We start from the raw sequence: 576,716 nt of genomic DNA on the forward strand, positions 1-576,716 counted from the left end.
AGTGTCAAAAACCCAAAATCAAAAAATGTTTTGTTTGTGAAAACTAAAAGCTAAAGATTTTCTTTGCAACTGGAACAACAGACCTCTGTCATTTTGGTGGCCCAGCTAGATACATTGGGGAAAGAAGTTTTGACACTTGGCTTCAGGAGCCAGATCATGGCCTCACTAAAGATTAAGATCTATATTCCACAGTCTGCATGTCACAGGACTAACATTTAGGTGAAACATCTGTGGTGCAAAGGATTTCCCTTTGAACCACCCCCAACTTCAAAGCCACACTACAGTATACTGGTGCCATACTGCAGCAGGGCATAGATACGCTTGTAGGGACGTTGGACCGGAGAACCTGGAACTGTCTGGTGCACACTGCCAGAGGAATCTGTTGTGCACAATGACTATTACTGACATTGAAAGGGACCTCATACCCTTCCTGAATAGTGGCTGGCCTGGGCCAACTTGTTGTTGTGTGGCACCCAGAAGTGTGGTCTCCAAGGGCTTGTTGGCTTGCGCCTGTTCTTTCGTGGGTCCCAGGGACATCAAAGGGACCCACACTGTCTACTTGTGACAACTGGAGAGCAGTGCCCTCTCAAATGCCCACATCATTTGCTGGATCCCAACTGTTAGTGTGGTGTGGAATTAAGAATTGTGCCTAGAGACCAGATTGCTTTGTGCGGAGCCCTGAAGTCTTCCCTGCATCCATGGCATGTGGCCTCCGCATAGTGGGGACCTCGGCACACATAAGCATCTTGTTGGAGGTGAGCAGATTCACAAGTTGCAGGATGCAGCATGGCCTTCTTCATCGATTGCTCTGCATCTCTCTCATGGGACATGCCAACTGCATGCCCATTGCGTGCGGTGTCCGATTTGCAGGTTGCGACCCTCAGAGGTGGGGGCATAGCCTCAATCTACCTGTGAGACATTGCTGAATCGGTGATTGTGTGTGACTGGATGTGTCTGGTACAACCCATATCAATGCGCACCTCACCGAGTGTTGTGCCTCATTTCCATGGCGGTATGGAACTTGGAGCTCTTCATTATGCGTGACCAGAACAGTCTGGTGCAACCCATATCATCGCGCACTAGACGTTGTGCCCAAATTGCCTTAGTGCGACTCTGATTGACATGCACCTGATGGGGTGCTTACTTCTCTCGAGAGGCTCCCCAGCTTTATTCTACATTCATCGATTGTTCCCTTGTTGGCCCTTAGCACAGCAGACCAACTGCCCTCTCCTCACTCGGCCCCCCCGATGACCTTGTGTGCCAGGTAGTAATGCCCAGCTCAGGCCTGGGTGGTGAGATTGATTGACTGGGCTGGAGGAACACTAGAACAAGAACGATGTGAAGCGGGTCAAGAGACTGCTTGACCCCCTGTGTTCACAGAACTGGACTGATGCCGGAAGGCCCTTGTGAACCCCTTTTTGTGTGACCGACTATTGCCCTCAGTCGCTTCTGCTCCGCATCCTATGGATGAGATTCTCGAGTGGCTGCCAAACCTCCCTTTGACAATTGCCTCCTAATTAGTCCAGCTACCTACTCCCACTCACTTCCCTGGGACCCTGATTAAGTGTGACTTCAGCCACGTGCAGTCTAAGATCCAGGGAAGGGTTAGTTATCTTCCATCTGTGTGCTTAGGACAGTCAGGGTGAGCTAGAGTGTGGAGGGGGTCATGGGGCCATGGGTCTGCAGTGTGCTATCAATTGACCTGCTGTGTATCAGTTTACGGCATTAGGGTGCTGAGAACGTATGTATGCAAGCGCATTTTGTACAGACCTCCCTGATATCTGTTGCACCGCATATCACCTGTGATTCATGACACTGGCCGGCGTTGTTGCCTTACACGTTGGTATCTTGCCAGAAGAGTATTATGTTTGACATTGGTTTTACCCTTGCAGCCTCAGCCCGCAGTGTAGAAAATTAGAAATATTGATGTACATGAGCAACGTTCATTTCCCTTTTCCCACTCCCCGCCCTGCGCGTACCATGAATACTGTAAAGCATTAACTACATCCCACTGCCAACAAAGGCCTGTACCCATGTGTACATGACAGCCATTTTAGGCACCCTGGCCTTTTGCCCGCCTAAGATTAGAATCACCGGCTTCCCTTTCTGCGTGTATTTGAAACCCCCCCCTCTCTCTCACATGCATAAACCATGAAACCCTCTCCCTCTGCGCGACCCTGCCCTGAAAGGCAGCCCTTCTGCTTGACCCACGCAAACCCCCCCCCCATTCCCTCTTGAAGAGGCATCCTTCGCCTCAGCTGACACAGCCCTCCCCAGCTGCACCTGACTGCCCCCGCTCTCTCATGTACGGGTCATAAGATCTCTCTCTCTCTATGCGACTCTGTCCCTGTGTCCACCCTGGCTCCCCCTCCCTTCTCCTCACATGGGCAAGTCATAAACCTTCTTCTTCTGCAAGACCCTGTCCTTGGGAGTCACGGCCGCGCCTGACCAGCACCTCCTCTCCTTTCATGAATAACCCCTCTGCTAGTAAACCCTCCCTCCGCGATTGACTGTCCACACATGTCTGAGGTCATCGCCTAAGCCAGGAGATGCTGTTTACTGCTTATTGTATGGAGTCACTCCTCTTCAAAGGACCCACTATTGATCCTAGCCTCCCCACCCCCTGGGCTACGATCAGGCGCACATCTCCTAATAATCAGCGGAACACTCAGCTGCGTCATTGCCTCCCCTCTTATCAGCAGGTCAAGGGTCCCTATTGTGAACATATGTGGGGTAGGATTGACACGAGGATTATAGGGATGTCTTTTCTTTTGCGTCACAATGTCCTGATTGTAATGCCAAGTGTTTTGTAAAGTATAAAAGACAGAGTCTCAGCTCACTTGTTAGAGCACCTCCCGACGACATCTTGTTTCGTGTCTGAAATGACAGGCTCTCCTCATGAGAAATAAACTCTGTTCTTGTGATTCCTGCTCCCAGCGCCCGTCTCTTTATTTGGTAACTATTCAGAATGGGAACTAAGAGGCGACTTGCGCCAGCAGCCTGGGCATCGATACTAATATGGGCTCCTGTTCCACAGCAGTGCTGCTAAAAGGTGTTAGAACTGCTTGCATGTAAATATTTCTGATATCGAACACCTTATAACAGTGTGGTATTGTATTTTCAGAACTGCTAGGGTGGGCCAGGGATGTACAACGTGTTTCACTACATAAGGGTGCTAGGGGAGGTTGTAGAATAGGATCTTTCCCTAGTGTGCATATTACGGATGTCACTTTAACATGGCTGGGCCTAGTACTGCTAATAACAATTCCTAGTATGATTTATGCACAGAAATACATGATGTTCATTTTGTGATGATTATTGAGTGTGCTGAACACATACATCACATGTGAAATCTCTTTTGTGACGCTCAGTTTATTTGTCGTGAGTGGGTGCTGTGCCAATGATTCACATATTGCCTCTGTGATAAGACTGCTAAGTGCCAAGCTACCCACGGGTGAGCGCAGGTAATACAGTGTGTGTAATCACCCACCCCTGACGGAAGTGGTAGGTTCTGCTTGACTAGGGCATCGCCTAAGCTAACCAGAAAGTGCCATTTCCACCAGTGACCTTTCAGAGAGGGTTATTTTCCAACAACATATAAGGCAAAAGGACATCAATTCAGACTACATTATTTTGGTTATATGTCTGTATGTGTTCTTATTTAACCTTGACGTGGTGAAGAGGAGACAGACAAATGTCGCATTAAATGTTGTTTCTATTTCTTTAATCAAAAGACTTGATGATATCACAGTTCCTAGAAAGATACGGTCTGGCATCATCAGCGTTAAAAGGTAGACATGACAATGATTCTGTAGAAATCAGGGAATTTGGCAAGGCCATTGTCTAAGACGGTGGCCTTCATAAACTATGATGGAGTCGGGGCCTACATAGAATGAAGGTCGACCTTAGGGACTTTACGTCAGTTTTTTATTTATTACGCAGTACTTAGATATGCATACATTTCTTCCTGGACTGCTAGGCATGGTGAGACAACTCTGTGGTCTCAGGAAGCAGATGACAGCATTCACTGGAGAGAGAGAAAGGGTCTGCCACTGGCTGGTCCGGCCCTAGGGAGGGGAGGAGGATTCTAGATTGGTGGAGTTGTGGTAGGGAAGGAGAGTGAGGGAGGGGAATGGAAAAGATAGGTCATGTAGGGGGCAAAATGTGCAAGTAGACATTAGATATCAGATGATGGAAGTTGATCCTTTAAGAAATAATGTCTCAGTGTAAAGGCGCTTGATTCTAGAATCAAGCAGCAAAAACTCAAGCATAAAATAGACTGCTTCCATCCTTCTACTTCATATTTACAAGCGACTAGAATTGCTAGGAAGCATAGGCAATTATTTGAACGGTTGGGAGCTAAATAATATATTGAGAGCTCGATGGATGCCCTAATTAGGTAAGTGGACATACTGGTATAGAAACCCAATTTTCAGATTATTTGTTGAAAGTCAGATTTAAATGGAAGATGGGTGATTGCGGGGCTCAGGGTAGGAAAACCACACTTAACCATATGCACTTTACATGGCCCCAATGATGCTGATCCTACCAAATATAGGGAAATCAGAGAAAGTTTTTTGTTACTACCTCCTGAAAAGCATGAGCAACATCGTCCTCAAGCAACTGGTCACTGACCCCACCCACATCACAGGACACACACTCAACGCTATCTTCACCTCCAAGCTGCTGGCTTAGAATCGACTCTCATAGAAGGCAGTGACGTGATGACTTGAGACGTGAGTTTGAGTGCTGCCGCATTGAGCACACCGTGGGTGCAGGCTTCAGGACGGGGCTCACCCAGCTCACCAGGATCAGACTCACCCGAGGCAGGTGAACGAGCCAGGGGAACCATGGGCTGGGGGGGTGGTGAAGCTGAAGGCCGAGAGCCACAAGCAGAGGGTGTTTCGGTGATTGGACCATGCTTTACGTGATGAAAAGACATTTAGGTCACGTGTAAACGGGGAGGGGTGCTAGAGTCATGGTTCCTTCCTATCGACTGCACGGAGGCAGCCTGTGTCAAGCTGGTGCTGCTTGCGTATCGGAGGGGGCATCCCCATTCTTGCAACCGGTTTCACCTTCAAACAGCTGCCTCAGCCAAAACTTAAAATTTCAACATACCAAAATTCGGAGCTTCAATTCTCAATTTACAGTTACATCCACCACACCTGAACCTGTACCAACGGCAGCTTTGCCCCTTTGAAGAGCTATCGCAAAAACCCTCCATGCCAAATCGGAAGAAGGAGCAGCAGTCGGTGGATCTGACGTTGGTGCACTATCGGGGGGAGAACGTGCTGCAAGGAGCTGCTGGACTCCGCCTCCGCTCACTCAGCGGTACCAGTACCTCAATCACACAGGAAGCGGCAGCACTGGAAGCGACCAGTGGAACCAGTGGCATCAGAGGCCCTATGGGCTCAGTGGAGTGGAGCAGGCTTGAGGAGCTAGCAGTTTAGCAATCTAGAGTAGTCCAGAGTGGATACAGAGCCTCAGAGACCGAGGGACCCAGAGATCAGGCGACTTTAATTGGGTCCGAGACGAAGAGGAGGCAACCACTTGTCAATTGGCAGGGCCAGTTCCGGGTGCAGGAGAGCGCAGGTGAGGCTGCAGGTGCCTGCATTGTAATCCTGCTCCTATTCCTCACATGCTATCTCACTGGTGTTGTGCGTCTTCCGGCCACCACCTCTGATCTCGGCCCCACTCCACTCTGTTGTGCGTAAGCTCATCTGGATGGCCTCGAAATGAACTGTGTGGACCAGGAGGGTCTCTGAGGGGATTGTGCGACAGAGCCTCAGGGGGTCACAAGCCACAAATTACCAGAGTTCTGAGAGGTGAAGACCAAAGATTGAGGGCAGCAAGCGACTCTAGGCGGTTGGTGTCTGCGGAGGCAGGAACAGAAACAACCAGAGCTAGTACAGTGTGGATTGCCTCTACTCTACAGCCTGCTACCTCACCTCTGCCCTCCTCTACACAGCACCTCCCCCCGGTGGCCTCAGTATTGGGAGCTATGCCCGGACCTCCAAAACTTGCACCAGCGCATGCACTTGCATTGAGGCGGAAGGCGGAAAGAGACGGACGGCGGAGGCAAACAGCAGCAAGATGCAGGAAGGATTAATAGACAAGATAATCGAAAGACTGCTGACTTAGATCACTTTGAGATTGGGTAGAGTAAGGCAGCAGGTAGTAACAAGGCTAAACAAAAGAACGTGTAAGACAGCTACCAAAGTAAGCAAAGCAAAAAGTAAGAGAATGGAGGAAGACTGCTCCATGGTATCACCACTCCACTCCAGCACACAGGCTCTTACAACCACTCCGACCATCCCATCCAAGATGCACCTAGCCGCCAATCAATAATATACACTAAATTCACCTTTCAAAGGGACATACAGTCATTGCTGTGCTCGAGCAACGACAGGATACATTCTCTCCCGCCCCCTCTCCAACCTAAGATACTCCAACAACAGAACAAAGGCTGTTGGAGGCTCACGGCTACCAGCGAGGGCAAAGGCAAGAATGAGGGAGAAAGGGAGGACGTGAGGAGCGAATAAACAGATCAACTGGGACCGTTTAACCAGAAAGAGCCAGCCAGGCCAAAAACTCATATAAGAAACGCAGGCATGGATGAAGAGTTGCCAGGACAGGCCAACACCTACATCACAGCAATGACAGGAAGCGAAAAAGAAGAAGGCTGCAACCCTAAAGAGAACTCCCCTGAGAAATGCCAGGAAATGAGGCCCATGAGTCATAAAAGCAGAGAAAAGAGCAATGCTCAAGAAGTATAGGTGAGGGCACAACTTAACAAAATGACAAACTAAAAGGAAGAGTTAGGGCTTCCTGAGGTCACTCAACAAACTAAGCCAAGGTAAAAAACAATGACCACAGGGGAGAATGCGTCACCTATGCAAGAGTCCACTTCAGTTCTTCCAGTCACACCTATGGCAACCGCAGCAATCAACAACCCTAGCAACTTGGTAGCCTGCACAGATGGAACTCATTCCTCCAAGGCTTTGCAAACCACAATTGCAGAGTCAGATAGAGAATCATCTCAGGCACAGACACAAACCCGGATTCTGCGGAGAACCTCTCAATCCCAAGTTACCAATAAAATGCAAGGGTCAAATTCACCAAAAATGCAGAAATTTGATCTGGAGATATCCTACCTCACAACGGAAGAATGTGAGGAGCTATGAAGCCTCGTATACACTGCTATCTCCCGAAGTATCACAAGGAAAAACCAGCAAGTCACCCGAATCTAACACCAAACAAGATAAAAAGTATGAGATGGATAACATCTGTACTTCATTACTGAATACCATGCACAAGTATGTAAACGCTATGCAATACCAATCAGACAGACTGGACATTCAACTGTTGGTTCTAAACTCACTGGGCCCGATTCACAGAATGAACTTACTACTTTTGGCATTCACAGAATGCACTTACTACTTTTGGTATTCACAGAATGAACTTACTCATTTCGGTATTCACAGAAGTTAGGACTACTAACTTTAGGACTCCTAAATGCCTTCTGTGAATACCGAAAGTCTTAAAAGTAGGATTTTACTCAATTTAGTAGTAGTAAAGTTAGGACTCCTAACTTTAGGACTCCTAAATGCCTTCTGTGAATACCGAAAGTCTTAAAATTAGGATTTTTCTCAATTTAGTAGTAGTAAAGTTAGGAGTCCTAACTTTACTACTACTAAATTGAGAAAAATCGTAATTTTAAGACTTTCGGTATTCACAGAAGGCATTTCGGCATCCTAAAGTTAGTAGTCCTAACTTTACTACTACTAAATTTAGAAAAATCGTAATTTTAGGACTTTCGGTATTCACAGAAGGCATTTAGGAGTCCTAAAGTTAGGAGTCCTAACTTTACTACTACTAAATTGAGAAAAATCCTAATTTTAAGACTTTCGGTATTCACAGAAGGCATTTAGGAGTCCTAAAGTTAGTAGTCCTAACTTCTGTGAATACCAAAATGAGTAAGTTCATTCTGTGAATACCAAAAGTAGTAAGTGCATTCTGTGAATGCCAAAAGTAGTAAGTTCATTCTGTGAATCGGGCCCACTCTCTATATTTGTCACAAACATTGACACCAAACTGGCAAACCTCAATAACCTGATCAGGAGGGCCCAAACAGAGTTGCAGCTTTCCCAGTCCAGCTGCACCTGTGTGGCAATCATAGTCAAATTGTCAACTTTGCTATCAGCAAGGGGGAAAATACTAGCCGACATAAGGGAGGCAACCACTGACCTATCAGCTAAAACATTGGCCTCCTCCCCGAACAGGGGACTGACTGCTTTGAGCCAACCAAACTAAGAGAAGCCCACAGACAGTCCAAACTTGGACTCAAGACTGACTAACGAGGGGATCCAACCAAGGGAGGAAGAAACCAATGAGTTAGTTCCTCAAGGTGAGACAACCACCCTAATGGGGATCCTGCATCGGTCAGCAAATTTCCACAGGGAGCTCCTCACCTGCAAATATGCAAGCTCCAAAACAACGAAGGAAACAGAAGAGAAAGGGTCAGAAAAGGGGGACGGATCTAACAGCATCCTTCAACCACAGCCAAAACCAAAGTTCCAGAAATCTATCGCTGGGAGACTTAAGGGATACTGCAATTCCAGAAGAGATACAGGCTGAACACCGTCATGAGGAGACAGGGAACAGTTTTGCGGAAGGATGGCTAGTCCCCAGGAGGGTAGACCCCTCGCAAGAAGCAACAAACACCAACACAACCCCAAGGACGAGTCTCAAGAGGGAGAAAGAAACACTCAAAGGGAACTAGATGCAACCACGGGACCTGGCACAGATTCAGTATGGTCTGTCGAAAGGAACGTTCAAGACCCTATTGTAAGGACCCCACATACAGTATCACGTAGAGATCAACAGACTCAACCAGAGTCATCTATCACTGTGTTTCATCCTGAATACAAATCCGAAGTCCGAGCAGACATACTAAACTGGGGAACCATCTTACGGCTCCTAACGCCAATCAACAGTTTGAAGGCTTAAGTTCCCACAACCTGGAGTCAATAGAATTTGTAAATTCAACAGACTGGGTTTCGTCAGATTTAGGTAATAGGATTCTGAATGATCAAGTGCAACCTACTTCCTGGGGCATCAAACTGCTGCCTTTCAACAAACCAAGATACCTGGAACCTTTGCTAGTCCCGCCTAAGATCCAACCTGAATCCCGCCAGGATCAGTTCAAACGTTCGATCATTTTCAGTGCTGCGGGGGACTCTTAGCACGTTCCCCCAGGAGAAAAGTGATCACAGTGCTGTCTAGCTTTAGGGAAAATAAAACAGGATCTTTAGCTTCACAAGAGTGGGGATGGCTATCCAGGACAATAAACATCAGGAGCCACAACCCCTGACAAATCCCAACTACTACACCCAATACACAAAATACTTTGCATCTCTGCTCCTGGAATAGAAACGGCATGGGAAATAAGTCAACAAATCCGGAGATGCAATCATACCTTCAAAAGTTTGATATCATGTCTTTACAAGAGATCTAGTCTGATCAACCAACTTACAAGGATTTAATTTAAAACCCCTACCTGCCACCAAAAGTACAAAATTCGGCCACCGCAAAGGAGTTTTCACAACTTACACTTCTATAAGGATCATCTTAGCAGTTGATGCACTGGCTATTTAGCTAATGCCCCATAATGCAATACAAGCTCTCAGAATAATGACACAAGGGGTGGACACACATCAATACCCGGTACTAATCAACGTATACTTACATTCACGTGACAAGATCAGGGGCATTACCCAGCTTGGAGAATAACTGTTCAAAATACTAATGGATGGACAAACTACCACCAACATTATAATCACCATTGACTTCAAACTACACGTATTGGGCACAACAGTTGACTATAATTGACTATAATCATATAGAAGAGGAAGATCACCCCGTAACATGGAACGTACCAGCACAGGAGGGGACAACTGCGGAAGACATACCAAGCTAGCACATAAACTTCTTGGGATCCTAGAACAGCTGAGCTTCCATGCACTGAACGGTCGATTTCCAGGAGACCTCCCGCCGCAACATTCCACAACACTGTAACAAGTACAACAATTGATTACACCTTCATTTCCCTTCCACTGCTTGGTAATGAAGTGGCCTACCACATAGGAGCCTTCACTACAGTGATCACCTGCCAAAAGAGACTACAATAAAGATGAAGGTCACAATCCCATCACTGCCAGTAAACGTACAATCTCTAGCTCACACTACTAACAATAAAAGATTAAGATGCAAAACCTACCACCCAGAAAGGCTCCTGGCCTTAACAAAAAAACTCCTCTAAGAAACACAGCTGCAGAACCTAACAAGCAGGGAGAGCTTTACAAAAGCAGTAGGAAATTCATTCTTAGACAAAAAGGAACAACAAAACCGGAGAACAACCCCTCCTCATGACAGTTCCACTGACTTCATAAATAATGTACAAGTAAAACACCTCAAGAAAGCTATAAACTAAGCGGTACGGAAACTATAAAGATGTGGCCATGATTTCAGAGCTCAAAGTAAACTTAGACAATTAAAAGCTACACGCAAAAGACTAATCTGATGACTCAAAAAGGAAGCAGAAAAGTACTTGTCGCCCAAACTCTTGTATTACATCAAGATTCATAATAGCTCACGGTTTTGGAAAACAATCACTACCTTATCAATGTTTCAAAGTATGAACTCAAATCTGACGGAAGAGATTTGGACAACCTTTCTTCAATCTCACTTCAACATAGAACCCAGCACTCGGTTTAACACAAACACAAACCCAGCTTATCTGGGGTCAGTAAGACTTCAAAAAGATCCTATCAACCCACTGGTTAACTCCTATCACTAACAACCAAGTTTGTAAAATAATAGCTAAGGGCAGACAAGAGGGTGCACCGGGTCCTAATGGGATCCCGCCATTCCTGTTCAAACTTGATCAAGAATATTGGGCCGAAGCACTGAAACCAGTCTTTGAAATAATATTATAAACATTCTAAATTCCAGCATAATGAAGGGGCTCCATCATCTCCCCAATATATAAAAAGAGCAACAGGAATGATCCAAAGAATGACCGGTTAGTAGCCCTGTCAGGAAAAAATACCAAATACTATGCCGGGTTATTCTTGCATTAACCAACAAACTGGGCCACAGAAAACGCAGTCGTCCCACTAAACCACATAGGCTTTTGTAGGTACTTGAGGACCACCACCAATATTCTAACCCCCTCTCTGATGACTGATGCCATAATTGCAGCCGAGCAGCCTTTGTACATATGTTTTATTGATTATAGCTCAGCATTTGACCCCATCAACAGAAACATACGATGGCAAAAGCTCTCAAAGCAGAATATTCTGTGATTACTCATAAAACAGTTAATTCTCTTACATTCAAACAGCCAGGCAGGACTTGTGTAATTCATACGCCCGAAAAATGGGGGGTTTGGCCCTTCCAAACCTACTAGATGCTGATGAATTCGTACTCATGAGCCGAACCCCAATCGGCCTTTAACGCTTACTAGATGTAACATTTAGCTACTAAGAAGAAAATGGACTGAACATCAACAGGAAAAACCAAAGGTCATGAGTACGAATAAAAGCGCCTACCTTTGGCATCTGGCAACACGACAGCTGGAAGCTGATGTTTGATGTTTGATGTTTTGGGGTTTTTATATAGCGCACTGTCACTCCAGGGAGCATCCTGGCGCTTCGACTTCATTGCTAGTAGATTGTCAGATGTTTTAGCTGAATTATAGGTGTTGTATACAGTTTAAACAAGAGTTTTGCACTTTGATTCGGCCAATCCATAAATCCAGGTTTTTAGGGATTTTTTGAAGATCTGTTCTGATGTAATTAAACGAAGTTGAGCAGGGAGGGTGTTCCAGGCTTTAGCTCCTAGAACTGCCAATGATTTTCCGCCCTTGGTGGCAAGTCTGAACTTGGGGACAGTCATCAAATTGGCCGTGGCTGACCTGAGTTCTCTAATGGGGTGGTATCTGTGAAATTTGTTGGACAGGTATTTTGGGCCACGCTTGTGAAAACATCTAAATGTAATCACGAGGATTTTAAATAATATACGTTTCTGGATGGGAAGCCAGTGCAGCATGTCTAAGGCGGCTGATGCTGATGATTTTCTGGGCCACCTTAGAACCAGCCGAGCCGCCGTGTTTTGAACCATCTGTAATTTATGCAGGGTAGATTTTGCCACCCCTGCATACAGACTATTACAGTAGTCAATTCTTGATGTGATTAAAGCAATTGCTACTGTGCGGCAGGCAGACAAAGGCAGGTAATCAAAGAATTTGCGTAGGCCTTTTATGATGTTAAAACAGACGGCAGCTACTTCTTTTGATTGTTGTTTAAAGGAAAGCATGTCATCGAATTTTATGCCCAGGTTTCGAGTTGCATTGATGGTGTTTGGGGGAGCTTCCGCATCAGATGGCCAGCAAGTGTGTGGAGAGAAGAGATTATTTTTCCCAAATGGTAGGATCTCTGTTTTAGCAGAGTTGCATTTAAGGTGGTTATCATGCATCCAATTGAAAGTCGCAGTCAGACACTCTTTCAGAACCTGTTCGGCCTTATCTGTATCATCATCCAGAATCAGGACCAATTGAGTGTCGTCTGCGTATGCAACCGTGCTCACATCATAGGAAGCAATTAGGTTGATCAGGGGTGCCATATAAAGATTGAATAGAGTCGGGCTCAAACTTGAGCCCTGAGGCACCCCTGAGCCAATCTCCTTTTCCTCCGAGTGGTACTGTCCTAACATGATTATCTGTTTTCTATGTAACAGAAAGTTTTTGAACCAGTTCAACACGGTGCCCCCTATGCCAGCCTCAACTAGGCGATGTAATAAAATGGCATGGGACACCGTGTCGAATGCTGCAGATAGATCAAGGAGGATTAGGACTGCCTTCCTCCCTTGATCTAGTGCAGCTCTTATGGTTTCTGTTGTTGATAGTAGTGCTGATTCTGTAGAGTGGTTTGCTCTAAAGCCTGCCTGATTTGGGTGTAAGATGTTGTTTACCTCCAAGAATGTTGAAAGCTGTTTATTAACCAGGGTTTCAGCACATTTACATAGAGCGGGGAGTTGAGAAATAGGTCGCAGATTAGTTAGAACAGAGGGATCATGTAGAGTCTTTTTTTGTAATGGTTTTACTATCGCAGTCTTCCATGTACTGGGGACTTCTCCAGATTGGAGTGATGCGTTGATATTAGCATTGACCATGGGGTTCACCTCTTCTTTAATTGCATGAACCAGTGAGGGGGGACAGGGGTCGAGTGGCGAACCAGATTTAATTTTTGACATGGTTTGTAAAGTGTCTGCCAGATCGATCATGGCGAAGGTGTTCCATCTGGTTGTCCCGGGATTATTCTCTTGTACGATGGTTTCATCATTTAAAGGGATAGCTGGAAATTTTTTCGTAATGTTAACAATTTTTTGTTCAAAGTAATTTGCAATCTAATTGCAAAAAGTCTGTGACGGTGGTATTTCCTGAGATAGAAATTTTGGATTTCGAAAGCTTTTAACAATACGAAAAATTTCCTTTTGATTGTTCTGTGAGGCTTCTATCCTATTTGTAAAGTAATTTATACTCATGTACAAGCTGTACATGAGTATAAATACTTGGAAGTTATTATTGACAATAAAGGAAAGTTTGCCACCAAAAGAAATGCCATAAAAAGGAAAGGGACAGCGCAGCCATGGCACTAAGGAATCTAAAACACAAGAGTGCCTGCACAAACTTCTCCTCGCTAACTCAGGTGATTCAGGCGAAAGTTATACTGTCAATCACCTACGAAAGCGAGGCTATGAGAGGGAGAGATGTGGATGCACTAGATGGCATTATATCGAGAGCACAATGAATGATCGTTGGTCTGTCCAGATACACATTCCCCACACAACTGAGGCATGAATTTGGGATTCAGAGGCTGACCGTAAAGGAGCATTTATCAAAAGTCGGTATAAGACTAAAAAGGGAGATCTAAGGACCCTAAATGCCCATCTATAGAAAGAACTGCAACTGCGTCAGGCCTTGCCAGAAGCTACCTGGGAAACTCATTAAAGCAACTAGGTCTATGAGTCAGTCAGTCAGTCAGTCATTAAAACTTTATTTGGATTGTTACAACCATAAATGTATACACTATACACTATACATTTATAAAACTTTATAAAAACACAAAATATGGAAAATTTGTAAAATTGCAATTCAATCATTTCCCGGAGGATAACCCTGACAGCTTTGTTATTAAACAGTACCCTCCTAGGTTGTTAAAATCACAAGGGTAAACATGAGTAAACATATATATAACCCGGCCTTCCAAACACAATACATACATTAAAGTGCAATCTTATTTACATACGCCTATAACTCTGTACTCTGGGGAAACCCCCTAACTCTTCCCATGTATTTCCCCAAAGCGCAGGCTATATCCAGATGTATCATTTCCACCAGGAGATCTGCAGCTCCTGTATTTTTTTTTCATATCGGGCCTAAAATCTCCTTACGTATATCAAGGATCATCCTACAGTCTAATAAAATATGATTAATATCCAGGGGGAACCTAACGTACATGTGCAATTGCCATTACTATTTATCATGAAATTTTTAACCCTGCTATTTACATAACAGGGATTTATACCCATTCTCAATTTTAAAACCTCTCTTCTTAAATGCTGGTTCGGCAACCTGTCCAATTAAGGGTAGGAATGGTCTTCTGAAATCCATACTTGGATCATATGGGACACCGATATTTTATGCCGGAGATACTCTTGATCGCATATGCGGGACACATCCGCTCCCAATGACCATAGTTCTTTTTTGCCTATAATGGCGTGTCCTAACTGAGTATCCAGTTCTATTCCTAGCTTCCTTTAGTGAGAATCTTGTTTCTTTTGCCCAAGATAACTCGCTAGAGGCAATTTCCTCTCTACACCACTGTGATATTTTTCTGGGAGGCTCCCCTGTCTCCAGACGCTGCCAAAACCGTTTTAGTGCCATCCTAGTTGTAATTGCCCAGGAAGTGACTCCCATCTCCAGTCTTGCTGCTTGTACCATTGCTGATTTTGTCAAAGAGAACAAGCTTTTCAGGATCATACCCTCCTCTTTATCCCAACCTTTTTTCCCACTGAGGAGGAGAACCTCTGATCCATATAGGAATTGCGCAGGGACCATTGCCAGGTAGGCCTTTATAACCGGCCCATCTGACAAGTCTCCGTAAAAGCTATACATCTTTTTAAGCCCCTTATAGAAGCTGTTACCCTAATTTTTAATGCTTCCAGATGGGTGGTCCAATTCAAGTTACTCGTGAACCTATATTCCGTTACCTTCTCAAGTAGTTCCGTACCTAGATGCCAAGGGAACCGGGTTTTACTTTTGCCGAAACATAGTATTTGGTCTTTTCCATATTTACTAACAGTTTTTTATTTAAGCAGTATTTATGGAACATATCTAGTTTCCTCTGCAGGCCAATCTCAGTCTGGTCCATGATCACCAGATCGTCTACATAAAGCAAACAGGATATATGGTTACCTCCTAGCTTTGGGCTAGCCCCTATAACCTCTCTTAGATTCCGAGGTAGGTCCGCTATAAACAGAGAAAAAAGCAACGGGGTTAATACACACCCCTGCCTCAGGCCATTTCCAATCTGGATCCTGCCAGATAATCCACCCTCCTCGTCCAGGACTACCTGGGCCCAGTTGTCTGTATGTAAGGCCTGGATAAGGGCTAACAGGTCTGTGTGTATCTTATAGCCTTTCAAGGTAGACCATAGCTTCTCCCTGCTTACAAGGTCGAAGGCCGCGCGGACATCTACGAAGCAACAAAACAGGTTACCCCTTTGCTCTATAGACTTCTGCGCTATCGCCCAGAGGGCAAAGCAATGATCCACAGTTGAATGCCCTTCTTTAAATCCCCCCCTGTTCAGGAGGTACTATACCATTATCTTCTGCCCATTCTTTTAGAAAACCCAAAATAATTTTAGAGAAAACTTTTTCCCCGATATCCAAGAGATTTATCAGGCGATAATTTTTAGGGGAGTTTACATCACCTTTTTTATGAATGGGTCTGATAATGGCCCCTTTCCAGTTATCTGGTAACATTCCTGTTTTTAGTATTCTTAGGAACGTCTTTGAGAACAAATCCTCCCACCAATCTATATTTGTTTTTATGATAATGGCGGGTAGATTGTCTGGGCCAGCAGTTCGTGTTGAGTTTAAGTTGGCTATCACGGTTTTAATATGACCTTGAGAGAACTGCTCCATTACTTCTTCCCTAACTCCTGGCCAACTAAATGGTACTATCGCCTCCCTCCTTGGCCAATTGCCGTAGATCTCCTCAAGATAGATTACCCACTTATCCTCTGGGACAGAACGTTGCATGGACCCTGCCGTTTTCCCTGTACATTCCTGTATTAGTTTCCAGAAGCCTTTTACATTTTTTTCTTCAATTGCCACTAGTAGGTTCTTCCAGCAGTTTTCTTCAAAAGATCATTTTTTTCTCTAATTGATGCCTTATATTTTATCCTTAATTTCTTAAGGGCTAGAAATGCTACTTCATTACAGCTACACCTAAGGCTTCTTTCACGCCTTCTAATAGCGGCCTTTGCTTCACGGCATTCTGCATCAAACCATGGGTTACTAATTGCATGTAGTGAAGGTTTCCTTACCAAGCTATGCTTCCCCCGTTTAATGTTTATTCTGAGGCATTCTACAAGTTGTCTTATCATATCCTCATACCAGGATATCTCCTCCCCTTTTACTAAATTTCCTAAGTCAACTACTATCTGAAGGTCCTTCAGTTTGTTTAGGTGTTCTTCACTTATCCAGGTTGTAAGTCGCTTGAGATATTCAACCTCTACATATAACACCTTCTGTCTTGGCGAAGCCTTATTTGCATACATTTCTATCGATAGTGGGAAAAGATCGCTGCCCTCTACTTGGAGTATTTCGAAATGTTGGGTTAAGTGGAAACACCAGGCCTGAATAAAGACATAGTCTATCGGGCACATTTGCTGTCCTATTTTAAATGTGCGCTTAGCGGGCCGATCTGTTTCTTTCCTACCATTAACACAAACCAAACCCATGGCCCCCAGCAGCCGTCCAAGCTCCACCTCCTGATTTGAGAGCTCGGTGCTGATGAACATTGCAGACTCTATGTTATACGCTTTTAATAAGTCGCTATTCCAGGCATCAGTTTTTAGGGGATTCAATCTATGATTAAAGTCTCCTAAAATTAAAATCACATCTCTTGGGTAGAGTTCATATAAGTTCTCTAAATCCTTTTCTAAACGATCCAATTCTGCTTTATACTCATGTTTTTCCCCTTTCTGTATGTACACATTAATAATACATAAACCTTCACCCCTTGTGTTGTTATTTAGGATCAGCACTCTGCTCCCCAATGCCCAGATACATCTTAAGTCGAGATGGAGAATATCTCTCACTATCCTTGTGGAGACCAACGTCATTTGTCCACCTGATGCCCTACCCATTTGATTCTTTCTTGCAGGTTTTATATGACTAGCAAAACCTTCCGTAACGGGGATTTCGTCGCACAGCCATGTCTCCTGTAGGCATATAATATCGGTCTTCCCGAGGAGATGTTTTAAAGTCTCTTGAGGCTGTATTCTTTGGTAGACATTATTATTCCAAGACAAGATGCGCAGGCTCTGCGACGACCCAGTATCCTAATCGATGTTACTCAGATTCCCCTCCTCCTCCTGGTCTATGTAAGCCAGCTCTCTGTACCTATTCCCGACCAAGACATCTTCTTCCCCCCTCCCTAACTTTTTGGGAATAATTGTAATTGCCAGGCCTTCCTTGTTACTCTGTCCAGATGAGATCATTTTTATTTGCCGTTCTCCCAACCCAGCATGGTTTCTAAGGAATTGGTACCCTTGATTATCCATTTTCAGATCCTCACTGCCTTGTCCCTGGGCCTTAGGTCATGGAGTACCTGTTTCCTGTTCACCTGTTGTACTACCTGTTTGACCCGTTGGACCTTTTCCCCTTTCCTCCTCTTCAGGCAACGCCTCCTTTCACCATATCTCTTTATAATCATGGGACAGCAGGAGATAAATAGAGTGGGCTCCTCCTCTTTAGGTGTATTTGCCCTTGTTATTTCTCCTGCCTCGTCAGCTTTGTTCTCTACAGCTCTTACAAGGGATGGCATTTGGAATTTAATCTGCATCAATTCCCAAATTATGTTATTAAATTGATTACTTTGGGTTTTTAGAATTTCATTATTCATAACTGAAACCTCTAGGATTCCTTGCAAAGTTTTCTGGAGCATCAGCAAAACCTCAAGCATTGATGAGCTCGAGGTACCCGTCACCTCCAAACTATTCACAGGTAGACCTGATAACTCAGTAAAGGCCATATTTACATTTTCCAAACTGTCTTTTACATTAAGTCCAAATTCTTCTTTGGTAGCTTATCTCTCCGGCTGCAAATCGCTTTGATTGTCATTTTCTTCCTCCCCCTCTACCTCTGAGTCTTGGCTTAATACTGATTGAAACAGTCATGGGGAAGAAGACAGCCGAGATACTATCGGGATATTAGCAATGTCGAAGTTTGTCTGGTTCAGGGAATCAGCGTCTGATACCTTTATGAGTCCTCTGGGAGACATCTGGGTCAAACGAGAGCTTTAAAAAGCTAGTTAACAAAACCATCAAAAGAGTCTCCCTGATGGAGGACAAAGCAACCTTTTCAGGAAGGGTGCATGGCTAGTTTGCTATACAGAGTTATACAAAGGCCCTACCTCAACCGTATCTGTGCATTGGCTTCTCCAAAGCCTCCAAGGAGAAATTCCTGAGACTCCGGTTAGGTATACTACAATCTACCAGCACCACCATGGCTACGCCCCTCATCTCCATAAAATTGTTGCAAGGAGGGAAAGGAAGACAATCCAAACCTGCTATGCATATGCAGGGAGCTACTAAGTGAATGGAGAGCATTATTCAAACCACTCATTATTAGCAAAAAATAGGTTGATGCAGACTAGCGGTGAAAGCAAGTTTCTCTGGAGAGAATGTCCAGCTGAGTTGATGACTGGTCAAATTCCTGAGTATAGCAGAAATAAAGATAAAAGACAAAAAAATAGCATAAGGCAGCACAGTGGAAGGACTGAGCAAGCTTCAGGAAGAATATACGGGTCACAGTTACGACTCCTATGGAATGCACAACCCAAAAGTATGGAAAATGAGCCAACCCAGTTACAACCCAAACTAAATCCCTGCAATAAACGAGCTGCTCCTGCAAGTCCAACTGTTGCCATTTTGCACATATATTATGCCACCATTCTTATTTCCATTGACTGGGACCAGGGGCCACAATACCTTGACTATTCCACTAATCTTAATTTAGCACCATTCATTTTAATATTTCTTTATGTAAATTATTGTAACTGTAATCTTTCAAGAACTTGATTACTCTACAAATCTTAATCTTTAATCAGTCATTTTAATATTTTTCTTTTTTTCCCTTTTCTTCTCTATTTTATGTAAATTACTGCAAGGGTTTGTATTAGTCATGCAAATAAACAATTACTTACCATCTTCACCTCCAGCGACGGAGTCATGTACAACCACACAGCTGAACTGGACCAACTGCTACAGCCTCCACTTCACCATCTAGACTTCCACCAACATCGTCTCTGAGGCCGCCAGCTCCATGCACCAAAACTGGAAAAAGATATCAAAAGACCAGTGGAACAATGTCCTCTGCTCCCACCTACCAGACCCAACCCAGAACAAGCAGCAAAAAATGTCTCCCAGTGGATCACAGAGTGCGCAGACACTCTTGCCTCGTCAAGACAGCCAAACCAAAAGGAACAACAAAAAGAGCCAGCTGGTTCACCAAAGAATTTACATCAACCAAGTGCAACTGCCAGCAACTAGAAAGGAAGGGGGCGCATCAGCAAAAAGACAGAAGACTGCACCACCTTCAAGACAGCATTCCACCAGTACCACCACTTCCTGTAAAAATACTAAGATGAATGCCCTAGAAGACCGCATCAAGGCCAGCACAAACCACAGCAAGGCGCTCATCACCATTGTGAAGAATTTCTCCAATACCGTTGCCACTATAAATGACATTGTACCTTCCCGGGATCTATGGAACACCGTAGCGGACTTCTTCAATGACAAGATCTCGGACATCTATGCAAACTTCGAACCCCAACCCTCTGCCGCTGACAGTATTAACCAGCTCACACCCATGAAAACAAACCCGAACATCTGTTCACCCACTGGAACCTCCTTGCCACGCATCTCCATCATGAGCTCCGTTCACTCTGGAGCACCATGGATTCCATCCCCCATCACGTCTTAAACCTAGGAAGCAATACAATCAGCTACGAGCTCAGTAAAGTCCTCAACACCTCCATCACCTCGGCCTCCTTCCCTGAAGACTGGAAACATGCAGAGGTAAGTCCCCTCCTGAAAAAAACATCTGCCGACCTAGAAGAACAGAAGAACTACTGGGCCATCTCTCTACTCAGCTACCCAGCAAAGGTTCTTGTGAAAACAATCAACCAACAACTCACCCAACACTTAGAACACCACAACCTCCTGGGCCCCTGCCAATAAGGATTTAGAGCCAACCACAGCACCGAAACAGCACTGATCACAGCCACCGACGACATTCAGACAATCCTGGACCATGGAGAAGTGTGGCTCAATGGTTAGAGCAGGCAGACCTCGATGCAGAGCTCTGGCCAGGGACCAGAGTTCGATTCCTGCCCCGGAGGGTCTCTGGCTCATTAATTCCCCTGACCGGATATTCTCGCCTCAGTGCCTATTCTGATCATGGGTCCCACACTGCAACTCTGGGCAATAGCTTGCTTAGTCTCCACAACGGCCCCCACAACGCAAGGGATGCCTGGTCTGCGCCATGGGGGTGCCCAGGAGTGGGCACTTCACAGGGAAAGCCAGGAAGGGTTCCCTTGCGGTATTCGTACAAGCGCCGGGAAACCCACTGCGGGTAGCTGTGCGCTATACAAGTACAAAAACATTTACATTTACATGAATAAACAGCAGTCTTCCTTCTCCTGGACTTGCCAGCCCCCTTTGATACTTTCTCCCATCACATCCTGATCAGCAGACTCCACCACATCAAATCGAGGGAGAAGTCTCGAGACTCTCACAGGTGACTTGCTGAGCTCTACAAATGATTTATTGATTGATTGAATGATTGATTAGTAGGTTCAGATAATAGATTAGAGGTTTAGCACAAAAACTCAGAACAACAACTTTAGAGATCCCTACATGTTAAAATGGAACATGGTAAAAAAGAAAGTCCCTTTGCTAGCAGTCCCAACTCGTGCTCAAATTGCCTCCAAAAGATTATTAGAAATCCACTCTCCAACAGAGTTCCTACTGATCTAGATACACTAGAGGCATTCAGCAACTACTACACCCAGCTTTATATATTTATGGGAAATCATATAAACAGATTTGGAACATTTGTTTTCTCAGAATAACTTTGCAAAAACATTTTCAATTATAGATAGATGCCTGAGTCACCATGAGAGAACTTATTGCCACCATACAAAATGCACTGGGTAAAGGCACAGGTCTGATGCAATACTGAGCCAAACTATACACCAGCCTAATTCTCGAGGCTTCGCCAATTTTAACTCAATTTATTAGGGAAGTAATGCAGGGGGGGATCCTTGCGTATTTCATAGCAGGGAGCATAAATTATGTTTTTTGTAAAAAAAAAAAAAAAGATAAGACATCCGCTTGCTTGAAATCTTATAGACCAATTTACCTCTTGTGTGCTGATTGCAAAATGTATACTTGCATTTTAGTGCAGAGACTTAATTTGATTATTACTGATCTGGTCACGTCATGCATGGCAGCCCAGGCTTATTCCAGGAAGAGGTAATACCGACATACTGAGGTATCCGCAGATATGATAGACTGGGCAAAACAATACAGCTAAGTCTCTATGATCAAACTGAATGCAGTAAAACGTTTGATAGGGTAGGGTGGACATTTCTTTGGCAAGTACTGGTAGAATGTGTGTACCCTCAAGCTTTCATTAATTGCTCCAGGCTATATACTCCCACCCAGTAGGGATGGTTGCTATCAATGGGACTGCTTAAATTTCCAATAGCCAGAGGGACTAGGCAGGTGTGCCTTCCTGCCTCCTGACTTTATACACTCTAAATTAAGCTTTTTAAGAGAAAACGTTTCCATCAACAGACTAGAGCTAAGGTTAAGTTCATTGTCCTGATCACTCCCTCATGACCTTTTTTTTAATTAGAGACATCAAATCAGAATTTGGTAGTATTTGGAAGCATTTCAGGATATGAACTTAATCTGGATTGTGAATGTTTTAGGAGATGCTAATTATGAGAGAGCCCTTTAAGAAATTTCCTGACTTATTAACAAGTGGGAGAGCATGCCAATTTAAATTCTGGGTAGGGCCAGTGTTACTAAATAAATAATTTTGCCCAAGCTTTTATATTTATTTAGAACCACATCAGTGTATCTCTCCCCTGCTTAGTTTAAGCAAATGAATGCTGCTATTACATCTTTCATTTGCGGTACAGAAGATTTCTAAGGTGCATGGTGCTTACAATCTAGAGGGGTGGATGGACCCTTTCAAGCATGCCATTGTATTAGTGGGATGCTCGCTGGCAGAAGCTCCCCAAATTAGTCAAAGATCAGGACAATGCTCTAATTTTTGTCTCAGCAGTAATGAGCTTTATTTCCAGTCTACTTTTGCCATTAATAAGAGCATTGCAGCAACTCATGTCGCAAAGTATAGAATACAGCAATTTATTACCCTAAACAAGCTTTTGCAATGGGGCACAGTGCAGGGCACTTGCTCTCATTGATATGATTCATCTAATGCCAAGAGATTCCATATGTTTTCATCTTGCCCTGGGATTCCAACATTTTGGGAAGATTACGGCCTTTAAAGCTCATACTGTAAAATAGGATACTACATTAATTATGAAGGGTCTTAAATGAGTCTGTGCACACGTAATTGGTTGCATATAGATAGCTCAATTATGTGAAGTAGTGTGGCTCACTGGTTAGAGGCGGCAGACCCGAGAGCAGAGGACGGCCCGGGACCAGGGTTCGACTCCCGGCGCGGCAGGTATCTGGACCAGGGTCAGCGGACTCGATAATTCTCTCGCCTCGGTGCCCACTCTGATCAGCGATCACACTCGGCAACTCTGGGCATTAGCTTGCCTCATCTTCACTAATGGCCCCACCAGACCGCCGGGGATGCCTGGTCTCACCCTGGAGATACCCATTAAGGGACCATCTCTCAGGGAAGCCAGGAAGGGTTTCGCAGCGGTCGAAGCGCCTTGGGACCCTCCGGGTAAGTAGTGCGCTATATAAATGCCTATACATTTACATTTACATTTACTCAATTGTGGAAGAACTCCTGTTTACCCAGCATCCGGACATGGATTTATGAGCTGTTAGACATTTATACCTTTGGCAAACAAAGACATTTGGATAAAGATTCAAAAAGATCTCAATTGATTTGGGGAAATCTTGTAATGGGTAACTGGGAGAGAACAGTGTAATCAGGCAAAAGAACTGAAGCATTCAAGGCACCATGGTGTCTGGTGTGTGAGGGCTTCTGGACCTCAATCACCACCACCTTTCTCCTTCCATCACAGTTAAACACTTCAAATTGACAGACAATTGTACTCTCCATTGATCTGTGCTGCTATTGATTCATATTGTGCCTTGCTGCAGATCTTGCTTGACTATGGTAGCTTCTGGTAGAGCATCACAGGGTGGATGGAGAATTGCTGGGGCCGAGTCCGGGAGCAACAACTCTGCTCCACTGGATTGAAATGCTCTTCAATCAGTGGAAGGGTGCCAAGCAAAAAATCACAACATGTAACTGGCCTACTGTACCAACCATTGAAAGGTATTGCCCAGGTTGATCACGCCACACTCTTTGCAGCAATGATGGCGAGTGCTCACTCACACGTTATCCTGGAAGAGTCAACACTGGATCCATATCTGAAAGAAATGTCATCAGTACAAGTGCAAGACAGGATACCCCTCCTCCAGTTCAACACAAAGATTCGACAAAGAGGGTATGCGCGGGGTATGTGCAGAAGACAGTGGCTGATGGTGCAATCAAAGGAACTGATGCAAAATTTGTCACAGACTCTCCAGTACACAGCGATAATGCTACAAGGGATAAACTTCCTCTTGAGTCCCACTCACCCGTTGGAGGTAGAAGACAAGTGAAAATTCCTTGCAGCTGTGATAGAACAAGCAATATGGTAACTACCTTGCATGAAGACGTGCAGGTACCAAAGTTGGGGTAAGGAGGCTGGGGACACATGTTGAACATTCTGTGGCATTCACAAATGATGGATACATTGAAAATGAAATGAGTAAGTGGAAACATGCCTATATGGATATAAAAAGTAGCGGAGTTAAAAGAGAATGTGATATTTCTGATGTTGATCCTGATACTGACATGAAGCCTGAAATGTCAATGATGGAGGAAGCTCTAGGGGTAATGTTTATGCTAAATCAAGTTTGGAAGCGAAAGGCCCGGGCCCATAAATTCTGGACCTATTCGAGAATCCCAATCCGATGGTTCTTTTTAGCAGCATACAAGCATAGAGGGGAGAAAATCATTAATAAGGCCAATCAATTCAACTAGAATTTTTCTGGACACAGAATAACCACTGACAACTCCATAAGGTTAGTTAGTTTATTACAAAGCCAAAAACAACTGAACATAAATACACCTCAAGGTGAGAGTGTAAAAATAAATTGGAATCAGCATAAAGCCAAATCTTCAAATAAAATTGAGAAGATGCAACATGCACAAAACAATTAACTCAAGAAGTATGAGTCCAAATTTCTCTGCATCGAGGGTTGATTAATATAAATCATCAATCTAGCCCTACACTAACGCTAAAATTGCATCCCTACTTAAGCATCTTCAGGGAAAGGAATAAAAAGGTGTCATCATGTGGAGTCTTCCTAAGAAGTCTCTCCGCCATCGATGTGTCGGATAGCATAAAGCTATTGAGACAGAGCTCGTTCTAAGATGCTCTCTCTGCTAAAGGCAGAGAAGAAGTAGAATACTTTCCCTACTTGCAATGTTCCAATATATGTGTTTGAGAACCCCATGGACATTGAATAAACACACGGACTGCAACACAGAAGGGGTTGTCTGTCTACTGAAATGTCTCTGTAATATGATGTACGTGGGCATGACGAATCGTAAAGTAAAAACTAGGATCACTGAACACCGTAGTGCCATTAGATGCCAAAATACTAACACTAAACTCACAAGATACTTCCTTTTCCTTGACCTCGGCCTGTTGTGTAGCATTTTAGAATCCAAGCGTAATTTACCGATTCATCCCCTTATATAGGTATAATCCACATTGCCCTTATATAGACATAGAAATCATACCCATATTTAGACATAACCCATCAAGTCCAAATACAGGCATGGCTACTTCCACTAGTTCCAAAAAACCACAACGATTTCTTGGAAAACTCGGCTTCAGCAGTCAGGGACTTGTCCTAGAAATCATGGAGTTTTCAAAGAACTACCATTCCCTTGGAGTTCTTTGATGACATTATTATGCCCGACTTTACGTCAAGCTAGGCGCCTTCAAGGTATAAATATGCCTACACTTGCCCTAGCAAACACACGGTGGTTAGGATTAGCTCCACTATCTACTTGCCCGACGCAGCTCGCTACAGCAAGTGAAGGAAGCCGACCCTCCAGCTGACACACTGATCGAGAAGCTGTCCTTTCTCTTGCTGAGAATCCAGCTCCAGTTTTTCCAAGCTCCCCTTGCGGGGTGTTGGGAAATCGAGTCCCGACACAGAGATACCAGACCTCCTTTATTCTAAAACCAAGGTACGGAGCTGATTAGACCCTAAGAGAAATCTTGGTTACATTCTTGGCAAAGAAAAACTAAACCTATGCTACACCTCACTTACTTCTTCTCTCGTACTAGACTTAGGTTAGGTACATTGGGGTAGGCGTATTTTAGAAGCACCAGTTGAGTACTTTTAGCTTTGTTATTCATAAATGTATTTATCTATGGTTTAGAAACCATACAATGCTTTTACAGTATTATTTTATAATACTCTTCTTACTGTACGCATTATACTTTGCAACCAGTATTACGATTGTAGCAGTTCACTTTACTTGCATGAGAAAGAAGACTGTTCAATAAAAACCCTTTTATTGAAAACGCCCTTCTCTCTATTACTCTGTTCCTCTGATGAAACGAAGCATGCACAATTGACTGGGGTAAAATATCTATCTATTGTTTCCACGACTCTGAAGATCAGTTTTATTCTTGGGGAAACAAAGTTGTCATGTTTATGCGGTTGTCAGGAAACTAATCCCTTCTTGTGTATTCAAGAAAGTTTTTATTGACCTCTGAGCTAGCTGGCACTCACAATTAAGTCTAATATATTCGCTAGAGACCTAGTTGACCTAAGTCCTATGTCAAATCTATAGGATATATTATTCAAATGCGCAGAGCCTATTGGGAATATAGGAACTACACTACATGGCGCCCAACATTTGGCACTAATTTAACGCTAGATACTAGAGCAACTCAGTTGTGCTTTTCACAGAGACCCCTTTTTCCCGTAAAATACTCCAATAGACGTCTGGAGTGGGTAAAGGGATAAAATATCGGCCATAACTGAGTAGGACGAAAATCCTATGTATTAGTTTTTGGTTTGATTCAACGTTGAAGGATACCGTGTTCCAAAATATTGTGCACCTTAACTTTATTTCCTTGAAAACTTGCTCTGCAACTTACATTAAACAATGTCGCTTGACGGCAATAACGGGACCGGTGGAGCTGCAGCAGCTGCAGCCCAACCGGATTTAAACATTACAGGTTTCCAAGAAACAGACCTGGGTGCTATAATCATCCTGGAAAACCATTGCCATAAAGCTTATAACACATGGCCTATCGCCTAGAGGTGGTAGGGTATTTTTTGTCCTAGAGGCACATGAATATCGGCAGACAGAAGAATTCTATTCATGGATTGTCTTCCATGAAGCAAATGCAGTATCGCATGTGTTTCATTTCTACAAAGTAGAGGATAATCTATTGTGGTTTTATCTAGGAACCTAAATCGATATTTCTATTTTATGCCCTTGTACGGTTATAATCAATAATATGCCTATAATGGCATAGGAATCATAGCCATATCTAGTTGTAGCCCATGCAGTCACATTAAGCAATGCTACTTCCCCGGACTCCTAGAAAGCACAACAAGTTCTCTAAACAAACCAAACCTCCAGCATCCTGGGTAATCCCTGTTTGCTTTTGTTTTGATTTCGTCCTAGAACTCCTGTGAAGCACTGTAAGAACGGCCAGTTCTTAGTGACATCTTTATTGACGTCTTATGTCCAACCTTACGTCAAACCCGGGACCTTTCAGGTATAAATACACCAATGTTGCCTTAAGCAAACACATGGTGGTGGTTTTGGAGCGGAGCAGCTATCTACTTGCCCGAGAGCCCAGCTGATGCGAAAGCCCACGGACGCTGCCCCTCCCTTTTGACGCACTGAGAGAGACGCTGTCTTTTCTCCTGCCGAGAAATCCAGCTCCGGTGTTCTCAGCCGCCTTTGCGGGCTGCTGGGATATCGAGTCCTGAAAGAGAGATACCAGACCTCCTGCATTCTATTAACCAGGTACGGAGCTGACTAAACCCTTAAAGAGAATTCTTGAGTCAGATTCTTGGCAAAACCAACTTAACTTAAACTGCTACTTACTTACTCCTTCCCACGTATTAGGCTTAGGTCAGGTACACCGGGGTAGGCGTATTTAGAAGCACCAGTTGAGTACGTTAGTCAATGTATATATGTATGTATATATTTTATCCATTTTAAAGTATCTTATGGCTAAGAAACCATATCATTGCTTTTACAGTATTATTTCATAATACTCCTTTTACTGTACGCACTTTACTTTACATTAAGTATTGCAATTATGGCAATTCATTTCTCTTGCATGAGAAAGAAGACTGCTCAATAAATTACACCTATTATTGAAAACGCCCATCTCTCTTTTCTCTGCACTCTGGTGAAACTAAGTACGCACAATTGACTGAGTGAAATAGCTGTATATTGTTTTCACACGACTCTAGAGATACACTCTTATTCTGAGGGAGCAAAGTTGTCATGTTATATGGTTGTCAGAAGCTAATCCCTTCTTGTCTATCCAGGGAGGTTAAACTCCTCCTCGTTTATTCGAGAAAGTTTCTAGTGACCTCTGAGCTAGCTGCCAAACCTTAAGTCTAATATAGTCAGTAGAGACCTAGCCGACCTCAGTCCTACGTCTACACTGCTGACTATATTATTCCAATGCGCAGAGCCTATTGGGAATATAGGAACTACACTACATGGCGCCCAACATTTGGTAAGGCGATAAATCTAACGCAAGACGTTAGAGTAACTCAGTCGTGCTTTTTCACACAGACCCTTTTTCCCGTAAATACTCCAAAAGACGTCTGGAGTGGGTAAAAGGTTAAAATCCGCCGGAACTTAGTAGGAAGAGATTCCTATGTATCGTTTTTGGTTTAGTCAACGTTGAAGGATACAGTGTTCCAAAATATTGTGCATCTAATCTTTGTTTCCTTGAAACTTGATCTGCAACAAAAACCTTTCTGCCAGTAAAATGGGGGAAAGTGAAGACTAGAGGGAGGCAGCTAGAATAGCAGCTCGACTCCTAGAGGAGGACACGAGTCTCCTACAGAATGACCCGAATGCTATACTCATTCCGGTCAACATAAGAAAAACTATAACTCTTAAACTTATAGAAAATGGACTGACATCACGAGGTGGTACAGTCATATTCGTGGTAGAGGCCCATGAATATCGGCAGACAGAGGTATTCTATTCATGGATAAACTTTCCAGCAGCAAACGCTGTAACACACAAATTCCACTATTACAAAATAGAGGAACCTCCGGATGAATACACTCCTTTTGAGGACGTTGAAATCCCACTAAATTACCAAGAGCACCTGCTCTGGTTTAAAGGCGCCCTAAAACATCATAATCACATAACCAGGCTCGGTCCACTAGGTAGACCAGGAGCAACGTGGCCGGTTTTAGCCAGCTACACACCACATCCAGACATTGATAAAATGTCAAGCAAAGACCTCTTAGTTAAAATAAAAGAATTATCAAAGGCATATAGAGAGTTAGTTCAATAGATAACGATCCGCCAGAAATTGAAAGAAACAGATATAGCAGACCAACCAATTGAACTTGCCAGAATCATAGATAAATCCTATGAAGAACTAGGTAGAGATAGTTTGGGTGAGAAACCGGTAAAACTCCAACTAACTGAAAATCCTGAAAAGATATTTATTAAAAATAATCTAAACACTCCAAAAAAGAGCTGGGATGGAAATAAACAATCCACTCCCAAAGAAAAAAGATTCCAGTCCAGAGGAAGGTCTCCTCTGCGGAGAGAAAGATCTCCGGACCAAGGACATAAGTCTCCCCAGAGGTAGCCCTCTGAGAAAAGATACAACCTTAGAAATAGGGATAATTTGAAAAAACCTGATAGATATCAAGATATTGATACACGTCCCTCTCGATATTTTCAGACTTCCTTGCAGAAATCGGAAAGAAGAGGACTGTTAGAACACAGGGAAGAGCACGTCAAGTCCAAAGACAAGGAACCTGCTCAAAGTAAAAAATTACAATTTCCAAGAAAGAAGGTAGCCAGTATTAAAATACTCAAACATGCCGAGGATACTGAGGACACAGCTGAAAAACGGAGAGTGGGCCCAGACAATGCTAGACAGCGCAGCAGAAGTGACAATAGCTCGCAAGATCCTGATAAATCATCTGGAGACAGTAGACACGAATGAATACATTTAGGTGGAAACTGCAGATACCAGAGTTAGCAAACCTCATAAAATATACGAAATAACATTGCGTATAGAGGGAGATAAGACTAGGAAAGTTAGGGGTCTGTTTTGGGATAACCTTTCAAAAGGCTATGACATCCTATTAGCTGAGAAAGACTAGCCACCAGAGTTTGTAAGGGAGTGCCCTCATGGCGAAGAAATGATTATGCCTGCCTTCTCAAATCCTATTCCAATTCATAGAAAATACACATATGCAAGAAAATGGGCAGTAGCTCAAGCTCCTGCATTATATAAAATTCATGTAGGATGGGATGAGGACTCCCCTCCTCAGAAAATCCAGTTAAAATCTCAACCCACTGCACAAACGCTGTACCCAATTAAGCAAGAAGCTAAAAAACAAGTCAGGGAGATCTTAGATCAACTTGAATACCAAGGGGTGATCGAAACATGCACCTCTCAAATTAACAATCCTTTGTTTCCTGTCTCCAAGCCAGACGATTCATATCGTCTAATCTTGGACTACAGACACCTTAACTCATGTTGCAAGACATTTGCAGTACAAAACTCACACAGTGCAGTACTAATGAATAACATCGTACGCAAAAAATACAAAACAACATTAGACATCTCTAATGGATTCTTTTGTCAAAACATTGCACCTGAAAGCAGGTATTTAACCGCTTTCTCAATAATGGGGTCACAGAAAAATTTCTGTTGACTCCCACAGGGATTCAAGAATAGCCCAGGATTATTCTCAGCAAGGGTAACAGAGTTACTACAAATATATGATGATGAGGCATTATCTTATGTCGATGACATCTATCTCACAGATGATGACCTGGATACTCACTTGAAAAGAGTGAACACCATAATACTTGGGTTCGCAGCAGAGGGTTACAAATTCAACTTTAAAAAGTCACGAATTGCCCACCTAACTGTCCTGTTTTTAGGATATGAATTATCAAGTGAAGGCAAAAGCCTAGCAGACACCTTCTTAGAGAAGTGCGCTGTACTCCAAGCACCAAAAACTCTGAAGAACTTACAATCAATACTAGGTTTTCTGAATTTCGGAAGAACTTACATTCTAAATTATGCAGAGAGGGTTAAACCTCTCTATGAATTAATAAAACTTGATTTTAAACCAATCAATTGGACTCAGAAACACACAGAAATTTTGAGATCATTGCAAACAGACATGTTAGCTAAAAGAAAATTACAAACTCGCGACAACACAAGCAACCTTGTAATCCGAGTCATCCCAGGAAGATGCGGATTCACGTACCTGACCTCTAATGAGGGAGAAACGGAACCAGTAGCTTACAAATCACATTTGTCCACACAAGATGAAAAAACATTCAGTCTTACAGAAAATATTGTAAATGCCGTTCAAACTGCTGTAGCAAAAGAAAGAGCCCAAGCCCAGGGCAAAAGAATAACTGTTTATACAGCAGAATCAGCCCTTGAGGCGTTATTAAGCCCAGTTAATCTAAAAACGGTGGCATTAGATCCAAAATGGATACAGTGGGAAAATTCTCTTGCTGCAGAAGACGTGAAATACTATTTTGACCCGAACATGAAAAAACTGAAAGATCTAAAATATGAAGAAGAATATCCTCTGCCAATCGAAATTCTGCCTCTCCAACAGTACATTTATGTAATCTATATGGACAGATTTGCACAACATTACGATGTGGATAATAAATCCTACAATGCAGCGTGCACGATTGTTAAAGGTCACTGGCACTGTGGTAAATTCAGACCAAAAATAACAAAAACTGAATCACTAAGAAACTGTTCGGCTCAGCGAGCAGAAATCAGATCTTTAAAGATGGCGCTTGAAAATGCCGATCGTGAATTCCCGACACTAATAGTGTGCGATTCATATTTCTGCGTAAAATCTTACAATAATGACTTGCAGAACTGGGTTCAAAACGATTACAAAGATGACACAGGTACACACAGGCCACAGGCCACAATAAAGCATAAGAAGCTTTGGGAACAGGTAGGTCTTTTGCAGAAAGAACTACGAAAGACTCACGTGATACATACACTGAGTCATCAACGTGATGGCGTTCACGTTGCAGGGAATTCATTGGCTAATACAGCCACTGCAGAAGCAGCTCAACCGGCTTCCGTAGCCACAAAAAAGCATTCAGAAAAATACATAGACGGGGAAACCATGCTGGCGGTAAAAACGTCTTCAAAAGGCGACTGTGCAGCACTACCCGTGAACTATCCACTCAATTATACATACATTATTGATGCAAACTCCGTTCCTTTTGCTCGAATCCCTGGAGTGGGGGATAGAGTAATTCCAAACACGAACAGGAGAATTTTCTTAATAGCAGACGCACACATGGGATTGGGTCTAAGGCACCAAGAGATCAAAGAATATCTGAAAGAATTACAATCAGAATACTGGTGGCTGGGGTGGAGCCTGCAACATTACAAATTTGCAAAGAGCTGTCCAAACTGCAACAGAGACTGCAGTAGCGAACCGACCAGAGTATTGCCATGGCCCTTCTTGTAGTTAGCATAAGGCTATCTATACGTAAAATCCAGCGTCCCATTAATTTCTTTTTAAGACTAGATTCACTTAAAAATACAGACCCCAGCGCTCGGCTGACGCCAGAACTGTTATAAAAGATTTGCGAGTCACTTATCGGCACATACGCAATTGGCATGCTACATTCTGACCAGGGTCCTGCTTTTAGCTCTCGAGCTTATAAGGAGGCCATGACCAGCATGGGCATTGCATTGCGGTACTCTTGTCCCTTCCATCCTGAGGGAAATGGGATTGTGGAAAGAAAAAACCGGGACATAAAGCAATCTATAACGGCGAGGGTATTAGGTTTGGGTGATGGGTGGGTCCAACATTTAACAAGTGTCCAACATAGTCTTAATATTCTGCCAAGAAATTCTCTAAAAGGTTTCAGTCCGTACGAACTATTGTTCGGTACTAGAATGCATATTCAGGACTTAGATAGTCAGACTTCAGTGGTAGAAGAAAAAAAATGCTTTGATATCAAAGATCGTTTGGCTGTTTTACAGGACTTAAATTACACAAGAAAAGCCCTGATCAACATAAAGGTAAAACAGCAGCCAACAGCCACTGAAGATAAACCACCTGTCCCAGCAAGGCCTGTCTGGATTCCAAAGATTGGGGATCTGGTCAGAGAGAAGATCGCGGTGAAGAAGGAATTTGGGCCTTCTTACAGAAAAGCAGTACCTGTCTTAGCAATCAGCGGAACAAGATCAGTTGTACTACCGCCCCTTGCTGGTAAAAAGGAGAACCGAGTTGTATCCATCGACCTGGTGAAACCACAATCATGTGGTCAATAATAAGTAGTAGGCCCAGTGGACTCCCAAGAAATAGCAGAATACCAAACTTTGCTAAAATCCAAGAGGTTCAAACTGAGAGACTAATCACATTTGATAAACCTGCAGTGAATAAAAAAGGACTATGCAACAATGCCATGGAACTTGTGCCTCTTGAAACCCAAATTGCAACACTTCGTCAAGAAACACCTGTCTACAACGATGTAGCCTCAGACTATGCTAATGAAAGAAAAAATGAAAAAGCAAAGGAAAATTCGGAAGCAATTCCAACAATTGACAGAACTGCATCTGGCTACTTCATCAATTTCGATAACTTTTCTGAAGATCCAAGTGAACCTGAAGAAACGCCAACAACAAAAACTTTCAAAGACAAATTAACTAAACTCTTTCAACAACTCAAAGAAACCTATCTGATTTCTGCATGGATTGAATTTTGGATTGTGTTAGGTGTACTTTTCCTCCTGGTTTGGCTCATCATGGTACTTTGTTTGGGAAAATTAATTGAGGGAAAATACAGTACAATGGACACAGCAAGTCAAAACATCAACTTGGTCCTAAAGCCACACAAGTCATCTCACATCGAGAAAAGAGAACTATCATCAGTGAATGTCACAGCCATTCCAATACCCGGTGGGGTATCTTGGGACAAAACGGATTACAAAATCTATGGCCCGGTTGAACTTTTGAAATATCCACATCAGTTCAAGGTTTCATTAAGTGACTTTGTAAAACCAATTACATTCTCTGATGATTGGGACTTTGAAAGCATAAATAATATGATGTCAGATTTAGTAATGTCAGCAAAATTTACAGAACATGATTACTTACAGGGTTCGTCGAATTTAGAACAAATGTACTGTTACAATCACTTTGCACATCACTATTTACATAAATCTGCTCAACCTAGAAATGCTTTTAAGTATAATCAATGGGAAAATTGTGAGACTCCACCTAAAAGCAGTTCGAAAACATTTTATGAGAAATTCCCATACTTCTCAGGGTTTAACGTAAGTGATGCAGAAACGTTTTATTTTAAACTGTTAAATAAGACAGGGATAAAACAATGTTGACAAATACTAAATTGATTTATTCTGAAACATTTTATGAAAAAATGATTACATTTGGTTTTGAATTCTGGAAACACAACATTGAAACGAAAACCATCTGGGGTACAAAAAATTGGCAGGTCCAAGGTTTAGAAGCATTATTTAGAGCCTGCATGATCCCAGAACAAATAATATTCTTGAATTACACCATTCAACAGACTACTTGTCTTGGCCTAGCTAAGATTAAAGACTTAAACAAACCGTCTATTCCAAAGCCAATACCTGATAGTAATGCCACTACAGATGTTGAGATAGACGTATCCAATATTTTACACCAAAACAGAACACATCCTGATTGGAAAAAGTGGCTGATCTGGCCAACAGACACAAATAACTGTCAAGATAGATTCCCGAAGAAAATACAGGGGTTCAAAATGACCAGACCAGACCCTAGATACTCCCAGAGACAACATCCAGGGATAGTAACAACATACAGTGTAGGGAAACTATGCCTTGAGTGGCTACAGAAATCCACACCGGCTGAAATTAAGCAACACTTGACTTTACTTAAAGACGGTGCTGACTTGCGTGATTTCATAATGGGACCACGCAAACAGTGTCAAAAACATTTCATAGCAGCCGGTATATATGCTGCATACAACGAAGCATTGAAAGTAACTCAAATTGAGACAGCAGAAAAAATACGAGAAATTGATCGTATTAATTTGGAAAAATCACTTTCTGTTGTGGACAATGGGTTAATGACTCTGTCCTCCAGAATATATTCACTGGACAGTATTGTATCATCTGCTATCGATATAATAGATCAGGACTTACTAATGTTACAACACGGTCAGTCCCATTACGTTCTATTGTACAGCTCGGCTGGACGTTGCAAAATCTGCGTTCAGGCTACGTGCATTATTCTCTATCTTTAACCTTACTGATAAACAAATCAGTTTGGCACAAAAAGGAGCAGACTATACGATTCTGAGCATTGAAAAACTTGAGAGATTACCATTGACAATGTCAGAAAGACCTGTCATTGAATGGATAATACACGGAATAATCACAATTCCGATAACAACTTTCCAATTTAAATACTGCCAAGAGTATATACCAGCGGGCCAGTATGATAGGTTGGGTAAAGAGTACATTAAGTCATCATGGAAATTACCTTACACACACACGTTATAGTGAAAAGAAACAGAATGTATTTCTTAGTGGTAACAATTTTAAACAATCACTAAGCGGTATACTTCTGTGCCAGGGTATTAATTTGCATTTGGCCTGTGAGGAGACTTCAAATAACCTTTCATGTCACCAGCACGGCACACCTGCAACACAAATAGAGCCATTCTTTAGACGGCTTTCTAACAGGAGCTATATTCTAATAGTGGACCACAGCTGTTGTGGCATGGTGCCAGGGAAAGCCTATCTCGTAAGCGTTAGTTACATGGTCACTTGCTGTATGCAAGTATTGTATCCAAACAGCACTCCAGATACGGAGGCGACGATTTGGCCTTCTTTGAATATCTCTTCTATTCGAATTGATACTTTAAGCAGATTGAAGTCTGTTCTTTTACAGACAACCGTGCCTTTAACGTCATCAAAATAAACGTATGATCTTCTGGTTGCAAGGACAACGGCAGAGATACACACCCTTTTATCAACAAATTGCCCTGTGCATTTCGTAGAAATGCTAAGCCAAATCCTAAATATGTCTGGTACCAGTGGTATCCCACATATTTTAAGACAATTTTTTCGGTACTGTTAACACCCTTCAAAACAGTTCTGGGCATTTTTCCCAATTTTGTCCATTCTGTCTTTGGCGGCCTACCACTACTTTTGGGACTCGTAGCAGGAATTTTATTTTTGATCCTTCTGCTCCGATATGGCAAGCAAAGTCGCAGACAAGACTCCAGCAACGACGGAAGAAACGATCCCAGCTATACGCTATCGGGACCGCATAACTAAAGTCCTTGGTTTAGCCCGGCTAAGAGATCTGAATATGACCTGGTTTCTTTCATTCAGACCAATCAGGCAAAATTGCATCCTACCTGTGCTTCGATGTATGCTATGCGGAGAAGAATGAGTTTTGGACGACTGTCTTACACTACCATCAGCAGTACCATTGGATACAGATACTATGATAAGTCCTGTAACGGCTCATGCATCGTGTTGTCCCCAGCGGCTACCCATTCTGATGACGGCATTCGTTGAGACTTCACCACTACGATTAGGTGGCAGTGAAGTACGAGATGAGAGCAGCATCACCCAGGTACGACTTTCTGTGAGCATTGCTGATCCTGATTCCTGACATCGATGATAGCAATCAGTCTCACGACTGCACTGTTGTGGCATTTTGAAACTTGGTCGAACTTTCACCTGATGTCGTAGACCAATTTTTTGCGAGTCTGTCTGAAATGATGTTCCCCCCTGAACAGAAAGAATAACTTTTAAGCAACAAGCGCACAGCGTTCCCCTGAACTCTGAATTCGGCCTTCAGCTTTGATAAACAAAAGCTACTGAAAACATTTGGAACTATTTTCTCCACTGAAAGCGAAATTAGTTTTTTTCAAACTTCCAAAATATTTACCTTTTTCTGGCACATGTACTCTGCTTAAAGTAGAACTATTCTTAAAGAACAGAGCTTCTATTTTTAGGAACTCTAGAGACAATATATTACCTCAGCCTCTAGCACATTTACAGCAACTGTATTCATATGTGATGGAATGGTCTCGACCTTCTTTTCTGTATTAAGAGTCATTTCATGTGTAATTTTACAGCAACTGTATTCATATGTGATGGAATGGTCTCGACCTTCTTTTCTGTATCAAGAGCCATTTCATGTGTAATTTTCGCAAATCGTTCAGCTAATATATATAAGCATGTTTAACTGAATGATTACACTGCTTGAAAAGCGTACAGTACCAATAATCATTTTCGTGTATTGCGCATACACCATTTCGAATGCAAAAAATTTATTTTGGGGTGGGTTGGAATACACATGCACCTTTAAATGTTTACTATTGCTTAGCTTTCGTAATGATGGACATTAGATCGTGGAGTGGGTATTGTGCTTTTATCTAGGAACCTAAATCAATATTTCCATTTTATGCCCTTGTACGGTTATAATCAATAATATCCCTATAATGGCAGAGGAATCATATCCATATCTAGTTGTAGCCCTTGCAGTCACATTAAGCAAGGCTACTTCCCCGGACTCCTGGAAAGCACAACAAGTTCTCTAAACAAACCAAACCTCCAGCAATCTGAGAAATCCCTGTTTGCTTTTGTTTTGATTTCATCCTAGAACTACTGTGAAGCACTGTAAGAACGGCCAGTTCTTAGTGACATCTTTATTGACATCTTATGTCCAACCTTACGTCAAACCCGGGACCTTTCAGGTATAAATATACCAACGTTGCCTTAAGCAAACACACGGTGGTGGTTTTGGAGTGGAGCAGCTATCTACTTGCCCGAGAGCCCAGCTGATGCAAAAGCCCACGGACGCTGCCCCTCCCTTTTGGCGCACTGAGTGAGACGCTGTCTTTTCTCCTGCCGAGAAATCCAGCTCCGGTGTTCTCAGCCGCCTTCGCGGGCTGCTGGGATATCGAGTCCTGAAAGAGAGATACCAGACCTCCTGCATTCTATTACCCAGGTACGGAGCTGACTAAACCCTTAAAGAGAATTCTTGAGTCAGATTCTTGGCAAAACCAACCTAACTTAAACTGCTACTTACTTACTCCTTCCCACGTATTAGGCTTAGGTCAGGTACACTGGGGTAGGCGTATTTAGAAGCACCAGTTGAGTACGTTAGTCAATGTATATATGTATGTATATATTTTATCCATTTTAAAGTATCTTATGGATAATAAACTATATCAATGCTTTTACATTATTATTTCATAATACTCCTTATACTGTACGCACTTTACTTTACATTAAGTATTGCAATTATGGCAATTCAATTCTCTTGCATGAGAAAGAAGACTGCTCAATAAATTACACCTTTTATTGAAAACGCCCGTCTCTCTTTTCTCTGCACTCTGGTGAAGCTAAGTACGCACGATTGACTGAGTGAAATAGCTGTCTATTGTTTTCACACAACTCTAGAGATACATTTTTATTCTGAGGGAGCAAAGTTGTCATGTTATATGGTTGTCAGAAGCTAATCCCTTCTTGTCTATCCAGGGAGATTAAACTCCTCCTCGTTTATTCGAGAAAGTTTCTAGTGACCTCTGAGCTAGCTGGCAAACCTTAAGTCTAATAAGGTCAGTAGAGACCTAGTCGACCTCAGTCCTACGTCTACACTGCTGAATATATTATTCCAATGCGCAGAGCTTATTGGGAATATAGGAACTACACTACAAATCAAATGGAATACGTTCCTTTCGAGGACATTGAAATTCCACTAACTTACAAAGAGCATCAGCTCTGGTTTAAAGGCGCCCTACAACATCAAAATCACATTACCAGGCTCGGTCCACTAGGTGACCAGGAGCAACATGGTGGGTACTAGCCAGCTATACACCACATCCTGACATTGATGAAATGTCAAGTGAAGAACTATTAGTTCAACTAAAACAACTAATAAAAATACATAGACAATTAGTTCAATATGTTATGCGGACTCTAACAGTCCAACCTCCTATAAGGATTCCCCAACAAACCCCTCACCACGGGAACACAAATAAAAAGACACTACAGACTATACAATCAGTCATTGGTAAATTACCCGCAAAAAGGGAACAAATTCCATTCTGGATAGCTAAATAAATTACTCAAATCAAGGCAGTATTTTCTGACAGTACACCTCATGAGAAACCCAGAATTTTAACAATCTGTTTACCAATGGGGATCGCACCACACCTGGAGGACTGCGACACTTGGGGTACAGTCTTTGCTGCAATCTACACAAAACACATGGTGTTCCGTCTATGGCGATGATACCAGACCTCCTGAAACGTATTCAAAATGAATACGGGGCAGAGACTGCTTTAAATCTGGGTATGAAATTGCTGAAAGATTTCAAACAGGTCTCAGCTATATTATTAGCTAATATTAAAGGTGAAGCAGCAACTGTGGCGATCCACCAAAAAATAAGGGACATTGATATAACTGAGCAACCATATAAACTGGTCAGAATAATTGAAAAATCCTATCAAGAACTAGGAAGAGATAGTTTGGGTGGGAAACCAGTCAAGCCCCAACAAACAGAAAATCATGAAAAGGTCTTTATTAAAAACACTCTCACTACTCCTAAAAAGAAGTGGGAAAATACTAAACAAACTTCTAATGAGAAGCGTTCTCAGTCCCAAGGAAGGTCTCCTCAAAAGGAGCCCTCTGAAAAGAGGTATAACCTCAGGAACAGGGATAGTTTGAGAAAATCTGATAGATATCAAGATACTGATACACGTTCCTCTTATACCTTTCTGACTTCCTCACAGAAATCGGAAAGAAGAGGACAGTCAGAACACAAGGAAGAACGCGTGAAGTCCAAAGACGATCAACACGTTCCAAAAAATAAGAAAACCCAATTCACCAAAAAGAAGGTAGCAGGTCTAAAAATCAGACATGCCGAGGATCTTGAGGACACAACTCAAGAATGGGGAGTGAGCCCAGACAATGCTGGACAGCGCAGCAGAAGTCACCATAGCTCGCAAGACCTTGAAGGATCATCTGGCGACAGTAGTCTTGAATGAGTCCATTCAAGTTGAAACAGCTGATACCAGGGTTATTGTACCCCATAAGTTATATGAAGTATCACTCCGGATGGAGGGGGACATAACTAGGAAAATAAGAGTACTCTTTTGGGAGAGGCTCTCTAAGGGTTATGACATTCTTCTAGCTGAAAAAGACTGGCCACCAAAAGTTGTCAGGGAGTGCCCACACAGCGAAGACATCATTATGCCAGCCTTCTCCAATCATATTCCAATTGTTATGTTATGTTATGTTATGTTATTTTTATTTGTACCGCGCACAGCTGCCCCAGCAAAGGGGCGTCCTGGCGCTTTGAGAAGGTAAACACAACACAACATTAAAAGCGGGCAGAAAGGAGAAGAGACACAACAGATGAGCTAAACAAATAAAAAGGTCTTGATATTCTTGAATTCACTTAAAATATACTTATGCCAGAAAATGGGCTGTAGCTCATGCTACAGCATTATATAAAAATCATGTAGGATGGGATGAGGATTCCCCTCACCATAAAATCCAGTTATAAACTCAACCAACTGCACAGAGGCAGTATCCAGTTAAGCAAGAAGCTAAAAAACATGTCAGGGAGATATTAGGTCAACTTGAATACCAAGGGGTGATTGAAACATGCACCTCGTCCATGAACAATCCTTTGTTTCCTGTCTCCAAACCAGACAGTACATATCGTCTAGTTTTGAATTACAGACATTTAAAATCTTGTTGCAAAACCTTTGCAGTACAAAATGCACACAGTGCAGCACTGATGAATAACATAGTGTGCAGAAAATATAAAACCACAATAGATATTTCTAACGGTTTCTTCTGTCAAAACATTGCAGCTGAAAGCAGGTACTTGACCGCTTTCTCAATTATGGTGACACAACGTCACTTCTGTCGTCTCCCCCAGGGATTCAAGAATAGTCTGGGGTTATTTTCAGCCAGAGTAACAGAGTTACTACAAACGTATGATGATGAGGCATTATCTTGTGCCAATGACATCTATCTAACAGACGATAACTTGGACAGGCACTTGAACAGAGTGAATACCATTATACTTGAATTCGCCTCTGAAGGGTACAAATTCTACTTTAAAAAATCAAGAATTGCCCACCTCAACGTCCTTTTTCTGGGATATGAGTTATCAAGTGAAGGCAAAGGTCTGGCAGCCAACTTTTTAGAAAAGTGTGCGTTGCTCCACCCTCCAAAAACGCAGAAAAACTTACAGTCAATTCTAGGTTTCCTGAATTTTGGAAGAACATACATTCTAAACTACGCAGAGAGGGTTAAACCTCTCTACGAATTAATCAAACCTGATTTCAAAACTACTAATTGGACTTGAAAACACACAGAAAATTTGCGTTCAGTGCAAGCAGATATGTTAGCAACAAGACATTTACAGACACGGGTAAACGTACGCAACCTTGTAATCAGAATAATCCCAGGAAGATGCGGATTCACATACTTAACTTTTAATGAAGGTGAAAAAGTACCAATTGCTTACAAATCACACTTGTACACACAAGCTGAAATGAAATTCACTTCAACAGAAAAAATTCTGACAGTGGTTCAAACTGCAGTAGCAAAAGAGAGAACTCTCTTACAGGGTAAATGCATAATGGTCGTTATTCCTGTACCTGCCTTAGAGGCAGTGACAAAAGCAAGCATTCCGAATGCAAAGGCTTTACATCCAAGATGGATACAATGGGTTAACTCCTTGGCTGCATCAGGCGTTGAATAAGTTTTTTACCCCTACTTCAAAACTCAAGAATTTCTACAATACGAACAAGGATGTCCTCTGCCCGCTGAGCTTCTGCCTCTAGAACAGTACGAATGTATAATTTATACAGACGGATCAGCACAGCCCGCAATTGGGGGTAAACAAGCTTATAGTGCTGCGTGTGCAATTGTAAAAGGTCGCTGGCGCAATGGTAAATTCCGACCTATGGTCACAAAAACACAATCTCTCGGAGACTGTACAGCTCAGCGAGCTGAACTACAGGCTTTCAAGATGGCGCTTGAAAATACTGATCGCAAATTTCCCACACTCATAGTGTGCAATTCGAATTACTGCGTTCAATCTTACAATGAATACTTGCAAAACGGTTTCAAAGATGCAAAAGGTGGCACAATCAAGCATAAGTTGCTTTGGGAACAAGTAGTTCAATTACAGAAAGAACTAGAAAAGACTCATGTGATCCATACACTAAGGGGGTCATTAGGATCGCGGACGGACTTGAGTCCGTCCGCGACCCCAGAGCATGAGGGAACGTCCGCATGGGCTGCGGCGTTCCCTCTGTGCAGATTAGGATGTGACCGCCAGGGTGGCGGTCACATCCTCTATTTTTAACATTGCTGCGGGTGGAGCTTCAAGCTGCACCCGCAGCAATGTTAAAAATGCATGCACAGCATTTGCGTGCACAAAGCGGCAGGCACCGCGCGGTGCCTGCTGCATTGTGCACGCAAATGCAGGGGGGTACCATAGGTACCCCCCATGTGCACCCCCCACCCCCCACTACACCTAGGGGGCCCGCAATGGGCCCCTGCAGTGCAGTTACACATGCTTTTCCACGGCGGAAAAGCCGCCGCGGAAAAGCATGTTTCCATGCACATCCTAATCTGGCTGAAGGTGTCTAAGAGACACCTTCACCATTTTAGTGCTTTTCCGCCGCGGTTGTAAGCCAGCCCCGGCGGAAAAGCTGCGGACCTAAACCATGACCCACCAGCCATCCTAATGTGGCGGTGGGTCCTGGTGGGTCCGCAGAGGATTTTCCGCATCCTCCGGGCCGGCGGTGGCTTCCGCCGGCCCGGAGGATGCGGAAAATCCTCCATCCTAATGACCCCCTATGTCATCAGCTTGGTGGCGTTCACGATGAAGGGAATTCATTGGCTGATGAAGCAGCAAAGGCAGCTGTGCAATCGGCTTCCGTAGCTGCAATCACTCATTTGAAAACAAAAATAGACAGCGAAAAAATGCAGGCTGTCGCCGCTTCCAATAAAGACATCGGTAAAATGTTACCAAAAGGCTTTCCACTCAAGTACGCATATATAACTGATACAAATAATGTTCCTTTTGCTCGAATCCCTGGAGTGGGGGATAGAGTAATTCCAAACATGGAAAATAGATTAGGACCAATCTTAGCAGCACATGAAGGGCTCACTTCTGCACACGCAGGTGTTTCCGCCACAGTGTGATTATTAAAACAAAGATACTGGTGGCCGCGTATGAGGAAACAGACCGGAAACTATGTTTTGGAATGTGAAATCTGCCATAAAATGAAGGTTTCAACAGGAAAACGCCCGGGGCAGATGCCCCTTTCAATTTCAGATAAACCATTAACATGCGTTTATCTGGACCACTGTGGTCCCTTACAGAGGGATGGTACCTACAAATATATCATGGCCGCAGAGAATTCCTGCTCAAGATTCATTTGGATGTGGCCTCAGCGCTCGGCTGACGCCCGAACTGTTATAAAAGATTTGCGAGTCTTTATGGGTACATACACAGTCGGCACGCTACATTCTGACCAGGGTCCTGCGTTTAGCTCCAAAGCTTACAAGGAGGCCATGGCCAATCTGGGCATTGCATTGCAGTATTCGAGTCCATTCCATCCTGAGGGAAATTCGGTAGTGGAAAGAAAAAACCGGGACATAAAGCAATCTATAACAGCTAGGGAATTAGGCTCGGTGATGGGTGGGTCAAACATCTAATAAGTGTCCAACGTAGTCTAAATAATCTGCCAAGAAATTCTCTGGGTGGAATCACTCCATATGAAATACTATTTGGTACTAGAATGCTTGTCCAGGACCTGGATCATCACACTTCAGTGGTAGAACAAAAACCCTTTGATATCAAAGACCGTTTGGCTGTTTTGCAGGACTTCAATGAGAAAAAGAGAAGTCAAAGCAACAAAACACAGACGCCACGACCACTGAAAGAGAACCACCCGTCCCAACAAGGCCTGTCTGGATTCCAAAGATCGGGGATCTAGTCAGGGAAAAGATAGCAGATAAGAACAAATTTGGACCTTCTTACAGAAAACCAGTACCTGTGCTAGCAATCCACAGATCAAAAACAGTGTTACTGCCGCCGCTTGTTGGAAGAAAGGAGAACAGGTTTGTATCCATTGACCTGGTTAAACCACAGCATGTGGCCGATAATAAGTAGTTGGCCCAGTGGACTCCAAAGATGTAGCAGAAGACCAAATCTTACTATCCAAGAGGTTCAGACTGAGAGACTGATAACATTTGAAGACTCTGCAGCACAAAACAAAGGACTAAGCAATAAAGCTATGGAACTTGTGCCTCGAGACCCAAATAACAGTTCGTCAAGACACTCCTGTCTACAATGATGTAGCATCTGATTATACTAATATGACAAAGGATCCGGTAGCCCCAGTGACTTAAAAAAATCCTGATGCAATACCAACAATTGACAGAACTGCCTCTGGCTATTTCATCAACTTTGTTAGGTTTTTTGAGGATCCCAGTGAGCCTGAAACAACGCCAGCAAATAAAACTTTTAAAGAACAAGTAACAGAACTTTTTTGACAACTTGACAAAACTTATCTGGCTTCACCATGGGTTGAATTTTGGATTGTGCTTGGCATACTTTTTTTCCTACTTTGGCTAATCTTGGTATTAACTTTGGGGATGCTGATAAATGGAAAATATAGTAAAATGGACACAGCGAGTAAGAACATCAACTTGCTCCTGAAGCCACACAAAGCATCTCATTGTGAACAAAGAGACTTGACATCAGTAAACATCACAGCCGTTCCTATACCTGGTGGTATAGGATGGGACAGAACTGATTATGACATCTTTGGCCCTGCAGAGCTGTTGAAGGTTCAACATCAGTTCAAGGTTTCCTTGAGTGACTTTGTTTCACCCAGCACATTTTCTGATGATTGGGACTCTGAGACTGTTAATAATATGATGTCAGATTTAGAGATGTCTGCAAAATTTACAAAACATGAATATTTAGAAGGTTCATCAGATTATGCACAAATGTACTGTTATAATCACTATAGTCATCATTACTTGCAAAAGTCTGCCAACCCTAGGAATATTTATAGTTTTAATCAATGGAAACATTGTCGAATGCCACCAAAAGGTAGCTTGAAAACATTCTATGAAAAATGTCCATACTTCTCAGGTTTCAATACCACAAATCCGGAAACGTTTTATTTTAAAAATGTTAATAAGACAGGAATGAAAAGTATGTTGACTAATACTAAGCAAATTTATTCAGCAGCCTTTTATGCCCAGCTGTCCTCATTAGGTTTCGACTTTTGGAGTGACAACATAGAAACGAAAACTGTCTGGGGCTCAAAAGACTGGCAAGTGCAGGGAATATATGCTTTATTTCAAGCCTGCATTATCCCGTAACAAATAATGTTTTTGAACGACACTGTGCAACAGACATTATGCCTTGGTCTGGCCAAGATAAAAGACTTAAACAAACCATCTATACCTACACCTACATCTGATAGCAAAAACACTTCAGAAGGAGGAGTCGACGTAAACTGTATTTTTCTAAAATAACAGAATTGATCGTGTTTGGAAAAAATGGTTAATCTGGCCCACAGACATAAATTTCTGTCAAGATAGATTCCTGAACAAGACACAAGGGTTTACAATTACTAGGCCAGATCCAAGAAATGTCCAGAGACAACATCCAGGGATAGTAACAACATACAGTGTAGGAAAACTGTGCCTTGAGTGGCTACAAAACCCTACACCTACAGAGGTTAAACAACACCTATCTTTACTTAAAGATGGCGTTGATCTGAGGGACTTCTTACAAGGTCCTGCGAAACGACGTCATACACGTTTCATATATGCAGGTATATATGCCATTTATAATGAAGCTTGGAAAGCGACACAGGCAGAGACTGCAGAAAGAATACGAGAAATTGATTGTATTAATTTAGAGAAAGCACTCTCTGTAGTTGACAATGGGTTAACAACCCTGTCATCCAGAATGTATTCTTTGGACAGCATAGTATCCTCTGACATATACATAATGGAACAGGACTTGCTTAAGCTACAGCATGGACAGTCGCAATTACGTTCTATAATGCTTTTAGGCTGGATGTTGCAAAATCTTCGTTCTGGATATGTGCCATAGCATCTAATCAACACCACGTCATTGTTTTCTGTATTTAACCTTACAGATAAACAAATCACTCTGGCACAAAGAGGAGCAGGCTATACGATGCTGAGCATTGAAAAACTGGAAAGATTACCATTAAATGTTTCAGAAAAACCTGCAACAGAATGGCTAATACACAGGATAACCACTCTGCCTGTCACAATTTTCAATTTTCAATACTGTTTGAAACATATACCAGTTGTCGTGTATGAAAGGTTGGGTAAGGAATACATAAAGTCAACCTGGGAATTACCATACGCACACAGATGTTGGAGTGGGGGCAAAGGTATTTCTTAGTGGTACACAATGTAAAAGCGAACAAAGCGGTACACTTTTATGCCAGGGTAATAATTTACAGGGAGCCTGTGAAGGTTCTTCGACCAACTTATCCTGCCACCTGCAAGGTTCCAGCAGCAGTGATAGATCCAATTTTTAGGCAGCTTTCTAACGGGAGCTATATAATGTTGAATGATCACAGCTGTTGTGGCATGTTGCCAGGAATAGACTATCTCGTAACTGTGTCAGCCAGGGTCATTTGTTGTATGCAAGTATTGTTTCCTAAAGCTAAGACAGACGGGGAGTCGCCATTATGGCCTTCACTGAACATCTCCTCTATTCGAATTGATACTGAATGAAAGCCATTCTTTTACAAAAAACTGTGCCACTGACCTCGTCCAAAGAGATGTATGAACTACAAGTTGCAAGGTCCTCTGCAGAGATACATGCCCTTTTATCCACAAACTGCCCCGTACATTTCATAGAAATGTTAGGTCGTATCTTAAACATGTCTGATACCAGTGCTATTGTATATGTATTTAAGACAGTTTTTTTGGGACTGTTAGCACCATTTGAAGCAGACCTCTGCATTTTTCCAAACTTCGTGCACTCTGTGTTCGGTGGCCTGCCTCTCATTTTGGGACTCTTAGCAGGAATACCATTCTTGTTCTTCTGCTCCGATATGGCAAGTCCGGTCAGCAGCGACACCCAGATTACCATAGAGAACATTCTCCTGGCAATGAAGTGTCGTGAGCGCATGATACAGATTCTGGGCCTGGCTCGTTTAAGAGACCTGAATACCACGTGGTTCCTATCATTCCGACCAATCTGGCAAGATTGCATCTTTCCTGTTCTACGAAGCCTCCTATGTCGGAGAAGAATGTGTATTGGACATCTGTCTAACACTTCCATCAGCACTGCCAACGATGTTGATACTTTGCTTCGTTCGGTAACGGCTGATGCATTGTGTTGCCCCCAGCGGCTACCAGTCCTGATGACTGCATTAATTGAGATCTCACAGACGCAATCTGCTGACGGTGAGATACGTGGATCGACAGGCACACAGGTACCGTCTCCATCTCCTTCGAACATTGCTAATGCTGCTAATGCTGACGGCGATGCTTCACATTTTTGTTCTATCTGTTTACTTAATGAAGTGGTCCAACTTTCACCTACTGTGGTAGACGATTTCTTGGCCAGCTTAGAAGATTTTATGTTTTCTCCAAACAACGAGAATTACTTTTGAAGTTAGCACACAGCGTTCTATGGGACTCTGTATTCGACCTTCACTTTTCAAAACAAAACTTCCAACTTGAAAACTCTATTTTTCTGCGATTTGACTTTTTCCAAAAATGTAACTTTTTGTGCACAAAGTAATCTGCTTAAAGTAGAACTATTCTTAGAGAACAAGAATTCTTTGAAACACTTCCAAATGACAATATTTGACCTTGTCCACAACCTAAACAGTTTATATCTTCAGTCATGGAACGGTCTTGACTTTTCTTCTGTATTTAAGAGCCATTTCATAAATGTTATTTCATGACTCATTCTGATAAGCATTCTCCAATATCACACTACATGCTTTGAATGAAAATATTGCTTTTTTAAATGCGTGCAGCGCAAATACGCATCTTTCGTGTACAACCATTTCAAATGCATTTTATGTATTTTGGGAAGGATTTTTTACACATCATGCTTCAGATATGTTTAAAAATACTTAGAATTTAGTAATATCGAACATAATAAAGTGGAGTGGGTGTTGTGTAGCCTTTTAGAATCCAAGAGTAATTTACTGATTCATGCCCTTATATAGGTATAATTAGGCTTTCCTGTTTTCAGTTTCTATTTTTGGTAAATGCTGGTGGTGTTTTTTCAGTTTTATCAATACCTTTAAAAAACAGGGGTTATCAGCGCTTACACAATTTCGCACTGTTAAAAGCAGCAGAAACTGTGTTTTTCCGGTGTTTATGGATTTTTAATTTCATTTATTTAATTATTGCTTGCCTTCTGCACTGATAATGCATGTCTGTAGATAGTGTATGCACAGGGTATATGAGGTCCAAATACATTTTTACTGCCCCAGAATGGACTACAAAGTCAATAGCATTCTTCATTATCTCTGAAGATTGTAAAGATGCTTTCAGCATACCATCTAGCAAGTGACAATGATCTCTTCCAGGGAAGAACTTCAGCTTAGGTATCGATTTTGACAGGCCATCATACAACTTTTTCATATATGTAGCTGAATTACTGCAAATACAAACACTATTACTCCAATCTTTATTGAGCTTGCTAGGAACTTTTTTCAGCAGCATTCCATGTGACACTGCGTTCCAAGTTTACCAAACATCTGGTGTCATGTATTCTCCACTATCTCAGATTCTTGGTGACAACATTCTTTTCACATACATCTGTCACTACATCTTGCATTGAATGTTTAAAGCTTGGGGTGTTTGGCAATTCACTTACACTCAATACTGACCCTAGAAATGGGGGCTGATGTATCAAAGGATTTCACCTATTCTCTGTCAGTGGGTAAATGTAATGATACAAATTAGGAAAGATTCTTATGAAACCAGCCAGTTTAACTTTCAGTGAAATCAAATGTACCCAAAATATCAAATATGATTTTGATATTTCCTGATTCTTTACAGTTTATAAAAATAACTAAGACCTTAAAATATGCATCTAAACGCTGCATCTTTAGACCAAAGACCACAAAACTGAAAAAAAGCAGAAGGAAGAAGAGACAATCTTTTAGTGACATCCCTAAACAACAAAACTCAAGCAGAGTAATGTTAGCCCAGTCTTTCTTGATGCTACATTGTATAACAAAGTTACATTGTATAAGCCCCTTCAGGAAGAAATAAAAATGACTTTCACTCATTTTTTCCATTCTTTGAATGGCACTAAGTTTGTGGTTGTAAAGGTGTTTTTCAGTGTTTATATGTTTACACCGGTGATGGCTATTTTCCTTTCGGTGGGGTTTTATCCGTTATTATAGGTTTAAACCTAAAATCAGATAGCCTAGGTATAATTCACATTGCCCTTATATAGACATTGAAATCATACCCATATTTAGACATAACTCATTCAGTCCAAATACAGGCATGGCTACTTCCACTAGTTCCAAAAAGCCACAACGATTTTTGGAAAACTCGACTTCAGCAGTCAGGGATATCCCCTCGCTTGAATATTGATTTGTCCTGGAAATCATGGAGTTTTCAAAGAACTACCATTCCCTTGCGGTTCTTTGATGAGGTAAATATGTCCGACTTTACGTCAAACTAGGCACCTTCAAGGTATAAATATGCCTACACTTGCCCTAGCAAACACACGGTTCGGAGCAGCTCGACTATATACTTGCCCGACGCAGCTCGCTACAGCAAGTGCCGAAGGAAGCCGACCCTCCAGCTGATGCACTGATCGAGAAGTTGTCCTTTCTCTTGCGCTGAGAATCCAGCTCCAGTGTTTCTAAGCTCCCCTCGTGGGTTGTTGGGAAATCGAGTCCCGAGACAGAGATACCAGACCTCCTTCATTCTAAAACCAAGGTACGGAGCTGATTAGACCCTAAGAGAAATCTTGGTTTGATTCTTGGCAAAGAAAAACTAAACCCATGCTACACCTCACTTACTTCTTCCCTCTTACTAGACTTACGTTAGGTACATTGGGGTAGGCGAATTTTAGAAGCACCAGTTGAGTACTTTTCGCTTTGTTATTTATGTATGTATTTATCTATGATTTAGAAACTATACAATGCTTTTACAGTATCATTTTATAATACTCTTCTTACTGTACGCATTATACTTGGCAAACAGTATTACGATTGTAGCAGTTCACTTTACTTGCATGAGAAAGAAGACTGTACAATAAAAACCCTTTTATTGAAAACGCCCGTCTCTCTATTTCTCTGCACCTCTGATGAAACGAAGCATGCACGATTTACTGAGTAAAATATCTATCTATTGTTTCCACAACTCTGAAGAGCAGTTTTATTCTTGGGGAAACAAAGTTGTCATGATTATGCAGTTGTCAGAAACTAATCCCTTCTTGTGTATTGAGAAAGTTTCTAGTAACCTCTGAGATAGCCGGCACTCACAATTAAGTCCAATATATTCGATAGAGACCTAGTCGATCTAAGTCCTACGTCAAATCTATAGGATATATTATTCGAATGCGCAGAGCCTATTGGGAATATAGGAACTACACTACAGGCCACACAGCCAATGACATCTTCTGGCTAACATTGGACTAGCCCAATTATAACACAAATATGGGCGCACTATAGTCAGTTCTCTTCTACAGAGAACAACGCTGGGTGTTCAAACTGAAAGGTGACACTGCAGGTCTCAACGATGAGATACCATGGACCAATGTGTTGATGCGCTCCCCACCAACTCAGTCTTTTATAGACCGAGAACGCTGCGCAATTAAGACCACGTGCTGCGGATCCATTACCCCATAGAGAGGCTTCCTATTAGCCATGTTAGAGACAGAGACGGCTGCACGAGTAAGACTATGCTCTGCGGCTCCACTACTCTGGAGAGAGGCTTTCTATTAGCATTATTTTAGGTAAACTTTCATTTTTGTGACCCACACAGCAGACCCTATGATGGTCTCTTATCAGTAGCTGTACAGGGCAGCCCCGCTTGTGGTCATGTTTTTAGATCCAGTAACTTAGGTTCCAGATCATAACAAGAAACCCAATAGGGTGTACACAGAGTGGGGGCTACCAGTTAGTTGTATTCCCCCATACACCACAGAGAAGCTACCTCAATGGGTTTCAGTTCCATTTATTCTTCTTCAACAATATGAGACACCGCTGTATGTGGAAGCTGTCACAGAATTTAGACGCAGACTGTTTGTGCCTCCGCACAACTGCTGTGCTGAATGACACGGTACCAGAGATGCGTAGGACTAATCAGCCCCCGAGGGCTGTGGCGGTTATATACACATATAATATCTTGAATGCGAGGCACTATTTACTTGTAATGTGGGAAACACGGGGCCACAAATTTCTCTGAGACTTCACGAAGAATCATGTTTATTCAGATAGGAAGAGACAGATTGATTGTTTCCTCCAATCGAATCTTTGTGTCTAGATGATTTATATTTACAATAAGAAAGGTACATAAATAGACACTCTGGGGCAGATTTATGTTAACTGGCGCATCCCCAGGGATGCGCCAGTTAACATGCGCCACAGTGCGCCACAGCTCCGCCAGCCATGGTGCGCCGCATTTATAATGCGGCGCACCATGGTGCAAAAACGGCACAGATGCGTGACGCATCTGTGCCGGAAATGTGTCGCATTGCTGGAGTTGCGTCGCAAGCGCGACGCAGCTCCAGCAAGGCTCGGGGGTGCTCCATTTTAACAATGCTGTGTCAAGACCTACGCCTGCTTAAAGCAGGTGCAGGCTTTTGACGCAGCATTGGCTTAAAAGTGACTGAGTGAAATCTCATAGATTTCACTCAGCCACTTTTGCGAGGCGCACCTGCCCCGGAACGCCCACCCTGCGCCGGAACGCCCACAAGCGGCGCAGGGCTTTACAACGTGACGCATCTGCCTAGATGCGTCACGTTGTAAATCGTTCGTATGGATGCGCCACGTTTACGCCGCCTTGCGTGACGCAACAGCGGCGTAAACGTGGCGCAAGGGCCTCATAAATCTGCCCCTGAGATCTATGTTCTTTACAGTTGGGCACATTAAGCCATTCCAAAGAGCATGGAGAGTTGGTTTGGTATACCACATTTTAGGTAAGCACAACCAATTCCAAGGAATATAAGCTTATTTTTGGTAATGTCTATATATTTAGTTTTGAATGTTGTTTACTTGACCTTCCAGAGTAGACAAACCCCCTTGAAGTGACATGTGACCATTAAACCCAGATCTCTGACTGGAGTGAAAGTTTTGCCAGAGTGCAACATTCCGTCCATCATCTTGTGTATTTCGCTGTTCGCCCTATGTGGGAAAGGTATGCCCAGACGTGGGTCCCGTGCTCACTATGCCACTGGAGTCAAGCTATCCTGGCTGATGACGGCTGAAACCGGTCCTAGGATGCTTGATTCCGGTCCAGGAAAGACATGGCTTGGCAATTCGGGCTGGACTGTTCCCATGAGGCACAGGGTCAAGACTGATTTGCATATGGCATGTCTGAACTGGGGTGGCGTGGTGAGCAAAATAGCGATGGATTAAACCCAGATCTGTGACTGGGGGTGAATGTTTTGCCAATGTGCAACATTCCGTCCATCGTCTAGTGTGTTATACTTTTAAACATACATACACACAGCTGTCCCAAGGCATACTATACAGAGGTAATAATTAGGTTGAAGTAATGTTTTTTTTGTAATAACAGAATAATTAGGTTATTATTCCCAGTACAAGGCATATGTCCATCTATAAAAACCACATTACTATTAATGGCATGCAAGTATGAAGTTATCACAAAAATGTGGGTGAGGCTTTCTCATTCATTATGTATAATGATGTTCTCCTAAGCCCCCAGCAGCTTTATTTGAGTGGGTAGATCAGTTATGCTGTTGTATTTTTTGTGTGATTTATAGTTTTTAAGGAGGACATATGATATTGAGTATCCTCGCGCTCTCTTCTTGAGGTATACTCAGGGCCATTGGAATTATGCAATTGTGCAGCCACAACGATTTCCACATGATTATGGGTTTGCTGCATTTGCCACATAATCCATCATCTGCCGCATAATCTGCAGATATTAACCAACAAAATTTGCATCTAGCTCAAATAGTTCAAAAATTACTAAAAATTTAGTGACACGTGTTGCTACACAGTGGAAGCTCCTTTGTAAAGCTGAGCTGTTCACCTTTCGGTTGCTTATTGCTGCATTTTGGTATTAGACTGGTACTAAAGAGGTGCAACCAATGCCCATAGAGTGTTACCAAGTTTAAAAATGACAAAATAATAAAGTAATACTATAACAAAATGTCCTGCATTATGTTGCATAAGTTGCCTTTTCTTGCCGCATAATTTACTCGTTAAAATTGAAATGACGATCAGCATGCATGGCGTTCTGGCATCGTATCAACTCAAAGTGAAAGTGAAATGAGCTGGTTGGCTCATTTCACTTTCAGTGAATCAGTGCTCAGGGGTTTATCTCAGACCCCGGGCACCGATTTGCATAGGGTAAGCTACCACTGGAAAGGAAAGAATCTCCTCTTTCCAATTATATATCTCCCTAATTGATCCCTGCTAGGAGGTCGCTGCAGAAGAGCAATCCCTAAGCATTGATCCACCCATTAGACACCAGTATTCATAATTTCTGTGGAGGGTGTGTCCCCCTTCCATGGGTCTGAGCCTGTGCTCTTCCCTGATCCCAGGACCCAAAATGTATTTTTGTCCCCCAGGGGTCGATGGGGTTTACACTCCAACCTGTTCCCCTGGGGGGGGGGGGGCAGAAAGATTCTAGACACCAGGGTTGTTTTAAGCAACTAAATTGCTTGCGAAAGAGTGCCCTCCCCTTGGGGATGGGCCTGTGCTCCCACCTAACAGGGGCCCATAGGTATTTCTGCCCCCCTCCAAAGGTGGAAGGATGGTGCATACCCTCAATCTGCCCCTGGGTGGGCAGAAAGCCCACTAGACACCAGGGTTGTTGTAGGAGTGTTGTTTTAGGAGTGACGCTGCCCCCTTAGGCAAGGTCCTGTGCTCCCCTCCCCAACTCTGGGCCCCAAAATTCTTCCTGCCCTCCTTATGGGTGGATGGGGATCTACATTCCTAATCTGCCCCCCCCCCTCCCTGGGCAGGGTTGTTTTAAGAAATCATATTTTGGGGGGAGGAGCAGTCCCTTTGGGCATGGGCCGATGCTAAGGGCTACATAGGTATTTCCACCCCTGCTGGGCAGGGGCGGGGTTGAGATTGACATCTCCTGTGAGGATTTCCATTGACCGAGGTTTGATCTGTTCCTATCGCAGACACTAAGCCCTGAAAGACAAATGGGGCAGTGTTTTTATTGGGACAAGTAGGGTAATACTGAATTGTATGAATTCTTTGTGGATTCTTGCTGATTCCGAAATTTTCACAAAAGAAAAGACAATGCATGATTTTAGGGCAGGGCAGTGTGGGCAAGAAGACCTCTAGAGATCCACGCAAGGCACACCACCCTGGAATCCCCAGGGTTTCTAGTTTTTAAAAAGGTCTGTGGTTGATACGTTTCAATGAGTGGTGGCCAGACAAGACTGTGGTCTATATAATTAAGGGTGTAGTTTAAACATATAATCCAAAATTTCCATAGAAGGCACCTCTACCCACACAGTTGCACAGAATCACAAATGCAACTGGCATATGTGAACATTGCTCTTTGCGCTTTGAGGTCACAGATTGCATAACCACGTATTCTGTACACCTTTTTGTCCCACTGACAGGTACTAAGAGAATCTTACACCTTCTTCAGCCACAAATCAATTGTGCAACCAGGGCCGGACTGGGAACCAAAACCGGTCCTGACAAAGTGCTCGTCAGGCCCCCCTTCTCCCCCGGGGGTTGGGAGTACCGCCAAGCTCTTTGCCAGGGCCGGTTTTTGGCTGATTTTTGTTACAGGGCCGATTTTGCAGCTAGGCTGCAAAAACAGCCCTGTAACAAAAACGGCCCCCAGGGACCCAAAACCGGCCCCCACCCGTGCGGCACACCAGGGGATTGCCCGGTGCCCGCTACGGCCAGTACGGCCCTGTCTGCAATGTTATAAACTCCTGGATGTGACCCACTTCAAATTATGCACTAGACAAGAGTAATACGCTACCTGAGAAAAACAGCAACAACATCCTGGAAAAAGCATACACTCATAAAGAATGCAAGATTAAGTAAAACATTTGAAATGTAAGCAGGAACAAAATGGATTAGATCAACTTTTCTTACACTCATTGTTCAGAAATCAATCAGTACTTTACCTGTATAGTTAGGTTTGTGAAATCAAGGCCCAAAAGGGACTCCTTAATGACTGTTTTAAAATACTGCAGGGTCTGAGACCAGGAGTCACCATCCCACTTAAAGCCCTGGAGGAGGCCAAGCACAAATCCAAATACCGCAGCTTCCCCTATTGCTGATCTCTCCAAATAGCACTCTTGGGCCTTTATTTTCTTGGTCTCTTGGCCCACCTACACAGGTGGAGTACTGCTATTATCAGGAAGTGTGGGAACTCTGGTTGGTAGGAAATTTGTGGCTCCCTGTCGATTCCAGAACTTTCTGTTACAGACATGAGAGGCGAATATGTGTGATTACTTCTTTGCCAAAGTTTGAGGTTTGCAATGGCTTCTGGGAAAAATTACCTAGTGAGAGCCACTCAAGTAATATCACCATGGACTCTCTTGGTTGTCAAATTAGGAGAAATGTGCAGGTTTGGAAAGTTTCTCTAGGTGCCAGTTTAGCTAGGGCCCAAAATCCACAGCTCCAAAAATTGCAAAAAATAGGGTCGGTTTTCAGTAGAAAAAGATGACTTGACCATGTTGTGTCTTGGGCCCTCTACTGTGATAGCGGCTTAGCCAAACCACATAAGTGAAATGAAATGAAAAGGCATTTATATAGCGCATAGCTACCCTTAGGCATCCCAGCGTTGTAGGCAGAACAAGGACGGAACATAGACATAGGTTAGGTGGAGTTCTGGAAGAGCAGGGTATTAAGAAGTTTCCGGAAGGGCACAAGATTTGATTCCCCCTTAAACGGGGAGGGAGAGAGTTCCAGAGCCTAGCAGCATTATAAGAAAATGAGCCCCCGCCACTTCTGGCTCTTTTCATTTTTGGGACGCACAGCAAGTGAGAGATTAGTTGAGCGAAGGTTTCTATTTGGGTGATAAGGAGTGAATAGAGAGCAGTTAATAAACAGGCCCTGTCTCCACAAATACTTATGTGTGATGCACATAGCCTTAAACTTGATTCTTTCTTCAATAGGCAGCCAGTGGAGACTCTTCAGTGCTAGTTTGGCTGATTGTCAATGTGGGATCTGGAGGAGAACTTGTGCTGCTCAGTTTTGGACAGTCTGCATTTTTGAGATTGTGGCTTGGGGGGCTCCTAGATAAAGGGCATTTCCATAATCCATGCGGGATAATACAAGGGCCTGGACCATTATCCTTCTCGCCTGGAATGGAAGAAGAAGCAAGATTTTTCGGAGCAATCTCAAGATGCCATAGCATGAGGCAGATAATTTTGCTGCCTGGCATTCAAAGTTCAGGGAGCGGTCCAGCCACATGCCCAGGCTTTTAATCTCATTCTTAGGAGCTGGAGCAGGGCCCAGAGAATTAGGCCATCACAGTTCAGTGTTGAAGGTAGGTGAATTACCAAGAAACATGAGCTCCGTCTTGTCGCCATTTAACTTTAAACAAGACTGCTCCATCCATTTAGCAACCTTTTCTAGGCATCAGCCCAGCCGGCTGGATGACTTCTCAGGGTGGCTCAGAGTTATCTCAAGCTGAGTGTCGTCGGCATATGTCACAATTTTTATCCAAAAGGAAGGACTATCTCAGCTAGTGGGCTCATATAGATGTTAAACAATGTTGGACTCACACCTTTCACACCTGAGAGGTATTCTTTTGGATGTAGCTGCTCCTTTGAAGACCTGAAAAACTGGTTTTCTAAGACGGACTGCAGCCAGGTGATTGCATATCCTTTCACTCCAAGATTCCTAAGCCTGCGTATCAAGATTTTATGGTTGACAGTGTCAAATGTTGCTCTGAGGTCTAATAAAATGATGCCTGCCGTTCCACCAGGATCTGTCTGGTTTCTTCCACTACTGCTAATACCGCAGTTTCCTTCCCGTGCTGGGGTTGAAACCCAGTCTGAGAAGGGTGGAGAAGACTGTTGGATTCTAGGAACCTGAATAGAATAGAATTGACATGCCTCTTTAAAATTTTACTGAGCAGTGGGAGAAGGGAGATGGGGCGATAATTCCCGAGATCATCCTGGTCAAGGTTAGGTTTTTAAGTATTGCTTTGACCATGGAGCACTTCCAAGGCAAGGGAACCACTCCGGAAGAGATGGAGGAGTTGACTAAATCAAGAATGGTCGGAATTACGTTTTAGCAACAGATGTTAGAGAGTGAGGGGGAGTGGGATCCCTGGGGGAGCCTGATTTGACGATTTTTAGATTAGACTCTAATATGTTCTGCTCCATCACAAGGAATTGTTCCAGGACTGCTGGTGAGATAAAAATGTTAACAGGTGACTTAAGGTCACGCTGTGTGGTACGAAATGTGTGTCTCTTCACAGACTCCAGAACTTTCTGTCACAAAAATATGACAAAAATGTTTTTTTTTAGCCAAGGTTTGAAGTTTACAAGGGCTTGTCGGTAAAATTACCTGATGAGAGCCATGCAAGTGATACCTCCATAGACTCTCTCAGGTGTCTTTTTTCAGAAATATGCAGGTTTGATAGGTTTCCCTTGCACCACCTAAGCTATGGCCCAAAATCCACAGAAACCCAAATTGCAAAAAAGGGTTGGTTTTCAGTGGAAAAAGATGGCATGTCCATGCTGCGTTTTATGCCCATTCCTGGTGCGGAGGCTTGGCCCACTCACACAAGCGAGGTATTATTTTTATCGTGAGTCTTGGGGAAATAATGGGCGGTTGGAAATTTGTGGCTCCCCCAAGATTCCAGAACTTTCTGTCACAGATATCAGAGGAAAATTTGTGTTTTATCAAATGTTTGAGGTTTGCAAGGGCTTCTGGGTAACGTTTCCTAATGAGATCCATGCAAGTCATGCCACCCTTGGGTCTCCCATGTGAAATGTGTAGTTTTCATAGGCTTTCTTGGTTGCTGGGTTAGCTAAGGCCTATAATCCATAGCTACCCAAATTTTAAAAAGGGTTGGTTTTCTATGGAAAAAGGTGGTGTCCATGTTGCGTTATTGGCCCTTTCCTGTCACAGGGGCTTGGCCCACCCACACAAGTGAGGTGTAATTTTTATCTGGAGACTTGCGGAATCACTGGGTGGGAGAAAATGTGTGGCCCCCCAGATTCCAGAACTTTCCATCACAGAAATGTGAGGAAAATGTGTGTTTTCAGCCAAGGTTTGCAGTTTGCAAAGGCATTCTGCAAATAATAGGTGGTTTCCTAATTCTACATCAACAACTCAAACTGTGTGGTGCCTCGCACAATTTTGCCATCCTATGTGAAATTCTGCTGATGTTGTCTGGTTGAACCAGTGTCCTGCTTTTGCTGAGTGCCAGTCTTCCTTTCTTCTTTCACTGCACAGTGCATAAAGTTAGGCACATTTAACACGAAGAGGAAGTTCTCGGAACTCTACACAGTCTAAAAAGGTCAATAGGCTTTCTCACAGAAAATGTCTGGGGTTGGAGGGGTTATATGAGAGGGTAAGGAGGTACAAAGATTGACATTCTCTCAACACAACCAAGAGATACTGTAATGTAGCAATGGCATTCAAAAACAGCATCAGTCCGTAGACTCCGTAACTGAAGCAGAGATCGTCAGATGACAAAATATCGTGAAAAGTACCCTTATACTAGGGTGATCTCTGCAGTTGGTGGTGGGGCGGGGGGTCTCTGCATGGTAAATTATAGGGAAAAGTATCCTATATATTACCATAGGGAGTGTTATATTCTGAGTTATGTGTTGTATCTTTAACTAGACTCTTGTATTCTGCTGCTACTACATTTATGATGTCATTGCATCTGGTCCATTGTGGAATGTTATGTTTTCAATACTGAGAGCCAAAACACAGATGTGACTAGCAGATGATGAGCTGTGTTGTACTATCTGAATTGAATCTAATTTGATACATCCTGCTTCAACACTGACAACCAATGTTAAAATGGGGGTCTCTTGTTGGGAGGTTATTACCCTGTCCAGATAGGGACCCTTCTTCCTAGTCAGGATAAGGGAGTTACACTCCTAAAATAACCCCTGCTCATACTGTTTGTATCTTGGCATGAGCAGTCAGGCTTATCTTAGAGACAGTGTGTAAAGCAATTGCACATAACCAACAGTAATACAGTGAAAACACTACAAAGGGACACTATGCCAGTTTTAGAAAAATAACCAATATTTTATCTGTTGAAACAAGACCAAAAATGATAAAAATCCACTATACAGTTCTCAGAAATATCAATAATCAAAATTAGACCTAAAATACAGTTCCTTGAAGTCGATAGCTCTGTCCGGGGCTATCACAGCATTGTGAACAATAAATCTAAAGAAGTCATGCTGGCTGTGGCATCGCGGGCCAGCAGGGTGTCAGGAAGTCCCACATAAAAGTACAATTTAGAAATGCAGGGCATCGGCGACCTTTCGTTGAGCTCCGGGGAGCTGGCATCGGCAGGCATCGGTTCCAGAGGTCAGTGCAGGACTTGTTGGGCCTTTGAAGTCACATGCGTTTCAGATCAAACTCCTCGCAGTTGAAGTCGGGAGCGCCAGCATTGGTAGGTGTTGGGGCTGCGGTGCGAATTGCAGTGGTGCAGCGTGCGGTGCCCTCAAGTGGTGGTGCACGCAGCGGCTGAGTGACGGTCATTCAGAGGCATCAGTAAGTTACACGCCGCACCTCCCTTATCCCGTACCGCAGCCTTGGCTTACCAACACCGGTGCCATCTACTTCAGTTCGTCAGCTGACAACAGCGCCTCCTCAACGACGAAACTGCTGCTTGCACTGCGACCTGCCAGAACCGCGACAACTGCATCACTTCGCACCGCAGCCCTGGTCTCACCGATGCGACAGGACGATCGTCACCGAGCCCTGTCTGCACCACGACCTGAGGGCGCCGCATCACTACACTTCGCACCGCAGACCCAACACCTACCAATGCCGGCGCACCCGTCTTCAACCGTGAAGAGTTCGCTATGCAAAGCGTGTGACTTCAAAGGCCCAACGACTCCTGCACCGACCTCCGGCACTGACGCCTGCTGACGTCAGCTCCCCAGAACTCAACGAGAGGTTGCTGATACCCTGCATTTCTAAAAGGTACTGTTTTGCTGGTCTTCCCTACACCATAGCTGCCCTGCGGAGCCACAGCCAGCCAGAACTGTTTGGATTTGTTGTTCACAAAGCTGTGATAGCCCCAGACGGAGCTAACGAATTTAAGGTACTGTATTTTAAGTCTTTTTTTGATTATTGATATTTCTGAGAACTGTACAGTGCATTTTAATCATTTCTGATCTTCTTTGCACAGATAAAATATTAGGTATTTTTCTAAAACTGGTGTGGTGTCCTTTTGTAGTGTTTTCACTGTATTACTGTTGGTTATGTGCACATGCTTTACACACTGCCTCTGAAATAAGCCTGACTGCTCGGGCCAACCTACCAAGGGGGTAAGCAGGGGTTATTTTAGGAGTATAGCTCCCTTATCCTGACTAACAAGAAGGGTCCCTACTTGGACAGGGTAACCACCTGGCAACTAGAGACCCCCATTTCTAACAGACCATTGTACATGTGACCCGAAATGTATTGGACAGTTTTTTCAAGATGCTTTTGTTTGGGACTAGCAGTTGCTACTCTGAAAGTACAATGGGCGATTAAAGCGATTTACTCTGCCAAGGGAGATTCTGAAAACATGAGGGACTTGGGAGCTTGACTTTAGAAGGGTTTCCTTTTTGAAACAGTCTCCTTCGAAGTCTTCAATTCCATCCTGTGATTTACCTTTTGGTATGAAAGCTTTTCAATTTCCTCCTCCTTTCAAATAGTTCGAGAAAGTATTTCTAAGATTTCTTTCATTCAAAACCTTTATCTTAGTGGCTTTCAATTTGTCCAGAATATTGTTTGAACTAGATGTTCTTTCAGATAATGCTCCATATTAACTGATTTTATTGTATGTTGGATTGTCTTAAGACTTGCTCCCAATTTGCAACGAAAAGTAACATCTTCCTTTCATATTGAGCAAGAGATTACTTTGCCTTCTTTTTTCCTAATCCTTCTTCTGAATAACATTTATTACACATACTTTCCAGGTGCTGTTTAGGGATGTTTGATCCATAGAATGGCAGGTTCAGGTACTATACTTTTAGTGTTGTTTCCTTTTTGGGGTAAAAGTTGTGACATATACTGTGCTGGTATATCCTGAATAAGGTAAGGTGGGATTATGGTGGTAATGTCCCGATATCTTACTGGAAATGTTCATCACTCCAAGTAACTTTCCTTGCCCCAACCAGTACTTACATGCCCCCCCCCTTACTGTCACACCTTTTTTTTTATCCTCATTGGCCTTCTCGCCGCCCGTTACACAACGAAACGGCCCTTGGGCTTTTTACCTCATACCATGGCTGTGCAGGAAAAGGGCTTGCGCAACGCTATTTAGAGATAAGACCCTCCTCCAGGCATGGCCCCGTTTTTGAGTGGGACAGAGAGTGTTCCTCCAGAGCGTGTCCACCCTAGCCTCAAATCTTCACTTTGCCTAGGAAGACTACAACCAGCCGAGATAGGCGAAGGCTTAATCATTGGATTTATATTTTAACAAAAACAGAGAAAAACCTACTCCCTCAACCAAAATCTAACAAAAATGGGGTCCAAAATCTGTACCTTTTTTTGTCTGATCCGAAATGTCTAACTTAGCAATAAATCTCATGGCTCGTAGCCAGTCCAATTCTGTCGGGGGCCGGGGAAACCCATAATTTACAAATCTCTCTCAGTGCCAACAGTATAGCAAAAAACATGAGTTTAGCGTTATCATCTGTACCCTTACCTTGCAGATCCATTCTTCCAAATATAACTAGCTCAGGGCTTCCCTTGATCTGCAGGCCTAGGGCATTTGACAGACAGCAACTCACGCCCTCCCAGAATGCTCTTATCTTCGGACGGTACAAAAGGGGGTGGTGATGGATGGAGCATCTGAATCAATCAAACACTCACACCGAGTCAAAAGATCTGGGTTTAATCCATCACCGTTCTTTAGCCCACTTTGCCACCCCAGTTCAGACATGGCTATATGCAAATCAGTCTGACCCTGTGCCTCATGGGAACAGTCCAGCCTGAACTGCCAAGCCATGTCTTCCCTGGACCGGAAACAAGCTTCTGAGGACCGGTTTCTGGCATTCCAGCCGTCTTCAGCCCGGCTTGCTTGAATCCAGTGGCAAAGTGAGCAAGGGACTCACGTCTGAGCATATGTTCTTATGCCATGAGGCACAGGGTCAGACTGATTTGCATATAGCCATGTCTGAACTGGGGTGGCAGAGTGGGCTAAAGAACGGTGATGGATTAAACCCAGATCTTTTGACTGGGTGTGAGTGTTTGATTGATTCAGATGCTACGTCCATCACCACCCCCTTTTGTACTGCTTTTGGCCGCCATAAGTGTGGCAGGGTATGCTCAGATGTGAGTCCCTTGCTCAGTTTGCCACTGGATTCAAGCAAGCCGGGCTGAAGACGGCTGGAATGCCAGAAACCGGTCTTCGGAAGCTTGTTTCTGGTCCAGGGAAGACATGGCTTGGCAGTTTGGGCTGGACTGTTCCCATGAGGCACAGGGTCAGACTGATTTGCATATAGCCATGTCTGAACTGGGTTGGCAGAGTGGGCTAAAGAACGGTGATGGATTAAACCCAGATCTTTTGACTGGGTGTGAGTGTTTGATTGATTCAGATACTACGTCCATCACCACCCCCTTTGGTACTGCTTATCTTCGGACAGCATAAACATGTATAGATCGTCTTCATTTGGACTTTTGCACTTGGGGCACACCACCACACCACCAGAGCTGACTTTAGAAAGTCTTCGAGGGGACCAATACGCCCTGTGAATCGTAAAGAAATGATTCCGCCATAAATTTGTAGGTTTCACTATTTTATAGAGCATAGACATAGTTACTTGCCCTTGGTCTTCTGGTGCGATCTCTGGCAAGCAGTCACCCTACAAGGTCTTAAAGGGACCGTCCTCCATCTCAAGCATCAGCCAGTACCACAATGCAACTTCTTTTTTAAATAGACAGTCTGAAAAAAGCTTCTCCTCAAATTCATTGTAGGTTCCAATTAGATGTTCCATTTCAATTGACCAGCTCTGAATCTGCAAATATTTGAACCTTGAGAAGCTCCGACCTCATTCTTGTTCACAAAATCCCCAAGAAATCAGTTTGCCATCCGGCAATAAGTCCTTCCTTCTCTGGGGGCCCACCTCTTTTAGTGGTCGAGCCAAAGCATCCTTTGACCAAGGAGGGGGGACCCTGGATCGTCCCAAATCAGAGCCATATAACTATAATATGGAATTTTTAATGCCCTCCTGATTCTGAACCACAGCTCTGCTAAATCTCTTAAAATTTGAAAGTCTGGGACCGCCAATCCTCCCTTCACAAGTTTTCTCCTGAGCTTCTTCCAGGAGAGGCGCGGCCCTTTTGAGGCCGATAAAAAGGAACTAATCTCGCTCTGTAACGTTACAAACCACTCTTTCTTAAATATGAAATGAAATGAAATGAAAAAAGATTTATATAGCGCTACTAAGCCCAATGGGCGTCAAGGCGCCTAACCAAAAAGCAGAGATACCCTCTTACTGGTAGGCCTTGATAAAGCACCGAGTTTTGAGCGCTTTTTTAAAAAGGGACAGAGACGGTTGGGCCTTAATCTCCAATGGGAGAGAGTTCCACAGCCTAGGGGCAACAATGGAAAATGCTCTGCTGCCCCAACAAACCGTCCTCACACGAGGAACTACAAGCAGATTCATCTCCGAAGATCTGAGGGTTCTACTGGGCACATGGCGCGTTAACAAGGAACCCAGAGGGTCCAAAGGACCAGCTGCGAGCGCTCTATAGGCCAGGCACAGAATCTTAAAAGAGATCCTCTGTTGTATAGGAAGCCAATGCAGGCTCTTTCGGCCATTGTAGCAGAGGATGCATTAGGTAGCGCCAGAACAAATCGCGCAGCCGCGTTCTGGACGACCTGAAGGCGCTGAATGAGGCCTTTGTTGGAATCTGCATAAAGTGCATTACAGTAATCCAACCTTGAACCCACTAACGCAACCACAGTCTGCTTGCGTGCTTGGGGAGAAAGATAGTGCAAGATTCTTTTTAGAATCTTAATAACCCCCCAGCAGGTTGCCACTGTTCTATTGACCTGAAGAGTCATGGAGAGAGATGTGTCAAATATAACGCCGAGATTTCTGGCCGATTGGGAGGGAGATGGACAAGTTCCCAAAGATGGAGGCCACCACTCACTAGACCAGATGTCCTGGTCCTTGCCAAAGACCAGGATCTCTGTTTTGTCACCGTTCAACTTTAGGGAGCTTTGGATCATCCACTCCGAGACTGTCTGCATACAAGTCCTAAAGTTGACGGCGGAGGTGGTAACAGAGTGAGCCAGGGACACCATAATTTGGGTGTCATCGGCGTATGACACAACCTCCACCCCCTGCGATTTTATTAACCTGGCAAGGGGGGCCACATAGATGTTGAATAGGGTCGGACTCAAGGCCGACCACTGTGGCACCCCGTACTGCAAGGATTTGGCAGGGGAGATGAACTCTCCAAGCATGACTCTCTGCTCTCTTAGATGTAAGAAAGAGTGCAGAAGGCTCAATGCCGGGCCCGCAACACCTGCCTCCCTCAGACGCGATGTTAACGTAGAGGGAGACAGGGTATCAAACGCTGCTGTTAGGTCAAGTAAGACCAACACAGTGGTTTGGCCCGAATCCACCTTCAAACGGATGTTATTAACAACCATAGTAAGAGCAGATTCAGTACTATGGGCCTTTCTGAATCCATGCTGGGAGCTATCTAAGAACCCAGAGGAATCCAGAAAGATAGATAGATGTAGATTCAGGTGTGATTCGAGCATTTTTGCAGGGGCAGGTAACAGGGAGATAGGTCTAAAATTCTTAAGCTGTTCTGGGTCCAAGGTGGGTTTCTTCAGGAGGGGCTTCACTATCGCCCTTTTCCACACCGAAGGGAAGGTACCTTGAAGCAAGGCACCATTCATCACTTCAAGAAGGGGAGGAAGAAGTGTGTGCCTACATTCCTTCAGAACCTTCAAAGGACATGGGTCCAAAGGAGAGGCTGACTTTGTTCGATCCAACAAGAGATCAAGCCCGTCAAGGGAGAGCTGCGGGAAATGAGTGAGGATTTTGGTGGGATCTCTTGACCACAACTCCAGATTAGCTAGAGTTTGAGAGGAAGAGTCCCCTAGAGTGTTCCTCTGAGTTTCTAAAGCAAGATATATATCTTCAATTTTTTTGTGGAAAAACTCAGAGATGTTGTTGCAGAGCTCCTGTGAGCCCACAACTGGATCAGGCACTTGGAGGGAACACAGAGAATCCATGATCTTAAAAAGTTCCCTAGACGAAGTGAGGGAAGTAGTAAGGTTTGAGAAAAACTCCTGTTTTTCCTTGATTACACATGCCTTGTATTCTCTCAGCAGGCGCTTGTGTGCATCTCTTTCTATAGGATCCCAAGCCTTCCTCCATCTTCTCTCCTGTCTTCTGCAACTCTGTCTCAAATGTCTTAACGGCTCTGTCTCTATCAAAGGAACTGTTTCAAACAAAAAAAGTTATCTTTGGCAAAATCATCATTTTCACCAAATTCGTACGGCCAAACAACGACAGCGGTAGATGTGCCCACACTCGGAGGGTGGTGCTTATCTCCTTTTTTAGCTTTAGAAAGTTAACTTCAGTAAGATCCCTGATATCCTGCGTTATCCTGACCCCCAGATATCTCATCTCGGACTTGCAGCCGATTCCCTCAACATTCGAGTTCCAGGCCATAACCTCTGTTTTGTCTTTATTTATGGCATAGTCTGAAACAGCCCCGAACTCCTTGATCAATTCTAAAAGGCATTCCATTGACTGATGTAAATTGGGGGTATAAATAATTATGTCGTCGGCATATAACCCAATCTTTCTGGACCAACCCTCAAATTCGAATGGAGCAATATTCTCTGCAGCTCTTATCTTAAAAGCTAGGGGCTCAATATATAAGTCAAATAAAAGTGGTGACAGGGGACACCCTTGTCTGGTCCCCCGCATAATTGGAACTGGCTGAGTTAATATCCCATTAACTAACACTCGAGACGTGGGGGAATGATATAAGGATGCAAGAGATCTACTAAAGTTCTGACCTAAATTAAGATGTTTTATCAAAGCCTGTAAATATGCCCAATTTACACGAACAAACGCCTTGGCGGTTTCTAGCGCGATAACCGCCAAAGGAAGATCGTGGGCTGAGGCCATATCTATAGCACCAATAAGTGACAAGGTTAATTCTTTCAAGTATCTGCCCTTTACAAAACCTTTTTGATCTTCATGAATTAACTGTGGAATACAGCGCTCAATCTATCGGCCATAATTTTTGCAAACAATTTATAATCGCAATTGAGTAGCGATATAGGCCTATAAGAATCCATATACTTTGGTGACTTCCCTGGCTTTGGTATTAATATAATATTTGCCTCATTCCACGAAGGAGGCAGAGAAGCCTTTCCCAAAAAAATCTGATTAAATAGCTGGCAAATAATTGGTGTCAATATGCCTATCATCGATTTATAGACTTCGGCCGGAAGACCGCCTGACCCAGGTGCTTTACCTCTTTTTCCCCCTTTAATAACCCCTTCAACTTCTGACTGAGATATTTCCTGATTTAATACATCCTTAAACTTGTCAGACAAAGGCTCCAGAAACTCTAACCAGCCCTTTAACGCCTGCTCTTCAACCCTAAGATCCTCATTGTAAACTTTCACAAAATATTTGTGAAAAGTAGCCACTATTCCTTTACTATCTGTGATCGTCAGTGCTGACTCCTCAACTCTTACTTCTCTAATCACATTTCGAACTTGGTCCTTTTTCGTCTTCCAGGCTAGCAATTTACTGCTCCCCTCACCATATTCAAAGTGCGCGAGTTGACTGGCATCCCATTTCTCCTTAACCCTTTGACTCAGAATTCCCACTAGATCTGATTTTAACTCTGTTAACTCTTGCAAGATCCTTTCATCCACCATAGGACCACCAAGATTTACAATATCAGCCTCACGCTGACGGATTTTCTTCTCCAACTCTGTGACCTTGCTAGAATATAATCTCCTCTTCTTTGCTCCCAGGGCACCCAATCTTCCTCGTAAAAATGCCTTACATGTGTCCCAAACAATCTCAATCCTAGCTGATCCCAAATTTTTATTAAGAAAAACTTCAGTCTCCTCGTTCAAAACCTCCAATGCTTCCTGTTCATAGAGGACCGTACGATCTAACCTCCATGTTGAACCCGATATACCGTCCTCTAATTCCAGCGACAATGTGGTGGCTGAATGGTCCGAAAGATGCGCACCGTCCGCTGTAGGCACCCAAAGGGCCTTGGCCATGGGTAGTTTGGATGGGTTTTTTCTGGGGTAGGGGTGGGTTGGGACCTCAAGGGTGGGGATAGAGGGGCAGTGGTAGGGGGGAAGGTATGGGTAAGGGTAAGGGGAGAAATTTTGGAAAATTCCTCAGAAGCTTTTTTGCTGTCAGGTTCCTTGATTTAGCTTACTGTCACACCTTTGATCCCTCATGAAGATTATTGGTAAGTAACTGGAAATGGAAAGCCCATGATTGTTACTTTTTGCATTCCAATAGTGTGGGATCTCTGATAAGTTCAAGTTCAAGTTCAGAAATTTGTATAGCGCACTACTCACCCAGAGGGTCTCAAGGCGCTTGGGGGAGGGGGGATATATTACTTATCGAATATCCAAGTTTTGAGTTGCTTTCTGAAGGAGAGGTGGTTCTGTAAAAGGCGAAGGTGGATGGGGAGAGAATTCCAGGTTTTGGCCGCTAAGTAGGAGAAGGTTCTTCCTCCCATGGTTGATCTATGGATGCAGGGAATTGCGGCGAGGGCTTGGTTGGATGATCGAAGTAGACGGGTGGGTGTGTAGAAGGACAGTCGCGTGTTGAGGCAATCGCGTCCTAAATTGTAGAGGGCTTTGTGTGCGTGGGTGAGGAGACGGAACGTAATTCTCTTGTTGACGGGAAGCCAGTGGAGGTCTTTCAGGTGGCCGGAAATGTGAGCTTGACGGGGGATGTCCAGTATGAGTCTAGCGGAGGCGTTCTGGATGCGTTGGAGTTTTTTCTGTAGTTTGGTTGTGGTTCCGGCGTAAAGGGTGTTTCCGTAATCTAGACGGCTTGTGACCAGTGCGTGGGTGACCGTCTTTCTTGTTTCGGTGGGGATCCATCGGAAGATTTTTTTGAGCATGCGTAAGATGTTGAAGGATGAGGATGAGACGGCGTTGACTTGTCTGGTCATCGAGAGGGAGGAGTCCAGGATGAAGCCCAGGTTACGTGCGTGGTCCATCGGTATAGGTGCGGTTCCCAGGGCCGGAGGCCACCATGAGTCGTCCCAGGTGTAGGGGGATGAGCCTAGGATGAGGACTTCCGTTTTGTCTGAGTTTAGTTTTAGCCGGCTGTTCTTCATCCACTCGGCGACTTCTTTCATTCCTTCGTGTAAGTTGGTTTTGGCGGTGTCGGGGTCTTTGGTAAGGGAAAGGATCAGCTGGGTGTTGTCTGCGTAGGAGATGATGTTGAGGTTGTGTTGGTGTGCGATGGATGAGAGGGGGCTCATGTATACGTTGAAGAGGGTGGGACTGAGTGAAGATCCTTGTGGTACGCCGCAGATGACTTCGGTGGGCTCCGATCTGAAAGGGGGGAGGCTGACTCTTTGGGTTCTTCCGGCCAAGAACGAGATGATCCAGTCTAATGCTTTTCCTTGTATTCCGACATTGCTGAGGCATTGTATGAGGGTGCTATGACAGACTGTGTCGAAAGCTGCGGAGAGGTCAAGTAGGATGAGGGCAACTCTTTCTCCGTTGTCCAGTAGCGTTCGGATGTCGTCTGTTGCTGCGATGAGGGCGGTTTCGGTGCTGTGTTTAGCTCGGAAGCCAGACTGTGAGGGGTCGAGGGACTTGTTGGCTTCGAGGAAGGCGGCGAGCTGATTGTTGACGGCTTTCTCTATAACTTTGGCCGGGAATGGGAGGAGCGAAATGGGGCGGTAGTTCTTAAGTTCAGTGGGGTCTGCTGTAGGTTTCTTCAAGAGGGCGCTGAGTTCGGCATGTTTCCAGCTTTCCAGGAAGGTAGCGGAGTTGAGGGAGCAGTTGATGACGTCTCGGAGATGGGGTGCGATGATGGAGTCTGCTTTGTTAAAAATGTGGTGGGGACATGGGTCAGTTGGCGATCCTGAGTGGATGGAGTTCATCAGACGGATGGTGTCTTCAGTGGTGATTGGGTTCCAGGTGCAGAGGTTGTTAGGATGGGGTGTTGGTTCGGCGGTGGGTGTAGTGGACTGGTTTCCGGACTGGTTTTCAAAGCTGTTATGTATGTCGGCGATTTTGTTGTAGAAGAAAGATGCAAGGGAATCGCAGAGGTTTTGGGAGGGAGTGATGTCGTTGGTGGCGGCGGTGGGGTTAGTGAAGTCTTTGACGATGTTGAATAGTTCCTTGCTGTTGTGGGCGCTGTTGTCAAGTCGTTCCTTGAATGCTGATTTCTTGGTGTATCGGATCAGTTGGTGGTGTTTGCGGGTAGCGTTCTTGAAGGTGGTCAGGTTGTCAGTGGAAGGGTTTTTTCTCCAGGCTTTCTCGAGGGTGCGACATACCTTTTTGGATTTCTTAAGGTCATCGTTGAACCAGGGGGCTTTTTTATTACCTTGTTTGATTTGATGGTTCTTCAAGGGTGCTAGTTTGTCCGCGCTATGGGTGATCCACTGTGTGAGGTTGGTGGCTGCTTGGTTTGGGTCCGATGATTTGGTAGGAGGGTTTTGGTGTAGCGATGTGAAGAGCTGGTCGGTGGTAATTTTGTTCCAGTTTCTTCGGGGGATAGGTTGTGAGGGGATGTGGGACGTGGACTTTTTGAAGTTGAAGTGAACGCAGCTGTGGTCCGTCCAGTGGAGAGCAGTGGTGTGATTGAATGAGATGTGTTTGCTGGAGGTGAAGATTGGGTCGAGCGTGTGTCCGGCATAGTGGGTGGGGGTGTTGACAATTTGTTCGGGTCCGAGGTTGGTCATATTGTCCAGGAGGGTGATGGTGTTGGGGTCGTTTTTCTTTTCAAGGTGGTAGTTGAGGTCTCCCAGTAGAATGTAGTCCTCGGAGGGGAGGGCGTGTGGGCTGATGAAGTTAGTGATGTCATCGCTGACTTGTGAGCGGGGTCCTGGTGGTCTATAGATGAGGGTGCCTCTGAGTGTGGTCTTGGGATCGGTGTGGATCTGGAAGTGAAGGTGTTCGGCGTTTGAGAGGTAGTCGTCGGAATTGGTCGTGATGCGGATGGTGTTCTTGTGGACGATGGCGATGCCTCCTCCAGTTTGGTTGGTGCGGTCCTTTCGGATGATTTTGTAGCTGTCTGGGATGGCTATGGCGATGTCAGGAGCTGATGAAGCGTTCATCCAGGTTTCTGGACGGAAGGCGACATCCGGTGATGTAGTGTTGAGTAGGTTCCAAAGTTCAATGGCGTGTCTGTGGACGGAGCGGGTGTTGAGCAGGATGCACTTTAGTTTGTTAGTGTCGGAGCTCTGTTTGGAGTTTGTGGATTTGGTGTGAGTCCTGATGCAGTCGAACTTGCAGGAGTGAACTTGCAGGACATGGGTGTGTCCAGGGACGGCTTGATAGCAGGTAGAAGGGTGGGTGGGGTTAAGGGCTGAAAGGGTTGCAGCGTCATACGTTATGCGGGTGGGTTGGGATTTGCGGGGGCCAGGGGGTCTGGCGCTGGGCGCGGTCCAGGCGCGGACGGGCGTAGACGGGCTTACCTTTGGCGCACCTTTGACGCGCATGGGGCGCGACCGCTGCGCGTGAAAGCTGCGCGCATAAGCATCTGTCATATATGGCTAGTGGAGGGGGAGGGGCGAGGGAGGAGCAGCTGGGAGGCGGGAGCGGGCGGAGAGGCGGGCAGGGAGGCACAACAACAAACACCAAAATGGCTGCGAGCCAAAATCGAAACTGGATTGGGGTGTAGTGGGCAGTGGCACCGGCCCAATCAGGCTACAATCAGGCACAAAATAATTAATATAGTCAAAGGCAGCAGAGCACCAATCAATGCTAGTTAATGCGCGCTTTCGCTAATTATTATTATTATTATTATTAAGGCTTTTATATCGCGCTCTATTACTAAGAAAATAGTATCCTGGCGCGTTGAAGGCAGAGCAGACTAGGTGAGCGTAAATGTCAAGGAGTACCAGGAGTGGGGAAATTTAGGCTATAATATTAAAAAGATGGGTTTTTAGACTCTTCTTAAAGGAACAGAGAGTCGGTGCAGTTTTTAAATGAAGGGGTAAAGTATTCCAAGATTTCGCTGCTCTCACTGAGATCGATTGACCGCCAAGTCTGCAATATTTAAATTTGGGGACAGCCATTTGGCACAAGTTGGCCGAGCGTAAAGGACGATTAGCGCTACGATCTGCAGGGGCAAAGCGAACTATAACACAGATTAGACAGAGCAATTCGAGCAATAACAGAGGTCAGTCAGAGCAATTCGAAGCAGTGAAGCGCTGCGATACCAACATGAGCAGTGTGAGGAGCGGCCGCCTCTGAAGGCTTCAGGACCATAGTGAGATGCGTTTTACTCAATCTCCTCTGAAGGTTCACTTCCTATGACCAGTCTGTGTGGTCCTCCCTGTATCGTTTACCCTTCCCAAGGCCTTCTGATCTAACCCTCATTTCCTGATTATAAAAAAAAAAGGAAGGCTCCTATGTCTGTAATTTCTAAAGCTAATTCACATCACTGATTAGGACCTGACTAAAAGTTTGTGCTGTTCATTCCGGCACCTGCGTAAAACTCTGTTAGGTATTGGATGCGGTAAATAACACAAACTTTGTTACATTTCGGCAAGTCAAACCTCCCGAAATGTTTATGGGGGAAAACCCATACGGTGCTTACCGTATCATGCGGATTTTGGTGGGTTAATCACAAAAATGTCCATGTTTTTCCCCAACAACTCTTAATAAATAGGTGGTATTTATCCCACTCAATAAATAACGTACCCTCTGTTATCATTACTCGAAGCTCTAAGGCAATATGAGATGAAACGATTTAGAACCAGATCATTGAAGGTGCATCTAGGAGTATGCAAGAACTGCATATGTTGGGGTATCGAGCACCTTGACTCTGTGGGCTCCCATCCTACTTACGTTCCCCATGGCACATTTCTGTATGGCAGGGTTGGTAACGCAGCCACTCGAGCATTACCCGAGGGTGGGTATCCGAATTCCAGCTGTGGTCTGCTTTTTAGGTTTTGACTGGCGATGCGCTTTGCGCATGCGCCAAAAAACCTTATGTTTTGTGTGTGGGGTCGGGTCTACGCCCCCTCCATTCCCCTCCTCCCATTGGCTAGCTCCATAAATGGAGGCTAGCCATTGGGAGAGGGCTCTGTCCGTCAATCTCGGACCAGATTCGGGGGCGTTCCCGAGAATTTTTGGCTTTTGGCTACGTCAGCCGAAAGCCTGTTCTTGGGAACGCCCCCGAATCTGGGCCGGCATTGACGGCACCCGTGGTCTCCTCTTCGCCTCTCCTCCCCCATGACCCTGTGATAGCCCAGGATCTTCATGATAGTTGCTGGGTCCATTACAGACTGTGGTGAGAGCATGAAGTGCGCTGAAGGCATCATCCAGCCTAGTGGGGGATCCCTTGTGTCTTCAAGAACGTGATGCAGGCGGCCAGATTATGGTTGTCTGACTCCCAGAGCTCTGGTGACCAGCATTTTGGCAGACTATGTAAAATATAAAAGAAACGTGCACAGCCGCCATTGTCTCTGCTTGCTTATAGCATGGGTGGAACGGGATGCAGGATTTCCATCACACAGAGTGTAATGCTGTGCATTGTGAGCATGCCTTTGTGAAAGATATGTAAAGAGTTGGCTGAGCCACCGCGTTAAACAAAAGAAAGGGGGGCGGCCGATATTGTTAAAGCTATAATAAAAAAACAAATCCAAAGATACGAGGTATGCGCTGACCGTGGAGCGAGGACGGTAGGGAGCAACTTTCAACAGCAGCTTTTAACAAATGTCATCTCCTCTGCATGTATTTTGGTAGACTATGTAAAATATAAAAGAAACGTGCACAGCCGCCATTGTCTCTGCTTGCTTCTAGCATGGGTGGAACGGGATGCCGGATTTCCATCACACAGAGTGTAATGCTGTGCATTGTGAGCATGCCTTTGTGAAAGATATGTAAAGAGTTGGCTGAGCCACCGCGTTAAACAAAAGAAAGGGGGCGGCCGATATTGTTAACCCCATGGCTGCTAAGGCAATTCCCCTCCTGTGCTGGGATTTGCTCTATTTCATTGTTTTATGACGAGCTGGGCTCGTCATCAGTGTACGAGGAGGCTACACCATGACGAGCCCAGCTCGTCATCAGCTTGGAAGGGGTTAAAGCTATAATAAAAACAAATCCAAAGTTACAAGGTATGCGCTGGCCGTGGAGCGAGGACGGTAGGGAGCAACTTTCAACAGCAGCTTTGAACAAATGTCACCTCCTCTGCATGTCGTGCCTACTACAGCAACTAGGAAAGACATTAACAAAATAGTGCTCATTAAACGTAAATAAAACGTGCACCAGAAGAACACATGTAACCAGGGCAGTCCTCATGGGAGGCTGTAACAGGAGAGAAGGAGGGACTACTAAATAAGTAAACCAATGAAAACCAATCTAAAAGACACTCAAAGGAGCCAATAAGTGCAGAGTGCAGATTCAGAGTGCAGAGTGCAGATTCAGAGTGCAGATTCCATTCAGAGTGCATATTCAGAGTGCAGATTCCATTCAGAGTGCAGATTCAGAGTGCAGATTCAGAGTGCAGATTCAGAGTGCAGATTCAGAGTGCAGAGTGCAGATTCAGAGTGCAGAGTGCAGATTCAGAGTGCAGAGTGCAGATTCTAAGTGCAGATTCAGAGTGCAGAGTCAGAGTGCACAGTCAGAGTGCAGATTCAGAGTGCAGATTCAGAGTGCAGATTCAGAGTGCAGAGTGCAGATTCAGAGTACAGAGTGCAGATTCAGAGTGCAGAGTGCAGATTCAGAGTGCAGAGTGCAGAGTCAGAGTGTAGAGTGCAGAGTCAGAGTGCTGAGTGCAGAGTCAGAGTGCAGAGTCAGAGTGCAGAGGTCAGAGTGCAGAGTGCAGAGTCAGAGTGCATATTCAGAGTGCAGAGTGCAGATTCTAAGTGCAGAGTGCAGATTCAGAGTGCAGAGTCAGAGTGCACAGTCAGAGTGCAGATTCAGAGTGCAGATTCAGAGTGCAGATTCAGAGTGCAGAGTGCAGATTCAGAGTACAGAGTGCAGATTCAGAGTGCAGAGTGCAGATTCAGAGTGCAGAGTGCAGAGTCAGAGTGTAGAGTGCAGAGTCAGAGTGCTGAGTGCAGAGTCAGAGTGCAGAGACAGAGTGCAGAGGTCAGAGTGCAGAGTGCAGAGTCAGAGTGCATATTCAGAGTGCAGATTCAGAGTGCAGATTCAGAGTGCAGATTCAGAGTGCAGAGTGCAGATTCATAGTGCAGATTCAGAGTGCGGAGTGCAGATTCAGAGTGCAGATTCAGAGTGCAGAGTGCAGATTCAGAGTGCAGATGCAGATTCAGAGTGCAGATGCAGATTCAGAGTGCAGATTCAGAGTGCAGATTCAGAGTGCAGAGTGCAGATTCAGAGTGCAGATTCAGAGTGCAGATTCAGAGTGCAGATTCAGAGTGCAGAGTGCAGAGTGCAGATTCAGAGTGCAGAGTGCAGATTCAGAGTGCAGAGTGCAGATTCAGAGTGCAGATTCAGAGTGCAGATTCAGAGTGCAGATTCAGAGTGCAGAGTGCAGATTCAGAGTGCAGAGTGCAGATTCAGAGTGCAGAGTGCAGATTCAGAGTGCAGATTCAGAGTGCAGATTCAGAGTGCAGAGTGCAGATTCAGAGTGCAGAGTGCAGATTCAGAGTGCAGAGTGCAGATTCAGAGTGCAGATTCAGAGTGCAGAGTGCAGATTCAGAGTGCAGATTCAGAGTGCAGATTCAGAGTGCAGATTCAGAGTGCAGAGTGCAGATTCAGAGTGCAGAGTGCAGAGTCAGAGTGCAGAGTGCAGATTCAGAGTGCAGATTCAGAGTGCAGATTCAGAGTGCAGAGTGCAGATTCAGAGTGCAGATTCAGAGTGCAGAGTGCAGATTCAGAGTGCAGAGTGCAGATTCAGAGTGCAGATTCAGAGTGCAGATTCAGGGCCCGATTCACAGAATGAACTTACTACTTTTGGCATTCACAGAATGCACTTACTACTTTTGGTATTCACAGAATGAACTTACTCATTTCGGTATTCACAGAAGTTAGGACTACTAACTTTAGGACTCCTAAATGCCTTCTGTGAATACCGAAAGTCTTAAAATTAGGATTTTTCTCAATTTAGTAGTAGTAAAGTTAGGACTACTAACTTTAGGACGCCTACATGCCTTCTGTGAATACCGAAAGTCTTAAAATTAGGATTTTTCTCAATTTAGTAGTAGTAAAGTTAGGACTACTAACTTTAGGACGCCTAAATGCCTTCTGTGAATACCCAAAGTCTTAAAATTAGGATTTTTCTCTATTTAGTAGTAGTAAAGTTAGGACTACTAACTTTAGGACGCCTAAATGCCTTCTGTGAATACCCAAAGTCTTAAAATTAGGATTTTTCTCAATTTAGTAGTAACTATAGGACTCCTAAATTGAGAAACATCCTAATTTTAAGACTTTCGGTATTCACAGAAGGCATTTAGGCGTCCTAAAGTTAGTAGTCCTAACTTTACTACTACTAAATTGAGAAAAATCGTAATTTTAAGACTTTCGGTATTCACAGAAGGCATTTAGGCGTCCTAAAGTTAGAAGTCCTAACTTTACTACTACTAAATTGAGAAAAGTCCTAATTTTAAGACTTTCGGTATTCACAGAAGGCATTTAGGAGTCCTAAAGTTAGTAGTCCTAACTTCTGTGAATACCGAAATGAGTAAGTTGATTCTGTGAATACCAAAAGTAGTAAGTGCATTCTGTGAATGCCAAAAGTAGTAAGTTCATTCTGTGAATCGGGCCCTTAGAGTGCAGATTCAGAGTGCAGAGTGCAGAGTGCAGATTCAGAGTGCAGAGTGCAGATTCAGAGTGCAGAGTGCAGATTCAGAGTGCAGATTCAGAGTGCAGATTCAGAGTGCAGATTCAGAGTGCAGATTCAGAGTGCAGAGTGCAGATTCAGAGTGCAGATTCAGAGTGCAGAGTGCAGATTCAGAGTGCAGAGTGCAGATTCAGAGTGCAGATTCAGAGTGCAGAGTGCAGATTCAGAGTGCAGATTCAGAGTGCAGAGTGCAGATTCAGAGTGCAGATTCAGAGTGCAGATTCAGAGTGCAGAGTGCAGATTCAGAGTGCAGATTCAGAGTGCAGATTCAGAGTGCAGAGTGCAGATTCAGAGTGCAGAGTCAGAGTGCAGAGTCAGAGTGCAGAGTGCAGATTCAGAGTGCAGAGTGCAGAGTGCAGATTCAGAGTGCAGATTCAGAGTGCAGATTCAGAGTGCAGATTCAGAGTGCAGATTCAGAGTGCAGATTCAGAGTGCAGAGTGCAGATTCAGAGTGCAGATTCAGAGTGCAGATTCAGAGTGCAGAGTGCAGATTCAGAGTGCAGATTCAGAGTGCAGAGTGCAGATTCAGAGTGCAGAGTGCAGATTCAGAGTGCAGAGTGCAGAGTGCAGATTCAGAGTGCAGATTCAGAGTGCAGAGTGCAGATTCAGAGTGCAGATTCAGAGTGCAGATTCAGAGTGCAGATTCAGAGTGCAGATTCAGAGTGCAGAGTGCAGATTCAGAGTGCAGAGTGCAGATTCAGAGTGCAGATTCAGAGTGCAGATTCAGAGTGCAGAGTGCAGATTCAGAGTGCAGATTCAGAGTGCAGATTTAGAGTGCCGATTCAGAGTGCCGATTCAGAGTGCAGAGTGCAGATTCAGAGTGCAGAGTGCAGATTCAGAGTGCAGATTCAGAGTGCAGAGTGCAGATTCATAGTGCAGATTCAGAGTGCAGAGTGCAGATTCAGAGTGCAGATTCAGAGTGCAGAGTGCAGATTCAGAGTGCAGATTCAGAGTGCAGATTCAGAGTGCAGAGTGCAGATTCAGAGTGCAGATTCAGAGTGCAGAGTGCAGATTCAGAGTGCAGAGTGCAGATTCAGAGTGCAGAGTGCAGAGTGCAGATTCAGAGTGCAGATTCAGAGTGCAGAGTGCAGATTCAGAGTGCAGATTCAGAGTGCAGATTCAGAGTGCAGAGTGCAGATTCAGAGTGCAGAGTGCAGATTCAGAGTGCAGATTCAGAGTGCAGATTCAGAGTGCAGAGTGCAGATTCAGAGTGCAGATTCAGAGTGCAGATTCAGAGTGCAGATTCAGAGTGCAGATTTAGAGTGCCGATTCAGAGTGCCGATTCAGAGTGCAGAGTGCAGATTCAGAGTGCAGAGTGCAGATTCAGAGTGCAGAGTGCAGATTCAGAGTGCAGAGTGCAGAGTGCAGATTCAGAGTGCAGATTCAGAGTGCAGAGTGCAGATTCAGAGTGCAGATTCAGAGTGCAGATTCAGAGTGCAGAGTGCAGATTCAGAGTGCAGATTCAGAGTGCAGATTCAGAGTGCAGATTCAGAGTGCAGAGTGCAGAGTGCAGATTCAGAGTGCAGAGTGCAGATTCAGAGTGCAGAGTGCAGATTCAGAGTGCAGATTCAGAGTGCAGATTCAGAGTGCAGATTCAGAGTGCAGAGTGCAGATTCAGAGTGCAGAGTGCAGATTCAGAGTGCAGAGTGCAGATTCAGAGTGCAGATTCAGAGTGCAGAGTGCAGATTCAGAGTGCAGAGTGCAGATTCAGAGTGCAGATTCAGAGTGCAGAGTGCAGATTCAGAGTGCAGAGTGCAGATTCAGAGTGCAGATTCAGATTCAGAGTGCAGATTCAGAGTGCAGAGTGCAGATTCAGAGTGCAGAGTGCAGATTCAGAGTGCAGAGTGCAGATTCAGAGTGCAGATTCAGAGTGCAGATTCAGAGTGCAGAGTGCAGAGTGCAGATTCAGAGTGCAGATTCAGAGTGCAGATTTAGAGTGCCGATTCAGAGTGCCGATTCAGAGTGCAGAGTGCAGATTCAGAGTGCAGAGTGCAGATTCAAAGTGCAGAGTGCAGAGTGCAGATTCAGAGTGCAGAGTGCAGATTCAGAGTGCAGAGTGCAGATTCAGAGTGCAGATTCAGAGTGCAGATTCAGAGTGCAGATTCAGAGTGCAGAGTGCAGATTCAGAGTGCAGATTCAGAGTGCAGATTCAGAGTGCAGAGTGCAGAGTGCAGAGTGCAGAGTGCAGATTCAGAGTGCAGAGTGCAGATTCAGAGTGCAGAGTGCAGATTCAGAGTGCAGATTCAGAGTGCAGATTCAGAGTGCAGATTCAGAGTTCAGATTCAGAGTGCAGATTCAGAGTGCAGATTCAGAGTGCAGATTCAGAGTGCAGAGTGCAGATTCAGAGTGCAGAGTGCAGATTCAGAGTGCAGATTCAGAGTGCAGAGTGCAGATTCAGAGTGCAGAGTGCAGATTCAGAGTGCAGATTCAGAGTGCAGAGTGCAGATTCAGAGTGCAGAGTGCAGATTCAGAGTGCAGATTCAGAGTGCAGAGTGCAGATTCAGAGTGCAGATTCAGAGTGCAGATTCAGAGTGCAGATTTAGAGTGCCGATTCAGAGTGCCGATTCAGAGTGCAGAGTGCAGATTCAGAGTGCAGAGTGCAGATTCAGAGTGCAGATTCAGAGTGCAGAGTGCAGATTCATAGTGCAGATTCAGAGTGCAGAGTGCAGATTCAGAGTGCAGATTCAGAGTGCAGAGTGCAGATTCAGAGTGCAGATTCAGAGTGCAGATTCAGAGTGCAGAGTGCAGATTCAGAGTGCAGATTCAGAGTGCAGAGTGCAGATTCAGAGTGCAGAGTGCAGATTCAGAGTGCAGAGTGCAGAGTGCAGATTCAGAGTGCAGATTCAGAGTGCAGAGTGCAGATTCAGAGTGCAGATTCAGAGTGCAGAGTGCAGATTCAGAGTGCAGAGTGCAGATTCAGAGTGCAGATTCAGAGTGCAGATTCAGAGTGCAGAGTGCAGATTCAGAGTGCAGATTCAGAGTGCAGATTCAGAGTGCAGATTCAGAGTGCAGATTTAGAGTGCCGATTCAGAGTGCCGATTCAGAGTGCAGAGTGCAGATTCAGAGTGCAGAGTGCAGATTCAGAGTGCAGAGTGCAGAGTGCAGATTCAGAGTGCAGATTCAGAGTGCAGAGTGCAGATTCAGAGTGCAGATTCAGAGTGCAGATTCAGAGTGCAGAGTGCAGATTCAGAGTGCAGATTCAGAGTGCAGATTCAGAGTGCAGATTCAGAGTGCAGAGTGCAGAGTGCAGATTCAGAGTGCAGAGTGCAGATTCAGAGTGCAGAGTGCAGATTCAGAGTGCAGATTCAGAGTGCAGATTCAGAGTGCAGATTCAGAGTGCAGAGTGCAGATTCAGAGTGCAGAGTGCAGGTTCAGAGTGCAGAGTGCAGATTCAGAGTGCAGATTCAGAGTGCAGAGTGCAGATTCAGAGTGCAGAGTGCAGATTCAGAGTGCAGATTCAGAGTGCAGAGTGCAGATTCAGAGTGCAGAGTGCAGATTCAGAGTGCAGAGTGCATATTCAGAGTGCAGATTCAGATTCAGAGTGCAGATTCAGAGTGCAGAGTGCAGATTCAGAGTGCAGAGTGCAGATTCAGAGTGCAGAGTGCAGATTCAGAGTGCAGATTCAGAGTGCAGAGTGCAGAGTGCAGATTCAGAGTGCAGATTCAGAGTGCAGATTTAGAGTGCCGATTCAGAGTGCCGATTCAGAGTGCAGAGTGCAGATTCAGAGTGCAGAGTGCAGATTCAGAGTGCAGAGTGCAGAGTGCAGATTCAGAGTGCAGAGTGCAGATTCAGAGTGCAGAGTGCAGATTCAGAGTGCAGATTCAGAGTGCAGATTCAGAGTGCAGATTCAGAGTGCAGAGTGCAGATTCAGAGTGCAGATTCAGAGTGCAGATTCAGAGTGCAGAGTGCAGAGTGCAGAGTGCAGATTCAGAGTGCAGAGTGCAGATTCAGAGTGCAGAGTGCAGATTCAGAGTGCAGATTCAGAGTGCAGATTCAGAGTGCAGATTCAGAGTTCAGATTCAGAGTGCAGATTCAGAGTGCAGATTCAGAGTGCAGATTCAGAGTGCAGAGTGCAGATTCAGAGTGCAGAGTGCAGATTCAGAGTGCAGATTCAGAGTGCAGAGTGCAGATTCAGAGTGCAGAGTGCAGATTCAGAGTGCAGATTCAGAGTGCAGAGTGCAGATTCAGAGTGCAGAGTGCAGATTCAGAGTGCAGATTCAGAGTGCAGAGTGCAGATTCAGAGTGCAGAGTGCAGATTCAGAGTGCAGAGTGCAGATTCAGATTCAGAGTGCAGATTCAGAGTGCAGAGTGCAGATTCGGAGTGCAGAGTGCAGATTCAGAGTGCAGAATGCAGATTCAGAGTGCAGAGTGCAGATTGTGTGGGTGACTCTATGTGTGTGTGGGTGGCTTTGCTTGTGTGGCTCTGTGTGGGTGTAAAATGCAATAGGTCATGCATTTGCGAGCGATTAAGCTATTGGCATTGTAAATGACAGTGCCATTTATTTATGATTTTTTAAAAAAAAACACCCCCCAAAAAATTTCATGAGCAATGCCAATAGCTCTACCTTTAATATTGCCGAGACCATTGCATTGTAAATGCTTGTTTACACTGTCACCCTGCCTCGGAGACACACATTTCTCAGTCAGTCCCTTCAACGCTCAGTTGGAAGTTGCCAAAACCCATTTTTTAACTTTAGACACGCAAATATCCGGTTGTATATTATTAGATAGGTTGAGTAGCCCATCGAGTCTGTTTGTGTTTTTCCTTTTGCTTTTCATGTTAAAAATGCGAACTCGAGCAGCGGAAAACCCAGAAAAAACGTGAGCAGGCGGACTACTCGCTTGTAAAAAGCTTTCTGAACTTCCTAGTCAACTGCTATTAAACGCGTAAAGTGTATACATGTTGTATGTGGTCTTTTTTAGGGTGTGCAGGCAAAAATGGGGGTAAAATTGGGGTCTGCAGTGCTACACGGTGAGCTCTCCTAGATATCAAGTGTGTATGTTACTGTTTTAAACACATTTTTGGTCTGGCAATAATTGTCAGTATGGAACTAATTAAGTTCTATCAAGCCCTGTGTGTGGTGAGGAGGGCCCCTCAGTGTTACACATGCTTTTACGGAGGTTTAGGGACCTTGTTGCTTCACTGCTGATTGGGCTCTGAGACGACCATCCTGCCTAGTTGCCTGTTGTGAATGGGTATAAACAATAAACGTCCGATTATGGTGCCGGTTGGACCTATCCCCCCTCAAGAACACAAAGAACCTACTGACATTTTCTACCTGAAATAGACCATCTAATTTGAAAAGGCCACCCTGTGTCCTTCCTGATTTTATTTTCACCCAGTCACTAATCTCAAACTTATACTCCTTTCTCTCCATGCTCACATTTGTCCCCTTGCCTCCTACACCATTTCAACCTTTCAGCCATGCAGGGACCAATTTAGTACCAGGTAAGCATCACACATCTATTGAAATGGGGGTCGCAGTGTGTGGGGGAACTCGCAGTGTGTAGGGCTTGCAGTGTTTACGGGGGGGTCGCAGTGTGTGGGGGGCTCTGTGTGGTGTGTGTGGAGGGCTCTGTGTGGGTGTGTGGGGGGACTTTGTGTGGCTGTGTGTGTGAGGGGCTCTGTGTGGGTGTGTGTGTGGGGGGCTGTGTGTGTGTGTGTGTGGGGGGGGGCTCTGTGTGTGTGTGGGGGGGCTCTCTGTGGGTGTTTGTGTGTGTCATTTGCGAGAGATAAAGCTAGTTGCATTGTAAATGACAATGCCATTTATTTATGTTTTTTAAAAAAACATAAATAAAAATAATGTCAAGAGCAATGCCAATAGCTCTAACTTTAACAAAGGCAAAACCATTGCATTGTAAATGCTTGTTTTAGCATATATATAATGCATATTGAGCGGGGACAGGGGGCCTAAGCAAAAGTGGGCTCACTTGTTTACAGGTGCGTTTCACCAGTTTAAACTATCCCATGCATTTTTTAGCCCCTCTTCTTTTTATTTTATAAAATGTCGCCGAAGCAGTGTTTTGCGGAAAGGCAATATACAAATATGGGCCTTTTTTAGCGTGCCCAGGCCTGTTTTTAATCCCAATTCAACCCTACATGTATGGGTAGCTCGAGACCAAGAAGAAAGAGGCGATAGACCCATGCAGATAGCAACAAAAACTGTAAAATGTTGCTGCTGCTTGTGACACCCTGAGGGTATTAGGTGAAACATGCCCGCCTCCTCTCCCGCCAGGTTGTACAATAGGACAAAGGAAGGGGCTGGGAACGGACAGACCCACCTTTACCTGGAGGCGCTGTGACGCGCACTGCAGCGGCAGACACACGTTCCCATCTGTGGAAAATGTTATTTTACGGGAGGCTTTGCGCTCGATTATTTATTTCAGCACATTTCACCTCAGGGGCCAGTGAACAGAAATAGCGTTGTATTTGGGAGATTCCAAATCCTCACCTTTAAAGAAAACCTAATGAACTTTATGTGACATTTTTAGCAAGACTTTTCAAGCAACGCACTCACGCACCAGACCACCTGAGGGCATCCATTTTTTTCTGTGGTTTCCCAACTGTTACTGCAGGTTATTGGGGGTCTAAAATTATGCCTCGGTCATTTGTCTGCCTTCGTAGGCCGATTTTGCTAAATTCCTCTGGCGAACCTAGAAAGTCAAAGGCCTCCTTGTGCAGTACGTATTTAAACAAACTCTGAAAGCGTGTGAGCGCTCACACGCTGCTGGCAGAGAGCAGCCGGCTCACAGGCAGCCCGTGGAGCGAGCGGCTTCGCAGGCTTCAGAGGCAGCAGCCGCGTGTGAGCGCCTCTCAGTGTCACCTCGGGAGCCCTGAGCTCTGCCCCGGGGAGGGTCCCGCTGCGTGTGTGCTCCGAACGCTATCAGGTGACCAGATCAGACAGGCCCGGCTCCTGACCCCGGCTGCATGCATAAGTAAGCAGGGTGCTGACGCCTCCCGGGAGAGAGCTCCCATGTGTACTCGTGTGCGCTCCCCCGCTTTTTGTTTGTAAATTAGCAGCAGCGACTGGGGCGGAGGAGGACCTGAGCTGCTTTCTCCTGTGTCCTGATCTCCTGCTTATTTTTGGTTTCCGTGGAGGAGTTATTGATTTTTTGTGTCCCTTGCTGCTAAAGCTCACTCTTGGCACCGCAGATGTACTGGAGGATTTCACCAGAGCGCACGGGGCTTACGCAGATGCCCACAAAAGCTGCATAGTATCCGCAAGCTTTTTCTTTTTTTTTTCCAAGTCACCATTCATAAGATTTCAGACTTTCCGTCAAGGCAGCTCTCGGGAAAAGGCTCTCCCTGGGGCAGGAAGGAAGGAAAGCGCAGTGTGCATGAAGGAGCAGCGGCCCCGACGGTGTCCTGGCAGCCCGGCCCGAGAGGAGGCGGCGGGGGAGGAGGAGGTCGGGCTCGGCAGCCTCCTGCTCGCAGAGCACTAGCACGGGGAAGTTTTTACCCGAGCTGACTGACACCCACCCATCATCCCTCGGGGCAGAGTCTGGATAATACCGAGGATTCGGTCAGCTTACAGGAAGTGCAGAAGACCCCGGGCAATCCAAGCCAAGACTTGACAGCCAAGAAGAAATAGCTGGTCAGGAGAGTACCTGCCCCAGGGACAGTGGGAAACTCCTCGCCCAGCCTTAGACGGAGCTGCTGTCACGTCAGATCTGCTCGCTCTAGACTCAGAGGGATACCGCCGCTCAGCCCAGCACATCTCACAGCACGACCGGCTAGGCATCAGAGTCTCAACCTCCAACGAGTCCCTGCCCCAGCCCCTCTAGACTCTGCCTCAGAGGGAGACCCGGCCTCGCCATACCTCACAGCACCCCAGACTGAGAGGGAGTCCCAGCCCTGCACATCTCTCTGTGAGCCTTGAGGGTCAGCCTTGGAAGAGACCCCTACCTACACCTCGCACGAATCACAGCCCCAGACCTGCCCACCTCACAGCAAGCATTCCCTGCCCTGCAGCGTTCACTCCACACACCTAATAGTACCCATCCTGCACCCCGCGCACATCACAGTATCCCTGCCTCAGCCCAGCCCTGGTCAGAGTTCCCTCGCCAGAGTCACGGTTTATTGTTTCCCCGCTTCATCTTCGGAGGTAGCCGCTGCCTTGGACCCGCACTCACCCCTCAGTGTCCCGGCTCAGCCTCAGTCCCGCACGCCTCACCGCAGCCCCTCTGCTGAGAATGCTTGCCTGGATCACCCTGTCCCTGGCAGGCTTGGCTCTCTGTGGGAAGCTCTCCTCCTGCCATGGACTTGATTTCGACTACTCGTTCGATGCCGCCGACGAGGAGAAGGCAGAGACGATAGACTACAAAGATCCCTGCAAAGCCGGTAAGTGACGCCCAGCGCTTGTTCGCGTGGCGGTACCGAACACCGACTCACCTGCCCCACGCACATGCACACCGAAAAGTAGTTTAAGTTTCTGTGATTGTGCTGAAGTCGATCTCTGCATGCCTGGTAGGGTTTAATAATAAGGGAATACACTTTTTGATGTTTGAAGATATTTATTTATCAACAGTAAAGTTTAAAACATATTTCTCTGTTTCTTTGCAACATCGTATATATCTTCTGTCTAACCTTCTCTAATCTCTAGCTGTCTTTGATTCTATCTACAATCTCTCGGTTTCTACCTCTTCCCTCCCCTCTTGGTCCGTCTCTGTCTTTGCCTGTCTTTCTCTCTCCGAGTGTCTCTCGCTTCATCCCTACCCCCCCACACACTATCTTGTTATCCACGCATCCTGCCTGTCTCCTTACCCCTGGCCCTATGGCTTGTTTTATGATTCTTTATCTTCTCCCCCTGTACTTGTCTCTGTCTCATCTCCGCCCCCCACTCCCCTGGCTCAGCTTGGCTTTATTTCTGTTTCTCGTAGTCTTTCTGTGCATCATCCAAGTATCTCTGTTTTGCTTTCCGCACCCCTCTGTCTTTTACGGAGTCTTTCTCGTACATTAAGCATTTTAATTACTAAGATGAGCACATTGTGTGAATACACTCAGGTGTTCTCTATAATAAAGTGCGGACAGTGGGGGTGGGGAGAAGGCAAGCGTATGCAAAGCAGCTTAAATACTTACAACATGCAGCGTGGCTTCTGATGCGCTACGCTAGAATGCACGTCCAAAACAACCAACCGCGATGACGCGTCGACGCGAGGCTTCATGCACTTATGTTCTAAGGCAAATGTTCAACTTAATCTTTTTATATAGTTCTTTCCATAGGGGTTAAGCCTTACGTGGGCATAGGGGATTTTCCGTCAATGTCAATATGATGTAAACGCTGCTTGTAAATGTTAGTAGTGTTACTCATTCCGGGCAATCTCCCAAATGCACTGAGTGCTTGCTCCAGGGTTCCTATAGAGCCGCACAGCAGCCCTCACGGCGCGGAGGCCGACACGCCCGATCAGGGTCGCCCCTCTAGTTTCATATTATGTCCTCGGGTGGTGCAGATCTATGATTTCTCATCTACGCCTCAGCAAACGGTCTCCCTCCGCTTCCTCAATAAAATATCTACAGCGCGGCAAAACTGCAGGCGAGCTGTGACGTAAGATAAGGCGATCGATGACGAAAGAGATTTCGACACTCATGAGATGCGCCCATTTCTCTGGATAACATTTATCCCTGTAGCATACAGGGGAGGCCTGATTCCTAGATTTTGCTGTGACTTACTCTTGCAGTACTCCTGCAGGCATGGAGTAAGCCAGGAGCACTCCCAGTGTACTCCTGGAATTCAGGAATACGACAGCAGTAATTAGATCACTCTTACGGCAGAATGTTTGTGAATCAGGCAGTATTCTCCAAGTACCACTCTTACTTCTTTACTTAATGCTCGTGCAGGTCTGTAAGCCTTTCAGGTGCACCCCCCCCCCACCCTGTCTGGTGTGAGGCTGCTCCATTCATTGCTACCCTGGCTGCCAATGGCGTTTTATAACATTGCTTGTGGCTTTCACCCCTCCTGTAGTATGCACTTAGTTAGACATGCCAACACTTTTCTCTTCTGCAGTGTATCCTATTCATTATTGAGCGCCTTATATGACACCCCGCTTGAACCATGCACCGCACTGACCGCCCCTCTCTGGACTGTCTGTGATCTTTGCCCTTCGATATACGTGACCTCCGGTACTGGACCCAGTAATACGCCTCATGAGGCCAGTAGGGCGCTCAGGAGTAGCGCAGCATCCTTTCCTTCAGGTGACCATCTCACCAGGTTAAACATAGTAACCGCAACATCACTCTCAGTTTGGTGGCTTTGGAGACCTTACTTCTCTTGCTCCAGCACGCTCTAATGTTTACTCGTCACGCATTCAGATTTCCAGTTCTATAAGGTTTTGTAATCAATTACTCTTGTAGTACTTATGGCTTACTCCTTACAGGAGTAAGGCACACAATGCAAGTTATTTTTTGTTAGGCAGGCCCATACAGGGTAGGTAGCTTCTACCAGCCATTTCTCTAGTTTATCTCATTTTCTCTCCATACCTAAGTGCACACATTGTCAGTCCTTGGGAGTCGCAGCGGGTGCGAGGGGTTGTTCTCCTCTTCGTGAGACTCCCAGTGAAATACACAGTTGAGAAGATGCAAGCTGAGCATCACACAAAGTGTAAGCTGTCAGTTCTTGGCAGTAGACACCAGGATGAGCAGTCTGTGGACATTTCTAGGAGCGGCAAGGGTTCCACCCATGGGTGCTTTCTGTTCCTGATGCCACTCACAATGTGCCACTCTTTGTGCCTGCACAATGCACATTTGAGTGCTCAGATGATGGTTTACTGTACCATGCGGGCCTCCATACCAGCATCTGCAATAAGGCATTATGTCGATTCTTGGCCCATTCATATTTATGAGCCGGACAGTCTGTGACTCACTGCACACTGACAGATTATTCTAAACAGCCTCTTTGAAAATCTGGCCCGTGGCGCCCCTGTGATTTGGAGTAATCTGGTAATCCTACCGCTCGGATATCCATACTATTTTGCAGGTGCCATTGACACATCAGAGGCGGCTCATGGCGGCCCTGGGCAGGGAGCGTAGGTAGGGGGCCCCGGAAGAGGGGGTCAGGGCGGGGCGGAGCCAGTGAAGAGGGGGGGTGTGGGTGTTTGGAAGTGGAACAGAGCCAGAGGCCGCCAAATCCCTGCCAGGGGCCGCCACGCAAATATGTATCCATCCTCAGAGGATTATTATATTAAGGATATATATTGGCATGGTGGCCCCTGGGGTTTGGTGGCCCTGTGCAAGTGCACAGCTTGCACATGCCTAAGGCCGCCCCTGGACACATTCAGTTTTGCATCCAGTGCCAGCCCGTGACTCGCCTCCCCAGGGGTAGGAAGCGCTATATAAATACAATCACTCGTGTATCTTGTAAAGATCTCAAAACCACAGCCTAAAACCAGCAGCATCCACATTGAAGTTTTGGCATTAGGGTATCACTAAGTATTTAGGGAAGTGATTTGCTTGTTGCAAATCACTTCCTAAATTACTGGGCTTGCAACAGCTAAATCACATTTGCTCATGTACTAACCTCATTTTGAAATTTAGAAAACTTTTTTCAACTCGCAAAATTGATTTAGAAACACATACTAAATTGTATTTTGGGGGGCATGTTAAGGGAGTACCTTCCAAATTTTGAATGTGGAGGGGACCCCTGTGGACCCTCTCCCTTTGGGGTTCAGTATCGCAGGTTTCGGGGGAGTAGGCAGTGGTCTAGGGGACCACCATGGGACCACTGCGTGCTCTCACTGAAGCTTTTCAAAATGAAAAATTAAATTTTTTTTCTTTTTAAAGCAGCTTGGCTTTCCTTTAAGAAGCTCAGACAGATTAAAAAACAAAACAAAAAAAACATTTAACCGTTGTGGAAAACAATCACAAGGATAGTTGTCTGCTGTCACTAGCAGTCCATTATCCTAGTCATCTTGGCCAATCACAGGGGACACCAAGCTGTGACATGCCTAGTTAATACAAGTTAGGCAGGACACTCTAAAAACCTGTTGCGATTTGGTATTGCTTGAACCGACCTCTTAGTACATAGGTTGGCTTGCAAAATCAGGATGCATTTGCTAAAAAGTCAGTGCACAATTTATGATCACTTTTTGCAAAATGGAATCTTTGCACATCAGGCACTGAGCCCTTTTCCTTTCATGTGACTGTTACAGGGCAGAAAGACAAAAACAAATCTAGTAGGAAGGAATCTAGAAGTCCCCTGTTGTCTCCTAATCTCATCAGATTGAGAAATAAGATCAATGTTGGAGCAGCAGGTGCAGTGACAGCGTAGCCCAAAGTCTGGGAGGTCCACTGAACCCTGACTATTGCTGTATTTTATAATTGAAACAGAAGCCAGGGGTGGGGCCATTTTCTTTCTGTCACTATAGCCTGTGACACTTTGCCTAGACCACGGCAGGAGCAGGGCGGGTATGTCATTAGTGTGGTATCGTGGTATAACAATGGACAGAGGCTGCAGTTTTTCATGAACCTTGAGGGTGATGGGTAAATTGAAGTTGGGCAGAAGGAGGATGCTGTGAGATCCCATGTTATCCTATATTAATAATTAAGGTTCTTTTTTGAAAATTTCATGTTATAATTGTACTGTACAAAATTGAGGATGATGATAAAAGGAAAAGTGTAAAAGAATATGTGAAAAGCGAAATAAAAAAGAGTCTGTAAGACTCGGGTAGATTATCCATTCGACTGAGTACATTTGTGGTGCATCTAGTGAGTGTCTGCCCGCTGTACCAACAAAAATGCCATACTGCAGCCATGGTGTAATGAGCAATAAAGAGTGGAGTTTGGTATGATGTAACTGTGGAATGGGTAATGAAGTGCTGGAGATGTGACATTGATTATGTGGGTGACCCGTAGAGAATGAATCAGTACCAGATTATAGGTCAGTACGAAAGACACTTCTATGGGATTGATTACTTTTCATGCCAACAGGAAACAGACACCATGCAGACATTTAAACTCTTCATGGGGATAACCACTGAAATGGCCAAGCAGCCATCAGAAGAAGTAAAAATCTAGGACTTGGCCCATGATTTGAGATCGAGATGCAGTGATACCTCAGTTTAAATAACTCCCAGCTCTATTTTTTCTTCCTGTCTGTTTGAAAATTGGTATATTCAACTTGTACTGGTGTGTACATGGTTGGTTTGGTGATATTTGAAATAAAATGGATTAATGATATGCTCCAATCGGGTAGGCAAAACCGCATACTAAATAGCAGATTTCCATACAAAGATCACAGTAATGTTTATAAAGACATTTTGCTGTCAAATCGTATTCTGCAGCTATGTTTACTTTTATGTAATGCTGTGTGTTGTGAAAGAACATATACAGCTCAATGGGTTCAATCAACTTTTTAGGTTTTGTAGTCTTCTTCCAATTCACAAAACAGTGCAACATTTCTGCAAAAGAAAGTTAAACTAGGCAGTGCTGACATCCTCATAGGAGACTTTTATGACAGTATCATCATTGATACCAACACTTGGAGAATGAAAGTGCTAAGTGTTTGTATTATCTACCAGGCAGAGATAAGCATCTCTGAAGGAGTGCAAAATAGCTCTCTCTCTCCCTTTTTATATACACGCACAGGCAAACACACAAACACCCACACACACACGCATTTCTTTGCGAAGCACACCACACATTAGCTTAGAAGATTGCAATATAATTTGCCAATGTCTTATAAGTATCTTGCCCATTCAGTATTGGGAGTAGGTGTATTTAAGTGAAGGCCTCTATCTGTTTTATACTTGTTGAAATACCTTACATTGTCATATATTTGGAAGTTTTAGATTTTGGGTGCCACATATATCTATATTAGGATATCACCCTCCAGAGAGATTCGGAGAGAGTTATTGTTTTGCTTACCAAATCGGGTGCAGTCCTCAAGGTTCTGTTTCACTTGGTGCTGGCCTGTAACTAATCCTCCTGTAACTGGAAGCAATCTTAATTTGTGCACACAAGACCAGCTTCTGATTATGCCTTGTTCAAAATAAGTTTCCCATTCAGATTTTAATAATAATAAATCAAATTTGAGTTCTCCAAGTACCAAGTAGGAAGTGAGTGACATACTGTGTATCACTCGCCTATTTCTTACTACTTAAAGGGTCATCCAATGTATAGGAAAAACACAGTTCTCTTTGTCTAGCCATACAGCTCTAACAATCTCCTGCAACAAGCATTCTAGCTGGGTCTGGTGGTGTGGCTCAGTGGCCTATTTGTTCACTGTAGGGAGCTGTGTGTAACCTCATGGGCACAGGTTCAAATCCTGCCGGGTCCACTCCGTCTTTCATCCTTCTGAGGTCAATTAAATGAGTACCATTGAGTTGTGTAGCAATACACATCTGTTATTTTAATTTTCAAGGTCCTCACAAGATATCTAACTGAATACATTTTAGTAACATTCTTTCGTTGGTTATTTCACCTGGAGATTCTCAGTTATGTGGCACCAACCAATGCTTGTATTGAAAAGAATACATATTAGTAATCCTTTGAGGCAAGAAAAGAAAATCATATTTTGATCAGAGGTTCCTTCAACATTTCAAGTGAGATCTTGGCTGTAAGAGCCCTGACTATACAATACTTCATAATTATCTTTACTTTTCTTCAACTAACTCATTTGAATAGATGTTAAATGTTATTGAGATAATGCTGTATCCATACAATAGGATACAATATCTCACAAAGATATTTAAATTACATTTTGACATTCTCTGAAAATCATGTTACATTTTTACAGACGATTTCAGTGTTAGTCTGCAGAATTTGCTTAAAATCCCATCCAATAAATAGCAAATCAGTAAGTTAGTAGCTTAGACTCAAATTTAAAACGCCATTTGTCTTATGTTTTTTTAGTGATCACAACCAAGGCTGATGTAAATGCCAAATTTTCTTTAGTAATGCAGATATACTATAAATTAACCAAATAGTTCAACTAACAGACCAGGATAGGATGAGTTAGAGCATGATATTGTTAAAGATTAAAATTGCGATCTTTACCGTTCTGATGGAGTAGAGTGTGTGTTAATAAATAGAGGCGCAAGGGTTAGACTGATGAACATTGGAGAAAATGTGTATTTGATTGATTCATTTGTGAACCTTTAGATTTTCTGACAACACCACAATTGCATGCAGAAATATGTTGACACTTAACTATGGACGTTTGGCCAGCAACTTCAATAGACGTTTGGCCAAACCGTTTGATATTTTGAGGCATATGTGGGGAGCTGACCCTACTCCTGTGACCATCATACATCTAAGAACCTGGCTGAAACAGAAACCTATTTTGGGGTTAGGCAATCCAACCCAAAGAAAATGCGCCTTTTAAAATAGTTATTGATTACTTAACTTTCTTATCTCAGAATAGATTTGTAAAATATCAACTTATTAGCCAATTATTGTATCAGTTAGCCCTACAGACCACATGCCATCTAAGCATATGTTCTGCATAGGTGAGTGCAAAGCCATGCTCGTGGTAATTCAATATATCAATAGCTATGCTGCATTTATGGGATTATACATGGAAAAGTTAGGCCCTGATTATGAGTAAGACAGATGGGAGATAACAGTACAGAGCTGCATTCTACTTGAGTTTGAGTGGGCTGCTGTTTCCGCACTCAAGGGTCCCTCGTCTTGGAACACCTGAGAGATCTTACTGGGTGGTAAGTCCGACAGGTAAACATTGCTTGAAGCTTTAGCTGCAGCACCTGCCAGACCTCTTTCTCAGTTTTTCCCCTTAGCTGGGGGAGACAACAATGTCCCTGCCCCCTCCCCCCGCAAGAACTTAGCTTCCCCGTTCCCTCCCCTCTTCACTCCACACAGAATTCACAGCACTTATTTACCGCCTGCTTAGAGCATGTACACATTTAGAAATTAATCCCCACACAATTGGGACTTCCTTGTAGTTTTAGGGCCATTAAATCAGATCCAACAAAGTAGCTTCTCGTTCCACAGTTTTTACCTTATAATGGCACGATGTTGGTGCAGTGTTACACATGGTAATGCAAACTTTGCATTCAGATTAACCTCCCCGCCAGCCAGCACCGTGCAACTCATAATCAGTCCCTAAGAAGAATATCTACAATGCACATAAAAAAGTGTGAAAATCTAAACCTACCACAAACCTTTAACATTGTAATGAGAATGTACCATATTCAAAACTCTAAAACAAAGAGTGCAGAATGTAAGTTTATTGCAAACATTGTTTAGTTAAATACAGAAAAGAAGCTTTCAGTAAATGCATCACAAGTAGTGCTATCACAACCACACCATCACCTTATAAATATGAAGTAACTTCATTTCTATTGATCTGCGCTGAATGGGCAATGTATTCTTTAAAAGCAAGCTAAACAGATGCCTGTTGAAAAGTTTGGAGACAGCTGACTGAAATTTTCGATAAACATAACAGTAAAAGAAATAAGTGTGGAGATCTCTCAGAAAAGAACGAGCTCCATGATCTTAACACCCCCCCCCCCAAAAAAGATGGGGTGCTTTCATTCCCCTTCTTGCATTTAATAAACTATTACTTATGTTTAGTGGCACAATTTTCTTATTACTGGTTTATTCTGAATTCATAATCATACTGTAATAAGAAAAAACGATTGGAGATTATAAGGAAAGCATTTCCTCCAATTTATTATAGTAGAATCATGCAGCTATGGTAAAGTCTTTGGACAGAAGTGGCTCACCAAGAGTTATTGATTATAAAGTTAAACTATCAAACTTAAACTATCAACGTGATGCAGTCGCTTTTTCTCATTTCTCTATGGGAGCTTGTGTTACGGCCCTGTTTACAGCCGTAACACGATCTCCCATAGAGAAATGGGAGATTGTGTTAATCCCTGCATCCCATGGGAGGCACAGCAGGTGCCTGCCGCAAGGTGCAGGGATTATCAGGGGGCACCATGGGTGCCCCCTCTGCCCCCAACCAGAGGCCGCAAGGAAAAAGGGGCCCTACTAGGGCCCCCCAAACAGTGCTTTCCAACATGAATTCCATGTCGGAAAGGCCGGCATGTAAACCCTGCTGAAAACCATGCATCGTAATCCAGATAGCGTAACCTGCCGCCCGTATGAATTACGGGGCGGAAGGAGCCTGTCTGAAGCCAGCCGGCGTACTGGGCCGTCTAGTTTGGGCTTCGACTTCAGGCCACTCTTGATGGCCTTCGAGGCCCACATTGAAGCACGGTGATTAGCGTCTCCCTTGTAATGTGTGCCAGTCATGCTAGAGGGAAGGCCTACCCTGCTCGAATGAGCATCAGCCCCGCTTATTGGGACGCACAGATTTGTCTACCACATTGAGGCACCTGCCCACTCCAGTTGACCACACACCGATTTGCCCTATGTCTTGAGGCACATGCCCCCTCTAGTTGGGCACACACACATTTGTCATACACCTTGAGGCATCTTCCCTCTCCAGTGGTGCACACACAGATTTGTTTAATGCCTTTAGACACCTGCCCTCACCAGTGGTGCACACACATATCTAATTGACGCTTTGAGGCACCTACCTTCTCCAGTGGTGCACAAACAGATTTGCCATACGCCATGAGGCACCTGTCCTCTGCACTGCAGCACATACAGATTTGTATAACTCCTTTAGGAACCTACCCTCTCCAGTGGGGCACAAACACATTTTTCTTACGCCTTGACTTGCCCTCTCAAATGTTGCACACACAGATTTGTTGTGCACCCTGAGGCACCTGCATTTCCTTTTGGGACACACACAGATTTATCATTCGCTTTGAGGCACCTTCTCTCTTTAGGGGGCACACTAGATTTGCTGTATATTTTTAGGCACCTGAGGATTCCAGTGAAGCATGCATATATGTCTTAACCCCTTAAGGCACCTGCCGTCTCCAGGGGGAGACACAAAGTTTTTCTTACACATTAATCACTGCATACAGAAGCCAAAGACCATTGAATGATCACACCTCTGAAGCAGAGATGCTGTTGCTAAGTTGAAGCAGTTTAGTTACCTTCATACAGGGCCAAAGAAAAGGCCTCATAAAGTGGCCCCACATTCTAAGACAATAATGGCAGAATGTGCGTCATATTAATATTTACAACATAACATAACCAAAACGGTGATTACATATAGATGGGAGACCATGGTTATTTGTGAAGGATGTTCCATGCACATCACTTGTATATCTTAACAGTCATTAGTTTTAACCATCTGTGGGTGATCGCAGCTATAGGTGTGAATATATTTGAGCTAGTTGCAATTCTTCACATCTTTTTGTCGAATTCAGCAAAATTATTTAACTAACTTCCGGTAGTGGAGAAAAGGTAATTAATGTGATTCGCCATTACACCTGGGCAATGGCATTCTCATGTCTTAGTTGGGTGCCATAAGTCTGTATTCGCTTCAGTACAGAGAGTGCGTTTCTGAGGCACACCAGGCCGGTCATCAATGGTGCCTCTGTTAAAGGGGCCTTATTTACTTGTGGTACGGTACAATAAAGCAAAACCTTTTTTCATCTACGTCATATTGAAAATTGCGTTTATAGACTGATGACGTAAAAAACTGGAAAAGCGTGAGCAAGACGGATATTGCACAACGCGTTAAAACGTGTACTCAGCGGGAGTATGGTAGTTCTAAGTGCTTAACCAGTTTACTAGCACCCAATAACTAAAACATGAATAGGCAGTTGAGTTTTATTGTTGCATGATGGTGCCACAAAATCTCATTTTTGCATGCATTGCAAGACATGAGCTACTTAGATACTATTATCCTGGAGGTAGATGTGAGGGATTCCTCTGTGTGAGCAGGAGCACGACCTCTGCTCACCACTGTGAAGGCCGAGAGTGGATGGAATCTCCCCAGGGAGTGTGTGTCTAAACATGAAATATTGCGCCTGCTCTGTCGGCAACAATTACATTGTCTGAAGCAGTCTAGTGGCTTACACTGCTCTGCAAGAAGCGTTCATTGAAAGATGAATCCCGCACGAGGATCACTGTGTACAGATATATTTGGTGTGCCCTTGCACATGATCCTTTTTCAATGAAAATGAGGTTTTTTCTAAAATTCTACATTCTTAACTGAATTATTATTGTTCTCCTTTTTACTGCAGATAAGGAAGCATTATAATTCAGTTTTTCGCTGTTTCCAATAAATATGTTATATAAAATTGGCAATGTAATATGGATAATGGGTAACATATAACATTGTCCTAATTTGCCATCCAGGGGTATGGCGACACTTATGAAACACTCTGCCTTCAGCCCTGTGATCCTTGATGTCACCAGAACCCTCAGTGGTAATACTGGAAAATATACCTTACAGTTTGGGTGCTTTCATTGAATAACCTTTAAAGGTATGTAAACCCACACTTCACAAGTCCCAGGTAAATATAGGATTTTATAAGTAAGAACAGTTACTGTACATATTGCAATTAAATGGGCTGCTTTTAATGAGGGTCTCTCTGTTTTTTATGGTAAATCACAGGAAGTCAATAGTGTACATAGCTTACTATGAGCCCAGCTGTATTTATCTGTTAATCTATTCTCTGTGAGAGGACTACAAATACAAATACATACTCACAACCATAAACAGATGGCCTCTGTGCAGCAGCATAAACCATGTACATTCCCAACTGTTATTGTACTTGTAAATTGTATTTATATAATGCTAACGACCCTTGGCAGGGCATTAAAGCACTTTGCAGTAAGTAAGTAGCACAATACTCCAGAACCCAAGATTAGAAGTTGATAGTAGATTAGTATATTTTTCTTTATGCATTTGTTGTGCGAGGGTTGTGCTCTTGATTTCTTGTGTGTTTAGTCGAGGGCAGAATAGAGACAGAGGGATGAGAATGGATTTAGAAGGAGAAGTAATACGTTGTATTTGTAAGTAGTGGTTGCGTGTGACTGTTAGTTGGGCGATATGGCTAAAAATGGAGGGCAAAGTATGAGAAGGATGTTTGGGGCTTAATAGTAGTCAAAAAAGTTTGGATGAGTCAGAGAGAGGAGTGATAGGACGGAGATTAAAAGGAGGATTACATTTTTTATAATAAATAAGACAGAAATTAATGTATACATACATATATTCATGTGACACTTGGTAAGACTTTATTGGCTTGCAAAAACCCCTCTGTATAAATATCTATATGTGCACACAAGCAGCAATATTTACATGGTCTGACGTGCACATTTATTTTGTGGGGAAATATGCAATTTTCCCCCCATAAAATGTCATAACATTTTAGTAGCAAGCATAAAGTCCTCTATATATGCCCTTAAATGTACATAGAAGCAGCCATTATGACATTGTCTGATATACACATGTATCTTGTGGTGTAATATACAATTTCCCTTATATAAATGTATTTGCATTTAACAGGAAGAATCGTATAATGACACATGTATAACAACAGCTTCATCTTTATACTGTGAGAAGTATAGTTTGTCATGTCAGATTATATTGTTCTGGTACACTGTTGTGTTGTGAGTATGTTTGTTATGTGGGGTAGAGCCAGCTCTTGACTAATCTTTTTAAGCTAATATGGTTGTCAGTGGAGCTTATGTGTATGGGCAGTGAGTTCCATAGTTTGGCTGCTTGAACAGAAAAAGATGTTCCACCCATGTTTTTTTCTTGTATGCAGGAATCTGGAGGCAGGGAGCATCCTTGAGCGTAAGTTCTTTAGTTGTTTGAATTTATTGATTTTCTTCCTGATGAAAAGTGGTGTTTGCTATGTATTGCTATGTGTGTGATACAGAGCAGTTTGAAGGTGCGTCTTCTGGCAAATGGTAAAAAGTGTAGGGCCCTCAAGCCAGGGAAGATGTGTTTTTGTGGCTTTACATGCAGGAGGAGTCTAGCAGCAGCTTTGTGAATTCTCTGCAATCTTCTCATAGTTGTTAAAGGTGAGCTGTGATGCAGACCATTGGCATAATGCAGTTCTGTTAGGACAAGGAAGATGGCAGCATGAACCTTGTGAGGGAATCCTAGGCGTGGTCATTGTGAGAAAGCTTGATTTGGCCACCTTATACACATGTGCATTAATTGACAGCTTTGCGTCCATGGTTATTCTGAGGTTTCTTGCCCCCCTTAGATGTTTTAGGTGGTAGTCCTAGATTGTCAGGCCAGGTGCTGAGAAGGTCATAGGTTTTCGAGTCGCCAAATGCAAGTATTTCTGTTTTTGGTGGCGTTCAATTTGAGGTGGCTCCATGTCATCTGTTAGTCAACGGTCCAAAGGCAACTGAAGATTTTTGATGTTCCAATGTCCTTTGGTTTTTACAATTTAGAAGTATGTGAGTGTCATCTGCATGGGTATAGCAGGAGAAGGCAAAACCATTGCTCAAATCTGGTAAAGGTGTCATATAGATTTTGCATAGCAATGACAAGAAGATTGAGCATTGAGGGGCTGATGTTTTAATGCTGTATGGTATAGTAGAATAGACTGGAGAAGTATGCTTAATATTTGACCTTTTATGTAGGAAGAATGCAATAGAAGTGAGAGCTGCACCCTCTTTTCCTGCTTCCTCAAGTCTTTGGATTAGTGTGTCATGATCTTCTGTGTCAAAGGCTGCCGAAAGGTCCAAGAGAAGATGGGCAGCAGGTCAGTTCTGGTCTACCATGTTTTTAAGGTCTTCGTCGCAGATGGAGATTAGGGTCAGTTCTGTGCCTCTTCCTGGATGGAATACTGTTTGGAAGTCGGAAAAGCTGGCATTGTCTTCAATGAATTGTGACATCTAGGCATGTGTAGTTGATGGGAATGAGAAGGAAAAGGTAGGCAACTGGCATCTTTTTACTAAATGTGTGATGGGACAGATGGCACAGATAATCTATAAATGTCTATGTATATTGCAGATGGGTGGCCATCTGCAATATGGTTCTGATAAAAACAACTTGACAATCCATGCTGTACACTAATGTTGGTTGTTAGATGTTAGTACATCACATTAACTGTGCCATTCTAACCACTCCAAATTACCTATCACTTCAAAAGCTCAGGAAAGATTGTGGCTTAAAAAGTAGGGAGGATGTGGGTGATTTTTGAACAAGGGCAGAAATCTCACATGACGAAGAGATAGAGAGAGAGAGAGAGAAAGTGGGAGAGACACCACTCTTATGGGTTCCATTTTCTCTTTGTGGTTATTCATATCACACTCATTCCTGGATCACTTTGTATAACAGGCCATTTCCTTTTAAGAACTTTCTGGTGTGGGAATTTCACATTACGTGTACCTTCCTGTCTCCTGACGTCAAAGCAGTGGAAGAAGAATCACTCTTGAGTCATCAGCAGGCTTGGGAAATCATGAGTTTAAAATAGGATCAGAATCTAATTCATGTTGTCCAAATTATGATTCATTGCATCCTCTGTGATATTTATTTATCATTCCAAACAGTTGAAAATGAACAATTCAACTGATAATTAAGACTTTTTGCTTAATTCTCCCCTCATCTGTTAAGATAAGATGTGAACTAATGTTTAAGAGTTTTCCATGAGCCTTCTGAGGTCCTGGTATTCAGGATCTACTATTGCCTCTTTAAAGAGACAGCGCCAGCTGACTTTTGGCAACGTTTTAGCTATAGAAATACTGTTTACATATAGATACACAGTCTTTTAGTCATGAAGCAGTATTTATCTCAGCTGAATACTAGATTTAGTTTATTTCTTTTTACTCATGCAAACACTTGTCTCTTTTTCTCGGAGCTGCACTGGTTTGTTGTCTCTTCATTATTGCATAGTAGTAATTTTAAAAGTTATGGTGGAGTGACTCATTTAATCGGCAGGGATATATTGCAGTGGTCCATCCCTTGAAGGGATTCGTGCCGAAGAAATGCAACAACTCTTCAAAACTAGGCCCAGGAGTTTCATTCCCCTTTGCAAACCAGGAGGGTGCAGTTTGCACATCCGCTGATTTGCCAATAGTAATACAGTTTTCATTGCGACCTCTTTACTAATAGGCCACATCACACATTGACTATTTGGAGTAGGTTACAAAATGAACTGCCTAATGAATACTAATAAGGTAGGTTGTAATTTGCGATCCCCTGTGATTGCCCACAAATGTAAGCGAGGAAAGACTCCAAAGGCCAGCACACTTTTACTCTTGCAACTGCTTTCCAACACAGGAAACTTTTTTTAAGCAACTAGTGTCCACTAAAAGGGCAGGTGCCTTTTAAAATTTTTTTCCTGTTTGGAGTCACTTTGAGGACAAAGAGCAAGCAGTGGTCTTCTGGATGCCTACCTGCTTCCTTCTTATGTTATATCTCCCTTAACCCTCTAACCTTTGAAGTTGTCGACATTATTCCCAAGAGGAAGGTGTCCCATGGGACAGCCTCTTCTTTGCCAGTCTGTTACAACCACACCCCGGCAATCCATAACTCTTCAATGGTTTGTGACTATGACTGAAGTTGTTAATTTTTTATCAAAAGAGAAAAGTAATTAGTAAATGTGAATGGCGAATATGCCATCCCTTATTGTAAATGTATTTAATTTCAATCATACAATGGGCTATTTTGTCTCGAAATAAGTTTATGTTTCGGATAAAGGTTAATGTAAACTAAAACCTAAACTTTAGAATTTGCTATAGAATATCACTTAGCCTATGATTTTCATTTCTGAAAAAGGCAATATCAATGTGTACTGGACTTATTTTAAATCTTCGAATTTGGGGCACAGATTAATATTTTCCCCTTGGTTTCACTGTTTCCATTTATTCCACGTTTTTCTTCGCACATGAGAACATTTTACAAAAGTTTAAAGCGGGTTTCAACTTTTGTCTTATCTGTTACTTGAGTGGCCTTTTCTCTCACGCTTATAAAGAAGCATTTTCGCTGTGGCGATGTGTTCAGAATTTCTTGTGAGAAATCATGTGCTGTGAAACTTTGATAATATTGTTCTAATCGGCATGCTCTCATTTACCCAGGGATGAGCTGTGACTAATTGGTTTAGAATCATAATCCAAGAATTTAAGATCCTAGCTCCTCAGATACATACTGTGAATCTTGAGCCAATGCTTCTTGTTTTCCTGAGTCTGAATCCCTCAACTTTAGTAGGAAATGTTTTGCACTGAAATTAAATGGCTCAACACAAATGCTTTAAACAAATGATATGTGTTTACTTAATAATTAATGTCAAACTATTGAAAGCCTTGCCTCACTCTAATTTTCTTCCGAATGGAATTAAATAAAACTCAGATCCCAAACAGTGTTTTTGTGATGCTGAATGAAATGGTAATTTTTTTAAAGTTCCGATTGAACAGTGCATGCACCACCTTTGTGAAACCTCTTGTAAACAGAAACAAGCATTTCCAATTTGATAGGTCTCGTATCACTGATAGTTTGAGGTATTGGAATTACAAATAAGAATGCAGTGGCAATAGCTCATACTTTCAGTAATGCGAGACCTAGTTCATTGCAAGTGCTTGCATAGTGAGCCAGGAACAAGCATAGGGCCGCAAGCTGCTCCTAGAGGTCCCTAGTGAGCAAGGCGCCAACACTGCTTGTCTAGGTGCAGTACTGAAAGCTGCTCCTAGCGGTCCCTGGTGAGCAAAGCACCAGCACTGCTTGTCTAGATGCAGTAACGCAAAATGCTCCTAGAAGTCCCTAGTGAGCATCATAAACTTTTGGTCACATATGGTACTGCCACTGTAGAAGATATGGTAAATCCATCCTACCCATAATGCATTGCATGCAAGACATTACCACGAGTACATTCAAATAGCCATGTCCATATATACAATTTATAGCTTCGAAATGTGACTAAAGAATTATTATATTAATTCCGGATTAGGTTGTACTCTATGTGGAGCTGATGAAGGGGAATTTATAGAAGGTCTAATATAAATCTGAGATGTCCTAGCGTGTGAAGTAACCTCTGCCAACCTAGTTTAGGACCAAGTGACTGTCCTGTCTGAAGGCCTTTTAGAAAATAGTGCCTTGAGGTTGGAATTAAAACCTAGGGTGTAACAACACTTGTAGCAGGGGGTGTCCTCATGGGATGTTACAAGAAGAGACAAGGCGGTACTAAGGAGGGACTACTAAGACTAATGACCAATGAAAAGCCACCATTTACAAAGGACAGGGGCATAAGCCAATTAAAAAGATGAGCGGAAAGTAGGTGGAGCTTTATGCCCATATCCTGAATACAGCATGTCTCGAAGAGACAGCGCAAGCGCTGCATAGGCGAGACCTAAAAATGTTAAAAGGGGCTTAGAGCCCGCCCCTCAATTACCATTACTTAACATTGATTGGCTTGCACAGCGCTCTCATTTCCTTGCTTCTTATTGGTGAGCAACTTCTTTCTTCCTCCTAGGCTTCAAGTTTCCATCCCTGCTGTGGCACATGGACCACCAACAGTTTCCTGTCTGCTGCCAGTATTCTTCTACTGGCAGCAGGACTCTGTAGTTCCTTTTTTAATTTTGGACATGCACTTTTTTAGACTGCATGTCTCTACAGTGTGTGCCCGATCTCCTGACACTACCTGTCGATGAGCTATTCAGCTTTATTAATGTGTTTTTAAAGATGCTGCTCAGCAGTGTGGGCTGCTGTGCAACATGTCTTAAAGTAAACAAAAAGCTCTATGACTCAGTTAGAGCTGGCTGTGCCATAGCACCTTGTTTTTATTTACTTTAAGCCATGTTGCACAGTAGCCCATACTGCTGTGCAACATGTCTATAAAACATTTACGATACCATAGGTCTTGCTTATGCTAAACCTATTGGCTTTGCCAATGCTTTGCCATTTGCCCAATGCTTTAGCATATGTGGATTGGCTGTCTACATGACAAGTTGAAGATGCACAAATGCCTGGTCCCTTCCTCTGCAGTAGAAGAGATTTGTTCTCTTTGAATATCAGTTTCCTTTGAGATTTCAAGTCACACCTTTTTGTAGATTTGTGCAATGTGCACTTAGCAACCCTGGGTTATTTGAAGGCAAAGGCATGTACCTCACTTTAGAGATCTGAGGAGGATTATTGACGATTGATTCAAAGCCAACACAACAAATATGTAAGAGCTGGTAAATCGGATCCGTACACATTCATAGATATACATTGTCTGCGTCCAAGAGAAGTGTAATAGGAACAGAGGACATATGGAAGAAGATAGCACCATTCCTGCTGGTGATGAGTGAGAATCCTGAGGGTGGCCATTAAACTGCCTGCCCTGGATTCCAATGCATTCCTGCACATCAGTTGTGATTTTATCAAACAGTTGGACATAAATACAGGTCAAAAAGTCTCTATTACGGGCATATTTCAGGTGCATCAAATGTGGGTTGTAACAATTGAAGATCCTGTAGGAATTTTAAAATTACTGCTTACCTTATTCATAAGAAATGTATGTAAATTTGTATGTATACCTTTAAAAAGCATGCATATGTATGATTATTTTTATAGCACAAACCTATCTATAAAATAAGAGGATGGCATACAGAGGCGGGACACAAAGTGCCTGATTTAAAGTCTGGCAGCGAGTTACTAGCTTTTCAGACATGATGGATATCCTGTCCACCTTACTACAAGTTCTATTGAGTATAATGCACTTGCAGTAAGGAAGGTGCGAGATTGCTCACAATTGTGACTGTGTAACCTCCTGCGTTCTGTAAATGATACCCAAAGTTGGTATACAGTCCAAGTAGTTGTACAAGGAAGTGGTATTTCTTGAAGAAGATTTTCCTCTGCTTCTTCCTGAAGAGTAAGAGTGAAGGGGCCCGATTCACAGAATGAACTTAAGACTCTATCCTAAACTTACTACTGTTTTGGTATTCACAGATTGCACTTACTACTTTTGGTATTCACAGAATGAACTTACTACTTTTGGCATTCACAGAATGCACTTACTACTTTTGGTATTCACAGAATGAACGTACTCATTTCGGTATTCACAGAAGTTAGGACTCCTAACTTTAGGACTCCTAAATGCCTTCTGTGAATACCGAAAGTCTTAAAATTAGGATTTTTCTCAATTTAGTAGTAGTAAAGTTAGGACTACTAACTTTAGGACTCCAAAATGCCTTCTGTGAATACCGAAAGTCTTAAAATTAGCATTTTACTCAATTTAGTAGTAGTAAAGTTAGGACTTCGAACTTTAGGACTCCCAAATGCCTTCTGTGAATACCGAAAGTCCTAAAATTACGATTTTTCTCAATTTAGTAGTAGTAAAGTTAGGACTACTAACTTTAGGACTCCTAAATGCCTTCTGTGAATACCGAAAGTCTTAAAATTAGGATTTTTATCAATTTAGTAGTAGTAAAGTTAGGAGTCCTAACTTTACTACTACTAAATTGAGACAAATCCTAATTTTAAGACTTTCGGTATTCACAGAAGGCATTTAGGAGTGTTAGGTGTTTCATATTTGCAGTGGTAGCTAATGTAGAGTAATGCAGAGTGTGGGAGTGATCTGGTCGTACTTTCCTAGTTCTTTGATAAGTTTTATAGATAATCAGAGAATGCTTTTTAGTGTTGTGAGATGGATGTCTCTTTGCGTGAGTGAAGACTATCGTCCAGACTCAAGCTCTCAAGTAAGTCACACTCTTGGAGGCAGATGCTCAGGTGGATGGGTTATAATGCTTATCCAAGTGATTTCAGGTGGTTTGTCTTATTACAAGAACCCTCCCTTCACCTTTTGTGTGCTTGATGTAGCAAACTAAGTTACCACGGGTATGCCCAGACGTGGGTTCTTTGCTCACTGTGCCACTTGAACCAAGCTACACCTGACTGAGGAGCTCCAATCAGGGCAAAACCTGTCTTGGGTTGCTTGTGTTCTGGTTCAGAGAGGACCTGGCTTGGCAGTTCGGGCTGGACTGTTCCTATTGGAGCAGGGACAAGACTGTTTTGCATATGGCTGAATCTAATGTGAGGTGGCATGGAGGGCAAAAGAACAATGGGTTGGAATGCAACCCCGAATGATTGCCAGTGGTTTTACTTATTGCAAGCATCCTCCCATCGCCTTTTGTTTGTTTGATGCTAAGCTGTCTCAGCCTTTTAAGTTATGACATTATTAAAGCCGAGACAGCTGTTGATGCAAAATTAAAAACATTTGACCTTCCTCCTAGTTAAAGGATGAAGCAAACAACGTTCATTGCAGTTAGCAATCCTCGCTTTTGAAGAACTTTTTTGTTTTTATAGGTGATCAAGATGGTCTATGTTTTCAGTGGGTTCAACTTAAAGTAGGTCTTTGACATCCGGAACTGGGTGGTGCATGCACAGGAAGCTCTTTAGGTGGTCAATGTCTCTGTCCAATGAGATCTTCAAGTATAGCTGCTTCTCCTCGTTATACTCCTGAATCTTACTGTTCATGCAAGCAAGGAGGACCAAATGTTTTAATTAGAGGTTGGTCATGACAGGGGGTAGCCCCAATGACTGGGAAATGCCACAGGGCATGAATATATTCTCTAACCTTGAGAATGTCTTTTCTTTGAGTTTGTATCTTTTGGGCTTGTAGAAAAAACAACCATATGAAGACCTGGCCGTTAAAACCACTACGCGACCTTGAGGCAAGGCATCTGAAAGTTTTCAGAACCCACAGAAGACCCAAAGGGTGAAGAAACTAGGAACACTACTATTGATGATGAACGGAGTGTCAGCTACCACCTAGATGGTGTTGGTGGCATTGCTGTACTGTAGTATGACCCTGCCCAATGTTCCTGGAAGAAGACATTGGTCTTGATTTGATAACGTAGCTTATTTGTGATTACTGAGCAATAGAATGGTTTAATCTTTGTTGAATTTGAACTTAATTGAGTTGAGCGTGGCATTCACATTGCCAAATTGTGCGGTTTGAAGTGTGTCTGCTTGAGTGCATTGTAAGGGTGGATAATCAGGGAGATTGTTTTTTATTCGGTAGTTATCAAGCACTTGGCAGTACATTGAACACATGTAATACCATACTTTTACAATATTACCATCTCTACACCCCATCCCTTGTTGCGAACAGTATAAATCATATTATACCGAGCTGCCTTGGCACAATTCAGTTGAAACCAAATATTTCCACCTCATAGTCCCCTTGAAATCAGGGAGATTGTTGATCCTACAGTGTTCTAAGTCACATTTAAATTTGATGTATTGTCTCTTGAACAGGTTGATTGCATTGCACTTGTCTGTAAAATGTTCTATTTGGTTCTTCAGGTAGTATTGAGGCAAGGCTCGCTTGCCTTGAAAAGCTCTCCGCTTATTTTGAAGGTGTTAGTGCAATAGGTTGTTTTCACTTCAGTCTTACGTTTTCAGCGTTTATGGAAGAGATGTTTAAGACTTGTATATCTTCCTGGAATTGTGTTCTTCTCTACATTTTTTTTGCTCATTTTGGAGTGTGTTTGCTGTTTGTGATGTTTTGGTGTAACGTGATATTTGCATGATGTACTAGGTGCTGTGGTCTGACCAGTTTAAGGGAATGAACGAGTGACAGGTAAGTGTGAGCATTGATTTTGGCTTATTATAGGCCTTTCTGGAGACCGGGATTGCAGTGATTGAACGACTGCTTTCAAGGCACCCCTTCACGATGGCCACTATTCTTTTTGTGTGAATGCACAGAGCTGGAAGTGGAGGCATCTGTTGATGCACAGCTGCAGATTCATATCTAAAAATGCCGAGTCTAAATTCAGATTTTGTGCTGTCACATTTCTGTGAACGTGTAGTTTAAAAAAAATGATCTCTTTGTGCAGTTCAGCTGCTTAATACCAAATCTTGTTTTTCAAACCATTACCAATATATTTAGACTGAACACATCTCTCACATGAGAATTATCTTCATGAATATTATTGTTTTACCTAAAATATCGCCTAGTATGCATCTTGAGGGTCAACTGTCCTCTTTGTTGGTTATCAGTGAGGTTTGGAATGACAGGTTCTTTAGTGTTTGGTGTCTGCAAACCTCTTCATGGTATGTGGTATCACTTATTGGACTCACCTCACAAAAACCGAAATCTGTCCAGTGGTCATTAAGACTTTGGCCTCATTACGAGTGGCATTTTAATTCTGGTGGAGCTAGTGACAGCTCTTACTGGCCCCCATCGCCAGTGCTTAGGTTGAACTTATGGTTGCCAGTGGGACCACCAGCACTCATTTTGTGGGCAGCCACTCTTTTTTCCTCATCAGGTATTGGCTGAGGGAAAAACACATATAAGAGAAGGAAGAGAAAGGCAGAAACCCGTCAAAAAGGGAGAATGCAGCAACTGGCAAGAGTGAGGTAGTGGGGCAGGCAGCTTCTGGTAGTGGATTAAAGAGGCCTGAGGTGGATTCAAGACTTTGCACCCTTGGTGTTCGGTGTGCAACATTTAATAGCGCCGGCAGCCTTCTGAGCACAGCTTTGAACACCTGCATTCATTCTATTATAAATTAAGCATTGCCCTTACCACTATTCGTTTTTGCTTTAAAATAAAGATTTAAGCTGCTGAAAAAAAATTAATTACTGAATAAAAATCTGGGGGGAAATGAGGCATTACCAGGGGAATCTGACCCAGGATTAACTATTCTTTATTTATTTATGAACACTCCGTGTCGAACTCATCATGGAGGGGATTCCCCTCACAATGGAGTTACTGACGCCCCTGAAACTCCATGTCTGGCATAAATGCAATCTTCTCTGGACCACTCTTATTAAAATGGAATAGATTCGGATTTATTGAGCACAATCGTTTGCCCTAAAAAGCATCTTGACAGAGCTATAGCACACAATATCAGCTCGCTATTCGCAAAATAGGGACACTTTTGTCAAAATAAATCACAGTGTAAGATGCACAATGATTAACATCCAGCCAATCACTGGACATATAATCAAAACTGGTATTATAAGCTTTGTCAAATATACACAAATGAAACTCGTTGTATACCTCTGCTCTGCAGACTACCAAGAAAAAATATACGGTATGTGTTTGATTCACAAAGCTTTTATTCATGAGTAGTTGCAACTTATTCAGTAGCGTCTCTGGGGGGAGCAGGGGGGTGGCACTATTTTTGGGGGCGTCGGAGGTGAGTAAGTCGACTCCCACCATCCCCCAGTATCTGTCTCAGCTATCAGGACAACATCTTTCTGTGTTGTACGGGATTCAGATTTTAATGCTATTTATGTAGGTGTACTAAAAGGTGTTACAGTTACTTTACAAGTTCTATGAGCAGTGAGACTCATCACAAATGTGGTGGCGCACGCCGACAGTTGTTTGATCTAGCTTTCCATAGAGTGTGTTTGGAAAAATGGCGGGGAAGAATTTAACCACAAAGTTATTGTAGGCAGATGGAAACCGCCCTAAGGATTTAGTAAATGATTGAAGTATAACTTCAAGGTCCCTGAAGGAGGACTTTTTCAGGTACGTGTTTTGACAGTGCAGCTGTCAAACAGGCCTATTGTTGTACAGTAGGGGTTTTGACAGCTCAGCGGTTAAACAGACATATTTCTTACAATATGTATCGAGAGAGCTTTGGGTTCAGCCCTTTCACTCATTGTCTGTCTGTGACCGGCCTCTTTCAGCCAGTGTCTGGAGACTAAGTCAGTCATGTGTTTCTCGGCCCAGTACAGTATTCATCTCTCACCTAAAGCTATTGCATGCTTGGTCTTTCTTTCCTCTGCCACTCAGGTACTTGCACTATCTGCATGTGGGACTACTTTACAACTATATTCCTTTCTGTCCGTTCCTGGTGGGCCCCTCCAATGTCTCTTGTTCTATTTTATTAATGGTGCTACTGGCATTCCCAATGCTTGTTTCTCTTTACATATGAAATTGATGCATAATATTAAAGTCAGTAAAATTGAGTGCAACCTATAAACAACTTTTCAGAGTCAATCTCCAAGTGACACCGAATCTACCAACTGCATTTGATACAAAAATTATTCACAACTCAGTTTTAAACTTGAATTGGAATAATAGTCAAATATAGATTTTCTGTTTCCTAAAGTCTTTAGTCTCAAACAATATTTAAATACTAACACAGGCAACTGGCGCCACTCATCTTTTTCGCATCAATCTCCTGTGGGATTCTTCTTGAGGTCTCAAACACTGAAATTGGTAACAAGGGAATGCCCCTTACAGCACTCCACATTTTCCCTCCATTTTACAAATTAGCACATACCACTCTGATCAGAAGCACTAGGAGCAGTTTTTAGCTTTTAGGGTGCAGAAAAAAAATCTATTCAGTTTTCTTATTCTTATGGAACTTGCTGCTGAAATCCAGGTATAATTAGTAAGGAACAGATGAAATATCTGCAAGGCAGACACAGTCCTTCATTTTTAGGTCTCGCGACCTATCAATGCGCGCAAGCGCATTGAGCGGAGCAAGAATTCATGTCGGCAAAATCATCGTCAAACCAAGGGCTTTCAGCCGCGGTTTTCATGAAGTTCACGTGAATCACGTGAGCAAACAAGCACGCGCATCAGCAGCATTTCTCCTGCACAAGGCTCGCAAAAGGCTCTCCTCCCTCCCCACATCAAAGGCATCAATCACCCTCCCACAGGCTTCCCCAGCGCTGCCCCGCCCCCTGCTTCACGGCCAGGCCATCTGTTCCCTGCCAGACCTCTCACACCTCCGTCATTTAGTAACAGTGCCGCTTCCAGACACCTCCCACCTCTGACACAACATGCCCTTAGGCCAATCAGCAAACAAGCACGCGCATCGGCCGCTTCCAGACACCTCCCACCTCTGACACAACATGCCCTTAGGCCAATCAGCAAACAAGCACGCGCATCGGCAGCATGCATTTCTCCTGCACAAGGCTCGCAAAAGACTCTCCTCCCTCCCCACATCAAAGGCATCAATCACCCTCCCACAGGCTTCCCCAGTGCTGCCCCGCCCCCTGCTTCACGGCCAGGCCATCTGTTCCCTGCCAGACCTCTCACACCTCCGTCATTTAGTAACAGTGCCGCTTCCAGACACCTCCCACCTCTGACACAACATGCCCTTAGGCCAATCAATTTCGCTGCTTGTCTCAAGCGGCCGCCACCACCCCTCCCAGTGGGGCTGCCCGGGTTCAGGAAGCAGCGGGCAGACGCTTTTGATCAGTAGCGAGCCGACTCAGCACGACATTCCTCCACACACGGCACATTAATGATTTTAGAATTTGAGGTCGATATACTTTTGCCTGCTTTTGTCCTTAAGAACTATTCTTTTCACACGACAAATACATCATCATGGGACTAATATACTTCGATTCACGGAGGGAAAATAGGCCAGGGGTTAAAATATGTATATCAAAAATTATGTTCAGCGCTTATTTTTACGTTTTCCCTTATATGCATTTTAACCACTCAGTGCCTAAAGCACGCAGCTGTCACTGGCAGCCTCCCCTTCTGTTTACATTTCCCTTAATCTCTATAAGGCTGCCCGACCTATAATTAAACCTTCCAGCTGCCACACATAGCAACCACGGGGCAAAGGCAAAGTCACCAAAGAAAGTCTCTCAAACCGAGACGCATATCTCAACCTATCTAGACGCCGCTTCCAAAACTGTTTCTTATCATTCCACGATGACCCAGGTACATAAGCCTATCCGTTTTCGACAAAAGTCACATTTTTGCAGAACCTGTGTCTTTCCGCATTTTGCTGCCCGGGTTCAGGAAGCAGCGGGCAGACGCTTTTGATCAGTAGCGAGCCGACGAAGCACAACATTCCTCCACACACGGCACAATGCTGGAAACTGTTCTCCTCAATGTGACTCAATATTGTCCTCGGGTGACACATAACGTGACATCTTTCGGGCCAGAGGAATGCAGGATGTGTTCTCTGACCGTGTGAACAGTTACACGTGGTGCGCTGGATTCGTAGCACAGCTTTCCAATCCACTAACAACGGAGACAAACCAGGACACAGACACAAAACAAATGGAGGGCTGGAGTCACGCGGGAGCGCCGCGTCGACACGCCTCAACATGCTACTAACTAAAAACAAGCACTGGCGTTGCCAATAGGTCTCGCAGTAGGAAAGTTGGAGCTGTTGGTTTTGTAAATGACAATGCCTTTTATTTTTGTTTTCTTTTTTAAAAATTAAAGGGCTTTGTCATTTACAAAACCAACAGCTCCAACTTTCCTACTGCGAGACCTATTGGCAACGCCAGTGCTTGTTCTTAGAGGGATTAACCAAGTGGTGATATGTTAGGTGGTGATAACATCTGTTGTTCACATTGTTATACACGTGGCATAGCAAACACTGTGTGCAAAACACACAATTAAAAGGTGTTCACAGTCTAAAGATTATCACATCCATAAGAGAGCAGGAACAAACCAAATGATAGCTGTCTACAGTTATCCTGAGCAAGACACATGTTCATTGGTTTGTGGAAAGGAATTACCTCAAGAATCAAAAGCTAAGAGGAACACAATTGGCCTCAGTACCATAGAGTAAAGGTCATATGTGGCTACCTAAGATAGTAGATGTTCCTCCTTAGAGCCATCTACAGATGTTTCCCAGGAACAAGGATCTCAATGCAAGTAAAGTTTTGATAGTGAAAGACCAACGGATAAAGTGTCTGGGACCAGGTCATTAAAGGCTGATTGGAAATTAGTTACATTTAATTCACATAATGTGCAGCATTTAATGAACCAATCCTCAACATCTACACCCTTTAAGGTGTGCGTTCTCATTTGTGTTGTGTATATTATTGTTCTTCTAACGCTGTCAAAGTCCTTACACCATCGCTCCTTCCACTCTGGACCAAAATCATTAACAGCTCACTTCAACAAGGGATCATTCCCGACTCCCTCAAAGTTGGTCAAGTCACACCTTTGTTAAAGAAACCTACAGCTGACCCCTCTGACCTAAACAACTACCGTCCCATTACCAACATTCCGACTCTTGCCAAACTGCTGGAAAAATGCGCACAAATACAATTAACTAAACACATTACTCAGTTTGATCTCCTCAACTCTCATCAATCAGGCTTCCGAGCAAATCACAGTACTGAAACTGCTATGACTCACATAATCGACGACGCCCTCCAAATCCTAGATCATAACGATACTTGCCTCCTCATCCTCCTTGATCTCTCCTCTGCATTTGACACTGTCAAACATGAAAGCTTACTCGAACTACTAAACACAAGAATGGGCCTATCTGGAACTGTGCTCAAATGGTTCACGTCCTTTCTGCATAACAGGTCGCAGAAATTCAAGAGCAACAACTTGATGTCCGCACCAAGACCTGTATCGCTAGGCGTACCACAAGGATCCTCCCTATCCCCAACTTTGTTCAACCTAGTTATGGAACCTCTCACCACCTTGCTGCAAGAATCCAATGTACACTTCCACATGTATGCTGACGACACTCAACTCTATCTAAAACTACAATCACCCAAAGACATCACGCTCTTGAACTCAACGATCAGAAGCACCCAATCGTGGTTGGCCGCTAATCATCTCAAACTCAATGCCCTTAAAACAGAGTTCCTTCTGATCTCACCACCCGCGAAGAGCACTACCACACAAATGTGGCTTAAAGACCTAACGGCACTCAATGTCCAACCCACCATCGTGGACTCAGCGAAATCTTTGGGCATAACACTTGACACCAATCTCAGCATGCAGGAACACATCAACAAAGCAACTAAGGGAGCGAACTACCAAATCAACACCCTTAGGAAACTTAAACCTTTCCTTCCAACCAAAGACTTCCAAACTGCGGTACAATCTCTAGTCATACCTCGAATAGAATACGGCAGCATCGCCCTCTGCGGTCTCCCCCTAGCCACTACGGCACCCATCAGAGCCTCTCTAAACGCCGCAGCGAGACTTATCACTGGATCAAAAAAACACTCACACATTTCCCCTGACTTCAAATCCCTGAATTGGCTGCCGTTTGAAGCCAGTATACACCTGAAAATCGCTTGTCTGACGCACAAGGCTGTCCACCTGAGCTCACCTAGATACCTCGCTCAGAAGCTGACGATTTCTGGAGGCTCCAGAAACACTAGAGGTACAAATAATCTTTTGCTAAAGCCTAAAAGATTCCGCAAGGAAAAAACCTATAAACGCTCCTTCTCAGGAATGGCTCCCAGGATTTGGAACTCGCTCCCCCCTGAAACCAGGCTCATCACCTCTACCATACTTTTCAAGAAAGAAGTAAAAGCGATCCTCATGGCTAAACACACTTGAACCACTACTGGAGAAAAACTACAAAGGCTTGATACTCATCTGTACTACTTGTCGAACCCTTTGTATTTTTATTTCGACTTTGAAATTGACTTATTGATTGTTTTATGTTATCACTTCAATGTACCTTTAACATGATTGATGTATCTGCGTATACATGCTCCCCTCCTCTGTAAAGCGCTCTGATATCTGCGAAGATCTTGTTCGCGCTATATAAAACTTTCAAAATAAATAAAATAAAATCTACTTGTCAATGTGTACTCAAAGCTTATCTGTAACCAGAGACACTGCTCCATGATGGAAGATACATTTATGAATCTGGTACAATGGTTACATTTACGGAATTGCATTCAGGAGCCATGGGTTTAAATCCTGCCTTTGTCACTTCCACACAAAAAATAGAGTCCCACTAAATTGATCAGTATCTTCTCGGACCAGAAATTGTCGATATGTGTGATTTAAAGGCCTGCTTTACAGGGTGCTGTTTAATACATCTCTAAGTGCATGCTTTCAGCTCTCCATATCAAATTCATGTACGTTTGATTTGTTCTTGCCTGTGTCTCAGGCTCCGAATCTGTGCGAGATATGAGCAATAACCGAGATCTTCTATGTAGAGAACACAGCTGCTAATTGTGTGTATGTCAAATACCTAAAACAGTTCTCAGCTACCAAGAAGTCCCTCAGAGCAGATGCTAGTTTAAAATCACGTGGCACATTTTTCTGAAGCTAAATACCTTTTCTAGAGGAATACAACTATTAAAATTGTGATTGCTATTTCACTGATCCATTACCAGCAGTGCTGATGGAGTACCGATGATTTCCATACCTGCAAAGGTAGACAGCTGGTTTACTTTTTCTTTTCATATATTTTTTATTTCCTAGACGGGACCACTCTTTTAAAAAAAAGTATTTTGCATTCCTGATATTTTTTTTGTATTGGTAAACATGTATCTCTCTATAAGAGTTGGGGCTTTGCTAAGCCCAACTTTGTAAGTAGTATACGAAAAACAGTGAAATCTGTTAACACAATTATGTTTTATGGAAACAGCATTAGCTCACTTTATCCCTTCATTGCTTAAAGGAGCCAAAAGGACCTGCTGCTTGGCTGATAACACCTTTGCCATTATCTCTTAAGCCCCTCTCCTGTTTTAAAAGCTTCACACAAAGTGCGGGCGCTTATTTTGCTCCCGGGTAAACAGATGTCCGCCCTTCAAGAATGTGTCTGATTGAACACCTCCAGTCTTAATTTTATTGACTTTACGCCAGGAACTGCCTTTTAGTAGAAGAGTGGTAACGTATTTACAACACTCGTAGCCTTGAAATCCACACCTCTACTGTAAATGTTTGTTTCCCTGAGACTGCACTACCCATTTGCAAAGGTTAAAACTCAGTTTACTTTCTTAGCTGCTAAGCCCTGTGTTAATGCTTCAGTCTCACCCATCATGCGCCTATGAAAGGTGCGTCTTCATCCTACACAAAGTACCGAGGTGTAATTTAACAAAAGAAAAGGTGAACGCGAGGGACAGCACACGCCTTTGTTCCGCTGATGACGTAATAGAACTGCAATACACAACCTTTGACCTTTCTGCCAGGCAATTGAATTTTATTCTGAAAGTTCAAAACGAGCAATCCTTGATAACAAGAATACTCAAATATACTCTTTTTCAATGTGCTCGTAGAAAAGCTGATGGATAGAAAAATGGCACCTAAGAGCCCATTACGGTCTAGATCAGAAAGGAGGAAGCAACACAAAGAAATAAACTTTCTCGGCCTAAATCTAGCAAAAGCTATATGGATGCTTCCTTCAAAAAGAGGAGTAATCAGGCTGATTACATTACAGGGATTGCAAAGCGTTATGGCAATGCAATGGTTGCAGAAAACAACCTTGCAGCAGCAATTGCTGTCGCAGTGGAGCTTTTGAACATTTGAGGGAAGAAGGGCAGACGCACAGCCCTGAGTCCCAAATAAAGTCACACGTGGCATTTTTCTTACCGACTCGTTGTCGGAATTTATCGTTGAATGGATGATTTATACATCCTAATGACTCAGTATCTTTTTATTTCCCCTATTTTTCCATATGAGGTATCTTTAGTGTGAAATGTCTTCTTTTTATATACACACCGTATGAAATGTTGGTGTTATCTTACGGTTTTTGTACAACATGCACTATAGATCGACGGCAAAGTGGGCTTGAATAACCACACAATTATGCTTGTGTGGCTGTTCAACTCCTTATTATTTCATTTCTCTGGGCTCTCCTGAGATGATCCCCTTGGAAAGACAACTTTTTAAATGTTAGGACTAATTTACTATCAATGATGGACCTGACGCACACTTATTGTAACTTTCCCACACATACCCGACCCCATTAGATGCATACATTTGATGTTTCCGAGTCAGGAAATCATGGATAAAAGTTACACTTAAAGGTATAACATTTTCATTGATTGTTATTCAGTAGTGAAAACACTTTGTAATTCGGGCCCCACAATCTCTCTGGTAGCAGTAAAGGGATTCAACTGTTGTATGTTTTCTTTGTTTTCTGTTAGCTATTGGACATTCCCAATTAAACCATATTCTGAGATCTGAAACTCATACGAAAGAATGACTGAATGAATGGCTGCATGAATGAATGAAGAGAGGACATTTCCTGCACAGTGAATTCGATCAAATGCTTCTAGCTTGATGTGGTTGGCGTGTTCCAGCGTATAAAAGTAGTGTTTGATTCCTGTTGGAGTGAAAGCAGTTTGTTTCTCTCACAGTGGATAGTCATAGAGAGGGCAGAAAGTAAAGCATCTACTTCACTTCGAGTTGCAGCACTTTGAAAAGTATGCGCATTCTTTGGTTAAAAAAACAGATAGAGAATGCATGGGGAAATCATTTTGTATTGGAGCTGATGCAGAGCAACAAGGGGCACTGCCTGTAACAGTAGTTTGTAATTTATTCCAACATACAGCTTTCTTGCCTCCTGTCAAACAGAAAATCAGGTTTCTGGGGTCTGTAGTGGTTTTATTTCAAGGTCTCAAAATCTTTTAGAAAAGCGCTCTCAATTTCCTGCAGAATACTGGGCTAACATACTATAACACCTTAGAGAATGTGCATTCCATTGTGCAAAATGCAATATGATGGTTTTGGGTTCACTGCTATACCCCATACACATTGCACATATACTCTACCTCCATCTGTGCTGTGATCATCGGCTGGTGACTACACCCATGAAGGTTTTTAGGTTGCGACTCTAGGCGGCATGCATGCTCTGTATAAGAACTAGATATGCTGTATCTACATTGTGGGCTTACATCCCACCCATAGGCTTTCCATGTGCTGGCACCATCGTTGCTCCATTTCTCATCCTTCCCATTTATCAAGGGCATGTATATGTCATGCCTCTTCCGGTGTTTAGCCCTTGCCGAGCGCACAGCCCAACTACATTTAAAAATATGCAGCGGAAATTGTTTCGAGCTACTTCTTTATTTTTTGGGACAGTTTTCTCACTACCAACCATGCCCTATACGATGTAACACGCTACCCATGTACACAAGCACTTCAGCGACACACACGGGAACTAAGCACTAGATAAATGTTACTATGCAATAGACAACCCGGTTTGCAGGTTAGAACTCTCTAGACGGTTATGAAGACACACAGCTTGATCTTTGTGCTCCATTCTCCATTGTGGAAGGAGTGCATCTTCACCAAGACGTCTCTTGTCCTTTTGTGATCCCCTGCCTGTGAGGTTCCCACCCGGTTGACTCGGTCAATCTTTATCTTTAGTTGGCGAGGCACCAGCAGCTCAGAGAAGAGTCCCACAACAAACGTCTCGAGATTTGGCCCCTCCGCGCCCTCTTCCAGGTCCCGGATACTTAAATTTCCCTCCGAGACATGTTCTCCAAATCCTCCACCTTCAGGAGTACTTGGTGCAGTTGAGACTGTAGGGTCAGCTGGGTGTTGTGTAGACTGCTAGAGCAAGCGTCGAGGTCCTGCATCCATTTCTCTACCACCCTGGTGCCCACCACGTCTACATCCTGTTGAAGGGAGGCCATCTTCACTGTAAGATCAACTTTCAGTTGATCCATGGAGGCATGTAAGTCGTGTTTTATCTCTTGACACAGATCAGCTTTAAAGTCTTGTAGAGTGGCCACTAAGTCTTCCCTGGTGAGGGCCATGGTCATTTCCTGGTCTGAATTGGCAGAGGTAGTATTCTTATCTGCAGTTATAAAATAGCGAGAGACTTTGTTTGACCCCTTCTTTGGTGTCATAGGGTCAATGCGGCGTAAGACACTGAGGCAAGCAATGGTCCTCCTCGTGGGATGGCGTCAAGGATCTAGCCCCGCACCCTCAAATCACTCCTACATGAGGGCGGGCCTGTTGCAAGTTATTGCATGTTGGTGGCCATCTTAAGGTCAGGCAGCTAGGGAGGAGGACTGAGGGCAAAACAGCGGCAACCGGAGGCTTGCTCTTCCATCAAGGGGAGCAGTATAGAAGGTAAGGTGTCCAGCCTACCTCATCTCCTGTGTCCTCACCGAGGCAGAGTCGGGGCTCCATCTGGGGGCATCTCATCTTGTGGGTGCCATTTTGAGTTCAGGCAGGCCTCCACGTGCAGCACTTTCCCAGCAGAAATAGACAATGGCGGCGGAGGCTCAAATTGCCACCAGTCTGTCTGGCGTGGCTCCTCCGCAGCAATATCTGCTCTCCTCTCTCAGCCCGACTGCGTCGGGCAGCAAGTCTGTCGCCGGCGAGTTTCCCGGGTCACGCTGGCGGTGTTTCAATATCGCACACCTGTGTTGGCCCTCTAGGCAACGTGGCAGGTCTAAGGGCATGCAGAGGTGCTTCGAGGCAGCCTTAGGTGAGTTGCTGCCTCTGGAAGTGCTCTTCTTCACAGGAGGCGTGGGCCTGCCAAATCCGGAGGCTTCTGGCGCTCAGTACTTTACGCCCGTCCGGGCCGGTGCCGCTCCCCATGCCATTTTGGAGGTCGACCTGGTCCTGAGTCCCGCACCATCTTCAGGCCGGACTCCAGCAACTGAGCCGCTTTCAAGACCTCCTGCTGCGTTCTGGATCGGCTCGACACCATGCCCGGTGAGCACAGTCGGGATTCTGGACTCTATGAGGGCGGAAAAACCTTTATGGCAGGCAAGGTGGTCCGGAGCTGAAGCAGTTCACGTCCGCTCAGTCATCTTGCTTGGCCACGCCCTCCTATTTTTTATTTTTTACTTCGAAGCAGGGTACTAATGCATGACAGCAAAAATTTGTGGCTGTTGCTGACAGCCAGTCAGAGCACTCACTCCCGCGGGAGTCTGACTACTGCTGGAGCGAATTGACCCAAGAGAAAACAAGTTCCCTAGGCCAATCAGAACACTCTACTATTATATGGCGCTCGCACAAGAGTCTCGTGAGACTCTTGTGGACTCAACCATTCAGATATACAAATATATTTGAACCTTAATTTCAAGAAAACTATAGAACGGATTTACACCAAATCAAATCCTGTCAAATCTGGTGCAGTAGCATTCAGCATTTTTGCTGTAGCCCTTCCTAAAGAAATCTATAGAAAATGCATTCTGTTCCCCCCCTCCCTTTTTTCTTGATCCCTGTTTGACAGATCATCCAGAAACTTTCCATGCACAAAATAGGCAAAAAAAGAGCAGTTTTTGGGAACGTTTCGTGGTTATTTGTCTAACAGTGCCAAAATTATCAGAAACACAAAAACCACATTTCCTATGGAAATGCTGGCCTAACTATAACTACCTAGTGGCATCGCATACACCAAGTAGGTCGGTGCTAGCAGCAGGCGCTGTAAAAAACGATTAATCCAATAGAAACTGTGTCACGCAATCAATAACACAGGGGCTTGCACTCTGAGATGTGTTTTAAAGAAAGTTTAATCAGCTACTCTTTTCGACCTGGCGGTCTTCCTCACAGCTTACAACAGTAATGAAAGTGCATAAACACCCTTAAAGACAAATCAACGCCATAGGCATAGTAAACATACTATTCCGGTTTCTTTTGTCCTACTACAATCACAATTATAATCATTGTGAAAAGGGAGGTTTTGTAAGAATGTGCAATATTAAATGTGTAACAACATAATTAATCATTAGTTCACAGAAAGCTCATATACTTCAGTAGATGCATTATCCAATGGGTGTTATCTATGTAAATCAACATGAGGACAGGAAACATGTTCCTTCCTAGAGTCACAAAAGAATTTACCAAGTGAAATGTCAAAAGTTGGGAAACTCATATCTTAGATAATCAGCCATAACATACATTTCATCATAGTGGGTAAATGTGACAGACTTCTGCTAGTTGGTCGGTAACATGTATCTCTACAAATCAATATCACTGTTATATCTTTGCCAAGTAGAACAAAAAAGAAAAAACTAAATAAATAATATCAATACATACGATGTTACCAGCAAGTGATATAAGTGCGATCACTTTTCTGCAAAAAACATCTCGGAGTGCAATTTATTGCGTGTTACAGTTTGTGTTGGATATATATGCATATATATATATATATATATATATATATATATATAGTAGAGCAAATTGCGCAAGCGCTTCGGGAGGGCTCACCGCTTCATCTGACCCTCCGGTCTGTATTTGGCTCCTCTGCAATGTTCACAGGTTCCCCTGAATTAAAATTGGGTCCGACGCGTTTCGGGGCCACAAACGCCCCTTCCTCATGGACTGTGTGCAGTTCAACACCATGTTCTCTTCACGCTGGTCAAACGTGTTTCAGTTTGAACAGCTGGCGTCGTCCTCCCTGAGTGGGTGGGGTCTGGCAACACCGGGACTCATGGTCAACGTAGTCCTGTGAAGTGAAATAAAATAGTAACCTTGAGTAGGCTGGCGTGTCTGCACTTTCATTACTGTCATTAAGATCCTTAAGTAGGATGGGAGGGAAGCTGCGGGCATCACGTTTTATTCAAATGGATGTTGCGCTGACAGGCGAGTGTGTTTAAACTCGCCTCAGTCTCTTAGGACAGGATACATGTTCCGCCATCAGAGTGGATCTTCTTCCGCGACCGAGGCTGGCCGCCTGAATATGGTAGAGCAAATTGCGCAAGCGCTTCAGGAGGGCTCGCCGCTTCATCCGACCCTCCGGTCTGTATTTGGCTCCTCTGCAATGTTCACAGGTTCCCCTGAATTAAAATGGGGTCCGACGAGTTTCGGGGCCACAAACGCCCCTTCCTCATGGACTGTGTGCAGTTCAACACCATGTTCTCTTCACGCTGGTCAAACGCATTTTAGTTTGAACAGCTGGCGTGAGTGAGTGGAGTCTGGCAACACCGGGACTCATGGTCAAGGTAGTCCTGTGAAGTGAAATAAAATAGTAACCTTGAGTAGGCTGGCGCGTCTGCACTTTCATTACTGTCATTAAGATCCTTAAGTAGGATGGGAGGGAAGCTGCGGGCATCACGTTTTATTCAAATGGATGTTGCGCTTTGTACAGACTTCAAATCCCACAAGTCCCGGTGTCGTAACTCCACCCACTTAGGGCGGCCGTCGCCCTTTATTCAAATAACATGTGTTTGTTCATCACAAAGTGAGCTTGGTGTTTTCGCAATTTAGTCCATGAAGAAGGGGCACTTTTTGGCCTTGAAACGCGTCGGACCTACTTTTAACCCAGAGGCAATCTCTAGACATCGCATACGAGCCACATAGGGCCGGAGGGTCAGGTTGAAACGGTTGAGCCCTCCTAAAGCGCTTGCGGTCTTTGCTCTTGATATTTCCGCGGCCCGCCATGGCCGAAGGAGGGGCTCCACTTCAGAGGAAGAACAAGCACCTCTATCTTTGAAGGCTGGGACGAGCGGGAAGACGTTCGCCCAAACTGCGTGACAACCTCATTTTAATGCAGCGATATCTACGGATTCCCTCCTCTCCTACTTAACCCTCCGATGCTTGTGACGGAACTATTCCGTCATCAGTCACGGTTGGGCAGTGCTGATGACCGAATGGTTCCGTCACAACCACACCCATTTAAATCGGGGCCAGCACAGGAGGAGAATTCCTTTAGCAGCGATGAGGCTAAGGATTTAACGGACAATAACCATGCTGGAAAACGCCACCCTACTCAAGGGCATCATAACTCCTCACTTTGTACAGACTTCAAATCCCACAAGTCCCGGTGTCGAAACTCCACCCACTTAGGGCGGACGACGCCCTTTGTTCAAATAAAATGTGTTTGTTCATCACAAAGTGAGCTTGGTGTTTTTGCAATTTAGTCCATGAAGAAGGGGCGCTTTCTGGCCCCGAAACGTGTCGGACCTACTTTTAACCCAGAGGCAATATCTAGACATCGCATGGGAGCCACATAGGGACCGGAGGGTCAGGTTGAAACGGTTGAGCCCTCCTAAAGCGCGTGCGCTCTTTGCTCTTGAGATATATATATATATATATATACACATATATATGTATATATATATATATATATATCAGAAAAGTCGAACTCCACAACGTTGTTAAAAGACGACTGCGGACCCAAAATCAAGCTGCAATTTTGTTTATTGAGTGCTCATATATATATATATATAAATTGGGGTGAACCCCAACTACCTTACTTTATTTTATTAACTTTACCATCCAATACATCTACACACCAATAAACCCTAAATACACCCTTCCAGCCCAATACCCCTAGCACCCCTAAACCCAAAAGACACCCTTACCAGCCTATACCCTTACTCACCCCATAGCACTAACAACATCCTTCCCACCTAATGCTCCTACTCATCCCTAAACCCTAAAATAATTTGTAGACATGCGTAATGAAGATGTGTGTGCCTACAAAATGGCACGACTCCAGCAGACACATCATTGCATTTTTTTAAAAATTTTTGGGAGGGTGGGGGCACAGCATCTGGCAGATACTGTACAGCATCCCCAAAAGGAATTGACACCTCCAGTGTATTTCAAAGGTGAGACCTATCGGCTTTGCCAATGATTGTTGTCACACAAGCCTTGTAGATGTATACTTTCTGTAATATCTCACCATTTGGCTGCATGTTTTGTGATGAGAACTGGGTGTGAGATTTACTGTCCAAATGGTTCTTTTGTGCTCCAGGTGCACAGGACAGTCCACACCAGAGGGGAAAGATTACCAGCCAAAACTCCTAAAATTCAGTAAATGTACGAAGATATACTTGGAATGAGCACAGAATTCTTTTCCGATTACTACAATGGCAATAAATGAAACGGAGAGACTGATTAGGCCTCACAGGCTCACCATCCATCACTTTGCTTTTTAGGTTTCTTTGATGAAATTGAAAAAATTTGGCCAAGTGCCCTTTGAAGAACAAAGCTACAACTTTAGCTATTCAGGCCGAGAGAATAGACACTTACATGTACCACAAAACAAGACAGTGAGACTGATAATCATCTGTCTGAGAACGTGCACTCCATAACCATGCATCATAATGCCAAACTAAAAGAAGGGAACACTCTCTTCGGAACTGCTTTCACTTCCAGTGTACCGTCATGGAAAAAATCTGTACATTTTGTAAGGCGAGTCAATAGAAAACAATATTCTTACATTTCCAATTTCACACTATGTGAATAACTGACATACGCAAATCTTCTCCCCCTATATATGAATTCGGCTTTCTTTTGAGTGTCTGCCAAGTGATGCCTCTGCTGGGCTAGCTATTAGTAAATAGTTGAATGAGTTCATTTGTCATTTGAGTTAAGCCACGCGTTCTGCCTCCTTGTCAGTTTTTGGTAGAATATGGGAGAGGCTACCACTGATGCTGATTGGCAGGAGAAAGGGAGGGAGTCTACAGATGTTGCATGCTTGAACTAGAATAAGTAGGTCTTTAATTTTGGGGGATCCTGTACCCCTGCCAACCGATCAAGAGTAGAATATTGAATTAAAGAAGTCATCCAGTGTAGCGAAGAATCAGTACTCTTTCCCAGTAATGCATCTCTAACAATCAACAAAAATAGACATTTTAGTATGTTTGTTTGTTCGTTTGATGATTTCAGCTAGTGTTTTTAGATCTAGTGTGACATCATTTTCAGGCTGGCCCATTTAAGTTTATGATAATATACGAAACGAGAGAGCTTACCCTTGATTTCTACGTCGACAGGAAAATCACTAAGACACTACAATGTTATCCCCAAACAAACAACTCTTGCGCAGTGATATGGGTTGGAAAAATATACAATGCACAGTGTACAAATTATCATACTTAATTTAAAATCTTCACTGTCATTTATTATGAAAGGTTTTTTTTATAATACCAAAAATAAATTATATGAAATCTCAGAATTGCCCCACTGTATGTATGTATGTATGTATGTATGTATATATGTATGTATGTATGTATGTATGTATGTATGTATGTATGTATATATGTATGTATTGACACACTAGATGGTCATATGTCCTTCCAAATACAGAATTATAGGCCCTCTTACAAATTCATCAATGTATGAACATCATATTCATGCAGGCGGAACTTTGAAATGTGTAAAGAGTAATCTTCAGAAAAGTTGTTCATGCTGCGGTTTGGTGTTGTTAATCTCTATCCGTAACCTTCCTCAGGACTAGCAATTTCATGGATTAATGAGTTCAAAACTCTCAAGGAAAATTTACTAAAGCTGAAAGGGCTAACTGCACACTGTTGGTATAATATCTTGGCCCATCACCTACTCAGAAAATATTTCATAGATGCTAGCATAAACCAGAGTATATTATAAACCATTGTAGCGTACAACAATTCCAGACATAGTGAAACTCCCCAAATGCATAATTAATTCTTTATGCTGCGTTTAATTCCTAAATATTCCATCACATTTGTCCAATTGGTTACCTCATATACAGCCTTACAGTATCTTTCAATGAATCATGTGCTTAATCCCCATGTTGCTTCCTCTACATTCCCCCTAGCAGTCTGTTGCATACCCCTACCCTCCCTATCCATTTTTAGGTCTTGCCTAGCTTTGCAGCGCATGCGCTGCTTGCTCGTGAGACCTAAAGTGAGAGAGGAGATTTCAGAAGGGGACTTGAAGCCCCACCCATAATTTTTATTGGGTCACGTCAGCGTTTTTGCTAAACGCTGGCTTCCCATTGAAAATTATGCTTTTTGGCCACTGTCCTTTCTCAAATGCAAATTAGAAACAGATGCCCCCGCTAAACATAAGAAAGTCCGCAGGCACTAACCTGCACACTGAGGTCTCCTCGATTCAGCGTCCCGTTCTCCCCCCACCCCCCTCCCATTCCCCCTTCCGGAGCACACATCTGCTCAGGGAGCCTCTCCTTGCTTTAGCCCTCAACTCCCCCTCTGCCTCGGAGCACACGTAACTTGTTGTCCGAGGGAACTGACTGAGTTGAAAAGCAACCCACCTCCGCCCGCTCCCATCTTAAACCACCCCTGGCATTGTAAGTGCTTGATCTAGATGAGGAAGGGAGGTTCAGGGAAATCACGTGAGTTGTTTCAGGACTGCACGCGGCGAAGGTGGGGGGAATCCTAAAGAATGTGCTTGCGCTGAGAGAACAGGCGCGTTCCTCACGGTCACCCACACACCACAGCCCCCACGGCCACACAGACTTCCCGGCACTGCGCGTGAGAGATTTGTGGGACTTATTTTACTTTCCTTCATTTAGCACGGAGAGTGTAGCAAGACTGGAAGCGGCACAGTTGTATTCCTGCAGAAATTAACAGATTTATGAGGCATTCCTCCCTTTAATACATTCACACAACGCCCCGAATCCTCACAGAAAACTTTCGACATATCCATGGGAAAAAAGTAGTGAAAGCTACCCTGGAGAGCAATGGAAACCACCTGACTTTCCCTACTAAAACCTCTTTCAGAAGTCTGTGACGAGAGCAGTACTGTGCTCTCCTTCTGGGTATAAAGCGCTATGGGCTTAATTTGTGCTGGTGGTTTCCGGTGCTTGGCACCGGCATTTGTCAGCACGGGCTCTAGTACAGTTCAGGAGCCATGTTGGTACTGCCATTGGCAGTGCTGTCAGGGTATGGGTGGTGCAGGCTTTAAAGGCCTTCTACGAAGGGCCCTGGCACTTAATTTTTTTTTTTTTTACAAATTAAGCACTGCAAAAATGCAACTACAATTACATCATGCCGTATGCTATTGGCACTGGACAGTGGCAGTACTACCGAGAAGGGGTGCTACCCTTTATTGGTACAGTACCAGCAATGCCCAGCAGGGATGGTGACCTATTTTAATGGAGCTGTACTACTAATTCTACAGTGTCAGCTCCCCTCCCCCCAGAAGACAAATATGCGCCTTAATGAGTCAGCACGCCACTCCACAGGAGTCTTGTTGTACTCATGATGGACAGTGCAAGCAGTGATCAGCAGTGGAAATGACCAGTGCTGGCACTGCCCAGGAGTGCAGATATATGTTTAATGAAATATGAATAGCCTACCCAGCTGAGGTGGTACACGTCATGGGTACAGTGTCAGTGCTATCTTGCAGTGCAGATATACGTTTACTAAGACAGCGCCAGTACTGCCGGGCAGTGGAGATGCATGTTTGATGATACAGCGCCAGCACTACCCAGCAGGGATGCTACACTTGATCCGGGGCACTGCAAGCAACACCAGGCAGTGGAAATAGACATTAATGAGCAGGGCTGCTCAACATGGAATGGGACAATGCACCACTACCAAGCATCAGTTACACGACTCTCTGCATGTCACAACCCTGTCAATTCTCATTTGTTAGCCGCTCTCAGCATCTTCATCGACCTTTTTTTGTGTGTGTGCAGTTTGAGCATGATCCAGCCCAATGTTATTCACCCTTTCTCCCTCCACCTCCTTTAGTCATGTAGCAACAGTGCCATGGGCCCTAATTCAAGGGGTAAATACCTCCTTTATCCCGAGTTGTGTAGTAATGATTGAGGCTTAATGAGCTTCTTACACCCTTTCACCCTGCTGCACCAACGATACTCCACCCCTACCATTGGTGTCTCTATGTATTAGTGTGTCTGTCTCAAGGGGTGTGTGTGTTTCTCAGCGTGTGCATGCATGTGTGCCCGTTTGTAGTGTTGTTTCTATGTATGTCTGTATGCGGGGGGCAACAGGGGGTAAAAGACATTGTCATTTACAACACCATTACTTGATTAATGCTTCCCAAAGCGTGAAAAAAAACAATGACATTTTCAATGCCAATAGCTCGAAACAGTCATTGCGAGACCTATTGCATTGTAAATGCTTGTTTTATTTGCTCTTTTAATATTTTTTTGCCTCGCTCCTCTCTTCTGCCTCCTCTGTTGCTCCCCTGTTCTATTCTCCTAATGCACTGTTGCCTCCCTGCTTTGACTTTCCCCCCATGTGCTACTCTATGGCCACTTTATCATGGTCTTTACGTTCTTAAAAAATTTACATAATAATGAATTGGAGGGCGCAGCTGCAAATTGTTACCAGGCTGTTCCTTTTTCGTAATGCAATTTCGCAAACATTATAAAAAGCAATAGTCACTGATTAGTTGAACTTCCACGTAAAGCTTTTTACACCAAGGTACATAGAGCACGACTGATTGTGAAAGCCAGCAATGAGAACGGATCTAGTAAGATTTCAGTCTTGGGAGGTGACGAAAAGGATAATTCACTGGAAAATACACTTTTGTGAAAATGAACTAAAATTCTTCAATGTGTCCCAAGATCAGCCCGTTAAACTTGCATCCTGACCCAATAGACTAACTTCTCGAAGTTAACACCATTAAACGTGTTGCTTGCTGTAATATTCTAATCCCTTTTACTTGTGAGTGCAGGGTGGGTATACAACTGTTGAACACAACCCCGCAAACAACCAGGCAGAAAAGAATTGTCATTTAGTCGAAAAAATATATTCAGGGCCCTTGCAGTGACTTCAAAGGATCACGATTCAGAGATGTTCGATTTCTAAGTTAATTTCGAGTTTTGTTTTACATTTGCAGTGATTTTTCATGCACACTAAAATGGGGGTTCTGTTTAGTAAACCACATCTTAAACACTTATGTTAAGTTGCGATGCGGAAGCCCAGGCCCTCAGGTGTGTCCATTTACCTGCCTGCCTGTTGAAACTCCCCTGTCTCTAATTAGGGGGGTGGCAGGATTCGGGCATTCTCTGAGCTTTTAGCATCTCTCAGCGCTCGCAAGTCACTTCCTTTATTAGCCGCTCCTACTATTAGGTAGGTAGGCCCTTGTTTGCGACGCATTTCCACCGCTTTCATGTCAGCCTTTTACAATGTACCTTCGCGTGGGAGGAGCAGAGAGGCCAGGGCAGTTTATTTTACAGCATTGGGTAAGTAAACAGGGCATCTTTTATCTCCCTCAGGTGATGTTTAAACATGGCCTTATAATGCCCGAGGTACAAAATTACGTCCTAATGAAGTATGTGTTTATCTGTTGGAAGCCAGCAAATGTGAACTGCTTGTCTTTCAGGAAATTAGCGGAGTGGTACCCCATTGTTTCCAATAAAAGGATTAATGTAAAATGTAAGAGGATTTGGCCCTTCGACTCCTGTTTCTAATGCTGCCTTTGCGAGCTCTGGCCCGGATCCCTGCATACCTCGTATGTAAATGCATTTCCTGCAGCTCGAGGGAGTGCACAAGCTACAGCGTTTCTCACCTACGTGTTGGTGAACGTGTTTCTGCCACTTCCAGCCAGACGCTTGCTTCTCTTTTATAGTTTGTTTATCTGCTCATTCCTGCGCCTCTGGAACTAACTTTTAGCTCTAATGTAAAAGGTGTTAACGATAAAAAGAGAAGAAAGACGCTCAAGCTTATCGCTAAATCTTGACACCAGATAGCAGTGATTTGTCGCAGCACCGGGCAAATTAACAGTGCATGCATAAGCTGGGTAGATGCAATTTGCTGAAAGCCTATGCACGCGGCCTAGAACTAAAGGGCCTTGCCGAGAGATAGAATCTCGGCCATCTTTGCCTTCAGGCAGTGACACGTTTGAGAATCAACAGAAACCATCATCAATTAAGCGTCAGCCAATCACGATGCTCTTCTGAGACATACTGTAATGCTGAATTTTCATGGACAGGCTTGCCAATATGCTGTGAAAGAAAAAAAAGCTAACAGAACTGTAAATATTTAATTGAGGTTGGAACTTGGCTGCCGTCAGTTCACATCTTAGTTGAAAAATGCAAAATTGTCTGTATGTAGACTATCTCACGTATTAGTCTCTGTCGCATCTGACGCAGTTACACAGTAAGTACAGTGGACGTAGATGGACTAAGACACAAAGTCCAGTGAGTTGCACATTCTTGCCGTTGCCAGGGACTGGCAACTTCATCTCCTACTTCAGAGGAAAGCCAAAAAATAGAAAAAAATGAGAAAAACAACGTTGGAAAATTAGCAAGTTTTATCCTGGAAATAAAAGACAAATAAAAACCAATCTTTAGTATTTAAGGTCTCCAAACAACATGAGATTCTGTGAAAAATTAGACCTCACCAAAAGATCAAGCTAAAATGTAGTGAGCACCACCAATGAGGAACAATGGAAGACTGAGACTGCAAATACTCCATAGGGACGACAGCCCTTAGCAGCTACCTTTCTTACTCTAAAAAAACCAGACCTGGTTTGAACCCTTTGGTGTGAGCTCACCTGTTGTCCTTGTTTTCGTGATTACCCGGGTGTTTCTTTTGAGCACTAACTTGCTGCTTTTTGTGACATCAGAGTTGTGTCGAAATGAACAGGACCCCATTCACTAGATAGTTCTACGGTCTTTTCATAACACCGTAAAAAGTATTTTTTAAAACATACTCTTATTGACTGTGAATGTTTTATTCAGTTAACACTCTTAGAACCTGTTCAGACCTTCTTACAAGCCTTTCACATATCTTTCACACTTGAGAACACAGTATTGTAAATCCGCCAGACTAAAAAATTGGGTTAATAACTTTTTGTGCTGGCAATCGCAGGCGCCTTGCATTTGTTAGTCATACCACCATGATGAGGGCTTGCGGCACTAATGCTATTTCTTTGCCACAATAATGTTCTTCTCTGTTTTGTTGTGGTACATTGGTGCCAGAAGTTTCAGTCCTTTTCAGAGTGGCTTTGGTGACCTTTGTTGCTGTGATTGGGATTTTCCCATAGCTCCTGCTGTGATATTGGCTTTAGATTGGAAGCCATATCTAATAGAGTGAGCAGCTGAGTTCCTGTACATTTTGGATCTGTCTCCTGCCTGATACGAGGCAGCTGCAAGGGAAGTGCAATAGAAGGACAGCGCCCCATTCTTTGTGCCATGGCTAATCTGACCCAGGGATGCAAACTTTGAAGAGTTAACAAGAATGTTTGCAAACATTCTAGAATGTTCAACATTTATGCTAGGATGCACTTCAAGTCATATTTGTTTTCAGGCACTTACGCTGAGTAAAGTTATACTACTTTATAATGAAAAGCCTTCCATTTTCCATACTAAATATTTCAAATCTAAACAACACCCCTTATTTCAGTTAACAGGAAGTCCAGCCAAGCAGAATAAACAGTTCTTCCTGTACTCATTTGCTAATTGTATTCAGAAACCGCTTCTTTTTTGTCGTACCAACTTGTCCTGTACCTCTTGCAATATAAACTTAAAAAGGCATCCCACAGAAAGACAAACTATTCAAATCTCATCTATACATTAGAAACAACAAACAACAAACATCCCGGATTCCTTATTGTTGGTCTATGGCCTTCACCCTGCTTATGGCTCTAAGCTGCAGGTAAGGCTGACATACAAAGGTGAGGGGCAATAACTATCTTTAAGTACTTACTGGCTCCGATGTCCCTCTCTAGAATATTATGTCTGTTGTGAGGGTCAGCACATGGCAGGTACTAGCCGTTGTAGCTGCATTCTAAAACGGAGGTTGCGCCACTCTCAACATTCCAACATGCATGGTAATGTTGTTGAGTGTTGGCAAAGCTTAACTGGGAAAGAGAACAGAATGGGTGTTTTAACTCCAATGGTTCGCTCGAGTCGATCAGAGATGGGGTTTACTGCACCATGCGTGAACCTTTTGCTGTAATGGCACACCTGAATATGTTTAGTCTCCAAAAATGCTTCTGTTGGACAGAGCCGCAGCAAATGTGCTCTGCTTTCTAAGCAAGGTCAAGCTTTTTATATGAAATTATTGCAAGTGTAACTGTACATTTCACTCCTAGTTGCACAGCTGTATGAGAGGCTAAACAATATTACGCAAAAACCAAGGCGTGCGCAACCAGTTCAATAAATGCTTTCTCTGCAGCATACTCGCAGTGAATGCTCATCAGGCCTCTTTTGGTTGGTATTTTCTCGGTATTTCAGAGCCATGTGTGATCCCTGTCCAGGCCAGTGAGGCCGTCAGCCCTCCTGGCATGTGTGTCTGTCTTACAAGTTGGCACAAAGTAATTCAAGAATATTCTCCGACAGTCTTGCCTGAAAAATCTAAAGCAGTGGGATGTAGTGATACAACACACCTTCTACGTAGAAGGAGGTCCAGCTGCGTGGTAGTCACAGTTCACTGCCACACGGTCGGGTTATTTGAAATACACCCTGCAGGCCAATGGCGGCAGAATACCTGCCTTGGCCCCGGCTATTAACGGTAACAGGAAATGCGTGGGTGTGTTTTGCAGCACTTCAAAGGCCACCTTCAAGGGGTGGCACCTGCACGAGGTGTTGAACGCTGGTCATATTCAGTGATTCGACCCATGACTCTTTCCAGTTCCCTCCATTTGAATGGGCGTGTGGGAGACGCTTTGTTTTGTGTGCCGGCTCCTCCAGTCCCCCCTAATAACGGCAGACAATGGGCTAGCCCAGGGGTAACTCTAAACACTTGAGTGTGAATTAGGCCCGAGGTGTCACAGACATAAGTGAAAAGCTGCACGCGTTCAAAGCTCTTGTGGGTAGTATTTTTGCTGTAAACTTTTCAATAAAAAAATTGAAATAAAAAAAAAGTAAAAGCAAAACTATTCATAACTTATGAGAAAGCCTCTCATGGTTTCTTCTAACAAACAGAAGAAAACAATTATCAACACTGCGTCATCAACTAGACTTGAGGAGCCGATTTGAGGAGCCGGTGTGCACGTCACATGAACTGCCCTGCTGAATGACACGACGGAAGAAGCTGGCCTTAATTAAAGCAGCAGTGCTTAATACTGTGTTTAATGCCAAACCGTGTCATGCACTATAAAGTAAGCACTTTTATTTTGGTCTTACTCTCAAACACCTGAGAATGAGAGCTGGTATTTTTCTGAGTGTCAATGAAAGTTTAAAAACTGGCATAAAAGCCAATGTGAAACCGCAGCAGGCGCGTAACACAGGCCCCCATCATTTTGTGTTGCTCCACAGAATCACAGCTCCACTGAATCACAGATTCCACCTATATGGTGCTTGGTGTTGAAATTTTACTCATCCAGTTTTTTCCAGGTAAACTACATGAAGAGTCTCTGCAGGGCTAAAATAGTGCGCCAAGTGAACACCATGCTCTGATATTAGTCTCGAAGGCCGTTACCCACATTATTGGCTATCACCATAAGGAAACTCAGAAATTGGAGGGAAAAAAAACAACCTAACTCTTGTATTGGTAAGTCCTCCGGTTGTTTTTGTGCCCGGTTTCTCTACCGCACTTGGTGGCTTGTTTATAAGAGTTGTGCGCTACTTTTGCACCACGTGAAGTGGTACATGCATGACGCAGGGCACTCAATCAAATTTATGAAGCCATGCAGAGCCACCCTGGGTGGCTTTGAGTGGCCTCATAAATTTTGAGTAAGGCAACACAGCGAACTTCGCTGTAACTCCTTACTTACTCTGCGCTGGAAGGCGTTCCATGGGCATTGCGGTGGGTTTTACAACACCCATGGATTTTGACTCGGCCCCAGATTTACAAATCATGTAAACCCGGGGAAAGGTCAAATCCGTACGCCTCCTGAGGTGTGGCATAACGAGGAGAAATATGTTTATTTCTCTTTGTTTTTTCAAAACCAATCCTGTATGCCATGGAGGCACCCTCGCAACCTGGCTCGAGTGTTCTTAAATTGTCGCTAGGCTGCCAAAACGGCACCAGAGCAGGGAAAAAGGACAGGTATGCACCGTATTACATTAATACGGTGCACTCCTGCTGTTTCACTTTGGCGTAGGGCAGTGCAGCAAGGTGCCTTGCTGTGTTGCCGTATGCCAAATTCCAAAAATGAGGGCCTTGGAATCTGGGTCTTAGTGTTCTGAATGGAAAGCATGCGGAGACAACATCCTTCACTTTTGTTTTTATTAAAGTCATGGGGCCAGATTTCCAAGGACCTTGTGCTCTAAAGTCACATACTTCGATGCAAACCAGTACAAAGTCTTTATAATGTATTTATTTTCCAGAACAAAATTTGGCTATGTTTGCACTGGAAAGTTGCCCTAATAGGAACGCAAGTAGCGCTTTGCTTTGCGTTACTTTGCATCAAGGGGGAGGGCGGTCCCATTGGGTGGCACATGGGCATCTTCGCGATACCAGTCATGGTGTTTGACTAAAGCCCTATCTACTAAAATTGAAAGGCAAGGCTTTGCACAAAAAAATGAATACCTAACAAGTAGGTGTTTTTAACCCCTTCCCGCTATTCCGCCGCAGCGCTAAGGGGGCGGGCGGCCACACGGCGGGTCCATGCTGGTGACGGAACCGCTTTGTCACCAGCCGCGGTTGCGCTGTGCTCATGACGGAGCGGTTCCGTCACGGCCCTGCCCGCTCAATGGAACGCTCAGCGCTCAGGCGGGCCGAGCGGGCCGTGACGGAACTGCTCCGTCATCAGCACAGCGCGACCGTGGCTGGTGACGGAGCGGTTCCGTCACCAGCAGGGGAGGGGTTAAATAAATCTGCCTCATAGTGTCTATGCTTGAGTTCACACTGTTAAAAAACTGGATTTAAACAGGACCAGGCGTGCTGTATGCTATTGCAAACATATGCTTTAATTTAGCGTTTCGGGAAACCTTGTTGATTTTATCACCTCCCCTCCTCTGATGCTCTAGAACGCTTGTGTGTGTGAACGTGCAGGGCGTCTGGTTTACTTTACTCCTTGCATTTTATCCTCCTGAACAGGCTTGGGGCCCATTGGTTGGACAGTTTGGGAGGGGTGAGTGGGCTTGTTTTTCACTGGAAGGATGCTTCCTTCAGTTGCCTCAATCTTCCATTTTTAGGTCTCGCCTGTCGATGCGCATGCGCATCGAGCAAGCGAGACTATTGCGACTTATCCACTCTTTATCCACACTGCAAGGAATCGTGGCGATTCCTTGCAGTGCCCGTGACTTTTAAGGTCAATGCGCATGCGCATTGAGCTTATGCGCATGCGCATTGACCTTAAAAGCGCGTGCACGTCCGTGTTTGTTTACCCGCTCCGCCCCCTCCCGCCGTGTCGCATTTCTCCTCCCCCTCCCCTCCGTCTTGTACTCACCCTCTCTCCCATCTCTCTCTCCCATCCTGGTATCTCTCTCTCACCCTTTCTCCTCCCACCCTGCCGTCTCCCTCACCCCCCTACCATCTTCCCGTCTCTCTCACCCTCTCTCTCATCCTGCCGTCTCTCTCACCCTCTCTCCCAGCTCGTCAGCCAGGCTCCCTCTGACAGCCTCCCGCCTTCACTGCCCGCGTAGAAGATACCAGCGTTTGCAGACTGCTTGCTTGTCGATAACGCATGACTGACCATGCGAGCTGTCCATGCAAAGTTACTGCGTTACAAGGGGGCGGCTTTCCATTCAGCTCCTACTTAGGGCAAATTAAGAAAAAAAAATGTCTTTTTGTCTAATTTGCGCTCATAACTTTACCTCAGTGAACTTTGTCAAACTGGCAGGCGGCTAAGTGCATTTATATTTTGGCAGCTTTGGCTTGCCGTATCAGAGTCTAAGACGCCGGCGGACATTTTTAATTGGGCAATTTCAATTCTAGCATATTACATTCAGGTCGGCCATATTTAGAGTAAGGAAAACGTAATTTTTTTCCAGTTCGAGGCATCGCTTGAAGTCATTGCTTGAAAGATTGTTTTGAGAAGGTGTGTTTTGGGTAGTGTGGTGCTTGTGAAGTTTGGTTGGTCCGCGTAGAAGATACCAGCGTTTGCAGACTGCTTGCTTGTCGATAACGCATGACTGACCATGCGAGCTGTCCATGCAAAGTTACTGCGTTACAAGGGGGCGGCTTTCCATTCAGCTCCTACTTAGGGCAAATTAAGAAAAAAAAATGTCTTTTTGTCTAATTTGCGCTCATAACTTTACCTCAGTGAACTTTGTCAAACTGGCAGGCGGCTAAGTGCATTTATATTTTGGCAGCTTTGGCTTGCCGTAGCAGAGTCTAAGACGCCGGCGGACATTTTTAATTGGGCAATTTCAATTCTAGCATATTACATTCAGGTCGGCCATATTTAGAGTAAGGAAAACGTAATTTTTTTCCAGTTCGAGGCATCGCTTGAGGTCATTGCTTGAAAGATTGTTTTGAGAAGGTGTGTTTTGGGTAGTGTGGTGCTTGTGAAGTTTGGTTGGTATAATAATTAGATTAATATACCGTGAAATTCCCTCACTCACCCTCAACCCCTCACCCTCACTCACCCTCAACCCCTCACCCTCACTCACCCTCACTCACCCTCACTCACCCTCACCCTCACTCACCCTCACCCTCACTCACCCTCAACCTCACTCACCCTCAACCTCACTCACCCTCACCCTCACTCACCCTCACTCACCCTCAACCCCTCACCCTCAACCCCTCACCCTCACTCACCCTCAACCCCCCACTCACCCTCACCCTCACTCACCCTCAACCCCTCACCCTCACTCACCCTCAACCCCTCCCCCTCAACCCCTCACCCTCACTCACCCTCACTCACTCACCCTCAACCCCTCACCCTCACCCCCTCAACCCCTCACCCCCTCACCCTCACTCGCCCTCACCCTCAACCCCTCACCCCCTCACCCTCAACCCCTCACCCTCAACCCCTCACCCTCACTCACCCTCAACCCCTCACCCTCACTCACTCACCCTCAACCCCTCACCCTCACTCACCCTCACTCACCCTCAACCCCTCACCCTCAACCCCTCACCCTCAACCCCTCACCCCCTCACCCTCAACCCCTCACCCTCAACCCCTCACCCTCAACCCCTCACCCTCAACCCCTCACCCTCACTCACCCTCAACCCCTCCCCCTCAACCCCTCACCCTCACTCACCCTCACTCACCCTCACTCACTCACCCTCAACCCCTCACCCTCACCCCCTCAACCCCTCACTCGCCCTCACCTTCACTCGCCCTCACCCTCAACCCCTCACCCTCAACCCCTCACCCTCAACCCCTCACTCGCCCTCACCCTCAACCCCTCACCCTCAACCCCTCACCCTCAACCCCTCACCCTCACTCACCCTCAACCCCTCACCCTCACTCACTCACCCTCAACCCCTCACCCTCACTCACCCTCACTCACCCTCAACCCCTCACCCTCAACCCCTCACCCTCAACCCCTCACCCTCAACCCCTCACCCTCAACCCCTCACCCTCAACCCCTCACCCCCTCACCCTCAACCCCTCACCCCCTCACCCTCAACCCCTCACCCTCAACCCCTCACCCTCAACCCCTCACCCTCAACCCCTCACCCTCAACTCACTCTCACTCACTCTCCCTCACTCTCCCTCACTCTCCCTCACTCACCCTCACTCACCCTCACTCACCCTCAACCCCTCATTCACCCTCACTCACCCTCACTCACCCTCACTCACCCTCAACCCCTCACTCACCCTCACTCACCCTCACTCACCCTCACTCACCCTCAACCCCTCACTCACCCTCACTCATCCTCAACCCCTCACCCTCACCCACCCTCAACCCCTCACCCTAACTCACACTCACCCTAACTCACACTCACCCTAACTCACACTCACCCTAACTCACACTCACCCTCACTCACCCTCACCCTCACTCACCCTCACTCACCCTCAACCCCTCACCCTCAACCCCTCACCCTCAACCCCTCACCCTCAACCCCTCACCCTCAACCCCTCACCCTCAACCCCTCACCCTCACTCACCCTCACTCACCCTCAACCCCTCACCCTCAACCCCTCACCCTCAACCCCTCACCCTCAACCCCTCACCCTCACTCACCCTCAACCCCTCACCCTCACTCACCCTCACTCACCCTCACTCACTCACCCTCATCCCCTCACCCTCACCCCCTCAACCCCTCACCCTCACTCTCCCTCACCCTCAACCCCTCACCCCCTCACCCCCAACCCCTCACCCCCTCACCCTCACCCCCTCACCCTCAACCCCTCACCCTCACTCACCCTCAACCCCTCACCCTCACTCACTCACCCTCAACCCCTCACCCTCACTCACCCTCACTCACCCTCAACCCCTCACCCTCAACCCCTCACCCTCAACCCCTCACCCTCAACCCCTCACCCTCAACCCCTCACCCCCTCAACCCCTCACCCTCAACCCCTCACCCTCAACCCCTCACCCTCACCCACCCTCAACCCCTCACCCTAACTCACACTCACCCTAACTCACACTCACCCTAACTCACACTCACCCTCACTCACCCTCACCCTCACTCACCCTCACCCTCACTCACCCTCCCTCACTCTCACTCACCCTCACTCACCCTCACCCACCCTCAACCCCTCACCCTAACTCACACTCACCCTAACTCACACTCACCCTAACTCACACTCACCCTAACTCACACTCACCCTCACTCACCCTCACCCTCACTCACCCTCACTCACCCTCACTCACCCTCAACCCCTCACCCTCAACCCCTCACCCTCAACCCCTCACCCTCCCTCACTCTCACTCACCCTCACTCACCCTCACTCACCCTCACTCACCCTCAACCCCTCACTCACCCTCACTCACCCTCAACCCCTCACTCACCCTCACTCATCCTCAACCCCTCACCCACCCTCAACCCCTCACCCTAACTCACACTCACCCTAACTCACACTCACCCTCACTCACCCTCACTCACCCTCAACCCCTCACCCTCAACCCCTCACCCTCAACCCCTCACCCTCAACCCCTCACCCTCAACCCCTCACCCTCAACCCCTCACCCTCAACCCCTCACCCTCAACTCATCACCCTCAACCCCTCACCCTCAACCCCTCACCCTCCCTCACTCTCACTCACCCTCACTCACCCTCACTCACCCTCAACCCCTCACTCACCCTCACTCATCCTCAACCCCTCACCCTCACCCACCCTCAACCCCTCACCCTAACTCACACTCACCCTAACTCACACTCACCCTCACCCTCACTCACCCTCACCCTCACTCACCCTCACTCTCACTCACCCTCAACCCCTCACTCACCCTCAACCCCTCACTCACCCTCACTCACCCTCACCCACCCTCACCCTCACTCACCCACACTCACCCTCAATGCCTCACCCTCACTCACCCTCAACCCCTCACCCTCACTCACCCTCAACCCCTCACCCTCACTCACCCTCACTCACCCTCACCCTCACTTACCCTCAACCCTTCACCCTCAACCCCTCACTCACCCTCAACCCCTCAGCATCACCCTCACTCACCCTCACCCTCACTCACCCTCAACCCCTCACCTACCCTCACCCCCTCACCCTCACCCTCACTCACCCTCAACACCTCACTCGCCCTCACCCTCACTCACCCTCAACACCTCAACCTCAACCCCTCACCCTCACTCACCCTCACCCACCCTCACTCACCCTCACTCTCACTCACCCTCAACCCCTCACCCTCACTCACTCTCACTCACCCTCAACCCCTCACCCTCACCCACCCTCAACCCCTCACCCACCCTCAACCCCTCACCCTAACTCACACTCACCCTCACTCACCCTCACTCTCACTCACTCACCCTCACTCACCCTCACTCTCACTCACCCTCACTCTCACTCACCCTCACTCTCACTCACCCTCTCTCACCCTCACTCACCCTCAACCCCTCACGCTCACACAGTGCAATAGGTCTCGGAGCATTTGAGTTAGAGCTTTTAGAATTGTTTATGGCTTTTTTTATTTGTAATTCTTTAGCATTGGCTACAGGAAACAAAAATGCTAAAGATTTACAAAAAAAAACCATAAACAATTCTAAAAGCACTAACTCTAATGCTGCGAGACCTATTGCATTTCCAATGCTTGTTCAAGAGTACTAAAGGCCAGGCGTCCAGAAGTTAAGGAGCTCACTGCGCACATTTCATCAAAAGAATTGTATTAGCTATTTTATAGTCGGCCTGAGTAACCCAAGCAAAAAAGTAAATCTTAGGTGGGTGAATGAACGGTATTGTAACTTCATGTAAATTAGTAGAGCTTTTATGTGAGAAGGCGGGCAAGTTGAATGTTGAATATGTCTTTAGGACATTGTCTGGGCTAATTAGTACTAAAGTAAACCACAGCTGAGAGAAACCTGCTGGTGTGAGCATTTCGTGGGCATTGGCTTCGATGGTGTTTGTGTGCATCGCATCTGCAGTGTATTTTTAGCTTTGTGCTGCGTGTAGTCAGCAGTGGATAAAGTTGGGGTATTCTACTTTCTCATCAATATTATTGTTGCTTGTGTTGTTCTGAGGAGAGGTAGAACCAGCTGCAGTATTTCTACCCCTGGTATCACACAGCACTGTTTTGCTGTTGCAACACTCACTCAGAGTCGGCATGGTGGCTCAGTGAGTAGAACACTTGATGTTGAAACAACACAGCCCACTCATCCCCCTACGATCAGTAAACTGGCTACAAGTAAATTAAATAATAGTTAATTCTCTTGCGTGCTGTGCTAAGAGATGACAGGAGTGCTGTTTAAAGTTATGTATTAAAAACATTTATGGTAGGGCGTCCTCTTTCAGTGCTACAAACGACCATACATAATCCTCTTAAAATGGAAAGTGAAGAAGGCCATACGCCCGGCACAGCTGAATATGAAACAACAATTTGTCCAGGCGGCCTAGGTAAAATGTGCTACGCTCTTTGCATCTCTTCTGGGCCAGAGAGCAGCTCCCACGTCAGCTGTATTCGGCCTCGCTGTGCTCCACTCGCCTCACCCCATGGCCAGCAAACTGGTACTTCAACTGGAGAGGAAGGCTTCGTAAACAAACTCCCACCCCACACCATGACGTCAGGTGTCGATGACTGATGCACGGAGCCCTGCTTCCGTACGTCTCTTCGATCACTTCACCTGCTGCTGGGCCCCATAACTTCATTTTGCACTCGGGCCACTCGAGGGATCCGAGCAGGACTCGAGAGACAGCCTGCAATGCCGACAGTCACTCTCGGTCTCTGCCCCCCTGCAGCGCCCCCTGGGACTTTTGCATAAACATTGGCCCTAAGTGGAGGCAAGCTGCAGCCCTGCGGGGAGCCTCAACAAAGGGTGAGTGCCAATTACCCCTCATCATCCATCAGAAACCCATCCATCTAACACCCATCAGACCCCACCTCCCACTGCAGCCTCTCTTATCAAGGTGCCGACATCAAAACGGGGCCAATTGTTCTGCAAACTACTGGCGGGGAGTTTTGCATCTGCAGACAGAGCTCTGCTTTGATGGCACCCAGACACATTCACCCAAGCCATGCCCATGCAGCCAGGCCTGCCTTGTTCAGTCCGAGGCCTAAGTGGGGTGAATGGCGGTGAGAGTGCTCAGTCTGCCCTATCCCACAGTCGGTGTCCACCTCTGGAATTGCACCATTTAAATATTCTCACCACTTCTGAAAGGCTTCCCCGTCTGTCCTTGGCCACAGTTATCCCAACATCCTTCTTAATGGTGGAACAGACATACGTCAGAGTACCGCACCTTCTTTGTTTCAAGGTGCAGCTTCGATGGCCACTGATAACACCACAAGCATATTCACTGATAGACAACCAAACCAGCAGACAGATTTGAGAAAAACTCTCCCCCCACCCCCTCACACACACACCCTCTCTCTCTCAATGCAGTGGGCACAATTTCTCATGTAAATATGCAATTAAATGCTGGTGTAAAATTACACCTACAAAGAACCGACTCAGATAATACATTGTGCCACGTCAATGACAAATACACACCTTGGACATTCCACTGCGATTCGACGTCAATGCACACCGTGGGAACTGAACTGTTTAACCTTTCTTTAACCCTTTCTTTCCTACTACGAGAGGACATTTATAAACACTGCCATTTCACTACTAAGCAACTAAGGCACAGGGACATCATCTTATCTCATGGTTTGAAACTGTTATGCCAGCGCTGAAACCAGAAGTGTTTTTTCACAAACATTCAAATCATGATTTTAAACGGAAATTAAAAAGTAAGCTCCTTCTTTTTTCAACTCGTATGGTAACTTAAAAAGAGAAACACCACTTGTTTCAAAATTAACTTTGAAGTTTTTTTTTCTCTTTGGCGCCCCAATCGAAATACACAAGAAGGTATTGATAGTGCATTGTATTAAGCCATCAAGAGAAACATTGAGTTTTGTTTGCACAAACAGGAATATAGGAACCATCGATGTATGATTGGACATGGTGTATACTCAGACATATCATAAACAAATTAAACACCTTTGGAAAAATAAGGAGAAAATCAAGGGCGCTCCTGCCGCCTCAGAATAATGGGGCAACAGTCTCTAAATCATGCTTCAGAGAAAGCAAGGGTTGTGCCACACCAGCGTTGATGATGTTCTGTGGAGGAAGAGAGGAACATATCACAAATGTCCTCATGCTCTCATTCTGCCAGTGGAGGCCTGGCGGTTTTGGGCACCAGATTTTATTGCCAAAAAGTACCTCTAACTTTGTGTTGTGATTTATGTAAAGGTCGCGTTTTGTTAATAGGGCGAGCTTACGTTTACAGTAAATTTTATCTGTCCCTGTGGTGAACTTCTTAGGCAAATGTGGGAGACTGCAGAGAGTTCAGTGACTGGATAGTGGTTGGCTAGATCCTCTTATAGATCTGTATAGAACATTATGTGTATGGGTGCGTGTTCCAAATGGCTTTGCCATTGATTCTTTTCTGCTAGGATGTACTGTCAGTTGCTTAGCTTTGGTAGTTGTTCATTTTGGAGACACCTTTTTTTTAAATTATCTTAATGTTGTGTCACTTGGGTGTGGTATATTTAAGCGGACTTCTGAATGAATGAATGCCTTATTAGATTTCTGAGAAGATGTAGATGTGCTGCTGAGGTGGTAAACGCATAGCCAATAGTTTGGCTTTCAGTTTTGTTGTGTGGATGTGGGTGCCAGCAGTTGTGACCAGTGTGTGGTGTTGGTTGAAATGAGTCTGACTCCATACAGATGTGCCGGTGTTAGACACTTTTTTTCTCTGTCTGGGTTGGAGCTGTGTTGTCTGGATCACAGTACCAGCGGTTCTGTCCATTGTGTTTTGTTGGAGTAATACAAGGTATGAAAATAACTTGAGATGGATATGGTCTTGAGATGGCAACTCTTAGCTAATTTTGAGACATGGAGATGTGTTTTGTGCATGCTGGCACCATGAGTTATATCTACTGTATGGTGTAGAGTGAAGAATGAATGGAACCTGTCAAGGTGGCAACACTCAGTTAAGTAAGTGTCGTACACCTGGCTTGTGCACATGATGGAGCTTGTGTCTACTGAGTACTGTTGGTGTGATCTAGGCATTGCGCCTCTTAAGATTTGTTGGATGTACAGTTGTACAGTTGTCTTGTAGGAGCAAAACCTAAGGAGAGGCAATGCAAACATCCCAGTTATACATAGATATCTCATAACTGTGACTTAGCTAGGATTACGATATTAATATTCAATGAGTAAGGGCCCGATGTAGGTAATTAGTATTTACCGAATACCGAATTTTACCGATTTGGTATTTACAAATCAGTAAATGCTATGTAGGTATTTTTACCGAATTATTTAACGAATCTGTAACATTTGGTAATTACCGAATCAGTATTTACCGATTCGGTAATTGCCATTGGTTCCTATGGGCCTTGAGGCCCATAGGAACCAATGGCAATTACCGATTCGGTAAAATTACCGAATTGACAAGGGGGACAGAGTGTCACTTTGACACCCTGTTGCACCCCTGATTCAGGCTTGTGTGCCATGTGACACACATACTTGACCTTAGGGCATGTATGTGTGCCGCATGGCACAGGTGTACATGCACAGATGTGCATGTACACAGGAATTCGTTATTTACCATCAAATAGTATTTGATGGTAAATAACTAATTCTGAAGGGTCTGTGGCACTGTTTTCAGTGCCACCTACATCACAAATTACCGATTTGGTAAATTTACAGATTCGGTAATTTACAGAATCCGTAAATTTACCGAATCTGTAAATTTACCGAATCGGTAATTTTAAGGCCCCCTACATCTGAAACTCCAAATACCGGTCGGTAACGGCCGAAATCGGCCATTACCGACCGGTATTTGGCCACCTACATCTGGCCCTAAGTATTGTGTATTTATATCTATATGTAAACGTGTACATATTCTGTTACTGAACCTTGTTGATGATCAGGGCTGAGGCACATTGCAGAGCTCTGTGAAGGTGGAGGTGTCACCCAGTGGTCAGCCATGATTCACTCTGTAAATGTGTGTTTGAGGGGCTAGCAGGCCAGGTTAAGTGTACATTGCTGAAAACTGTGCATGGGATCCACTCCATTGCTGCACATACAAGCCACCTGTAGAAAGAAAAGCACTCTATTGCCCTATATATTTCATTGGTTCTAGTCACTTGTCCTCTCTTTTCCCTGCTGCATGTGTCAAAAGGCATATTGTCTTTATTAAAAGTTCTACAGTTCTGTGGGAGTAAGTGCTGGTCCATCACCACCCCCTTTTGTACCGCTTTTGGCCGCCATAAGTGTGGCAGAGTATGCTCAGACGTGAGCCCCTTGCTCACTTTGCCACTGGATTCAAGCAAGCCGGGCTGAAGACGGCTGGAATGCCAGAAACCGGTCCTCGGAAGCTTGTTTCCGGTCCAGGGAAGACATGGCTTGGCAGTTCGGGCTGAACTGTTCCCATGAGGAACAGGGTCAGACTGATTTGCATATAGCCATGTCTGAACTGGGGTGGCAGAGTGGGCTAAAGAACGGTGATGGATTAAACCCAGATCTTTTGACTGGGTGTAAATGTAAATGTAAATGTACAGGAATTTATATAGCGCAAATCACGAGCGGTTTCTAAGCGCTTGCTTAGGGAACCCGTCCTGGTATTCTCCTGTGAGATAACCCCAGCAGGGTATCCGCAAGGTGAAAGCCAGGCATCCTGCCGCGAGGGGCCGTTGTGGACATTAAGCAAGCTATTGCCCAGAGTCGCAGAGTGTGAACCCGTGAATCGAGTAGGCACCGGAGCGAGAATTGTCGAGTCCATGGACTCGACAATTGACAATGACAATGTGAGTGTTTGATTGATTCAGATGCTCCGTCCATCACCACCCCCTTTTGTACCGGGTAAAGATGTAGAGCAGAGGCCTCCTTGATGTAGACTTGTATAGTCTATAGACATAAAATGTGGCACCAACCCTGAACGGTTACATATAGAGAAATAGGCAGCAGGAAGGCAACACTGCATATGAGCCTCTTGATGACCCTGATTATTAAAGGATATCAAGATAAAAAATAAAACGTGATACATACACTCCATCAACACATGTCCAGTGGTCAGTCAGAAGAAGAGGGGAGTGGAATAAATGAAAGGGAAGACTTCCAGATGAACAAATTATGATCCTAGCTAGTTTGCTAAATTGTTTACAGACTTTTTGAATAATCTAGCATTTCACTTATTTCTACTCTCATCTATACCAGTCATAAATAACATATTTCAATCAGCTGGCAATACATAAAGCGCCTACAATTGATTTGATTCACAGTGAATGATAATAATTAAAGAAATAATAGCCATCGGAATTGTTTCTTTATTGGAATTTGTATTTGTAACTTTGTCACACTTTTCAGTGGCAACCACAATGAATTGAGTGTTTAATGCAGGGCTGCTATCTGCCTTATATCTACATTTAGATGGAGACATGGCTCATCTTAAGCATAGAAAGGTAATTCTCTTCATGCAGGAAACTTAACCCCCGCACTCCCCCATACCGTGGGAAGCGTCTACCCCAAGACCAATACCCCAGTCATCCCAATAACTTAGCCAACCAGGTCGTAGTTGTTGTGGTGGTTGTTGGCCGCAGTTTTATTGGGATCATAAATCATATCTGGGTCATATACATGTCAACACAATATCCCACAAATTATATCTGGGTCATAAACATGTCATACCACATATATGGGTCATAAATCATACATGCCATCGCCGTGGTCATAAATCACATCTGGGTCATAAATCATACATGTCATCATTTTCATAAATCATATCTGGGTCATAAATCATAGATGTCATCATCATTGTCATATATCATATCTGGGTCATAAATCATACATGTCGTTTTCATTGTCATAAATCGTATCTGGGTCATAAACATGTCAATCATCATATTGTGCAGATCAATATCGTGGTACATTCAGTTCGTAGATGGCACGCCTACCAAACCAGTTCTTTCGTTGATCCTTGGTAGTCCTCATTGTCGTGTTACCTCTGGGACCACCATTTGGCTGGTCACCCACGCCCTTTGAGTGTAGGGAGGGGTAGCTTCTCCAAGGAGTTAGGCCCAACTCGCTACCTTTTTGTGCCCTGCCGTCCGGCCGGGTCTGGGCCGCGAGCGCCGTCTCCGTTCGCTACTCCCCTCCTTGGCCCGGCCAACTCACCCTGCCATGCGGCATCCCAAAATGAGTGGCCTACTTCTACACACCGCCATTTTGGTGTGTCTCCTTAGCCATCCGTTGTAACAATTCCCGCCAATGCTTGTGTTGCTGTCCAGCACTGTGACAACTGCTGGTTCCTAGGTGTGGGTGGGTGGGTCCAAAAATTCAGGTGCGCCGCTTCCCCCGCTCCACGAAAATTAGGAGCTATCTGGGGGAAGCGGTGGCTTATATCCCCCCCATCTGCTCGTCCGTTCCGTGGTGCAGCTGGTCCCCCATTGGAGGATTTGTACCATACTGTCCCCCCTATTGGCTGGGGGTTCCTTGGTGCCAACAGGATGCTCCCCTGTGAGGTGTTAAGCCTTCCTGCCGCTTCTGGGCGCCCAGAACCGGTTCCTCCACTGGGGCTCGGCGTGGGTTAGGGCGCCGGCCCTTGAGCCTCCCCCGACCCCCCCCCCCCTTCGGGGGGGGGGGGGGTGTGGCGGCCTCTGCATATATTCGCTACTTCCCTCCTTGGCCCGGCCAACTCACCCTGCCGTGCGGCATCCCAAAATGAGTGGCCTACTTCTACACACCGCCCTGTTGGTGTGTCTCCTTAGCCATCCGTTGTAACAATTCCCGCCACGCCGCAGGGAGGCACACGTCTTCCTGCGGCTCCCCCCAGCTCCCGTGATTATTGTGGCTTACGTGCGCAATTGCGTCACCGGACGGCACCTCACTGACTCTCCTCCTTCCTTCCGCCAGCTACACTCGGTCGTGGCCGAAAGGTTCCGGGCGACCAGGGCAAAACCACGGAAAAAAACCGCCATACATATTCTGAGCCGGCCTTGTGTACTTGTGCGCGGCTGTGCTTTTTCCTTTATTTGTGAGGCCGGCCCCCTTTTCCCACGCCGAGGTGGGCGCCGGATCTGCGCTCGGGGCCACTGGCACCCGGCGCTACAATCATTCCCCTCGGCCCAGGAGACTAGTGATTTCCCGAGAATCACAGGATGCTTGAGCCCCCTTGTCGAGGCTGGCCTGTGGTTTCTGGTATGCTCAACCTGCCCACCGTCTGGACTCCTTCCTGTGGCCTTATTAGGCCGCGCCATGTGGGGACAAAGTAACTGCCCAGGTGGGGATGGGCACCCTGCTGCTGGCAGGCTTCTGTGCCTGGATCTAGTGGCCACTCGTATTCCTGTGGCCATTGCTGTAATTTGTGTTTGGCCCTACAGTCGCCCTTTCAAGACCGAGTAGTGTTGACATTGCTGAGAATCGGTTACCACTGTTTTGCCTGGACTCAGTTGTATGTGCCTACACCGAAAAAATATATTTGTACATCTTATTTCCTTGCTGTATTCAATGGCCACATGTGCCAGGCAGCCCTCTGCCTTTCGCCCCAAAGTGTTTTTTTTTTTTTTTTTTTTAATCGTTGCTTGGCTCTGTCTGCCGCTTGAGAGCCGCCTGTGCGCGCGTTTATCATCACCTTCCTCCACAACTCGATTAACAACTATGCTGCAGTGGCTGTCCGCCTGTACACAGCCATGCCTGGTAGTTAGCCACTCTTTGTGCACTGAATAGTAACGGGGGCATTATAGGAACTATGGCCCTTCGCAATTTTGCGCATTACGACGTTTAACAAGAAAATCTGATGGAGATCCTCACGCGATATATTCTCACTCGGCTGTTCAAAACCGGTTGTTCAGATTCATTAGCCTAACGTACCCGAACATATGTGCTTTAAAACGCACGTTCACCTCGATGCTGCATAACAGCTGTTTCTTGTTACCCCCAACTCGTACTTAATTTTATCGACCCCAGGTGAGTGAGAGGCTGGGTGGGCCCGCCAGGATAAAACCTGTGGCCATGAGGTCTGACGCAGGCCCCGGCGATGGGTGCAGACTCCCGCATGTGTTTTACCCCCACCGGACTCAAAAGGCTCTTAGGAATGCTATGACTACAAGTTATCCAACATCTTTAACTGTGGAAAGACACTCTAACCTGGTGACTACCTCCCACGCAATTTGTAGCAACTAAGAAATGGTTCCAGGCAGCCCTTTAAATGTTTATTTCACCTCGTTCTGTATCCCAATGCATCACTTCTCTAGCTTTGATAATTCAACAGTAAGGCATTCCAATAACCCGGCTAAACAGGAGTGCTAACCCCTTGCTCCCCCTTGAACATGTGGTGATGCGACTAAGCCTACTAGCGTGGCCTTTGAACGTGATCCTCTGTGTTGGGACTTTTAATTTCAGATCATTCCTGACCTTACATCACCCTATGGCCACCGGGCATTTTCGAACTCGATATTCTTGGGTAGAGCACCATTGCTAAAGGGGGGGCACCAGAGGGCAGCCTTGAATCTCTGCTCGTTTTTGAAAGCATCTTAAAAATGCATTTAAAAAAAAATTATTTTTATATACTTTCTCCAGGACACAGTCGGTACGCTATATTCCTTCATGCCCCTGCCCTGGAATGTGTTGGGCTGCTTCCGTAAAACCCCGGTATCTGCCTGTGCTCACTCTACCCCGAAATGCGCCTACGGGATCCATTCCCCGATGTATGCCACTACACTGGTAGCTCGGCCTCATCTGTAGCGCTTGTAAGCTGCTCCCGTTATTTCATCTTATGTGATTCGGTTCCTTATTGTTTATTTATTTATGCCAAACCAGCTCCGCTCGCGCTGCATCTAGTCCCGACGAGGTGAATATTGCCACACTAAGTTATTTATTTCGGTGTTTTTTGCTGCAGCGCGCGCGCAAGGGGCCCGGGCCACGGGTGCCGTCGGTATTAAAAGAGGAGAGACCCGGTGTGGATCTCGGGTGCCTGAAGCCAATTGGCAACGCTACTAGCTACGCTCCTTTCCCGACAACACGAAGTGTGGGTATCTTTTAACTTCTCCCTCGTGTGTGTTTCCGCCTTGTCGCCCTTAGGCCCCAAAACAGGGTTGTTACCAAACGTACTTCAAAACCTTTAGTGCAACTTACTCGTCTACTGCCGTTTGCCCCTTACCCTCGCCCCCAAAATACCGTCTGTAAACAGATCGGATGGCCACTCCGAGGCCAATGCTTAGACCGCGCCTGTTGCCTTACCAATAAGCAAGGCAAGAGGCCTTTAACCTCCTCCTCGTACTCGCCATGTACCATACCAAGCTCGTATTATCCTTTTCCGCTGGTGCCTAGTTCGAGGCCTGGCCCAGGCGCTGTAACCTCGTGCATTAAGAAAAAAGGTATTCGCAGCCTAAACTGCGCTCCTAAACATTTTGCCAACATTGCAGAGGGGAATCTGAGCCCCGGCCCCCGTGTACTCACTCTCCATCCCTACATTTTTGGATTGTTTCCGGGAATTATCCCGCTATAACCATAGGGGCAGTGCGCGACCCGCCTGGATCTCGCTATTTTCACTCGATCGCACGCTGCCCTCATTATGACTGAGAAATAAATTATTTGTAACATTTGTTGCAACTTGCAAATTCGGGATTCGAACTCCCTACATTCCCCTTCCTAATGAACCCCGATCCCTCGCACCTCAGCCGCTCGATTGCTGCGCCACATAAAATACAGCTGACTCCATCGCCCGCCTGTCAGCTCTGCGCCTTCTTTAAAGTGGCACCCTTTTTTTTTTTTTTTTTTTTTGCGGTGGCGAGGCCTGTGTTATGCTTTGTCACCATTGTACCCAGGAGCAATCTCGGACTCTTGCCCTATGCTCCGGCTTCTCCCCTTTTGCGCATGCCCCTCAGGCTAATGCTCACCTCCATCTCCTTCCATATCTCGGCCTGGGCTGCTTCCCTGTGTCTGCCTGGGCTCCCCTGGGTGATCTCCGTGGTCAGCTAGGTACCCCCTTTCTCCGACGTCGCTGGTTCCCATTGGTGCCGTGCCGAGTTATGTTGCCGCCGCTGCTGATAGTCGGTTCCCTCTGCTCCGGATGGCGAGGAGAGTCGCTCCCTTTGCCTCAGGCCTTTCATCGACGTCGCTCCGTTGCTCCCTGGGCCTGAGTCGGTTCTTTCTCATTCTCCCCCCGTCTGCCGCAGCACTTCCAGCTCTCTTTTTTCACCCGGTGGTGCCCCCCCCCTCCTAACTCCGCATGCACTTCTGAGGGGGGGCACGAGGCGGCCACGGGATACTTGCTGCCCCGGTGGTGTAAAAGGCGGGCTTTCTGCGCCGCCCACTGATGGCCATCCGGCAACATTTTACTATGGCTCATCCACCTTCTGAACATGCCGCAAACATTTTGCGGGCCGAAGAATTCCCGAGCGGGGGAGGTTGTGAGCGGGCGCACCTCACCTGCTTCCCTCGTGTTCCCGGACCCCCACAAGACATGTAGGGCTTCGCTTCCTCATGGTGAATTCGGGTTTTTCTTCCGATAGTAAAGGACTGCATATTCCTCCTTTCCAAAAATTCAGGTGCGCCGCTTCCCCCGCTCCACGAAAATTAGGAGCTATCTGGGGGAAGCGGTGGCTTATATCCCCCCCATCTGCTCGTCCGTTCCATGGTGCAGCTGGTCCCCCATTGGAGGATTTGTACCATGCTGTCCCCCCTATTGGCTGGGGGTTCCTTGGTGCCAACAGGATGCTCCCCTGTGAGGTGTTAAGCCTTCCTGCCGCTTCTGGGCGCCCAGAACCGGTTCCTCCACTGGGGCTCGGCGTGGGTTAAGGCGCCGGCCCTTGATTCCCCCCCCCCTTCCCCCCCTTCGGGGGGGGGGGGTGTGCGGCGGCCTCTGCATATATTCGCTACTCCCCTCCTTGGCCCGGCCAACTCACCCTGCCGTGCGGCATCCCAAAATGAGTGGCCTACTTCTACACACCGCCCTGTTGGTGTGTCTCCTTAGCCATCCGTTGTAACAATTCCCGCCACGCCGCAGGGAGGCACACGTCTTCCTGCGGCTCCCCCCAGCTCCCGTGATTATTGTGGCTTACGTGCGCAATTGCGTCACCGGACGGCACCTCACTGACTCTCCTCCTTCCTTCCGCCAGCTACACTCGGTCGTGGCCGAAAGGTTCTGGGCGACCAGGGCAAAACCACGGAAAAAAACCGCCATACATATTCTGAGCCGGCCTTGTGTACTTGTGCGCGGCTGTACTTTTTCCTTTATTTGTGAGGCCGGCCCCCTTTTCCCACGCCGAGGTGGGCGCCGGATCTGCGCTCGGGGCCACTCGCACCCGGCGCTACAATCATTCCCCTCGGCCCAGAAGACTAGTGATTGCCCGAGAATCACAGGATGCTTGAGCCCCCTTGTCGAGGCTGGCCTGTGGTTTCTGGTATGCTCAACCTGCCCACCGTCTGGACTCCTTCCTGTGGCCTTATTAGGCCGCGCCATGTGGGGACAAAGTAACCGCCCAGGTGGGGATGGGCACCCTGCTGCTGGCAGGCTTCTGTGCCTGGATCTAGTGGCCACTCGTATTCCTGTGGCCATTGCTGTAATTTGTGTTTGGCCCTACAGTCGCCCTTTCAAGACCGAGTAGTGTTGACATTGCTGAGAATCGGTTACCACTGTTTTGCCTGGACTCAGTTGTATGTGCCTACACCGAAAAAATATATTTGTACATCTTATTTCCTTGCTGTATTCAATGGCCACATGTGCCAGGCAGCCCTCTGCCTTTCGCCCCAAAGTGTTTTTTTTTTTTTTTTTTGAAAATCGTTGCTTGGCTCTGTCTGCTGCTTGAGAGCCGCCTGTGCGCGCGTTTATCATCACCTTCCTCCACAACTCGATTAACAACTATGCTGCAGTGGCTGTCCGCCTGTACACAGCCATGCCTGGTAGTTAGCCACTCTTTGTGCACTGAATAGTAACGGGGGCATTATAGGAACTATGGCCCTTCGCAATTTTGCGCATTACGACGTTTAACAAGAAAATCTGATGGAGATCCTCGCGCGATATATTCTCACTCGGCTGTTCAAAACCGGTTGTTCAGATTCATTAGCCTAACGTACCCGAACATATGTGCTTTAAAACGCACGTTCACCTCGATGCTGCATAACAGCTGTTTCTTGTTACCCCCAACTCGTACTTAATTTTATCGACCCCAGGTGAGTGAGAGGCTGGGTGGGCCCGCCAGGATAAAACCTGTGGCCATGAGGTCTGACGCAGGCCCCGGCGATGGGTGCAGAAATCCCCTGAGCCACCAGACGAGGCCTCTACAAATGGGACGCTTGGAAACAGAGGGCAAGGAAAGTATTCCGATACTGCACCCACTGCGTGGACTCCCGCATGTGTTTTACCCCCACCGGACTCAAAAGGCTCTTAGGAATGCTATGACTACAAGTTATCCAACATCTTTAACTGTGAAAAGACACTCTAACCTGGTGACTACCTCCCACGCAATTTGTAGCAACTAAGAAATGGTTCCAGGCAGCCCTTTAAATGTTTATTTCCCCTCGTTCTGTATCCCAATGCATCACTTCTCTAGCTTTGATAATTCAACAGTAAGGCATTCCAATAACCCGGCTAAACAGGTGTGCTAACCCCTTGCTCCTCCTTGAACATGTGGTGATGCGACTAAGCCTACTAGCGTGGCCTTTGAACGTGATCCTCTGTGTTGGGACTTTTAATTTCAGATCATTCCTGACCTTACATCACCCTATGGCCACCGGGCATTTTCGAACTCAATATTCTTGGGTAGAGCACCATTGCTAAAGGGGGGGCACCAGAGGGCAGCCTTGAATCTCTGCTCGTTTTTGAAAGCATCTTAAAAATGCATTTAAAAAAAAAAATTTTTATATACTTTCTCCAGGACACAGTCGGTACGCTATATTCCTTCATGCCCCTGCCCTGGAATGTGTTGGGCTGCTTCCGTAAACCCCGGTATCTGCCTGTGCTCACTCTACCCCGAAATGCGCCTACGGGATCCATTCCCCGATGTATGCCACTACCCTGGTAGCTCGGCCTCATCTGTAGCGCTTGTAAGCTGCTCCCGTTATTTCATCTTATGTGATTCGGTTCCTTATTGTTTATTTATTTATGCCAAACCAGCTCCGCTCGCGCTGCATCTAGTCCCGACGAGGTGAATATTGCCACACTAAGTTATTTATTTCGGTGTTTTTTGCTGCAGCGCCCGCGCAAGGGGCCCTGGCCACGGGTGCCGTCGGTATTAAAAGAGGAGAGACCCGGTGTGGATCTCGGGTGCCTGAAGCCAATTGGCAACGCTACTAGCTACGCTCCTTTCCCGACAACACGAAGTGTGGGTATCTTTTAACTTCTCCCTCGTGTGTGTTTCCGCCTTGTTGCCCTTACGCCCCAAAACAGGGTTGTTACCAAACGTACTTCAAAACCTTTAGTGCAACTTACTCGTCTACTGCCGTTTGCCCCTTACCCTCGCCCCCAAAATACCGTCTGTAAACAGTTCGGATGGCCACTCCGAGGCCAATGCTTAGACCGCGCCTGTTGCCTTACCAATAAGCAAGGCAAGAGGCCTTTAACCTCCTCCTCGTACTCGCCATGTACCATACTAAGCTCGTATTATCCTTTTCCGCTGGTGCCTAGTTCGAGGCCTGGCCCAGGCGCTGTAACCTCGTGCATTAAGAAAAAAGGTATTCGCAGCCTAAACTGCGCTCCTAAACATTTTGCCAACATTGCAGAGGGGAATCTGAGCCCCGGCCCCCGTGTACTCACTCTCCATCCCTACATTTTTGGATTGTTTCCGGGAATTATCCCGCTATAACCATAGGGGCAGTGCGCGACCCGCCTGGATCTCGCTATTTTCACTCGATCGCACGCTGCCCTCATTATGACTGAGAAATAAATTATTTGTAACATTTGTTGCAACTTGCAAATTCGGGATTCGAACTCCCTGCATTCCCCTTCCTAATGAACCCCGATCCCTCGCACCTCAGCCGCTCGATTGCTGCGCCACATAAAATACAGCTGACTCCATCGCCCGCCTGTCAGCTCTGCGCCTTCTTTAAAGTGGCACCCTTTTTTTTTTTTTTTTTTTGCGGTCGCGAGGCCTGTTATGCTTTGTCACCATTGTACCCAGGAGCAATCTCGGACTCTTGCCCTATGCTCCGGCTTCTCCCCTTTTGCGCATGCCCCTCAGGCTAATGCTCACCTCCATCTCCTTCCATATCTCGGCCTGGGCTGCTTCCCTGTGTCTGCCTGGGCTCCCCTGGGTGATCTCCGTGGTCAGCTAGGTACCCCCTTTCTCCGACGTCGCTGGTTCCCATTGGTGCCGTGCCGAGTTATGTTGCCGCCGCTGCTGATATTCGGTTCCCTCTGCTCCGGATGGCGAGGAGAGTCGCTCCCTTTGCCTCAGGCCTTTCATCGACGTCGCTCCGTTGCTCCCTGGGCCTGAGTCGGTTCTTTCTCATTCTCCCCCTGTCTGCCGCAGCACTTCCAGCTCTCTTTTTTCACCCGGTGGTGCCCCCCCCCCTCCTAACTCCGCATGCACTTCTGAGGGGGGGCACGAGGCGGCCAAGGGATACTTGCTGCCCCGGTGGTGTAAAAGGCGGGCTTTCTGCGCCGCCCACGGATGGCCATCCGGCAACATTTTACTATGGCTCATCCACCTTCTGAACATGCTGCAAACATTTTGCGGGCCGAAGAATTCCCGAGCGGGGGAGGTTGTGAGCGGGCGCACCTCACCTGCTTCCCTCGTGTTCCCGGACCCCCACAAGACATGTAGGGCTTCGCTTCCTCATGGTGAATTCGGGTTTTTCTTCCGATAGTAAAGGACTGCATATTCCTCCTTTCCAAAAATTCAGGTGCGCCGCTTCCCCCGCTCCACGAAAATTAGGAGCTATCTGGGGGAAGCGGTGGCTTATATCCCCCCCATCTGCTCGTCCGTTCCATGGTGCAGCTGGTCCCCCATTGGAGGATTTGTACCATGCTGTCCCCCCTATTGGCTGGGGGGGGGGGGGTGCGGCGGCCTCTGCAAATTTAGAAAGTTCTGAGGAAGTTACATTGCAATAGAAAAAACGCAACTTGGATGTAATGCCTTTTTTTGTTGTCCAATTTGGATATCTGTACGGATTCACAGCTCGTTTTATAAAACGAAGACTGTGTTGTTGGTTCACAGCCGTGGGAAAGCAGAATACATGTATTTGCCACAATGTGTAGTACTAATGCAATTTTGAAACTCAGACTTTCCAACAATTAGGAATTCGGAAATGTAACCTCAAATGTTTCTTGATCATATCCTCAAATGGCAGGGAATTACACCCATATGTGCAGTGTTGTATTTTTGTCAGATGTGCTGTAATTAAAAACCTTGCTGACATTGTTTGGAAAGTCTGCCTTTAATATTACGAGCATCTGATGTGAATGCACCACGTAGTAGTTGTAGAGTAAGACCTTAATCCCTGAAACACATGGCACAACACCTCTGTTTATGTACATTGGAGCAAACCTTCGAGGAAGTAAATGATTCTCAGAGTCATTGTTGCTTGTGATATTGTGAACAGTCCAACATAGCCCATGGTCTTCAGTGCATCAGAAGGATTGTTACATTTTCACCTCATTTTCTCCACAGGGCAAAGAGTTGCTTCATTTTGGTTGCTCAACATGTCACAGGCGGGATCCCCGCCTATGATAGACTGACTTGGCCAGAGTGAGCAAAAATCGAAATTATGCATCTTTAAGCTTGGCTAAGATGGGAGGTGGAAGTGAAAAGATCCATGAAATGAATATGAACACATCAATCGGCGTGTGCACTGTTTCTAAATGCCCCACTTCATGCCACAAGTCCACAGTCTGGATGGGATATTTTTAATATAAAATCTCCTCTCAAACTACATAGGTCACATGGAGTCAGATACTGTGATACTCAGAGATCTTCATAGAAGTGATTGATCTTCCATCTTATGCCCCTATGACATGCTGTAAGTACAGTGAACAGGAATGCAGACAAAGGCACTAAACATGCTTAGGGAGTGAGCCTACCCACTTCCCTCACCCATTCCAAAAAATAATACTGTATCAATAGGATTAAGTGAATGAAGGTCAAAGTTTCACTGACAAGCCATCTTAACTGAAATGTGTTTACCTTAAATTCAAGCACAATATCTAAAATAGGGCGAGTGACATTTAACTTCTAGCAACCTTTAAAGAAGCTCAGAATAGTTAATGATTGGCTTCCATTTTCACCAACATGTAACTAAATCCTTCCAGATGAACGTTCAGGGCTGGTGACCTCTTGTTACTGCCTTCCGGATGGGTTTCCACTTCTGACCCCTCTAAGCATTGATTCCTTGTGGGTGGGCATCCATTTCTGTCACTGCATGTTCTTTCCTTCCTGATGAGCATCGACTTCCGGCACTGTTAAGCTGAGTGGCCATCTACTTCCAGTTCCTGTCACGGTTCATTTTATTGCTGCATGATGTGCAGCTCGTTGGCATCTGCTGCACCAGCACATTCCAAGCACTCAACAGTTCCTGCATGTCTGCACTTGGAATGTTGAACCAAATAATTGAGTATCTTTCTATAATTTTCACTGGGATAAAAGCATCTACACAGATATATTATGCCATATTTGACGAATGGTGCTGTACTCCTGCTCCGTTATACCTGCCAGGTACCCCCCTGGATCGGCAGATTTCATATTACGCTCACTGTATCACTTAGTTATGTGATGAAGTGCTCAACGTGGTGCTCTGGCCTTCTCTCTTAAGAGTGCCTGCTAATAGTATTATAGAGCAGGTTAATCCGTGAACACAGCTTTGCATACTAAAACTGCGCTCAGTGGTGCTCCCTAGCATAATTACTTCACTGCAGTACCGGCTTTAGGCAATCCTCAGTGGATAGTCATAATAAACAGCAATATCAGAAAGAACATCACATGCACAGCTTTACAACAAGCAGCATGTCACCCACCATAACACCATGCTCCGTTCTAGAATGGCATTTCATTTATGGTGAAGTTAAGAAATTATCTGAGCTACATTATAGGGGTGTCTACTGAGGCAAGTCAAACATAGAACTCCCATGCCAAATGCTCCCATCAGATGTTTACGAAGCCCAAGGCATGAAAGTTAAACAGGGTGGGCAGAAGACCGCTACACAAGTGTTCCCAGCCATAGCCATGAGATGGGGGGTGAGAGGCACATTAGGAGACCCTGCAGAGACCTTGGAGAGTCATCTCCAGCCAAGACACAACTGGGGTTGTACTAACTGTGAGTGGTTCCCTGACTGAGGTCCTGCAGTGTGGGAAGGGGAGTTGGCTTCCGGCATTGTCAGTGGTGATTGAACTGTGGAGGTTTATAGTAATACATATGTACTGTAAGCTCCCTGGTCAAACGCTGGTAACGTCAGCGGTTTAGGCTGCTCTTGTATTCTGTTTCCCGTTGTCATTGCTGAAGAACGCTAAGTGTTGGCATGGCATTGTCCTGGTCCGAATAAACTGTAGCCTGTAATTGACAAGATGTAATAATGTGCATGAAGCCACCGTTATTACCCACGGTTTAGTATGAAAAGTTTTGATAAAACATGATTAAAAACACTTTTTGATGCTTCTTCAATTTGGCTTTTCGGCTTGGTAAACATTTTTTAGCTGAGACTCAAGGCAAGCCAATATTGAAATGCTGCTAGAAAACAAAAGCGTGTTGTTGGGTACACTTCCATCAAGGGGGCATCATCGTAAGAGGTAAAAATTGAAATCCTCTATGCCACATCTCATATCACTCTGTAAATGCTCAGAGTCTAAATTCTAAATTCCACTGTTGTGTGCCTGGGAACTTTGCATGCCTCTCAGGTGGCGATGCCTGGGGATTTATTAAATGTCCTTAACCCAGAGTAAGTACTGCTGCGGCAATGTCACTGTGCGTCTAACCGCATGGCGTTCTAGGAGTCAGCTGGAACTTTTCTCAGCAAGATGTGCACCAGTGTGAGGCTTGTATATATCTGGAATTTCTTCAGTTGTCTACGAAATTCCCTGTATGGTGTTTCAGTAATGCCTGCTTCAAGAAACTATACTTTACCAGGGTAATGGTTAGGTATTATGCAGATGACAGCCTCACCAAAGCAGCACTTGCTTCCATACACTCAGAAGAAACAACTCTTTTCTCCAAATTGGAAGCTCCACATTGAATTGAATGATACCACTTCCCGCCCAGTAGTCAGTAAAGTATATACTAAGCTAAAAAAATATAGAGAGTGCGTTGAGTTAAAATATCTTCTAATTGTTCTATTTACTATAGTAAAACTCTGTAAGTTAAAGACCAATATTTCAGATATTGAGTCTTCTTTAATGCCAGGGACCTGTCTCCAAATGTTTTTGTTGAACAGTTTTAGGTAGCACTATAGCTCTCAAGCACTGGGAAGTACATTTAAAATAAAAAACAAAAATAACATTGAACTTACGAAAAAAGATCATGAGGTTGTTTCACATTACTGTACAAAATTTAATGTAGCAAAAGTTCATACATGTGCTGACTCATGACTGAAGATGTATAGAATCTGTGTTATGGTATCCTTTACAAAAATATATTTTATACATTAAAACATTTTTTTAATCCCCCCTCATTCCCCACAAGAGGTAGATAAAAATACGATAAAAATAACGAAAGCAGGGATAATTAAAGCTCAAACTGAACACCTTGTGATTTGAGGGTAATACAGCTCATATTAATTCATACTCCATAAAAAAATGAGGTTACCACCCCTTTAATACCCCTACCATGTCCTTCCGTTCGATCCTCTCCTAACCACTCTGAGATTGGTGCCCAGATCCTATTTCCCCTTCTTTTCCCAGACCTACACTTGGGGGCATACAAGTTGGTCTCCACATGATATATAAAAAGCAATCTGGCCACCCATTTGCAACACAAACAGCTCAAACTGCTACTAATGTAAAACCTGTTGCATTGCAAATGCTTGTTTTACATAGTGCTTCATACCACACTGAGGCTGTTGAATAGCTGTAATCCTTTATTTCATATTTCTCAGTTTCCCAACCTGGGTTGAATGGAAGACTGAGACAGCTTTATTGTAAATAGAATCTCGAACACATGTCTTAGTTGTGAAAGTGAAGCTAAACGAACACTCTTGCCAGAATGGGACTGAGCCTAAAATGGTAACCTGCAAATTGCCTGATATTTGAACTGAAGATGAATAAAGAACACTGCTAAACACGTGTTGGCAACAAAGGCACTAGAATGCGATGCACTCTGATGTCATCAAAAAGAAAAGAAAGACAAAGGTTATTGGGATGGCAAGTAACCCAATAGAACTAAATGAACATCTGTATTTCTCTTTAAATAAAAAGTCATTAGAAGGAGCACATCCATTGGAACTGGGTAAATATTCAGCTTTTTTTTTGTTTGCAAACTCAATTAGAATTTTTAAGAATTCTTTAGTGCCTACTCCCCTTTTCTTACAAAAACGTTATTTTATATCGACAGCATGGAGCAAGTTTAAGCTGTCTACCAAAGAGAACACCTTCCACGCTGGTCCATCAAAATACAAATCCCCCACTTTGTGTCCACTTGTTAACATGAAAGTGGTGTGTGTGTGTGGACGTAGTTACAGTGATTAAAGGTGTAAAAGGGAGGAGGGGTCATTATTCACAGAGGGAAGGCATCAAGTTGTTTTTACAGCCTAAACTTTTTGGGATAAAAATCCACTGCTCGAAAACGTTTTTAATTTTAAAGAAGGCTGTGGCCATCAGTCCCCAGGCATCTCCCACCATCATTTGCTAAAAAAGTAATTTAAACTTATTGCCGGGAGTTTTGACTTCTTTGACTTATTTGCTTGTGTGTTGTGTGATTTTGTGGCCAAGTGAGCTTCCAATATTGTTCCTTTTTGCATGACATAGGCAAACCCTAAGAATATGTACCCTGGAAGTCATGAAGTTCACCTGCTGTTGGGTGGTGCTAACTGGATACAACTTGACTAACAAAGCCAAGGGAGCCCTGGGCCGAGCAGAAATATTCTATCACAACAAAACATTACAGCATTCAAAACTCTCCAGTGCATCTGTGAGAGGAGGAGGCCACGTAATACAGTTAATCAAAGCTGCACCAGAAAAGGTCACAGTGAAACAACAGACCGTTTTCATTAGTGCTCATCATCTCACCAACTCCCAGCCAATTATTCACACCCACTGTTCCTTCACAACATTGTAATAGCATTAATAACAACAACAGTCCCAGAGTCCTGCGCAGACTGGATATTATCTAGTCAATGGAGAAGCCAAGCACCACACCCTTGTGCACGAGAGGCCCCAAATTTGGCTGGTAAAATTATGTGATATGCACCTTCACGTTATGTCCAGTGCTCAGCGTTCCCAGGTCTGCATCTAGCTACAGTCTGGCTAGATTTTTCAAGCCGGATCCAAAATGTGTTCAGACCTGAGGTACAGAATAAACAAGCAGTGTTGTGAGGGTGCAGTACCACAGGATGTTACTAGGTGTCCCTTGGGACCTCTTTTGGCCACATAAGGTACTGCACCGTGCAACATGAATATGGAAAGCATATAACGTAGCGGTGAGAGCTGCTGTCTGGGGTGCCGGGGATCCGTGTTGGAGTCAGATGTCTCTCAACATCCTGTGATAATGGGCTGGTCCTTTAATTTCCCTAAAGTGCCTGGATAGCTTCTATATAAAGGAAAGCTACTAATTTCAAATAAGATAAGAAATCAATGCAGCGATCTTGGGCGATACAACCTTTACATCTCGGTCATTAGACTGCAATGCCTTTACAACGGGGTCGTTACAATGACCGCGTTGTTACAACGCGATGCCATTACCACGCAAGTCATCACATCGACTAGCAGTAGATGGCGCTCTAACATGAGGAATGGTATAATTTACTATTGCAACACTTTCCCTACTGTTGCTTAGGCTGGAGTTTGAATAGTAAATTATACATTCCTAATGTTACGGCGCCATCTACTGAAAGTCGATGTAATAACTTGCATAGTAATGGCATCACATTGTAATAACGCGGTCGTTGTAACAACCGCGTTGTAAAAAACCGCGAAGTAAAAGCACGCATTGTAACGTGCTATATTCAATCTTGGGTGTGGGGGTGGGGCAGAAGGCACCTGCACATCATGCGTACATTAACCAAACAACAAATAAAAAACGAGCAAAACCAGGAGTGGCCTCGGAGGTGTGGTGGAGGCCTGCAGCAGTCTAGTGGGAGGGGTGAGGGCGAGGTAGCAGTGTTGTAGGAGGTGTGGGAGGGGGCATGGGGAGATTAAGGGACAGCGAGCACATGAAGCAACTGAAGTTTCATTGCACAAGTAAACAGAACACTTAATGAACAAAAAGGCAGGCCAACCAAAAAGAGTTCTCTCAAGGTATAAATAACCTGAACAGTAAGAACATGTGTAACAGGGGCAGTCCTCATGGGAGGATATAAAATGCCAAAAGAAGGGACTACTAAGTGTTACCCCAATAAAAACCCATCTTTTCTAAAGGACAGCAAGAGGAACCATTAAAAAAGATGGGTATTTTTTTTAAGCGCATGCGCTGCCTAGGGGAGACCGGACACTGGCTGGGAAGATCTGTATTCTGCACAAAAGAGTATAGGAAGTGTATCGTCCAATCCCCAATTTACGCTTAACCTCAGACCATATCCTAACTGTGGATTACATTACTTTTAATCTGAACTTTTAAAAGTAGCTAGGTTCCACCTGGCTTAAAAAACATGCATTAACCTCTTCTCCAATCAACAGGTCGTAGATTGAGGGAGTTCCCCACCAGTTGATAGCCAGTCTGTTTTCTAAGTATTATTAAGTCTTCATATATTACAGGGTAGCGGCCCAGTAATGAAGTCTAAAATTAGGCAGGGCCCAGCCACCTTTTGCCCTAGGTAGCCTTCAATTCTTAAGGGAACTTCGAGTTTTGGCCGATGACCACATAAAACTAATGGCCATATCCTCCATTCGCTTAAATCAATGGCTTTGAACTCCAAAGTGATAGCCTGAAAAAAATACAGCACCGTAGGCAAAAAGAAAATCTTGGTTACATTACATCAGCCCACTATTGAAAGGCGTAAGTTACCCATACGTCGAAAATCCCTCTTAGTATTTGGTAACGCAGGGCCAGATTTAATTCTACTATCTGCTCTACTTTACTTCTGATATTAATCCCCAGATACACCGCCTTTTCAGTTCTGCGGTTATCTGCCAGCCGTATCCACTCATTAGCCACATTCTAATCTAGATTCCTCTTCCACCTCACTTAAAGCTAAGTAAGGGGGTTACCAACTCGATATCTTCCGCGTAAGCTAATTCTTTTGTACCTAGGTTATACATAACCATTGGCACTCACTATTAAGGCATTAACCATGAGTCTCCTAATTAATGGGTCAATATAAAAAGTAGGGGTGAGCAAGGATACCTCATAATGGAAAAGGCTTCTGACTCTAGGCCCATGTTTGTATTCTAGCTTTCAGTTTATTATATAAAGCCTGTATCACTCTTACAAAGTCAGGGCCACATCAATCCCATCTAAATATAGCCCATAGATAATCCCATGTTACCCGATCAAAAGCCTTTTTAGCATCAAATAATATCAGGGACATTGGATCACCTGTGACTCCAGCTTTATCAAATAGTGTAATTACACAATTAGTGTGATCAGTAGCTCCCCTCCCAAGGATAAATCCATGTTGCCATGGAGATACCAGTTTAGTAAACAATGTGCTCAGTTACGAGGCTAAGATATCTGCATATAGCTTCGCATCTCCATTTATTAAAGATTTAGGCCGATTGGACCCTGGCTCTGTTGGAGCTCTCCTCTTTTTTGTAAACACAATAATGTTATTCAATGAGTGGGGCAAATAAGGATATGATTATATCAGAACATGATAAAATCGCTGTTGAGACCCAGAGGAAAGTCTGCACCACAAATGGAGCTGTAATAGGCTAGGGCTTAGGTCTAAAAGGGCACTTGATGTTTCGAGTTTATTGGCTCAGAATGTTTTGGTGTCTAGCCAGAGGGAAGCGCATCGGTCAACCCCTGATGCTATTGAAGAAGGTAGCCATGTCAGCAGCACTGTCACAAAGATACTGGACCAGGGCCAGCTGCATCTGGGGAAAATGTCTTTCTTTATCAAATCACTCAACCCACTTTAGTGATTCCAGTCTGTTAACAGATGGAGACCCAGACAGTAGCCTAAGCACCTCCGCTGGGGGATCAAGTGAGTTAGCTGATACTAATGAAATAGGCTGAGAAAGGCCGGTGAAGAAGAGTGTCAATAAAAAGCCTGCAAATCTGGGTATTCACAGATTTAAATGGGACTATTCTGCAACCCAGCAAATGTATGATAATCATATAGATCCATGGTGATTACGTGCTATGGTTTGCAAAAAGGTCGGGACAGGCGGAGGGTAATGCAATATTTTAAGAAAGTGCAGATATTGATTTTTACATACCTACTGCTATGATATATGTACAATACTTAAATGTGGAATCAGGATACCTATTTTTATGCTTCGTTATAAAACAGTGTACCACCAATTGTATATTGCTGATATGTGAGACAATTTAGAAAATAAAGTAAAAAAAAATCTGATAGATCTATCACATAATCCTGCTGCGCATTTGAAAAGTCATCTGAGCCACCGTCTCTACAGCTTATCTACCGTACAATGATGCAGCATCATGAGGAGATCCAGAGAGATAGCAGGAAAGTGAGGATGGCCAACAGGAAGCTTCAGAGGGCTGTTAGGAGGATTTCAAAAGTCTGTACAGAAATGGGCAAATGTATTGCATCAGTTGAAACTCGGGCTACCGCATTGGAGACAGATGTGCAGGCCTGTTGAAACAGTCTTCTATGCAGGAGTCCCAAAATACAGATATTCAGTGGAAACTGGAAGATTTTTAAAAATGCCAATTTAGGAATAACATACAAGTTTTGGGTCTGGATGAAGGTGTTGAGGGTAGCAATGTAATAGATTTTATGGGTAAACTCTTTAAAGGCACCTTTCCCAAGTTGGAGAATTGGAATTGGGAGACAGAGATTCAAAGGGCATATAGGTTTTCGTTCTCTGCAAAGAAAACATCGCAGATTACTGATGCTAATTTTTCAAAGGCAATTATTGTCTATTTTAGCTAATTCTTAATAAGGCAAGCTGCATTTGAGCAGGGCCGCCCTGATTCAAACCGGAGCTGTGATGGGTTTTTCTTCTTTACGCAAGTAGACTATTGTCATTCTATGGTTGAAAGCCGCTGGAGGCTGCTTATAAGTTTATTTTCAGAGGAAAGGAGCAGAGGTGTACATGTACGATTGAAAATAGTTTATAAAACAGGGATTGAGTGTTTTCCTCTGAAATCAATGCTTAAGAGTATCTGGATGGACTGGTTTAGGGGGGATAAGAGAATATAGGAACTCCACAAAGATGAGAAGTGGGGATATGGATGGTGGTGGTAGATGGCTAGGAGGGTTTCTTTGCTTGTTTTGTCTTTAGGAATGTTTTGTTGAATTTTGACGAATTATGGTTGTTCCAACTTGGCTGTTATGACTGCTATAGAAACCTAGATTGGCTTGGAATCACAGTTGGGTTTAATGTGTATTTTGAGTAGCTCACTTGGGTATATGGGTTTTGTTATTGTTCTATATTCCTGTTTGTAGGGGGATTGGATTTTATGGTATGCTGATGGGGAGTGGTGCTCACAGTCCATCTTACAGACCGATTGGTCTGGTTGCTCTGAGTGGTTGGTGGGAGGGATATTGGGGGGGTTGAGGTTTAGGGGTTCTCTCTCGAGAGGGAAAGGAGGGGCATGGAGGAAGGGGGATTGGAATGGTGTGGAAGTGAGGGGGCGCGCAAGAGATGGAACGGTCAAAATGGGATGCAGGCATTGGGTAAGCAGGAATGTCTGTCCTTTGGCAAGGGCTTTTTCATGACGAGGGTGCTTGAAATAAAGTGTAAATGCTGCAAATAGGTAGTTTTTCAGATTGCTACAATCAATATTTGTGGGCTGAATTATTATAATAAAAGGAGACATGTGGTGGAAGGATTAAAGCTTTAGAGGGTCGATATTGTCTATCTGCAGGAAACCCATATTGAAAGTTCTAAGAAGCAGTTGTTGGAAACGTTTGGGTATCAGCTCTTGGTACATACCACACAAGGGTCCACCTCAAGGAGGGGTAATCATTCTGGCTCGTAGGAAAGTAGCAGAGGTCACTCAGAAATTGTCAGATAAGCTTGGTCGATGGGCTCTAGTGGAGTGTTTGGTTGGGAGCTATACTGTCAAAGTCTGCTCAATTTATGGGTCGAATTTAGATGACCCAGCAGTGATTAACTTCATTGATGTGGAGCTTGCATATTGGGTTACCCCAGCTATAGTCTGTGGACCCTTAAATAAACATATAAACAGTGGCCCAAAAACTCCGCCTGTGTTACGTTATACATGCCGTCCCTTTAAATGACTGTATTATATTGCAGCCTCTATATAGCGCTTCATACCCCGTTGAGGAAAAAGTCAAATAGCATAATGTCCACTAGCCTGGTGTAGCGGCAATTGCTACATCATGCCCATAAGTAAATAAATAAATAAATAAATAAATGATCATTAGTATTATTTATTTATGTATTTAATTATTTCTTTTAAGATGTTGGAAGAACAGGAGGTATTGAGGAATAGTGCCTAGGATGCAAGACATGATATTGAATTGAGTCCACTCTGGTCATGTGTGGGATTCAGAAGTGTTTTGCAGTAGAATATTTGTGTGCATTCTCATGTTAAACAGGAGTTCTCTGCACCTGCAAGTCCTGTGTGTGTGCATTGTTCCTGAGTGATGACAGCGCTCCTTTGCTCTTTTCCAGTCACGAGTTAAACAATGTCGTGGTCTAGCAAACCAAGGTTACGCGTTATTGCTCGATTGTGAAGAGAAAAGCTATTTTAAGCGGACACTGTCTGGACCTCTTCCTCATGCATAATGTAATAATGAAGCAGAGAGTGATAAACACATCGGAAAGTGTGTCCGGTCCCAGCAGAGCAGGGCATGGTGGGACCTCATTGCTGTTCTGGGTTTTGACACTGCACAGTCTGAAATGTGGCGGTGACATTTGTGATTGAACTGTGCTGTCATCAGCTTCACACAGTATGAACCATACCATCGTTATGCAATGGCTGTCAAGCTCTGGCCCGCAGACCTTATCCCAGCCTGGCATCCTGACCTCGCGTTATTAATCTTTGAAGTGGCATGATAGGAGCATGGTTAGGTAGAACCTCTTGCTTAGTTTCCATGGAGAGAAGCTGCACGATGTATGTTGTGGTTTACGTCAACTGAATAATGTGCTATATGTTTCAGCTTTATGACAGCAAATCTGCCACCATGCCACCACACTTTCTCTGTGTGCTGCAGCTAGCCATGCTGATGCTATGGAATATCTGATACCTAGGCACAGTGCCTGTGCTGTGACAGGAGTAGTGAATGTGAAAGGACAAATAGCAAAACAATCTGCAACAGCTATATGGGCTATTCACGAAGATAATATATTAAACCTGAGCAAAGGCTAGCTCAGTTTCTGCAGAGAGAATTTTCACATGACTGAGTAGTGGCACATGCTGTACAAAATGTATTGTTTTGTGACTGAATGTCCAGCAATGTTTTCTTTACGATAAAATATGACTGTAGTTTGCTTATTGCATGGATGTAAATGAGGGTAACGAGGTGTGGCATCAGCTACCCTGGACTTGTCCTTTGCTATCGCTGGCTCTTCCCCCGATACCCATAGTTTCAGGTGCAATGCAGGAACAGGAAAGAATGCTTTATGGACCCTCTGTAGCTCCCAGACCATGTTCTTCTCCTGGCCCATAAGCATCATATAGGAGGCTGTTCTAAGAAGGATGCAAAATGTCACAAGTTACTTTACCTCCACCAATAACCACTGTTATAATTGAAGTTGCGAACATCCATGACAAGTGTCAATCCAAGATCTTAAGAACTTACTAGAAAACATTATGAAAGCGATCAGTGCCCTTTCCTCCACCCCGCCCACCACAGGGTTCTGTCATCGGTCCACAGGTTGTATGTTCTCTGTGGAGAATGAAGCTGCATAATTAAGTGATTGGGGTTTGAAGGCCCAAAGCCGGTGGTGAAGAGCCTATTAAGATACAAAAAAGAATGGGGCGCCTGCCAAACCTGGTGGTAATTGGTCAGTTTATTCTTTTGTATCCTAATGACAGTATTACAGTTTGTAAAAATAGAATGCAAAATTAATAACCATGTCCCGACCACAGCCGATGATGATGTCCGACTAAATATTATTTGCAAAAAAATTGCCTGACAAAATTATTATGTCCTAATTATCTTTTACAAAAATATCGTCCCATGCAATTATAGTGTTCCCGACTACCTGGGACATGTTCTAGGAGCTTAGCGGCACAGTGTTAAGTGATCATGCTGATGTGCGCCACTCTAGAGTGATGCTGTACTTGTTATAATACACTTACAGAGTCTACTGACTTTGATCAAATGAACTGTCTGCTCCTGTGCCCGATGGGCGAATGTCATCACCCAAAGATAAGGAACATACCACGTGACATGTGTCACAGTGTTCTGTTCTTGTCAAATAAATGAATCCGATCCAGCAGACATTGCATGCCCGTAACCCCTCGTAGATCCGGGTGGCAGCGCCTTGCCAGTTGTTTTTCTGTAAGGAATCTGCCCCACTGTGACCACACGTGCCCTAATTGGCCAGAGGCAGACTGACAGGCAGCTTTGATTTTCCTTTCCGATCCAACCGCCAGAGTGGCATCTTTTAGTCTACAGCCCGGGACTATATGCACAGCCTGGTATTTAGGAGATCACTGAGTCCAGTCACGTTTAAGACAGTGTGGCAGGCACACGGAGTCTGACTTCTGAAAACAACAAATCGAAGGGTATAAAGGTATGTTAAATCAGGTGGCTAGTGCCCACTTGCTGGTGATATGTGTGTGTCACCTCACCTCATATAGCGTTTAGCTAATAATGTGCTGCAGGAGTTAAAACTCTTTTTTCTTTGCATCTTAGATTTGTAGTTCTGTTTATAATCCATTAGAAACAGACTGCAAAGGAAACGGCATAGATTACATGATACTCTCATGTGTGGCAGGTCCTGAAAAACTTTGTAGCTCTCAGACTGATAGCTTTGATATGCTTTCGGCAGTTCATGGCCTGTGCAACTCATCATTTTGTCTGTTTTCCATACTTGCTCTTTTAAAGGGGATATTTGAAAGTACACATTTATAAAGACTATACTAGGTTCTCTTTTACACTTACAAAAAGCTTCAGATATTACCTTTATGAGAACTTTGGATTCTAATATAAACCACACATTTGTTGCTGGTGCGACCTGAAAGAAAAAACAAAAAAGAATGTTTCCTTGTGTAATTTAACTGATTCTCGTGTAACACACTCCAATACCCTAGTATCGAGTTCATGTCATATAAAAAGAACTGTAAAAAAAAGTGCCTGGGTGCATCAACACACTTTGCATGGCTTCTTGAACTGTACGTGGGTTAGGTACCAGAACGTCCAGTCTTACTTGTCTCACCATCCAGTGCCTTTTATCCTCATGTCAGGTTATCCTGACTGTGTTCTACATTCTGAACCTGGCCCAGTAGAAGGACAGAAGTGAAGGTATTTTCTGACCTTATTTAGCAAGCCAGCTATGTTTTCAACTCCTCAACGGGAAACTTTACACAGGATACCACTAATTTCACCATGATTTATATGTGGTGTGTTTAAGATTAAGATAAAATACTTGATGCAGACTAAGAAGAATGTAAATAAGCACATGCCAAGCGCAATTGGTGAAATGTAATTAATACAAGTAGAATACATATACACACACAGAAGAACCTAATCAAGGTAAGCCAGTATTTGACATTGGCAGAAATGCACAGATCTCCCACCCAATGAGCTATGATATTGAGCTAACCCATGGTGGTTGGTCTCAGTGAGATATATTGTGCTAACGGTTTCAGATAGTCGAGCTTTAATGGTACAAGCCATCTTGGAATACTCTTTGATAAAGGAGCAAGTGCCAATTGGTGCTAGACCCAGCCTTCTGGTGTAGCAGAAATTCAGAAGCGTCCTCAATAATAAATTAGGTTGGTGACCATTTCATTTTAGAAGTTTTTCAGCAAAGAGGCATGTTTCAGATGTTTTCCTCTTTACATGAAATGTCATTGCTTGGTTCTACTCTCGTTAAAGTGTCGCACAGTCTGTCTCTGGTTAGCGCACTTCCATTTCTGGTGCTTTGCAGCAGTTTTAAGCTATTCTTAGAGTTTCTCATTGCTTAAATGAGTGTCATTTCTGATATTTGTTTCCCACGTCTTGATTTTGCTCGCGAGAAAGTGTCACTCATAGTTGTTGAAATGTCACTCATAATTACCAGAAATTATGAAAATGTCACACATAGCAATCTGAAAACATGGCAGCTATGGGCATGATTAAGAAGCACGCCCCCCTCCTCTCCCTAGGTTAACGGTACCTCTGGTATCAGTAACTTCGAGGTTGGGGAAACTCCGGCTCATTTACCGGGCCTCTTACAACGAGGGCCTTGGGAGTATGTTGATGTTATGGTGTTATTGGCAGTGCCTTCAAACAACCCACAAAGCAATCTTCGTATGCAAGTAATCTTAAGTGGTTCCAAAGTAAATAGAAATAAAACGCCGAGCGCAGGTATTCCTGCGTGTGTTATTGCTGCGAAAGACACGATGTGCACAATGGGATGTCTGCCTATCTGATAGCATCTCTTTAATTAAAGAGCAGAGAGCACATTGCCAACCTTTTGTTATCTGGTTTCCAGGCTGCAAGACGGGATTGAACTGTGCCAGACGTGCTTACGTTGTGCGCGCGCTCACCGTTGACCGTTGACTCAGTTATCTCTTCCGGGTAGTCTGCATCCGGCCGCTGAGTTGGAAATGTCACATAAGCTTGCTCATTCAAGCCTCCATCGAGTCTTTTAATCGTATTGAGATTGGTACATCAGATTGTACTAAGGATTTAAAATGGCTTTCCCTATCTTTTGATTCTTAGTAAATTGTCCCAAGTGAATACATAATTCATTAAAAGGATGTTCGCTTCCCTGCAAGGACGCGAGGACATGGTGCAGAACTTGCATGGTCAAAAACAGATCAGCTCGCGGCCCAGACAATGTCATAATAGATCACTTTTTTGAAGAATGACAGCAGGCTTCTCTGACAACAGAACTTATTTTACAATTTTAAGATACCGAAAAAACGACTGCATATTCTTACAGTTTTTTTTTGTAGCTTACATTTTAATGAGACACACGTATCCACACATGCCCCTTACGAATGTTCAAATTACAAATGTCATGACTATTGTGTTCTTCAGCTCAGTAATCGATTTGGTAAAAGGTCCGACATAAATAGACTCACTCTTAGTACATGGGAGCAGAAACATGCAAGTGCTGTGGCCAAACTATCATGTTGCTGCTGGAGAGCCTTCCATCAACTTTAGAAAAAGTAGTTGATGTGCTTATTGATGTTCCCTTCATGCCTAACTACAAGTTATAGAGGTGCCAGCCGTGTGTGGAATAGAGTCTTAAATGCCAGCTCTTAGAATATGGTCTACTAAAAAAAAATGTTCTGACCAGAAAAGAGGAATCTATGTGATAAAGGCTAGTTACATAGGGGAAAATGATTTCAATGTCATCCACTTCTCACTGACGAGCTGGGGAGGAAATACAAGTGGGAACTGTTGTGTTCTTTGCTTCTAATGTCCTCTTACCCTTCCCCCTTTCCCACCCCTCCTCCCTGCGCGACAGTGATGACACCAGCTGGAACGTTCACAGCTGGACATTCTACATTGACAGTTCTCTTGTCAGTTTAGTTGTGAGTTGACAGTTGCAGTTTGCTAGCCTTACTGAGCACTCCTGCTCGGGGTGTGTTGTCGTTTAGCATAATAAATTACTTGCTCCATCAAGCTGATTCCAGAGTACTTCTTTACAATTATGGCGACGAGGTAACTGATGACACACCACAGGACCCACGGATTATAAAAGGAAGGTCTTGGAGAATACTTAAAATTAATGTAGAAGTAAGCAGCCCTTCAAGGATAAATGAAAGAAGAGAGTTTGATTTTACACAGAGCAACCAGCCACATTGAGCGAATAACAGGGGTGCGGCTGTGGAGAACCGATAAGAGAATGATATAAAGGAAGAGCAGGAGAAAATAAAAGACAAACACCTTATTGATGATACTCGACGGCGCAGCGGAATCACCACCTCAGTACATTTACACGCATGTGGCAGCAAATAGAGGCGAGTGGTGCATGGGGGAGAAAGCCGTGAGGGAGTAAAGGAAATCGCTCAGTGTATGATTTAGCCATACCTCAAACTGTAAGGTATTAAAAGTTTCACGTGAGTCTGCAGTGAGAAGCCTTCTGAGGAGAACTGACACAGCGTGAGGTAAACTCGACATGAGCTGAGGCTCATCCACATAACGTCGTCTATTACGTCAGCAGTGAGCACGCCATCTTGAAATTTAAGAATTGACATTCTAGGCATTTTTTTTACACTGATCTCTGATTCCGAGTCTGCCGCTCTAACCAGTGAGCCACACTTCACACAATGACTTAATTAGGGATCAGATTGTAATTTGTGCTGCCAATCCTAACATACAGGACGCACTATGGGCTAAGGGGGAGAAACCCCTTCAACAAGTTATTGATATTGTTAAGAAGGTAGAATTGACTGGCCGTTGCGCTAAGGAGGTTATCAGTGAGGATAAAAGAAAAACAGAGGGAGGTAATGTAGTGGCTAAAATAAGCAGAACAAAGGACAAAGTTATGAATTACAAGAAAAAAGAGGAGGATGATCAGAGATTAAAAGGAAAAGAGAAGACGTATGAACAATTAAAATGTTACCGCTGTGGTAGCAGTAAACACCTGGCAAACAACCGGGAATGTCTGGCTAGGAACAACAAATTCTCACAGTGTGGACTTACAGGGCATTTTCAAAAGGCTTGTAAGCGAAAGATAAAAGCAAATGTAAGATATGTCAAGGAAGAGGAGGAGCAGAACTCCTCGGATGACTCCGACTACAACTTGTGTGTACTCAGTGTGACTGAAGATAATAGTAGCAGAAAAAAGGAAGACGGCGAAAAGAAGAACCCATTGTGCATAGTGGAAATAGGAGGAGTGAATATTGAGATAATGGCCGACTCCGGCTCACCGTGCACTATAATCAACCAAAAGGTGTGGAGAGATACATTTCAAAAGAAATTAGGGATGGATATGGAAAAAACGGATATCACACTTAAAACTTACACAGGCAAGCCAATTGAACTTATAGGTTTCAGGAAATTAACTTTCACATTTAAGGCAAGAAAAACTATTAGCAAATTGTATGTTGCTACCACTGGCCCTTCTGTGCTTGGATGGAAGGACCAAGGTAAACTAGGCATTACACTTAAACCTAACAGCTCAGAACCGGTACTAGTTATGCAAAAGGACAGAATACAAAGTAGCTACAGGAACTACAAGTTCACTAATCCATGCAAATGCCCAAACATGCCATGGGAATGTGTAGGTATAGATATAGTGGGGCCCATAAGATGGCAAAAAGAACAGGTGCACATACGAGACTTGATTGATCACTTTTCAAAGTGGCCAGAAGTAAAGGTATGCAGGAAGGCGGATGCAACGGACCTTGTCACTTTCATAGATGGTATATTCACTAGAGAAGGGATACCGAAGACTATTGTAAGTGATAACGGGAGACCCTTCACGTCAGACATTTTTAAGAAGTTCATTGACAGGAATGGCATTACCCACAAAACAACGGCCGGATGGTAGTGGGGACATGGAAAATTTTAACACAGTAATAAATGGCTCCATTCGTTTGGCTAACAAAAATGGGAAATGTTGGAGGAAGGAAGTAAACAAAACTATTTGGGAGTACAGAATAACACCTGGAGAAAAAACTTTAGTGAGCCCGTTCGAAATCATGAAAGGTAGGAAACCTATCGCAAAGGAAAATATGGAACGGATCAAAATAGCTATGAACAGTCAAGGGTCGACGGATAAGGTCAGGATAAGGTTCCACAAGACACAAACTTCTTGCAAAGAGATGTGTGACAGAAAATTAACTGCAAAGAAATCAGTATAAAAAAAGTGATATAAAAGACACCACAGAACCTAAGAAAGTGGATAAAAGGTATGTTGTGGGGGAACAAGACATCAACGGATGGATGCACAAAGAAACATATGAACCAGACAGAGAAGTTGCTAGCACATGTACTTCAATGGTCAACTATGGTACCAGTGGGGTTCAGGACCTTGAACTCATTGAGTCTATTGGTGAACACAGAGACCCCATCACTGGTGCCTCGGAGGTATCACCGGGCGCCAGTACCAGTGCCACTGAGGTAAAAAATCGAGAGGCATTGAAACTCACATTGGAGGGAAATGATTGCATAACTAGAAAGACAGGTAGCTCAACAGGTGCGGGGTGTACCCCTTCGTATGAAGATGAACACATGGCAGGAAAGGACGCTATGGAAGATAAAACCAGCACAAGTATGTTAGGTCGTAGTTGGTAAATACAAAGAATTCGTTTGTGACCTGGGACCCGTTTAGTCCCAGGTCACATTGTGCTCATTCAGTTTTAAGGTTTCTCCTTAAGGGTTGTAAGGGAAGGAGATGTGTTGTGTTCCTTGCTTCTAATGTCCTCTTCCCCTTCGCCCTTTCCCCCCCCCCCCTCCTCCCTGCGCAACCCAATCCATGCGCGTGACAGTAATGACACCAGCTGGAACGTTCACAGCTGGAGGTTCTACAGGAACTTGTTGCAATTCTCGCAGCTGTAGTGTACAGGACCGCAGAAAATATATTCAAAAGTTCAGTCGAATATACATAAACAGATGCCACAGTCAAAAGCAAAAGCTTCACTGATGCGGTTGTCACTTTTAAACTGCCTGCTAGAGCCCGAAAATCCCGCAACAAACCCTGCCCCTTCTCGTAAAACATGCTTTGAGGCAAAAAAACATACATGTGGCGCTGGTAATTTCCCGGCTGATATGCTCATATTTGGGCTTCTGAATAGACTCAAACTCAGTAGTCCTTGGTGTTTTAACAGTGCCGTGTATTGGTTGCTCATCTGCTTAACCTTGGTAGACTTCATTTCATTTAATTCTTTTAAAACTCCCTGATGGTTTAATAGCTCCTTCATTGGGTTGCTCATCAGCTGCTACTGGGTAGAGTTTAATTATTCCTTGGTGGTTTAACAGTGCCTCCAATATTCCATTTCTCCTGGGAATATTCCATTCAGTAAACATGTTAGCATCAGGAGTTCTGTCCCAGTATAATACTCAACCCACAGATCATCCAGGGAGGTCAAGCAATTGTGCAGCATATCAAGGTGGTTGGCCCACAATTATTTCATCAGGCCACTAGGTCAGCATTTATACACACCAAACGGAGCCCCTGTGACTTAACAGTTAAGGATAACATGGGGATGCATGGCCCTATTCCTCCTTGTGGATACTTAAACCCAACCACAAGGGGTTAAGGTCACTCAGTGCTATTACAAAGGTGCCACCCCATTGGACCCCCCTATTATCGCTCTAGACTCAAAAATTTAGTCAATGATTGACCCATATTCCCTCCTAATGTAGGTGGCATTCCTAGAATAGGCGGGATCCACAGCACCAGCACCATAAGATTGAACGCATTAACCATGGTGAAAAGAACCTTGACTTTTTGGTCCGACTGCTGGGATACACCCCTTGTGCAAACTTTATCCAGGATGGCTAACTCATTAGCCTGTGGCATATAAACAAGTTTCTTTTTTTATTTCAAATCAATTTTATTTTTAAAATAGAAATTAAAAGTACAAGACAATACAATAAGGAGCAAAGAAGCATTAAAGACATTACAAGCGATTCTCCAAGTACAAAGATCTGATTATGTTAGAGAAAAAATGGTGAGAGAATCGTTATAGTGTAGCAGACAAACCTAAATAAAGAAAAGGAAACATTAACAAACTTCAGTGGTCATACAATTACATATATAGAGATACATTTGCAGTTGCATAGCCATCAAGTAACAAGCATAGGTTCTCATGTTGAAGGTTTGCTGACTAGAACAGTTTGATCTGACAATAGCTCTGTGGTCTAAGGGGGGGTCAAACGAGAAGGAGGAAGCGTCAAGGGCCTTCCAAAGTTTTTTATGTGAGATGCGCCCTGGAGAAGAGTGCAGTGCAGGGTTATCGGCACCTCTTAGGAAGGACAACCACTCTTGCCACATTCTGAATAATACCTCAGAAGCATTTTTCCACTTGCATAGTACAACCTTGCATGCCAAGGTTAGAAGGAGATCAAGTAGTTGTCGGTCAACCGCATTAGGCAAGTGCGGTTCCTGTATCCCCAGTAGAACATAGACAAACTCTCTCGGAGGCTTGATACCAAAAATTTGCTCAATGCAGTCAAATATTCTGTTCCAGTATCCCTTCAGTAAGGGGCAATTAAATAACATGTTATGTTATGTTATGTTATGTTATAAAGGTCTCTTCTATAGCGCACGGCTACTCCATGGAATGTCCCGGCGCTTTGGCAAAGAGAACTGAAAGAGAAAGTGCACAACACAACACCGACCGCGGGCCGACAGAGAATTACTGGGAGAAAAGCCAGGTCTTCAGTTCCTTTCTGAAAGAGAGCAGACTGTTGGCTTTCCTTAAGGATAAGGGAAGCACATTCCAGCATCGAGGTGCCAGGTACCGGAAGGAACAACCTCCAATGCGAGCACGTCTGATGGTAGGGACAACGGCTTTAGCCAGAAAAGGGGACCTTAAAGTCCTCCTGGGGGCATAGAAGGCCATACGCTTCCCGATGTATTTTGGGCCAATCGAATGGAGGGCCTTAAAGGCAAGGGTCAGGACCTTCAAAGTAATTCTCTTAGAGACTGGGAGCCAATGCAGTCTCTTGAGTACCTCCGAAGCTCTTGCCCTTCGATGTAATCCAAAGATGGCTCTGGCAGCCGAATTCTGCACAACCTGCAGTCGTGCCATCAGGTATTTGGGAAGGCCAAGGTAGGGAGCGTTCGCGTAATCAAGACGCGAGCCTATCAAGGCCTGGACAATAATTTTTTTATGTTGCAGAGACAGTAGTGGAAGAAACTTCCGCAAAATTTTCAAGATGCCAAAACATTTCCCAGTCAGCCCTATGATCTGGGGTCTAAAGGAGAGATCATCATCACACAAGACACCTAGATTTTTGGCTTTTGACGAGGCAGCATCAGGCGGGAACATATCGCGGTGCCACCATGTCTTCCAGCAGGGATCTGGCGGGCATCCGAAAAAAAAGCAGCTCCGATTTATCGGAATTGCACTTCAGACTGTGCCTCTGAAAACAGTCAAATACAGCGCCCAGGCATTCCTTAATCCGGCCGCCGTCAAAATCCTCACCCTTGTTACACGTGAAAAGGAGCTGGGTGTCGTCAGCATAGGATATGATCCGGGCACCGAAAGATTCCGCCACCGCCGCTAGAGGGGCCATATAGATGTTAAAAAGGGTGGAGCTCAAGATGGACCCTTGAGGGACCCCAACCTCCAGCGGCGGCATTTCGGCGGAAAACGGGGCTGCCCAGACCACCTGTCGGCGGTTGGTAAGAAAAGACTTAAACCAATTCCACACCGTCCCACGAAAGCCGATCTCCCAGAGTCTTAAAAGGAGGCCGTCGTGGGGAACGGTGTCGAAAGCCGCTGACAAATCCAACATGACCGAGATGGCTTTGCCCCCACCATCCAAAATCTCTCTTATGGCATCGGTGATCTCAAGAAGAGCTGTCTCCGTGCTGAAATTCGCACGGAAACCCGATTGAGAGTCATGCAAGATATTATTGCTCTCAATAAAGCTGGAAATGGAGAGATGCACATGCTTCTCAATCACCTTAGCCAGAGAGGGAAGGAGGGAGATTGGTCTGTAATTGGCGTGAACAAGGGGATCTAAAGATGGTTTTTTAAGCAGCGGCAGAATCAAGGCGTGCTTCCAAGCCAGAGGAACCTCTCCTGTTGTCAGGAAAGAATTAAGCAGTGGATTGAGCAAGATGTTAACTGCAGGCGCCACTCTCCCTAGCCATTTCGCTGGGCAAGGGTCAAGTGGCGAACCCGATTGAAGCCGAGACAGGAGGTCAAGGGAGGAAGCAAGAGGGATGGAAGGGAAAACCGAAAGAAAAGGGCCTTTCCCCTTCAAGGAAGGTGGCACAGTGATCGGATGGCAGGCAGCTGGAATAAGGCCAGCATCAGGAAAAGAGTCCTGAATGGATTTTATTTTATTAATAAAGAACTCACTAAGCTGGCTAATCCAAACTTCAGTATGAGAATGGATGGGCGTACTCGAGGAAGGGGAGATAAACCATTTTACAATTCTAAAGATTTCTTTGCTCGTGTTTTCCGCTGCCTCGATTCTGCGCTCAAGATAGACTTTTTTTTCATCCACAATATGTTTGTGGTACAGTCGTATGGCATCCCTATATTTTATTTTGTCTTCCGGGTCGTACATGCGCCGCCAAGCTCTTTCAGCCCTCTTGCAATCTTGGCGCATCTTACCTAGAAGAGGAGTGAACCAAGGGGCCGAGGCGTGCCTACCCGCAGATTTGGCTGGCTTAGCGGGGGCTAGCTCCTCAAATCTAATTGTAAGCCACTTTTGAACCAAGTCAAGATCTTGTTCCAGGTTACCAGATAACAGGCAGGGATGTTGGCAGAGAGCATCAGAGAGCATTTCCGCCGTAACTAGATGGAAAGGCCGAACCACCCTTCTGGTATCTTTCGCCAGTCTTGTACCAGGCGTAGCTGAGAAAGGAATGCAGAATTTAATTAAAAAGTGGTCAGACCACAGAACTGGAAGCGGCGGGGAGACATCAATTAGACTAGTTGAAAAAATCTGGTCAATAGTATGGCCTTTGATATGAGTAGGGCTGGAAATATAGGGAATCAACCCTAAAGAAGAGGCAATGTCCTGCAGCTTAATAGTATCCGGGTCCACTATATTGTCCATGTGAAGATTAAGATCTCCCAATAGGATGCACCGAAAGTGCCGCCTGTAGTTCATCAAAAAAGGAGCCAAACGGTCCCGGTGCCCTGTAAATAAGAATCCCAGCACAAGTTTGACGGGGAGATAGCCTAAGAGTGAAACCTAAGGCTTCACAGCCCATGATATTATCAACGGGAAAAGTTGAACAAGGAAAGCACTTGTCAACAATTAGTGCCACACCACCACCCCTGCCTTCCACTCTATCCCTCCTATAGATAGTGTAATCCGGGGGGATAGCAGCGGCCAGATCAAGGCCGGAGCACTCACTCAGCCATGTCTCAGTAAGAAACAGACACAATGTTTTAAGGTCTGATAGCAAGTTCCAGATGTCAGTGGAGTGTCTACTGAGAGATCTGGTGTTAATGAGATGACACTGAAAGTATAGGGGTGTGGATTCAGGCACAATGCCCTCCTGACTAGGCATGTGCCAACCACAGCCAGAACAGCCCTTCTCAAGAGAACGGCCACCTGGGAAGACATGGTGGCAGGAGGAAATATGTCCTCGTAGAGCTAATAGCTCAGTGGAGGAATAGGAGAGCATGGAAACTAGAGGTGCGCACCCACGACCCGCGAAAAGAGCAAGACGTAGGAGAAGACCTGTGGGCCTACCTCGCCGACATCCGAGACGCTGACGAGCGCAGACGGGCAGGACTCTGGCACGACTCAGGCGCAGGGAAGGCGCTCCCGCTGCGCGTCACCGCTGTGCGCCATGAGGAGTCCTTTAAATAGGCAGCTCACACTGTCCACGAGCGCAGGAACGCTCAAAGATGGTGGCCACAGTTCCCTTCCTGCTCTAAGATGGCGCTCCCCGCCCACAGCCTCTCCGGAACCGGACCGGCTAAGCAGCGGTGGGGTTTCCAAGAATTAAAGTGCAGGTAAGGGGCAGGAAACGATGTGGCTAAAAACAGGGGACAATCAAAAGTAAATTAAAAGAAATAGAAACACGGGCGATTTAAATGCAGCTAATAACGCTAAGAGGGCGCGCGACCAGCAGCGAGGCGTAGCAGCACACTCAACCACAGGTCCACATGTGGGCCAAGTCCCCCACTTCTGCCTCACAATTCCAGCACGTAGGGGAGTCTCTTAACTTAAGTCTATAGAGTTTCTCAGGTGCCCAATATGTTCTGTTAATTAACATGAATTTAGTCTGTGACAATATAGGGGAGACCTTATTTCTAAATGCAGTAGTATATATTATATCCCAGTCGAAGGTCATACCCGTAGTGTTTGGCTCTGTTTCCCATCTCTTCTCATTTTTCCTGCTCGCTTTCTGAGGGAAGGGAAGGAGCATTTTATAGACCTTCGAAACGAAATGCCCTGATTTATTGATGCGTGGTACAGAGCTCCATAGCCATGGTTCAGAGGGATCACTTGCCATGTTAATACCTTTCGCGGACCAGTGATCCCACTGGAGGGGTACTCCGTTGATTTTTAGTAAGGGGTTATGCCAAAGAGCTATGGAAGTGGACTTTTTGAGCTTTAGGCCTTTGTGATTTGCTTGGTCGAGCTTCAGGAGAGCCCTTCTTGTGTTTAGAAGAATATATTTAGAGTGGGGTATATGTGCAAGGTCCATGGTGAGTAGGGCCGTGAGTGGGGTATTGCCCAATATAGCCTTTTCGATGTCTATCCATAGTGGGGTATAGTCTGATTCTTTGGTTAGCCACAAGGCTCCCTGCTTACACAAGAACGCGGTTTGATAGTGTCTGAAGTTTGGGAGGCCCAGGCCGCCTTTTTCTTTAGCTAGTTGTAGCTTTTTCATTGATATCCTTGGTTTCCTCCCTTGCCACAGAAAGGTACCAAGCAGCTTCTCCACCTTGTGAATGAAATCCTCGGAAAAGGTCATTGGCAGCATACTTGCTATGTAAATAACCAAAGGTGTTACCATCATCTTCAGGGTTTCAGCCCTGCCCCATCAGGATAAGTATTTAGGCGACCAACCATCTAGTAGCTTGTTTATTTTGTTCAGAACAATGCTCTCATTAGCTCGTATTGTAGAGATTAGGTCGCTATCAAAATCTAACCCCAGGTATTTAAAGTAGCCTGGCTGCCATGTTAAACCCAAATCTCCTATAATGTCATATAAACAAGTTTAATGTTAAAATCACTGTCAACAACAATTTGAAACCCTGTGTGCAAGTGGGCTAATGCATTGTAATATGAAATTAGACAATGTGTTAATATAAGGGCACACATCTATACCAAAGTGCCCATTATAAAACTTAATAAAAACAATATTTATGCTTTTGGGCCAAATCAAGAGAAATGCTTGAACTAGAGAACTCCCAGTGTATATCATGCAAATTCTGCACTCCAGGGTAACTTGGAAGTAGGCCATTAGTCCTCCCTTGACTCTGCCAGAAGAGGAAGGAGTTCCCAGGACCATATAGGTAACAAACCCATCCAAGCTTACAACTTCGTAACCCAGATCTCTTGTAGGAATTTCATGTCAAGGCTCCAGACAAGAGCTGCACAGTTGTCATCATCCTTTTTTTGGATAATCCAGCGACATTCCAAATTATTATCTTTACCTGGTAGGTAGTGTCAACATGGCTAACTGGGATAGCACCGCCACTATCAAAAGGGGGAAAGTGGGGTGGAATGGCCTTGCAGAGCCTTTTACCAGAATAGTACCACCATTTTCAGGAGCACTTCAGTGCTGTAGACTTGCAAGGCCTTCTCCCATGCTATGTCCTTCAGGGTGCCTTCCCGGGCCCTGGGCATCCTCTTGTTGAACACACAGTCTTGTCCAGGCTCACCAGAGCTTCAAATCGATTCTGAACCTGGCTGTTGTATGAATATGGTTCAGCTTGCTTTGCACCCTGTACACCCTTTGAGTGGACTGTATTGAATGGGTGGGTTAAGGACCAATAGCCTGTAGAAGTAGCTGAGGGGATAGATCTTGACTTTGTTGGCCTTGTGCTGACCTTGGGAAGAGGCCCCAATCAGGTTCCCTGCTACTATTGGGTTTCGGAAAGTAACAATGACACAGTCAGCCGAGAATTCCTTATTCAACTTCCCCACCCAGCCACCCTTTTGGCCTTGAACACTTCATTAAATAGCTTGTCTCTGCACCAGATGTTGTCATGGATCCAGTGAATAGATTTATAAAGTAGATCCTCAGTTGAAGGGTTGGCACATTTACATGCACGATGACATAGGGGCAAGCTGTAAGTGGGAGGTTGCACCTACAAGTAGCGCCGGCAACCTAGTCGGGATGGCTACTAGTTGTGAGACTGTTATTGTATTGGAGGAAAGGGCCCCTCCCTGCACACCTGAACCTGGCTAGCTGATGTTGCATGAGGTGTAGTTGCCTCACCTTTGCTTATGCCATCGCCAGAGCCCAGCATCTTGCTTGAAATCCCAGCCTCAAGGGAGAGACTATTTTGCTGCTCACTGGGCACAGAGTTACTAACATTCATACGGGCCAGTCAGTTGCTCTCAGGGTTCTGCTTTTTGGTGAGACTAGTTAATTCTCCCTCAATGGACTCCAGGCGGTCAAACAGTACTTTCAATTTGACATCCAGAAAAGCTTCGACGATTTTACCCAGATAGTTCAACTTGCCCTGGTACTGTCCATGAGTGGACCACCACTAATTGTAGACTCTTTCATGGTAGAGTCCGAGTGGGGTCTGGAATTGCTTGATTTCCAGATGTTGCCTCTTTTTTATGTTTAGCATTCTGGAATTTGCTGGCTTAGGGGAGCCTTGCTTTGGTAAAGGGCACCATGCTTCAACGTTTGGGCCAGTTCTTGTGACCGGGTCCTCTTGAGTATAATTGGCCACAGAAGCAGCCTATTTTTGATGACTTACGGGGGCAAAATGAGATTTGGGTATGGCATCAGCATCAACTATGGAGGTAGTGGGGGCAAGGGAGAGCCTTTGTTCTACATTTGAGATTTCTTTATTAATTATCCCCACTACCTTTTTGATGTAGCCATAAAAAGTGCTGTCCTTTCTTTTAGCCGATGACCCCCCATTCTGGGTTCTAGTTTCCGCTGGGTCATCTTTCCAGGCCTCCTTCAGGGCACAAGATTGCACACTGACTATTAAGCGGATTAGTCAGCCGGCTCGCACACAATGCAGAGAGGGCTGTGAGATGAAAATAAATAAATTCCACTGTACCTTGATACAAGGACCGAAAGAGGTGGCCCAGCCCAGCCTTGTACGGCCACAGACTGGTATAGATGGACGCGCCTTTTGCCTGGGCTTAGCCCGAGCTGTGCCCGGGTGCTTCTCACGCAGCAGGAATGCAGAAGTGCTTAAGAGCGCGGTGTCAGGTGTTGCTGGTAGCGCCTCCTGGTGCAGTGCTTCCTGGGACCAAAAGTCTGTGTCCTTGGTGGTGGCCCACAACTCAAGAGTGTACCGATTGTCTGCAGTCAACATTGATCATGCCTGTCTCAGAAAAGAACATAAGAGTTTCTTGCTTGTCATAACAGTCTCTTATGTTTTGTAATCACTATGTACTATATATATTTATCTAAAGGGTGGTATACAGAGAAGGTTGAGCCTATGTTGTTGATATCTGCTCTTTACCACTTTATATTCATTTTTGGGGGTACAGTAAAGAAATGATAGAAATCAGGTACATCATGAACAAGACAGAAAATTCAAAACCAGTGATACCATTAAGATTCTGGGTGGTATCTTTTTAAATGGAATTTCTTCCCATTTGCCATGCTCTTTGCCTTATATCTTAGACCAGGTAAGACAATCTCAGATTGGGTCCCACATGGCCACTGTAGTGCATCTGTCACTCTCCTAAAAGCTGCCTTGTTCTATACCTATTCACAAAGTGTACAGAATATTTTGACTCCAAACCCAGTAGCTTGAGAGAACAATCCATTGCACAAGCCTTGGTGTCATATGGGCCCATTTGTTGATAAACTCCACTGAAAAAAGTTTATTTGACTTAAAGGCACGGGCGCAAGTACTCTTCAGGGCAATCAAGGTACACCAAGCTCTCCAGGGTCCCCAAATGTTTACAAGCTTCAGAGGACATCCACTCCTCTTATAAATTATTCTTTTGTCCTCCATACAGACTTCCAATAATATTGCATCCACAATATAGAGACAGAGTGCTAAATGCCTGCTAGCAATGATCTGAATGACTTAGAGCCAGGGCCAGAAGACTGCATAGCCTGAACCACATTATGCGTGCTTTCCAGGGGTTGACTGTCAAAATACTGACCTACAAATATATCCAATTGAGAACATCGACCACTACTATATCGTCAGAATAAATGTAAACATGGAAGTATATATTTACTATTGTAAACTAGTCAGTATTGTGGATGTGATATTCCTGCAGGTCAGTATGTTAACAGAAATGTAGTGCTCTTTTCTCCCACGAAAGTGCCAAGCGTTACTGATAATGCTACTGGTCAGTAGAGCTAGAGGGAGGTGCCTCAGTTTCCCCAAACTATTAGTAAGCTTGTAGTAGCAGAGATTTCCGCTGAGCTTAGGAACTAGCTAGGTGTTGGAACTACCATAGTAGTGGCACCATGTGCTACCCAGGAAGGTTTCTGCAAGCACCTCTTGTGATTCTTCTACAAATAACAACTTGGTTTTTGTAGTACTACATACCACATTTGTGCTATTACCAAGTGTATATGTAAATTATTACCCAGTTTTCCATACTCAATTTACTGACTTCCGAAGGATGGAAGGCTCTGACTTAATTTCCAGAATTTGAATCCATGACTTCCAGAACACCACATTGTGTGAGCAGCGAGTGTTCAGTTCACTGAGCCACCCTGTTTGTGTATCTGTCCTCAGGGCTCATGAAAATTCCAGTTCGTGACTTACTGCCTCTTAAGATCAGCTTGGCTTCTGGCAGGATAGGAGACCTCTTGTAGGACTTAGACCAGTAGTTGACATTGGTGGGGATAGTTGATGCGGCATTCCATACTTGTGCCGATCTTGTAGCCGGAGAACTAGACTCGTATCTCCAAATGCTACCATACCAACTGTCTTTGAAATCTAATCTTATGTCGGGAAAAAAAAGGCCAGAAGTGCCCAGTGGCATAACATGAAGTGATGGGGCTGCCCTGCAGATTGCGATGAAGCGTCTCTGAGTTACCCATATCACACAGATTTCATTGGCCTTGACCTGAATGGGGGCTCCCTGATGGTGTGGGGGCTCCCTTAAGGCTTGGAGGCAGCCTGTGCCACAGGGGCTACAGAAGCCTGTGTTACTTCCCTGGAAGTTCTTTAATCTTATACAGTAATTATCATTTTAGTGAAAAAGGTGAAAGTTCGAAAATATGGACGCGCTTTGTTTGAATCATGTGTCCATGCAACCAATTTCCATCTTGACAAAGGTACAATAACTCCAGCATAAGTGTCTGATGCACTGCAGCTAGTGGCTGCTCTAAAGTGTGGCTGATTGCCGTCCCCTGCCTTCTTTTGGCTACCATCGTACTTCTTTCCATCTTGTCATCATGAGTATGCAGTTAATGGAGGTGGAACCTCACCAGACACGTGGCTGCCTTGCTCCTATTGTCATAGCCACGATCAGTGCCGACACACCATGAGGCTTGCAATTGGTGAAAGACAAAAACTGAAGGTTAAATGCAAGCCTAATTTGTCTAAATATTGTTGCTTTTGGAAAATGTATTGTTTCACAAAGTAAAGGTGAAGAAAGCCAAGAATGATGCATTGTTCCATTTTATTGGTATCTCTGCAGCTTAGATATGTTTTTCTGCAAACATGACGAATAGTTAACGAGAACGCAAGTCAACTAAAAAATTCACTACGAAAAAGAAGTGACCATCATAAAATGAGGCGTCATTGACACCCACTTGACTCGTGTTTGCAATACAGTCACAAACCACACTATAATAAAAAGAAACTAAAGTTAGAGTAGGCAACTGGCTTCCCAAGAGCTCTCAGTGTTATAAACACTAGTCTTTAAAAACTCTTAGCTTTCACGTTAACGCGGGCAGGAATGAGCTGCACCTCAAAGATCACAGTTTTGCGACATATGTCTGTAAATGCTGGGTTTAATGACTCACTGTTTATGGGATGAGTCCAGCGTGGGAAGCTAGAAAACGTTCTATGCTGTGGGTGGAATCAGAGTGTTCAATTTTAGCAGCAAGCTACTAACGCTGAGAATCAACAGAATCACCTCAGTAATTATGATATTTCTTTAATAAGAGGTGAAAAAGATTGGCTTTTTAATGCATTGGTTGCCATAAACTTGAATTCATTTTGAAGGCTCAAGAGTGGTATACAAAACAGAATTAAGGGCCTGATTCCTATCTCTGCAGGCAGGTGACTTTCTGACAATGAGTTGGCGGTCCAATCTGCCTTATCATGATAGGACTGTTGTGCAGGTGGTCGGAAAGTACCTTTTTCTGCTGCAGCTGGTTCTGCGAACCAGGAAAAGGACCGCAGCACAAGCCTCAGTAGTAAAAGGCGCTTATTGCACACATTCATGCACTCTGTGCATGGATGTGTGGGGGGCACTCCATGTGCCCCGGAGGCCACTTATTAGTGGCTCACGGGTGAACGGGCCCTGCTTGGGGCCCCCAAAGTCCCTTTCTGACTGTCTTTCCATGGCGGTGGGGCCACCATGAAAAGACAGTTGGGAAGGGAAATCCTAATCCCTACGGCGGTGCCTGTGCAGGCACTGCCCTCATGGTAGGGATAGGAATCCGATCGCTGCCCCAACGGGTTCTGTGATCCTGCTGGAGGCAGCGGTCTGTCCTCCAGACCACTGCGGACCAACTGTCCGCCTCGTAATGTGGTGGTCAGACCGATGGCCTGGATGTTTATGGGACCCCCGCTGACTGCCTTTTGGTAGCTGTCCCACTGACATCATAATAAGGCAGTTAGTGTGGAAACTATATTGAAGAGAAATACAATGATAAATCATTGATGACAAAATCATGTGATGCTGGGCAATTCACACCACCCCCCTGAAACTGTAAGAATGTGCATTCATCTATCTGCCCGAATGTGTCCGGGTTGTCAGTATAAATGATGACTCGCTCTTCAAGTCTTCATTCTTTACTGGCATCAACCAGAGATGTTTCCAGAAAGCTTCTAGGTCAAGACAAAGACTCAGCTGTCACTTATCTGGGTGTTCTGCCCCATCTCTCCTGTGTAATGTGAGGTGCAGGCCCCTTCTGGGGTTAACCACTCCTCTATGTACAATCTAGCCCAGGAATCCAGAATGAGTTTCATCACCTATTTGGTCACAGTGCTCATTACTATTGTCTTGCAAGTTCATCGACCTTTTGTTTAATCCCAATCTCAGTTTCTTATCTAGGGTTTGCCACCGCCCTCAGTGCACAAGGTTTTTCTCTCAACTCTGAAGTCAGGTATGCAAAGGTCTCCACCATCTCTTCACTATGTATTTTGCTTTGTATCTTCAGGTTACACAGAAGGGTAAACCCGGAATCACTGGGACCTGAGTACTAGATAGTATATAATGGGGTGGTCCCAGTATTTATAACATCATAAGTGTTAGTCGTCAAAACAGATTTGTAACACTGGTACTCGAGACAAACAAATCATAACAAACTTGAGGTGGCAGTGTTATTTAATCACACTGACACTGATCATGGGTTATTCAAACGGAAAAAATCACGATGAACTTTGAAAGCAAAACTAACGAAATTGCAGTGCCCAGGGGACAGGGTAGGGAAGGGAAAGGCTGTGATTCTGGTGAGGTAGTGGGATGGAAAGAGTGCACATCACATATAATACAAGCACATATTAATGGTGTGCCAAAGAACAAGAATCCAAACAAACATAAAAATAGAAGTACATAATATCTGTACTGGTATGCCGTGTAACATATAATTGCTCAGTAATTCAAGTGCTGTGGTTGGACTGGCATTAAAAAGTTGTCGACTTTTCGACCCCCTTAAAGACGTTAGGCCTTCTTGAGAGCATTACAGTTGGGGTCTTCCGCAGGACAGTAAGTGGGTGGAGTGGGGTTACGGGGCACTGTGAATGGGGAGGTCAAGTCCTTTCACAGATCAATGGTGGGCACAAACATGGCGGCGTAGGCGCAGAGGAGGAGTGAGAAAAGCACTCAAAAAGATGAATTGTAACAACTCCTGTATGAGTGGATCAAATGAACAGGTGAGTGGATACAAATCCAAAGGTAAACAAACGTCAGAAACCTGAATGAATCAGGGGACCGTTTAAACAAACAAGAACTCCGTGATGGATGATCAAGGAGGAGATCTTCAGGTTGCTACTTTTAGACCTGACGTCCATGGCATGATTTCCCCCAACTTATTGCCTTCCATCCTCCTGTTTTTGCTGACTTTGTTTTTGCTGGCTCTAGGTCTCTGCACACCTTACCACTGCTAACGAGTGCTAAAGTGCTTGTAGGATCTCATTTAAGCATGGTAACATTGGCTTACACCCAATTCGCACATTTAATTTACCCTGGTCCCTTCTAAAGTGATACTACATGTACACAGGGCCATAAAGTAAATACTACTAGTGAGCCTGGATTAGTCACTGTGCCACCCACTTAAGTAACCCTAAAAACATGTTTCAGGCCTTCCATTGCGTGCGTTTAAAACTGCCATTTCGACCTGGCAAAATAAACCTTTTGATTCAAAAGGGGATGATGGACGGAGCGTTTGAGCAAATCAAACACTCACCCCCAGTCAACTGATCTGGGTTTAATCCATCACCATTCTTTAGCTCATTCAGCCACCCTAGTTCGGACATGGCCATATGCAAATCAGTCTGACCCTGTGCCTCCTGGGACTAGTCCAGCCCGAACTGCCAAGCCATGTCTTCCGTGGATAGGAAACAAGCATCCTGGGACCGGTTTCGGATTCATAATCCTCATTAGCCAGGCTATCTTGAATCCAGTGGCCATGTGAGCAAGGGACTCACGTCTGAGCATACCCTGCCAATTTAGGGCAAAGAAAGTGATACAAAAGGGGATGATGGACGGAGCGTTTGAGCAAATCAAACACTCACCCCCAGTCAACTAATCTGGGTTTAATCCATCACCATTCTTTAGCTCACTCAGCCACCCCAGTTCAGACATGTCCATATGCAAATCAGTCTGATCCTGTGCCTCATGGGAACAGTCATGCCCGAACTGCCAAGCCATGTCTTCCCTGGACTTGAAACAAGCATCCTAGGACTGGTTTCGGATTCATAATCCTCATCAGCCAGGCTCTCTTGAACCTTTTGCCAGGCCTAACTCTTCCCTTTTAATGCATATATGTCACCTTGAGAGTAGGCCCTCTACAGCCTGGAGGGCAGAGTGCAGTGCATTTAATGATTTAGCCATGTAATTTTAACTTTTGTATGTACTGATACTGAAAAACTCTAATAAAAAGGTTTTCACTACTGCAAGGCCTACCTCTCCCATAGGATAACACCGGGTAGGCTTATTACATTTAATAAGTGCTAACTTTCATGTAGGAACAACAGTTGATGGACCGAATGCAGAACAATGTCATACTTTCACCCCAGTACAGAGATCTGGGCCTAAATCCATCGTTTTTTTGCTCACCTTGCCATTCCAGTTTGAAGCCAGCCATATGCGAATCAGTCTTGACCCTGTGCCTCAAGGGAACAGTCCAGGCCGAACTGCCAAGCCAGGTCCTCCCTGGACTGGAAACAAGCATCCTAGGGCCGGTTTCAGTGTTTCACGCCTCTTCAGCCAGGATAGATTGATTCCAGTGGCATAGAGAGCACGTGACCCACGCCTGGTCATACCCATCCCACTCAGGGTGACAAATGCAAAAACAACAGTTGATGGACAGAATGCAGAACATGTCATACATTCACCCCAGTAATATCAAATTGTATTAACAATAATATTAAATAATAATATTCCATAAAGCCCAAGCAACTGTGGTCCCTTCTGTAAAATCAATAGTCCCTGGTGCAGGAGGAAATGACAACTGTGCACTTGGGACTCTATGTACTTTATAGCCCCAGGATGGGGCATCGTTTTTTTGCTCACCTTGCCATTCCAGTTTGAAGCCAGCCATATGCAAATCAGTCTTGACCCTGTGCCTCAAGGGAACAGTCCAGGCCGAACTGCCAAGCCAGGTCCTCCCTGGACTGGAAACAAGCATCCTAGGGCCGGTTTCAGTGTTTCACGCCTCTTCAGCCAGTATAGATTGATTCCAGTGGCATAGAGAGCACGTGACCCACGTCTGGTCATACCCATCCCACTCAGGTTGACAAATGCAAAAACAACAGTTGATGGACAGAGTGCAGAACATGTCATACATTCACCCCAGTAATATCAAATTGTATTAACAATAGTATTAAATAATAATATTCCATAAAGCCCAAGCAACTGTGGTCCCTTCTGTAAAATCAATAGTCCCTGGTGCAGGAGGAAATGACAACTGTGCACTTGGGACTCTATGTACTTTATAGCCCCAGGATGGGATAGGGTGAAGGTGGAAACATAGATCTGGAGTTAAGAATAGTAAATGTATTCTTCTTCTATATGCAATTACCTTTCAATGTTTGGTCCCTTTCAATGTTTGGTCCCTGAAATTGTATTAACAATAATATTAAATAATAATATTCCATAAAGCCCAAGCAACTGTGGTCCCTTCTGTAAAATCAATAGTCCCTGGTGCAGGAGGAAATGACAACTGTGCACTTGGGACTCTATGTACTTTATAGCCCCATACAGGAGTTGTTACAATTCATCTTTTTGAGTGCTTTTCTCACTCCTCCCCTGCCATGAGCCTACGCCGCCATGTTTGTGCCCACCATTGATCTGTGAAAGGACTTGACCTCCCCATTCACGGTGCCCCGTAACCCCACTCCACCCACTTACTGTCCTGCGGAAGACCCCAACTGTAATGCTCTCAAGAAGGCCTAACGTCTTTAAGGGGGTCGAAACGTCGACAACTTTTTAATGCCAGTCCTACCACAGTACTTGAATTACTGAGCAATTATATGTTACACGGCATACCAGTACAGATATTATGTACTTCTATTTTTATGTTTGTTTGGATTCTTGTTCTTTGGCACACCATTAATATGTGCTTGTATTATATGTGATGTGCACTCTTTCCATCCCACTACCTCACCAGAATCACAGACTTTCCCTTCCCTACCCTGTCCCCTGGGCCTAAATCCATCATTTCTTTTGCTCACCATGCCATTCCAGTTTGAACCTAGCCATATGCAAATCAGTCTTGACCCTGTGCCTCATGGGAACAGTCCAGGACGTGGGTCCTGGGCCCACTGTGCCACTGGAATCAAGCTATCCTGGCTGAGAGGTGTGAAACCCCAAAACCGGTCCTAGGACGCTTGTTTCCGGTCCAGGGAGGACCTGGCTTGGCAGTTCGGGCTGGACTGTTACTATGAGGCACAGGGTTAAGCCTGATTTGCATATGGCAAGGTCTAAACTGGGGTGGCATGGTGAGCAAAAGAATGATAGATTTAATCCAGATCTCTTGACTGGGGGTGAATGTTTTGATTTGTTCTGCATTCCGTCCATCAATTGTGTGTCTTTTAACTTTCATGTAGGAGCAAGTAGTAATGTCAAGTTATTTGGTCTAAAGCATTGTAATTTAAAACCATCTTTAATGGTACAGTAAGATTTTAAGTCACAATTCTGAAAATGAGAGTTTTAGAAAGTTGGCATTTTCTTGTCCTGACTTTTTCGTGCCTGCAACCTGTAACCTGGGTCACACGACTAGGTGTAGGTGTGACTTTGTCCTAGTCTGGTGCAACCAGATAACCACAGTTGGTGCATCGTGCTTCTAGACACTATTTTTACTTAACAAGTTTAAATTGCATATTTCTTGTTCTACTGACTGGATTTTTGTTGTTCTGATCTCAAATAGTTGATTAAATTTCATTTTTTTTTCTGACTTGCGATGGACTTTGTTTTGTTGTGTTTTCACGTTATTACTGTTTGAATTGCTGCCTAAATACTTTACACCTTTCCTCTAAGTTAAGCATGACTACTTTGTGTCTAGAGGGTTAAGCACGGGTTAATTTGGTGTTTGCGTCTGTTTCAACCTGACAGATTGTGGTTGCTGCTTAAGTAGGGTTAGCCCCCCTCAACCAGTAAACCAATTTTCTACATCACATTGATATTAATAGGTATTGGGAGAATGAGAGAAGGGTGACTTCATGAGGACCATTAATGTTTGCAGTTTTCAGGTTCACAGTATGAGGTCCAAAGACTTACGCACTTCCTACTTGCTTTAGCATGGACTGCTCCGCCCACTCATTGTCTTTTTCAGTTCTGGCAGTTCTATATTTAACTGCTTATTAGTGGCTTTGTGCATGTTTTGTTTTTTTCATTTTTCAGGGGCCAATACAGAGGCAGTGTACAATCTAATGGTATAATTATAAGAAATTGGGTTATTGGTTGAGAGGGGTGGAAGCTTCACAAAAGCAACAACCACAATCCTTGTCAGGGTGAACAAAAATGTCACTAAATTAATCTGTGTTTAACCCTGTGGTAGCGTGGCACAAAAGCAGTCAGGCTTAACATTATGTGTTAAGTATTTGTGAAGCGCGTAAACAGTAATACAGTGAAAACACAACACAAGAAAAACCCTAAACAAATTAAGAACACATGAGTAAATGTTAATAAATAAAAGGCTACCAGAAAAACAATACTCCAATCAGTAGAACTGAAGATATATAATTTTTATGTTTTCAATAAAAATAGTGTCAAGTAGAAGAAATCCCCAACTGCAACCGGTTATCTGGTTGCAATGGACTGAGACAAAGTCACAAGTTCAGGCCAATTGCGATGGAGCACAGGCCTCTTGACATGCGATAAAGGCAAAGCCCAGCTCCTCAGCCATCCTGTCAGGAAGACCCTCTCCTCTCACACCATGCCTTTCTCTGTTCCCATGTCTGGAAGCAATACAGATCCCAAAACAGCATAGCTAATCACAGTTATGTGATTTAGGACACTGACGGAAAGGCACAGTTAGTTTGGGGAAAAAAATGCCACCTTCATAAATGTGCCACTGGATCCAAGAAACAACTGACTGATGAGCCGCTACTACAGTGAAACCAGACCTAGGTTGCATGTGTTCTGGTTCAGGAAGGACCTGGTCTGGAACTTCGGACTGGACTGTTCCAATTGAATAGGGTCAAAACTGGTTTGCGTATAGCTGGGTCCAAACTGAGGTGGCATGGTTTGCAAAGTAACAATGGATTGGGATGCCTTCCAAGTAATTCCCAGTGTCTGAGATTAATTCAATCCTTCCATACATCACATATTTTGAAAACTTTCTAAATGTGGCATTTTTTAAAATTGTGACTTTATAATCAGAGTTAACCATTTAAAGAGAATTTTTTATTGCAATTCATTTGAGTTTAATGAGCACATCTTCTCCCAAATGAAGTTAGCGCTTATTAAGTGTAATAAGGCAACCCAGTTTTTAGGAGTTTTTTACTGTCAGTACATACCTACTTTTTAAATACTGTGCACCCTGCTCTGAGAGCCCTAGTCTCCTTATGGGTGGCTTGTAAATATTAAGAAAGAACTTTTGGCCTGGCTTAAGGTCTATTTTGCCACGTTGAAATGGAACTTTAAAACACTACATGCTGCAGTGGCAGTCTTGAGATTTGTTTTGTAAGGATGCTTTAGTGGGTGGCACAAACAGTACTGAACCCTCTAGCAGCATTTCATTCACAGGCCCTGGGTACATGTAGTACAATATACTAGGGATGTAAACACATATTTAATGTACCAATCAGGTATAAGCCATTTTTACCATGATTTAGTGAGAGAGCAGAAACACTTTTCCACTGGTTAGCTGGGAAAAAGTGCACAGAGATGTAAAAGCCAACAAAACCAGGTCAAATAAACAAAGGGAGAGGAAACATCTGGGATAAACCTGCAGAAAGGATCTGGTTCAATAGTAATGTGTAATGTAAAAATATATTTGGAAAGAGTGCTGCCCAAAAATTGTACTTTGGAAATTGAGGCTAGGAATATCATCATATAGCAAAATCATGGGCAGAATATTTAGGGACCAAACATTGAAAGGTAATTGCATAAAGAAGAAGAATACATTTACTATTCTTAACTCCAGACCAATGCACACCGAAAAAATATATATTTTCAAGGTAAATATATTTGGAGTTAGGTATAGAAAGTGTATACTTGGCTACCTTGATATTTTGTCCTTCGAAATAGAGTCCATGATACTTGTCACCAAGATATCTACCTCTTTATTCTGGGGGTGCACCCTGTCAATTACTGTGCAACTTACATGTTCCCACCTTCACCCTATCCCATCCTGGGGCTATAAAGTACATATAGTCCCAAGTGCACAGTTGGCATTTCCTCCTGCACCAGGGACTATTGATTTTACATAAGGGACCACTGTTGCTTGGGCTTTATGGAATATTATTATGTAATATTATTGTTAATACAATTTGATATTGCTCTCAAATTACCTCAGCAAGGCTCTCTCGGCGCTTGGTCAAATTCAAGCCAGTGTATGAGTTCTAAAACAGTACTTTTTTTTAATGATTACCTGAGTAGTTAGGACAGGTTTGAAGAGAAAAAGGCAAATTGTTCCATATGATGGGAGCCACATAAGAAAAGGCCATACCACCACATCTGGCACGTTGAATGCGTTGAATCACAAGCAGCTCTTTATCATTGGAATGCTGATTCCTAGTGGGACAATAGCGCTTACGTTTCTGAGACAGATATTGAGATCCTTTTTCCTGTAGTGCTTTGTAGGCTAAGCAGCAGATTTTAAATGTAAGTCTTGTATTTACTGGCAGCCAATGCAAGGATTGTAGAAGAGGAGCCAAGGGCGTTCTTGGGGTCTGATTGCGGATCAGTAGTGCAGGCGTATTTTGCACAACCTGTCATTTGGCTATTAAAGAATTGTTGACAGAAGCCAATAGCACATTTCCATAATCTAACTGATTTACCACCAGAGCCTGTACCAAGCCTTTCTGACTGCCAGTGGGAGAAACAACACATCTTTCTTCAGTAGGCACAAAGTAGAAAAGCAGATGCCTGTAATGGCCATATCTTGCTCACTCATGTTGAGTGCCTGGTCAACCTTGACTCTGTAGCTTTTTACTACCTTACTGGGAGTAGGGACCATGCCTAACTCTGGAGAACATAGTTTGAAGACCAAAGGTATTGGGCTTTCCCAAACAGAATGATGTCAGTTTTTCCTGGAGTCAGCTGAAGGAAGTTATTTAACATCCAGCCAGCAATCGCCTTCTTACCATCCATGAAACGAGCCTTCTCTTTGCCAATGTCTCCCTCAAGAGAAATGACCAACTGTGTGTCGCCCATATATGACTCTGTTTCAAACCCATGAGCGCAAATCACTTTGGCAGGGGTGCCATGTACATTTTAAACAATGTAGGGCTTAAACAGGACCCCCGCTCTACCCCTTTATCAACTAGCCTGGGTTTAGATTTAAATGTTCCCAGTAGGATACATTACCTTTTTTCTTTGAAAACATCCTGGAACCAGGCTAGAGCCGACCCCGTAATCCCAATCTCTTGTAGTCGTGGGAGCAGCCTGGCATGGGACACCATGTCAAATGTGGGAAATAGAGCACGAGCTTAGCTGGGACGTCTGAATCCAGTGAACATCTAATGATATCAGTTACGGCAACCAGGGCCGATTCTGTGCTATGCTCGGCTCTGAAACCTGATTGAGAGGGTCAAAGATCTGATCAGCTTCAAGATAGTTAGTCAGCTGTTTGTTGACTGAGACTTTGAGCAGCTTACCTAAGAGGGGGGAGTAAGGAAATTGGTCTGTAATTTGAAAGGGTTAATGGGTCCACGTTATTCTTTTTGTAGATTGGGATAATCTGTGCTGATTTCCATGCTGGAGGAATAGTACCTTATTTTATAAAAGTAGTGAATAGCAGGCTTGCAGCAGGGGAGAGCTGACTGGCCAACAGAGCTATAATCCTGGGTGGACACAGGCCAGTTGGAGATCCAGATTTGACTCTTACAGGCACTTGCTGAATTTGCTCCAAGGTAAAGGATTGTAAATATGAAATTCACAGCACAAAATGTGCACTAGTGAAATCCTGTAGAAATGTTTTTGTCATTTGCCTAATGGTACGTTGCCTTGAAAAAAAGAGGACACCTTTGCCTTCACACACAAGCTGTATAACTGATGATGACGCAGGGGCAAAGAAGTGGATAGGAGGTGCCCTGATTGTGCAACAGATATGAGGTGGGGCACAGTGCATGTTCCCCTTGAAGGAACAGGGGTCCCTGGGACCTCCCAGGCATACCTCTCTGCAGGCAGGTGTAGTCACACAGTGTGCCCATCTTGAGGGATCCCTGACCCACACAAACTAATGTCAGGTTGACCACTTGCAGTGAAAGGAAGACTGCTGGCTTCAAACACAGGTTCACACGTGCACTAGGTACAGTACATTGTTTGTAATCACACAGTCTTGGTCTGGGCTGGGTGCGCCCTAATAAGAGTGCACTGTGGTGCGGTTGGGGAATGTATGCCTGATACGTAAAAGGGCACCTTGTGTCTGCACTCTGCTCCCAAATAAACCCATTACAATACAATGTGTTAGGTATCTCACCTTATGCTTGAAATTGCTCAATTATAATAACAAATCTAAAAGGTATTTCAGTGAAAACAATAATGCTCCTGAAAGGTTTTCGTCAGAATTGCTGAATTGTCAGGAGCGGAGATGGGTGAAATTGAATTAGGGCATCTGACAGTGTCCTTCCTACAAGCCCACATTCTCTTTTGTAGATTAGAATAGGCAAGGTGAGTCTTGGGGCAAAGAACTCCAAAGAGGTTTGGCTCCAGGTGCAGCGTGTCACTGGCAGTGTGCAGAGAGAGAACGATGGCGCAAGATCCCAGCATGTACATAAGTGTGAGGATGGTGAAGCAATGACAGGTAGAGCAAGTGGAAGTACTCAGGATCCCCATCCAATGACGGTGACACACGTTAAGGTTGATCATTTATGATTGAAAATGTAATTGTAATGGATTCAACTATAAACAATTTGTGATTAGGATCTTCATTGGGATCAAATACACCCATTCAACATATCATATTATGTAAGCCAAAAGTAGAATTATTTTCACTTCCTTATTGGCCATAGTGTTGTATTTATTTATTGCTTAGCATTGTTTCATCTTTCCTCTCGCAAGATTGCGGCATGTAGAAGCCAGCAATGAGCAATGGCATATTTTACAAAATTATTATTGGTGTATTTTTAAGAGACATGATTTTATCGTCTGGTGGAATAAACATAAACTTTTATTGGAAGGGTATTCTGGATGGGAATTTGATTTGGTCATTTGAAGCATGACTAATGCATCATTATTACCAAAGTCTTGTTGGAGTTTATTTGAAGAAGATGGCTGGCTCCAGAGAATATTTTTAGATATTGTTAGCGCTATCCAGAATCTATGGACTATGACCCACATACTGTTGCTCTTATAAATTCCATTTAATTGAAGACATTAGTTGGGAAACATATTTTAGCTTTTAAGCTGATATGTAATCTTAGTGGTGCATTTCAAAACATTGTGCTTCCCTATGCACATATTATTAAGATAACAGTATGAGAAGGCAAAAATAATGTCTCATTAAATATGCTCATATAAAAATTATCTTTCTTGATTTCTTGGGCATCAGCAATAGCTATTGCATGTACTTTTATGAGAAACAGACTCACGGCCTGGAATTTATAAAGCGGGAGACTTCTTGTGGTTTCAGTTCTTATGTTTTTCTTCTAGGCTAGCTCTTCAGGACGTTAAGGATAAATTAATGTTAGCCAGTTGTGCCCCAATTTCATTTATGTTTAGTCAAACCGGAAAGGAAGGGGAAGGGCCGCTCCATATGGCGGCAGCCCCATGTGCATAGTGCTTCTTTGAGAGGGAGAACGGGGGAACCGAGGTCCCCTCAGGCATACCACTGGGCACGTTTTGGACATGGAGAGGATCACCCACCATGAAACATGTTAGTCCTGTAAATATAGCTGCTGGGATTGCAATTGAATGCAGAGATATTGCTTTGGAAAACCAGGCTCGCCTGAAGCCGGTTCGCTGGAGCTCATTTGTGCCTTTGCATTGTATAAAATGCTACAGTGTCAAGGCAGACACTGCGTTATGATTGCATGATAAAGGAATGAAAAGCACTTTAAATCTACTGGAACATTACGGCATAATATTTGATACGTGTACAATGTAAACACCAGGACCATTTTTTAAAAAGGGAAAACATTTTTGATATGACACATGTTGCTAAATATTTATCTGGATTGTGGGAGATGCATTTCTTTCTTCTCCTACATGTATGGGCTCTTTGCTGCGGAGATTTATGTCAAAAATATAAAACTGTGCCCTGGAAGTAGAGCAGCATTCAGATATCTGATAAATATTCGGTGCATATGATATTGCAAAGGTCACATGTGACAATGGGGGTTTCATACGCGTGGCAGGCACAATCTTTCACAGCAAAGCAGACCTTGCTGCAGCCCTACAATTTGCTTTTTTACATCTTACCCGACTACCTTTGATCAGCGACCTTCTCAACTACTGCGCATGCGTGGAGGATGTGATCAGCGTGCAAGGAAGTGACACACTTAAGCTCATGATCAACCTAATTCCTCCAATGGATTTTGCATTGACGAGGCAGCAACTCACAACTGAAAACCTGGCTGGCAGGCGAGCACATTTACAGAATAGATTTATGGCAATCAGCCTTGCAGTAAGAGATTATGCGGGGTACATTCTAGATCTTGGAAGTATGACAGCCAGTCTCTAAAAGAGATTAAATATGCATTATGTAAGCAATAAATCTCAAGTAGAACAGTGATTACGAGGGTTTATAGGAGCTGCAGACAGCACCAGGAGCTAGCCAGTGTCGGTAGTATTGACCCTGTCTTTGAGCCGTCAGTCACTTCAAGGATTTTAATTTAGCAATACTTGTAGCCAGCCTTGAAAAATCAATTGTACATGAATACTAATCAGCCGAATGACTTCTGGCAAGGTACCAGACCTGAGGATTTCTAAGCTCACGCAGACTGCATTAGCGCCAGTTCACATTGCTATTGTTATCACTGCCACTACTCAACTGCTTGCCTGGTTCTCCCAAGGACGTGCATGTGAAATGTTGCATTTTGGGTGATAGAAAATAAATGATTAAATAAACTATTAGTGTTTTTCATTTGGATCTTGTATTTGATTTTATGTGATGCCTTGTGTGCTCCATTCTATCAAGACATATCACTACGTGTCTTTATTATTATTATTATTATTATTATGTTTGTGGTTTATAACAGTACAGTACTCATAGCGACTAGAGAAGGGCGAGCCACTTAAGGCTTTAGCCAGACTCGACCCTGAAGCCTGCTGCAGCTCGGCTCGAGGTCCAGTTGGAACCTCGAGTCCATAACGAGCCGTGCTTTAATGTGGGTTCTGCCTGCCTGCTTGCCTCCTTTCCTGTACCCTGTATGTGGCCTTACGGCCAGAGCGGTCGACTTTGGTACGAGGGAACAAAGTTTAGAGTCTCTTAGTCAGCTCCTGTGATTCTTGACAAAGCACTTAATCTCCTAGTGCGTGCCATGAATGGTGTTCTTATGCTTTGTATCTGGTGTTTCTGGTCGAGTTCACGCTTTATAAAAACTGCAGAAAAATGTACAAACCTATAAAAACAAAACCTTAACACAAGCATTTGCAGTGCAGCCGGTCTCGCATTGGTGAAAGTTGGAGCTATAGACGTTGTAAATTATATTGTCTTTTTACATATTTTTGTTTGTTTGTAGTGGAGTGGATGTATGCTGTTTGTAGTGGAATTATGTGATTTGAATTGGAGTTGTTAGTTGTGGACTTGTGTGGTGTGGAATTGTGTGGTGTAGATTGTATTTGTGTGGTTGAATTATGTGGTATGGTTAATAGATTGGGATGAAAGCTGCATAAAATAGATAGAAAATAAGATTGAGCAGGATTGGTCGTTTGTGTGTGAATTGGTGAATGAACTGTAGATAGAGTAGGTTGGCAACCACGCTGTCCCTGGTGACCAACCTCTCTGGGTTTCCCTCTAGAAATTAATAGCCTCCATCCATTTGTCCAAAATAACTGTAGTATTCAATTCAGTGCATAATTTATTGATGCAAAATAAACCTTAAAACGAACCGTGACTAATATTGCTAAATCCAGGGAGTAGCCCATTCAACTGAATTGTATGTCAGGAATTTGCTTGCTCCCTGCGTGACCCCGTGACCACGGGTTTCAAAAGTAAAACCAGTTAATAATCATTAGCAATGCCAATAAGTCTCAACAATGGCAGAGCTCTGAGGGATTGGTGTTGTCAATGGTATGGGTCACATAGAAACTCCCCAAAACATTATACGTTCCTGTGCATTTCACTGTAGAACTAGGAACCGTTATTAAACCAACAACAGTCATCCATAGTAATCTAAAATTGGGATGTTAGTTTAAGGTTCAATAAGGTCCTTAAAAGGACAGTCCGTAAAGGTGCCATGGCAACGTGTCAGAGCAAAAAAAGTCCCAAAGGTTATTTATACATTACAACCAAGACTAGAAAGGAGTGATCCAAGCCTCACCAACAACATGTGAGCGGTCACTGCACCCGTCAACCTCACAATATTTTTTCCATATAGTGAACGTCTTATTGCCAGGGCCACTGGAATTATGACCCAGGAGAGGGCTAACATTTTGTGGCAGAGTTGAGTAATTTATGCAGCAAGAAAAGGCAAATTATTCTGAGTAATACAACACATTTTTTAATACATCCACAAGGACCTGACACAGACTCCAACTTCCTTTGCCAAACTTCATTTATTCCGCACATTGCACCATCATGACGCGTTTTGGCCTTGTGTGTATATATATATATATATATATATATATATTACCTACTGGCGATAGCCAGTAGGTATATATAGTTAGGATTTTTTCCCTATGGGATTTCTGAAAATTCTATGTCTAATAACTTTGGCGTTTGTGGACGGAATCGGCTGAAATTTTCAGGAAAATGGCACATTTTGTTTCTGAGCAGCTCCTAGAAATTTGGGGGGGTTTCGTCAAGGGGGGGCCGAGAAAAAAGGGGGGTCCCAAAACGCGTTTTTCCCATGTTAATTTCCATAGGGCGGTTGGCCTCACTTTTAGCTCGAACGGCTGAATGGATTTGCACGAAACTTGGCAAAATTGTAGGGACTGTTAGCCCGATGTGCCTTTGCTAGGTCTCAATATATGTGCTTCAGTGGATTTTGAGAAATTAACGTTTAAATCAAGATATATATCTGTAACAGCGCTCCGGGCAGCGATCCGGTTCGCGTACTTTTCGCTTATCGGAACTTTGCGATGCGAAGCTGATTGGCTCTCCGGTGTCTGTCAACATTCTAAACAGTCCGGCGCGGCCGCCATCTTGTCTCTCGGTAGGATCGAGAGACAAGAGGAGGCCAAAACAAAGGGGGAAATGAAGGAAAGGGGGCAAGGTAGACCCCTTCTGATCCCCTAGGATTGATGAGGGGATATTATAGAGTCACGCTGGGCCCAAAAAAAAAAAAAAAAAAAAATCCGATTTTTTCGCCGTAGAGACGCGTCTTGGTACGCGAACCGGGCTGCTAACCCGGAAGCTAACTGGCAGTGTAACGGGAGTCTGACGAGTAGCTGATTGGCTGTCAACATTGTAAACAGTCCGGAGCGGCCGCCATCTTGTCTCTCGGTAGGATCGAGAGACAAGAGGAGGCCAAAACAAAGGGGGAAATGAAGGAAAGGGGCAAGGTAGACCCCTTCTGACCCCCTAGGATTGATGAGGGGATATTATAGAGCCACGCTGGGCCCAAAAAAAAAAAAAAATTCCGTTTTTTTTGCCGTAGAGAAGCTGATTGGCTGTTATCATTGTAAACAGTCTGGAGCGGCCGCCATCTTGTCTCTCTGTGGGATCGAGAGACAAGAGGTGGAAAAAAAAAGGTGTAAATGAATGAAAGGGGTAAGGCAAACCCCTCCTGAACCCCTAGGATTGATGAGGGGGCTATTAAAGTTCCCTGGGGGGTGAAAAAAAAAATTGCGATTTTTCGCGGTAAAGGTGCTTCCTGGTACGTTAACCGGGCAGCTAACCGGCAGCGTAACGGGAGTCCGACATATTGTGTTTTTTGAACGTTTATGATATGTGCACGTGTGGATTTTGTCTAATTAAGGTTAAAAAAATATATATATATATCTTTAAGCGTGTTCTGGCGCGCTTACGTTTTGGGTTTGGTTTGCGCTGCAGAGACGATACGTCACGGTTATGCGATGCATCCTGAGGCGTCTCACGGGCTACGTGATACGTCACTTAATAAAGAATATATTTTACAGCTATAGATATTAGCTTTTAAAAAAACCAATGAAATTCACAGAAAAAACCATAGGTTATAGACCATATATAGTTAGGAATTTGCATTTACAAAACCTTGAAAATTCACTGAAAAAACCATAGGTTATAGACCATATATAGTTAGGGATTAGCATTTAAAAAACCTTATTTTACTTGCACAAAACCATTGAAATTCCATATATAGTTAGATGCACTAACTATATATCGCGGACCCGCAATCCACTGCTAATGATGTCACATATTACATCATTCATGACATGGTCAGTGACATCACTGATGACATCACTGATGACATCTCAAATGACATCACTGATGACATCACTGATGACATCTCAAATGACATCACTGATGACATCACTGACATCTCATTTGACATTACTGATTACATCACTGATGATATCATTTATGTGATAATACATCTTCAGACTCTAATATAACCTTAGATACACTCAGTGTAAACAGGCACTCACAGACTGTCACACATCCATGGAGTTACCCACACACCTAGTCAGTCATGCAAAGAATCAATCCCACCTCCATTTCCTCAACTATACAGTTATACACACCTTACTTATTCAAACATATACTAACACATATTTACTCTCTTATACAATCCTTGATACAAGTTCACAATGATTCATACAGCCACTCTCACATTCACTGGCTCTTATGTTCAGTTATTTATATATGTCAACTCTCACATGGAGTGTGTTTTACATATGTACTTACTTTAACATGTAGAACTGAGATATCCATTCACTCACCAATATACTCATGCACACAGTCAACTGTCCATACAGCTGTTTCTACATGCACTTTTGAACCCATACACATAGGGAATCAACTGCTCACACATCTATGCACAGAGTTATACACCTCCCAGCCACCCACACACATACTCAGTCTCCCATACAAATACTTGGGCAACCATTCAATAACCCATATAGTTAATGATATAGCTACTGATTTAAACATGCAGCAGTTTACAGAAGAACATAAATAATGATTGCCAAATTAAGACACTTTAATCACTAACCCATGCACTCAGTGAGACACATTTAATCATTCTCTCATACAGTCAGTCATGCACCTACTAAATCCTTCATCCACACACTTATACATCCACTCATTCTTCAATATGTAAGACATATTTTAACTTTACAGAAACATACAGTCACTGGGTGTTGTCATCAGTGATGTCATCAGTGATGTCATTTGAGATGTCATCAGTGATGTCATCAGTGATGTCACTGACCATGTCATGAATGATGTAATATGTGACATCATTAGCAGTGGATTGCGGGTCCGCGATATATAGTTAGTGCATCTAACTATATATGGAATTTCAATGGTTTTGTGCAAGTAAAATAAGGTTTTTTAAATGCTAATCCCTAACTATATATGGTCTATAACCTATGGTTTTTTCAGTGAATTTTCAAGGTTTTGTAAATGCAAATTCCTAACTATATATGGTCTATAACCTATGGTTTTTTCTGTGAATATATATATATATATATATATATATATATATATATATATATATATATATATATATATATATATATATATATATATATATATATATATATATATATATATATATATATATATATATATATATATATATCCAAAACTACAGGAACCACCAATTTGAGTGAAGCCTCACAGACAAAATAATTGCTAACACATCCCGCCAGCAGGACCCACTTCAAGTTACATTCCCAGTTCATTCTGCCAGACGCGTTTCAGGATTCTGCTCCTTTCTTCAGTGGCCTTGAAACTGTAAAGTGGAAAACGCTGGTTTGCGCACACCTGATAAGTAACAACACCCGCCGTGGTGGGCGTGGCCTCGAGGGCTTCTGGGTGCTGTAGTGCGCTGCCGTGACTCCCAGTGGATGCGCTTTCAACTTCCAGAGTAATCACAATAAATGGGTGTAAGTGTCTTGATTGGGACCTGCTGTGTGGATGTCGAAATGGCAATATAGTTCAAACCTCCTGTATAGGCTCTCGCTGCTCTCTGTCCCGACAGCGGCTGGCTTCACTCGACGACCGGGTCGACCGTCTAACATCCAAAACTACAGGAACCACTAATTTGAGTGAAGCCTCACAGACAAAATAAATGCTAACACTTCTTTATTCGGCATCCCGCCAGCAGGACCCAATTAAAGTTGCATTCCCAGTTTTCTGCCAGACGCGTTTCAGGATTCTGCTCCTTTCTTCAGTGGCCTTGAAACTGTAAAGTGGAAAACGCTGCTTCGCGCACACCTGATAAGTAACAGCACACGCCATGGTGGGCGTGGCCTTGTGGGCTTCTGGGTGCTGTAGTGCGCTGCCGTGACTCCCAGTGGATGCGCTTTCAACTTCCAGAGTAATCACAATAGATGGGTGTAAGTGTCTTGATGGGGACCTGTCCCGCTTTGTGGATGTCGAAATGGCAATATATGCATGGATTTTTAAAATATATTATATTAAAAAACACCGAAATTCACCAGTTAAATGTATTACCACTAACTATAACTTGCGCCCCTGCCATGCTCTGCTTATGACCTCACATATGACATCACTCATGACATGTTCAATTACGTCATTTATGACATCACTGGTGTCATCAAGTGTGGCAAATCAGGGCATTTCAGTAAAGGGTGTGGAAGGAGGTAGAAATGGATGTGCACTGTGTATTGTAAAGTGATAATCAACACTTAAGAACAATAAATTGCCTATTTAGTTCTCATAGAAGATTCTGGTGCCAGCATTACTATGTTATCAGTAGAAAATTATTAAAGAACGTAGATATATAAGGTGCAGATTTCCCTAGATGTGACTACTGTAACTTTTGAAGGGAGAAAGATAGCTCTTGTTGGGTTTTTCGGGCCAAAATCGCATTCAAAGATTGTTCTATCAAGACAAAGTCTATGTAGCAAAAAAGGAGTGAGCATATTTGGTTGGTGGCACCAGGCTGATTTCAAAATTGTCTTAAGGCCAGGAGAGAAAGTACATGCTTCATTGGTGAATGATAATGTGGTGTGATCATGCCAAAACAATTTATGAAAAGTTAAGAGTGATCATCTTCCTATTAAATATATGTTATAAAATGTGCCTTAGAGCGTTTGACATGACCATGAGAAACTAATTGATGACATGTAGTTTTAAGGGGACATTGCACATGTAGATTCTACTCTTTGGGCATCACCATTAGTTTAAACCAGAGTTTTAACCAGAAAGAAGTCTAGCAAATGCAGTGTTTGCAAGGGCCTCAGGAGTCTTAATGAAGCAATATGCGTAGAGAATTTCCCTCTCTGTCGCATTGATGATTTACTGAGTTTAGCTTGGTCTGCTTCCAGGTATACAAAACTGGATATGAAAGCAGCATATCATTAAAATGTCATGGAGCCCCATTCAAAGTGTATATTGCGTTCATAACATACAAAAAAAGATATGTTCTAGTGGGTTGAAGATTATGAAACAGCTTTTATAGAAATGTAAAGGATATTTTCTCAAACACCTGCCTTACAACCTTTTGTATAAAGTAGAGTGAGTCAATAACTTGACTGCAGTTTTAACATAAATTGATGGTTGCAAAGATTTTACAATAGAATTTGCTTCAGCCACATTAGGACCAAATGAGAGATTATCAGCCAGATTCATCAAAGACCCGTTTTGCGAGTCATTAATAGCGATTCATAAGGTATCGCTATTACAGACTCGCAAAACGGGATTCATGTAGGAATCGCAAAATAAATTGCGATTCCTACACATTCCTTATTTGTGATTAGCTAATTGCTAATCGCAAATAAGGAATAACTCCCCATTCATTCCTATGGGCCTAAATCTGCTTTGTTCATTGAGTTGTAAATGACCTTTTCATAGGACATGGTGTTATACATTTCCGTGAACCATTCCTCATGCGACGGCAGTTGTGGCGAACTCTAGTGTCATAGAATACAGATCTTAGCAGCTGCAGGGGCAGTGACGAGCAGATGATTGGCATGGTGGGTCAGCTCAGAAAGGTCTGATAAGCCATGGAGGAGAATTAAGGGGTCTGGAAGTGGCGAGGGCAAATCAATGGATTTTCAACCCCGCTGCTGTCCAGAAATATATTAACTGTGTTACAGGGTGAGTGATTGCATCGCCAGCCGCCAGAGTGAGGGAGAAATGTTGCAGCCTGAAACTGTGCTGGGGTCCAGTGCAAGTCCTTAAGAATCTTAAATTGACTGCCCTTCATCTGTGCTTACCGGACTCCAAGTTCCTATTGTTAAAAATCTATAGCATTTTCTATTCAGTAGCATTGTGGAGGACTGGATGCAAGGAGAGTCTGCACATTTTCCTTGTTGATTGCCTAAGGAACGGGCAACTCCTCTCAGTGGCCACAGTATTAGCCTGTACAATATAATACACATGAAAGGGGGTAGGTGTCTCCTTAAGAGGATCCCTGTGAGGAGGGAAAACACTAAGCTAAAAACATTGTGTGCAATCTGATTGTTGTTGACTGAAGAAGGAGATTTATTTTGCATTAGAAAAGCAAGGAAGCATTGGCAAAGCAAATAGTTTGCACCTATGCAAGAACTATTGGATGTGCCAAAATGTTTTAGGCATGTTGTACATCAGCTTGGCAGCTGTTCAGCATGGCTAAAAGTTAGTGTCATAAGGAGAGTGGTGTGGAGTGGAGTGCTGTAAAGTAGAGTGTCGTGGAGTAGAGTGGTGTAGAGTAGAGGTAGAGTGGAGTGAATAGTCATGGAGTGACAGTGTTCTGGATAGAGTGTCATAGAGTGGAAGGGCATTGAGTGGTGTAGAGTGTTGTAGAGGTGAGTGGTGTAGAGGTGAGTGGTGTAGAGTGGAGAAAAGTGTCAGAGTGGAGTAGAGTGTTGTAGAGAAAAGTGGCGTAGAGTGTTGCGGAGTGTTTTAGAGCAGAGTAGAGTGACATATAGGGCGTTGCGTAAAGCGGAGTAGAGTGGAGTAGATTGTTATAGAGTGGAGTGGCATAGAGTGTGTATATAGTAGAGTAGAATAGAGTAAGTAGAGTCTCATAGAGTGGAGTAGCATAGAGTGTCAAAGTTTAGTGGCATGGAGTGGAGTGGCATAGAATGGACTACTGGAGTGGCATAAAGTGAAGTAGTGGAGTGGAGTAGAATAGAATAGTGTGTCATAGAATAGAGTGGAGTAAAGTGGCATGGAGTGGCATAGAGGGAGTTGACTCTTAGAGTACAGTGGTGTAGATTGCATTGATGTAGAGTGCAGTGATGTAGATTGTTGCTGAGTAGAGTTCTGTACAGAGCACTGGCATACAGTACAGTGGTAAGGAGTAGAATAGGGTGGTGTAGAGTGCAGTGATGTAGAGCACAGTGGTGTACAGAGGCGTAGTGTACATTGGTGTAGATCTCAGCGATGTAGAGTGTTGAACAGTAGAATGCTGTAGAGAGCAGTGCAAAAACAACAGTTGATGGACAGAATGCAGAACAATGTCATACATTCATCCAAGTACAGAAATCTGGGCCTAAATTCATAGTTTTTTTGCACTCCACACCACCCCAGTTCAGACATGGCCATATGCAAATCAGCCTTGACCCTGTGCCTCATGGGAACAGTCCAGCCCAAACTGCCAAGCCATGTCTTTCCTGGACCGGAATCAAGCATCCTAGGACCGGTTTCTGGCTATCAGCCGTCTTCAGCCAGAATAGCTTGACTCCTGTGGTGTGGAGAGCATGGGACTCACGTCTGAGCATACCCAGCTCACTCAGGGTGACAAATGCAAAAACAACAGTTGATGGACAGAATTGTGAAAAGCAGCGAGTCACCTAAGACCCCCATTGCTTTAGAGAGCAGTGGCAAGCAGTACAGTGGTGTAGAAAAGAATAGAGTGGAGTAGAGGGCAGTGATGTGCAATGCAATGGTGTAGAGTGGTGTAGTGTGCAGTGGCATAGAGTGCAGTGGTGTAGAGTGTTGCAGAGTAGAGTACAATGGCATAGAGTCCAGTGGTGCAGAGTAGTTGGCATTGAGTGCAGTGGAGTAGAGTGCATTGGGTTTGAGTAAAGTGGTATAGAGTACATTGGGTAGAGTGCAGTGGTTTGGAGTAGAGTGGTGCAGAGTAGAGTAGTGCAGGGTAGGGTGGAGTGGTGCAGGGTAGAGTGGAATGGTATAGAGTAGTGGCGTAGAATGCACTGGCGTAGAGTGTAGTGGCGCAGAGTATGGTGGAGTGGCCTAGACTGGATAATGTAGAGTGCAGTGATGCACAATAGATTAGAGTGGCATAGAGTGAAGTGGTGTAGATAGACGTAGAGTAGAGTGGTGCAGTAGAATAGAAGAGAAGTGTGGAGAAGTGTGGCTCACTGGTTAGAGGAGGCAGACCTGGAAGCAGAGGTCAGCCCGGGACCAGGGTTCAATTCCCGGCTCCGCGGGGTCTTGAGTCCTAAAATGTCCATGGACTCGCCAATTCTCGTTCCGGTGCCTACTCGATTCATGGGTTCACACTCTGCGACTCTGGGCAATAGCTTGCTTAATCTCCACAACGGCCCCTCGCGGCGGGATGCCTGGATTTCACCTTGCGGACACCCTGCCGGGGAATACCAGGACGGGTTCCCTAAGCAAGCGCCTTGATGCCTCCGGGTGATACGTGGGGTTTATAAATCGCAATTCATTAACATTACATTAGAGTGCCATGGCAAAGAGTGTAGTGAAGCAGAGTAGAGTGGGGAAGAGTTCAGTGGTGGAGAGTGCAGTGTTGCAGAGTAGAGTATTTTAGAGTGCAGTGGTGAGAGTAGAGTGGCTTAGAGTGCAGTGGCAAAGAATGCATTGGTGTAGAATAGAGTGGTGCAGAGTAGAATAGAGTGGGGTAAAGTTCAGTGACTTAGAGTGCAGTGGCTGAGAGTGCATTGGCATAGAGTGCAGTGGTGTAGAGTGCATTGTCATAGAGTTGAGTGTTGCAGAGTAGTATATAGTGATTTACAGTGGAGTGGGGTAGATTGTATTGCTTTATACTAAAGGGGGTAGAGCAGATTGGCGTAGAGTGTACTGGTGTAGAGTGAAGTGGTGTAGAGCGGAGTGGTGTTGAGTTGAATAGTGCTGAATGGAATACAGTGGCATAGAGTGCAATGATGTACAGTAGAGTGGGTTAAGGATGCAGTGGTACAGAGTGCAGTGGTGTAGAGTAGAGCAGTGCAGAGTAAAGTGGCATAGAGAGCAGTGGTGTAGAATAGCATGGTATAGAGTTCAGTGGCTTAGAGTGCAGTGGCCTAAAGAGCACTGGCTTAAAGTGCACTGGCATAGAGCGCAATTTATTTATTTATTTATTTAAACTTATATTGCGCACAGCTACCCTCAATGGGTTTCCCGGCGCCAGGGATAGATAAAAGAAAGAAAAACAAGCAAAAGGCCCAAAACAGAACAAACAGTGCAGAGGGATTAATTGAACAGAAGGGTCTTCAATTTTTTACGAAAAGGGAGGAGATCAGTCTCGGCTTTCAAGGCCGGCAGAAGAGCATTCCACATCTTTGGGCCAAGATAAGAAAACGAGCGGCCCCCCATTTTGGCCAGTTTAATTCTGGGAACAGAAAAATCGCCACTAGTGGAAGATCTTAAAGAGCGACCAGGCTTATAGACTTGAACCAGGTTCTGTAGGTATTTAGGGGCAGAACCCTGCCTGATTTTAAAGAAAAGGCATAAAGTTTTAAATTTTACACGATTCGGGACCTTAAGCCAATGAAGGTCACGCAGAGCCTGAGCTGCGGAAGATCTCCGGGGTACATTACATAATAAACGAGCTGACGAGTTTTGCACCACCTGAAGCTTATTTATAGTGGCCTTATCGGCCCCAAGATAAAGCACATTCCCATAGTCGATGCGGGAGATCACAAGAGCCTGGACGACAGTTCTCTGAGTAGAGCGAGGCAGCATCCATAGGATCTTCTGCAACCATCTTAAGGTGGAAAAACAGATTGCAGCGACCCTTGTTACCTGCTGTCTCATAGAGAGCCTGTCGTCAATGAGGAAGCCGAGGTTGCGGGCTACGGGGACTGGATTCGGCAAAGGACCCATATCACAGGGCCAATGCCGAGGTCCCCACAGATCTTTATGCTTGCCCAAAATAACAACCTTGGTTTTTGTCACCGTTGAGCTTGAGCAGATGGTCATGCATCCAAGCAGCAACGCGTGACAGGCCAGATTTCAAGGCAGAGACCTCATGGCCCTCACTGCTGGAGAGAGAGAACACAATCTGCGTGTCGTCGGCATACGAATAGATTGTCAAACCGTCGTCCTCCACGATGGTAGCAAGGGGTCTGACATAGATGTTAAACAGCAGAGGGCTGAGAATCGACCCCTGGGGGACGCCATATGCCGAGGAATAGACAGCAGATTCAGCTTCTGTCGAAAACACCTGAAAGGTGCGCTCACTCAGAAAGGAGGCAATCCAGGCCAGCGCAGATCCAGCAACACCAAGGGAGCGGAGAGAGTCAAGAAGAATGGAATGAGACACGGTATCGAACGCTGCACTCAAATCCAAAAGGATGAGTGCAAAGGTCTCCCCGCGATCGATACCGTGCCAAAGCCTCTCCGTCACCCCGAGGAGTGCGGATTCAGTGGAGTAATGTGCGCGAAACCCAGATTGGGATGGATGTAGATATCCCACGTTCTCGACAAACGAATTAAGCTGAGTGTTCACATGTCGTTCCAAGATTTTAGAACATGCAGGCAGCAGGGACATGGGCCTGAAATTGGCTAAGTTAGTGATGTCCGCGCCGGTCTTCTTCAGCAAGGGAACGACCATGGCATGCTTCCACTCTTGTGCCACCATAGACTCTGTAAGAGATGTATTCAGAAGTCTCATTAGGACTCTCCGTGGTTCGAGGTCCAACAGTTTTAGGATTTTCATAGGAACAGGGTCCCGAGGGGAGTCTGACCTGATACTGTTCAAGCACGATGAGAAAGTGATGTCATCAAACAATAGCCAGTCGTAGATGTGCATTGAGGGAGAGGGAAGAGGACTGCTAAAAGTATCCATCGGTAGGGAATCAGCAGATGGCAGAGGAGTAATCAAGGATTCATGAATACACTCCACCTTAGAGATGAAAAAATCTGTGATGGCAATGGCAAAGAATGAAGTGGCATAAAGTGTTGCAGAGTAGTGTATAATGACGTACAGGGGATTGGCGTTGAGTGTATTGGTTTTGAGTAAGGTAGTGTAGAGTGCATTGGCATAGAGTGCAGTGGTGTACAGTAGAGTGGTTTAAGGGTGCAGTGGTTCAGAGTGCAGTGGGGTGAAGTAGAGCGGTGCAGAATAAAGTGGCATAGAGAGCAGTGGTGTAGGCATGGTGTGCAGCCGTGTAGGGTGCAGTGGCATAGAGAGGAGTGGCGTAGCGTGGTATATCACAGAGTGGAATACAGTGGTGCAGAGTGCAGTAGCATAGAGTAGACTGTTGCAGAGGAGAGTAAAGCGACGCAGAGTGCAGAGACATAGATTAGAGTGCCTTGTCATAGTGTGCAGTGGTGCAGAGTAGATTAGGGTGGACTGGTGTAGGGTGCAGTGATATAGAGTGGAGCGGTGCAGAGTGGAGTAGTGCAGGGTGCAGTGCAATGATATAGAGTGGAGTGATGCAGACTGTAGTTCCATAGAGTGCATTAGTATAGAGAAGAGTGGTGCAGAGTAGACTTCTGTGGTATAGAGTCCAGTGACATAGAGAAGGGTGGCAAAGAGTCCAGTGGCAGATGGTGCAGTGTTGCAGAATAGACTGTCATAGAGTTCAGTGGTGTATTTTACAGTGACTAGCAGCCACATGCATCATTGTAGGAATTTGCGATTCCTAAATTGCGAAAATTAAGGAATCGCAATTTAGGAATCGCAAATTGTACATACATGCTATGTCCCTCGGAGGATGCTAATTGCTGCCGTGACACATGTGGAAGAAAAGAAAAGTCATCTTGAAAACATTAACCCCGGAGCAACCAATGCTGATGATTTAAAATCTTGTTTCACAAAACTTCTTTGCAGTTATATCACAAGTTTGGGAATATATTGCTTGTTTATTTTCTCTACATAATCCCTTTCAAATGATGATGTTTGAAATTTATCTCTGAATGATGACTTCCCAGTATGTCTTAAACAGCGCTTTTTAAAATTTAGCCATCATTTATTACAACGTGCCCTAGTTAATTAGAACTACATTTTTATCAATATAATTTTAGAGAAAATGTCATCCAGATCTGATAGGTAAGTAGAATAAGCAACGATTTGTCAGAAGACAGAGCCTGAAATTTGACATGTCTATGAACACACATCACTTGAACATGACCCTGAGAGGTGCCTTCATTGATTTGACGTTTAAGTCTCATATTACATGGTTTGCCTTTCCAGTTTAAGCATGAAAACACTCAGAGCCAAACTTGGATGTCGGTGGGACTGCCACCAACAGGGAGTCGGTGACTGCCTCACCGTCATCCAGGGCAACATTCCAACAGCGGGATTACAATACCAGTGGTCGGAGCACAGTGGTCGGGGGAAAGAACCCTGCCTCATACAGTATCAAGGATCTCGTCGGGCGGTGGTTGGAATCCTATCCCTACAATGGGGCGGTTCCTGCGCAGGCACCACCGTAGGGATTAGGATGTCCCTTTTCCCTCAGCCTTTACATGGCGTTCTGACCATGGAAATGGTCTTTGAGGGCCCAAAGCAGGGCCCGTCCCCCGTGGGCCACTGCTAAGTGGCCTGGGGGGGCACATGTAGTGCCCTCCCACACATCTATGCACCGTGTGCCAGACACCACATGGTGCCTGGTACACGGTGCATGGATACGCACAAAGTGCCTTTTTTTCTACAGTGGCTTATGCTGCTGCCTTTTTCCTGGGCAGCTGTAGAAAAAGGCATTTTACTGCCGCCTGCTCTGCGGTCCTATTATAATTGGGCAGGTGGGACCACCAACACATTGTCGGACGGACACCTGCCTGCGGCGATGGCGGGTGGACATGCGTCCTATCGCCATTGTAATGAGGGACTTCGACTTCCAATAGCACAAATTGACTTCTACATATTTCTACATATAGTTTAAGGACTTTCTCTCACAAAAGTTTTTGGGAGGCTCCTTTACTGTAGCTTGTAATTCCTGTATGACAGACTAGTGAAATGATAAATGAGGCACTTTACGCTTTATGGTTTGAGCTATACAGTATATGAGTTTGCAAGTTGTGTTTTGTAATGGGGTGCCATTGTTTAGGTCTCGCCTTTACCATTCTGCAGGAATGGGAAATGGGTAGAATTCAAGTCGGCAAAATCCTCTTCAAACCAAGGGCTTTCAGCCCCGAAGTTTTCTTGCAGTTCACGTGAATCACGTGAGCAAACATGCACGCGCATTCACGGCCAGGGCTTCTCCTCCCCTAGCAGCACTCCTCCCACACCAGCAACTCCCCCCTCCCACACCAGCACCTCCCCTCTCTCTCCCCGCAAACACAGCCTTGCCCTAGCAGCACTCCTCCCACACCAGCACCTCCCCATCCCCCACCAGCACCTCCCCTCTATCTCCCCGCAAACACAGCCTTGCCCTAGCAGCACTCCTCCCACACCAGCACCTCCCCCCTCCCACACCAGCACCTCCCCTCTCTCTCCCCGCAAACACAGCCTTGCCCTAGCAGCACTCCTCCCACACCAGCACCTCCCCCCTCCCACACCAGCACATCCCCTCTCTCTCTCCCCGCAAACACAGCCTTGCCCTGAGAGCGGCTTCCTGGGGTTCAGAATATGTCACCCGTCAGCCTCTGCCAGCACAGTTCTCAGACTTACAACCGTCAGGGGGAATGGGTAGCTATCACCACCCTACCATGCAAGACGGGCATGGAAATCTAAAGAAATATGGATTCATTTCTACTCTTTATTACCATCAGAGACTTGGGCGGGGGCAGGACTGTGTAGCTATCACCACCCTAGCATGCAAGACGGGCATGGAAAACTAAAGAAATATGGATTCATTTCAACTCTTTATTACCATCAGAGACTTGGGCGGGGGCAGGACTGTGTAGCTATCACCACCCTACCATGCAAGACGGGCATGGAAAACTAAAGAAATATGGATTCATTTCAACTCTTTATTACCATCAGAGACTTGGGCGGGGCAGGACTGTGGCATTGTTCCTGCGCGCACAGCTGCGTGTGTGTAGTGCAGACTCAATAACTAGATCATTGCTGCTTCCAGGGTTTCCGTAGCTCGCATTGATTGACTGTTCTTGGCGCTCCTCAGACGTGAGTGCGCGGGATGCACCACGTCGAGCCGCGAGACCGCTCTACAGGGTGAATGAAGCGGTGCCAGACGTCAGCACACGCAGCGTCACTGATAATTGATAGATCCATTCACAAGCCTGTGACAGTGCCCTCCTCCTATCCATTCATACCGGGCCTTCCCGAGACCAGGGCCAGAGCGCGCGACGGGGACAAAACACAGCCTGCCCGAGGGCAGGAAGCGCTTCGAGGTGGAGGCACGCGTGCTGCGCAGAACTTTCAACTTCCCCTCGCCCACCACTGAGTGCCCCCGCAGCAGACCTCGATTCTCTACTGCTATCCACTCTCGCAGCCTCCCGCCACTGGCAGTATCCTCCTCGTGCAGCCCTGGGCAGTGAAGGGTTAATGCTTATCTCCGGGACGCTGGCACAGCTCATCCACAGCAGTGACTCATCTGCCCATCACCGGCAAACCCCTCCAGGCCCACACTCCCCACCCTCGGGCCATTCCGATTTCCAGAGTAGGTAGGCAGGGACACGGCCACATACGATTTCATGACACCTGCACCTGCCCGCACACCTACCAACCAGATAGAGGCCGGTATCTATGCATCAACCACACCAACCACCTCCTCACGCAGGCTGCACCCCACCCAGAACTCCACATGAAAGCCACATACACTTCAAAGGATCCACTCCCCGCCCCCCGCCTGCACTTCGCACTTTCCGACTTCCCCTCCCACCTCCCACGGCTCTTCCCATTCACGCGCTCGTTACCATTTGCTCCCGAGCCGCATTTCTCCCCCCTCCCCCCCCACCCCCCTAATCTTAGCAATGCCAAGAGCTTGTTTTCCCCAAGGTCTCTGACTCGATTTCATCTTGTTCTCGTGCTCGCCAAGGATGTTTCACCGTGATCAGTTTGTGCCTTTGATCTCTCCAAAGAGAGATCCGAGTACAAGGGTTCCCTGGTAGTATTCTGAAGCAGGCAGGGATGTCTTTCGTATAATCCTGCAGCAGCAGCTGAATGACCCCTTAGTCGGCGGTGCCTGAAGATCTGCCAGTGTGGGGAAGCCAACTGTCCTTTGCTGTGCTGAAGAAGCTGACTCAGGGCCGCCTCTCTTTTCAGGGTCTTTCTAGAGCTTTATTCTTCGCAGACGTGTATTTGTTGTTGTCTCATCATCTGTGCAGCACCCACCACAAGTGAATTACATTATTAGCATCTTCCACAGTTGTTTTTGACACCAAGACTCAATCAACCAGTGTTTTCGAAACACCAGCAGACCTGGCGCTCATTCATCGTAGCACTGCATTTGAAATAAAACCTATGCTGGGAATATATGTTTATATGCCAGAATTAGGAGGGAACTTCACTCTGCCTTATGTAAATATAATACCACCGAACTTCCAACTTGCCACTCACCCACGCAACGCCACTCACCCATGCAACGCCACTCACCCACGCAATGCCACTCACTCACACGCAACGACACACACACGCAACGCCACTCACACATGCAACGCCACTGACACACGCAACGCCACTCACACATGCAATGCCACTCACCCACGCAACTCCACTCACCCACGCAACGCCACTCACCCACGCAACGCCACTCACCCACGCAACGCCACTCACCCACGCAACGCCACTCACACACGCAACGCCACTCACACACGCAACGCCACTCACACACGCAACGCCACTCACACACGCAACGCCACTCACACATGCAACGCCACTCACACACGCAACGCCACTCACACATGCAACGCCACTCACACACGCAACGCCACTCACCCACGCAACGCCACTCACCCACGCAACAACACTCACACACGCAACGCCACTCACACACGCAACGCCACTCACCCACGCAACGCCACTCACACCCACACTGTGCAGTGCACAATAGGTCTCGCAGTAGGAAAGTTGGAGCTATTGGTTTTGTAAATGACAAAGCCCTTTATGTTTTTAAAATGAAAACAAAAATAAAAGGCATTGTTATTTGCAATTGTAATAGCTCCAACTTTCCTACTGCGAGACCTATTGGCAACGCCAGTGCTTGTTAAATAAAGATATTTCCTTCTGGATAATTCATAGTGCAATTAACTTTTATATATGTTTTTCAGCTGCCTTTTGGGGAGATATTGCCTTAGATGAAGAAGACTTGAGCGTGTTTCAAATTGACAGGACGATTGATCTCACACAGCACTCAAGTGAGAAACAGGGACACACCACAGGTATGAAGTCGCCTGCAAACTGTGCTTGGATTTCCATTAACAATGTGCCTAATGTGTAATGTACAACCTTCTCACAGGGCTTGGCGCCTTGTACATAATGTTTTGATCCAGTAGAGCCTCTTCCATTTGTGCCACATTCACAATAAACAAACTAAGAAAGAAAACTATTTGCATAATTTTGTATTTGTATTTGTATTTATTTTATTTGTAAAGCGCTAACATTCATCCTGAAAGGACATCCCGGCGCTGAGGAAGAATTGCAAGTGACTTAACGGCGGCACTGATTGGAAATTATTGATCTGGCCTGGGGAAAAGGAATGTTTTTAGTTGTTTCCTAAATGAAAGGAAGCAGTCAGTAGTTCTGAGTTTAGGAGGTAACTCGTTCCACTTTGTTGCGGCAATGTGAGAGAAGGCCCTCTCTCCCATCCTGACAGTCCGAGCTCGGGTGATGGATGCTCTTCCTGACGTCATAGATCGTAGGTTTCTAGAGGGTTTATGAAATCTGATCATGTCATGTAGGATGATGGGGCCTGTATTGTGAAGTACTTTGTGTGAAATACACAACAGTTTAAAAATGGCTCGTCGTCTCATTGGGAGCCAGTGGAGCTCACGCATGCATTTTTTGGCTGAGTCGTATTTTCTTTTATTACAGATGGCTTTGGCAGCGGCATTCTGAACCAACTGCAATTTGGAAAATAGGTAGTCTGCCATTCCCACAAACAGTGAATTACCGTAGTCCAACCTACTCATCAATAGTGATTGGACTAGTGTTTTCCTGCAATCTGTCGGAACCCAAGGGAATAGTCGTCTGAGCATCTTCAAGAGGCCGAAGCCTCTGCCGCAAACTATGGAAACATGAGATTTCATGGATAAATCCTTATCCAGTGTTATTCCTAAGTTTTTAGCTTTTATAGTTGGGTTAGGAGGCAAGCCCAAATCGCTCGGCCACCAACTGTTGTCCCAGACATGTGTGCCTCTGCCGAACAGTAGAATTTCAGATTTGTCAGCATTAAGTCTAAGACAATGGTCCTGCATCCAAATTGCCAGTTCAGCCAGGCAGTTCGTCAATCTAGTTTTTGAGTCATCATTTCCATCAATGGTGACCATCAGCTGGGTGTCATCCGCATAGGAGCACATTTCGACACCCCACTTTTTGCCGATGGTTGCCAACGAGGAGACGAACACGTTGAACAGAGTTGGGCTCAACGACGCCCCCTGAGGAACTCCGTATTTTATAGGTCGCGGAGGGGATGTATAGTCACCCAGGCGAACTGATTGGGTGTGATCCGCTAGGAACGATTGTAACCATCCAAGTGCTTTATCTTGAATTCCTTTCTCTGCCAGAGTATTCAATAATTGATGGTGGGGTACGGTATCAAAAGCCGCTGATAAATCAAGGAGTATCAGAGCGACTGTACTACCTTGATCCACCTTGGTTCTAATACTGTCTGTCACCGCCAAGAGTGTAGTTTCGGTGCTGTTATTTATCCGAAACCCTGTCTGTGAAGCGTCCAGCAGACCATTAACTTCCAGAAATGTGGAGAGTCGTCTGTTGACCAATTTTTCCATGACCTTTGATAAGTAAGGTAACTGGGATATTGGTCTGTAATTGGCCGGATTGTTAACATCTGCCCCAGCCTTCTTTACTAAACGGGTAACTAGGGCCTGTTTCCATGATGTTGGGAATTCGGCAGAACTAAGGGAGAGATTAAATGCTCTGGTAACTACTGAACATATTACAGGGGTAAGCTGGGAGAAAATGTGATGTGGACATGGGTCAAGTGGTGAACCAGACTTGACCTCAAGCATGGCTTTTTCTACTTCCTCTTCTGAAAAAGGGCCAAAAGTATGACAGACAGTATGTGCAGCAGTTGGTACATATTGTTCATTTTTTTCCGTCCTTGCTTTTGGAAAAGAGGCATAGATGGTATCAATTTTTTCACAGAAAAAATCATTGAGCTTATTACAGTTCTCCTGTGATGGAGTAAGGTGTACGGAGAGATTAGTTGGGCTGCATAATTCTCTAACAATTTTAAAAAGTTCTACCAAGACAAGTCTACCGATTTCCTTCTACTACATAGCATGTACATTATGTATAGACAGGCAACATTATGTAAGCGTGGCTGGAAACAAGACCCACTTAAGCCATGTGCAGATGCTGTCCGGTACACATGTGATTGAGAGAGGTTAATTTTGTTGCTACCAGTCTCTTATAATTGAACATCTTCCAAAACAGTCGCTCTCTATCATAACTAGATAAGGATAATTTGTCTTTGGTTGTTACTCATCAATTTTATTGCTAGAATTAACTTCTTGCTGTGTCTCTTGCTGTGGAAAAAACAAACCACCGATCAAGATATCTTGATTAAGTCTATGCACCAAGTTCTCTCAGCAGAAAAGAACAGTGCACATGTGAAAGGAAGGTCCTTCTAATGCTCAGTAGTGAATCTTTGGATTGTTTAATTGTCTTTAGTTGAACATAGACCAAAAAGGCAAGTAAATTGGAATATAAAATTAACATTTAAATATTAAATTGTTTGTGGTTTTTTTTTTAATAAAAACTTTATTGTGCAAAAACAAGAGAATTACAGGTATGGGCCTACAACCACAGGGACCGGCCGCTAGTGTTTGTCACATAAATACTCAATGAAGAGGACAGTAGTCAACCTCGGTAGGTCCAGCAGAAGTACAGGATACACTTTCGACAACACAGAATGTATGCAGGAAACAACATTGTTTGTGTTTTTTTATAGTTCATATGTTACCCAACAATATTAAAATGCCCTCATGTATTGGTTATGTATTGAGTTCAAATTTGGGGAGCTAAATCATAAATGCCTGATTCGCTATCTTATTTGTTTATGAACACCTAATGTATCTAGAGCCATGTCTTCTTATGATCAATGTCTTCAAAAAAGCAGTGGATGATGTTAGGAAGTAAATGTGGCCTTTCCAACCTATTAAGAGCTGTATAGCTGATTATTTACCAGAGAAATAGCTTAGACGATCATTGTGGATTTTATGATGTTCTGAGATAGATCCATTTGTACTTTCAACTGTCCGCCTATGCTGAATTAAAATAAAGCATATGCTGTAGTGCTAACCATCTGCATATTAGGGCCATTTTGTATTCATTTTAGGGGTTAATTGTGTATTTTTTTAAATCAGTTTTTTGTTGCCATCACTTGCATGCCGTTTTATAACACCAAACGGGCATTAAAGGCATTCTTTAAAGCTCTCAAAGTGGGTTATAAAGCGGGCAATTGGTCTCTGAAGATATGAGCTTAAAAAGAGAATGTTCGGCTGCCAAATCTCTGCCTCTGGAAGACCTGGTGGACCAGTATAGCTTTCAACTCTCTTTTTAACCTAACATGTCTTGCTTCTTTGTCAGAGAAGGGCTAGATGTATTCCAAATTTAATACGCATAAGGTTTCACCTCCGAAGCCTTACTTTAAAGTGTTTTGTTGACAGCGACTTGTTGTCTATCAGTGATCTGCGGAGTAAGTTGCTCTATATTCTTGTCTTAGTTGGCTTAGCTTCTTTACCCGGGCATTGGAATATGTTGTACGTTTGAAACTATCAAAAGCCACAGCATGCTGAGAAACCCTTCATAAATAGTCATCAAGGTAGATTCTGCTCTCGTCAGCAACCTGGATCCTCACTAAAGGTCACAAAAGAAGTTCATATCTCAGTGTGCCATTTGAGATAGCTCATTACACCCCTTGCCAAGAATGTAGATTGACAGTGCTTATGTTGATGACCAAGCTGGGTGCTGCAGAATGTTTTGCAGCGTGAATCCTTCTCTGAAATCACATGCTGTGCATCATTCTGCCATCTAGTGCTTGGGTCCGGAATAGTTATTTTAAAAAAAAACGTTTTTTGATTTGGGTGTCGTCGACCACCATTTGGTGGCAGGAACTGCCCCTGTGTTATGTCAGACGGCGCTCTGGTGCTTGTTGTGCATGGTAGCCATCTTCATTTTTCCTGCTGTTGGGTCTGGAAGCAAAACGGGACGCTCCAAAGTTTTTCAGGAAAAATTCCTGAAAGAAGATAAAAGTCGAGACCATTGACCTCACAACCGGAGAGAAAAGCTTAACTCTGAGAACAACACCCCAAATACCAAAGACATCAAGGGTTTTCAAATGGCGAGGTAGGGGCCATGGAAAATACATCTTTCAAATTTGCCTGAGTGCCACCACAAATTCGCACAACGCGATCCACACAACGTGTGCAACCTCTGCCTGCCCAGAGACCACAAGGACAAAGACTGTGAGGCCTGCGCGGTGTCCCAGCCGAAAACTCTCAAGACACGCCAACAGCAGAGAGAGGCCGACTACGCAACGATGTCCCAGGTATTTAAAAAACCTTCCATGAAGTAGCTAGGCTTTTCCAGTGAAGGAGAGGACCAGGGAGGTCCAGCAGAATCGACGCACAAAGGATCGGATGTCGAAATTCTAGAGGGAGACTACGAAAAAACCCACGCCCACAAAAAGATTGCGAAGGATACAGAGAAGAAGACAGATGAGGTAAGACGCCATACACATCCGTCGGAACCAAAGAGCCACAATAATAAGGTACAGCCTAAGGCAGCCCCGACGGGGAAGAAAAAGTCGAACGAAGGCCAGCCGCGATCCAAGGATCCCCACGGAAACCCTTCAAGGGACACCGAAGAGGAAAAATTACACAAGACGCCATAAATAAGAGTCAAACATGAACCCCTGAAGGGAACCGCAACTCAGTCGAAACCAGAGGCAAGTGCAAGCAAGAAAAGAAAATCTCCGGTCTTCGACGCCGAGAGACCACTCGAAGTTGTGAAAAAAAGGAAACGGCTTGGAAGCCGAAATGGTTACGCTCCACCTGAAAAAGAAGGAGTTTGACGCCTCACTCAAGGAATTCCGAGTTCCTAAGATCCCAGTCGCCGAAGCGGACAATGTCGATGCCGAAGGTGTGAAAGATGCCGGAAGGGAAGAAGAGGAGATTCTCGAGTCACTTCCAACCCCTGAACCTCGCGATGAAGATCTTGAGGAAGACATGAAGGCGCCAAAAGAGGACGCCTCTGAAAATTTTGAGTACACTTGGAATGACCTCGACACTGAAAGCCCAGAGGAGGAAATATGCTTTTATCCCTCAAAGACATCTCCACCAGATGACATAGCCTTCTACGAAGGCCTAGTATAAAGAGCAACTGACGCTATCGGAGTTCCCCTCAAAGAGGAAAAGGGAGACACATGCTTCCTTTTAGAAACACTAGATCCAGCCAATAACGGACTCACTACCTACCAAGGCTACCAAGCATCCTGGACCAAGGCAAAGAAGGTTTTAAGGATCCAGCCTCAAGCAAGGGGCTAACACCAAGCGTAAAAAAAAAGTACAAACCCTCTTCCAAGGACCCTAAGTATATCAAGGGAAACACAGTGCCTGGCTCCATCATTGTTACCACAGCCAGGATAAGAACAAATGCCCTCTCTAACAGTGGACCACTCCCAGAAAAAGAAAGCAAACATATGGATATGGTAGGCAGAAAAATGGAAAAGGAAGCAGCTGTGCAGTGGCGCATCGCAAACTCTAATGCCCTGCTGAACAGGTACGGACACCAGCAATGGGATGACATGGAGGAGCTCATCATCAAGCTCCACGAAGAGGACAAGAGAAGGTCTAAATCTACTGTCCAAGAAGGCAAAAACATCTGTAACCCATGCCTTAAATCAGCGCTCAATGCAGCAGACACTGCCAGCACACAGATGTGCACAGACACCACTCTAAGAAGGCATGCTGGCTTAGAATATCTGGGTTTAAGCAGGTGGTTCAAACCTCCATCATTAACAGATCATTTACAGGGGAGTTTTTTTTTGGAAAAGAAGTAGATGAATCTCTCCAGCAGATTAAGAAAGATAACAAAACTGTAAGAGCCATGGGAGCCCTACAACAAAGAGGTACCTTCAAAAGAGGAGGGTTTAACGGCAAAAAAACAAACACAGGAAGAGGAACCTTTGTTTAGGGACAGCAAATGTCACATCAACAACAGGGCCAAGGAAATGTTAAACAAACAATCCAGCAAGCATGCTACCTGGATTGGCAACAACAACCAAAGCAGTCCTTTCGAGGAAGAGGCAGTGACCAGCCCTCTAGAGGAAGAGGGAATGGCTCAAATTGACTCTTGCAAAGGAAAAGACCCATACACAACACCAGTGGGAGGCAGAATATCACAGTAACTACAACAGTGGCGAAAGAACACCACAGACAATTGGATATTAATTTGGTAAAATACAGGTATTGCATAGAACTGACATAAAACACCACCAGCAAACCACCCAAAAATAAGAAGGTTCTTCAAATCAGAACTCATAAAGTTAAATTTGGAAATTAAAGACTGTCTTTATAAACAAGCAATAGAATTGGTACCAAAACAGGACTTTTTCAAAGGAAACTACTCTCCGTATTTCCTAGTCCCCAAACAGGACTATCACTAAGACCAATCCTGGACCTAAGGTTCATAAACAAATTCATCTTGACACAGCGTTTCAATATGACTACACCAGGAAATAATCCCATAAATTCAAAAAGGAGATTACATGGCTACAATAGATCTCAAGGACACCTATTTATTTACACATCCCCAAGAAACAAAAAAAACAGAAAATGTCGCCAGTTCCTACACAAGGAAACAGAACCCCAGTTCAAGGTAGTCCCTTTCGGGATAAAATCAGCACCATGTGTCTTCACCAAGTGCCTAGCCTCAGTCGCTGCACACCTGCGAAAGGATGGAATGCACGTCCACCCTTACCTGGACAACTGGCAAAGAAAGGCAAACTCAAAACAAACATGTCTCAGCCATGTTCAAAGAGCAATCCACCCGCTGCAAAGATTAGGATTCTCAATAAATCACAAGAAATCTTTCACAAAATGAGAAAGGGAAAATACTTTTTTAGGTGCAAGACTGAACTCAAAACTCGCACAGGCTTACCCTACGCAAAAAACGATACAAGCGATCAAACAAGAAACATCTCTCTACCGAAAGAGTCAATCTCTGACATTTAGGAGAGTCATGAAGCTCATGGGCATGATGGCATCATGCATCCCTCTCATTCCTCCTGCCCGCCTACATATGCGCCCCCTTCCAGGCATGTCTTACCAACAACTGGTCACAAGCCACAGGGAGTTGGGAGGATCTAGTGGTTGTTACGCACAGGCTGCAAGCAGAAATACAATAGAGGGCATCCTACAACATAGCACAAGAGAGACCTTTTCAAAACCCAACTCCTTCTGTGACAATCAACACAGACGCATTCCTTAACGGGTGGGGAGCGCACTTCAAACCACTGAAGGTACGAGGACAGTGAAACAACCTCGACTCCATAAACACATCAATTACTTGGAAATGAAAACAGTATTCCTAGCATTGAAAGCGTTCCAGAAACACTTTCGCTCAAAGACTGTCTTGATTCAATTGGACAACACTATCGCAATGTTCTACCTCAACAAACAGGGAGGTGCTAAGCCATTTCCGCTAAGCAAGTTTGCACAATAGATCTGGCAATGGACAATTTCTCAAAGAATCAATCTACAAACAATACATCTACCAGGAGTATACAACACAACATCAGATCTTCTGAGCAAACAGAACAACTGCCCCACGAGTGGAAATTGAAGCACAAGACAGTACAATGCATCTTCAAACTCTGGGGAACCCCAGAGATAGACCTGTTTGCAACAATACAGAACAAGAAATGCCAGTTCTTTGCCTCGATGTTTCCTCACCACCTGTCAAAAGGGAATGCCCTGTCACTAGGTCGGTCAGGGACATTTGCTTACGCTTTTCCTCCACACCTCTAATCCAAAGAGTTCTGGAAAAAGCAAAACAACCAGGGACAAACCTAATTCTCATTGCTCCACAATGGGCCAGACAAACATGGTACACAAGTCTGCTAGAACTGTCCAAGGGACAGATAATTAAAATCAGAGCGGACAAGGACCTACTAACAATGCAACAGGGCCAAATCTTTCACCCATAGCCAGCAACATTACGCCTAGTGGCCTGGCACCTGAATATGTAGAGTTTGGCCACTTCAACTTGCCTCAACATACAATGGAAATTCTAAAGGAGGTCAGAAAACAAACTACAAGACAATGCTATCCCGCAAATTAAAGCGGTACACCACTTGGTGCAACACTAACAACCAAATGAACGCAATCAATACACAAGAAACAGTGATCATGATTCTAACTCACCTTCTTGACAGTCACATCAACTACTCAGGCATAAAGGTACACCTTGCTGCCATCGAAGCTTACACCAGAGGAAAATTATGCAAAAGCTTTTTCAGAAGACCTGTCCTAAAACGGTTTCTAGAAGGGTCAAAAAGAATTGCACCCACCTTGTGAAAGTCATTTGTGCATTAATCCAACCCTGTTTAGAATGAATTTACACCTCTCCGGATGTGAGGTAAACTGGACCGAAACAATGATATTTCCAGTGACAGTGGCACCTGATGTGGAACAATAGGCTCACCGTGCCTGCCTGGAAATTGGAGAGCAGGGGTTCCAATACCTGGGAGTGCAAGTCATGAAGAATAGAAAATGGAAACCAAATGTGGGAGCTTAGGTTAGGTTTTATTTTTTGGGTGAGAATCTGTGCACTAATCGTATCCCTATAGTTATCCTGTTATACGTAGTTATCATTGTGCTTGAGGGGCACCTTTGGATTATAGGTGTATTAGCAAGTAATGGATCTGCACTGTTCCTTTCCTTGAACAGTGTCTCCCTCCTGTGCTAATATTGGTCCCAGAAGAGTTTATTTTTGTTTTTCGTTCTGTTTTGTGTGAATGTATTCTCAAATGTATAATATCTTGTTATCTAATGGACCTGACTACAAAAATTCCACATATTTTTTCAAGATAGTCTTTCATGAAATTACACATTTATTAATTTTCTCAAAAATTAATTAGTAATGAACTTATGGATTTATGGACTTTTTCTTTCATGATGAGCATTATCAGTCCCCAGTGCATTTAGAACCTTGATTGGTGTTTCATCAGGGCTGTATTTCTCTGAAAAAATGTAAATAAGACAAAATAAATTAATTGAACAAAAGAAAGCAAATCCAATATTGTCATACCTCAACCTTTTGAACTCATTAACGATCATTTATACTAACCGTATTAATATCTTTTGAGGTGTGTACCAAATAAATAGATTTATACAGAATACCCATCATGTCGATCTATTGACCAATAGCGAAAGTGGTAGATTGTCATAAAGTCAGTACCCATCACATACCTGTCACAACCATATGTGACTTAATTCAACACCCTCCAGCCAATTTTTTTATTGCAGCTTTCTTAACATGAAAGTGGGCTGTTCAAATACTTGAATGTTGACCGACTCTTTCCAAAATCGATAATCTGTGGTATTGCTATCATAGCATTGCTGAAAAATTACAACGTCTAAAGTATGCTGACCTTTAATAGCAAGAAATATCCTCCTGTTTGGGCATCCATGTATTAAATGGACCAATGTGGAGCTGTTATGAATCAAAGTTATAGTTACGTGGTTAAAACGTACCCTCAGATTTAACACGGGTGAACACGACGAGTCTTACAGCGTGGTAAACCACCTCCCTGTTTCCTTCCTATTTATGTCCTAAGGATCCATGGTTATCAAAAGAGGACTAGCCAATTCTCTCATGTTAGTGTGCTTTCTATGTCTCCCATACGTGAGATATGACTATAAATAAGTATATTCTCAAGCAAAGATATGATTGGTTTAAAAATGTTTAAATTCCAACCAATCTTGATAGGTATGTGTCAACTTGTTCATCAGTATACAGCTCTGTGTCCAGCTTAATAAAATATGGCCCGATTCACAGAACTAACTTACTACAAAATCCTAAACTTACTACCATTTCAGTATTCACAGAAGGCACTTACTCATTTTGGTATTCACAGAAGGTACTTACTCATTTTGGTATTCACAAAAGGCACTTACTCATTTTGGTATTCACAGAATGCACTTACTCATTTTGGTATTCACAGAATGCACTTACTCATACTAACTTTTTGTCTGCAATTGGGTTGGTAAATCTCCTTTGTAAAATATTGATTACTAAGTTATCAGTAGTTAATTCTTTTTCTGACTCCTGATTTGTCCTTTGAAACCATGCCCTCTCCTGGTCTATCACTTGCAGATGAGCTGAAGTGTAAAAAATATGTGTCAGGCTTGTTTGCTCATGCTGTTAAAGCCCTCTGTCGATTGTTGTTACCTGAAGGTATGGCTTTTCCTTGTTTCGTCCTACTGTTATAATCTTCCTCTGAGGTTGATGTTTTTCCCCTCTAAAATTTAGTTCCCATAATGACTGAGGTAAACAAATATTCCCTCCGTGACATTCTACCCCCTAGAAACCCACCGACTGTTGTTAATGGTGAGGATCCCCCCTATTAAAATGGTGGTGCTTCCTGTATATCTCTAAAACTTTCCACATAAAATCTCATTAAACTTTTTTAATACATTTGACTACAATGTTTTGGCCTTTTTAATAATGAAATGATGTGTGTATCATTTTTTAAGTGTTTGAAGTCTATTTTTCTTGGAGGGCTTTATTAATGGCTGAATATTTGGCCTCTAATGACCCAGCATATAGAACCGAGTTCTGGGCACCAGGCAATCATCCTGCTCAAGACTTCTTTTACAAGGGGCTTCCTATTGCTAACATCCCACAACCATGCATGTAATGCTACAGGTATGGCAATAAGGTTATGCTCAGATGAGCTAGACAGGGTAATTGATGGGTCAAACTCCACTATGAGTTGACACATTACTCTCACAATCAGGTAATCCGAAAGAACTTAAAGAATAGAAAATGCTGGGTACCTCAAGGGTTAGAGATGTAGTTACTTGTAACTTCATTAAATCTTTTGACGATCTTAAAAAGACAGATTCGGCTACTCCGGAAACAGTTCGTCCACTACCTATAATTGAGACACCTATTTACTCCATACTTGAGGAATATCGAGAATCCTCAGAATTTAGCCCAGCAGAGGTTAAATGCATAGTTCATCATACTGAAATATCTCTAGGGTCTACAGGCCCTTAATAATGAATAGTCCAGATGTGTTCCAAATCTCCAAACAGACATGGGAGGGAGACCTAGAGAACAGAATGTGAGGGAATGCCAGGTAGCATTGATGCCCCCGAGGGAAGTAGCGAATTCGAAATGATACAGGTTTATCTAGTTTATTATTACATCACATGTACTGCATGAGGGCAGACTGTGATGTGTGAAGTGAGGGATTTTCCTCCATTGTAAGTCAGACAGACGAGGGATTTTATTTTCATTTTGTATCGCTTGCATAGTACAGCAAAATTTCCAGGGAGTGGCGCAACAAACACTATCGAGAGAAATAGATAAACAGTTAACGCTCACACCCCCCTCAATACCGCTGCTGACAATATCGGAAGATCGGGGTTGCAATAGATTGTATTTTATTGTAATCACATTTATATATCCCTTACTACCCCTAATGAGGCATCAAATCACTTTTTCGGTGAGTAACATATAAGAAAGTAATTTGAGTTGTGGATATGTTAGTCAGTTATTTGAATTGAGAAGGATAGTGGAGGGATGGAAGAGAAAAAAAGGTTTGCTTTCATATATCGCATGTTACCCTGATGAGGTGTTGAAGTGTTTTTTCGGCGAGTAGCGCGCTACTCCAGAACCCATAAAGGATTAGTGGTGAATTTGTATAGTGTAATATGATATTCATTTGAGTGGTGGACATGTTAGTCTGTTATTTGGATTGAAAAGGAGGATAGTGGAGGGATAGAAGAGGGGAGCATTTTTTTAGAGCTCATAGCAGTAGGCAGAGGCTTGGGATGAGTAAAGGGGAGGAGAAGGGGGAAGAGTCAGAGGGAAGGGTTTAGAAAGGCTTGTTTGGGAGATCTGAATAGTAAAAGAGGTATGAGATGATGCAAGGAGGGGTAGAGTAGGGAGGAGTCTAGAAAGGTTATTTTGGGCATCATAGTAGTGGTATGGGGTTTGGGATGAATGAGAGAGTGGAGGTAGAGGATATATTGATAGAGGTATAGGGTGAGAAATAGGGTAGGGCATTGGAAAGAGTAGTGTATTGTAAATGAGGTTTGAGATGAGTCAGAAAGTTGAGGTAGAAGATATATTGAGTGCGGCATAGGATGAGAAATAGGGTAGTACATTTTATATGCTGAATTAGAAGAAAAGTAATACATATGGATACATAAGTACATGTAAGGTACATATATATGCATAAGGAAGGTAGTATATGTAGAATAAAGATGCATTTAATAAACTCCGGCTTTCAAGTGTTGTTGTACTTTAATTTTTATTTGTATTTTTTGTCATTCAATAGTGAAGCAATTGTAGATTAAAAGTTATGATATAAGATTTACTTATGTATGCAGTTGCTTATAAACATGTGAAAAACGTAGGATAATGTAACTATCAGTAATATGTACATTTGTGAAGCAGGACTAATGAATATCATATTTTTAATATGATACATGTTTATACGAAGCAATATGCGTACATAGGTACATATTTATAGTCTAAATAAAGGCTTATATACAGAGGGATATGCTGTATATTTCTGTTTGCGTATGGTGGTTATGTGGGGAAGAGCCAATTCATGAGTATTTTTCTGAAGATAAGGTGGTTATCTGTGAATCTTATGTTGGGGGGTAAAGATGTACCATAGTTTAGCTCCCTGAACCGAGAATGATGTGCCACCCTTGTTTTTTTCCTGTACCTTGGGATTTTGAGTCGAGGTGCCACTCTAGAGCGGACGTTTCTTTGTTGAATGTGTTTGATGATTTTATTCCTAATGTAGAGTGGTCCTGTTCTGTGTATTGCTTTGTGGGTGATACAAAGCAGCTTGAACATGGATCTTCTGGCAACTGGTAACCAATGCAGGGTTTTTAAGGCAGGGGAGATGTGGTCTTGCGGTTTTATATGTAAGAGTAGTCTGGCAGCCAGGTTCTGAGCCTGTGGTAGTATTTTCATAGTCGTTAAAGGTGATCCGTGGTAGAGGCTATTGGCGTAATCGAGTTTGGACAGAAGAGGAGAGATGGTAGCCTGGACCATGTGTGGAAATCCCAAATGGAGGAAATTCATCCCAGGCTTTTTATAGTAACAAACCTTGATCTTGCTGGTTTGTTCACTTTGGCAGTCATTGGTAGCTTGGAGTCCATGGTCATTCTGAGGTTTCTTACTTCCTTCAATACTTTAGGCAATGTTCCCAGATCATCAGGCCTCGCGGCGAGCGGGTCATAATCTTTAAAATCACCACACGTGAGCATTTTGTATTTTGGGAGCAGTCAATTTGAGATGGCTGCACGTCATACATTGATCCACAGCTCTGAGACAACTGAAAATGGGTACGTTTCCAATGTCTATGGGGCATTCCAGTTGAAGGAGTTTTTGTGTGTCATCTGCATAGTTATAGCACGTGAGATGAAATTGATTGATCAGTGACGGTAATGACTTCCTGTAGATGTTGAAAAGCATGGGGGAGATGATAAAGCCTTGAGGGACCCATGCTTTTGTGAAGTACAGTTTGGATGACATTAGTTCTGTTGCGAAGGTAGGATGTGATTCAGTCTAGAGCGATCCCATCTAAGCCAGCTTCGTAGAGTCTTTGTATCAGAGTGTCATGGTTAACCATGTCAAAGGCAGCCGGGAGGTCCAAGAGAAGTAGCGCAGCAACCCCGTTGCGGTCAACTGTATTCTTCATGTCATCCCAGATGGCAACGAGGGCAGATTCTGTGCCTCTTCCTGGATGGAATCCGATTTGGAAGTCTGAAACTATTTCATTATCTTCAATTAATTTTGACATCTGGGCGAATGCTTCGCCTTCTATTAATTTGCCCAGGAAAGGTCCATTTGTAATTGATCTGTATTGTCAGGGTTCAGCGGGTCCAAGTTTGTTTCTTCACTAATGTCTGTACCTATGACTTTTTGAGTTCTTCTGGAAATATTCTGGTAGTTAAGGAATTGTTGATGATTCTTATTACTGGTGTGGCAGCAGAGGTTCTTAGAAGAATTGTCATGAAGTTTTGGGGTGGACACGGGTCCGAAGGGCTGCCGGCAGGCCTGCTTGCTTTGACCAGTCCCATAAATTCAATGTGTGAAATGTGTTGGAAGGAACTGAGAGGCTGGGTTACAGTATTCTTGGATTGTTGTTTTCGAAAACGTTTAGTGCTGGTGCTTGAGTATGAGTCCTACGTGTCTGCTTTGGCCCTGTAATGTTTTGCTAGTTTGTCTGTGAAATCTTGAGTAACGGGATATGCTCCTTCTAGGCGATTTGGTTTACGAAATTCATTGAGAATTTTATACAATTCTTTATTTGCACAATAAGCATTTTGAATTCTGTCTGAATAGTATCTTTTATTAGCTTTTTTGATTGCTGACTTGTATAATCTGTTAATTTTCTGTAGGCAAAGTTTGTCTTGATTGGTGTTTTCTTTGAGCCAGGCATGTTGCAGCTTTCTAATTTGTTGTTTTATCTCTATTATATCTGTATTTCTCCAAGGTGCTTATTTTCTTTTGTTCTGTTGTGTGTTTTTTGTGGTATTAGGATATCAAAAGCTTCCTGTGGCAGCTGATATAGTTTTTTAACAGAATGTATTGTGTCTAGATCTGTACTGAATGTTAGTTGTGTTTCTAAGTGTTCCAAATTGAGTTTGTTCCACAGTCGATAGATGGATGAATGTAAAGTGGTTTTAGGGGCGTTGCATAGTGTTTTTTTATGGTGGAAGGCAAGCAAATGGTGGTCTGACCATGTGACCGGAGTCATTGTGTGAAAGGTAACTAGTTCTGTATTTGTAAAAATGACACCTAGAATGTGTCCAGCAACGTGTGTGGGTTTGTGAACATCTGATTCAGGTTCAGTGCATCTAGGCCAGTAATGATTGTTTTTGGATGAGGCGTATTGGTTTTGCCAAACCAAATGTTGAGGTCACCCAGAACGTATAGGTTGGAGTGTAGTGTAATCAGATTTGAAATTGTGTCTAGAAGTATGTCTGGGAATGTTGCATTGCTAGGTGGAGGTCTGTAAAGGAGCAGGAAGTTACAGGAGGAAGATGGTGTAGGATTGCATCGATGAAAAGAGCCTCACAATCTTTTATGGAAATGTCATCAGCTTTAGTGATATGTAGTGTCCTCGCCGGAAGGACACAGAGAGTCCACCTCCCCCCGTTCAGATCTGAAGCCACCAAAGTCATCTGCGGCGTTCCTCAAGGCTCCTCGCTCAGTCCAACCCTCTTCAATGTCTACATGAGCCCCCTCGCAGACATCGCATGCCAGCACAACCTCAACATCATCTCCTTCGCCAACGACACCCAGCTGATCCTCTCCCTCACCAACGACCCCGCCACCGCCAGAGCCAACCTTCACGAAGGGATGAAAGAGGTAGCCGAATGGATGAAGAACAGCCCCCTGAAACTGAACTCGGACAAGACGGAAGTCCTCATCCTGGGATCCTCACCCTCCGCCTGGGACGACTCCTGGTGGCCCCCCGCCCTAGGCAGGGCACCCAAACCAACAGACCACGCACGCAACCTGGGCTTCATCCTGGACTCCTCCCTCTCCATGACCAGACAAGTCAACGCCGTCTCCTCGTTGTGCTTCAACATCCTGTGCATGCTACGTAAGATCTTCCGGTGGATCCCCTCCGAATCCAGGAAGACGGTCACCCAGGCCCTCGTCACCAGCCGTCTGGACTACGGCAACTCCCTCTACGCCGGAACCACCGCCAAACTCCAGAAGAGACACCTGAGAGACCTGCACTGGCTCCCGGTCAACAAGAGAATCACCTTCCGTCTCCTCACCCACGCACACAAAGCCCTACACAACCAAGGCCCAGAATACCTCAACAGCCGCCTCAACTTCTACGCCCCCAAACGCCAGCTTCGATCGACCGGCTACGCCCTCGCCACCGTCCCCCGCATTCGAAGAGCCACCACAGGGGGACGGTCCTTCTCCTACCTCGCCGCCAAGACATGGAACTCCCTCCCGACCCACCTCCGCCTGACCCAGGACCACCTCACCTTCAGGAAGCAACTCAAGACCTGGCTGTTCGAGCAGTAGCGGACCCCCCTCCCCTAGCGCCTTGAGACCCTCCGGGTGAGTAGTGCGCTATATAAATGCTTTGATTGATTGATTGATTGATTGTCTGAACACAACAGCTAAGCCACCTCCTCTTTTGCCTATTCGATTTTGCGTCATCGTTTGATAGCCTAGAGGAACGGCTTCATGCATGACTGGAGCCGTATAATCCCCCAACCATGATTCACTTATGAATAGTATGTCAGGTTTTGCGTCAGTGAGAAGTTTGTAGATGCGATGTTTGCTTTTAGAGAGAGATCGACCATTTATTAGTAGACAGTTTAGAGAACGTCCTTTGGCGATAGTGTGACTATGTTTTGTAGAAGATTGAGCAGTATTTTGTGGGCTTGCAGCAGGTGTGTCCTAAGGGTGTCTTTTAGCTGTTTTAGGATAGTAATTGTGTAGCTGTTTTGTAACATGTTCCTCGTCTAACAGACTAAGAAGGCATTTTGATTAGTCTGCATGTGTAGGTGGGGGAGTCAGTGGTTGAGAGTGATTTGGTGTGCTGTGCTGTTTTTGTAGTGTGACCTTGTTCTGTAGTAGACGTAGAGAAGCGAAGTCGTGAGGTGCGGCATGGTGCTTATTTTCTGTGTGTCTGTTTAGGGTGGAAGGTGTAGGACTTAGGGGTGGTGGTGCAGCATGTGGGTCATGTAGTAAGGTTCTAAATTGTCCAATGAATGAGAGGCGGTTAAAACAGAGTTGCTGTGTTGCTGTATATGTGTTAGGTGTGGTGGAAGAGAGGAAGCTTGGCATTGGAGTTTGTTCATTTGTGTAGTCTGAGAGGTGTGTGCATGTTTGTAGTGGAAAATATTAAGAGGTGTTGCGCTTGAGAGATTTTATTGTGCCGGTGTGGGTTATGTTTTGTTTTTGAGAAGTAGTGAAATGAGGTGCTGATGTATTTGTTTTATGAGATGGATTTGTTTGTATAGTATTGTTTGTGAGTTGAATTGTAAGGTAAAGGGGTTAGTTAAGTGTTTGTGACTAGAGTGTATGTTGTGCGTAAGAGGGGATGAAGTAGAGTTAAGAGTGTTTGTCTTAGACTTGATTGCTGCAAGAGGTAATATGTGGGTGCAGTGGAGTGTTAGTGTTGTGCAGTTGTTTTATTGTGGTATAAAGACTCGGAGGGTGTTGGTCGGAGAAATGATGGAAGGTTGAGTATAGGTTTGTTAGTGACTGAAAGGGGTCTGTTAGGAGTAATTAGAGCGGGAGTGTGTGTCTGGATGGGATATAGTTAAGTATGGTCTGGATTTGGGTTGTGTTAGTGATGAGGGGATTGGTTAGTGGTATAGGATAGAGTTGTGTACTGTTGGTAGGTGATGTTTGAAATGTGTAGTAACTGGGATAGATGGCTATATAGGTTTGATTTCTGGAGTTTTGTAGTAGATGCTGAGACACTGAACTTTGCCTTGGGTTAATTTGTAGTAAATGAGTTGAGTACATGTGCTGTGAGTTTGTTATTCTGTTTGTGGATGGAGTAGGGAGGGTGCCGGTGTATACGAAATTGGGCAGCATTTCTGGCCCTAGTCCTGACCAGTCTGAACAGGTTCAAACAGGCAATTGCCCTGGCCCTCTCCACCCTTAACCTCGACGCCCGGGCTGAGACACCCTGAATCCTGGCCTTAAATAGCGCTAGTAATCAGGGGACCCCTTCAGCCAATGGGTATTAATAGATATTAAGGTTGCTTCCTTGGACTGCGTCTGGAAAAGGCTGTAGTGCAAAACTGGAGATTAGTAGTGGCACTTAGCATTTATAAATGATTGCCAGTACTAGACCAGTGTTGCGTTATAGAGTACCCAGTTCGTGAAGCACGGCATGCTCTAACAACACTAGAAAAGATGGACTAAGTCAATGAGCTACCGGAGCTATTCGCTAAAGGACTCTGAGATACAGGTCACTTAAATAAGGGAATGCATTGTAATTACATGCATACACATACACTTTAATAGTTATGTATAAATGGTAGAGAGTAGGATAGAAAGTCACAATGAAGGTTACTTATTGCATGTGCGCAACGAAATGCCAATACAATAGTTTAATATATATATTTTTTAAAGTTTGCCTTTATTTGTAGCATTGTTAATGTTATTTCCTTTGATAAACTTCCCAAAAAAATTTGCATCACAGATACTTAAAAGATAATAAGCCATTATTTAGTTACGAAAATACTAGAATCTTGTGGTCCTGGGTAATGTTGTAGTCAGTTGTGGGCAATGATACCAGTGCACGTAAATATATGTTTGGTAATTTTTACAGCACATAAACCCTTGAGTATCCAAACTCTTGCTTTGCCAGATTGGTGTGTTGGCTTTATTATGTGGTGGTTATTTGCAGCAGGTGGATTGCTTTCACAGCATAACCTCTTATTACGTGTAAAAGGATGCGTTTTCAATCCTATGGATTAACGGTGAGAAATATGTGTGATACTCTTCACTGGAGTTCTATCACTGTAGGACCTAATGAGCTGAGAAGAATTCTACATCTGAGTGGTATTCCTTTCTCATATTTGTGGCATTATGGACGTACGCAGAGCAGCATTGTATCATATAATGTAATTTTTGCTTTTTCTGTAAAACTGTAAAATCTGTGTTTTGGAGGTTGCCAAAATCAATCTGTGCTGCTATTGGCATACCTGTGGCTTTAGGTCTCATCTAAAGACACCTTTTGCTGTCTGTTGTCAAAAAATCTATTATGGAGTGAGATTTTTTATCAGCCTATTGCTTAACATTGTTTGACTTTCTTGCCAATCTCATTTACTTCCTTCTTATTTAATGGCCTTCCTTCATCTTCTTGTATTTGTCCCTTCCCTGAAGCATAATTTCTTTATCATCCTTTAAACGTATGACTTGCATCCTCTGACTACTCACATTCAGAGGACTGCCTTTGTTATTTTGCTTTTAATACGCCATGGGAGTGCACACGCTTTCTTACACTCTCTCCTGTATGCTGCTTTCCTCTTCCATCTCTGCACCTGTGCTCTCCATGTCTCCCCAGACTCTCCCATTGCTTCCTCCAACACCCCACCCCCATTTTCCGTGGTATTTGTGCAATTTCTGTTATTTAACCTTCCCCCCTAGCTTTTCTTTTGCCACCACTTGCCCTTCATTGCTCTCGCTCCTTGGTGACATTTACTTTTGCCCCACCATCTCCACATTTGTTGACCCACCCCACCACATTGCATCCTTTTACTGTTTTATTCTTTCATGTTGTAATCTTTTTTGGAGCCCTGGCAATTGCAAGTTTCTGCAGCACCACTTCTTTCTCAAACAAGACTTTTACACACATTTCATTATTGTTTTTAAATTCACTGCTCCATGATGGGCAGCCACCATCTTTAATATGTAAATTTAAAAAATGTAAAGCGTTGGCCGCATCATTACGTAAGTGTGCGCATGTATTGTGATACACGCGTTTGCATTCACCATATTGCTTGGACACTATAACATCATGATGCATGCATGTGCATGGATGATGATGCATACGTTTGTGTACATGATCAAACTTTTTACTATTTTTAGCTGATGCTCGACATCATTGGCAGCATGCAAGCATTGTCAAAGCCAATAAGTCTGCACTGATAAAGTCAAAAGGTGAGACCTATTGCCTCTGCCAGTGCTTGTTTTTTTATATAAGTTTCTTTGGGCAACTTGATTGATTTGCTTTTTTAATACTAAGTGGTTTATTCTACTCCTATCATTTTAAACTATGTTACAAAAGCAACAAGGTTACTTTCTGGGTTTTCTAGAGTGAGTGTTGGCATATTATTACAATGTTCCTGTTTGGGACACCCAGGTGTATTTCCATTTTGTAGAAATTCTGGCTCAGTCGATGGATTGTAAATGATTTTGTTAAAAGAGCAACCAAATACTATTTGTACACGCATAACTGTTAAAAATGTGCATGCCCCGGAAATGTAGGCAGGCATTGATTTCCAGGAGTACTCCTGGGATTGTTTGACATTCCCACAAAAATTGATCCTAATGTAGGAGTAATCTCATTGAAGCAAATATCAAAATTCTTTACCTATGCTTTGCAAAATGGAGAACCTCGATGAAACGTGACTAAAGTGTGCCTCATTGTTTTTAAATATGCTTTGTAAGACATGCTTAGGGACATAGAAATGCTACTGTTGGCAGGATGTTGAAGTTCTAGTTACATTGTTACTTATGTCTTTGGAGCTCCAGAGTTGAGGATTAGGGTTAAAATCCAAACTTTCATTTCTCGCTTTTTCCATTTCAGACGTGCTCAGGTCTAAATCAACTGATTGACTTGCATGACCAAAACACATTTTGTACATTTAAAAAATAAACGTTTCTCCCAAAACATAAAAAAATAATGTGTCTTTCCTGATGGCAATACTGTAGATGTGGTTCAGATTTTCAAACATATTTTTTATTGCAAGACCTATTTTTAATCACCATTAATATTATTCTGAAATGTATTTTTCCTGAGAAATATGGTACACTTCTTCCTTGAGTGATTCAGTCTCTCCAACTGCATCGTTTCAGTAATATTGTAATGCAGTTTTAACAGATGGTATTAGAACAATATGTTGGTTTCAGTTTACAGTACATGTAGAACATCAAGTGCTTTTCATTATTGAATTCATATTCATGTACAGCGTGAAATCTGATATAGATATTTACAGTATTCTGCGGGCAGTGCCAGCCTTTACTGAAACCGGATGGGCAGGTCATATCTTGTGAGAGAATTTATCTCGAGTAAATTTGTTCATCCCTAAATCTTTCTGTTATATTGAACAGTCCTTGGCTCACCACCGCTGTCCCAATATTGCCAATGTTTACTTATAAAACACCAATAGGATGATGGTATCTCAAGGACAGCAAACAGGACAAAGCATATATTTTCAGCTGTGATATTCCGTGAATTAAGATGGTACCTGGGAAGGTGGAGCCTCAACATATGTTAGCACGTGAGGTGATAAATATGGCTCTTTCAATCTGTAGTTATACTGCAGGACCTATTAATATGCAGATTTTTCATTGCTCCTGCAGTCTCAGAGAGGTAGTGTCAGCGGCAGGCAGGACTCTGCAATAGAAAAAAAATAGGTGAGAACCAAGGTGACCTCTCTGGCTCTCTGTTCAATAAAGAGCATAGAAGCCGGTGAAAAGGTGTATGCAGGACAATAAGGTACCCGGTGAAGAAGTATTTAACGGTTTTAGATTTCTAGTTGTCAATTGTTGGCCATTACTAGCCAGAAAAAGCTACGGCGGTCTAGGGCGGTCGACCTCGGATCTGGGGAACTGGGTTCGAGTTTCGGTAATAATGCTGAGCATCCTGTGATTCTGGGCAAATCACTTAATCTCCCCGTGCCTAACAAAAATGAATGTGTGTCCTCATGTAACGTAACTGGTGCTATGTAAAGCGCTCTGATACCCGATTCGGGTCAAGTTCGCGCTATATAAAACTCTGCAAAAAAGAAAAAAAAAGAAAATCTCCATAGAGGCTGAAATCTGTTTGGAAAACAGTCAATATAGGTTTTTACCCTTTGTTTCTAATCCTTTCAGGACGGAATTGCCTTTATCTTCCTATATTGTGAGACACAGACTGCCACGAAAGCACCCTAGAAGTAGTCTAAATATTATATAGGGCAGGACAGGTTTTGACCCTTTCTTCCTACTCTTTTCTTGAAAATTAAAAAATGTTTGTCAAAGTAGAACCTTCTTGTTCAACTATGTTACCTCAGATGTGAAACAAGTGTTTTGAATGATGACTGAATTGTCTTTATTGGCCTTTATTGGTGAAACATAGAATGCCACAAAAACACTCTAGAAAGCAACCTAAAAATAGTCTAAATATGCGGCATGAAATTCACTATATATAAATGTAGTTAATTGTATCATGCTAGATTTAGCTGAATTTTGCATTCACGTTTGTCAGAACGTAAACTAAAATTTGAAGCTGAGTGGCAGAGTCTGGTCTGTGACTCAAGCAGCTACAATTCAGAGGCAGCAGCTGAACAGCCAGACCACCACATCTTCATGAATGGTCGTCTGTGCTTCTGTTCTATAATCCAAATTACTGCAATCTGTCCATTACCCAAAATAGAGGGCAGTAATGTTGTGGAATTTTAAATGTGTTTTATTTATGTATGTATTCCTATTTTAATTTTGGTAAATATGTATTTATTCATTTAGCAATTAATCTGACCGTCATATATGGATTTAAAGATAAAACTAAGCTTTTGCAAGATCTCCTGAATGGTTAAAAAAAACAAAAACATTTTGGGCTTCATTCCGATGCCGGTGGGCCTGCCACCGACAGGCTGTCAGTGGCAGGCCCACCAGCATCCATAGAAGTGGTTCAACTGCCGGATTAGGATCCAGCTGTCAAAGGCATTGGTCGTAGGGGCCGACTGCTGCTTTTCCGATGGGCTCTGGCAGCAGTAGGACCGTTATCTCTACAATAAGGGTGGTGCCTGCTCATGCACCGCCGTAGGGATTAGGATGTCTGTTTCTCTCAGCCTGTACATGGTGGTCCAACCGCCATGTGCAGGCAGATGGAAAGGGACTTTGTGGGGCCATTAGCAGGTCCATCCTCACTTGGCCTCCCCTATGGGACTCAGGGGGGGCACCCATTGTGCCCCCCGAAACATCCATGCACCCTGTGCCAGGCACCAAATGGTGCTTGGCACACAGTGCATGGAGGTTTCGAAACATGCCTTTTTGCATTGAGGCTTTTCTGGGCCGCAGCACAAGCCTCAATGCAAAAAGGCATGATTGCAATTGCCTACACAGAGGTCAGATCGTAATTTGGAGATCAGTATCTCTGCCTACTTGTCGTGTGATCCCGAAACGCTGGCAGTCGGTCGCTCGTCCGACCACCATCATAATCAGCACCTTTGTTTCAAGGTGTGATATTTTTACATTTTTATTGAAATTACTTCATTTTCTTAGGTCAAGTAAAAGTGTCTAAGAGAGTCACACTTTTGCAGCTCACATGTGGTCCCTACAATTGCCATCTTTGTTGTTGTTAGCAGTGCTTAATGTATAAAAAAAATAAGTCCCAGGGCTGTCACCAGGAGGCCACTGCAGCTTGCAATACCCGTTGCCCCTGCCAGAGCTGCTAATAACAGCACCGACACACTACTAATCATCACACCCTTAAAAGTGTGACAATTCCAGGCCCCCAAGGCTATAAAAACGACCTGGGTGGTACGTATTAGTCATTTTTATGGTGTATTGAATTAACAGACAGTTGTTATGCTCATCTCTAAATTCGACTGACTACCCCACCATGTGGCAGAGTGTCATAATTGCAGGTGTTAGCGTAGACATCTCATGGGGTATTGAAGCAGTTTCCCAGTACAGAAACTTGGCTAACATCAGAGTCTCTACCAGATATTCTGGCTGCCCTCCCCCCTGACTACTATATCCTTCACGCCGATCGCCCTGACGACCGGGGTGGGGTGGCAGCCATCATATCTAAACGTTTGCCCTCTATCTCCTCTTACTCTCTTCCCCTCCCTGAGGTGGAGAACCTACTTATCAGTGCGCAAACTGAGTCCGGCCGGCCTCCTTATCCTATGCCTTCTTTCTCTTCCATCATGAGTGAACAACTGTCCACCCTGTTAACGATGTACTCCTGTTTCGCCATTTTTGACGACCTAAACTATTGGTTTAATGACACCAATGCTGGCTCTCATGCCACTGAGCTTTTCGAGACTCTAAATAATCTGAATCTCATTCAACATGTCTCCCAACCCACCCATATCATGGGACACATTCTGGACCAGATCTGGTCCTGCAACCTGGCCCTGTCCCTACCAGACATACTCCCCTGTGTCTGGTCAGACCACCACCTGGTGGACACCACCATCACAGTCGCCGGCCAGACCACCACCCCCCTGATGGCCGGTTGTCTGTCATGGAAATGGAGCACATACAATGCTCAGGGCTTCCTTACCGCCCTCGCCGACTCCTGCCCAGGCCCTCACCCCTTCAAGGACATCGACGAACTAGAACAAGACATAGGCTCCTGGCTGGAGTCGGCTAGTGACCTATTTGCTCCCCTAGTTAAATTTCCTCGCACCAGGCATCGGAATTCCCATAAGTGGTTCTCAGACGACCTCAAGGCCCATAAACTAAAAACGCGCCAGTCAGAACGCACTTGGAGACGTGGCTAATCTGACTCAGCCAGACAGTCCTATCTGGCCGCACGTAAAGAATATAAAGTAGCCATCAGGTCAGCAAAAATGGAACACTTCTCTAATAGGATTTCATCGGCAGCAGATAAATCCAAGGAGGTGTTCAGAGTCCTGAATGAGCTAACCACTGATGACAGAACCCTCCCAGCTCAGACCCCCACCCAAGAGGCCTGCGACACCCTGAACTCTTTTTTCATGGAAAAGATCATAAAAATTAAAAAGTCCATCCCTTCCCTCCCCCAGTCATCTCCACTGGATACTTCCTCCAACAACTCCATGTCCTTCACTACCTTTCCCGCTCTGGATCCGACTTCCCTAGCGGAACTTGCCACCTGTGTGAAATCTGGCTCCCCCAATGACTGTTGCCCACCATCTGTCCTGCAGAGCATATGTCTCAACCTACCGGACTGTATTTTACCCTTACTTAACAGATCCCTTAGTAGCGGCACCTTTCCTACCTCGTTCAAGGATGCCATCTTAGTTCCCCTCCTCAAAAAAACCCGGTGCCGACCCTGCGGAGCCATCGAATTACCGTCCCATTTCTCTCCTTCCTTACTTCTCCAAACTCTTAGAGGCCCATGTTACCCGCTGCCTGTCCCATTTTATTGAATCCTCCTGCCATCTTGAGCCTAATCAGGCTGGCTTCCAACCTGCCCATTCTACAGAGGCGGTCATCTTGGCAGTCCTTGACACACTCAGGAGCAACGCGGACCGTCCCCAAGCCTTCGTCCTCCTGGATCTATCTGCCGCGTTCGACACGGTGGACCACAACATTCTTCTCCACCGTGTCGAGCAGGCAGGCATCCAGGGCACAGCCCTTGAGTGGGTCAGGTCCTTCCTCACTGGAAGAACGCAGGCGGTTCGCCTGGGCCCTTACACCGCAAAAAATCTCCCAGATCTTGTGGAGTCCCTCAGGGCTCCTCCCTATCGCCGCTTCTTTTCAATTTATATCTCCGGCCACTAATCCAATCCCTTTTGAAATGGGACGTCATAGTCTACAATTACGCCGACGACTTGCAACTCATCCTTTCACTTAACTCTCCACAGGCCATCAATACGTTCCACGCAGTCATGACTCATATCCAACTCTGGATGAACCAGAATCAATTAAAACAGAATCTCGGTAAAACCGAGCTCCTCCTCCCTGGACTCAGTCATGCCCATTGGGGCCCACAGTTCTGGCCTCCCGAGCTCTGCTCTCCCCCTATCCCAGCAAAAACAGTCAAGAGTTTGGGCGTAATCATTGACGCCGAACTCTCCCTTAAAGCCCAAGTTGGAGCGGTAGTTTCTTCTTGCATGTACCAACTTCGGAGAATCCGCAAAGTCCATCACCTTCTTTCCCCCGCGGCACTCTCCCAAACCCTCATCTCACTGGTGCTCTCCCGCTTGGACTTTTCTAACTCCATCTACCACGGTCTCCCACAATTTCTGTTACACCGCCTCCAAGTAGTACAGAACCAAGCTGCCCGCTTGATCCATGGAACCCCTAGATGGCAATCAGCCAAACCTCTGCTTCACAGCCTTCACTGGCTCCAATAGACCAAAGGGCCACCTTCAAGGTGGCTTGTCTCACCTTTAAAGCCCTTCAAGGCTCTGGCCCCGGGTTCCTCAAATCCCTCATTCGTCCTCACCGCCCAACACAAAACCTACGATCAGCTTACCGGAACCTGCTAGTCACGCCCAAAAACAAAACTAAGAAATTCGGCGGCCGCCGCTTTTCCTACCTGGCTCCTATACTCTGGAACCTTCTCCCGCCCTCTATCAAATCTTCTTCTTCCCTTCTCAATTTCAGAAAATTGTTAAAAACTCACCTTTTTCCCCCCCTTAGCTAGGTTCTCGCTCTCTGCGCTTCCCCTCACCTACTCTGTCTATTAGCGCCAGGAAGCTTCGGCGTCAGCGCGCTCCACAAAGAGCACCTAAGATAAGATAAGTAGACTTTCTGGAATATTATTAGAACTTTGAATTTTGTTATACTATGAATAAGTACTCAGTATTGAACTTTATGAATGAATTGATGGAGATTTCAATAAAGAGGGTTAGGTGTTAAAATATTCTAAGGCAATACAAACAGATGGAGGTGCCTCCTAATTACTGTAAGATCCACTATGTGGCATTCCCTTCCGCCATCTTTCCCATCTGTTTCATTGCTGAAGGGAACCAATGATGTGCACATAAATCTTGGCCTCAGTCTTAAAAACCATAGACTGAACAAGCTGACGTTTGGGAGCGAGAGGGGTGACAGGGAATTAAAGATCATGGTATATTTTGACAAACATGAGTGAGGGCCAGAGAGAACTCCTAGGAGATGGAAGATTGTTGTCTTTCCTTTTCTACAATTTCTATGGTAAAACCTTTTATGGAATGGATGCATTTCGCTGTGGGTCTATAGCATATTAGTGCGCTAAAGGAGGAGATGTGCTAGATACATATTTCCCTATGCTCTCAGGCTTCTGCTAAGACAAAACTTTCAGTGCACTGGTGGAGCTGTCTCCAGTCTGCGCATCCTTTGTAATCCACTAGTCTTGTGGGGTTGGTACATATGTTTTCAATACACAAGTCTTCCTTCTAAGTTGCCAGGCTAGCTGCTCCATTGCATGATATGTACTGTACCTTGGTCAAGGCCTTGGACAAGGCTACAGAGAGGATGGAGCTCATTTTAGAACATGTTCAGGACCATTTGATGGCACAGGGTGCGGCACCTTTGAGATTTTGCATGAGGATATTTGGATCAGGTTCAAGAAATCACATTTGTGAGACTTACGCTTAGAAAGTGGGCTCTGGCACTTAGTACCGGAGCCTAGCTTTGAAAAATAACACAATTATTGAAGCATACCGTATTGGTGCATCACTTCAGCCGTTTATTTACCATGTAAGAAGGATGTATATAGTGGTAGCTTAGAAATATTTCCAATCCTAGTTGCTGCCTTTGAAACCCGACTCATGCTACTCAATGCTTCTATATGTCGAAATATGCTGTACTAATAGACATGTTCCCCACATCCAGTATTGCCCTCACCTCATCACATATTAACCTGCTCTTCCACACATTCCTATTCTCTTACCCTTTGCTAGAGCAGTAAAACTCAAAGTACAGCTCAGGGGCCCCATGTGGCCTTTTGGGCCTTCACAGGTGGCCCCCAGCTGAACAGCTACACTGAGCTGCTATTTACTTGAGAAAGCACTAACATTCAGAAAGATGTTAAATAATGGCAAGCGTTTATGTACGTGCTAAATGAAGTAAAAGAAAAGAGGCAAATAAGGTGTCCTGCACCACTGAACTTTAGGAACACATTTATTTTTTAAGACCTCGCTTACCAAATGTAATAAAGTTTCTTCAAAATTCAAAAATGCGTATTTCATTAACATGCATTAACATGCAGAAGGGTTTTACTTGAGTACATCAAAATATATCAGTGCATTCAGAAGTATTTTTTTTAAAACTACACTTTTTTTTAATGAGCTTATAAACATTCATGCCCTTTAACCCCACTCTAAAGAAAATGCCAATAGTGAACTAAGAAGCATCTCGGTTTCAAGAGAAGGGTTTTTAATGTGTATATCCTGATCTCATGTATTTCAAGGTTTCAACAATTGCCAAGGATCACGCAGTTTGGTCACATGGGGAAGCAGGGATTGATCCCAGGGTTTCTGGTTTCACATTGTGCAACTCTATTTCATTTTAATTCAATAATCAAGTTTCTTCCTTTTTAGGTCTTGCGCGTAGCGTTACAATGCGCAGCAGTGTTTACGCAGCGAGAGTCCTTTTGTCCGGATTTTGTAAATGGACCTGGGAAATGCACACGCTCCTGCGTGTGATTTTACTGTTGCGGCCTCCTATTGGCCTTTCCCTGCGTGTTGTTTTGTAAAATAGCACACAATAGGCCAGTGGCGGGCGTATAGCTCCGCCCCTGGCCTATTGGTGTCTATTACGGGCATTTCCTGCCATATGCTTTCAATTATCTTGCCCAGACACTGGCGCGATAATTGAAAGTATATGGGCATGCGCGCACCACTCGTAGCTTTGTTGTTTTCAAAAGCGATCGCTTTCGGTTTCGCGATGGCGGCGGCGCTTTTCTCATCCCCAAGAACTTTCTTTAGAAATGAAGATCTTGCAACTGTGACCAGACTCAATTACCCGCACCATAGTTTACAACATCTAGGCTGCACTGCACCCCCCCCCCCCCCCCAACCCCTTTCCCCCCCGCCACTGCCGGCGAGACATCTTTTCCTGCTGACACAATGAAAAACCTTTCTGTGCCACACATGTGGCTCCTACTCGGGACTCTGTCCACGTGCAGGCGTCTCTACCTTACCTGGCCGCACCCTGGCACTCAAGGGTCCGCCCGTCTCTCTCACTTCAGCCCACTGCCAGGAGTCATTTGTCACATGTTTACAATATAGTAAACAGTTACTGAATTGATTTGTATTGCTAGAGCTGTGCATGGAATGTAGCAACTCTATAACATGGAGTACTTCAGTCCGGAGCTGAGATGCATTGACAAAGCTGCATATTATTCGGTAATGACGCAGCATGGATTACGTCGGAGCTGAGATGCACTTCTGGAGCTGCAAATTATTCGGTAATGGCGCAGAGTGTAGTACGGCAGGCCAGAGTTTAAATGCTTGGCCGGAGCCGTGTACTATTCTACATTGGCGTGGCATGGATTACGTCAGTTCGGAGTTGAGGTGCATTAACAGAGCGGTGTGTGTCTCGTCTAGATTTGCATGAGTGCTACCTATGAGGACTGAGGTATGTTGGCAGAGTTGTGCATAGAATTTAATATTGCAACAGCAATGGATGCAGCTGGTCAGCATTTTGAGTGCACTTGCACAATTTCTGGGTGGGGTATGGGGGTAAAGGGGGGATACAGAAATATAACACCCAAGAGTGACACAAGCCGGAGTGGAGGTGCATTGGGAAAGTTGTCTGGACTAGCATGGATGTAACAGGATAGGAGTGGGGTGCACTACATTTGTGGGTACAGCTACGTGTCACCTGGCAGAGTGGTCAGGACAGAGTCGCATTAAGGCCACTGTATGCAGCTGTCGTTTCAGGATCCCAGCTCGCCACAAGAGTGTACTAAATTGCAGCAAATCGTTTTTAAACAGTGCGCTATTGTGCTGCTGTGGGAAAGGGCGCACTCGAAAGGCAAAATCATGCTTTCCCCTGGCGGTCCAAAAATCATATTTGCACAAAAATCGAGCAGGGATCCTCCTTTTGCAGACTATGACAACTGTTACTTTAGATTGGATAGGGGAGGTTTATTGGGGTGAGGGTGGGGGCGAGAGACTGGTGTGAGAAGCGCAGTAAAGAGTGGAGAGGTAAAGGTAGCATGTAAGAGGAGAGAAAGACAGGGAACTAGACAGGGAGAACGAGAGAGACAGGGGGAGAGAAAGAAACACACAAAGAGAGAGAGAGAGGGGGGAGGCAGAGAGAGAGACAGGGAGAGATGGAGAGAGAGAGAGAGAGTGGCAGATGGAGCTACGTTTTCTAGCACAAAAGTAGGCACATAGGAGAGGTTAACTAATGTGCGTTGTTGAGAAAGTAGAGTGGTAGGAGAAAGGCTCATGTCTGTAGACTATGGCCGCGGAAGGTAAAAGCAGGAATAATAATTTAAAAAAATTAGCGGATCTGTCCTGTACTTTAGCAAAATTCAGGGTAGTGGCTTCTTCCAGATATTTCCTCTGCCTCTCTTGTTTAAACGTAGAGGTCTTTTAGACTCCATCCAACACCCAGGCATGTTTTCCTTTCCTTCTCACACCCGGGGTCTTTTCTTCTCCTGCCCACATCTATGCATACTTGCCTATCAATGTCAGCAATGGGTCCTGGGCTCTCCTTGTTACGCACATGCCTCCGCCTCATCTTCTCCCACCCGGCTACCCCAGCCTTTCCTGCCATTGTCTAGGGGTCTCTGCCTCTCCTGCTGTTATACGGAGATCCCTGCCTCTTTCATCACACCAAGAGGTCGCTTCCTTCCCAGAATCCTTCCCATAATTATTAGCTTTTTTCACTTAGGTCCACACCTAAGGGGTCTCTGCCTCTCATATCAAAATACTAGGACCCCGCCCCTCAAGTCATACACATTGGTCTCTTCCTCTCCTGAGTCCTTCCCACACGTTATTGCACGTAATAGACGCCAATAGGCCAGGGGCAGAGCTATGCGCCCGCCTCTGGCCTATTGTGTGCTATTTTACAAAACAACACGCAGGGAAAGGCCAATAGCAGGCTGCAACGTTAAAATCACATGCACAAGCGTCTACCCTTCCTATACAGCGAGGGAGCCTTTTTAGTTCTCGCGCCTAGCGATACACTACGCAGCTCCTTTTGTCCGGGTTTTGTAAATGGACCTGGGAAATGCACATGCAAAGTTCATGCCACCTCCGAGTTACCTTGAGTCTCTGGTGTGTGTTGGTGGTACTGATCGGCCCAGGGCGAGGCGGTGACAAGAGCCTCCTTCCACGACTGTCTGGGGGTTTTAGTGTGGTAGCGTTTATGGTGAAGGCCAGGGTGATTTTAGCCTTAGAATTACTAAAGACCCATATGTCTAGTGAGATGGTGTAACCCATATCCAGATACTGGCGCACTGCATGGCTTATTAGGCGTAGGCTCAATAGATTGTTATGTTGACCATATAATCTGTCAAATAATACCTAACATATTGTGATGCTGACAATATTCCTTAAAAAACATCTATCTGCAAACCTGATTTATTGTATTGTTTTATTCTTGTATGCTTTTCGGGTAGCAACAGAAATAAACAATTTTTTTATTCCAGAAACAAACACAGTACTCTAGAAAGGGCCTGAGGAGACGCAGAGAACTAAACAGTTCCATAGAGCTCATGCACGAGTCATGACGCATCAACCAAAACCCCCATAAAACCGCATTATTCCTCAGACGAGTCCTTTAGAGGTAGCTCCACGAATGCAACAAACACACAAATATGATTTCTGGACAGGGCAGAATACTGCAATTAGGGTTCAAGAAGTGGACACATTATGCCGAATGAGGACTCCGGATTTGGAGATAAGTCTCCAGATACGAGGGAGCGGTTGAAGGGTGTTGTGTAGGGGAGCAGAGTGACGGAAAGGAGTGCAAGAATGAAAATGAGAAAGGCAGGGTGCAGGACAATAAAGGCAGGTGGACGGTAGAAAAAGGTGAAAGAAAGTTATGGGTGCGTACATGGCGGATGAAGAAGGGACATGTAAAAGAGGGGCGGAGAAAGGCACTGCAGAGGATCGTCGTGCCTGTCATCAAAAATTCTCTTTGCATCGCCAACTAACTGCCAACAGCAGAAGGTCAACCTTTAAAAATAATTCAAACATAAGCATCCTTGCCATGGAGCAGATACTCAGAGAGGTCTTTGGAACACATATTTTAAACATGACAGTTAGAGCGGATTTACCAGTTTTTGGCTTGAAAGGACTTTAGTGACGCCAGCAACACTGACACGACGTGATCTGTAAAGTCTTCCGCATTGAGCTCGTGCTCTGTGATGTCATCAGCCATTCCACGGGGGTGGCCACCCAGCTCATAAAAATTCTATTTACCCACATAGACTCATACACACTATAGCAATTCTTTTAGCTTGTTACACTTGACTTTCGTCAGGTAGCAATAGTAACCTGAGAAGGCTTACTCCTAGTGCGGTAGAGAAGGGCACAAGTTGAGGATACATGCAGGTAAATGTAAATGTAAATGTAAATGTATAGGCATTTATATAGCGCACTACTTACCCGTAGGGTCCCAAGGCGCTTCGACCGCTGCGAAACCCTTCCTGGCTTCCCTGATAGCTGGTCCCTTAATGGGTATCTCCAGGGTGAGACCAGGCATCCCCGGCGGTCTGGTGGGGCCGTTAGTGAAGATGAGGCAAGCTAATGCCCAGAGTTGCCGAGTGTGATCACTGATCAGAGTGGGCACCGAGGCGAGAGAATTATCGAGTCCGCTGACCCTGGTCCAGAAACCTGCCGCGCCGGGAATCGAACCCTGGTCCCGGCCCGTCCTCTGCTCTCGGGTCTGCCGCCTCTAACCAGTGAACCACACTACTTCACTGCTTCACTGCTTCACGGCTGAACACCGTCTACCCTTCCAAGAGACTGAGTCCCATAGAAATATGCTGAATTTGTCCTGATATAATTTTCAGACTTTGGGGCCCATTTAGCAGTGCCTACAAGTTGCCTTGTTTTCGTTTTGACCAGCAATATATATGAGCAACGGGCTTATCAGATTCCTACTGGCCTTATAACAAAGGTCGAAGTTAAGGGGCCACCAGGCTTCCTTTTGTTGAAATATCCTGAAGGGAAGCTACTGGGAGCCTCACACCTAATGTAATGGAGGGGAAGCAAAGGCACTCAGCTTATCACTTCACATGTACTTAAGAAAGGCATGCTGTTGACTTTGTTCTGTCCCTGTATGTAAGAGCTATGCATTCACTGTAAGAATGTCAGATGTGTTGGTCTGTCCCAGTATTTACACAAATATGAATTTAAATACCACTATTTTGTTTTATTTCTTTTACAGCTCTACATATCACAACGCAGTGTGTCAGAGCGCTTTATATCACACATACACATTATCAATGCAGCCCTCAGGCCCGCAACAGACCATACTTTGTGGCCCCTGGAAAAATGTTTGTGAGTACCCATTTCCGAGAGTCTCTCTTAACGGCTTATTTGTTGGCCAACATGGACCATGAACTTACCTTTAGTGATCAAATTGTTTACCAATGCGCCTCTGATTAATTTGAAGCACAAACATTGTAAGGGGTGTGGGTCTAGTGTTTCTGGAACACTGGTGAGTAGGACCGGAACCTGGAAATGCCTAATTTCCTGATCCTCCCGTAAAGGAAGTGATTTAATATTATAAAGAGCAGAGCAGTGTTTGAGTGACCTCTTTTACATCCAAAAAGGTACTACTGATGGGAGAAACTGTACGAGATGGCGGCTCCTCCGCTAAGGTGGAGCATCTTCGCCCCATTGCTTTTTGCAGTGAAAAAAAAGGGAACTATTATAATAATTGACGTTATTATCATTTTATTTGTTCCTGCTGCAGTGTCTTGCAGAGGTGGGGTGGATATGCTCTGCTCTCAGAGCAGGGGAGATGAGTGGTGGGCACTCTGAGTGCGCAATAACTAATTGGCTGGTCCTCTCGGGCCGGCCAAACGGTCACACGTACTTTACATGTTCTTCACCCAGGCTACATTGCAGCCTGGGTGGAGAACATGCCCAGGCTCCCATTCCCTGGCTGAGCGCGAACTACAGTGCTCAGACCAATCACAACGCTGCATTGCGGCATTCCGATTGATTATGGGGGGTGGAGGGGGTGAGTGCATCCTGCTTCCTGTTTGCACAGAAGTAGCCAGGAAGAGGACGGAGGAGAAGCAGTAGCTGGCCATCCGGCCAGCCGGCAGGCAAGTTAATTTTTTTACTACCTCCTTCTCCCCCTACTGCTGCTTCCCGGGAGCAGCTGCCCCTGGGACACAGCCTTTACCTCTCCGTCAGGGAAACATAATAGCGAGAGGACTGGTAGATTAAGGATATACTCATCACTACAGGCCAATCTGGTGAATTCTCTCAAACCCTAAGGGTCCATTCTTCAAAAATCATTCCAGGTCTCTGTGATTAGGGCTGTAGGAAAAGGGAAGGCTTTTAGTACAAGATGGAACTCCTGAGGTTACAACCTTAACAAGCTTTAAATTCTAAAGACAACCTTACTTTAACCCCAGATTAGACACTCCATCTTCATTGTTCCTGACAAAATTGTTGCGGTTATGAACCTTGTGGTATAACCTAAGCTTAGGTACTTGAAGAGTCACACTACATTGGTGCCCGTTGCATGTCCGGCTACCACCATGTCAGGTTCTCTACTGCGTCACTGCTGAGAATAAGCAAGGAAGGCAGCTATCATTCATAGCTGAGAAATGGAGTAAAACTGTGAGGACAGGTGATGAGAATATGTTGGGTTTTCACATTTAAAAAGAACAATTGATGGACAGAATGCAGAAAATGTCATACATTCACCCCTTTACAGAGATCTGGGCCTAAATCAATCGTTTTTTTGCTCATCATGCCATTCCAGTTTGGACCCAGCATATGCAAATCAGTCTTAACCCTGCACCAAGTGGGAACAGTCCAGCCCAAACTGCCAGGCCAGGTCCTCCCTGGACTGGAAACAAGCATCCTAGGGCCGGTTTTGGCCCATCAGTTGTTCTTTTGGCATTTCACATTAAGCACATGCAGCTTTGATATGCTGCCACCTGTGCCACATTACAATACGATATCAATTTGGAGATTCCATGTGAGAGTGATTGTAACTCGGCAACGATAGTCTGGACATTGCAATCATTAAACGACAAACATGTACTGGAAGTGTTATGTGCAAAAACAAACAGCTGAATCCATAAAAAATGAAGCAACAAAGTTCAATGTAGCTATTGAAAATCGAGATGAATGTGTTGGGAAGGCAGTAGCACGCTTCCTTAGCTTCTCTGTGCTCTCCAGTCTGCGGAGTGTTGGAATACCCCTTCTAGCTGATACACAGCCTTGCCACGGCAAACAATAATTGTATATTTCCATTTTGTTTTCTGTATTTGTAAGACCTGTTCACACACTCATCCCCATCAAGCACTCTATTGATTAGCTCAACTCTAACTCCAACCCTTTCCTGATAAGTTACTGAGCACTCCAAGGTGCCACAAAATGTGATTATGTGCCTTGGATATCTTCGCCATCTTTGTTTGGAGCACCTTTACTATCAGCAGACAATAGTCTGTACATTCCACTTAAATTTAGCTAGTTTATATAAGTAAAAATTTCCCATATGGCACAGATTTGTCTTATACCATTTTCATTTTTTTAAAGTTTGATTTTAAATGTGACTTTTGCGACGGTTTGCTAATGCCACTGTGGACATGCTACAGTCAACCTGCAAGAAGCATGTCAACTCTTGTTGTGACGTGTAAATGGTTTTAGTGCTTCGCTTCACAGTCTCACTTGCATCCATTGCCTCAGGCATACACCAGAGACACTTATAGGGGGCTCTGGCTCTTCTGAACTAACCTTTGCCTTCGTAAAAACCTTTAAAAGAAGTACCACAGAAATGCACAGAACATGGTTTTAAAATGGATGCCTAATATGGTGGTTTAGCTAATGTTCGTGTTAGCAATTTAGGAATGTCTATACAGAGCCATTTTATTAATCCAGTTGGTAAACGTTTGGTGATTTAGTGCCAGATGTATGTAAATTCAATTTAGCGAGTCCTTAATTGCGATTTTACCGAATCGCTATTAAGGACTCGCTAAATTGAATGTAGGTAGGAATCGCTAAAATATTAGCGATTCCTTAATATTCAGTTTCAGTTTGTTTATTTATTTCGAAGGTTAAAAACCATCATGAAAATACATCACAGTAAAAAACATGATCACAAACTTTCTCAACGACATATCATTATTTAAAATGAAAGGAAAGGGGCATCACATTTTAAAAAGAAGAGTTATTGAGAGTAATAGGACCAAAGTGCAGATGACATACAAAAGCTCCGAATCACATGATAGATAACTCCATTGCCTACCAATTTCAACAGCCCATAGTGTTTCTCAGTTTAAAAGCAACTTTAAGAAAGCTTATAATGGCACATAGGGTTCGCATTTCAGTGGCTCTTTGCAGAAACAGTAAGGCAGATTTGGCATGGATGATTTTTGAGTCTTTTAAAATCCCTACTAAAAATCTTTGACGGGGTGTTTTAAAAAAAGGACACAATAATACAAAATGAAGGGTGTCCTGTGGAGACCTATTGTCGCAGCCGCAGGCACCCTTCTGCTCAATTGTTGGAGTAAACCCTGATGGATGAGCTAAATTATGGTGCAACAAATTGAGCCTAAAACGAGTCATTAAAAACCTCTCATGCTGGCTATGCAATAAAAAGACGTAAGGTTCCATGCCAACTTGATTCGAAACTAGCGAGTGAGCAACTACCGAGGATTTAATAGAATCAAGCTCCCTCCTCCTGCCACTAAATTTGTCCAGCAATTGCCCTTGTACCGAGTGACTGGTATATATGTCCACCAAGGATGGGTCCAAAAATAATCTTTGTTCATCTATTTCCCCCAGGGTATCTTTGATATATTTCAGCCAGGGGATTTGGAGGCATTTTTCTTTCGTCAAACAATCCTGGATAATCTGTCTGGATAGTTCCGCGTTGGGATTTAGCCAAATTTTGATCCAGGCCAGTATGGGTCTCAGTCTAATCGAGTCCGCTATATATGTTATTCCCAGCTCATTGTGTATTACTGCAGCGGAGGTGCTCAACGGAAGTTTTAACAGTTTTTTTTAGAAATTTCTCTTCCTCGCTTTGAATTAGTTGAGCATCTCTGAAACCCCAGACTTCAGCTCCGTAAATAGTCTTTGCGATGCTGACTGATTTGTACAGAGTCAGCACCTGCTCTGGGGACCACCTTCCCATTCGACGAGCAAAGTTTAATATGGCTCCATTAGCTGAGACGAGTCTCCTCGCCCTCTCCTCTACCAGCGGGGCGAACTTTAGCTTCTCGTCGAATAAAAGACCCAGATATGGGAATGTTTTAACACTGTCCAAGACATGATCCCCCAGTTTGAATACGAATTTCTTCTGAGGTTTCTTCCCCACTGTCATGATGAAGGATTTTGTCATGTTTACAGATAGGTCCAATTTTCTCATGAAATCTGCGAAACCCTTGATTAAGAGCTGCAGGCCGACCGCCGTCCGGGCTAGGAGGACGGCGTCATCGGCGTACAAAAGTACTGGCAGGTGACGTGAGCCCACCTTTGGGCAATCAGTTCCCAATGCTAAAAGGTCGCTCTCCAGGCCGTTTATGTAGAGGGAAAACAAGAAAGGTGCCAGGATACACCCCTGCCTGACCCCGCCCGAGCACAGGAAGGGATCGGTACTCACCCGCCCCGCACTGTAGCGGACCTTGGCAGTGGTGTTCCAGTGAAGTTCCCTTAGGATGTTGATAAGATCCAGATCAATTCCCAGGTTGGACATGATCGACCATAGTTTGGCTCTGTTAACATTGTCAAACGCCGCTGCTAAGTCCATGAACCCCATGTACATGGTGCCTTCAGACGCCTTAGTGTACTTAGCAGTGAGCAGGTATAGGTTGAGGCACTGGTCGGTGGTTGATCTCCCCGTTCTGAACCCATACTGGGTGTCCACCAAGATGTTATGTGTGTCAGTCCAATCCAGTAGGCGGTTGAGAAGTGCCCTCCCCAGTACCTTCGCAGAGACGTCGATGAGCGAGATTGGTCTATAACACTGCGGGCTGTCCCTACAGCCTTTCTTGTAGATCGGGACAATCACCGCAGTGGACCATGATCTCGGCAGGCCCGTTTTGATGGCAGCATTCAATACTCTCATTACCATTGGGGCCCAAAGATCCGTGTTGCTAAGAAATAGATCCGGGGGGGTTCCATCTGGGCCCGGGGCTTTGTTTCGTGTTAACCCTAAGATTGCCTTAAGAACTTCATCCAGGGATAATTCGAATTTTTCCGCCCTTGGCCCCCTCCATATTCCGTCACCAATGTCTACGTCCTGCTGATTATACAGGGATTTAAAATGGGCAATCCATTGTTCCGGCAGAATGTTTGAGCTGATGACTGGGGAGCTTGAGTCGTGAAAACATGGTTTGTTTATAATTTTCCAGAACTGGATATAGTCCTTGTTTTCGCCGGCCTCCCTTAAGTCTGCCCAGGTTTCCTTTTGGAGGGTGCTTTTTCTGATCTTAACCTGGGTTTTATAGTTCTGTCTAAGGCGCGTAATTTCATTTTTGTCCCTTGGTGTCATTTTCAGGCTCTGTTTTAAGTCTCTTAACGCTTTAGAACAGTTGGCGTCAAACCATCTGGGCGTGGATTGCAGGTTTACGGGCTTCTTGGTTGTCAGGAGTTTCTCTATGATTTTAGTTAAGGATTCAAACGCCTCTACTACTCCTCTACCCTCTATTGTAACATCTAGACAGGTCTCTATGTGATCTTTCCCTTCACTAACTAATTTAACATAAAAGTCTTGGGGGTTAATCACTGACCACCTTAGGCGTCTCCCTCGATCTGTTGGTTGAATTTCTACTTGTTGGATCACCCCTGGTACTTTTTTAATAAGATCTTTCCCTTTAATTTCTATTATAATAGGGTTGTGGTCACTAAAGGGACTCCACTCTGTCCTAGTATTTATGATCCTTTCCCTAGCCCAGGCGGATATCATAACGTAATCTATTATAGAGCCCCCTCCTTTACCCTTAAACGTTGGTATTGGGGATTCACCTGCCTTATAAGCGGCTAAATCCATGACCTTAGTGAGGGCAAAGTTGTCTAATAACTTCATCAGTAATGTACCCTCTTTAGTATGTGAAAAGTGGGGGCCCTTTTCTAAAGGGCAACCTGACCAATCGGGAGTTAAGGGGAGTAATTTGGGGCATAGGTGGCAATTAAAATCCCCCATCAACAGGACAGTTGGTTCAATCCCCGTCGTCCTTTGATCTAATTCCTCGATTAGACTGCTCTCCAACTGCTCTAAGATTGGGTAATTTCCCTCCACTGGTCCGGAATTGTAGAAATTCACGAACAGTAGACACTCCCCCTGATGAGTAAGTCTAACTGCTTGTATATTATGTGAGGAGCAATCGGTATATGACCAGAAACCTTTCAGGTCTAAGTCTGCATATAAAACTAAGCCTCCCTTTGCTCTTCCCGAGTTTGTGCCCTGTGCGGGTTTAAAGAAACATTTGTAGCCCTCCAGTTGGCATGGGCCCGAGTCTCTTGCCCATGTTTCCTGGAGTGCTATCAGATGAAAACATTTGATAAATTCTACCCATTCCTTGTTTTTTAATTTGGCTTCCAGCCCTGCGACATTCCAAGATAGGATGGTCAGGCCCTCCTGCTTTCCTTTGCCTATTGCCATATGGGTTTCAGTTGCTCTCTCCACCCCATCTGGTGGTAGATCTAGTTTGGTTGTTTTTTCCTTTTCCCTCTAAAGCCGGGGTGAGTCTAGTCCCCTAGTTGATATACTCTCCTCGTTCCCCCCTGTAGTCCCTAGTTGTGGGCCAAGATAGCTACTAGTGGCCGGGCTTCCTATAATGTTCTTTTGAATGGGTGGAGTGAGTTTGAGTCAATCTATGTCCTCTAGAGATTGAAATGGGGCATATCTGTTCCTCCATTGAGGATAATCCCGCTGGGAATAGGGCTGTTCGAGGTTGCTTGCTAGTCTAGGTCTGTATGGGCGCTGTGATCTAACCAGCGTCCATCCTCCCTCATCCTCCACACGATTGTTGTTTCGTGTCCTTGGGTAGAAATATCCAAGTGGGAGAGCACAGATAGTGCTGGTTTTATTCCTGTTGGAGTTCTTCAGGATGTACTCTACCAGACTGGTGTCCGTGAAGTTTGCGACTATGCAGTCTCCTCTAATATCTTTCTTTCTCCCCCCAAACCCAATTTACCCTTCTTACACTTAGAATCTCTCCTCTTTCCCCACTATTTAAGGGTCTGTGGATGTTCAGCCATTTGGAAATTTTTGAGAGCAATTGTAGGTGTGTTTCTCTCTCGTTAGGCCTATTTTCGGGAACCCCTGCAAAGAGTATTACAAAGGGGTTCGCCTCGGGGGGTAAATCTAAGTGTGGTGCCTGAGTATTGGTGTTGTGAAAGGGATCAGGGTCTGTATAACAATGATTGTAATTCCCTTCTCTCTGCGGACGCTCATCTTGTCTCCATTGCATTAGTGGTTGTATGGGAGGTTTCTCCCTCTGGATGTTATTCGAACCTTGTTGTTGTCTCCCTCTAGAGTTATCATTTGTACCCCCTTTGGGGTTTTGGGCAGAGTTAGGGGCCTCATGAATCTGGACTATAGCCTGTTGGACATGGCTAACACAGTTGTTATTTTGGGCCCTCTTTGTGTTTGCCTTATCATTTGTGGTTTCCTCCGTCGATTGAGGTTGATCAGCGGAGGTTTTTGCGAGTGCGTGTTCTAATGCCTTGGTTTGTTTGGAGAACTCGCACATTATTTTATCTACCTTGCTTATAATGGGTTTTAGTTGTGCCGCAATGAAGGATTCTAGCTGTGTTTTAATATCTATTACTACTTGTTCGATCCACCCACGGGGAGTGGTATCTGCTCGGGGATTATTTTCTAATGAATTATATTCTTGAAGGCTTATTGGGGAATTGGTTCTTGGGGGTGCTTTCCTCTGCCTCAGCTGACCCTTATTCCTCCCCACTCGCTTCCTTGCTTTCCGAGGGGCCGTGTCAATAAGTCCAGGGGATTCTAGCCCTGAGGTTTGGGCGCAAGGGACATCCACTGTATCATAGTTTGTTTGAGACACACTGCCCTGGGTGTTTAAGCTATCAATCAGTAATGCGTCTCTAGGGGGTGTTTGAGTGATGGCAATGAGATTGGGCGAGGAGGATAAGCTCCGTTCCATTCGTTCAATTTCCCCTGTAACTTTTTTTAGCATTAGGTCGATAGCTGTGGGTTTGTTCCCCTTTGCGTGGGCTGCCTCCTTTGTATCCCCCCGTGTTGGCTTAGGGGTTGTTCTCTTGGAAGACTTGATCCCGGTCGAGCGTGTATTGGGGTGAGTGGACATCGTTCCCCTGCGGTCTCCTTCCTTATCGCCACAACAATGTGCGGCGTTAGATTCTACCAATCCTCCTACGTGCTGCCGTAGAGGTTTAGCGAATAGCTTTCGAGGGCTCCACTGCCCTGAGCAAATTCCCTTTGGCCAGAGTACAGTACCTGTATATAGTATCAGAGATGTGCGGACCAAGGGGGGTGGCCCGTCCCGTCCCTCGTCGTCCCCGGATGGCCACAGACGGCCCGCCCTCTGCCCGGGCTCCGCCCGCGCGCGTCCCGCGACGCGGGAGGGGTGTCTGTTCTTTATGCGCCTCAAAGCGCGCTGCTATGACGCTGTAGGCGGCGTCCCTGAGCCCAGCAGGGGCCGCTGGGATGTGTAGTCATCTTCTGGTTGGCCGCTCCCCCCTCTCAACGCCCGTGGTGGCTAGAGCGGCGGCGAGGGAGAGCAGGAGAACTGGAGAGAACAGGCGCGGTGACCAGCAGCGCTGAACAGCGCCGAACGCCAGGTATTTCCTCTGTTGGGGCTTTCCTCAATGCCCTCCGAGTGCTGCAGACCCCCGCTCCCCAGCAGGGGTGTCTGTTCTTTCTGCGCCTCAAAGCACGCTGCTGTGACGCTGTAGGCGGCGTCCCTGAGCCCAGCAGGGGCCGCTGGGATGTGTAGTCTTCTTCTTCCGTGGCCGCTCCCCCCTCTCAACGCCCGTGGTGGCTAGAGCGGCGGCGAGGGAGAGCAGGAGAACTGGAGAGAACAGGCGCGGTGACCAGCAGCGCTGAACAGCGCCGAACGCCAGGTATTTCCTCTGTTGGGGCTTTCCTCAATGCCCTCCGAGTGCTATTCATTAATAACGAATCGCTAATTGAGATTCGTTAATAAGGAATACCTAGCCATTCATTCTTATGGGCTAGGTGGCCCATAGGAATGAATGGGAAGATATTTGCGATTCGGTATTAAAGAATCACAAATAGCAGGAGCTATTTCAAGGGTGCCAGGGTGTCTAAAGAACACCATGTTGCACCCCTGACTTGTGCATGTGTGCACATGTGGTGCACATTCATGCCCTAAGGGCATGGATGTGTGCCACATGGCACTTTTAAAAAAGCAATAAAGTGCTTTTTTAAAGGAAATCGCTACTTACCACCTACTTGAAGTTGATGGTAATGAGTGACTCCTTAAGGCTGAAGTGCACTTTTTTCAGTGCTTCTTACATTGCATTTAAGGAATCGCTATATCCGATTCCTTAACCACATGGCTGCTGCGGGGATTTTTGCCCTGTGCTGCAAATTGCCATTTTGCTGTTTCCATGACGAGCTCAGCTCGTCATCAGCACACGACACCCGTGGGTGATGACGAGCTGAGCTTGTCATCAGCAGCGAAAGGGTTAAATGCAAGAGCAAAATAAGGAATCGCAATTTTGAGATTCCTTATTTTGCAAGTAGGTTTCAACTCACCTACATTGCTCTCAGCCAAATACCGCTCGGTATCTGGCCACCTACATCTGGCCCTAAGTTGCTTTTACTTTGTTATTTCTTTGTTATGTTAATCATAGATAGGAAAATACCTTCTAAGAAGATGACAACAATCTGTATCATCACTGTATGGCAGAGTGATATCTAATTGGTAGTCACTGTATGGTTTTATGGTCATGCTGGACATAAAAAAAAACTTTCAATGATGATGACATGATGTGTCATTATTTGTCTGTATGCGTATCAAGAGAGAGAGAGAGGACCAGATAGCTAGTCCGTATCCCCGTGGTTTATATATATTTAATCAAATTATTTGTCTGAACAAGGCACAATTCCTTGATTGTTTCTAGAGCATGTTTCAAAAAAATCCTCTCATCATTGTGTCTGATTTGTCTTTAAACTTGGCTAAAGCATCGCTATGAGCCTCCGAGACATCAAACTGCTTTGTTCCTTATGATAAGCAAGGTAAAATATGAACTTCTCTGTGCTTTGCAATATGTGACTTTCTAAAAAGAAGGTCTTGGCACCTTCATTCTTCTCACTTCTCTCCTTTTCTTTTTCTAGGTGGCCTTGAAGACCGGGATCTGTTGAAGAAAAGAGCGGCGCTCTACCAGCTTATAGCTCGGATAAGAAGATTGGGCTCAGGTATGTGACAGGTGCGCGTGGCCTGACAGGCTGCCACTGGGTACACTGAACTCGGTCCCAGGGAGCGCGTGCAGCCCACTGTTGTGCATCAGTGCTCCTCATACACTACTGTGTTTGCGCTTCCCTAAATGCCTCCGCTGCAGTAGGTTTTCCGCTGCTCCGCAATGCAGCTTTGGAACTTGCAGGCGATATCACTGTTTTTCATTAAGAATTAATGCGATGTCCACTACAGTTACACGCAGAATGGAGCTGCGCATTCCTTTGCGTACACGAATGAGGGCTCTTCCATTGATTGAAACAATGGATGGGTGGGCCAGTGTTGCCATTTTCCACGTAAAACGGCAATGCCTATACATTCATGGCTAACAGGTGTCTTCTTCCGTGGATTTATTTCTTATGAAAGACATTTGTTGTGACACTTCTCGGGGAAGAGGATGCGTTTGGTTCAGTGTCCGACTGGCCTTTAGGGCAATCAGACAGTGACCGGCGGGCTGGTCTGGCAGATAGTTTGTGGGCTGTGTTTTTTTTAGACGTTTGTGGGCTTGTTTTATGGCTAGGTGGGCTGTTGTTTTACTCTTGATTTTCCTGACACTACTGCAAAACATAGCCTGCAGCAAACACAGATGCATGCTGTCTCCCGACCCTTACTAGTTCAAATCTTGCCTGATTTGCAGATGTGGGCCTTTTTTCCTGGCTATCTGATTCGCTAATGGGGGCTACTTTTATTTTGGTGCCGGGCCTATTTTTTGTTCCAATCCGACCCGGATTTCATTGAGATTTGTACTACTTGACGAGAAGGTTTCACTAAACCTACGTTAATGGCTGCACATTTGAAAACAAAACGGCATAGCTATGATTAGCTTATTGACTGGTGCGCGAACCTGTACACAGAATAGCTACGCTGTAGGTGTCCTAAGGGATGTGCAGACCACAAAAGCAAAGCTTGTTCATTATATGACATTGAACCTTAGTATGTTGACCAAGCAATATATGGTCCTGCTAAGTCAGGAAAATATACTTTTGTTGCATTCGTGCAGGGCCTGCAGTTTTTATGTCCCTAGATGACATCATTTGTTTATGGTGTGCTTGGGAAATTGTGCAGCTTTGAGAACTAGTACACGTGATTAGGTGGTGAAAGACAGCAGCGCTCTTGAGTAATTCGACTATTCCTCCATGCCATGATCCACACTGCCTGTGGTAATAGGTTTAAAGCAGTTACAATGTTATCAGGAGAATTCCAGATTGGACAGTGAATGTCCACAGGGCATTATGAGCTAATGATTGAAAGATATGTTCACCTCATTACTGCTTCCCCTGGGATCCGCGAATCTTAATTAACCAAGCACATCTGCACTCCGAAATGCTGTCATCTTGTTTTGTTTGCTGCAAGTTGCTTGGATGCTCTGTATTTGCAATGACGTAAGGTTTTATTTTGGTATTTAACGTATATATGTAGAAGCTGAGCAGGTGAACGCAACAAGAGAAAAAGTGATCCAAAAGACCTCAGGAAAAAGTGAGAAGAATCGCATTCCAAGAGCTGCGACTTCGCGCACTGAGCGGATATGGCCCGGAGGCGTCATTCCATTCGTCATTGGAGGCAATTTTACCGGTAACCCACTCTGCTGTTGTCTACTCTGAATTCTTAGAGGCTGGACTGTTTCAGAGAAAACATGTAGCACCGGCCATATCTGTCTATTGTTTGTCAATATTAAGTCTATGATTTTTTTTAATATATATATGTATTTTAGAAGCGAGTTCAGAGACTGAGATGATGTTTAACTTTCTAGTTGGGTGGTCTGATATTCAAATTCTATAGTATATAGATCCATTTCCACCCTCCTGACTTTGCCCCGTTCATCATATTTTTCAAATGACTATCTGTGAACAAACTGGGAGATAGCACATGGCGAAACAAACACCTAGATATCCATAATTCATCAGGGGAGATGGCTGATATTTCCCAGAACATGCAGATTTTGATGCAGTAAACAAAAAATATGCATGCTATTCCCCCAAAATCTATTATTGGTGATAAATATTGCATCTGATAAATACCAAACGTCTCGGTGTCGGGGTCCATCGGCTGTGATAATTATCGCATCCAATATTTACCAAGTCATAGTGAGCACCTAAGTGTTGAAAACAAATGCAATGCCAATGAGTAAATATTGAGTCTGTTCTGCTCTATATGGTAATGCAGATACATTCTATTTACTAAAAAGCAGCAGAAAGGGTTTGTTCAAGACAGACAAGAACAATACTCACTTGAAAGAATTTTAACAGGCCTGGACATAAAACATATCTTTTGGATAGTAATTTTTCGTCTGTGCTTGGAAGTGCCAGGCAAGGTCCTAGGCAAGGTTCCACATGTGAAACCTAGTGAGCCCGCAGTGCTATATTCGAGTGAACTAAGCAGTGGCATCCAGTTGACAAGACCACCATTTCAATTAGATGTTCTTAATGTAGCATCACCAACTCCATCCCTTCCATGAGCCAATGCAGCTTTCATTCATCACAAACAGCATCCTTTTTTGTTTCAAGTAGTCTTGTTATGCAGGATAGGACATACATGAAACATGTAATGTATGTATCAAAAGCATTGCTTTGTAGAAAGGAAGAATGAAGTATGGCTGATACTGAAATCGCTGATAATTAAATCTATGCTAACTGTGCTCCTGACTGAACTCTTGTTTACATGCCGGCCGCAGATATAAGCCCTCAAATAAGGGATATATGTAGCTTTGGCAGTTTGCTGACACACAAATCACTGGTTCCTTAAAAGCCGATAAAAGCAAAACAAGAAATTGAAAATCATTCACCCATGAAACCACAAAAACTTTAAAGACTATTCAGTTTGCAAATATTGAATAACTGGTTATCATGCCTAAGGGGATTACCTAAACAAACAACTAAGAATATAAAACATAGAGTAAAAAATAGTTTGAAAACATTCCAAGAAATTCTGGTTGGGGCCAGTCTTATTTTTTTTTAACTTTGCAAATATTAGCCACCATCCCACCTTTAAAACAACTACGTCAATATTACTCTTGTCTGTCTATTTAAATCATATGCATGGTAACTATATGCAGTGTATCTTACTTTTGCTTGGGAATCATGGGCGATTTTATTAGGTGTTCTTTAATCTCAAATGGCAGAATAAATAATTACTTCTCAGGTATATCAATACATGTGCCATATTGGTAAGTAAATAGACAAGAAAAATCGAGCATTGTGCAAAGTTGACTTGAAAACAAATGCAATCCTATGTTGTTGTGATACCTTATTAAATATTGTTTGGGGTTGAATTCACAAAAGGAATTTGCGATTACCATTAACACGATTTGCTAAGAACTCCTGCTATTTCTCTATTGAAGTGTATTCCCAGGCATTCTTGAGTGTAGTATTCATGTCTTACAAAGAAACAAATGTTAAGGGCTTGCAAACCTCAATAAAACAAAAAATATAAAAAAGGCACCTAGAACCTGATAGATTAGACGGTTAAGCTGGAATCACCTGAGTTAGAATTTGTGTGTTGTAGAAGCAAAATATCTCTGTCAAGCAAAACACGCAATAAATAAGCAGATTGAAGTAGACTTTTTGTACGATAAACATTATACAAACTTTAAAAGTTTTTTTCTTTTCTTTTGGAGTCTTATAAAATATTTTACTGTACAAAACATGAAATGAGTAAGCAGTCAGAACCAGCAATTCATTTGTAGATTTTAACAGCATCCTACTACAGCTTTACTCCCTGGATATGCTGAGGTGATCTCTAACACTAGGTAACTTCCCTAGCTTACACACATCCAATGATTCTAAAATAGACTGTTTACAACATTTTGTTTTAAAGATTCAACAAGATTTAACCAGAGTGTGCTTTAAGTCAGTACTCTTAATTGCTTTAACTCTTGAATGAATAATTATTTATTTATTTAATACTTACACACAAACACAGATTTCCAACAATCACTCTAGAGTTGTATTACATAGTATACCTAGATAAACAATCCTAGATCAGTACATTGAGAATATCTGGATATTTTAAAGGTCTTAGTTTTGAGTTGTTTGTTGACAGAAAGCAAATTTGATTAAGCTGCTTGGTTCAGTGGAAGATTTAGTTCAGTGGAAGAGAGTTCATAGTTGTACACCACATGCACTCAGCTGTTTCTCTCCTCTTCTTCATGTTTTAGCTTGGCCTGAAATAAATTGTAATGACCACGTTGATTGAAAGATATGCTTAGTTTGTAGCCTGTGAACATTTTACATAAGATAGAGAGATTTAAATTCAACTCTTTTGTTGAAGGAAGACAAGCAATTTTTTTAAGGCCGAGATTGCTTTGCAGGGTAGAGATCTAGGCTAGTAACGAGGTAGGAGGAAAGGGGAAACACATTGTGAAAACAAATCTTAGCTTGGAGTTGAACTGACCAGGAATTTTCAGTTTTGTAAAGCGCAAGTGAAGGGGGAGGTATGGTAAAGTATGAGTATGTAAAACGCAATGCTGTGATTTAATATGTTGCAATTACACTGCAAGGTGAGAGTTAGGAATTTGGGGCCATATTATCAAGAAACCCAGGTTCTGGTGTTAACCTGGGCTTCTACGGTAATTCACAAGGGCATATTATCAAGCCCGTTTCCTGCCGATAAAAGCGGCGATAATGTATCGCCCTTTCTTGATAAAATGGCCCTTAGAACCTAGAAGAGGAGGTTGTGAGGTGATATTCAGAGAAGAGATTTATCAGCAGGTTGATTATTTTTTAAGTGGGTACAGCTCTGAGGCCACTTTCACAATTTGCACATTGCAAAAGAAGGTTAAGAACTGAATTTGAATGAGCAAGTACATATTAAATATTTTGTCTTATTTTGTGCCACGTATTTCTTCCAGGCAGCCAGCGCGCCATGTTCAAACAGGCTATGAGGCACTGGGAGAAACATACATGTGTTACATTCATTGAACGAACTGATGAAGAAAGCTATATTGTGTTTACTTACAGGCCTTGTGGGTGAGTATAAATAAAAACACATTGGTCAGAGCGGGCTACAGATTAGTAAAGTAATTGCAAGGTGAAACCTTAAGTTAAAATTGTGAAAAAGTACACACATGGCACATCGTCAATAGTGTTCATATTCGGCTAGCTTATTCTGGACAGCCCCTTTACACAAGTGTTGTAAAATACTAATGTTAAAACTAATGTTAAAATTATGCCTCTGGTCTATTTCCTGTGGTCTATTACTGAGAAAATGCAATAATTCTAAAACAAATGGCAATTATACAACATACTACTCATTCTTAACTTTACTAAATGGCTTTTGTTATGCCATTGACAATGGTATAATAGATAACCTGCCATTTCCACACTCATTTCTTCTCATACCTGAGTGTGAGTTGTTCTTTTTGATTTGTGTCAGTTACTTTGTTCTTCTCTATCACTAGTTTGGGTCAGGGTTTCATACATGCTTTGTTAAAGGCCAAGTATCAATTGCTTTGTAGGTCATGTCGGTACACAGTAGTATATGATCTCATCTTCTTCTGTTTGGTATTCTTGAGCTATCCTTTGAGGTGAGGTTGTCCCTAAAAATACTACCCCTGCTTAATTAAGTTAATTTTCTTTGAAACACAGAATCTGGTTATTATTGTTCAGTAAATTAGGGTAACATTTTCTCTTTTGCTAACTACATTCATATGGTTAGGTTGCTCATGAATGTCTCATTGGAGAAATATGGATAAAGTTTAGGGGAAATATGGAAGAGCAACTTGATGTTTCTGGAATCGGATCAACTCTTTAACTTTAAGCCAATGTCATTTTGTTATAGCCAGTTGATGTGGTATTTGAATTTTATATTATGCATTAGTTTTTATACTTTTTGATTAGTCTTAATTTAAAGACAGTGTGGGGAGACAACTGTTTAAAGGTGCTGGTTTTCTACCATTGGATAGGGGATATGGGGATTATTGTGAGTCTAGTGTTAATGTAGAATTATGTACAGTTGATATAATTTTTATGTATATAATACCTAATTAGTGTTTTCTTTCAGTATGAAGAATACAATTTTGGTTGTGATCAGCCTTAGGGTAACATTGCTCTAACTTTATCTCAAACAAATGGTTTCAAATAGCTAATGCTACAGAAGACTATAAGTCATATGATTTTTTTATGACAGCTATATTTTCATCTGAATGTAGTACAATATTTGAAAATCACCCACTAACTCAAATGGCGTTCTTGATGAACTAACCTGAAAAAAAGCTCAGAGAAGTCAATGCTCATTAACATCTCTAAAAGTGGCTAATAAAATTCTCTAGAAATAAAACTACTCTAGTCTCCTATATGTATTACATCATTTATTATTTTGTGCATCTCTTTTGTGGTTCCTTTCGTACTAAAACTATGCTTCACCAAAGTCACTGTAATAGTTAGTATACCTTCTGAAGTATTCTTCTTTGTTGGACTGTCACATCATCCATGCCAGGCAGCCATCTTGAAACATCCAGTGGTGACCTACCATAGGAATTCTTTTAAGGATTCACAACAAACTCTTTTTGTCCCTATTATTGGCAAAACAAGCATTCATTTGGATCAGTTGCTATCAGCAAAGATCAAGTGCTGTACTCAACAATTAATAAATATTCAATCACATATATAAATGACTCCAATGTTTCTCTTTTAATGAAGTCCTTTCAGAGCAATTCATTATGTTAATGGTTTTGCAGGGTGAATCTTTCTACATTCACTATGCCGTGCATTATTCCGCCATCTAGTGGTTGGCTCTGGACCTGTAGTCTTTTTTTTTGTTTTTGTTTCGTGGCCCAGGTGGGCGTCAACATACCACCATTTGGTGTCCTTAGTGACGTTGACATGCTTTTTCCGGAAGCTCCCACCGTTGGTTGCCATCTTCAGATTCTTTGTTCCGCGGTTGGGTCTGGATCGTTGCCGAAGAGTTCCAGAGATTTGGAAGACGAATCAAGAAAATCGCAAAAAATCGACGAAAATCATGTTTTCACCAGACTTCAAATAAGGAAACCGGAGCGACGAGGGAGGTTTACGACCAAACCCTCGACGCTTGATGTAGAAAGCTCTCACAGGGGGCTCCCTGAGCATGGGGATGGACAAAACACCGTTCAAGTTTTGCACCAATTGCCACCACAAGTGCATCCAGTCTGAAACCTCTGCCTGCCGCTCGTCCACAGCAGTGAAGGCTGCAACGCCTGCTCGGCATTTACACCCAAGACCCTGAAGGTAAGGGAGAGGCAGAGAAGGGTGAATCACAACATGCAGGGGCAGGGCCCACCTTCATCCCTCTGAGACGTGGGTCTCTCCAGTGGAGAGGACAACATCGCCGAAGGACCCGAGGACTGCACGGTCGTCGCGGTCCATAAGAAAACGTCGAAGGAGGTAAGGGCGTTGTCGACCCCTAAACACTCGAGCGACACTCGAAAGGGTGAAGCTAAAGCCCCGAGCGACACTCGTAGAAGTGAAGCTAAGTCTTTGAAGGGATCTTTGCCGCTAAAACACTTGAATAAAGCAACAGCTACCAGGTACAGTCAACCGAGCAGATCCTTAGAAAAAGACTCCCAATCGGCGAAAGCCCACGAAAAACAAAGTTCGTCAAAGGTTGCCCTCGAAAAGGACACCTCAGCACCGAGAAAAGAAGGGCCGACATCGTCGTCGACGGCCCCGAAGAGAACCGCTCCAATCCTTGATGCTGAACATGCCGCCAAGATGGAGAGGAATGAAGAGGAGGATCAAGGCCGAAATGGAGAGCATCCTTCAGTAGAAAAAGGACTTTGACGATAAGATGAACCAATACACCATCCCGCCGAAATCCGCGGTCAAAGTCGAAAGGGACGACGAGGACGCGGATCCGACGAAAACGTTTGAACCAGTCGAGGAACTGGGAGACGAAGACTTGTAGGTCGAGGGAGAAGGGGACAAAGATCTGCAATCCTACTGGGACTCGACGTCCTCGGAGGCAAAAGACATGGAATGGCAAGATCTCTACGCCAAATCACTGGAAGAAGGGGTAGACACCCTCCGAGGCCCTCGCCGCCAGACGACATAGGGATCTACAACATGGTCGTACAAACGGTTGCACAGACTAATGAAGTGAAAATGAAGGAGGAGAAGCCCAAGGAATGTTTCCTCCTGGAAACTTCACTGCCTCAACAGACCTGCCCATGCTCGCTAATGTGCTGGATCAAGGAAGAGACTTCTTTAAGGAGCCAGCAGTATGCAAAGCTGTGACCCCTAGAACTGAGGAGAAGTACAAACATGTTTAAAAGGACTCTGCATACATCCAAGGGTCAGTGCCACCTGACTCCATAATTGCAGCAACAGCTAGGAAGAGGGCCAATGTACCCACTAATGCCGGACCACCTCCAGCCAAGGAGAGTAGGAGGATGGATCTCATAGGGAGAAATGTAGAGAGAAATGCAGCAATACGTTGGCGCATTGCAAACTCTGACACCCTGATCAACAGGCACGCCTACCAGCACCATGTTGAAGTGGGGCTGCTCCTAAAGCATCTACAGACCAGTACCAACAAAGAGCAGTTCACCTGGTAGAAGAAGGAAAGAACATAGCGAACACATGCCTAAAATCGGCCTTAGGTTGCTGCAGAAACATCAAGCAGGCTAATGATGATAGCAGTGACCGAGAGAAGATATGCATGGCTCAGAATTTCGGGATTCAAGCCAGAGGTGCAAAGCCTTTTAATGGAGAGCAACTGTTCGACACGCCAGTTGACCACAAGTTGACGCAGCTCAAGAAGGACAACGAAACAGCAAGGTCCATGGGAGTGTTGCAGTTCAGGGGAATGAGAAGAGGCACACCCACGAGAAGGCCGGGTGGTAGAGGAGGCAACGTGCCTACCACCTCGAACGAAACGTTCTAGCAAGGCTACCAAGGGAACAACCAAGGCCAGCAGCCACAGGGACAGCAGCAGCAGAACTGGCACTGCCAGCCCCGGGGCCAGTCCTTTAGAGGGTGCAGAAACGGATGAGGACAAACACGAAGAGGAGGCCAACAGCCCTCAACCAAGTGACTCCACCATGGAACAGGCCCCCACCCTAGCAACACCTTGAGGTGGGCCGAAACAAATAAAGAAAAACTGCAGCCGATTGTTCAACGACAAACAGTACCTTGAACACTCAACACCTTTAGGGGAAAGAATAAGAATGGAGGAAGGTCACATTGAACAAATGGATACTAAACATCATACAATACGGATTCTGTATAGAGTTAGGAAAACAACCTCCGAACAGAAAACCAGGAAGCAAGGCACACTCAGCAAAGAAGCTCTCGCTCTTGCAGCTAGAGGCGCAAGAACTGCTCAGCAAGGAGGCAATAGAGGTGGTACTGCAAAACTAAAGGAACAAAGGGGTTTACTCAACATACATCCTGGCGCCAAAGGTGGACGAAACACTAAGACCTATCCTAGATCTGAGGTTCCTGAACAAATTCATAAGAACTCAAAGATTCAAGATGACTTCCATACAAGAGGTAATACCACAAACACAGCAAGGGGATTTCATGGCTACTATAGATTTAAAGGACGCATACTTACACATCCCCATCCCCATCAACCACAAACACAAGCGTCTGCTAAGGTTTGTGATCAACCAAAGCCACTACCAGTTCACAGTACTGGCATTCGGCCTGAAATCCGCACCAAGGCTGTTTACAAAATGCCTAGCAGCTGTCGCAGCACAGTTACAAAGGCAAGGAATACACGTATACCACTATCTTGACGACTGGCTCTTAAAGGCAAGTTCGTACAGCCAATGCAAACTACACATCCATCATGTCATAATAACACTGACAAGACTGGGTTTCTTGATCCATTGGGAGAAATTGGCAACAGAACCAGAACAAATCAAGATATTCTTAGGGGTAGAGATCGACACCATACAGGCCATTGTGTTCCACAGCAATTAGAGAACATTGGCAATACTGAAGGAAACACGTTATTACCGTAAGGGGAAAGTTCTGACTGTGCGGACGGTGAGCAAGCTGATGGGGATGATGGCGTCATGCATTTACCTAGTCCAAAATATTCAATTACACATGAGGCCGTTCCAGGAATGGATACAGCATCAATGGTCACAGGCAACTGGGAGTTAGGAAGATCTAGTGGTTGTCAGACACGCAGTGCATCAGGAAATAGCGTGGTGGAACAAACAAAACATATCACAGGGGAAACCATTCACACAACCAACTCCAACAGTGACCATCAAGACGAACAACTCCCAGCTGAGGTGGGGCCGCATATGAACAAGTTCAAGGTGAGGGAGCTATGGTCGCAACAGGATGTGATCAAGCACATCAAATACCTGGAACTAAAAACAGTGCCTTAAAAGCATTCCAGTAGGAGCTGTACGGAAACACGGTGTTGATCTAAACAGACAACACCACAACCGTGTTCTACATTAACAAGCAAGGAGGAACACAGTCAGTAGCGCTATTGAGGCTAGCACAGAAGATATAGACATGGGCCATTCCACTGAGGATAGACCTACTAGCAATACATCTCCCAGGGAAGGACAACATGGAAGCAGACAGACTCAGCAGGCAGACGTCAGCATGCCATGAATGGGAGATCAACCAACAGGAATTACAGAAAGTATTCCGGAAGTGGGGTACACTGCAAATAGACCTATTTGCAACATACCAAAATGCTAAATGCCAACAATTTGCATCCAGACAACCAGACCATTGGTCACAAGGGAATGCGCTATGGAAAAGTTGGTCAAAAACATTTGCATACACTTTCCCCCCGATACCACTTATACACAGGGTACTCAGCAAATGCAGGATCAGCAACATGTCACGGATACTAATAGCACCTCTGTGATCCAGACAGTCATGGTTATTGCAAATAGTGGAGATGGCGCATGCACCAGCACACAGATTCCCAACACGAAGGGACCTGTTGACAATACAGAATGGAAAGGTGCTACACCCAGAGCCAGAGAGCCTTAGCCTGGCAGCATGGCTCCTGAAGACCTAGGGTTTGCACACCTCAAACTACTGGCGAGCACGATGGCAGTGCTCAGGGAGGGAAGAAGGCCTACCACGAGGAAATGCTATGTAGCAAAGTGGAAAAGATTCTTTGAATGGTGCATTAGAGAGAATCTACAAAGAAAGATCGCAAGGGAGTCAACAGTACTAAAATACTTAACACACCTACTGCAAAGTAAACTCACCTACACATCCCTAAGAGTACACTTAGTGGCAATTGTGGCTTACACAAGAGGAGCAACAGGGGAAAGTTTCTTCACCTCCCAGGTAGTAAAAAGAGTTCTAGAAGGAGCACCTCCAAACAGAATGCCAGAAGCAGCATGGAACCTCAACATAATGCTGACCTAATTGATGAAGGCACCATTCGAGCCGATGCACAAGGTAACACTGCACATGCTCACGCTAAAGACGTCCTTCTTAGTGGCTATCACATCACTGCAAAGAGTAAGTGAGTTGCAGGCGTTAACACTTCAAGAGCCCTACCTGCAGATACACAGTGATAGGATTGTAATGAGAACAGACCCCCACTTCATGCCAATGGTGGTGTCTCGGCTCCACATCAACCAAACAATCCAAATACCTTGTTTTTTCCAAAAACCAACCACAAGCACAGAGAGAGCGCTGCACACACAGGAGGCCAGGAGGGCGGTGATGCACTTTATAGAAAGGACAAAGGAGTGCAGAAAGACAAAGCAACTCTTTGTTTCCTTCGCAAGCAGTTTTTTTAGGGACGACCAGTTACCAAAAATACCATTGCACGATGGATTGCACAAACCGTACAACTATGCCACAAACAAGCTGGGCAACTATTACAAGGAGCAGCTCATGCTCACTTAACAAGGAAGAAAGGAGCAACAATTGCGTTTCTGGCCAACACACTCATTCAAGACATTTGCCTAGTGGCAACATGGTCTTCAGTGCACACGTTCACTAAGCACTACTTTTATAGATATCCAAATGAACAAAGAAGCGCAAGTGGGACAGAAGGTCTTACAGCACATATTCAGTAACCAGTGCTCATCTTCCACCCAGCCACCACAATAAGGACAAACCGCTACAAAGTCTATGCAGAGCATAGTGAATCCAGAAAGATTCACGCTGCAAAACGTATAGTTTCTTTCCTGTCGGTGTAGTTTTGCAGCTTTAAGACTTTCTGGATTCACTAGCGAACCCACCCTCCTCCGCCAGAAAGATGAGACAGGAGGAAAGGGATTAAAGATGAACAAGGCTTTAAAAATAAGAGGAAAAACATCCGAAGATGGCGACCAAAGGTGGGAGCTTCCGGAGAAAGCATGTCGACATCACGAAGGACACCAAATGGTAGTATGTCAACGGACACCCGGGCCACGAAAAAAAAATGACTACAATTCTGGACCCAACCACTAGATGGCGGAATAATGAACAGCATAGTGAATCCAGAAAGTCCCAGTCAAGAGATCTGGGTTAAATCCATCATTATTTTGCTCCCGTTGCTACCCCAGTTTAGACTTGACCATATGCAAATCAGCCTTGACCCTGTGCCTCATAGGAACAGTCCAGCCCGAATTGCCAAGCCAGGTCCTCCCTGGACCAGAAACAAGCATCCTAGCACCCTTTTCACCCCTCATCAGCCAGGATAGCATGAATCCAGTGGCACAGTGAGCCTGGGACCCACGTCTGGGCATACCTGGCGCCCTTAGGGCGAGAAAGCAAAAGACGCACAATTGATGGACGGAATGCAGAACAAATCAAAACATTCAACCCCAGTCAAGAGGTCTGCGTTAAATCCATCATTCTTTTGCTCACCATGCCACCCCAGTTTGACCTGGCCATATGCAAATCAGCCTTAACCCAGTGCCTCATGGGAACAGTCCAGCCCGAACTGCCAAGCCAGGTCCTCCCTGGACCGGAAACAAGCATCCTGTTAACAGATACGGCCACCAGCAATAGGAGGAAGTGGAAGGACTGATGTAACACCTCTAGAGTAGTTTCAGAAAGAGCAAAAGCAGTCATCCAGGTAAACAAGTATATCGCCAACTCCGGCCTCCAATCTATGTTTGATGCAGTGGATACTGCAAACAAACAGATGACAATGGGCACCACACTGAGGAAACACACAATGCTCAGGATTTCTGGATTAATGGCCAAGGTACAATGCTTGGTGATAAACATTCTATTTACAGGGGAGGCTCTCTACTGGACCACCGTAGACGAGGCACTCCAACAAATCGAGAAAGTGAATAAAATGAATAGGGGCTTAACAGGGTCCATCGGGGGTGGTGGAAGAGGGGGGGGGGGGAGGTGCACTTAAGACAAGCCCAGCAGGAAGAGCAGGTTACTATACAACCCAGCAGAAACTCAAACAACAGAGTTTCAGCCAGCAGGCCACACAGCAACACCCAGCGAGACAGCCCTTACGTAGAAAGCCCAGATGGGCAATACAACTTCTATGTTTTCCCTCAACAAGCAGGGAAGAACAAAGTCATTCCCACTGTCAAAACTAGCACATACAATATGGAAGTGGGTGATTCAACAGAACATGATGATGGTAACAATACAACATACCGAGAAGCAGAACACCGAAGACTAAGGAGGCTATAGAACATCTCCCATGATTGGGAGATGAAGCAGAAAGTAGTGTGCAGAGTGTTCAAACAGTGAAGAACAATAATAGACCTGTTCGCAACACTGGAAAAAACAAAATGCCTAAACTTTGGGTCCAGGTTTCCCCACCACCAATCCAAGGAAATGCCCTGTCGAGGAACTGGTTAGGGAGATTTGCCTATGCCTTTCCACCCATTCCCCTGATCCCAAGAGTTCTCAACAATTCCAGACAATCAGGAACGTCACTTATAGTAGTTGCCCCACAATTGGCCACACAATTATGTTACTCAAATCTATTGGAGATGTCCAAGAGATAAGTCATGCCAATCAAAGCAACTCAGTACCTATTAACCATAAAGAACAGAAAAATGTGTCACCCAGAGCCAGCCACACTCAACTTAGCGGCATGGCTCCTGAATACCTAGTTTGGACACCTTCAGCTGCTCCCAGGACAGCGGGAATTCTGAGGGGGGAAAGAAAACAGAGCACCAGAAAGTGCTACTCAGGCAAGTGGACCAGATACATCTACTGGTGCATAGACCAAGGAAGAGTAGAAACAATGACAGAACATGGAACGGTGCTAACATACCTTACCCATCTACTAGACTGCGGCCTGACCTATGCATCACTATAGGTACACCTGACGCCATAGTCGCTCATACCAGTGGAACAACAGGAAACAACCTTTTTACCCTTTCATTAATGAAATGATTTTTGGAAGAATCAAAGAGAGTGGCTACACCAAGAACAGTGCCAGCACCCATTTGGAACCTGAATACTGTGCTAACGCAACTCATTGCAGAACCATTTGAACCAATGAAGAAGACGATATTGAAGTACCTAACATTTAAAACAACATTCTTGATAGCTATCATGTCACTCCGCAGAGCCAGCGAACTGCAAGCACTGACAACCCAATAACCATACCTTCAAATACACAAGGACAAGGTTGTCCTGGGAACTAATCCACAGTTCCTACCAAAAGTGGTATCACCTTTCGATGTCAACCAGAGTATCCAACTTCCAGTCTTCTTTCATCCAAAGACTCGAGCATAGAGGGCACTTTATACCTTCGATGTGCGGAAAGCACTCATGTACTACCTACAAGAGAAAAGGGGAATCAGCTCTTCATTTCCTTCTCTGGGACTAGCAGTGGTACACCAGTAACCAAAGGGACAATTGTGTGATGGATAGTAGTTACTATCAAAATATGCTATGCAAGTAAAAATGTAAATTGATACTTGTATAGCGCACTACTCACCGCAAGGGTCTCAAGGCGCTTGTACGAATACCGCTGTGGAACCCATCCTGGCTTTCCCTGTGAGGCGTCCACTCCTGGGCACCCCCAAGGTGGAGGCCAGGCATCCTTAGCGTTGTGGGGGCCGTTGTGGAGATTAAGCAAGCTATTGCCCAGAGTTGCAGAGTGGGACTCCATGATTGGAATAGGCACCGAGGCGAGAATTGTCAGGTCCGTGGAATTTTTTGAGCCCAAGACCCGCCGAGGCGGGGAATTGAACCCTGGTCCCGGGCTAGATCTCTGCATCAGGGTCTGCCACTCCAATCATTGAGCCACACTTCTCCACAAGGAAGAGGAAGACCTTGCCCACATGTCCTAGGGTTGACTAAACCAGTGAAAAGGGCCCAACCCTAGCAATCCTGACAAACATACAGCTGGCCGCCACCTGCACAGCTGCAACCTGGACATCTCCACACACCTTCACAAAACACTACTGTCGAGACATACATCTGAATAAGGAGGCACAAGAGGGACAGAGAGTATTACGACACCTGTTTGCCTGTACATCCTCTTTGCAACCCATCCTTCCCAAGAACCAAACACTGCTATGTAATCAGATGCATAGCATGTGAATACTAAAAAGGATTCATGCTTCAAAATGAAATGGTTACTTACCAGGAGTAGTTTTGCAGCATCAAGAGTTTTCTGGATTCACATGCGACCCTACTGCCTCCCCTGAAAGAGGGGAAAGCAAACACATGGACTGAATCAGCAAAAAGAGACAAGAGGAAGTTCAAGGAAAAAAGAAGGGAGAAAGTGAGAGGAAAACAATCTGAAGACGACGGTGACACCCCCGAACTTCCCAGGCGCTGTCTTACTTCACACAGTGAATGGACTTACCACCAAATTGTGGACAATGACACCCACATACAGAAAACGAAAAAATTAAAAAAAAGGAAGACAGCACACATTTTTGGCTCTAACAAGTAGATGTTGGAATAGATGCACAGCATGTGAATCCAGAAAACTCTTCAGGCTGCAAAACTACTCCTACTGTAACCAATTTGTTTTTTCTGGAGAAATGTTTTAGTAATTTGCTCTGACAATTCCCTCTGCTTCACTGTTTGTTTTTCTATACCTGCCACAATCCTGACTGCTATGGGATGCTTTTTATATGCATCATATTTGTTAAATGCTCACAGAAATGGAGGTAGAGAGTAAATTGACATAAAAATAGCATCACACTCTCTATAATCCTTACAAAGACACAATCTTCCAAAGATAAAATACCCTTTTGGCACTTAGAAAGGTATACATACCCTCTTTTTAGTTTGCAACAAATGTACTGGTACTTTCAGATTGAGATGGAAGAACGAAAGGCAAATCCACCTACCTTTAATTAACCCTAACTTAATATTGAAATTAGAGAGCAAGATTAATAGTTACACATGAAAACCTTATTTTGTTTCCTCAATAAAGATTGCTTAGAGACATAATATTTGAAAGTGCAAATATGCAAAGGAAAGGTAAGTTCCTCTCAGCCAGAAGTTTATGGAGATCGGACTATGCACATCTGACAAATGACACATGTTCTATTGTGCTGATGTCTTCAACTGGCATCAGCGGATACGGAATCTACCTAAATACTTGTTTTTTTGCGTTTTACTCTGTTGAATCTTGTCCTCGTTATATCTGTGGTTGAAGCTTACTTTTATACCAGAGACCACTTTGAAATCATCTTTTGCATTTTCTTGAATTTCAGAACTTTGCCTCCTATCTAAATAGTTCGGGACTACATTACCCTCAACCGTCGCAAGCCTCATTGCTAGTTGGCTCGGGCATTTTTAATTCATTGAATGTAGTCAGTGATTTTACCTCCTTTCCCTATTTTTATGTTTCATCAGCCTTACAGTTATGCAGGGCTGGAGGGAGACTTGATAGGATGACAGTAAATGAGGCATAGTATGCCTTTTACAACAGAGTGTTGCCTGTGCCTGCTGAATCTTACCTACTTGGTCATCTATCGCATAAAATCTTTATTATCATGATGAAGTCCATGTTCAGTACAAAACATTTCCCCTTGCATTGTAATTACAATAGCAGAAATGTCTTCATTGTTCTTTTTGGACATTCTGCACCTAGATCTACAGAAGTCTCTCCCTCATCACCATACTATTTTACCCATACGGAGTAATTTTGCCAGGCAGACTGCTGCATCCTCAATACCAGATCTGCAGTAAATCTTTGCCATGAGTTATCAGGTTGTTTACTTAGAGAAAAGCCTGACTTTGTTTGTGTAGTAGAAACATGGTGAACACCAGTTAGTAGGGTCAGTATTGCTAATATGTCCGATCGCTATAAACCACTGCATCAGGATAGAAGGTTGGACTATCTCATTTCACTAAATGAAGGTCAAATGAACTAAAGAAATATGAAAGCATCTATAAATATAATGTAAATGTTTCAAAAATGTTAGACTTAATATTTTTGTTACTTTTGTGAGTTTCCAGATATTTATGAATATTGTTCTTTCACTTGTAAAATGTTTTTTGCAGAAGGCTACATCATGTTTGTTCAATCACTTTTTGATGTCACTTGTAATGGCTTTGGGTAATTTGGAGTCAACTAAAAAGTGATGGGTGGAATGTTTGAATTAATCCCAGTCCATTGTTTATGATGTGACCAGATTATTAACCAATGACTGAGATTACTTTTTTTGTCTACCTCAGTGTGATGCCCTAAGTGTGACAGGCATGCCCGTACGTGTTTATCCTGTTTATTGTGCCACTAGAACTAATCTATACCAGGTGCGGCCGGTAGTGGGAGTGATGTGGGGAGGGGAGGGGCAGGGTGGGGGGTAGTAATGTATGGATTACGGACATGAACAGGTAAGTAAACATATAAATAAATAAAATGAATTTCGGTGCGCGCACTGCATTACCGAATGCGATGCAGTGCGTGCAACGAAATTCGTTTTATTTATTTATATGTTTACTTACCTGTGAAGGTCCGTAATCCATACATTACTACCCCCCACTCTGCCCCTCCCCACGTCACCGCCCGGCAGGTACTCCCACTACCGGCCACGGCTGATCTATACCTGACTGAAGATCCCCAATCAGGGTGAAACCTGTGATGGGTTGCTTGTGTACTGGTTCAGGGAGGACCTGGAAGTTCTGGCTTAACTGTTCCTATTGTAGCAGGGCCCGGTCTGATTTGCATATGTCTGGGTCTAAACTGAAGTGGCATGGTGTGCAAAATAATGATGGACTTGAATGTGGCCAGAGTAAGTAACAGTGGCTAAGATTAATTCCAGGATTCCACCTATCACCTTGCATTCTTCAGTGTGATGCCGTAAGTGTGATGGATGTGCCCAGACATGTGCTACAAACTCGCTGTGTTACTGTAAACAAGCTACATCAACTGAATTTAAGAGTTCCACCCATCACTGTTTTGGATACTTTGAGGTAATATTGAGGCATGAAGTAGTTATCTGAATATTGACGTAAAGAAGGTGGGGATGCAGTGTGTCCAAGAAGCTCATGAATGAGTAAGTAGGGAGGAGGGAAACTGAGAGGAAGGGTGAGAAAGTATATAAGAGATGTGAAATGAGGAAATAATTAGAAAACTATAGAAGTGTGAATGTAGCTGATGAAAGCTGCTGCTACCAATAGTATTGAATGAAAACAAGTTGAGATCATAAGAGAAGTTAAAAGACAAGCTTAGAATGGGTGATGGGTTGAAGCGTAAATTGTTAGAAGTTTAGAGGATATCTGAGAAGCGGAAAGGTAGAAGATATAAGTAAGAGACCGAAGACAAATGATGACAGAACCTGAACAATAAGAGAAGGGGAAAGGAGTTAAGCCAGAAGTTAGAATGGTCAAATGTGAAAGATGAATCAGAGGTAAGACTAATGACAGAACTAAGGAGAAGATGAAAGGGGAAAGCCAAAAAGAGAAGGAAAGACGAAATATAAGCAAATAAGGGGAAAATAGACAGAAGGGAAAGACCTAAAATACAGGAATTGGACCATACATTATAGTAATCGATTTTCTAAAACAGAAGTACGTCTTCCCGAATGGATAAAATAGACATTCTGAGACAATTAGCAGAATCTGAATATTGACTGTATTCAAATATTTGAATTCTGTTGCACATCTCATAAGAGATATTATTTAATTTAGCTCCTTAAACCCATAATGTATGGATCACAGATTCTTACAATTTATCGCCTTGATGGATTGGCTTAGAACATATAGTTCCTCCTTGGAATGGTAAAACGAACCAATGCTGTTGCTAATAACATCACCAATCAAACTGTTACACCTTGATGAGAATTAACCCCTTGCGTGCTGATGACAGAACGGTTCCGTCATCAGCTACGGGTGAGCTGTGCTGATGACGGAACCGTTCCGTCATGACTCCGCCCGCGCAAGGCGGAGTCAGCACAGGCGGAAAATACGCCCCGCACGCAAGGGGTTAAACCAATTACAACTAAAGATATTTCACTGAATTTACAGGGCATAAAGTGCTAAGACACTGTGACAGCTTCATACAGAAAGCATAAGTTACAGAAGATTTATAAAAAACTGGATGTGTGATAAGAAGAAAGACAAAACAATACGATGATATCTTAAAAACAGAAACCATAGGAAAAAATCCATCTATTCATATTTAGAGCTGAAATGTTACAGAAAATTTGGTTTTACCCAAATTGCTTGGACGAGACAAATTGAAATGTGGTGTAAATTCAGAAATGTGCCATTATATTAAGGAAGGTTATGAATTTGCATTACATTCCTACTTCCTCAATTCCGTTGGTGAACAGATCACTAACAGTGGATTTACTTACTGCTTTCACTGTTCACTAATTCACCAATGAAGATAGGAACTTTCATAACTTAGGGGGTGATTACGATGAAGGACGGACTTAAGTCCGTCTGTCATCGTCCCGGGAATTGGGACCGACCGCCTATATGGCGGCAGTCCCGACATGTAATTACAATGCGACTGCCACTGGGGCGGTCGCATTGTGCATGTTTACCATTGCGGCGGCTGCTTCTGGCTGCAGCACCTACCTCAATGATAAAAATGCATGTTGTGCATTTCCCTGCATTACGTGGATGGCACCACGCGGTGCCTGCCACCTGGTGCAGGGAAATGTAGGTGCAAGTGCAAAACGAAAGTGCCCCTGCACAAGGGGGGCCCGCAATGGGCCCCCAAAGGCAATCTCCGCCAGCCTTTGAATGGCGTTTGAACCGCCATACACAGGCTGGCGGGGATTCAGCATACTAATGTGGCGGACAGTGCCTCCTAGGCACCGCCACCTTTCTAGGTAATCTGGCCGGGTCCGACAGGCAATCGTAACGATTGCCTGTGTCGGACCTGTGGCGGACGGGGTTTTCATCCGCCAGCACACAGCCCACCATCATTATCTGCCGGGCAGAGAATAACCTTAAGATGGCGGTGACCCCGACATTCACAGGCTGCCGGTGGTGGGGTCACCCCCATCGTAATCAGGCCCTATGTTGACTCCAGTTCTGCTCAACCGACATGCTGCTATTGTATTTTCGTGCAACCTGTGATTCGCATGGTGTCCTTATCTATTAATGGCTCTACATGTTTACCCAATATTGTTTTAATTTTCCAGGTTTAATATTTAAATGTCATCCCCACTTGGCCATTCTTTCAACATCTCATTCCAAACGCCCTGCTTATAAATCTTAGTTCTGACACACTTTACTTTCTTTCTTGCTGGAATTCCTTCTCCTTGCGCCCATTCTGGATTTTGTTCTGTTTTCTTACGACCAAAGCTATGAACAGATCTCTTGAACCCCGTCTATGGATTACCTTTACATATTGAGGCAGAATCTTAAAACTAACTTCTTTATCTGTTTTTTCCATCTACTTCCTGGTTACATCATACATGTCTCTCTTCTTCATCATACCTTAACATTGATTTTGTCAGCTTACCAAATTGTGTAACACAGATCATTTTGAAAACTGCCCGATACTTAAATGCTACTTCAGAATGATCTTTGTGTGTTTCACTTTATAACATGTACAGCTTGCATAGAGCGTTTACATAAAATATACACAAGTTATCCACGTGCATCTCCTTTAGGGTGCGGTTTTGGAAAACACTTAATCCTATTGCATATTGACTTGCTGGAAGCCATGCACATTTATGAAATAATTAAAGACATATTGATTATTCACATTCCGTTTCAGCTGTCCCCTGAAGTGATTTGGGATGGCGCTCTTGACAAGTCTGCACTAATGCTCTCCCTTTTAAGTATTAGAAAGTAGCTCCTGTAACTGGAGAAAGTGTTAAAAGATTTTTCCCAAAGGCACAGGAAGAGAGATCCCCTTGATACGGGGCCAAAAGAGGCCAACATCTGAAGAAAAATAATTCAAATGAATTATTTTCTCATAATATCATTACCTCAACTAAATCATTTTAAAAGTGAGTGCGTGCTTTAGAAATATTCTTTTTTATAATTTCTATAATACGTCCATCCACAACTCTTTTGCGCTGATTTGCAGATGCTCTCTTGATTCGTGCTCTTTGTATGTTTATAAAGTACTCTGGGTCACATTCTGGTTACTTCCGAGTGCTGAAAATATCAAAAGCAGTTATGAGCAACTAGTTAATTAATGGGTACATAAAGCCCAAACCAGGCCAAGTGATGACTCCAATCAAGTATTTGACTCTACATTGTGGGTCAGGAGTTTAAGGCCAATTTGAAAGAATAGTTTGTTTTCTGCATAACACGTGGGAAACGCAGCCCATGAGCTCAACTTCAGGGAATTCCAGATTCTGGGACCCTGGACTCTCTGGTGCCTTACTCCATATTTCTAGTGCTTAAAAGCTCATTGGCTCATGTGGTTAGTTGACTGTATACATCTATTTAGGGTATGCATTATTTTAAATTCAAATGCAGACAACTTGGTTGTGGTGGCTGAAGGCGTACAGTAACTTTATAATCGAGTATGTTTTTTCATTATATAGAACAACTGACTATTTCTCATAACCCTAAAGTTATTTTAATAAAGTATAATGTCGACTTTCTAGAATGTAACAACATGAAAGCCAACGGAGTATGATGCTTTTTGAACACAAGTGCAGTGGTGTCATCTATACCTATGAACATTCCTATGCTAGCTTATGGGCACCACTGTACATACCCTGAAATATTTGTCATGGTGCTAAGTACAGATATATTTAAATATATATCTTTACATCAATTATACATTTAGGAGGTCCTCCCACTTGCTTTTACTTACGACCTAGATGGGTTTTCTTTTAAGGGGACACACTCCATCATTTGAAATTGCTTGGCACTTTAAATCGGGCGTCCACAAAAATGATAAAAAACATTTTTTATGTAATTGTGTTGGGACAATGGAAATATATCTTCAGGTTACCAAAGACGAGCATCCTTTTCATTTGATTATGTTGATTATTAGTCGTATCTTGTTACCATGGTGTGGCAAGTGCATAGAATTGGTCTTTTATTTTGGGTATTTTTCAGAATAGGCTCTTTCTTAAATCAAATAAAAATATGAGGTATCTGTTCTTAACGTTTAAAATGAATAGTCAACAAAAACTTTCCTAGACTGTACGTTGTTTTTCTGAAGTTATGAGACTCCTGTGCAGAGGGAACTTCATAAGCCTCATTTGACAAGATATTCAATAGCTTTTTGCCCAAATGGAGCTTGAAGAAGGCCTTAGTTGGCATCCTTTCTATTGTTCTCATGTGCTTTTAGATTGCATTTTGAATTGTGTTTTGTGAGGTTAACATTTCCCTGTTTATATCAGACTTCATTCTGTGATGTAAAAAGCCATGCTTATTGTGACAGTTATGAAAAATGAACCTATTGTAATACCCAAACTTGTACATGGTCTTTTCTTTCCACACTAGAAAATGTGCTCAAATGTAGGGTGGAAGTATGTCCAGAATTTCACTGTCAGCAACAATTCATTGTCCAGCGAATTTTGACGAGCTCCTCAGTTTTCAATTCTATTTTGTTTGGCAGTGTTTTCAAATACTGACTGCTCAACTGGAGAGAAAAGCAAGTATTGGATCTTCTAGAAATAATTTTATCAAATGAGTAATAGATCCCATTGAACACAATGTCTGCCAATTGCGAATTTGCTTTTTGGAGTAAAAGTAGGACATGGCTAGGGAGTGTGGGACCACATGTGACAACACTGTATTTGTTACATTTGATCAAAGAGTTCCAAGATTCTGCCTGTAGGGACGGTAGTTTAGAGGGTAATAATACATAAAAAGTTACACTCGTGTGCAACAAGTGAATAACTGTCTTCTGTTAGTGCCTCTTCCGCCACTTGTATGCTCGAAATCAGAGCACTGTGAGATCACCTGCTTGTTAAATTATTTTGTAGCAGGACGTATTTAAACAATAACTTTTGTTTTTAACAGAGCTACTGTTACATTGTACTTTGCAAACCAACATTTCACAAAATTGAATATGAAATATCTTGCTCCAGAAAATCTTGGTTTTAGTTTTAATTGAGTATAACAGACAGTTCCCTTTACGGATATATTTATTTTCGAGAAGGGTTTCTAATCATTTACATTCCATGTTAATAAAATCACAGGTGCTGTTCCTATGTGGGACGAAGAGGAAATGGTCCCCAGGCTATATCTATTGGTAAAAACTGTGACAAATTTGGAATCGTTGTACATGAGTTGGGCCATGTCATTGGCTTCTGGCATGAACACACAAGACCAGACAGAGATGACCATGTGACCATAATTAGAGAAAACATCCAGCCAGGTGAGACTCTTTGATAAGTTGCCTCAACATTTTCCTTTATTTTTCAGAGAAGTGGTTATATTTGTGATATCATGATTCCTAGAAATACTTTTAGATAAACGTTTAGTGAATTTATGATTAAAATTCGAAATTACTGCAAATCTGAATTGAATTCATCATAGAACACAGCGTTTAACAAATGCTTTCATTATTTCATGCTTCAAAATTTCTCTCAATTAGCCCATTCAGCAGAAGTAACACCAAAAAGACGGGCACTATTTACGTTTCTAAAATTCACATGAATAAGGCTCGCTTCACTATGCATTCTTAAATGCTAGCCGCCACATCATGCTACAGGTGTTTATTTAGCTTCTTTACCACTTACTTTCAAATCAAATGTTAATGCTAAGTCAGGTTTTCCATTAGTTAATAATTAACTATTGGCCCTGTTGTTGGTTTTAGATGTCTTTCTGCCTTTTACAGTCATATTATTTTCCTATTCATCCAACGAGTGACTTTCCGTAAAAGCGAAACGGTGCACATTTTGAAGACACACAGATAAGCATAGATGCCTATGGAGGACAAGCACAGACCTTTTTAAATAGATGGAGAATCGGTGGAACTAAGACAATTGAGAGACCAGGGACCTGATTTAGAGTTTGGCAGATAGTTAACTCCATCACAAACGGGATGGATATCCCGTCCACCATATTCCAAATCCATTATTTGTAATACAGCGGATGGGTTATTTGTCACTCTGTGGTAAAATCTAATTACCCATGCTTAATTTATACGGTAAAGTCAATACGAATAACTCAGATAAATAAGAGGCAAAATCCGTGATATTGAGGTTTACTCAAAAGGGTTTTATTCCTTAAAAAGGAATTGGGTATTTGGCTCGAGCCAAGGTGGCATACCATTCCGTCACCACACAGGTTCGGGAAGGGGCTGACAGACAACATTTTATTGACAGTTATTCATATATATAGTCAATGCATTTACAGTAAAAACATATGCAGAAGGCGTAACAGCTGAGAAGAGAGATAAAATGCTCATACGTAGCAGGAAAAAGGCGTTGCAATAGGCGTGCATGAAGGCGTGTACGAGAAACGTCATTTACCATGAGGTCACACGTAGGTGGATCCATAAGAGAATCCTACAGTGTCAGCAGAATTACATGGCAGAGATGCGCGCGCAGCAGCATGACGTGCGACTGACGTGTAACTGGAGGGTGAAGGGGACTTGACATTTAGCTCTACAAGTGCAGACATAAGTCTGGGATGTCAGATCAACCTAATCCCAAATCGTATCTGATATCTTATGTTTAAGGAACTGTAGTATCTGGAAGGGAAAGGTCTCTCGAACGGAGGCTATTCTATACTGGTTGTGAATGCGTGTATAAGCGTCTTGTGTCTACGCGTCTGCGTGTCTGCATGAGAGGTGAGGGGGCATGGGCCTACCATGGCAACGGAGTCTATGAATTACTTGCACGGAGACAGAAAAACCGGGCCCATTGCTCCTGCAGCTGGGAGGATGTTTACTTGAACGACGAGACAGGAATGTATTTTCGAGGAGTGGAACAGATAATTCGAAGGTTGAATACAATCTTGGCAGGCAGTAGGCTGAGCCAAGCGCCGTGAGCCGCGCAAGAAGTAAGGCAGGGGTCACTGGTACAGAGGGAGCCTGGGCCGAGGCCCTCAGAGTCAGAAGGCAGGAAAAAGAGGCTCGATGGTAGAATCAGGGCCTACTTCGCCAGAGCTGAAAAACGTGTATAGTATACCACAAAAAGACATTGGCATAGCATATATAGAGACTGTATATTCAATCCGTTCATGGCGGATCTGAAAGAGGACATGTTAAAGATGGACGCAAATGTATTTGCGTCTTCATAGCTGGCACAGGAGGGAAATTACATGCACTTCAAGCTAGTACATGGAGACGGTGGGGTACACGTTAGGGAACATTTCTTGACCAAAAATCTATATTTCCTCATTCCCTCCTTGTTCCCTACGGACCCTTCATGATATATCGATCCTCATGAATCGATCAATCTGTTCACGTAACATCATTTGTTCTTCTTTCTTCTTTTCGCGTTTTGAATGAGAATTTGAATGCGGAATGCATGATGTGGCACACAGGCCGCAAATCGCCGGTCCACATTGTAGACACAGGCAGCAACTGAATACTATGAGAAGGGCAATGCCTAGGAAGGATAGGATCTTCCATCCCCAAGCAGTCAACGTTGTCCAAAACCAACCGGACCAAGTCCAGGTGCCTGGATTCTGGTGTATCAAACTTGCAATTTTATGAAGACGTGTGATAGCTTTATATACAGTTGGCGCGTTTTCTGGAATGAAAACACAGCAACTTGACCCGATGACCTTACAAGCACCACCCCTGTCTGCCAAGATGACGTCAATAACAAGACGATTCTGAAGAACAACAACCCGCATGGCGGACTGCTCCTCCGTTAGGTTACCTAGAGCTGAAGTAGTCTCAGTCACTACTGCTTCGAGAGTTCTGGTTAGTCTGCGTATCAGTTTACTATTAAAAACAGCACCTAGATAGGGGAAGAAACCTTTATTGAAATCTGTATATTGCTCCCATGCCGTTTCAGTGTAATCGACAAGCGGGAGATCTCTTCGGAGTCGATGGTTTACTAGATTGGTATTTCTATGATAATCAGGAGGGGCTAGGAAAACAGGTGGCAAAAGGAATGCAATGTAACAGGTACCATCCCAGTCTAGAGGTAAGCGTATATATGCGGTATGGCCGCAAACAAAATAGGAATGACGTGAAGCTCTAAATGTAGATTTGCCTTGGTCACTGAATTCGACCACAGTAGTGCATTTGCTATGACCTAGATGTACTGAACCATTTTTCCGGACACATAATTCGCCTGTGACTGGTAATACTGACATAGCTGGTAAGACTGGTGCAGCTTCAGATTCAATAGTTAGAATCATGAAATTAACGGTGTAATTCCCTAACCCATACACTTCATTTTCTAAATCTGTTTCAGTCCCAACGGGAAGTCCCTCCTTGTCCGGGTAGCAGGCTTTAAGCAAGACTAAGTTCAGGTTTCCCCAAACCCAGCTTCCTTCATATACAGCGATATCAGGATCTAGGGAATTAATCAATTTAAACCATGCGCCACATGAACCATTGTGAGTGAAAGGGTACGGAAAGAGGGGCAGAACTCCCTTGTATTTCTGGTAGGGAGGGAGTCGGCCACATATCCAACAATTGGTAGCGTTATTAGTCTGATGGGAGTGATGTAACATACTAATGAAAGTGTTGTTGCGCAGCGCAAGTCTATAAGACAATTCATGGGGGGGTAATTCACTAAAAGAATGTTCAGCAGTGACGTTATAAGCAGATTGTGCATGCCTGAAAATAGGGTAGTAGATGTGCAGCAAGATACCAGCAGCAATAATCAGGAGGCTTAAGGAAAACATAATTAATAGCGTCACTATACAGTGACTACGAAGTGATTTACAATATGCACGCTTCTTTTGTTGTCTTTGTCTATCTCTCTCTCTATCTCGATCTAGGGGATACATGTCAGAAACTAATTTAACCGATTCACCTAGGGGAGGACTTAAACAATTAAACTGTCTGACTTGCTAGATCGTAATTTCAGTCTATATTCTTCAGAGGCAGTTTTCTCAACCAAAGGGAGTTTTGAATCAGTTTGTGTAGGAGGGCAGGGCTTAGAGTCCAAGTCCGAAGGAAGTCCGTGGAATTTCTTGACGTGGCTGGAATGCAGCCACCCTTTCCTGCCCTCTACTTTTATCGCTGTCCTGGTTGTTAGCAGAACCAATTTCGGGGTTTGCCAGCGGGGCTCCAACGGACTTCTCCGATCGAAGTTGCGCACGAAGACAAAGTCCCCCGGGACCACCTCGTGGGGCTTCACCTCGGTGTTGTCGGGAAAGGCTGCAGCTACCTGTGAACGACAAGATTGTAGTGCAGACATCAAGGAGGCAAGGTAATCTGTCAGCATAATACAGTCAACATCTGTAATTTTACGTGGAATAGGCGTCCCCCACATATTCGGTGGCCTGCCAAAGACCACTTCATACGGGGATAGCCCAGTTCGAGAATGGGCCACCATCCTCATATAGAAGAGGGCAACCGGCAAAGCAACTATCCAGTCCACACCCTTCTCTCTACAGATCTTGGAAAGTCGGATTTTTAGAGTCTGATTATGGCGCTCCACGAGACCTGCTGCCTCGGGATGCCGGACACAGTGGAACTTCCACTGATAGCCTAACAGGAGTGTAATGTGTTTCACAAGCTCGGATGAGAATGGCTGACCGTTATCTGAGTACACGATACGGGGCAAACCATACCGTGGGAAGAATTCATGAACCAGCTGCTTGGCAGTGGTCGGAGCAGTATAATCTGGGACTGGGTATGCTTCTGTCCATCGGGAAAGAGCACATACGACTACGAGGACATATTTGAATCCTCGACATCGTTCCATCTGGATATAATCCATCTGGAGGACTTCAAAAGGATGTTCGGGAGGCTGAAATCCACCTTTCTCTACGGGGATGCTTTTACCTGGATTAAACTGACCATAAATCATGCAAGTACGCACTTTCTGCTTGGCTGCTGCTCGTAAGTTATTATTGAACCATATGTGTTGAATGCTGTCGAGCATTGCTTTCTCTCCTAGGTGTGCAGGACTATGTATCGTGTTAATGATAACCTGAACCATAGAGTCGGGGAGAAACCATGTAGATTTTCCCTTCGTCATCCATCCCTGGTCTGTTTGGATCCCTCCTAATTCAGTCCACTTCTTAATTTCATCTGGCGTGGCATGTGTTTGTATGTCAATTACATCACGTGCGGGATCCCTGACTGACATACAGTGTGTCGGTACTACTATTCGTGTCTGGTTAGTTACATGAGTTCGGTTTTGAGCAGTTTGTTTTGCTGTTCGGTCTGCCAGGTCGTTACCCTGGGAGATGGTATCGGTAACTTTTGTATGTGCCTTACATTTCATGATAGAGATTTCAGTGGGTAGATGTATTGCATCTAACAGAGCTTGAATGAGGGGACCGTGTTGGATGTTGGCACCGTGAGAAGTTAAGTAACCTCTCTCTCGCCAGAGGACTCCAAAGTCATGAACGACCCCGAATGCATAACGTGAATCAGTATATATATTGACTTTCTTATTCTTGGCTTGAATACATGCTTGTGTCAGAGCGATGAGCTCTGCTGCTTGATCTGACAAGGTGTCGATACAATTGGTTTCAATAACTTCGGTGTCTGTCGTGACAGCATAAGCTGCCACTAATTCACCTGTCTTTGTTCTCATACATGAACCGTCCACATAAAGTGTCAGGTCTGGATCTGATAATGGAACATCTGTCAAGTCTTGTCTGGGTTTTGTTGTAATAGTAATGACTTCAATACAATCATGTGCCAATGGATCTACTCCATTGAGTGGTAATAACGTGGCAGGATTTAATGTGCTGCAGCGTCTGATTTCTATGTGTGGTTGAAACAATGTCAGTTCGTAACCTGTTAGTCTTGCTATGGTCAGGTGTTGAGTCTGTGTTCGATTTAAAAGGACTTCCACGGAATGTGGAACCTGTACTGTCAATGGATGTCCTAATACAATGGAATCACTCTGTCTAATTGCTAAAGCTGTCGCTGCAACTGATTTCAAACACGCCGGGAGGGCCTGGGCTACTGGATCTAATGTGCTAGAAAAGTAAGCACACGGTTTGTGTGAACCTGCTTGTTCCTGAGTGAGGACTGACAAGGCAGTGCCTTCACGTTCTGTGACAAAAAGTGTAAAAGGTTTACTATAACATGGTGTTGCTAAAACAGGTGCTTGACATAGGGCTTTCTTCAAGTCTTCAAAAGCTTGTGTATGTTCCTGAGTCCAAGGGAGGACAGTCGAAGTCGCTGCCTCCTGTGTTGTCAACTGAATGAGTGGTTTTGCTAGAAATGCATATTGGGGAATCCATTGTCTGCAGTATGAAGTGAGGCCTATGAAAGCCCGCACCTCCTTTTGTGTTCTGGGTGGTGACATGTTTACAATTAACTGAATGCGATCAGGAGTGAGCTGTCTCCCCACTTTGGACAGCAAGTGACCCAGGTACACAACTTGCTGAACACAGAATTGTAGCTTCGAAGGGGACACCTTGTGCCCCTTGTCAGCCAGGAAGTTCAAGACAGTCAGTGAGGCATGTTCACATTCGGGTTCGCTTCGAGCGGTGATCAGCAGATCATCGACATATTGAAGCAGGGCAGTGTTAACTGGTATGTGAATACTGTCGAGTTGTTTTTTCAATGCTTGACTATAAATGCTGGGGCTTTCTGTGAATCCTTGAGGTGCGCGTGCAAATTTGAAAGATCGTCCATTTAAACTGAAGCCGAACAAGTATTGGCTTTCCGGATCGATCGGGACACTGAAGAAGGCGTTCTTGAGGTCAATTACAGTGAAGAACGTCGCTTCTGAATCAATAGCTGTCAGTAATGAAGAGATATCTGGGACCACAGGATACTGTGGTACAATACATTTATTCAATTCGCGCAGATCAATAACTAATCGATAAACAGGAGGTACATTTGGGTCAGTACGTTTAAGAACTGGAATAATAGGAGAATTACATACATTGGAGTCAGTTTCCACAACCACTCCTTGTGCAATGAGCTCGTCAATGATTCTCAGTAAAGCCACTACAGCATCCGGAGGTAACTTGTATTGTCGAATACGTGGTAATATCACTCCTGCTTTGAGTGTGACTCGATATGGTGTAATGTGCATACAACCTACATCAGTGGGGCCTTGCGCCCACAAGTGTGCAGGGACATCCCGTAACCTGCGATCCATGTCTCTCAATACATAATGGCCCTTGAAATCTCGCAAAAACAATCGTACTCCTTCCGGAGAACAGCATATAATAGCTCCTAGAGCTTTTAATGTCTTTATGCCTAGCAAGTTTTCTGGGCATGATTTCGTGAGCAATAAATCTGTAGTCCGTGTCAAAGGACCAACTGCAAGAGGAAGAGGTTGTGATACCTCATTAATAATGGGTTTTCCTGAAAATCCAAGGGACACGTTCTGTGAGCCTGAGAGGGGTGCCCCTGGTACTTCATTGTGACTTATCGTGGTTCTGCTTGCCCCTGTATCAATGAGAAACTTTCTGTCCTTTCCCAATACTTGACTGTGTACATAAGGACCCCTTTGGTCTACAGGAACCTCAATGAGAGGCAAGCGGAATTCCCTCTCTAGGCTGTTTCATGTGTATCGTTGATAATCGGGGTAATCATTTTGTGCATACTGGTACATCTGTTGTGTCGTGTTTTGTGTTGCAGTGATAGGCTGTTGTTGTGGTATCGCTACGGTCTGTGATGAAGCTGGCATGGGCGGAATATGTTGTATATTCTGGGGTACTTGTTGTTGAACCTGATCTGGTCTGGGTGGACGCGGCCTCTCCTTGGTCTTACCCGTGGCGATATTATGTTTCAGAACTGCACAATCATTTATATAATGACCTGGCTGCTTACAATAGTTACATGTTCCCTTAACGGGAGCCGTTGAATTACTGGGCTGGGTCGCACCCTTTTTGTGACCGTCGGCAGGAACCGACTGAGCAACTAACATTTTCATTTTCGTATCTTTCATACGTCTTTGTTCGTGTTCTTGTTCTTCTCTAAGCCTATTTTGATGGTACTGTAACATTTGTAACATTTGTGAAGGAGTATTAGCTTGCCAAGTGCTTTCTACTTTCAGTACTCTGTTCTTAACCTGGGGCAGGGAATTCTCGACTAATTTCGTTACAAAAAGATGTGGATATGACTCGCTACTTGCTTTCAGACCGCTATTAATACCAAAACATTTCTCAAATCGGGTATAGAAATCACTAGTGTCTTCATCTGGTTTCTGTTTGCAGGCTGAGATTGCACCCCAATCTTCCTTTTTCGTACTCAATAAACGTGGCAATACTTGAACTAACAACCCTGGTAACGCCTTGACTTTATCTCCAAGCCCTAGGCCTGGAACTCGAGTATTTTCTTCACCTTCTAATGCAGCCCAATCGATCTTTGTATCTCCCACCTCCCACTCTTTTTCTTTTAGTTTCTCGTATATACCTGGAGGCAATAATACTTTCAATATTTTCATGAGGTCTGGAAAAGTGTAATCACCCATTAATAACATATCCTTTATTTCACGGTGAAAACCTGCGGGATCTTTATCATGACTAGGTACTAATTTCTTCATCTCCAATAATTCCATTTTAGTTATGGGTGTGTACACAAACACGCGCCTAAGTGTATTGTCTGCGTTCTGTACTGGGTGCACTTCTCGCAGCGGATTCTGTCTGTCCATGTAATACATTTTTCTTTCCATCACATGTGTTGAGTTGATCTGTGGACATAAGAAGGTACTATACTTGTGACGATGTTCTAGAATTACTTTAATTAGATCAGTACCTAGACCACTCCATCTGTTCATGAGCAGTTCTATTAATATATCAGGAAGGGGGCCTGGATCGGAATGTTGGCTTCTATACAATAAGAGCAGGTGTATCATATATATACCAGCTAAACGCTGTTCACTCGGTGTCAGGTTCAAAAACCTATGTGCTAATGCATCATCACCATATTTCTCAGAATTGTCAGCCCATTGCACGGCTGACCTAGCTAGTTCTTGTTCGTCCATAGAATCGAGTACATGGTACCCCATTCGTTCTTGCAGTACTTTATCAGTGGCCTGGAATAAGTGTTCGGGGGTTCTCGGATTACACATGGCTTCCTGAAAAATCCTTTTACTTTCTGGACGTACTGGGCGCATTGAGTTATTGAATGGTCTTCCTTTACCTACATAAGCTATCATTTCTCTAGCTGGTAACTGTGTGTGCTCTGGTGTCTCTTCTTGTTCGTTCTCCTCCTCTGAGGATTCAATTTTGTCTGAATCTACTTCCGGTAGTGGCTGTCTTTTCTCATGCATTTTATTTATTGCAGTTCTGATTCTTCGGTACATATTTTCTATACAGGCCTGTTTGTCATGATTCCCATCTGCTATATTCTGGCCCCACCTGTGGAGTGCTTTTACATCATCCGGGTTCATACCCGGCCTATCCACTTCTCTTATGAAACAGTTTATCAGAAACCGTAATATCTTGGCTTGAGTATCTACTTTCTGGTAGGCCATGGCCTCCTTAATACTTTCGGGCCCTACTCCTGTCTGGACAAACCGATATATTCGATCTAGATGATCCATCATTCCAGGTAGTGTTAATAAGAAGTTTGTGACTCTCCGCAATCGTACTGATGCGAGCAACATTCTTTCATCATTCTTTTTACCAGGTACTGGATCATATCTACAGTCTGCAAGACGATCTCCATAGATGGTAATATCGCCTGTTCTAGGTGTACGTTGTTGTGCTTGTTCTCTAAAAGACATCCGATGGGCGGGTGGCGGGGTCTGGAAACCTACCGCTCCTCCGGACGCGCCACCTGAGGCGCCGGCTCCGAAGGGATTAGTTGGGGCCATATCAAGGGGTGCAGGTCCAGGAAGAGGTGGAAGGAGGATTGGAAGACCAGGAGGAACAGCGGGAGGAGGAGTAGCTTGTCGGGGAGGTAGTGCCTGACCATCTTGGCCGCCAGGCGGAGGTGTGCGTGGCGGTACGGTATTAACATATGCAGGAGCTACATCGTCTAGATAGGAAGAAAGGAAAACGTCCTTTGCTGTTTTCGGGTGCTTTTTAGTCGGGAGCAGTGGGGGTGGTAAGTTTTTCGGGACCTCCGCAGTGGCTTTAGGCAAACCCTCAGTCAAGAGGGGATACATGCCATTCATGAGTGTGTTTCGCTGTCTGTCTACTTGTTCTAATTTTACTCGGATACCTTCCTCAACTAATGCGTTTTCTCGGGTCTTTTCAGGCTCCTCCTTATTTTTCTCTTCTAGTCTGTGGGCTTTTTCTGTGCGTCTATGCGATTCTTTACGCCATAGTTCAATGGCATCTTTCTGTGACTGTCTGGCTTTCTTTTTCCATAATGCTTCCTCGACTCTCATGATACAATCTGCATCCCATGTCCCAGCAGCGGGCCATCTCTGATTCTCTGATAGGTCTTTAGTGTAGTCCACCCATAAGTCGAGAAATAAAACTGCGTCTAGGCCATGCTTGTGGTACATAAAGTACCCTGGAGTGTCCCTAGGTGGAATGGGGACGGCTTCTTCTAGTACTCCTTTTCTAGTTTTTATTTGTCTTAATTTGGAGAATAACGGCATCCTGAAATCTAGCTACTTGGTCCTTACTCAGATATGAACACACTGAACACAATAATCACAGTAAAGAAGATCGAACATTCACTCATACCACGACATTTGAATGACACATTAAAACATTTCACAACGAACAGCGATTATAACAAAACCTACTAACTGCGTGAAACTAGATATACTGCTAAACAGTACAGATACACTGCTAAACAGTGCAGACCAGGTCTGTGTACCCAAACCTGTCTTGACCGGCACAAACTAATGCGCACGTCTAGATGCGTCCCTAGCAACGGTACTCACCGGGAAGCACGGAAACAGAAGGCCTCGGAAACCCTGGACTGGACTGGACTCGGACTGGATTCGGACTCGACTCGTGACGCAGATACTTCGGAATTTTCGGAACCTGGTGGGCCTCCGTATACCTCGGATCTTGCTCTCTCAGCTAGGCTCTGGTCGGGATCCTCCGCACTCCTCACCGCCTCGTCTGGGTGTCGATCGCAGCCTCAGTCACCTCCGTTGGCCTGAGGGAGATACAGGAAATCCTGCGGGTACGCGTAGTTGTCCGTCCGGCTGTGGCAGGGGGCCAGGCCTGCAACGCACCGCCGGCGCGTGAGATGGGGGAGGGGTCCCTATTCGGGCGCCAGTTCTGTGGTAAAATCTAATTACCCATGCTTAATTTATACGGTAAAGTCAATACGAATAACTCAGATAAATAAGAGGCAAAATCCGTGATATTGAGGTTTACTCAAAAGGGTTTTATTCCTTAAAAAGGAATTGGGTATTTGGCTCGAGCCAAGGTGGCATACCATTCCGTCACCACACAGGTTCGGGAAGGGGCTGACAGACAACATTTTATTGACAGTTATTCATATATATAGTCAATGCATTTACAGTAAAAACATATGCAGAAGGCGTAACAGCTGAGAAGAGAGATAAAATGCTCATACGTAGCAGGAAAAAGGCGTTGCAATAGGCGTGCATGAAGGCGTGTACGAGAAACGTCATTTACCATGAGGTCACACGTAGGTGGATCCATAAGAGAATCCTACAGTGTCAGCAGAATTACATGGCAGAGATGCGCGCGCAGCAGCATGACGTGCGACTGACGTGTAACTGGAGGGTGAAGGGGACTTGACATTTAGCTCTACAAGTGCAGACATAAGTCTGGGATGTCAGATCAACCTAATCCCAAATCGTATCTGATATCTTATGTTTAAGGAACTGTAGTATCTGGAAGGGAAAGGTCTCTCGAACGGAGGCTATTCTATACTGGTTGTGAATGCGTGTATAAGCGTCTTGTGTCTACGCGTCTGCGTGTCTGCATGAGAGGTGAGGGGGCATGGGCCTACCATGGCAACGGAGTCTATGAATTACTTGCACGGAGACAGAAAAACCGGGCCCATTGCTCCTGCAGCTGGGAGGATGTTTACTTGAACGACGAGACAGGAATGTATTTTCGAGGAGTGGAACAGATAATTCGAAGGTTGAATACAATCTTGGCAGGCAGTAGGCTGAGCCAAGCGCCGTGAGCCGCGCAAGAAGTAAGGCAGGGGTCACTGGTACAGAGGGAGCCTGGGCCGAGGCCCTCAGAGTCAGAAGGCAGGAAAAAGAGGCTCGATGGTAGAATCAGGGCCTACTTCGCCAGAGCTGAAAAACGTGTATAGTATACCACAAAAAGACATTGGCATAGCATATATAGAGACTGTATATTCAATCCGTTCATGGCGGATCTGAAAGAGGACATGTTAAAGATGGACGCAAATGTATTTGTGTCTTCATAGCTGGCACAGGAGGGAAATTACATGCACTTCAAGCTAGTACATGGAGACGGTGGGGTACACGTTAGGGAACATTTCTTGACCAAAAATCTATATTTCCTCAACTCTTGTGATGGAGTTGCCTGTCTGCCAAACTCTAAATCAGGCCCCTGGTTTCTTGCTCTGAGGCTCTCCACGGTATCAGTCAAGCTGCACATTATTTACGTATCAATGACAAAACACACTGATCAGCACAAAAGTCCAGCCCGTATGTTTATCATGAGAAATGAAATTGAATGTCTCTGCCTATGTGAATATATTTTATAGCCTTGTTGCCCGCTGCCAAGGGCTATGCTGGTTGTGAAAAGGCCTTGAATCCTGGGGGGGGGGGGGGGGTCTATAATGAGGAAGAGTGCCTTTAACAACCGGTAAAACATTAGGTAGAAGGGCTATGAGGCTATGAGAACATTTAACCCACTGAGGGTAAAATGTTCTAACTTAAGAAGTGAAAGGAAGAGAAACATTGAAATGTTGGAGCAGAAGGCTTTTGCCAGCCATTATTAGCCATGGGCCACTTCATTGTCTTCAATAGAGCTCCCATCATTCTAACGTTCTAATATAGCTTACACCATGTGCTATACACTTCACGGTTGTCTCATGATGGATGTGGAAGAGGTGTGGCGCAGCGGCCAGGGCAACTGATGCCGGAACCTGGGGGCTCACGGTTCGATCCCCGTTGCCAGCGGCAGATCAACCCAGCACCATGTGACTCTGGGCATTAGCTTGCTTAATCTTCCCAGCGGGCCCCCAGCACCTTGACACCTTTGGGTAATTTTTCGCTCTTGATAAAAACTGGACATTTAAATGAGTTCTCATTACGATTGAGAAAGCTATTACTATCTAAATTATGTCATATAAATGTGATTGCTACCTATACCTATGTCATCAGTCATATCTATCTGTATTTTGTTACTTTCTTTCATTAGACAATGCCGTGTGTTGTAAAGCTCTCTCACAACCTTTTGGTTAAAGTACACTACACAGCTGTTGAGAAAGGTTTGCGAGACTGGATCTCTGAGACACAGGGAAATATGTTCCTTTCAAGGAGGAAGCATAGTTCCAATTGGGAAGATTGTGTAGAATACAAAAATTAAATCTGTAAATGCATTTTTCCATTTAATTTCTGCAAATTAAATGTAAAAACTGATTAAATTCCGCATACAGAACTACTTGCAAATTTGGTCACAAAACGTTTGTCTGTCAAAGTTTTTCTTTCATACTGCTGCACTTCTTTGACACTTGTTATTTTATTAAATCCCAGGAGTAGGAAACAGGATACAGTTTCTGACTTTTCAATCTAACTTTTGTAATTCTGGCCCTTCAGATCAAGAGTGATAAACTTTACCTCTACCAGCTAGAACAGGTTACTTAAGGTAGAATTCCCCAAAACACTGTTGTGCATGCAAGATAACATCATCATTGCTTGCAAGAAGTAAATTAATCAAAGCGTTGTTTCTATATTTGCAGGTCAAGAGTATAACTTCTTGAAGATGGAGCCTGGAGAAGTAAACTCCCTTGGGGAATCATATGATTTTGACAGCATTATGCACTATGCCAGGAACACCTTCTCAAGGTTGGAGTCTCAGGTTATACCTTTTGACTTATAATTCATTTTTTCTGTCTGAATATAAAGAACAGTTACTTTCAATGCAATGCTGCACAGTCTTTGCCATTTTATCCCAGTGCCTTTGCATTTGAATGGAATGGAATGATGTCATGTCACTTGTTACTGAATGTGCACTGGGACAGATAGATATTGCACACAGGCAAACACTGAAAAAAGAGGTCTAAATAGTGTGGGATATTAAAAGGTATGATAGATTTCATCTGTAACCCTGATTTTGGAAGTGAAAAAAGAACACTGTTAACCATACTATTGGTTTATACTGTTACAACAAAGAATCGTGGATGCATAGTCCCTTCTCAGGTATTTCTGTGCACCCAATATTAACACACGTCTCTAAAAACTGTTTATCTGTGCCTGCAAATGACAGATCCTGAATGACAGATAAAGCACACATTGCAGAAATTCTACTAATTGGATGGCTTTTCACAGTTGTAGATTTAGTAAAGCAGTCCTAAAATAGGCGTCAGCTGTGGAGGGGAAAAAATGGACATTGGAATGTTGGGAATACCATCACAATAAACTTTGTGGGTATTAACAACAGGGAAATCGCCATCATTAGTGCAGCCCACAGAACGTTTGCCGTCCCACTGATCGACTCTCATTACCTATGGTGTTTTGCAACCTTAGTCTGCACCTAAAGTTACTTTATAAAAATTCATAATGGGGTAAATGGCCATTTTAGACAGAGAAGTTCCCCAAACACTCACAATTCAGAAGGTTTCCAGAAAAGTATTCCTTCACATTTAAATATGTATTTTTTGTGGAGAATAACGAACATGTCACGTTTCCAATTTTCCCCAATTCTAAACTTGCAGATTGTCTGCCAATGGACAATCGTTCATGAGTACACTCAGGGGATACAGCCGCACTCATAAAAATGTACGGTTTTGCTAGATTTCTGAGCATAAGTTTCGAAATTATGTAAACGCTAGAAAATGTGCAAATCTATGAAAGGTTTAGACATAAGATTATGATGCCTATATTTATGCACTTCTTTTAGAATTGCACCCCTAGAATTTTAATACAGATAAATGACATTTCGGAAGTCAGTTCTGTTGCCAGATACATGTGAACAGTTAGCTTATTACATTTTTTAATGGATATTAAAATGAAAAATGCCACCGTCTGTGCTCATGTGTTGAGCCAAACAGTTTTTTTTCTATCCATCACTGTGACATTTCATTGGATAGCAAAATAGAACAAATCAACAGATGGAAATATAAATAACATCATGATTCCTGAGTATTGCTAGAGTGGTGATGAGAGCATGAAATTGCTTGGCTTTTCTCTATCAGTGAGGTTTTGGCTGTTGCTGCCTCCGTTCAAGAATAAGAAGGACATGCACACACTGCACGTGCATTGCAAGCTTACCAAGTATTTCATTAAATGGTAATCAATGTTATTGTGTGGAATAAGTACATACCCATGCCCATTATTTTTCAACCTTTTAAGGAGATGGAAATATAGGGCATAGCCAGGAGTGGACTTTGGCAAAAGGATATAGGTAAATGTTTACTCTACTCATTGCATGTTCATTTAGATGCAAAACATATTTTAAGGAAGAATACAAGGTCACTTCATCCAACCGCAAATGACCTTTTCAACGAACCTAGATTTTACGTGATGTTTTTGCTGCACGTATTTCCCATGAGTATCATCAGTCAGTAAAGCCAAGATGTGCTTTTACTATTTCTTCTTGGTTAGTCTATAGATTGGGAGACTTTATCTCTCTACAAAAGGAAGATACTTGAGGTGCATTCTGACATCTACACCTCCGTGCAATGAGAACATAACATGACTGTTCATTTTTTATTACGTATTAAAAGAAAGCAGTGGCATCTCGTAGCCACCTGCTCTTTTTACCATTGTGTGAAGGCTCCTCTTTTCTAACTCCGTGACTTGACATGTAAGAGGGGAAAACCTTTTTTATGGTCATAGAACTTACTGGTGAATTGCAGTATTCCTATAATGTACAGTAATGGGTACATTATCACATATATAACTGGTTCCCTTTGAGTTTACTAAAATTGTCTTGTGTTATTGGTTTTTATAGCACTCAGTACCCTAATTTAATTGTGGGTTTATATAGCGCTAGAATCGACTCCCGGAGGAGTATCTCCGCGCTTCGACCGCTGGGGAACCCATCCTGGCTCACCCTGAGAGATGGTCCCTAATGGGTATCTCTAAGGTGCGACCAAGCATCCCCGGCGGTCTGGGGGGGCCATTGTGAAGATGAGGCAAGCTAATGCCCAGAGTTGCCGAGTGTAGTCCCTGACTGGAGTAGGCACCTAGGCGACAATTATCGAGCCCGCTGACCCTGGTCCACGACCCTGCCGCGTCGGGAATCGAACCCTGGTCCCGGGCCGTCCTCTGCTTACGTGTCTGCCGCCTCTAACCAGTGAGCCACGCCACTTCACTTCACCCTACCCCTATGTGTGATGCTGAGGTGCTTGTCTACTTGGGTAGCATGTGGCACCATGTGGGTGTGTGGTTGATATGGTGTTGTGCCTATGCTGGGACTCTGTGTTAATGCAATAGGTGTTGTGCTGGCAGATCTTATTAGCCCTCCAAAATGATGCATATTTACCTGTAGGATAGAGGTTACAGTATAATACAGTATCAGTTTCATGATTAATACCCAATAAAAACGTATAATCAGAAAGGATATTGTATATGAACAACGATTTTTTAGCTGTTTAAGAAGTCAAAAGGGGCACGTTATTCTATTTTTGAGCCATGTCTATTGGAGGGTCCTGGTGTTGTGTTGTATTGTATTGTAATTGCATTTATTTATCGCTTACTACCCCTGTCAAGGTGTTGAAGTGCTTTTTGACAGGCAGAATGCTACTCCACAAGGCAAAGCTAGTGGATATTGTTGTCATTTTGTTGGCTATTTGCTTAGTCTTGAGCTCTGAGGAATTCCAGTTGCTAGTGGTGGATCGAGTTAATAGGATTTAACTGTGATAATTCCAGTGAGTTCATGTCAAGTAGAAAAATGTGTTAAATGGTCTGGTAAATAAAAGAAGTAGACAACCCTGGTGTTTACGTAGATCACATTTGACAATAGAAATATTATTATTCATTTTAAGTTGTTTGTAAGGTATGGCTTAGCACCTTTGTGATTTAAAATAGGGTTTATAGTCAGCTGTATCTCTTCCTTAGCTGATGTAGCCCTCCATCGATCACTTGTGGATGGCAGAACATTCAGTGACATTTTTAATGTAACGAAAATGTAGCCAGGCAAACAGATAGACGTCGAAAGACTGTCTGAGGAAAGCCTGAGATCTAAAGATTCATAGCAGTGTTTCAAAAAACGAAATAGGAAGAAACTAAATGAAAACCTGCATCTATTGTGTGATCACCATATTTTAGTTTTAGTTAACAAACAAAACACATCTCAAACTGAGGGCTCCTAGTCCTGATATTTTTACTGTGTTACGCAGATATCCCTCAAGGTCAGAAATTGTATTTATGATGGAAGAATACAGAGTTTAAAAACAAAAATGCATCCGCAACTTACTTCTTCTGGTTACAGGCAGTGACAGCCAATGGCATGTTTTCAGGAAGTAATTCCATCAAGTGATTAGGAATAAGTCATTTTGAGTGCAAAGGTTTGATGCTGCGTTGCTGTAAATAACTGGACACTGATCTCAGTTTGTTTATCAGATATCGTGTCTTATCCCTTTGAAGGTAGGCTGCCATAAAACCTGCTTGATCTGAAACGAGCTCAGTAGTACAATAGTACTTTCAATATATTGCCAATGTGCATACTAGTTTACCAGACTATAGCTACGTTCTTTGTTCTGATAGTGCTACTTGCTTTAACTCTTTAACTACTCATGGCTTTCATGTGAAAATGCTAAAACTGTCAGAACGTTACCATTATCTGTGGATGTTACACAAAGATAGGTACCAGTGTTTCTTCCAATAGAAGGAAATGTACTTATACGCTAGCTATCGTAGACTCTTCAAAGCATTCCAGAACCACCCAGTCTTGGAAATTCAGTATCCAGTGAAATGCAAGCATATGCCTCGTGTAACGGAAGCATGCCATTTTCTTCCAAAATTCTCCAAGAGACTGAAAATGATTTTTAAACACAGATTGCTTTATGTTTACCTTTGAAAGTTTAGCAAAAAAATAAATACAATCCACTGATCCACAGTCCAGCCCAAGCTTCCAAGCCAGGTTCTCACTGAAACATAACACAAGCAACCCAAGGCCGGTTTCTGCCTGATTGCGCCTCTTCAGTCAGGTGTATTCTGGTTCCAGGGGCACAGTGAGCAAGGGATCCATGTCTGGGCATACCCTTGGCTTGGCCACTTTATACATCAAACCCACAAAAGGTGATGGGAGGAATACAGAGTTGCTTGCTTGTCTTCCGGTACCTTGTTTGGCAGTTTTGGCTGGACTGTTCTCATTGGAGCAGGACCAGTGCTAACGTGCATATTGTTCGGTCTAATGTGAGGTGGCATAGTGATTATTAAAACAAAGGGTCATAAGCTACCCGAGCTATTGTCAGTGGACAGACTATTTGTAAGCATTCATACCATCACCGTTTGTGTGTTTGATGTGACACCCTATTTGGCCAAGGGTATACCCAACTCACTGTGCCACTGGAACCAAGCTGCACTCAGCTGAAGAGGCCCAGTGATGGAGAAACTGGTCTTGGGTTGCTTGGGGTCTAGTTCAGAGCAGGCCTGGCTAGGCAGTGTGGGCTGGACTGTTTTGATTGTAGCAGGACCAATGCTGATTTGCATATGACTGGATCTAATCTCAGGTGGCACCGTTGCCAAAAAAACGATGGATCGGTATGCTACCATTGCTCAGTTGCCTGAGGGTAGACTATTTGCAAATACACCTCCCATCATCTTTTGTGTGTTTAACAAAAAAATATTGTCAACATATCCACAGCCTAAATAAAAACGCTTTATGCCAATAATGTAAACTACTAAAATATTGTCAAAGTACTCTGGTCCAAAATATCGACATCATACTAGTAATTAGTTGTTTTTATTGTAAAGAAACTTATCAAAGTTTACAATGAATGTTACATTTTAAATTTTAATATTAACTGTGATAATAATAAAAAAATAAATATATACTTGAACAATTTCTATAACAAATAAAAGTATACATTTCAATACATTTATTAGCCAAACAAAATGATTGGATATTAAAAACATTAAGAAAAATGCATACATTTTAGGGGGCAAGTTTAATATTTAACTGCAATCTAACAAACATTATGGAAAGTGTATATATTGGAGGGAGTAGGTCAGAATTGCTATTGTAACCCCAGTCTAAATCACAATGGCGAAGTGCATAGATGGAATTTGGAGAAGGGGTGGTGAGATTTACTATTTTATCTCTTATCTAGTCTAAGAAACAATGGTGGGTAAGTTTTATTATGCAAACTCTGATCTAACAAACCCTGGGACTACAGTTACACTGGGCAGATTTGCTATTCTAACTTCAATCTACCAAACATTGAGGACACTGTATAGATTGCATTGTGTGCATTGTGATCAGATTCAGTATTCTAACTAAAGTCTAACAAGCACGGGGAAAAGAGCACACATTGGGGGCAGTTAGGAGATTAACTACTCTAACTCAATCCATCAAACATTGCAGAAAGGACATACATTGTGGGGGAATATTTACCATTCTAACTCCAGTGTAACAAACATTGAGGAAAGTATTTATGTTGAGGTAAGTAGATTTGCTATTCTCACTCCGGGCCAACAATTTTTGAAGTAAAAGTACACATTAGAGGGGTCCAATTTAATACAGTTAGATTAATAATGTACACATTTGTAAGTAATTAAACCTATAATAGATATGTGAGCCTAAATTTCATATCAAAATAATTAAAGTACATTTAAAAATATATCGGAATAGTTAAACTACTATTCAAACTCTTAAATGTGTTTTAAATAAACAATATCCTTCAAGTTACTACATAAAAACATAAAACAATAAACTTAAAACTCTAGTTTACATTGTAAATGTTGCAAGTCATTAATATTTAATAACTTCAATTAGAAAATAGAATATTCCCATTCCCCAATATACTCCACATTTCATATTAACAATTCAATAAATCACTTTTGATGAAAATTGTTTTAAAATAGCATCCTTCAGTAATTTTCCAAAAAGGTTATAAAAAGTATGAAAGATGAACATATTTTACAGGTAAATCAATTAATGTCACTTATTTTAAGTTTAATCAAAACCTCTCAAAAGTAAACCAAAAGTAAGCCCCACATTCCAATAAATAGTCCAAAAAAACGATAATAGATGTAAACAAAAAGTAATCATTTCAACCATTCCAAATTTAAAGTATAAAAAAATATAATAATGAAGGTACACGTTAAAAACCCCAAAACATTACGCAACACATAATTTATTGAAGAATATATATAACGTTTTTAGATTTTTGAATTAATCAATAAGATTTCCTTCAAATAAACATTTTTGTAATTAATACATTAGTCAGTTATTTTCAGTTTAAAAATATTTGATCTAGAACACTACCCACTGTGCCCTAATAAACCCCACAATTCAGGATTTTTAAGTATTTACATAATTTAAAAATGTATCAAAAATATAAACAAAAAAATAATAGTTACCAATAATAAAAAAACTTATTAATCTTGTTAAATGTGTGGATATATAATTATGAAAAACACTACATACCCATACCCCAATAAACGTAACAACCATAATATAATTTTAATGTTTTTTTAAATATAGTTACAAATACATTTCACAAAAAGATAAATAATGATATACATTCTTAACATAAGACAATAAAATAACATAATAAACTAATAATATGTTAAAATACAGTTAAATTACAATTTTATTGTAAAACAGTAAAAATCACTCAATATTTGTATGCACTATATATTTGTAGTCACGATATTTAGACCACAGTATTATGGCCAGACTATATTTTTACGTCCATATTTGGACGAAATATTATCACATTGTTCAGCTGGGAGAACTCTTCCACCAGTGTATCAGAAACATCTAGGTTTCTATGGCTCACAATAATATCACAGTATTTCCTTGCTGATAATGCATCAGTTTTTTCCTGTTACCTTGCACAAGTAGTTATAAAGATGCAGTGCACATTATTGTTTGATGAGCCAGACTAGCATCCCTAAATATGTGCCCTACTTCCAACACATGGCGACTGCGAGGCTGCCTCAATTGCTCTATATTTATATATCTAGAAAAAACATTCATTCTGAATGATTCAAAGAGAAGTCACACACTCTCCTCCACCCTTCTCCTTATTGCTATCTTCATCCAGACACCTCATAACATAGTAACACATTTTTTGTTTCACGAGCAAGACCTTCTTATGGTTAGCAACGACTATATTTCTAGTACACCATAACCATATTTATGTGAACTAACATTGTCTTACCATGCTGATCTCTTGTATATCCTATTATATAATGTGTCTTCAAGAGTGTAACACTATGTAATCATACTGATGTTTTGTTAACTTGCCTCTTTTTCTTTAGGGGTATGTTTCTGGACACCATTTTCCCTTCCCGTGATGAAAATGGTTCACGGCCGCCCATTGGTCAGCGCACACGCCTGAGTAAAGGAGACATTGCACAGGCAAGAAAGCTGTATAGATGTCCAGGTATTGCATAGTAAACAAAACATGTTTGTAAGAGTACAAATGTGCAGGATACATAACCTAGTCAAATAGAAGAGTCAAGTTAAAGCAGCCCTGCACACAGTTGTTAGTTTTAATAACCCGTCTGCTAGCTGGCAATGAAGTAGAATAACACAGGCTGCGGTTCAAAACTCAGGTGTCATAAATGTGCTACAATTGGATAATGGAATAGAGTGGACTAAGGGAAAGGTGAAATCTATAGTCGTATTCAAACTTTTCCCCTGGCCATTTGTAGGCAGGATTTACATCTTGGAAGTAATTACAGCCTAGGAAATGTGTCATTAACTGAAATGTAAAATTCTGAATTACCTGCAAAATATGCAACCTGGATGTACATACTTGACAAAACAGAAGTGTAAGATTGGTAATGAATTCTAGAGAGGCAGAGACAGAGAAGGTGTTTAAAATATAAACTCTATAGGACCAGGACTATGCAGTACCAGGACTATGTGTAGATTTACAGTGCACCCTCTATTAAATTATAGTGGTTATGCCATGCCAGAGAGGATGCATTACTTTGTTTATCTATCACAGATGTGAAATATTCTATGATCAAGTAATGTATACCAGAATATGCCTACTTAATTTGCTGTTTTCCTTTCACCCCTCCATGTTAGAATTGTTACTATTTTTGTGTTGTTTGTTAGGATGTATTTGGAAATGTGTCTTGTGGTATATATGTGTTTACAATGTAAATATCGTAGGGTGATATACTCCTAGAAGTTATTGCTTCAATGGGTTCCTCAAGCATCCACAATCTTTCCACTACTGATTTGTTATGAATCTTCCATCTTGTTCTTGGACTATTGCAAGATTGACTAGCATGATAAAAGTTCTGACTGCATTTTCCTGTGAATCAGGATGCTAGGTACTTGGTCTGTGATGATAGGTATGTCTCCTTTGGTTAAGTATAAAACATAAGAAACAACTTAATGTGTATTGGAATCTTAGTAATTGTAGACCAGTCAACTCACAGGGTGTCACTATGTGCCACATGATATTGGCAATCGTCATTTATCCAACCAGTAAAGATCCATTATCACATGGTGAACACAAGGTGAGCAGAAGAGCCCGGCACTCAGTAGGTTTTCAGATTATGTGTGGAGGCTCAATGCAGGGATTCTGCGGAGTCACAGAACTATGCATGGGATCATGGAACCTTAGTAGGCAGGGACTGAGTCATCCTACAACTTGAGTACTCATGAACCGGGAGACTGACTAGATAAAGTTTCTCACGTGCCCTCCTACTCACTCACAAAGGAACAAGTGATTAGACACCCCAGAACACAACATTCCCGACACTCTTAGGAATCACTCTTGTTCGCTCTCACTCTCGTACCAGTCCACAATAAGATTTCACAGAGACACAAGAAAAGTTTAAAATGTTTATTTTAACTATTGTGCTCTACTAGGCAGTATACGTGCCACAACAAGCTCAAAAACGCCTAACACAAATACAACTAGCATAGCAAGTAGTCCGTAAATCATAACAGGTGCTGTAATTATGTACAACAGTGTAGTCTAACCTCCCTCCCCTTCTATAGATGCAAAATGAGTATATATTAGAAGATCTGTGGGTGTTAGCAGCAGACCCCATACCTCAGTCTATAGATGAAAGATCTACATCACAGGTGATGTCAAGCTCCCTTCTCTAGAAAGACCCCTCTCCAAGTGTGTGTTACCGACTCGTGTATACCTATATGACCAAAGTACATGCCCGCAAACAACACCTGCATCTGCATGTTTTGTCTAGGCACTAGAGCCACACCAGAAAAGAATTACAAGGGACATTGTTGTTTGACTTTGCCTGATATGTTCAGACTAAATCCCAGGAAAGAACAGAATGCAAAAACAACAGAATGCTCTGTGTGAAAGTTGCAGTGTGGCACAAAGCAATATACGTTCATGTAGTAACATGCGCAAAGCAGAAGACAGTCTGTCACAGGCTCTTGCTAACATAGGGAAAAAGACAATGGCCATGTGGACCATGTGGACCACGTGACCGGCTTTACAAAGTTGAAATCCATTATCTATTTTGTAAACATCCTCCAGTACTTAGGAGGCTGTGTCCGGATCTTTTTTTGTGGTTTTGGGAGTGTAAGAGTGGCTGCTCAATCAATGGTAGCCTGAAACCCTCTTACTATCCAATGCCACTCCCTGGCTGCTTAGGCATTGACAGGCTCAAAGTTTTCTGAAACAAGGCGCTTACTTTTCTGATTTCTGGTGTTACTACTTTTGCATTTTTGCTCAGTTAATTGAATACTCACTTCCCATTTCCATTAACTCATGTACATAAAATCTCAAAGATGATTAATGTCTCCTTATCCCAACTTAGTTGTCTGATATTTATACTGACTAATGCTCCTTAACTCTGCGCCACCTTAGATATTGCTTTCTTAGTGGCATCTTTGAGGATTTTATGGTTATAACAGGGGACTGTGCCATAATAGTCTCTTATACTGTTCTAAATACTTTCAGCCTCCGGATCAGCGCCAAGCCTCCCTCATCAGAATCCATCATTGTTCCCCACCTTGAAGTTGAATACGTGCTTTACAATGGACTTGTATGAGAGTCTTTTAAAACAAAACTGTATCAATTTTCCACCTTAAACTCAAGAACCACTCCCAACCAGCATCAAAAAACGCCTCCAATTACTTCTTATCACATGCATATAATTGTAGAGTCTCTGTATAATTCAGAAGGAAGTTGGAATCAAGAATCATGCTTTTATCAGCTTGCTCTTTACTTGCTAGAGAACAATCTGTGCTCCTAACGACAAAACTAATCACAAGTACCGTTATCAACATACGTGCCCATATGTGTGATACAGCATTGAATATTCTAATTAGTGGTTCCTACCACGATTTTCATATTTTTTCTTTGCACTGTATATTACAAGTGTTAAGATAATTGCAGTTTAGAGGCTCCCAAATATGTTGACTGTGACATTTTAAAGATGAGATGGCCCTCCCTAGCTTGGAAGTGATATGGCAGCTGTAATTAATAAATTGACATCTCTTGTTTTGTTTTCAATATTTCCATATGGCCCTCTAACCTATAAGAGATGATAGTACTTGCTTAATAGGTCTTTCCTATTGAAATGTGTCATTTTAATTCTTATTTCTGATATTACCGCTGTAATCTTCTGGAGTAAACATTCAGAAATGTAGGATCGTCTTCTTGTAAGTGTTAGGTTCTAGAAGAGATATTTTTCCATTTGTGGATCTGCAGAGGATCTTTCTGGAACTGTTTGCCATGGAAATTCAATGACTAGATTCTCCTGTTTCAGGGGCTATGTAGGATCGCCGAGACTTGCTGAGTGGATAGGGATTCTCATATGTGAACATATTACACCTATACTTTGTGACAATGTGGAGGCCAGATTCTTCTTCTCAAGAAACCATTGCAGCAACGATGTACACGGCTGGAGCCTTGTGTTGCTGGAGTGTATTTTCCACTTTTGAGAGACATGCGGTTCCTGCCAAAATCTAGAAAGGACATTGGAGCTGTGATTAAAATTTCCCTCTGTGGGAGAGACGGCGAAGACATCTTGTAGGGTCTGCCCCTTAAAAATCCCAAGTCTGGACTAAATCTGCCCGTTGAAGAAGTCTGCCAGCTTTTCTGTATTCAGATGCGTATGTAACAATTAAGTTTACAACTTCGATTGGAACTGCATTTCGTTTGACTATTAAAATTCCGTATACGTTTTAATTTCTTTCAGCGTGTGGAGAAACACTTCAAGAATCTACAGGAAACTTTTCATCGCCAGGCTTTCCAAATGGGTATCCTTCCTACACACACTGCATATGGAGAGTTTCTGTGACTCCAGGAGAGAAGGTAGTATGAATCGTATGTTGATTCGCTCTTGTGCTCTGCTTGTCACTGTATTTTGTTGCATAAACACACATACTTCTTATATTGTAAACACAACAGAAATAGTGTTCATTTCGTTAGCAATTATGAAAACTATCCACAGCTAAATATATAGTAAATTGTAGCTCTGTATTTTGAAAATGTTTTCTTCAAAATCTTTTATTTTGTTTCAGCAATATAATTCGATATCAAATACGTATACTAATCACAATTATGTGTAATACAATATTGTTAGTCATTTGTCTTAAGTTAAGTTCACCTGGTTTCTTGGTTATGTTACTGTAGGGAGTGTTATCTGTGGATAACAGTGGCACTCCGATCTTGTGGCTCTACAAAACCACATGGATCCAGCATACAGCTCAATATTCTCATATTGCTGGAATATCCACAATATAAAGATGAAAATCATGTGAAAGTGTCAAAAGTTATTTTATCTCTTTTCTCAAATTCAGGTGATCAGACGATGTGTGCTCTAGATATGTGAGCAAATATTTACATTCCCAAAAACATTATGTTGTTCCAACTAAAAGAAGGATTCCTACACTCATCTTCTTATGATTAGATGTGGAAATCAAGCCCAGTTTTGAGAGTCAAAACATTTAATTTCCCTTCCAGCAGTATCAAAAGCATAGCATCATTGTGGAACACTTTCAACACTGAGGCAAAAGGTTTATCTATATGATGCCCTTGAACTGTTGTGTTTCATAATTTGTAGGTCTGGTGTAACCACACAGCTTCACCGGACCTTATGTGTTTTCTAGAAAAAGAGCTTTAAGAACGAGCACTGACAGAAGGGCTGAAGTTCCGCCCACATGTTAATCATCCTCTCTCCAAGATTTTGAATAGGCAGAAGATCTCAAAAATAGTTCCTGTTTTGCCTCCTGGAAAACCTTATGCTCCATACAGTTGCCTAATGTGGTTATGGTGACAATCCAGGGATCATGGCTTTCAGCTTGATTGGTTTATTGGGAAATGATATGTCAGGTGTCATAGATCTGATCTGTTAGCCATGAAAAGTTATGAAAATCACAGAACACCTAACTTATTTATAGCACAAAACATAGTTTAATACCATGAGGCCTTGATGAGTGGATTGTTATTACTCTGTGTTAAATCCTCTAAACCAATATTTTTTTAATGGTTGCACAGATTAACAGAATAGCCAATATCTTTTCTGTGGGTTATTCTCTCTGACCAACTCTGGCTTTAGAAGATTTGTACTGTGATAATACTTGTTCGTCACTCTTGAGAGGCATTCTATATTGCTTTGCCCACTGTCATTTTGCTGTGTGGATCTTTTTTGGATTCAAATGTTGTGCATTATTCCTCCATCTACTGGTTGGGTACTTAATTGTACTCTTTGAGTCTTTTCTCTCTTTTTTATTGGGGCTCATCTGTTGCCACCATTTGGTGCCTTGGCGATCTGTTTCCTGATATGAGATGCCCACCCTCCAACTCTGTGTGCATAGTTGCCATCTTCAGATTTATTCCCGCTGTTAAGTATGCAAGCTACTGCTGAAAACTCTCCGAACTGCAAAAGAAGAAACAGGAAAAAGAGATGGATTGTCAAAGAAAAACATCAACCTGTACTTATTACCATAGTGCAAAGAAAAGGAGGATAACTGATATCCCCTGAGAAACACTGAACAAATAGGTGGGGTGCGTGGGGGACCAACAGGGAGGAGGTCAGATAATGCATAGCCAAGAGGAACCCTAAACAGAGAATATGGAGAACATGCCCTTTAGGTTATACCCATAGTGCCTTCACAAGTTTTCCCAAAGGGACAATTATCAGGTGTGTAACCTCTGCCTACTACAGCACAATACTGAGGGCTCCGAGGCATGCATTAACATCAAAGCAAAAATGTTTTGAGCCACAGATGAAACAGAGACAGACACACTACGCCATGCAAGTGCAGAAGGACAGCTCATCATTAAAAGACCTTGGTCTGTTGAGCAAGGAAGGGGATAACTTTGCCAAGAGGGCTGAATTAGAGTTCCAAGACCTCAATAAGGAGGTAATCAATGTCAACCGGGAACACAAGAAACACCCAGAGAAGCATAAATAGGTAAGGCAGAAAGAACAGGGGCAAAGCAAGCCAAGACCCCTGGACTCAAAAACCCAAATCACTGCCTGGGTCCTGAAACACCGATCAGCCGAAGACAAGAGGAGGTTGAAAGAGCCTCTCGTGTCCCACACCAAGGACACTGCAGGAGGCTGGTCCTCCGAAAAGACATTGGTGTTAAGGTATGAGCGAGGACGAGAGAGGTCAAAGAAACGCATATGCCGAAAAAGAGGGCAATGAGCGGACTCTATGCGAGGAGTGACATGATTGAGCGGAAAAAAAGATTGCTCGAGGCTGAGATGGGAGCAATCCTCCAAAAGAAGAAGGATTTTGGTGCTTCTCTCGGGAATTCCACATTCCATTGAAATCTTTGGTGGAAAAGAACCAGGAGGAGGGGAAGACAGTGGACCTGAAGCCACCACTAATGCCAGGGCCCCAGGAAGAAGAAAAGGAATGAAAGCTGTTCATAAGGGAAGGTGACATAGAATCTCAAAGCCTATTCCATGAAGTGGAAGACGTAGAGGATCAATGGCAAGATCTTAACGCCGACTCACCAGAGGAGGGAGTAGAGACGAATCCATCAAGGCATCGCCTCCAAACAACATTGCCCTGTACAACATGGTAGTAAAGAGAGCAGCAGACCGATATGGAGTCCAGCTGGAAAAAGAAAAATCTCAAACATGCTTTGTACTTAAAACTTTTCTCCTCGCACAAAGCAAATGCCAATAACTACCAATGCGACCCAACGTTTTGATCCAGGGGAGAGGGGCTTTAAAGGAACCAGCAACCTGCAAGTCAGTAGCAGCAAAGTGGAAGAGAAATGCAAGCACCTTTTACTTGAAGTCTGTGGCACTCCCAGGGAAATGAACTCACTGTGTCTTCTCTCCCCACTATCTCTTACTGAGACTGAAGCTTTATGTTGGAAGATTAAATCCGGTTCTTCTGTTGACCCACTAAGACCAGCTCAGTTCCGTCAATTTCTTAATGTTATTCTCCCAGTAGCCCAGGAACTGATCAATCTATCGCTGTCTTCGGCATCCCTTCCTTTAGCCTGGAAACATGCCAAAGTTATCCATCTCTTGAAGAAACCATTGTTGTATTCTTCTGAACCAGGTAATTAGCCCCCCATCTCCCAACTCCCCCTTTTAGCCAAAGTCGCAGAATCTCACGTTAATACCATTCTCACAGAGTTTGTAGAGCGTAATGCTTTACTGGATGCCTCACAAAACGGTTTCAGGTCCCGCCATAGTACGGAATCTGCCTTAATGGCGGTGACTGAAGAAATCCGCGGCAGTCTTGATGAGGGGACTTGGCAGTCTTGATTCTTCTCGATCTAAGTGCCGCATTTGATACGGTGTCACATGAGATCTTACTGTGTATGCATCGGGAGATTGGGATTGGTGGTTCGGCCCTAACATGGTTTCGATCTTTTTTAGAGGATAGGACCTTCCAGGTCACTATGCCACCCTTCCACTCCAAGGAGCATGCTATTGGATATGGGGTGCCGCAGGGCTCCATTTTGAGCCCTTCACTCTTCAATATTTATGTTCAGCCGCTGGCATTGGTAGCCAGGAGTAGAGGGTTGTCATTGGTGTCGTAAGCCAACGATACCCAACTTGTCATTGCCTTTTCCAAGAATCACGAATTAAACCTCGTCAAATTCAAGAATGATCTGATGGCTATTGCTGACTGGTTGACAGCTAACTGCCTGTAATTAAACGCTAGCAAGTCGGAAATACTTTTGCTTGGGAAAGACAGTGACGTGGTCAGAACAGTGGTGGCTGGAGAATCTCAAACCTGCACCTATTGCTAAGGATGTTGAGTCTCAAATGGGGTCAACCCAGTATCCCTAAGAACCTGGGCAGTTAATCAATATTTTAAACAATTGGTTCCTTCGGGTGTACAGCATTTCTTTTACTTACTCATAATATATGTAGTGTATAGAGCAAAGATCAGAATCCAACACCATCTATGTATTTATGTACTATTTTATGAATTATAGTCATTCATAAATACTTTTTATAAATTGCAGGATAGGCTGTACAAAAAGGTGATAAAACAGTGCAAATAGGTACTTATAGTACTCAATGCTGGCGGCGCAAAAGTGACCAAACAACTGTACAATGATTATATACAAGGGGAATACAAACAATAATTTAACTTGGTCTGTACTGTTTCAATTATACCACTGTACACTGCATATGTCAATATTAAATACAGGATATAGATATAACAGATCCAAACATTCGTCGACGTTTCGACCCTCTACAAGCACACATGGGGCGTCAGACATGGGTCTTCATCAGGACTGAGGGGGACAATGAACAGCCTTCATGTAAACCCAACCGGGTTCAAGGTGGAGCTTGAACTGTGTTCATCTGTTCTGTCGGCGTTGCAGTAAAATTATCCCCCGACGATTGTTCTATTTACCGGCTTGCTAATGATATATGCCAAGCCTTTCTCCTAACTGGGTATCGAAGTTAGTATTGTACCCAGTTGTAGTTCAGAAGTCGTTTGGAATAGGATTTACCGAACCGGGGATGGCTTTACTCTAGGTCCCACTTTGCTGATACTGTACTTGTCAATGGATGCTTGACGCTGGAGGAGAGTTCTCTTCCTGCTCGGCGTATATCATTAGCAAGCCGGTTAATAGAACAATCGTCGGGGGAGCATTTTACTGCAACGCCGACAGAATAGATGAACACAGTTCAAGCTCCACCTTGAACCCGGTTGGGTTTACATGAAGGCTGTTCATTGTCCCCCTCAGTCCTGATGAAGACCCGTGTCTGACACCCCATGTGCGCTTGTAGAGGGTCGAAACGTCGACGAATGTTTGGATCTGTTATATCTATATCCTGTATTTAATATTGACATATGCAGTGTACAGTGGTATAATTTAAACAGTACAGACCAAGTTAAATTATTGTTTGTATTCCCCTTGTATATAATCATTGTACAGTTGTTTGGTCACTTTTGCGCCGCCAGCACTGAGCACTATAAGTCACTATTTGCACTGTTTTATCACCTTTTTGTACAGCCTATCTTGCAATTTATAAAGAGTATTTATGAATGACTATAATTCATAAAATAGTACATAAATACATAGATGGTGTTGGATTCTGATCTTTGCTCTATACACTACATACATTATGAGTAAGTAAAAGAAATGCTGTACACCCGAAGGAACTAATTGTTTAAAATACCTATTGCTAAGGAGGCAGTCAAGAACTTGGGCATTTGAATTGATAAAAGTCTGTCCTTTGTTATTCATTCTAAGACAGTTGCAGGCATCTGTTTTGGGCTCTTGCTAGGTTTGAAGCCTATTTTAGGGTTTTTTGAGCCCTCTGTTCGTCAGACCATTCTTCAGGCCACGATTTTGGCTAGGCTGGACTATGGGAACTCTTTATACCTAGGGGCCAGTAAATCTTGCACTTTGCGACTCCAGAGAATTCAAAACGCTGCAGCCCGGATCCTGTTGGCACTTCCTAAATCGTGCTCAGTGTCCAGGTCCTTATCTAAACTCCATTGGCTGCCAGGAGAGAGAAGAATTCAGTTTAAAGCTCTATGTGTAGCCCATAAAATTCTGTCTCATCAAACTCCCTCTGTCGTAGCTAATTTGTTAGTGCCATACACTCCGAGCCGACCGCTCCGTTCATCAGATCTAAGATTGGTCTGTATTCCCTGTGTTCATAGAGTCAGAGCAGGTGATCGGTCCTTCAAGGTGTTGGCGGCTCAGCTCTGGAACTCTATCCCCCTGCAATCCAAGGACTCCACAACCACTTGGAGTTCTGCAAAACTATAAAGACATGGCTTTTCCTGGGATAATGTTCTGTGCTCTCTCTCAGCTCTGCTTCAACCGTGTTTACTTGGGTATCGCTGGGACGCCCATTGCTGGGGCAGCCATGCACTGTATAAATTTCAGTAAATAAATAAATAAATTTCTAAAGGCCATGCTTATATTTGAGGCAATGCAACAGCAGTCTCCATTATTGTGGCCACTGCAGGGAAAAGAGCCAGTGTGACAGAATCAACAGGTCCACCCCCTGATAAACAGAGCAAAAGAATAGAAATGCTGGGGCAAAATATTGAATGGGGCCCCAACACAATAGCGCATCACAAACTCCAATTCCCTACTCAATAGGTTCACTCACCAACACTGGGAAAAGTGAGAGAACTGCTAATACACCTGCAATAGCAGTGCAACAAGAAAGCAAGTTCCCTTGTAGAAGAGGGCAAAAACATAGCCAAAACATACTTAAAATAAGCACTAGACGCCGTGAACACAGCAAGCAAGCAGCTGGTTTGGGGAACAACATTGAGGAGGCACATCTGGCTGCGAGTGTCAGGCTTTAAAAATGAAGTCCAAGCAAACATCATCAATACATCCTTAAATGGGGAGCAACTCTTTGGCTGTGTAGTAGATTACACACTACAGCAGTTGAAAAAGGATAATGAGATAGCAAAGTCCATTTGGGCTTGAATCTTTAAAGGCCACTACAGGAGGGGTACTGCCTTCTCAAGAAGACTGACCGAAAGGAGGGATTTTCAGTCCACCACTCTGCATCATTTCCTCCAACAGGCAAGCCAGCCACGGGGGACAATACAACTGTGGCAGTACAGGCACCACAAGGAGCCCATTGACACAGCATCTGTAAGGGGAAGGATACATGCGTTTCTCTAGAAGTGGATAGAAGTCATAATGGGCAAATGGATCCTCAGCATCATTTAACAGGGATATTGCATAACACTACTAAAACACCCTCTAAGACGGATTTCCAAATAACCCCTACCAGGCGTTCGTCAGCCAACAGCCGTCGTGAGCACTACCTCTGTGGTGCTGCGCACGTCTGTTGGCCGACGCGGCCCGCCCTCTACGCTAAACTGCCGCACCGCGGTGGAATTGCTGCAGCGGTTAAGCGGATAACGGCCATATACACAAGTAGAAAGATTATATTGTTGACAAGACGAGAAAGAGCTTCTACAGAAACAGGAAATAGAAAGAGTACCTCCAAAGGAGTTCAATCAAGTAAACTGCACAACATATTTCCTGGTTCCAAAACCCAACAAATCACTATGACCAATACTAGCTCTACTCATCGTAAACAAATTCATAAAGACACCAATATGTAAGATGACAATGTTGCAAAATTCATAGCACAACTCCAGGAAGTGGATTACATGTCTTTAGATCTAAAGGATTTCTATTTACACATCCCAATGAACTCCAAATATAAGAACTGCCATAGCTTATTAATAGACAAAACACACTACCAAATTAGAGTCAGGGCCGGCTTTAATGCAGGGGGCGCCTGGTGCGACAATGTCTGTTGGCGCCCCCCAATGACCACCTCCTCCACGGATTCCCTCACCACCACCCTTCAACGATGCCCAAGTCTCCTTTACCACTGTCTCTCAGATGCATATATAGCACTCTCTCTCCGATGCATATATAGCACTCTCTCACAGATGCATATATAGTGCCACTCATACCGGTGTAGGGTGTCAGAGCACTTTACATCACACACATTACACAGAGACAATCAGTCATATATGTATAGGAAATGTTACGTTAAACAGAGGACTACAAGGTGTAGGAGTCACGTCATCGATACTGGTAGGCAGTATGGCTCAATAGTGCTTGGTCTAGAGAACCACACACTCAGAATTTAAAAAGGAGCACCATAGTTGGGTGTTTTCTTTAATAATGAGAATACATTTCTGCCCAAATTAATCCTTTTTGCAACATTAATATTTGTTCAAATCTTTGCAGTTTGCATACAGTTCTTTGATGAAAGTTTATAGTTCAGTACAATTGCAAAGTTCATAAAATGTAAATAGGTCAGTGGGTTACTGCTTTTAAAAGAGACATGATGTATAAACCCGCTGCTCTACTTTATAGTGAGTCAAAACCCCAATGAATCAAAACTCCGATCTATCTGCAGAAAGAACATTAATCACAGGATTTATCCTGACATTTTTTTGTTGCCCGGAAGTTGCTGGGGGAAACGAAAGCGGCAGCAGGTGTTTTCAAATAATAATAAACTTGCAAACACGGCAACCCCTGGAATCCAGGTGTGGTGGCACCGACCGCACTGCCCTAAAGCCGGTCCTGTTTAAAGTACTACCCTTTGGAATAAAACCAGCACCCAGAGTGTTCACAAAGTGCTTAGCAACTTACCAACTCCAACTATGAACATCGTTACAGAGCCCTTTCACATGGAATGGGGAGCAAATATGGGGCGGCTCTACAACAGAGGAGTCTAGAAATTAGAGGAGGCGACACAACGTATAAACATACTGGAACTAAAGACAGTTAGGCACATGCATCATTGTAGTAATCTGCGATTTCTTAATTGCGATTTTTAAGGAATCGCAATTAAGAAATCGCAAATGCCTACGCATGTAGAAATCGCTGAAAAATTTGCGATTTCTAAACATTCCTTAATTGCGACTCGCAAATTGTGAGTCGCAATTAAGGAATCCATCCCCATTCATTCCTATGGGCCTAGAGGCCCATAGGAATGAATGGGAAGACATTCTCATTTTGCGAATCGCAATTAGCGATTCGCCAATGGAGAATGCTATTTCAAGGGTGCAGGGGTGTCCAAAGGACACCCTGTTGCACCCCTGAAATTGATATGTGCACCCATGTTACACTCACACATGCCCCAGGGGCATGTGTGTGCGTAACATGGGACTTTAAAAAATGCACTTTGATGCTTTTTTCAAAAAAATCGCAATTTACCATCACCTTAAAAGTGATGGTAAATTGCGATTCTTAATTGCAAAATCGCAAATCTTTTTACTTTCTTGCATTGCATTTAAGGAATCGCAAATTGCGATTCCTTAATTGCAATCGCAATTTAAGAAATCGCACATTTTGCGATTTCTTAAATTGCGAGGGGCCACTTGTTTCATGCATTCCAAAAGATATTTTTGCGATCGTAAACGGCTGATTTTTGCGATTCACACCATTTGCGATCGCAAAATGCTTTGATGCATGTGCCTGTTATTTCCTAGTCCTAAAGGCATGCCAGACACAGTTATGTGGAAAATCGATACAAATTCAGATGGACAATGCAACAATGATGTTCTACCTCAAAAAGCAGATGAGGATGAGGTCCTCTGCCCTATCAACTGGTGCAGAAAATGGGAAAGTGTATAACAACAGTACACAAACCAGGGGTGGAAACGTGGAAGCAGACACAGTCAGCAAACAAGCAACTGTCCGATACAAGTGGAAACTAAATCAGACAGTGATTAAAAGGGTGTTCCAGAGGTGGGGGGCAACACCACAGAATGCAAAATGCCAAATCTTCACCTCTAGGCACCCACACTGCCACTCTCAGGGGAATGTACTGTTGGTAGACTGGCCAGGAATATGTTCTTATGATTTACCCCAATCCCACTGCTATGACAAGTGATCTACAAGTGCAAATAGTCGTGGATGCCGCTAATCCTGATCGCTCCCCAGTGGACAAGACAAACATGGTTTTCCGAGCTGATAGAGAAAGCACAGAATACCTTGCAGAGACTGCCAGTGTTACACGACCTACTATTCATGCGGGGAGTGGGAGGGTTTCCACCTAGATCCCAACACCTTGTGCTTGGCACCTGAGGACACAGAATTCAGACACTTGGGATTTCCACAGAGAGCAGTAGAAGTCGTAAGTGAAGCAAGAAAGCCATCTCTGAAGGAATGTAACATGGATAAATGCAGTTGCGTAACATTGGTCCCTAAGCTACAGGAAGCCCCCTCCAGTGCTGTGTACAGGTGGCAGGCCCCTGCCTGAGAGTTGCAGGGGGGCCCGCTCAAGTATCATTACGCCACTGGCTAAATGTGAACGGTACACAAGATGGTGCCAAAGAAGTTGGCCTGTTCCAATACAGGACACAAGACACAACATTCATCAGATACCTTACTCACCTTCTGGACAAAAAACGGACCCACGCCTCACTAAAGGTGCATTTGGCAGCGATAGATGCCTACACAAGAGGCCACATTGGCAGAAGCTTCTTTACTACATTGGTGGTCAAACGGTTCCTAGAACAGGCCTAGGGAATAGCCCCACCAAGGTGCATACCAACACACATGTAGAACCTAACTGTGCTGTTAACGCAACTTATGAAAGACCCATTTCAATCACTCATCATGACAACACTTACATTTGTCACACTAAAAACAGCTTTCCTGGCAGCCACCTGGTCATCAATTTACGCATTCACAAAGCACTACTGCGTAGATATCCTAATGAATAGAGAATCACAAACAGGGCACAGAGTATTAAAGCATTTTGTTTGCAATTCTTACCTCATTTCAGAGCCAACTACCACAGTAAAGAAAGATACAGCTTCAAAGTAAATGCACCTTATGTGAATCCAGAAAAGATTCACGTTGCAAAGCAATATGGCTACTTAACGGTAGGAGTAGTTTTGCTGGTTGAACAATTTTCTGGATTCACATGCACCCACTCACCTCCCCAGGAAATGAAGTGAAACAAAAAAGACAAGGATAAAGTAAGTCAAAACCAAAAGACAAGGGGAAACTGGTTACTTAACGATAGTAGTAATTTTGTAGCTTGAACAATTTTCTGGATACACATGCACCCACTCACCTCCCCAGGTAATGAGGTAAAACAAAAAAGAAAATGATGAAGTAAGTCAAAACCAAAAGACAAGGGGAAGTCTAGGTGAAGTAAAGTGAGTAACAAAATAGCTGGGAAAAATTATCTGAAGAGGGCAACCATGAACAAGGGTACCCAGGGTGGACGTCTGGCACTAGGAGAGGGGTGGACAAGGCACAAATGGAGGCAAAAGAATACGACCAACAAAAAAAGGGAAAGAGAAAAGACTTCAAGATGAGAGTTCCGGACCCAACCACTAGCTCGCAGAATGATGCACAGCATGTGAATCTCTAAAATTCCTCAAGCTGCAAAACTACTCCTACCAGCAGGAGTAGGTTTGCAACTTGAATTTAGTTTTGTATGCTTTTAAATTTATGACTGTATGCTTGATGGCTACCTTGTGGAAACGTTTATCTTAATATAGAAGGGTGTGTTTGTTATGGTTACAAGACAACAATAAAGTGTTTAGAGTTAATTGATTAATTGAGAAAAGGTATGTCAGATGCTATTGATTTGATGTGTTTATTATTAAACTTTGTGACAAAGGCAATAAGGCTGACTCATCATGTATTGAGAAAAGAACAAGTTGAAGTTAGTAGGCTATGAAGGGTGGATTATTATTACTCTTTGTGAAAGTCTGATGACCGGTATTTTGTTTTATGGAATCTCATAGATCAATGCAGTAGGTTAGCATTTTCCTGTTGATCACAAACTGTGACAGACTCTAGGGTTTCATTATTTGCAGTGTGAAAATCCGTTATGATCTCTCGAGAGGGGTTGAATGTTGTTTAACCAAATGTAGTTATGTACATATTTGAAATGTTATGACTGTATGCCTGATTGCTGCTTTGCCGAAAGCTTAGACTCAATACAGTAGTTTGAGTTAGTTATGGTGACAAGTCAATGATAAAGGCTATAGGCATGGATGGGAAAAGGTATGTCAGATGCAATAGATCTTATCTGTTTTGTATTAAAAGCTATGGCAAAGACACAAGACTTGACCTATTTATATTGAAAAGCAAACGTTGCAGCCAATAGGCCTTTAAAGGGGATTGTTATCACACAATGTTGAAGCCTAATGACAAAAACTTTGTTACATGGGATTTCACAAGTTACCTCAGGAGGAAAAGGAAGGGTCAGGGGGCCAGCCCTTTAGTTTTTCATTTTGTCCTTTTGTAGATCCACTTTCATTGCCTTATATTTTTTTTCTTTTTTTTTATCTACAGTCTGCTGCACCCCACTCAGCCACTGCATTTAAACCAAGTTGCCATCCTGAAAGGCTAGTGCCCATAGTTTATCATTGTTTTACTATTCCAAGATGGCCGCCTTGTGTTGGCAACATGGTGGCCATCTTGGATTAGTATAACAATGATACTCTGTACAATATTTCTTTGGGTCATTTTTATAAAGAGCACTATCACCCCATGGGTATCCTGGTGCTGTATTACGTATCTACAGGCACATAGTGCCGGAAAGGATGTGTGTTAGTGATCTTATGCAGCATGGCCAGTGAAGTGTTTTAGGCATGTTATACTCTTCTTTGAAGAGCCATGTTTTAAGTCTCTTCCTGAAGTGTAGCAGTTATCCTGACTGCCTCAGGGTTAATGGGAGTACGTTCCATAATCAAGCTGCCTAGGCCATGAATGCTCTTCCTCCAAATCTGTTTTTGGTAAACCTGGACATGCTTGCCAAATTGGGTGATGAGAAACGTAGATGTCTTTTGGGGGCTTTCAAGTTTAACCTATTTTGTAGGGGAGCTGGCCCAAGGCCATAGTGTGCCTTTAACACAATACAGAGTGAATTAACCTTATTCTCTGTACCAAAGGGAGCCAATGGAGTACTTTCAGAGATTGAGATGCAGAGGACCTACATGGTCTATCTAGGCCCAACTTGGCTGCCACCGTTTGTACTCTCTGTAATCTCTTCACTAGGAAGTTCAAAGCTCCCAATAGCAGGGCGTTGCAATAGTCCAACAGGTTCAGGATTACACTTCTAACCACTAACGCTCTAGAGGAGATGGGGGTGTTGGGAGTATCTTGCACAATGCTCTGATGAGGGAGAAACAGATTTCAGCCTTTTTATTCACTTGAGTTTCTAGGCTGAGCTTGTTATCAAAGATTACGCCCAGGTTTCAAACTGTCTCTGAGGGTACCATGGGTTTATATGAAGGTATGGGCCAGAAGTTAGATGGAAGAGAGATTTCGGCAATACCATGCAAGGTGATTGTCCAGGGCGTTTAATGCCTGGCAATCTGTGAATGATATTGTTCCTAGTGTGTCATTGTTTTGTGATTCTAGTACGACCAAAATGTTGCTCCTAAATCTGATTGGCAAGTTGGAATTTTATAAAAGTGATGAGTACAAAACCATTCCAAGGTGGCAACAGTAGTTTTTTTGTTGCAGGCATATGCTTACCACTTTTAGGTGCAAAAAAACAATTGTCGGATGAAATGCTGAACAGTGCAAACCATTCACCCACAGTACAGAGATCTGGGCCTAAATCCATTGTTTTTTTGCTCACCATGCTATTCGAGTTTGGATCCAGCCATATGCAGATCAGTCTGGACCCTGCCCCCTATGGGAACAGTCCTGTCCGAAACGCCAGGCAGGTCTTTTCTTGACCAGAAACAAGCACCATGGGACCTGTTTCGGGGTATCACCCCCTCATCAGTCAGTCTAGCTTGATTCCAGTGGCATGGAGTGCACAGGACCCACATCTTGGCACACCCATCCCACTCTGGGTGACAAATACAAAAAAAGCAATTGATGGATGATCAAATGCTGAACAATGTCAAAATTTCACTTCCAGTACAGAGATCCAGGCCTAAATCCATATTTTGTTCGCTCACCATGCCATTCCAGTTTGGACCCAGCCATATGCAAATCAATCTTGACCCTACTCCAGATGAGAACAGTCCAGTCCATACTGCACAGCCAGATTCTCTTCTCCCTGGGCCATAAACATGCATCCTGTGACCTGTGTAGGTGTATCACCCCATATTAGCCAGGATAGATCGACTCAAGTGGCAAGGAGAGCACATGACCGACTTCTGGATATACCCATCCCACTCAGGGTGACAAATGCAAAAAGAGCAATTGATGGATGGGATGTAAGCAATGTCCAACATCAACGCTAGTCACAAGGATCTGGGTTTAATCCACCGAATTCTAAAAATATAAAGACAAGCTGTGTTTAGGTATGGAATACTGCATGCATTTGTGCTTGCTGCAGGCAATGTTTGTGGTATTATCAGAGAAATCAACCCTAAAAACCGACTCATCAGACCATAAACTAGTCCACAAATAGTGTGAATACCGGCTCGCACACAGATCTGTCAGAGCAGCCCTTCGAGCACTGCCCTATTGCTTTATAGGCCAGTCTGACCCAGTAAGAGGACCTCTTCCATGAATTTGTGCCTCATGCAAGACATCATAAAACACAGTTATCCTAGCGGGACTCTAGTTTCCAAAGAATGAGGCTGCATGATAGTTGCCAAGTAGATTACCACTCTCTGCGACAAACCTGATGTCCTTCATTGATTTCATAGACATTCCTATCAACTTTTTTTATCAATGACACAACACATTTCACAGTTGCATCAGCGTATCTGTTTCTCATACAAGGATCTAGGAGTTAGATAAGATTGATGGGAATTAAATCTATAGAGAGAACACAGACTTGCTTGTTCCCCTTATGATCCCTTCCACAGACAAAAATATTCCCAATTTACTGTCCTTCACCCCCTGGTCCCTTGCGCCATACTTGTATTTAGTATGTGTCCACTGATGGTGCTATATAATTTAATTTGCTTCTTTACACTGGTATAATTGTTTTATTTTTTGCGGGTGTGGGATTCAGATGTAGTGAACGGTGTATCCATTAAATTGGGACAGAACCTGCATTACAGGTAGGGCTCCCGGTTTTATGGTATTATAGTTTTTGGCCTTTTCTGTCTGTATTGATTCATATTTATTTTTTTGGCCATTTTATCTGTATTTATCCATATTTATTTTGTGTTTTGTGTATAAATGAAGTTGTAAACTGTACATTTCTATATACTTTTAATTGATAGACGTGCACTTATACTTTGATGTTTGTCTTGTTTTAGCTATTTAAGCTGCAAAATATTACATAATAATACATCCATTGGCATTATACCATAAATTTCTTATTTAAATAAATTTCATCCTGTTTTTTTATTAACCATGCTGTTCATCTGCTGGCCTATAATTTTGAAAGACAGCACGGAGAATCACTTAAAAGAAAAACAATTTTCTGTATTTATCCAATTTTAAAAATAAATACTGACAGAAAACACATTGTTTTCCGTCTGAATTTATCTGTAAAAATCCTTAAAAACGGAAAACAGGGAGGTAAAAATCTCTCACATGTACTTTCCATTTGCAAAGAAAGAAAAAGCTGGAATTATTACTGCACTGGCACTATACAGTAGTATAGTCAACAGTATTTCCCAGGTAATGTGAGGGAAGGTATGCTATTCTAATTAAGTCTGCAGTGGCACTACAGAATTTGCTTAGGTAGCCAATACTTTTCTAATTGTGCTGACAAATGCTCATTAATTGTTTTTCTCCGGAGACCTGCGGCCATCCTGTCCCCTTGAACTGTTGGTCTGCCTTGTCTCCAGCAGTCCTCATTTCTGCAGAGTTGCAAAAGATACAACTTAAGTATTCAGACTCATTCCTCGCTGCTCTGGTGCCTTTTTAACTCGGTGTCTCCAACCCGAGGTCCTGCTTGGTAGAGATGGAAAAAGAGCGTCAAGTGCCATGAGTACAATACAGAGCTGGAGTGGTGCGTTTCTGTTCCAAGGTTTCATTTCCTATCCACTGCTGCTTCTTTGCCCTTTACTGTGGTTAATTCCAGCTTATCTCTCCAGGAAACAGGAGCCATGAACACAATCCGCTGCAAGCCTCTCTAGCCAGCAAATAAACATATATTATGTTTTCTTCGATGATGTTTATAGCAACATTATGAGTAGCACTGCATCAAAAAGGAAGCAATAGTCATATCCCAGTCTCAGTGATAAAAGACAAGAAGAACGTGTCCAATCGAATAGGAGCATTATTGACTGTAGCAGAACTGCAGCTGACCTCTAGCCTCTCAGAAAGGACATCTTGCTGTACAGGATACATACAAAGGGCAGATTTAGCAACAATTTCGCCTGTGCAAAGTCACAAAACGTACCTTGGAACGGTTGATAAACCATTTACTTTGCAACAGAATACTCTTTTAGTGCTGGAAAGCAGTCTGTAAAGAAATACCCTTAACATTGCTTTGCATTTCTTTGTATCAAGGGGACGTCCCATGGGTGGCAACTGGGCACTTGTGTTCCCTGTTTGTCACTATTAGTAGGGATTGTAGGTTGTTTTGCCAAGTGTCACTTTTTATGTATTCAAGTTTTTTTGATTGCATGCTTAATGGCTGCCTTTTGGAAACACTTACATTGTTATAGTAGGGTTGTGTTTTTTATGGTGACAAGCCAACAGTTAAGGCTACAGACCTCTCATCCAAGGTTTTGATGCAAAGCACTACCTACTAGGAATATTAGATAAGGCATTGTGGCAAAACATGCAGCACCTTGGTGCAGGCGCTAACTAGGAAACATATTTACTTTTTTCCAAACATTTCCAAAATTGGACGTGTGATACACTGTTCAGCACATCTCCAATGTGGGAAACGATTTTAGAATAGCTCCATGCAAAATACTTTTTACAGGAACAGTACCCTTCCAGTAGGAACCCCAAATACCAGCCATCACACACACAAATTATAAGTATGGTGCAAGTGTGTGCATCACACTAGCCATCCTGTTTGAGCTCCAGTGTACAGGATGACGGTAGCAGCGCCATATGCTTGTACATATGGCTCTAAGGTGTGTTTTCTCATTTATTCAATGCACTGCAGTTGTGCAGCGTTCCGCTCCTTTTTAATAAGCATACCACAAAATCTTATTAAAATTAGGTAACCCTATCCTAAAGCGATATATTTATTATATACTACATGTCTGCTTTGCAACCATTCCTGTCCTGTACCTTTCACTCATGCTATATTAGCAATAGCCGGATAAAGATTGTTAGAAAACTAACAGCTGCAGATGGATAGCTATGAGTTTGTGCATAGGAGATTTAAATTAATGCAAGGTCTGTTTCTTGGAGCTTGCTGCAAACATCACTTGTGCATAACCTGACTCAGTACTGAGGTTCATACTTCAATCCCCAACCAGTAGAACACCAGGAGCCATGTTTGCAGAGTGGTGGAGAAGGAGGGCATGGTCTCCAATCACCTCTCAGCACTCTCCCTGTGTGGTATTTACTGGAAGTAAAAGGAGGGGTTGTTGGCCGCCAATGGGACTTCATCCCCCATCCAGTACAGTGCCAGGAGGCGCGTTTGCAGAGTGGTGGAGAAATTGGGCACTGCTTCCAGTGACGTGCCGGTCTGGCATATTTTATTTCTATTTATTTTGACAGGAGGCCACGTGACCCCACTACCCTGGGCCAATTTGAGCCCCAGGGACCCCATCCCCTGGGGCCTGGCCTTTTTTGAATGGGGAATTAGAGCTGCACCTGGGAAGATTTCGGCACTGGGGACCCCATCCCCTAGGGCCCGACCTCTATTGTGGCACCCACTCACCACTGATGGGGACCACAGGAGGAGTTCAAGGCCCCACGGTCCCTGCCAGCTCCATGCCTCCTGAGGGAGCTGGCATTGCTTTGACACGGAGGGAGCTGCTAAACATGCAGAAACATGCAGCTCCCTGTGTGGCAAAGCAATTGTTCTCCGTTTCCCTGCCTGCATCTCTGTTGCAGGAAAACAAAGAACACCCCAGCTCTCAGCATGCGAGTCCTAACATTAACTACCTGCTGGTAACTATCTCTATATCTATATACATCTATTATATGTATATATATATATATATATATTACCTACTGGCTATCGCCAGTAGGTATATATAGTTAGGATTAATTCCCTATGGGATTTTTGAAAATTCTATGTCTAATAACTTTGGCGTTTGAGGACGGAATCGGCTGAAATTTTCAGGAAAATGGCACATTTTGTTTCTGAGCAGCCCCTGAAAATTTGGTGGGGTTTCGACAAGGGGGGGCTGAGAAAAAAGGGGGGTCCCAAAACGCGTTTTTCCCATTCATTTTTCCATAGGGCGGTTGGACTCACTTTTAGCTCGAACGGCTGAATGGATTTGCACGAAACTTGGCAAAATTGTAGGGACTGTTAGCCCGATGTGCCTTTGCTAGGTCTCAATATATGTGCTCCAGTAGTTTTTGAGAAATTAACGTTCAAAACAAGATATATATCTGTAACAGCGCTCCGGGCAGCGATCCGGTCCGCTTACTTTTCGCGAAACTGAACTTTGCGCGCAGAAAGCTGATTGGCTCTCCGGTGTCTGTCAACATTCTAAACAGTCCGGAGCGGCCGCCATCTTATCTCTCGGTAGGATCGAGAGAGAAGAAGAGGTGAAAAACGAAGGGGGAATTTATTGAAAGGGGGCAAGGTATACCCCTCTTGACCCCCTAGGAATGTTGTTGGGGTTATTAAAGGGTCCCGTGGGGAAAATAAAAAAAAATGATTTTTCACGGTAGAAGCGCTTCACGGGCCGCGAACTGGGCCGCAAACTGGTAGCGAAACGGGAATTCGCCATTTTGTGCTTCGTTTTAATTGTTTAGAGACAAAAATTATCGCCGCACATCGGCCACAATGCATGAATATCGCTGAAAAGTTTTTTTTGCTGCGTGACGTTTGTTAACGTTCGATTCGATGGAAATCAGGAAGTGTTGACCACCATTTTGTCACTGCGAGTAAATATTTTGTTATAAATGAATCCTTATTGATAAACATTGTCTGCGCCATCTTGCGTTTTTGTCCAATGCCACAATTTTGTCGTGCACGGCAGCCATTTTAGATGCCTTGACCAGGGCCACTCTCTGCACGCCGCCGATCCTCAGCATGGCTCCCCACCCTCGCAAGCATCTCCCCCACGCACTGGTCACCCCCGCTCTCTCTCTCATGCATGGGACATATACTTCCCCCCATCTGCGCTGCTCTTCTCTGAGAATCACACCCTGTGCCCGCCCGACACCTCCCTTTCACCCTATTCACTACCGCACCCTCTGACACTCCTCTTCCTCTGTGTCCGATTGTCCAGGCCGGACCTAGGCTATCACCTAGCCCTGCGGATGTAGTTTATGGCCCCAGCTGTAGAGTATCCAGACATGCCAACCCTCCCGATTCAGGCGTGAGACTACTGATTTCAGTGCTAGTCTTTCGCTTCCCGATTCCTGCAAGGAAAAACCCGGGGGCATATTACCAACAACTAGCGGTAATTTTTGTCTCTAACTTGTTTAGAGACAAAAATTATCGCCGCACTTCGGCAAATTTTATCGCACATAAACCTTGCTATTAGCAAGGTTTATCGCAAATGCGATAAAAAACGGCCGCAATGCATGAATATCGTTGAAAAGTCAGCGATATTCATGCATTATCCAGCAAATGCTTTTAGCCATGTTATCCACTTCCCATTGGATAACATGGCTAAAACTGCTCAGGGCAGGTGTTAGGTTTTGGAGATATTCGCGCTTAGCGCGAATATCTCCAAAAGTTGGTAATAGGAGATAGCGATGGTTAGGGACTGTTTCCAGTCGCTAAAATCTTGGCACGCCCACTTTGCATGTCATTAGTGATAAATATCACTGATATGCAAAGCGGGGCCCAAGATGGTCGCTATCTCCTTTTAGCTGTCACTAACTGGTGTTAGCGACAGCTTGGTAATAGGGAGATAATTTTATCTCTTTTTTTTTGGCTTTTAAAGCCAAAAAAGCGGAAATAAACCCCCTTGATAATATGCCCCATGATTTCTCGGGGGTTTCAGCTGACAGGGCTTGGTATTGTGTTACGTGCTAATTCTTCCAGGAAACGTCAGAGGGTCGATGCAGGGGTTCTAGAAGGGGTGATAAACCATTTAAGCCTCATGAACAAGCTCATGGTCTTTTAAAGATTTGTGAAGTACTCGGGGCGGCGGTGTGTGTGTGCCCTCTTTCAGGAGCGGGCGGGGGGGCACTGCCAGCAACTTGCCAGGCCAGGCAGTGTTCAACACGTGCATCACCCTTTCTCTGCCTGCTATTGCGCTCCATGCTTCGGAAAGGTAAGAAAAAGAACGTGCATTTGAGTTTGAAATGTCCGATCTTGTAGCAGTACACTTGCAAAGCCCACACATGACAATAACCCGATTCAAGGCCCCATTCACCCGATTTTTTAAACATATATAGCACTCCAACAAAGTTAGATTTTAAAACTTTATTAACATTTAAATATAACGAACGCAACAAAAACTGTAAATATATTTAACCATTTTTTGAAATTAACCAGAACTATAACGATAACAACAACAACAACAATAATATAACTTTTATGCCTAAATTACGCAAACATTTAGCTAATCTGCTAAAGGGGGGAGTCACCATTTCTTTACAATAATCAATAATGAAAAATCCACATCAATAGGGTTGTCCGTTTTCTCGATGCAGCACTATAGTGCAACATACACAGCACCTGGGGTGTCAAGAGTGAACAGGTCTTTCTTTGTTCCTTAAGATGTTATCTGTGTCAACCTCTTCCGAGAATGCTGATGCGTTAGGATTTCCTTGTGTTTCTTAATAGCATTGGTGTCTGTACACTTCTTTGTCAATTCTGTCAAGATGATAACTGCTTCATAAACAGACGATATCTATGTTTAGTCATTAGTGTTAAGTGTGTCTGAAACTACAGTGCCCTTCTGTTTTTTTTTCTTCAGGCTCTACAGAGTTTTGTGTGTTGTTCTTTTGAGCGACAATTATTCCAGAGGTTTCAGGTTCACTTGTTTTGTCCTGCAGTGAGTTAACAGCTTTAGAGAGTTCATGTTTATTTGCTATGTCCTGCTGTTCGTCAACTGCTTCAGAGACGTCAGCCTCATTTGTTATGTTTCAGTAGATCCTGGACCTGCCCGGCCGCACCCAAAATGGCGCCGGTGTAAATGGGACTCGTAACTGCTTGTTGTGTACTGGTTGCCCAACCTTGATATCACGAGATACATATGCAGTTTTGAAGCACATGGCGGAGGCTTGTCTGCTGTAGTGGGGCGCCCCTTTATCGTTTCAGTCGCCATTCCGCCCGCTTTTGCTACACTGTGCCTTTTCCGCCATTCAGCTGTTTAGCGCCCGCTCTTACGGCTACAGCGTCTCGCTCACCATGTAGTTGAGTTGCTCCCACTCTTGCGGTGCAGCGATAGGCGGCTTCCACAGGACTCTTAAAATGGCGGTCGGCTCTTCGGATTTGGGCCTGGTCCAGTAAAATGGCCCTGGGACACCTTGGAACTCGGACGCTTGTCTGCCAGGGCTTGGGTTCCATTCTCGAAAGCGTCCCCTCAGCCTTGAAGATTGTACAAAAGTCTTGGGGGCCGTCGACTCCCGCAGGCTTCCGGTGGGGAGCGGCTGCCATGATTGCTTGCGGAATGGCCACGACGGAGCTACGAGATGGTGGTGCTCTCATGGTGATGCCAGCTTCAGTCTGAAACATCCAGAAACAAGGTGGGGCTTTCATCGTTTGGGAAAAAAATGTTTTAATCCAATGAAAAGTGTTATTTTTAGGTCACATGACCTAGTCTTACATAATTAGGAAAAGAAAAGTAAAATGAACCAATGAAAAGTTTTATTAACAAGTCACATGACCTGTTATGCTTACGTTACGCGCTGCGCGGCGCGCTCTGGATCGTTTCCGGGAAGCTGCGCCTTGCGCACCGGAGCACTTCCGGGTGCGCTAACGCGTCGCGTCATATGACGCATTACGCGACAATGCAGGTCCAGAATATAGTCAAAATGTCTTCACCAACCAGCGGTCGGAATACAACCGCTTTCAGCAGTCCAAAAAGTTTGGTTAAATCTTAAGAGCGGGAGCAACTCAACTACATGGTGAGCGAGACTTTGTAGTCGCAAGAGCGGGCGGTAAACAGCTGAATGGCGGAAGAGGCACAGAGTACCAAAAGCGGGCGGAATGGCAACTAAAACGGTAAAGGGGCGCCCCACGACAGCGTGTCTTCAGGTCAAACGGATTGTGGGACAAGGTCCAGAATGGAAGATTCTTCAAAAGGGAAAAAATTCCGCCGGACCCCGGGAGCCGGCCGCCTATGCCGGGGGCGATCTCAGGCCTCACCAGGGCAACACGACTTGGGGAGGGGGCAGGAGCCAAGCGCCCCCTCCCAGTCCGCGCCATCTCACCGCCCCTCGGGGGCCTCCGTCAAGCGGTTTAGGGAGGCACCGTATCACATTGTTTTCCAATGCAGTCAGGTCCACAAATGGACCCCACTTACTTTGAATAGTGAAGCTGCAGCAGGTGCAAATAAGGTTTAAACAGTGTTACAAGAGCTGCTTAGAACTCTGAAGTATGGCACTCAACAACCAGGACGTATGCCATTTGTGTAAGGCAGTGACATGGAAGCAACTCAGGGACAAAAAGCATGAACGAACATTCACGTATGAAAATCTTATTTGGGGAAGGGGTAGAATCCAAACGCCCCCTGCCAGTTCGCGCCACTACACCGTATGTGGAAAATCTGAAGCCATCGTTCTACAAACTCTCAACGCTTGTTATCAGTGCATGAGTTTCATGCTCGATCGATTGAGCTAGCCGGATCGGGCAATAAAAAGTATAAAATAGTTATGTAAATAGTTATTTAATAAAATGTTTTACTCTGTTTCTTTGCTGGTGTGTTGTGTATATTTATAATATTTGCATAGGGTTTGTCGTTATTTTGGGCGGTGTGGGTGGCCGAGTCGAGCTGTTTTGCAGCCCTCATGGTGTGGAGCTCAGTTCATTTCACTATTTTCGTATTTCTCATGAAGGGTTGTTCCTAATGTTTGTATTTTACCGAGGTCAAAAAGAGATCGAATTAGTGGTCTACTGATTTTGCTCGATTACTTTTATTTTTTTACACGATTTTTCACTATCTGCAAAGACTAAACAGAGTATTGCGACTTTGTGCTTGTTTGTAAATAGAGAATGATCCAAAGAGAACCAATTGTAAAACAGTAAATGCTTGGATAATAATCAATCAAATGGAGAGACAAGCAGGTACGACGGATTACAACAGGGGTAAAGGTCTGCGTTAACTACCGTTCACTATCTGCAAAGAGAGAGTACTACTAAGAGAAAAGAGGGGAGTGGGGGGGGGGCAGCGTTCAAAGCACATCAGCGTGCATAAACACGAAAACGTTTTTACCTATCACGTACTTGACATTTGACAGCTTTTGATATTTGCTATTAAAAAACCATTGAAATTCACAGAAAAAACCATAGGTTATAGTCCATATATAGTTAGGAATTTGCATTTACAAAACCTTGAAAATTCAATGAAAAAACCATTGGTTTTAGGCCATATATAGTTAGGGATTTGCATTTAGAAAACCTTATTTTACTCGCATAAAACCATTGAAATTCCATATATAGTTATAAGCGCTAACTATATATCGCGCACCCGCAATCCACTGCTGATGATGTCACATATTACATCATTCATGACATGGTTAGTGACATCACTGATGACATCACTGATGACATCTCAAATGACATCACTGATGACATCACTGATAACATCTCATTTGACATGACTGATCACATCACTGATGATATCATTCATGTGATAATACCATGAACCTCTTCAGACTCTAATATAACCTTAGATACAATCAGTGTAAACAGACAGTCACAGACTGTCACTCATCCATGGAGTTACTCACACACCTAGTCAGTTATGCCAAAAATCAATCACACCTCCATTTTCTCAACTATACAGTTATACACACCTTACTTATTCAAACATATACTAACACATATTTACTTTACTCTCTTATACAATCTCTGATACATGTTCACAATGATCCATACAGCCACTCACACATTCACTGGCTCTTATGCACAGTTATTTATAGATGTCAACTCTCACATGTACTGTGTTTTACATATGTACTTAATTTGACATGTAGTACTGAGATATCCATTCACTCACTAATACACTCATGCACAGTCAACCGCCCATACAGCTGTTTCCACATGCACTTTTGAATCTATACATATAGTGAATCAACTACTCACACATCTATGTACAGAGTCACACACCTCCCAGCCACCCATACACACACACTCAGTTTCCCATACAAATACTTGGACAACCAATCAATAACCCATACAGTTACTCATATAGCTACTGATCAACATATGCAGCAGTTTGTAGAACAACAGATATAATGATGCACAAATTAAAACAGTTTAGTCACTAACCCATGCACTCAGTGAGACACATTTAATCACTCACTCAATCAGTCAGTCATGCACCTAGTAAATCCTTCATCCAGACACTTATATATCCACTCATTCTTCAATATGTAAAACATATTTTAACTTTACAGAAACATACAGTCACTGGATGTTGTAATCAGTGATGTCATCAGTGATGTCATTTGAGATGTCATCAGTGATGTCATCAGTGATGTCACTAACCATGTCATGAATGATGTAATATGTGACATCATCAGCAGTGGATTGCGGGTGCGCGATATATAGTTAGCGCTTATAACTATATATGGAATTTCAATGGTTTTATGCGAGTAAAATAAGGTTTTCTAAATGCAAATCCCTAACTATATATGGCCTAAAACCAATGGTTTTTTCATTGAATATATATATATATATATATATATATATATATATATATATATATATATATACATACATACATACATACATACATACATACATACATACATACATACATACATATATATATATATATATATATATATATATATATATATATATATATATATATATATATATATATATATATATATATATATATATATATATATATATATATATATATATATTTCCCGAGGCTGGCTCATGGGCGCTTCTGGATTCTCTCTCTGCTGCCCTTTGCATGTACCCTTTATTACTCTGCACTTTACCTACCTCTGATCCCTAAAAATGCTATGCTACTCCATAACATTACCCATCTCTGAACCCTAAAAACCCCTTTCTACCTCTTACCCATCCCTCAACCCTAAAAATACCCCTTCTTCCCTGTATGCTTACCGATCCCTGAACCCTAAAACGCCGTACTACCCGGTACCCTTACGCACTAATGAACCCTAAAAATGCCTTTACATCCCTTACTCCCTGTACCCTTATCCATCCTATAAACCTTAAATCCCCCTTTTTATTGTGACATAATAAATATGTCATTTAAAAAAAATACCTGCTTGGCATAGTACTGTATGGTAAAAAACCAAATGAAACGCCTGCAGGTGTGGTAACATCCTGCAAAGTAAAGACTATGGGGTAAAGGCTTTAACATTGTTCTTTTAAGCAGACTTCCCCAGAAAATGTCTGCATGTTCCATTATATGAAACAAGATTAGTAGCAAAACAGTGTGCCTCATCCATTCATCATGATTTGATATGTAGGTAGATGTGCGGATAGGGACATGCTGCAGAGGCGGCAACTGTTACTCACACAATAAATGTTGTTGCTTTGATTTGTACCTGGTTGTGTTAGGGGTCTACATAATATGTTCTGTTGGTGTAGGGTAGAAGATACTTTTGCAACTGTGGTCTGATTTTTTGGGCACATGGGGCCTCATTTATGAGAAAAGACGCATCGCTGCGTGAAAGCAGCAATGCGTCACTTCTCAGTGCGCACTCCTTGCGTCATGATGGATGCGTCATATTTATAATATGACGCATCATGTCGCAAGGAGTTGCAGATCCGTCAGTATACAGATATGTCAGTATTTCTGACGTATCTGTAGGCGCAAAAGTGACGCATTGCTGGAGTGTGTCACAAAAGTGACGCAACTCCAGCAATGTGTACTTTCATATGGGCACGTCCCATGTTGTTAGTGCCTGTGTCAGTATTACACCTGCCATGAAGCAGGCATAAGATTTTGATGCATTAGCGGCCAAGAAATGGCGCAGTGAAATCTTATAGATTTCACTGCGTCACTTCCATGACCCTTTCTTGCGTCAAAACGCCCCCCTTGCATACATTATACCTGGTGCAGGTATAATGTGGCGCAGGGGTTTACAAAGTGACGCATCTACCTAGATGCGTCACTTTGTAAATATGGCGCAACAAGGCACATTTTTTATGCCACTGCACCGGCGGCGTAAAAGTGACGCACAGCTTCATAAATGAGGCCCATGGCATTTAGGATCCGTTATGAATGTTTGTGAGAAGAGCTATAATTGTTTCTGCTGGGTGACTGTCATATTTCTTGGAGTTTAATTTTCTTTGGCTCACATAGATAGCTCACTGTAAAAGAAATCTGGGGAGTTTTACATGTTTGAGAGATGATCTGCCATACAAATTATTTTGGATATAGTAAGGGACACTGGACGTATGCAATGTGGCGTTTTTCCACACAATCAAGGATTTGCTGCATTTTCCACATAATCCATTATATGCTTCATCATCTGCAGATTTTAAACCAAAAAAATGGTTCTAGCTCAAATGGTTCAAAAGTTACTAAAAACACAGTGACACCTGTTGTTGTGCAGTGGAAGGCCCTTGGCAAAGATTGACTGTTCAACTTTCTGTTGCTTGTTGCTATATTTGGGTGTTTTAACTGGTAGTAATGAGATTCAACCTGTGCCCAGAAGGTATTAACGTGTAAAAATTACAAAATAAGGAATTAATACTATCACAAAACTCACTGCATTATGCCACATAATTTGCGTTTTTGTGCACAAAATTTAGTCAATCCTGCCGTATAATTAGGCTCTCCCCTACCGCATAATTCCAGCAACCCTGGATTTAGTGGTGTCTTTAGGAGGAAGGAACATGCTGAAAATAGTACAAGCCTTATAGTCATTTATACATAAATCCACATAGCAGTTATTTAGAAAAGAACTGGTTAGGATGCCTTCTTATGGGCATCTTATCAGCATTTCACCTCGGGCGAGGACCGATGTTAATATGCCTTCATGTTAGTGTCCTTGATCGACCCAGTTCGGCTGAGAATCAGCATTTATCTCATCCTACTGCAAGCATATTATTTTTGTGATAGGAGATGCAGGTGTATACTACTGTGGAGCAAGCTGTGTACCATGAAGTTACCTCTCATGTGGAGGTGGGCCAAAGCATTCTGATGATGCAAAGGTGCTGGATTGTAGAGAGTGCTTTGAAGTCTTTAAGATATGCGAATACATATTTGAGAATGAAGTTAGCTGCTGGAGTACAAGTGACAGTATAAGGTGAAAGCTGCCAGCAAGGGACTTTGTTTCAGTTAACTAACTTTCAGTGTACGATTTTGTATTGAAATAATTACAAAATCCTATTGATCAAATCAATAACTGCAGTAGTGCATCATCAGTTTGAATAGAATGACCAAAGTATTAACATCAAATGATCAAGCAAATGCTCAGAGAAATGGAGATGAGAAAAACACGGAATAATTATTATTTGATAAAATGTGTCTTTATATTTTTTCTTAATTCATAGGGTACATATCAACATTAGTCGTTAATAACAATACTTAACAAATGAACAAGGGAATTGTAAAAATCCACCTATACTTCATTTGAGAAAAAGTCCAATCCTAAATAAAATATCCTAAATAAAATTGTTAGATGACATCTATTCCACCACAATAAGATAGTCACCAATGTAAATTAATCTTAAATAGAGAAAAGGGCTGACTACATCCTCCTGGGAGACCTCAACTTCCATCTGGAGAACAACAACGACCGCAACACCAGCACCCTGCTCGACAACCTCACCAACCTGGGACTCAAGCAACTGGTGTCCACCCCCACCCACCTCGCCGGACACACACTCGACGCTGTCTTCTCATCCAGCAAGGACATCAACTTCAGCCACACCACAGAGCTTCAATGGACGGACCACAGCTGCGTCCACTTCACCTTCAAGAAAACAACGACCCACCACCACCAGCAACAGACCGCCCGCAGAAGCTGGAACAAGATCACAGCAGACCAGCTCGCCACCTCCCTGAGCCAGCACCCTCCTGCCAGCTCAGCGAACCCCAGCCAGGCCGCCGACAACCTCACGAAGTGGATCAGCAACTGCGCGGACGAACTCGCCCCACTGAGGACCCCGCCCAGCAGACCCGGCAGCAAGAAAGCCCCATGGTTCACCGACGAACTCAAGAGCTCCAAGAAGAACTGCCGAGCCCTCGAGAAAGTCTGGAGAAGGGAACCGACACCGGACAACAGGACCTCCTTCAAACTTGCCACCCGGAAACACCACCATCTGATCCGCGCCGCCAAGAAAACAGCATTCAAGGACCGGTTGGACAACAACGCACACAACTGCAAGGAACTCTTCAACATCGTCAAAGAGCTTTCCAACCTCAGCGCAGGAAACAACGACATCACCCCATCGCAAGACCTCTGCAACTCCCTGGCTTCATACTTCCACAACAAGATCGCGGACATACACAACAGCTTCAACAACCAACCAACGCACACCATGACCGAACAACCACCCCCCACCACCACCCTCCGCGCCTGGACCCCGATCAGCACCGAAGACACCATCCGCACGATGAACTCCATCCACTCCGGATCACCGACCGACCCCTGCCCTCACCACGTCTTCAACAAAGCCGACGCTGTCATCGCACCCCACCTGCGAGACATCATCAACACATCCCTCGACACCACCATCTTCCCCGAGAGCTGGAAACACGCCGAACTCAGCGCCCTACTCAAGAAACCAACAGCGGACCCCACCGACCTCAAGAATTACCGCCCCATCTCGCTCCTCCCGTTTCCAGCCAAAGTCATCGAGAAGACCGTCAACAAGCAGATGGCCGCTTTCCTCGAGACAAACGGATCCCTCGACCCCTCACAGTCCGGCTTCCGAGCCAACCACAGCACCGAGACCGCCCTCATCGCCGCCACCGAGGACATCCGAGCCCTGATGGACAATGGAGAAACAGCGGCCCTCATCCTCCTAGACCTCTCCGCGGCATTCGACACGGTCTGCCACCGCACCCTAGTACGGCGCCTCAGCAACGTCGGAATCCAGGACAAGGCGCTGGAGTGGATCACCTCCTTCCTCGACGGGAGAACACAGAGAGTCCGCCTACCACCGTACAAGTCAGAGGCCACCGAAGTCATCTGCGGCGTCCCCCAAGGATCATCTCTGAGCCCCACCCTCTTCAACGTCTACATGAGCCCCCTCGCGGCCATCGTACGCAAACACAACCTCAGCATAATCTCCTACGCCGACGACACCCAGCTGATCCTCTCCCTGACCAACGACCCCGCCGCCGCCAGAGCCAACCTGCACGAAGGGATGAAAGAGGTAGCCGAGTGGATGACGACCAGCCGCCTGAAACTGAACTCGGACAAGACGGAGGTCCTCATCCTGGGCTCCTCTCCCTCCGCCTGGGACGACTCCTGGTGGCCTCCCGCCCTGGGCACCGCACCCAAACCGACAGACCATGCACGCAACCTGGGCTTCATCCTGGACTCCTCCCTCTCCATGACCAGGCAAGTCAACAACGTCTCCTCGGCATGCTTCAACATCCTACGCATGCTACGGAAGATCTTCCGGTGGATCCCCACCGAGACCAGGAAGACCGTCACCCAGGCCCTCGTCACCAGCCGACTGGACTACGGCAACGCCCTCTACGCCGGGACCACCGCCAAGCTCCAGAAGAGACTCCAGCGGATCCAGAACGCCTCAGCCAGACTCATCCTCGACATCCCACGAACCAGCCACATCTCCGGACATCTGCGAGACCTTCACTGGCTCCCCGTCAACAAAAGAATCACCTTCTGCCTCCTCACCCACGCACACAAAGCCCTACACGACCAAGGCCCGAGCTACCTCAACAGCCGAGTCAACTTCTACGCTCCCAAACGCCACCTCCGATCAGCCAACCACGCCCTCGCCGCCGTCCCCCGCATCCGAAGAGCGACTACAGGAGGAAGGTCCTTCTCCCACCTGGCCGCCAAGACCTGGAACTCCCTCCCGACCGACCTGCGCCTGACCCAAGACCACCTCTCCTTCAGGAAGAAGCTGAAGACCTGGCTGTTCGAGCAGTAGCGGCTCCCCCCCCCCTCAGCGCCTTGAGACCCCACGGGTATGGAGCGCGCTTTATAAGTGTCACTGATTGATTGATTGATTGTAGTTGACGTTTCGGTCTTGAGTTGAATTAATCCTTTAGACCTTCTTCAGGACAGTAAATTATGCAAACGGTTTTGACCCTTCACAATGCGGTCCAAGTGTGACCATGTGTATATCCACCAACAGTAAGGCGACTTCCTTTGGTGATCCTGTTATTTATTATTTATCTGCTATTAATTACCCACAAGACTAAAATTGGACGTTATAGCAGCTTGGAAATCAATCGTCCTGCAGTCATGGGCTTTGGGCAGTTTGGTGCTTCAAATTTTTAAAGTGTCGGAGCCTCAGTGCGTCACATCCGAGCTCGCCTCAAGTACAAGTGAGGCAGCAAATGCATAGCACTGTATAAACTGCACAATCCTGAAGAAAAAGAAAGCAGAAATGTATTTGAAGGATAATTGTAGAACAAATTATAAGTGGAGTGATCCAATTTTGAAGCCAGTTAAATATAGATCAGTACAATGATGCATGTACTATATCTTTTCATGTAGCATCAGTTACATTTCTTAGCATAAAATGCTGTTTGAGAAAACCGCCCCCAATGAATGCAGTTTACACAAAAAAGTAGGGCTTTGCTCTGGTACAATAATTTATACCTGGGATGCCCACTCAGAGGCAAAATACAAGTAAATAGACATAGTAGCAAAAATAATTCCAAGGTTCCGCCAGGATCAATGTCAGGAAGCATGGAGAGGAACTCTGTTCCTTAGTAAGATATATGTGCTATCCACCCAAAGCACATTTTAAAGAACATAAAGAGTAAGGCAGTTATGAATAAAATATTTGGGGAGAGAGTTTGACTTAGCTACCTTGTTTCTTGGACTGTTCATCAAAGTAAACAATAGGTGGCACTCAGACAAAATATTGAGTAAAAAATATAGAGAAATATTGAGTTTGTAATATTGTGATCCACAAATATCATGACGCAGGGATATCATTGGCATGAATATCAATTTTCTAAGGTAAGTAATATCTATGTCAAAAATATCTATGTTAATGTTATTTGCAAAATTGTCTGTTGTTAATATCGATGTTAAAAATATCTATGTTGTTAATGTTGTTTGCAAAATGAATGTTGTTTGTAAAATAGTTTTTTAATTATTTTTATGTATTTTAGTATATATTTTATTTATATATTTTATGCATTGTATAATTATTGTTAATGTTTTTAATATACTTTGTACTTTAGTTGTTTTTTATATAATGGTTTTTTTGATTGTTCTTGTTTGTGTCGTTCCAAGTTGTCGGTTCTATAGGGGTATCGGGTGGGAAGTAATTTCATTATAATTCATTAATAGTTAATTTGTAATTAATAATTATTTATTTGACAAGCAGTTATATAGATTGTGTAATTAATTTTAGGTGCAGGTTGTGGGGCTTGTAGGAGTATAGGGTGGGAAGTAAATTAATTATAATTTATTAATAATTACAGTTGTAATTATTAATTATTTAATTAATAATTATGTAAATTGAGTAATACATTTATTTTTTAAGTTATGTTTTAGGTTTGGGTTGTGGGGTTTGTAGAGGTACAGGGTGAGAAGTAAATTCATTTTTAATAATTATTAATTCATTTGTAATTTGCTATTAGTCAATTGATAATTAATTATGTAAATTGTGTAATTCATTTATTTTTGTAAGTTATGTTTTAGGTGCCGGTTGTGGGGTTTGTAGGAGTACAATGTGGGAAATAAACTAATTTTAATGAATTATTTATATTACTAATTATTCAATTGATAATTATGTAAATTGTGTAGTTACGTTTTTTTAATGATATGTTAGGTGCAGGTTGTTGTGTTTAATTATCTAAATTATGTAATCAAATAATTTGTGTAATTTATTTTCGCTGTGGGGTTTGTAGGAGTACACTGTGGGAAGTTATTTCATTATAATTAATTAATTTAAATTACTAATTATTTAATTGATAATTAGGTAAATTGTGTAATTAAGATCTTTTTTTAAATTATTTGTTAGGTGCAGGTTGTTGAGTTTTCAGGGTTACTGGATGGGAAGTTAATTGAGAAATACTTTTTTGGTAATGAGTTTTTACTTTATTTTTAATTATTTCATTGATAATTATGTTATTTGTGAACTTATCTTATTTGTTAAGTTATATTTTAGGTGTGTGTTGAGGACCAGGAGAAGTTATTTAAGTAATTATAAATTAAAAAAATATAATTTTTTAAATTATCTGATATGTTAATTGTGTAATACTTTGTTTCAATTATATTTTAATTATTGACTGTTATGTTTGTGAGAATATAGTGTTTTTGTAAATGATATTAATAATATTTATGTTACTCGATCATAGTTATTGCATAGTACAATATTTATGTTATTTAAAAAACAAATATCAAATTAAGACTTTGAATTTTTACATTTGGACTTTTATATTTTGGGGTATTTATTGGAGTTGTTAAAATATGTTATTTGTTTGAAGTGAAGTACTCTCTCTGCACTGTACCAGTGAATGGAGTGGGAAAAGTACATTTTACCCCTTTTGAGTCTAACGCTTTCCCTACTGTTGCACCAACTGGTGTGGGAACAGTAAATCTAAACTCTCCTGAGTTCAATGCTCTCCCTACTGTTGCACGTACTGGAGTGGGAATAGTAAATGTAACCGCTCCTGAGTCCAACACTTTCTGTACTGTTGCACACAATGGAGTAGGAATAGTACATTTTACCCCTCCTGAGTCCAACCCTTACCCTACTCTTGCATCTACTGGTGTGGGAATAGTAAATGTAACCCCTCCTGAGTCCAATACTTTCCCTACTGTTACACATGCTGGTGTGGGAATAGTATATGTAACCCTTGCTAAGTCTAAAGCTTTCCCTATTGTTGAACACAATGGAATGGGAATAGTGAATTGTACCCCTCCTGAATCCAACACTTTCCCTACTGTTGCACCTACTGGAGTTGGAATATTAAATTTAACCCCTCCTGAGTCGAACACTTTTCCTACTGTTGATCACGCTGGAGTGGGATTAGTACATTTTACCCCTCCTGAGTCCAACCCTTTCTCTACAGTTGCACAAAGTGGATTGGGAATAGTAAATATTACCCCTCCTGAGTCCTACTCAGTCCCTACTGTTGCACACACTGGAGTAGGAATAGCAAATGTTACCCCTCCTGAGTCCTATGCTTTCCCTACTGTTGCACACAATAGAGTGAGAATAGTAAATGTACCCCCTTTGTGTCCAATTATTTTCCTACCCTTGCACATACTGGAGTGAAAATAGTATATTTATTATTCTTAGTGGTAATCGTTTTTTAGGATTGTTTACATATGTATTATTTTATATTTTTTTAATTTATATTTTTATATATATACATTTATGTAATTTGTAACATATTTATAGTAAAATTAATTTTTTCATATTGTTTACTGTTTTGTGTATAATTAAATTCGAAATATTTACTTTTTTGCAGTTTGCTTATTACATTTATAAATTATTTGTATCTGTGTATGTAACAAAAATATATATACACACAGTTATATTGGTTTATTTAAAAAACATTAGAACATTAAAATATAGTCTAATGATTTAAATTGTTTTATATTAAGTAAGTGTATATATAAATATACCCACATTCATATATTAGTGTGTGTTTGTTTAAATACGTTTTGGGTTTATATATGTTTAAACACTATTTAAACATATTTAATTTACATTATGTTAATGTTATATGTTCAAATATTTACTGTTTTTACCTATATATATATATATATATATATATATATATATATATATATATATATATATATATATATATATATATATATATATATATATATATATATTATATATATATATATATTGTACATTACATTACATTAACATAATGTAAATTAAATATGTTTAAATAGTATTAAATATATATACATTAAAACCATATTATTGCATATATATTTTTGATATTGTTGTAAACTGAGATATTTTTCAATATTTTTGTACTTACCAAACTATATTTTTTTGATCGATATTTCGACAAGATATTTCTGTGTTTGGTTTCAATATTGTGTCAGTGATCCAAATAGGGAGAGCAACAGATTTTTGCTAATGCCTTTGCCCCAATGGAGTTATATTTTAAACAATAAACAATATGGGCCCGAATACGGTGGTGGGCGGACTTAAGTCCTTCCGCCATCGTTTCCTACTTCCGATCGCCCGACTACAAGGCAGCAGTCCCACAGTTAGAATTATGATGTGACCGCCACCGAGGCGGTCACATTGCCTATTTTTTGTATTGCGGCGTGGGCTTGCGGCTGCAGCACACGCCGCAAGACAAAAAGGGGTCACCAGACATATCCCTGTACTATGTGGCAGGCACCATGCGGTGCCTACCACATGGTGCAGGGACAAATAGGGGGCACCATAGGTGCCTTCCAGTGCTCACAGCTTAGGGCCAGGTGGGAAGGGGAGCCTGCTACGGGCCCCCAATGTCTATTTCCACCATATTTTCCGTGGCGGGGGAATGGCCATGGAAAGGCTGGTCGGGAGGGACATCGTAATCCCTTCGGCGGTGCCTGGTTGGCTCTACCACCAATGCAGGGATTGCGATGCCCTCCGCCACACCGGTGGGCTCAAGTAGCCCGTCCAATGTGTGGCGGTGGGTGTTTCAGACCGCCATCGCACCGCCTGCCACCCTAATGCGGTGGGCAGTGAAGGTGGTCCCGATGACGGAAAGACCGCCACCGACAGCCTGTCGGTGGCGGTCTCGCCACCATCGTAATGACCCCCTATGTTTTGCTTTTTAAAAATGAAAACTAAATGGGTACATTTTGGGGGGGGGGTTACAGTTGATTTAAAACCCTTTTATATGAGTAGGTTTGCAAACATGAGGTGTTTCATGCAGGCTTTGAAATCATTAGTTCTTATGGGCATCATTCAGGGAGTGGTTGATGGGTACAGTAACAGCAACATTTCAGTGCCAAAGCTCTTCCAGGCCCTGAGATGCCCACAGAAAGGAGGTTATAATATGGTAAAGCTTTTTACTTAGGACTCTCATACCTAGTGGAAACCGCAGAAAGTGAGTCACCTTGAAGGGTTTTTATGTCAGATATTAGGGAAAAAATATGTTTTACATTACATTTGCCAAACCAATTTTTCTACGCATCTGATCCCAGCATATTTGTCATTTTACTAAGATCCATGTGTGTTCATACACATATGCAGATCCTAAATCCTTAAATCAGAATTTGTGAATTTGTATCTTATTTCTTATTTTTATACCTATCTTTAATTTGCTTCTACAAAAAAGTTTTGATTTAATGCTCTCTTCAGGAAGCAAAAGATATGTAAGGATCTGATGGAAGTATTAAGGTTAAACCCCATCTCTTACGACTTCTCAAACTTTTCTAACATCTTTTCTCTTCAAGCTTTCAAGCTGTCTATTTTGTTATCGATATTCTGAAAGTGTGTGGATGCCTATATAGGTTGAAATAGTATAGAAATATTTTCAAATATACCATCATCACCAAATTAACTTTAATCGGTTTTACCTTAAAACCAGAAAAGTACATTATCAGACAAAATATTTATCATTTAAATTAAAAGTAAAAATCGCCTTCAATACATAATTCCAATTCTTCCCCCTAAAAATTACATTTTTAAATTGGACACCGTTCATATATCACCTAGAACTCTTCTCTCTCTCACTGCACCGCAAGAAAACAGGCAACTGAATGACAGTCCTTTATATCCAGTAAAAGCTGTAAATAGTAGAGCACTTTCCAAGCCTGTTTGAAATTGAGCATCTTCAAAATAGGATAAAAAAAACGGTTCCTTAGTGAACTATATATTGGACAAAACATAATAAAGTGCAAAGGATTCTGTGTGGAAACATTGGCATATCGACAAGGGCGAAAGTCTGAATCTTTTGACCATTCCTATGCAATGATCAATAAATACTGAAAGTGATTCATCCTAAATCTAGTAACAAGATATCTATGAAAGCTAGATAGCCCAGAACATAGATATGGCTCGTTTGACAAAGTAGCTTATATCATAAAAGTGTCTTACAGACTGTTTCAGCACCGTCCCTGCGTCTCTCGCCATCTGTTTCCACTGAATAAAAGCTGTTGTAGTGAAGATCACTTCAGCCTTAGTAATTTTGAATGGCTGGTTAAATAACTCGGGCCCCGAAAGCCCTAAAATTCATCCCTATGAATTTCAGCCAGGGCATTGAGTGCATTGGTGAGCTCGAGGCAGTCCCTCAAAATAAGATTTAACAGTGTATGAGGTTTGGACCAGGCTTTTAGCCACAGCCAGGGCTGGACTGGCCGTAGCGGGCACCGGGCATTTCCCATGTGGGCTGCCAGGTTGGGGGGCGTTTTTGGACCCCTGGGGGGCCGTGTTTGTTAACTGGGGCTGGTTTTATCGGCTGCCTGTAACAAAAGGAGCTGCACTGTTTTCACGTGCACCCCCTCCACCCCCCCTTCCTCGGGGCCGTTCGGACACAATTGCCAAGGCCGGTTTGCGTTCCCAGTCCAGCCTTGGCCAAATGCAGAAAAGGGCATAGCTGTACAATATCAGATATATAACAAATGCCCAATTCTTTGTGAATTGTTTCTGAAGCAACCTTATTTGGTAGGGATAACAGCCTTCTCATAAACGCATTCTCCTCTCTCTGGAGTGACTGCACATATCCCCAGATGTCACATCCATAGGTGCCAATCTAAATGCACCAAACTGGGTAATGTTAAACACAAAACCACATTTAGACGATAAACAAAATATATCCTGAGCTAAGCAACAGTATATCAATACAGGTGAACGAATTCCAAAAGATGAGTAATCTTCAAATCTTCTGTTTATTAATTCCGTCTTTCTTTATAAATCACACTGGCCGCCAACACGTGTTTCGTCTTGGTATAGTCAACCATAGACTTCTTCAGGGCTATAGCTAGAGTCAAATAGAACTCACCATAGTTCCTGAGAGCATATAAGAGTGGTACTTTATTTCACGAAGGCTTCTAATTCAATATGAGTGACGAAATCCCAAATATAAAATCTTCATTGGTTGGCCTCGGAATTCCTATCCTTAAAGGTTGAAAAGATCGTGCAGAGTGTGTGTTCCGTGGCGTGGCGGCTAGTGTGATTTATGAAGAAAGACGGAATTAATAAATAGAAGATTTGAAGATTACTCATCTTTTGGAATTTGTTCACCTGTATTGATATACTTTTGCTTAGCTCAGGATATATTTTGTTTGTGTCAAACATATGCCTCAATCAGAAAAGGCCCTTACGTTATTTAAATAGGAACCCTTAATATTAAAATTCCTGGACCTAGTATGTTTGGGGCTTATCACCATGACCTGCGATTGTTTTTAACATTAGTACATAAATTCAGGTTATCCATGAATTACCTCATTTCCCAAGTGGTGGCATGTTGGCCAATACCAATACAAAGGGGTTGCTGTTGGAGGTAAGTCCAAAGTTATGGCATCAATTCAACAGCAGGTCTTTCTGTACCCCCCGCAGCTCCCTCTCTTGGATGACTCAAAAGGGTATTTATCCCTCTAGCTTCACAGCACATCTGGCCTGTTTTCTTTATGCCAACATTCTCCCTGGCAACCTCTGGCCTCCTATTAGACTTATTATATACTTGTAAGCTAATGCTCAGAGTCAATATCTGATGGCTGTGCGTTGGGCCTTCGGTTGTAGCAATGGTACCCAAACAAGGACTTTTGTATATCACTACCACATTGAATGAGGCCGCCAAATTAGAAATCACAGCCACAGTCTTAGTTAGCTTCTGAATACAGGAGGCAAAAGATTCTCGTACTAGGACTTCTAATCTAGAAGACACTCTTCTAACGCTGCACAAGAATGACGTGCAGTGGCTAACTTTCCTAATGAAGGTTGCATCACAGTGTCTTCTTTATTCCTGGTCCTCATATCTCCAGGCGTGTCCCGTGCAGGTAAGAGCGGTGGGGTGAGGGGGGGGGGGGGGGTAGGGGGGGGGGAGTTGACAGACGCGACGGGAACTTAAAAAAAAAAAAAAGAAAACCACTTACCTTGTGCTCGTCAAGGTAAGTAGTTTACATTTGTTTTATTAGTTTCCCTCGTCATCGTCTGTCGACTTCCCCTGCACCCCACCCCACCCTACCACTTTTACCTGCATGGGCCGCGCCTGGATACCTCCTGATGTAGTCTGTGAAGGCAGTGGGTGTGCCACATCACCGACGACCTCTGAGAAGGCTTGCTGTACCTGAGCCTTGATAGTCAATGAACTAGTTAAGAGGTCCCTATATTGACAGAAGTTCTCTTAGAAGCAGATACTTGTTTACACATTGAGGCCACTAAAGCTTCATCTTTATTTTGCTCATACTGCACAAGGGCCAGTTGTTCCGCTACTATTGTGATTTCTTCTGTAATAGCTCCCACCTCCGAATTAAGATAGTGAAGAATGGTAGTATTAGTACAAAGGTGTTTATGACGTAAGTCAAGGTTGCTCTCCGCTTACCCATAATGCAGGAACGATAGCAAATGAATGTTAGAGCCTACAGAGGTCTTGTCCAGGCACAGACGGGCGCAGACCTGCTCCTGGGCATGTTCGATGCTGTGGAAAACAGCGGAAAATTTGAAGGCGCCCGCTTCACTCTTCCTCCCACTAGCAAATAGGTCTGTGTGGCCCGTCCCCTCATGGCAGTCAGCACAGCACAGCAGTTACCAGAGAGGCATCCCACGCTGTGGGAAACTAGCCAATTTGAAGACGCCCACTAGCAAGGAAGTCTGGGGCTTGTGGCCCAACCCCACGGCAGGCAGCACAGTAGGCAACAGAGATGCATCCTGCGCTGCAGGAAACTGTGGCAAATTTGAAGGTGCCTGCTCCTCTGCTCCTCCCACTAGCAAGGAGGTCTGGGGCTTGTGGTCCGTCTCCCCGCGGCGGGCAGCACAGTAGGCAACAGAGATGCGTCTACTACACACACATATTTGGAAAGGCACATGAAACAGAAAATGTTTGAACTTCACTCTCTTCTTAGTCACATCAACAGCATCAGTTCTTCTGGAAAACCTGCCTCCAAATGTGGGTTAAATATACATAAGTACTTCACAATCAGGCCAAATACACACACTTCAGACCACACATTCTTATTTACATTTCACGAGTAAGCATCTGTCTTAGGGCGCAGAATTAAATAACAATATCAAAAAATCCATACTGCGCACCTTTTTACTTTTTTAATATAGTAGTCAGTGTTCCATGACCGATTACTTTGCTGTTGCCAAACGCACTCATTTGTGACTGATTGCATTTGAAATGCAATATTAACTCTGGTTTTAGGTCAGTAATTACCTCATGCTGTCACCGGATTGCTTTATAAATAGACCCTTTAAGAAGCCTTTCTGAACTATGTTCTCGGGAGCTGTGGGAATGAACCGTAGTACACATTAGTGGTTTGGGAATAAATTCAAAATTGCAGTTCAGTGCTTTCCTTCTTACTAGAAGGCGCAAGGTCTGGTGCCCAGTGCAGCTAATCGACAAGCACAGCTGATACCGGAGTCACCCCTGGGAGGATACAGTTCCAGTGTGAAATTTTAATTACTGTACAATAGTAAATGTTTCCTCTAGAGTTGCAGATTTATAGATTTACTTATAACCGGACACTGAGTCAGACGAAAGTATGCAACTCAGTCTTTGGATAAATACAGGGCCGGCTTTAGCGCTGGTGGTGCTCGGTGAGACAATGTTTGTTGGCGCACCCCAATGACCACTGCTGTGGATTTCCTCACTACCACCCTTTCATAGTGCCCCTCAAGTCTGCATAACCATTCTCTTCCAGATGAATTTAATTCATTTATAGCACCACTCATACCAGTGTAGGTTGTCAGAACACTTTACATCACACATTACACAGAGACAATCAATCAAACATGCCTAAATCAGTGTATAGGCACGATTTAGATAAGACATAGGACTAGAAGGTGTAGGAGTCATATGTCAGCTATACTGGTAGACAGTAGAGTTTAAAAGTGCTTGGTCTGGAGAAGCACAAGCTCAGAATTTAAAACGTAACATCATGGTTGGGGGTTGTCTTTACCAATGAGAATTGATTTCCATCCATATGAACCCTTTTTGCAACTTTAGGATAAAGGAAGACTAGGGAAAAAATCATAAGCTCTAATCTATACCTTGCAGTTTGCATGCAGCTCTTTGATCACAGTTCATAGCTGGATTTTAACGTATACACTGCAAGTAACAAAAGAAGCTCTCTGACAAAAGCAGTTACCCACTGGCTATATACATTAAATGCACACTGTGATCTGCATGGCGAACGTTCTTTGCAGCAGGCTACCTTAACAATAGTCAAAACTTCCACTAGAAAAAAACTCTGATCTTTCTCCAGCAGAAACATTAATCTCCAGAGTTATCTTGACATTTTTATTGTTGATGGGAAATTGCTGGAGGCAAATAAAGTAGCAGCAGGTGTTTTTAAAACCATGATATTCTTGCAAACAGGGCGCCCCCACCCGTAGTCAGCACCCGGTGCGTTGACACCGGTCGCACTGCCGTAGAGCTGGCCCTGGATAAATATGAATTACAGCGTGCTACAGTGCTTCATTTGTAAAAGAATACGTGCCCAGGCCCAAAATGTCGTTCAGAAGCCTGCAGTCCACGCTATTGAATATCAAATGCCTGGGTGTACTAAGGCTGTGTAGTTTTGATTCCACCTCATGCGTCTTTAATCCACCACCAGATGCTCTCTACCCTTTATCTTTTAATCAGGCTTTCTTCCTTCCAATGTTAAAAAAGTGACTGAGTGGGGTTAACAGAAATATTATTAGCAGGACCATTGGAATTAAGAAGCAGGTGGGGGGCAAATTATGTGTAGGGTTGAGAAAAATATCTGAAAAAAGAGAGGAAAATTATGCAGCACATTTTGTAATAGTATTACTTTATTATTTTGTCTTTTTACATTTGTTAACACTGTCTGGCCATTGGCTACTCTTAATTAGTGCCAATTAAACACCCAAATATAGCAATAAGTTATAGAAAGGTGATTAATCAACCCTTGCAAACGGTCTTCCATTGCACTGCAACACATCTTGTGTTTTTAATAACTTTTGAACCATTTGAGCTTTTATTTTTTTGTTAAAATCTGCAGATTATTCAGCAGATGATGGATTATGTGACAAATATATAATTATGTGAAAAACCCCATGACCTCACAATTGTGTAATTCCAGTGGTCCAGATTGTAAGAGTCCACACTTACTTGGCACAAATGTGATGTGTAAGACCTCAGCATAATCGCTTATTGCAATGTTATTGCCTTTTACCAATGTCATTGTCATTGCCAATCAACTGGCTACGCACTACTCAAAGACCACAGAGTCGAGTACAGACTTGTCTCTGATGTCAGGATACTTTTCTAGTCTTTGAAAGATGGAATAAGATATAGACACTGAAGAGAGAAAGAATAGAGTGCAGGGGAATGTTGTGTCATTAGATAAGGACGAAAGTGCAGTGCACAATGGTGTTTTCTACCTTATGTGTTTACAAGAGAGAAGCTGACAAAAAAGGCTAGATGCTTCTTCTGGAAAAGCGTCAATCTGTAAAATTTTGCTTCCACCAGAGTAGAGGCAATATCATCTTAGGATGAAAGCATCTTTAACTCTGTGACCGTGAACTCCTCAGGTAGATAGTAACAGAGACCATATTTAAAGGGGCAATATGCCATCCTTAATATATTATTAGCGGGATTGTGCAAGGCTTGAGGGTGTAATCACCCATATGATCTAGTGATTGCCACATCGAATTGTTTATACTTTGGCTAGTGTAAGAGTGCACTGGCACTAAAGAAAAGACATTTGTTAAACTGGTGTTCTGCATAAAGGGGGCTCTAGCAGAGGAGGATCAGTGCTTAGTTTGAGAGAATTAAATATGGAAAATAATAATGAACAAATCTGTGCATTAATTAAGTAGGGTGCTTTGTTTCGAACCTCTGTAGTTGGCGAATAGAATAAATGATCTGTTATAGTACTTAGAGGAGATTGCAGAAAGAGTAAGAAGAAATATTTGACTTTTATGGGTTACATGCAAAGTCTAGTAACAAAGATGGCATTTGAGATCACATGTCAAGATGGAGGTAGAAGAACATAGACAACCAAATACATCATGCTGCAGTTTCAGATATGTTAGGAACTAATCCATATAAGCACTCACACGCCCACTCACTCACCTATAAATCAACTCACAGAAACTGACTGTGTAATACAGCCACTCACATACCCATTCACTTACTCAAACACCCACTAAGAGACATTCCCTCACTCAAACACCCACTACACACGCACTCACTCACTCATAGAGCCACTCATTCAGTCACCCACACAGCAACTCATACACCCACCCACACACCCATCCAACCATACAGCCACTCTTACAGCCACTCATCCACCCAACCAGCCCCTCACTCACCTATACAGCTCTCACACACCCTCTTAACTGTGTCTTCTGCTTGCTTTAAAAATATCTAAATGGTATTTTATTAAGTATATTGAAGTTTACTTTCCTAGATGATGTCATCGGTGATGTCATTTGAGATGTTATCAGTGATGTCACTGACCATGTCATGAGTGATGTATTATGTGAGGTCATAAGCAGTGCATTGTGGGGGTGTAAGCCATTGTTCTATCATGTAACTATAACTGCTGAATTTTACTGATTTTGTAGAGTGAAATCTGAGACTAACTATAACAACCCTGTAGCCTTTGTTATTTTTCAGTGAATGTTGAAGGTTTTTTAAATTTCTATTTCCTAACTTTAATGTCCCTGAAGCCTTTGGGGTTTTTTTGAAAGGTGACGCCCCTTTCTCCACCACTCAGCAAACGCGCCTCTCAGCGCACTGCTGGTGGGGTAATGAGGTCGCCTTGGCTCCTCAGGGCCTCAGAACTAAAGTGGACTTCATCCCCTAGGTAGCAGTGTGCCAGCAAGAGCATTTGCAGAGTGGTGGAGAAAGGAGGCGTGTCCTCTGTCCACCGCTCAGCAATCCAGTTGTGTGGGGCTTACTGGAAGAAACAAAAGGGCTAGTTCACCACCAAGGACCCCCAAGAGCCAAGGAGACATAATCCCCCAAATATTTGTGCGCCAGGAGGCGCGTTTGCAGAGTAGAGGAGAAAGAGGGCATGGCCACCGAAAACGGCAGCTGAAGCGCGTTTCATCCAGCAGGGCTTCCTCAAGGCTTATTTCTCCTATATGTGTATAAAGTCAGTCAGTCGCTTTCTTAAAATATAGTATGTCTCTGAAATTTTCCCTTTTAGTCTAATAGACCACAGTCTTAGTGATGTCTATTGGAGTTGAAAGTTCAGGCTCGTTTGTTCAAATATTGTAACCCAAGGTCAGTCCATATGAAAAGGGACCATGTTAAGTCCTTTCAAATGGATACCGCGGCCCCAAAAGCGTCTTTCTGTGGTGCGCTCCCCGGAAAGACGCTAATTGACCATGTCATGAGTGATGTAATAAGTGAGGTCCTAAGCAGTGCATTGTGGGGGTGAGCGTTATAGTTAACTCTGATAACTATAAAGGCAGAATTTCTCTGGTTTTGTATGAGTAAAATCTGACCCTAACTATAATATCCCTGTAAAGTTTGCTTTTTTTGTGAGTATATATATATATTATATATATATAATTCCTAAGTATAACGTCCTTGTAACCTACATATATATATGTACTTAAAGAGACTTACCATCAATGCCTCCCAAAAAGACTGTCCGAAGAGTTTTGTTTCCGTGGCTAGTAAGGTGGGGCACCACAAGGTGTTCGGGGACCTAATCACTGCATTAAGGACCCTGCAGCGGCTCTTACAAAACCAAGAGTGGACAAGGATTGGGACCTGCGCCTTCTGCAATCAAGGGTAATGGGCGTGACAACTAACTCCAGTAGGAGTGGACTGCCGTGTATTTAATCTGGCCCCCAGGTGCGATGTCAGCGCAGTAGTGAAACCGGCACTGAAGAAAGGCGAAGGCCTGAAACGCGTCTGCTCAGCGTTTCACTGATGTAACGATTTTTGCTGTAAGCAGATGAATTTGGCAAATTAAAGTCTCCTGTTTTGCACCGAGCATGTGTCGGCCCCTTCTGTCTTGGGAGAGGAGGTCTGGTTTGGATATATATATATATATATATATATATATATATATATATATATATATATATATATATATATATATATATATATATATATATATATATATATAAATTCAGCTTTTCCCCGTGGGGAAGTTTGGTTCCTCATGCACTCCCGTGTGAAGGTAGCAATTCAAAAACTACACCGGGTTTTGGTCAAATTACAGATTTCTTTATTCAGCATCCAGCAACACCTAACGCGTTTCGGTCTCTACGGAGACCTTGCTCACAGGTTAGTTTACTCGACAACATTTTTACATTTAAATAAAGAAAAAAAGACCCCTTTGGGATTACATCACTTCCTGTATGTCATACAGGCATTCTGGGACATGTAGTTTACTGGTATTATTTCATCAACCAAAAGAGCACAAAAATTTCAACAAAGGTGTGTAAAATCAAAAAAACTGATGTTTGAAATTATTGAAGCCTTCAAACACATAAATTCTAGCCCTCTGGTGGGCGGTTGAGTCCATGTAAATTTAACTCATACATTTGTACTGCTATAATGTTAAGCCACATTAGAAATTAATAAACCTCAAGAAAAATAGAGCCCTCCAGTGGGCAAACCCGTTCCACACCAAGTTCATTAATCAATCCTTTAACAATGCAAAAAATGTTCTTGATATTCAAACATGTGAATTTAACTCATACATTTATAATGCTGTATTGTTAAGCAACCATTGGTAATTAAACCCCAAGAATTTATAACAGAGCCCTCCAGTGGGCAAAACCATTCCACACACTGTCAATTTCAAAAGATTGACAAATGAACTTGGTGTGGAATGGGTTTGCCCACTGGAGGGCTCTATTTTTCTTGAGGTTTATTAATTTCTAATGCGGCATCCACTGGGATTAATATTTAACGGACTGCAAGGACCATCAGGCAACTGTGCCACGCCCACAGACGTGGGGCTAGGTCCAGTATTTCACTGAGCAGTCCGCTCACTGCTGTTCCTAACTGCTATGCAAGCCGTGACCAAGGTTAACTCCGAAACGCGTCGGCGAATTGCAGGCAATATTCTTCGAGCTGGGATGACAAGGTGACTCTGCTGGAGACTACAATAAACGTGTGTTAACTCTGCTGGTGTGGTTCCTTCACCGAGGGCAAACCTTGTTTCTGATGTTTAGCGGCATGCTCAGCCGCGAAGGAACCCCGCCGCCATAGAAGGCGGATCTGCACCGCACGAAAAAACGAGCGATGAACAGACTGTGGAGGCCAATATTGTGGTGCAGACGGACAGCGGAATCAGCTTGCCTATCTCAACTCACCCACTGGGGTATTGACATACTTTCAGAACGGCGGCATCCACTGGGATTAATATTTAACGGACTGCAAGGACCATCAGGCAACTGTGCCACGCCCACAGAGGTGGGGCTAGGTCCAGTATTTCACTGAGCAGTCCGCTCACTGCTGTTCCTAACTGCTATGCAAGCCGCGACCAAGGTTAACTCCGAAACGCGTCGGCGAATTGCAGGCAATATTCTTCGAGCTGGGATGACAAGGTGACTCTGCTGGAGACTACAATAAACGTGTGTTAACTCTGCTGGTGTGGTTCCTTCACCGAGGGCAAACCTTGTTTCTGATATATATATATATATATATATATATATATATATATATACATACATTATTTGAAATGTCATTTCATGGCAGACAATTTAAATAAATATGCTATGTGTCCAAAAATGCCTACAACATCCTAATTAGCAGTTGCAAGAGAAATGCAGTATACCCAGTACAAAATACTGCAAATGTGCCTAGATTTTGATGTCCGTCAGACTCTGGATAAACCAATGCTTCCAGAACTCATATCTTATGTGCAAAATTGGCGAAACTGTGCAAAATACGCAAACAAAGGGCATAGCGTGATATTACCCCAGTTTTTAGCTTAAAATGCTAAATGTTGATTTTCAGTACAAAATGCTGTTTAACCAGTGCAAAATACGTTGTGTGCAAAACATCGCATAATGTGCAAAATACGCAAGCCACTTACACTTGGGGCCTTAGTGATGGTACATGGTTAAGAGTCATGACTGAAATTACAGTACACATAAAAACTGTCAGTCCATAAAAACCATGTTAAAAATTATTTGTGATATCAAGTGCAAATAGTTACTATATTAACAAAAATTCCATGTAATTGGAACGGTGGGAGGTTAGGTAGGCTGTTCTGAGATGCAACTCCAATTAGTCAAAGGAGTTTCTGTCTGAAGATATATTTCATATAATTCAGAGACAGCATACATAGGGTGAACATCATATCTACAATACATATATATATACATACATATGCAGACACACACCTTTAAATACTTACCATGCTATGTAAAGGCTTGTGTTGTAAAGGCATATTCGTGGTAGAGGCTTGCATTGTAAAGGCATTGCAAGGTAAAGACATTGTGTGGTCATGGGTGTGTGATAAAGGCATTAAGTTGTAGTGTCCACATTGTAAAGGCTGTTTCCCATGTAAAGCTAGTATGCTGGTTCAGGAGAATGCATTATATGTCCCATTTCTAATCTTCTTTAGATTTCTTGCCAGTCACTCATGTTGTAGAGCAAATTAATGCACTAATGATGGCATCAAGTTTGCTGGAAGGCGATTTATACCACTTTTTAGGATTCCTGAAAGAGTAAACTACCATGACAGTAAATAATTGAGAACTTTGATTGAATATTGCGTGGGACTATCCTCGGATAGGATGTTTGCTGTTGTCTGGTGCTGACATGTGAAGATGTTTGAGCCTACCTTTGTCATCTTCTAGTGTGAATGGGATATTGGTGTTTAATCTGGTAAAGTTCATAATCGTATGTTGTGATCAGTTGTTACGTTTTAGATTCTCCATGCCAGTCATTTATTGGCCCTAGCATCCCTTACTTCATGCCTTCATGGTAGCAGGACAGTAGCCCCTTTGCTGTAAGTGCTGTTGTGACAGGAATTGAAATGTAAATATTACTTACCTAATTAAAATTCGCTTTTCATAATTGTTTTTTCTGTTTTTTTGCTTGCAGATTGTCCTAAATTTCACAACAATGGATCTGTACAAAAGCAGCCTTTGCTGGTATGACTACATTGAAGTGAGAGATGGCTATTGGAGAAAATCGCCTCTATTAGGTAAGTAAAGACCTCCGGGCTTGAACGTGGTTTAATTAAAATGTAGCTGGGGTTGGCAAACACGCCGTGTGTAATTAATCTCTGCTTTGTTAATCCAAGTACTGTAAATGAATAACCTAATGTAACTGGGAGCTGCCCTTACATGCTCTGCATTAACAGATTCAGAGCACCACGTCCGCATTTAGCACAGTACAAGGTCATGGGCAGGGAAATGTTGATCTGAAAAAGAATTCTGGTGGATCCATTATTTTGATAGATTTTGTTGTCATGGTGTGTATAGATTATTTTACCAACACCGGGAAATGTCCTCATTATATGCACAAATCCAAAATGTAAAATCATTCGTGGCTAACCTATATAAATTGTAAGAAATGTCATACTCGCCAAGGTACAGTGACGCAGTATTTTGAAGAGTGAACTTGTTTAAAGTGACAATGTGATGCCATTTTATAACTATGTTTTTAAATACAAACCTGCAACCAATTTGATTATCCATTTAGCTATAGTTTTTGGTGAAAGTAATTTATTATCATTTGCAAAGTACCAAAGCTCATATAACACAATACCGGGATGTACAGCAAGCATTAGTCAACATTTACACGTCAGTGTTTTGCTTCATAGAGGTGTTGCCTCTAGGGTCATGTTAGGTACAGAGCAAATCTCTGTTCTACCTATGTTACTCATTGTGTAATATTTAATTAGGCAACCAAATTTTGCTCAGCTTCAATGTAATTCATTTTTTGCACCAGCCAAACAAACAAAGCTAAGTCAGCTAAACAAATTGTGACACAACGAAAATAAATATTCATGTTACCTGTGTAATGGAGTTGTAAAAAGGTTTTCCACGTCCATAAATAATACAAAAGGAAACTAAACATTTTGCACTGTGATTCTCTCCTCACATATAAAGGGCCGGATTGCGTGTTTGACGTTCCAACGGACCGCTGAACCCCTGGTGGAGGTGTGGTGGCGGCCGGGGACCACCTCACCAGCGGTCCTACCACCATATTAATAGTACGGCAGTCAGAGCGTTTTGGGACTGCCGCCAGGGATCCGCGATCCCTGGGGGTGGTGCGGCGGTCCGGTAAACCAATATGCATGGTGGCGCCACTGAGGCACCACCATGCATATTACAGGTTTCCCTGCCGCCAGCCTTTTCATGGAGGTGAGCCAGTCATGAAAAGGCCTGCTGTGATAAAACAAAGGGTGCCCTACAGGGCCCCCTGTTGCCCCTGTGCATGGGGCACATGTTGTGCCCCACTGTGTGGATGCACCCCTGTTCCTGCAAGGCATGGACTGCTCAATCCATGCCATCCTTTGGCAGTCCTGCGGTGGTGCCATTATAAGGCTTACTATGAGCCCTTAAACTGCACCTCCTGGGAACGGCAACCCCACCCGCCAGACAACAAATTTAATTGTAATCTGGTGAGTGGACGGCGGTCAAGTTTGGCAGTCCTGGAGCGGGGCACTGGTGAGCGACCTGCTCAAGGACCGTCAAAGTGGTAAACAGACCCTAAGTATGCAATTAATTAATTTGCCTCACGTTTAGTATCATCTCGCACATGAGAAAAGTGGAAAAAATGGTATTCATGCAAAGACAATAATGGTTGTTGAATCAATTTGACTGATTTTTCATTTGTGTAGACATGTTTTTGTTATGCGGAGTAAGGATACATCTAATTGGTACATTTCCCTTAAGCTGGTGGCAAAAATTATGCTAAATGGATTGGGCCTGTTTTTGCACCACTGCAAAGTTAGCATGTAATGCAGGTTGAGTTGGCTATGGTTGAGTGTCCTTGAACCCTCTGTCTTTGGACAAGTGGTCATATAGGGGGCCCCAGCCATGGCTTGGCCTCGAGGGTGTGCGTGGCTGGCAGGTTCAAGATGACCATTTCCTAATTTTTCTGATCACTAGATGGACCACACAATCAATCAAAATATCTTTATTCGGTTGTAGTAAACAATAAACATAAAAGCACCATAAAATACAAGTTAAAAATAAAATATTTTCTTGGCCAGCAAAGAGCATTTACAAATCATGTTATTCCGGCAACTAAAAAAATTTTTAAGAAACGCAGTAACAGATGCAATGACAAATTCATTTTCTAAAAATTGCAATGCTAAAAATGCTGGTCGGCAGCGTTTCAGTCCATAATTCTTTAAAACAGGTACAATCCATTTCTTTCTTAATACAGCGTAGTATTTACAGAAAAACATGATATGGATAGTTGATTGTGATGAAACATCATCGCACGGGCACTTACACAGATCTCTAGACCAGTCGTTCATTGCGGGAAAACTTAGGGATCTGAATAAAATATTTAATTTAAAACAGGTCAACAAACAACGATCGAAGTCTCGGTCTATTAAGAATATGTACGGCTGGATTAATGGAGTCAGCAGGGTTAAGAAGTGGGCTTGTGCCATGGGCTTTCTCATTTCATTTGTGGTTCTGATTTCATCCAGAAGACCCATACTGATGGGTTTATGATCTTTTCTAGATATACTGCACATCGAAGAAGGCTCTGTGAAGTATTCCGGATGTCCTATTTTTGTGAGGAACATTTTCACATACCCCAACCATCTAATATATTTGACACTGTCAGACTTCAATGCATCTGCCAATAGATAACGGCTAAAACCGGTATTATCTGACAACCAGATTCTGTGCCTTAAACTGCACCTCCGGGGAACGGCAACCCCACCCGCCAGACAACAAATTTACTTGTAATCTGGTGAGTGGACGGCGGTCAAGTTTGGCAGTCCTGGAGCGGGGCACTGGTGAGTGGCCTGCTCAAGGACCGTCAAAGTGGTAAACAGACCCTAAGTATGCCATTAATTAATTTGCCTCACGTCTAGTACCATCTCACACATGAGAAAAGTGGAAAAAATTGTATTTATGCAAAGACAATAATGGTTGTTGCATCAATTTGATCGATTTTTCATTGGTGTAGAAATGTTTTTGTTATGCGGAGTAAGGATACATCTAATAGTAACATTTCCCTTAGGCTGGTGGCAAAAATTATGCTAAAGGGATTGGACCTGTTTTTGCACCACTGCAAAGTTAGCATGTAAGGCAGGTTGAGTTGGCTATGGTTGAGTGTCCTTAAACCCTCTGTCTTTGGATTAGTGGTCATATAGGGGGCCCCAGCCATGGCTTGGCCTCGAGGGTGTGCGTGGCTGGCAGGTTCAAGATGACCATTTCCTAATTTTTCTGATCACTAGATGTGTGGTAAATAAATTATTTACACTATCGGAATTTCTATAGATACCAAAGGGTAACGCATAAAATAAGGAGCAGAGTCCGTGGTGTTCGAGTCAAAGGGTTTTATTCCATAACACAAGTTAAGGGAGAGCTCCTTCACCAAGCGGGTTCGGAGTGGTCTGCTTTACTTAAAACATGACAGCACTTTTATACATTGCTTTCACAATAAAAGGAGGGAGTTCCCCCGAGCATAATTTGATTATTCGTAATACAATCATACAGGGGTCATAGCAGGCATGGTTTCGTTTAAAGGATAACTTGAATCTCGTTTGTTTAGGCAGAGACAAACATATGGTACCAGGGTGATTGGAGCGACAAGTTACGGAGTTACTAGTATCCGGGGACAGAGAACTGAGGCATTGTAACAAGGTCACTTTATCTGGAAGGTAAAGAGAACGAGGCATTGTGTGCTCCTTATTTCAACACAAGGGAGGTGATGTTCCACAATGGTATAAGTGTGCAGCTGGAGGGGAAAGAATAGGCCGTGTGTAACTATATTCTTCGTGCCTGCCTGTGTATCTGATTAGTTTACTTTTAGTCGTTGACCCAGCCCGTGGCTGCCCCCGCAAGCTGAGAGATTAGTGACGAGCGAGAGCTATTCGTCCTTTGATAGCGTTAGGGAGGAAAAGAAAAATGGCGGGGCAACCATCTCACTGAGTCTGTTTTGTGAGCAATGGACAGGACAAAACCTGCAAGATGCATGATGGCTGGCCATCGTTCTTCGTAAGTGCCAGTACATCAAAAAGACAGGTAAGGGAGAGGGGTGTAACAACACCAAAGGAGGGTACTCACTTTTCATTACCCGGTTTGCCCGGTCTGTAATATGGCGGATAGGGTGCACAATGTGGCACCAGAAAGAGGCTTTAAATCAACTTTCCACAGATGGACCACACAATCAATCAAAATATCTTTATTCGGTTATAGTAAACAATAAACATAAAAGCACCATAAAATACAAGTTAAAAATAAAATATGTTCTTGGCCAGCAAAGAGCATTTACATATCATTTTATTCCGGCAACTAAAAATATTTTTAAGAAACGCAGTAACAGATGCAATGACAAATTCATTTTCTAAAAATTGCAATGCTAAAAATGCTGGTCCGCAGCATTTCAGTCCAAAATTCTTTAAAACAGGTACAATCCATTTCTTTCTTAATACAGCGTAGTATTTACAGAAAAACATGATATGGATAGTTGATTGTGATGAAACATCATCGCACGGGCACTTACACAGATCCCTAGACCAGTCGTTCATTGCGGGAAATCTTAGGGATCTGAATAAAATATTTAATTTAAAACGGGTCAACAAAAAACGATCGAAGTCTCGGTCTATTAAGAATATGTACGGCTGGATTAATGGAGTCAGCAGGGTTAAGTAGTGGGCTTGTGCCATGGGCTTTCTCATTTCATTTGTGGTTCTGATTTCATCCAGAAGACCCATAGAGATGGCTTTATGATCTTTTCTAGATATACTGCACATCGAAGAAGTCTCTGTGAAGTATTTGCATGTCCTATTTTTGTGAGGAACATTTTCACATACCCCAACCATCTAATATATTTGACACTGTCCGACTTCAGTGCATCTGCCAATAGATAACGGTTAAAACCGGTTTCATCTGACAACCAGATTCTGTGCCAAAGAAGGACAGGCTGGATCTTAATAGTATCTTCCAAATATGGAATGCCTAGTTCCTGGTGGCAAATGCAGTTTGATGTACTTTGTGGTAAGGCCAGAAGAAACTTAAGAAAAATATTTTCCGCAATCTGAAGTGTGTTGATGTCTGCATAGCCCCATATGCCAGCTCCATAAGTAGCTATAGATACACATTTGGCCTTGTGAATATGTAGAAGTTCTGCCGGGGGGGCGCTTTCCAAATTCACGACTAAAATTTGGTAAGGCTGTTAATGCCTTAACAAACAACAGGTGTCTGGTTTTGAGTGTCGCAGACAATCATTTTGTCCTATCAAATAGTATCCCTAAGTTTGAAAATATTTTTGTACACTCTGTGTCTTCCATCTATGTATAGAGTTTTAACCCTCTTGTTCGACCCGACTCCACAATTCATTGTATATGTTTTGGTGCAATTTATTGTAAGTCCCAGATTCGACATGAAGACAGAGAATGAGTTGACAACCCTTTGGAGTCCGAGTGGTGTACAGGCCATTAAAACAGCATCGTCTGCATACAAGAGTTCAGGGTAAATCCCTGCACTCTTTAACCAAAATGGATTCTAATTTGTTTATATATAATGTGAAGAGAAATGGAGCAAGGACACAGCCTTGCCGCACCCCTCTCCCAATTCTAGAGTGACTCGTGCATTCTCCTGCTTGCCCGTATCTGACCTTAGCCTTATCCCCAGAGTAAGGCTCCCTTAAAAAGGCAATTATCAAGGGATCCACACCTAATTCTTCTTAGATCAACTACAGCTTATCATGGATGACGCAGTCAAAAGCTGCCATTAGATCCACAAAGGTCATGAATAGTCTGCCCTTTTTTACCCTTGTGTACTTGTCCAATAGAATATGCAGGTTTAGACCCTGCTCAATTGTACCCAGACCCTTGCGAAACCCATATTGTATATAACTGATAACATCCTGTTCTTCAGCTCAGACCTACATTCTATCTAATAAAACCCGCCCCATGATCTTAGCTGGAAAATCTAACAATGAAATCGGGCAATAGCAAGCCGGGTTCATCCTATCTCCCTTTTTAAAAATTGGCACAATCGTAGATTCGTACCAAGTTAATAAAAAGCCGCTTTTATTACATGCGTTAAAGACCTGAGTTAATAGCGGGCCCATAATGCTAGATTAGTTTTAAAAAGGTCCACAGGATGCCATCTGGCCCTGGGGCCTTGCCACCCAAACTAAAATTACTTGCTGCAGTAATCTCATTGAGTGTAAAATCCATTCTTAGTTCTTGTACCGTAGCCCCTGTGTTCACTATAGCGCCATGGTCATCTGCGCTCGGATTTTTGTACAAATATGAATAATGTTGCATCCATTCTGATTCAGAGTTGGCAATCTCCATGGCTGCCATCTCCTTGTTAGTTAAAAAATGAGAATTCACCGCTTTCCAGAAAGAAGAAAAATCTCGGCTTTCAGCAGCGTCGTGTAAGGCCCGCCATGTATCTTGTTTTAAAATGGTCTTTCTAGCTTTAAGTACAGTTTTATAATTTCGTCTTGCCTCCCTAATATGGTCGATATTTTTTTTACTGTGGCATGTATACAGTTTTTAAGATTAGAATATTCCTTTGTACATTCTGAATCAAACCATCCTTGATTATTAGTAGCTTTCCTTTTAGTTTCGACAAAAAGGGATTTCTTTATATAATTTGAGATAGCCAAAAAGCTTTCCCTAATCTCTTGACTGGGTTTGTTTTCATCCAGACATGACAGGAACATGTTTTTGCAGTTAAGAACAATTTTTGGAATAAGTTCCTTGGTGTCTACAGTAGCCCATTTAAGTGCATATCCTGGTTGCCTACTCATGGCAATATTGTCAACATTGTCTATGAATATAGTTCTAGCGTTAGTGCTCTGTTTAAGCACTGTCACGTCTACACTTAGAGGGAAGTGATCGCTTAAGGCAATCGCATGTGTCTTAAAATTTTTAATACATGAACAATATCTGCAAGAAGACAAAATAAAATCTATGGTAGAAAATGTACTACATGTAATGTATGTAATGTATAGGCATTTATATAGCGCACTACTTACCCGGAGGGTCCCAAGGCGCTTCGACCGCTGCGAAACCCTTCCTGGCTTCCCTGAGAGATGGTCCCTTAATGGGTATCTCCAGGGTGAGACCAGGCATCCCCGGCGGTCTGGTGGGGCTGTTAGTGAAGATGAGGCAAGCTAATGCCCAGAGTTGCCGAGTGTGGTCGCTGATCAGAGTGGGCACCGAGGCGAGAGAATTATCGAGTCCGCTGACCCTGGTCCAGAAACCTGCCGCGCCGGGAATCGAACCCTGGTCCCGGGCCGTCCTCTGCTCTCGGGTAAGCATTAAAAGTAGGGCAGAAAGGAACCATGGGTGAGCACAGACTGTTAACAAATCCTAGATCGAACGTGTACATTATATCATTCAACGAGTCACCGTATGTTAAATGTACAGGAATTTATATAGCGCAAATCACCGAGCGGTTTCTAAGCACTTGCTTAGGGAACCCTTCCTGGTATTCCCCTGTGAGATAACCCCGGCAGGGTATCCGCATGGTGAAAGCCAGGCATCCCGCTGCGAGGGGCCGTTGTGGAGATTAAGCAAGCTATTGCCCAGAGTCGCAGAGTGTGAACCCGTGAATCGAGTAGGCATCGGAGCGAGAATTGTCAAGTCCATGGACATTTTAGGACTCAAGACCCCACCGAGCCGGGAATTGAACCCTGGTCCCGGGCTGACCTCTGCTTCCAGGTCTGCCTCCTCTAACCAGTGAGCCACACTTCTCCACATGTTGTATGCGGGAAGTGAACGAAACTGTCCCCATTCTCATAAGTTAAGCCACAGACATCTTTATCAATATGTTTACAAATAGGAGAATTAAAATCCCTACCCCATATTACAAATACCTCCTTAATTAAGCGAGTATATAGGGTATGTAAATGACGGCCCAGGGATTTCAGTGTTTCTTTTATCAAAACAGGTGTCACGTTATTGTAGAAGTTCAGTATTGCCAAACAGAGAGTGCTACCCACATGTAAAATAACTATATGATAGTAGGGTTCAATGGCAATAAATTCAATTTTCCCTACAATAAGGTAATTTGAAACATACGTACACAGCGCCCCCCCCCCCGCCCCCCCCCCCCCTTAGCTGTGCCAGATGCTGTTGCAATAGCTGGGCTATGGAATGTTTTGTAGCCACTTATATGTATGGGGTCTATCGCCCAGGTTTCTTGTATGTTAACAATATTGAAGTTGTTGATAAACTCAATCCATAAAGTATTTGACTCCTTAGATTTTAACCCGGCAACATTCCAGAACAGGAGCTGACACTTTCCTCCAGTTCTTTACCATTTTCATTGACCCCCTCGTTACCAAAATGAGATTGAATGGAGCTATTTTGATGAGATGGGGGTAGATTTGATACTGGTGTATTATTGCCCAGCATGTCATGCACTAACCCTATGCTTTCCTTCTCATTATGGTCAAGCTCAACAGTTGTTATGTTAGTGGGTGGCAATAATAGGTATCCCGAGCTAGGCAGGATGCCCTTGATACTGGGTATAGCTATATACTGATGTTCCACCTTTTGCAGTCAGTCAATTAAGTCGAGGTTAGAGAATGTCTCGAACCGATTATGGACTTATGCATTGAACTGATTCATGAAGCCCGGATTGAGTGGTTCCCTTAAGTTGGCAAAATTATTATTATTCTTTGGGTGATAGAAATAACCTAATGGTACTAAGTTAACGTCCTGGGTAGTGATTGTATGGGACCCGGCTCTATTCAAAATTAGTTGCACTAGTTGTGAAGATTTGAATGTCAGTACCACACAGTCCCCACTCAAATTCTTCCGGCCTTTACCAACTCACAGCACTCTCCTAGCCATCTTAAAATCTTCTTATAGTCTCTCAGTTAGTCCTATCCTAGCACCTAACTAGTGTATCGATCTATTTCTTAAAGTCTGCCACGATTCCCTACTCCCCATCTGTAATCTCGGAACATTAGCTAGCACCACTACATAAGGAGTGGCGGCAGGCGGTAAATCCAGAAAGATATTATGGCGATTACCTTCATTCCCATTAAGAGTGCTAATGGTGTTAAGGTTGGGATTTAAGGGATTGGTGGATATAAACGGGACTGAGAGGGTAGTATTGGAGTGAGCCTCACGGTTAAGAATAGGAATTTTCTCAGCTCTTTGGTGTAGAGCACTACTCTGTTCTTTAATACTAATAGGTGCAGGTTCGCCGGATTGACAGCTGACGGTGTTAACAAATTGGACCTGGTTACTCCTGTGCACGTCTAATGACTCCTGTGTTGGTTTCTGTACTTTGCTCAAACAATTAAGTAGTGCATCGTCTAATTTTCCATTTCTACCTGATAAGTTATCTAGTGTAGCATTGAGAAAAGTATCCAAGGAATCCAAATTAGCTTTTATCTTAATCACCTCATTTTGAGTGCATGTATTGGGGGTACCTGTGAGATTTTCCCTGCCCTCGGATTTTTGTAACACCAACGGCATGTTCCCAGTTATTTTAAAAGGTATGACAGGATTTCTTGCTCGCTTAGAGGGTGGTTGGCACTCCTGAACTTGAGCACTTCCCGATATGTGCCCCGATGTGTCTATAATGCACCCATCACTGCTTGAATGGGGTCTTTCAGTCGATAGTTCAGCACACCCGTGTGTTTGGCACCTTGTTCTGAGTTACCCAAGTTCAGCGACTCCTCCACAGTCAAAATCTGTTGTTCAATGGCTCCCACAGCCCCCGTTAGATAGGCAGGAGTCTTCAAATGCCTCTGCCACATTTGATATGCGTCCCAGGCTTCCCCTAGACAGGGCCCATATAACTCCAGGACTGGCAAGAACATTAGCTAGTCAGGAGTTATGTTCCCCATCAGGTTAGTTCCACCACAATGTGATCACAAAAACTAGAAATCCACCATCTTAGTTGTTGGTGGAATTAAGCTCACTGAGTCAGGGTTATACCCACTTCCCACAGGAAGTGGTCATGTAGGGGGTATATTTACCTTAAGGATAATTAGCCCATTGGCTACTACCTGTCACTCCCCTTAACGCCCCTAAATTGAGTATTTAGGTTGCACCCCTGATGCCAGGAACTTAGGTTCAACAGATGCTGACAAAAAGGACAAAGAAGAGCCGCAATACAATGAGAACTGAAGACTGCTGTGAACCTTTGGCGCCAAAGCCTGCCTTCCTGCACCAGTCTTAACAGTCGTGACTGAGTGACTCATCCTGCAGTTGAGCAACTACAAAGAACTCCGGTAGACTGCCAGCCCCTTCCAAATTACTGGCAATCTCCCCTGGAGGAGTAGAGAAGCTAATCACCTACAGTCTCCAGGCACAGACGAAGCCAAGTTGGGTTTACCATGTTGCTGCTTCCCGGCCAGCCCGACACAGCAGACCCCAGGAAGAGGTAACTGTACTCCTGAAGGTCAGATCTGTCCCCCCACTGAGTGAGAGGACACCAGAACTGACTTCACCAATATCCGGGGTACCGGATGCCTTGCAGCAACCAAGCCCAAGTTGGGACTCTAACAGCACCAAGACTGAGCAGCTGTCGAGGAACGTCAGCATCACAGAGACACACTTCCAGAGTGGCCCAGCTGTCCTTATTTGTAAAGCCTCAGCCAGCGAGACCAACAACTGCAAGGACCTAGGACACACAGAGACCAGCCGACCTATCCAGTCTGCACCGAGTGCCCCAACCTGGGTACCGATAAACCGACTGTGCCCCCTTGTCCCGCGAAGACTTTTGACCCAAGCCACTGCATTGGCAACTCTGGGACTTGTCCCTCCCTCCAGCCTGTTTCTAGGTTGCCCCCCTTCCTTCCGCCAGTGTAGAGCACAGAGCTACCAACCCGACTAGCACCTCGGCACCTGGATGTCCCAGGACAGGTAACGAGCAACTGCTGTTGGTACTTTGGACCTTGACCTACTATGACACAAAGTCCTGTAGGAGACCCGCAGATGCCGACCGTAAATAACTGCATGCATTGTACGCCTTTTCTTCCCATAGGAAAGCATTGCTGTGTAAAGACATATTTACGTGCATTGTTACTTACCTGTGAAATGCAATATTTTAAAAAGTACTTACTTGATAACAACATTCTTGGTATCAGAATGGATATAAAAATATGACTTATGTTTTTTAATTGGTCTCAGATTTATTCTTGAGTGTGTCTCATTTATTGTCTCAGTCAGTACAACAAATGCTTAGCAATACCCTCTGATAACAGCTCCCTCACAGTACCACAAAAGAGATCATTTTAATCATTTTTGCCTCTGAAAACCGGTAAGGGTTGACTTTACTCTTTACACAGTGTACCTCGCTTTGGTCCGCTATGTAAAGAGCCAGCTGGTATGCAACCGTTACCACGCAACTTTTACCACGCATACTGTTACAACGCACACCATTACAACGCAGGATCCTTTACAACGCATACCTTTACAACGCATGACATTACATCGCAGATACTATTACAACGCATGCCATTACAACGTAAGTATAGGTAAGTATATCATTTTATTTAACCTTTTTTTAAATTACCAAAATATTAAAAATAAATTCAATTAATTAATTAAAGTAATGTTATATATAGTTTGGGTTTTGGGCTACAGGGGTATTTTTAGGGTTCAGGGCTGGGTTTGGGTTTTGGGGTACAGGGGTATTTTTAGGGTTCAGGGCTGGGTTTGGGTTTTAGGGTACAGGGGTATTTTTAGGGTTCAGGGCTTGGTTTGGGTTTTGGGGTACAGGGGTATTTTTAGGGTACAGGGCTGGGTTTGGGTTTTGGGGTACAGGGGTATTTTTAGGGTTCAGGGTTGGGTTTGGGTTTTGGGGTACAGGGGTATTTTTAGGGTTCAAGGCTGGGTTTGGGTTTTGGGGTACAGGGGTTTTTTTAGGGTTCAGGGTTGGGTTTGGGTTTTGGGGTACAGGGGTATTTTTAGGGTTCAGGGCTGGGTTTGGGTTTTGGGGTACAGGGGTATTTTAAGGGTTCAGTTTTATAAAAATACTTAAATTAAATAAATGTATTTTAGTATTTTTAATATTTATTTAAAAAAGTATATATATATATATATATATAATTTTAAAAATACAATGACGTTAATTTAAAATGTATTTAATAAATGAAATAATTTAAATATTTATTAAATTTTTAATAAAAATAATATAATAATATAATAAAATAATATACTTACCTATACTTACGTTGTAATGGCATGCGTTGTAATAGTATCTGCGATGTAATGTCATGCGTTGTAAAGGTATTCGTTGTAAAAGATCCTGCGTTGTAAATATTGCGCTGTAATGGTATGCGTGCTAAAAGTATGCGTTTTAACGTCGTACATCCGAGCCAGCTTCGTACAGTAGACCCTTACTTCATTCAAGTGGATGAAATAGGTATGTTCCTTCCTTTCCATTCCTTTATACTCCTCAGTTGATGCTGCTCTTGCATGCTTGTTAGTTCCTCACTCCGGTGTCCTGGCACATGGATGCTTGGTTCTTGCTTCTTCCTTCCACCCCTTGTTTTCTGTTGTGGCATGAGGTTTTGACTCGGAGATGCATCCTTATCCTGGTTCTCCTTTATGCATGCAGGGGTTTAGCTGCACAGTTTTCCCTGGCTTTTGTATTCTTGGTTTTGCCCCCCTGTCTGGATGAGACAATCGTAGATCATTTGCCTTTTTTACATGTCTGTAATTTCTTCCAGACCCTCTCCATTGTGGTGGTTGAGTCTCATTGGTGGGCATCGTTTTGTCTTTGGTATATGCAGTTGAAAAGTCACTTTTGGTCCGTTGGGATGGGCTCTTTCTTCCTGCCTTTTCAATTCTGGCTATGATTACACCTTTGCACCTTTGGTGCTTCTCAAGTTCAAGCTGGGTCCTGGCTGGCATTGTGGTCTCTTCGTCTGCTTAGTGTCTACGATTGGGGGCTTCTGCTCTCATCGTCTCTCCTTCAGTGCCTACACAAAGTACCTGCTTTGCATTTATAATCATAGTGTTTGTGGTTGTGGGGTGGTTTTTGGACCGACTGAAGGTATTGTTGGTCCGCTAGTGTTCCTCATAAATACAGACTGAGGCAAGAAAGACGGACGTAGATGCGATGCCCCAAATATTTATCTGTAATCTTCAATACTTTTAGTCCTACCATTCACATCACTTCCTTGCAACAAACCCACCCACCCTCTGCTATCTAGATGTTGAAGTTGGCTGGGATTTTTCAGGTGAATGCTGGTGCTGCCTTCTTTTATAGCGCCCAGCCAATGTGGGTGAGTTTAGCGCTCTCAGCACGTTAAACTCGAGTTTTCTTGTCTCTTCAGGTAGAACACACCTCATTAGATAATCACTTGGATGAGGAGCAGTAGGGCTGAGTGTAATGAATACCACAAGTACTCGGGTATTTTCTTACTCACTTGATTATTCACCTTATATGAACTAAAAAAACCAATAAAAAATATGTTAAAAAAATCCTGGCCTAATCATGTGTTTATTTTTTAAAAGAGTTAGAAGAAAATGATTATATTAGTTTGTTTGCTCATGGGATCATTTCAAGTGCATTACAATTAATGTGCTTTCTTGTTCGATGTTCACTCATTATATTAAATGTATTGTATATTTAGATTAGTCCACATTGTATCAAATAATTCACTTTCTACTTAGAATGGAGGCCAAGATTAATATTATGTTGCTGGTTATTGCAGTTCTTTTCCAAGTTTCATCTGTTTACGGCTAAACTGATTGAGGTTTACTTAATAAAAGTATTGATTTGTGTGTTGTATCACTTTGTGAATGTACAATAGCACATTCGCACCTGAGGCTGCTTCAACTGTGAGCCAGCCCAGTCTGTGTACTCATTATATCAATGTGTTTACTCAAGAGGTCGGCTTTTGTATTAGCTGAATTACTTGTGAAAGGCTTTGGATATTTGGTGTGGTCTTTAGACCAGTTGGGTTGCTTGTTAAAATAGTTTGCTTGTCTGATGACTTCGTTTTCTCACTGATCGAGCTGATTTGTTGTTAGATAGGTTATTGTCGCTTGCTTGATCAGTTTGCCCTGTGCTCGACAGAATGGAAATGCTTAGGCAGTATCCGAGCTGCTCGGTCTCGGTTGAGAAATTGGTTGTTAATGTAAAGCGGGAGTCAGAGCTTGACAAATGGTGACGTTTGCTGAATGTATGCACTGGTAATAAATGCCACGCACGGTGTTTTAGAGGGAAGAAACAGCAATCTCTTCGTTTTCGGGAAAGCCCTTGAGAATCAATGTTGTGGCTCAGCCAGTGAAGTGTGAGCAGCCATGACGGATGCGCTTTTGCAAGGAAGTTAACTAACACATTGAGCGTGGCTTGGGAATCCATAGTATTAATAGATTTAACACGACGAAGTACGTCATGGTTATTCCCTTACTGAAATCAGGCTTTAACACATTTTAGAAGCGCGCGTGCTCGATATTCTGTTCCAGGAGAGCCTGTTCAGCAACGGTGACGCTTTCAATTGAACGAGCATTCATCCATGGTGCTTTTGCTTTGAGTAGCAGCCCTGCCAGCTGTTTCATAGTGCTGTGCTTTTGTTGTTTTTTAGACTTATTTTACTATTGGTAATTTGCGGTAGGAACAGAAATACTGTCTGAAATCACGCACTGAAATGCAAAGTTAATAACTTTGCAGAAGACATATCTTCAGCCATGCATTTTATGCATCACCACATTTTTGTATAGTGGTAAATCACAGATGTCTCAAGGATAACTCTTCATTGCAGCCTTAATTTAGTTAAATGGTTTGATATTGTGCTGTTTTTTACCTGTTGGCTACTTTGAGCGCTGTGAGGGTAACATAAGGAGTTTAGGTGACCGGAAAGTGTTAGAATCCAATTTGTGACGGTTGTACAGTCTCATATTCTTCATGACACATTAAAAGACGAGCTCCTTATTCAGGACGTTTCAGGCAGGCCCTCGGCCTTGGTTCATTACATTTCACAGTCTGGAGCCCTCAACTCCCAACCTCCTATCAACATGTTTTATGCATTAGGAGGCTGCTTTAGTATGTTATTTGCAGAAGCAGGTTCCGGTTAGCAGGGAGTGAGACCCTTGAAGGATGAAATGCTGCAGTACTACTGCCGAGAATCAAAGCTCTTACCTGCATGTTGTACATAGTTCTCTACAGCTGGCACATGAACCCCTGAGCCCTGTCTCTTGGAAAAAGTGGGGAATTCATTTATGTGGCATTCATATGCAGAATGTTGTGTCTAGGTCGCACCACCAGGGTCTCTTAAGTTAAGAAATGATGTAAACATGAGCCTCACATTTTAACAAAGTGGAACATCAAATCACTATTATTCAGAGACAATAAAAAATAGGCGTTTTGCATCGTGGTACCTTGTTGCTAAAACACGCCTTCAGAGAAAGCATCAGCAGACTTTAAATGGGAACAGAGAGCCCCAGGAAATGTTGATATTTAGGCACTGCACATAAAATATATTAATTCAAATATGCTCATACTATTCTGGAAAGAAACATGATTTCTCTGCAGAAAGGTATGTACATACTATTTGTGGCTTACATAGGGTGCTCACGAACCAGTGGCCTTGGTGGCACTGCGGCAATTGTACAAGGCTACAGATATTTTTGTGAGCTGCAGATGTGATCACTTATCCTAGATTTGTGCTCTCTTCAAATGTAAATGTATTGCAGGCTCTTCTAGTTGTTATAATATGGTCTAATGTTGAACCTAGTATGTTGCACGGAAACTATGCTTGCACCCTCAACTAACCCTTTGTCTCAGTGACCCTGTTTGCCAGTACTCTTATTTGTTTGGCTCATGGCTTAACAACATCCTTACACTGGCTTTGTGGCCAGCTACAGCACAACCACAATTCGGTCTTCCTTCATACGCATTCACCTCTGCATGCTTATCCAGTATATCAACATGTACACAATTAACATTGTTTGATGAATGTTTTTCCAGGTAGATTTTGTGGTGATAAACTGCCGGAATCCCTCATAACGACCGACAGCAGACTGTGGATTGAGTTTCGTAGCAGCAGTAACTGGGTGGGGAAAGGTTTCGCAGCAGTTTATGAAGGTATGTGGTTTAAAATTGAGGGGCGTGTTATCGACAAGGATATGAAGTCCTACAGTTAACAGAAACAAGTCCACTGTTGATTAGCATTACCTGAGTTAACTGCATATTACATTATTCTAATATTCTGTTAATAGGCAAAACTGGAATTATGTCTAAGGAGCTTGAATTTTGCTACAGACCAGGGGGCTTATTTATAAGAGTCCTGGTTCACTCTTGCAGCACGTAAAGTGGTACGTGCAAGACACATGGCTCTCAATTCGATTTATGAAGTCATGCAAAGCCACCTTACGTGGCTTTGATGACCTCATAAATGAGGAGTAAGCCAAACCCAGCACAGATCGCTACCTTGCCTTACTCAGCACCCAAGAGCATTCCATGGGCATTGCAGTGGGTTTTCCCATGCAACACCCATTGAATTTGTCACTGCCCCAGATTTACTAACTATGTAAACCTGAGGAAATGCCAAATCTGTACGCCTCCGAGGGGAGGCATAACGAGGAGAAATATGCTTTGTATAGGAGAATATGCTTTGTTCCTCTTTCCATGTGTGCTACACACATGGAAAGAGGAATACACCTCTTAGGATTGTTTTTGTGCAGGAAGATACACCTTCCTGCACAGAAACAATCCTGCATGCAATGGAGGCCCCCTTGCACCACGGTGCAAGGGCGCCTACGTTGACGCTAGGCTTCGGAACTGGCACCATCATAGGGAGAAAGGATTGCTTAAAAGCTGTGCATTCCTGCCCTTCCACTTTGTCGTAGGGCAAGAGCGGTCCGTGCAGGTAAGGGCGGTTGGGTGGGGTAGGGGGGATATTCGACAGACGGCAACGAGGGAAAATTCATTATTTATTACATTTTCTCTTGTCATCTTCTGTCGAATCCCCCGCCTCACTGCTCTTGCCTGCACTGGCCGCTTCTGGCATAGGGTGGCGCAGCAAGGTGCCTTGCTGCTTTGCCTTATGCCAAAATCCCATAAATGAGGCCCTAGGCTTCTAAACTTCAAAAGTGAAGATACCTTATGGCCTCTCTAGCCTTCTAATTCACAGGCTTTTTACCAGAAGCACATTATTCGAATAGCAAAGAGGTGCCACCCGCCTACACGGTCAAGAAACTCTGGCGAATGTTTGGGTGTATATTTCAATTAATAAATCCTTCTTTTCCAAGTCAGTACTTTGATGTCCTAAATCAATTCTACAATACAATACAATAAATTGTGATTGACTTGTAATTTGAATAGGAGACGGGCATATTGTTATACATCTGTGTTATTTCTATCTTCATTTTTGTCAAACTCATCTCACACTTTGCACTTTTCTGTTAAAGTAAGAGTTGCCACTCACAAGCTATGTGCATCTGGGTTCATTTATGTTTAATAAAACAGCAGTTTTACAAAAAACGGAAATAATTAGTTATTTTCTGTGTCATCCCTAATTGACCCCCCATTCAGTCCTATCCGAGGAACATGGCGTGCTTTACTTCTTTCTTTTGTCAACATTCCTCGTTCTTAAAAGAAGCTAATAAATATCTCCAGTTGATGTCCTGCCTGCTAAGATCTGCTTTACAGTGTGCACCTCTGACAACAAAAGGAAATTAGCCTTTCCCGTGGGTGAGCTTTTGTTGAGTCTGTCGGCTGATTGCACGAGTAAAGCACAACATCATTTTCTGCCTTCCTGCTCAATTTTCCCGGTTGTTTCATTTAGAGAGATAGCGTTCAAGAAGCCTCATTGAAATACTTTGTTCTACAGTTTCAATAGCAACACATTCTCTTTCCTGGCTTTGTGAGAATGTTTCACGTCTCTTGCCAAGTGGAGAACAAACACTATTCACAACAATATCAAGCACGGACGGAATATGTGTCAAAAAACACAGTCAGTCTGTGGTGGCGGTCAGAAGCAACGGTGCACAGTTTATCAAGGATTCCCTGTGAACAACACAAGAGGGGAAACACCTTTCTGATAAAGCGCTGCAAGTTAATGGTGGAGATTTGAACTTTCTCGACAGCCACCGAGTGTAAATTTCAAACTTAACAGTGTGTACATTTGCGGCAGAACTATGCAAAGAAACTAAAAGCAGTTAGAAAAACCGAAATAACGACTTTTGACTGAGAAAAACATTAAAATGCTAGAATAACTGATGAAAAATAAGTCAACGATTGGTGGAACAGGAATAAGTGTTCTTCAATAGTGAATCAATATTCAAAATCGTATTCTGAAACAAAGATATTGTAAAGTAAGTGTACTAATAATGGTAGCATTTATCAAATAGAGTGTACATTGTATTCTATTGGTAAAGACAAAAAATCAGATTTGTGTTGCATTTTTGTCTGCTTAAATTTATAATGAAGATCATTAAAAGAAATGAGGAAATATTATTCTTGAAGTCATTAACATGCCCAACCTATCAGAACTTGGCTACAAAGAGAACAATTACCCGGAGGTATGCATTACATAGTTTGAAAAGTCTTGACTGCTTTGAGAAGTGTTTTTTTTGTATTATAGACAGATGCCAACCAAAATATCCCCCGTCTGTGAATGTTCCTATCCGGACTGTCGAGTCTGGTGCATAAATGTATGAGAATATAAAAAGTGTGTTTCTACATTGGAAATAGTCTCCAATATCTTTTCCCAAGTGGGAGTTACGAAAATATATTTTGCTAGCCTATTCACACCATTTAGTTTCACGGTGCAGGCTACAAACTCTGTCCAATTAATTACCTTCTTCCAGATTAGCTAGACACATCTCCAAGCTTACTTTACAGTTTATTGTTCAAAAACAATGATTTGTTCCAAACACCAAGAAAACACCAAACGTTCCCAACAACCCAGTTTTCTCAAGGGGTTTGTTCTTTTATTAACCCTTTGAGTGCTCATGACGAGGTCATCTCGTCATGAGCTACGGAGTCCGGTGCTCATGACGAGCTGAGCTCGTCATGACCTCGCCCGTTACGTGGAACGCTCGCATGCTGGGCTGATTCCCCTGCTGTGCTGAGCGTTCCATTGGTATTTACAACAAGGGGTGGTGAGGGACAGAGTCTCTGAATTAAGCAGAAAGCTCTCACCCCGTCAAGAGATCAGGGCTAGATCCAACACCGTTTTTTAGCTCACTGCACCATCCCAGTTTCAGAACCTGGCTGTATGCAAATTAGTCTGTTCCTGTCCCAGTGCATGATGGGAACAGGGCAAACCAAACTACAAAAGCCAATTCTTACACTGGGAAGGAAACAAGCTCCCGGGGACCGGTTTCTGGCATTACAGCCGTCTTCGGCCCGGTTTGCTTGAATCCTGATGGTGCAATGAGCAAGGGTCTCACATCTGAGAATACCCTTCCACGCTTAGGGTGGACAAAAATATTTACAACAAGGGGTGGTGAGGGACAGAGTCTCTGAATTAAGCAGAAAGCTCTCACCCCGTCAAGAGATCAGGGCTAGATCCAACACCGTTTTTTAGCTCACTGCACCATCCCAGTTTCAGAACCTGGCTGTATGCAAATTAGTCTGTTCCTGTCCCAGTGCATGATGGGAACAGGGCAAACCAAACTACAAAAGCCAATTCTTACACTGGGAAGGAAACAAGCTCCCGGGGACCGGTTTCTGGCATTACAGCCGTCTTCGGCCCGGTTTGCTTGAATCCTGATGGTGCAATGAGCAAGGGTCTCACATCTGAGAATACCCTTCCACGCTTAGGGTGGACAAAAATATTTACAACAAGGGGTGGTGAGGGACAGAGTCTCTGAATTAAGCAGAAAGCTCTCACCCCGTCAAGAGATCAGGGCTAGATCCAACACCGTTTTTTAGCTCACTGCACCATCCCAGTTTCAGAACCTGGCTGTATGCAAATTAGTCTGTTCCTGTCCCAGTGCATGATGGGAACAGGGCAAACCAAACTACAAAAGCCAATTCTTACACTGGGAAGGAAACAAGCTCCCGGGGACCGGTTTCTGGCATTACAGCCGTCTTCGGCCCGGTTTGCTTGAATCCTGATGGTGCAATGAGCAAGGGTCTCACATCTGAGAATACCCTTCCACGCTTAGGGTGGACAAAAATATTTACAACAAGGGGTGGTGAGGGACAGAGTCTCTGAATTAAGCAGAAAGCTCTCACCCCGTCAAGAGATCAGGGCTAGATCCAACACCGTTTTTTAGCTCACTGCACCATCCCAGTTTCAGAACCTGGCTGTATGCAAATTAGTCTGTTCCTGTCCCAGTGCATGATGGGAACAGGGCAAACCAAACTACAAAAGCCAATTCTTACACTGGGAAGGAAACAAGCTCCCGGGGACCGGTTTCTGGCATTACAGCCGTCTTCGGCCCGGTTTGCTTGAATCCTGATGGTGCAATGAGCAAGGGTCTCACATCTGAGAATACCCTTCCACGCTTAGGGTGGACAAAAATATTTACAACAAGGGGTGGTGAGGGACAGAGTCTCTGAATTAAGCAGAAAGCTCTCACCCCGTCAAGAGATCAGGGCTAGATCCAACACCGTTTTTTAGCTCACTGCACCATCCCAGTTTCAGAACCTGGCTGTATGCAAATTAGTCTGTTCCTGTCCCAGTGCATGATGGGAACAGGGCAAACCAAACTACAAAAGCCAATTCTTACACTGGGAAGGAAACAAGCTCCCGGGGACCGGTTTCTGGCATTACAGCCGTCTTCGGCCCGGTTTGCTTGAATCCTGATGGTGCAATGAGCAAGGGTCTCACATCTGAGAATACCCTTCCACGCTTAGGGTGGACAAAAATATTTACAACAAGGGGTGGTGAGGGACAGAGTCTCTGAATTAAGCAGAAAGCTCTCACCCCGTCAAGAGATCAGGGCTAGATCCAACACCGTTTTTTAGCTCACTGCACCATCCCAGTTTCAGAACCTGGCTGTATGCAAATTAGTCTGTTCCTGTCCCAGTGCATGATGGGAACAGGGCAAAACAAACTACAAAAGCCAATTCTTACACTGGGACGGAAACAAGCTCCCGGGGACCGGTTTCTGGCATTACAGCCGTCTTCGGCCCGGTTTGCTTGAATCCTGATGGTGCAATGAGCAAGGGTCTCACATCTGAGAATACCCTTCCACGCTTAGGGTGGACAAAAATATTTACAACAAGGGGTGGTGAGGGACAGAGTCTCTGAATTAAGCAGAAAGCTCTCACCCCGTCAAGAGATCAGGGCTAGATCCAACACCGTTTTTTAGCTCACTGCACCATCCCAGTTTCAGAACCTGGCTGTATGCAAATTAGTCTGTTCCTGTCCCAGTGCATGATGGGAACAGGGCAAACCAAACTACAAAAGCCAATTCTTACACTGGGAAGGAAACAAGCTCCCGGGGACCGGTTTCTGGCATTACAGCTGTCTTCGGCCCGGTTTGCTTGAATCCTGATGGTGCAATGAGCAAGGGTCTCACATCTGAGAATACCCTTCCACGCTTAGGGTGGACAAAAATATTTACAACAAGGGGTGGTGAGGGACAGAGTCTCTGAATTAAGCAGAAAGCTCTCACCCCGTCAAGAGATCAGGGCTAGATCCAACACCGTTTTTTAGCTCACTGCACCATCCCAGTTTCAGAACCTGGCTGTATGCAAATTAGTCTGTTCCTGTCCCAGTGCATGATGGGAACAGGGCAAACCAAACTACAAAAGCCAATTCTTACACTGGGAAGGAAACAAGCTCCCGGGGACCGGTTTCTGGCATTACAGCCGTCTTCGGCCTGGTTTGCTTGAATCCTGATGGTGCAATGAGCAAGGGTCTCACATCTGAGAATACCCTTCCACGCTTAGGGTGGACAAAAATATTTACAACAAGGGGTGGTGAGGGACAGAGTCTCTGAATTAAGCAGAAAGCTCTCACCCCGTCAAGAGATCAGGGCTAGATCCAACACCGTTTTTTAGCTCACTGCACCATCCCAGTTTCAGAACCTGGCTGTATGCAAATTAGTCTGTTCCTGTCCCAGTGCATGATGGGAACAGGGCAAACCAAACTACAAAAGCCAATTCTTACACTGGGAAGGAAACAAGCTCCCGGGGACCGGTTTCTGGCATTACAGCCGTCTTCGGCCCAGTTTGCTTGAATCCTGATGGTGCAATGAGCAAGGGTCTCACATCTGAGAATACCCTTCCACGCTTAGGGTGGACAAAAATATTTACAACAAGGGGTGGTGAGGGACAGAGTCTCTGAATTAAGCAGAAAGCTCTCACCCCGTCAAGAGATCAGGGCTAGATCCAACACCGTTTTTTAGCTCACTGCACCATCCCAGTTTCAGAACCTGGCTGTATGCAAATTAGTCTGTTCCTGTCCCAGTGCATGATGGGAACAGGGCAAACCAAACTACAAAAGCCAATTCTTACACTGGGAAGGAAACATGCTCCCGGGGACCGGTTTCTGGCATTACAGCCGTCTTCGGCCCGGTTTGCTTGAATCCTGATGGTGCAATGAGCAAGGGTCTCACATCTGAGAATACCCTTCCACGCTTAGGGTGGACAAAAATATTTACAACAAGGGGTGGTGAGGGACAGAGTCTCTGAATTAAGCAGAAAGCACTCACCCCGTCAAGAGATCAGGGCTAGATCCAACACCGTTTTTTAGCTCACTGCACCATCCCAGTTTCAGAACCTGGCTGTATGCAAATTAGTCTGTTCCTGTCCCAGTGCATGATGGGAACAGGGCAAACCAAACTACAAAAGCCAATTCTTACACTGGGAAGGAAACAAGCTCCCGGGGACCGGTTTCTGGCATTACAGCCGTCTTCGGCCCGGTTTGCTTGAATCCTGATGGTGCAATGAGCAAGGGTCTCACATCTGAGAATACCCTTCCACGCTTAGGGTGGACAAAAATATTTACAACAAGGGGTGGTGAGGGACAGAGTCTCTGAATTAAGCAGAAAGCTCTCACCCCGTCAAGAGATCAGGGCTAGATCCAACACCGTTTTTTAGCTCACTGCACCATCCCAGTTTCAGAACCTGGCTGTATGCAAATTAGTCTGTTCCTGTCCCAGTGCATGATGGGAACAGGGCAAACCAAACTACAAAAGCCAATTCTTACACTGGGAAGGAAACAAGCTCCCGGGGACCGGTTTCTGGCATTACAGCCGTCTTCGGCCCGGTTTGCTTGAATCCTGATGGTGCAATGAGCAAGGGTCTCACATCTGAGAATACCCTTCCACGCTTAGGGTGGACAAAAATATTTACAACAAGGGGTGGTGAGGGACAGAGTCTCTGAATTAAGCAGAAAGCTCTCACCCCGTCAAGAGATCAGGGCTAGATCCAACACCGTTTTTTAGCTCACTGCACCATCCCAGTTTCAGAACCTGGCTGTATGCAAATTAGTCTGTTCCTGTCCCAGTGCATGATGGGAACAGGGCAAACCAAACTACAAAAGCCAATTCTTACACTGGGAAGGAAACAAGCTCCCGGGGACCGGTTTCTGGCATTACAGCCGTCTTCGGCCCGGTTTGCTTGAATCCTGATGGTGCAATGAGCAAGGGTCTCACATCTGAGAATACCCTTCCACGCTTAGGGTGGACAAAAATATTTACAACAAGGGGTGGTGAGGGACAGAGTCTCTGAATTAAGCAGAAAGCTCTCACCCCGTCAAGAGATCAGGGCTAGATCCAACACCGTTTTTTAGCTCACTGCACCATCCCAGTTTCAGAACCTGGCTGTATGCAAATTAGTCTGTTCCTGTCCCAGTGCATGATGGGAACAGGGCAAACCAAACTACAAAAGCCAATTCTTACACTGGGAAGGAAACAAGCTCCCGGGGACCGGTTTCTGGCATTACAGCCGTCTTCGGCCCGGTTTGCGTTCCATTGGAACGGGTGTGGCCATGACGAGCTCAGCTCGTCATGAGCACCGGAGCGCCGTAGCTCATGGCAAGCTGAACTCGTCATGAGCATGGGGGCGTTGTACACGCACCCCCCCCCCCCCCGCCCCCAGCACAGCGGGGGAAACAGCCCCGCACGGAAGGGGTTAAACCCTCTCAAGAAGCACTTGCCATGGATATTTTAGGTACAACTCTATGTGCATAAATAAGTGTGAGTCATGTGAAAAGGGTTTCAACCATAATGCTGTACCTTTCAGGCAACTCATAGTGGCTGAAACGTTGAAGTTACACTGCAGAGATTCCTCCCATATGTGCAATACATAGGCATATAGAAAATAGGTACGTTTTTTACCTATATCTGGAGAAGGTGGATGTTGTCAGGGGAAGTCACAGGACCGTTCCAGGAAATACCAATGCAAATTACCTAAACTCCCACACATTCATAGGTGTCTTAAGGTAATCAAAAACAAGTGTTATGTATATGCCACACTGATCTACATTTCTGAAAATGCACATGAAAAATTTGGATGTATCTGTTTTGGAAAGAATAGAAAACAGCAATGTTCGCAAATTCACAAGGAGCTGTGGGGGCAGAGGTAGTAGAGATGTAAGAAGGAAAACACATTTAATTAAAAATATTTGAAACGAAGAGTAAATTGGAATCAAATGACGTTTGCATTTTACTGAGTTTCTAACCGTAACAAGAATATATGCTCTGGAGACACTCTGCTCATGTGATTTCCGGGAAAAAAGGTGATTGGTAGGAATGCATCCTACTATCCTACACTTTTGTGTGTAACTTATGCAAAATATTCCTTTAACTCGTGCACACATGAATGTTTTGTGAATTGGCAGCCAGTCATAAAGGTTCACAATTTGCAAGTTCTTTGTGAATGGGTTCTTTCGTACTAAAGATTTAGTTCAAATGTTCGAATCAGAAATCAGAGGAATTTGCAGTAGCGACTCGTGGAGGGAGTGCCGCGGGGCGTTGAGGGGTGGCGGGGGAGCTGCGGGGTCGGGATTAGTAAACTCCAGCTCACGGCCTACTAGAGTAATGAAAAGAAATTTAAAATAAATTAATTGCGCGCGCTGAAACGCAAAATGCGTTTCAGTGCGTTCAATGAAATTGTTTTTTAAGTGTATTTATTTATGTGCATTACTCCGGTCGGCCGTGAGCCGGAGTTTAATAGCCCCCATCCTGCCCCTCCCCCGCCTCACCGCCCCACGGCACACACTCCACCAGCCGCTACTGTGAATTTTTGCATACACATATATATCTGTCTATATTTATGGATGCAAAAGCTGGAGAAAAGGGCCCTGACACTGTATTTCCTTTTTACTAAAACTGGTGAGGCTAAGAACTTTCATATGAAAAATTTTAAAACATTAAAAAAATTTCAGTTGGTCTTTATATTTGTTTTAGTGAAGGAGTTAAACTTTTGGAACAATTGCAGGAACCAAATCCTGTAAATTTTTCAGCGAATGAGAACAGTATTCTGTACCAGCTCATGTCCAAAATTAATGTGTCCAAATATCAATCAATCAGGGTTCTTATAAAGCGCAACTACTCACCCATAATGGTCTCAAGGCGCTGGGGCGGGGAGGAGGGGATTGGTTGGTAGTTTACTCAAAGAGCCAGGTCTTGAGGTCCTTTCTGAATTGAGGTAGTGATGGTGATTGCCTGAGGTACAAGGGTAGGGAGATCCAGGTCTTTGCAGCGAGGTAGGAGAAGGATCTTCCTCCAGCCAATGTTTTTCGGATCCATGGGATAGTGTCCAAGGTCAGAGGGGAGGTGTCTGGCCTGTGTGTAGAAGGACAGGCTGTGGTTGAGTTATTCGGGCCTGGAATTGTACAGGGATTTTTAGGTGTGCATGCAGTTCTTTAAGGTGATTCTTTTGTTGACAGGAAGCCAGTGGAGGTCTCTTAGGTGACTAGAGATGTTCTTTAATGGGGAATGTCCAGGATAAATCTGGCAGAGGCGTTCTGAATGCACTGCAATGTCTTTTGGAGGTTTTTGGTGGTGCCAAAATAGAGTGCATTGGCGTAGTTGAGATGGCTGCTGATGAGCGCCTGGGTGACCATTCTCTTGGACTCGGTGGGGATCCATTTGAAGATCTTTCAGAGCAGATAAAGTGTGTGGAAGCAGAAGGACGATACAGCATTGATTTGGTGGTTCATAGAGAGCTATCAGTCATGGATGATGCTGAGGTTGGGTGTGTGGTCAGTGGTAGGGCAGGGGGTTTGAGTGCTCCTTGCCGCCAGTAGTCATCCCAAGTGGAGTGATTGGAGCCAGGATGAGGACTTCGGTTTCATCAGAGTTCAGTTTGAGGCAGCTCTACTTCATCCAGGTGGCTACTGCCTTCATTCTGTCATGAAAGTTGCTCTTAGCAGCTGTTGGTTTGTTGGTGAGGGAGAGGATCAGCTGTGTGTCGTCGGTGCATGAGATGATGTTGAGTCCATGGTTTCTAATAATGGCCATGAGCAGGGCCATGTAGATGTTGAAGAGGGTGGGGCTGAGGAAGCAGCCCTGAGGGACTCCACAGGTGATCTCTGTTGTATGAGGAGAACCGTCGGAGGCAGACTCCCTGGGTTCATCCAGTAAGGAAGGAACATATCCACTCTAGCACTTTGCGTGGGTGCAGGCGTTGTGGAGGCTTTTGCAGAGGGTGTGGTGGGAGACAGTGTTGAAGGCAGCAGAGAGGTCCAGGAGGATGAGGGCTGTGGTTTCCCCTTGGTCGAATGCAGATGTCGTCTGTTGCGGTGAGGAGTGTAGTCTCTCGGTGCAGTGGTTGCTTCTGAAGCCTGATTGGGAGGGATCCAGGGTGTGGGTTGTCTCGATAAATTCTATGAGTTGAGCGTTGATGGCCTTGGCGTTGAGAGCAAACAACTATGCCTTTGAAGCTATATCATTCCCTGGTGACATTTACAGACTTTCAAGTTATCTGGTGCTTAGACCCTGGCCCGCATGGAATAAACACTTAAATAAAGTTCCTTTCAGCACTAGGAAGTTGCGTTGATAGTCTTAAAGGGCAACATTAGTCGCAATATTAAAGTCATCTATGCAGTAAGTTTGCGGACTTTGTGGAAAAACTAATACTCTGCACCTACTAGCAAAAAAAATGTGTTAGTGGAATTGCTGGACCACTAAATACATGCAGGAAATTCATCACAAGACCGGCATTGTACAAAGAGGTTGGCTTTCTGAGTTTGCAATGCATGAAATATTCATGGTAATTGGCCAGGAGGCTCATTATCCAAACGATTAAAAAAAATCAAAAGGTTACTTACCCCAGACCCTGTGAATGATGGGCCACTTCCAATATGCCTGTGGAGCTTGCTGCCATGAGTGGACAATGCTGCGATGCCCCCTGACAGCTGCCTGCTTTCCAATGTAAAAGAGTGAATTACAAGCGAAAAAACATGAATCCAAAGGACGGTGTACCTGCTTCCGCTGCAGCAAGCTATATGAACACAATAAAACCCGCCTCACGAATATTATTGAGTTAGGCATATGCCTGTCAATCAATCAGTCAACCAATTTTTATTCAGATAAATAATATCCATGGAAGAGTCACACAGATAAGTGCCTGTCTCGAAACATACTATTTTGACCACTATTGGAACAAGCATTTACAATGCAATAGTTCTCGCCTTTGCGAGAAATTACGCTATTGTCATTGTAAATGACAATGCCTTTTATTTATCTGTTTTGCTAATTAAAACATAAATAAAAGGCATTGTCATTTACAATGCCAATAGCTCAAACTCTTGTAAATGCGAGACCTATTCAAAGAAGCAGCCGTCATTGTCCCGGGCTACTCTGAAAGTTAAAATGTGCGTAGGTTATTTTTGGACTAATTCTGTTTTGGGGTTCCCATTTTAGTATGGACAGGACGCGTACCGTCCATGTTGCCTCTACGTGTCACTGAGTTCACGCACAAGCAGTAAATGTAAGAAGACCGCTTCTAGGATAAGGCATTTCTATATAAAAACCTCCGGCACCATCAGAGGGCGCTAGACTGTGCCTAAGATTAGAAATGTGGCCTAAAATAAGGGTGTGGAAAACTTGCATAGTTTGCTGTAAAACAAATTATGCAAAATTAATGTGAAATTATGCATAATTACACAAAGTGCATCTCGACCGCTATATATCCTACCAGAAAACAAAACAAAATCCTACAAGAAGGCTCAAAAAATTGTTGCCTGTATTTGGATTTGTAGTTTTGCTGTAGAAAATTACCAAAGCTGTCTGGTTAGATAAGAAATCTGATCTCTTTGTTGACTGCCTACGTTAAAGGAACTGGCCCTTGCGTTGAAAACATTGTCCTTTGTGTTCAGAATTGTAGTTTCGAGCTAAAAAATTACACAAATTGTTCACTCAACAAAAAACAAAAAAAATCTACCTGAAATGCCACTTGCGCTGAAAAATCAGTTTAACAGTACATCTTGTGGTACAATTTTTCCCTGAAATTATGCAACAAGGCATACTAGCGTACTCTTAACAATATTACGTAAATGATGTTACATTAAATTACCAAAATCATGCTGGCGCAATTAAAATTTCACTCAGGCCTATTCTGGACGTCAGATGGTGGAGGCAAAGCATGACTTCAGCTAGGAAGAGACGCCTCCCTGAAACTTTCATTATATGAAGTGGGAGAGGCACCCACCCTGGACACTTGGAACAAGTAAAATAAAGTTAACAGCTAAAGCGCACCGCTCCAAGTAAAAAAGCTGTATTAGTTCTTCTAAGGGAAGGAAGCAGATGAGAAGCGAAATCCGCGCCAGAACCTATTACACTGTTTAACACACCTGAGCAGGCTTGGCACAGGCGCGCGGGTTAAAACAGCACTTGTGTTTGATAAATGTGTTGCGTCACACCCTCTGAAACGAGGCAGCTCTGTATGTAGAACATGAACTCAGGGGGCTCGGAAAGATAGAAGAAGAGACCTCTTAATCAAACTGTCTACAAGTGCGAGTGTCGGGTGCCTACACCGACTCTGGGCGCTTCACGGTTCCCGGCCCTCCCTGAATCTTAATCAGCGTCTTTGGAAAAGGCAGTAATTACTACCCAGGAGGAAGAGGATCTCTGTGAAAAAGATGAAAAGCGCTTATTGCGGCATCACACAGCGCTGAGACGACACCCGACAAGGCGCCGGAAATTATGAAGAATCTGAACATCACTCGCGCAACAAAGGCGCTTTCAGTGAGCGCGGGTCTGTCCACGGAAGGAGAAGGGGTTTTATCCGTGGCGATATGCCAAGAAGGGCCCCCAGAACCGACTCACATCCAGATAAGCCGAGCTCTTCATTCATTCTCAATAGAACTGCTTACAGCAGGTGATGCAGGCGGCGCCTGCTACGTAAAAACACATTCTACGCCCACGGAGGCCTTCTCATCCCTACAAACACCTGTGTGCTAGTGATGCGCATCACTGATTGTATTACAATCACCTGGGCACTGCTCCCTGATGCCAGCATGGCGCATCACTGCTTTTAATCAACAGGAAAGGCTTGGCCTGCACCGTTTTGCTCCTGTTAGTGGTGTGTGAAATCACGTTGTGAAAGTTTCAAAAAAGCACTCTTCTAGTGAGATATAATTCTCTGGTATCTTGTGTCATCTGTTTGCTACCCGGCGCACCACCTGTGTAAACTTGCGACAGCGCTACGCGTGTAACCTGAGACACCAGGAATGCAGCTGGCAGCCTGCACACCCCTGCTCGCTTCCGAGACCCATAGGCCATGGGAGTGAACGTTCACAAAAAAGGCGGGACATAAACCCGCCTTTGGCCATTTGCGTGCTTTCAATATTGAAAGCCATACACAAAGGCCAATAGGATGTGTGGGAGGAGGAAGACCCACGCAGAGAAGTCTCTTGGAAGTCTGAAGTGATTCCAATAGGCCCTCTCGTAGCAGCACATGCGCGCTGAGCTAGGCGAGACCTAAAAAGTGTAATCAGGGCATATCAAAGGAAAGGCCTCATAGTAGTTAAACGCTGCTATAGGTCAGTGCTATCTGCTGTTAAAACATGTTGCTCCCTCCTTCCTAGTTAAAGTTTACTTGTAGCTGTGGTGTGTCCAAAGCCGGTGTAGAATGTTCTGTGAGTTCATCCTCTCTTCATGAAGTTGATCAGGCATTGTTACTTTACAGGCCTATTTATTTTCACCATTGTGAATCAAGGCGCCAGTATCTTATTTTCGGCCTTTAAAAGATAATGCGGTTAATTGACAACAATCCAGTATCTAGTGTCATGATGTTTTTAAGTAGATCGGCTTTTTTAGTGCAGATAGTAAAAAATTATTTTGAGATCTTTTGGGCCTATGTTCTCTGGAAGATGACTGAAAAGTGCAAGAGAAAACAGTATTTAATGCAGTTTTACCTTTTGCTCTTTACCTCTATTCCTTGATTGTGGTCACTGGGGTAGGGAGTCATTTTACTTTGAGTGTTCTAAAGCAGTAAGGCGTAATGGAATTCGTGTGTTGAAATAAAAGGACTAATTTTTTATGGCATTTTCCCATTTCACAGCAATCTGTGGCGGTGAGATCCATAAAGAGTCTGGTCAGATCCAGTCTCCAAACTATCCCGATGATTACAGACCACTGAAGGAATGTGTGTGGAAGATCACGGTGCAAGAGAACTACAACGTTGGACTAACCTTTCAGGCATTTGAGGTAAGTTACCTAACTCATCTCAGCGAAACAACAATGGGTGAAAACTAAAAAAACATTATCTGTCAAAAGCAATCTCAAGTACCAAATTTAGAGTTTACAGGGACACTTGCCAATGCATTTCTCTCTAGAGAATTAGTGGGTTTTACGTTACCAATTCCTCATATAAATGGAATGTTTTAAACACTGACAATAATTTCTTTTTACTTGTTTCTAATCCTTCTCTAGACAGCTACTTTATTATTACCTTGCATAAAAAGGCTTTTGTTTGTTTCCCACATCAAAGCTTGCATATAATAGTTCTGTAGAGTATTTCCTAATGTTCGCTAAGCCCCTTACAAAAGGGCTTGGCTCAGTATATCACCACAAACTGCTGATCTGCAATGTACAAACATTCTTGTTTAGTAAACTGCTGCAGATACACGCAGTATCATGGCTGATCTTGAAAATTATTCCCTTCGTTGGGCAGCTGTTATCCAGAAATACTTATGCAGCTCTGTCTGTCCGTTCCATTGGTTGACACTTATTCTCTCTATGTGTGTCTTCCTGTCTACTGTTTTCTATTGTTTGATTTCTCTGTTGATTTTTATAATATATTACTTAACAACAATAATAAAATGACATAAACAAAATAACAAGTTTTAAGTCAATTAAGAGTAGAAGTATGAACCCATAAGAAAAAAAGTATATGAGTAATAATTAAAAGAGTTAATAATTTAAGCACTTTTATTCTGTTTTGAAAGTACAAAAACTCATTGTTTTCAAAAACGATACTTGTCCTGTGGTATCCATTTTTTTCATTAGAAAAACACGACAGCATTTCTTTATATTAAATTCAGAGGACGACGGAGTCTTTCATTCCTATCCTCTCACGTTTAGTACGACATAGATGTAGACAGTGAGTGTTGTAGCAAACAACCAACTCAGCCTCAGGCTTTTTATCCCTGCTCCTATCACTTTCTGACAAAGATATGGTATGGTTTGCCAAAAAGGAGGATCTCAGTGTCTGTGAGAGAACCAAAAATCCAGAATCTTAAGATTTCATAAATATTTTGAAGGCTAATTGTGCATCTACAGTTGAACATGATACACATATTCAGCTGTTATTTACTAAAGGAATAGGTAATGTTTCTAAAGACATTTCCTATGTAAGTAGATAGACAATTCTGTTCCACGTGACTATTTTGAGCATTTTTCTTAAGGCACTGCCCACTGTCACTCTGGGTGTAATACATACGAGTGATATTCCCTGTTCCTTTTCACTTCTGTGCCGCCTACTGAATATTATGAAGGCTCTATTTGACATCCATACTGCATACATGCAGAGATCAACAAACTATAGACCTTAATACTAAATTATGGCACAATACTTAAAATGCCCCTGCTTTTTGGTTAGGGCTTGTCAACATATATATTTATTGTATGCCCTGATGTAGATAGCAGCTATGCACCGTAGTGGTGCACACCTTCAATGTGTGTCACTTGGAACAAACTGACAGAGGGTCTTTCACCAACTCCCAGTAAGTGTGTGTCAAATTAAGGGTGGGTGGAATTTGTGTAGTCGCCCTACGCAAAACTCCGCGAAATAGTAAAAAATCTCCGCGAGCATGCAAAAGTTCTGCGAACACACGGAATTACTGTTTCGCCTGTTTGCAATGCTTTTTCCCTGTTTACGAACGCTATTTGCGTGCTCGGGGGAAAATATCTTGCGAACACGCATTTTGAAAGCGCAAACAACCAAAAAATTCCACGGATCTCAGGATTTTTGGCAATTCCACGTTCTCTGCGGAACGCTAAATTACCCAAATTCCGCGAGCGGAACGGAATTTACTGCCCAGGCCTAGTGTCAATGTAGCTATGTGGCAGGTTGTCCCCTCCAAACAGGGTACAGTCACAAACTATATCCATGCTTGATGGTGTCTTTAATTGCTTCACTTTCTCTACTGCAAAGGATGGGTCAGATCCAGCTAGAACAGTCCTCTCCATCGGCTTTGGGAAACAAAAGGAATGCAGCCTTTTCACATGTCGCACCCCAGCCTCATTTCTGGATGCTATCAAACCAAATAGATATATAAGTCTATTACCAAATATCTTCCTTTTTGGGCCACGCGTTATACATCACATCTGGAGAAGGAGACGTAAATCTTCTACCACCTATTTATGAAGACCCCTTCTCCCAGTACTTTCACAGTCTAGTAGCCTTTCCCAGTGCTGCCAATGCAATCAATGTCTCAGACAATTATAAATTTCCATATAGATCAAAACTTTACACGAGTTTGAGTCAGTTGCTAAGGCAAAGCTAGAAGAAGCTAGAAGACAAGGACTGTTCATAACAAGCCATTCAAAGTAACGCAATTAAAAGGATGGCAGCTATACTGACTGGAATCGTCTTTTTGAAGTGTGCATCCCTAATGAATGGCATATAGCCATGTCAAATAGCTTTCCCTATGCTTCACATTTTTCCCTATCTGAGATGTTTAGTAATACTCTCATCGCTTTGGACTCACAACTCATTGAAATAATTAGATATTCTCTGGATTATGTAACAAAGCACTTTATCCTTTAACTCAGCCAGGGTACTCTAGGGACAGTACATCATTTGACAGAGAAGTATAAACCAGACAATGAAGGGCTGTAACATTTGATATACGTACTTAATATATTTAGGTCGAGCTGTGCAGCGCTTTATCAATTTGAAAGATCACGTTATCCGTGCTTCAATTAAAAGGAACTACACAGAGAGAGTGGGATTTGGGTCAGTCTCTTTCCGTCCTAGGTTTTTATTTGTTTACATTGTTTGCCATTGCTTGCAAGTGCTGTCCATTAAAGTCACAACCTTTTGTGGAAGTTGCATTGTACCATTTGTGTTCCAATTAGGATTTATTTATTATTATTAGTTACATTTGTTGAGCACGCGATTCACCCCTAGAGGGATCTCTAGGCGCCGGTTTGGTGCAGGAACAATCAACTAATTATTTTGTTAAACTGCAGATGCAACATAGAGCTTTATACCCCTTGTGTGTTGTGTGATATACTTTGCTGACACAATACTGCATTTTTTGTGTAGGGAGGGCTGAGAGTTTGGATGCCTTATCCTTTCATTTAGGCACAGTTCTATTTGTTAATTTCTCTTAAGCTTTTATTTCTGTATTCTGCTGTCATGATAACATGCTGTATTTACAGCTCTTTAATTAGTGTGCAATGAAAGTACTGGCCCTTTGTCCAAGTATCTACTATGCAATTTTTTGCTGGAGATGCTTTGTTCATTCACCACTTACAAGACGAATATCATGTGGTGACCCCTTTTTATAATATCAACAAACGCACAAAAGGTTATGGGAGAAATGCTTGCAATTTGTTTTTTACTTTCATGATATTCTTCTGTGAGATACAGCGTCACACTGCCAAGCTAATCTGTCTAGCAAAGGTTTCCAACTCTCAGTTTCCGTAGTGTTCTGGTCCAATATTTGGCTTCATTATGGAATCTTCTTTACATGACAGACTCTCAACTGTTTCCACACACTTCCCCTACCACGGTTCATCCTCTATTGACTTTGTCACTGCTTCTTATTTAAATTTACAGATGCGCTTTATGTCTGCAGTAAGTGATAAATAATCATTTAAGAAGTCTTTCTTGAAACAGCTTCTTGAGACCCCTTTCTCGCTGAAGCTATAACATGGAATCTTTTCCATTCACACAGTTAGAATGTTGAAATATGTGACCGGATTATAAGTACCATGTTCCAGAAGAGAAAGTGGCAAACTACACAGGCAAGAGTTGGATGACCATACTGACCTTAAAAAAACAATACAGTGCTGGCAGTTTTAGAACTGATACCTGACATGCATATATGATGTCTAACCTGCATCCTGTTGAGAGACGATATATAAACAAAAGTAAAAAAATAACTGTACATATGACTATCCTGATTTAAAGACTTTAGCTCGGAGTCAAGCTCTCCTCTCACTGTTCAGTGTGTTTAAGAAAATAATTGTTGATATATCTTTGAAAATAATGCACTTATTATATTATGTTAAGTTAAATGTTTTTATAAAGCGCAACAATTACCCGGAGGCTTATAGGTGCTGCGATGATATGGAGAAAAAGCGAGCCCATCTAATTGTTGAAAAACCCGGTTTTAAGGGCCTTTTTAAAAGACAATAGATCCGGCCATGTCTTGATATGCAGATGAAGAGACTTCCAGTGTTTCGAGGCTCCTACTACAAAACTTCTTCCACCCCATGAAGAAAGCTTAAATTTAGTGACAACAATGTGCCTGGCAGTGCTAGAGTTGAGCAGCCTCTCTGGCTGGTATCATCTGAGCCTGTCTTTGAGGAACATCTGGCCCGAATCATGTAAGGCCCTAAAAGTGACACAAAGGGCTTTGAAATTCACTCTTTGTTAAACTGGGAGCCAATGAAGCTTTTGTAAAGCGTGCTTAGCTAATTGAAACTTAGGGATTCCCAATAACAGCCTAGCTGCTGCATTTCGAAGTGTCTGGAGCTTATTAGCATACTGCAAACGCATATTCAGATATAAGCCATTGCAGTGATCAAGTTTTGCTAAGATTAGAACAGTTACCACTGATGTTTGAAGAGCTGAGGGAATATAAGCCAGAATCTTATTGACCATCTTAAGTGTACAGAAAGACATAGCTATAGTTGCATTCACTCGGTCTCCGAAACCAAGCTCGGAATCCGAATCCATTAATTTTCCTAAGTTCTTTACCTTGCTTGCTGGTTATGGTAGTGAACCTTGCTCCAGAGACCAACAGGATGGGGTCCAGAGGGAAGTATCCTTCCCAAAGAGAAGAACCTCTGTCTTGCTGGAATTCATTTTTAGACAGTTTCTGTGCATCCAAGCGCTAATATCTAGCATTCAGTTGTGGAAGTTCTGCTAGGTGTTGTTAAGTGAGTCGGAGAAGGACACGATTATTTGAGTATCATCGGCATAGGATGTTAAACAAAAGTCAAATGACTTAATCAAAACTGCCAGGGGTGTGACATAAATATTGAACAGTGTCAGCCATAATGAGGACCCCTTGGGTACTCCACAAGGCAGGATAAAGGATTCAGACTAAGATTCCTTTAGGATACCGTCTGTTCCCTTCCACTTAGTTAGGAGCTCAGGAGGGACAGGGCAAGGTCCTTAATCCCTATACTATACAAGACGGTCAACCAACAGACTGTGGTTGACCATATCGAATGCCGCTGATAAATCTAAAAAAATAAGAGCAACACACCCACCATTGTCTAGAATTTGCCTGATTTCCTCAGTGGCCATTATCAATGCAGTTTCCGTGCTATGACAGCTCCTGAAAACAAACTGTGTATGGTCCAGGAGTTCCTGTGTCTGTATAAAAGTAGTCAATTGCTATTTAAGGCTTTTTCAATGTTTTTGCCGGAAAGGGTAGCTTGGAAATGGGCGGTTATCTATTGAGGTCTCAGGGGTCTAGCTAGGTTTGGGGTTATCAATGCGTTTTTCCATTGAGTAGGAAACTGCCCATTTATTATCATTGTGTTAAAGATTGCAGTGAGATGGTTTGCAATGGCCTCAGGGGTCAAGTGCATAATGGCAGCAGGACATGGGTCAAGTGGCGAAGCTGATTTAGTAACTTCAATGAGGTCAATCACTTTACACAGAGGGGATACATTCTGAAAGAGTGGAATTCTCATTCTTGTGAATGCATGGCCTAATTTCTTCTCTTGAGGGTGTAGAGGATAGAGAGAACTTACTGAAAATGTGTTCCACTTTACTAAAAGTTATGTTATGTAGAATCTACATCAAAGGTCAATTAGCACCAGGTGAAAATATGCATGTAAAGACGGGAAAGCTTGCTTTAGGCAGAAAATATTTATGCAGAGAGAATATAGCAGATTGTATACCACTGTTACTAAGTAGTCACACATTCACAAACGCAAGCGTTTTCCCACCAAAAGAAAGGGTTCAATTATAACTGGAAACATATTTCGACATAATTAGAAATAATGTTGTTAGAATTTTCTGTGGATTCATTATTGAAAAATGAATGCTTTTAAAAAACAAATAGCACAGATATTAGAGGTTTTAACACTTCTCAGTTTCTCCTCGTACAGGAAGTACCACTTTTGTCAAATCATACTCCTCCCTGCTCCTCCACTTCTACCGCATCTTATCCTTGATAGGATATCTTGTGCTACAAGTATCCTTCTAATCAATAAACTTGTGCTATGCAGTAACAAAGTAACGCCATCCACACATTTCGGGTTTAAAAAGAGTTAATGCACATGCTAGAAAGAATGGTTAAATCGCGTTTAATGGACTCAAGCTTGCATTAGTCTTGTTGAAAAATTAAGGATACAGTACATGACCTTCAGCCATGGGAGTTGGTTTATCTCGCTTCTTGATTGAAGCACTAGAAAGAATTAAACTGATTACAGCATTCGTATGAAACTCAGGAGCCACGAGTGGATTTCAGACACGTCTTTATTATACCGGTGTCTACCTCTAACTAACCTGCTTTCACTTTTCCCTTTCCAGTTCCGGCCTCCCCGCCCCTTCCTGTTCAGCCTGCCCTGTCCATGCGCAGGGTCAGGCGATGACGATACGACACCTCCCCTTTCGTACAAAAGAGTCTTACTGTCTCTCAGATTTCTTCAATGAGGAGTGCTGGTCGTCTGACATGTCACCGGGGACGGCTGGGCTGTTCCGGTGTCTTAACTCGGTGGTTTGCAGCTTCTCCATGTCTTGCTGGACTGGAGTAGTCTCTGTCACTGTTCTCGCTTTGACTTACTGACTCAGTGGTAGACTCATATGGTTGAGTCTCGTCATGACTGTTAGAGTTACATTTCTTGAAGTGTGAGATGTTGCGAGTTATCCGTTTGTGATCTGCCTCTGCTGTGATCATGATCCCTTTCCGACTGCAGACTCTCAATGGATGGGCAAGATAACGACTATCCGCTTTCGTTCTTCGGTCACGCCGAACTATCACCCAGTCTCCTTCTTGGATGCCTGTATGTTTCGCGTGTCTGCGTTGGTCGGCATAGGTCTTCATTTTTAGCTTCTTGTCATGGTCCAGTTTGACCAGTGTGTCATGATCGATGTTTACAGCTTGAGGCTGTAGGGCACAATCTAGTGCGGGCAGCCGTGTGCGAGGGATTCTCCCTAGCATCAGGGTGGCTGGGCATTGGCTGGTGGTGCTGTGAGGTGTAGTGCGATCAGCTCGCAGTACTTCGTTTAAAGCTTGTTGTATGTCTCGGTGAGCTAATTCTGCTTGTTGGACCGCTTTCTTCAGAGTGCCCATAAATCACTCTACCATGCCGTTAGCTTGAGGCCATAATGGTGTGATTTTTTTATGCTTAAAGTTAAGGTGCTTTGCAAAGTCCGCGAATTCATGACCATTGAACAGTGGACCGTTGTCAGACTTCTCTCCCAGCGGAATACCCCACGCTGCAAATGTCTCATCCAGGACTGGGATTACTGCAGTCGCCTTGGTGGATGGTACTAGATGTGCGATTGGAAATCGGGAGTATTCATTCATGATGACGACAATGTACTTGCCCGATTTGAGGGGGCCGAAGAAGTCAATGGCGATTTGTTGCCATACTCCATCTGGTAGTTCTGACATTTGCAAGGGAGCTGGTGGTTCAACACGGCTCACCAGTTGACATGAGACACAGTCTTTGAGAGTAGCTTCCACCATCTGATCAAGTGACGGGAACCAGACACTCTCTCGTCGAGCCTTCTTTGTGGCACTTATTCCTCTGTAACCTTCATGAGCAAGGTTGATCACTCCTTGCCGTAGTCTTTGTGGGATCACCATCCTCCCCCCTCTCAATAACAAACCATCTGCACTGATGGACAGTTCTTCTTGGATGTGTTTGAGCAATACGAGTTCTTGAACACTCTGAGCAGAGTTCTGTGGGGTGTCTTTCACATGTCCCCACGAGTTGTTGCGTATACGAGCCATGACATCTTGGAAAACAGGGTCTTGACTGGACGCTTCACGGATCGCCTCCAGGGGCACTGTAGGCGGACATGCAGTGTCAATACAGAATTGGATGTACTCTTCTGCCAGTGAGCACTGTTTACTGGTATGCATTTGAGGGTGTTGGGACATGTAGTCCGCTGGATTATCTGACTTCCCTGGTTTGTGGATGATGGTGCACACATAGTCCTGGAGACGTAGTCCCCACCGTTCAATGCGCGGAGGCATTTTTGCTTTGGGGTTACCAAATAAGGTGATGAGGGCTTGGTGGTCCGTGATGAGAGTGAAATGTTTGCCATATACGAAGAGATGAAAATGCTTGCAGGCCCATACCACCGCAAAACTCTCCTTTTCAGTTTGAGAGTACGCCTTCTCGGTGTCGGTGAGGCTGCGACTGGCGTAGGCGATGATGTGGCGTTGGTCTGAGTCTTCTTGATATTGTGCCAGGTTGGCACCCAGACCCACCGGGCTGGCGTCAACAGTGATTTCAGTTTTCTTCTTGGTGTCAAAGTATGCTAGGTTGATAGCAGAGCTGACAGCTTTCTTGATTTTTTTGAAGGAGTGATCACATGCAGGTGTCCATAGAAATTGCTGGCCTTGACGGGTGAGTTCCCTGAGGGGATAGCTTATGGTAGTGTAATCCCGAATGTAGCGAGCGCAGTAGCTCACCATCCCCAGAAACGATCGAAGGTCACTGACATCTAGTGGTGTTGGAGTGTCTGCAAGAGCGGATACTTTTTCTGGGTCTGGCTTCATACCGTCTTTGGAGAAAATGTGGCCATAAAACTTCAGGGTTGATCTGTGGAACTCGCACTTGGCTGAGTTCAGAGTTAGGTTGGCGTTCAGTAGTGCGTGGCATACTCTATCCAGAGCAGTGTCATGCTCCGTTTGATCCTTTCTGAACACTAGGATATCATTGCTGTAATTAAATGCATTTGGGATCCCCTGGATTACCAGCCGGACGGCTTCCTGGAAGATCTCGGCAGCCGAGAATATACCGAAGTTTAAGCGTTTGTAACGGAAAAGCCCTTGGTTGTGAAGTTTGTAATGTAGCGTGACTTTTCGTGTAACTCCAGTTGATGGTATCCCTTACTGAGGTCGAGCTTTGAGAAAACAGTGGCTCCATTGAGGCGGGCGATCATGTCGCTAATGTGTGGTCCTGGGTGGCGCTCCCTCTCAATGGCCGTGTTGGGCGCGCGCATGTCCACAAACGTGTGTGACGTTGGACCTTCCTCACACGACCTTATCCCAGCAATTCCCCACTGCCTCCCCTCAAGTGACGCTTCACTGCTGCTCCAGACGAGCGGTATTTACCCTCTGGATTCTCCATTCACACTCCCCTCTAAGTGCCTCCAAAGCACTCTTTGAATCGTGTAACCATGCCCCTGATGATGACCTCAAGTTAAAGAGGTCGAAACGCCGTTGACTCTACAACGCCATTCACGGCAACCAAAGGGTCATTTGCAAATAATGAAATTATGTTTGTGATTGTAAATACTTTCGTTTGATCCACACCGATTATTATTTCTTCGCCTCCTCACCTTGTTTCCTAATCACGGGTCACTGCGCCGTTTACTCACTGCAACACCCCCAGTGCACATTTGGTTGTTATGGTTACTGCAATTTAGTTGTGTTTTGTGCCTCTATATGCAAATAACAACCCTTCCACTCTTACTTGGTCTCCATCGTCCCTTTCCTGTACTATGTGATTAATACACATTTTTATACAGTCCCCTTGCATGACATACCAGTTGAGACGTTGTCTGCTTCTGCAGTAGCAAAGAAAGAAATGCAGGTCAACCCGCTGAGTCAAAGACTGGATGTGTGATATGACTGCTCTCGAGCATGAAAAGATCAAGTTCATTAAAAAGACTCAAGAAAGGAACGATGATAATCCTCTACTTATGCAATGACTACGAGATTTTATAGGTATTTTCCTTCACTTTTAAATGTGTAAGTTATTTTGGGCAAATAGATGGAGTGGTAGAAGTTTCTTATGCTTAGGATAGAACGCTTGAAGTTCTGTAAGGTTTTAGAATCTTGAAAATATAATTGGCATAACCTCTTTAGGTTTACAATGGCAGTCTCTGCACGCCTACAAAAATCTCTGCTGGATGCTCTACTTGACTGCAGATTGTATGCCTTGAGGTATAACATGCTATAACAATGTGATGATGAAAGCTTTCATTTTGTTTACATGCTCCTATTTTTATGAAATTGTCAGCTTTTGTGATGTTTAGCTTAATGCCTGAATGATAATTTAACAGGTGGCTTTGATGAGCAAGGCCTTAACCACTAAGATTGTTCGTGGAAAGTGACTTTGTGAGTTAGTAAATAAATACATCACATAATGGGTGAGAGTGTTAATCGGCACCCTATTTATATAGTTCTTTCTAGTAAGAATCTGTTTAGCAGTGTTTAAGGTACAGTTTCAAGGCAATTAGCGCTAAATAAAACCGAGGTATAGTGATGATCTTACGAGTAAATCCACTTTTACATGTGCTTCATAGTGCTAAAGGATTGCAGTTAGTCATGAATGATTGAGTATGGCAGTCCAGAGATTTAACAACATAGGGCCTGATGTAGAGTGTGGTCGGCTGTTACTCCATAACAATTTTGACAAACATACTGTTCACCTTAATACTGGTGCCATAACATATAATGCAATTTTAATAAAGCAGGCAGGATATCCATGATGTTTGTGATGGAGAAACACGTCTGCCAAACTCTAAATCGGGCCCATAGTTACAAATTATATCTGCTAAGATGACACACTCTTGACATAGCCAGGTAAACCTTCATTAGAATCATTAAAGTTTTAAACATCAGGCTTGTCCTCCGGTAACAGTGGAAGGGTTTTCCTATATGTAAACATTCACATGTACTCACTTTCTGTCATGTGTGATATAATTTCTTCCCTGAATGCTATGGATTCCATGGTCTCTAATGCAACAATGCAAGTTGAAAATTATGTTTTTGCCATAATGCCAATGCCCTCAGGCACAATTATTTGCCTTTTGTAATTTGCAGTGCAGTGATGCACACGCTCGATTCATTCAACCTAAATGAACTGTTGTTGTTCTATGCTGGCTGCATTCTGAAGCAATTGGCTAATGAGCGATGAGAGGTGCAGTGAGACACATCTTGCTTTAGTTTTGCACAGTCACATAGATTCTTGTGGTCGGTGAGTTTTTATGGCTACATTTGTTAAGGATGGAAACTCTAACCCAGACTGAAGGTAGATGGTCCATCTCAACTGTTTGGGGTTTTCACCTTTCATTTGCATTAGCCATCTGAGAGGCCTGTGGGGAGTTTGAATAACGAAGTCAATCAATCAATCAATCAATCAATCAATCAAAGCATTTATATAGCGCACTACTCACCCAGAGGGTCTCAAGGCGCTAGGGGAGGGGGTCCGCTACTGCTCGAACAGCCAGGTCTTGAGTTGCTTCCTGAAGGCGAGGTGGTCCTGGGTCAGGCGGAGGTGGGTCGGGAGGGAGTTCCATGTCTTGGCGGCGAGGTAGGAGAAGGACCGTCCCCCTGTGGTGGCTATTCGGATGCGGGGGACGGTGGCGAGGCCGTGGCCGGTCGATCGAAGCTGGCGTTTGCGACTGTTGAGGTATCCTGGGCCTTGGTTCTGTAGGGCTTTGTGTGCGTGGGTGAGGAGTCGGAAGGTGATTCTCTTGGTGACCGGGAGCCAGAGCAGGTCTCTCAGGTGTCCGGAGATGTGGGTGCGACGGGGGATGTCCAGGATGAGTCGTGCTGAGGCGTTCTGGATCCGCTGAAGTCTTTTCTGGAGTTTGGCGGTGGTTACGGCGTAGAGGGAGTTGCCGTAGTCCAGACGGATGGTGACGAGGGCCTGTGTGACCGTCTTCCTGGTCTCGGTGGGGATCCACCGGAAGATCTTTCGTAGCATACGCAGGATGTTGAAGCACGACGAGGAGACGGCGTTGACTAGTCTGGTCATGGAGAGGGTGGAGTCCAGGATGAAGCCCAGGTTGCGTGCGTGGTCTGTTGGTTTGGGTGCGCTGCCTAGGGCGGGGGGCCACCAGGAGTCGTCCCAGGCGGAGGGTGAGGGTCCCAGGATAAGGACTTCCGTCTTGTCCGAGTTCAGTTTCAGGCGGCTGTTCTTCATCCATTCGGCTACCTCTTTCATCCCTTTGTGGTGGTTGGCTCTGGCGGTGGCGGGGTCGTTGGTGAGGGAGAGAATCAGCTGGGTGTCGTCGGCGTAGGAGATGATGTTGAGGTTGTGCTGGCGTGCGATGTCTGCGAGTGGGCTCATGTACACGTTTAAGAGGGTTGGACTGAGCGAGGAGCCTTGAGGAACGCCGCAGAGGACTTCGGTGGCTTCAGATCTGAACGGGGGGAGGCGGACTCTCTCTGTCCTTCCGGCGAGGAAGGAGATGATCCACTCCAGTGCCTTCTCCTGGATCCCAACGTTGCTGAGTCGCTGCACTAGTGTACGGTGGCAGACAGTGTCGAAGGCCGCCGAGAGGTCTAGTAGGATGAGGGCCGCTCTTTCTCCATTGTCAAGCAGAGCTCGGATGTCATCGGTGGCTGAGATCAGGGCGGTCTCGGTGCCGTGGTTGGCCCGGAAGTGAGAGCCAAACAAGTATAGCATCAGCTTCTTGAGAGTCCAGGCCACAGCAAAGGTTCCCCTCACAAAAGCACTCCAACGCTGCTCTCTGGGTAATGAAAGCAACAGGCTGTTCACAGCTGTCATCATTTGTTTAGGATAGGACCGCTCCTATCCCATATTCAGGGGCACCTGTCTGCACTATGAACTGCTTAGAATAATCTGGAGTTTTGAGAATGGGTGCTGAGCACATTGCTTCTTTCAGTATGTCAAACTCCTTTTGACAGCTCTCGGTCCAGTTTACTCTCTTTGGCATTTTCTTGGTGATTAGTTCTATGAGGGGGCCGCAATGGACCCATAGCCCTTCACAAACATCCTGTAGTAGCCAGGCAAGCCAAGGAATGCCCTTACTTGAGTCTGGGTGGTTGGAGCTGCCCAGGCCACAATTGTCTGGATCTTGGGTTGTAAGGATTGAACTTGGCCTCCACCTACAAGTTAGCCCAAGTATACAACTGAGCCCTGCCGTATCTGGCACTTGCTTGTCTTGATAGTGAGGCATGCACTCTGCAGAGCTTCTAGGACCTTTCCAAGGTGGATCAGGTGGTCCTGCCAAGTGGAGCTAAAGACCGCAATATAGTCAAGATATGCTACACTAAAAGACTCCGACCCAGCAAGGACCTTGTTCCCCAACGTCTGGAATGTGGTGGAGGCAATCTTTAATCCAAATGGCATTACTTTAAATTAGTAATGTTCATCTGGGATTGAGAATGCTGATTTTCCTTCGGGTCCAGGGGTTAAGCCAATCTTCCAGTACCCAAATGTCAAATCAAAAGTACTGAGAAACTTGGCTGCCTCTTACCTGTCAGTTAATTTATCTGCCCTAGAAATTGGGTGTGTATCTATCTGTCTTGGTTACTGCTCTAAGGCCCCTAGAGTCCACACAAAACTTCAGCTCTGGTTTTACTCCCTTGGAAGGAGGTTTGGGGATTAAGACAACTGGGCTGACCCAGTGGCTCTCAAAGGATTCAATGACTTCCAATTCCAGCATCTTGCTGACTTCAGCCGTGATGTTCTCCTTACATGGTCAGACTGCCTGTGGATTCTTTTTTGACAGGTGAGCTCTCCCCAGAACCCACATCATGTGTACACCAGTTGATCCGACCAGGGGTTAAGGAGAAGCGCTCAGAATACTAATGCAGGGTTGGTCAGAGAAGGTGTCTGAAAAGACAACCACCTTCTAATTACCCATCTTTAGGGCTGTGAGAGAGGAGGTCAGGGAGAGGTTCACTTTCTTCTTCCTGATCCTCATCAGTGATTATCAGCATGACCACATTAGCCCTGTCATGATAGGGTTTAAGGCAGTGTACATGGATACCCTGTTTGAGGTTCCTCCAAGTAGCAAGGTCCACCAGATAGATGACCTCCCTTTTTCTCTCAAGGCTAGGGTAGGGTCCACTCCATTAGTCCTGGAGGGCCCTAGGACCCACAGGCTCCATAGCCCACACATTCTGTCCTGGTTGGGACTCCACCAGTGTAACCTTTTGGCCATACCAGATCTTCTGGAGCTCTTGGATGCTTTTTACATAAATTGAGCCAATCCTTGAACGTATGCCAACTACATACTCCACTATGTCATGCTTAGGCTCTTTGAGAGGTCTCTTCCTTCACTAGACACAATTGTTCCCTTAAGGATGATCAAACAGAAGTTCAAAGGAGGAAAAACCTACTCTCGTCTGTGGTACTTCTATGTATGCAAAAAGCAGGCATGGCAGTAAGACATCTAATCTCCTGATTTTTTCAGGAAGCCCACTGATCATACATATCATGGTTTTGTTGAATGTTAGTCAATGGGGATTGGTCTTCGTGAAAAGAGGTGATAGGTTTGGAATGAGAGGTCAGTTGGGCTGAACCAACAGGGGGGCTCAGGTCTCCCGATGCTCGGGTACGTGGGGACACCTTTGGTCCTCTTCTCCATGAGCCAGGGGTGACAGGTACAGAGGTACTTTGAGGCGTCAGGTTTTCATCACCAAAGACACTTGCGGTTGAAGGGGGCCTGCATACAGAGGCTGCAGGCGGCTTAGAGAAGTCCACAGAAAGGAATCCCAAGGTGGTCTTCAAATCTGGAGGGTATGGGGACCATGTTAGCACCATTGGCCTAATTTAACTCGGGCTCAGGTGCCGTGGTGCTTTTTGGCGTTGGGTCTTTGCTGTCCAGAGGCCTCACAACTCGGTCTATGGTACCTGCAGGATGCAAGGGAACAGCTCTGCTGCTCCATGGGCGTTCTTGAGTCTTTGGAGAAGTGCTGGCAGTCCTCCCAGGCTAGGGAGGATCAGCAGCTTGCAGGGTAAGATGACTTTGGCACAATTGTTGAGAATAGGTTTGGGGTTGTTAGGGGAGTGTAGTGTAGTACCCAAAGGGCTACTTACCCCTGGGGTGACTATGACTCCAATATGACCACTTCCTGTTGAAACTGGGCATAACCCTGTCCCAGAGTTCCTAGGTTTGCCATCACAAAGATATCAGACTCTGAAATGTCATCTACACTTCAGGTAGCCCACCTTAGGGGTAGAACTAGTCTGAAGGTGAATACGCCTCTCTGACTTCTCATGTTCCCACCTGCCCAGGTGCCAAATGGGCGGGGTTGGCATCCACTCCTGTGAGGTAAGCTAGATTTTCATATTAAAGAGAGTGGGCTTTGCGGCTCCCTGCCTTGGAATGCTAATTTGCAGGTCATCCTGTGGGAGGGGGGTGTAAACACCCACTGTCCAGGCAGGCTTTTGTTCCTGACCTCCTGTGAGCAAAGGCCCTCGTCCTTGGAGGTCAGAAACTCGTCTATGGTGGACGGCCGCCTAAGACCAGACATCCAGCACAGTCACATTCATTAGGTTTTCAGGGGGCACCACTAAGGGGCACTCTGAGTGCATGTATTGATAAATACTTCCCTGGATTCAGTGTGGGCTTATTAATAGGAGATGCTTGATACCAAATAAATTTGATTTCAGTGAAGCCATCATTGTAGCTGGGGAAATAGTTTTTACCAGTGTCCAGCACATGTTTTAAAATGGCTTCCCTGTTCACTTGTACTGGCAGTAATGGGACTGACCAGCACAGGGGCATATCTGCTTATGCAGTTATGCCCACACATGCAGTATAGTGCACCCTGCCTTAGGGTGGTAAGGCCTGCTGTATGGGTGACTTACCTATACTGCATGCAGTGTCTGCAAGCCTGGCCCACAGTCTGTGTACCATGTTGTGTTTTCACTTCGCTCTGAACCCAGAAACGCAGCCTGCAATGGAGTACTAATGACTTAGGTGAGAGGTCCCTTAGGGTGGTACAATATGAGCTGCAGTCCTTAGGGACCCTCTTCAGCATCTCACGCCCTAGGTACCAGAGGTACCATTTACTAGGGACTTATAGTAGGTGAAAGAGATCTGACAGTGGGGACCAGGCTAGCAAGATACCAGTGTTCTTTCAGTCCCAAAAGGATAGGATTAAAACTTGGAGAGAGCAGGACTTGCTAGCTTTGAAATGGCTCCCTTATGAAGCTCGGATACAGCTGAAAATTGCATGCATGACTCGCAAAGCCATCCACCTCAATACCCTGATGTACCTCACTCAGAAACTGAAGCTCTCATGTGGTTTAAGAGCCTCCAGAAGTGCCAGCACCCTCTTACTCAAACCACAAAAATTCAAGAAAAAAAGACCTATAATCGAACATTTTCAGGTATGGCGCCAAGGATCTGGAACTCTCTTCCCCCCAAAGTCAGGGGGATCCCTTCTTTCATCCTCTTCAAATCAGAAGTTAAAGAGGTCCTGTTGAAGAAATATCTGCCTCAGTCTTCCTTCCCCACTTGACTCCCGGGCCATTCGACACTGTTTTGTGTCCTAGATGCTAGGCTCTTGAGAATGTTGGTCATTGTAAGTCTATGCACTTTTTGATATGTTGATGATTTGTGTTTGCATGCACTCGCCCTACTGCACAATCTGTAAAGCGCTCTGATACCCTTGGGGGTCATGTTCGCACTATATAAAACTTTCAAATAAATTAATAAATAAGCTTCAACCCAATTGTTGGTAAGAGGTCAACATTTTTCTGCCTACTTAAAACTCTTAATGAAGGTGTGGAGGCATTCTTACGGACTAGTATAATCACTTTGCCAAGCTATGTAAAATAAAAGTATGAAAAGAGTACAAACAGTGCTCCAAATACTGGAATATATCCACTAGTTTCTTTAAAAATAACAAATACAGTGAAACAGAAGTGCAAGCAAGAGACAATACTTTTTCCGCTCTCTCTATTGTTTCTTGAAGAAGGTTTGGACTCAAAAACAGGCAATGACCACGCAGTGATTGTGAGTGGTGATAACAGCAAAGCACACATGACTAATGTGCAGCTTTAAAAGAGGGAGCGTATGCTTATCCCATACTACATGAGTTGGTAGAGATATTATACTGATCCTCAAGAATTTGTGACATATGGAAAACTTGCCTTACATTCCCGGCCATATTATGCAGACTCCCATACATGCTCTTTGTCATCAATACAACCCACTAAGATAAATGAAAAAATACTTCATATAGGTTTGCAGGGAGGTCACAAAGTGACTCCCTTTTCCCATCTCGCTGTTGTTGTATGTCCGTCAGGCAGAAGAGCAAGACAACTCAAAAGACAGCACAAGCCCTTTCTCATTTTTGTTAGACATGGTCTGTGAATGGACAGACCTGCAGATGGGCCTCCATGGGCAAACTCACATACACATCCATCTGCAAGTAGATTTACTGTGTGGCCAAATAATAGGCTGATGAGCCGTATGTAGAACCCACATAGCCGAACATAACATAGCGTAACATGCCTTAACATAACATCAGTTCTGCAAATCAGTAGATTTATAACCTTAAATATGTGTGTGTGTCTGTGTCTGTCTGTGTATGTGTGTGTGTGTGTGTGTATATATATATATATATATATATATATATATATATATATATATATAGATAGATAGATAGATAGATAGATAGATATATATATATATATATATATATATATATATATATATATATATATATATATATATATATATATATATATATATATATATATATATATTGGTAGTCTTCCTGCAGTAGCAGTGGACGCCCCTTAACTTTCCTGTGATTTGCCTTTGGTTATTGTACTTAACAGTAAGGTTTTGACTGCACAAGTCCTGAAGAACAAGGGGCATAATAAATGTCAAGAAGTTTTGTTATGCAAATAAAAATCTCTGACGGGAGTATATTTTATGATTGTTAATTACCTTCTTAGAGAGCTATAACTGACATGGTAATAATGAAAAAAAATAACTGCTTCATCCTGTGCAAAAGTTCTGCTATAATCCCAAACTCAGTTGGTAAACAAAGAACAGCAATTACCAAGCAGTTATTGCCCCCAGTATCCTGGCCACGTAAGGACATCACATCTATCAAATTACGTGGTTCATAACCCTTCAACGTTAAAAAAAATCCTTCTCAAATCCTTCTCAAGTTGTGACGGTACTTGAAAGCGAATGGAAACTGTTTTACATCTTTATTCATGTCTCATTAGAAGCTAATAAAATCATGCCTTCATTAGCTCAATCTTCATTAAGGCTCACCTCCCCCACTCCCGCCATTGGTGCTGGTGTTGTTGCTTGCCCACACCAACACCCCTTCTTCTATTTTTGTCTGTGTTGTTGTTTGAAACCCCCCGTCCTCCACCTCCTGTTGTTGATTGTGTTGTGGCTTATGTTGTTACTTGTTCCTACCACCCTCTGCTCTTGCCCTTGTTGTAACTTGCCCAACCAACCATCCCTCCTTTGTTGACTGAGTTTTTACTTGCCCTCACCCCTTTGTGGTCCGTGTTGTTGATTGCTTGCCCCCACCCTTCCTGCACCATCATTGTCTGTGTTGCTGCTTGCCCCCCCTCCTTTCAACATTGTGTGTTTTTGCTTGTGTCCCTCTCTCCGTGTTTTTGCTTGTCCCTACCCACTCTCCGTTCTTGTCTGTGTTGTTGATTGCTTGCCCACACCTACCTCTCTTCTACCTGTTGTTGTCTGTGTTGTTGCTTGCCCCCATTCACTCTCGCTCCCTCAAATCTTGTAGGTGTTTTTGTTGCCCCATTCCCCCCTCCCTCTATTGTTGTCTGTGTCGTTGCTTGCCATCTTCCACCCTCTTTCCCTCTGTTGTCCTTGTTGTTGCTTGCCCCAAATCAACCTCTCCCTCTCTATTGTTGTCCATGTAGTCCCTTGCCCCCACTCCCTGCGTCCTACCCTCCCATCCTCAATTGACCGTGTGATCACTCCTAGCCCATTTCTCCCAGCCTTCCTTGTCCATGTTGCCCCCGAGTCACCCACCCTCTCTCCTGTGCTGCCCCTTTGCTGTACACCGTGGCTAAAAACCATTGACAAAGCCAATATCTCACTCGTATGTGAGACCTTTAGGCTTTGCCAATGCTTGCCGCTCTGGTGCTTTCAGAGGCTGGTTGATGCAAAATAAAACTCCTAAATAAAATAAATAAATACCCAATGATGTGTAAGCTCCCAAGAGTGGAAATAAATGTATTTTACATTTTCAGCTCAATGCAAGACAATGGCAGTTAGTAATCTTTAGTCATTTTCATGTTCTGTCTAGCAGACCAAACATACGTAGTATGTAATATTCATTTAGCATTTCGTTCCCTTCCCATGAGGCCCTGAAAAGTAGCTATGTGGGTCAGTCAGATGTGAACACATATTGCATTTGTATATGTCTACAGATTGAGCGGCATGACAACTGTGCCTACGACTACCTAGAGGTCCGCGACGGGACCAGTGAACACAGCCCCTTGATTGGCCACTTCTGTGGCTATGATAAGCCAGAAGACATCCGATCTACCTCTAATAATCTTTGGATGAAGTTTGTTTCTGATGGAACAGTTAACAAAGCTGGATTTGCTGCTAACTTTTTGAAAGGTAAATGCCACATTATTGTTTTCAGATTATTATGCTAAGTGCAGGTTGGTCCCTTTATATGAGATCCACTGAGATACAGTTTATCTTTAAGCCAGCTCAACTAACTGAGATATTGATCCTTATTATCAATTTGATTCATGAATCTGCAAGACTGCCAATATACATACTAACCTAAATATTTATTTCACATACATTTGTCTCAACTGCATGGTGTTTGCTACTCATAGGAAGGTGATCCAGAAAATGTCACACATTATTGTAAGCGTAGGAATTATGGTTTACATCATTGAACAGTTGTTGCATTTATTCGAACATGTGCTATTGGTAAGAATTCTTAAATTTACTCTGGTCATTCTGCTTTCAAACAATGAGCTCACAATAGGCGTGCCGCATTCCTTCTGAAACCATGGGATGGCAAAGCACAGCATCTCAGTTGATGAAAACTTTGCCAAGGTTTCCTGATTGCATATGCTTTACTTGATTACAGGCCTGATATGGAAATGTAATGCTAACAGACCATGACTACACATAGTCTATGACTGGGCTACTTTTAAAAGTCAAGCGCTCTCTATTTGTGTGTCATTACCTTATCCCCCTTCAGGAAAGGGGCCACTATTTTGATCTAAACGGTTGTGTATAACAAGAGTTGGTTATCCACCTCCTCTACGCCCTTATTATTAAACTCCTCAATGTGGAGGACTTCATTGCACACACCTGGAATTCATGATAACGGGGCACTTGTTAGCTTTGAGTTGCTAAATTGAGTTGTATCCTTAGGTTTTTTTTTATTATTTGCAGAACATCTGTACTTTCTCCTCCTATGTAATATTAGTATTTACACATTTTCTTTAAATTAGCTTAGGGAGTTCTAAAGGCAGTTTATCCCATGATTTGCACCACTCAAGATTTACCAGATGGCAAATGCAAAATGTGTATTTGTGTGTAGCAGATTTGGGGTCTAGAAAATGACATTCTGCATTCATCTGTTGCCTTTTGCTCGCTCACTATCAGTCGATTGAAAATGCAGGATGTAAGGATTCTGTTAATCTGGTTTTTAGTCAATATTCAGGCTAATAGACAAATCTATTTTGTGCCCTTGTGGGGACCTTATTGGAGATTTTCATTTAGTCACTCCACTTTGCAGATCCTTCAGATTGCTGTTGTCCAAAGAGTTCCCCTGCTCACTATGATGTTTATGTATTAGAGCTGCAGCTATTGCCGGCCTCTGTTGTCGGGAGGTAAGACTTCTTAGTGGCAGATCAGTGACATTCTCAAATGTCTTGGCCAGCTGAAACCAATCATCTCTCCCAGAAGGAGTTTCAGGCAAAACCATTCTTCCTTTCAAAGTTAATATCATATATTCTTGCACAGTCAGAGATGAGGTAACTAAAGGTTATTTACCAATGCCTTCTAATTGCATCCTGTTTTCTTAGAGGAAGATGAATGTGCCAGACCTGACAATGGTGGTTGTGAGCAGCGCTGCGTCAACACTCTGGGCAGCTTCAAGTGCTCCTGCGATCCTGGATATGAGCTCGGACCTGATAAGAAAAGCTGTGAAGGTAGGTTGGAAATTTGCCAAAGAAATATTACTTATTTTCTCTCCATCAAGCAAGTGCACCCTAGGTACATGGAAAGCACATAACAGAGCTGAATAATTTTTATGTACATTGTCAATCATAAATTCTCCCAAAATATAGTGTCACCTTTTTCATATGCTGTGAAACAGACAGGGTTGCGCTCTGCATGAAACTAAATGAGTGGTGTGCAAACCATCATGGCTGGAACAAATGTAAGAAAATATGTTGTTATATGTGAGCTGTGAAGTAGCAAAGCAGCTAAGCAGCACACGATCACTGCTTTGTCCTTTTGGACGACGTGCACAGATTAGGTGAAGTTCTCCTGGCAGTGCTTTTTAGATGTGAGACAAGCAGTGTGCTGGACTTGGCCCTCTCTGCAGGTTAATCCAACAATGTTTTCCCTTCACCCACCTGTTTTCTTTTAGCTTTTAGGACTCTGCACACTTTACCAATGCTGATAAGTGCTAAAGTGCTTGTGCTGTTTCCCTAATTCATGGTAAAATTGCCTTAAACACAATTTGCACATTTAATTTACCGGGCCCTGGTAAAGTGGTAGTACATGTCCCAATGGCCTGTAAATAAACTGCTACTAGTGGGCCTGAGGGACTGATTATAAAATCCACTTAAGTAGTTTTTTATGCAATTCTCAGCCCTGCCACTGCAGCCTGTGTGTGCAGCTTTAAACTGATATTTCGCCCTAGCAAAATAAGCCTTTTGCCATGCCTAGACCTTCCTTTTCAATACATATAAGTCACCCATAGTATAAGCCCTAAATAGCACATAGGGCAGGGTGCAGTATATTCTAAAAGTTGCACATGTACTTTTTACTTTTACACGTCCTGGTACTGAAAAACTCTTACATTTGTTTTTCACTACTGCAAGGCCTACCTCTCCCATAGGATAACATAGGATTAACTTATAGAATTTAAGAAGTGATAGCTTTCAATTAGGAGCAGTTAGGAATATGGAGTACACTGTCTAAAGAATTTTAATTTAAAACCTTTAATGGTAAAGTTGGATTTTGAGTCACAATTCTGATAAATACACTCTTAGAAAGTTGTCATTTTCTTGTCCCAACCATTAGGTGCCTGCTGCCTTTATCATGGGTCACATGACTAGGTGTAGCTGTCAGTTGGTCTTTGTGTATTGCTCCCAGACAGAAAAACAAAGAATAGATTTTGGCAAGATGGGCCATCTCTAACTTGAAGAGAGGGTTTAGCTGTCACCTACCATACTTGTACATCACAATGGCTCTGCCCAGTACACTCACAAAGGGTCTTAACACTAGTCTTATGTTGACCACAGGTGACCTATGGCCAGGGCGGGGAGACAGTTGATTCCAAACACTTCAAAGTGGGTTCCAAGTATAAATAATGGACCCTCAGACCCAAGTCTTCAGTACACCAGTGGAAGACTCCGAAAGGCTGTGCTGTGTGCATTGCTATGCTGCTCTGTAGGAAGGACTGCAACTCTGTTGCCCTGCTGCCCTGCGGCCTCAGTGAAAAGGATTGGACCTGCATATTGACCCCAGGACTACCATTGTGACTCCAAGGCTAGATGGTTGGCCCCCTGAGCTGAGCCCCAGGGATAGAACAGGATCCAACCATCTCAAACCCAGCGTCTAGACCCTGTTTGCTGTGAGTCTTACCTCCTAAGGGCTGCCACCCCAGTCCTAGACACTTGGAAGTGGGCCTGAAGGTGCTCTGCCTGTCGATCTGTGGTCCCAACTGAACTGAAACAGCACAGTGCATTGCCTCTCAGCCTTGCATCAGAAACGCGGTGTGATGCATTCCTGATGAAGGGCCTCTGCAGCTACTCAAAACCACCACTGTGCAACACATCTCAACGCAAGTCTTTACATCGCAGCTCCACAGTTCCCCGTCACCTCAGCTGTGTGACACATCTACACGCAAGTCTTCACATCGCAGCCCCTTAGCTCCACAGAACCACTGCTAATCAAGACATCTCAATGCAAGTATTCGCATTAAAGTCCAGAAGCTCCTCAGTACAGCTGCTGCGACGACACATCTTTGGGATCTCACATCACTTCGCAAACTTGACTTTAAGGTACTTTATTCCAAAGCCCAACTTGAACCTTATATCCATCCTGTGATCCATTGTGGTTGGCCTGAACTTGTGACTTTGTCCAGGTAGCAACGATCAGATATCCACAGTTGGTGCTTTGTGCTTTTAGGTACTATTGCCACCTGAATCTTCAAAATTGCAAATCTCCGCTTCTAGTAATTGAGTGTAAAAAGTTACTCTATTTTTCTAAATTGGTGTGGGAGTTTTCTTGTGCTGTGTTTTCGCTTTATTACTGTTTTAAGTGCTGCATAAATACTTTACACATTGCCTCATAAGTAAGCCTTACTGCTTATCCAAGGGTTAGTTTGGGATTTGCTTGTAACTTCACCCTAACAGAAATTGTGGTTGCTGCTTGAGTAGGGTTTAACCCCACCCCCCACTCTGACCCTCCTACCCCCAACAAGTAACCCAGTTTCCAACACAGTATTTGTATTCTGAATTAAAAACCTGTAGAATTCTGCGAAGAGTTGAATGTTCACCAAAGATTTTCTGATGCCTTTTATTTCAAAAACATGTAGAATGATTTTGTTAAACTGAGGACATCTGCTTCAGATTTAAAGGGGAAGGAACAGCTCTGCTTCTGAAAATACAAGGACAGTTGCTGCAAATAGCACTGAAAGAGGAGCAGCACTGGGGAGCAGACATGGACATCAATTCACAAACATGCCTGGGGTAGCGGAAGTGACTTCACACCCTTTAAGCTTCACTTTCACTCACACATACATTCTTACGCATACCTCCACATTCAGACATACACATTCTCTTACATAAACCCACTCTCGCCCACAAGCATGCATACAACATATAGTTAGAATCATTTTTTTTGCTTACATAAGCTGCAAGGGAAGGTCATATTCCAGCTAACTGTATTCCATCATTTACGCTAACAGTGAATAATGTAATATTATTCACTAGAGGGGTAATAAAAGAAAAACAGAAAAAAGGAGAGTGGAGCACCAAACTAACGACCACTGCCATGTTCCAGGCACTGATTTTGCCACCTCTGAGGCCAGGGGTTGCAAAGGCTGTGTCAGGGGTCGCAAGTGGCAAACCTGAGGTCTCAGCTGCGACCCCTGGCGACCCTTAAATGGTGTTCATGGGAGCAGATTGATCATACTTCACCTTGCCTTTAATTGTCACTTTAAACTCACCAGGGTGATCAGGAGATGCAGGGGAGCAATTGGGTACAGTTATCACAAACTGATTAATATCTCCTCCAGGAATTCTTCGTAGGCTTATGCTATTGCAAAAAGTAATGACAATGATATTTTCAAAAGCTGGATTTGTATTACACAACAATGCAGAGACCATAGATTACCTCATCTTAAATATAGGGTCTAGAAACTTTAGAAGTTTTCACTCTCTAATCAGTTAAGTAGGTGGTCCACTGTCTTAATTTCATAATGCAAAGCAGAAAGGATCAAAGAATTATATTACCCTTAATGTGGTTTAATTAGAAAAAAATGTTTTGCATTTCAGTACGGCATGCGTGTCACTTAGCAATGAAAGAATAAAATGAAAACAGATACTTCCAAGGCGATCTTTTATGTAAAAGACAAATTCAATCGTTGGTGAGATGGTCAAATAATGTATTTATTTGCACTGCTGTTAGTGAATACATGTTCCAATTTGTAATTCTCATGGGAAAAAAGTGTGATATTTATTAAATTTAAATATGGCTTCTTGTCTTTTTTTCCTTTATCCTCAGCTGCTTGTGGAGGACTTCTGTCGAAACTTAATGGGACGATAACCACACCTGGCTGGCCCAAAGAGTACCCCCCAAACAAAAACTGCATCTGGCAGGTTGTGGCTCCAACTCAATACCGAATTTCTATGAAGTTCGAGTACTTTGAGTTGGAAGGGAATGAAGTAAGTACATATTGAGAAAGACCTCCAAATCCTAGTAATCCTACTAGCAATATCAAACAAAATAATGGTTCATATACTAGATTTTTGTCAGAGAGACTGCACTCGGGTATGCCAAGTCTTTCTTGCATCAGTATGTTTTTGTAAAGTTATTGGTACTCACACTTTGTGGGTGTATTGAAATCTTGACCTTTGGCTTCATCTTTGCATGTGTACAGATGTTTCCGCATTTCAAAATGTTCGAATCTAGCCAATCTGAAACATATATGCAGATTATTTCTCAATATGTTTACCTTTTGCACAGCTTTTTGTTGAATAAGGAAGCACCTATGCTTTGTTTGGTGTAAATACGAGGTTATGATGGGTTGTGGTGCCCACCTAATCGCGCACTGTTCACTTGGTGCTCTGCACCTTATAAGTTTAGATTTTATACGTACTGTGAATCAACTCTTTTTCATGTGTCAACAATTTAACATTTAATCATATTTTTCATTGTCAACATTTCATATTGTTATTCATCATAATCATAACATCATATATTCAAACTCAATCTTTGATTCATAAACATTTAAATTCCACTTGGTTTCAACATAGTTCAAATTAACATTTCAGCAATTTTCACGATGAAGCCCAATGCATTTCGGCACCATAGTGGCGCCTTCACCAGGGGAAGTTGTTTGGTGTAAATACATTCAATAGGTCAACAGAAATATGCAGATAATATATGGTTCACAGTGGTCTTGAAAGGGTAAAAAATTAGAGATACCTGGAATGTTAGTCTGCAGTTGATCCGTCAAACTGGATTTGGGGTTCATTCATAGATCAAACCTAAAAAGTGCACAAATCTGATTCTATGAGGGGGCAGTGGCATCATTCTGTTACCCAATGGTCAGATAATGGGCCCAAAAAGGACCTCCTCTTTATTTTAAATGTTAATAAGTACAATTTGTCACCGGTTTCACAGACTCCACCAAGGATCCATGGTCCCTGAACCCTTTCTATGTTTCCTGAACACCGGTATGAACTAATATACCCCTGTTGGACATCCTCTGTCGGCTGCAAACCTTAGCTCAGAGTTTGCAAACCTGAGAATTCATATAGACGCATGAGCCTTTGTTGGACCTCTGCAAGATCTGTGGACCAAGTACTCGATTACTAGTCTGTGAATTGTAGGAGATCCAACAAGTCAGTGAATGTCAGCACATCCAAACAGGGGTCAGCAAATCCAAAAAATTAAGCTAGTCTCCACTTGCCCAAACAGCATGCTCAGTCGGGGTTGGATGGTGGGTTTGGTCTCAAGACCAGTAAAGAGATCGCTAAAGGGCAAACTTAAATGTACGCAGGTATTTTAACTCTTTTATATACATATGCAGCATAATTTGACTAGGAATGAGGGCAGCGCTTATGATGCAGCTTAGTGCATGCATTCTTTAGAAAAAGTCTTGTATTATTCTCCACTGGCAAATTATTAAAATAAATATTGGTAATTTACAATAAAAAATTCTCGAAGCTTCCGAAAAAAACAAATTATTTACTTCAGCAGGTAAATATTGATGCACTTTCTTTTGTTAGCACATGTAGTGGGTTTTGGATTCACCCAAGTGATTATTTCTCTCTCACCTCATGCTCTCCACTATTTGGTGTAACATTCCACCTCCCATGGAGTGTTGGCATTCCACCTCCTACGGAGTCCTTGTATTACTCTGGGTGAGGGAATATTTTACATCTCAAAAATACATTGAATCGTCACACATGAAATAGCTTTATTTTGTTTGGCCATTGTATAAAGAAAACAAAATAATTTTTCATTGTGGCACACTTGTTTAGTGTTTAAGAACTTAAAATGCAGGCCATACCTGTTGACGTTTCTAATGCTTGTGCTAAGTAGTGGGAGGATAGTGAGAAAGTATCATAAAATAAGAATGACTTTTTAATCACTGTCCATGCTTACGTTTTTGAGTTTTAGTGACACTATTGGCAGAAGTATCAAACTTCAACTATATATGTGGCATTTAGGCACAGCGGCCAACCTATTTTGCATTTCAAATAAATACACAATAATGACCTCTACTTTGACAATTTTCTTTTATGGACAACATGTAGGAGACGTTTTACTGTTTGATCTTTTAAGTCCCGAAACGGAAATGTTGTTTTTATGCTTGGCTCCTTCTCATTTGTCTCGCACAGCCACGGCCGGCAGTGGGAGTACCTGCAGGGCGGTGACGTGGGGAGGGGGAGGGGCAGGGTGGGGGGTAGTAATGTATGGATTACGGTGTTTTACACGTAAGTAAGCATTTAAATAAATAAAACTAATGTTGTTGCGTGTACTGCATCACATTTGGGGATGCAATGCACTCAACGAAAATCGTTTTATTTATTTTAATGTTTACTTACCTGGGAAGCTCCGTAATCCATACATTACTACTCCCCACCCTACTCCTCCCCATGTCACCGCCTTGCAGGTACTCCCACTGCCGGCCGCAGCTGGTCTCTCATGGACGTTTATTGATATGGTTTACCTCTAGACCTCATTCTTGACATCCACCGAATACCTATAGGCGACTCTCCCTTTAGCCAAGTGGTTGTGGGGGAAAGGTTCCGATCCCATTATCCCCCACACTGCGTACTCACAGGTGAGATCTCTTCATTGCTTTAATGCTATCGTCTTGGCAGAGCTGGTTCGGAAAGTGAGCACAGACGCAAGCTTTTAGGCTTACATGCACAGGTTTATACATTTTAGTTTCAGATGATCTTAATATACATAATATGTGCACCATTAAATACGCAATAGCCTGTTTCTCTGCAGGCTCTAGATGTGTATTTGTTTATTAAGGCTTTTAATGAAGCGCTAAAGGTCTCACTTTGGTTAGTTCATGAAATGGAACCACAGAATGACAGTGTGGAGTGGTCAGAGATACATTAAGAAGAAAATACTTTATCTGTAAGTACACTCGGTCATTTGGCTTTTGAATGGTCAATTTTTTACAATCTTGAGGTACATAGCGGGGACCCGGCAGTGTGGGCTGGTTTATCAAAATACCCTAAAATGTCTGCAAAGAGAATTTCTTTTAGAGAGGAGTAGGGAACACACTGATGCAAGACTGTGGCCCGTGATGGATTAGCTGTGTTTCACATCATAGAAGTACAAATGTGGTTCCAATGATCATGTGCCCTTTTATCATCAGATTAACTTTTTGTTCACACAGTTTTCTCATATTAAAAATCTGCCAAAATGTTACAAATCATTTTTATGGAAGCTGCAGGGAAGCAGTAGCTTAAGCCAAGAAAATCTTTGTAGTGGAGAGTGTTTTTGTTTCTGACTATTGCTCCTCGCCTATTAAAAAATGTGATTTATGAAACTAAAACTTGCGTTTATGCGCCAATCTAAGCTATAACTGCAAACCTTTTCCAGTGCTCCCTCTTTAGATAGCATTGATAGCAGGGACATTTTGTTTAAGTGATTTATCGCTCAGCCTAAAATGCTTAGATGTATTGGGGGTGAACGGTTTTATGTAGACATGGGATTATGCAATGAAAGCATTGTCCGGGATTTCGAAACCATTAGCAGGCCATTAATGAAGGGGCATGTTTTTCTTTTTACCCATTTAAAACTAACACATATTTAATTACTTTAGTTCAGAAGATTTCTACCTTACTGAATTCCTGTGCGAGAAACTCAATGGACATTCATTTTTATTTTGCTTAGTTGTGGTTTACTCCTACTAAAGTGAATATGGAACAACAATAAATGAAACATTGATGTTTCTTGAGCAGCCTCTTCGTAAACGCAAGACAATGGCAACATATGTATACTTGCTTTGATGATGCCCTTAATTTCCACCCCAACATTTTGTTGTAAATAAAGATACATTCTTGTAGGTAGGAAGTCAGGTAACCAGTCAAGGAGGTTATAAGATGAATGTTTATTGAAGAAGATATCTCCTGAGTTACAGGTAAATAGGAAAGTGCCCCACCAGGAGCAGCATCATCAGTGCTCAGCCCACTCTCTCCAACTGACACTCTTACAGGTACTCATCAACATTCCTTTACAACACACACACACCAGCCAGTGGGTGTATAGCAAGCTATATACCCTCCTAACTTTTCAACTGTGTTAAAGAGACATTGTGATGTAAAACATACAGTTATAGGAGTAGGTTGTAATAAATAATTTTCATTATCTTAGTACCATTTGATTCTATGTTGCAAAGAGCTTCACTGTAGGTCGTAATGTGCCTGCCTTGTTGAAATAATGCAGCTCTGATCATAGGGGTGGTATTATGTGTGTTGTAAAGTTTCCTGACTATGCCCTAAAAACACCCACCTGATTAATTATCACTTGGGAAGGTGACACCATTAAATAGAAATCATTTAGCTAGTTCCTATCACCATTTTCAATCTACAAACTGGGGTGGGGGGAGGGGGGACAATCATAAAACCCTGATATTAGTCTGCTTCATCGGCCGCACTGTTTTTGGGGTGTACATTTAGAATATTAAGTATAGAATATCAGGTGTTGTATACATACAACAGGTAAGTATGTACAGATTTTCCTCACCTAACTCAACATATATATATTAATCTTCAAGGCACGTAGATATTGTAAGAAAGAGCCCTCTTTCTGCATGGTTGCCCCCACTTTTTGCTGAACTGCTGATGTACTTTGACTGAGTTTGCCCTGGGCTCCTGCCAATCAGGTACCCGGGACCTATGTTCTTTCCCTAAAACTGCATTGAAGACAAAACCCAATTGGCACTCTCTGGCCACAGGTCAGCCCCTGATAAATGCTACCACAGGTACCCAGGGCACTGTGACCAGGGAAGTTCTCTAAGGGCTGCAGCACTTATTGTGCCACCCTTAGAGGCCTTGTACCTTTACACTCACACACTGCCTTTGCAGGCTGCGTGTTGTGGTGCAGAACAAAGTGAACAGTTGACACGGCTCACATCCCTGTGTGCCATGCCTACAACCCACTGCCCTGGCATAGATCAACCACACCTCTAGCAGGGTGCACTATACCAGTGGTGAGGGTACAGGTGCATAAGCCCTGTACCCCTACAGTGTCTGAATCAATTCTTAGACATTGTAAGTGCAGTAATGCCATTAAGAGTATATGGTGCTGGGAGTTTGTGATTACGAACTCCACTGTACCATAATGGCTTTTCTGAAAACTGAGAAGTATGGTATCAAACTTCTTAGCACATTAAGCCCACACTTATGCCAGTGTGGGATTTAATGAAAAATGACCACAGAGGGCATCTTAGAGATGCCCCCTGCCAAATGGCGATGCAGCGCGCACAATGTAATTTGTTTTATTTATTTATTTACTTACCTCCATTCGGCAGTATGCAAGAGTTTACAACCCCCCTCCCTGCCCCTCACCCGCCCGCCTCACCGCCCTGCAGCACTCCCTCGAGGAGCCGCTACTTCTTTCTAAGGTGATTTCCCTTGACTTTTTGCTTTTGGCCCTCCTGGCTTTCCGCTGATCTATGTACTAGCTTTAGGATTTTGAGAGCTTTGACACTGCCGTTCAGTGCCAAAGCTCTGTGCTTGTCATATACATACTAGTGATAGAGAGTTAGCTGTAAGTCCATTGTCTAGTGGTAAGACATTTAACTGGGCATATAACTCAAATACTACCCCGTGGACCCAGAGCACTGGCTGTGCACCCACAGGGGTGGCACAACCACCCCTTCAAACATACCACAGGTTTGCCATGACAGGCCTGTGTGGCTAGGTTACTGTTAGTCAGCTTGGCATTAAAAGCTACATGCCAAAGTTCTGCATGTCTCCCTACATCTGAGTTTTCCCTCTGGCAGGGTGTGGTGTAGATTAGACAGAGGACGTGCATGTTTTGCAGTGTGAAACCTTTTCGGGATTCACATGCTGTGCATTATTCCACCATCTAGTGGTTGGGTCCGGAATTGCCCTTGTTTGGTTTTTTTTTTTTTTTTGGTCGCCGTCGACCACCATTAGGTGCCAAGTACATCCCCTGTGTGATGTCAGACGGTATCCTGGAGGTCGACATGTGTGGTGGCCATCTTCAGATTCTTTTTTCCCCCGTTGGGTCTGGAAGCAAGACAGGAAGCTCCAACAAAAGTGTGCGTTTTTCCCGAAAAAACTTCAAGAAAAGAAAATTGTCATTGAAAGATCGACGGAAGGAAATCTAGTAACAACGCAGGGTCGTTTACAGAAGCAGTGCTTTTTTCAGAACCAGAGGACCACTCCGCGACACAAATGGCAAGATAGGGGCCATCGAGAAGACCCCTTTCAAATTCCGCCCAAAGTGCCACCACAAATACACACAGCGAGATCCACACAGCGTGTGCAATCTCTGCCCGCCCACGGATCACCAGAACAAAGACTGTGAGGCCTGTGCAGCGTTACTACTGAAAATTCTCAGTATGTGAAACCAGAGACAGCACCCCTACGCCACAATGTTGCAGCCCACCAAGAAACCTTCCTTAAGGGACATGGTCTTCTCTAGCGACGAGGAGGAGCATGCAACTCCAACAGAATTGAAGCATGAAGGGTCAGTCGTCGAAATTCTAGAAAGGGACGCCAAAAAGAGACATGCCGAAAAGAAGGCGAAGGAGTCAAAAAAGAAGACGGCAAAGGTAGGACAAAGATCCGTCGGAAACAAAGGGCCACAAACCAAAGCCGGCCAAGGCAGCCCGTCGCCAAACAAAAAGGAGATTGAAGGTCAGCCGCTATCAAAAGAGACCCACAGCACCCATCCACAGGTTACTGAAGAGGGACGATCACACGTGGCCCCAAAGCCAAGGGTCGACATCGAACACACGAAAAAGAGCGTGACGCCGAAACTGAAAGTAGACCCCGAAAAGAAAAGGATGTCCCCAGCCTCCGACGCCGAAAGGGCCCTCAAGGTTAAAAAGAAAAAGAGAAGACTCAAAGAAGAGATGGCTGTGCTACTACAGAGAAAGAAGGAATTCAATGAATCTTTAAAGGATTTCCGAATCCCAAAAACACCAGAAGCAGACTCGGGAAACGTCGACACCGAAGAGGCTGAAGACGCCGAAGAAGAAGAAGAAGAAGAAGCTATCTGCGAATCACCACCCACGCCGGAACCTAGAAGCAAAGATCACAAGGAATACAGAAACATACCGGTGGAGGAGGAAGACAAAGGAAACTTTGAAGACGAATGGAACAATCTCGACACCGAGAGTCCAGAGGAAGAAATCTGCAAATATCCCTCAAAAGCATGAGCCCCAGATGACATTGCTTTCTATAAGGACACTGTTAGAAGAGCATCAAACCAGTTTGGAGTGCCGCTGGAGGAAAAAAAGGGGGATACATGGCACCTACAACAAAAGGGACACAATATCTACCCATGTTGCCAAGTATTCTTGACCAAGGAAAAGATGCTTTCAAAGAGCCAGCTTCACGCAGGGGGATAACAAATAGAGTGGAGAAGAAATATAAGCCCTCTTTAAAGCATCCAAAATACATACAAGCAAGTGTTACACATGACTCCATTATCGTGACAACAGCCAAGAGGACAGCAAATGCAGTCTCTAACACAGGTCCTCCACCAGAGAAGGAGTGCAATAGGATGGACTTGGTGGGCAGAAGGATGGAAAAAGAAGCAGCTACGCAGTGGCGTATTGCCAACTGAAATGACCTGCTAAATAGGTATGGACACCAACGAGATGAAATTGTGGGGTTCATAAACAAGCTTCCAGAGGAAGACAAAGAAAAGGGCTGCACTAGACACAGCAAATACTGCAAGCAGGCAAATGTGCACAGGAACCATACTCCGAAGGCATGCCTGGCTCAGGATGTCTGGATGATTCAAACAAGAAGTCCAGATATCAATTATCAACAGTCCCTTTACGGGCAAGATCTATTTGGCAAAGAGGTGGACAAATCCCTTCAGCAAATTAAGAAGGACAGCGAGAGAGCAAGGGCAATGGGGGCCCTGCAACAGAGAGGGTCTTTCAAAGGAGGAGGTTTCTTTAATAGAAAGAACACTGGAAGAGGCAGCTTCGGCCAAAGCCAACAGTTGCCGCAACAGGCTCAGGGACAGAACCCAAATCTACAAATGGGTAAACAATCTAGCTGCCAGGACTGGCACCAGCAAAAGCAGTCCTTTCGAGGGCGAATTAACGGCAGAGGAACAGGCCAAACCTCCAGAGGGAGTGGAAATGGCTCAAAGTGACTGCAACACAAAATAGGTCCCACACAAGATGCCAATGGGGGGAAGAATATCCTTTTACCACAGTCAGTGGAAAAGGATCACAACGGACAAATGGGTATTAAATTTGGTACAACACAAATATTGCATAGAGCTAGCAAAAACGCCACCTGCAAATCCACCAAGAACAAGAAGGTTATCAAAATCTGAACACATACTGCTAAATGCAGAGATCAAGGAACTGTACCAAAAACAGGCAATAGAAATAGTACCAAAACAAAAACGGCACACAGGAAACTACTCACCATACTTCCTTGTACCCAAACAAGATCTAACCCTAAAGCCAATCATGGACTTAAGGTTCATAAACAAGTTCATACGGACTCAGCACTTCAAAATGTGTACCCTTCAAGAAATAATCCAGCAAATCCAAAATGGAGATTTACTTTTGGAAGGCGCTGTGCTTAATAAGGTTCATTTTCCTTTTTATGCCTACCGTAGCGTCCTTCCTCCTGGCTCTTCCGTTTGCTAGCAAACGGAAGAACCAGGAGGAAGGACGCTCCGGTAGGACCCTCTACAACACAAGTCTTGGAGATTCATCAAACACCAAAGACAAGAGCCTCAAATGTTTTGAAAAAAAGAGACTCATGTTGAATGCGCAATTTTAAGGCATAAAAAGGAAAAAGAACCTTATTAAGCACAGCGCCTTCCAAAGTATCATTTTTAAAAACAAAGAGCTGAAACTTGGAACTGCGGGTACAATATATAAGAAATAAGAAAAAAGTACAAGGAAGAAATCCAAGTAACGCCATATTTCAGACTGGTGGCAGAAGTTTGAGTGATTGACCTGTGAGACTACACAGTCCTAATGAATAGTGGACGTGGAAGAGAAGATTAAATAGACATACCAGAAGTTGAAGGAACCTGGTTAACATAAACCCTGAGTCTGATGAAAGTAATCAGATAAACGTTTAAGCATCATTGTCCTGAAGAAGGTGAAACTATTTTAGAACACCGAAACGTCGCGTCAACAATTCTTTTCAAACCTGACCATTGTTTTTATTTGTAAACTTTTATCAAATATTTTTATGTGAAACTAAATGTATACATGTTTTTATAAATTAGTGTGATTAATGTGTTTTTAACATTGGAATGATGATGTTTTTAATGTATTGGCAAATGAAGAAGAATAATAATAAAAAAGAGATATAACAAATCCCGCTGTTTCAGTTTTAAGTAGAACTCTCAATGTTTGAACCAGTAGTTGTGTAAATTTGGTAACTTGTGAAAGTCTTTTTCTCTTTTGTTTAAACTGAGATAGAAGCTAATCTTCTTCCTTTTAATAGTAAATTGGAAGAAACTTCAGTACTCTGAGGCTTGCTTCTACCATTGATTAACATGGGGGATCTATGGCAAGGCTATTGTGCTGTATTTCCTACTGGCAGAAAAGTAGCAGTAATGTGTTTGGTATCGATGGATTAGTAATGGCAAATCCTCTCCAGCTGTGAGAGTTGCTTTGACATTACTAATACAGAAATGCCATTTTGTGAAAGTGGGCATTTCAATGCTCTTGGCTCTCTGTGTGCCTGTCAGCCAGTCTCCAATCCACATCTGGGTGCTGGAGGGACAGCTACATATGTGTGTTCCTGTTATAGGGCTATAAACTAGGGGCACTCAAGGGAAACTGCAGACCTCTGACTCTGAGGGGCTATCCTGGGACGGATAAGAGGAAATGGGATTGGCACCTGCATTCCAAGGGGAAGGGTCCTGGCCCCTCTAAAGATATTGATCACGCCTCCCAGGGAGAATCATTGAGGCAGGAGGGACTTCAACTTGATTATCCGCAGACTTGTGTAGACCTGGGGCTTGTTGTGGTTCATGAAGTAGGCTATCACTTGGTGGATTTTGCCTGGATGTTGCTGGCCTGCAGTTAATTGCCAACTGTCCTGACCTGGGTCCCTGAGCACTCTCTAAGGGTCGGTTGGCTGGCCTCCTGTCCATGAGATCCCAGGGACAGAAAGGATCTCCCCATTTCCACAAGATCATAAGGACTGAGCAGGATGCAGCCGAAATGGGTAGAAGCTATCGTAGGTTGGGACAAGGACCGTCCTGACATATGTAGTAATCACACTGTCCAGAGGAGTGTGCACATAAAGATCAGCAGCACACCTGGGGTGCCGCAATGTTAGGAATTTGAAGAATACTTGGGAAGTTTGCTGAGTCTGAGGGACCCGAGCGTGCTACCGGAAACCTGTGCTGTCTCCCATTTCGTAGTGTGTGGGGTCCGAGAGGTGTTGGGGGACATGTGCCGAGTCTGCTTGAACAGAGCCGGAAGTCTGGACTGACTCTGACCACCAGATTGGGAGTACGACAGGGCCCGATGTCATGCCTCAGTCCAAGGTCACCGGCTCCTTCCCAACATACACACACCTTAAGGGACTCTGTTGTTGGTAACATCGTGACTGGACACAAGGGGTCTCCTTGTGCCTTGTGTGCACCCACAGCTGGCTGCCTGGAGCAACTGCGGCTCGCACCTCCACTTCGGGGGGGGGCAGAATTTCTCCAAACTGGAAGCGCGCCAGCTTCTGTTGTCACAGTCTTTTGCCTTCGGGGGTATAGTGATTCCAAACTCGGGAAGGTGCCACTGGTTGCCGTGACAGCCTATTCTGGATGGACGAAACCAAGTAACAGTTTCCTCCCACTTTAGGTGGTCCCACCAAGCTAATAAAAGTGTCGCCATTGGGTGCAGCTTATATCGTTGGCTGGTGTAGTTTGAGTGGCTGAGGGTCTGGGTCACGAGGCATAGCCAAAACCTGTGATTTCTTGACCATTACAACTGTACAGGGTATGCAATATGTGGGAATGTCATGATTTATGCTAATGTGATAGTGGGAAAATGGAATACCTCTGAACAGTCTACATACATGTTTCTGTTGTTGATGTGGGATGGATCGCTTGGATAGGCGAGGGAGGTAACGCCGGGAAGTGAAGGCCCATGACTGGTGCATATGTGTTCATGCCTTTCTGCTGCTAATGGGGAAGTTCGACAATTGCATATAACTGTAAAGCATATATCCAGTGTGTATACTGTTTTGATTTCAATGTGTGTGTAATACAAAGACCAGTGTTTTATACATACGGTGTGGAGTCTTTTTGTAGTGTACTCATTGTGTTGAGAGGGCGGTGCTGTGCCAATACTTAATACTTTGACTCTGAGGATAAGCCTGACTGCTCTGTACCAAGCTACCAGAGGGTGAGCACAGGTTGTCTGACGAGGGTATCTTACTAATCCTATTTGGAACAGTGGATTCTGTCTGGCTTCGATGCTAATATACATGTTGTGTGTTTTATTTTGGCAAGTATACCATTGGGCTCTGTCTGTTTTTATATGGACGGGGTTAAGTAATTTTATATTATCACAACAGCTGCACTTTCACCAGCTTTATGTATTTTAGATATTTGTACTATTGTCTATTGTCCATCCCAGATCACTGAGGCTGACACAGACAATCAGTGAAATCCCTCTGATGTTAGCTAAATGTTGGGAGTACATACTATCATCTAGGCTAGTTCCAACGCTGGAATAAAAAATAGGGTGGAAGGATATTCGTGCATGATACAAATAACCTTAAAGTCAATTTGTTCTGAATCCGGTTCCAATTGAGTCATTTTCCTGGCAATTGAAGTGTATTTCCACCTACCATGTGAAGCACCTCAGAAAGCTGTAAGACCTAACATTGTTATTTCTTAAGACAAGCCAGAATTACACATGCATCGATATATTCATACACATGTTGCCAAAAATTCTTCAATAATTTTTTTAAAAGAACATTCTATAATCCAAAGAGAATTAACTACGCAACCCAAAGCTTTACAATAAAGCTAAACAGATCTTTCTGGAATGAGTAAGCTGTGCTTACCTGTTCCCAGTTGTCCACCAAGAGAACGTTATGGCTTCTTGCCAGATGTTTCAAGACATAGGGGAAAAGTTTATAAGTTGTCTTTTTGAATTTCTTCATTCTGCTATTTAGAAACAATTCAGGTCACATGTTAAATATAAATATAAATGTCATGGTACTTATAGAGCGCACTGTCACCAGACGGTCACCTTGCGGTGTCACCCATTCGGCTTCCTGGCGCTGATACTCATACCGCGCTGGAACCCCTCCTGGCTTTCCCTGTGAAGAGTCCACTCCTGGGCACCCCCAAGGTGAAGCCAGGCATCCTTAGCATTGTTGGGGCCGTTGTGGAGATTAAGCAATCTATTGCCCAGAGTTGCAGCGTGGGGCCCATGATTAGAATAGGCACCGAGGCGAGAATTAACAGGTCTGAGGAAATTAAGCCCAAGACCCCGTCGAGGCGGGAATCGAACCCTGGTCCCTGGCCAGAACTCTGCATCAGGGTTTGCCGCTCTAACCATTGAGCCACACTCCTCCACATGTTGTGAGTATTCTACGTTTGCTGTGGTATTTTCGTTTTTGGACCTTTCATGTCGTATCCCATGGCCATATCAATAATTAGTAAAAACTGATATGCTAAAAAAATTAGTTAAAAGAAGAATCTGCATTCGAGAATGTGGACCAGAAGTCCCGTCGGATGCTTTGGGCTGATTTTGTCATTGTGATCCCGCTGGTCTCTGTCAGTGAGGCATTGTCGGTGAGTGAGGGTACTTGGAGCCAGCGGACAATCGCAATGTCTACTTCTGTTTAGGTCAGAAGCTCTCATTATAAATTTGTGGTTGGTCCCGCAGTTGACTAAATGATGACCTTGAAACCTGGATGGCTGGGCTGTAGTAGGGACATCTTAAGGATTTTGGGGGCCAAGGACCAAATGTATTTTGGGGGTCCCTCTTTAAAACAGCTTTAAATTTATGATCCAATTTCAGCTCTTTCATGCCCTCTTTAGCCAGGCCACTGACAGAGATAGGAACACTGTCCAAATTCTAAATGTGTTTACATAAAATATTCAGGGATAGTGATGTGTGTTTTTAATATTGTAACACAGCAACAGCACACTAATATTTATGCAAATAATCTATGGTTGTTGCAGAATGTCTGTAATAGATGCTCAAACATCACCCTCATAAAAATAGACGAAAACAAACGGTTTTTTAAAACAATCTCTTTAAGAATTATTCAAAGCCATCAGGGCAACCTCTGCAGAACAGAGTTAGCTATTTTACCGCCCCCCCCCCTCCCCTCCGAAAGCTGGGGGCCTGGCCCAGAGCCCACTCTGCCCATGCCTCAAAACGTCTCTGGGCCGTAGTCCCGACATTGTTACTTGTGCAAATACTGTATGAATCTGGGACAAACAGTGGGCTCGAAATGATAAATATGTGTTTGAATTGTGTGTACGCACACACACTGCAACAACACAGTCCCCTTCATTAACACTCACCTACACTGCCAATCTATGTCATTTATGTAAGCATTCCACCAACTACTATCACATTGCTGCCCTGATCTTAAGTAAAAGATGTTATCATTTTCTGATAGAAATATTTTGGTTCAAACTCGTTCACTTCCCAAACGTGCACACTTTGTTGCAGACGTGTGATCTCCATTCAGCAATGTATGTGTAGCCCGCAAATTCACCTACGGGAGCCGTGTGTTGTGAGAAGACTGGGCTTTGTCTCCTTCCGTTGTAATGGGTCTCATTTTTAGCCTGGGTGAGACCAGATTTAGGCGAGGGCCAGCTCCAGATTAGCGCACTTGTAAATGCATCCCTCTGTGAGCCATGGTGGACACACTCAAGACACGCTGCTAAAACCTGCTCGCAGAGAACCACACCTGTTTAATTTGTCTTCGGTTTTCAACCAAACTGTCCCAATGAAGCACTGCATTGGGTGCCAGGTGCATGTCTGTGTTTATATTTCCACTAATTGTGCATGCACCCTTTCTCTCAACCAATGTTTTCTCTGTTTCAGGTGTGCAAGTATGATTATGTGGAGATCCGTAGTGGTCTTTCTTCAGACTCCAAACTGCACGGGAAATTTTGTGGTACAGAAGTACCGGAAGTGATCACCTCACAGTACAACAACATGAGAATTGAGTTCAAGTCTGACAACACGGTCTCCAAGAAAGGCTTCCGGGCACACTTCTTTTCAGGTACAAACACACTGTTCTCAAATCTAGAATTGCTCAGTTTTTTTCCTGGGTAATCTCCAATGTTTAATATGATGTCATGTGCGCTTCATTCAGATTTCATTGAGGCAGTTTTAAATGACTATTTATGGCAGGAAAGGTATGTCGTTGTGCAAGTGGACTCTCTTTAATTGAATTGTGGATTGTATTTGCTGTCAAACTATTAGATATACGTCATGAGTATTTCACTTTGCTTTATTCGTTTAATATTTGAAATAGAACCATTCTTTTAAAAACAATATAGGTAATTGTCGACCATGTGCCTATAGTTGAACACCGCCCTGCACAGCCCAGACTGCCGCTCTCTATTGATGAAGGAGATAACTGCACCGCCTATACTTTTGATTTAGCGTGTTCATTTACATGCATTCTTGCAGCAAGCAGGGAATACGACACGCGCCCCAAAGTCAAGTGAATGGAAATCAGTCACTTTCTCTTTGCTGCTTTCAGTACAGCGCATTATGCCGCGCTGCTCAGAAATACTTGCTGACCATTACATTCCCACTGGCAGAACCACACAGATTAGCTGCTACGTTGTGGAAAGGGCATCTGTAAGGTCACATGCGTTTGAGTGCCTTGTACAATTCATTTTCAAGCAATTGTGCTAAGGAGATTTTGAAAGTTAACACTTTCTTAGTTCAATGGAAAGACATTTCGATGGTCTGTAGAGGAATGAGTATGATGTCAGATTATAATGTCTAAATCTAAATATTTTAATTGCAGATATTTGGCACCATATTGTAGTTTATGTTCATAACTGTGGCATGCCATTCACGTCAGGATGCGTGTTGAAACATTCTCTTGATTAAAATGTAGTCATCAACATTTCCCCGTCACACCCCAGGCCGACGGGGCTGTACATAGAGTCTCCCAGAGAAGAACCCTGTTGCTTGTATCACAGGTTTTTGGAAGTGAGTGATATGACGATTTCACTGCAAGACTGTCGAACTCTGCCAACGTTTTAGGATTCATAGGATGCAGACTTGGTGCAGCATGTAGCATTATTTTCAATCCAGAAACACGTTTTGATATGTAAACAAGAAAACAAAATATAAAGTAATTATTTCACGAAAAAAGCCAAGGTGTTATTCGTAATTGCTTGGCTTGAAAGGCACTACTACGTTTAATTAACTTAGAGCCAGGGCCGGCTTTAGTGTTAGCGGCGCCCATTGCTGTAATCTTTGTTTGCGCCCCCAAAAAACCTTCTCCGCTAATTCCCTCACTATCACGCTCCACCTGTGCCCTTCATCTTTTCATATCCCTTCTCTTACATGCATTTTATTTGTTTTATAGTGGTACTCGTACCAGTGTACGGCGTAAGGGCACTTTACGTAGCACACACATTATACAGAGCCACTGAATCATACGTATGTAAACCAAAGGCCATTGGAAATGAGGCATAAGACAATGAGGATTACAAGGTGCAAGAGTCACCGATACAATTAGGCAGTATATTTTCAGAGTGTTTAGTCTGGAGAAGCACAAACTCAGGATTTAAAACATACCACAGTGGTTACCTTTACTAATAAGAATGTATCTCTACCCACAGGAACCACTGTCAGCAATATTAGGATAGCGAAACGTGAAAAAAAATAACACTCTGAACTATACCATGCAGTCTGCATGCAGCTTCTTGATGATAGGTCATAGTTCACTATGCTATATTAGGGTTGTAACTTATTACTGCAAGTAACATAAAGGATCTCTATGACAAAAGCAATAACCTCCTGATCTACCACAAAAATACAATTCTGTGATTTGCTTGATATTCGTTGTTTGGGGCAGGCATATTAACCCTCTGTGCTGCTTTTTGGTGAGTAAAAAACTTCCACTAGACCAAACTCTGATCTCTTTGCAGCACAATCATTAATCACCAGAGTTTCTTTACTGTTTTATTGTTGCCTGAAAACTGTTGGACACACAAGGAATTCAGCAGCAGGAGCTTTTTAAACCCATGTTATTTCTAAACACGGCGCCACCCCGCAAAGGGCAGGGCCAGCAGCGGCTGCATCAGTCGCACTGTCCTGGAGCCGGCCGTCTTAAAGCTCCTAGGCCCATCTGTTCTATTACTGTAGCTGAAAAGCGAGCATGAAAAAAACGAAAGCACCATTTAGAAGTGTTTTTTTTCACTTTTTGTTTGCGACTTCCCTTTCTTGCAAGCTTATATCCTCAAAAAAAGTGTAGATGTTTTGTTTTTTGATCGTGATATGGATGTTTTCTTGGCAGACTGATATCTGAAGAGACGTCCCATTAAATCGAAACAATGCCTGGGTTTGGGTGGAGCAGCTGAAAAGATGCCTTGTGTGCCTGTGATGGGTGGACATGAAATATGTGTACTTACTTAATTGCTAGGTCAGTGGGTTTTAGCACAGGATGTGAAGTGATAGTTTACTTTCATACTAAATTGGTAAGGAAATAACAATGGCACCAAAGAATTATGCAGGAAGAACGTATACTTCATACATAGGCATATGCAATAAGTGATTTAAATATGATGTATTCGTCTGCTTTACAAAGCGTACAGTGAATGATATGCAAGTCACTATTATGTGCTGGCTGCGAAGAAAAATATTTCTAAGAGAGGATGGAGTCAGTACAAAAAAAGCAGTAAGTGTACTTATACTTAATTATGAAATGAAAATCTTAAGTCAAGAAAATTCCTACGAAAAACTGCAGTTCTGCATGTAAAGAAAAGTGCTGCGGACAAATGAGTGCTGCACTCATTTTATCATGCATCTTTAACCTGTAGCTTTAAAAAAAATGTTTTCATGCAATTTATTTTATTTTAAAATTAATATTCTCCTTTCAGTAACACGATTTTATCACAGATTAAAGCTCCTGAATTTAGAAAAGGGATGTTATCAGTAGTATAGTCTGATCTTTCTGCAAGAAAAAGCATAAATTCACGCCTTTACCTTCTGGTCGTCTATCTATAAACTGCATTTCACCTACAGTCATGTGGGATTTGCTCTTACTCTAGCCTCCCAACAGTGAAATGGATTTTGATCAGACAATTCCATATTTTCATTAGTAACCTTTTCACTTCCTTAAAACGAACACAACATTTGATAAGTTCAAACTGAGATGCATGGTCTTTCACTGATGCCTAAGTAGTTCACTGGACTACAACATAATTGGGTCAAGATGACGGTGTATGAAATTAGAGTGATTTACTCAAAGACGTGTTCACCTCCTTTTATTTTGTAGAAACTCTAGTATTTCAGCAATCCCTAGGTAAGAAAGGAGGCCGTTTATTAGGAAGCGTGTTGCTGTCATAAATACCTGTGATGAGCGGCTATCTGTTGGGGTACAACAATGGCAATAGTTTAAGGTAAACTCTTTTGGGGAAACCGTATGTGTTGTAGCATGACTCCATTTCTGAATTCACATGCTGTGCACCTATTCCGCCAGCTAGTGTTTGCTTCTGGAATCATGGTTTGTCCCTTTTTTTTTTGGGGTGTGTGTGGGCATCGTGGTCCATCATTTGTTGGTGAGTCCAAATCTTGGGTGAGGTCAGATGGCACCCCAGAAGTTCCTGTGTGTTTCGCCAACATCTTTAGATTCTTTTTTCCTCCGTTGGGTCTGGGAGCACATCAGAGGAGCACCGTAGAAACTATAAGGACCTGAAGAGTAAAGAAGAGAAAAAGGCACTGAAAAGCACTGAGAACCACCAGAGACCACTACGAACATTGTATCCCTGGTGGTGAACTCCCTTCAGGAGTAGGCCCGGGTATTCGAGGACACGTGGCCAGAGAATGCAGAGGATAGAGACCGATATGTGATATAGAGAACACCCCTATTAAATTCTGTCCAAACTGTCACCACAAATTCACACAGACGGATCCACACGAGGTCTGCAAACTGTGCCTTCCAATGGATTACTACGCTGAATTCCTATCATAAATTCTAAATGCCAGAATGAAGCAACAACACCCACATTACACCATTGGTCGTCACTCAGAAATCCCTGAAAGAACGTGGCCACTCCAGCGGCAATGAAGAAAACGTCGAATAACCTGAGCTGGCAGAGGTAGAAGAGTTAGACGCCAAAGTGAGCATTATCGATATTGAAAAACCAGAAGCAGCGAGGAAAGCATTGAGAGACGACGAAAGGGGGAAGGGAACAAAAACCCCAAAGGCCACCTCTGTGTCGATGTCGAAACATCCGATGACAGAAGGTCAGCACAAAACACAAAGAACTACATGGTCCTGACCAAATTACACAGAAGGGGGCAAGCCTTCTAAACAAGCCTCAACACCAGCAGGGTCAAAGGAAGCAATGAAGTAAAGGGCCGGAAAGGCAAAGGACACAAAGCCAATGGCCTCAAAGAGAAAGCCCTCCTCAACGACTGATCTTGAAAGTTCTCTACATTATATGTACTTTGACGAACTTCTCTTTTCGAAATGATTTATTTACGTTAAACTACATAATTTAAGTTTATCTGTTGATGATGAATATAAGCCGTACAAAGCCAAACGTTGGAGGTCCGTATATCCCCATGGTCGCCCCATAGTTTTCTAAAACTTCCTCCTGAAGTTCACTACTGTTACTTTGCGCTGTGTTCACATTGTATATGGCAAACATAGGTCTGTGCTCAGAAGAAGCACCACAGGAGCCCTGTTTCTCATTTGGCGCTGTCTCTGGGGTGGTAGCTGTGTGAGATAAACTTCTGGAAGCAGACTGCCCTAATTTCTCCTCTGAAAAAATAAGGGATCTAAAGCAAAAGCAGATGTGTTCCTCTGTGATCATTATTTTAAGGATGTATTTGTTGTTAGTCCCTTTTTGCTTTTCAGTCCAGAGTAAAAGCAAGGTCCATATTTAAAAAAAAATCTATATTCTTCAATTCACCCAGAAGTGATGTTTGACAGCTGTATTTTTTTTTTGTTTTTTTTTTTTGCTATTACTGTAGGTGACTGAGTTTTATTCTACACATATTATTCTGTCTCCCTAATGTTTAACTTTTGTGCTGAAATAAAAAGCCACAAGGAAAAATGCATCTTCAGTGCATTGTGGTATGTACAAAGTGTTAATTTATCTGATAATAGTGTAATGCCTAGCTCTGCTCCTGTGAGAGGTTGTGTTCGTTTTGTTTTGGCCAAACATTACTCTCCCACGTGTGATCTTGATGACTGAGCGTACTGATTAAGCCACCTTCAGCCAGCAACACACTACAGTACGAAAAAATGTTCTTGTTAATCCTCTTATTTTTAAGTTTAATTCGAGATGGTTGGAAAGCGACGTACAATATAATATGTTCCTGTGAATTGCTGTTTATTGGTAATGAAGTGTTTGAAGCTGATTTGTACCCTTCCTTGTTCTTGTTCAAGTGCACACTCATCTCTGGTGCCACCCTGGTGCCTTTTCTTCCACAGACAAGAAGGCGGCCTGCAAAGAGAAAATTTTTGTTTTTGAATCTTGCAAGGACTTGAGGCAGGGTGGCTTCCCTGGTCGAGTACGTATTAATGACAGACTTGTGCCCTCTGAGGGTCTCAGAGGTATGACCACGTGTCTTCCCTTTGGCTAAAGTTCTAACCCCCTGGGTTTGGCAATGGATCTTTCCTTACTCTGCTCTCTTGAAAAAGTATCCATTCAAAACTGGGAGACTGGGTTCTGTCTGGTCACAAAACAAATGTTTTTGTCCGTGCTCCACAAAGCATTTGTTTCCTTAACTAATACAACAAATAATTGTTGCTTTTCTGTGTGTAACCATATGTTTTGCAATTCTTTTCCTTTTCTGCTTTCTCCGTGACTGGAAAGTGAGAAATATATATATAGAATCAATAAGAACGTGGGTTAGGGGGCAAAGTAGTGTGGTTACGGTACAACATTCAGCTTAGGGTTTGGGGCAAAAGTCCAACATTGGAAAAACCTTTCTTTCTTAAAGGACTGGAAAATACATTGCCCTGAAGTTCTTTGTTACCTTTATGAACTGAATGCAGAGGGACACAGTTAATTCACATGTGGGAAATTAAGCTATTGTCTGCATACATCAACCTATCTTACAAAGATTTACACTTCATCTCATATTCAATTTACTCCAACATGTCACAGTATAAAGAATTTGGATTCACAAAGTAACTGGAACCCTACCAACTTCAGAAAACTCAAGTAGAAAAACCTTTCAAAGAAAAGATTCATTACACAATTTTTTTACATCCTAAGGAAACCTTTGCCACTTACATTTTACTAAAACCTCTTTGTCTTCTTTTGAATTTTTAAAAGTTAGACCCCCCATTTTCCATTAGCCCAAGCATACTCCCCTTGTAAATACACTGTGCTGCCACTGACTTGATTGGCTAATATGTTTCTCGTTCCCACTTCCACATTCCTCCCACACCTAACTAATGGCCTTGCCTTTTTTGACATTAAAACAAAAAATTCCCCACTTATTTACCACTGATTAGCTACAACTATCCTTACGTCCCTGTTCTTTTTGGCATTACATTCCTTTAAGGTATTATTCACCCAGCTGTACCCCGTGTCCTGTTCCTCTTTCCCTATTTAAAATAGTTGAAAACTGCTTGATAATTTAGAAGAAATGGTTTTACAGTGCAGTGTTGCTATGGCTATATTTGTAGATTTTTTGTGCACTGATTTTTAAATTTGACTCCATTGTAGGAACTGTGGGTAGTTTTTAGGGCTTTTAAAAATCCCTTTATACCTACGCTGCTGGGATCAATACCTTGTTCATGTGCGTTTTTGGCAGTTCATCAGAGATCACACCGTAGCAACATGGGATTTCTTCAGGACTGTTTTTTATGAATTTAGATTCTTCCCATATATAATAGACAAGATGAGGTTCCGTTCATAAGACAGAAAGAACACAAACTAAAACTTGCTATGCCATTCCTGTATTAAACTGGAAATCTCTTGTTTCAATGACTAAACACCAGAGTTCCAATAATTGAAGTACATAATTAACAATCCTACTTTTTTGAATCGTAGATTCAGAAGGTAAAAGAGAAGATAATAACGCTACAGAAGAACTGATAAAGTCAACATTCTGGTCTTTATGCATTTCTTAAGGGGGTAAATCCTTCCAGCCTCTCTAATAGACTAAGAATCAACAGTAAACATCGCAGATGCTCTGGTGTTCAAGAATTCCCCGAACATCCTTCTAGGTAGAGTTTTGCAGCCTGCCGAAGCATCATTAAGGGTTGTCTGAAATACATCTAAATCCGTTTTCTTTTAATAAATTGTATCATTTGACTCATCATGGCTGATGTTACATACAGGAAGAAGTCCAATTAACATGGTCATAAATAACAACTTTGACTTAATGTCTACTGTTTTAAAAAACATATATATATTTTCCCCTCACAGGATCAAGATAGTCTTTTAACCCACCACTATTTATTACTCACCCTATTTTATATAAAAATAATTTGCATTATTTATCTCTGATTGTGTACCCCCAACGTTACATTATAAGGTTTTCTCGAGCCCAAGACAGTCTGTCACAAAAATGAGCCATGATGCCACAAGCTGGGCGACTCTATAAGTTCACAGACGTCCGCTGTGAATTCATCCATCCCTTTTAATGTACAGTTATGGTTACATGACCGTGTGGTAAATGTGTCTTCTCACTGTCCACAGTGTGCATCAAGTCAAGCATGAAAAAGTCATCCAGTCCTGATTTTTACTTTATATTTTGGAACTCGTAGTTTTGTTTTTCTCTTTTTAAAAGCAAGCCTAAAGGACCTATACCGCAAAAAACAATACAGAATGTATGTACAGCGGATTTCTGAACTTTGATAAATTGTGAACACTGTATGAAACCCAAATGATAATTCTGCAGACCTGTCCAGGAGACCAGCAATCCCCTCTCGGCTGTCCCATGGACTTACTTGTGAACTTCAATATTTTTGTGGCGCTGTCAGATAGGCAAGCAAAAGTGGAGGCAGACTGTCCCTGTTTCTCGGAAATGCATGGAAATGTTTACCATGGACTTCAGGCGTGGACACAGCCTTTACATTGAGTGCAGCTGCTCTGTTGGGCTTTATGTTGGGCTTTATGCATTTACCGTTCATGGAAAGCAGTGGTCATGTATCCTGGTAGTGGCCAACGAGAATGCCTGCCTACTCTCACTGGATCATTCATCACTGCCAGCTGGCAGGGCTATCCCCTGGTATTAGTGAATTTACTAATGCATGATGGGTTAGTGTAAATGTGACTTCACTCCTAGCCTGTAATAAACTATTCCCAGTGAGCAGTAACATCATTTTCTTAATATATTCATTTTCTGATGTTAGCATTCACCTGGAAAAAGAAAGGTAAATATAGCTGATTATAGGGTGATAACAGTGCCCTACTTATTATATAGAACTTAGTAATAACAATGTGTATTCCCCTAGCAAGAATGAAAAAGAGATCAGATATTCCTGCTGGGACTAAAAACTGTGACCCACAAGTCACACCAGATGTTATCAGTAAGTGCAAAACACACCGAGTCATTTGCTATCTTATGTAGTAGTAATATGAAACGCAATGCCATTTGGGTAATTAGCCGTATTACAAGTCAGATCCCCAGCAGCTTTGTTTAATTTTCTCATTATAATTATGCAGGATAGCCTGCCACTTTTGCCAACATCTAAACAACCAAGTATTATGAATAATTCCCCTGAGTCATCTGGATAAAATACACAGGCCCGACATGTATGGTACCAATATTTTGTTATGTATCTCCACACAATTTTTTCATCCAGTGAAACCTCGTTAAGTCATATTGTTTACCAGTTTCTCAATTATAGAATACATTTTCCAAGATTTTTTTTTTCTTTTAAGATTACTTTTACAAGAATGTAGCTGATATCCCTATTCTGTTTAGGCTTGCATTAAAGTCCCCTACATACATATGTTCTCTGTTGCATGTGTATTTAGGCAGCTTTGGCAAGAAAACATGCTATGACAATCAGATGTGCCAAAAGTATTGTAACATCCGTCCTTGCTTGTGAAACAGCTCCACATTGTCAGGGTGCAGCAGTGAGAGGGGCTTTTTGAAGAGCAGCACATGTTTCAGCCATTGTCGGAAATAGTCTGTTTTCGTGCTTAAAATGAACGTTCAATACACAACTCTGCTTTTCTGATATATTTACTGAGAAAAGCCACAGCCCAGCCTCAAAATGAGGCATTCAACATTCTAATTGTTTCCTTCAGCCTTCATTGGGTGGCTGATGTGTCGGTAATCTGAACACAATGATACAAGTGTGCCTGACAAAGGTAGTGCTGCCTACACTTTTCTACCACAGACTATCCCAATAAAACCCGGATTGCTTTCTTTCAAACACATCGTGGCATAAGTTCTAGGCTGGCTTGTGTCTTAGGTATTTATCACTGTCTTTTCTTTCTCTTTTTCTCCCACGTTTTCCAGCTTTCCAAATTACTCAAAAGAATCTTCAAAGAAAATATATAAAATAAATCTTCCCACCACCCTCTAAACAGTTGGCCTGCAAATGGGTAAATATTAGTCATAGGGTATACATTTTCAGTGTAGACCCTTTTATGGCCATTTCAACTTCATGGTGAGCTGTGAGTCTGTGTGGAGGGGAGGCGAGCATCTGTGTGCGGGTATGTGGATATGCCTGCTGCAAACAGAGGCACTAACAGACCCATTTAAAACCAGGAAACACAAGCAGTTTATTTTTTTATCAGCATTTTTAAGATGCAAAGACATTTATTTCCATTCACACTCTGTGCGCATTGCTGGTTATCTCTTAATTAACATAGGTGTACTTATTACTGCTTAGCTTAACTATGTTCCATTATTCTTTGGTCGAAGGAAAATTACTGCGATCTTGACTGTAATTCCTAAAGTACTTCTACAAAACCATTTCTGTTATCATCCCACTCTATTAAAAGATAATTGTGCCGAATAATAACACCCTCGTTTCAAACAAAAGTTTATTATTTCAGGCAGTCTAGCAAACGGAACACAAGATTGCTTTTATAATTCGTTTTTGTTAAGGGTTAAATGTTAAGTCAGCTTTTCAGACCGTTACATTTCACCTTCCTTTTTGCTCAAATTGCTTGTTTGCTTGCCTGGTGCTTGTTTAAGAGAAATGTCAATAAAGAACTGTGCTAATTTCCTGTTTCAATCAGTTTCCACATTGTCTGCAGTATTGCCCACAGAGCAGGAAGTGATACCCTAACCGTTGAGCACTGGAACTTAAAAGGATGCGTGCCATTGATTTGTTGCTATTTAAGTTCATGTAATCCAACATTTAAGCAGTTCTCTGAGTCTTGGGGAAAAGCAGCTTTTATGGCTTTCCTGTGATTTCTCTTAAACTGAAGAGAACGCCGTTCACATACTACATTCAGTTGTGACACAATACTTATTCAGGTTAGGAGGAACCCACTTAAACGGAGATTATAGGTGATTCGGATATAAGGTGCTCAATAATACAAACTAGTAATTACAATACGGTGCTCAATAATACAGACTAGTAATTGAAATACAGTAATAAGTAAGTAATTCACGTGAATTTAGCCATGAGAATCTTCTTATGGGAAACTTACATCTTACAGTTTGCAGAAAAGGAGGAGGTAGAAATATGAACTATCCGTCCAGCCATCTAAATAAGTTCTTAAAAATCACCAGTGATCACCCTAAATTCTATCATGGTGCTATTCAAAATAGGTATGCAGTGTGCTAGAAAAAGCAGCTAGGGTTAAAAAAGCAAAAAAAATTCTTTTTTCCTCAGCTTTAGGTTTTTAGGGGCCTAGTACGAAGGGGCTAGTCAAACACTAAAACCTTATTTCAAATTTACTAAACTCGCTTAGTGATTCAGAAAAGGGTTTTGAATAGCAACATAGGTTCAGAAGTAGTTTCAGAATCGCTATTTGTAAACAGCGTGTTTTGTGATGATGAGTCGATGGTCCACTGCACACAGGCAACTCTCAGTGAAACTCTTTGCAAAAAAGAAAATGTTTAGTTTTAAATGCAGTCCTGTTACCTTTAAGACAAATAGGCTGCATTGAAAAAATGTTTTTATTCAGTGTGGGCAATCGAAGGGTGTCGCAAATTGTGACCGGCCTAGTGAATATTAATTACGCAAGTCGTTCAGTGACCCCTGCCATTTAGTATTTTGTAAACTGACCTGTTTATACATGAATCATTTAACAAAATACTATTCCATCGCAATTTGCGACTACTTTTTGGAAATGGAAATGTAATAATTGAGGCTACAGGTTCTGCTCTCAAGGTCTCACAGAGAGAGTTCCAGAACTTGGTATACTGTAACTTTGAGACTGCTACAGGTTTTAAGAAGAATACAATAGTTGACATAAGAGTATTTGGTGACTTTGAAGTGCAAAAATGTATTTGCTGAGGAACTGATGGTACAAATACTTTTTTTATAGGTGTACTTTCACAAACGGAAACCAGAACAGTTGTTTCATTCTGGTTGTTGAGCCTTAGATTATCCTTGCTCAGTGAACTGAACAGACTGAAGTCTGTTTAATGTAATCTCTGGGAGATCTGAGTAGAGTGAACTACTGTAATGAAGACGAGAGCATACAAAAGCATTTACAACCATGATCCTGATGATTTGCTACTGTGTATTTCATCTATCTTTTATTCAGATAAAAAATGCATACATATTCAGATGTATGACAATTCATAACAGGCATGCCCGTGTGTGTGCATGCGTGCTCGCACAGTCCCTCAAACACGCACACGATGTATGCCAGTTCTTACCCTTAAATGGACTGCATGGAGTTCACCGGCACAGTACATAAATTAGTTTCCCCATCAGCTAAATTAACAAAGCCATTTGTTTGGGGGCAGGATTATTTACTGAGTGCACTTTTGTTTCTCAATTACTGGAGACCTAAAGTCGTAATGAAATATTTAGTGCGTCAAAAAATGTCTAGACCTTGTTCCTTTAAATGTAATTACTGTTTGGGAACAGATGCTTTTAAACCTACAATAAGTAGTTTGCAGGTCGAAGTGCTACTATTTTTGCAGAATATATACCTAACCATGGTATTCTGAAATATTGAATTTTTCAATATTAAATTTGTAAAACGATCTCTTAAACATAAAAATGATGATCAGTAGAGCTAAATACAAACATTTTCTGTTTTGTGCATGTAAGCAATCATATTTTAGCTTAAAGTTACATTTTTTAGGAAGATTTTAGTCTGTGAAATATGCCCGTGTTTCTAACAATAAGCACGTTTTCAGCAAAATTTAATAAAGTAAAAAATAACGGGGAATGAGCATCAAATCAATTATAACATACAATCAAGCCCTTTATACTGGCTGAATTTAGCCCACTACTAGACTCATTGTATACACTTACCACATTTCCCAAATTCCAATGCATTTTCCAAATATCAGTCTGGACAGAAAATCACCATCACCCAGAAAGGTTTTCAGTGAAATATATAAACTATTTGTTAGTCCACATAATACTTTTCCATTAAAGGTAATGTTATCTGGTTGGATCCAGCAGACCTCGAAGAGATCAGTCAATAAATGTTTACAAGGCAAAGTACAATATCCCACTTGACCTATATATATTTTACAAGAGCTCTATATTGTTCGTAACATAGATACACATATACTACCATGATATACAGTTTACATATCCACAATATTGTTTTTGGTTATTTTAACCATGTAATCATTGATTACTTATATAACAAAACACATTTTGACTGAATATATTTTTTTATACATTTTTCATAAAAACATTTTACAATGTACATTTTAGCTGAATACTGGCATATGTGACAGTTTTCACCCTCATATCACAATCCACTCACTCTTTCATACAAAAAAAACATCCTCTCATGTATACCACTCATTCCAATCCCAGCCACCATCACCTGCACTGCAAATTATAATAGGAAAAAGTCTCCAATTTCTGCTGTTGTTATGTTGCAGGCTTGAACCTCCCATATAGACAGTCAACGCATGTTTCAGTGGGTAAAAAATGATATTGATTTATCGTCTTCAGGACCACATGATAAAGGCCAGTAGAGGATGTCTGAGACAATGACCAAGATGAAATGTTTAACACAAACACTTTAATGTATTGTATCAATTTTCTTAAGTATAGACTCAACTCAGAAGGACAGCACTGTGCTTTTCAAAGACCATCTTCAATGTAGAAGTCTTTCAAATATGAGGGTCTGTACTTATTTCTGTGTGGTCTCCTTTAAACTAGAGAATCCAGAAAGTGTTGGTGGGTGTCAGTAAAAAGATGTAACTTAGACAGTGCTAGACAGCACACTGTGCTTATTGCTCCAGATATTTCCATATAGTATGCATACTTACAGGTTGAGGCACAGAAAAATGCAGTATTTTGTCGACAGTTATCTAATGACTTGGGAAAGCTTGAAGAATAATGTTTTCCTAGTTATGAACATCAGCAGTTTAAGCAGTATTCCAGATACCATAGCAGCATACCATTAGCTGCTGTTTAACTTTGATGTTCAATGGTTAGTGAATTGCCTGTGGTGGACTTACTAGGTTGAAGGTGGTGACGACAGCTTGAGGTGGGGGTTTTCATGGAAGAAAGAGGATGCTGGCTACTGTTTGATAAGGATGATGATATGAGATTTGTAAAGCGCACAGGTATTCTGAGGAGTGTTGCGGCACAGGATTAGAGGCTACCTACAAAGCACAGATCATCCAGTTATGCGTGTTGAAAAAGCCATATTTTTTATTTTTTTCTTAAAGATGGATTGCTTAGTTGTGGTATGTAGCTCCAGAGGAATATTGTTATAGGTGACTGGTACAAAATAGGAAAAGGACCTACCACCGGTTCTAGCCCAGCAGATTCTTGGAACTCTAGCTAATTGATCGAAGGAGGACTGTAGATCCCTCTCTCTCAGATACTCAGCTCCAGTCTTGTGCAGGGATTTGTGAACAAGGAGCAAGGATTTGAAAAGAATCCTTTTTTATATAGGAAGCCAGTGACATATTGGTTCTCGGGGGAAGATTGAGAAAGACTGCGGCCACCGAATTCTGCACAACTTGAAGACTGTTAAGAAGATAATCTGGGCGACCCAAGTATAAAGCATTTCCATAATCCAATCTGGAAGTTATCAAGGCCTTGATCACCGTTTTCTTAGTATCAATAGACAAAAGGGAAGAAGAGTGCATAGCAGCCTGAAGAAAGAACCAACCAGTGCCTGGATATGAGGTTGGAATGAAAAGACGCTATCAAATTTAATTCCTAAATTCTTTACATTGTTTTGATGTGGGCCAGAGAAATCTCGAATTTTTGGTGATGAGGTCCTTGTAATGCGTAACAACAGAGCTTTGTCCCTTGGAGATTCTGATTGGGTTATTTTTTTACAATCATGATAAAATCTTTTGCTGGGTTTATTGCTCACAGTTTTCTGCTGAATAATATATCTCCTCGGAAAAGTTTTAAAAGGTAGTGAGTGGTTCCCTTTTGGTTGTGTCCTGCACTACATTCATTTTGCATTGACCATTGTCACTGTTAGTGTGCATTCTAGCTTGCAGCGGACTTATGCAACAATGACTTATTCAGTATATAACTATTGTAGTGTTTTAGAAGTGTCTTTTTGGACCTATGGCAAGTTTCACAGCTGAGCAGAGAGGCAAGGAGAGGAAACTTCCAGGTTGGGGACTGAAAATGTATACATTTCTTAACATTGGCTATATCACCCTCTTTAATTCTCTATCAAGAATTATGGTTGTGTTTTTCTCAGTGCATAGGTCAATATCAGGAATAGGCTTCACCAAGATATGTTTTTCTTTTCAAGTATTGCTCCTAGATTTAAATAGTTCCTTAAGAAAGATGACATTGTAACCAGGGATTCTGTACGGGACAGTTATGGTAATTGTGTCTTATGGACTAATGGTGCAACATGACATATGTTGCTCAAAGAAGGCATTTTGGCATTTGACTGGTCTTGGTGTAGACTAGCCTTAACACCTCACAGTAAAACATTATTTAGTACTGCTTATCTCTTATATGCACCATATTTTGATCACCCCTTTTTTTCAGAAAAAAGAAACATTTAGAAAGTGTAATTCTTTCTGAAAACAGTGAGAGGTTACTGTTTCTTTACAGAACGAGCATTGGCAGATAGTTAGATTCTTAAACCCTTTATAGAGCATGTCCTTATTTTTTTTAATCACCTTCAATATGTTTCTAGTATCTAGATGAGCAATAGCCTTATTGTTAGAATAATAGGTAGTGTGTTAAGCTCTAGATGCTTGAGGGACCAGGTTTGGGTGGCAGTCTGATGATTTAAACAGTATAAGTGTCCATTCCTCCGTCTAAGAACTACCAAGATATGTCCTTGGATGCAGCCACGGCCCGTGGAGGGAGTTTCGGTGGGAGGGAGAGGCGGGCGGGGGAGGGGTGCTAAAAACAGGAGTATGGATAATTGAAGGTAAGTAAACAATTTAATTAATAAAACGAATTTCGTAGCGCGCCCTGCAAATTGTTTACTTACCTTCAATTATCCATACTCCAGTTTTTTGCACCCCCCCACACTGCCCCTCCCCCGCCCGCCTCTCCGTCCCACCGAAACTCCCTCCACGGGCTGTGGCTGCTTGGATGCCTTGGTTCTTGGTTGTAATGTTATAAGTGGAGTATAGCAAGAGAATGTGTGCAAGTCCATCATCCTGTTTGCTACACACTTTACTGAGCACAAGTGAAGGCCCAACACTGGCTCCCAATCAGGGAACAAGCCTAATCTCAATTCAAAACCGTCTGTGTCATCTACAAATCATTGAACAGGCACACCTCTTGATACCTTACGAAGACGCTGAACCTCTACTGGTCGACCAAACACTACCAACATTTTGGCCATTCATTGAACTATGTGCAAAAGGTCTGTGCGTGGTCCTTCTACATTTCAGGCAATACCCACTTGAATTATTATATCTTCACTGAAACTCAAGCCAAACTTCCTGAAGCTTGAAGTTCTGACGCCAATTTAAAACATACAGCTACAAAATACTCATCCCTGATAGGGAGTTAGGACTCTCAGTTACATTTCAGTAATATTTTGAAGCATTTACAAGTGGGTCCAAGAGCTACACAAAACCCAAGATTACAGATTGATAAAAATATGAACAAATAAACAATTCAGACAATGTTTCTGTATGGCAGAGAAAGGTCTGAGACACCACTTTAGAAACGAAACATGCAAGCACAAAAATGTGTAGGAAAAGGCAAATGTTGTATGAGGAAATAAATATATATGAGTTTGAATCATAAGTTTCATGTAGTGTTCTTTACAACCTGTCACAAAATATACAATAAAATACACATCAGAACATGCATTTGCTGCTTAGAATTGCTGCCTTACCACACTGATAGTGATAGAAGACCATCTCAATTATTGACCCACAGCAAAATACTCTGGTGTATAGTAAAATACATTCGAAAACACTATTCTTCCGAAATTGGCACACACATGCTAGTTGATTCTAGCAGTTTATTGATTTGTTGTAACACTTACTTTTTTTACTGGTAAACGAAAATAAGTCTCTATATGTAAGGATCCACCTGGTATGCTTTAATGGACGCCGCCCCTGTTTGAAATCCAGCTTTCAAAAATGGTGAAATTGCCCATTATTCTTGCACAGTTTTAATTAATGCTGAACCTTTTCGCTGTTTATCATATCTCATGACAGAGCAGTTAACATTTTCTTTACCACTAACATGCTGAATGTGTCTGTTTATGGTCACTACGTAACATTCCTAAATGGCTGTTATACGCTTTGCTCTGAACAATAGACCTGTCTAAATGCTTTTTAACAATTTTTTGCTGTGGGTGTTGTTTACAGATGTTGGTATTTCTTGCTAGCAATGCATGCTTATCAGTTTACTGAAAAAATAAAATATGTCAGTATGTTTTAACAAATGTGCACCAGTTGTTCTTCAATGTCACACCCTGTATGTTATTGGAAAGGTTATTAATGTATACCCAGTAGTTGCATATCCCATGTTTAACTTAATCTTCAACACCTGATATTTGTAGCTCTCAAGCTGTAGGAGATATTTATTGTCTAGATAAACTGGTCATGTGAATTCACTAGCTCAGTGAATGGCAATGCTTAGCCCTTAGATGAAGTGTACGTTCATTTCTTCCTCTAACATCTTGTACATGGAAGAAAGATTCAACCGTTTTAGTATAAGTTACTGCCCAACACTTGGGGTAATTTGCTGAAACTTTTGGCTCGAATCTAGGATTTAGCACCTGACCAAAGAAAATGTGTGATTCTGGGGGAATTACTTTTTTCTCTGTGTCTAAATGTGTAGCTATGTATAATGTACCTATGTAAAAATAAAGCAAAGTTAAAGTGTTCATGCTAATTCTGTCCTAGTAACGTCTGCCCACCCTCCTCCTTACACCTTGCTTCCTGTAACAATTTGTCAGCTGAATCCCACACACCACGCTCTCCTACAGATAGCGCCTGTGGTTTGACCTACTCGCTTTACAATAAAAGCCGAACTCATTGCTTCTGCATGCTGGTAGGTCCAAGCTATAAGAAAATGCCCAGGACATACACTTGCTCGGCAATGAAGTCTTCTTTTATCCTTTAAATGCCTTTTAATATCTGGGGTGTCTGAAGAGGCCTGAGGTCAGGAGTTGGGAACAAATAATGTTACCATGTTTAACATGACTTTGAGATAAATGCAATAATGGTTCCACGAGGTTTTGAAGAGCTGGCCTTTCCTTCAGTTGTCCTTTGCTCCTAGATGTGGGGAACTATTCGCAGAGGGTCCAGGTGGTGCTCTAAAAGAACAACAATTCAAATGAAAAGTGAACCCTCCTCTGAGTAGATACATATAAAAACCCTGTGACAGAAGAAATAGTCATTAGAAAAGCATTTCTCATAAGCATTACAATTATATCCGAGGCTCTTACCCTAACAAGTGCAGTATTTGCAACTCATGCTATTTCTATCTGTAATGACTTTATAACATTACTACCATTGTAATGGGTAGTTCGTTAAACTATTGCATTTTTTTTATGTAACAGAAATGAAAACTCTTCAAATCATGTTTGCTACCTAAAGTTGCCCAGATAGTAGGCTTTCCCTAACAGATAATGTATTCTGTAAGCATAAGAGGTTCTCTTTGAGTTGTCAAGGACATGCCCCTTTAGTTTATAATGCATGTGTCTAATACGTATATTATATGCAGCCATATCATAGTGTGAGATTTCAGGCCAAGCAACTAATGGATTGAACTAAGCCACAATGGAGCTGAGAGTAACGAGGTCTTCCTTTGCGCTTTTCATGCTATCTTGTACATTTGGATAATGTGTAAGATGTTATTTTTCGTGTGGAAATTAATTATTAATAATACTTTTGGCTGTCCACAGACAAAGATGAGTGCTCAAAGGACAATGGCGGTTGTCAGCACGAATGCATAAACACTATTGGGAGCTACGTGTGCCAGTGCCGAAATGGGTTTGTCCTACATGAAAACAAGCATGACTGCAAAGAAGGTACAAGCACTCAAATATTCTAACAACAAATGATCCAGAGTGGTTCCTACAAAATCAGATATGGTATAATCTTGTTTGCCTCCTTTGTTACTAAATGTTTACGAATTCACAGTACAATCACAAAACATATTGCAGTATTCCCTTTACCAAATGACAATGTTCGACTGCACCATCATTGTTCGCTTCGAAATGGCATGTTGCTGAACGCAATATAATGGCCCAATTGTAGGATTTTTATTCCAGAAAGTTCTCATTCCCACTGTGTATGGCTGATTAACATGCTTAGTTAGTTCTCTGGACTCAGGCAATTGAAGGGGTTAATAAGCAAAGTGGAACAGATGCACTCAGCTGGAGGCTGTGTAGAGCAGCCCCAGAAATATGACATCTCATAGTGGCTGCGCACGTTTCTAAGAAATGGTTGATGGTGGGAACAAGGTGTGGATTACTGTCACAACAATGTATTTCTTGCCCTCAACTGCGCCCTCGGTGCAGAAGTGGGTGAGGCTGACATTGGAAGAACAAATTTGCTGCTCTACCTCCAGTCCTAGAATATTTGGGGAAAGAGCAACCTTCCCTCTAATATTCCAGGAGGCATATTTACTATTCTAACTCAAGCCCTGGAATATTTTGGAGAAAGTTGTAAATTAGCCAAGTATTTCAGGAAGGGTTGAAAAGTAGTCATTTTAAATTGCAGAAAGTGCTACCTAGGAATACCGGTCACATATAGCACAAAAGCCATACTGTGCATGGATAAAAGCTGTGCACAGCAGGCTCTGTTGACTGGCTGATTTTGGTTGTGTCATAACTGTAGTTTCACCCTTCTCTCCCAGCATGAACTAAACATACTATGTGTCATTTTAGGTTGCTTGGAAGTAAAGAGTATGGTCTTCAGCCTTTTCTTGTACTTGCCTCTCTTTCACTGACCATTGGAGATATCAGCAGTAATGTCATTGGAAGTTCATGAGGTGTAGATTGGGGGGTGGGGCATGAGATAGCCCGCCCCACACAGTTTGCCACAAGTTTTGCAGGTTTTGTATTGTGACTATTACTTCTCTTTAGCAGTAGCTTTCTGGGAATATATCATATTTTGTACAGGCAAACGTTAATTTATTATGAGTAAAAGTAAACATAACTACCTTTCATAAAGATTTTTCAGTGTCTGTGCACACGCAAACACATTAATATATGTATTGAAAACAAATGTGTTTTTGGGTAAACCACTAGATTATTATCGGATGACTGAAGCTTACCATGGAAACAAAGTATCAAATTCAGAGTGATTCTGTAGGATACCACGTGAATGGAGTAAACTGCAAATGCAAGGACCATTTTTGTGTTTAATTTGTCCACATGCAATTAAACAAGGAAAAATAAAAAAAAGCCCCTCAGAGTTGTTCATATCTCTTAAGGTTTTGTGGCCACCATTATACCTGTCATTCAGTTTTACTATTTTTAAAATGCCGTCCACTATTATAGATAGTTACAAACTACTGCATTTACAAATATTTTCTGTACAGCTGATTTGGGATTGGTGTTAATGCTTGATATAGGCACCAAAGTAGCACGGCATCAAATATGGTTGCACATCACAGGGTAATGTGAAGGCACGAGATAGTGTATTCTGGCAGGAATGTGGGTTGTTTTTAGGGCATTTGTATAGTGCGCTGAGTTGGAAGCCCCCCTTGCATCTGATATTCACAGAGAATTTTACTGAGGGGATTGCAGTGTTTCAAGCCAGTGTGACGGTCCTTATGGCTCTGCAGGGAACAAGTTCTTTTAGTGAAAATCCTACTAAGGGTGGACAAATGCTGAGAGACAGAACAACCATCACACCTTTTTCCTTAAACTACTAGACAGACAGAATGTTGTATCCATGGCTGAGCGACTTAAGGGAAGATATTGACTCGATGTATTAACCAAAAAAAAGAGTGCCTGCCCATCGAAGTGGGGTACTGAGGAGATCTGTTTGCTCCTAAAAATGCTGACAAAATGATGTGCAATAGTATTTTTTCAACAGATCAGTGGAACAAATATATCAACTTTGCCAGATAAATGGCCATGTTCCCTTAGTATTGGAATATGTGGAGTATCTGATAGAGACTTCTAGCAGCAAATTTCTTACCTTAAAAAAAAAACAGGCGTCAGACTGGATCCAGACATTTTTCGTGAGTAATACCCCTGCATGATCGTAGGTAGCCTTGTTCAGCTCCATGTGGTGTCATCGGCATCATTTGTGCAGTAAGTGCCACACCAGCACGCTGATGTCAGTTCTTTTCTTTCCACACCAGCCAGCGTAGATTTGGAGTCAGCACAGATTCAGAGAGACTAACCCCAAGGCACTTCATGACTGTTCTTTTTCAATTTTTTGTCAAAGTTTGTTTACACCTGTCTACTGGTGCGGCTGGGATGTCTGTGAGGAAGGACAGATCCAGACCCTGCACCCTGTCACTGGCAAATGTCAGTGATGGACCAGCACCTCGGGTCTCTCTGGTGTCATGAGAATTACCACAACTCCAAAACCTGTGTTGATTGTCACGCCATGCACACCAAGGCTTCGAGGGAGCGATCTCTCAAGCTCCTTGCCACTCGATATGTGGCGCCACAGTGGTCTTGAACCCGGTTGAAAGGAAGGTTCCACGATTGGTCACTGAGCCATCGATCTTTTTTTAAGTCGGCCCACTCCGGTAAGTCCCACAAGAAGAAGAAGACTAAGAAGTCGAAGAGGTCTTCAACTTTATCCCGTCCATCAAAGCCCTCCGATGAGACGAGGGAGCATCGTCACGCGAGGCCTGGCTCAGTGGTTGACCCCGCACCTGGGGCTTCTCCACACCTCACTAAGTTTTAAGGAGCCAGAGCGTCTCCCCCCAAATCCAAGAATTTTTTGAGGCTATGGACCACGCATTTAAGCAGCATGTTCCAGCTTTTGGGCCCCTGCAGGTTTGAGATGGGCCCCTAGTGGTTCCCAGCCAGCGGGTCTGCCGCTCTGCACCATTCAGGCCCCTTTAATCCACAGATTAATCCGTACTGTTGCTGGTCGAGCCACCTTGACCTTCACAGGCACCGATCTCACTGCCGACACTTACCGCGCTGCCAGTGTCCTCTGGCAAGCCGCTCACATTCTTACCCCCAACTCGGACATAGAGCTGCATGGGCATTGCCCAGCACTGATTCCGGCGCAGACTTGAGCCATTCCCTCTAGGCCGTATCATCAGTTCTTTTCCTATGGACTAGGACTTGGGAAAGATTGGACCCTGAAGAATATCATTTCCTAGGCACCAACATGGACTGATGTGAAGAACTGGTGTATGCCAGGGAACGGAACACCTTCCCAGGTACTGGCTTGGACTCCCCTCCTACCATGGCTACAGAGGAGGGGGCTTCATTTGCTATGGTGATGATGAGGAGGGCCGAGCTCCTTGTCCTTCAGCTGCCCTCCGTGGCAGTCAAGTCTAATGTCTTGAGAGAGGCGCTTCAGCCGGGAGTCACCCCTTTCGAACCGCTTCTCCCATTTAATGAGGCTTAGGCCATAATCTCCTAACCCATGGCTGATAGGAGGGATGCAGCTAAGTTCACAATTCGATGTGGGCTGGACACGACCGCCTCACTAAGCTGAAGAATTTCTTCATCAGTGGCCTTACAGCACCACACATGGCTGAGGACAACTGGCTTTTCAGGGGATGTTGGACATGTCCTTTGATGGCTCCTGTCTCTTTGGAGACGAGGCGAACTCAGCACTGGAGTACTTCAAGGACAGCAGAGCTGCGGGTAGGTCCTTGGCCCTTTCCATGGGGTACTGCTCAATAAAGATTTCTGGATCCAGTCTAACACCTGGGGATAATTCTAGGGTAAGGAATCTGCAGCTAGGTAGGGTCTCTACCAGGTAAGGCATTACTGAAGGTCAGTAATTTGTTCGTCCATTTTTGCCTTTTGCATTTATATAGAAAGGCTAGCACTATATGTAGAATCTCCAGCTGAAAGAACACAGGCATGATTCTTTATCACATTAAGGCTTAAAATAAAGTCTGGCATTCATTTTAAAGATGAGTAAGTGCTGTTTCAGGCTGATGTTAGCTTCGGTCAATGATTAAAATGAACCTCAATGTACTTACTTCCTTTTGGTGCCCATAATTTACAGATATGTACACGAAGCGCTGCATGCCCCTGGGAAAGATGTATGTGTTCAGGACAACAATGCAGAGAATCAAATTACGATGCAATGTGGAACTTGTAAATTAACACCTTAACGGCTATGGAACATCCAGCTCCAGTGCTGGACGTTCCATTGCGCAGGTGCAGTTCGAACGTTCAACGGCCGACGGCAGCACTATGGAGGTAGTGGTGCCGTCGGCCGCTGAACGTGCGCAGCACTTAAAGGGTTAAGAGGGAAAATTAACCTGTGTTAAACATAGTTTTGCAGCGTGAATCTTTCTTGATTCACTATGCTGTGCATTATTCCGCCGTCTAGAGGTTGGGTCCGGAATCGTAGTCTTTTTTCTCTCTTTTTTTTTCTTTTGTCGACAAAGTAGTAAACCAGAGATTAACCAGGATGTATTGACTTTGCTAAACCTTGTTGATCTTAGTGGATCAACACATCTCATAATTAATTGGTGCATGTGCACTATATACAGAACATGTAGCATAAAAACATACCAAAGATAATAAATGACAAAACAGAACCAGGAATTTGTGAGGAGGCTGTCCGAACACATGTATGTAATATGTTCATTAACTTATTCTTAGTGGCAAAATGATAAAGGGACTCATAAAATATGAGTTAGTTTTGGTCACGTTGCCCCAAACCTTATGAAAATGCACATGATGGACGATTAATGTCCTCATTTAATACTGGATCATTGGGTATTATGATATATCCATTTTAAAGTAAAAGTCACACATTCACTTCCATCCTTTTTAAGCATGCTGTATGTATTATTGACTCTGAATATAGGTGTGTATTTTCTGGCACACTCTAGATTACTTTTTTACAGAAATCCTGTGGTTGCAAATTTCATAGCAGTTATTTTATAGCAGTTCATAGAGGGATTGTTGGATTAATGTCAATAATGTATTGTCTAAATATGATAAATGGCGACAGGATGCTAGGTCGAGCTACACAAAGGAAGTTGTATGCGTTATGAACAGCTCGCCGACCAGGATGCTCATGTCTCTTCATCTGAGCATCGACATTAACCTCATCAGCGTGGCGCAAATTCGTGCGCTGTGCTGAACGTTCCATTGGGCTTATGGAACCATGACGGAACGGTTCCGTCATGAGCACAGGTCAACCGACGCTCATGACGGAACCGTTCCGTCATGAGCGTCGAAGGGGTTAAAGGCTGGATAAAAACATCTGCTGCCCCTCATCTGTAAAGGAAGCTCAGCAAAGAAACACTATTTGTGGCGAGTATTTGGTGCTGCATGATAGGGGATAGAAATGGAAGCAGCGTTAAATCCCTCTTCCCCGCTGCTGAAGTACCATGTAGGAAATTATTTTTGATCAAGTAAAAAGATTATTCCAAAAGTCATCGTTTGAAGGATGAACTTGTTGAACCGCGGGCTGAATACACTGGCGCCATGCCAAGTGGACCTGATCTTTGCTTGGCTCCTAATGATGCAAGGATGTGCAACATACTAGAAACAAATGGGCATTGGTGTAGAATTCTTTAGTGATGGAAAACTCCTCTGAATTTCTGTGACACAGAAGAACCCCATGGTGGACGTTTTTCTATCTCTACTATTCCGATTTCCAGGAAATTCAACAAGTGTCTTGTCCTCTCTGGATTGAGCATTTTCCTTCAGAAATCGGAGGATTTCTCATTACTGCTTAGATCCATATGTCTCCATGTTTTAACAGAGAGACGACCTAAATAGCTGAAGGGACATTTGTAGACAGGTTGATGCATATGCCTCGGACTGGGGAAGGCTCACTGAGGCAATATATAAACCTTTGTGTTGTGTCCTGTCTTGCTTTCCGTCTGCTTTGTTCTATTATAGAATGTGAAGTCTGGGCTTGCGGTGTGGTTCAAACGGGGAATGAGTGGAAAAGAGAAAGAAGGAGATGATTTTTCTTTTCCGGTGGCAGGAGTTGTGCTATGGCTGCCTCTTGTGATGATGATACATACTTAATAAATTGAAGTTACCTGGCAAGTGCTCCGATTGTTATTCTCCTTGAGACACTTCTGCTTCTCGATGTCAGCAATGAAGTGAACTCGGTGCCCAATCACTAAAGTGAGAGTTGAGGTCCAGGAGGTGGCGCCAGAGGTTTCACGTCGGAGAGCGGAGAGCGAGTTTCACGGAGGAGTTTCACGGAGGAGCAGCGTGGTGCGTGTGGAGCGCAGAGAGAGTTTCACGAGTTTCAAGGAGAAGCAGAGGAATAGAGGAGCGGCGTGGTGCGAGCGGAGCTGCGGCGGCGGCGGCACCTACACCAAGAGCCGAAGCTGAGCCGAAGCCGTTAGCAAGCTGTCATCGAGCCGCCGAACCCGCCAAACCTGCCTACCAAGCCGCCTCCAAGCTGCTAAAGACCCAAAGGTGAGCCGCAGTGCGAGGCAGCCGCCAGCAGCACTTTGCGGAACCGGGGGCAAAGCAAAAGCCAAGAAAAGGGGGGGGGGGCCGTTAAAAAGAAAACAGACAAACTGACATTGTGAACTTAAGAAATCCGACAGAAACCGGCAGAAATCCGAGACTGCCGGTTTAGGAGTTCTGTGAGCTCTGTTTGCAGAGCTTGGGCTGTCGTGCACGCTTCCGCTTCCGCGTTAAGGGCTTTGGACACCGGGGGCTTGCCCTCCCTCTCCTCGTCCTTGACTCAGAGACCGGGAGGGGCCGAAGGAGTTTGAAGGAGACGGAGCTGGGGACATCATTCAGGGGAATAAAAAGCAAACGTCGAGCTAAACAATAGTACAGGCATGGCTGCCTGAAAAGAAAACTAACATTCAGCGAAAGCAGTACAGACCCCAATAAAAGACAAAAGACAATACCAAGTGCCCCCCCGGAAAGAAGGTGGAGCAGCAGCGAAAATCCAGGGCGGCGGGCTGGGCCCTGTGTGCATTAAGGAACACTAAGGAGCAAGGGAGCAAGGAAGCCAAGGGGCTGAAGGAATCTGGAGGGGACACGAGGGGTTTTAAGATTCTAGAGCATCTACCAGGAGAATTCCGGAGAAACCACGAGATACTCGGAGAGCTGAGGACAGCCAGAGTCAGCTCAATAGGCAGAGGTAAAGCCTCAGGAGGTGAGAGACGAATACTGGGTATAATCCAATCCAACTGACAAGTGTACTCCTTTGACGGCAGCTGCCGCTGCGGCGGCAGACGGGCTTAAGGAGTCTGGGTCAGAGAAACAGAATACGAGCCGGAAGGAAAAAACATCCCTGAAAATTTGTAGCTGGAAGATGAGGTCAGGAAAAATTCGACAGCCTCGAACACAGAAAGCAAAAAGAAGGTTGGCCACAAAGGGGAAAAAAGAACAAGGGAACAAAAGCAATTCAGAAGAGACAACCGGGAGCGACCAACCTGATCAGGCACATATCCCCACGACAGAGCTTTTCAAGTTCGGGAGGGACAAAGTGAAGTATAATTTTCAGTTCACAAAAGAGCAAGGGGCGGTAATATCAAGCAATGGTGAGGGTGCAAAACCTCAAAATAACCTGAAAAATGTAAACCACTCGACGCCATCAAGTAAAAAACGCAAGATGAGAATAGACTCGGAAAAAAGTATGAGTCCCAATCTCAAAGAAAAATCAACAATAAAGAATTGGCTGGTCAAAACCACGGCACAAGTCCATGCAACCTGCAATCAAACAATGCTAACATCAAATTTAACCCCTAACGAGATTAACAAAAATAGTCCAGCAAACTTTAATCAGAGCACGTCGGGATCCCGAATAAATCTACAGAAAAGCGCACAAAAGATAGAGTGGTCCAAATCATTCTCCATCTTTGAAGAATCAGAACTGCGGAGAATGCTTGAGGAAAACACACACAAGGAGGCCGACCCAATGCAACTGAGTCTCGAAAATTTGAGTAAATCGGAAAAACTCGAAAACACTGATAAAAGGAAAGATAATGGAGAAAAAAGGAAGCCAAGGAAGCAAACTTCCTCACCAATAATCCTAACATCAAGCCCAATTAGACAACCGGCCGATAAGAGCCATGTCTCCGATATAGTAAAGAACATAACAAAAGAAGATCAGCATATAACGATTTCTTCCTCAGAAAGTCCAACCAGATCAACTGGGGCACAGCCACTACAAACAAAAGAAAAACATATACTCTGGGGGGACGTGCTCCTAAAAAGCTTACAACAATCAATCACTGCGCTGAATTTCCAATCGAACAAACTTGATGTGCAGGTAGATCTGATGAATCTAATGGCATCACATATATCGGGAATAAATCTAAAATTGGAAAAAATTTCATTATACCTTATAAAAGAAAAGGAAGAAGAAAAACAAAGGAAAGGGAAACTAATAGAACAAAACTGTGTCTGCAAGGAAATAATAGATAAATTGGTTTCATTACCAGGCATTTTGAAAGAAATATTAGCGGCAACCCGTGAGAAAACAAACAAAAGTGATAACCCCAATACAGAGGCCAGCAAAACTGAAAAAAACGAAACAAATAGAACTATTCACAACATAGAAGTAGTAAAAACTTCAAATGACTTAGATGACAATAAACCACTAAAGCGACGTACGGAAGAAAACAAAACATTGGGTTAATCGGGCATGTCAGAACCCCTGACCAAAAGACAGCGGAAACGGGCAAGGAAGGCAAGAAAAAATGCTATAAAAAATAAACAGGCAAAACAATTCTTTGCCATTTTTGAACAAAAGACAAAAGAGGCCTCAATTAATCAAATCACAGATACCAGTATCAACGAAGAAGGAAACAAAGGAAGCATTAAAGAAATTACATTAGACAAAGTAGGAGACCAAACACAATCCCCAGACCAGATCAAAATAATGCCAAGTGAACAGAGAAAACCGGAATATGAGGAAAAATCAAGCATAAACAAAGTTAACGACAAAAGCGACATACTAAAGTCAAATCAAAGAGAGGCCATAGAACAACAAAAAACACATGAAAATAAGTCACAAAGGGAACGTGAAACTTTGACCCGTAAAGGTTTAAATTGGCTGGTGGGAGGAAACCTTCCTTCAATTAAGGAAAGAATGGTAAAAGATCAAAGCCATAAAACGGAGGCAGACCTAGCGAAGGAACCAAATATGGGTCTGATAATTACAGCAGGAAATAAAGGAAGAATTTGCAGAGACCTTCATGAACCTGAGCCAAATAAAAAGACAACACAAAATGTAAGCAATACACAAATAAATCAAGGTGAAAAGCCCTCCATAAAAGAAGCATCTATGGCAGACCACATTCGAGTAGACCAGATAACTACGGTCCACCAATTTGACAACATACCTCACATTCATCTTGACCCAGCAGAGTTTTCCAAACACGATACCCCGAAACAGCAAGCATGGTAACAGAATGTAAACTACTATTTAAACCGGAATTTCAAACAAAAGGGAATTCAGATACGCTGAACAGGGGAAACATCCTGCGACTAATCGAAGAGATACCAAAATTAAGGGGAATCACAACAAGTGACCTGAAGGCTGTAGAATTCATTCAAGGACACAAAAATATGAACTCAGAAATAAGCAGTACCACCTGGGCATCTAAAGAAATAGCAGAACTTATTTACTCAACCAGGTCACACTTCTCAGAATGGGGAATAACTGTAGAACGTCACACCGCAACAAAATATCCGTTCCCCCTATTAAAAAGCAAGATTTCTCAACTGAACAATATAAAAGAAACATCACAAACAATCTTGAGGGGAGCAAGAAGTAATTCAATCTCCGCACAAGACCTGAGTAGCACTAAAATAAATCAGCAATATCAGGGCTCGAAGGAAAACAAAGACTGGTCTTGGTTGGCACAGGCATTAAACACCCATCGATCCTGATGCAGCCAAAGTGGCGGAAAGAACACAAAAACAAAATACCAATCAATTTGCAAAATCAGAAACAAAAATAAAGATTTGCTCATGGAATGTACATGGTTTTAAAGAAATGTCACAAGACCAAGAGACAATAGAATACCTAAGCAAATTTGAAATAATACTACTCCAAGAAACTTGGAACATAACCCCGAGGCAAATATTGGGATACGAGGAACATCACACAATGGCAGAAAAACTAGCAAAATACGGACATCCAAGGGGCGGCCTGTCCATTTTCATCACAAACAACTTAGACTGGGAAACTGAACTGATAGAATCAGGGGAGAACTGGATACAAGTGATCAAAGTAGAGTCTAAAGTAAGCAAAAAAAACCCCGGATAGAAGTTATTAATAATAAATCTATATATCCACCCAGACAAGGCCACAAAAGGGAAAAAAGCCCAAACAGTAGTAAATTTGATAAAAACTCTAAACAGAACTTATCAAGGCCATGAGATATTTGTCTCGGGCGATTTCAATTGTAACCTAATAAAAACCAACCGAACCAAGGACAACGTCCAGAAAATTTGGAGTGATCTGGAACCTCTAGGCTTATCAATCCTAAATGGTAATACGGAAGGAGACATACCCGCCAAGACCACTTTCACCAGTGGCAAAAGGAACTCTACAATTGACTTCACCTTAATAAGTAAGGAATTAAGAAAAAACATAGACCGCTTCGGGATTCACAGCCGACCAGAGAGTGATCACTCCCCACAAGAGACAATAATGAGGAAAAAGATTGAGGAGAAAACACAATTAGAATATCTGACTGTAACACCGGAAATATATAAGCTGAATAAAATTAAAAGAAAGGGCCCAGTAAAAAAGGAGATAATGAACGCAGTTTTGGAACACGAAAAATTGACAAAGGCCATCGAAAATCAATCACCCATAACTAAATGGGAAAATTTACATAAATTCGTGCTGGGAAAATTTGCGATAAACACATCAGCAACTCTTGGTCCTAATGCAAACACAGAGCCTTGGTATAACACTAAACTAAGATATATGAAAAGGGAAATTGCGAAAAAACAAAGAAAAAAGGCAGCAGAAAACAAGGCAGGAAAAAAAGCAGACAACAACGATTTACAAAAAATGAGGAAAGAATATAAAGAGGAGTGCAGAAAAGCTAAAAAATCCCACACAGAGGAAATCTGGGAAGAGCTGTTAAGGACCAGTAAATTGCCACATAGCGGAGAATTCTGGAATACAATAAACAAACTTTCAAAAGGAGCTGGTGGTCAATTGAACATAGGAATAAGTGAAACAACATGGGCCGCTTATATTGATAACCTGTATAACATCCAGAGTTTCCCAACAAAAAGAGAAATAATCAAAAATTCAAAAAACGGCATAGAACAAAAAGAATTAGGCCTTGGACAAAGAAATATTGATGGACAGGACAATATCGACAAAGATGAACAAATGCCGCTGACAACAATCAAACAGCTAACTGGCCTAATAAAGAAAATAAAAGCGGAAGGAGCAGCTGGGCCGAACGGAATTCCAAACGCCTTATTCAAATATGACACCGACTTCTGGGCAACATACCTAACACCTTTATTTAATTACATTCACAAAGAAAAAAAGATCCCACCGTCCTGGCAAGGAAACATCTTCCATCCAATATACAAAGGTGGATGTAGAATGGAACCAGGGAACTACAGATTAATAGCTCTAATCGACGTGGAGGCAAAGCTCTTTTCATCTTGTATTCTGTCCCTTCTACGACAATGGACAAAGGACAACAAAATAATACCCATATTCCAAACCGGTTTCAGAGAAGGCATGGGCTGTTTAACCAATCTGTCCGCTCTGTCACTATTAATCGAAGGCGCAGTGAAAAGGAAGACCGGATTAATAGCCTGCTATATAGACTTGAAATCCGCTTTCGACCGAGTGCCCAGAAGTCGCCTATGGAAAAAACTGGAACAGTTGGGTCTTCCGAAAGGATTATTGGAAACAATAATGGCACAATACAGCGGAACATGGGCAAAAGTAAAATTGGGAGATGGAAGAAGAATATCGGCAGAACAAAAAATAACCAACGGCCTTAAACAGGGCTGCGTGCTCTCCCCAACCCTTTTTAACATATACTTGGCCGATTTGAAAGATCAACTTAAGAACGTGAATGGACACCCGCCCAAATTGGCCAATGAAAGCATTCAATTCCTCCAATATGCGGACGACATTGTAATCCTAAATCAAACACCAATAGGCCTACAAAGATCAATATTGGAATTAACAGATTATTTTGAGAGAGAAGGCCTTGAACTAAACATCAAAAAAACAAAAGTGGTGAGATTGGCGGGCGCCAGTAAAAGTTATTTTAAGTGGTTCACTAATGGCAGACACATAGAGGAAGTAAAATCGTATAAATATCTAGGGGTCACAATAAGCAAAAACATGTCACTGTCAACTCAAAAAAGAATAATCACGGCAAAAGCACAATCACTGAGCTTTGCGTACAAAGTTCTCCAAAAGAAATTGCAATGCCCTTCATATGACCACCTACTAAAAGTAATGGCAGCTCAAGTTCTACCCACTCTCTCATACGGACTGGAAATATGGCACGGAAAAGAATCAGACATTTGAAATACACTACAGACAAAAATATATAAATCTGTGTTTCTCCTACACAAAGGAACGGCCCCGGCACAAATCAGGCTGGAATTTGGTTTGCAAAATCAAATATACCAAAGGAAAGCAGCACTAGTTAAGTGGTGCTGGAAACTGAGAATGGCAGAGACAGGATCCTTAAATAATTTATGTTGGCGAGAAATCAAAAAACAATACAACCAACAGGAACCTAATTCATGGGGCTACGACCTGCGAGCATCATTGGAAACCCTCAAAATGGCAGAGATCTGGAAGAACCCTCCAGAAGAAGCCGCCTTTAAAAAGATCTGCAAGCTAAACACAAAAGCCCTCTCTTTGGTTGAAGATAAAAAGACCCTGGCCAAACGACGACACGCATGGACTATCCTAAATTCGTACAAATGTTTAAAACCACAACTGTACCTCACGGCGCACTTTAGGCTATCTTTAAAAAGAAAATACATGGCCTTCAGAATGGGTGACCCCTCCTCCAAAGACTTGATCCCATCTTGATGGCCGCATATCAGGGACAAAGATGCAGACTATGTGATTATCACAGTGAGACAAGCCATCTCCTGTGTACATGTGTTCCCTTAAAAGAAAAGAGAAAAATTTTATTGAAACCAATTTTTAACATGCTACAGATTCGCACTTGCAGGCAAGCTGTGATTAGCTGGTTGGGAGGAGGTTCAAACATTTTAGCATGCCGTGGGGTAAAATTTATGAATCTTGTAGAGTCTGAGATTCAAAAAGCAGAAACAGACCATAGATAAGGCCTGAGACAAAGTGGTTAAATCAACGAACAATAAGACACATTTTATTTAAATGAACTTTTAACTTGTTACTATTTTTATGGAAGTCTTTTTTGTATATGTATGCTTTATGGTTATGATTAACCAAATAAAGTAAATGTTTGACTGACTGACTGACTAAAGTGTTTATTGTCACATTGACTGCAGTTTTTTTATTGTGTTATTGTCATCTACTGTTGCTTTTATTATATTTTTAAAACATTGAAAACCTTTTTTAGGAAACTAAATGTATGTGCTATCAAAACTCCTGTTTAGAAAAACTAGCCCATCTAAAACAATCCTCCCAAACCCCTGATGATATCTTTCTCCCTCCAGCTGAGTGCGAGCAGAGGATACACAGTCCGAACGGGATCATCTCAAGTCCAAACTGGCCGGACAAGTACCCAAGCCGCAAGGAATGCACGTGGGAAATCACTGCCACGCCCGGACACAGAGTAAAGCTGGTAAGTACTTTGAGATAGTTGGTGGTGCAAGAAAAGGTCCAATCACCTTCCCATTAAGACGGGTGTGGCCTGAATTTAATCTGCGCTGGGAATATACTCTATCAGTTGAGTTACTGACTGCTTTGCTGCCCTTGTCAAAGAGCTGGCTTTAAGTGTGCCTTGAAACAAATGATAGCTAGCGTCTTATTACAGTGCCGCAAACTTCAATCTGCGTCATTGGCATTGGACTTTATTTGTTAAGGCCTGCACAGTGTACATAAATGAAGAAACCTGCTCTTTGCACAGTCAGGCGAATTTTGAAAAAAAACCAACAAATGTTATTAGATTTCCATTGCACATGATGGACCGGAGCCCACCGTATACATTGTAAAAATATAGCGGATCAAGAGTACCAATTATATCGTACAGCCATTTAGCCTGCGAACCTGCAGGCCGAACAACTAGAACGTAACACAGGCTACCACATAATTTTCTGACTGCAGAATGTCTAAGTGTATATGTACTGATGACAGGGCTACACATTTTGGGCATCATAGTAATCATGTAGATGTATCGGACACATTTTATGGAGTGTCTGTTTGCGGCGGGGGGTGGGTAAGTCTATGCCCTGATATGCCGTCCAGCTGGACCAGATTTTCCTGTGTTTCTGCGGGCAGACCCATGCCTGAAATACCGCCCCTGTGTACTATCGAGCAGGAAAAGCTTAGGGTCCATTGGGTGATCCCATGATAAGATCTGTCCCAGGCAGGGCGACATTTTAGGCCAAAATACCGTGTGAAAGAAGGTTCGCTCTGCATCCCCACATCTGAGGCACGTAGGGGAATGGATGACACCCATCTTCCACAAGCGGGTGAAGTATTTACGGTAGAGGTATTTGAATTTGGTGAGATGGTAGCGCGTGGAAACTGCAGCGCTGCGGGACCTGGCGAGGGCCTCTGTCCAGTCATCATCTATCATGTCTGACAGGTCCTCCTCCCAGGCCCCTCTTGTTTTATGTAATGTGGTACCAGTCAAGTGAGTTTTGAAATACTAAAACGTCCCCTTCTTTGCCTAGGAGTTAATGCACCTCTTTTTATAAAATATCTCAGGGAAAGGTAAGGTAAGATTGGAAAACATGAACAAATAGGAGAAAGAATACCTGACTTAAATGGAATACACTACGAACAGAAAAGCTGGTGGCAGCAGACTTTTGAACTATAGTTTACAAACTGCCATTTTTAAAAGAATGGCTAAATTACCAAAATGTGTCATGGGCAACCTCAATGCAATTCAAAATTAACACAATCAGAAAGGAGGCAAACTAGCTCATTAAGGTAAAATGATACTATTGAAAATGCTAATCTAGAAAAAACATGTACGGTCTGATTATGAGTCACCCAGTAAATTTTAATGCCTACACACACATCTGTTTTCTCAGGGATCACGGTTATTACAGAGAGTGATAAAGTCAGTATCCCTTGTTACATTTTCGAGGTCAAATCTGCTGGAATGTAAAGAGTGAAAAGGACCCAGAAAATACTGGGACATGCATATTTCTACACGTTGTGCCTGATTTTTAGAGCAAAACTCTGGATAGGCTATATTTATCACTCTCTAAAAATTCCAAACACCTCGGTGTCGGATTTTATCAGATGCGATAATTATCACATACTCAATTTATTTATTTATATTAACCCCTTCGACGCTTGTGACGGAACCATTCTGTCATCAGTCACGGTTGAGCTGTGCTGATGACTGAATGGTTCCGTCACGACCACACCCAGTTATGGAATGTCCAGCACCGGGGGTAAATCGGGGCAGCACGCAAGGTGTTAAAGACAGAACATTTTGTGAGAGAATGACCACCAGGTTTTAAGCATCTTTTGGGAAGCGAGCAGATTAATTTGGCTTTTAATAATCAGTTGTGTATGAATCCAAACTTAGCATTTTCACAGACATATTTTACATTTCATATTTTCGTATTTTCACATCCTTATTTTAAATTTCTTATAATGGTGTCATTTTAATATTTGAATAAATCTACACATACAACGGATGGAGAATACCTACAACTTTGCAGGTTTGTGTGCATTCACACATTTCTTTCTTATTTAGCATTTCTTTAACCATCATTAACAGTAGTCATGTTTTCTTTTTTACTTTTTTGCTTTTTAATGTAAATTAGGCACTCACACATTTACTTGTTTCCATAAAGGATTATAATACCACAGACTTTTGAATGACTAATTTAGGCTCCTCAGATTCAAGTGAAGATAAACTACCTTTCCTATAGACTCAAATGCTAGCATAGAGGGATACATCTGTAATAGCCTGAGGAGGGGTAGGACATAAGAATGGGGGGCGCAGAAGTGGGAGGACACTGAAATGTATTTAAGAGGAAGCCTGAGCAGGAAGTGGGACTTATAATATAATGCATCCTGCCTTAGGGCTGTAAGGCCTACTGTAGGGGTACCTTAGAAATATTACATGCAGTGTTATGGGACATGGCACACAGGTTGTGTGGTGCCATGTCGTGTTTTCACTTTTTAGAGCACCTTGTCACGCAGTCTGCAGTGGCAGTCTGCATAAGTTTGATGCCGCTTTCCCCAGAGTTTCACAATATATGCTTCAGCTCTTAGGGACCCTCTTTAGTACCTAAGCGCTAGGTACCAGGAATGCAACCTACTAGAGACTTAACAGAGGTGCTAAGGGCCTGGTAAATTGGGAATCAATTGACTAGAGAACGGTGGTGAAACGAAATTTGAGGGGGACCCCCAGCAAAGTGCCTTGTGTAGCCCCTTCCGGATTTACTTGGACACTTACAGGCCAGGGTACTGCTCTGAAGGGGCCCCCTGGAGTTCGGGCCACCACCCGCACTGCAGGGGATGCGGGGGCCTTTGTTACGCCACTGCTAGTGAACTTGTTTTGGGGAAAGAACACTGGCACTGGGTCCCTGGTTAGCAGGAACCTTGTGCATTTCAATCAAAGTTGCATCAAATACCAGCTTCTCACATACACAGATAATGAATGAATGAATGACTACGCACTTATATAGTGCATGGCTACCCGGAGGCATCCCAGCGCATTAGATAACCGAGTCATTGCCTCACGGTTCAGGAAAACAGAAAGGTCTTTAACATCTTCCTGAACCTGAGATGGTTCACTTCAAGTCTGATGGTGTCAGGGAGCAGAGTCCAGAACTTTGCAGCCTGGAGGGAGAAACGTCTGCCACCCATGCGGGTTCTCATAATCCTAGGAATCGTCAGTAGATTCTTGTTACTGGACCTTAAAGTCCGAGAGGTCTGATAAGGACGGAACATGGGTTGGATTAAGGCGGGCCCGGCTTCCGACATCGCTTTGTGCACGATTGTCATGGCCTTAAACCAGATCCTCTGCTGTACTGGCAGCCAGTGTAGTTGGCGTAATAAGAAAGAAAGAGTAAGAATAGTAAAAAGCTATAAGAGAGGAGGGCATCTATTTCTTTCCTACGCATGCCACTAAATTACTTTAAACACTCCTGGTGGTCAAGCAGAAAGTAGTAAGACACTGGGGCAGAGGAAATGTTGTGACCCATAATAACTGGCTCAACGAACTAACTTGTTGAAGAGAACAATTGGTGGCCCATGCACTCATTCCTCCTTAACACCAGTGTGGATTTAGAAAACTGATATATATGTATATATATAGAATTGTGTGTACAAAATGTGTACTGATTGATTTGCCATGCACTGCTAACTGTTATTGCCTTGAATGTTCATAATGAGCGTCTACTGTCTGGAACAATGTCACAGGCACTCGATTGATTTTTGTGTTGGGTGCAAAATGTAAGGTGTCTGTATGCCGACATTCTGAACAACTACACCTGCTTTATAAGTCCTCTCATTGCTATTTTGTAATGTATTGTCGAAAAATCAATTACAAAAGAAAATTCCTAGGTTGTGGAAGAAATTAGTTTTTTGTTTTTCTTTCTGAAAAACAAAAAGATTTGGTGCACAGCCACTGGCTTCTGCAAAGGCCCACAGATCAAAGCAAGGCCGGTGGTGACCTCTTAATTGGCATGTCGCTCTCTAGCTGGGGTGGTGAAGCAGACCACCTCTGCCAACCTGACATAAACCAAGGTATTTGTTAACCTAAGTTCACCTTGAATTAAGAAATACTTTGGGAATTTGGTCATTTGAAAAGCCCAAGAAAGCCACAAATATATTCAAAACGTATTCTACTTTAACAAACTTTCAACTTTATTTCAAATGATGTCTGTTAGGCTCTGTACGCCAACGATTATTTGAAACTTGAGCACTGTTAACATGTTTGCAAGACGAACCTCTTTGTCCATACCTTCCCTGGTTTAGCGCCTTCTTTTAATCTCATGTTCTGTCCTAAGATTGGAGAAGGTTGGAGCAGCTCTCAAAACTCCTTTGTATCGGTTACATATAGGATAGTGTGGGACTATGAGCTCATTAGTTTTGCAGCCAACTGCAACTCGACTGAAGCGTGATAAAGTGGATGCATGGACTCGCATCCTTGCAGTGGGGGCTTCTAAAATCACAAGTGCTTCCATTGCACCGCAAGTCTGTTGCACTAGAACAAAGACAGGGATGTTTAAGTACATGAGCCGACCACTTACTGACTGAATCCTTTTGGTCTGTGGAAGCCCACTGGAAAACCTCGATGTTGCACCTGAGATACAGTGCTCTTCACAGAGAGGCATCTGTTCCTATGTCTGTCAGTCTTGGACAGTTTTCTGACAGGCTACAAGATACCATCTGTTTCTAGGACTTGCGCACAATAATCTATGATGCATGAAGTCAAGTTCTTGCAACCCTAATGAGCGCATTAATTGGGTGCTTCAGGACTGAATCATGCTAGTAATTATCTCTTCTGATTGATTGATTCAGAGGCAGTCAGTCAAAGCGCAGTTGATTAAGGCAGTGAGCTTGATTACTTCTGCTCTCTAGCGTTTCTATTTTTAGTCCTAATTAGCAATAACAAATTAACAGCTTTAATCTGGTATACCCTATCTGACGTTGCCTCCTAAACCCTGACACTTTCTCAGCAGAAGAGGCCATGAATGGATGAATTATTTCTCAGTGCCGTCACGCCATTTCTCACCACCTTCCTAACCCTCACATGCCAGAATTCATATTTGTATACGTTTGGCCCAGCTCGAGTTTTTATTCCCACGAACTCAGTCTGACATCATCGTGAGCTGTTTAGTTTATTTCACGTTCTGGGCTTCGAGGATGTCAGCATTTTTCTCACCCTTTCCAGTCTGCTTTTATTAACTTTCGTCTCTCTGTGCTGCACAGTAGCGTCCACCAAAAGCTGTGATCCTCTAGCGTTTTATAAAGAGTGGATCTGTCCTTCGGTAAAGTAACCCCTGAAGTAGTAGTGTGTGTTACTACTGAATTTGCATTTGCCTAAGAAGTTACATTCAGTGTGACATTATGGCATTTAAACGTTAAAATCAAACAACTGTCATTATACAGGTCTTTAGGAAGATGGCTCTTTATTTGATATATCAATAATCTGATTTACTGTGTAAGAGTCCAGGGGTTCCCTTATAAGTGGACAGGTGCTTGCTTTAGCAATCTCAAGGAGCTCTGTTAGGGGCAGTGTGGTCGAGCAGCCTTATGCTTAACCGAGAGGAGTTCAATACATCTGCAAATACACACCATGATCAATAAATGACATACACAACTCAAGAAATAGATCCACACCAACTTATAAAAATAGGAAGTATTTTTATATATGTTTAGGCATCAGAGAATTTTTTTTCAGGTAAGTATGTTTTTAAATGTGAATTATTTTCAGTTCAAAAATTGGACACAGCGCAATTTTTGAGTTTTGCAATGTTATCCTATGGAAGAAAAAACAAGTTCTGCAAATAGGTATAGTAAAGCGACTTAAAGGACCAATCTCCAGGAGTTAAGGTGAGTGATGGACAAAGTCCAAGGCAGCAACAACATTCAACCACCAGCGACATGGGTGCGGCTGGGTGCAGGGTGCAAAACAGCATCAGCATCCCAATGTTATTCAACAGAGAAAGGTGTCTGCGAAAAGAGGCTGTAGGCTCTGGCTAGGAGGTCAGTCGGTCTGAACCAACAGAGGAGGGTGGCAGCCTCATGATACTAAGGAACGTAGGAACATCTTTGGTCCTCTTCTCCACGGCCCAGGGACAACAAGTGCAGAGGTGTCTTTCGGCGTCTGTTTTTTTCTTGCCAGAGCACTTGCGGTAGAGGCCTGCGTGCAGAGGTTGCAGGTGATGTCGAAAGGTCCACAAGTGTTGACACCACAGTGGATTCGGACTCTGGAGGGCTAAGGGACCTTGATGACACTGTTGGCCCACTTCAACTCGGGCTTGGAGCAACGGGTGCAGTGGTAGCTTCAGGTGTGGTGTTTTGGAGGTTCCGGAGGCCTCAGAGTCCTTTCTTTTGGAGTTGCTGCCAGATACAGGGAACAGTTTCCCTGTCCCATTGAAGGTCTTCGTTCTTTATCAAAGGCAGGCAGTCCTCCCAAGTTTCTGGATTCAACAGCTGCCTGATGAGCCGACTTTGGTGCAGTTTTCAATGAGGGATGCAGACAGGCTGGCGTGTCTAGTACCAGGTCAGCTGCATCTTCTCTCCTCTCTGCTTTTGTGACTCTCTTGTTCCTCTTTCTTCCTAGGTCATCATAATCTGCTTCTCTGGTGCCAGGGATCCCTCTAAATACTGAATTTAGGGGTGTTAGGGTAGTGTAGTGTAGTAGCTAATGGGCTACTGGCCCATGCCTTCTATATGACCACTTCCTATGGGAAGTGGGCATAACTCTGTTCCAGAATTCCTAAGTATGCCTCCCAAAGATGCTTACTTCTTAAAAATCATGTCCAACTCAGTGTGGCTCACCTTAGGGGTGGTACTAGCCTGGAGGTGGCACGCCTACCTGACTAGCTATTTTTCCCACTTGTCCAGGTTCCAAGGGGGTCATGGACAAAGGGGGCGGCTTCCTCTCCTATGAGGGGAGCCCGCCTCTCATTCCAAAGGCAGCAGCTCTTTGAAACTTGCTAACCTGGGAAGCTAATCAGCAGGTCATTCTGTGGGAGGGGTTGTTACAATCTGTTCCTGGACAGGCTTTTGTTCTGGGCCTCTTGAGAGCACTGGCACTCACCCTAGGAGGTCAGAACAGTATCTTGGATGGCAGGCTGGCAGAAACTATTCTGGTAGTACACCTGAGGCTGGTAGGTTAGGGGTGCTCTCTGGGAGCATGTATGAGTAAATCCATCACTGGAATCGGTGTGGTTTTATTAATACGAGATGTTTGATACCAAACATCCCTTTTTTTAGTGAACCCATTATGCAGCTGGGGAACTTGTTTTCACCAGTGTCCAGAACAAGTTTTAAAAATGGCTTCCCTGTCCATTAGCACTGGTAGTAATAGGACTGACCTGCACAGGGGCATATCTGATCATGCAGAAATGCCCTGACATGTAATATTCAGCACCCTGACTGTCAGGCCTGCTGTAGGGATGACTTACAAATATCACATGCCGTGTTAAGGGACATGGCACGCAGGGATGTGTGACATGTTGTGTTTCCACATTTGTCTGTACCCAGGTGGCACCGTTTGTGCTGCTGCCCTCAGGCCCCTCTTTAGTGCAGGGGTACTATTTACTAGGGACTTACAGAGGGTGCTAAAGTTTTTGACAATTTTAGAAAACAATTGAACATTTTTAGGGAAGGAACACTGATACTGGGACCTGGTTAGCAGGAACCCAGAACACTTCAGTCAAAGTTGCATCAAATACCAGGCAAAAACAGAGAGAGGAGAGGTACTGCAATAAGAACCAAGCTCCCTACAAGGCCATTTATAAACTAAACACATGTAGATATCATGCTTCTTGCACTTTAGAGGTCGTATTATGCTAAGTGCCCCAGGGCACAAAGGGCGTTTGCTCCTGCTTTGCGCTCCCACGTGGCACTTTCGTATTACAGAAGGGGCCGCAGACGCTTGTGCAGCCCCTTTTGTAATACCGATAGCGCTATCATTATATTACGGTGCATTATCCTTCATTGCGCTGGGTGCATCTTTTAAAAGGTACGCCCAGCGCAATGAAGGAAAATGTGTTGCATGTAAAAGGAGCCCCCTGGTAGCTATTTTACGCTTTTAAAAAACATTAGTAAAAGTTATCCATTTGTAGATACAATCCCTGGGCGCAGTGATGCGTGTTTGTGTCATTTCACGTGTGTTGTCTTTGATTGTAAATGGTCTCCAAATGTAATCATATGAAACGGGCACGACAGCAGTCTCCTCATTTGTACATTTTTGCCTGGTTTTGGTATAAGATAAGACGTTCCTTGCACATTTCATATATAAATGCTTTTAAATGAGAAATATTAGCTGCCGATGCCTTGTGTGGTACGCAGATGGTCTGCACTGACCTGGTAGCACGTGCTTATTTATGTCTTTGTCCCGCTTTAGGTCTTTAATGAGTTCGAGATCGAGCAGCACCAGGAGTGTGCTTACGACCACCTGGAGGTGTTTGACGGGGAAACCGAGAAGTCGCCGATCCTTGGGCGTCTCTGCGGCAACAAGATCCCGGACCCGCTGGTGACGAGCGCCAACAAAATGTTCATGCGCTTCATTTCTGACGCCTCGGTGCAAAGGAAGGGCTTTCAAGCCACCCACTCTACAGGTCAGCCTCCTCCCCTCCGGCCCACGTTCACACCGGCTGATAAGTTGTTGGAGCGGGGCTTTCCTTCTCTTCCAACACGCGGGCCTGGCAGATAAAGCACCTTTCACTGTAAACACCGCAAAACAATGCAAGAAAATTGAACCCGTGGCTGCAGGAAAGTCTCAGACATGTTTTCCTTTCCATTTATTTTCTTTAGATTACGTTTTTTTTGTTCTGTTTTCTTAAATCAGATTTAGCTGACACATTTTGTTTTGGGGATGTTTTCTTAAGAAGACCCTGATGTCAAGTATTCGCCTCGGCGTACCGAGCAGCAAGCAGTGCGTTGCCCGCGTCCACGGGGATTTCAGTGGATGGTAGACACACGCTAGCGTTGTAAAGATGGGGGGGGAGGCGGGGGGGGGGGGGGGGGGGGCTGGGGGCTTGGGGCACACAATAACTCATTGCAGTTTCCGATTCACGATTATTGCATTGAAAAGTTTCTGTAACTGAACAGATTTGTTGATATGTGAGGACAGATAGAGAGACAGCTGCAGGCTAGATAAGTGTTTGGAAATGCACAGAACACAGTGATAAAGTTACAAACCTTCATAATATAAATGTAATGACGAGTCCCACAGGGTGAGGGGTGGTGGGTACTAAGAGGAGGCAACCGGAAAGAGCGCGCAGTGAGAGGTATTCATTCAAACAGGGGATCATTCATCAGTGGTGGATTTTTTAAACCCCTCTTGAATGATAGGAGAACGCTTATAGCCTGCAGGTGAGCATGGAGGGAGCTTTCATTGAATGTACCCTTGTGGGCTCATGAGATGCAAGTTTGTCTGAGGGAAAAATAAGGTTTATGACTAGCAGAGTTGCAGACTGTTGCCTGGAAAGTATCCAGCTAGAGTCTATGGGGCAGATGTATCAAGATTCCAATTTGCGAATTCTAAATATCGATTTTTTTGCGAATCGCTATTTAGAATTCGCAACATGGAATGTATGTACAAAATCGCTATTTTTTAGCGATTCCTTAATATTCTTTATTTGCGAATTCGCATTTTGTGAATTCGCAAATAAGGAATCATTTCCAATGCATTCCTATTGGCTAGGAGGCCCATAGGTATGATTGTGAAGTAATTCTCAAATTGCGAATTCGCAATTTGCTAATCGCAATTTGAGAATTATTTCAAGGGTGCAGGGGTGTCTCAAAGACACCCTGCTGCACCCCTGAAATGTACATGTGTGTGCATATGGCGCACATACATGCTCTATGAGCATGTGTGTGCGTCACATGCCACCTTAAAAAATGACAATTTTTGCTTTTTTTAATGAATTCGCAAATTACCATCAACAACAAGTTTGTGGTAATTTGCGATTTCGTAACCAAAATTCGCAAATTGAAATTGCTACATACATAGCATTTAAGGAATTGCAAAAATTGCGATTCCTTAATTGCTATGGCAAAATAAGGAATCACAATTTTTTTTGCGATTCCTTAAATTGCGATTTTTTCATACATTCCAAAACATGCTAAAAGGCTGTTTGCGATTTCCTTTGCGAGTCGCAAAAGCCTTGATACATCTGGCCCTAACTGCGTTATGTCAGGTGTGTAGCACAGCTCTCCTTAAAGGTTCTGCCACAGATTTGCCATCATGTCACGCAACGCAACGCTGCAAGCCAACTTGCTGCCCTACAATGAGTGGCAGGGAGAGGAAGATGTGGCGCATTCCCATCTTTTCCTTGCACTGTGCACTCAGCACGGGTGCCTGCATTACAGGCAGGATGGTGCTTGTGCAGGAAGGAGGGCTTCCTGCGCTGGAACAATCTTAAAGGCAAAAGTGTGCTGCAGAATTCACATTCTAACCTTCACCTATCAAAACTCAAAGCTTCTCTCATTTACACTCTAACCAACATATGCTCACGCTCTAAAAAACACTAGAGAACACTCAAACAACACTTCTCTGTGCATCATTTGTGCCTCCCTCTCAGTGTCACCCAGCAGCATCTGTAGCCCACCCACATGTATGGCAGTTTCATGTCATATATATGCACACTGCCATCGTGAAAAAAAAATACACAATTGTACTTATCGTTCAGTGCTGTGCTAAGCAAGGAATGGGAGAAATTTCACGTGCATATGTAATTTCCCTCATCCCTTGCACTTTCCTAGGGCTGTATCATTAACAGATGCTCATGCTCAGAGCAAAGCTGGGCACCTGCTCAGTGCGTTTGCACTGTCTAAAGCATGGGTACTCACAAACTTTCGGGGGCCAAATTTACAGTGTGGTTTGTGGCAGAGGGCCTCACCGGTGGGGGCGGGGTTGGTGGGGAGGGGCTGGGGCTAGAGAAAAAAAAAGTTGAACACAGGCCCCTGCAGCGGGCGCCCTCGTTCACTGAGCCACCAGACCCGGCATACACACATCTTTCTCTCTCTCTCTCTCTCTCTCTCTCTCTCTCTCTCTCTCTCTCTCTCTCTGTCTCCCTCCCTCGCTCTATCTCTCTCTCTGTCTCCCTCCCCTCTCGCTGTCTCCCTCCTTCTCCCTCTCTCTCTCTCTCTCTCCCCCCCTCTCTCTGTCTTCCTCTGTTTCCCTCTGTCTCCCTCCCTCTGTCTGTCTCCCTCCATCTGTCTCCCTCCCTCTGTCCCCCTCCCTCTGTCTGTCTCCCTCCCTCTGTCTGTCTCCCTCTGTCTGTCTCCCTACTTCTGTCTCCCTCCCTCGTTCTCCCTCTATCTGTCTCCTTCCTTCTGTCGCCCTCCCTCTGTTGCCCTCCTCCCTCTGTCTGTCTCCCTCTGTCTCTCTCTGTCTCCCTCCCTCTTTCTCCCTCTATCTGTCTCCTTCCTTCTGTCGCCCTCCCTCTGTTGCCCTCCTCCCTCTGTCTTTCTCTCTCTCTCTCTCTGTCTCCCTCTGTTTCCCTCTGTCTCACTCACTCTCTCTGTCTCCCTCTCTCTGTCTGTCTCCCTCCCTTTGTCTGTCGCCGTCGGTCTCCCTCTGTCTGTCTACCTCCCTTTCTCCCTCAATCTGTCTCGCTTCCTTTGTCTCATTCCCTTTGTTGCCCTCCTCCCTCTGTCTGTCTCCCTCTGTCTCCTTCTGTCTCTCTCCCTCCCTCTCTCTGTCTCCCTCTGTCTGCCTCCCTCTGTCTCCCTCCCTCTGTCTCCTTCCCTCTGTCTCCCTCACCCCCCCTCTGTCTGTCTCTCTCTGTCTCCCTCTCTCTGTCTGTCTCCCTCCCTCTGTCTGTCTACCTCCCTGTCTCCCTCAATCTGTCTCGCTTCCTTTGTCTCATTCCCTTTGTTGCCCTCCTCCCTCTGTCCGTCTCCCTCTATCTCCTTCTGTCTCTCTCCCTCCCCCTCTCTGTCTCCCTCTGTCTGCCTCCCTCTGTCTCCCTCCCTCTGTCTCCTTCCCTCCGTCTCCCTCTCTCTCCCTCTGTCTGTCTCTCTCTGTCTCCCTCTCTCTCTCTGTCTCCCTCCCTCTGTCTCCCTCCCTCTGTCTCCATCCCTCTGTCTTCATCTGTCTCCCTCTGTCTGTCTCCCTCTCTCTCGGTCTCCCTCCCTCTGTCTCCCTCTGTCTGTCTCCCTCTCTCTGTCTCCCTCCCTCTGTCTCGCTCCCTCTGTCTCCCTACCTCTGTCCCCCTCCCTCTGTCTCCCTCCCTCTATCTGTCTCCCTCCCTCTGTCTCCCTCCCTCTGTCTCCTTCCCTCTGTCTCCCTCTCTCTCCCTCTGTCTGTCTCTCTCTGTCTCCCTCTCTCTGTCTGTCTCCCTCCCTCTGTCTGTCGCCGTCTGTCTCCCTCTGTCTGTCTACCTCCCTGTCTCCCTCAATCTGTCTCGCTTCCTTTGTCTCATTCCCTTTGTTGCCCTCCTCCCTCTGTCCGTCTCCCTCTATCTCCTTCTGTGTCTCTCCCTCCCTCTCTCTTTCTCCCTCTGTCTCCCTCCCTCTGTCTCCTTCCCTCTGTCTCCCTCCCTCTCTCTCCCTCTGTCTGTCTCTCTCTGTCTCCCTCTCTTTCTGTCTCCCTCTCTTTCTGTCTCCCTCCCTCTGTCTCACTCCCTCTGTCTCCATTCCTCTGTCTCCCTCTGTCTGTCTCCCTCTCTCTCGGTCTCCCTCCCTCTGTCTGTCTCCCTCTCTCTGTCTCCCTCTCTCTCTGTCTCCCTCTCTCTCTGTCTCCCTCCCTCTGTCTCCATCCCTCTGTCTCCATCCCTCTGTCTCCATCTGTCTCCCTCTGTCTGTCTCCCTCTGTCTGTCTCCCTCTCTCTCGGTCTCCCTCCCTCTGTCTCCCTCTGTCTGTCTACCTCTCTCTGTCTACCTCTCGGTCTCCCTCCCTCTGTCTCCCTTAGTCTGTCTCCCTCTGTCTGTCTCCCTCCCTCTGTTTCCCTCCCTCTGTCTCCCTACCTCTGTCTCCCTCCCTCTGTCTCCCTCCCTCTATCTGTCTCCCTCCCTCTGTCTCCCTCCCTTGTTCGCCCTCCCCCTGTCACCCTCCCTCTGTCACCCTCCCTCTGTCGCCCTCCTCCCTCTGTCTGTCTCCCTCTGTCTGTCTCCCTACCTCTGTCTACTCTCTCTGTCTGTTGCCCTCTGTCTCCGTCCCTCTGTCTCCCTCCCTCTGTCTCCCTCCCTCTCCCTCTGTCTCACTCTGTCTGTCTCCCTTTGTTTCCTTCCCTCTGTCTCCTTCCCTCTGTCTCCCTCTCTCTCTGTATCCCTCTCTCTCTCTGTCTCCCTCTGTCTGTCTCTGTCTCCCTCCCTCGGTCTCCCTCCCTCTGTCCCCCTCCCTTTCCCCCTCCCTCTGTCTCCCTCCCTTTGTCTCTTTCCCTCTATCTCCCTCTGTCTGTAACCTCCCCCCCTCCCCTGTGGCAGCCTGGGCGGAGACAGCTTCCTGGGCACACACACAGTTCACCCTAGTACTTCACAGGTCTTTAAAAGACCATTTACTTGTTAATGAGGCTTTGTTGTATTTCACCTCTTAGCGCCCCTGCATCTCCACTTGACTATCGCTGGAATAGCCCAGCCCTCATAGAGCAGAATCTCTCGGAGTCCGCACTGCTGCTGACACTTCAAAAATAAAAAAACTAAAATACAGGTACAATGTATGCAAGGTCCGTGTGCCTCCAAGAAAGGCTTGCCGTGCCGCTGGCGGCCTGCGGGCCGTACTGGGGTAACCGTGGTCTAAAGCATATGCAGTTTTTCTCAGAATTTCTCTGAGTTTAAGCATGAACTGTAAAAAGCATAGCTCAGAAACAGTGAGCAGCGATTGCCTCTCTCTGATTCAGAGATTTGCTGTCTGAAAGTCACGCACAAACTCAGAGAATTTGCAAGTTAAATGTATGCACTTTCAAATAGAGCCGAGCCAAGGGCTGGCTTGGTGCTACGAGCCCATGCATCAGACCAGCCACAAAAATGTTTGGCATGTAGATCATGTAGCAAACACCATGTAAAAATATGAAAACGTCTCTTCAAAATTAAAAAAAAGTGTACCTCTTTAACATGCATGTTTGACCTTAATAAATCAAAATATATATAATTGCATAGAGAGGTATTTTTTAAAAGATTTTAAACTTGAACTTAAAAACATTCTGCCCCCCGCACATTGACAGCAATGCCATTAGTGAATTTAGAGGCAAGTCAGTTGTCAAGTGCACCATATATGGGGCCTAGATTCTTCTTCGAGATGGAGCAAAATTAGTCTGTTCACTCAAACACAAGGTTTTTGTACAACACACTCCCTCATCTCACATATTTGAAGGTGCTCTCATATGTGATAATGAAGAAAAAGATTTGCTTAAATCACACAATTTGGTCAAGCAGGAAAGCTGAGCTTGAGGCCAGGATTTTTGGTTTCACATTGTGCAGTTCAGCCACATGACAAGTATCTTTTCCTCTATCCTTTTTTTACATAAAATGTTATTACTTTGTCCAGTGGCAGCCGACATTATTCGTGGGTGGCAACGCTGGTGCCAGCGCGTGGGGAGGGGATTTGCGGGGGGAAACAGTAAAAAATTAAAATTAAATTAAAAGCAACACGGCTTTCCGCACCGGCCCGCATCTCTTCTGCTCTCCTCACCAGCGTTGTGATTGGTTTTGAGCGTCCTGGTTGGACGCTCAAATAGGGAATGGGAGCCTAGGCTTGTTCTCCTTGCAGACTGTAATGCAGCCTGCATGGCAAAACAGTTTCTGCACACTTAGGATTGGGCAAACCACTACTCTCCTACCCTGCTTGGAGAGCACAGCAGCCCCGCCAGCCGCAAAGGAAACATAAAATGAAAATAGTTCAAAGTTATTATCACTTTATATTTCTTTTACTTCACTGCTCAAAAGCAGTGGGCCGACTCTCCTCTGCCATAGTGGAGGAGCCGCCACTGACTTTGTTTTAAATTCTTAGAGTAAGAGGTTGGAGCATGGGTGGCAGGCAGAAACCACATGAAAGTTCAGCTCATTTTGGTCTTGAGGTTCCAAGAAGGGCTCGAGCTTTCAGTTACTCACCCACCTCTAGTCCAAACGCATGAATACAGGCACTCACCCGAGACAAGGCACCTTTTTATGATATTGCCCCTTTATGCTGGGGTTATTGATGCAGTATCTTAGACATCGAGTCTAAGCAACGCTTCTGTTTCTATAAAGCCGCCAATATTATGTTGAAGAGATAACGTAAACAGCATCTTGTGTGTTCACCTATGGAAATGTATACATTGAGTGCATTGTGTTCTTCTTTGCAGAATGTGGTGGGAGACTGAAAGCTGAGACAAAGGCCAAAGACCTGTATTCCCATGCCCAGTTTGGAGACAACAACTACCCTGTCCAGGCTGACTGCGAATGGTTGCTTGTGACTGATCGGGGCTACCGAATAGAACTACGTTTCCAAACTTTCGAGGTGGAAGAAGAAGCGGACTGTGGCTATGATTATGTCGAACTTTTTGATGGTCACGATACATCAGCTACAAGATTCGGTCGATTCTGTGGATCAGGGGTAAGTGGTTTGGAAGGATCAACTAGAGAAAATGTGCTGCAAAACATAAAATCTAACTCAACAGACGAAAGTGTAATAATATTAACATTAGCAATTTAAAAGTTGGTTTCTTAAACCAGTGTCAGTAGAGCACTACCTGGGTCCAATAAACCTGACAGCAGGTTAGAAAGTGCAGTAAAACCAGCACCAAAGCAGCACAACATTTTGATAACTAGATAAGATGTTGCTGTGGTTTATGATCAGAGAACATTTTCGTAACCTTACCTCTCCTTCACTTGCGCCATTTTTAAGCGAACAACTTACTTTTTGCATATCTTGGTCAATATTATGACTGAAGGATGCTTTTTACTGATTATATTTTTTGTCAATTACTACTGGCCTGTAGGTCAGACATGTTGCTGCCTTTTTCATAAGGAGTTCATGGGCGTGATTTCTCCTTACTACCGCTTTGTGAGCTGCACCGTTTATGGTTTGACTCACAGTTTCAAAAACCGTCAGTGGCGAAGTCATAGAAACAGTGCTTACGGTTTTTCGTCCTTTCTCTTCCTGCTCCTTTCTCCATTTGTGTTTTTTTCTTTCTTTCTCTGTTTCCAAGTATGCTGAGGAAAAATAAGCACCCGTTCCCACAAATAAGTGCAGGTGACACCCACTTGCAGCTACCTGCTCAAATTGAGCACTGCATAGAGAGCTTGTTAATTTACTATTTTAAGACTTAGCATTTTGAAATTCACACCGGAGACAGCATATTTATTAGGTGTTGTGATTGAATTCACAGAGTACGAAATATATGACTGACTAACTGGGTGAGTTAGGGAAAGTAATTCTGATTCACAAGCTAATATCTTTAAGGAACGTAAGAAATTGTCTTGTTTTATGAATTGTGTTGTTTTATTGTAATGATTTTAATTAATTGGCCAATCAAGAATTGTAAGCACAAGTTATTCTGAAATAAGCAACAAGCATAACTACTGAAGCTGTTCTCAAAAAATCAAGTATGACTTTTTTTCAGACTTTCAAAAAAAGGAATAGTTTTTTGCTGTTAACAGTGTTGTTTGTTTGTTTTTTTAGCCACCAGGGGAAATCTCATCAGCAGGCGATGTTGTTTTACTTCATTTTCACACCGACGACACCATCAGCAAGAAAGGATTCCATATACGATACAAAACTCTGAAGTTGCAGGACACCCACCACACCAAATAATACTACTTTCAACCTCTCCACCACACAAGCGAGGGAAGGAGGAAGTATATTTTTACTGAAGTTCTTAGTAACGAAAGAGGTTTTATGATAGTAAGTTCAAATGAATGGATCCAAGTGGACCAAGGCCATTTCAGCTCAGCCCAGTACGGTGACTCTCCCCGTGAAAGAGGCAAGGGAAAGATGAGCATGCTCTGGCCTTACCTGACTGTTTTGCAAAAAGCTGGTGAAAGAACATTGCATGCTCGCTGGGGGAGACAGTACAAGATTTTATTCACAGCTTCACATTTGTGGTGGAAGACTGCAGATCTGTTCAATTTATTCAGGGGTATGTCCCGTTGCCCATTATTCCCTTTGACGATGTACGATGTTCAAGGCAGAGAAAATCCATTTCTTCATCAAGTTGTAATCTCGAAATTCTGTTCCAGCCACATACACAGACGAGTTTCTGCTATATGTCTTGGACATAAGGTGTGCACGGACCTATCCACCTAGCTACTTAAGGATGTAAACAGGGCTACCTAAGAAGAAAACAATCAAGCAGATTTGTGATCTGTTTGTGCTCACCTGGTGTTTGTCTCTTCAGATAATTTGTGATAACTGGAATATTGTGACTTCAGGATAGCCCTTTATACTCTCCTCCTACACCACAGCCACCAACTGAGTTTGAAAGCATTTCACCTGACTCCAAATATAAATAAACACGGTAAAATGTAAGTCGTTTTTTATGAGAATTTGAATGCTTTACGAAAATTGGAAAGGTCAATTTACTGGTCAGATGTGCCACTTGTGCGTGACATGCTGCTTTCTCCAACCCCCAAAAACTTTCAGGGACTTTCTAATGCTTTACAGACCTGCCTCTCTAAATCTCACTTGTGGCTGATCAGGAAACCGCTCTGGTAATTCTTCGTAAGATGGACATGCGCATTGCCAGAAACCCAATTGCTGACTGTGTTTTCAGTGTTAAAACCGTCATCGCTGCTACCCTTAATTTCTTTGGGACATTTTGTGTAAGATGTGTTTTTGTTGTGTTCCTACGTTAATAATGGCATGCTACACCACTGAAGAAAGGTCTTTACAGTACTTGGACATTCTGCAGAAGGGAAAACTTCTGAATGAGTATGGACCAGAGGAAAATGACAATAAAGGAAAAAAAGTGTTGAGCTGAAGGAGAATTCTCATGGTGCTACCCTGTAAAAAAGTAACAAACAATTCCATTTAAAAATTTGAGCCAACAAATAGCAGATAATGAATGTCCTGCTAAACCTGGATGCATCGGAAGGCTAATGACTACCAGAAGTATTAAGAATCTGCCTCAATGGTAGCGCAGAGTCCTGTTGAACAACGACTATTGCCTTAGAATTCTTGCACAGGATCTACACGATCTTTCTGCAGATACACTTCTAATTTGATAAAGAATTTAACATTGTGTACAGTTCAATGTGCTAGGAAAGCTCTTTGAGCAAAAGCCATCTGTGTGGCTGGAGCATCTGTTGTATATATAGGTAGCAGCTTGTAACGTGGAGAAACTGTACGTTGCTTTCTTTGAATGAGCTATTTTACGTGCTATAGGCCAAACGGCTGTCGTCATGATGTATAGGCAATATGTATGTATGAATGAATGTTCCTCTAAAATGACATGTGCTGTGTGGTTGACCAACTAAGCTGTTACTATATGTGCCAAATTCTAGCAAGAACCTAACTGACTGTAGCAACTTTTCATGGAAAATTTGGAGGTAGACTTTCATCGTCACACTGAGAAACTAGTTAAGAAGTGACACTTTAGGCTTTACGTGCAAGACATTCTTGTATTCATGTGGTTAGATGTAGGTTGCTACTGAAATTGGCATTAGTGTATCTGTTATGTTACCATGGACCTTCACTGGCACTATTATATATATTTTTTTTACAAAAATAAAAGATAGACAGATGTATAGCCCCAGTCGGCTGCATTAACAACCTACTGGCTTCGTTTTGTGTTTCATGAGCACATAATCAAAATGTATGTATGCTTATTTATTTTGAGATGATTCACAGGAGTTCAACTTTATTTCTTTGCACAACCACATTATGGAAAGTATTTCCTTTATAGGAGATGGCTCGATTTTCATGTTATAGTCAAAATTCTCATGCCTAATAATGGTGGAATGTTAGTAATGAAATAAGATATTTGTATAGTGTGCAAATCAGATGGGCTTTCAGTCAAATAAAGTAATAAAATACAAAAGTGCAAGGAAAAGCAGAACATTTAAATGAAACATTCTTGGATTTCTATTATTCATATACTTCATCTTATTATTAGTAGTACTGTTAGTAGTAGTGGTATAAGAATTTGCGTTAGTGGGAGTATTTGGGAGTTCATTATTATTATAGTTTTATCATTGACAACTGTAAATAATAACAAAAATATCTGATAGAGACATCTAGCCGCAGTTTCTTTACCTCAGAATATACCAGGTGTCAGGTTGGATCTGAAGACTTTTTCTCGAGCAATACCCGTGTGCACCGGTAAGTGGTGTTGGTCAGCTCCGTGTGACGTCGTCAGCGGCGTCCGCACCAGAAGTGATGTCCGCGTCACCTATATAGGCACCTCCTCGGTACTCTGACATCAGCTCTTTTCTTTCCGCACCAGCTAGGCCAGATCCGTGAAGAGAGCCACCCTTTGTCACTTTATGACAGGCTTTTTTTTCGATGCTTTGTCGACAAAATTTGACGCATGGATTTTTTCCAATATGTCTAAGAAGACTTTTGGATTCAAACCATGCAGTGCCTGCCATCGAGCTATGTTGGTGATGGATACCTCTTAATTTTTTCTGGTGCCTGGAGCTCAACCCTGATTCAAAATCGGGCTCCGACTGCTGGTCCATGGCTACCAAGGCTTTGAGGGAATGGTCCCTTAACCTGCTTGGAGCCCCACATTTGACTTCATGCCGTTCGCCCTGGAAGTCTCGTTCCCGGTTGAGAGGAAGGTCCTAAGTCTAGGTCCTCCCACTAAAGCCATTGGGTCAGTCACGTAAGAAGCATAAGAAACACAAGAAGTCAAAGTACACTTCAACTTCTCCCTGTCCATCGAGCAACATGATAGAGGAGTCTCAATGCTCTACACCTTGTTATGCGGAGCCTGCACCTGGGTCGGCTCCGCGTTTCCCTGCTTTTCCAGGAGCCGTAGTGACTCCCGTCCAGGTTAAAGATTTCTATGATGCCATGTGTCTCATATGTGGGCAACCTGACACTCTCAGCGCACTTTCAGGCCCCGAAGGCTCAGAAGAGGCTCCATTAGGTTCCACACCGGTGGCTCTGGCCACGGGGCGATGCCCCCATATGGATCCTGTGTTGGATCCGTACCCCGGTGACCTTCCCTCGCACTCACCCCCGTGCTGAGACTCTATACACCGCTGGCTCCCCCAAGCGGCGCCAGCCCCGTTCTTATCCCCAATGAACCGGAGTTGGTTCAGCGCTGGTTCCTGCGCTGATGGCACCCTTGGGTACGAGGTTTTGCAGCATAGACGTCTTCTAGATTCACATACTGTGCATATCCCACCATCTAGTGGTTGAAGTCAGAAAGTGTTTTTTTTTCTCTCTCTCTTTTACCTGATTGGTGGTTGTGGAGCACAATCCTATTTATCAGACTACAACCCCCTTTGTGTGTGTGCAAGGCCTCAGATAATTTTTTTCTCCATGGAGATTGGAGGTGCCATGAAGACTTCTGAGGAAATACAGCAGCAGACGCATGCAAGAAAAGAAGCCCAACGGAAACTCCAAAGAGAGAGGAAGGTTGCATGAGGGGGAACTCTTGAGCAAAGCAGCTTGTTTAGGGCCCGATTCACAGAATGAACTTAAGACTAAATCCTAAACTTACTACTATTTGGTATTCACAGAATCCACTTACTACTTTCGCGATCCACAGAGTGAACTTACTACTTTCGGGATTCACAGAATGAACTTACTACTTTCGGTATTCACAGAATAGATTTAAGACTACTAACTTTACATCCGCACTCGGACCGTAAATTCCGGCCCGGAGGCGGAGTTTCTGGCTTGGGGGCGGGGCTTACTGCCCGGAGGCGGAGCTTCTGGGCCGGAGGCGGAGCTTGCGGCTTAGAGGCGGAGTTTCCGGCCCAGAGGTGGAGATTTCAGCCATGGCTAAATACCCACCTCTGAGCCTGAAGCTCCGCCTCCAAGCCGCAAGCTCCGCCTCCGGCCTGCAAGCTCCGCCTCCGGCCTGCAAGCTCCGCCTCTGGCCCGGAAGCCCCGCCTCCGGGCCATAAGCTCCTCCCCCAAGCCAGAAACTCTGCCTCCGGGCCGGAATTTACGGCCCGAGTGCGGACGTAAAGTTATGTTATGTTATGTTATGTTATTTTTATTTATACAGCGCGCAGCTGCCCCAGCAAAGGGGCGTCCTGGCGCTTTGAACAAGTACCAAACATAACACACATACAGAGAGAGAACAGACAACTAAGCAAGTGCAGGAAACAAGAAAGTTTTAATAGCACGCCTGAAGGCGGCCAGATTGTTCAGAGCTCAAATATGCACCGGGAGAGAGTTCCATAACCCAGCGGCAAGTACTCGGTAAGAGCGGCCACCCATCCTGCTGAGTTTGAAGCGGGGGCAGACCGCGAGATGAAGGGCCTCCGATCTCAAAGATCTTGAAGGCACATAAGGGATGAGTAAATTAGCCAGTGCAGGCGGCCAGGAGAACTTCAAGATTTTAAAGGCCAGACAGAGCGCCTTAAACTTAATTCTCTGCCTTACCGGGAGCCAGTGAAGGGCAGAGATAGTGCTGGAGGCCGAGCAGTGCCTGGGAAGGTCAACAATGGCCCGTGCCGCAGCATTCTGTACCCTTTGTAGCCTAGATGCTTCAGCCTGGTTTACCCCCAACAACAGTGCGCTACCGTAATCCAGCCGAGACAGGATTGAGGCTTGGACCACAAGCTGCCGGGTGGGGGGTCAAAAAATTTGAGGATTGGCCTTATTCCTCGCAGGATACTGTAGCAGGTGGCAGCAACCTTCTTCGTGTGACCCATAAAGGTGAGAGCCGGATCCAGCCATACTCCTAAGTTCTTTACTTCTGAAGTAGGAATGGGGGTGACGCCCAGTTCTGGAGGCCACCACTGATCTCCCCAAAGCTCTGCATGTTTCCCCAAAACCATAACTTCAGTTTTCTTGGCATTTAGTTGTAGACAATTGGTTTTTAACCAATTTGCCACTGCCAAAAGTCCTGCACGGAATCTGGGGGCATCCACTTCTGGGTCTCCACTAAGTGTCACCGCCAGCTGCGTATCGTCAGCATATGAGGTCATCGTCAGACCCCACTGTTTGACGATCGCAGCTAGCGGTTTCACGTAGAGATTGAACAAAGTTGGACTTAATGAGGATCCCTGTGGGACCCCCAGGTTCAGTGGATGGAAGGTGGACTGGCATGGTGGTATAGCCACCTTAAAGAAACGGTCAGTAAGGAACGAGCGGAACCACTGAAGAGCAGTACCTGCTACTCGAGCTTCCTCTAGGCGCTGGATCAGGATACGGTGGGACACCGTATCAAATGCGGCGCTCAGGTCTAATAAGAGGAGCGCCGCCGTCCGCCCAGAGCAAGCACCAGGCGCAAATGCTCGATCATGTAGAGCAAGGCAGTCTCGGTGCTGTGTCCCGGTCGAAAACCATTCTGACTCGGATCTAAGATATGGTTATGAGCTAGATGGTCAGTCAAGATGGAATTGACATGAGCCTCGGTGACTTTGGCCGTCCAGGGGAGAAGAGATATGGGGCGATAGTTCTCAGGCAAAAGCGGGTCTGCGTTTTCCTTCTTTAAAACTGGGGTGACCACCGCCCGCTTCCATGCGGAGGGGACCGATCCTGTAGACAACGAAAGGTTGATCAGAGTGAGAATTGGAACCCGACACAAGGGGGAGAGCAGTTTAATTTGATCTGGCTTCAACGGATCCAGAGGGGAGCCCGATTTAATCCTGAGACTGAGTTTGTCAAAGGCCTCCATAGGCAAATCAGGGATGGAAGTCAGAGTCTCATAATCCAAGAGACTCGGGTCCGCTAGCTCAGGATCCGACAGAGACGGGTCAAATCCTCGGTAGATAGCCCGCACTTTCTCCAGAGGCTAGACTCTCACAATGAGAGTCGGTGCAAATTTCTGCCGAAGTGGCTCTTTTATTCATAAGGTCTTTAAGGACCTTGAAAATTAATTTGGAAGGGTTGGTGCTAGTTTGGAATTCCTGGGCATAGAATGCGGCCCGAGTTCTGCAGATTGCTCTGTGATAGGTCTTCAATTTGGCAAAATAAGAGGATTTGAGGTTGAGATCATAGGACTTCCTCCATTCCCTCTCAGCTTTCCGGCAGAGTTTTTTAAGCTCGGCAAGAGAGTCATTAAACCACGGACTGGGTGCCTTAGAATGACATTTGGACCAGCGCATAGGTATAAGGGAATCAAGGGCATCCAAAATCCAATTGCAGAACAGGTCGTACCCTTGCTCCACATCCAAAGAAGGACTTAAGGGTTTCCGCTCCAATATCTTATAAAATTCCTAAAGTTTGAGCTTGTGCCAATGTCTTTTGAGGATCAGCCTATCCACTGGTTTGAATGGCACGTTATCAATGGGACAAAAGACTTCCACCAAAAGGTGGTCGGTCCAGCCAACCGGGATCGGGTTGGATACCTTCATCCTCTCCAAAGTGGAGAAGAAGGGATCGAGGATGTGTCCCCCCGTGTGAGTAGGATGCGCAACAAGTTGGACAAGTTGCAGTGCTTCAAGATCTGCAAGCAAAGTGTCTATGGCTGTAGATGACACGCGATCAAAGTGAATGTTAAGGTCGCCGGTGATATTAAAGTTCGCACAGCTAGGTGCTAGGGAACTAACCATGTCAGCAAGGGCGATCTTGAAGGCTGTGTCATTGCCTGGAGGGCGATAGATAAGAATACCACTCAACGTAAAATGATGACTGAAAGACACTTTAAAGAGAGCACTTTCACAGGCAGGCAACCCAAGGGCTTTCCATTCCGCAGGGAAGCACGATTTTACCGCCATGGCTATGCCGCCTCCTCTTGTGGCACGATTCAATGTAAAGACCGTGTATTCCGGGGGAAATGTAAGATTGAGAATATCGGCGTTCGAGTCCTTGAGCCAGGTTTCGGTGAGAAGAAATAGGTCAGGGGAGTCCTTTTCAATGAGGTCATGTATAAACTGGTGGTGTTTGACCAGTGACCTCACGTTCAAGGACCAGATCCGAAGTGCACGGGCGGCGGTGTTATTGCTCGTGACCGGGTTGCTCCCTTCCAAGGATCGAATCCTGACCGGTCTGTCAAGGAACCACCCCCTGCATGCACAAATGAATGGACCGGATAGGGGGTCCACAGGGACGCATGAACCAGCATCGACCCTGTTCCTGAAGGATAGCAGTTCATCCCGAGTATAGCTGATTGAAGGTATAGCAGGCATAATAATAGAAGACCTAACTTGTGCCCAGAGTCCTGCCGTGACTCGCGCTTCCTCGTCGCTGACGGGCGCAGACGGGCAGGACTCTGGCACGACTCCGGCAGCGCGACGGCGTCCCTACTGCGCGTCCCCGCTGCGCGGGGAGGAGCGACTTTAAGTAGACGTCCCGCGCTGTTGTCAGAGCGCTAGAACGCTCAAAATGGCGCTCGCCGAAGTAGGATCCTTATCCTGATGCAAGATGGCGCCCGCAAAACACCAGCCCCGGGAACCAGACCCGCCCAAATGGCGGTGAAACAACAAAATTATGTGCAGTAAGTGGGCTCCCAGTTAAAAACAGGGTAGAAGGCTCTAAAATAAGAAGAAAATAAATGGCAAAACAGGGTATTTTAAAAGTAGGCTTGAGCGCAACAGCGGTCAGCGCAGCAGGGTGGTAGCGAGGTAGCTTGTTCAGGCTACCAAGGAAACTAAGATTGCCTTAAGTAGGCGTCCCGCGCTGTTGTCAGAGCGCTAGAACGCTCAAAATGGCGCTCGCCGAAGTAGGATCCTTATCCTGATGCAAGATGGCGCCCGCAAAACACCAGCCCCGGGAACCGGACCCGTCCAAATGGCGGTGAAACAACAAAATTATGTGCAGTAAGTGGGCTCCCAGTTAAAAACAGGGTAGAAGGCTCTAAAATAAGAAGAAAATAAATGGCAAAACAGGGTATTTTAAAAGTCGGCGTGAGCGCAACAGCGGTCAGCGCAGCAGGGTGGTAGCGAGGTAGCTTGTTCAGGCTACCAAGGAAACTAAGATTGCCTTAAGTAGGCGTCCCGCGCAGTTGTCAGAGCGCTAGAACGCTCAAAATGGCGCTCGCCGAAGTAGGATCCTTATCCTGATGCAAGATGGCACCCGCAAAACACCAGCCCCGGGAACCGGACCCGCCCAAATGGCGGTGAAACAACAAAATTATGTGCAGTAAGTGGGCTCCCAGTTACAAACAGTGTAGAAGGCTCTAAAATAAGAAGAGAATAAATGGCAAAACAGGGTATTTTAAAAGTAGGCGTGAGCGCAACAGCGGTCAGCGCAGCAGCGTGGTAGCGAGGTAGCTTGTTCAGGCTACCAAGGAAACTAAGATTGCCTTAAGTAGGCGTCCTGCGCTGTTGTCACAGCGCTAGAACGCTCAAAATGGCGCTCGCCGAAGTAGGATCCTTATCCTGATGCAAGATGGCGCCCGGAAAAACACCAGCCCCGGGAACCAGACCCGCCCAAATGGCGGTGAAACAACAAAATTATGTGCAGTAAGTGGGCTCCCAGTTAAAAACAGGGTAGAAGGCTCTAAAATAAGAAGAAAATAAATGGCAAAACTGGGTATTTTAAAAGTAGGCGTGAGCGCAACAGCGGTCAGCACAGCAGCGTGGTAGCGAGGTAGCTTGTTCAGCTTGTTAGTAGTCCTAAATCTATTCTGTGAATACCGAAAGTAGTAAGTTCATTCTGTGAATCCCGAAAGTAGTAAGTTCACTCTGTGAATCCCGAAAGTAGTAAGTGCATTCTGTGAATACCAAATAGTAGTAAGTTTAGGATTTAGTCTTAAGTTCATTCTGTTAATCGGGCCCGTTATTCCTCTGCAGCCAGGAAAGTATACTTTTGCTGCCCTTTTTTTAATACTGTCTCGAGACTCTTGGGGGATGTTCTGCAGGGAGCGGATGCTTAATCTGGAAACGAGGTAAGATTTTGCTCTTTAGCATATTATAGGAGCAAGAACATGGGTGAACTGCTCCACCTCACAAGGAAGATCGTTAAGGGTTGCTGGACCCTTTACAAGAACAGCCTCAGCATGAAATGGACTCGTATCAGGAATTGGGTGAAGTCAATGGGCTGGATACCTCCCCAGAGTCTGGCCTGTTCCCCCCCCTCCACTGTGGCTGTGGAGGAGGGAGCTTCATATGAGATGGTGGTGAGAAGGGCATCCAGGGTCCTGGACCTTCAGCTTCCTTCAGTGGAAGTCAAGTCGAATATTTTGATAGCGGTCCTGCAGCTGGGTGTCTCCTCTTTGGAACCCCTCCTGCCTTTCAACGGGGCCTTGACTGATGTCCTTCTGGGTACCTGGTCCAAGCCCAGCACAGGGGCACCTGTGAATAGGACAGTCGCCATCGCCCTGCACCAGGCAACCCAAAATTCCTCAACAAATACTCTACCCCCAAGAGCTTGGCGGTTCAGGCCACTGCCTAATAAGGCACGTTCCCTTTCACACCCCGGACAGGGAATCCAAGAGACTGGATAGTTGGGACAAGAAAATGTTCTCTAACGCCAGCTTTGCATTGGGGTTAGTGAACACTACATGCTTATTGGGCCGTTACGCACACTTGATCTTTCAGGACCTGTGGCAGCACAAGTGCTGCCACAAGTCCTGAAAGAGACCGAGGCCATTCTCTCCCAAGTGGTATCCAACAGGAGTAATGTGGCAAGGTTCACCATTCGTTGTGGGCTTGACACCACTGACTTATGGGCAGATCAACGTCATCGATGATGGCTGTTCGATGCCACACCTGGCTGAGAACGTCTGGCTCTTCTGGGGATGCCCAGACTTCCCTTATGGACATGGCCTTTGGTGGCACTCCTCTCTCCGGAGACTAGACAGACATGGCCCTGGAGCGCTTTAAGGACTTACGGGCTATGTCCAAGTCCGTGGGCCTTTTGGTAATCACCTGTCCCTCATCTGCTTTTCACCATTTTCGTGGCCACGAAAGGGGCTTTCAGCCATGTCAGCCATTTCCCAGCCACCAGACCGTGCAATTTCAGCAGCCTCTATGCAACCATCGGCGTGGCTCCTTTCGACCCTGTGGGTCAGGGGTCCAAAGGTCTAGTCAGTCCCCTCCTCCTCCTGTAGCCTCTAAACCTTCCTAGCCCTGCCCTTCAGGATCAGGGTTGGCCGGTTGAGGGCAGGATCAGTCCTCATCTCCACCACTGGCAAAATATCACATAGGACAAATGGGTTCTTCAGATAGTCCGAAAGGGCCACTCCCTCCCCTTTGAGACTACTCCTCCCTCCATGCCTCCGATTTATGACTGGCTGACAGTGGACCACCTGAACTTGCTTCAGGATGAAGTCAGGACACTCTTGGCCAAGGAAGACATAGAGAGGGTTCCAGCACCAGAAGTAGGCTGTGGTTGCTATCCCCACTACTTTCTGCTCCCCAAAATGACCAGGGCCTTCATCCTATTCTAGATCTGTGAGTGTTGGACTTGGCCCTGTTGGCTAAAGTTCACTTAAACTTTTTGCTTTTCCCATAGACCATTTTCCTGACAGAGAGCTGTGAAGTTAGATGCTGTAGGTACTTGCCACTGCTAATCAGTGTGCAAGTACAGATGTTCCCTGTATAAATTGTAGTGGTGTTTGGTTGTCTCTGATTGGTATGTTTGCCTTACTAGCGAGATCCCTAATTGATGTGCACTGTGTGTGCTAGAGTTAGTACTAACGAAATGTGCAGCGAGGGAACATAGGTCTTCAGTGTAGGGCTTGCGCGCATTATGCTAAATTAGCATGTTGTCCTGACAAGTCCTACCTCTTGTCAGGCCTTACGTTCCATTTTGGATACACATGATGCACCCCTGTAGGTCGTCCTGGGTAACCCCTAGGCAGGGTGCAGTATAGGTGAAAGACAGGACCTGTGCCAGTATGGGTGCTAGGCCCTGACAGTGAAAAAGGCTCCATTTCATTTTCCCTGATGAAAAGCCATCCTGCCCATAGGATAGAATGGGGGAGGCTGAGTGTAGTATTGTTAGCCTAGTTTCCCAAGAATTGGAAATAGAACATTGACGTTTGGTATGTCTGAACTCACAGCATCATAATGCAGCTTTTTGGGTAGATGGTTTTGTTGCTGTGTGTCCAGAAACGTCTGTTTGAGAAAATGGCAGAGGTTGTGCTTTAGACCTTTTTGCATGTCTCAGCCGAGTGTGAATTGCCTGCCTGGATCCGGGAGAGGTGAGAAAGGCTGAGGGAGTTCGTGCCCCCGGGGAGGGGTGGAGGCGGTGCCAGGTTGCCCTGCACCTGGAGCGGGGAGAAGGAGAGACTTTGTGAGGTGAAGAGGCCTGGGTCAGAGCCAGAAAACTATAGACCCATCCCCCTCTGAGTGATTAAAGATCCAGGCCCCCAGTATCAAAGAGAAAATGGTGACACTGCGGGCGAGATATGCAAGACTGATTTAGGGAAGGGTCAGGGACCCCTGAGCACAAGGAAACTTCAAAGACAAGGATTGGTATAACTAGAAGAACTGTAACCCCAAGACGTTGGTTAGGTTTTTGTCATGTTGACGATGTCAACGAGAACGGTCTGCGTATCGTTCAGAGAAGTGCTGGGAGCGCTTTGAAGACACCGTGGACAGGTCGAGTCTCTGGCGGCTTTGACCTGTCCACGATTGAGAAGAAAACCTCTGCCTCAGGAAGGGTTGCTGAATAGGCTGTGGCAGACTCCTGACCCTTGCTACGGGATCTGGGGCTTGTGGACAGTTTGTAGCTCTTGACCGAGGAGAGACTGAAGGGGTGCTGCAGTGGGTCATGTCCTCCCTTCTTCCTGAGCAGGACTTTGCTGCTTGCTGCGTCCTGAACCCCAAGGGCCCGAGGTGAGCTGGCTCCCTGTTTGGAAACACAGGAACATAAAAGTTTCCCGGAAGTCTCAAGTGGCGCTGTGGTGGGACCATGTCGTGGTAGTCGGAGACCTCCGAAGGGGTGCCTAAAGTGATCGTGGGCACCCAGAGCGAATCTAGACTCTGACGCGCAGGGTGTGTGTCTTGGTGCGGCTACAAGTGTTGGAGTGCCTGTGGATTATGGGCATCGTAGAAGAGAGCAGATTTGGGATGCGCAGGGGGTGTGTGTCGCAGTGCAGTTCGGGCACTAGTGAAGAGTGCTGTGACCTCCAAGTAGGAGTAAGTCTCTGACAAGCGGGTCTGTGTGTGGTGGTGCAGCCAGGGCGCTAGTGGAGAGCACCTGGTACCTCTTTTGCACCAGGAGGAGAGGTGGGACTCAGACGTGCAGTGTGCGTGTCGTGGTGCGAGCCGGGCGTTAGTGGAGGTCGTCTGAAGACCGTGTGCACCAGGAGACGGGGAAGTCCTGACAGCGCTGGAGAGGGGGGCCAAGTGATCGGGCCCTCAAAGGCAACTTGGGGTCGCCTCAGTGTTGTGTGACATGCTTTGTGGAAGGAGTTTGTGCTGAACGTTGGCGGCCCGGACCGGCAGCCCTGCAGGAGCTGAACTACCGGCCCAACCTTGCCTTGCCTGTGGTGATAAGGTTCTTGAGTGAGGCCAAGCTGCTGCGGCAGGAGAGAGGAGTGGGGTCGCGCCCCCCCAGGTAAAATTAATCATCACCTGGGGCAGTGTGCGGGCCCGGAGGGATACTCTCTCAGCCGCTCTCTGCTGGCAGCTGTGTGCGTCTGTTGCTCCGGCCCACATCTCTGTCCATGCTAATCCTGGACGGGGCAGTACAGGGGCCAGGGCCCAGAGTGAAACTTGTGTGTCATTGTTGATCTGTGTTGGGGGGCAACCAGTCGCACAACTTCTAAAAACAGTTGTATAACACTTTGCATATTTGCTGCTAATGAACTATCGAACTATTGGACAACGTCTGACACTAGAGGTTCTTAACGAACTCAGGGATTAGTGTGCTACGCACTACATTATGTTTCTCTTGCAGGATACGGGATCCTAGCGTAGCGCACTGCATTGGTTATTTACTGCACTGTATGGAATTGCACTGTGACGCTTTACCTTATGCCTTCCTTGCACAGGGCATGTTGGTGGTGATACGCATTGCATTGTTTTCCTATCGCACTGTACTTAATTGCAGCGTGACGCATTGCTGTATTCCTTTCTAGAACAGGGCATGCTGGTAGCGAACTGAGTTGCATTATCTTATGTTGACTCAGTACATGATCTAGGCACTACGCATTGCATTGTTTCACTGTGGCACTGTACAGGAACCCATCGTTAAGTAGGGCAGTATTCCTTGTATTTTGCAACATGTGTGAATCTAGTGGTACGACGTACCTAACCAGCTGAGAATGGTTAAAAGTCAGCGCAACTGATGGTTAGAAGCGGTGGTTGGGGATTAGGACCTCCCAACCCACCGGAAACAATATTACCCAGTGTATATATGTGGGAGTTGTTTCCTGTGGTCATTTCGTATATATTTTTATATAAAGTATACTCGTTTTATACAAACTCATGTGGATCCATTTGTGGATTGCTGTGGGCGTGGTTGCACATACTGAACACTCATGCTTTGGAGATAAGCCTGGCTGCTTGTGTCAAGCTACTAAGGGGGTGAGCAGGGCTGTCTCGGATGGTGTCCTTTCTTGGCCTAATGTCGGAGCAGGTGGGTCCTGGTCGCGCACTTGACAATATCGGTGCGAGCGGGAACGCCGGCTACTAACCGTGAGCCCTCAACTAGTTCCCCAAAAGGAAAAGTTCAAAATGCTCCCTCTGGCTCAGCACTTGGCTGCCATGGACCCCAGGGACTGAATGGTAGCGTTGGACTTTCAGGACTCTTATTTACACATTCCTTTCCGGCCTGCCCCTCTGCACTACCTTTGGGTCACAGTAGACCATGAACACTTTCTGTTCACACTGCTTCCCTTTGGCCTTACCCGTGCCCCTCGGGTATCAAACAAGGGTAGGGTGTGGTTGTTGCAACTCATCTACGCAGATCAGGTATGCTAGTCTTCTCTAATCTGGTTGACTGGCTGTTGAAGGTGAGCTTGTCCCAGACTGTCCACTCCCACCTCCAGACTACGGCGTATCTCCTGCTTTCATTGGGGTTCACTATCAACGTGCCGAAATCACATTTGACTCACTCTCAGATGCTCCTTTTCATTGGAGCTGTTCTGGAGTTGGTGCAGTTTCAGCCCTTCCTTCCAAAGCAGTGAGTCCAGGATATTCAGGCTATGATACGGATGTTTCAGCCTCTATCCTGAATTTCTGTGAGACTGACTCTGAGGCTAATGGGCCTCATGGCCTCATGCATCCTGCTAGTGACACATGCCAGATGGCGTATGCAGGCTCTGGACTGGGATCTGAAGATTCAGTGGGTGCAGCATCAGGGAAACCCCTCGACATGGTCCAGATCTCGAAGGGAACTGAACAGGATTTGCAGTCGTGGCTCACCAATCGCGATTGGGTCTGAGGCAGACCACTTTCCCTTCCCCAACTAGATTTCACAGCAGTGACAGATGCTTCGCTCCTGGGATGGGGCGGCCATCTGAGAGAGGTGGGGATCAGAGGACTCTGGACTCCAACGGAATCCGGACTCAACATCAACTTGTTGGATCTGCGAATGATTCACTTGGCATTGAAAGCCTTCCATCAAAGAACGCTGATTCAGGTGTTCACAGACGACACCACCACCATATGGTACTGCAACGAACAAGGCAGGGTGGGGTCCTGGACCCTTCGTCAAGAGGCCCTGCATCTCTGGACATGGCTGCAAAAGCAGTGCATATCCCTGGTGGTGCAAAACCTGGCAGTTCCCTGAATGCCATGGCAGACAAACTCAGCTGTCAATGCCTAGTGGGGCACGAATGGTGTCTCCATCAGAGGTGGCACAAGGTCTCTTTAAGAAAAGGGAAGAGCATTGGTTAGATCTGTTTGCCTCTGGCAATAATGAGCAATGTCAGCAGTTTTGCTCGCTGGAGTTTTCAAAGCAACACTCACTCAGGAACGCCTTTCGTCTCGAGTGGAGCTCAGGTCTCCTGTATGCCTTTCCACCAATACCACTCCTGCCAGAGTGCTCAAGAAGATCAGGAGCGACTGCGCCCAAGTCATTCTTGTGAATTTGGACTGGAGAGTCTGATATTCAGAGCTTCTCCAACTGAACATCAATCCTCCAATCAGACTACACTTTCGGGAGGATCTTCTGTCATAGCAGCAGGGGGGTCCTTCACCTGAATCTGTCAACTCTACCCCTTCTGTGGAGTTTGAGCGACGGCAGCTGACATCATTCGACCTTCTTCCTGAAGTCTGTGATGTGATTTTAGCAGCCAGACAACGCTCTACCAAGACTGTGTATGCCTGCCGGTGGCAGAATAAAAAAAATATATATTATACAGAAAGTTCTATTGATCCTCTTTCTGCCTCCCTCTCTTAAGTACTTCTCTTTATTTTGACCCTTGTCCAGCAGGTCTCTGCTCTGTGCACTCTTGTCTACCTCCTTGAGGCTGCCAGACAAACCCTCTCTATTTAAATTCCCTATCATAAAACATTTCTTAAGGGACTTGCACATATTTTCCCACCTGCCCCATTCATTATGCCTCAGTGGGACCTTAATTTGGTTGTCACCTTCCTGATGTGTGCTCCGTTCGAACCTCTGCACAACTGCCCCCTCCAGCTGATTTCCTTCAAAACAGCCTTCTTAGTGGCAATAACTCCTGCCAGGAGTGTAAGCAAATTGCAGGCTCTGTCATCCAAGCCTCTTTACCTGACCATCTTCCCTGAGAAGATGGTGCCTCGCACTAAGGGCTCTTTCTTACCGAAAATTGTAACACCATTCATGTGGGCAATCAGTCACCATGCCCACTTTCTATGCTCCTCCGCACTCCACTAAAGAGGAGGAGCGGCTCCAGCGTTTGGACCCAAAAAGACTGTTGTCTTTCTACTTTGACCGCACTAAAGGCTTCCAGGTGGACGCCCAACTCTTCGTGGGATATGATGGAACAGAGAAAGGTCGTGCAGTGCAGAAGGGGACAAGAAGACTATTTCACGATGGTTTGTCCTCTCCATCACAATCTGCTACACATTGGCAAATAAACAGTCTCCTGAAGGTTTAAGAACGTATTCCACCAGAGCTAAGGCTGCTACCACAGTGTTGCAATGTGATATTCCAGATCTTGACGTTTGTCAGGCAGAAACCTGGGCATCGCTACACGCATTCACTAAGCACTGCTGGGGCAGACTTTTTGGCCGCTCTGTCCTGCAGCACTTCTTGGTTTAAATTTGTCCACAGTCCCTCCTCCAGGAATGGTATTGCTTTGGTATCTATTCTAAGGTAAGGAATCTGCGTTAGATGTCCCTATCAAATGGACAAGTTACTTACCTTCGGTAGTGCCTTATCTGGTAGAAACACAATCCAGCGGCAGATTCCCTACTGACCCACCCATTCTCTCTGCACTGCAGTTTTTTAGGGTCAGGTCTGATCCCTTTCAGGGCCCTAGTTCTAAACACACCATTCTCAGTGCACTTCATGGCTCTGCGCTTCTGGCGTGGCAAGCCATGAAAAGGAACTGACATCAGCGCACTGAGGTGGCGTCTATTTAGGTGACAAAGATGTCACTTCTGGCGCGGATGATGCTGCTGACGTCACGCAGAGCTGACAAATACCACCTACGAATGCGCAAAGTATTGCTTAAGCAAAAGTCTTTAGGATCCATTTTCACACCTGGGATAAACAAAGGTAAGGAATCTGCGGCTAGATTATGTCTCTACCAGATAAGGCATTATCGAAGGTAAGTAACTTGTACAATAATAATATTGCAATGCCTTTCCTTCTTCTCCTCTTTATTCTTCTTCTACAGATTCTACTTCTTCTTTTCCTGTTCTTGGGTTTTTTGGAATGTTTGTTGTTCTTCATATTATTATTTTTATTATTATTATTGTCATCATCATCTGATTTAATGGGATTTATATTTACCAGGTTAGATATTTTGATCTGTGTGACCCAAATGTAAAGGAGATGCGTAGGCAGGCTAACATTTCATATGATCTTCTTTACTGAATTCCGCTTTATAGACAGTAGAAACAGGAAGTTAGTTGCCAGTTTTTGAATATTATGAATTTGTATGTGTTGTTCAGTTACTGTGAGAAATTGAGTTACTATTTGAGGAAGTAGAAGCCATACTCAGGCACTAACCACAATCCTTGTCAGGGTGAACCACAAAAGTCACTGATTTAAACTATGCTTAACCTTCTGGTACTTTGGCATAAAAGCAGTCAGTGCTAATATAGAGACAATGTGTAGTATGCAACACACAAACAGCAATAAGGTAAAAATCAAAAACAAGAAAACTCCCAAACCAATTTAGATACAATTAGACTACATATTAATAAATAAAGTGATACTAGAACAACAAAAATCCAATTGGTATACCTTTTTTTGGGGGAAGAAAATAGCGCCTAAAACAAAGCACCATTCATGATTATCTGATTGCACTAGACTGGGGACAGTCACAAGTTCCGGACGACTTTGATGGATCATGGGTCAGATACAGCGTACTACTGCTGAAATGTTATCTTCCAAGCCCGGCATGAAGCATTCTGTTTGTGTTGAACATGGCTGTGAGGAGCAGGATGAGCGTTACGGATAATTGTGTCTGTAGCGCGAAGAGCAGGCCGGGCGTCTCCTTCAGTCGACACTGTTGTACGAAGAGCTGGTTGAGTGTTGCAGACGGTAGTTGCTGTAGCTACACGTTAGAAGTTGTCTCGTACTGTTGTTTCAATAGTGAGAAGTGTAGCTTTTGCATTGCTGGTAGTCTCTGGCAGCAGCTGTTGGTACGAAGAGCAGTTCTCATCGGAACTTAGCGTTGGCTGTCTTCACGGGCGGCAGATTTCTGTGTGAACGGGCCTGGTAAAGGTCATGAAGAGTCCAAACTTCTTTGGGAGTAATATACTGTGATGCCAGCCAAGGGTCCAGGACCTAGCGAGGCACCTCTTGGGGATCAGGGAATTTATTCCAGTAGATGCTAGTAGCAGGGCTTAGGTAGGTCCAGTTACACGTCCTGGCAGATCCAGTTACAGCATGTCAGGTAGGCAGTTTCAGGAAGGCCTCTGAAGCGTGTTGTGTCCCTGTAGCTCTCATAGGAGGTTAGCCAACTGACCCTTGGAGTTACTCTGGGTAGCCTGGGATAAAGCTAATCTTTCTTCTCAGGCACCAAGGCAGTCCTTCATGCAGCAGAGCAATCCTCTGGCAGCAGGGCAGTCCTTCTTCTGTAACTTCCATTGGACCACAAGTGTTCTGATCAGTGGCTCTGAAGGTTCAGAATTATATTTGGATTCGGGCTTTGTGTGGGGAAACTCCTTGTCCTACCCCCACATATGCCTCTGGGAGGTTTTTTCTACTTTCCCTGTCAATGCTCCATAACTGCGAGTAACAAAGGGCAGGGCAGGCCTGGTGACAGGTTACTTTGGGTGTGCAGTAGGCAAAGCCATTTGAAGTTTAAGTGGGGCTGGGTACAGCCCCTCCTCACTCACCCTGTCCACATCTAAGCCCCCTTTGTGCTACTATCTGGAAGCATACAGAAATCCCAAGAACAAAGCCATTCACTGTCATGTGATCCAGGATAAAGGCAGAAAGCACAAATGGTTAGAACAAGAAAATGCTAAATGTGACCTGTAATAGGTCAAAAGAACAAACAAACATCAATGCTGACTCCTAACTGGCATTTTTAATTCACTTTTAAGCCCTGTATATTGTGTTTTTTGAATAGTGTATATCAATTCACTGTTGGGATAATGTATTGATGCTTATTTGATGTGGGACACGTAATGAATGCAAATTGTATTTGTTTAATCAAGATGTTGTTCCTCTTTTGAGAACAGTAGTATGCAAAATGGAAAGCTTTTAATGAATAATGTTGAAACTAAAGGATGATAGCAGTAATTAAGTTGTGTGACCACAAACTGATATCATTGCGTTGATTAAATAGACTCAGCATCGGCGTTTGTTTGTTATTTTGAGTTTGTAGTGCTTCAACCTCTTAGTTATTGAACCTTTCTAATAGGGACATTTTCAGAATTGTGACTTTAAATCTGAATTTACCATTAAAGAGGATTTTAAATTACAATTTGAATGTAAACAGCATATTTTTATCTGCTCGTAATCCAAAGACAGCAATTGGTAAATTTTACAAGGTAACCCAGTTGTGGTCAATGGGAGGCATATGCCTTACAACAGTGAACAAACTACTTTGGGAGTTTTTCACTGTCAGGTCATGCAAAGCTGAGGTACACGTGTCCTACTCTTCAAATACAAAGCACACTGCCCTTTAAGCCTGTAGGGCCTACCTTAAGGCTGACTTATAAGTATTAACACAGAAGGTTTAGGCTGGGCAAAAGGTTTATTTTGCCAGGTCAAAATGGCAGTTTTAAACTGCGATACCATTTGCAGTGGCAGTCCTGAGATATGTTTACAAAGCTACGTTAGTGGGTGGCAGTGAAAAAGTGCAGATAACCCTAAAGCCAACAAAAATGAATTCCGCAAAACAGGAGGGGAGAAGGCAAAAGGTTTGGGGTAATACCACGCCAAGGATCTCAGGTATAACAGTTATAATAGTTTTGTAATGTCCAAGTGCATCTTCAATGTACCCCTTTATGGCAAGTCAGATAATACAACATTTCTATTTCAATCTATGGGTGTTTTTTAAATGAGCTTTCATTATCAATTTGTAATAGATGATTCACATGTTTTTCTCTGCCCACCTCAGAGAAAGAAAGACCTATATGTCTTCTTAATCTGATGGTTCAAGGGTCAGGCACAACGGCCAGAGATTTCCTCAAAAGCAAACCACTTCTCAGTCAACGGCATCCCTATCTGCTTGAGCAATGTTATGATTAATCTTTCAGGATGTGTTCTCTTGTTTTGTGCCATGATCTCCTGTTACAAAAGAAATGTGATTGTACATCCTTTAGAAGCATACATCCTTTAGAAGCATACAGGCCATACATATTTTTATTTGTCCACTGGAAGAGCATAGTATCTCAATTTTAGCCTTGTTGGCCATCTATTGTTATCACTTCTCTGCTCAAAAGCCGCATTTGGGTTGTGTATTGACTCATGGCCATAGGGAGGCAATTTACCATGAGACGTTTTCACCATAAATCTTTTAGAAATGAAACTCAATTTATTGTGTTTTGGTGACAGTTGGATAGTGAGGTTAGCACAGAAAGCAGGTGCATTCCTAATAAAAATTTACCCCCCCTCTGTGGTACATTTATATCACAATGAAATGCGAAGGCACCACTTTGTTTTTTCATCAATTTATTTGCTACATCATCAAATGTAAACTATATTTAAAATGTATTCCATCACCAATGTTTTAGCTCAGCACAAGCCAACACATGTGTTGCAGTGTGAATCTTTACTGGATTCACATACTGTTCATTATTTTGCCTCTAAGTGGTTGGGTCTGGTATTGGTTCCTTTAGTCCCTTTTCTCTTTTTAGTTGTTGTGGGAATTGTTGAGTCATGGGTCATTTGGCCCCTTGTCCCTCCTGGAATGATGTGAGAAGTATGCCCCGGAATCACCTTGACATGGTTACAATTTTATATACAGTTTTTCCGCCATTGGATCTGGAAGCACAGCAGAGGGCTGTAAAACCTTTGTTAAAAGATCTAAGAAAGCACTGAAGGTCAGACATTTTATAACCAATTGAGAGATGAAAATCGAATGAAAAGCATGAAAGCAGAGAGGAATACTGAATATTCAGCCCAGCCAGCAGGACACACCTCACCCTCCCGCCCCCACAAGTTGCTGTCTGAACAGAATGCACATCCCTAGCCCTTGTCACTCCACAGCCAAACAGTCAACAAACAAACCGAGCAGAGGCACACAGGATGACTAAGCAAGAAAATACCTATTTTCTTAAAGTGGTATTTTCAAACACAGAATGTAAAAATCATCCTCACTAAAAGGTGCATTTTCATATTCTGAGTTCAGGCACACTAAACGTTATCTTCCCATCTTGTCCCAATGATAAGTTATATTTATAAGATGTTATAAATGAACTTGCATTCTATCCTATGGGACAGATAGCATTTCAATAATGAAAAACTAAATTGGCTGTTTTTCACTATCCGGACATGCCACACACATCAGGGCATGTCCCAACTTTCACATACTCTACACCCTGAGGTACCATGCAAAAACAACAATTTATGGACAGGATGCAGAACAAGGTCATACATTCACCCCAGTACAGAGATCTGGGCCTAAATCAATTGTTTTTTTTCGCTCACCATGCCATTCCAGTTTGAACCTAGCCATATGCAAATCAGTCTTGACCCTGTTCCCAATGGGAACAGTCCAGCCCGAACTGCCAGGCTAGGTCCTCCCAGGCTTGAAAACAAGCATCCTTGGACCGGTTTCAGGCTTTCACTCCTCTTCCGCCAGGATAGCTTGACTCCAGTGGCATGGAGAGCACAGGACCCACCTCTGGGCAGACCCGTCCTCTCGGGGTGACAAATACAAAAACAACAATTGATGAACAGAATGCATAACAATGTCATACATTCACCCCAGTACAGAGATCTGGGCCTAAATCCATCGTTGTTTTTGCTCACCATGCCATTCCAGTTTGAACCCAGCCGTTTGCAAATCAGTCTTGACCCTGTGCCGAATGGAAACAGTCCAGCCCGAACTGCCAAGCCAGGTCCTCCCTGGACTGGAAACAAGCATCCCAGGACTGGTCCCTCTGGGGTTGGCCTCTCCTTGGCCTCATTGTTAAGTCAAATGTACTAAGATACTGGGCAGCTCCCAACAGATCTAGGAGCTCTGGGTATGGAGGGTGCGTCACTCCTGGTGAAGGAATTGAGCCCTCTGTAGTCCACCCAGAACCGAGGGCTCATCACCCCTAGTGCTAACAGCATGGAGACCTCTTTGATGCAAGCTTTGAGCCTGTCAGTCACCCTGTACATTTTGTGCTTTACACAAGAAATGAATCAATGAATGAATAATTTATAAAGCGCAAGCTAATGCCCGGAGGCATCTAGGCACTTTAAAGATCAGACAGTTAGTGCATCAGTAGATTTTCCTAGTTAGAAGAAAAGAGCCAAGTTTTTAAAGATTTTCTAAAAGCTTGCATACAGGTTGACTACTTAAGCTTCCCTGCAAAGATTTCCATAACAGAGCTGTTGACCTAAGAAACTCCTCGCCACATAGCTTTTCTAAAAGCAGCAACTACAAGAGTTTTAGCGGAGCTTGAGCGAAGAGTCCTGTTCGGAGTGTACCATCGAAAGTGTTCCCTAAAATACCCCAGACCTTTTCCAATGAGGGCCCTAGACGTTGTACAAAGTACCTTAAACTTTATCCGCTGCTTCACCGGAAGCCAGTGGAGTGACCAAATGGCTTCCTTTGCAGATTCATACCTAGACACCATTAGAAGGAACCTTGCAGATGCATTATGCAGGGTTTGTAGTCTTTTTTTAAGTCTGGGTTAGATATTCAGCTAAAGACTATTACGATATTCTATCCTTGTCAAAACTAATGAAATTACCACAGTTTTTAGGAGTTTAAAGAGCAGATATTTCTCAATTTGTTTTATAAGTCTCAGTGAGTTCTAACAACTGTCGGTTAGGTAAACATCTTCAGGGGCAGCTCAAATCAAAACAACTCCTTGAATGGAAACGGCAATGTCCACTGTTAATGGTTGTCTATGAGATATAACTGTATATGCACATGGATTGTACCTTGAAACCACATTAAAGAAATAATAATAAAAAAAAATTCTCAGTGAGAAGTAGGAGGCCGTGGTGACAATTTGCTCTTGCAACTTCAGATCTTTGTCAATTTGGATCCCTAGGTTCTTAGATTTTTGGGCTGGTATAAAAGTGTTCCTAGTTCGGGTGGCCACCAAGAGTGTGACCAACAAGAGGGGTTATTTCCAAACAAAATAACATCAGTTTCAGAGAGTTTAGCATCAGAGAATTACTGCTCGCCCATTTGTTAACTTCCTGCATACATTCCCTAAATGAGTCCCCATGGTCGATGGCATTTATAGCGAGAGACACTATAATCTGCGTGTCATCCGCTTAAGATGCCATGGAGAACGAGAAAGACTTGATAAGCTTAGCCAATGGGGTGTCATACAAACTAAACAATGTGGGGCTCATGGATTAGCCCTGCAGCAACCCATAGGGTAAATAAGGATCGGGCCGTGAAATTCCACACTGAGACTCCTTGCTGCCTATTTGTCAAAAATGACTGTAGAAGGCTCAGTGCTGAACCCCCTATTCCCATACTCCGCAGACAATCAACTAGCACCCAGTGATTGACAGTGTCCAACGCTGCAGAGAGGTCCACTAATACCAGAGAGGCATTGCCTTCATGCTCAAGAGTAACTCTTATTTTTCCGTGGCCATTAACAGTGCAGATTCAGTACTATGCTGTTTCCGGAAACCAAACTGGGTCTCATCCAATAAATGATTGCTATCAAAGTAGTCCATTAATTGTTGATTAAAGACTCTTTCCACCAGTTTAGCTGGATAGAGTAACCTAGAAATTGGTCTTTAATTACTCAACTCATTAGTGTCAAGATTGTTTTTTTTAAGAGTGAGAGAACTGATGCAGAATTCCAATCATTGTGAAAATTCCCTGCTTGCACATTTCTGCCATAATATCAGCTAGTCGAAGTAAGAAAGGTTCTGGTGCCATATGAAATATCTTAGGTGGGCACGGATTATTGGGGGAGCCTGATTCAATAATGGGAATCAATTTTCTTATCTGTTCTGCTGCTGGAGGATAAAAAAATTTAAAATTTGTGTTCTCCAGCTCCCGATTGGAGCATTGCGTTGTATCTATGGGGACATTAGTAAAGGTAGCTAACTGATTGTGAAATTCATACCCTTCTGTTGAAAAAAATAAGCAACTGAGTCACAGAATTCCATGTTACTGACCACTACAGTAGAGCTAGTGAGTACTGTTAAGTTTTTTTAATGAAAACGTGTTTTATTTGCATCATAATCTACTCTAGTTTGTTTGCAACAGTATCCGGATTTGGTGGTTAGAATATGCTGTTTGTGTTCCGCTAGTTTAATTTTTTACTGCTTCCTTGCTATTTCATCATAATATTTCCTCCATTTTCGCTCCAATTTACGACATTCTTGTCTCAATTTTTTTTTAAACTCCCCATACCAAAGCTGGGAGTACTTCTTTGAGCTAGATTTATGTTTTATAGGAACTAAGTTAGGCATTATTTCGTCTGTCCAAGACGAGAAATTCTCCACCATCTGATCGACAACTTCAGAGAATTTGGGGGTCGAGTTTGTAAGCTGGTGTACTAATTCAATTGTTTGTATTTTATGCCATGCCCTTTGAGGATGGAGATTTTCTGAGCCTTCGTCCTATCGAGGCTAATTTTGAAAGCTGCCATTTGACGTCAGAGTGATCTGTCCAGGTTAATGGAAGATTTATTGGATCATTAATGAAGGGATTGTTAGAGAACCTCACATCCAACATATGGCCAGCCTGATGGGTAGGGCCCTTAGTTTTCCGCCCCTGTCCCATCATAGTTTCTAGTAGTCTGATAGAGTCCCTATCTGTGCATGATTCCATGTGGAAATTCATATCCCACAGCACTGTGAAGTCTGTGCTGAACATTGATGGTTCTAATAGGACACATAATACATTTCAGAAGACTGCCTGCAAATGATTGCGGTATAATATCGTGAAACCCCTTCCCTTTTTACCCATATGTCTAGATGAAACATGTTATAGCCTAGAGTGGTAGCAGCAGCTATTTCCAGGCCAGAGCTCTCATCTGTCCACGTTTCTGTTATAAAAATGAGGTCTACCTGATGTAAAATCGCAAACTCCTGAAATATTGTGCTGAACTAAGGACCTGATAAGAAGCATATTATGCTACTATTGGTCTTGGGCTCTATTTTATATTTAGTTCTTGCAGTCTTACTACTATAATAATGCTGTATTTGCTCAGAAAGTAATGTCATGGAGTTACATCCATGACAGATCGTTTTATTATACTTTGGTAGCGATGCTGGACAGAATTGTGAGCAATGTGGAGCTTACCTCCGGGAGGAAGACTGAGGAGAGTATAGCACATGCACTGTATTTGATCTGGGCTCATCGGACAGGGGTACCGGCCCTGGGCCCGGTCCAGTCAAAGACGGGTGCAGATGGGCTTGCCTTGGGCGTGCCTCTGGCACAGGCACGCTGCCGGAAGACTTTACAAGCCTGTCCTAAGAGGGCTGTGGCCAGAGGTGTTTCAGGCACCGAACGTGGTGCACTTCATGGAATGGAAAACAGGTGTGGGAAACTAAAATCAACCAGAGGTCCAGCAACCTCTGAACCCTGGTACAGGCTTCCCTGCATCAGAGGACTACTAGTAAAGCAATGTTTAAAAACAAATTATAAGGGGAGTAAAATAAAGCATAAACCAAATATAGGTGCTAAAATGGGCCAGAGCCCTGTTCAAGGGTAGTGCAGCCTATAGAGCCAGGCAACTCAGAAAATGGGCACTTCAGTGCCTTTTAGAAAGAAAACAAAGATTGCACCAACCTTATCACAAGAGCTGTCCCCAGTGTCCACATCATGGACACACTACTGAGTGACACCAGGGGTCAGGGAGAACAGAGCAACAAACTGTCCCAAGAGTCGGCAGTAGTCACTCTGCTGTTCAGGAGTCAGGGCGGGTAGAGGTTCACACCGTCCACTGACCCATCATGTTCCTTAGCAGACAAGAGGTCAGGATGAGGCTCAGTCTCCTCCTACATTCCAGCATCAGTCACTAGGAGCATGCCCATTTCAGACCTCTCCAACGGGGGCTTATGGCGGTTCACATGTAGGACCCCAAAGAGTTCCTGAAAGAGTGCAAATTCGCCAGATAGGTTACTTTACTCTTGCGCTCAACCACCTCAGATGGCCCAGTCCACTTGTCCTGGAGCGCACAAGGCTCCACTGGGGCCATGACCTTTCTGGCCAGGCTGAAACTCAATCAGAGTGGTATTCTGATCATATCACTGTTTCGTATGTTCCTGGCTTGCTTCCAGATTCACCTGAGCGAGTTGTCTTAAGTGTTTAGTCTGGTTCCCTAAGGTCAGCATGTAGCTATATACATCCTGGGTAGGTTTACTGGGAGCTTTCTCGCAGCCTTCTTTGACCAGACTCAGAGATCCTCTTACAGGATGCCCGTACAGGAGTTTAAAGGGACTGAACCCTAAGCACTTCTGCCGTACCTCTCTGTAAGCAAAAATCAGGCATGGTAAGAGGACATCCCACTTACGGTCATGGGCTCACCATCATGCCCTTCGGGGTCCGATTAAATCTCTCAACCAGCCCATTTCCTTGGATGTGATAAGGAGTGGTGAACTTATACGTAATACCGCACTCCTGCCACAGGGACTTCATATACTTGGATATGAAGTTCGTACCCCGGTCAGACATTACCTCTCAGGGGAATCCTGCACTGCAGAAGATCCCCATCAACGCATGACTAACCACAGGGCCCATCGCAGTTCGGAGAGGAATGGCCTTGGGGTACCGGGTGGCATGGTCCACCAAGACCAGGATAAACATGTTCCCCATGGTTGTCTGGGATCCATAGGCCCCACAGTGTCAATACCCAGCCTCCCAAAGGGGATGCTGATGACAAGGAAAGGTTGGAGAGGAGCCTTGCACTTTTCCCCACTCTTACTACTTGCCTGGCAAGTCTGGCAAGGCCTACAATGTGTGTCAGAGTTCTTGTGCATTTGGGGCCAGTAAAAGTGGGTGACAAACCTTTTAAAAGCCCCAAAGTTTCATCATGAGCCAGACCCAGTAGGAAGGCTCTGAAGCACTGGGGTACCACCAGCAGACAGGCTACCCCAGGCTCAGCAACTTTAGGCTTACTATACAGGAGACCATTCTCCCAGTAAATCCAATGTGATCCGGAGATTTAGCTTAGTTCAGTTCAGTTCTTAAGATGCTACACTTTGCGTCAATGTACCTTTGGTTGCGTTGCGCTTCCACGACAAGCAATGTCGCAGCAAGGGGAATGCGGCAAAGTTCAGGTGCAAAGAAATAAAGACGTGAAGATCTTTCAGATACGGCACGCTTCTCAGGGATACGAGAAGTTCTCAGGTCGATGCGTGGACTGCAGCGGCGACACCCTGACGAAGCAGCTCTAGAGGTGACACTCTTCTCCCACGATGCGTGAAGCTTCCGCTCGATGCAACAACTACAGCGGCGACATCCATGATGTGACGGCAGCTGCTCCGACGGAGGCGCGCTTCTCTGGGATGCGAGGTGCTCTTATTCGATGCGGTGCAGTGCAACAGCTCCAGCGGCGATACCGCCCCTTGGAGTTGCGACGGCAGGCACAGCAACGGCGACACGTTGCGAGACTCTTCTCTTGATGCGGTGCAATGCGACAGCTCCAGCGGCGACACCCTCCTTTGGAGTTGCGACGGTAGTAGCAGTGACAGTGACACGCTTCCTCTTCGTTGCGGCACGCTTCTGTCCGATGAGGTGCAGTGCGACATTTCCAGCGGCGCACCCCTCCTTCGGAGTTGCGACGGCAGGCACTGCGACGGCGACACTCTTCATCTCGATGCGTCGCGCTTCCAGCCCCTTGCGACAGGCAGTTCCTCAGAAGGCCCAAAACAGCAGCAGGCACTTCCAAAGAACTCTGGGGAGCTGGGGGGTGAAGTCTGTTGTTCCTGAGACTTCAGCAGGAGGCAAGCTCTTTTCCAAGCCCTTGGAGATCCTTCACAAGTTGAAAGCAAAGTACACAAAAGTTCCTTTCTCCTTCCTTTGGCAGTAAGGCAACCACTGCAGGCCAATCCCCCAAGCAGCACTTCAGCGTGGGAATAGTCTTGTTCTTCAGGTTCCTCTCCTCAGTAAAGGTTTCTTCTTGTAGTCCAAAGTGATCTAATTTCATGGGATCAGGGTCCCAATATTTATACCCCAAAATCCTTTGCTCTCTGAGGGGAGAAGGGCCTTTGCCCAGTCCAAACCAGTTCTGAAGCACTCTGTTTACCAGACTTCTCCTTCCCTTTCACAGTGCAGGGCAGAAACATCAGGCGCCCCACAGGAGGTGGAGCCAGCATTGTGGAAGGCAAGTACAGTCCTGGAGCACTTTGTCTACAGGACTCCTTCTCTTCTTTCAGTGTGCAGGGCAGAGACATCAGCCGCTCCCCAGGAGGTGGCGCCAGCATTGTGTAAGGTAGGCACAGTCCTATTCAGAGTTCAGGTGCAACTCTACCCTCCGTGGATCTCTCTCTTCAACACTGGGTGACTCATCCTGTCTCTTGGATTCCCCCAGGCCTGTCACTCACAAAACCAGACAAAGGATTACATAATCTAGCAGAGGCAGCTTTGAATGGTTAAACAAGCAAATACCTTCTTTCTAAAAGTGGTATTTGCAAACACAGACTGTTAAAAACAAACTTCACTAAAAGATGTATTTTATCATTCTGAGTTCAGGCATACTAAACTCGAATTTCTACCATGTTCTCTGAGACAGTTAGGATTATAAACATGTAATAATCTAACAGCCTATTCTGGCCTCTGGAGAACAGGTAGCCTTGCAATAATGAAAAACAAAAATGGCTGTAATTCACTATTAGGACATGCCACACACATCAGGGCTTGTCCTACCTTATACTTAAAATGCACCCTGCCCATGGGCCTACCATAGGGGTGACTGATATGAAGAAAAGGGAAGGTTTAGGGACTGGCAAGTGGGTGCACTTGCCCAGTCAGCATGAGAGTACTAGACTGCACGCAGGCTCTGCAATGGCAGACTTTTAACACATTTTACAAGGCTGCTTCTGTGGGTGGCACAACCAGTGCTGCCGGCCCACCAGCAGCATTTGGATTTACACTACCTGGGCACACTCAGTGCACTAGACTAGGGTCCGACAAGTAAACCAAATAGCCAAACATGGAACCAATGATTACTACATCAATTTACAATAGTGAGTACTTGCACTGTTGCACTGAATAGCAGTGGCACAGTCCCCAAAGCATCTAATACCAGCAAGAATACATGAGGCAACAGCAAAAATGGAAGGGAGACCCACTCCAATGATGCCAGGTTTAACAGTCCCTGAAAACTTTTTTTTTCTGTGAATTTCTAAGGTTTTTTAAATGCTTATTCCTAACTATAACGTCTGTAAAACCTATGTTTTTTTTCTGTGAATTTCAAAGGTTTTTAAATGTTAATTTGATATTTTAATGTTTATAAAACCTATATTTTTTCTATTATATTTTTAAATATTTTGGAACTCTATTATACTTCTTTATTATAGCTTTAAAAATTATGTAATTTCTTATATCTTCCCCAAAAAATATGTATCTCTTTGTTTGTTTTTTTGGAGAAAACCGCACTCCCACACTGGTAGCGTAGCAAGCTCCATCACCACGAGAATCCAATCCACCATATTGCTAAACTCGTAAATGATACACATTTCGTATCCAACAGGTTCGTATACACATGAAGTCGCTCCAGCTGCTACTTTGGTACCTGGCAGTAGGCAGGGGTCGCGCGCGCTGCACGTTGCGTATGCGACGAGTGCACGCTGCCAGGCCCTGTGTTACGTCACAAACATATGGTGTCTCGCCGGGTACACATTTCCCTCTTTTTTTTTGCCTCAAAAGTATATCTAAATAACTTTCAACAGTATATGACAGCAAGCGATAATCTAAAATATATTACATTTATGTATTTCTAACTGTAATAAACATATATTATGATAAATATATTTTGACAAAATCACATCGGGTGCAGCCTCCTTGTGCGCTTCATACCATTTCCCATTGTAACAGTTGGAGGACCCTACCTATTTTAGTCATTCTTTCTACAGCGTTTGATGAAAAACAGCTCGTCTGCTTAGAATTCTTATTTGAAATGTTGTTTTGCTGTGTACACATATCTTATGCTACACACAACATGCAACGGTCATCTTGATCAATAATCATGGTCTGTACATTAGCCTGCCACGTGTAATGGCCATGCATCTTAAACGTTACATCAAAAAACAAATGTGTGTTACACAATGTCCCTGGTGTGTGTGTGAGCACATTATTGTGCTGCCTTTCAGCCAGGGTATTGTTGGCTCTAAGAAGTATCAGAATCCATGGGCAGAGTGCACATCTTAGATCACATGTGACAATCAGTAAACAGCAATGTGTAGATTTATTTTGCTGTACGCTTTGTTGTCAGGCTTTACCAGTATAGTAGTGTGTCATATATGAGACTTTCACATTCACATTTGACATGCATTGCTTGACTGTAATGAACATTATCACTGAGTACGAAGTAGCCTAACTGCTGATCCTCCTGCCATCCAAGCACATTCACATGTGTGCGTTTCGCGATAGCAACACTTTCAATAATACCGCACACCATTGACATGCATGTCTGCGCATATTCACAACCTTGACAATGACATTTGGTGTTCGCCACTCAATCTTTTCGAACAGCATCTCATTAGCGATAGTTGCCGCCCTCCCGACACATGCTACATTAATGTAAATTGCCCATTCTACGATGTCAAAACTACATAAGTACACTTCCTGGCCAGGCAGGAACTGAACAACGCCCAGGTCCCTGGAATAATTATTCACACCCCTACGCTGGCCTGGCGTACGCAAGCCCAGCCCATTTGGGTATGTATAAATAGGATAACGACAATGCACATGTCCCAGTTCTTCCACACTGCCTCAGGTGATATGGCCGCTTCAACCTCGCATATCAAATGCGCAATAAAAAAAAGGGATCCATGAGGTGTACACTATCCTGGCAATCAAACTGGACATGAATTGTGAACCCTACTGAACGTCGTGTTTCCAAAGGAATCCATGAGGTGTACACCATATTGCAATAAACACTCATTTTGAATTGTGAGCACTGCTGCCCATAGTGTTTGCACACACAACAATGATAGCAGGTGAGCAGTGGGGCCTGGGTGCACAGGTGCTCCATTTGAGCGCGGTTCTGTGGGAGGGGTGGGGTGCATCAGCCTGCGCACAGGTGCGAACAAGGGATGTTGCCGTGCGTAATCATGTGATCCCTGACCTGATTCAGTCTCATCTCTGTCGCATTTTAAAGACCTGCTGCACTGTACAGTAGGCCTGAGCCAGCGGGCAGGGCTTCCCTACAGACATGTGTTGAGCACAATGCTGTGTGAGGGATGAGGGGTATCAGCCTGAGTGCACATGTGTGAATAAGCAATGTCCCCGTGCGTAATGATGTGATCTCCGGGTAACTTACTGTTACAACGCAACTTTTACGTCGTAATGCTGTTACAACGCAGCTTTTACAACGCTGGTTCCATTACATCGGATGCTATTACAATGCAGGATTTTACATAGCAGATGCTATTACAACGCATACCATTACATCGTAAGTATTGGTAAGTATATAATTTTTTTTTTATTTAATATTATTTAATTAATTTAATTAATATTAATTATAAATAAATATATTTATTTATGTTTTTTAATATTATAAATTAAATATATTAATTTAAGTAATTTTTTAAATAAGTATGAGTATAGGAGTATATGTTTTGGGGTTCTGAGGTATATGTTTTGGGGTATAGGGGTATTTTTAGGTTTTAGGGCTGGGTTTGGGTTTTGGGGTACAGGGGTATTTTTAGGATTTAGGGCAGGGGTTGGGTTTTGGGGTACAGGGGTGTTTTTAGGTTTTAGGGCAGGGTTTGGGTTTTGGGGTACAGGGGTGTTTTTAGGTTTTAGGGCAGGGTTTGGGTTTTGGGGTACAGGGGTGTTTTTAGGTTTCAGGGCAGGGTTTGGGTTTTGGGGTACAGGGGTGTTTTTAGGTTTTAGGGCAGGGTTTGGGTTTTGGGGTACAGGGGTGTTTTTAGGTTTCAGGGCAGGGTTTGGGTTTTGGGGTACAGGGGTGTTTTTAGGTTTTAGGGCAGGGTTTGGGTTTTGGGGTACAGGCGTGTTTTTAGGTTTTAGGGCAGGGTTTGAGTTTTGGGGTACAGGGGTGTTTTTAGGTTTTAGGGCAGGGTTTGGGTTTTGGGGTACAGGGGTGTTTTTAGGTTTCAGGGCAGGGTTTGGGTTTTGGGGTACAGGGGTGTTTTTAGGTTTTAGGGCAGGGTTTGGGTTTTGGGGTACAGGGGTGTTTTTAGGTTTCAGGGCAGGGTTTGGGTTTTGGGGTACAGGGGTGTTTTTAGGTTTTAGGGCAGGGTTTGGGTTTTGGGGTACAGGGGTGTTTTTAGGTTTCAGGGCAGGGTTTGGGTTTTGGGGTACAGGGGTATTTTTAGGTTTTAGGGCTGGGTTTAGGTTTTGGGGTACAGGGGTATTTTTAGGTTTTAGGGCTGGGTTTGGGTTTTGGGGTTCAGGGGTATTTTTAGGGTTTATTTTTTTTAAAGTACGACTTTAATTAAATTAAATTAATTAAATAAATTATAATTAATTAAATTTATTAAATCAAATTAATTACAATTTTAAGATTAATTCAATGATATTAATTAAATTAGATTAATTAAATTTAAATAATTACTATTATAAAATGTATTAAATTAAATTAATAAAATTATATTAATTTAATTAAATTACATTAATTCCTATTTAAAATTAAATTAAACTTATTTAAATAAATTATATTAATTACATTTTTACAATTATTTTAATTATATTAGTAAAATAAAATTAATTAAATTAACTTAATTACATTTTTAAAAAAAAGTTATACTTACCTATACTTACGATGTACTGGTATGCGTTGTAATAGCATCTGCTATGTAATATCCTGCGTTGTAATGGCATCCGATGTAATGGAACCTGCGTTGTAAAAGTTGCGATGTTACAGCATGCGTTGTAAAATAACGCGTTGTAACATCATAGATCCGATCTCTGACCTCATTCAGTCACATCTCTGTCTCATTTTAAAGACCTGCTGGACCGTACTGTAGGCCTGATCCAGCAGACAGTGCTACCCTACAGTCATGTGTTGAGCACAGTGCAGCGGTAGGGGTGGGGTGCATCAGCCTATGTGCACAGGTGCGAACAAGCAATGTTGCTGTGTGTAATGATTTGATCTCTGACCTCATTCAGTCACATCTCTGTCTCATTTTAAGGACCTGCTGGACCGGACTGTAGGCCTGAGCCAGCGGACAGCTCAGCTCTACAGACACGTGTTGAGCGCAGTGCTGCGAGAGGGATGGGGTGGGTCCATCAGCCTGGTTCCGCAGGTGCGAACAAGCGATGTTGCCGTGCGTAATGATGTGATCTCTGACCTCATTCAGTGATATCTCTGTCTCATTTTAAGAACTTGCTGGACTGTACTGTAGGCCACAGGCACTGGGCAGCGCTGCCCTACAGACACGTGTTGTTGAGCACTGTGCTGCGTGAGGGGTGGAGTGCATCAGCCTGAGTGCGCACATGCGAACAATCGATGTTGCTGTGCGTAATGATGTGATCTCTGACCTGATTCAGACTCATCTCTTTCTCATTTTAAAGACCTGCTGCACTGAACTGTAGGCCTGAGCCAGCGGGCAACGCTGCCCTACAGACACATGTTGAGCGTGGCGCTGCAGGAGGGGTGGGATGCATCATGCTGAGAGCGCACAAGCGAATAAGCCATGTTCCCATGTGTAATGATGTGATCTCTGACCTCATTCAGTCACATCTCTGTTTTATTTTAAGGACCTGCTGGACCGTACTGTAGGCCTGAGCCACCGGACAGCGCTGCCCTACAGACACGTGTTGAGCGCAGTGCTGCAAGAGGGGTGGGGTGGGGTGCATCAGCCTGGGTCCGCAGGTGCGAACAAGCGATGTTGCTGTGCATAATGAAAAAAAAAATAATAATAAATGAAATAGATGAAAAAAAGAGAAAAGTTAATAACACAAAGTGGGGGTAAAAATAAAAGTGGCTAAAAAAAATAGTTTCCTTTCAATATTAGGTATGTTTCTAGTAGCCGTCTTCTCTAGTAGGCACTATTATTGGCCTCAGCAGTGTAAGCAGTGTAGGAGGGGGGGCTGTTAGAGGACGTTAATCTGGCTATACATCAGGCCAGAGTAAGTGTGGGAGAGTGTTCCAGGGGGGGATACGGGTGGGGGGGAAAAATGGTTAAAAATCCTCATATGTCAGCCCTTTTCAAGTCCCTTATGTGCCCTGGTAGGGTATATATCCAGATTCAGTTTAGCCAGATTGTATGGTCGATGGGTCCAGGTTCCTGGGATCATGGGAGGGGTGGTGAAAAGGTGAGGGAGAGGGAGGCAATGTCATGACTTCCATTCAATATCTATCCTGGAAGGTCAATGGTCTGCGCGTGAGAAGTAGAAGAGATCGAATTCTCCAATATTTGAGAGACTCCCCCACGCAGATTATTGTCATATATTAGACACACCTGCTTAAAGCAGAAGCCACTGATTTATTAAAAAAGCAGAGATGAATTGATAAATTCATATGTACAGACCACAATGCAAATATCAGAGGGATCCTCTTCATTTTTAAAAAATCAGCAAAAGTCCAGATACTGGACTATAAAGAGGATCATAGTGGGAGATGGCTCCTACTAAGAATCTCAGTAGATGGTTGGATCTGTACATTAGTGGGCTATTACGGTCCAAACCAAGATGATCCGTCTTACTTGGATATTATTAGGAATCACCTGGTAACTTCCCAAGACCCCTTAATTTGGGTGGGCGACTTTAATATTGTAAACAACCCTAAATTAGATAAATCTTCTAATTCTAGAGCCTGCACATTCTCTAAATCAAGGCAAACCCTTGCAGCAATAAGGACACAGCTGGGTCTAGCGGACCTATGGAGGGAAAGGGCAGGCAATAAATTGGGGATTTCTTTTCGGAACCTTAAATATAAGCATAAATCGAGAATCGATTATGCTTTATTTAGCTATTGTCTTAAAGACTCATTGACGGCGATAGTATATCTCCCCTCCCATCTTTCCGACCATTCGTCTATTTTGTTCACTTTACGATCTGACCAGCAGATTAGACATACATCGAGGTCCTTTGATCGGACTATTCTATTGGAGGACGATGAAATCAGTTTTCTTTTAGCAGAGTCCAAACTATTTTTGGAGATCAATCTCGAATTTTCTGTTATAGCCACGGTGTGGGAGGCCCTGAGAGCTTTTTTGAGAGGTTGTATAACCAACAGAGCCTCCCATAGGCGGAAGACATATAGGGAGAAGATAAAAACTCTGGAGCTGGAGATGAATTTAATCAAGCAAAAGCTCAGCACCTCCATGGGGTCAACAGACGAGCAAAGGAAGCTGGCTGACTAGAAAAAACAGCTGGAGAACATCTTACAAGAAAGGGTGGCTAAGAGATGGGAGGCAAGTAAGATCTCCCATTTTGAATTTGGGCAAGCGACAGGTAGGGTTTTGGCCTGGAAAGTTAAAGCTGACCAAGCTCAAAATTACATCAGAGAAATAAAACTGGAAGGGGAGGCTGCTGCCAGGATCTCTAATTCAGATATTAGGAGTGCTTTTCTGGATTTTTTTGAGGGGATTTATAAAGAAGACATTACCAATGACCACGTGGTCAGGGATACATGGCTTGATAAAATCTCTCTGCCGACTCTCTCAATAGTGCAAAGTAACCGTTTGGAGATGGAAATATCGGAGGCAGAAGTGAGTAAAGCCATTGGACAGCTTAAGCGAGCAAAGGCGGCTGGCCCTGATGGCCTACCAGGAGAGTTATACTGTGCGTTAGGTGCAGCTATTGTTCCAACACTGACGGCCCTTTTCAATGGCATTCTTATGAAGGGGAGGCTCCACCAAAGTCTTGGGGTGAGGCGACTATCGTTGTAATCCCTAAGTCAGGGAAGGACCCGACTGAGTGCGGATCTTATCGGCCAATTTCGCTCCTGAACAGCGATTATAAAATCTTTGCAACTATCATGTCAACTAGATTGGGAGTGTAATTGGCTCAATTGTACATCAAGACCAGAAAGGGTTCATTAAAGGGAGTCAGTTAGCTGATCTAGCACACGATTTGGTGGGAGCTATAGACATCGCCTCCGCCTTCTCTCTTCGTTTGGAAACCCTCACTTTAGATGCAACAAAAGCCTTCCATAGGGTCAATTGGCCCTATCTGGCCGCAGTTCTGAACATTTTTTAATTTGGCGAGGGTTTTTGTTGAGCTATCACTCTCATGTACGGGGCTCCATTGGCCAGGTTGTTAATCAACGGTGTCCTGACTGAACCCTTTAAAATTACTAGGGGTATTAGGCAGGGCTGCCCGCTCTCTCCCCTCCTCTTCAATTTGTACATTGAACCGTTCACTCAGGTTTTGAGAGCTGAGGTTAACATTCCTCCTTTCAAATTCGAGGGGTGGGAGAGGCGGGTAGCACTTTATGCAGACGATATCCTCATCTTTACTTCTGACCCAGATTTATCATTTCCCACTGTTATCAAGAGGGCAGAGGAGTTTAGGCGTATTTCGGGGTACGAGATTAACACCAGTGAAACAGAAATAATGGCATGGAATATTGCTAACATACAACTGGATGTGACCTCCTCCATGTGATACCTTGGAATCCGGGTTACCCAAAAAATTGGAAATATTGTGCAAAACAATCTAGACCGGGTTCATAATGAATGTTGGAAGCTATTAAAATCTTGGGCTCACCTTCCACTCACCATACTGGGGAGGATAAGTTTAGTAAAGATGACTATCCTTCCCAAATTTACATGTATCTTTAACATCATCCCCTTGGCTTTTGATGCAGAACAGCTGGATAAATGTCAGCGAGAGATTAATTATTTTATTTGGAACTATAAAGCCGCTAGATTGGCATGGAACCTAGGGCCACCCCCCCTGGTTCCCATCCTTTGCCCCCACGTATTTACTATTCCGCTACCCAGCTCCTGCATTTACGCCCCCCGACCCGTCAGGCTTGTCTTATATCCAACCCTTACTCCCTGCTCACAAGCCCAATCACGCATTGTTCAGGTTGTCATGCTACGATACCTTCTATCCTTAAACCACCCCCCGGTGAAAAGCAAAACCCTAAGAAAACCTATACTATCGCTCTCACGAACGTCCGCTCGCTCGGCAAACACAGCCAAGACATCCATGAGCTGATCCATGATCACAAAATAGACCTACTGTTCATGACAGAAACATGGATGGATCAGGCGTCCGACCCAGATCTAGTTATTGCCGTTCCTACTGGGTTTGCCACACACAGACTGGATAGGCAAATAAAGAAAAAAGGCGGCGGCATTGCCATTATTGCCCGTGATACCTTCACAGTAAGGACCAAAACTATCACTCGAACCTCCTGTGAAGCCTTAGAATTTGCGATCAAACTGTCCCCATCCCACACATTCAAGGGGATTCTTCTTTACCGACCTCCTGGGCCCAGGAACGATTTCATCGTTGATCTTAGGTCCACTTTGGAAGCATCTGCGCTCGACAACTCCCTCACTATTTTAGGTGATTTTAATTTTCATTTTGACATATCAGACAACTCTGATACCGCCACTCTCCTAGCAGACATGTCCACCTTTGGTCTTCTCCCCCTGGTACACTCCCCCACGCATGAAGGAGGTCACACGTTGGATGGCATCTTCACCAATGCCCCGGGTTTTCAAGTCACCCAAATACTTCCCCTTACTTGGTCTGATCACCATCTCATCCTGGCATCCCTGTCAGCGCAGGACTCCCTGGCTGGCAAATCTAACCCCAATCCCCGCCAACCTTATTTGGCTTGGGACGACATAGACGAAACTAGGCTGGAAACTCTGCTTGAGGACACTTCTCCTACACTATCTACCGATCCCAACATTGCTACCTCCCAATTCTACAACTGGGTGAGCTCTGCGGCCACAGACTTGGTTCAAGTCAAACAACGGTCCCGCAACAGATCGACCCCGTCGGCCCCATGGTATTCAGAGGTACTACGCACACAAAAGCAACAGTGCAGGAACAGAGAGAGACATTGGCGGAAAGATTATACAGACGAAGCCAACTCTAAATACAAAGAATCAGTGGCAAAATACAAAATCTTAATCACTGAGGCAAAGAAAAAGTATTACAGTGATAGAATAGAAACTGCTAAAAACTCGAATAAATCACTATACGAGACCACTAAACAGCTAGCTGGTCTCTCCGTCGATCTGACACCTCCCCCTTCCCAAGCTCTCGGTGACGCTCTGTCCAACTTTTTCTTCAGCAAAGTTGATGACATCTATCGGGTTTTCGCCAACAACGCCACTACCTCCCCGAGACCTTCAACTCACCACCAGGGTCCCACCTTTTTGCAGTTCAAAGAGGTCACTTGCTTGCAGGTACAGAACATCGTGTCGTCCATTAAATCGGGCTCGGCCCTAGACCCATGTCCCTTGAAGGTCCTACGTCCGATTATGGAAGCAGTTCACCCGGCCATGACTGCAATCTGTAACTCCATGTTCTGCACAGGCATCTACCCAGAGACATTAAAAAAGACCCTCATAAAACCTCTCCTCAAAAAACCCAACCTCGACAAGGAAGAACTTAAAAGTTATCGCCCTATTGCCAGTCTCCCACTGCTGGCGAAAATAGTAGAAAAAATCATGAACTCCTAACTTTCTTCCTTTATCGAGGAACACAAACTCCTGGATGAATCACAGTTTGGCTTCCGCCAATTCCACGGAACTGAGACCGCCCTGGTCAAAGCGGCGGATGACATTAGATCCATCCGGGATGCGGGAGGAACAGCTGTTCTGATCCTGCTGGACTTATCGGCGGCCTTCGACACGGTCGACCATGCCACTCTGGTCGACCGTGTCGAGAGCGTAGGCATCCGAGGCAATGCTAAGAATCTTCTTGCCTCTTTCCTGGCAAACAGGTCCCAGGTCGTCACTGTCAGACCTTTTGAATCTTCCCCCCTGTCACTGCCATGTGGAGTTCCTCAAGGCTCATCCCTAAGTCCGACACTATTTAACATTTATGTGTCGGACCTTGCCAAAGTCATCAGGGCACACGGGATGAGCCTCACTTCCTACGCAGATGACACTCAACTGGTCCTTGCCGTCAAGAATGACGGGCTCAAAATAGCCAACAATTTCAATCAAGGCATGTTGGCAATTGGGAGTTGGATGGCTCATAACTGCCTGAAATTAAACTCCGATAAATCGGAAGTTGCAATTTTTGGCAACTTATTCCCGGAGTGGTCCCCCCTTTGGTGGCCATCATCTATGGGCCAGCCCCCGGACCCGATCAACAAGGTGAGGAACTTAGGAGTCATTTTCGACAATCGCCTGAACTTTCTACCACACGCAAACCAGATTTCCTCCTCAGCCTTCCACAAATTAAGGCTCATTAAGAAAATTCTGCCTTTCCTACCCGAGAGTGCCGGCAAAACGTTGGTGAGCTCCCTGGTCTTGTCTACCCTAGACTATTGTAATGCCTTGTTTCTTGGTGCCCAGGAGAGAGTGCTACTGAAAATGCAGGCTATTCAGAATGCAGCCGCCAGGCTCCTAGGGCGCATTCCCAAATATCAACCGGTGTCACCCACCATAAGACAGCTTCATTGGCTACCGGTGAGAAAGAGAATCAAGTTCAAGTCTCTTTGCCTGGTATACAAGGCTCTACATAATGTTGGACCTGCATTCTTCACCCAAAACCTCATTCCCTACTGTCCCTCAAGAACGTTACGCTCATCCAGCTCACATGAACTGGTGGTACCCCGAACCAAATCTGTCACATGGGGTGACAAAAGATTCCTTGTAGCCGAACCGAAATTGTGGAACATACTGCCACACTCAATCAAAACCAGCACCTCCCTTTGGTCTTTCCGCAAGCAACTTAAGACCTGGCTTTTTAATCAATGAACTTCAGCCCCCCTTGTTGGTTAAACACTGCAGTAACTTCAGCGCCGAGATGCCCAAGGGCCTCGTTCGCGCTTTACAAGTGCTTTTATAAATAAATAAATAAATGGAAGAAGTTGAGGAGAAAGAGGGCTGGTACTACCTGACCTACAGTAATATGCGTGGGCTTTTCAGTTGTTCACTCTAGATTGCTTTTGAAAACACCATCCAGTTTATCGACTGGTACAATGTTTAAAGCCATGCTAGTTGGGACGGACCTACCAATTGACGGATTTCTGTTTAAATTCGGGGAACAAAATTTTTCAAAAAAGTTACGTTAAAAATTCTCCAATCCTTGGCTAAAGCCTGGGCACAGATTAGAAAGAAATTAGGGCTCTCCTACTTCTCAAACATTGTGCCAGTGTGGAATTCCCCAGGTTTACCGCTATGTTTAAAGGATAGTCTGTCGATTCCTGTGAAGGATGCTGGGATTGTAAGATGGGGAGACCTGTTGGCAGGAGGGTCTATGATGGCATGGGAAGAGTTACGGAATAAGGTTGGCCCTGGATTAACCAGATTTAAGCATATGCAGCTCGATAGCTGGGCTAGGGCCCTGTGTAGGAAAGGTGCTTTCTTGGGGAAAGTCAGTAACCTAGAACAGCAGTTGGTAGAGCGGCAAGGGGGAGGTAAAGAGGTAGCTTTGTGGTACTGGATTTTGCTGGAAGAGGTTTATGGGGAGTTTACCCTACCTGATGAGCTGTGGGGGGAAGAGCTAGGCTTTCAGTGTGAGGAAATATGGATAAAATCTTTTACTCTCCTCTATAAAACCGTTAAACCGGCATGGCTGAGGCTCAACCATCTGTTCATGGCACATCGGGCTTACCTCTCCCCTCTAAGACTTTCAAAATTCCAGCCAGGAAAAAAATGTAACAAATGTAATTTCCCTGAAGCATCTGATGTACACATGTTTAAGGACTGCCCTTCCATCTGCCGTTTCTGGGATGAAGTGAAGTCATCATTGGACTCTATCCTTAATACATCATTGTCTATTACTCTGCCATTAATAATTTTTGGCTTGGATGCTAGCATCACTGGTCAGGCAAGGTCTTTCCTGTTTTATGCAATCCCTCTGGCCAGAATGCAAATTTGTAAAGTTTGGGTTGAAACATCGGCTCCATCATACTCAGGCTGGCTGACGTCCCTATATGAAACATCTAAGGTGGACTTGGCAAGACTGTGTAGTAAACGTAACTTGGCCTTTTGGGATTTATTGGTTTAGTGGAGATAGGGCTCCGGGTTTTTTTGTGGGTTTTTTCCCGGGTCCTTTGATTATGCCTACAACACTCTATGGACCTTGGGTTGTCAGTCCCCTCGGTTAGTGTAACGGTCCAACAGGTTGGAAAATACCTTGATGGAGTAACTGCTAGCCCACACCCCTTCCCCCCTCTTGTTTCTCTGGATTCTTCTTCCACCAATATGTTAATCATGTCTTGGTATGGGAGATAATCAAAATCTTTGTCTATCAGGGTAGGACACGCAAGGGGGTTGGCGTATCTTGAAAAGAGGGTAAGGCAAATGAGGACAAAAAACAAAAAAAAACAAATGATGTGCTCTCTGACCTCATTCAGTCACATCTCCGTCTCATTTTAAGGACCTGCTGCACCGTACTGTAGGCCTGAGCCAGCAGGCAGCGCTGCCCTACAGATATGTGGCCTTGCCTTTTAGGGCACTATAGTGAGCTCATTACTAAGTGTACATGCACACAGCCTTCCACCACTGCATTGCAGGTGCACATTATGCTTCTACCATGCGCTCTGTTCCTTTCTCTGTGAACCTTCATATAAAATTTTATTATTTAACTTTGTGTATTTTTGTGCACTCCAACTCCTCTTTGAACCACGATTACCAGTAACAGTTGTTAGATCGTACTTCAAAAACGATGGACGGTCTCAACTGCTGTTTTCTATTAAGCTTGAAATAAGCCTTCATTTACCTCCAGACGCTTCCACCATTATATTATTCCTCCCTTTTCAGACACTGAATTGATGAACCCAAAATGGGCGGAGCGGGAGCTCACCCCAAAATGATGCCCTGGGCATTCTGACACCTTCCATCGTGGTATCAAGACACCGTCCCCGAATGGAGACCTGCTCTCCTACCACACAAACAATCCCCGGACTCGGACCTTCCACCAACACGTTGTTGGACAAACTGATGGTGACAGGTGAGCAGTGAAGTCTCAGTGCGCAGGACCTACAATTGAGCACAGTGCGGGGGAAGGGCTGGTGTGCAGCACCCTGGGTGCACAGGTGCAGGCAAGTGATTTTCCCGTAGCTAATAATGTAATCTCAGGCCTCATTCATATGTTTCATTTGAAAGACTTGCTGGACCACACTCTTTCCTCGCGGACCCCAGCGTCCTAGACAAGCGGGTGACGGGAGGGCACACACTGAGGGCAGGGTAAAGGAGGCCAACGCTCTGTCCCCTCCTCCTTCAGTTCTTTTGACTCTCCCTCCCCGTGTCCCTTCCACCCACCACCTCTCCCTCCCATTCTCACTAGTTTCCTTTCATTCAGACTACCTTTCTTTACGTCTTCCACATGGCACACATACTTATGTTTCATTTTTTTCTTCCAGGTTTTGAACACTGCTTCCACAGAAGTCCAACCCACGTATTTTATTTCATACTGTTATTTGTTCTAATAAACTTACGCTTACATTTATTTGTGTTTTAATAAAGGTCATTTTTTTTCCAATATATAACTGAGTGTATATGTCTTCTTTTTCTGACAACACTTGTCTATAGTTTACTGTGAAAATCGTCTGTTTATAGCAGGGTATGAGACAAAACATTTGTAATTTTTCAGTGCACCTACCAAATATAAACCAATAGACTATTACATAAATGAAGCCTGCCTAATTCTGCAACTGGAAGGGTTCTTTCTATGGGTGTATCACTTTATAACACAATGAGAAATGCCCGTGTGATTACAGAACCAATAAGACACTGTCTAGGACCACTGCGACTTCAGGGACTGCCAATGCCCACCCTGCATATTTATGTGAAGCCCCAGAGGGTGGCGATCCTAGGTTTTCAGTTGGCCTCAAAGCCCCCCTAACAATTAGTAAACAATACGCAAGAAGGTGGCGATCCCCTAGGCTACGAAACGTCTCTGTGCCCTTCTGCACCTAATTTACATGTGACATTAAGATCCCCAGTCCTACAGAGACGCTGCAATATAATAATAGGATTAGCCACCGAAAATTACCCATTAGGAGCCTAATTTAAATCAATGAGTGAGACCCCGCTTTTTTTTCCCTCCATTTTTACCAAATCGATCCGCTCTATTAAAGCGATATGAGGTTTTCATCCTCTCACTTCAAAAAGTCAAACAAGGATTTGCTATCACAGGGTGGAAGCCATGCACCCGCCCTCTAATAGTACACATAAATGTCCTGCGGATGCACACCCCGGGACATTGTATGAGCTGCGCCTGGGAGAGTGCGCTCCCTAGGAACATGATACATTGGTTAGTATAAACTAAGCATGGGCGAATTTTGCGAATTCGCGGTTCGCGAATTTGCATATTCACAAATTCGCAATCCGCAAAATCCGCGAACTTTCGCAAATTTGCAGATTTTTTCTTTTTTTTGTGTTCGCAAGGGTTTTTGCCAGTTCGCGAGGGTTTTTTACCAGTTCACAAACGCAAACTTACTTGTCGGGTCGCAACGGTCGCGACCATGTTGTTTCTACGTATGGTTCATCACAGCACCCTCAGTTTCACCACTGCCACCCTCTGGTTCACCCATGCCACCCTCTGGTACATCACTGCCACCCTCTGGTTCATCACTGTAGATTATGGGGGGAAAAGCACACCTGCCCTGCCTCAACTGACATGAATTATTTGGGGGCTGATTAATGTGTCACTGAATTTGAGCTGGCACTTGCTTCCTTAGCTGTAAGTGCTTCCTGATTAATGATGAGCTTGAACTTTTGCACCTGCTAAGTGCTTTCAGTTTTGCAAAATTCGTTAGCACACCTGCCCTGCCGCAACTGACATGAATGAATTAAGGGTTGATTAATATGTCACTGAATTTGAACTTCCAGTTCGGCACCTGCTTCCTTATCTGTAATTGCTTTCTGTTGCAGTGTAATTTTTTTTAACAGGACCTTTGTGGCATACTTGTAGCTATTCTCTGAGCCTGCTGTGAGGGTCAGAGCAGGCTCATAGAATAGTTGCAAGTAGGCAACTGAACTCTGGAGGGGCCCCTCAGGAAGCACTACAGGGAATGGTTACTAATGATGAGCTTGAACTTTTGCACCTGCAGAGTGATTACAGTTTTGCAAAAATCGTTTTTCTGCAATTTCGCGGGATTCGCGGGGCGCGAATTTGCGCGAGATCGAATTCGGAAGCCGCAAATTTGTGCGAATATGCGATTTGTTTTTTGCGGCGTGTTAGTTCACGTGGTTTTTTGCGTTTTCGCAAGCTGCTGGTAGCGCAACGACGCCAAGTTACCCTAGCGGGCGTACATGGGCGCGGCCATCTTGTTTGCGTGACGTATTTCCGTTTCCGGGCGCTATGTGTAATCTCGCAAAGTGTGCGGCTCGCTAGTACACGTTTGCGTGTGATCGCGGGGGAAATTTCGCGCAAACTTACCCACTCGGTCGTGAACGGGCGTGGCCATCTTGTTTTTCATTCATTGCTATGGTTCTGGGCATGCTTTCTGTATACTCTCTCAATCTCTGCCATTCTTTGCTTCTTTGAAGTTTTTTTGATCTATTGTACTTATTATCTATCCCTCTAATATTCTATCTCTATACTTTTGTGTTTTCTGCTACTTTTGGTTAATTTTAAACTACTTTTTTAAACTCTTTTCTTTTCTTCTTCCCTATTCTATTTCTTATTTATTATTTACCTTCCTTTCCGCCCAGACCATGGTAAAGGGAGCCAGGAAGCAGCCCGAGAAGGGGAAGGGTCCCGCACCCCGTGCCCGGCTCCCGTGCGGGCGTTTGAGGGGGGAGCTAGTGATGCCACGGGAGATCTTTAGCGCGGAGGAGGTGGCCACACTAGTGTTCTATGTACAGGGCCGCCTCCCCAGGACCATCATGGCAGGCGGCAAGATCACAAGCAGCTCCGGGAGCGCCGGAAGCGGTGGGAGAAGGTGTGCCGGGCCATGTATTCTCACTCTCGGATCTGGCGCACCTACAACCAGGCCACCCACCGTTGGACGGATCTCCTGGACCGGGAACGCGACTTGCTCGACCTGCTCGGCATCGAGATCCCCGGGCTTGGTGAGTAGTAGCAGCTATTTCATCACTACTCTGTTTTCTCCTGCTCTGTGTGTTATTATATTGCAAATTTTTGTTTTTTACCCAGAGCAATAATGCTGCCGATTACATTGTAGGTAAATTATATTTCAAAATCTTCTGTGCATTTCAGGTGCACTGCTCTCCTTCTCAGTAGCGTTGCTACTATGCTTATTTGTTTTCGATTTTGTGTTCATTTCATTGGCCTGAGAAATTATGTATGAGTGTAGTTTACAGAACTGCGTAATGCTAGACACTAAGGGGCAGATTTGCAATTACCGGCGCATCCCTGCAAAGTAGCAGGGATGCGCCAGTAATTGTGCGCCACGCCACCACCACCCATGGTGCGATGTATTTACAATGAGCCGCACCATGGGCCCAAAACGTCACCGAAGCGTTACGCATCTGTGCCGTAAAGGCGGCGCATTGCTGGAGTTGCGTCGCAACGATGGCGCAGCTCCAGCAAAGCTCTGGGGTGCCCTATCTCCCCAATGCTGCGTCAAGCGGTACGTCTGCTTCAAGCAGGCGCAGGGTTTGAGTGACGCATCATTGTCCTAAAAGTGACTGATTGAAATCTTGTAGATTTCCCTCAGCCACTTTTAGGATGTGTTCCTGCGCAGGAACGCCCTCCCTTGTGCCGGAACGCCCCCTAATGGCGCAGGGCTTTACAACGTGATGCATCTCCCATATGCGTCACGTTGTTAATATACGCCACACCATGGCGCCTCTTTTGCTCTGCCGCTGCGTCACAAAAGTCACCAACAACGGAGCAAAAGAGCCGCAAGGGGCTTGTAAATCTGCCCCTACAGACTCAAGTCCAGTCCTTCCTTTGTACACCTGGCAATAAGAAGAAATAGTGATGGTGGATTGATAGTTTGAGTATTTTAATGACTGGTTAATGTAGTAGGAAACTTTTTAGTGTTGTCACTGATCTGCAATCACAATGGAATTTGTCTGTCACTTCGCGTGCTGCGGACTGCTGCCTGCCAGTCCTAGGCGAACCTTTTTAGTAGTTTGTTTAGTGACTTACATAACTTTCCAAGTCGACGGTCCGCAAATCAAGCAATACTAATTTCATAGTAGACCACATAAGATAGGTCAATATATCCAGTGGAATAGTTGTCTATTTGCCATTTCGCCAAAATATTTTGTTATTGTTCTTTTGAAAAGTTTAATTTGGTTGACAATAATCATCCATGTTTTCGGGTCTTTCTTTCTTTCATGTTGTACATCAGCTCCCCCCAGGGGCAAGAGTACAGAGGAGGAGGGGGTATCGGCTGTTACTGCTGTACAAGGCCAGGATCGGTCAGGCAAGGGCTCCTTTGCTGGCCCCGGTAAGTTTTAATTTTAAGAAAACAGGGAGGGAGCACACTCCTGACCTCTTAACCAGGTCGCCCCTTCGCATTATGGTCAATGCAGTTCATACGCCTCAGGATAAAGTTTGTGAGTATAACACCAAGTTGGTGCAAGCAGGTGCTAGTATCCGATGTCTCTAGATGTGAGACATGGCTCGCGTTTCTGGATAGTATCCGTCATCAGTAGAGATTAAGCATGGGCGAATTTTGCGAATTGACAATTCGCGAATTTGCAAATTGGCAATCCGCAAAATTCGCGAATTTGCGTGAATTTGCACATTTCTTTATTTTTGCGTGTTCGCGGGTGTTCGCGAGGTGCTTTGCATGTTCGCGGGTGTTCGCGAGGCGCTTTGCAATTTCGCGGGTTTTTTTTTTGCCTGCTTAATCACTGCCACCCTCTTGTTTTTTATGCCCATCTGCCCTCTGTACTACTTGTTTCTGTGCCCTTCTGCCCTCTGCCCCACTCATTTTTTGTCCCCTTCTGCCCTCTGTCCCACTTTTGTGCCCTTCTGCCCTCAGCCCCACTTAGAATGGCGCCGGCAAGCTGCCAGCGCCATTCTAAAATAGCTAGAAATAGCTTCAACAGGAAGCACTAATAGATAAAGTAAAGCAGGTGCTCCAGTTGAAGGTAAAATTAAGTTACACAATCATTAATCACCCCATGTTTGGGGTGATTAATGATTGTGTAACTGAATTTGAGCAGCACCTGCTTTACTTTATCTATTAGAGCTTCCTGTTGAAGCTGGCTTTTGTAACTATTTTAGAATCGCTCTAGCAGCTTGCTGGCGCCATTCTAAAAGAGTTGCAAAAGTCAGCTTGAACTTTTGACCCAATCCGTTCCATTCGCGGATTTTCGTTCGCGGATTTTGCGGGAAATTCGCGAATCTCGCGGATTGCGAATTTACTGAAATCCGCGAAATCCGCAAGCGGAACGGATTTTCCGCTCATGCTTAGTAGAGATAAATTCGGGGTGGTTAAGAGGCTGCCAAACAATCCAGGCTTTGTTGCCTCTCGGGCGCGGAAGTGCATCGCCTATAGCTCGTCAGCTATGGAGGCTCGAGGAACCCTAAAACAGGAAACAGGGAGGGAGCACACTCCTGACCTCTTAATCGGGTCGCCCCTTCGCATTATGGTCAATGCAGTTCACACGACTCAGGATAATGTTCGTGAGTATAACACCAAGTCGGTGCAAGCAGGTGCTAGTATCCGATGTCTCTAGACGCAAGACATGGCTCGCGTTTCTGGATAGTATCCGTCATCAGTAGAGATAAATTTGGGGTGGTTAAGAGGCTGCCAAACAATGCAGGCTTCATTGCCTCTCGGGCGCGGAGGTGCATCGCCTATAGCTCGTCACCTATGGAGGCTCAAGGGAGCCCTAAAACAGGAAACAGGGAGGAGCACACTCCTGACCTCTTAACCGGGTCGCCCCTTCGCATTATGGTCAATGCAGTTCATACGCCTGAGGATAAAGTTTGTGAGTATAACACCAAGTTGGTGCAAGCAGGTGCTAGTATCCGATGTCTCTAGACGTGAGACATGGCTCGCGTTTCTGGATAGTATCCGTCATCAGTAGAGATAAATTCGGGGTGGTTAAGAGGCTGACAAACAATCCAGGCTTCCCCGTGCACTCGCCTAATCCCTGCTGATGAGAGGTAATGACCTCGAAACACGTGTCCATGGATGGCAAGCACATCAGTGAACACCCTCAAGACTCAAGACTCAGGTAGAAGCGCACCTGCTGATACCTACTACATCGACCATCATGCTCCGGGGTCACATGCTGATGGGACGAGCAGTGTGCGACCTCTTTTGGAAAAACTATTTATACAGGCTCCCTTGAGCCGGTGGAGGTGACGACCTCGAGACAACGCACCTGCGCGCCATAAGAGGTATCTGGACCTATGAATATTTTCGGCAGCCCACGCAGCAACCCCGTGCACTCGCCTAATCCCTGCTGATGAAAGGTAATGACCTCGAAACACGTGTCCAGGGATGGCAAGCACATCGGTGAACACCCTCAAGACTCAAGACTCGGGTAGAAGCGCACCTGCTGATACCTACTACATCGACCATCATGCTCCGGGGTCACATGCTGATGGGACGAGCAGTGTGCGACCTCTTTTGGAAAAACTATTTATACAGGCTCCCTTGAGCCGGTGGAGGTGACGACCTCGAGACAACGCACCGGCGCGCCATAAGAGGTATCTGGACCTATGAATATTTTCGGCAGCCCACGCAGCAACCCCGTGCACTCCCCTAATCCCTGCTGATGAGAGGTAATGCCTTCAAAACACGTGTCCAGGGATGGCAAGCACATCAGTGAACACCCTAAAGACTCAAGACTCGGGTAGAAGCGCACCCGCTGATACCTACTACATCGACCATCATGCTCCGGGGTCACATGCTGATGGGACGAGCAGTGTGCGACCTCTTTTGGAAAAACTATTTATACAGGCTCCCTTGAGCTGGTGGAGGTGACGACCTCGAGACAACGCACCTGCGCGCCATAAGAGGTATCTGGACCTATGAATATTTTCGGCAGCCCCCGCAGCAACCCCGTGCACTCGCCTAATCCCTGCTGATGAGAGGTAATGACCTCGAAACAAGTGCTTAGTGATTTATTTCACACATTTATTGTGGGCGAACCGAGCCCTCACCTGGTTTGAACTTTAGTTTTTCTTTTTGGTGCTGAATCGTTGGTCACTCCATCCTAGTGATGATGATCTGATCTTGCTCTTGTTCTTAGAAGTGAAGCTTCTGTCTGTTATGAGAAAAATGGTGCGTGTTAAAAAGCAAGCATTCATTAGTTGTGCCAAAAAGTGCAGCAAGACAACACCCTTCCCTGGAAAAAGGGACATTTTTACTTTAGAGTAGACAGTCACAAATTATTAGATTGGTTTCTGTATTCACATTTCTTCATTCCTAGACAAAATACTTGTGAGTGGTGTATGTCTATGACATCTAACATTCTTAAATGTACTTTGTAGGTGGAACATCTGGGGCCGGACCCAGCGGGGAGGTGGAGAAGGACACTTCTGGGGAGGAGGCGGTACAAGTGCCGGAGGAAAATGCTGTGAGGGTTGCCACGGTAGTGGCAGGCAGTGGTAAGCTCTTATATTCCTTACGTATTGAGATTGCAGACTGCAGAGTGTGCTCTCCGCACAGGTGTGGTATATATATATGTTGTACAGTTAAGTTACTATACTGTTAAGAAGACTTTCAAATTTAGAACAAAGTTTTAATCAACCAGGTAGTAGCCTCCTCTAAATTTACTTCAACTCAGCGGTGAATTTTTTTTCGAGAATCCAAATCAGATCTGAGATGAACTTGATGGATGGGATGAACTAAAAGCGAAAGTAGGGTGTAAGTAAGTGTGGAAGGACGAGCAAGTTAAAAGTAATGATGACTGACAAAGAAGAATGATACGTGTTTGATTGGTGCCCGAGGTGGCTGGGAAGGAATATGATGCATGGCTGGGTGAAGGATGAAGCAAGGATGGGTGGAAGGAGAACAGCCTGTGTGGGTGAAACAGAAACTGTATGTGTGCGCAATATATCCTTTGGTTGAAATTCAAATGCAAGTCAAGCACGGATGTATTGCTTGCGGTTTCCCAAATAAAATGAAAAGGTTGTTTTCCCGTGAGAAAACGTAAAGTTTGTCCAGATGAGAGACATGAAGAAGAATGATTGACATATAGTTTGAATGGATGAATGCCTGGATCATGATACTATCTGACTCTTAGATGGCATATGTGTATCTAGAAAGAGTAGACGGTCACTGGATGAACTAAGTGTTACTTTGCAGAGCATGTAACACCGCACCCGCACGTCCGTCCCAGTGTAGGAAAGGCAAGGAAAATATGTTTTAGTTTTGTCAGAATACTACCATGAATAGTAGCAGTAGTTTGTATTGCAAGCACAGCATATATCCGGCTATTACGATGGCCACTCACTACCTCTGTGAATAGGTTTAGTCGAACTCGGTCATTCATGTGTGGATGTATCACTGTTCACTCAATAAAAAGCAAAGCACCTAAAGTCATCCCATATGCAAGCAAATACATACCATGTGCAGTGATAGATAATCAGATTATTTATCTTCTTCATTTTCCTTTTCTAATATTCATTGGCAATGTAGGGAGAAAGTTAAATTAATTAAGCAGTAGCCCTTGTAACAGAGTATTATCAGTGCCACCCGTAATAGAAAAGTAAGAGCATCACCACCTGCATGTACTGGACTGGTACAGTAACGCAAGTCTGTCTCACTCATCATGGCAGGCGTCTGTTTTTCTCGGGTGCAAGTTGACTGCGATGGCATTATGCTGGCTTGCAGAAGTTAACTTACCAATTTTGCTAAACAATAGAGAAGAATAAGAATAAGACTGGTGTACTGTCATAGTGGACTCTAATGGAGTGAGTCCATAGTGCTCGTAGAATTGATTCCTTAAACTCCCACTAATGTTAGAGCAAGGATGAAGAAGTGGGAGGTTAGATAGGTACTGGCACAATAGTTATGTACTGCGCTTGCAAGTTGCTAGTTCTACTGTGACACAACTTTCTGCTGAATCATTTTGTGTTAATCTTAAAGAGCATTGGTTACAGACTATGTCTTTCTTTCTTCATATAGATGCTCCTTCCAAACCAACACAGAAGGAGCTGGCTAAAAGGGCCCGGCAACGGAGGCTGGAGGCGACTGTCGCCGAATATCGGTGGCTGGTGGCCCAGGAGGAGGAGGACACGCAGATTACGTCGACAACATCCACGGCGACACCACCATCCTCCTCTGCTCTCCCTGGGTCAGCTAGTCAGCGCGGCAGGTCTCCAGCGATACGGAGCCGGGGTAACGCAGCCACCCGCCACCGCCGAGCAGCAAAAAAATCAGCTGCCCCCCACAGCAGTACCAAAAAAAGGTTGCACCGCCTTTCACTCAGGGTGTCCTACCTCGAGCAGGAGCTGTTAAACACCAAAACCCTGCTCGAGACCCTCCGCAAGGAGCATGCCGACCTGGCTCAAAAAGTGAACAGCAGCCAGCAGTAGGAGGAGACTGTCCCTTGCCCCTTTTTTAAAGACTTCTGGGGTGGGAATTGGAAGTTGGGTTTTTTGGAATTTTCACGGACATTCGTTGGGGTTAGGGAGTGGGGGTGGGTTGGGTCTTGCGGGAGAATATTTATGTTAGGGATATAAATATACTTTAAACTTTATCTTAGCATACATGTTTTTTTACTGCTTTTGAGGCTGGTGGGTGGGGGTTTAACAGTAAGTTTGTTTTCCTGAAACTTAAGTGGCATCTTGATTCAAGTTGTGTAAGTAATTCCCCAAATGTTTTCAAAACTAAGTGCCTCTCACAGAGTAAGTGAATTCAATAGTCCTAGGACTTTACTAGTACTACCGTCAGTCTCTCGTCTCTCCTAATACTCCATCATACTACCTCCCCCCAAACGCTTATCTTACCTGTAATTTGGGTTTGGAAATTGGGCAAGGCACAGGGCTGGCTGCACGGGAAATGGCGATTAAGGTTGGCAATCCTGGGCGGATGAAATGTCATCATTGCGGTGGTACTAGTGGTGTTACACAGTGGCAGTTGCAGCATATCAAAAAAAAGAAAATGAAACCTTGTTTGTCCTTACCGTAGCATTAGAACGGTACAATAGAGAATATAGCAGGTGACAGTACACTAGAATAGTGCCACAATGTAGCCTAACAAATGGTAAAGTATTGAAAGTATAACTACTACTTGCATTGAATTTCTTTGATATTGGTTACTACTACAAGAAATAGTACTGAAGGTGAAGGACACAGCAGCGTAATCATTTGCCATGTCTAGGAGGAGGATGTTCTTGATGATCAATCAAGTTGATGGCGCACATGAAAAATTGAAAATCTGCTTTCATTTGCCAATAGTCATGGGTCTGTGTCAAGCTGAGTAAGAATATATCCTCGGATTCCTTCACCAGCCTGTTGCTATGACCTTATCCTCCCCAGCAAGTGTGTGGAATTATTGCTGTCATTTAGTCACACATCAATCAAAACCACACAGCCTGGGGGAAGAGGGTTAGGGTTTGGAAAATGGATGGGAATGGGGGTTTTTGGGAAAGATTTGTTGAGAGAAGAAAAAAAAAGCACAGCATGGACTAACAATAATTGAAGATAAACACATCTTTGGGTACAAAGCTATCCCTAAATCTTTTAAGTGACATAAAGGAAGTGCATGCACTACTGCATGCATGGTTACTGAAAAGTAAGTAGTACTTTCGACAACCGTGAATGAAAGAATGCAACAGTACAGGGCTGCAGTAATAATTATGCGTTTTCACTTGCCTATCTCTGCACTTAAGAGAAACACTTCGTACATTAAATTAGGTTTGACAAATAGCAGAAGTAAAACCTATACAATGGCTGTAGGGATGAATTTAGAAGCAGAGATCAAAGAAATGCAGAGTCACACTCATAGAAGTTCACAGCAATAACATTACTTAAAAGATAATTAGAAAAGAACGGATACTGTATCTGTATGTTGTTGTAGTTGTCCTGTTGAATTTGGGAAGTTGCATGCATCCAACCATTCCTCTTATTAGCGGGACTCCTCCATTCCATCTGACGCTCCGTCCATCAATGTTGGTTACCAGAAGACACCCTGTCCACTGCCTGTCTGGCGGATGCTGAATTGCGGCTCGCTAATGTGAAGCCTGACTTCATCCTTTTTTCCCCATTGCACAGGCTGAAACCCGGCCTGTAATTATTGATGGAAAAACAGTAAGTGATATTAGAACACCACTGACAAATAAATATAAGGTATGTACGCTGTGTAGTGCAAAAAGTCACACTTTGAGTTTCCTAATAAACAGTACAATATTTTTGAAAGTGCGTACTCTGTCTGAGTCTCCTTTTGAAGGATAAATAAGTATGGGCAAATTAATTTAGCGGATCTTTCCCCTCAAGCTAGGTGTACTGTAAACTGTGTTTTAGAACAAAATTAGACCTTCCCAGCAGTGCTCCCATACCCTTACTAAACCCAGTCGCAAAAATATAGAAGACCCCCAATCAGACTTCCAAAAATGAGGCCTAGTAGAAAATGGTGACAAAAGGTACTTTGAAAGTAAAGTAGGCCCAAATCCCCGCTTACCCACCATGGATTGTATTCAAACCACTTGCAAGCAAGGAAAAGTATCCATACCCAGCATTGCTCCAAGACTCGCAAACCTCCCCACAAACACCAGGAACCCCCACAAACAGCCCCCCCAAAATGGTAGAGTGAGCGAAATCTCAGAAAATGCAAAAACTTTTCCCCCGAGGATTGCCTCCAAAACACTTTCTTTCAAGTATTAGACCTTCCCAGCAATGGCCCCAGAACTGTCAACCCGGGCGAAAACAAGTTTAACACCCCCAACAAGCCAAAAGGCAAAACCCAGGAAAAGCCACACTTAGAAAACTTTGGGCCTACCTGGTATTCAGCCCAAATGCGTTCTGCAGCTAGGCCCCAACTCCCCTTTTCCATCATGGATTTCCTGTAAAACAAATGGAATCAACATTAGACTGTGCCAGCAGTGCTCTCAGACACCAACACCCACCCACAAAAACCTGGAAGCCCCCCAAACAGCACCCCAAAGCCAGGCAAGTGAGCAAAAACTTTTTCACCATGGATTTGGTCCAAAACACTTGATTCCGATATTAGACCTTCCGAGCTATGCCCCCAGACCCCTGCAGCCACCCGCAAAAAAGCAGAACACCCCCAAACAGGCAAAAAGCAAAAAAGGGCCTACCTTCAATTCAGTCCAAATATACGCTGTGCAGCTAGGCCCTAACTCCCCTTTTCCACCATGGATTTCCTAAAAAACAAATGCAATCAACATTAGACTGTGCCAGCAGTGCTCCCAGACCCCAAAACCCACCCACAAAAACCAGGAAGCCCCCCAAACAGCACCCCAAAGCCAGGCAAGTGAGCAAAAACGCAAACACTTTTTCACCATGGATTTGGTCCAAAACACTTGATTCCGATATTAGACCTTCTGAGCTATGCCCCCAGTCCCCTGCAGCCAACCGCAAAACAGCAGAACACCCCCAAACAGGCAAAAAGCAAAAATGGGCCTACCTTCAATTCAGTCCAAATATACGCTGTGCAGCTAGGCCCTAACTCCCCTTTTCCACCATGGATTTCCTGAAAAACAAATGCAATCAACATTAGACCTTGCCAGCAGTGCTCCCAGACCCCAAAACCCACCCACAAAAACCTGGAAGCCCCCCAAACAGCACCCCGAAGACAGGCAAGTGATCAAAAGCGCAAAAACTTTTTCTGCTCCGATTTTCTCCAAACCACTTTTATCCGGTATTAGACCTTCACAGCAATGCCCCAGACCCGTCAACTCACCCACAAAGAAGTAGAACACCCCCACAAGTGCAGAGTCTTTCTTCATTGGGTGTAATCCAGCCATCTGCTTTGAGGGAAATAGGAGTCTGGAGGAGGAGGATAGAGGAGCATGTTCTTGTGAACTTGTGAACCTGAGGAATGCAGACTACGGCACCTTCAAATCAATAAGCAAATAAGTGAAGACAGTTCTGCTGATGGGCTTGTTTTTGTGATTAGGTGAATAAAGTTTTTTTATATAGAATTTGCAAAACCAAGAAAGACAGACACACAGGAATAAAAGTGAATAAGGACGAAAAAGAAAGTTAGTGATTCATTGACTCATTTTCAGGGCTCGGTGTCATGGAAGAAGAGCTCGTCCTCAAATTTTGTGAATTCAGACGGGAGTAGGTCAGTTTACAGAGAAGAACTTCCATCATCTAAGTTGGTGTCCTCCTTTTCTTCTTCCTGCGTGCATTCTCGTATTTTGTAGCGGTACAAAAAGGGGGTGGTGATCGGCGGAGCATCTGAATCAATCAAACTCTCACACCCAGTCAAAAGATCTGGGTTTAATCCATCACCGTTCTTTAGCCCACTCTGCCACCCCAGTTCAGACATGGCTATATGCAAATCAGTCTGACCCTGTGCCTCATGGGAACAGTCCAGCCCGAACTGCCAAGCAATGTCTTCCCTGGACCGGAAACAAGCTTCAGAGGACCGGTTTCTGGCATTCCAGCTGTCTTCAGCCCAGCTGCTTGAATCCAGTGGCAAAGTGAGCAAGGGACTCACGTCTGAGCATACCCTGCCACACTTATGGCGGCCAAAAGCGGTACAAAAAGGGGGTGGTGATGGACGGAGCATCTTATTCAATCAAACACTCACACCCAGTCAAAAGATCTGGGTTTAATCCATCACCATTCTTTAGCCCACTCTGCCTCCCCAGTTCAGACATGGCTATATGCAAATCAGTCTGACCCTATGCCTCATGGGAACAGTCCTGCCCGAACTGCCAAGCCATGCCTTCCCTGGACCGGAAACAAGCTTTCGAGGACCGGTTTCTGGCATTCCAGCCGTCTTCAGCCCAGCTGCTTGAATCCAGTGGCAAAGTGAGCAAGGGACTCACGTCTGAGCATACCCTACCACACTTATGGCGGCCAAAAGCAGTACAAAAAAGGGGTGGTGATGGACGGAGCATCTGAATCAATCAAACCACTCACACCCAGTCAAAAGATCTGGGTTTATTCCATCACCGTTCTTTAGCCCACTCTGCCACCCCAGTTCAAACATGGCTATATGCAAATCAGTCTGACCCTGTGCATCATGGGAACAGTCCAGCCCGAACTGCCAAGCCATGTCTTCCCTGGACCGGAAACAAGCTTCCGAGGACCGGTTTCTGGCATTCAAGCCATCTTCAGTATTTTGTAAACTGGTGGTATGAGGTGCTGATTCATCTTGATCATTGTTAACCTCTCCACATTTTTGGGCGAGAGGCGGGTCCTTTTGGAAGTTACAATGCCACCAGCAGCACTGAAAACACGTTCAGAAGACATGCTTGCGAGTGGGCAAGACAGGTAATTTATAGCCAGGTTGGTGATCTCTGGCCACACATCTCTTTTACCATGCCAATACGCCAATGGGTCATCATGAACATAGACCTCAGTTGAGTCATTCAGATAGTCCTGCACCATCGACTCAAGGTTCTCCAGGGTTCTTCCACTTTGCTTACTTTTTTCTGGGACCTTTTGAGAAGCAAACCCAAGCTGAGTTAGCCAATCCTCTTCTTCACACAATGTTACTGTTGTGTCTGGTGCAGATGATACGGTTGCTGGTGTCGTTAACGGCTGAGAGGGAAAATCACTCACTTCTTCCACAGCCACAGATGCAGAAGTGGATTTTTTTGACTCCGGATGGCCTGCTGATGCTGATGTACTGCCTTTTCATTCAATTTCCTGCCGTTCTCTTTCAAACCAACTGGCTGACACAGCTAGCCAATGTTTGTACTTTGTAACATCTGCGTCATCAAAAGGAAAGAACACTCTGCCTGCCACTGCCTTTTTGTACCGTGGATCCAGAATAGTAGCAGAAATGTAATGCTGTTCTGTGTGGATCTTTTGAAGACGTTCATCGCAAAGTAGGCGCTGTAATAACTTCTCTGCCAACTCAAATGCTTCTAGCTTTCCTTCATTTTGAAACGTAGAAGACACCGCCTTCAGTTGGTGCTCTAGCATGCGCAACAATGGGATAGCTTTTCCCAAATTACAGTCCTCCCTGCTGACTGCACGCGTGAAGACCTTAAAAGGACGAAGCATGTCTGTCAGGCTTTTAACTTGCTGCTATTGCTCCACCTGTATCCTCAGGTCAATCATAGGTGTACCCAGTGTAAAGAAATACTGATCGACTACCGCATACTGCTCATACAGACGCTCAAGCATGTAGAAGGTTGAGTTCCAACGTGTTACCACCTCCTGGATGAATGCTTTCACTGGCACTTTAAGTTCATGTTGCAGGCACCTTAGCTGCTTCCGGGCCTTAAAAGAATGGTTGAAATGTGTGCACATTCTTCGGCAGGTGGTCAGTAACTCGCACACTGGACTTTCTTCACTCAAGAATTTTTTAATACACAGGTTTATACAGTGCGCCAAACACGGCACTCTAAAATAGTAACCCTTATCCATGGCCTCAACTACATTGGCGCCATTATCCGTGGAAACATAACCAATCATACGTTTTCTTGGGGACAGCCATTGAAAGACCTTTGTGTTAAACTCATGCAAAATGTTTTCTCCTGTATGATTTTTCTCCATGGCAAACATGGCTAGTGTTGCATGTTTCCGAGCAACTTTATAAACTTTGTCCGTGTCAACACCTGCGGTTTCCTTTGCTTTAACCCCTGAAAAAGAGACCCAGTGTGCAGTGATGCACATGTAATCAAAGGCTTGGCAACTGGTCCACATGTCTGTTGTCAGATGTATAGTGTGAACAGCACTCTTCTGCAAAGCTGCCCCAATCACCTCCAGCACATCTTCATGTAGTGCTGGAACCGCAACTCTGGCAAAATAGAACCGGCTAGGAGCCTTCCAATTAGGGCAGAGCGTTGCCACTAATTCAAGAAAACCCACCCCTTCCACAAAAGAAAAAGGGAGAAGGACCAGCGCTAGCATTTTAGCCAGCTTAATGTTATACAGACGCGCCGTTGGGTGGTTGCGTTCAAATGGCGCATCTGAAAACAACATGCTTCTAACGGTGGGCTGGACCATTTTACGGGATGATGATGACTTCTTCGACCCAGTTACGCTCAGTGATGATGAACTTTTTCGCATTGGTGTCTCACTCTCTCCCACACTCTTAGTGTGGCTCATATATCTTGCAGGGGGTGTGCTGCTGACAGGAGTACTGGGTGTAACTGAAGACATGTTTGACGCTTCTTCCTCCTCGTCATCATCAGATGAAACATCAACGGATACAATTTGTAGACTTGCAATTCGGGCTGCCTTGATCTCCCTTAGGTGCGCATGCCATTTGACAGTGTGCTGTCTCTCAAGATGACCTCTCTGGCCTCCGGTACCATAGTTGGTACCAAGCTTACCACGACTAACTCGAACCTTACAAATGGTACAAATGGCTATGTTTTCCCTTGTTGGGCTAATACTAAAGAAGTCCCAAACTGCGGACTTCAAATGTCTGTGGGGGGCAGAGGAGGCGACACTGGGAATCCTAATGCCAGATGAAGTGGAGGTTGTGTGTTGCCGAAATTTACTACGTTGTGCACTTACAGCACCACTAATTGAGGAAATGGAGGTCGAGGTGGATGGAGGTCCCTTCTGGCGAGAAAATATGGAAGCTGTAGGTGGTGGTGTACTAGTTAACTGCATTGTTGGTGGTCCCATTGACACGATGCCTACATCACGTTCAGCAGCATTTCGGGATAGGGTAAAAATGTCTGTTTGCTGCATGCCCGCTGAGGCTGGAGTGATGTTTATGATGACTGCGTCATCGTCGTGAGAGTCTTCTTCAGCAGGAGTATACGCCACTTCTTATTCAGCGTCATCATCACACTCCATAACTATGATTCTTTCGGGGACCTTCCTTTCACGCTTAGCTACCTTTGTCAGATCATGGTGTGCCTCACTCTCAGACGGCACTGGTGGTTCCCAATTTTCATCCATATCATCAGAAGGAAGGGGGCTTGAAGAAGATGTAGACACCATCCTTGATCTTTTACTTGCTGGGGATCTGGAAGACAATAAATCATCAGGAGGAGTGGCTTCCTCAAATGATACCTCGGCTTGAATGTCGATTTCCTGATGTGCCCCTACTGGAGGAACAACTATTGTGGGCACTTGTGCCGCTCCATGCACCTCTGCTTGCGCCTCTCCTTGCGTCGCCTCTACTTCCACATGTACTTGGGCTTGTACTTGAACATGTGGTTGTTGTTGTGGCTGTGGTTGTTGAACACTCGTCACATGTGTTACAACAACCTGTGTTGATTGAGGGATGCTGCTACTTTCTTGCGATGAGCCAACATCACTGGTCGATGGTGATTGAACAACTATACTGGCTGCCTCTGCAGCACTCAAGGGTTTGGACCTAAGTTGGCGTGGTGATGGTTGATCTGAGCACAATGGAGCGGAGGTGCTGCTCCCTGCTTGGTCCCCAGCAGACCCCGCTGCTGCTGCAGGCATAGATTTTTTTTCCCAAAAAATGCCGCGGTCGACACACAAGTCTCCTTGGTAAGTGGCGCCACTTGCTTCTTCTGCTCCCTACTGGCAATTTTCTTTCTAGAGGAGCTACGGGCAACTTTTTTTGGGGCCATCTTCTTCAGATGTCAGAACAGCACGCCGCAGTTGCACAAGTTGCAGAGTTGTCTGTGGCCACACGTGACGTTGTGCTGCACACAACGCAGCAGGACTTGTTCCTGGCACTGATTAGGAATGAAGAGGCTGATGATTCGTCTTTCTGCACCTAAAAGCAAATGAAGCCAGAGGAACATCAGTTAAATAAATGTTGCATATGTAGCGCTTCAATTAATAGTTTGCAAGTAAGCATTTTTATTATACCCACCCCCCAAAATTGAAAGACCAATAAAATGCAAAACTGACAGAGTACCCCTGGGCATAATGGATGAAAGCATGGCAGACTGGGTGCAGGCCTATGGCACAACAAAGCACACTGCCTGGCTTCAAAATGGCCCCTAGATCCCCACTTCATGGCCAGGCCCTGCCTGTACCAGTCTTCAAAATGGCCCCCACCCACATGGCCATGCCCCATCAACACCCCAAAAAATCAAAAACCACACAAAAATCACCCCAATCCAATGCCATCCATTCCCTCCATGATGTTTACATTAAAGAGACCAGACAGAAAGACTCAGTCCATGCACCACTGAGTACCCCTGGGCAAAAGGCCCCAACAACAGCCAATAAATCAAAAAACGCACAGAAATCACCACAATCCAATGCCATCCATGCCCTCCATGATGTTTACATTGAAGAGACCCCACAGAAAGACTCAGCCCATGCACCACTGAGTACCCCTGGGCAAAAGGCCCCAACAACAGCCAAAAAATCGAAAAACACACAAAAATCATCACAATCCAATGCCATCCATGCCCTCAATCATGTTGAAATTCAAGACACCCCACAGAAAGACTCGGTCCATGCACCACTGAGTACCCCTGGGCATAATGGATTAAAGCATGGCAGACTGGCTGCAGGCCTATGGCACAACAAAGCACACTGCCTGCCTTCAAAATGCCCCCTATACCCCCACCCACATGGCCAGGGCCTGCCTGGAACAGGCCTCAAAATGGCCCCCACCCACATGGACAGGCCCCAACAACAGCCAAAAATTCGAAAAACACACAAACATCACCACAATCCAATGCCATCCATGCCCTCCATGATGTTTACCTGAAAGAGACCCCACAGAAAGACTAGGCTCATGCACCACTGAGTACCCCTGTGCATAATGGATGAAAGCATGGCAGACTGGGTGCAGGCCTATGGCACAATAAAGCACACTGCCTGGCTTCAAAATGGCCCCTAGACCCCCACCACATGGCCAGGCCCTGCCTGTACCAGTCCTCAAAATGGCCCCCACCCACATGGACAGGCCCCAACACCACCCCAAAAAATCGAAAAACACACAAAAATCACCACAATCCAATAGGATCCATGCCCTCAATGATGTTTATATTCAAGACACCCCACAGAAAGACTAGGCCCATGCACCACTGAGTACCCCTGGTCATAATGGATGAAAGCATGGCAGACTGGGTGCAGGCCTATGGCACAACAAAGCACACTGCCTGGCTTCAAAATGGCCTCTAGACCCCCACCACATGGCCAGGCCCTGCCTGTACCAGTCCTCAAATTGCCCCCTACCCACATGGCCATGCCCCATCAACACCCCAAAAAGTCAAAAAACACACAGAAATCACCACAATCCAAAGCCATCCATGCCCTCCATGATGTTTAAATTGAAGAGACCCCGCAGAAAGACTCAGTCCATGCACCACTGAGTACCCCTGGGCAAAAGGCCCCATCAACACCCCAAAAATTGAAAAACACACAAAAATCACCACAATCCAATGCCATCAATGCCCTAAATGATGTTTACATTAAAGAGACCGCACAGAAAGACTCAGTCCATGCACCACTGAGTACCCCTGGGCAAAAAGACCCAACAACAGCCAAAAAATCAAAAAACACACAAAAATCACCACAATCCAATGAGATCCATGCCCTCCATGATGTTTACATTGACGAGACCCCACGGAAAGACTCAGTCCATGCACCACTGAGTACCCCTGGGCAAAAGGCCCCAACAACAGCCAACAAATCGAAAAAAACACATAAATCACCACAATCCAATGCCATCCATGCCCTCCATGATGTTTACATTAAAGAGACCCTACAGAAAGACTCAGTCCATGCACCACTGAGTAATCCTGGGCAAAAGGCCCGAACAACAGCCAAAAAATAAAAAAACACACAAAAATCACCACAATCCAATGCCATCCATGCCCTCAATCATGTTGAAATTCAAGACACCCTACAGAAAGACTCGGTCCATGCACCACTGAGTATCCCTGGGCATAATGGATGAAAGCATGGCAGACTGGGTGCAGGCCTATGGCACAACAAAGCACACTGCCTGGCTTCAAAATGGCCCCTTTACCCCCACCCACATGGCCAGGCCCTGCCTGGACCAGGCCTCAAAATGGCCCCCACCCACATGGAAAGGCCCCAACAACAGCCAAAAAATCGAAAAACACACAAAAATCACCACAATCCAATGCCATCCATGCCCCCCATGATGTTTACATTAAAGAGACCCCACAGAAAGACTCAGTCCATGCACCACTGAGTACCCCTGGGCATAATGGATGAAAGCACAGCAGACTGGATGCAGGCCTATGGCACAACAAAGCACACTGCCTGGCTTCAAAATGCCCCCTAGACCCCCTCCCACATGGCCAGGCCCTGCCTGGACCAGGCCTCAAAATGGCCCCCACCCACATGGACAGGCCCCAACAACAGCCAAAAAATCGAAAAACACATCCAATGCCATCCATGCCCTAAATGATGTTAAAATTCAACAAAACAGTTGTATCATGCACCCATAACTAACGCTGGTCCTACTGGATACTGTGGCTACCCACAATATATTTTATTTAATGTTCTGAAAAAGTAGCAAAATTGTAGTTGCAGCAACTGTAATGTCCCAAACAAACAACATCAAGTTACTTGTGAAATTTCTAATCCAAAAGTGATCCAAAGAAAGTCAAAAAGGCCTCAAATCCAAATATCCCGCAGCATCCACAAAAAGTAATCCTTCCAGGTCAAGATCTAAATCAAAGTGACCAGGACATGAACAAAGCACTGGGAGGAGCTTGCTGGACAGGAACAGGAAGTTGGAGACTGTGGGGCACTTCCTTCCTCCCACCTTCCCCCCAAAATGGACTCCTTGCAAAAACAAAAAAAACGTGCAGGCAAATGTCAACCTGAGGAGTTATTCTGATAAAAATTTAAAATCATAATTTTCCGAAGGTTTATGCTGCCTGCTGGTGGATTTCTTGTGCAGAATTGCAAAGTTTGCAATTTCGCGAGTGCGAGATTGTTGCTGCCCGCTGCATCTACGAGTTCGCAATTGTTTACTCCTGCGATACGTGATCACGAGCCTTTATGATGTACTCGCAATGACAAACTCTCGCTGTGCAAGGTGGCGATCCGCAATAACGTAATCGCGGTCGACAAACTCCCGCGGGATCACGCAGCAAGATCCAAAATGGTTCAGCGCACGCAAACATGGAGAAAAACAGCTCTTCAAACGCTGAAGGACGGTAAGTGAACGCCGCGTGCCACAATATTGTATTTGTCAAGCGCGACCAAGCAAAAAAATCCGCTGCGCGCGAATTTGCGAATTGTCGTCAAATTCGCGGATTGCGAATTTGCAGAAAATCCGCAAATTCCGCGAGAGGAACGGATTTTACGCTCATACTTAGTATAAACGCATACTAACACTACTTCAACACGTGTAGTACAGGGACCAGAGTGTAGTGAAGAGGCAGAGGAAGCGCAAACTCTAAAAATATAAATCCTACCAGAGGTCGGATGACATAGTTCAATGAGCCGACAACCCTGGGATGAGTAGAAATAGCTACACGAAGAACATAGGTCTTCAGCACAAAGCAAGCAACTTTGAAATATTGGCAATTGCTGCCTTCTTTTTACCTTCTCCCGCTCATCGCCAAATTTATGTAGTGAAGAGGCAGACAGCAGTGGATACGATAAGTAGATTTATTGCAGGAAAACAAGACACCTTAAACACCCACCAACAGGAGCAGACAGCAAGGCAAACATCTTCTCCAGCACCATATTCAAACTCCTCAAAGTTCCCCTCATGACAACCCTACATTCTAACATTACTTACTTACATTCTAGTAGAATTACATACTAAAAATCTACTATGTCTTACATTTGAATACTACACAGAGCACATGACTTTACAGCAATGAGCTCATGGTTTGATCCAGCGGTCCCCGGTAGCTTGTCTCCTTTCTGGTGAAGAATTGGCTTGGTAGTTTAGTCTGCCCTGTTCCCATGATGCACTGGGCCAGGGACAGACTGATTTGCATATAGCCAGGTTCTGAGCTAGGATGGGGCAGTGAGATGAATAACGGTGATGGATCAAGCCCTGATCTTTGGACTGGGTAAGAGTGGTCTGCTCAATTCAGACACTCTGTTCATCACCACCCCCTTTTCTGAATCGTTTTTGGCCACTATAGGTGTGGCAGGGTATACTCAGACATGAGTCCCTTTCTCACTGCTCCATCAGGATTCAAGCAAGCCGGGCCGAAGACGGCTGAAATGCCAGAAACCGGTCCCCGGTAGCTTGTCTCCTTTCTGGTGAAGAATTGGCTTGGTAGTTTAGTCTGCCCTGTTCCCATGATGCACTGGGCCAGGGACAGACTGATTTGCATATAGCCAGGTTCTGAGCTGGGATGGGGCAGTGAGATAAATAACGGTGATGGATCAAGCCCTGATCTTTGGACTGGGTAAGAGTGGTCTGCTCAATTCAGACACTCTGTTCATCACCACCCCCTTTTCTGAATCGTTTTTGGCCACTATAGGTGTGGCAGGGTATACTCAGACATGAGTCCCTTTCTCACTGCTCCATCAGGATTCAAGCAAGCCGGGCCGAAGACGGCTGAAATGCCAGAAACCGGTCCCCGGTAGCTTGTCTCCTTTCTGGTGAAGAATTGGCTTGGTAGTTTAGTCTGCCCTGTTCCCATGATGCACTGGGCCAGGGACAGACTGATTTGCATATAGCCAGGTTCGGAGCTGGGATGGGGCAGTGAGATAAATAACGGTGATGGATCAAGCCCTGATCTTTGGACTGGGTAAGAGTGGTCTGCTCAATTCAGACACTCTGTTCATCACCACCCCCTTTTCTGAATCGTTTTTGGCCACTATAGGTGTGGCAGGGTATACTCAGACATGAGTCCCTTTCTCACTGCTCCATCAGGATTCAAGCAAGCCGGGCCGAAGACGGCTGAAATGCCAGAAACCGGTCCCCGGTAGCTTGTCTCCTTTCTGGTGAAGAATTGACTTGGTAGTTTAGTCTGCCCTGTTCCCATGATGCACTGGGCCAGGGACAGATTGATTTGCATATAGCCAGGTTCTGAGCTGGGATGGGGCAGTGAGATAAATAACGGTGATGGATCAAGCCCTGATCTTTGGACTGGGTAAGAGTGGTCTGTTTAACTCAGACACTCTGTTCATCACCACCCCCTTTTTGTAAATCGTTTTTGGCCACTATAGGTGTGGCAGGGTATACTCAGACATGAGTCCCTTTCTCACTGCTCCATCAGGATTCAAGCAAGCCGGGCCGAAGAAGGCTGAAATGCCAGAAACCGGTCCCCGGTAGCTTGTCTCCTTTCTGGTGAAGAATTGGCTTGGTAGTTTAGTCTGCCCTGTTCCCATGATGCACTGGGCCAGGGACAGACTGATTTGCATATAGCCAGGTTCTGAGCTGGGATGGGGCAGTGAGATAAATAACGGTGATGGATCAAGCCCTGATCTTTGGACTGGGTAAGAGTGGTCTGTTTAACTCAGACACTCTGTTCATCACCACCCCCTTTTTGTAAATCGTTTTTGGCCACTATAGGTGTGGCAGGGTATACTCAGACATGAGTCCCTTTCTCACTGCTCCATCAGGATTCAAGCAAGCCGGGCCGAAGAAGGCTGAAATGCCAGAAACCGGTCCCCGGTAGCTTGTCTCCTTTCTGGTGAAGAATTGGCTTGGTAGTTTAGTCTGCCCTGTTCCCATGATGCACTGGGCCAGGGACAGACTGATTTGCATATAGCCAGGTTCTGAGCTGGGATGGGGCAGTGAGATAAATAACGGTGATGGATCAAGCCCTGATCTTTGGACTGGGTAAGAGTGGTCTGTTTAACTCAGACACTCTGTTCATCACCACCCCCTTTTTGTAAATCGTTTTTGGCCACTATAGGTGTGGCAGGGTATACTCAGACATGAGTCCCTTTCTCACTGCTCCATCAGGATTCAAGCAAGCCGGGCCGAAGAAGGCTGAAATGCCAGAAACCGGTCCCCGGTAGCTTGTCTCCTTTCTGGTGAAGAATTGGCTTCGTAGTTTAGTCTGCCCTGTTCCCATGATGCACTGGGCCAGGGACAGACTGATTTGCATATAGCCAGGTTCTGAGCTGGGATGGGGCAGTGAGATAAATAACGGTGATGGATCAAGCCCTGATCTTTGGACTGGGTAAGAGTGGTCTGTTTAACTCAGACACTCTGTTCATCACCACCCCCTTTTTGTAAATCGTTTTTGGCCACTATAGGTGTGGCAGGGTATACTCAGACATGAGTCCCTTTCTCACTGCTCCATCAGGATTCAAGCAAGCCGGGCCGAAGAAGGCTGAAATGCCAGAAACCGGTCCCCGGTAGCTTGTCTCCTTTCTGGTGAAGAATTGGCTTGGTAGTTTAGTCTGCCCTGTTCCCATGATGCACTGGGCCAGGGACAGACTGATTTGCATATAGCCAGGTTCTGAGCTGGGATGGGGCAGTGAGATAAATAACGGTGATGGATCAAGCCCTGATCTTTGGACTGGGTAAGAGTGGTCTGTTTAACTCAGACACTCTGTTCATCACCAACCCCTTTTTGTAAATCGTTACATTTGAATACTACACAGAGCACATGACTTTACAGCAATGAGCTCATGGTTTGATCCAGCAGTCTTAAGACAGGAAGGAGTGAGTAGTTGGATTCCTACCCCCTGTATTATATAAACGCAAACTAACATTACTTCCACAGGTATACTACAGCGCCCAGAGCACATCACAACAATGAGCTCCTGATTAAGGCTCACGGATTAATCCCAGAGTCTTCAGGACCAGTTGGACAAAGTAGTTCACTACCCACTCCCTATATACTATAAACACATACTAACACTACTTACACAGTTATACTACAGTGGCTTGTATCCTACAAAGCCCAGAGCCCATCACTTTACAGCGATCAGCTCTGTTTGATCCCTGAGTCTTCACACCGGTAGGCGTGAGTTCTTCGCTTCCGGTATAGTATAAACGCATGGTAGGGGTCAGTAGTTTGCTTCCCACTCCCTGTATGGTATGAATACCTACTAACACTACTTGCACACGTATACTACAAAGACCAGAGCACACTCGGTTTGATCCCCGAGGCTTCACACCGCTAGGCGTGAGTGAGTACTTTGCTTCCCGCTTCCGGTATAGTATAAACCCACAATAGCGGTCAGTAGTGCGCTTCCTTCTCCCTGTATGGTATAAACGTGTACTAACACTACTTACACAGTTATACTACAGCGGCCAGTATGCTATAGCACCCGATGCCCATCACTTTACAAGCAATCAGATTGGTTTGATCCCTGAGTCTTCACACCAGTAGGCGTGAGTACTTCACTTCCGGTATAGTATAAACTCATGGTAGGGGTCAGTAGTTTGCACCCACTCCCTGTATGCTATAAACGTCTACTAACAATACTTGCACACGTATGGTACAAAGACCAGAGCACATCACTTTACAGCAATGAGCTCATGGTTTAGGCTCTCGGTTTCATACCCGAGTGTAGCAGCATATCATCTCAGCACAATGACACTCTGAGCAATACCGCACTTTCACATCTCCCAGCTGTCTTACGCCACACGCAAGATTGCAGTGTTTTTAAGAAACTTCTTAAAACCCATCTTTTTAAACAAGTTTTCACTTAAGCTACCCTTTCACACGTCTGAGTCTGTATCGCACCAGGATACTCCTGAGTAGTTGTGCACGTTATAAGTCTCTTATAACATAACATAACATAACATAACATAACATAACATAACATAACATAACATAACATAACATAACAAAAGATAACATAACATAACATAACATAAGATAAGATAACATAACATAACATAACTTTCAGACCAGTATGTGTGACTACTTTGCTTCGCCGAGTTTACAGTGCTCCTACATTCCTCTCCTACTTTTTTCACCCTTTTTTCCGCTTACTCGCTTCAACGGAATCACACAATGGCGGCCAACATTTCCTATTTGCAACAGCTCGCAACCAATAAGCAGCAAGCTTGTGCTCATAACGCCTCAGCCAATCAGATGGCAGACTTCTCAATTCTCGGTAACTGTAAATTTCGATATTTCTCCAAAACTACTGAATGGATTTACACCAACTAAACAAAAGCGTGCTTTCTAGACCACAACCCTTCTCCCTGCCAAATTTGGGTAATTCCGTTCACCCGTTCGACCTGTAGCCTTGTCTAAAGTTTCTAATGAAAATTAACATGGAGAAATCATGTTTTGGGACCCCCCTTTTTTCTCGGCCCTTCTTGACGAATCACTCCCAAACCTTCAACATAGGTGCTGATATCAACAAAAAATTTTTTTGAAAATGTCATGACAATTCAACCATCAACCAAGTTGCCTGCTGTAGAAAAGGACCACCATCAGGTTTGTATTTGCCTCATATTTATTGAAGGAAGCAGAGCGGGGGACAGCCAGACCCGCAGAATATCACTCAGCCCTCCCAAAGTGTTTCATGACTTCTCGCTTCATCAGGGGCTCAGGCTCGCACACGGAACAAACAGCAATGTTCTTCCGCACTTCATTGTTTTCAAATACTCCGCCTATTATGAGCGTGGCCACCCCAGTGGCCTGTGGTACTTTCATTGCATAGTTTTATCTCCAGTGAGTTGCCGTAGAGTTCTGCTAATTAAAATAAATGTTATCCAAGTGGATTTGCGGTGTTCGGTTGTCACAAGCCGCTCCACTTTCTCGTTCCTCCAATATAGCACCCAACGTCCTTCAAAAGCACACCGTTTGGCGCACCTCCAGGACTGCCATGACAGCAGCCGGTCTCTTTTCCGCGGCTCAGGCAAGCCGCTCCATACAAATCAACCAAGTTGCCTGCTGTAGAAAAGGACCACCATCAGGTTTGTATTTGCCTCATATTTATTGAAGGAAGCAGAGCGGGGGACAGCCAGACCCGCAGAATTTCACTTGGATGACATTTATTATATATTTACATTTATTATTATATAATATGAGACAACCGAACACCGCAAATCCACTTGGATGACATTTATTTTAATTAGCAGAACTAATATTTTCGCCCATTAATTTTTTCAGGGAATTTCAAAGGTTTTTGAAATGCTAATTTCTATCTATACCGTGCCAGAAACCTATGTTTCTTTCAGTTAATTTCAATGCTTTTTTAATGCTAACTTCTAATTGTAATGTTTATTTAACCTATATTTTTTTCCGACACCCGAGAAGGACCCAACACCCACTGCCACAACCCTCAGGACTTCCACCCCATATCACCCCTCTCCCTACTACCATTAAGGCAGTGCAGAACAGGATACCGAACCCTCTAAAAATGGCATGGCACCTCAGCCATATATTATCTCAATGTTGGGAAATGTGGCAAATGTTTTTTCAGTAAATTCGAATTTTGTTTTAAAATACTAATTTTTAACTTTAATGTTCCTGAGACCTATTTTTTGTGAATTTCAAAGGTTGTTTGAATACTAATTTCTACTTATAAAGTTCAAAAAGCCTATGTTATCTCAGTAATTTAGAAAAATGTTTTTTTATATTTTGTAACTTTATTATCCTAAAAATAGTTTTCGTATTTTTTTTTATTATTTAAACTGTATGTCTAATTAATTTTAAAATATTAAACTACTACATACAGTATGAAAAGGAGCCCAGCCCAGAGCCACATCTGAAGACCAACACATGTCATAGACCTAATGATCAAGCAGCTCCAACACCCAAGAACACCACAACCCCCACCAACGCCCCCAGGAACCCCTCTACCTCCACCACCATAGCAGCGGAGAACAAGACAGCAAACTTTCCGAAAACAGCATGGCCTCTCAGCCACACAATGGCTGAATATTGGGACAGGTGTGAACAAACTATATGTGAAGGAAGCAATTCGCCCATGAATAACAATGCACACAATACAAAGTGTAGCGGTGATGTGCTGGACACATCACAGTATGCACAACACACACCTCTCCATGCGTACAAACACTACTGGTACTTGTAGTGTTGTGGACGGTGGAACCAACCATGTTACGTCAAACACTAGGTAAGATCTCAGTCATGTAGCTGTGTCGTCGTTCCCTGTAGCGGTACAAAAGGGGGTGGTGATGGACGGAGCATCTGAATCAATCAAACACTAACACCCAGTCAAAAGATCTGGGTTTAATCCATCACCGTTCTTTAGCCCACTCTGCCACCCCAGTTCACACATGGATATATGCAAATCAGTCTGACCCTGTGCCTCATGGGAACAGTCCAGCCCGAACTGCCAATCCATGTCTTCCCTGGACCGGAAACAAGCTTCCGAGGACCAGTTTCTGGCATTCCAGCCGTCTTCAGCCCGGCTTGCTTGAATCCAGTGGCAAAGTGAGCAAGAGACTCACGTCTGAGCATACCCTGCCACACTTATGGCACCCAAAAGCGGTGCAAAAGGGGGTGGTGATGGACGGAGCATCTGAATCAATCACACACTCACACCCAGTCAAAAGATCTGGGTTTAATACATCATCGTTCTTTAGCCCACTCTGCCACCCCAGTTCAGACATGGCTATATGCAAATCAGTCTGACCCTGTGCCTCATGGGAACAGTCCAGCCCGAACTGCCAAGCCATGTCTTCCCTGGACCGGAAACAAGCTCCCAAGGACCGGTTTCTGGCATTCCAGCCGTCTTCAGCCCAGCTTGCTTGAATCCAATGGCAAAGTGAGCAAGGGACTTATGTCTGAAAATACCCTGCCACACTTAAGGCGGCCAAAAGCGGTACAAAGGGGGGTGGTGATGGACGGAGCATCTGAATCAATCAAACACTCACCCCCCAGTCAAAAGATCTGGGTTTAATCCATCACCGTTCTTTAGCCCACTCTGCCACCCCAGTTCTGACATGGCTATATGCAAATCAGTCTGACCCTGTGCCTCATGGAAACAGTCCAGCCCGAACTGCCAAGCCATGTCTTCCCTGGACCGGAAACACGCTTCCGAGGACCGGTTTCTGGCATTCCAGCCGTCTTCAGCCCGGCTTGCTTGAATCCAGTGGCAAAGTGAGCAAGGGACTCACGTCTGAGCATACCCTGCCACACGTATGGCGGCCAAAAGTGGTACAAAAGGGGGTGGTGATGGACAGAGCATCTGAATCAATCAAACACTCACACCCAGTCAAAAGACTCGGGTTTCATCCATCACCGTTCTTTAGCCCACTCTGCCACCCCAGTTCAGACATGGCTATATGCAAATCAGTCTGACCCTGTGCCTCATGGGAACAGTCCAGTCCGAACTGCCAAGCCATGTCTTCCCTGGACCGGAAACAAGCTTCCGAGGACTAGTTTCTGGCATTCCAGCCGTCTTCAGCCCGGCTGGCTTGAATACAGCGGCTACGTGAGCAAGGGACTCACGTCTGAGCATACCCTGCCAATCACCTCCAGCACATCTTCATGTAGTGCTGGAACCGCAACTCTGGCAAAATAGAACAGGCTAGGAGCCTTCCAATGAGGGCAGAGCGCTGCCACTAATTCAAGAAAACCCACCCCTTCCACAAAAGAAAAAGGTGGTTGCGTTCAAATGGCGCATCTGAAAACAACATGCTTCTAATGGTGGGCTGGACCATTTTACGGGATGATGATGACTTCTTCGACCCAGTTACGCTCAGTGATGATGAACTTTTTCGCATTGGTGTCTCACTCTCTCCCACACTCTTAGTGTGGCTCATATATCTTGCAGGGGGTGTGCTGCTGACAGGGGTACTGGGTGTAACTGAAGAAATGCTTGACGCTTCTTCCTCCTCGTCATCATCAGATGAAACATCAACGGATACAATTTGTTGACTTGCAATTCGGGCTGCCTTGATCTCCCTTAGGTGCGCATGCCATTTGACAGTGTGCTGTCTCTCAAGATGACCTCTCTGGCCTCCGGTACCATAGTTGGTACCAAGCTTACCATGACTAACTCAAACCTTACAAATGGTACAAATGGCTATGTTTTCCCTTGTTGGGCTAACACTAAAGAAGTCCCAAACTGCGGACTTCAAATGTCTCTGGGGGGCAGAGGAGGCGATACTGGGAATCCTAATGCCAGATGAAGTGGAGGATGTGTGTTGCCGAAATTTACTACGTTCTGCACTTACAGCACCACTAATTGAGAAAATGGAGGTTGAGGTGGATGGAGGTCCCTTCTGGCGAGAAAATATGGAAGCTGTAGGTGATGGTGTACTAGTTAACTGCATTGGTGGTGGTCCCATTGACACGATGCCTACATCACGCTCAGCAGCATTTCGGGATAGGGTAAAAATGTCTGTTTGCTGCATGCCCGCTGAGGCTGGAGTGATGTTTATGATGACTGCGTCATTGTCGTGAGAGTCTTCATCAGCAGGAGTATACGTCACTTCTTGTTCAGCGTCATCATCACACTCCATAACTATGATTCTTTCGGGGACCTTCCTTTTACGCTTAGCTACCTTTGTCAGATCATGGTGTGCCTCACTCTCAGACGGCACTGGTGGTTCCCAATTTTCATCCATATCATCAGAAGGAAGGGGGCTCGAAGAAGATGTAGACACCATCCTTGATCTTTTCCTTGCTGGGGATCTGGAAGACAATGAATCATCAAGAGGAGTGGCTTCCTCAAATGATACCTCGGCTTGAATGTCGATTTCCTGATGTGCCCCTACTGGAGGAACAACTATTGTGGGCACTTGTGCCGCTCCATGCACCTCTGCTTGCGCCTCTCCTTGCGCCGCCTCTCCTTCCACATGTACTTGGGCTTGTACTTGCACATGTGGTTGTTGTTGTGGCTGTGGTTGTTGAACACTTGTCACATGTGTTACAACAACCTGTGTTGATTGAGGGATGCTGCTACTTTCTTGCGATGAGCCAACATCACTGGTCGATGGTGATTGAACAACTATACTGGCTGCCTCTGCAGCACTCAAGGGTTTGGACCTAAGTTGGCGTAGTGATGGTTGATCTGAGCACAATGGAGCGGAGGTGCTGCTCCCTGCTTGGTCCCCAGCAGACCCCGCTGCTGCTGCAGGCGTACTTTTTTTCCCCAAAAAATGCGACGGTCGACACACCAGTCTCCTTGGTAAGTGGCGCCACTTGCTTCTTCTGCTCCTTACTGGCAATTTTCTTTCTAGAGGAGCTACGGGCAACTTTTTTTGGGGCCATCTTCTTCAGATGTCAGAACAGCAGGCCGCAGTTGCACAAGGTGCAGAGTTGTCTGTGGCCACACGTGGCGTTGTGCTGCACACACCGCAGCAGGACTTGTTCCTGGCACTGATTAGAATCGATGAGGCTGATGATTCGTCTTTCTGCACCTAAAAGCAAATGAAGCCAGAGGAATATCAGTTAAATAAATGTTGCATATGTAGCGCTTCAATTAATAGTTTGCAAATAAGCATTTTTATTATACCCACCCCCCAAAATTGAAAGACCAATAAAATGCAAAACTGACAGAGTACCCCTGGGCATAATGGATGAAAGCATGGCAGACTGGGTGCAGGCATATGGCACAACAAAGCACACTGCCTGGCTTCAAAATGGTCCCTAGATCCCCACCACATGGCCAGGCCCTGCCTGGACCAGTCTTCAAAATGGCCCCCACCCACATGGCCATGCCCTATCAACACCCCAAAAAATCGAAAACCACACAAAAATCACCCCAATCCAATGCCATCCATGCCCTCCATGATGTTTACATTAAAGAGACCCGACAGAAAGACTCAGTCCATGCACCACTGAGTACCCCTGGGCAAAAGGCACCAACAACAGCCAAAAAATCGAAAAACACACAAAAATCACCACAACCCAATGCCATCCATGCCCTCCATGATGTTTACATTGAAGAGACCCCACAGAAAGACTCAGTCCATGCACCACTGAGTACCCCTGGGCAAAAGGCCCCACCAACAGCCAAAAAATCGAAAAACACACAAAAATCACCCCAATCCAATGCCATCCATGCCCTCATTGATGTTTACATTAAAGAGACCCCACAGAAAGACTCAGTCCATGCACCACTGAGTACCCCTGGGCAAAAGGCCCCAACAAGAGCCAAAAAGTCGAAAAACACACAAAAATCACCACAATCCAATACCATCCATGCCCTCCATGATGTTTACATTAAAGAGACCCCACAGAAAGACTCAGTCCATGCACCACTGAGTACCCCTGGGCATAATGGATGAAAGCATGGCAGACTGGGTGCAGGCCTATGGCACAACAAAGCACACTGCCTGGCTTCAAAATGGCCCCTAGACCCCCACCCACATAGCCAGGCCCTGCCTGGACCAGGCCTCAAAATGGCCCCCACCCACATGGAAAGGCCACAACAACAGCCAAAAAATCGAAAAACAAACAAAAATCACCACAATCCAATGCCATCCATGCCACCCATGATGTTTACATTAAAGAGACCCCACAGAAAGACTCAGTCCATGCACCACTGAGTACCCCTGGGCAAAAGGACCCAACAACAGCCAAAAAATCGAAAAACACACAAAAATCACCACAATCCAATGCCATCCATGCCCTCAATCATGTTGAAATTCAAGACACCCCACAGAAAGACTCGGTCCATGCACCACTGAGTACCCCTGGGCATAATGGATGAAAGCATGGCAGACTGGGTGCAGGCCTATGGCACAACAAAGCACACTGCCTGGCTTCAAAATGGCCCCTAGACCTCCACCCACATGGCCAGGCCCTGCCTGGTCCAGGCCTCAAAATGGCCCCCACCCACATGGACAGACCCCAACAACAGCCAAAGAATCGAAAAACACACAAAAATCACCAGAATCCAATGCCATCCATGCCCTCCATGATGTTTACATTAAAGAGACCCCACAGAAAGACTCAGTCCATGCACCACTGAGTACCCCTGGGCAAAAGGCCCCAACAACAGCCAAACAATTGAAAAACACATAAAAATCACCCCAATCCAATGCCATCCATGCCCTCCTTATGTTTACATTAAAGAGACCCCACAGAAAGACTCAGTCCATGCACCACTGAGTACCCCTGGGCAAAAGGCCCCAACAACAGCCGAAAAATCGAAAAACACACAAAAATCACCCCAATCCAATGCCATCCATGCCCTAAATCATGTTAAAATTCAACAAAACAGTTGTATCATGCACCCATAACTAACCCTGGTCCTACTGGATACTGTGGCTACCCACAATATATTTTATTTAATGTTCTGAAAAAGTTGCAAAATTGTAGTTCAGCAACTGTAATGCCCCAAACAAACAACATCCACTTACTTGTGAAATTTCTAATCCAAAAGTGATCCAAAGAAAGTCAAAAAGGCCTCAAATCCAAATATCCAGCAGCATCCACAAAAAGTAATCCTTCCAGGTCAAGATCCAAATCAAAGTGACCAGGACATGAACAAAGCACTGGGAGGAGCCTGCTGGACAGGAGCAGGAAGTTGGAGACTGTGGGGAACTTCCTTCCTCCCACCTTCCCCCCAAAATGGACTCCTTGCAAAAAAAACGTGCAGGCAAATGTCAACCTGAGGAGTTATTCTGATAAAAATAAAAAATCATCATTTTCCGAAGGTTTATGCTGCCTGCTGGTGGTTTCCTTGTGCAGAATTGCAAATTTTGCAATTTCGCGAGTGCGAGATTGTTGCTGCCCGCCGCATCTACGAGTTCGCAATTGTTTACTCCGCGATACGTGATCATGAGCCTTTATGATGTACTCGCAATGACAAACTCTCGCTGTGCAAGGTGGGGAGCCGCGATAACGTAATCGTGGTCGACAAACTCCCGCGGGATAACGCAGCAAGATCCAAAATGGCGCAGCACACGCAAACATGGAGAAAAACAACTCTTCAAACGCTGAAGGACGGTAAGTGAACGCCGCGTGCCACAATATTGTATTTGTCAAGCGCGACCAAGCAAAAAAATCCGCTGCACGTGAATTTGCGAATTGTCGGCAAATTCGCGGATTGCGAATTTGCCGAAAATCCGCAAATTCCTCGAGCGGAACGTATTTTACGTTCATACTTAGTATAAACGCATACTAACACTACTTCAACGCGTGTAGTACAGGGACCAGAGTGTAGTGAAGAGGCAGAGGAAGCATGCTTACTAATTCTCCTGGACCTGTCATCGGCATTTGACACAGTTAACCAAGAAGCATTACTGGCCAGGCTAAAGGACAGAATGGGAGTGTCTGGAAATGTGCTGAAATGGTTCGACTCTTTCCTACGTAACAGAACACAAGGTTTCCTGGTCAACCAATCAAATCACCACCTTGCCCCAACTCGATCAGAGTCCCACAAGGATCGACATTATCCCCTGATTTGTTTAACTTGTATGTCGAACCTCTTACAGCATTCCTCAGAAACTCAAAGATATCCTACCATATGTATGCGGATGACACGCAGATATATATAAAGATAGCCTCCCTTAAAGACATTGAGCTAATGAATGAAACTTTAAAAATGACAATGGAATGGTTAACTACTAATCATTTGAAGCTAAATGCTCAGAAAACTGAGTTCTTACTAATTTCCCCACAAAGGAGCATTAAGGAAATAAAAGAGTGGACCAAGTTGGTGACGGCGCTCAACTGCACCCCGACTCTAGTCAACTCAGCTAAGTCACTAGGAATTACTTTAGACGAGAACCTTGACATGAAAGCTCACATTAATTCAATGGCTAAAAGCGCCCGCTTCCACCTGAACTACCTAATAAAACTGAAACCATTTATCTCTGAATCAGATCTGAAACTGGCAACCCAATCCTTAGTCATCTCGAGGATCGAATATGGTTGCACTACCTTAGCGGGTTTACCAAAAACATCCACAGCACCACTAAAAGACTGCCTCAACGCTGCGGCAAGACTCATCTCTGGATCAAGGAAGTTTGACCACACATCTCCTCACTTGAAAGCATTAAACTGGCTACCCTATGAGGCCAGAATGCAACTAAAGATCGCATGTATCACCCATAGAGCGCTTCACCATAATACTCCTGGATACCTATCCAAGAAAATTGAGCTGTCAGGAGGAAACAGACCAGCTAGGAGTGCCAAGGAGTTGGTGCTGCGTCCAGCCATCTTCAGAAAGAAAAAAACTTATGACAGAGCTTTCTCAGGAGCTGCCCCTAGAATCTGGAACTCACTCCCCCCAAGCATTAGGAAGACTCCTAATACCTCAACATTTAAGCGTGAAGCGAAGAGCTTCTTAATGAGTAAATACCTTACATAGAGAAGTTCATGGATCACTATGGGATCTAATTCTGTACGCAAACAAAACACTTACGTCATGAGAAAGAGAATGATCGACGTGAATTGGATGAAAGAGAAACTACGGGGGCGAAACTGACGACATTTCTGGTGATTAAACTATATACCAACTGCTACCTCATGGCAAAGTGAACTCATACAATTATCTCACATCCTGAAACCATATAACCTACTACCTCATATGTACGACGAAAATGACTAATGTTAATATTTCATGCTTTATAGTACTACATAATGTAAAAGACTAACTTGAATGGAAGGTGGTTATTTATGCATTCACCAAAGCCATATAATTATCTACCTCATACATATATGTTGTTTAATGGTTATCATCTTGTTAATATTCTTATCCTACTTCTATGTAAAGCGCTCTGATACCCACGGGTCTTGTTCGCGCTATACAAAACTTTTCAATAAATAAATAAATAAATAAATAAATAAGCGCAAACTTTAAAAATATAAATCCTACCAGAGGTCGGATGACATAGTTCAATGAGCCGACAACCCTGGGATGAGTAGAAATAGCTACACGAATAACATAGGTCTTCAGCACAAAGCAAGCAACTTTGAAATATTGGCAATTGCTGCCTTCTTTTTACCTTCTCCCGCTCATCACCAAATTTATGTAGTGAAGAGGCAGACAGCAGTGGATACGATAAGTAGATTTATTGCAGGAAAACAAGACACCTTAAACACTCACCAACAGGAGTAGACAGCAAGGCAAACATCTTCTCCAGCACCGTATTCAAACTCCTCAAAGTTCCCCTCATGACAACCCTACATTCTAACAGTACTTACTTACATTCTAGTAGAATTACACACTAAAAATCTACTATGTCTTACATTGGAATACTACACAGAGCACATGACTTTACAGCAATGAGCTCATGGTTTCATCCAGCAGTCTTAAGACAGGAAGGAGTGAGTAGTTCGCTTCCTACCCCCTGTATTATATAAACGCAAACTAACACTACTTCCACAGGTATACTACAGCGCCCAGAGCACATCACAACAATGAGCTCCTGATTAAGGCTCACGGATTAATCCCAGAGTCTTCAGGACCAGTTGGACAAAGTAGTTCACTACCCACTCCCTATATACTATAAACACATACTAACACTACTTACACAGTTATACTACAGTGGCTTGTATCCTACAGTGCCCAGAGCCCATCACTTTACAGCGATCAGCTCTGTTTGATCCTTGAGTCTTCACACCAGTAGGCGTGAGTACTTCGCTTCCGGTATAGTATAAATGCACGGTAGGGGTCAGTAGTTTGCTTCCCACTCCCTGTATGGTATAAACACCTACTAACACTACTTGCACACGTATACTACAAAGACCAGAGCACACTCGGTTTGATCCCCGAGGCTTCACACCGGTAGGCGTGAGTACTTTGCTTCCCGCTTCCGGTATAGTATAAACCCACAATAGCGGTCAGTAGTGCGCTTCCTTCTCCCTGTATGGTATAAACGTGTACTAACACTACTTACACAGTTATACTACAGCGGCCAGTATGCTATAGCACCCGGTGCCCATCACTTTACAGCAATCAGATTGGTTTGATCCCTGAGTCTTCACACCGGTAGGCGTGAGTACTTCACTTCCGGTATAGTATAAACTCATGGTAGGGGTCAGTAGTTTGCACCCACTCCCTGTATGCTATAAACGTCTACTAACAATACTTGCACACGTATGGTACAAAGACCAGAGCACATCACTTTACAGCAATGAGCTCATGGTTAAGGCTCTCGGTTTCATACCCGAGTGTAGCAGCATATCATCTCAGCACAATGACACTCTGAGCAACACCGCACTTTCACGTCTCCCAGCTGTCTTACGCCACACGCAAGATTGCAGTGTTTTTAAGAAACTTCTTAAAACCCATCTTTTAAACAAGTTTTTACTTAAGCTTCCCTTTCACACGTCTGAGTCTGTATCGCACCAGGATACTCCAGAGTAGTTGTGCGCGTTATAAGTCTCTTATAACATAACATAACATAACATAACATAACATAACATAACATAACATAACATAACATAACAAAAGATAACAAACATAACATAACATAACATAACATAACATAACATAACTTTCAGACCAGTATGTATGACTACTTTGCTTCGCCGAGTTTACAGTGCTCCTACCTTCCTCTCCTACTTTTTTCACCCTTTTTTCCCCCTTACTCGCTTCAACGGAATCACACAATGGCGGCCAACATTTCCTAGTTGCAACAGCTCGCAACCAATAAGCAGCAAGCTCGTGCTTATAACGCCTCAGCCAATCAGATGGCAGACTTCTCAATTCTCGATAACTATAAATTTCGATATTTCTCCAAAACTACTGAATGGATTTACACCAACTAAACAAAAGCGTGCTTTCTAGACCACAACCCTTCTCCCTGCCAAATTTGGGTAATTCCATTCACCCGTTCGACCTGTAGCCTTGTCTAAAGTTTCTAATGGAAATTAACATGGAGAAATCATGTTTTGGGACCCCCCTTTTTTCTCGGCCCTTCTTGACGAATCACTCCCAAACCTTCAACATAGGAGCTGATATCAACAAAAAATTCGTTTTGAAAATGTCATGACAATTCAACCATCAACCAAGTTGTCTGCTGTAGACCCTCAGAATATCACTCAGCCCTCCCAACGCATTTCACGACTTCTCGCTTCATCAGGGGCTCAGGCTCGCACACGGAACAAACAGCAATGTTCTTCCGCACTTCATTGTTTTCAAATACTCCGCCTATTATGGGCACGGCCACCCCAGTGGCCTGTGGTACTTGTAGTGCATAGTTTTATCTCCAGTGAGTTGCTGTAGAGTTCTGCTAATTAAAATAAATGTCATCCAAGTGGATTTGCGGTGTTCGGTTGTCTCATATTATATAATAATAAATGTAAATATATAATAAATGTCATCCAAGTGAAATTCTGCGGGTCTGGCTGTCCCCCGCTCTGCTTCCTTCAATAAATATGAGGCAAATACAAACCTGATGGTGGTCCTTTTCTACCGCAGGCAACTTGGTTGATTTGCATGGAGCGGCTTGCCTGAGCCGCGGAAAAGAGACCGGCTGCTGTCATGGCAGTCCTGGAGGTGCGCCAAACGGTGTGCTTTTGAAGGACGTTGGGTGCTATATTGGAGGAACGAGAAAGTGGAGCGGCTTGTGACAACCGAACACCGCAAATCCACTTGGATGACATTTATTTTAATTAGCAGAACTCTACGGCAACTCACTGGAGATAAAACTATGCAATGCAAGTACCACAGGCCACTGGGGTGGCCACGCCCATAATAGGCTGAGTATTTGAAAACAATGAAGTGCAGAAGAACATTGCCGTTTGTTCCGTGTGCGAGCCTGATCCCCTGATGAAGCGAGAAGCCATGAAACACTTTGGGAGGGCTGAGTGATATTCTGCGGGTCTGGCTGTCCCCCGCTCTGCTTCCTTCAATAAATATGAGGCAAATACAAAACTGATGGCGGTCCTTTTCTACAGCAGGCAACTCGGTTGATTTGTATGGAGCGGCTTGCCTGAGCCGCGGAAAAGAGACCGGCTGCTGTCATGGCAGTCCTGGAGGTGCGCCAAACGGTGTGCTTTTGAAGGACGTTGGGTGCTATATTGGATATATATATATATATATATATATATATATATATATATATATATATATATATATACAGCACGTGACTCCTCTGGATCTCTCGGTGTTTCAGCAACCACGCAGCACACCAGCAAACAGGAAGGAGACGGACCACATCACATCAGCAGAGTTGTTTTTTATTGAACAACAGAAAGCAGCTACGCGTTTCTGGCAAGATGTGCCCTTGTTCACGCTGCAACTAATACATCGAACTCAATGTTTTTTTATATGCTAATTACACATAGTGACCATCCCCTCACAGTGACATAGTGAGTCATGTGACTTCATAGAAATAAACAACATACTTCCACAGTAAAATAACAGTGTATCTAATGGAACATTACCAAAAGGACGGAAAAACATCACCGGTTAAATCCAGATATTGTTATACATGAATCATAAAACATAAATTCTCACCGGTTAAATCCACCTATGACACTCATGTATCTCATACAGCCTATCCAGTGTATAATAGAAATAAAATCCCTTACTTAAAGAGCAGATAAACATCTACTTCACAATAAACCATAACAGGGAAATTCTAATATCTACAATTCAGGCTTGTGGGTATATCCGTCTATGTACCAGCGGTCGTATGATAAAGTGCTAAGTGAGTAAAGTGCAACATTTGTAAAAAGTGCATGAGAAAAGAAAGCTAAACCAGCTAAAGTGCAATACCAGTCATTATATCTAGTACGATAAGCAAATATATATTCACAGATGGATAGATGGTGGGTTATTGATTACCCTATCATTTCATGTGTATATTTCACGTACTTTTATAATAATAAATAGTATAAATAGTTAAAAAGGAAGGAACCTAGAACAATAAACTATGCCTGGGTTTATGATAATCACATGTCGATGTATAATCACCTTTCAATTTCATAGGCCTATATATACACAATTCTAAATTTCATATTTACAACCCACATTGATTTACATATGCTTATTTACAAAGTTCACCTCCATTGTCCCATTAACTAATCATATATCTACAAGAGTAGAAAAATAGGAAAATAGAAAAACAGTAGCAAAACAGTATCAAAACCGTATCAACGTTTCTGAAAAAGGGGAAAAGTAGAAAATTACAAAAGTACAAAAGTACAAAACTCTTCATATAAATACATATGTATAAATGTATATACAATGGATCCATATATACACATAAATACATACATACATAAATTAATACAATGCATCAAGGATTCTAATCATTCCAAATTTACAGACCAGTAGAAAAGGTTATGTAACCATATATACAATTTAGGTGACCAAAATGAGCAGACCCAAACTCAACCTCAAAATAGGAAACCTAACTAAGAGGGAGAAAGATAGTGGGGATGGGTCTGTGTCTATCAACAGAAAATATACAGGGAAAGGAGATTGATATGGTTATAAGAAGTGGTGTAACTCATCTATGTTATTCAAACCATTAGGCCAGCGTGTGTCGAGCTCCAATATCATCCTAGTTTCTAGCTGTCTTAACCGTGACTCCCTATCGCCTCCTCTCGTCATAGGTGGCAAATTACATATTTTAATTACATATTACAAAATACTTCAAGCACGAGAGATCTTTATTGTGCACTCTTTTAAAGTGGCGTGCCACCGGGTAGGCAGGGTCACTGTGTAAGATTGCGCGCAGATGCTGCAAAATCCTGACATGAACCTGCAGCTTGGTACTCCCCACATATTGTAAGCCGCAGGTACATGTCAGGACATACACAGCAAAATCTGTTTTGCAATTGAAATTGCCCAAGATCTTTCTGGGTTCAGTAGAAAATGGAGTCAAAGATTGTGATGTATTTACCCCGAATCTACATGCGCGGCAGCTAGAGCATTTGAAAAAACCCCTCGAAGGTTTTAACCAAGGGGTTTTTGCTTTCAATTCCGGAGCCGGCTTATCCAACACGGATCCCATACTTTTGGCCCGTCTAAAGGTAATAGTGGGATTGGCTGGTAACCTAGTGTTTAATATGTGGTCACTCAACACTATTGGCCAATTCTTTTTAAAGATTGCTTTCAATTTCCTGTCCTCACTGCTGAAGGCTGTGATCATTCTAGGAACATCATGTAGAGTGTCATGTGCAATATTAGTTTCTGGCTCAGGTTGTCGGGAAGGGAACAAACTCTCTCTGGGTCTAGATTTAGATTTTTCGACCGCTTCCTTCAGGATTTTCTCAGAGTAGCCCCTGGCTTTTAATCGCCCCAACAATTCCTCTAAACATTTTTCAAAGTCAGAGGGCAGACTACAAATTCTTTTTAATCTAAGAATTTCTCCATAGGGAATCCCCACGATGGTGTGTTTTGGGTGCATACTGGCGGCATGTAAGGTCATATTACCCGCCGTAGCCTTCCTATGGAGTGTGGTCATAAGCTTATTCTCAGAAACATAAATCTCTACATCTAGAAATTGCATTCTACATTGGCTGATGTTGATAGAAAATTTGAGATTCATGGCATTGTTGTTCATATCATCTATGAAGGAGATAGCTCCCTCCTTAGGCCCTTTCCACACCATGAATATGTCGTCTATATACCTTAGGTAACAGACAACATGGTCTTCCATGGTGGCACGGTGCGTCGTGGTGAGGACCTGCTCCTCCCACCAGCCCACGTGTAAACACGCGTAGCTGGGAGAGAAACAGGCCCCCATCGCTACACCTCTCATTTGCCGGTAGACATCCTTACCAAAGGTGAAAAAGTTGTTGTGCAGGCACCAATTGATTAACCCAAGAATTACTTTGTTATGCTCATAAAAAGCCATGGGCCGTTTGTCCAAAAAGTGCTTAGTTGCATGCATACCTTGTTTGTGGTCGATACTCGTGTATAATGATTCCACGTCTAATGATATTAACCACATATCCTCTTCCCAATTTATGCAGGCAATTTTGTCCAAAAAGTCACTGGTGTCACGCACATAGCTGGCAAGATTTTTCACTATATCCTGGAGAAAGAAGTCTATGTATTGACCAACGTTTTCGCTCATACTGCCAATGGCAGAAACTATCGGCCTGCCAGGCACCGGCGTTATGTCTTTGTGTACTTTTGGAATCAAATACAGAGACGGCATTCTGGGAAATTTTATATTCATGTATTTGTATTCCTCGCCGGAAATTAGTCCTTCTCTCTTCCATTGGGAAAGTAGTTGTTGTAATTCTCCCTTGGCATGGAGGTATTCCTTCTGATTGGACAACTTATAACATAAGGGATCAGAAAGTTGTCGCTTGGCCTCTAGGATGTAAGCTTGTTTGGGCCAAATCACAAGATTGCCTCCCTTATCTGATTTTTTTATTACAATCTCATGATTCTCCCCAAGTTTCTTTATAAGTTTGCCATATTCTCTCCTCATGAATGTTGTTTTCTTCCTTGATTTAGAGTTAGTATGTTTGTACAATTGTTTAATATCGTTTATCACACAGTCATGGAAGACGTCAATGGCGTCTTTGGGTGTAACAGGCACAAATTTGGATTTGCTCTTGAACGGACTCAGCCCCGCTCCTTTTTGCAAGACCGATATCTTGCTTAGTCTTGCCTGAGTAGGAGCATCTAAATCCGCCTCAGTATCATATGTAGAGGTGTTCAAATCATTGGCATCAAGAAAAGTATGTACATCTGAGGCAGATAACATATTTAGATTGTCAGTAGTAACGTCATCGTCTATATCATTGACCGGGTCTTTGCTGGATTTAAGTGCAAAATGTTTTTTCAGTTTTAACTTCCTAATGAAAAAGAACAAATCAACTCTAGTCATAGTGTAATTAAAACTTTGCACAGGACAAAAGTTCAAGCCTAATGACAGTAGTTGTTGCTCTGCCTTAGTTAGTGTCACATTTGAAAGATTTATAATGGTGTTATCATTTAACGGCGTCTTACCCATGGCTTCTTCTTTTTTATTTGTGCTTGTGCGCCGTTGGTGCTGTTTGCGCCGCTCTTTTCTCCGCTTGTTTCTCCTTTGTCTGTTCGCAATGATTTTTGCCTTGGCCCCGGTCTTAAAGTCTGTAGCCTCTCCTCTACCACAAAGTCCATCTCCTCCTGCAATGTGAGTTTGGTCAGTCCTTCCAAGTTTAAATCCGAACACATAGAAGAAGAGGAGGTAAGGTTGTCACTTGAATTACTCATTAAAGAACTTGCATCTGAATCCAGACTACTTCCTTCGGCTGGATCATCATTGGTTATATTTCCACTCATATTATTGCTTTGTAGGTTACTTCCTTGTGCGCCTGTAGTAGAGCTGGTTTGTCTGGCAGCACGCGTACCCACTGTGGCAGAGCTACCAATGCCAGTTTTCTTTTTTGTGAATGCTTGCCTCTTTGCAGAGTCATATTTCCGTGAAAATGTGAATATTTTTCCATCACGGTAATCATTTGCATCGCGGGTGAACTTGGTAGCTTTCCGAATTTTGATCTTTTCTTCGTGTTTTTTTAGCCTTTCATTCATGGTGTCAGCAAGTTTTTTTATCTCTTCCCCTTCAGCATATGCGGATAATTCATTTTCCAATACTTTAATTTCTTCAAGCAACCTAGTTCTGTCTTTAGCAGCGTATTTAATTAAGATGCAGACCAGATTCATGGAAGCTGCTAGGTTGCTCTCCCCCCACTCTTGTAACATGGCAGGGTCTGGTTTTTCAAAACTTGGAGCTAAAAGGATCCGCAACCCACGAGGGACCCGGCCCACCTCCTCATACTTGCTGAGGGATTTGTGCTCCCACCACTTGGTGCACTCAAGTTTCTTTAACTTTTCCAGTTCTTTAAAGATCGTTTTTACATTTCTTACTTGCTCCGCTTGTGTAGTTCCGCTTTGCTCTCTGGTATTGCCGTTTTCGCCGCTTTGATCACAGAATAGATTCAGAGCAGCTTCCTCACGCTGTTTATCCAGCTCGTTAGACATAATCAAATGGGTTTCTGTTGCCGGAGTTATTCAAATGCACACACGCGTTATCTCCGTCTTACACCGGACGACCACCCGGGTTTTCGGTAACACGCGCGTGTCCGATTCAGCTGTGTAAACTTCCCCACCTGAAATGGGCTTCTGTGACTCACCGAGCCGCGAAGGCAGGATCCGCCCTGCAAGCCGCGTCTTTCGACACGGACCACACTGCAGTTCAACCGCCGCCGCTGCACTCTGTGACTCCTTGTTGTTTGCCGTCCAGGGGGAAGCCGCCGAAAATTCCAAACAGGACGTTTCCAAGCAAGTTGATTTGAGGGCGGCTTCCACAGAACGAGGAAGGGGTCCGTTACGGAGACAAATCCACCTCCGTTATTACATACAGCACGTGACTCCTCTGGATCTCTCGGTGTTTCAGCAACCACGCAGCACACCAGCAAACAGGAAGGAGACGGACCACATCACATCAGCAGAGTTGTTTTTTATTGAACAACAGAAAGCAGCTACGCGTTTCTGGCAAGATGTGCCCTTGTTCACGCTGCAACTAATACATCGAACTCAATGTTTTTTATATGCTAATTACACATAGTGACCATCCCCTCACAGTGACATAGTGAGTCATGTGACTTCATAGAAATAAACAACATACTTCCACAGTAAAATAACAGTGTATCTAATGGAACATTACCAAAAGGACGGAAAAACATCATATATATATATATATGTATATATATATGTGTGTATATATATATATATATATATATATATATATATATATATGTGAGTGATTAATTGTGTCTTACTGAAGAATGCATGGGTTAGTGCCTAAGTGTCTGAATTTGTGTATCAGTATGTCTTTTATGTGTAAGCTGCTGCATGTGTTGCTCAGGTGGTATATGAGTGTCTAGATGGGTTATTGATTGGCTGCCTGAGTATTTGTATGGAAGACTGAGTGTGTTTGGGTGGGCGGGAGGTGTGTCACTCTGTGCATAGATATGTGAGCGGTTGATTCACTGGGTGTATGAATTTAAGAGTGCATGTGGAAACAGCTGTTTGTGCAGGTGAGTGTGTGTATAGATGTATTTGTAAAAGATTGGATGTCTCAGCGGTACATGTCCAAGTAACTACATTTGTAAAAGGCAGTGTATGTGAGAGTCGGAGTATATAAATGACTATATGTGAGAATCATTGATTGTGAGAGTGGCTGTATGGATGAGTGTATACTTGTATTAGTGATTATATAAGCGAGTAAGTATGCGTTAATATCTGTATGAATAAATGAGGTGGGGTGTGTATAACTGGTTAGGTGAGTAAATTAAACTATGATTCATTCTTTCCATGTCTGACTACCATGTGGGCATGTGTGCATAAGATGAATGGTGGTTTGTCAGTGTCTGTATAGCTGTATGAGTACATATGATAGTGTTGTATTGATCAGTGACTACATGTATGAATGGTTGTATGGGTGAATTAGAGCATGTGTCTGCAGACCTAGGAATTAGTGAGTGTGTTTGTGGTAACTGGTTTTGGTGTCTCGCTGGTTTTGAAAATGTAACTCTGTATTTCACAGGGGGTCTATCAAACGTTATATTAGGGTGTGAGGAGGTGCATCATATTGTCACGTGGATGATGTCATCAGTGAGGTCATCAGTGATGTCATTTGAGATGTAATTAGTGATGTCATCAGTGATGTCACTGACCATGCCATGAATGATGTAATATGTGACATCATCAGCAGTGCATTGCGGGGGCACGAGTTATAGTTAGCTGAACTAACTATAACAGGGTAATTTCTATGGTTTTGTACAAGTGAAATGTCCAACTAACTATAACATGCCTGAAACCTATGGTTTTTTCAGTGAACTTCTAAGGTTTTTTAAATGGTAATTTCTAACAATAACGTACCTGAAACCTGTGTTTTTTTTTAGTGAATTTCAAAGGTTTTTGAAATGCTAATTTCTATCTATAACGTGCCAGAAACCTATGTTTTTTTCAGTTAATTTCAATGCTTTTTTAATGCTAACTTCCAATTGTAATGTTTATTTAACCTATATTTTTTTCCGACACCCGAGAAGGACCCAACACCCACTGCCACAACCCTCAGGACTTCCCCCCCATATCACCCCTCTCCCTACTACCACTAAGGCAGTGCAGAACAGGACACCGGACCCTCTAAAAGTGGCACGGTCCCTCAGCCATATATTATCTCAATGTTGGGAAATGTGGCAAATGTTTTTTCAGTAAATTCGAATTTTGTTTTAAAATACTAACTTTTAACTTTAATGTTCCTGAGACCTATTTTTTGTGAATTTCAAAGGTTGTTTGAATACTAATTTCTACTTATAAAGTTCAAAAAACCTATGTTATCTCAGTAATTTAGAAAAATGTTTTTTTATATTTTGTAACTTTATTATCCTAAAAATAGTTTTTGTATTTTTTTTATTATTTAAACTATATGTCTAATTGTTTTTAAAATATTAAACTACTACATACAGTATGAAAGGGAGCCCAGCCCAGAGCCACATCTGAAGACCAACACATGTCATAGACCTAATGATCAAGCAGCTCCAACACCCAAGAACACCACAACACCCACCAACGCCCCCAGGAACCCCTCTCCCTCCACCACCAAAGCAGCGGAGAACAAGACAGCAAACTTTCCGAAAACAGCATGGCCCCTCAGCCACACAATAGCTGAATATTGGGACAGGTGTGAACAAACTATATGTGAAGGAAGCAATGCGCCCATGAATAACAATGCACACAATGCAAAGTGTAGCGGTCACAGTATGCACAACACACACCTCTCCATGCGTACAAACACTACTGGTACTTGTAGTGTTGTGGACAGTGGAACCAACCATGTTACGTCAAACACTAGGTAAGATCTTAGTCATGTAACACTCACACCCAGTCAAAAGATCTGGGTTTAATCCATCACGTTTCTTTAGCCCACTCTGCCACCCCAGTTCAGACATGGCTATATGCAAATCAGTCTGACCCTGTGCCTCATGGGAGCAGTCCAGCCCGAACTGCCACGCCATGTCTTCCCTGGACTAGAAACAAGCTTCCGAGGACCGGTTTCTGGCATTCCAGCCGTCTTCAGCCCGGCTTGCTTGAATCCAGTGGCAAAGTGAGCAAGGGACTCACGTCTGAGCATACCCTGCCACACTTATGGCACCCAAAAGCGGTACAAAAGGGGGTGGTGATGGACGGAGCATCTGAATCAATCAAACACTCACACCCAATCAAAAGATCTGGGTTTAATACATCATCGTTCTTTAGCCCACTCTGCCACCCCAGTGCAGACATGGCTATATGCAAATCAGTCTGACCCTGCGCCTCATGGGAACAGTCCAGCCCGAACTGCCAAGCCATGTCTTCCCTGGACCGGAAACAAGCTTCCGAGGACCGGTTTCTGGCATTCCAGCGGTCTTCATCCCAGCTTGCTTGAATCCAATGGCAAAGTGAGCAAGGGACTCATGTCTGAAAATACCCTGCCACACTTATGGCGGCCAAAAGCGGTACAAAAGGGGGTGGTGATGGACGGAGCATCTGATTCGGTATACACCTGTTACAACGCAACTTTTACAACTACCTACCATTACAACGCAACTTTTACAACGCATACCATTACAACGCATTGCGCTGGGGGCGCTCTAGGATAGGGAATAAGTTTAATTTACTATCCAACACCTTCCCTAGTGTCCACGGGGACTGGAGTTGGAATAGTATATTATACTTACCACTATCCAGCACCTCTAAGCGCTATGCGTTGTAATGGTATGCGTTGTAACGGTCGCGTTGTAATGGTAGGTAGTTGTAATGGTATGCGTTATAACGTCATACATCCTCTGATTCAATCAAACACTCACACCCAGTCAAAAGATCTGGGTTTAATCCATCACCGTTCTTTAGCCCACTCTGCCACCCCAGTTCAGACATGGCTATATGCAAATCAGTCTGACTCTGTGCCTCATGGGAACAGTCCAGCCCGACCTGCCAAGCCATGTCTTCCCTGGACCGGAAACAAGCTTCTGAGGACCGGTTTCTGGCATTCCAGCCGTCTTCAGCCCGGCTTGCTTGAATCCAGTGGCAAAGTGAGCAAGGGACTCACGTCTGAGCATACCCTGCCACACGTATGGCAGCCAAAAGCGGTACAAAAGGGGGTGGTGATGGACAGAGCATCTGAATCAATCAAACACTCACACCCAGTCAAAAGATCTGGGTTTAATCCATCACCGTTCTTTATCCCACTCTGCCACCCCAGTTCAGACATGGCTATATGCAAATCAGTCTGACCCTGTGCCTCATGGGAACAGTCCAGCCCGAATTGCCAAGTCATGTCTTCCCTTGACCGGAAACAAGCTTCCGAGGACCGGTGTCTGGCATTCCAGCCGTCTTCAGCACGGCTTGCTTGAATCCAGTGGCAAAGTGAGCAAAGGACTCACGTCTGAGCATACCCTGCCACACTTATGGCGGCCAAAAGCGGTACAAAAGGGGGTGGTGATGGATGGAGCATCTGAATCAATCAAACACTCACACCCAGTCAAAAGATCTGGGTTTAATCCATCACCGTTTTTTAGCCCACTCTGCCACCCCAGTTCAGACATGGCTATATGCAAATCAGTCTGACCCTATGCCTCTTGGGAACAATCTACACTGCCAAGCCATGTCTTCCCTGGACTGGAAACAAGCTTCCGAGGACCGGTTTCTGGCATTCCAGCCTTCTTCAGCCCGGCTTGCTTGAATGCAGTGGCAAAGTGAGCAAGGGACTCACGTCTGAGCATACCCTGCCACACTTATGGCGCCAAAAGCAGTTATTGTTATTTTTGCATTTGTCACCCCGAGTGGGATGGGTATGCTCAGACGTGAGTCCCATGCTCTCTACACCACTGGAGTTAAGCTATCCTGGCTGAAGTCTGCTGATAGCCAGAAACCGGTCCTAGGATGCTTGATTCCGGTCCAGGAAAGACATGGCTTGGCAGTTCGGGCTGGACTGTTCCCATGAGGCACAGGGTCAAGGCTGATTTGCATATGGCCATGTCTGAACTGGGGTGGTGTGGAGTGCAAAAAAACGATGGATTTAGGCCCAGATCTCTGTACTGGGGTGAATGTATGACATTGTTCTGCATTCTGTCCATCAACTGTTATTTTTGCATTTGTCATCCCGAGTGGGATGGGTATGCTCAGACATCAGTCCCATGCTCTCCACACCACTGGAGTCAAGCTATCCTGGCTGAAGACGGCTGATAGCCAGAAACCGGTCCTAGGATGCTTGATTCCGGTTCAGGAAAGACATGGCTTGGCAGTTCGGGCTAAACTGTTCCCATGAGGCACAGGGTCAAGGCTCATTTGCATATGGCCATGTCTGAACTGGGGTGGTGTGGAATGCAAAAAAACGATGGATTTAGGCTCAGATCTTTGTACTGGGGTGAATGTATGACATTGTTCTGCATTCTGTCCATCAACTGTTATTTTTACATTCGTCACCCCGAGTGGGATGGGTATGCTCAGACGTGAGTCCCATGCTCTCCACACCACTGGAGTCACGCTATCCTGGCTGAAGACGACTGATAGCCTGAAACCGGTCCTAGGATGCTTGATTCCGGTGCAGGAAAGACATGGCTTGGCAGTTCGGGCTGGACTGTTCCCATGGGGCACAGGGTCAAGGCTGATTTGCATATGGCCATGTCTGAAATGGGGTGGTGAGGAGTTCAAAAAAACGATGGATTTAGGCCCAGATCTCTGTACTGGGGTGAATGTATGACATTGTTCTGCATTCTGTCCATCAACTGTTATTTTTGCATTTTTCACTCCGAGTGGGATGGGTATGCTCAGACGTGAGTCACATGCTCTCACACCACTGGAGTCAAGCTATCCTGGCTGAAGACGGCTGATAGCCAGAAACCGGTCCTCGGATGCTTGATTCCGGTCCAGGAAAGACATGGCTTGGCAGTTCGGGCTGGACTGTTCGCATGAGGCACAGGGTCAAGGCTGATTTGCATACGGCCATGTCTGAACTGGGGTGGTGTGGAGTGCAAAAGAACGATGGATTTAGGCCCAGATCTATGTACTGGGGTGAATGTATGACATTGTTCTGCATTCTGTCCATCGAAAGTTATTTTTGCATTTGTCACCCCGAGTGGGATGGGTATGCTCATACGTGAGTCCCATGCTCTCCACACCACTGGAGTCAAGCTATCCTAGCTGAAGACGGCTGATAGCCAGAAACCGGTCCTAGGATGCTTGATTCTGGTCCAGGAAAGTCATGGCTTGGCAGTTCGGGCTGGACTGTTCCCATCAGGCACAGGGTCAAGGCTGATTTGCATACGGCCATGTCCGAACTGGGCTGGTGTGGAGTGCAAAAGAACGATGGATTTAGGCCCAGATCTCTGTACTGGGGTGAATGTATGACATTGTTCTGCATTCTGTCCATCAACTGTTATTTTTGCAGTTGTCACCCCGAGTGGGATGGGTATGCTCAGACCTGAGTCCCATGCTCTCCACACCACTGGAGTCAAGCTATCCTGGCTGAAGACGGCTGATAGCCAGAAACCGGTCCTAGGATGCTTGATTCCGGTCCAGGAAAGACATGGCTTGGCAGTTCGGGCTGGACTGTTCCCATGAGGCACAGGGTCAAGGCTGATTTGCATATGGCCATGTCTGAACTGGGGTGGTGTGGAGTGCAAAAAACAATGGATTTAGGCCCAGATCTCTGTACTGGGGTGAATGTATGACATTGTTCTGCATTCTGTCCATCAACTGTTATTTTTTTATTTTTGCATTTGTCACCCTGAGTGGGATGGGTATGCTCAGACTTGAGTCCCATGCTCTCCACACCACTGGAGTCAAGCTATCCTGGCTGAAGACGGCTGATAGCCAGAAACCGGTCCTAGGATGCTTGATTTCGGTCCAGGAAAGACATGGCTTGGCAGTTTGGGCTGGATTGTTCCCATGAAGCACAGGGTCAAGGCTGATTTGCATATGGCCATGTCTGAACTGGGGTGGTGTGGAGTGCAAAAAAACGAAGGATTTAGGCCCAGATCTCTGTACTGGGGTGAATGTATGACATTGTTCTGCATTCTGTCCATCAACTGTTGTTTTTGCATTTGTCACCCCGACTGGGATGGGTATGCTCAGATGTGAGTCCCATGCTCTCCACACCACTGGAGTCAAGCTATCCTGGCTGAAGACGGCTGATAGCCAGAAACCGGTCCTAGGATGCTTGATTTCGGTCCAGGAAAGACATGGCTTGGCAGTTCGGGCTGGACTTTTCCCATGAAGCACAGGGTCAAGGCTGATTTGCATATGGCCATGTCTGAACTGGGGTGGTGTGGAGTGCAAAAAAACGATGGATTCAGGCCCAGATCTCTGTACTGGGGTGAATGTATGACATTGTTCTGCATTCTGTCCATCAACTGTTATTTTTGCATTTGTCACCCCGAGTGGGATGGGTATGCTCAGACGTGAGTCCCATGCTCTCCCCCCCACTGAGTCAAGCTATCCTGGCTGAAGCTGGCTGTTAGCCAGAAACCGGTCCTAGGATGCTTGATTCCGGTCCTGGAAAGACATGGCTGGGCAGTTCGGGCTGGACTGTTCCCATGAGGCACAGGGTCAAGGCTGATTTGCATATGGCCATGTCTGAACTGGGGTGGTGTGGAGTGCAAAAAACAATGGATTTAGGCTCAGATCTCTGTACTGGGGTGAATGTATGACATTGTTCTACATTCTGTCCATCAACTGTTATTTTTGCATTTTTCGTTCCCTGTAAGCATATGCGTAACCGCAGAGGGCTGGTCCGACGTACGCCACTTCAGCGTAGGAGTGTGAATAAATAGGCCGGAGCTCTGGGCGTAGTTCACTTGTCTGAAGGCCAAAGCGTCTCCCAGGGCGGCACCCTTCACCTCGCCAGGAGGCCGCCGACGTGACCACCAGCCTCCTCAGCTGATCGCTGGCTTCCGCGATACAGGCCCCGAGCGGCACAGCAGCGCGGTCCTAAGCCTGTGCAAACTACTGCCTTCAATATACACTGAGTACAGCAAGGCTCACATTTGGAATTGAGTCGCGATTGCAGATGACGCAGTCCAGTAGGCAACAGACATTGCTCAAGTCAACACCACCTGGCTGAGGGCCCTTCCTCACCACTGCCTCCAGCCTACACTGTGGTGAGTAGGGCTCAAAATACAGATCGAGTCACGATTGCAAATGACGCAGTCCAGTAAGCATCAGCCATTGTAACCAGTACGGCCTGCCTGGACGACGCATCAGAGTTGTACAGGATTAGTGCCACCCGAAGCTGATATGGCAGTCAGGGGCCTACTACCATGTGGCATGGACTTGAGTTACACAGGGTTAGTGCCACCCGAAGCTGATGTGGCCATGAGGGGCCTACCACCAAGTGGTGCAGATGTGTTGTACAGGGTTATTCGCACCCTAAGTTGTATGGCCATCAGTGGCCTACCACCACATGGCGCTGACTTGTGTTGCACAGGGTTACCAGCACCGGAAGCTGATGTGGTCTCCGCCATTCATGACTCAGGACTCAGCGTCATGTGTGAGATCTGCTGGGTCAGGGAGCAGGTCCACATAATGTGCACCTAGCCATGGTGGCGGGACCAGATCCTTGAGCTTTCACGGGCATGTGGAGTGCACACTGGTTTACACTCCAGAGGCAGCAGGTAATTATTTGGTCATGGATGCGCAGGGGCGGCAGTGTCTCTCTCTCTCTCTCTCTCTCTCCCTTCCCTCTCTTCACTCTCTCCCACTCTCTCTCCCTTTCTTTCTCCCTTCCTTCCCTTCGCTCTTTTTTTCTTTTGGCTTTTTTTCCCTCTTTCTTTCTCTGGGTCTCAGTCCTTTGATATGCGCATTACACACATTCTTATTTTGTGCTTTATTTTCCAGGCTGTGTCGTCAACATTCATGGTCCCAACAGGACTCTTCCGCCTTGTTGATTTGTGTTGAGTTTATTATATTTAGTTCATCCTCTATATGTACGTTACTGGAAAAATAAAGTTTGAAAAAAAAATGTTTTCAATAAAGTTTTTGGTTGTTACTTAAGTGCTGTGTGACTCCTTCTCGTTCTCATTACTGTTATTTGGTGGTGTCCACCATGGTGTTACATTTTGGGGCAGTTATCGCGGGAATACTAGTGATGTCTGCAGTTTGCACCAGCTTCTGAATAGTTTGTCAGTTTTATCTCAACTTTAGTTGCATTAAAGTGCTGATAATGAGATTCAGAGTAGGCGTTCCAGTGCAAAAAGATACAAGGTGCACCATTGCGATTTATTCTAAATACTAAAATCCTGTATTGAATTGCACTGTGGAAGTGGGTGCATTTACAGTGTACACTCAAAATCAATGAAAACATCTCATTGTATTTATGTTGATTGGGAATAGTGAGTCCGGTGCTGGATCTTGACGGGATACACTGCCCAGTTTGTTTATTTTTCTGTACACGAAATAACCACATCACAACATTCACAATGAAAGGACAAAACTGCAATGCAAAACAAATTCCGTCGATAAGCCGAGTTAGCACCAGGGATTTTACATCTGCTTTCTGCTGGTGTTAAGCAGAACAACTACCTCCAGCATGAAAGGAATCACAGACAAGAGCCACACCGGAACACCCACTTGTGCCATAGAGTCAATGAGCATGATACATGGATACTGTTGAACGCACTGTTTCTCTCAAGATCAGTGTCTCTCCAGAGCACTCTGTGCTAAGTTCAATGATTTATTCATAAAATGTGGACAAAGTTCGATTGTTGGCGTTCAACGTTTTCGGACGGACGAGCGTGGAACACGCCGAGATCACTACCATTCCGGCTCGTCAACACTCGCGAAAGTACGTCGACACATAGTCTGAAACAGAGTATTACACGGCCCCTGAGGAAGGGCAAAAGCCCGAAATGCATTGGGCCACCGGGCCACTTGTTAAAACACCATGAGAATAATCATGTGATGAACTCAAAATGAACAATTAAAAGAACATTTAATTACACAATCGAACTTTGTCCACATTTTATGAATAAATCATTGAACTTAGCACAGAGTGCTCCGGAGAGACACTGATCTTGAGAGAAACAGTGCGTTCAACAGTTTCGTTCAACCCCAAGTACAGGGGTTCCTACTCCACGGGCACCACCTACCTATATTGAACTTGACTACACTCAAACATCAAAAGGAGTGCGTATCTTATTAACCGCATTGGTCAAAATCATGAAACATGGATACCCATGAGGGTCACAACACTCATCGCAACAACCCCAGGACTACCAACACCCCCCGAACACCCATCCGAGCAACTGTGTCCCTGTGGTTATTGTGTTAGCATGATGGGCGCGGGCACTGCAACATCACAGTGTGCTGTCTTCAGCTGACGTTACCATGTCACTTCAGCGTTGGCAGTGAGCCTGGACATGTAGCTACGTATGCATCCTCTTGCATGCACAAGCGGCTTGTGCTGGTCCGGTGTACACAGGTCAGCACAGCGGTGTGCCTATTCGGCAAGGGGAATGGGGTGTCTCGGACATGTTGTTTGCAGGAAGTGCGGTAAGTGTGTCTCTGTGTTCTGCTGTGGCCGTCACAAGGGCCGCAACAGTCGATGTTGTAAAACGGCATGCACCACCTCCAAACAGCAGTGTCACGGTGTGGTTGGAATGCCGCTGGACATGCGCAAATAAATAGGCATTACAATTGTGTGTCGTAGGAGTGCAGGGGATACAACAGCGCACCGTACAAAAGTGTGGTGGCTCATGGGAGGGAGGAGTATCTGTTTAGCAACGTAACACACAGTGAAGCCGACCATGTGCCACATGCTAAGCATCTCATCCATGATGACCAGGGTCGCAGACATTCCACAACACCCATGAACGGCCTTTGTACACCTCCTGTATGAATGCAGCTGGAGAAATTACTGTAGGGATTAAAAGGTATTTGTCTGAGCTATCTTGCACTAGTACATCTGCCACTTGGAGAAGGAACTTGCAAGTGGTTAGCCCCCCCTGACAGATACGATAATATTTACATCCTTCTCCCACACTACGCACTGCCCGTTTTGAGAACAACAAGTACACATCCCACTATCAAAAGTCCTTCATCATAGTTAGCATGCGTGAAATCGCCTTCACACGTACTCCCACAACACCCCTGCCCTGCACCCATTGTACAAATACCCGGCTCATAGCACCAAGCTGTACCATTTCATCCACAAGACTGGCACACGGCAAGCCAGTGCATCTACAAGCAGAGCCACTCACGCAATGGCAGGGCCTCGCGAACACATGGTCGACTCCATTCACGTCTACCTATACCTTGCACATCTGCTGCATGTCCTGGGTGCACTGCCTTTGGCAGTATTGCGGATCACTTACTGGCTGAGCTTCGGAATTTCGGACGTCACCTGTATTCAACCTGTATAGCCATGTCACATGTGCCTATCCGAGTGGTGCATGATTGTGTGCCTCTCCAATGGGTGGATAGCTCACATGGATTACGATGGGTGTGTGCGCTCCCTGTTGGCCCACGACCAGGAATGCTATGGTGATGCCCATTTATGGCATACATGGATGTTTGACATGCATGTTGGGAACTGGGTCTGGGAGACTGCACGTGTTGTAGTATGCAGTGAGCAAATTCACCCACTTCCCGATTCTACTTTGATGCACATTTGGTATAGTGGTTGGAGTCAGCACATCTGTCCTGGTCAGCTGATGGATTACGTCGATGACATGTCAAATATTGTGGCCAACCATCACTCATTAGATGGACGAGTGACAAGGTACCTGCAACCACGACTCAAAGTGTCACATTGCACGTGTCTTGCCGCATCATTGCGCGTTCTACATCTGGTCACAAGTCCTAAGACGACAGTGGACATGGCTGCATTTGTGTTGACTCATGTCCAAGGTGCCGACAACCAAGGCTGCTTGACACTGACGTGTGTTGGTGATGGACTACCCTGAGGTGAACATGAACGTTTTCCTACGTTCCCTATTCAGGCATGCTGCTGCCTTTGTCTGCATATCTTGGCACTACTCTTGGTCGTACTGACACACACTTTTTTAATAAAGTTTCCACATTTTCACTTGTTTCCAAATGTGCTGTGTCTTCATTTCTATGCCAATGTGTGTGTCACAGACTCTCTGGCTGCCTGCCATACGAGAATTATTACCCCATCTGGACTGATGGTTTGTACTTATGCGTTCTCATGTGCCTGTTTCATACTGACGCATTTGGACGTTTAACCTCAACAGGCGCGTGCATTTGTGTCCTGTGTTCGATTGTGCGACTGTTTGTGTTTGGACAACATTGTGTTGGATGTTGGTGTACTCTGCTTCCTATGTGTGTGTGTTGCATTGTGTGTGAGATGTCCCTTCATGTGAGCTTTTTTTCACCCTTCTCCCCTTCAGGCAGTGTGGTTTTCAGTTTTATGCTTGTTCAGTGGTGTGATGTTGGCGGGTTGTGTGACTTGTGACCCTTGTTGGTGTGTTTCATTTTGGCCGTGGTTTGTCTGTACTTGTGCTGTACTTAATTATGCATGTGTGCCATTGTGCCCATCCCCCCCCGTCCCCCCTCCCTGCTTGTTCCTCTTTCTGGTGCTGCTGTATCTGTAATTCTCTCTATTGTTTTTTTATTCTCCATATAAACAGTTCTTTTAATATTAGCACCTTGGCTTGGAGAAGTGTGGCTCAATGGTTAGAGCGGCAGACCCTGATGCAGAGGTCTAGCCCAGGACCAGGGTTCAATTCCCCGCCTCGGCGGGTCTTGGGCTCAAAAATTCCACGGACCTGATAATTCTCGCCTCGGTGCTTATTCCAATCATGGAGTCCCACTCTGCAACTCTGGGCAATAGCTTGCTTATTCTCCACAACGGCCCCCACAACGCTAAGGGTGCCTGACCTCCACCTTGGGGGTGCCCAGGAGTGGACGCCTCACAGGGAAAGCCAGGATGGGTTCCACAGCGGTATTCGTACAAGCGCCTTGAGACCCTTGCAGGTGAGTAGTGCGCTATACAAGTATCAATTTACATTTGGCTGCTTGAGATATTCCTCTCCTGTGATGGGCCCTAATAGAAATGGGTGTGGTCATGACGAGCTCAGCTCATCATGAGCACACGAGCACTGTGCCTCATGACGAGCTGAGCTCGTCATGAGCACCGAAGAGGTTAAAAGACACATAGAAGTCAGAAGTGCAACGTATTCTATCAACACACTTTCTAGAACATTCTACAACACGTGCAGGTTAAAAGTTTATCAATTTTTATAAACCTAACGATATTTTTTTGCTGCATTTTCTCAAACATTTAACGGCACATGCAGGTTAAAAGTTCACGATTGTTTTAAGTTCGAACAGTTCCTTCCAAATGCAAGTTGTTAATAAGAATGGGGTGACCCAAATAGTCTATAGGACCTGGGTAGTAATTGGTACAGGAAAACATTGGTCCCAGACAAGTATTTTCAATCATCAATCAATGAAAACATTACATTCAATTATCATATGCGGTTACGACCTGCAAGATAAAACAAAGAAAAAGAACAAGCCAAATGCATTCATAAATATAAAACAGTACCCACAGGTAAGTTTCAAGCCAAAAGCGTACAATCTTAGCTTAATGGTAGTTTTATTCTTGGTTATTTGCAATGAACAAAATAAACAAAATATAACTCCTAGTTTGATTACAGGGGGAGTGTCTTGGTTACTACCAAGTGGTGACTTGGGAAAGTGCAAAAGGTGGTGCTTGTGTGGAGAGACACAGGAGGGATAGGAGGAAATGAACTCAAGATTGAACATTCTAAATCATTTGTCGTGCCAAGGTTAATAATCCTTAGCTATGAGAGGAGCCTGCCCCTGACTTCATTCAGGACATGGTTACTACTTTGTCACAACACAGAGCTGTCATCCACTGTGAGGCTTGCAAAAATGGCAGGGGATGGGGAAAGGGAACACTGCTGTTTGCTATAAGAGGGCGGGAGTCTTGCAGCTCCAGCCCCTCCCATAGCAAACTTTGTTTGGATTTTGAAAGACAGAGCAGTGAAATCTGTTCTCACTATCAAAATCCACACCAGATTGCTTTTCTTCATGCAAGTTAGCTTCTCCCCATGGGGAAAAACAATGCCGGCTCCCAAAGGACGCAGGGAGCCGGCAGGGCCGTGGGGGCACTGGGGCTCCCCTCACGTCCCCAAATTTTTTTATAAGACCCGGGGGATAGGGTCCCTGGGGATATTAGAAATTGCTAATAGGGGCTATTTTTTTTACAGTAAAATTAGAAGTCGTGCACCCAGCGCAGCGCTCAGTGCGGCCCCCTGGTGTGCACGCGCTGAATGCACGACTCATAATCTGTAGGGTGCGCGACTCCAGCCCCTTTCATGCACAACTTTTATGCGTTTGGGAGCCAGCATTGCTTTTCCACATGGGGAGCTACTAACATGCAGCTCCCCATGTGAAAAAGCAATCTGATTTAGATTTTGAAAGAGAGAACAGATTTCCTTGCTGTAGGAGGGTGGGATGGACACCCCGTGACACTGCAGGAACCGGCCGACCCACAATACAAAAAGCCCCGGGGAATGGTGGTCCCCAGAGCTTTGAAGACCATTTTCTTGTAGCCCCGGGGGGTGAAGGGGCCCTCCAGTGCTCCAGGAGGGGGGTCATGCATTACGCCTCCCATAATACATAAAGCCCCGGGTGTGGTGGTCCCGCGGCTTTGGGGACCTTCGACCCCTCCCCCCACCATTTTCTATTTTTAGCCCCGGGGGTGACGATCCCCGGGTCTGGGAGCCCCTCTGGGCCCGCCATAAAATTTAATAATTTTGCCCCCAGTATTTAGCCCCCCGTGGCTAATTACTAAAAAAGCTCTGTTTTATTTTATTATTTTTTTAACGGCAGAGTCTGCACACCCTACACTCACCTGCCGGGTCTTTTTAAAATAATAATAATTTATGGGCCCTGGGGGTCCTTCTGAGACCTCTAAGCAGGTCTAGAGGATGAGGATATTTCTACCCGCCCCCTTTATGCATTTTGCACACTTGTTCTACTGATTTCTTCAGCCTCGCTTCTACCGAGGCACAAACTGGCTGTCAGCAGTTCCTGGTTTCGAATGTTGACAACCACTTGACAGCCAATTAGCATTCAGCGCGTGATCGGAAGGGTGCGCTTATGATGCACTCATGGTGCGCTCATGGTGCGCTCATGGTGCACTCAGGGTGCACGGATCCACCGCACCCATAGATATATAAATGCATTTAACTGTATTAACTGTAATTTTCTCAGGGACTACTGAACAGATTGACACCATTTAAGCAAAAGGCAGAAGTCTGAACTGAGGACTACATATTTGCCAAATTTGGCTAATTCTGTTCAGCAGTTCGGACTGTAGCTGTGGCTAAAGGTCCTATAGGATATTGCATGGGGAAAACGCGTTTTGGGACCCCCTTTTTTCTCGGCCACCGCTTGACAAATCATCCCGAAACTTTCAGGATAGAAGCAGACCAGAGCTGGCCAAAAGTTTGAAATTTTTTGCAAAGATTCATCTATAAACGTGAAAGGTATTTGTAATAGAATGTTGTGGATTTTCTATGGATAATAGGTTCTAACTATAACTACCTACTGGCAACTGCCAGTAGGTTATATATATATATATATATATATATATATATATATATATATATATATATATATATATATATATATATATATATATATATATATATATATATATATATATATATATATATATATATATTCACTGAATAAACCATAGGTTTCACACCAGTTATAGTTAGCTGGAAATTTTACTGACATAAAACCATTGAAATTCCCACGTTATAGTTAGTTGGACTCACTATAACCTGCGTGCCTGCAATGCACTGCTGATGTCGTCACATATTACATCACTCATGACATGGTCAGTGACATCACTCATGACATCACTGGTGACACCATCCAGTGAATGTGTGTCTTTCTGAAATATCAATATGTTTTATATATGTATTTGTAAAGGTCGATGGACGAATAAATGTTTAAATAAGTGTGTAAATAGATGTTTATTTTTAATAAAATATTGATTGGGTAACTGGCTTATAAAGTGTATCTTAGTGAATACATATATTAGTGAGTAATTTTTAAATATTTTAAATATATGTATCAGTGTTTCACTTTGTGTATAAGTGGCTGCATGGGTTGGTGACTGACTCACTGTTTGTATGTGTTTTTAAGACAGCGTATGTGCAGGACTGTATGGGTGGATGAGTGTGAATATGTGTGTGTTAGTGAGTGAATGCCTGCCTCTCTAGTGTGTTTATGAGTAACTACATATGTTTTAATCTAGTATATGTGAGTATGGATGTATATAAGTGAGTATATGTGAGAGTGAGAGATTGAAAGAGTTCCTGTTTAAATAAGTTTGTGTTTCTATAAGTGATTGTTTAAGAGAGTAAGTATGTGTAAGTTTCCTTAGAAGTAATGTACTAGTGTGTGTATAGCTGTATATGCAAATAAATGGATGTTCAATAGTTTATTTGCATGTGTGAGTATGTGTGTGAGTAACTTTTGGATGACTGTCAGTGTGTAACAGGATGTAAATGTGTATCACTACATATGATGAGTGAGTATATGTATGAGTGACTATATAGAACTGTTTCTGAATGAGAGATATAGATGGAGGAATTACTGAATTGGTTGTTGTTACTGGTATGGGTATCTCCATTCTTTTGAAAATTTTAGTTTTCTATTTTTGAATATGTGTTTCAAGGGTTACATTACACCCAAAGGAGGTCTGTCAGTCTGTCACAAGGATGGTGTCATCAGTGATGTCATGAGTGATGTCACTGACCATGTCATGAGTGATGTAATATGTGACGTCATCAGCAGTGCATTGCAGGCGCGCAAGTTATAGTGAGTCCAACTAACTATAACATGGGAATTTCAATGGTTTTATGTCAGTAAAATTTCCAGCTAACTATAACTGGTGTGAAACCTATGGTTTTTTCAGTGAATTTAATAGGTTTTTTAAATGCTAATTCCTAACTATAACTGGTGTGAAACCTATGGTTTTTTCAGTGAATTTCATAGGTTTTTTAAATGCTAATTCCTAACTATATATAAGGCCCCAAACCTATGTTTTTTTCAGTAAATTTCAAAATTTTGTTAATAGCAAATGTCTATAGCTATGAAATGTAATATTTTCGAAAATGAATGTATTCTATATTATATTTGTATTTAAAACAATTTTTTTAATGTATATATATATATTTTTTTGCCTTGGAGCGCTCCCGGGGCGCGCCCCGGTGAGCGCCCCAAAAAGCGTAGTCTTTTGAAGCACCCCAGGGCACGCTCCGGAGAGCGTCCCGTGAGTGCTATTGCCGCGAACGAAAACAACATTGTGACGTATCGCGTAGTCGCGTCCACATGATACGCACAGTGTAAGTGCACCCGGAAGCACTGGAGCGAATACGATCGCACAACGTAAACATCCGACGCGCGTACGCGACGCGACAATGGGGCGCGCCTATGGGCACGCCCGGGGGCACGTCGCGTAAGCGCGTCGGGTCATGTGACCTGAAAATAACACTTTTAATTGGTGCAGAGCAGTTTTGGTTTCATAATGATGAAATCCCTAGTCTTGTGACCTGAAAATAACACTTCTCATTGGTTCAGGACATTTTTTTTTTCCAAATGATGAAAGACCCCACCTTTTTTCCTTATTCAGACTTTGTCCTTTGACTGAGGAAGACCTGTTTGGAAATCTTTTAGGTATATTTTGTACTTTGAAATGGCTACAGTTGCAGCATCAGCTGGAGCATCTCCACCACGGCCACCACCACCACCACCACCACCACCACCAAGAGGACCACCACAACATCACATTGGTGGTCAAGAGGAAGAGGAGGAGGAGGAGGAAGAGGAGGAGGGGACGAGGAGGAGGTGGCTGGAAGAACACAATACCCCATACCAACCCAAGCCACACATTGTATGGGAGTTTTTTTCCATCCCTGAGGGAAAAAAGAAAGTGAATGCGGCAAAGGTGACTTGCCTTATCTGTGACACGGAACTCTCAAGGGGTAACCCAAATAAAAAATATTCATTTGGGAACAATACCATGATAAGGCACATGCAGCGCAAGCACCCTAACAACTATGCTGCCGCAGAAATAAGAGAACTGGCCAGCAACCCTCCCCAATCTACACCCAGCACCTCCAAACAAAAACAACCCACTCCATCGGGACCAGACACAAGGGAGGCAATCCCTTGCATTCAACCACGATTTGGAAAATTTAGGGTCACCTGTATTTTTTGTGGTAAGACCATCTCCTATGGTGAGCAGAGCCTAAAGCTCATCCTTCTTGCTGCTGACAACCACAATTGCCCCAAAAAAACATAATTTTTTCCTGATTTTTTTTTGCTCCTGTTGAGCCATTTTCAATTCCCTGTTTTTTGTTTCTCCCCATAAAAATAACCAAAAAAAATACAAAATAGTTCATAAAAGCCAAAAAAAGTACAAAATGTTGCAAAAACATTAAACAAAATATAAAACAACAAAAAGAAGAAAAAAAACAGTTCTTTTTAGAACTACCTCCAATTTCTAAAAAAGGCTACATTTTTTTAAAACTCTATCATTCATTGTTCCCCATGGCACGCTCCCCGGTCCGCTCCCCCGGTGTGCCTACCGGGCGCTCCCCCCGCGCAAATAAAAAAAAAATGTTTTTTTCACCTGCGGGGCCCTTTTATAGCCCCCACATCAAACCTGGGGGGTCAAGGGGGGTCTACTCTGCCCCCTTATGGTCATTTCCCCCTTTGTTTTACCCACCTCTTGTGTCTCGATCCTACCGAGACACAAGATGGCGGAATGTTTTGAATGTTTACAGACACCCGAGAGCCAACCAGCTTTCCGTGCACACCTAGCGTGGTGCGCCCAGAGCGATCCCCGGAGCGCGTACCGGGGCGCTGCCATAGATATATATATTTTTTTGAACCTAAATTACTCAAAATCCACTGGAGCACATATCTTGAGACATAGCAAAGGCACATCGGGCTACCAGTCCCTACAATTTTGCCAAGTTTGGTGCAAATCCATTCAGCCGTTCGGGCTAAAAGTGAGTTCGACCGCCCTATGGAAATTAGCATGGGGAAAACATGTTTTGGGACCCACCGTTTATCTTGGCCCCCGCTTGACAAATCCCCCCCAAACTTTCAGGGAAGGACCGAAGCGCCGCGAGGCAAATTTGAGGAAATTTTCAGGCAGATTCGTCAACCAGCGCTAAAGTTATTCCCTATATAATGTTGAGATTTTGCATTGAAAAAACTATAACTACCTACTGGCGACCGCCAGTAGGTGATATATATATATTCACTGAAAAAACCATAGGTTTCA

At 43.9% G+C, this 576,716-nt stretch overlaps 1 protein-coding gene across 1 annotated transcript; it reads left to right on the forward strand.

Moving 5' to 3' along the window:
- Positions 1 to 83,100: 83,100 nt before the first annotated feature.
- Positions 83,101 to 473,513, forward strand: TLL1 (tolloid like 1). The gene is made up of 21 exons (XM_086962398.1): positions 83,101 to 84,692; positions 213,509 to 213,619; positions 256,533 to 256,613; positions 258,070 to 258,222; positions 261,497 to 261,614; positions 280,076 to 280,254; positions 293,764 to 293,869; positions 301,460 to 301,584; positions 305,342 to 305,457; positions 352,542 to 352,644; positions 368,543 to 368,659; positions 382,991 to 383,136; positions 402,448 to 402,643; positions 404,077 to 404,202; positions 408,014 to 408,174; positions 422,253 to 422,433; positions 440,798 to 440,923; positions 454,658 to 454,785; positions 463,219 to 463,432; positions 470,105 to 470,355; positions 471,424 to 473,513. The coding sequence occupies exons 1-21, from the start codon at positions 84,545 to 84,547 to the stop codon at positions 471,553 to 471,555; spliced, it is 3,018 nt and encodes a 1,005-aa protein (XP_086818524.1). The 5' UTR covers positions 83,101 to 84,544; the 3' UTR covers positions 471,556 to 473,513.
- Positions 473,514 to 576,716: the final 103,203 nt, after the last annotated feature.

Source organism: Lissotriton vulgaris, chromosome 3_1 (assembly GCF_964263255.1).
Source record: "Lissotriton vulgaris chromosome 3_1, aLisVul1.2, whole genome shotgun sequence".
Classification (NCBI taxonomy): Eukaryota; Metazoa; Chordata; class Amphibia; order Caudata; family Salamandridae; genus Lissotriton; species Lissotriton vulgaris.

Coding starts and splice junctions, on each gene's coding strand:
- TLL1 (XM_086962398.1), top strand. CDS start 84,545: ATGCTTGCCTGGATCACCCTGTCCCTGGCAGGCTTGGCTCTCTGTGGG. Junction 404,203..408,013: donor TGATAAGAAAAGCTGTGAAG/GTAGGTTGGAAA, acceptor CTTTATCCTCAG/CTGCTTGTGGAGGACTTCTG. Junction 408,175..422,252: donor TTGAGTTGGAAGGGAATGAA/GTAAGTACATAT, acceptor TCTCTGTTTCAG/GTGTGCAAGTATGATTATGT.